General features: G+C 34.5%; 3 protein-coding genes across 10 annotated transcripts; 2 read left to right on the top strand and 1 right to left on the bottom strand.

Moving 5' to 3' along the window:
* Window positions 1–20,517: 20,517 nt before the first annotated feature.
* mre11 (double strand break repair nuclease mre11) lies at window positions 20,518–188,508 on the bottom strand. 2 transcript variants are annotated; one of them, XM_089596247.1, is made up of 12 exons: window positions 188,264–188,508; window positions 187,912–188,080; window positions 168,868–169,004; window positions 168,604–168,794; window positions 167,577–167,784; window positions 167,252–167,509; window positions 167,097–167,178; window positions 87,660–87,804; window positions 87,423–87,586; window positions 87,227–87,353; window positions 67,894–68,160; window positions 20,518–20,679 (listed from the first exon to the last, which is right to left on the bottom strand). In XM_089596247.1, exons 1-12 carry the CDS (start codon window positions 188,439–188,441, stop codon window positions 20,614–20,616), a joined length of 1,992 nt encoding a protein of 663 aa, XP_089452373.1. In that variant the 5' UTR covers window positions 188,442–188,508; the 3' UTR covers window positions 20,518–20,613. The 2 variants fall into 2 exon arrangements, with proteins under 2 accessions (XP_089452373.1, XP_089452374.1); XM_089596248.1 differs by having other exon boundaries at window positions 188,288–188,508.
* A 25,429-nt stretch (window positions 188,509–213,937) lies between these two features.
* Window positions 213,938–516,182, top strand: LOC106638943 (DDB1- and CUL4-associated factor 6). 7 transcript variants are annotated; one of them, XM_014352340.2, is made up of 17 exons: window positions 214,127–214,463; window positions 214,680–214,720; window positions 214,887–215,009; window positions 215,108–215,262; window positions 215,757–215,874; window positions 215,943–216,121; window positions 216,209–216,344; window positions 216,507–216,667; window positions 216,740–216,908; window positions 274,013–274,604; window positions 274,702–274,808; window positions 323,514–323,603; window positions 323,683–323,740; window positions 323,819–323,956; window positions 370,539–370,800; window positions 433,621–433,726; window positions 515,758–516,182. In XM_014352340.2, the coding sequence occupies exons 3-17, from the start codon at window positions 214,919–214,921 to the stop codon at window positions 515,796–515,798; spliced, it is 2,403 nt and encodes an 800-aa protein (XP_014207826.2). In that variant the 5' UTR covers window positions 214,127–214,463; window positions 214,680–214,720; window positions 214,887–214,918; the 3' UTR covers window positions 515,799–516,182. The 7 variants fall into 7 exon arrangements, with proteins under 7 accessions (XP_089452386.1, XP_089452387.1, XP_014207826.2 ...); XM_089596262.1 differs by having other exon boundaries at window positions 214,127–214,570; window positions 370,548–370,800; XM_014352339.2 differs by having other exon boundaries at window positions 214,127–214,570.
* Window positions 516,183–565,531: 49,349 nt separating this feature from the next.
* Window positions 565,532–569,248, top strand: LOC149373576 (uncharacterized). The gene is made up of 8 exons (XM_089596910.1): window positions 565,532–565,742; window positions 566,975–567,256; window positions 567,634–567,750; window positions 567,868–567,963; window positions 568,321–568,422; window positions 568,629–568,819; window positions 568,942–569,087; window positions 569,189–569,248. Exons 1-4 carry the CDS (start codon window positions 565,532–565,534, stop codon window positions 567,939–567,941), a joined length of 684 nt encoding a protein of 227 aa, XP_089453036.1. The 3' UTR covers window positions 567,942–567,963; window positions 568,321–568,422; window positions 568,629–568,819; window positions 568,942–569,087; window positions 569,189–569,248.
* Window positions 569,249–576,716: the final 7,468 nt, after the last annotated feature.

The following is a 576,716-nucleotide window of genomic DNA, read 5'->3' as shown; positions in this document are numbered from 1 at the left end:
TGAAGAAACCTATTATTATACAAAGAATACCCATACGAAGCGAGAGGGAGAAATTTTCCCTCTCTCTACACTTAAAGTTGGGAGGGGACCCAACCATGGTGGGGGCATATCTCCCACCCCGCATGCCTCGTCTTGGCTTATCATGGAAAGCTTCTACGTAGGTGGTGGGGTTTTTTAGTGACGGGCCACAGTGCTGCAACAACTACTCATATTATTATTAAATAGAGTGTCCAGAAAGCGCCCTAAGTCACTGGGTGATCAGCGCTTGTGTTACTAATTAATATTTTATTATTTAATACAGCGGCCAGTAAGCACCCCTGGTTATCAGGTGACAGGCGCTTGTGTTATAGTTTAACACATTATTCTATAGAATGGCCAGTAAGCACTGCGGGTTATCGGTCGATAGGTGCTTGTGTTATTAATTAATATTTTAAGTAGGTAAACAGAGCAGGGACTGGGCTACCTCATCCATACAGGTATTTGGCCACCCTTCCGTACCTGTACTCTTACCTGAGGTGGCCCAGCTCCGAGATAACAGAGCAGGGATTTGGCCACCCCACTCATGCAGGTACAGTGGATGCCGTTTAATTCGTTTAGCGGGAAATTCAAACATTTAATTCCCATTAGTTAATTCGGTCAGATAACCTCTTCCGATAATAGAAGGCTCAGTCAGTGCTCAGAGGCGTAAACAGACACGTCTATGCTCAACACTGTCTATCAATTGACTATGTTCTTCGTCTCCTACTTACTCCTTTTCTCTTTTCTTTCTACTCCTTACTCCCACTATGCTTTGTATAGCCGTATGGATCCGAGGCTAACCCTCCGCCCCCTATCTATTCGGGTACTGGGTTACGTCCCAACTTGCAGGTACGAGGCTACCTAAGTACAGTCACTTCTTATCTGCGGGCACTCATATCATAATCCGAAATATTTGAATGAGAGCGTATGTTTTGAAATGTACTTTTTCTTCAGTTTTAAATGAGCGCGCATTTTAAAATTATTTTTATTCCACTGTAATAAGTATAAGAATAACTTTTTAAATAAAAATATTTTTGCCCTCACTCAAATTTGAACCGCAGTCTCCAGGGTGAAGGTGAGGCACGCTACTGACTGTGCTATCGGAGAGTTGAAAGGTAACTGTACAAATGCAAATACGTTTGGAAGATGGTTTCATAATAGCACATTCGGATGAGCGCACGTTTTGAAATAAATTTTTTCTTTAATTTTAAATGAGCGCACGTTTTAAAAATTTTTTTAGTCCATTGTAATAAATTATAGAATAAAAAAAATGTTTCCCTCACTCAGATTTGAACTCAGTCTCCAGGGTAATAGTCGGGTACGCTACCGGAGAGTTGGAAGGTACCTGTACTAATACAGATATGTTTGGATGTATTATTGACATTGAGTGTTGGTCAAAATGACTTCATGATAACTAAAAGACGTCTTAAAGTTAACTTAAAGACCACTTGAAAATAACAAATGTGACAGTACTACTGTTGTTTGTTAGTTGTTAATAAGGCAGTGGTTGTGGCCCCATCCCCGCCTTCCACCAGTGAAGAACTACCACATAATTTCTTCTCCTTAGACTTTTTTCTTTTAATTTTATTATTAAATTTACAAATCATCATCAAAGTCAAGAGTATCATGATTTATTGTATCCACTGTATCTCTGGAGGTGAGCAGCCAGTCCCTTAGTGCAGTGATATTTTTAGAAGCTCAAACTGGTTTTGCGCATAATTGATGTGCAAAGCATTCTTCATACTTTGTATTGATTTTGCTAATAGCAGGGCATCCTAAATCTTCAGCATTGCAAATGTGACTGAAACATAAAGAGCAATGTCAAGATTGAATTTCATAAATGATGTGTATTATAGTATTTACTGTTTAGATAGTATCTCTTTTAACCAGTTCTTTTTCTCCAACCCCTTAAATTAGATGATGTTGACATTCCTTAAGAAATATTAAATGACAAAAATCACTCTGGAGGAGGATGTGCTCCCCGAATCTCAGGGTATACCATGAAAATTTCTCTTAAGCCAAGTATTGACCATACGTTCCTCATGCAAAAGTTTTGACCACTTACATGGAGCATCAAAATAAAAAACTATTGGTTTAGCATTTTCCTTTAAAGGTAAAATAACTTCTTAAAAGGTAAAAAAAGCTCCTTAGAAATGAAAATGTTAGAGGATCTTCGAAAACCCTAAACATTAACGACGTAGTCCATGATCAAAGAGGTCTGGTCTCATAACTAGCTGGTTGACAACTGAGCTCTCATTTAGCTCTTGCCAGCTTCTTATATTCACTCTCCCCCCACTCCTACCCCACTCTCCACAGCAGTGGTAAGAGAGCTAAGAGACTTAGTGCTTGGAGCCATAGACTGATACGTCTATCTTCAGCAGTATCTAGCAACTGACTGAACTCTTACTCACCCCCTGTCTTTATTATCCCCACTCCTTACCCCCCAATATACATATCTGATTCAGAAGTTGAGCCTAGGCTGCTTATATCACACCCCCACTAACATTTTGACGAATGGGGATGAGTAGTAAGTATAAAAAGTCGGGAGAAAACGCAGAGAGTCTCAGTCTGTACAAAGAGGTCAGTGTTAGGCAGAGCTGTGAGCGCTTTCTAACAGTCACCATTATACTTTGTCATTTTAAGTAGTAAAGTAGGAGTCAGAGCTATAGATAGAGCTACATTTATCCTTTCTGGAGCTCAGTATTGCTCCCACCGCCACTATCTTTTCTCTCATAATATTCCAGTTCATTCGTAGATATCATGAACGTTTAGTACTTTAAGTACACTGCAGATTTGCTGCAAAAAGCCTTGAGGCAGATTTCTGAAGTACACGGTATGACGATCTACGAAGATGATTGGAGTTGACCAATCAAGCGCTTGAAGCGTTGGAAAAATACGTCTTGACATGGCATTATCCAGAGGGAAGATGCAATCCTGCCAACCCATCTAGGCTACTTTGCTCTGTATTCAAGACAAGTTGACCAGTTTACTTCGGAAGATCGGAAGAGAATTTCAGTGGCCCTTCCAAAGCAGCAGTGTAGTGAACAAACTAGTGATAGTGTCAAAAACAGCGCAGATAATCCCAGTGCACCGAATAGTGTAGATAGTCCCAGTGTGCAATGGAAAGATTTACCATCAGCGTTCAAGAATCGTGTAGCTACAGGTGTGATAATCAATCGTGGACGTATAAACATTGCATCCTTCTTGGATAATAAAGAAGTTCTGATTTTGTCGAGAGTTACAAGTGCTCTAGAACAACACAATGATCTAAAAATTAATTTATAAGCTTGCCGCAGAGTACATGGTACAAAAGAATGATGCGAAAGTCATAGATCAGAAGCATTTTAAAACTAAAAATGCTGAATTCTTAAGATCAACATATATGGATAACGATTGGTTTGATTTAAACATGAAGCAACCTTATTTCACCTAATTAAACTTGAATGGAATAGAGTTTCCAGTAGCTTTGAAGCAAGTCAGCAAGTTTGAAAAACAAAATCCTGTCTCTGTAAATGTGTATTTGCTACAAAAATATGGTGACAAGCATACAGTTTCACCCTGTCATATAACATCTATGAAAAAAGACAGTCATGTTAATTTACTTCTCGTTCAATTTTTTTACATTAATGAAAATTAAGAAGAAGAAGAAAATCACAATGTTCCAGAATTGAAAAACCATTATGTGTGGATTAAAAATTTGTCAAGGCTGGTGGTAGATCAGATATCTAAGAGAAAGTGGAAACGCCGAGTTTGTGACGGATGCTTACACTTCTTCTACAGTGAAAATAAGCTTAAGATGCATGAACTTGATTGTGCTAGTGTAAACATGGGCCGGATAAATCTGCCAACTGAAGAAATCAACACTCTCAAGCTTAATAACTTTAATTCCGCTAAAAAAGTTTCTTACGTCACCTATGCAGACTTTGAGTGTTTACTTGAGCCTTTGGAGAATAATGTTTGTGCATTTTGGAAGCATCAAGCCTATAGTATAGGTTATCATGTGAAATGCAGCTTCGATGACAGTCAATTATACTATGCAAGTTATCGAAGACAAGATAATGCCGAAACACCAGCAGAGTGGTTTATTCAAAAGTTGAAGACCATTGGAAGTAAGCTGCAAGAATTATATGAGAATCTAAAACCAATGAACTTGTCTCCAATAGAAGAGAATCATTTCAGACAAGCTAAAGCTGGTCATATTTGTGGTGACTCATTCAAAGAGAATCAAAAGAAAGTGCGAGATCATTGTCATCTGACGGAAAAATTTAGGGGTGCTGCACACGAACGTTGCAACATCAATCATCAGAATTCAAGATTCATTCCAGTAATATTCCATAATCTCACCAGCTTTTACTTATCATTCAAGAGTTGGCCACCAGCGAAGACTTTGAGGGACGCATTAATCTTATAGCTAAGAACAAGGAGAAGTAGATTTCATTTACGAAGCACATAAAAGGCAGTGACATCAATTTCCGATGTATCGATTTGTTTCGATTCATGCCCTCCTCCTTGGAAAAATTGGCATCATACCTGGTTAAATGTGACATCACAAGCAGTGAATTCAACGTATATATAGTCGGGAGCAGACAAAGCTCTTGCTGAGAAAGCGTGTATTTCTTTACGACTATATGAGTACTCTGGAAAAGCTGAGAAAAAAACAGCTGCCAACTAAAACGGAATTTTCACAGCAAGTTAAACGATACTGAAATTTCCGATGCAGACTACACGGAAGGAAAAATCATGAAGCAAACGCATAGCACCAGTGGAAATACCCTCCCCCCCTTTTTTTGAACTTATGCGATTGGCTCATGACGTGTGTGCTTTCAACGCATGTAAACATAAGTGCTAATCACGGAGGAAACGCATGAAGGCACTGGCTTTTTTCGATCGCGTCTATGCGTTTTCGGGAGAGAGGGGATACCGTCTTATAGTCAGCTATACTGCGTAGCAGACTAGAAGTGTATACGTACCTATACTGACTGCTATAGGACGGTATTCCCTCTCTCCTGAATACGCGTAGGCAAGATGGAAAAAAAGCCAGTGCCTTCATGCGTTTGCTTCGTGGTTAGCGCTTATGGTTGTGGGCTATAGCTTACATGCATTGAAAGCACACACGTCATGAGCCAATCGCATAGGTTCAAAAAAGGGGGGGCATTTCCATTGCCGCTATGCGTTTGCTCCGTGATTTTTCCCTCCATGTATAAGCATGTGCAGAATGTTTGAAGAACATTTGAAATTCAAACGCTCGGAGACTAGTATGATCTGTACTTGAAGACCGACGTTTTGCTGTTGGCAGACGTCTTTGAGAACTTTCATTCCACACGCTTGACAGCATACGAGTTAGATCCTGCACATAACTACACCACACCTGGTCTAACATGGAACGCCATGCTAAAGCTTACCCAAGTTGAATTGGATCTGCTTACCGACATATATATGCTATTGTTTGTTGAGAAAGGCATTAGAGGAGGTGTGAGCCAGTGCTGTAACCGTTATGTTAAGGTTAACAATAAGGACATACAGAATTATAATCCTGCAAAAGAAGACAAATATCTCATGTACTTTGATGCAAACAACTTGTATCGATGGACAATAACACAATCATTCTCGAGAGGAGACTTCCACTGGGTTGACACAGCGTCAAACTTCCTTGATATACCAGATAATGGATGTGGCCACATACTGCAAGAAGATCTGGAATATCCAGTTGCTATCGACGATGAACACAATGATTTACCTCTCTGCCCGCAACATATTGCTCTGCCTCGCTCCAAGCAGAAAAAGCTCATGAAGACTTTGTATGATAAAGAGCGATATGTCAGATATCATCAGGCATTGAAGCAGGCTCTCGCACATGGACTAGTGCTCAAGAAAGTTCATAGAGTCTTGCGTTTTAGAGAAAATCCATAGCTCAAACCATATATACGTTGATCTGAACATGGAGAAGAAGAAGCAGAGTAAAAATGAGTTTAAAAAGCTCTTCTTCAAACTTATGATAAACGCTGGAGGATGAGCGAAAGCGAGTAGACGTTAAACTCGTTAATAAGTGGGAAGGACGCTACAGCGCAGAAACACTTAGAGCCCGATCAAACTTCCACAGTCGCTCCATTTTTGCGGAAAATCTTGTGGCTATACAGCTTGCACGTACAGAGATCAGTGTAAGAAAACCAATATACGTTGGTTTGAGTGTATTAGTTATATCAAAGACGCTCATATATGATTTTCATTACTCGTACATGAAGCACCGTTTCGATAAGTGTAAATTGCTGTATACCGACACTGATAGCTTGATATACAAGATTTATGATCAAAATATCTACGAAATCATGAGAAATGATATCGAGAGATTTGATGCATCAGATTATCCATCTAACAATCAGTTTGATCTGCCTCTGATGAATAAGAATGTTGTGGTAACATTATGACGGAACTTATTGGACTACGAAGCAAGATGTATTACATCCGAGTAAAAAACGAGAAGTTAATTAAGAAGGCAAAGGGTGTCACAACGGCTGTTGTGAAGACCAAAATCGGCTTTGATGACTACTGGAACTGCCTTTTCAACAAGTCTACAGTCATATGCGAGCAAAACAATATCCACTCCAGACTACACATTGTCTGTACACAGCAACAGAGAAAAGTAGCTCTCAGACTACAAGATGATATACGTCAGTTACTTCCAAACAGTACATATACACTACCATGGGGCTACATCACTCTCGATGATGACGACCTCCAGCTACTAGATATGCTCGTTTATCTAGATGATAAGGAAGTGGATGGAGAAGTGGTAGGAGAAGAAATGGAGGAGGGAGAAGACCTAAAAACAGAGATGCATCCTCCAGCAGAACTCCTTCTGTCGCTTGACGAGCTAGAGAGCTTACTCTCTCCCTGGGAGTATACACCTCCAAGCAAGAAAGTAAAAATTCTTTGAGGTAAATTACTATTTTTCAGCCTTGTACCGTGTATAATAATTTTTTTTTCTATTTCAATAAAACGGACTTTGCTGCATTGAACCGTATTGCCAACAATAATTACCTCCCCACCATGAGGTTATCGCAGTTAGAAAAGGAGCAAAAATACATGGTGACTAAGCTTAAAAAGGTCTATACCCGATTTGGATGCCGAGCAGTCAACATTATAGATGTTGAATTTCAAGTCTTCATTCCAGATCGTGTTTTAAAAACAATAGAAGCCAATGATGATTTGTACAATGAGTTGAGAGGAAAAGTTCAAAAATATGCTTCATTTATTGTATATCATGGTAATAATAAGTTTGAATTTGTAAATTTGTAAACAAATAAAAGAAAAAGTTTAATGGAGGTAGAAATGCCTGAAAAGCTGTTTATCACAGGACAGGACGCTGGACGCGGCCCCTCCACTTTCTCTTTCTTAAATATCTGACTTGTCAATGCAACTGTTATGTGACTTATCGAATCCCAGCCATTTAACACAAACCATATTACCACATTTTTTTCATAACTTCTTCCACCAGATATATGTCTGGATACTTAGATTTAGAAGCTTTTGTTCGTTAAAGCCACTAGAAACCAGCTGATCCTTCTAATCTTATAAATAATAAGTAACTGGACAAGTTTCTAATACTTCATAAGCTGTGAATATTTCGGTTTACTAGTTTGGCGTGTAGCGCTTTTTCAAAGGCATTTTTAGCTTTACTTACACGCATTTTATAATTAACTTCGAACTTTGCCTTTTTTATCATTTCATTATTAATCGTGAATTTTCGTAAAACTTGAGCTTGATTTTCGGCTCTTACATCGACAGGCTTCATACCAATTGTTCGATGCTTACGAGTGTTGTACGCTGCAATTATACATACACAGCTTCACCCAACTCTTCAATAATCGGTATTATCTCATTGTCATGGCTAGGACTTCCTGCAGATCTTTTTGCTATGAGTAATCGAAAATGATTGACCAGCTCATATGGATCGTTCCAGTGTACATAATCCACTTGCGGCATTGTTTTAGAAATTTTGTAATGAGGTAATAATAATCCTCTCTTTTTGCTTAAAATAAGACCAAACATTGGAGCTATGATTTTATTAAATTTATTGCTTCTATGCGTTCGGACGGGTCTTTCTTATCAAACTCTTTTCGATGCGCACTTGAAGTTTGCAAAAGAATGTAATATTTTTTCATATCATCCTCAGTAATGCGAGTTGTGTCAGGATGTTTCATCACCAATAGATCCATCAATCCAACGCTCATAGGAAGTTTAAACTCGTTCATTCTAATCTCATTATTGTCAAAATATACTGGTAATTTGACAAATTTGTACATTTCACTCTCTTTTCGAAGCCCATACACTAAATCCAATAATTCTTTTTGATTTTGATCAACTATTTGTAGATATGTATTTTTTGAAGGATTCTCATCAGTTTGATTTCGAATGGTAACATTCATTTCATCATCATCACTTTGACTAACAGCAGATTCAAACATTGACTCTTCATCACCGTATTTTTCTTCTTTCATTCGTTTGATTGGTAGTGGTTTAGGCTCATATAGTTTATCGTAATAATTATAAGTTACCAAATAGTTTTTTTGTTTATTTTTCCTCTTTTCAGAAACGATTTCCCGAAGAGGATCAGTAATTGGTTTAAAAGTATCATTAAGTACTTTTTCAACCTTAACTTTTCCAAATTTGAATAATTTATACTTCTTTTTGACGGCTTCTCTGACCATCACCAACTGATGATAAACATCTTTTTCTACTTTATACATGTTGATGCTTCAACATCTCAGAGTAGACTGAATGTAGTATACTATGCGCGCTCTACATTCATAGCAAAATTGTCAAAACCTTGGCGATAGTGACCATCACTGTTTATTTCTTTTATCCTTATCAATGACAACGAAACCATATTTATCATCACTCCAACAGTTTCTGCAGGGATCTTAAAACTGGTTATACGACATGTCAGAGTTCACATGATCATCATAGACATGTTTCAAATTCAGCTTATCTTGACGAAATAGAGCTAAAAGATTCACAAGGTCTTTTGGTACTTGCTCTATTGAAAAAAACCATGTGGAAAACCATATGAGAAAACCATGTAAAATCATCTGGTTTTGTCACTCCGTTTTCATGTGGTTTTTTGTTTAAAAACCATGTGGTTTTTGAAAAACCATGTGGTTTTGCGTTCCAACAACAATTGTTATTAATGTGGATTATTTGTTTAAAAACCACGTGGTTTTTAAAACCATGTGGTTTTTGTAAAATGAGAATTTTTTTAACGGTCATTATTTTAGGGTTTTTGACTGCCATTTTGTAATGGTTTTATAAAAAATAATTAAAAGTTAATGATTTAATATGTCTTTATTTCAGTGTAAAAGTGCAGATACAAATTTTTTGACAATATGCATGCCATTTTGGTTTGCTTAAGATGACTGTTCCTCTTTATCAGAGCTTTGGACGCTGTCACTGTCACAATACTTAGGTTCCTTGATAATTATTTCAACTACCGATATTATGTATACCTATTGCTGCTTAAAGTAGATTTGTTAAATATGTTGTTTATATATTGAAAAAATCTCATTACCTTCTTTGGGATATAAATCAGTACTTCAAATGTGGAGAGGATTGATTTCACTTTCGTTATAACGAGCCGATAGAATTCCGAATGCAAAATGATATCACATTCTAACTATTTTATTTAGAAATTAGAAAGTGACTTAAGTTGTGTACAGTTAGGAAGGTACACAGAACATGGGACAGATACTTAGCTCAGAAAACTTGAGTTGTGATGATTGATTCGTAAATTACAAAGCAAAGCCCGTCAAAATAGATTATCATTGTAGGAAAACTATAGTTTCTTTCAATACCACGTCGTTTATTAAGATCCACATTATTATTTTAACGAAAGACCACATGAATTTTTAAAACCACATAGTTTTTAAGCAAGAAATCATTGTAATTGGAACACAAAACCTCATGGTTTTGAAACAACAAAAAGTTATTGGAACGCAAAACCACATGGTTTTTAAACAAAAAACCACATGGTTTTTTGAGACAAAAAACCACATGAAAACGGAGTGAAAAAACCAGATGATTTTACATGGTTTTCTCATATGGTTTTCCACATGGTTTTCCGACATGATTTTTTTCAATAGAGTGTGCATATGAATGGCATGGATAGAAACAGTCCACATTTGTTTGTCTTCCCATACAGTAGAAAGCTCTTATATTATCCTGCTTTTCACAAGCTATGTCGTCAAAAATCATGATAGAGTTGGGTAGTGCATCATCTGAGATACTACTGCTTCATATATGTTCACTAAATGCAAAGAATTGTATGTCATCCATGGGCTCCAACAGCTCTTTTAAAAACTTGTACTTTGGCTAATTAAGCGACTTTGATAAAAGAGACGTTTTCAAACCTTAGTTCATTGCATGCCCAGGATTGAGTCTACAATTAGAACTAGTAGACTGTTTGTCTTACCACAGTTGGATGGACCACAGAATATGGCTTGAATACTATCTGGGAGTAACTCACCGTGTTGATTCAATTGCTTTTCCTGTTTCATAACAGCGTCTAAGTTTAGAACTTGCCATTTTATAGTTTTCTTTTTGAACTGCATGAGTACAGAAGGACTAGCGACGCACGAAGTAGTGCACAGCGATGTTCTCCAGATATCTGGCTGGCACTGCTCCCTTTTTCCAGCTGGTTGCCTCCGATTGGGGCTCGCAGCCTCTTGAGAGCTACTCAGGGAATCTGGAAATTATCCATCTACGACCAGGCAAGACCCGTCTTAGGTCCAACTGGGAAAAATCCATACGCCCGTTGGTCGTACCGATTGTATCCCCAAAGAGACCCAAAGTTAAATTTTATCAAGTCTCTATGATCGATACAATCGGAGTCCCAGACAGACACTTTCGTTACGGCCATCAGCTGCCTCGACTCTTTATTAGTCGTTCCAGATCTAACCGTCCGCAGACAGCTTCGGCGGTGGCCGCATCCGCGGGGCACCTCAAAGCGGCGTGTCCACCGGCTCCCGCCTGGAACTGCGGAGTAGTTACGAAATGGTTAGGGGCACTGATCCTGACGGCCTTGTAGCCTAGGCCACTCATACCCGGCTTTCGATAGTCGTATTTGCACTATCCTTTCACGGTCCATTTCTTATGTTTTCACTCCCGACATCGGTCCCGACCACTTCAAGGTTTCCAAAGGAAGCTGTTCCTTTCCTTATTTAATTAGTAATTTAGTCAATTTTCAAAAAGCTCAGTAAAAAAATAATAGCTATAACTACACCTATAAATTATAGCTATATTATAGCTCTAATTACCTATAAAATAACTATAAATATAGCTATGAATTATAGTTTTAAGTTTTGCTTAAAATTGGTTTGAAATCGGACTTTTTTAAAGTTAACCAGATAACTTATGCTATGATCCGTATGATAACATGAAAACTAGGGGCCTAAAGCATTTTTGATTAAGTATTTTACGTTTCTCAAAAATTGTTTAAAAATATTTCAGGCCCCCAGTTTCGATGTTATCATACGGATGATAGCATAAGTACTATGATTGACCTTTAAAAATCCAAATGTAAGCCAATTCTTATGTAAATGAATTAGAAAAAAATTTACAGCTATAATTTATAACTATATTTATAGCTGTTTTATGGGTTATTATAGCTATAATGTAGCTATAATTTACAGGTATAATTATAGCTATTAATTTTTGGTTGAGAGAAGTCATAACCGTGAGGTTACATATAAAACCTTCATCATAATGAAGATCGTATAGAGCTATATAAGTAGTTCAACGTGTGCTCCAACAGTCAGTCGACAACGCGTTGACAGTCAAACTGTCAACACGTCAAAGACAACTAACACGTAAAAATGTTCAGTTTCTAAAAAGTTTAGGATTAAATACAAAAGGCCGTGGTGAACATTAACTTATGTATTTTTGTTTCAACACGTAAAACATGGAAAAAATTCTAAGCATTTAATCTCCTGTCAACTGTGATAAGTTCATAGCACACTATGAGATTCATGCTCATCAGCCATACGCACCCGCAACTTACAGTACCAATGATGAAATCCGTATATCCAACCAACATCAGGACCTATGGCTGCTACCATCTCGCAGCTTGTTACACATTTATCGAAATTTAGTTAAGGCAGACGGAAATACAGAAACTACTAATATTGAGCTGGTGAATAACGCCATCTGCCCAAGATTAGTAGAGAGATGGCTGACTGCATTGCTACGGAGTGTGCCCACTTTTTTCCACTGGTTGGAGTGCCCCGTCGTGACCAACTAGGCACATACTCTTTTTTTATTTGAGAAGCATGGTAGGGGTATGTGTCTACTAGGAGAGGAGTGGACTCACGTAGAAATGTCCATATAGGCGCATATTTTGGAGACGTGTGGAAGGGGTGTATCGAATGTGCACCTACGAGGAGAAGAGTGGAAATGTCAGCTATAAAGCTGTATAGCTGAGTGCACAGCCAAAGCAAGTGACGACACGAGTTTTTTTCTTTTGACTCTGCAACCGAGTAAATGCTATATATACTTGTTCTCGCTCTTGCTTCAATGTTATCTATAAATCTTATTTAATTAAATCGTGGAACTAAATGCTTATTATAATTATATGCACAGACTTATGATTACAATACATTATTTTGTAATTTTCCCGTACTTTTAACATTCACTAATCCATTAATGTTTTTGAAAAATATACAGCTTCAACTATTTTTTAAGGTTTTCAATACAGCTTTAACCACTAATTTATTAATTTTACACATCCTAACTGCTGTGAACTATAGGACAAGTTCTGGAGGAAATCTATAAACATATGTAACTTTGAAAAAGGATTCATGTGTCCTTCGGCTGTATGTAGCTGAAATGGATAAGGCTTATGCCGCTTCATGGATCGTATTGCACTTCACGGTTCGAATCCACATCGTGGTAGATTTTTTTTTTTTTTTTTAATTTAATTTATTATTTGATTTTCATGTGTCATCAAAATTTTTTTCGGATACATCAAAATAAATATTGTTACTTTGATACATCTTGTTAGTAAGACCATTCCATAATTTAAAATACTAAAATAACTTTTAAGGATTTAAACAATATTTATGCGTTGTGAAACTCCTAAGAAATCATGAACATCCTATTTACGACGAAAAAAAGCTGGAGGCAGAAGAAAACTCATACTTTTACTACAATTATATCAAATATAATTATTACCAGTAAAGTACAACGTACATCCAATTATACGTGAATATTTTACTACATACATGTATTATTTTTTTTGGCTTATATTTACATTCCTTATAAATACCTTGAGGTTACTACATTGACAAAATTCATACTACATAAATGTACAAACATTAAGTTAGATTCCTTAGTCTTTATAAATAGAGCGTATTTCAGATTAAAGAGTCTTACAGAGACTGAATAAAACTTTTTTGATTTAATACATACTATTTTCAATCACATAGTAACTCAGAGTGTGGATTTAAAAAAAAGTTGTATTATGTATAAACATTTGACCTTTTGACCTACAATAAATTGTTATTGCAATTTTACGGAAATAGTTACCAAAATCTTTAGACAGCCCGTAAATCATGTACAGTTAACAAAAACTTTTTTCCTCTGTTTTGAAATTGGCACTATTTATATTTTTATACATCAATTACTATTAAGAGTATTAAAATTTCGCAATTTAAATTGCACTCTCAATCCTCGCAATCGGATAATTAATTTTACATTTTATGCAACACACAATGATTGGCATAAATTTTCTATTTTCCTTGTCTTTGTACAATTCCCCTACGAATTATACTTAATTTGCAAAATAATTATTTTTATCTGTTAATTAACACCACCAGAATGGCAAATAAATGGATTTTATATATATTGTTGCAGTATAAAATTCTTGATACTTAAGTTTTTAATCATCCCTCGTGTATTATTGCTGCAGTAACCGTCACATTTACTTTAATATTGTATTAATGTCATTATTGCTCCAACTTTGAAATTAAGTTTATGGGGTAGAAAACCTTTCCGAACACTATTTAAAAATTCAATTGCAAATTAATATAAAAATGCTGTCAGATTTATCAACACTTTTGTGAAATACATTATCCATGCAACAGTAAGTTAATATATTTCCGTTCAATTGAAATGATATTGTGTTACTTAGACAATAAGTGTATCCATCATGAAAAGCCAATATGACTTTAATATCCGAACACTTATTGCGCTCATAAAATATTTTTAAAAATATATTGTTAGTATTCCCATGTCTAATAACAATTTTAAACAATCAATATTCATCGAACGAATATTAAAAGTTTATAAAAAGATAGACAAAAATTTCCATAAGTATGTTGATTCAATAGTCTCAACTATTACCATATTTTTATTACTGTATCTTGTAACCGAAAAATTTGATGAAAATCATCTCCTTAATTAATTGATTTGTTTCCAAAATGTGTGTTTGTATTACATAGATTACGCGAAGTCCCGTCTGCTATTTCTAAGGCTTTTTTAGAAATCATTAATGCCTGATCCCAAACTATTTAATCAACTTTCTGGAACTTTTTTGTTTCGGATTTCATCTCTAAAAATAAGCTTCCTATATTGTCTAAGTCTAGCGGTAAACAAAAAACTTTGTGACTGGACATTACTTTTGCAAGCAATATTGGGGCAATGCCAGTCCAAGATATTGATAGAATTTTTTAAATTTAAGAAAAGAAGTAATTCATCAATTTTTTGTACAAAAAAATTTTTCCCGATACTTCAGGACCATCAATAAAAAAAATTCTATTAGTGTGTTCATATATAGTTTTAAGAATATTTTTTGATCATTTTTAACTAAATATACATTGAACTAAACATAATAATAACAACACAATGCAATTTTCTGAGTATTATTATTAAGGTTTAAGATAGTTGTTTTTAGAACTTGTAAATTGAATTATAAGCGTAATTTATCTTTCAATTCAAGAAATTGACTGATCGGTAGAAGAGTTCTGTTTTCTTTATTATCAATAAAATCTTTTATACAGTATATTTTATATTTTAACCATATGGTATCACCTTGAAAGCTTACTTAAACTGTTGTTATTAAATAGAAAGCACAACTCTGCTAGCTTCTTTAAAAATTTCATCAATCTAAGTATCAGATCAATTAAACCTATAACAACTGCAGTACCTTTGAATGTTGTGCATGTATTTAATATTGTTACATGTTTTTAAATACTTTAATGATAATACATCATGCTTTTTATTGAATAATAACTAAAAAAAAATTGTTTATGATCTTTAGGAGATACTGTATTCAGTCTTTTGGTTGCTGTATTTTTTTTACGTTCTTCCTTTCTATCCAAATCTTTCGATTATTGTTAAAAATACAGTTTTCTGGAATGTTAACTTACATGAAAGATTTTGCACAACCGTCGATTTTATTTAACTTAAACCAAGCTGTAAAGGCTGTTTGACACTTTTTCATTGTGTTTTTAATTTTACTTTATTCAAATTTAAAGTTTTTCTTACTTTTAAGATGAATGGGTGGATTCACCTCTTTTTGACTTCTACCACAAATTGGAAACTCTTGCAATTTTAGAGCTGCTTCTATTGGGCTCAAATATTTACCATCACCGTAATTTTTAATTTTGTCTAAGGTTTCAGTGTCATAACTACTTACTCTTTTATTTTTCAGAAACGCTCATTCCTACCTGCATAAATGTTGTCATATATGTATTTAATACTTTGTATTGATGCACAATATTCAACACTTATGCGACACTCGTATTTTATTAATAAAAATTTGTTATATGGTACAACCATTGAGTGATCAACCATAATTTTGTCTTTATTTTAAGTTTTACGACAATTATTTACAGTATTATTTTGTCTCATACACTGTGGGTAACCATTTTTCTTTAACGATGTTACATGAGTGAAAGATGTAGGAAATTCTTTGATTCATTTATTATTACGTTTATTCAAACATGGACTACGTAAGTTATAAGGATCTTGCAATATATGTTTGATAAATTATTTTGCAAGATTTTAATGGTTGGAAGGTATTTTGGCTGATCTCATTTCATCAAAGTATTCAGGGGTAATTGACTTATTGTTTGGATGTAATGTTATTAGATGTGCATGTGGTAGTCCATGCACGTATCTAAGATTCTATAGTATAAATGTAAGCTAATTCTTCACACCAAAACTGTATTTGTGAGTAATATCATCTAAAATAGATTGTAATTTTGTATAAAATTATTTAACAGTTATATTTAAAATATCATTCGGAAAGATTTTTTTTTGGAATTCAGATAATATTAGTTTTAGTTTTTTCCATGTCGAATTGCATTTTACAGTAATAAATAAATCGGGTTTACCACATTTCTTTATTATAGCCACGATGTCTGGATAGCGTTGCTGCATGTGTCTAGGACCTCCAATGTATGTATGGATAGTAAAATATAAAGATTACCAATTTTTTCATTTATTTTCAAAAGTTTTTCAAATATTTCAAGCACTGCTAATAACAGTATCTAATAATAAGCCTTCATTACATTTAATCCTTAACTTTTCTTTAATGGTTCTTATATAATTCAAACGATTATTTTTAATCACAACGTAAGCTTGTATTAAAAATTGTTAAGATAATCCTTTGGCATGTAATAAAGAATTAAAGTTTTGTTCTTTTGGTCGGTATGATATTCTGCATGAGTAACAATGTTAAGGAGTTAATTGTTTGTTGTTATTGTTTAAAGAATTTTAAATACAGTTTGTATCTCATTCCAAGTCTCTGAATAGAAAAAATAATTAAAAAACCATGGGAACAACAAAATGAGATAATTTTTTTACATATATTTGTTCAAGAAAACTTTTCGGGCAGTTTTTTGGGTACACGCAAAAATAAAAATTTTCTGTTTAACCATACTTGAAAACGATAATAGCGCCACACTTTGCTGTTAGTAGTTTATTTTACTTTTGTTTATGTTGATTGTTTTTACGTAAAAAAAATATTTGGTGCAGTAGAAATTTTGTTTTCTATTTAGGAGGGTTGACATGTGGAGCATATATATATATATATATATATATATATATATATATATATATATATATATTGGCTTGTATTCACATTTCTTATAATTTATACCTTGCGGTTACGACCACTTGTAACTTACAGTATGGATTTCTAAAAAATGAGAGTCTTAAGCTCATACATAATTTTCATTAATACATAGTAAGTGAGTGTGTGTTTTTATTTTAGGAAAAGATTAAGCTGTTTCGATCAATAATATTTTCCATTTTACATCACTTTTGTGAGAATCAGAGATTTTTGTACTTGATGAGGGCCGGGACGTTGTCCTTACGTTCAAAACATACTTTCGAGTTGGCTATTAAAATCGTTTAAAATATTTATCAGCATGAAAATATTATAACTGAATATTATAATATTCTCACGTTGATAAGTATTTTAAACGATTTTAATAGATAACTCAAAAGTGTGTTTATAATCTGAAATCTCCAGAGCTATCGGAACTTCGGACGAGTTAGATCTTGAAGTCACTTATGTTCGTTAATAACCTCTAGAGCCTATCCTACAGTTCATGGCAATTATGATAAGGAAAAATATTAAATTAATAGTTTCAGCTGAACTAACGTCTTTGAAAAAAAGGTTGAATATTTTTGCAAAATAATATTGGATTCCGAAATAAGTGTTTACGTACGGACAAAATAAAAAAGAAATGTTTTAAAATCAAAAGTCCATGCATATAATTATGATTATTTAGTTCCACGATTTAGTTAAATAAGATTGATAGATAACATTAAAGCAAGAGCAAGAGCAAGAGTCAGTTGAATATACTTCGTTACACTCAAAAGAGAGAAAAACATTTTCACTCCTCTCCTCGTAGGCGCACATTTGGTATACCCTTTCAAGTGCCTCCAAAATTTGCGCCTATATGCTTATTTCCACGCAAATCCGCTTTTTAAAACGAGTCTCGTACTCTCGAAAAATGTGCACCTGGTTTGACGGCTGGCTGCGGTGGGTCACCCCGATCATTGCTACTAAGTCGTTTTGTGCCGTAGCATTGGTGTTAGCAATCTCTCGAGTCATCTCCGACAGCAAAGCTTCAGGGTTATGTTAGCGTCAAGTATTGAGCCCGCACCAATTCTGTGCTCGGTAAACCTGTAGAAACTCTTCTGGCATAACACTGGCGTCTACTTGTGCAGCAATCTAGTAGTTGTTTATGTGTGTGATAGTATTTAAAAGTGACCGTAGATCAGTTGTGCTCTTACTCGCTCCTCTTCCAGCAATTGAGAGCTACGCAAGAGCTTAGTATGATTATGGTAGAGTTTATCACCATATTAAAAGTTGTGTGTGTGAGAGAGAGAGAGAGAGAGAGAGAGAGAGAGAGAGAAAGTGAGAGAGAAAATACTGTAATTCACGTGGTATGCTCAATTAAGTTGGTGTAAATGTTAAGTTAATATATATTAAAGTAAAAAATTGTGTAAAACTGTTTAAATGTACAATTTAGAACAATTTTTATTACTAAATAACGTTAGATGTCTTGATCAAGAGCGTTGGTTGTAGCGATTTTTCGTTCGTATTCAAGGTTCATGCAGAGTACTGCAGCACAGTATTTTTAATTATTAATACAAAAGAGCTCGCAAGAGTGCATACGTCACTAGGATTTGCTGCAATCAATGTCACTTACGCACCCCTTACGTATGCAATTCTAGATACTCCCTTTTCTTCTCTACTGCTGCCGTAATGCCCAGCAGCAGTGCGATATGTAAAACCTATTGAAATTTATGTGCAAAACAATAAGATGTATAATTTTATCATTTTAAAGTAAGTACACAGCTCTTTGTTTCATTTTCAGTCAATTTGCATTTTTTTCTTAGAAATATTTTAATTTTTTTTTTTGCTTTTTTAATGAATAGATTTCTTTCAGGTATGAAAATTTTAAATTTAAGTGCACATAAATATTTAAAATTATAAATTTTACGTATAAGAATATAGTATACCTTTACACGTACACAATCTTTTAAAAAATCAGGTTATGGGGGTTACATTGTTAATCCTTTGTTTACATATTCATATTGGTATACAAATTACTCACATATTAACCTACGCTATAGTTACTGAAGCACTGTAAGATTAAATAAGTAATAATTAGTTTTAGATGATAAACTGTTCCATATTTTAAATACACCGACAGACTATATACACGTTGAAAGTCTGCTGGATAGAACTACAAGTACTGCCAATCTACACTGGGCGCTCAGGCACACCAAGTGGTATAGGACCACTGATCACTAATCTAGTTGAGAGCTGTTCGATAAATTTGCCTAACGGCTGTACATACAGGACAGCAGACGCTGCAGTTTTCTCTTAGTGCAGAAGCTTGGACGTCACGGTTGTGTTTTTTTGTGCTTTTTTTTTTCATTCGTTTTTTTTACACATTTCATAAACCCAAAAAACAGTGCAGAATATCAACGAAGGAAGTAACCTTTACGAATTTTCTAAGAAAGTTATCCGAAGGAAATTTTTTCCTGAATTTATAAATTACATAATTTACATTAATATACTTTATATTACATACTATATAGTTTCCAGACACTGCAAAGTATTACTTTTAGTACTAAATACTGGAATACAAAAGTTATCTATACTTTGTTATTTAGATATAGTTGGTGTTACTTGAAAATGAAATGCATCATTACGGAGACTCCTTTTTTTTTTTAAGGGTAAACTTCAGTGCTAACACGGATTTCTTAGTTGTTATGAAACAAGGTAACATAAATCTATATTTGAAATTTCTACACAAATAAATACGCAAAATTCTGAGGCATTGCTTACAAAAGTTTGTATTTTTAACATAGGATTTATACAAAATTATAAATCTTTTACAGAAAATAATTAGTTTTCTTCATAAGATGATGAGCCAGGTAGACAAAAGGTATTAAGGTTCATAGTTAGAGCAATAATCCGTACAAACATATCACTATGAGTAAATTTGAACCTAACTCCTTTAAAAATATTGATGTTTAACAGTAGCAACTCTAAATTACAAATTTATTATACGTACATCTGCCATTATTATCTAATAGAGTATACTAAAACAATTTAACAACTATTTAACAAAAGTTGGAAATTGACATAACTGTTAATTTAAACAAAATATAATATTATCCAATTGTCACTGACATGAGAAGGGCAAATAGGAAAGAGTCTTTTTCATTATTTGCAAGTATTTGAGCATAAATAATTAAAGCATAAATTATATTAAAGTAAGTATGTATTATAATACCTCTTTAATTAAAGTATCGTAACTCTAAATTATAAAACTTACTGCAATTTGAACTTATTTTCAATTGTTTGTGGTAACGACAAAAAATAATTTCTATTGTAAATTAAAAAAGGTTGCAATCATTTATTTAGCAGTAACATTCAAGATTTTGGAAAAAATCTCTTTTTATTAAAATCAATCAACACTTTCATGACACATTTTTGTAAGACTTCAATTATACATCGCATATAGAAATACTACTAATAATACTATAAATACTTAACGTAAGAAATTATTTCAATTATTCCGAATCCAAATCAATATCAATTAGCTGCTTGGTTTCCCTTCGGCTGCTGCTTTGGAACGGCTAAAAACACATAATAATTATTACAAACGTTGTAAATTATAGAAATACTCTGTTACACAATATGGAATAAAAATACTGATTCTACTTAAAAAAATTTAAAACTTTAAACTTGGTTGCACTGGCAGTAACAAAGCTTCCTAGTGTTATATGCGGCAAGGCACGCATCTTTGTATATCAGTACTGACAGAACTGAAACTACCAACGATGTATGGAAATAAATGTAAGATACGAGAAAGTAGCATTTATACACACCTAAACGTGACACAACTACCGTAAGAGTCTAAAATGTTGTACATAAATGAAAGCATATATACCTTTAAAAGTCACGTACAATGCCATAACGTGTAAAACAGCAAGCGCGATAAACTTTTTAAATCATTAGACGTTAACAAGACCCTCTCAGTAATCTTGGAACGATTCTTCCCAGATTTGCATACGTATATCATTTTTGCATGCATAATTTTTTTTTTTTTTTATTAATAAGCTTTTTCTGATTTATACAAATCAATATAGCTATTTGCATGCATAAGATGAATACAAAAATATTTATTCGTAATTAAATATCAGGTTATTGGAATACAATTTTTTGAGAAACTTCGGGAGTCTGGAGAAACCTAAATAAAATTTTTTCTCTTAAGTCTTAGACAGTCTTACTGAACTTGAGGTAATGCGACGCCATTGACGTCTATTAGTGCAGCAACCTGCTAGATGTTTAGTGTCTTCACTAAAATTTAAAAGTGGTCGAAAAGCAGTCATACCCTTTCCTACTCTTCTCCCAACAATCGAAAGTCAGGTGAGTGCTTCGTTTAAGTAAAATACACCGCCATATTGGAAGTAGCACCAGAGAAAATACCGTTGCACACATGGTGTGCTCCATTGAGTTGGCCTAAATATCAACGTAATATGCATTAAAGTAAAAGACTTTTAGTATTAAATTTAGAACGATTGTGAATATTTAATAACGTTAGAGAACATGAGCCCATGAGTTGGTTGAAGAGACTTCCCATCTGCATTTAAGGTGTGTGCATGTACTGCAGCACAGTGCTTTTAATATCAAAGAGTGCATATAACATTCGGTCTTGCTACAATCAAAGCTTCTTACACGTCCCTTACGTAAGCAATTACAAATATCAACTTTTCTTCTCTATTGCTTCTGCAATCCCCAGCAACGGTGTGATAAATGGCACTTAATCACGCTCTTTACCTATGTACTAGAACTTAATAAAAACAGCGCGCTAACTTTTAGTCGATATTTTAGTAACCATGTTAACTCTCCACCGTTTCCCTTTTCTCATTAGTGTTAGTACGTAGTTTGTATTTAACACGGATATTAATTACGTATACTTTATTTATAAATATTTTTTTAGTTGGTGGCTAATCACACTCGTTCTACCGATTAACGTGACACCTGACTATTACACCTGAAAATAATGGGTGATGAAAACGCCACAGTTTAAGTAACCTGTATTTTTTCATAAACTAATAGAATATTAGGAAATTCAAAGTGATCAGTGATCCGTTGGGGGCGAAATATAAGAAAATAAATAAATACAAGAAAAGTGTATTTGAATTTTCTGCGTTGATTTATTGATGCGCAACGTTTCGCTGACAATATGCGTCAGCCTCATCAGGCTACAAAATTAAAATTAAAAACACACAATGAGTGATCTGGAAGGCTCAAACACAAAAATACAATAAATTTTTTTTGTAAATTTTTACCGCAGGTACGCGAGAATTCGTAAGTTTGGTTGACTTACTCGTCACCTGTCGTGCTGTTGACTGACAATAAATTACAACCACAAGCCAGCGCTTATATAGGCGGAGCCGCAAAGGTAGACGGTAAAGGGCGATGAACTCGATCGGGACATTTAAACTTTCGTAGTAAAGGAAGGTATGCTCTATTAAAGGAAAGCACATCCTCCTTTCTATTGATGTTGTGTTTGTCGAGTTTTATATAAAGCATTTCGGAAATAATTCTTTTTTTATAATTGGATTCATTGTCAAGGATTTTAAAGTTATCCCAATCGAATTCATGGTCAAAATTGATTTGGTGTGCACAAACAACGGAATCGGAGTTTTTACTTTTCATATGTTCACTGATGCGGACCTCCGCCGCTCGCTTTGTTTCACCCACATATGACGCAGGACAATTTTTACAATAAAACTTATATACTACATTTGTCTGTTTATGTTTGGTCGTTGTATCTTTTCCTAAGCGGACGATATGCTGCAGTTTATTGTTAATAAGAGGGTAAGTGTGAATATTGTAGGGTTTTAACATGGTTGAAATTTTTTCAAAATTATTGTCAATATATGGTATGCCAATTTTGCAGAGAGGGTAGGTGTTTGTAGTGCTTCTGTTATGATTACTATATTTGTGTCTTTTTAATCTGACCTTTATGTTTTTATTAATAAAGTTAAAAGGGTAATTGTTTTTTATCAACAGGTTTTTTACCCTAGCAATATTCACACCGTGAAAACGTGTACTGGCAAGTAAGATCGCCCTATCAACCAAATTAAAAACAATATTTCTCTTATAGCTAACTGGATGACCAGAAAAATAATTTAAGATTCGTCCGGAAGAAGTAGGTTTTTCAAACCAGTCAAAATTAAAATAATTAGAATTTCTTATTATCGTCAAGTCTAAAAAGTTGAGTTTCTTGTCAATCTCCATTTCATATGTAAATTGTAGTTTGGGATGATATGAATTAAAAATATTTAAGATTTGGTCAGTATGGTCAACATTAATAAAAAGTAATACATCATCCACGTAACGAAAATAAAAAGATGGAATAATATTATAGTTATTTTTTAAGATGGAGAGATCTGTTTTGAACAAATTACCTGGTAACATAGTTTGAAATTTTGTGAGATAATTCAGTTAACATTCAAGTGTGATTCCTGCGAGTTTCATTCATATTTGAAGTATTTTCATTTTGTGATAAGCTACCTGAAGTAAATGCATTTTAAATATGTATTTTTGTTTTTTGCCTGTGTAAAATATAAACAAGTGTTCGAGTTTTCGGATCTCTCGGCTCCTAAAAAAAGTGATGTATGTGTATGTATGTATGTGTGTGAGGAAGAATTGAATTGAATTGAATTTTTATTTAAAGAGGCTAAGGACTCAGCGAGACATACTCGAGTTCCTGTATAGCCTAAGCAAAGTACAAAAGGTTACAATGTGATTGTTTATATAAGTAATATTCGGGGCTAAAGCGGTGCCCAAATTATAGTAGCGCATCATATAATAAGGAAAAAAAAAAAGAAAAAAAAAAAAAATTAAAAAAAAAAAATTTTTTTTAAATAAATAAATAACAACAGTGACAATAATAACAATAATAAAATTAACAATTGTAATAATGTAACTAAGGAAAAGTACTGTATTAACTAACACTGGCGTTAACTAAGACTAAGTAACACAAGCGTTTTCTAGACCTTACTCAAATAATGATTATAAAGTGCCTTTTTGAAGCACGGCCGACAATATAATTTTCGCACATTTGCGGGAACATTATTCCAAACGCTCGCACTTCCTACAAAAAATGAGTTGCGTAAATAATCCAGTCTAGCACGTGGAACAATTAGATCGACGTCTGTGGCGGTCTGAGGAAGAGAAAGAGAGGAAGCAGCTTTGGTCACAATGGTGAGAAGTTTGATGCTTATCACAAAATTTTAGTGAGAATCTCAGTAAATATGTATGTGTACATACAAACACACTCATAAATACATTTACTAGTGGGGCTTTTCTCCTTGCGCGCTCTGCACGCCAACCCCTTATTTCATGTACTTATGGTTGAGTAGAAAAGTAAAAAAGTTTCTCTTTCTCTCTCTCTCTCTTTTTTTTTCTTTTCTTTTTTTTACAATCTTTCAAAGAAAAGTAACCTGATCGGAAACTTTACCAAAATAATAAGAGAAATAAACCCATTTACTAAAAACAACAATAACAATATGCAAGTATGTACTAATATTAATTTTATACAAATTTTAAATTGTAAAATATATGTGTCTATCATGTCGCATACTTATATGTATTAAATGAAAAATTTTGTTAACTGATACATAAATAATTAGAACAACAAAAAATGCAGTGTGCCTGTCTATTTTTCTCATGGGCACGCCTCATTACATTATTTTTATAGAGTTCCTCCTACCCCACTTTACTACACCCCTTCACCCCCTTGCTCATGTTTAAAGAGTGCGCTTTAACCCCTTTTAAGTGCGGTAAAATTGTATTGGTTTTTACCTTACTTTTAGTGGGTGAAATTTTTGTTGAGCCCTTCTCCGCCTCGTCCCCCCTCACAATTTTATAACTCAATAACCATATAACGCAATAAGACCTCCTAACAATTTCAACAAACTCTCTTTAGCCATTCTATAACCAATCTCTAAATGGGGTAAAACTACGTAAGTTACTGTATCACTTTTAGTTTCATTAGTTTTTGCACCTCTTCCTCTCAGCTCTCCTTACACTTTTCAAGAAATCCTTACATTTTGTTAACACATCGTCTTAGCAATACTTTAATGTTTGTTCTAGCTTCCTTTAGCCACTTTTCACCACTTCTTTAGTAGTAATTAAGTGGTTAAGTATGTATAAGCACATGACTAAATATTTTCATACTAAAAAAAAAACACAAATTATCTTACAGAATATTCTAATCGTAGACTATCGCTCGTAGCCTTATTTACCACGAAAAGAAAATAATCATATTTTCCTCTTTATCAAAATATGTCACATACTTCAATTTAGTTTACCCTTTAATCTTCAACCAAGATAATGCACAACGTACAACAGAAAAATTTATGTACTATATGAACTTCATATTATTCAAAAACTTGATGTACATATTATTTTAAAAGATATGTCTTTATGCTCTAATTTAATATTTTAATATTACATATATAATTTTACCAAATACATCACAAATTAAAAATTTTTTTTTGCAAAGTTAAGATATTTAATAAAACTAAAAAGTACATGTAAGAATGATATTTACGTATAATAATAAAGTATCATTTTCTTTTTTAATGAGAGTAAACAGAATGAATAATTATCAAAGCTTACCGTGTTTGGTCATGAAACAATGTTTTAATCGTCTTCAAATATTTTATGAGATTAGGAACCAGACAACAAATTGTCCTAAAAATTCATAAAGATGTATTTACTTAATTCACGCTACTACTGTTTGACTCTCAAACTACTTTACAAAGATTTTCTCATTTTTTAAACTTTAGAAGGCAAACTGAACAAATGATGTACTTAACTAATTTTCAAACATTAAGAGGTTGGTGCGCGAATCACGCAAGGGGACGAAGTCAATAATCCATGAGGTTGTGCTATGGCAGGCTGCTTTTTTTATACTCTCATTAAGTTTATTAATTGAATTATTAAATGTATGCAAAAACATGACATGATCTTATTCTACTTCAATAAAAACCAACGAATAATCTTATAGAATATTTAAAACCGTAGACCTTACTCGTAGCCTTATTTACCACGAAGAAATAAGAACTGTTTTTTCTCTTTTATGAAATTTGTGTTTATTTCAATAAAACTTACCCTTTTGTCTTTAACCTAAATAATGCGCAACAAATAATAAAAAAGTTAAGGTGCAATCACAACTAAATATTATTTAAAAACCTTATATACATGTTATTTTAACACGTACGTACTCATGTTTTGATTTTATTTTTTGTATTAGAACTATAATTTTTAAAAGTTGATTAGAAAAAAAAAAAAAAAAATTTCTTTTGAATCTAAGATATTCAATAAAACTAAATAGTATACGAGGACGTTGAGATGATATTTATGTATAACAAAACAGTATAATGTTATTTATTTTAATAAAAGTAAACAGTATAATATAGTCATAAAAAATCTCATTATGTTGTAAAATCATATTTGATTTATTCTTGGACATTTTTTGAGATTGGAAACCAGGTAAAAAATTGAGACGTAAAAAAGTAGGTAATCTGTTGGGGACAGGGTACAAGAAATAATCACACCTGGAGTATTTTTTTTTTTTTTTAATACAGCAACGTTTCATTGACGATTTGTGTCAGCCTCATCAGGCTAGAAAAAAAATTTGTTTTAATTAGATACGCACTACGATATAATGTACGATACACTTTTACAATTACGAACAGGGTTTCCTTCCCAGAATTTATCATTCTAATGCTCTGTCTCTCACTGATACTACTCTAGCTAAGTGTTATGGTCTGCCGAAGATTCAGAAGATCGATGCCCCTTTGCGTCCAATCGTATCTCTGGTCAACAGTCCCATATATTTTCTTGCCAAAGCTATTTATAACGAACTCAAAAATTCAATCAATGTATTTGACCGTTCTGCTTATTGTATCATTTGACCTGTGACAAATGAGTCATAACACTTACGAATTCTCGCGTACTTGAGGTAATTTTGCTCGTAATTGTAAAAGTGTGTTGTACATTATATAGAAGTGCGGATCTAATTAATACAAATATTTCTTGTAGCCTGATGAGGCTGACATTGGTCAGCGAAACCTTGTTGTATTAAAAAAAATATAAAAATACTTCAGGCATGATTATTTCTTGTACCGAGCCCCCAACGGATCACCTATTTTCTCACATTTCAATTTATCGGAGGGCACTGATATTTCTACAAATTTGTAAATCTAATAAAATACCATAATGTACGCGAGTATATTTCTGAATTGTATTTAACACTTTCACGATAAGTGTTTAAACATAAAGTTTTATTGCAAATCTATACAAGTATATTTTAACAAGCAAGTATCATACTTCTGCAAAAAACTGTTAAATTTTGAAATCAGCGACATTAATACACACATTGGATTCCTAAAAGTCTATTACCCAGCTAAAATCCAATATTACCGACTCAGAACTCGACTATCACACTCGCCAAAGCTAAGATAACTTTATTAAAAATAAACAAAACATTGTTTACAAAAGATCAAATTCTACACTTCATTTTAAAAAAAATGATACCCCTCAGAAACACTGAATCGAACAATAACAATGCGATATGCAATCCAACAAGTTCAGTCATCCCTAATGAAGTCGCAAAACTTGTGTCTCTTGGATCGAAATTCAACATACCTTCAAGATTTCATGAACGTCATTTATTATGTGTTTTAAAAAACCTCAAAGTTGGTCTCTCACATCTCGATACCAACGAACGAGAAAAAACAGTAATCCGTGAAAAAGTCTCACAACATCTTCTCGAGATAGTAAAACACAAACCAATAAGTTTTAATAAGAACCGCGAATACACAGACAAAATAAAAATTACATAAAATTTTTTGCGTACAAGTCCAGATATTTTTTTCACTTCTGCTGACAAGGGTAAAATTCACAAGATCGATGCCCCTTTTGCGTCCAATCGTATCTCTGGTCAACAGTCCCACATATTTTCTTGCCAAAACTGTTTATAACAAACTCAAAAATTCAATCAATCTACCAAAATCCCATATTAACAGTAGTTTTAAACTAAAAAATAAAATGAAAAATGTATAACCTCGCTACAATCACGTATTAATTCCCTTAGATATTCATCAGTATTCTTTGAACTTAGTATTAGGGGTCATCGACTGGCGCGCATCAAGTATAGTAAGCAAATGCCGAATCCCCATTGACGATATTCTACAGTGCACCGAATTTTTATTTAATAATACATATTTCATGTTTGACAATAAAGTTTTCCAACAAGTTTTCGGCCCGCCAATGGGATCTCCCTTTTCACCGCTTTTCGCTGATCTTGCAATGGATGACCTGGATTGTCTGTCTAACTTGACCAATAACTACAACATTAACCCAGTTTTTTATTTTCGTAACGTCGACGACATTTTGCTTTTTATTAATAAAGACCATGTTAAACAAGTTGTCAATATTTTTAACTAGCAGCCCCCCGTCTCGGCTTCGCCCGAAACTTACTAAATGGAGCACCGTAAGGTGTTGACATGTAATGTGAAACGTTTTCAGTTAGAAATTTTACATTTATTCCTGACACTTCTCGGAATAAAAATCTTTTTATTAAAAACATATTTGTTCGCAATCCATTACAGTTTATGTGGTCAAATAATGAACTGTAAATATAATAAAAAAATATATAATTATGCTAACAAGTACCGTGCATTCCTTATGCCGTAAAATAATCGTTGGCCATAAGAAGCGGTTGATTTGCAGTTTTTCCCGTATAATTTACGAGAAGGGCTATTTTTTAAAGCTGTTAAGATTTTAAACTCCCAAAAAATATAGTTAAAAAAATTTTTTTTCACTTATTTCACAACTTTATTACCAGAGCAACAAAGTCCTCGAGCTTAATCTCTACATTTTTTATTGCCACAAAAATACAAATACATTTTCTACTTATTTCAAAATCTAAATTTAGATCTTTAAAAATTTAAGAGATTACTGTGAGGGTAAAATGAAAAGCTGATCTCTCACGTAATGGATTCTTTATTTGTCGATTTGGACGCTGCTGTTCCAATCTCGATAAATTTTCTGCGTCAGTTTCTTGACACCTAAAATTGTATTCATTAGATACATTTGAAGTTTTTCTTCCAATTCACCCTCTTGCAACTTTTAGCATGCTTAAAATTTTTATGACCTCTAAAGGCTATTTTCTGTCAACTTTGTTAAGTTCTAATATATTTGTTGGCAAGGTAGTTTGACGTCCGATTACCCTGAAAAAGACCGGTGAGCTTCTTAAGTAAACTCTTTCTTGACTGAAGTTTACGGCAATTGTGATTGCCTGGATACCTCAGGGTGATCTTCTCTGGCCTGCTGTTGAAGACCCAGACTGATCGGGAGAAAAATTACCAAGTCCGAAGCTTTGGGGCTAGTTGTAGTGCTCTTTCCCAACGTCTCCTGGTATAACGGCGAAGATGTCGGTGTCTAAAGCACCTTTTTTTTGCCGACTCAGTTGTTTTGATGATCCAAGGTGGAAAGATTAGTAAAGATTGGTTCGTGATGCTTGCCCGTTAGAGACTCCCGTCGGCTCGAGTTTTTTTTTCCTTCATAGCTGTTAGGTTTGCCCAGCGCAAACCTTGGAGAGGATTGGTGATTCCTGGTTGAATGCTTAGAGTCAAGATGGTAATATAAGGTCGTCGGTCATCGGGATTCACAGCCTTCCGATGAACAACTCTGCTCGTGACATCTACCAGTGAATGACTGACTTGGTTTAATAGTGGCCGGCTTTACGTAGTCTTTTAATCGACGGATAATGTTTCCAGAAATGGTAGTAAAAATGTATTTGTTGGCAAGGTAGTTTAAACTTAGGTGGCCCTTAAAAAAACCGATGAGATTGAAAGTTAAGTAATGAACGTAAATACTTATATTGGCCCTGAAAAAGGCCAGTGGTGAAATTTCTAGTTATTCCTTATTAATATTCTTGATGATGGAGAGCCAGCTGTTGGTAGCTTGACTTCTACCTTCGTCTGTGTACGGAGACCATATATGAGGGAGATACGCCGCTGACCAAATAATATTTCGTCTTCAGGTCGTTCTCCGGATAACCAACCGCTCATTGTTAGTTGGGAAAGTGGGCCTAGAGAATATCTTCTTTGTAGGTATGACGTTGGGAAGACGACCACTGACAAGAAAGCCGTTGTGACTGCCCGTGCTCCTCAGGACTGTCTTCCCTGGCTTTCATTTGCAGTCAAAAATTATCTAATGGCACCAGGCTAGATGGTGTAACAGCCACATAACTCTAAAGTGTTGGAGCAGGTTGTGCTCTGGCTAGACACGTCTCCTGGTATTCCGCCGGAGACATCATCGGTTGGAATAAATTTTTTATTGGTGGCACTCGTCAATCTTGGAGGTTCAGGGTGCAAGTATACCTAGATCACTTGCCTATTAGAGAAGAGCGTCATCGGTAACCGGGATACCCAGCTGCATGACTATTACCTTCATTCTCGATATAGCTCGATGATCTGCCAGAAGACGAGTGTGTAAATTTCCGCGACGCTCCAGCCTATTGTAACCATGCTTATTTAATTCTGTTGCAGGTAGCTTCGATTTTATGTCGACGTCACCTAGCGCATCCTACTGAACTAAAGTGAAAAGCTAGCGTATTCATGCAAAACTTTAAACTTATTTATTGCTATTGTTATACAATTTTTCAAACTAAAAACCATACTAAAACCATCTATGATGTGTCAAATATCGGTATGTAAAATTTCAGCAAAATCGGTTAAGTAGTTTTCGCGGTTAGCGATTACAACGGTTTTAGCGACTTTGCTTTATATATTAGTAATATTCAAATCATTCTTACTTTCAGTTTACATACGAAATCGAGATTGACTATAAACTTAATTTTTTAGATCTCACTGTAATCAGAAATCCAAAATGTTTTACTTTTGACTTGTTCGAAAAACCTACGTCTTCAGGACGTATTTTGAATTATTTTTCAAATTATTTAATCAGTTTTAAAAGAATATTACATTTAACTTGATTGATAGAGAGATTCTACTTGCCAGCAAGAGATATCATAATGTAAATGTTGTTTAAGTGAAAAACCTTTTATCAAATAACAACTATCCCTCATTTTTTATTGGTAAAAATATAAAAGTTAGATTAAAAAGTTAAAAATATAACAGCCATGGTAAAACCACTCTCAATGACAATCCTACGTGTAAAATAGGCATTTCATATACTGGTAGCAATTTTGACAAAATATCTAACACATCGAATTCTCACAACATTCACTCATACCCACTTATACACAATAAGCTCAATAGCGTCATTTATTTAGAAAAAGATAAAACGGACAATCTCGAAGAGACAAACGTTGTATACAAATTCCACTTTAAGAACTGCCCGGTAGCTTATGTTGGTGAGACAAAGCGAACGACTGAAATACGCATAAATGAAAAAGAAAAAATAAAAAACCTGACTCTGTCGTCTATGCAAATCAAGTCAAGTATAACCTTGAGTTCGATTGGAATAATGTAAAAATACTCGATAAAGAAGCCAACTATAACAAGCGAATTATTTCCGAAATGCTCTTCATTAAGTCGGACAACAATAACATCAACAAGAAGGAAGACTTATGACACTTTAATAAATTATACCTTCCATTATTATGAAAGTTCAAAGGTCTCGAGTGGGGTTAATGCCCTCGGACGTCTACCTGTATCACACTAGCTATATGAACGCGGCGAAACTTGACCATTCTGCTTATTGTATTGTTTGACCTGTGACCAATGAGTCGTAACACTCACGAATTCTCGTGTACCTGAGATAGTTTTGCTCGTAAATGTAAAAGTGTATTGTACATTATACAGTGGTGCGTATGTAACTAATACAAATATCCCTTGTAGCCTGATGAGGCTGACACAAATAAAAAGTGAAACGTTGCTGTACTAAAAAAGAAATAAAAATACTCTAGGTGTGATTATTTCTTGTACCTCGTCCACAACGGATTATCTATTTTTTTTCTTTTCAATTTATCGGAGGGCACTGATTTTTCTACACAACTCTTAGGATAAAAAATATTTTTTTAAATTTATAAAAAAGTATTGATTGAATTTACACTACTTTCATTTTGACTCGTAAACTACTTTACAAAGATTTTGGTATTTTGTTAACTTTAGGAGGTAATCTAAATAGATTAAGTATTTAACTGACATTAAAAAATTGGGGAATCAGCACGCAAAGAGCGCAGAAGAAAGCACTCAACTTGAATATAGATTAGTGGAGCTTCGCTCTCTGCGCACTTTGCGCGCTAACCACCATAAACAGATTGTAACTTTGAGTTGAAAACGTATTCAGAAAGTTTCTTTTTTGGTTTTTGGTTATCTTACTTATTATAATTGTATTATTTTTTATTAAAAATTATGATATGATTATTTATAATTATATCATAACTATTTTAAATTGTACAGTAAAAAATTTTGATTAAAACAGTATTTTTTATTAATTTTATTTTCCACCGTTACACATAACTTTATAACGTTATATTCACTTCTTCTAAAAATGTATTTCAATGTTTTCATACTTGTAAATGGTTATTTTAGTATAAAATAAACTACTTGATTGTGTTTTTAAATTGAAACAAATAATAATCACTTTGGAAATATTATTTTATAAAATGGTATTACATAAATCACATAATGATATTTCTTTAATACACTTACTTTGTAGGCAGAACGAATGTATGGGAGTGCCTTTTCACTTTGGTAGAGCAAAGAGGGTAACCATTTTAAATCATTTATTTATTACATGATGGGTTTGGCAGGGTTTAAAGATAGTAGAACATGTTAAAAAAATAATTTATAAAACGTTTCAATATATGGCAACTGCAAAAAGGTTTAATAGATGATAATGAAAAAATACATGACGTTTTTAAAGAAACAATAGATGTTTTGTTTTAATATCAGTTAAGACAATTTTTGCTTGGTTTTAAATTTTATAAGACATTCAAAGTGATGAAATATTAAATAAATTTGAAGAACTTTTTAAAGAGGATTTGCCTGATGCTAAAGATAATTTAGCTCTTTTACATATAAACCAAATTTTATAATAAGAAGATAAATCGTGTAAGTGCTTTAATTTACCTACATCAAGAAAAAAGGAGAAAAAAAATAATCTAGATTGAAAAAATACGTTTCAGTCCACAAATAGTAATAAGTTGGATCAATGTATATAAGTTGGAAGAATGACCAGAAAAAACTATTTAATATTATTTGCAAATGAAAAAGTATTTCGTTTATAAATGGTAAAAAGTGTCAAAAAAATTGTTTATGAAAATGGATAATCTATTTCTTTGTTTCTTAAAATGAAAAAATTTTGTTTACGGCATAGACTGTCATAACATCAATTTCGCTTCCAAAAGGGATGACAAACCATAGAACGTTTTGACTTCATTTGGATCTCAATAATATAGACAATGCTTGTTTAAGAATTTGAGTCAGATAAAAGAAAATTGAGAGAAGTTGATCTCACTTTTTGGGATAAGGATTCAATAATTGCAAAAAAAACATTGGAAATAGTAGACAGAACATTAGGAGATTAATGTTATACTGAAAAATATGTTCAAAATAAGTATACTATTGTAAGAGGTGATTTTTGTCGATTTCTTCCTCTGATAAAAAAAAACTCACAGAAGAATTATAATCAAACAAACTGTTAAATTTTCCTTTTGGTGGAGCTTATTCTAAACTTTAGAATTTGACATCAATATTTATTTTACCCATTAAGAGTTTTCAGAATTATTATTGGAAATTAAAAAGGGTAAATAGAGACATTTAATATTTCTAAAAATTGCATATCAAATAATTTATGTCTTCAAATTTTTTCTGACATCTATAATTGTTAGATAAATAGTGTAGTAATCACATCGCTTAACGAGTACATTTGTTATATAAATGATAGAATTTTTAAAAAATTAACTAGATAAATTAAAATATAGTATAGTATAGATAACGCAAATTATAGAGAAGTTGATACATCAAATGATAATATTTATATAAATTTCCCAGTAGAAATGTTGAATAAAATTCGTGAAAGATTACCACCTTCTAAACTTAACTTACAAATTGGTACAATAGTGATGTTACTTAGAAATTTAAGTACATTCAATGGACTGTGTGCTGTAATTGAAGAAATAATAACTGGGAAAAAAATTGGAAATAAAGACTTCATTCCAAAAATAACTTTAAACACAGAAAAAATTTTAACATTATTGGTTATTTTGTATCGTAAGCAATTTTCCAATCGTTGTAGCATTTGATATAACAATAAATAAATCTCAAGCTGAGTGTCGACAATGTAGGTTTATATTTGAAAAAACCTAAAATTTTTATGGTTAATTACACGTGGCTTTATCAAGATGCAAAAATATAAATAATACATTTATTCGAGTAGAAAGAGAAAAAATACGAAAATAGAAAATATTATTTGGAAATAAAATTTCACACGAGTAGTTGATTTTACTTCATAATTTTTAGAAATGAATCGACAAAGTTTATGGAAATAAATTTAAGGTAATATAGAGTAATAACTTGGTATATGTGTTGTAAAACAATTATTAATGTATTGGTCTTTAAACATTCGACTAATTTTATCATCACTAATATTCCATATTGTAGTTGAAGAACCAAATTTTGATTTATTAATGTATAAAATTAATTTACATTAATACTTATTTTATAACACGTATACGCCGAGAAAACAGATAAGACAGACTGGTTATTTAAATTAGGATAAACAACTCATTAATAAGGATGAGCTTCTCGGTACGTTGCACTTTTTTGTTACTATTATTGTAGAACAATGTAACATTGATTATTTATCACATGGTTTTATATGACACAATATAGTTACATATAGAAATAAAAACGCTACATGAATAATAATAATACCAACGAATTAAAACAATTTTATAATTATTCATTTACGATTTAAAAAATGTTATTTATTTATATTACTACCTAAATAAACATTAATTTGATATTTTATTAATATGTATAAAGTCAATCTACTTGCCTCTTTAGCAGTGTGGAAAAATAGATGAAAAGAATGTTTTTTTTAATTATGTGTAAACTATTATTACTTAGTATGTGGGGGGCCAGAAAATGAATGGCGTTGTGAAGGTGCTGTGGGGGATTTAAGGAAAGTATTAGAAATATAGAATTAACATTGAAACGATCATATTATACATTATTAATAGGGTGCTGTGGAGGGGTTGTGGAGGCTTGTGTGAAATGCCCTACACAAATGACTATATAATAAAGGGATACATATATGGTAACATTAGTTTATGGCTTGATGGTTAGTTGCGCTGAAATCCAACGCTTCACCGGGATACGCACTGAAGTTTGCAACAGACATCAAACTTTTCTCCATAACGTGCAACGCTGTGAGGGAAAGAGAAGGAAAAAGAAAGGGTGCTGGATGATCTAACGAGTGAAAAAGTGTGAGTGTGGATGTATATGTAAGATGGGGCAAGTCATCTAGCTTATTAGTTAGCTTATTACATAGCAGCCATACGGCATACATAACAGAAAATAGAATCATGAAATTTTTACTATTCAAAATTTGCGTTTAAAAATTTACGACTTTTCTAAGAATATGATTTTGAGTACAAAACTAAAGGATATCCTATTCTTTAATTTTGTGAAATTACTTTTTTACGAACTTTTGAGATTTTCAAGATAAAGGTTACAGTTACAATATGCATGAAAAATTTTGTATTTTTTTTTCAATGTAAGAATTTTAAAACACAGTGTCATAATAAGTAATTTTTTATGTGTTTTCACTTGTTGCATGTCCAGTTTTAAAGGTGTTTGCTATATATTTTAAAACTTCATTAAAAAAAAAAAAAAAAAAAAAAAACTACAAGAAATAAACTTTGACGAAAAAATAACAAATTTGTTAACGATCAAAAATTTCTGGCCATAAATGTTTTCTATGTTTACTTGATTTTTCGAATTATTGTGCATAAATATGTTTTCAGAATTTTGACATCTTACTACCAATACGTACAGTTGAAAATAAGAAAACAAAGGTCTTTCGTACTGAAATCCTAATTTATCAAAACTTTGGCTTTCTGATTTATTGATTGTTGTAGAAAAAGATAGAGCTAATGGGAACTATTTTCTGTATATAATAAGCGATAAGGATAAATTATTACAGGTATTTACCGTAATTGTTGATATGAAACTTTTTTTAACCAGACTTTTGAACAGTTACTATTTCTGCTTTTAAATAATATTTAAATAATTTTGTTGTACGTAGTCTAGTGTCATTGCAGAAACCATTGAATATACTCAAGTTTCTTATTAACATTAGAACAGCATCTACTTTTAAATTTAAAACATGTGGCAGTAATACTTTATGTATATTATTTAGAGTTTCTATTGGAAGATTTATGATTACATTTTTATCAGTAAGATTACTACTTTAATATGTTGCATAATCTATGCTGTAATACGTATATTCTGTCCCTTTAATAAAACTCTAAATTTTTTTAATTTAAAATGCATAAAAGTTTGTTATAAATTGTTATTATTACTTTGTTACGTCGGCGCAACGTATTGCTTGAGCCTAAGCTTTCGCTTAATAGCTCGGGATTCAAACTGGGCGCGTAGAGGTGGAACGCGGGGTTAAAAGGGTAATTTAGCTTAAAGACGCGTTACTCAAAAAGGGGTACAATTGCTTTCACGCGACTAAGACTGACTGCTGTGCAATATTCCGATGCACTTGCTCGCGGCTTTCTTTTGTCAAGAGCGGTGTATACCTCGTTCACGATCTAAAAACAGTTAACACCGTCACGAGTAAGGATATCGTGTGTAATTTGACCTTGACACACTAATATCACGGTAGGCATTTGCCTTAACTCGATCGTTCGTTGTTATTCTGATAGTATTATTACCACGGAGGGCAACGGATTGTCCGTGGCTAATTTGCTATTACCGGTGACCGAAGGGTGCCAATACTGTGGCGAGTAATGGCGTTCGCGAAAAACACTTTATACTGGAGATTAATTTGCTATTACCGGTGACCGAAGGGTGCCAATACTGTGGCGAGTAGTGGCGTTCGCGAAAAACACTTTATTCTTCCCGGTGATCCGCGGGTATTAATATGGCATTCGCGCAAACAAACACTTTATACTGGAGATTAATTTGCTATTACCGGTAACCGAAGGGTGCCAATACTGTGGCGGGTAGTGGCGTTCGCGAAAAACACTTTATACTTCCCGGTGATCCGCGGGTATTAATATGGCATTCGCGCAAACAAACACTTTATACTGGAGATTAATTTGCTATTACCGGTAACCGAAGGGTGCCAATACTGTGGCGGGTAGTGGCGTTCGCGAAAAACACTTTATACTTCCCGGTGATCCGCGGGTATTAATATGGCATTCGCGCAAACAAACACTTTATACTGGAGATTAATTTGCTATTACCGGTAACCGAAGGGTGCCAATACTGTGGCGGGTAGTGGTGTTCGCGAAAAACACTTTATACTTCCCGGTGATCCGCGGGTATTAATATGGCGTTCGCGCAAACGAAAACACTTTACACTTCCCGATGATCCACGGGTACCAATACTAGGGCGAGTAATGGTATTCGCGCAAAAGGAAACACTTGGTCAAAAGAAAGAATATGATATGTGGTCGCTTACTTTTATTTAAACGTGAAAGTTGCTATACAGACGTTGAACCAGCGTGGATGTAAGTCGCTCTCAAAGAAGATCAAGTGGCAGTAGAGACGGACTCTGGCAACTAGTTGATCGTTCGAGGGTGGTAGCGAAATTCGACTGTGTCCTCGCTTCACAGAAGACTGGGTTGTAGCAGAGTCGGGCTCTCACTACTCAGTCTACTTCGAAGGGTATCGTCGAATTTCGCGTGCCAAACTGAATTGCTTTACCTCGCTTTGCAGTAGACTGGGTTGTAGCAGAGGCGGACTCTTACTACTTAGTCCACTTTGAAGGGCTATCTTCGAGCCGAGTCGAGTCGAGTCAAACTCTGAACTACGAACTGCAAACTGATTTTCCTCTGGGCCTACGGGCCTTTTTATTGCGAGAAGCGGACCTCGGTCACGCGCTGGCTCAAGAAACGCAGGAAAACTTGCCGGGGGAAAATTTTGAAGAAAAGACAATAGCCGAAAATCTAATTGGCTAGAACTGCTCTAGTTTAGCCACTCAGAAATTGGCACATCCCACATCCAGCTTTTTCTCCTCTGTGCGTCAAGAGAAGGGAAGGTGATTCACTTACTCATGCCCTTCCTTTCTCTTTTACATCAAAAGTTGACATAATTTCAATATATTTTAATCTTAACATTACGACCAGGTATTGTTAATATTTACTAATGCTACACATTGGTTGTTTGTTCAGCTAAGTTTATTGCAAAAAGAGCGGTGAAAATCGCTTAACGATTCGGTTGATGCTAGGGTGAACAAACGATCGGTAAGTTGTTAGTTAATACTACTACTTAAGCGCCAAAACGGTGGCTGCGGCCGTACTAACTTATAATTAGCGGTGGTATTTATAATAATAGTAATAACAACAATAATAATAATAATAATAATAATAATAATCATAATAATGATAATAAGAATAGCAGTTGTAAGAATACTAGTGCTTTGCTTGTTGTGAGTTAACATAATTTGTTTTACCGGTAGTTTGAATGTTTATAATGTTACGAAAATAATGCGAAATTTTGGTATAATTTTGGCAAACATGTTTTTCTGCTGCTAGTAGTTGGAGAGGGAGTCGTCTCGTGGTACCCTGGGGAATCAGGACTATGTTACCCCTATTGAAGGCAGCCATACGGACTCTCTCTCCGAGTCAAGAAAAAGGGAAGGGTTATTTTCCGTTTTTCCTTTACATTCGGAAAAAAGTGTTAGCAATCAACTAGATTACAAATTAGACTATTGCAGTATGTTTATGAAATTATTAATTCGATGAAAAAAATGGTTACTCTGTAAATTATGAGTTTGCTAACTTGAATGGTAAAAATCGGATAGTTCTTTGAAGGTTACTAAAGTTGTGTACCAAATTTGTTATACTTAATATGTAATGAAGTTGTTTGCTAGTGGTGTAGTACGTACTGGTTGTTTGTAATGATTCTGGCTTGTAATAATATTTTCGCTTATTTCTATGCATTAATTCTAAGCCATCCTAATGTTCAACCTTATGTTTATCTAACATTATATCTGCATTTAATATTTCAGTTTAACTGTTCCCAGTTAAACTTTTGTATCTATGGTTGTAGAAAAATATTTTATTTTGCATTTCCGGTAAGCGTGGGCCAGCGTGCATGTAAGTGAGTCATGCATGGTCGTAGTACCTTAGCTACGAGCATTCTTGTAGGTGATTCACCTCTTTGCAGATGCACATTGGCCCCTGCGTTTTGTATTTTAAAATCGGCACGGAAAGATTTGAAGCAAGAGGAAAAAAAAATTAATGTGGATACACCGATGTTACAACTTTGTTTGGACAGCTTTTAAGGACGTTTATCACACAGAGCGTTTTTTGGACCACCTTTCTGAAATTTCAATAGGATGCTCGTAATGATGTGAGAAAGTCACATGTAAAATTTGAGATCGTTTCACAACACCATTTTTTAAATACTGAATGTTAAAACAACTTTAATTTAACACGTAACATTATAGAGGAGTCACATGAAATTGGAATTCATAAGAAAATGGTATGTAGAATATTTCCAATTTTTTTTGCATGACACAATACCATAATACTGGTCATATATTCAATTTTTAGAGAGATCGACAAGTTACTTTTGTAATACAACAAAAAAACAGTGTCAGACGCCTATATATAGGTATACAAATGCATTCAAAACAGTTGTAGGCACTGCCGCAGGCTTGCTCCCTTCTCACTGAACTATCTACATGTCCCCTCTAACTGTGATGAACGTCCTTAATACCATTCCCATAAATTTGGTTACAAACGTTATCCGTCTTCCATCTCTGAGAAATTTCAAAAGACTTTATGGTTTCGTTCAATGTCTTTCAACAATAATAAAAATTGTAAATCTTTCATGGATATATTTTTTTTCGTTTTTAATAAAAATTGAAAAATTAATGATTTATACCAACATGTTTTTCCAGAACATCCTGGACCATCAACAAAATTATAATAAATTTCATAAAAAATAATCTTTTGATCATTGTTTAGTTTCACAAATACATCCTAGAAATTCATTTATAAATCAATGACAGCCTCATTTTCCCGAATACTTTAAGATTTTATTGTTTTATTTGATTATGATAATCTATAATCTTTACATAATTTTTCTTAGAGCTTCAACAGCTTAGTGATTAGCGTCGTACCTTATAGCCGGAGATACTCAACCGGCCGTGGGTTCAAGATCCAAGGGGGACCAGAGGGAGCACCTCAAAATTATGAGGAGGGGACGAGGAGGCAGTTGGATAATAAATTTGATCTCACAACTATGTAATATATAAGAAGAAAAATAAGATTTCTGACATATAATTCATGTAAACAATTAAATTTTAGTGGGTAGCCGGAGGGGAGACCAATGGGAGGCCTGAAAATCCCCTATACAAATAAATACAAATTAAGTTGCACACGAATCCTGACATAAAACAATATTCTCATTAACACCAAACAATGTCCAGCAAGAAAATTCTAACAAATACCAATGGCCGAATAGAGTACATTTAACAGCTTTTACCACGCCACATGAACATTGTCAAATATTAGTAACATCTTATAAAGGACATAATAAACCGTCAATTATTATAACTGGAGCACGTACTGGATTTAATAACTTCACAAAATCTCACAAAAGCTTTTAAATCCATCAGAAAAGAATGAAGGCAAAATCTTACAACTTTTCTGTTACACTAAAATTGATTTTCCGAAACTTCAAGAACATAATGAAATAATCCAAACGCTACAATGCAGCCCTACTGGATGACATAAGGGAACAAAACTTGTTGGAAAATAAGAGAACTGTTTTATTAGCCTGGAATGAGAAATAATGTTCCTAATAACGTTCGAAAATGCAGCAAATGTCAAACAGATAAATTAAAACCAATTTCTCAATAGTATCTTTGTCAAAAGAATATTCCATATGTCTTAAAAAGAAACAGCTAACGGTATTATATTGTCCATCTTAACGATAGTAGATCCTGAAGACCACACAGATTTCAACTATGCTAATCGTGGCAACTGTAGTTTATAATTAATGGAAATGAACTCTAAAATATACTACGAACAAATCAGTATGACAAAAATTAAAAAAGCTAACAGGGAGAGAGTAAAACACCTACTCAAGCATAAAATAAAACCTTTTGACATTGTGTTTTGCAATGAAATCATACTTATTGTACTGATTACATGAAAATATTTTTTTTTAATTTGAAATGAATGTGATTCACACAACTTAAAGCAACAATATTAAACACAATAAATACTCTGAAAATCTATGCAGAACATAACGTTATTTAACCTTTCAGTATAAGAAGGAAAAGATTGACACCATTTGAAACCATCGTAAGTATTGGTAAAAGATTGTTTGATTTGTCACAGAAGACTGTCTCAATGTTATGAGCATTAACGTTGATAACCATTATGCAGATCGAAAAGAATATATCAAATTATATGAAAAAAATAGTCACATTTTTGTAGCTGCATTTAAAGAGCCATATGAGACTACGAAGCACCAAGAAAGTATTTTTAAAAAGTTGCTAATATGATAACTTCAGGACCATATTTGACTGTCAACAAATATTTGATACATTGAACCAATTTACCTTAAAAGAACTGAAACTATCTTACATTACATCATTCGTTTCCATGAGGATCTAATTGACATTTTGCATAATCTATAAAGACGTCCAGCACACATGAAGTTATTTTTTTGATGTGAATAGATTTTATGCAAGGTTTGGACTCTCTGCTTGGGCAGTAAAAATTTTAAAAGCGTGAGACTTTTTTTTGTCACGCCTATACAGCTACACTAATACTGTTCTCTCTCTCTCTCTCTCTCTCTCTCTCTCTCTCTCTCTCTCTCTCTCTATTGAAGAGCGCTAAGTTTAAGCTGCTGCCAGCCAAAATATATAGATATACCAAATAATGTTCGAATACAAGCAGCCAAATATACATGCGCAAGCACACACACACATACTGTGCACGATGCCTATTCGGAGAAAATTATTTTACTATGTCTATCTCATACTTGCTTACGTTTTATACCAGCACCTGTGTTTACCGTTCCGGCTGATGGTGACTGGTGACGCTAGCGCTCATGCTACCAAGGCGAATAGGTACAACCTTTAAATTTATGCACTTGCTTTTTACATTTACTACATAATTAATATTGTGTTGAGCATAGATGTCAACAGTGGTGATAATTCATTGAGTTAAATAACAACTACAGGAGTAATTGCAAATACATCGCAATACAACAGTGAAAGATTATTTTGTCTTGAACATCCAATTATAATTGATATAATTATTAACGATTTATCAAATATCTGTCGTGCTTTGAGCATGTTTTCACATCTTCCGAGAGTCGCCCGCTACACTCCCAACTGGTTTGACTGTTAACAAATATTTGATGCATTTATCAATTTACCTTAGAAGAATTGAAACTACCTTACATTACATCATTCGTTCCTATGAGGATCTAATTGACATTTTGCATAATCTACAAAGACGTCCAGCGCAAATAAAGTTTTTTTTTCAATACATTTAGACCGTGGCCCAGAAAGTGAAGAGCCCCGTAGGAAATCTAGACTTATAGGTGGATTCATAGATCATTAGTCGTTTTATAATTTTTCTTTTCAGGCTTTTTTGATATGTTTTATTCCGACATTGAAATGATAAAAAATATTTATGTTATCGTAGATTCGTAGATCGTCGGTTACATAATGTTATTAAAGAAAAAAAAAAAAACAAAGGAAATATTAAAGATATGCACATATTTCTAGATTCTGTATATTTATAGTTGTACACAATTAATTATAACTCAAGATTTCTTTATTAACATCAAAAAATAGTGAAAATTATGAACCAAATATTGACCCAAAAGGCTTATGAGTCTTTTACCTTGAAATGTAAAAGGAATGGAAAGTAAAAAGAACTCTTTTAAAGATTCCTCTCGATTTGGAACCCTGGAGTTTGTTTTGCCGTTATAGACAAACAACGAATAGTATCTAAAAGGAGCGCGCGGTGGCTCAGTCGGCTGGTCTGTAGAACGGCACGCGGGAGCCTGCGGGTTCGATTACCGGCCAGTACGACTCTCCCGAGCAAATACCTCTGTGAATTTTCACATGTGCTTTTTCACCACGCAATGCTTTTTGTGAAGAGATGGGCGAGCTTCTCCCAGCAAAATAGGCCTATAACTTAGATCCATCGCTCTCTAGGTGATCTATGTAAAATCATTAACGTACCAACGAACTACAACTGTATCCAATAATGTGAAAATGTAACGAATAATGTAACATGTAACCACTAGTTATATGTAACAAATATAATGTAACAATATTCTTAACTATCACAAGGCTATATGTACTTATTTAGAATAAGGCCTAAAAATAAATACACTACATTAGTAGGTATTTGTATACAAAAAAAAAAAAAATCATCCCAAAGATAAATGAAATATATGGATCCTAAAAGTGTTACTGAAGTATTGCAGAACGATGAACCCAAATATCACACGAAATACACCAAACTCATCAAAATGAGCGCAAATAACGCAACGAACACGAATGGATTCATTCTTCTTGTCAACAAAAAGTTAAGTTAAAGACATATCAAAAACATGTTCTTACACACAGAAGACAACGATATCCACATATTTTATAAACAAAGCAATCCTTTCCCAAAATCATTCATTTACGAAAAAAAAATCCATAGTATGAGAAACTGAGCTTAGTAATAGAAGCGTACTATTCAATAATCTATACTCTATGTCAAGAAAATGTATTACTTAGTTCTAAGATTGAAATTTAAAGATGCACGAAAAAATTGAGCGAATTAATATTAAGTACAATTGCTCGTAAATATAGTGAAATACAATCGGCACTACAGATTATACTTTGAAACTAGTGTCACAACAAGTCTGGACTTATTAAATAAATTTACAATAAAACTACAAAAGAATAAAAAAAACGTAACAACCCTAACTATCCGAGAACCCAAAAATCCTAAAATACCCCCTCTTGTGCACAGTGTAAAAAATAACAAAATGCATTAATCCATGACTCATCCTAGTATCATTATTTTTGTTTCGTACAACTTTCAATTAACGTAATAACTTAACATATTATTTAAGTATTTATCTGTAAAATTACTACAGTATTGTTTTTTGCATAATTAATGATACTACACTTTATTATTAATTCTTTATTACTATTATTACTTATACCATCACATTACAATGTATTATCCTCTCGAGATCAATAATCAAATGCAGTATTATAAGTATAAAGATATATTAAAAATTCATTACTTTTTTCTCAATGATAAAATCTTAAGTCTCTTAAAAGAGTCATGTTTACTAAAAGCCGTCCCCTAACGAAGTTGACTGTGTACTTCGTGGCTCCCGGAAATGTCAAGTGATAATCGAAGTAAGCCGTTAAGCCTAAACACATCAAGTCAAAAAGTGCCAGCCTCATAGTACGTGAGACAGAGAAAATGTAACTAAAACTTTGCGTAAGGTTCATTCCTTTGCACAACGATTAACTCAGTAGCTCGCTACCACTCATAGGGCGTAGTCTTAATTTATTCACAATTGTTAAATCTTAAGAGAGTTTTTATAACAGCACTGTAAAACATAACATGACAGTATAAACATAAACAGAGATATTACAAACAACACTATAAAACATTATATAATAGTATACATTAAGAATGTAAGGTTCTGCATTAAGTTAATTCAATCGAAGATATAAAAAAACATAAGTTACAGCATAAAAAATTGTATACAAAAATTTAACTACGAAGTACGTGTTTCATATATGAATTTATTAAAGAGTCAAAATTTTTATAACATTTAAATAGATTTAATATAAAAACTCTGGAGATTAAGTAACAAAAAAATAATATTCTGCATGAAAATTTTATGTAAACTGTATTTGTAGAAATTATAAAGTAAAATCTAGAAAAATTAATCTATTTATTAAGTAAAATCTGTGGAAATGTTCATAAAAATATAATGAAAAAAACATGGTATATAACGTTCTATTGTTTTGCATTTAATATAAAAATTTGATAATTAAAAATATTTATTACAGTATATTAAATTTCACTTGAAAACTCTAAGACAAAGTACGTATTAAATGTATGCATAGGCGAGAATAAGCGTAATGTAAAAACGCGAACATATAATTTATTAACTAATAGTTCACAAAATATCTTCCGATCATTTGTTGTTTTAATTTTAATCACATAAAACGGTAAATGCGTAAATGATAAAAATTATGTGCATGGATGGCAAACGTGTCATTTAAATGATATTCAGATCTTTTCACTATTTGAAAATCAACTTTAAATATCTTGGAATATTTTAGTAAAATACCCACAATATTAAGTGATTCTACGTGATAAATAAATCTAACGCAGAAAATGTTGAGCTTCATTATAGGCAGGTTCAAGTTTTTAAATAGCAGTAGACACAGGTTCCTTTAGCTCAGTGATTACGTCGATGGACTTTTATGTGGTAGGATCAATGTTTAATCCCCGGTAAAGTATTAATTTTTAATTAATTTTCATTCTTCCGTTTCAGCTCAATTACCCTTACAAGTGTCTTTTAATAATTTATAAAAAAATTTATGTAATACGACAATTTATTACTAAGTGTAATATTACAAATTATCCTGATAGTAAATAAATATACTTTATGTAAGCGCGCGGTAGCTCAGTCGGCTAGGTCGTGGATTGGCACGCGGGAGACCGTGGTTCGATTCCCGGCCATAGTGCGACTTTTTCGGGCAAGTATCTCTGTGATTTTTCACATGTGCTTTTTTATCACGCAATGCTCCTCAAGGAGGATTTAGGCGACTTTCTCGCAGCATAATTGCCTAATTTCCTCCTACCCCCCTCCCAATAATGGGAGACCTTCCATCCCTTTCCTTGTCCCTTTCCCAAGTGCTAAGTGCCCATAGTAGTGCCCTTATTAAAGGAGCTGGACGTAGAGCACTATAATATAAAAAAAAAAAATTATGCTTTATATATATTAAAGTTCATTCATGAAATTGGATACACGACTTTAAATCTAAATACAATGACAAATAATGCATTTATATTTTATATTTTACGTATATAAAATTCCAATGTATAATCACTGAATGGATTAAAAATTTAAGGTTTTGACTTGTAAATATGTAGTTGAGTCCATGACCTTTAATTTTAATAGAAGGTAGAGTTAAATAATTAATCATAATTATTTAACAATGGGATTACTGTACGATGAAGAAGTTTCAACCAAACCTCCTTTTAACTTTCTTACCATATGCACCGTTAAAACACTTGCTGAGTAGTACAATAACCCTGTTATAAAAATTAAAAAAAAAAAAAATTTTAAATACATCCTAAGGCGGTGGGTTGTTTAGAAACATTCAACTATGAAACAATTTTTATTATTCAAAGTAGTGAAATCTTAATAGTTAAGTTTTTTTGTCAGTGTGTACATTGTAAGTAAGTTTCAAGTTCAGATATAAGAGTTGAAAGTATTTAAAAAATCATCATGAAAGACAAAAAAGGTTTGCCAAATAAAACACTATGTATTATCCTAAAATATGTTAAATACGTATATTCAGTGAATAGGTAACCGTTGCTGAGGTGAGGTGTCTATCGTTAGATATGGAATATTAATAATAATAAATTCAAGTAAATTGTAGAAGATATGTTTTTAACTATTTATTTTTCCAGGTTCATTTATTTTTAACATGGTAGCAGTTCGTGGTTTAAGTTGCTTGTTTCGTTCTTGTTTTTTTTTTATTTTTCACGGGTCCCTTTGGAAGCACGTGACAATCACTTATAAAAGAAAATGTAAAATTGAAAATGGATAAAAAATATGTGGAGTATTAAAAGATTAGTATAAACGTGCGCAGTGATATGTAACACATGTGTTTTAGTGAAAAATTGATTGATGCAAAAGAATTAAAAAGCTTTATGAAAGAGGAAGTTCCGACCGTGTTTAGTAAAAAGAAGTGAAAAGGCAATGTTTGAGTATAGGTAAATGAAAAATATACAAGGAAAAGAAAGAACTCAACAAATCGACAACGAAAAAATCTTTAAACAGATAAACGGTGCAAATTTTAAGTTAAAAAAGAAAGACAAAGACTACGTGAGAAGGAGTTTTTTGAAAATTTTGAAAATCGTGCTGTGTATATTCAAGTGGTCGAAAGCGAAAAGGAAGAAGACAACATAGCGGACAGTGTTGAATTTATGTAACCAATTTTTGATGGTAGTAATTATAGTTTGTGGAAAAAAAGGATATCAATATATTAAAGGTTGAGAAAATGTGAAGATGTAATTAAACAAGAAACAAGAAATTAAAACGAAACAGAATCATCTTGGAAAGAAAAAGATTTGAAAGCGATAGATTACATATGTAGTGCATTAACTGTAGATCAATTTGAATTAATACATGAGGAAAGAAACACGTATAAGATTAGTAAAAAACAAGATAAGTTATATTTAAGAGAATCAACAGCATTGCAAATATGTGTGAGAAGTAAATTAGATAAAATTTAATTGAGCGACTTTAAAAAATGTTGTAATTTTTAAGTGGATTTGAAAAAAAAAATTGAATTAAAAAATTAGCAACGATTAATAGAAAGAAAAAGGTTTATCATTTACTAAAAACATTACTTCCCGCATTGGAACATATTGGTAGTTTAATAGACGTTTTGGGAGAAGAGGAACAAATAGTTGAATACGTTAAAAACAAAATTAAAATGTACGAGATGAAAGATCAAACATACAAAAATGAATATAATAGTAAAAATTAAAGTGTGTTTGAAGTGGAAAAGAAAACAAAATAGAAACTGTTACAAGTGTGGTAAACCAAGACATTTTAAAAATCAATGTTATAATAAAAATTGTAATTAACGACAAAACACATGGAGCGAATTGTGAACTGGTATTTCAAATGACAACAGAGGAAGAAGTAGTCAACAGCGAGAAGGCGGACGAGGTCAGTTCAGCAACCAACAACAGCGAAACTTTCACAACAATAACAGAGGCCATGGCAAAGCACAGCGTGGTCGTGGTGGATATCACCAGTGGCAGAATCAACATTGGCAACAACAAAATTATCAAGATAACAGTGTTAATTATGATCGAAGCGATAGCGAAAATGAACGTACTAACAAATACTTATTTTGTACAGTTTTCAATAACAATGTAAGTATTAATAAGAATCAAAATCTTGCTGATTGCAAAGCAAATGATTTTAATATGAAATTAAATGGATTTTGGATAGTGATAGTACTGATCATACTAGTAAAAACTTGAATTATTTTTCCAAATTTATAAATCTACAAAAACCAGTCAATGTTAAATAGGCGATGAAAAAATTTTGAAAGCTACGAAAAAAGAAATATAAATCTATTATTCAAATTTAATGATAAAATTAAATAAGTCGATATAAAAAACGTTTACTATGTTGAAAAAAAAAGATAAAAATCGAATCAGTGTTAGTAAAATAAAAAATTATAACGAAATTATTATAGAAAATAATACTACAAACATATTTTATAAAAAGAATTAATTGCTTACAACAGCATATAAAATGAATTATGCATACAAAATTTTCAGCACAGTACATAAGAAACACGCATATGACATAACATGTAATATAAGTTAAAAAAGAACATATTACAGAATGCTAGGCCGTATAATTTTGATTATTTAAATATTTTATGTAAAGAAAAGTTAGTCGAAGGTCTGCCTAATAATGTAGAGGATGATTATTTAAAATGTGGCATTTATATTCAAAATAAAATGCATAATATTGAATTTCATAATGATAGACGTAGAGCAAACGTTATGTTAGAAGTCTTACATGTAAATTTAAATGAGCCTCATAAAGAAGTTGTAATAACAATAAATATTTTTTAATTATTGCTAGCGATTGCAATAAAATTCATAAAACAAACAAAATAAAATTTACGAATAAAACTTATGATTGTTTAGTAGATAATATAAAAAAAAATTAGAAAACTCGACAGAGAAAAAAATAAAAAATTTGATGACTCTAAAGTGTGCTTAGTTGCGTGCAACAAAAATTAATTTTTTTTTTTTTTTTTTTAATAAATTGCTTTAAACGCTTCAACAGGTAATAAAAAAGGCTTCAATTAACTATTAAATAACAAAAATGTACCCTTCACGAGATTTAACAGTGTAAAGATTAATTCGAGCGTATAGGCGTAAAAAATGCGTTTAGGTTCTCAAAACTATCAAAGTAAGATTCATAATAAATCAAGGGAAGTTTCTGTCTACGCAAATAATAATAAAAACCATGAAAAAAAGCTCCTTGCTATGACACTGTCACGACATAGCAACGATCCGTATGACCCAATAACACAACAAAGTTAAAATAGGCTGTATACGTCCTCGTAAACTTAATATCATAAATATTTTTTTGTAAAAATGTCCGTAATTAACCAAAATTCCATGATATTCTAAATAGAAAGGCTGTACGCCACCAAAGATAGCAGGAAAAACAGAATAATAGATGACAACGTACAACAGTTAAAGCACTTTTCGACTTTAAATCTTGTTATTTATTAAGTTTATCATTAAGAAAAGACCAAAAAATACCTACAATTCTGAAAAATCTGATATCACAGGCTGCACGCCACTAAAAATGCGTGAACTTACAGTGATATTATTAGGTACATATAATAGCAATAAGTTTTAACAATTTTTTCTTTCTGACACTATTAATTACAAGTGTTATGTCGCAAAAACGACCGAGAAATATGGAAACTTTAGAAAATTTTATTATCAGAGGCTGCACGCCACTGATAATGTAAGGACATTTATTGATAATCCTTAGTACGTATAACTATCATAAGATCTAATAATTTTTACTTCCCTGAAATATAAGTTTCAAGTGTAATTTCGCAAAAATGACAAATAAATACGGAAAATTAGGGAAAATTTATGATCGCAGGTTGCACGCCACTGATAATGAGTAGTCAATTAATAATATCACTTAGTATATATGAGAGTAATAAGGGCCAATAATTTTCGTTTTCCGCAATTATTGATACCAAGTGTTATGTCGCTAAAACGACCGGAAAATACGAAAATTTAGGAAAATTTATTACCACAGAGTGCACGCCACTAATAATGCATAGACCATTGTTGATGTCACTTAGTACATATAAAAGTAATAAGGTTAAGCAATTTTTGTTTTTCGAAATTGTTAATTTCAAGTATTATATCGCAAAAGTGACTGGAAAATGCAAAAATTAAGCAAAAATTTGTTATCACAGGCTGGACGCCACGGATAATGCATAAAATTTATTGATATTACACAATACAAATAAATGTAATAAGTTTTTACAATTTTTGTCTTCCGGATATTATAATTCTAAGTGTTACATCACGAAAATGACCAAAAAATTCGGAAATTTAGGGAAAATTTCCATCACAGACTGCACGCCACTGATTATGCGTAGACATACATTGATATTGCTAAGTACATATGAGAGTAATAAGTTATAACAATTTTCATCTTCCGAAATTATTAATTTTGAGTGTTGTATCGCAAAAATGACCAAAAGTAAGGAAATTTAGAAATATCTATTATCAAAGGCTGCACGCCACTGATAATGCACAGACGTTCGATGATATCACTTAGTACAGACAAATAGAACAAGTTTGAACATATTTTGTCTGCCAAAGTTATTAATTTTAAATGTTCCATCGCAAAAATGACAAAAAAATATGGAATTTTAAGGAAAATTTATCATCACAGGCTGCACGCTATTCAAAATGCATGGACACTCATTGATGTTACTTAGTACATATTAGAGCAATAAGTTTTAGCAATTTTGGCCACACAAAATTGTTTATTTCAAGTTTTCTGTCGCAAAAATGTCCTAAAAATGCGGAGATTTAGGGAAAATTTATCATTACAGGCTGCACGCCACTGATGATGTATAGGCATTTATCGATATTACTTAGTTCGTATGACAATAATAAGTTCTAACAATTTTCGTCATCCTTTACGTTGTTTACCGACAGTTAGTACAGGTTGATAGTAGCGCCGCCCAAGCACATGGCGTTACCACAACATACGTATCTCAACTGCTGGCAGCATTTGCGGAATATAGCTGAAATGTTTTGTTACTTCTGATATTAAATATTGTTAAGTAGCTCATGTTTCCGTATGTGTGTGTGTGTGTGTGTGTGTGTGTGTGTCTGAAAAGTTTGATAGACACATTACTGAAGCTCGAGTATACAGCCAAGTATAGCCAAGTCCAGCTGCAACTGAGCATACGTACCTACAGGTATTATATAAGGCGTTTGATGCGAAAAGTGCGGGAGAGCTAAATAGCAATGTTTTTACCTCATTTTCTTAACCTTGTTTCTATGCTTAATGAATGTTGCAAATAGCATTTTTGATGTATTCTTCAGTCAGCTTTTCGGTAGTCAGGTTAGTTTTGCTAAATGAAATTTAATTAAGGAATTTAATAAAAAATACCTTTCAGCTTACCACTTCCTTATATATATATATATATATATATATATATATATATATATATATACATATATACAAACACGTATGGTGCACCATTAAAACAAAGCTTAGAACTCTTAACATCCGGCTATAGTTACGATGATCTGTAGAAACGACTGCCGGCTTTCCAGATTGGTCGGTGCGTGCGCATCATAACATAGAGCATCATTTGCAAGTTTGGACTGTTTCGAGGATCTGAAGGATCCAAAGTCATACTGTATCAAAACGGGGACGTTAAAAATATTATATCATTGGAGGATTAAGGTGTATAATAAAGATAATTGGATTTCCGATGGAAAGTGACGTACAGCGATGGCTAATTAGATGGCCTTTGAGCTCTTTCTCATGCGGACTCATAATGTTAATTTAAACACACCTTCACAGTTTTGTATATTTATATATCCATGCGTCTAGACCACTCACCATACTACTAAATTAGAAATTTTTGTGAAAAATTGTGAAGAAACGGCCAATATAAGGAGTAAAAAGTGTCGAGTATGAATATCATGGATATAAAATAAAGCAAAATAGGTCTACACATGTGAATCATGTTTTCGTTTATATTTCTCTCACACTTTCTTTCTCTAGTAGCGAACTTTTTTCTCTTCGAACGACCTATGAAGCGGGTTTCTCATTCTCTAATTCCTCTCTTGAGTTGTTTCTCTCTTTAATGTCCAACAGAAATCAGCCATCATGTTGATATCCTATCTTTCTTGATATCGATTTTCCATTTCACTTATATCTTGATGGAATCTTTCTCCTTGCTCTTCGCTGTAATCTCTAAGGTTTTCTGGGAAATAGTCAAGGTGAGAATATAAAATTTGTAATTTGAGACTCATCAAACAACTCAATTGTTTGAAATTGTCTAACAACTTTTCAACTATATTCTGGTAATTCTTAGAAAGAGACCTATGGTACTTAGAAACTTTAAATTCTGATCACTTAAGGACTCATTGCTTGTACCTGTAACCAGGGCATCTCCACGTGGTGATGGTGAGAAACGGGTTTATGCGGCAGAGTTCCTGGGTTAACGGCGTTTATGCCGTCATGGCAGGCACAAGCAGGGAGTGCTTTACGATGCAGGGATTCGGAAACCCAGTATCGGTGGCTGGACAGGGTGAGAAAGCAATTGTTTGAAATTGTCTAACAACTTTTTAACTATATTCTGGTAATTCTCGCTCTTCTCATTCCCTAAAAAGTTCTGAGATATGGTCTTAAAACTTTGCCATGCTGCTTGTTCTATATTATTCATCTTTGTAATAAAATTGTCATCATGAAACAGAGCACGAATTTGAGGACCATCGAATATACCCTCCTTCAATTTAGCATCACTTATTGCGGAAAACTTCTCACCTAAATATTGAAAGCAATCACCATCTTTGTTCAGAGCTTTGACGAATAGCTTCATGAGACCCAGCTTGATATGAAGAGGTGGTAGCAAAAATTTGGAAGGTTTAATCAATGGTTCACGTACGATGTTCCTCGATCCTGGATGAAATTTAGTTTTCTTTGGCCAGTCTTTTTTAATAAAATGATTTTTTATGTCTCTGCTATCCCATAAACGTAAGAAACAGGGATTTTTTATGAATCCGGATGGTTTATTGACCTAGTATTAGAGTTGAAACTTTGAGATCACCGCAAACTTTTCATTGTTTTTTCACATCATTTTTCACATCGTTTTTCGACTTACAAGAAGAACATATTTCGAAAAGATTTGAAAAAAACTTTTTTTAGTTTGATAACGCTCACAAACGCAATTTCCTTTTGTTTATACAATTTCCTCGGAATTTTGAAAGTTTTGGAGCTAAACGAATTTCTAACCTCAACTCAGTAAAAAATGAAACATAAGAATTGGAAAAAATCTGCATGAAATTTTTTTTTATACTCAGCTGGAGCATAGAAATTCGATTTTTTATGATTTACTGTGATTTCCTGCTACTTTTTGCGCTTTTTCTGCTGTTCTTTGCAAATTTATTAATATTTTGAGGGTGTACGGGTCAAGCGGACGTCGAATTTAGATTCAGCACGTCAAAATATATAAGAATGGACCTTGACACATGTTGACAAAAATGTTGTTTAATGTTTTAAGAGCTAAAAATATGATTTCTTACGATTTTCGGCTATTTTCTGCAGTTTTTTGCGATTTACTTGAAATTTTGAGGGTGTATGGATCAAACGAACCTCGGATTCGGATTCAACGCATCAAAATACATATGAATCAACCTCGTCAGATGTGTAAGAAATTTTTTTTGAATGTTTGAAGAGCTGAAAATGTGATTTTTCACGATTTTCGGCTATTTTTCTCAGTTTTTCTGGTCAAAAGTACAGTCCATTTTTTTTGGTGTGCCGGTATTATTTTTTCCGCAATCACTGTACATAAATATATAAAGTATCAAAAAAGCCACCTTGCACATCAAATTTTTAATTTAGTAGTATGGTGAGTGGTCTAGACGTATGGATATATAAATATACAAGACTGTGAAAGTGTGTTTAAATTAACATTATGAGCCCGCATGAGAAAGAGCTCAAAGGCCATCTAATTAGCCATCGCTGTACGTCACTTTCCATCGGAAGTCGAATTATCTTTATTATACACCTTAATCCTCCAATGATATAACATTTTTAACGTCCCCGTTTTGATACAGTAAGACTTTGGATCCTTCAGATCCTCCAAACAGTATAAACGTGCAAATGATGCTCTATGTTATGATGCGCACGCACCGACCAATCTGGAAAGCCGGCAGTCGTTTCTACAGATCATCGTAACTATAGCCGGCTATTAAGAGTTTTAAGCTTTGTTTTAATGTTGCACCATACCTGTATGTATATATATATATGTATATTTATATATATATAAGGAAGTAGTAAGCCGAAAGGTATTTTTTTTTAAATTCCTTAATTAAATTTCATTTCGCAAAACTAACCTCACTACCGAAAAGCTGACTGAAGAATGCATCAAAAATGCTATTTGCAACATTCATTAAGCACATTCATTTTTCGCAATTTACTCGAAATTTTGAGGGTGTACGGGTCAAACGGATCTTGGATTCGGATTCAGCGCGTCAGTATACATAAAGATAAGTGGGTCTGGTCAAAAGTGCAGTCCATTTTTTTTTGTGTGCCGGTGTAATGAAAACCTCTTTAAATTGGTGGGTCAATGTTAAAATGGTATTTAAAATTTATTGTATTTATATCTTATAAAAGGTAGCAAATAGCAAAAGGAAAAAAAAACCAAGCGTGTAGGGCGGAAAATTTTCTATCAATCAGGTCTTTCACTTACCTTTCAACATGCACAAAACTTGGTAAAAAAAATCAACAAATATTTTTCTAGCATTTACGGTGAGAACAAGTGAAGAGGAGAAAGCAGACACTGCGAGCGGCATGGCTTCGAAGCCAAGCCATACCCCGTCCATGCTCTACCACTGTTTGCCGCGAGCCCTGAGCTTGGATGAGCAGCGATCCAGGCTATAGAGCGCGCTGTCTTCTTTCTCAGTGGCGACCCGCCGTGCCAGTCTTTTTTCCGTGTATATGTAGTGACGCAAGGTAAAAGGCCATAGGAGAGGCAATAGTCAAGCAGGCACTGCTGGATCAGATTTTTGTTTTTTAGTTAACGGGTAGCTCTCCAAATTTTTTCAAAGTCCAAAAAAATCTTTTAAAGAAAAAAAAAGTCTCCAAGCGACAAGAGTTTTTTTCGTTTTGCAGAATTTTCTATTAGGTATGATCTGAAGTATATAATTTTTTTATTTTTTTTTTTTTAATTGTAAAATCAGTCAAATAAAATGGTTTTCCCGCCTAACAGAGAACATAAAAGAATTTTTATGACATAACTAGCAGCCCCCCGTCTCGGCTTCGCCCGAGACTTACTAAATAAAACACCGTAGTGTGTTGACATGTAATGTGAAACATTTTCAGTTAAAAATTTTACACATATTCCTGATACATCTCAGAACAAAAATCTTCTTATTAAAAACATACTTTTTCGGAATCCATATAGTTTATTTAGTTAAATAATGAGGTGTAAAAATTCAAAAAAATTATTATGCTGAAAAGTACCGTGTGTTCTTTATGCCATAAAATAATCGGTGGCCATAAGAAGCCGTTGATTTACAGTTTCTCCCGTTTAATTCACGAAAACGGCTATTTTTTAAAGCTGTTAAGATTTTGAACCCCCAAAAAATTTATATTAAAAAAAAATTTTTTTTTCTCATATCTCACAACTTTATTACCAGAGCAACAAAGTCCTGGACCTTAAACCCTACATTTTTATTGCCACAAAAACACAAATACATTTTCTACTCATTAAAAAATCTGAAGTAGGATCTTTAAAGATTTCAGAGATTGTTGTGAGGGTACAATGAAAAGCTGATCTCTCACGTAATGGACTCTTTAGTTGTCGATTTTGACGCTGCTGTTTCAATCTCGATAAATTTTCTGCGTCAGTTTCTTGACGCCTAAGTAAAGTTGTATTTATTAGATACACTTCAAGTTTTTCTTCCGATTCACCCTCTTGCGACTTTTGGCATGCTTAAAATTTGTGTGACCCCTAAAGTGTGTTTTCTGTCAACTTTGTTAAGTTCTAATATATTTGGTGGCAAGGTAGTTTGACGTCCGATGGCCCTAAAAAAGACCGGTGAGCTTCTTAAGTCAACTCTTTCTTGACTGCAGTTAACAGCAGTTGTGACTGCCTGGATACCTCAGGGTGATCTTCTCTGACTTGCTGTTGAAGACCCAGACTGATTGGGAGAAAAATTACAAAGTCCGAAGCTTTGGGGCTAGTTGTAGTGCTCTTTCCCAACGTCTCCCGGTATAACGTCGAAGACGTTGGTGTCTAAAGCACCTTTTTTAGTTGCAGATTCAGTTGTTTTGGTGATCTTAGATGGGGAGATTGGTTAGTGATACTTGTCCAGTGGAGGCTGTCCCGTTGAATCAAGTTTTTTTTTCCTACATAGCTGTTATAGGTTTGCCCAACACAGACATTGGAGAGGATCAGTGATTCCTGGTTGAATGCTTAGAGTCAAGAGGGTAGTATAGGGTCGTCGGTCACCGGGTTTTCGAGCCTTGCAAAGAACAACTCCGCAGGTGACGTCTGCTAGTGAATGGCTGACTTGGTTTAATAATGCCCGTCTTGAGTTAATATAGTCTTTTAGTTGACGAATCGCTTCCGAAAATGGTAATAAAAATGTATTTGTTGGCAAGGTAGTTTACACTTAAGTGGATCCTAAAAAGAACCGACGAAATTGATGGTTAAGTATAGGGAACGTAAATACTTATAATGGCGTTAAAAAGCGCCAGTGGTGAAACTTCCAGGCTATTCTTATTCCTGATGATGAAGAGCTGGCTACGGTTGCTTGATTCTTACCCTGGGAGTCTCGATGTGCGGAGACTGTGATGGAGGAAGGTACGCTGCTGACCAAAGAATATCTCGTCTCGGGTCGTTTCCCGGATAACCAACCGCTCATCGTTAGACGGGAACATGTGGGTAAGCGCATTGGGGACGCGATGATCAAGAAGGTAGCCGATGTGGCTGCCCATGCCCCACAGAGCTCAGTGCTGTTTTTCCTTGCTTACATTTGTAGCCACAAATTCTCTAACTGCACCAGGTGGGATGGTGGGACTCCCTCACAACTCTGATGAGTTGAACCAGATTGTGCTCTGGCTAGATATGTCTCCTGGTATTGTGGCAGAGATGGCATCGGTTGGAATTAATTTTTTTTTTTTGATCGCACTCGTCGAGTTTCAGGGTAAGTGGACACCTAGGTCCCTTCCCCCTTAGAGAAGAGAGTCTACCGTAACCGGGATACCCAGCTGCAAGAATATCATCAGCATTCGCTATGCAGCTCGTTGAGTTGCCGAAACTCGACTACATCACTACGTAGACGCTCCAGCCTATTATAACCACACTTATTTAATTATGTTGCAGGTAGCTTCGATTTTATGTCGACGCAACCTAGCGGATTTTACTGAACTAAAGAGAAAAGCTGGCAAGTTTTTGCAAAACTTTGAGCTCATTTATTGCTATTGTTATTAAATTTTTGAAGATAAAAACTATGCTTAAACCATCTGGGAAGTATCATGAATCAGTGTGCAAAATTTCAACAAAATCGGTTCAGTAGTTTTCGCGGTTAGCGATTACAACGGTTTTAGCGCTTCTGCTTTATATATTAGTAAGATACTTGAAATTGATAATTTCGGAAGCAGAAAACTGTTAAAACTTATGACTCTCATATGGACTAAGTAATATCAATAAATGTCTATGCATTATAAATGGCGTGCAGCCTGTAATAATAAACTTCCCATAAATTTTCGTACTTTTCAGCCATTTTTGCGATAAAACACTTAAAATCAATAATTCTGGAAGACTAAAATTTCTGGGACTTATTACTCTGAAATAAACTAAGTGACAAAACTAAATGTTCATGCGTTATAAGTGGCATGCAGCCTGTGATTATAAATTTTCTCTGTTTTTCGTATTTTTTGGATATTTTTGCGATATAACACTTGAAATGAATAGTTCCGTGTGACAAAAGTTTTAAAACTTTATATATTTCTACGTACTAAGTAATATTTATAAATGTCTATGCATTATCAATGGCGCGCAGCCCGTAATAATCATTTTTCCCTGAATTTCCGTATTTTTTAGTCATTTTTGCGACAACACATTTAAAATTATTAATTAAAAAACACAAAAATTGTTGGAACTTATTATATTTACACGTACTAAGTAACATAATTAGATAATTATACATTATTAGTGCCATGCAGCCTGTGATGATTAATTTTCCCAAAATTTCCGTATTTTTCGGTTGTTTATGTGATAAAACACTAGAAATTACTATTTCCGAAAGATGAAGATTGTTAAACCTTATTAAATTTATACGTTTTAAGTAATATTAGAAGACGTCTATGCATTATTAGTAGCGTGCAGCCTGTGATAATAACTTTTCCCTAATATTCTGTATTTTTTAGTCATTTTTTCGACATAACACTTGAAATTACAAATGCCGGAAAAAGAAAATTGTTGTTACTTATTACTTCCATACGTACTTAATAATATCACTGTAAGTTTAGGCATTTTTAGTGGCGTGCAGCTTGTGATATCAGATTTTTCAGAATTGTAGGTATTTTTTGGTCTTCTTTTAATGATAAACTTAATAAATAACAAGATTCGGAAGACGAAAAGTGCTTGAACTGTTGTACGTTGTCATCTATTTTTCTATTTTTCCTGCCATCTTCGGTGGCGTACAGTCTTTTTATGTAGAATATCATGAAATTTTTGTTTATTGCCAACATTTTTACAATAAAATATTTAATATATCAAGTTTACGAGGACGGGAAATATAAATTTTCATTTACTTTATTTTACTAGCACTAAGAATATCGTTTCAGTATGGATGATTTTTTATATTTTAAGTCATTTGTACATGGGTATACAGCACATTTTAACTTTGTTGGGTCATTGGGTAATATGGATCATTGCTATATCGCGGCAGTATTTCAGCGAGGAGCTCTTTTTTATGGTGTTTATGAGTTAATGCGTGAACAGAGACTTACCTTGATTTGTATAGACTATATAAATCTTAATTCAATATTTCTCAAGTCCTAAACGCATTTTTTACGCCTATACACTGGAATAAATCTTTAAACTTTTATATTTTGGGAAGGGTACATTTTTATGATCTAAAAATTGACGGGAGCACTCCTTATTACTCGCTGAAGCGTTTGAAGCATCTCAATAATAAAAAAATTTTTTTAAATGATTTTTTCATTTTCGTTGCAAGCAACATTGCAAACTTTAGAGTCATAAAACTTGAGATGTGGTAATGGGAAAGATTTCATAAACAAAAGTTTTTATGAATTTACAATGCGTAAAGGCATTATAATAGATCCATGCCCTCTATATGTGTATGAGTTAAATGGAACTGCAGAAACATTTAATCGATCAGTAATGGAGACAGCAAAGTGTCTGTTATTTGACCCAAAATTAAATATAAAATTTTGGTAAGAAGTAGTAAAAACCGCAGTTTACTTAAAAAACAGAACGTGTAACACTGCTTCTTGACCTGAAATAAAACGAGGCGCCGACGTAGCGCTAGCAAATCTCGATCGCGTTCGTCACCGTTGTCCCTCTCACCTCTTGGATTTCTGCTCCTGAAAAAGGGGGATAGGCGCGGGAGTTCTCCCGTTCTACGGGAAGAACTATTAATTTACACACAACAAATACCTTTCACTGTTTCTTTTATTGAACACTTAACACTAATACACAGTATCTCCTTTCACAATACACGACACGACGCTTCACCTCGTCCTCTGGACGGCGCTTCAGCAACTTTGCCTCGCACCCAGCGAGCCGCGAGCGCTCGTCCACCACGTCCTGCTTGTCCGGGACCAGGAGGGGCTCCTACTCGTCCTCGACCCACACTACTACGCACACACTCACACTCCGTCCCCCAATCTCTCACACTGCTATACACTCTCTCTCTCTACTCTACTCTACTATCTACCCTAATACACGACAACACGCACGAAAATGGCGGCCCTCCCATGCACCTCGCGGTCTCTCGTAAACCTCGTCTCGTCAACCCAAACTCTCTCTCTCTGCCTCACCTCCTGGTCAAAACGTCCGCGAGTCCAACCCGGCGTGATGTCGTCCGGTGTCCTCGAGCGGGTCGTTCATCCTGCGGCTTCACCCTTTCTCTTCTTTCTCTCTCAACTCTTCTCTCTCTGCTTCTTCTCTCAGCGGCCGTAGTCCTCGACCTGGAGACCTCGTCATCCTGGGAGAACACAGCAGCTTCTCGTCTCGCACGTACACTTCTCTCTCTTCTCTCAACACTCAACGCACCTTCTCGAAAACTCTCTCTCTCTCTCTCTCTCTCTCTCTCTCTCTCTCTCTCTCAACTCTCGCCACGAAAACCCGTCAAGTCACCGAAGCTCTCGCTGCTCGCGCTTAAGCGTGCAGTTCGAGGCTCTACTCCCGACTCACTCACGATCTCTTGCTCAAGCAATGGCCGCCGCCACTGCCACCGCCACGCATCTCCTCTCGCAGTCACTCTCATACATAGCAGCTGCTGTGTCTCGGTAGTCGCGTTCGCACCTTCCCTGTCCCTTTCCACTGGCACCGCTGTGTCTCTGCATCTCAGCTGTCCGTCCGTTGGCGTCCTCATCCCCTCCTCTCAGCGTGTATACAGCTCCCGAAAACAAATAGTTCGGAGAAGCATCAAATTAATGCTTCTTGTATACACGTTGCATCAGCGAGAGCATTTTTGATATTGAGGCCATTTTGCCTCGTTACATACGTTATTAAATATATTTGAAAGTAAAACTCCACATAAAATTATGATGGGAGTTAAGCGAAACTTAAATAATATAAAATTGTATGGAAGTCAAATATTTGTAAAAGTGCCGGAGGTCAAACAAAATAATAAATGGGATGAAAATTATCGATTCAAAATGGGTGCATACCAAGAAATCAGACAGTAGATATAAAGCTAGATTAGTAGTAAGAGGTTTTGAACAAAAAGAAAAAATTGGCTTTAATATTTACCTGTAGCAAAAACACAAACCCTTAAAATTTTTTCGGCTTATTGTTTACAAAATAATCTAGTTATTAATCAAATGGATGTGGAATCAGCTTCCTTGAATAGAAATGTAAAATCTGAAGTGTATGTTAAACAGCCGGAAGGTTATAATGATGAAACAGACAGAGTATGCAGGTTCAAAAAAGCAGGTTTACAAAATCATCTAATTATTTATTAATCACATGGATGTGGAAATAGTTTTTTGAATGATTATTGTTTGTATTATATACATGATGAATATGATTCAATGTACGTAATTTTCTTTGTTGATGATTTATTGGTATGTAGTAAAAATCAAAATAAAATTAACAAAACTAAAAAGGTATTAAAAAAATTTAAGATGAAAGACATAGGTGATGTTAATACATATTTTGGTATAAACATTGACTATAATCGTAAAAGTGGTATAATGACATTAGATCAAGAAAGATATATGAAATCTTTAGCAGAAAAGTATGATGTGCAATAAACGCAAAATTATATGAAACTCCAATGGAAAAAAACTTAAAATGTTAACCCGCACAGTCGGCATCTGAATTTAAAAACTTCAGAAATTTGATAGGAGCACTACAATGAATAAGCTCAGGAACAAGACCAGATATCAGCTATAGCGTAAACTATTCAAGTAGATTGCAAAACTGTTCAAATCAAACTCATTACAAATATACGATAAGAATTTTAAAGTATTTGTACGTAACAAGAGACATTAAGTTACCGTATGAAAGAAATTTTAAACTCGATATCTTGACTTATTCTGTTAATGCAGAATGGGCAGATAATGTGGTTGATAGAAAATCAACTACTTGTACTTACGTTGTAAATTTGTTTAATTCTGTAATGCATTGGAAATTTAAGAAACAAGGGAGCGTAACGAAGTCTTTGACAGCAGCTGAGTATCTGGCATTGTCCGAAAGCGTAAGCGAAATATTATAGATAAGAGTATTTAAAAAAATTTCTTAATTATTTTTAATAAACCGATAAATGTTTTTCAAGATAACTCTGGTGCGATTAGTATTGCTAAATTTGGTAATTGTATGAAAAAACTCAAAATATATCAAAACACATTTTCACTTTGTAAACGAGAATCATTCAAATGGTATAATTAATATAGTTAAAATAAACTCAGAAGATAACGACACTTTTACTAAGGCACTAGGGAGAATGAAGTTTGTTAAGTTTAGAAAGGATTTAAGATTGATTTTGAATGAAAACATTATTGATTCGAATTTGTAACATTATGAAATTTCAAATTTAAGAAGGTGAGTTAGAATATAAAAAAATTTGAAATTACGCGCGCGGCGCTGAGATGCTAGGCCATGAGTATGCGTAGGAGCTCTCGGGTCGCGTGATTAATATATGTTTGATGACGATACTTATATTAAGTTAGTGGGTAACCGTTGCTGAGGCAAGGTGTCTTATGTTTGATATGGAATATTAATAATAATGGACTTAAGTTTATTGTACAAGATATATTTTTAACTTTTTTTTTCTAAGCTCACTTATTTTCAACAGTTAAGTAGTAACGTATCAGGAAAATTCTCGTCATTAGGATGCTTTTAAAATTTGTTTTCAGGTAATTCAGTTAACAAAAAAAATTTATTTTTCTAATTTTATTGATAAGAGAATTTTATTATTCAGCAAATATTTTTCAAGTGCAAATGTTGAAAAGGTTAAAATGCTACTACTTAAAAAAAGTTATTCTTTGGATTTCTTCAGGCCTCAGATTACTACCACAGTAAAGTTTTCCTTAGGCGAGTGAGTTTATGTTTCTAGAAACTGTGAAAATAGGCGTATTTTGTTACATTAAGGCTGCACTTGGCGTATTTTTTTTTTTTTTTTCTGTACCTCCTCCTCTTTTTTTTCTCTTTTTAAGTCCGCTTTTTTATATTAACTTAAACACCATACATACATATATGCCAATCACCGGAGCTAGCACATCGTGACGCACGTGTAAGGAGAAACCGAATAAGATAACGACATAAGAACTGGTGTACTTCTCCTTCTTTTCTTATGCGTTAGCAAATTTGTTTATATTGTCTAGTGAAATTCAATAATTATTTTCTATCCTTTCTTTCTCTGCCTTAGTTATTCGTAAAAAGGGTGACATAATTGAATAAATCGACACTCAAGCCAGGATGTTGGCCAACGTTCGCTCAATGAAACTCGACAACAGCATACTGCATCTTTCTCCTTCTTTTTTCTTAGCACTCTTATAATATCAAGAGCGATCAAACCAAAAAATTACGTGAACTGTAATGCGATCTATTTTTGATGAGCGGATGCTAGAACCAGTATCGCTGTCATATGATATTCCTTAACAAATGAGCATTACCCCAAAATCAAAACAATATATGTAAAGGGAGACGGAAAAACATAGAAAATTTTCCCCTCTTCCTACCACGAGATGATGCAGACTAGTTCTTAGAACTTATGTACGTCTCATTGCCTCTAGCCAAGGAGGCAAAATTTTCGGCTCTATAAACCCATGGTTTCCTTCACGAGCCAGTCAATCCAATTTGTGGCCAATCATGGCCAGGGAAGCTTGGGTGTATACCTAAGGCAGTAGCCAGACTAGACACACAAACTAGAGCTCCCGGTCGGTGCATATACGTGACCTAGAGAACCTAGCCAATTCGTTTGGATTTAAATTAAATTCGGCCATCTGGATCTCGTTTCGAAGGTCAATTTTGAACCCTTTTTTTTATACAAAAACAAAAGTAAGTAACATTTACACTTAAAGTAAATTTTTAAGCATGCCCATAATTTTTCGCGTAAGACCCACTACTGCGTGCCATTCAATCCAGATATTGGTGACCTGGCAGGTGGTGAAAGAAAAATTTAACTAAACGAATACTTAAAGTATCACTGCTACGTTGTGTGTTAGTTGGTGTAAGTGCCAACAGCCAGGAATCTAGCTTTTATTTTGAAAAAATCAAGTATTAGCACTACGTTATATACCAGTTGGTGTAAATGCCGAGGGCCGGGCAACTAGCTTTTATTTTGAAAAAATTAAGTCTCAATACTACGCTGTGTGACAGTTGGTGTAAATGCCAACAGCTAGACAGCTAGCTTCTATTTAAAAAATTAATCTCTAACGCTAGATAGTGTGTCACTAGTGACAAATGCTAGTGGCCAAACGACTATCTCAATTTGAAAGGCAAACAACTTGAAAATTCCAAATAAATGGCCGGTTACGAGCCGTTGGTGAAAATGTCGATGGCCGAGTAGCTAGCTAGCCTTCTCTACAATCATCCATTTTGTTGCCACCTCAGTGCTCCGTAGTTAAACATTTCTATCATGTCTCCAGGCTGTTTTGCAAAAGCTTAGACCTAAATATAAAACTAACTGTTACACCATCTTCAACGTAACAATATTTTATGTATTCAATGGCTCCCATAAAATATGTGAGGTAAAAATTAAAGTTTTGTATTATTTTTAGTTATGTGTTTGTACATCAGGAATCCGTAAAAACGTAAAATTAATTTATTTATCTCAAGGGCATTCAGTAAATTAGTAGGAGTTTCTACCTTATCAACAGCTTTACCATAGTATATTTTTATTTATGATTCATCAATGGTATAGCTAACTTGATGCGAACTAATTAGAAGAGATACAAAGCTTATACTTCAAAGAATAATGTAACCCTTAATTCGTCATTATCCATTGACAGTTGAAGCTGAAAAGTTGCATCATGTAGCTGTAAAAGAATACCAAGGTTCTTGTACCGATGTTTTTGTCGTATATTAAGATGCAACTTTAAAAATCACGCGTTACATTTTTTAAGCTTTCATATTTAATAGATTATGAAAACTTTGAACTTATATAATTCTTTTAAGTACCAGATTTGTGCCTCTTGTTATCATTTTGTGTCAAATTAGCAATAAAATTAATAACTAATAAAAATGACTTGAGGTAAACCTGTTAATAAGGTAGAATCTCTCGCTAATTTACTGAAGGCCCTTAATGAGTCTGACAAAAAAAGCCAGCAAAACGTCGCAACAAAAAAATATGCAGAGGAAATACAAATAAATTGGAGTACTTAATTTTTGACTTAGTTTCGAATAAATTGCCGATTCTGTCCTCAATCCAGTAAATAATGTGCATTTCAGTAAATAACGTGTGAATTCTCTTTTGTTTTCTATATTAAAGGTGCTGAAAACCAACAGCACCTTGTTTACTTCTTGATACCAATTTTCTATTAACTAATTTTTATAGAAATCATAAATACAAGATCACTTTCGATTATTCCATTCAAAGTGTTTTTAGTTTTTAATACAAAAAAAACTTATTTATTACACTGAACTTTCTTTTCTTAAATGTTAAAATTCTTTTCCGTTTTTGTAAGACAAATATAAATTATAAATGCTACTTTTTCGTACCTGCCACTTATACGTTAACAACGTTGAACGTTTCGATGAGTTGGAATAGTGCCGACATACAAAATTGCAAGCCACAGATAATGCTAGCAAGCTTCGTTACGGTGAATGCAGTCACATAACAATCATGCATAGATTGGACTTTTTCAGTAGATATTGTTAAGTTTGAAATAGTGTTTCACTGACACTTTTTTAAGAATCCAAGAAGAAAAATTTTACGGGTAGAAAGTCTGTTTTACAACATCAACTTATTTGAATGTTATACGAGGTGTGTTCAAAAAGTAATGAGAATTTTTAAATTTCGCGGGTTTGGAGAGTCCGCCTGTATAAAATTTTTTTTTATTACGTTGGTACACATGCCCCTGAAGTACGATACAATTTTCTGCAATATTTATTGCTTACTTTTTGAGTGACAGCCGCTAGCGTTAGACGTGTTTTTTGAGCTCAGCGATTTACGTTTGTGAAAAAAAATGGATCAAAGAATTTGTATTCATTTTTGCGTAAAAAATAAAATAAAGTGTAGTGAAGTTTGTGAAATGTTAACAAAGGCATACGGTAAGTCTGCTATGAGTAAAGCAAGGATTTACGAGTGGTATAAGCGTTTCTAAGATGGCCGCGAAAACGTTGAAGATGACGAACGACCTGGACGCCCAAGCACATCAACAACCTATGAAAACGTGAAAAAAGTGGCATAGTGCATCATAAATTCTTGCCACAAGGTCAAACAATCAATAAGAAGTACTACCTACGAGTTCAACGCCGTTTGCATGAAGCAATTCGAAAAAAACGTCTGGATTTGTGGCAATCAATTCATGGCTTTTGCACCACGATAATGCACCTGCTCACACTTCATTGCTTATTCGTGAATTTTTGGCCAAAAACAAAACTGTAACGATGCCTCAGCCTCCATATTCGCCAAAAATGGCTCCATTTGACTTTTTTCTATTTCCGAAAATAAAGAGAACATGAAAAGGCCGTCGTTTTCCAAGCATAGATGACATTCAAAGCAAATCGCTGAAAGAGCTAAAAGCTATTACAAAGGTCGAGTTTCAAAAGTATTACGAGGATTGGTAAAAGCGTTGGCACAAGTGTATTATATCCAAGGGGAATTTTTTGAAGGGGACAAAATAGATATTGATGAATAAATAAATTTTTTTTTTCATGAAATGAGAATTATTTTTTGAACACACCTCGTATGTTACATGGATATGATGCACTGGAGGACTTGAGCATTTTTAAACCGGACGACAAACATTTATAAAATTTAGAGATTATGTTGATAAAACATGTCAAATTTATTAGTGATAAGGAAATAACGGGCCAATGATGTATTTCTTTTTAAAATGGCTTTTATAAAACTGTCAATTAAACATGTAACTTTACGCAAATCATCAAGAAACTGACTATACCTTTAAAAGTACGCTATAAATGGAAAACAATTATCTTTTCGTAAAAACCGCTTTTTTAAAGAAATCTACTTTTATTCTTAGAACAAAATATTGGTAACTGAGATTTTACAAAAACTGAAAAAAGAATAAGATTGTCTTCGTATAAACAGATGATAGTAAGAAAGTCGAAAAGTCTTTTCGACGCTATTTTAATACTTTTTTTATAAATTGCAAGACTTACAGTTTAAAATATGACCATGATATGACAATTTTGAAAAAGTAACATTAATTCATTTTTTAAATATTTTAGAGAAGATCCTTGCTTGTTACATTACTAAACGTCGAAGCCCCCTAATGCTTAGTTCGTAAAAGAAAAATGTATCTAATTAAAATATCTTTTTATTATTATATTAGTATTCCAGTATTTTTTTCTTTTTTTTATTAAATCAGTGATCGAGTAAACTCTACAAAACAAAAATACAAAAGCACTAGATTAAGGCTTGAGCTATGATGAGATAAATTTAAAAGTGTGTGTAAGTTTTACAAAATTTTTTTAAATATGAATGATTTAAATACAAAAATGTACTTTACAGATTATGTCAATCACTTTTCAACACGTTCAGCATTTATTCCTCTGCAATAATATATATTTTCTAACTTTTTAAAATATTTACTGACCTTTCTCCACAAACTAATCGACTGTCTATCGTTGTCCTTGTCCATAGTGATATCGAGAGCTGGTATTTTAGCTATTGATCTCTTTCTTGGAGCACGAGTAACAGTTTCAATCTTTGTGCTAGCGCTTCTTCCTCTCCCTCTTACATGACCTCTTCCCCTCGCTGATGGAGGTATGTCGTTAGCTTCGTTGTTATCGTTATCATCTTTGGACGATAAATTTATCATCTGCGGTGTAGTAGCATTTTTGTTTTCTAAGACACTATTATTCTGTAAGTTGTAAAATAAATATAACAGGCATTTCGAAAAAATATCAGTAAAGTTATAGGCTTCATTTAATTCATAATCATTATGCCAGCATGACTCAATATTTATTTATAAGGTGAAAGAAGTACTTGAATACATTCAGCTTTTGAGGCATTAAAAATTTTTAACATAACTCTTATACTTTTAACCGTCGAAAACACGGCTTAATTTTCATATGTTATAAGATTGCTTGCAACACTACCAGTTCTAATATATTTTTATGTTTCAATGTACACAATTGACATTTTACTTTTATGATTACATTTTCTTTGCACAATTATATGCTTAACGTTTTTAATATATACTAACATTGTTTTTAATTAAAATATTAAGAATTTGTACTTGCTTCTCACTACAAGTACTTGATTCTTGTAGTAACACCTCTCGTTCTGAAAACACTTAAGTGGACTTCTAGTGAAAACAATAATTAGAAGCTTGAAGACTGTTTTTTAATTATTGAACAAAGACGTTACATTTTTCAACTTACTAACAATATTCATTCTATCTTTGATATATCTTTCAATAAAATAAGGTAGATAACGTTTTCTATATTATTTCACTTTCGTGTTATAAATATTTTATAATCTCAATTTTAAACTATCAAGATTAAAGTATTAATCAAATATAGAAAACACTATTGTAATTTTTTGTAAAGTTAACTTTTGTTCCAAGAATAAGCTGCATGAAAAAATTTTGGCTATTCAATTTATGTACACTGATGGAAATAAAATCTGCATGTACTGTGAGGATGCAATCATTTACATGTCTTTAATGTAATTCAACCAATTCTATACAAGAGAAAATAATAAAAATTTTAGGGTACTCTAAAACAATCGCTGCAAGTCATGGAGAAAATTAACCTCCAATTAGAGAGCCACATTTTAAACACAATTTTTATCATCAAGGATATTCAACATACACAAGAGTTTCTACTTAATCGACTACTCTACTTTAATAATTTACTATGAATGAAATATTTCATCGATTATATTATGTAAACTGACAAGAACATCTGTCTAGCTGTTACTTTCAGGAATCTAATGAGCCCAAATTATTGTAGTCCATTACGCATTAAGAGAGAAAAATACATCTTGTAATCATGAAAGAGTACTCAGATACTTATAATCTGAAATGTAACGTTTTTTATTAAAGATTAGATTATTCGAAGCACAATTTTTTTTAGAAAAGTTATACTTTATATCGGATGTATCGTAGTACTTTTTTATAAGATATTTTTAGTTTGTTATAGCTATATAAACTCTTATTTTTAAATCAAAACTATTTTTATTATTTCAGTCACAAAATACAAATTAAAAATCTGTACAAAATCAGCAACTTAATTAAAATACACGAATAAAACATAAAAAAGTGTAGAAGTAAATAAAAAAAAATAACTGAATTTACATGTTTATTGATCAATGAATCGGTAGGTACAGAAAAAATGTTGGAATATTTCTTTTTACGCTAAATGTTTGAAAAGTATGGAAAGTAGTTTTATAACAAATAGAGTACTTTTCTTCTATGTCAATCAATTAACCGTCGTTCAATAAATCTTTAAAAACAATTTGTAATCATTCTGGATTTTTTAATCAAGCTTATAAATTATCGTTAAAATACAACAACATTATAAGTTAATTTTTCAAGGTTTATATTTGACAAGAAAAATTTAAGAGAAGTAAAATAACAAATCTTCAACAATACAAGGGGAAGCTTGTTATAAATTGTTAACAAGATGTTATAAGATTCATTTAACAAGTGAAAAAAATTTAGAAATAATTTGATAGTAGAAGGCTAACATTTTCAGTCAATTTCACGAGTAACAAAGAAAATGTAACTAAAAGTACACAAATTTTTTTAACAACTAAATCCTTATTTTTAAATGACATATTAGTATTTAATTTTTTTGAATTTGGTCTACAAGGCTATTTTAAGTTTAAGTTCAGCTTTCCTGACTGAAACACCTATTTTTGCACTTGGGTAAAGAACAGCAAAAAATTCCTGTTTTGATAGGTAATTTTTCCTTTAAAGGAACTAAGGTAATTTCAAGATGAAAAAAAAATCTCAAAACCACTAGATGACCATCTATTTTAAATTTTTAACAAAACAAATTAAATGCAGGTTGTTGTCATGTCTTAAAGAAGTAATGTCTGTATTTACCAATTTTTTTAATGACTTCTTGTGTCATATGCAGTTTCATTGCAGTCGACTCCGCACTTGAAATTTTTTTTCGTGAACTAGATACAAAAATTGTACGAGCGGAGGTTATTCAGGTCAATGGAAAATATGGCTACAGGGATTTGGTAAAAAGCTTTTTGTAAATTAATTATTGAAAAGATGTTACCGTTGCTCTCCTACAAAAGGTCTCCTATGATGGGCAATGAGTACCCATCGGGTATGGTGCAGACTTTCAGTCTACTGTAATCTATTGTGACGCACCAGGAGTTCTCCTTCAGCACCATATGTAATGGGATTGCCTATTAGTTCGAAGACGATCAAATGATACCTTTTTCAAGGAGATTTGCAAAAGATTTTTTAGCAGCTACTAGTGTGTCATCGACCAACCTATAAGGACGCTCGAAGACGCGTGGCCAAGTAGTTACGATAGTGTGCCTGACAGGAAGGCCTGATACCTGGACGGGGCTGAAGTTTGGTCCAAAGATGTCGGCAAACTTCTCGTAAAAGGCTGCGTATCTTGGCATTTGAGCATCTCGAAGTGAAGACGCTGTAGGTTGTATCTGAGAGACAGTGTGCAGGGCAGCATGGGCAAGAATGCCTTTCGATGTCATCTCTTACTTAATAATATTTTAAGAAAATTTTGTGTGTGAGGTGAGAGAAAAAAGTGCTATTTAACTTTAGCTTACAAGACTTTTTAGGTAAACTGATTTAATTAGCTTACGTAAACAGCGCGAAGTTTGTATGCCAAGCTGAGGCGCTACAAATTGTCAGGAATGATACTTGATGTTATCTTCAACTTTTATCAAAAATTATTACAATCACTTCGAAAGATGCTGTAATATCTTTAAAAAAAGTCATTTCCTAAAAATATAAGACATAATCAGCAGTTTAAAATTTGAATTTTCTGACAAAAGTTTTTCAAAAAATTAATAGTTATGATTCATGATAATATCTTAACCTCCATTAAAAAATTATTATGATCGATTGAAAATTTGCTGTTTTTTAGAAAAACTTAAGCGAACATCTTGTAGCCAGTACTGCAGTGCTGGTTATGTCACCAACCAGGAACAGAGCAGCCCTAAGTTTGCTGTGTTCAAGAGATTTATTGGGAGGTGGATCAAGCCAGGATGATTGCTCGCTTCTCTTAGCTACAAAAGATAACAATAACTTATTGATTCAGTATGTTTAACTACATGTGCTAATTAGCACGAGCTATAAGTACAGCCCAGATTGAGTAAGCTTGAGCAACGACTGAGTATGAGCTGAACTGCGTAACAGACCAGCTCGACGAAACCGATACATGAGAGACGCGTAGGAAGAGGGGAATGCTTCTACTTTTGGCCAATTGGATTGAGTTCCCACACATTCCTTAACCTCCAGTAACGCAGTTCTTTGTAAAATTAAAAAACATGTAGTATTATGAAAGTAAAAAGAATTTTAGAATTATATAAAACTCAGTTATATTTCAGCCAAGTCACAACGGTATTGGTAAAAATATACATAAAATTTGTTTACAAAGAAAAGATAAATACTAGGACACAACATTTTAAGCTTAGAATTACTTAAATATGTAATCTTTGATCACAAAAGTTATAATATAAATTTACAGTGATTGTCTCGTTGATAACAAGTTCAGATCAGAATTTTAGTTTGCAATTAGAAAAGAGATATGACAAAATAGTTGCCTTGTCGACAATGGTCTTAGGCCTATGATAGTCAGCAATCACCTGTACTTTGTTTTGGGAAGGTCTAAAATCTTCCTGGTCAATGAGGTTACTAAGGAAGATTATCTCCAATTTAACAAACTTACATTTAGAAATATTAATTTTCAAACCAAAAAATGTGAGGGGCTCAAAAACGATTCTAGATATTTTTGATGTTCATTAGTAGAGGAAAAAACCAGAATATCGTTTAAGTAGACAAAAATGAAATTTAGATCACCCAGAGCCCTATTGACGTAACTTTAAAAATACTGTACGGCGTTTTCGAGACCGAATAGTATAGAGACGTACTCAACCACTCTAAAAGGAGAGGTAATGGCAATTTTTACCACATTAGTAGGAGCTACGGGATTTGACAGTATGCTCTGTAATGATCAAGATCCAGGAATAACTTGTTGCCGAGAAAATTGATCAAGTAATCATGCAAGTAAGGGATAGGAAATTTTTTTGTGTCGTACAGGCGTTGTGGCACCAATAATCGTCACAGATACGCCAAGAGCCATCCTTTTTTCTAATCATGTGAATAGGGCTGGACCAGGGCTCTTGAAGTGTTTGCAAGTGCTCTGGTAGACTAACTTCTCAAATTTTTTCAGTGCTGCCACGTATTTTTCAGAGTCGAGGCGTCTGGTGAGGTCAAAAACTTGTCACCCATTGATGGAATTTAAAAAACACTAGCTGAGATTTTAGACCGTAGAGCAGATATATGAAAGTACATCGATGAAGCAGAATCACTAAAATCAGTACGTGACTTGATAGACGAGACATGAAAATCATCAGGTGGAAGAGATGTGAAAAACGATCAGCAGCCTAGTTCCTCTACTAAGCCACCGTATGTATTAAAAAAGCGATTGTATAATTATTCGTAGAGGGCTGCCAGACCAGGGTCTTATTCACACAAGACAAGAAAATATAAGACGTGTTCTTCTGAGCTGATCTCGAAAGGTTATCAGAATTTTTGGTGGTCTCTAATCTACATTTAAGTTCGGTAATTTTATTATCAATGCTTCCAACTTATCGATTTAGTCTTTAGTCCTTTCCATGTTTACAAAAAAATTAAATAGAATACGCAAGAAAAATAATAAGCTAAAATGAAAGTTAATCTGTAAAAATATGCTAATGATAAAATGCTAAGTGAAACATTGATGGTAAAACACAGTTAAAACACATACAACATTACAAGGTTCACTTACCCTTACAAGATTACAAGATTCACTAACTTAGAATTCAACACCAGTCATCATTTGTAGATAAAATTTGGTTGTTGCGAAGGGTACAGAAACGCAAAAATGCTTCAGATTAAACCATATGTATCCAAGGACGATAACAGTGAAAAATCAAATCTTCATATTATGTCTTTCTATATTATGTAGTAATTTTAAAGGGTTATTCTACACAGACACCCCTCCAACCCCCTTAACCACCTCTCTAAATAAGGTAAAATTCCATCAGTTTTTACGTTATTTTTATGAAGTCAAACTTTATAAAAAAACACATACACACACCTTGAAGTGACGATTACAACAATATTTTTCATAGCCCTACCACCAAAATCTCCTTAGAGCCCCTACAATATTAAAAAAGTTCGCTACAGCCTTCCACGGTTTCCCCACTTGATATTTATTTTAGTCCACTATGCAAACTAGTTTTTACACTATTTTTTATAAGAAGGATTTTAACGTGTTAACATTTAATAAGTTATTACTACTAATATCCATCACTTTTACACTGCCCACGAAATAGATAGATTAACTTTATACATAAATATTTTTTTTCCTACCAAGTTACCGCGACAGCCTACTGGCCTAGTCACCGGGGCCACCCACTCACCGCCTATGTGTGGGGGTGTATTGCCACATCCATTTCCAACCCTTTTTACTGATATCATACCTGAATCCATGGGCACAGTGTGAGTATCTCCGGTGCAACACCTTGCCAGTTAAGCTGACACTCTCTGCACCAATGGTACATCGGGTCCACTCGCCACTGTGTGGCCTGTCCCCGGAGAAGACTCCATATTCCAGAATGTCCACTCCTCGCAGGTTAAGCCAGCGCTCTCTGCCGGAGCATCGGATCCAGGCTAATTAGCATCCCCGAAGAAGCTCCATGTTCCATCAACCTCTCCTCGCCAGTAAGGCCGGCGATCCCTGCCCGACGCCTGGCATCGGATCCGCTAATTCTCACCTATAGTCCTAACACTGTTTCGCATTTACCCAGGCTCGAAAACCTGTGGGGCAAGGAAAAAACCCTAGAATTACTCTGAAGAAAAATTCCACTGAAGAACCCGTCCCGAAATAGCCGGGGTTACATAGCAACTTTTCTCGATGAAAACAGTTGTTAAAAAAATCTGCATTTACCAAGAATCGAACCCACGACCCCTAGAAGCGCGTTGTATCAGTAACAAACACGCTTACCACTGAGCCAACGCCGCTCCTAGATTAACTTTATATATTTAGTTCTTTTGTGCGGGATAGTCACGATTCCCCCCTTCCCATATCCCTTACGCCACCACACTAAAAAAGATTGTTACGAATAGCCCTCCCGCAAAATGAGGTAAAATTCGATTGTTTTTTACGTGATTTCGACATTTAGTTTCACGTCCTCCAAGCCCCCCACATATCTCATGGGTTTTTTCTGGCTCCCTACACTATTTTAACGTACCAAGAATAAGAATACAATGTATGCACCTAACTGTACTAAATGTATTTACTCTGTCCACAGTCTGAACACTTTTAAGCTAATTTCTAAACAACATTCACCAACAACCATTTTCATGTATTGTGAAAACCTTTACGAGTGCTCGATTTTTGCTCTAATCGGTCAGTTCGGTCATTTCTTTCTTAACGTTAAGCTTCTGTAGCCCCACCTTATATGGGGAGTTAACCAGTAAAACGAGCGAGCAAGCGAACACAGCCTTGTATACCTACAACCATACGTTTGATATGCCAATGCAGAGGAAGTCATCATAAAGAAATAGGCCAGCGGTACTAAAGAGAACGATAACGTCGAGTGAACAACAATAACATTGTTCTTCTCTCTTTCTACGGCACTGCCACGAAACGAGTACCATATAATATAGCATATACTTAACGACGTTCATTACAGTTATAGGAAAAATGTAGAGTACAGTGAGGGGAAAGCAAGCATGGGGCAGCGCTGGAAACTGTTTTGCATGCATTTGTATACCTTTATACATATATATATATATATCTCCCTATATTATATAGTTGTATTGACGAAAGTGAGTCTCAGCCCCCCCCCTCTCCCCTTCAGCTCCCCCTCGATATACGTAGTTGTTTGCTTGTTTTAACGTAATTTTTAATCAAATTATATATTTGAGTGAGCTCCCCCTCACTCCCTCTCCACCTCCCCCCAATAAAATACTTATTTATCTAATGTTTTACCATTATAAATGTTAAAAAATATAGGCAATTTAGTACTTAAGTCATACCTAGTTTTTAGGGTTTTTTAAGTCACTAATCATAGGTCTCCCTCTGTCTATTCACTGCCCCTTACTCACTATGTGTCTCTGAAGTACCATTATTAGTTTAATTTAACTTAGTTGAACTTTTACATTTCAAATCTCTTTCTAGTCCATGTCTACTTTACCCAAATATAAAATTCTTAATTACTTGAGGACTTTATTAAGTAAAAGACAGAATTCAAGAGGAGGTATTATTACATAGACAAACACAATGAAGCTTTTAAAACAATAATTCATTCTGTTAGTTTAATGTTGTGACATTTTCTGTGTCATTTTAATCCATCTGTTCTTTTAAAACCCTTTCCACATTTTTCACGTATTTTTTTTCATGGTTTTTATGAATTAACATACGTCTGTTTTAATGTGACGATCTTCAAAGTTACATATTTTTGAATTACTGAAAAATTTCTAGCTAAACAATATTTTCAATTTCTGATTTATTCTCGGATGCAATTTGAATAAAAATTCTTTTTGAATTCTTACAGTTTAATAAAGCAACGTATAATTGTCCGTAAGAGAATAAAGATTTTTTAATATACAATCCTAAAGAATCAAAACTCTGTTTTTCTGATTTTTTAATAAATATAGAACATGCTAATACAAAGGGAAACTGTTTTCTATAGCAGACAAAAGGTAATGATAATAAGGTGCCAGTATTCAATGTTATTCTAGGAATATAAACTTTGCTTTTTTTTCTCCCATAATTATTTCTGCTTCTATATTAAACTTAAATAATTTTGTTATTTTTAATCTTGTGCCTCTACAGAGACCGTCTGATATACTTAAAGTTCTTATTAAGACTACTGTAACATTTATTTTTAATTTTGATTCATGTAATGGAGGAGCCTTTCTAATATTATTTCAAAATACCATTGGAAAATTAATATTTATGTTAATTTAATTATGTTAAGTTAATCATATGTTTTATTTCGTTCAATCATACGTCGTTATTCTGTCTACTCAATCTGTTAGTAGAGGACCGGCGCGCGGAGCGCGCAGGGGGGCGTAAGCCACACTAGTATATATATTAATTACAAAAATAACTTGTCAATTCCTCTGAAAATTGACTTTGATACCAGTATTATGGTATACCATCGTAAAAAAAAATTATACGAATTCTACCAACCATTTTCTTATAAATTCCATTTTTATGTAAATTTTTCTATTAGGTTACGTTTTAAATTAAAGTTTTTTTTAACATTTAAAATCTAAAAAAAGGTGTTGTGAAACGGTCTCAAAATTTACATGTCACTTTTTAACGTCATTATGAATATCCTGTTAAAATTTAAGGAAGATTCTAGCCAAAACGCTATGTGTAACAAACGACTGTAAATGCATGTATGTGTGTGTGTGTGTGTGTGTATACATACGCATGCATTTGTGTATGCTACTTTTGATGCTTGTCCCTCTTTCTTTTGCTCATGCATACAACAGTACGCTACAGCAGATCAAGATTTATACACCTACATACATAGCCTCTCTTTACACTGCTGCTGCGAGGTAAAAATCGTAACATGTAATATATATGTTCGTGAACAATTTTCGTTGACGAAATCAATAAGAATGATGATAAAAATTAAAAAATAAATCATACTAAACTTCAAGGGAAACTCCTCTCTACCCCCTCCCTCTTCTCAGCTCACCCACTGTATTTCAGCTTTTCTTACAGATTTAAGAAAGCCCCTAATTTCAAGCACATAGCACATTTCAACACCGATATTAAGGTAGTGCTATGGTACGCTGATTATTTTTCTTAAGCTTATTAATTACATTAGTAAATATGTATCAGAACATGACATTATACTTTTATACTTAATTAATATTAACGAATTAACTTACACGATATTTAAACCATGGGCAAAGCTCATAGACTTATTTACCACAAAAAGATAGCAATCATATGTATTGAAGTGTTAAATAATGCGCATGGTCATGAAACAATATGAAAATAATAATTTTTTTGATTCAATACATTTATTTGTTATAAAAGTTAACTGTACAAGAATGTAACATACAGTTTTATACCTTTGCTAATGTAAAAAAATTAAATTTTTTTTTATCTACTTTAGATGATTGAACCTCAAAAATTTCTTTCCAAACAACATCTTCTATTTCTTAATTATTATCAAGTTCTATTTAAATATAAATTAAATTTTTATTTTTGCATCTTGATAACGCGACGTATAGTTGACCATGTGAAAACAGTGATCTATTTAAACATAATTCAATATTATTAAAACTTTGACCTTAAGGTTTATTAATATTTATTGAAAACGCTAAGATAAAAGGGAATTGTTTTCTGCATAAAATAAAAGGTAATGCTCATGAATTTCCTGTATTAGGAGTTATTTTTGGTATACAAACTCTCTTTCCAATTTTTTGTCCAGTTATAATTTTTGCTTGAATATTGTATTGAAGTAATTTTGTCATTTGTAATCTTGTACAGTTACATAAGCCATCAACTATACTTAAATTTCGTATCAACATAACTTGCTCCAATTTTAAAATTAAGCTTATGTAGTGGTAAGCCTTAACGAATAATGTTAAGAAATTTAGTTGGAAAATTATTATAAATATCATTATCATATTTACCAACACCCTTGTCAGTAGCATGATCTATGCTGTAATATGTTTTCATTTCTTCTTTTATATAATTTAAAATTTTGTTGTTCAAAAAGTAAGGATATTCGTTATGAGAAGTAAGTATAACGCTATATACTGAAATATTATCTTTACCAAAAATATCGGAACAAATATCAGTTGCTTTTCATTAATTTGGTACTTAAAATAATATACCTTTTTTTCTCTAATATCTCATAATAGTTTTGTAAATGTTTTGTCAATTGACCAAATATTGATAGAAGTTTTAGAATACGAAACAACGACCAAAGATACGATGATTTAATACTTTCTTGTATTATCGTGCGTCTATGACTATTTTTCAAAACCGAAAGAATCTGTCTGAAGTCGCCTCCTAAAACAATTGATTTATGACCGAAATGGATATTTGTATCATATAAATCACGTAATGCTTTTTCTACTATACCTAAGGCTTTTTTGGGATCATAGAAGCCTCGTCCTATATAATTAAATCTACTTCTCTTAAAATTTTTTTTGGATTCAAATTCCAAGAACGAACTTTCTACATGTTTAAATCTAATAGTAAACGAAATATTATATGACTAGTCATTCCTTTTTGAAGTAATATTGATGCTATACCAGTTCATGTCATAGATGAATTTTTTTTACGAGAAATGAGATAATAAATTAACGTTTTGCATAGAAATGTTTTTTTTGAACCACGTGGGCCATCAGAAATAAAGTTTTATCTGTTTGTTCATATATAATTTTAAAAATCGTGATTTACGATCGGAAAAATTTATTACGGCAAGAGAGTATAACCACCATTTTTTTTTCATTACTTGTTTAAATATTTTTACTCAAACTTAATATTAGGCCTTATTAGAATCCCATATTGGAATGGTAAAGTAAAGTAGAAAGAACCTATTAGACGTTTTTCCAGAAACACTCTATAATCAATACGATGATTCAAAATGTTTTCTAAATTTTATCTTCTTGGATATTTTCTGTGATTAGGTAAAAAATTGTCGTATAAATTTATAAATAGCTATTCATTCAATTTATACAAATTTTGTTCTGACTTTTAAACTACTTTACAAAGATTTTTTTATTTTTTTAACTCGAAAAAGTAACTGAAAAAATAAAGTATTTAACTGATTCAAAAATCAGGGGGTTAGCGCAGAGCGTGTTGGGAGAGGAGCCCAACTCATGTATACACACACATGTATAGATGTGTTTATACATATATACATAAGCGTTTTTATAAGGATTTTATATACACAAAGAAAGTTAGTGATGTGGACTTCACGTGCGTCTAGAATATGTATCAATAACACAGTAGAATCATGCGGACGTTCGCATAATTTCATTTTTGTCCTCATGATGGCCCTTACATACTTGTGATTGTCCGCATAAGTACTCTCTGCATAAACACACACACACACACACACACACACACACACACACACACAAAAATCCTCATTATAATATTTATATATACATATATACTAGTGGGGCTTTGCCCTTTGCGCGCTCCACGCGCTAATCTCCTGTTTTTAAATAAGGATGCTTAGACTTTAACAAAAATCCAGGTGTATTCCCATGAAGTTGATTGGTTTAAGTCTGTTATGCTTTATTTTTCCGATTTTTATCATTATTGTAATCGATTGCGTTAATAACAACTATTGATGTATATATGTATATATATATATATATATATATATATATATATATATATATATATATATATATATATATATATATATTGTAAGTTACGATATTCACCACGCACCAGCAGTAAAAAGAGAGGCCGTGTACATAGAAGTATAGAGCTAGAGCTGTTGCAGCGCCCTTTCGTATGCGTCAGCAAAAAAATGCATATAAAGTATTTGAACCAAAAATAGCACTAAACGCAGGAAATATTTCCTCCTTACCATTAAATTTGTACAGAACGCAATTCCCTTTTTGGCATTTACCATGACTACAAATAAATCTCAAGGTCAAAGTTTCTATGATTTTGGTATATACTATAAGAAGCCTTCGTTCTCTCATGGTCAATCACATGTAGCTTTATCAAAATGCAAAAATAAAAATGGCACTTTTAAACAAATATACTGGGACAATGATTCAGAAATGAAAAATGTAATGTAGGATTAAATTTTTTAATTTAAATTATATAACATTTATAAATTGTAACAATTTAAGGAAATTGTTAAGTCCAAACTTCTATAAGTGAAGGGCGGAAATCGTAGATTCGTTCTACAAATAAATAAATTTCATTTTTGTGTGACAAAAACCAGTCATTGGCCCAAAGGCTTTATTTACTTTTACTTGCAGTATACTATTCTTTGAAATTGTTGACTCGGCGTAGCTAAGTTTCATCGAGTGATATGTATGGAGTGGTGTACGCTGAGCTGGCGTTGACTTACTGTTAGAGTTTATGTCTTATGTCATACGGTAGTAGCGTATCTTATTCGTCTGTTTATCTCGCATCCTTATGAAGGTCTTTGTCATACAGTGTCTATTTTATTTTTCCTCGATATTCAATTTATTCATTAACGTAAGAATTATGTGCCAATCAATTAGAATTATTACATCTTGAAATGTTTCATGTTATTGGATAATTGGAATGTTTTTGAATTAGGAATTAAGCTTCGGATTTGCATTTACGATGTTATACAATTTATAGTTTCCTTAACCTTACTTACTTCTATGATCATTGGTTAGCCGCTGCTTGCGTGCACGCAGTCGCAAGATCTTACAAGGTTGACCACAATGATGTTCCTAATCCTACACGAGAGCACTCGTAGCGATGACAGTAATTAGGCTTCTGCTTTTAACGTTGAAAGCCAAGTCGACGGTCCTTTTTTTCTTGTTCCTCCTTGATTCACTTTTTAGGTGAGTTTACAATGGCCTGGTTTACTCGAGCTTTTCTTACACAGCTTAGTCACCGAACTAAGTCTTACATTTACTTGAAATGCACGCTTTTAACATGTAGCTTAATCACCGAACTAAGTCTTACATCCGCTTAAAAGACGCGACAGAACTCACTCTCCAACCTTCATAGTTACTTCGGAGCACTTGATAAAAGAGAAAAGGCCAACACTGTTATGTGCGAGGAGTTTTTGTACTCTTGCGTTTAAGGAGGACGCGTCAAGTTGGGGATCCGAACGACCAATCAGAGTTTAACCTAATTACCCTCGACTGACACAAGCACAGTCGTGCAATAATTTCACAGCAACTGATGGTTAAAACTGCTGATCTCTCGGATTTTACATTAAGTACAAGTTGCTGTCAAAATTGTGTACGATATGTCTTGTGTACATCCGCAGTAAGGAATTTTCAAATTGTTGATTAATCACATTATTTGGTGCTGTTATGCGAATTGATTTTGTAAGATGAGCGTTTTATAAGTATGCTTGAGGTTGCACGTGTAGTTCGCGTTTTGCGACGGTAGCTTGTTTCCAAAGAAGTAAGTTATATGTCACGCGATTGCAGAAGCAGGTATACCACTCAATGGTTCAAGATTGCTGAGCTTTAATTTTTCATAAATTGTAACGAAACTCTGTGGTTAGAAGTAATAAATATTAAGTATATGACATGGGATGTCACACAGCTAATCCCCAACGTTACAACGTGCGTTTTGCCAGCGCATGTATTTTTATAATCGAATAAAACTTTAAGCAGATAATTCTTTTCAACCCTATGCGCTTTTTACCAGCACGTTGATTTTAATGCATAAAAATCTTAAAATGCTAATCCCCAATGACTCAACGCTCTTTTTGCCAGCACGTTGATTTTTTTACTCAAATAAAATCCCTACTAACCTAACGCACGTTTTGCTACCACGTTAAATATATATTAGAATAAATTATTGAGCACCTAATCCTTTATGAACAGACGCACTTACTACCAGTGCATTAATTTTTTCACGCTAATAAAACCTTAAGCAGACAATCCTTTGTCACCCAATGTGCTTACTATCAGCGTGTTTTTTTTTTTCACGGATATAATCCCAAGTAGCTAATCCTCATGAACCCAATGCACTTTCTTCGAGCACGCTGTTTTTTTTATGAAAATAAAATTCCAAGCACCTCATCTTCTGGAACCTGACACGCTTACTACTAGCGCGTTTTTTTTTTTTTTTTTTACTTAAATAAAATCCCAAGCAGATTATCCTTCATAACCAGACACGTTTTCTTTTAGCGCATTAATTTTTTTGCGCTAATAAAACCTTAAGCAACACAATTGCACCACACCACACCACACAACAACATCTCACCATACTCACCATACCACTCATTTTTAATTTTACTTATGTTTTCTTTAAACCAATAAAAAAAAAAAAAAAAGTTTCCAAAGAGATATGAACCCTCGATCACCTGCATACTGACTGAAATCTATACCAACTCTGCTATGGACGTGTCCGATATAAGAAACTCGATTACTTCGTTTTATCGTACAGGTCGTTGCTTATTATTAATGTTAATTTGTATTCACTGTGTATAAATTCGTTTGGTTTTATTATACACAAAATAAATAGATAATTTATTTAATGAAATATATTTTTTAGGTACATTTTTTAAAAATTTCGAAATTAGTATATATTAGCTGAGCAACTTTCATATTATGTAATAATAAACATTAACTTACTTATCGTTAATTTTTTACTTTTAAAATAAATAAATACTTGTTAACACAACTTTTCAAATTTTTTCAAAATTTTTTAAAATTAAAAAAAATTTTTTGTACTGTACAAATACAATAATTAATTTTTATCGTGTTTTATTCTTTTACAATTTTTTCATTCGTAATTAAAGTAGTTTTTTGACTTCAAGATGTTCTTCACATAGTTAATGGGGGAAAAGTGCAGATAAGTGAGAGGAAAGCTAATGTGTGCAGTAAAGCTAGCAATTGTTTTTCTTATGTGAATGTTCTCACATACATGCTTTAACGCGCACTTTATACCGTCTTTCTAAATTTACTTGAAAATCAACTTGCGGGTCTACTTGATAATTCGATAGGTTTATCTAAAAGTAATATTTTGTACCTTAAAAATTGGGAGATTCCTACAAATCATATAAATGTCATATGACGTGATTTTTTCATGAGATTACATGTTAAAAATCAATTTTTTCAAATGTAACATGTATAAAATAATGGCACAGTTCAACATAATGCAATTTTTGTAGGTATTTTTCATGCTATTTCAATAAACATTTGCCTTTTGAATAATGTCTGTCGAAAAACCTGTATGTAATGAACGTCCTGAAGAGACAATTACTGGCATTTAATACTACCTTATTGAAGAAAGCTATACTACATGATGGTTTTTCTTAATTTTCTGTATACAATTATATTTTGGGTATTAAATATGGACGAGGAGTAAGTGTGGGATCGAATGTGATAGATGTGAGCTTAACGTTACAGATGTAATCAGCGTAGGCAGCTGGAAGTTGTTCTGGAATCATTGGAAGATTCGAAAAAAGCGCAGTCTTGTACTGGCCAGCCTATATATTATTTTTATTGTATTATGTCATAACAAATTGTTTATAATCTTTAACTCATTAAATATTAATTAAAATTATAGCCAATTAACGTAGGTATAATCTTTTCCACGATAATTGCACCATCATTGTACAAAATATTGTTTTATAGAAGGTATTTTTATATGCAAAATTATATTGTTCATTATATAATTTTATAGAAGCATAACTTCATACTTGGGTACCCAAGCACCCACTGTCCACTGGTCCCAAGCAGCTGATCTTCATGAACCCAATACATTGTCTGCGAGCACGCTGATTTTTTTATTGAAATAAAATTCCACGCAGCTAATCCTTTGGAACCCGACACAGTCACTACCAGCGCATTGATTTTTTTACTTAAATAAAGTCCCGAGCAGCTTATCCTTCATACTAAGACGCGGTTATTATCAGCATGGTAATTTTTTTACACAAAAACTTTCATGTAGCTAATCCCAAATATGATCTAAGGCGCTTTTTGCCAGCGCGTTTAATTTTTTAATCAAATAAAATCTTGAGCAGCTAATCCCTTATTACTTATCCCACTTTCTACCAGTGCGTTGATTTTTTCACTCAAAAAAATTCCAAGATGCTAATCCTTAATGACCCAACGCACTTTTCGCGTTTTTTGCCAGCGCGTTAATTTTTTCAAAAAAATTGAATATTCAGGAGCTTATCCTTTATAACCAGATGCGCTTACTTCTAGCGCGCTTATTTTTTTACCAAAAATAAATCTTAAGCAGATAATTTTAAATAACTAAGTACGCTTACTACTAGCACGTTTAGTTCTTTAATTGAAGAAAATTCCGAGCAGCTAATTCTCAATAACCCGACGGGCTTACCACCGCCGCAATTGTTTTTCCACTAGAAAAGTTCCGAAGTAGATAATCCTCAACATGACCTAACGCGCTTTCTGCGATAGCGTTGATTTTTTTATAAAATAAAATCCCAAGCAGCTAATTCCCAACAACCCGACACGTAAGTACAACTTATCCTAAAATTAGAATAAAATTTAATCAATGAAAGCATACACAAGTCAAGGCTAAGCTTTCAATATATATATGTATACTATTAACATAAGTATTTTTAATAATAAACGCCAGCAAACATTCGTTTTAAGTGAGTTGTTTTTTTATTTATTTTAGTTTATTTCAATAGGGTCTATGAAACATTGAAAAAATTATTTCTATACTATTTGTATTTCTTTATTTTAATGCTACAAGAGGTGTTCTATGTGCCTACATATATTTTCAACCACCAGAGTAGTTCTACGTGTCAAGTTATTAAGTGCACGTTGAACACGACCTTTTTCTCGTACCTTATCAAAGGCTCTGATAATGCGTTGTTGGCGTCTTCTGCGCCGTTTATTGGTGTTTTGTACACGATCTCTTTGACATTACCCTATAAAAAGTAATGGTGTTATGGGCCAATTTATGGGACCATTCTGTCTAATCCAGGGATCTGGATAAGTTTGGTTTAGGTGTGCTTTGACATTGGCTGAAAAGTGTGGGAATGCACCATCGTGTTGATAAATCATGTTCCTTCGAATCGCTTTAGGAACATCTTCCAGCAACCCAGACAACGTCTCTTGGAGAAACTCCAGATAACCTACTCAATTGAGTCAGGGTAACAGAAAAACTGGGCCGATCAATAAAACGTTTTTTACCAAGTATTTTTTATTCTTATATGATTTGGTACTGTATTTAGAATCTCTATAGGATGCGTCCAAGCCAAGTAGAACACGCGGCGTGCGCAGCATTTTATTCGCATCTAAAGCGTTTTTTTCATCTTGTTTACAACGGATGGTAAATAGTTAGAAAAAAAACGTAAAGACATGAATAGATAGATTTTGACCTGCTTTTTTAGATAGTACAGTCAGTTTATACGTAAAAATTCGATTTTCAACTTTACACTGTTTTCTCTCAGAGAATGTATTCTTTTTTTTAACTTACATTAGTCAAAAGCTTAAGTCTTAAACTAGGGACATGCAAATTTTTACATTGAGAGATGTAAAGCTTAACTAATGACATGTATTTAAAGAAAGTGGGGTGAAGTCTAGCGCTGGCACCGCAGAAAAAAATTTGGTACTCAAACAGCCTAGGTGATCGGACTGCTTGAGTTCAACTACATCTTTAAGGTATAACAGTCCTGAGCTCGACTTTATACCTCAACAGTCCAATCACCTAGGCTGTTCAAGTACCAAATTTTTTTCTGTACATGCGTATCTCGGTGAGTGCAGGGTGAGATACCGTTTCACACCTAGCTCATAGTCCAAGACAAGTAGCTAAAAAAATTAATGAAAATGCCCAAATTGACAGATTTCAATGTTTTCTTATTTATTTCGCAGGGAATTTTCAGTTAAAAAAATTTTTTTTAGACTTATGTTATCACAAGTTCAGAAAGTTTCCTACTTTGAATATTAGGCTATTATTCAATTTCAAAGAATTAAATAGAAAGGGTATTATTTTTTTATATATTTAAAATGTAAGAAAATGTAGTTTAGTACCATTCATTAGAGTAAAAATGAATCATAACAATCCTTCGTATTATATTCAAATAAATTTAAAGCCAAAAAACCATGAAAATTGCAGCGCAGCAAGAGAGCGAGACAAGGTGAGCAAGACCAAATATTATATTAGATGGCACTACTCCATCTGCTTTGTTTACAACCTGTCACGCTATATCTTTTATTTTTACGAAAAAGATGTGTACTCTAAATGATTTGTATAGGGCTCTCTTACTTGACCTGTCTGTAGTAAGTCGGTGATTTTGTTAATATGATTGTCCCTCGTTCACTCTTTTCCACTACATCTAATGTTATATGCTTGCAGCCCTGCACTGTGTGTGCTTCCTGATAGTCGTTTTTAATTTCCGAAAAATGAAGTATTATACGCGTGAAAAAATTTTTTTGATTTTCGCGACAAAAGCCAACCCCACAGCGAGCACTAAACTGTTACTTATATTGGTGAGAAAAGAGTGTATTATCTACCGATTCGTCTCAACTCTTTCGACCGACTCCTTTTAACTCTCTCGACTAACTGCCCTCTCAATTCTCAGCTCCTATCTCTTTATCTTCCCTGCTTTTCTATCCTTTCGAGCCCTAAAGTAGTATGAGAACACGGACGCATAGCTATATGCTATCGTACGTAACAATATAAACCATGACAAAATATTCTACTGAAAAAAGACAATTTTTTTTCTACTGTTTGCAAATGGTCAAATTCAGAAACAATTTTTCAAAACCGTCATAGTTATAAAAAATTATGGTATAAAATTTTTACTCTGGGTTAAGGTAACAAATACGAAGAAATGTACTCAAAACAAGGTACGTAACTTTTCAAATTTGTTTGTAAAAAAAATAGTTTTAATTGTACCTGACCACATTGTACGACTGGCAAGAAGGATGTTTATGTATTGTAGAACAATTTGAATTAGAAACTAAAAAACAAACTAAAAACGAATTATTTTTCCGAGTACAAAACTGAATCTGTTCACACTACATATAATTTACGAAAAATTTATGAGTATTAAAAAAAAAGGTAACTTACAACTTTATTTTTGTCATTTTGTTGTTCTTTTCTTGAATTTTGATGATTTTTTACGGCTTCAAGCATTTCATCAGTATTATTAAAATTTTCTTGCACCAAAAGATCAAGTGTTGTTTGTATTTTATGGCTAAAACATTTTTATATCATTTTATAATGTTGAAACAAAATATCGAATAATCATATTTAAAGCTCTTACTTGACTAATTCCTCAAAAGCTTTACTATCATTTGCATTCACGAATTTTAATAATGCGTCATTGAGACATGGCAGTGACAATACTGTTAGTTTATTTATTTTGTCATCTTGATTAAAATAATCAGTCATTCCACCGATAACTGTACGCTTCCAATCATTTTCACTCTGAAAAATTTTTTTTTTAATTTCCTAATAATATATCAAGCAATGACTACTTAATAAACTGATCAACCATTACATTATCAAACTTAAATATTTCACCAAATTCTTCTAAACCTCCAACTGTAGATTTGATATCCTTTTTTTTCAACTTTGAAGAGCATTTTTTAAACAAAATCATATCATTGGGGTTCGCTACTTCATTGTAATATTTTTGTGATAACCTGTAATTAAGATAAAGTAAATTAGCTTTTGAAGTTAACTCAAAACGTGATTATTTCTTGGGAGCTATACAAATAGAAAACATAATTTTAATTTATTTTAGGAACAGCAACAATCTGCAGTGATAGAAAAAACTTTCCTTGTTGAGTTACAGCATACAATCCAGACGTTTAGAATGAAGGACAACATTGAGAAGCATTTAATTCTGGCCCCACTTCAGAACTTTTTTTATTTACATAAAATTACTTTAACTGGCTAATAGTTAACGGAAACACACATATAAAACTTGTCTACTGCAGAGAAAATTTTTCAGTTACCCATCAAGCCAAAAAACTTTTTTTTCAAAACCATAAGCAGACCAAGAACCAAAGAGGGACTAACAGATCTGACAGCAGTATTCAGCTCATTATTTTGTGGATTCTGGTAAAACAATTTTATATAAATCTTATGAAAAAAGTCAAGATCAGAACCAGTTTCAATTATAAGTTGTGTAGGGTTAAGTATTAAAAATGATACCGCTAAATAACTTTTGAGTTCTTGAACAACCATATACTGCTATGGATGCTCCTACTCTGTAACTGTTACAGATTCCATCACCAAAAAAACAAACATTAGTTTTTACTTGTATTTCCATACATTCTTTTATGGGAAGTCGACCCATATCACCAGAATGTTAGCAGAATAATACACCTGTTTTATGGCTGTTTATTAATCTTCCAAGATTAATTGAATCACTATTTTCCGACATCTTAACCCGAACCCTAGCGAGTCTTTCTTAGTCAACAGGTTGATCAGCCACTCTTGTGCGAAATCGGGCTCTATAACAAAGGCCACACTTGTATTTGATTGACTGATCAAAAACCTAGTGATAGTCTATACTTTTTTTTTTTTTTGTAAGCTTTTGGATCATATTCAACAGATCATGACGTACAAGATTTAGAAACACACGAGTAAGGAATGCTAGTGATAAACATGCGATTACAACTTCGAAAACAAAATTTTTTTAGTTTCAGTTCTCGGAAGTAAGAATTATGGTGAGTTTAAACAAAAGTGATTGGCACGTAGTTGTTTTTCAATAGAATGGGCAGTCAAAATATTTGTTAAAATTTACATGCTGAGCTCCAGGTAGGTCAGAAAATGGATAATTTGATGAATCAGCCAACTTATAGTGTGGAATTTAATTGTTTCAAAAAAAAAAATTGGTGACTTAACTCGCTGTTTCTTCAAAAAGGTGGGTTAGGGTGCTTGTTGTCTGCTAACGGTAGATTTTAGAAGTGTGATGGGTTAAAAGGTAGACAATTTGGTGAGTAAGCACGATTGTAGAGTTTTATTTTCATAGATAATAAGAAATTTAATATATGGTTTCGTGGGAGAGATTTTTATTTATTTATTTATTCATTTATTCAAGAAACCAACAGGCTAATGCCCTTTACGAAGCATAATGTAATGAAAAAAATACAAATATACCAGCACTATAAGAAAATTTTTAGGATGTTAAAAAGTCCAACACTAAAGGCTTAAAGATAAATATTATTTGTTTTCACCAGCTCACTAGGACGTTAATTCAACACCCTTCATAAGCGAAGAATAATGGAGTAATGAGTGTAGTTGCGCGTTGTATACGATTTAAAGATCGGTCTTTGGTTCCTAGCTGAGTCGGATTTCATTTATGGAGCAAATAATGCACAATAACCATTAAATATTTTATGTACGAGACAATGATCATTAAATAAGTGTAGCAGATCGATATCTTCCACCCAAATTTCAATTCTATCTGAGTATAATCATGATCTAACGTAGAGATAGACCTGTCAGACTTAACCACCAAAAATCTTAGAAATATCTGCTGAATCTTATTTAACTCCTAAATAGACTGATGTGTAGAGGGCCACCATACCTGGGATCCATAAAGGAATGCAGGCATAACCAATGATTTGTGCACGTATATAACAGATTACAAATTAGTAAAATCACTGCACCTCCTTTTGAGAAATCCCAGCATGCGATAAGTTTTCAACATCACCCTCTGAATATTCTTGATATACGTAAAAAAAGATTAAAAAATAACACTAAGGACACTAACATCAGTGGCTCCATCAACAATAATATCTCCCATTGCACATAATACGCTGGCAAGACCTCGTAAATGTTATAGTACAACATTTCTGCTTATTACAAGAAAGCTTATTTATCTCACGCTAGTTACAGAACCTGTCTATAACAGCTTGCAAGGCTGCGCAATCATCTTCCTTTGGACTATCCTAATAGTTTTTCAATCATTTGCGAATAACAATAATTTCTATGAAAAATAATCTTTTAAAACATTAATATTAACAAGAAATAGCAGGGGGCCAGGGTAAGAGCCCTGGGGTACCACTGATCCAAGATTAACTAAACGCGGCAAACAATAACCCAGTTTAACAGCCTAAAAACGGTCACTAAGGTAAGAGCGCAGGAAGGTCAACAATGAACCACTCGGACCGACCCGATAAAGCTTCAATATTAAAATACTGTGGTCGATAGAATAAAAAACTTTTGAAATATCGAAGTACACCAAATCAAGCTGGCAATCGATTTATAACGCCTCAAAGATCGAGTTACTATAGATCATTAGGTTTGTAACTGAGGATCTGCCCCGTATAAAACCATGCCGCTCATCAGCTGAGATATCTGCTAAATAAGAACTCAATTTACAGAGGTTCGGAAGTAATAATAAAATGCAGAGATCACACTAATATTGTGTTTTCTTGAAAGTCTAGAATACGTAGAATTAATGTGAATTTTTTCAATACTTGTTATAGGTAATTTTTATAAGAATTGTACAAACGAAAATCATGTGATTAACATAGGCTCTTGTAGAAAGTAACCCCTTTGTCTCGCTTAAATGGACAAAACTTTTTGGAAAATGCAAAGGTGTTAAAAAAAATCTACCTACAAGTAATTAATATTTAATTATTCGGTAGGCTAAATTTCGAGGCATGTTATAGTGCATTTTTAACAATGCAAACGTTAAACGTAAGGAAAATATTGAGTTTGTGGGGTGCAAGAGGGGGTGCGCAGTAAAGGGGACCAAGCTGAGCGGGCAGAGGGGACTCCCCCTTCCTCGCCCCTTTGAATGATACTTCCGAACCTTCTTAAGTGCAACAATACTATCAAACAATTGGGCGACAATCCCCAGAGCAGGAATAGGCCTGCAATTCAGTGCAATAGACTTACTGCCTTTGTTTTTACAAACAAGTATAACAAACGATGATTTCCATTCTGGGCACATGTGACTCTGAGACAGTAATCAAGTAAATAATAGTGACAGTGGTAACGACAATCTTTGCACAATTTTTGCATGAAGATTTCAGTACGACCATCAAAACCTCAGTTAGCTTCCTGTTTTAATCTGCAAATAGCAGTCTCAACACCTGCAATAGTCTCCTCAATGGCATTAAGACGCCCCACAGTGGAATATTATGATTTTTTTTTCAAATTAAAATATCTCGTGAACGCCAATCGATAAAAAAATCCTACCCTCCAAACATTCCTCGAACAAAATATTTTTTCTCTGAAATCTGATATTTTTTAAAATACTTTTTGTGACTCGAAAGTTTATTTCTTATAAATGACTGTAGACCATTTAATTTAGACAAATATATTATTCACTACCAATAAAACACTTGCATTCATAACACATAACCTGTTACCACCCGGGGTATAATTTTATTTATTATTAATTATTAGAATAATTATTATTCTTTAAATTCAATCGTTTTACATAAATTTGATTTTTAAATGTCGCGCGCAGCTCTGATTTCAAAACTTTGAGCTTTATAGTACCACCTACCGCGCGCTAGGTGGTAACTAATAGTTTCTGGCAAACATCGCAAGTAAGAAGGTTGTTTATGTATTTTTATAGTACATAAGAAGGGCTGCGTGACTTCTCGAACTCATCATTCCAGATTACACGATCTTAGCCAAAGCTAGGCTCTCGCTCACTCGACGAGACCTACGCTAAGGCAGTGGCTAGAGCACAAATTAATTTGAATAAAATTCCTATGTTTAATGCCACATTAAACTCGATGTATGAACTCTTACTCTACCCACTCTCACCATCATTATCCACACTACGAGGCACTGTTGTCCAACTACTGGAAGAATCGGACAAACAATCGAGGCTCTTTTGCGCTAGTAATCGCATCTCATGCCAACGGATTCGTCTCAACCACTGTGAGTCACTGCTCAACCATTCACTAGCGACACTAGCTCCAGCAGTGGCATCGAAACCCAGCAGAAGCACTACCTCTCCACGCCTGTGGTCTCCAGCGTTGGATGTTTACTGCTGCTCGATCCTGACTGCCAAACTACCCAACAGCGATACCAACTTCAGCTGTGGTATTGGAATCCAGCAGAAGCACTACCTCACTACGCCTAGAGTCTCCAATCCAGGATTCTCTCCGTGGATTCATCTCTACGGCCCATTCGACTCCCTGGGAGAGGATTCTCGTCCACCCTGACTCCCTTTCGTTGTTCTAAGCCGCCCACCCCAATAGACCGCTTATAACAAATCTTAAGAAGTAGGAAAAGCATAAAAAGAGATAAAATTATATTATTTTCCATTCCAGTAGTGTACCTTTGGTTTCGCGGGTAAGAAAAGTTTGAAATATATGTTTTAGAGGTGAGTGATCTGGTCATCTGGAATTCAAGGTCATATTTTTGAAATTTAAAATTGTGGACCTACTATGGCAGGGAAATCTGGGAAAACACGTTTTAATTTCGTGAGAACTTGTACACCAGGATTCTCGAGGTCACTGATTTTGAATTTAAAGTCAGATTTTTTTAATTCAGAATGGCGTATCCAGTATGGCGGACATGTCTAAAAAACTATTTTTTCAGTGAAAGATTTCAATTTTTTTTTTTTTCAATCAAATACTTAACAAATCTCATTGGAGCATAAAGGTCAATTAATAATCGTTTTTTCACTTGCAAACGATTACTCTTAATTGCATAGCTCTGTAACTATGACTAAGACAATGCGACAATGACAATCACACAAACTTCATTAAGTTATGATATTAATAATAATCGACTACTTACATTTAAATATGAGTATACATTCTGATATAAGACACAAGCATTGAATCCCAACATAATTGAACGCAAACAGGCCACAGACCTGAAAAGTAAAAGCATCAGACTTTGAACTTTTTAAGTTATGAACAAATAGAAAAGTGTATATCTACAATAATAAACCCCAGATAGGCTGAAGGTCTATTATGCTTAGGCCCTAAAACCCGAACACCTAAGCCTCAGACAGATGTTTAGGTACAGACTGGTGTTTAGGTATTCAGGTTTCGTGGGTTAAGCATAACAGGCCTTCGGCCTGTCTGGGGTTTAGTAATATCGAATTACACTTTTTTATTTGGTCCGAGCTTGTTTGGGTTTCTTAGGTTTAGCATAACAGGCCTTCAGCTTCTAAAATCAGGAGTGGTAAAATGAGTTCAAGCTTAAAAGTAATCCAAACGTATTAATAAAAATTCTAGAGTGTTAATGAATTTTGTAATAAAGTAGATGGTTTTTCATAGAAAATGGATACCGGCTAATTTCATTTTTTTTTTTTTTTATTATTTCACGAAAAAGAGTATCTGATGTCTGATCAGCTAAGGTATGCCTATAAAATGTGTTTACTCGATAATTACATTAAAGTAGATGCGTTTCAAAAACATTTAAAATTTTTTTACTATTGCTAAATTAGCAAAAATATTTAAGAAATAACGAATTCATGAAATACAACGTAAAAATTTTTTTAGTGTATCTCTCAAGTGTGCAATATCCAAACCTGGAAATAAAACATGGTGATCTAGTCAAAAATTATTAATTAACATTCAAAGTGCTATAGTATCATCTACATGAAACTTACGAGTAATTATTACAAATTTTTCATGCGTAAGCAGATGATTTAATTTTAGTGGATATACATTTTTTGAAAGATATTTAGATAAATCTTCTGAGTAAATTTTTATCAGATTATAGTTGTAAGTACTTTCATTTCCTGAATACAATTAATTACAGTCAGACTAAAAAACTGCAGAGCTTATTGGAATTAATTTTTCTAAATATTAGTACCACTTCAATTGATATAATTTTTTAAAAAATAGGAAATAATAAATATTTAAAAAAAATATTTTTGTTCTTCGACTTACTTTGGGCAAAAAGATTTTTCATAATTTATGTAGATTTTGCACCAAAATATTAAGTATCAATTTATTAAACACTCAGATTTTTTCTACGATATCTAACTATTTTAAAAAAAGTTGCAAGTGTTACGTAGGATTAAGAAGCTGGTAAGGAGAATATTTTTTTGTGTAAAAGAAATGTAAGAAATCCAAACAAACTTTTTAGTGATCCAAAAATAATTAATAACAATCAAATTGACATTAAATACAGGTTCATTGAGGAAACAAGCTATCGTAATTATTGTGCTAGAAAACTTTTTGTTGTAAGCTACACGTTTTATAGAAATTCGCATTTATAAATGTTAAATTAAGAACCACATTGTTGCTGGAGCAATGAATTACATTCAGTTATCGTATTCGTATTCTTGCTATTAATTGTAAATATTGCTTAAGGTTTGCATGAAGATGAGATATTTTTATTGCTTGAAAAATTTATTTCTTAATGTTGTAAGACAAACAAATATATATAAATAAAATTATAATGACATAAGTCCTTAAAGATAAAATCCCACAGAAACTCCAATAAATAATAAACAAAATGGATTTTACATTTTTTACTTTTGTTTTTAGCTGTATTTTTTAAAAATTAATGAAAAGTAATTGTTATGCAAATGGAAAAATAGTTTTACATGTGTCAAGTAACTTCAACGATGATTTTAATTACTTATTAGATAGTAGTAATTTCAAGCAGTAAGTAAGTTACTATTTTATCTCTTTTGGTTTGTTGCATTTAACACAAGTGTAATACGTGAAACAATAAATTTTCTATAACCTGAGAACTTAGGGTCAACTTGCTTTCATTTTTAATGAACTAAATACATTAAAGCTTGTAAGTGAGGCTATTCCGATACCAGCAAGGTCTAGAGGGACATCTAGAAGGATTCTGTAGTTAAGTGGATGGGACAAAAGCTCTTACTTTAACTAGATTATTCAACTACTTAAGACATAATTGGCTTATGGTAGACTATGAAATTTCATGGATGGAGTCTGCACTACCGTTTAAGGAACCACTTAGAAAACCAGTAAGAAACTGGGATGTGGCTAGCTTTAAAAATAACAGTCTAGGAGGTAGCAGATGTGCAGTCTGATCAACCTAATCTCCTTTTCAAAAAATAATTCTCTCATAGTGGATCGTGAACTAGTAGAGGCAGACTCTGAAATCCCAAATCTACCGTTCTCATTCACTTTTCTGAGGGCCTTCAGAACCTTTTATAATGAGTTGCGAACCTCGGTCACACGCTGGCTCGAAACGACACAGAAAAGTTTGCCGATGAAACTTTTTAGGAAAAAACTACAGCTTGTGATCCAATTTGACGGAGGTGCAGTAGATAAGCCCTCTAAAATTGTCTCTTTACACTTACAGCTATTTTTCTTTCTATGCGTCTGAAGAAAAAAAAAGAGACATTAGTTACACAAGTAATGGTAATAATTAAAAATAATTTAACTTATGTAGTTAACGTGTTAAAGAGTGGAAATTTTGAAGAGAGCTGGTATGTTTTTTTAAAAACAAGAGAAATTAAAAGATCAATACAGGTGTCAACAGATAGAGGAAAAAAAAAATTAAAGAGCATGATCAAAAACAGGCAGTGGAAGTGAAATTGTATGGATTCCAAAAAATTACAAGACAAGATGATATAAAAGTGAAGAAAAGTGAGAGCACATACAGTTTGAAATGATCAAATTTGTGAAAGAAACAAAATCAGTGGTAATTAACTAAGTAGCTCAGAGATAAAGTAGAATCAAAATGAAGTTGTGAGTGCAAAAGTAGTATTAATTACTGAAAAAGTAAGAAATCGTGAGGAATATAGTAAAGAACAGTGAAGTTGGAAGCAAGGAAAAAGGTGATAAAAGAATTAATAAATAGAGAGTCAAGCCAGAAAAGAAGTCTACCAACTTGACAACAGCGAGAAAATTGGTGAAGAGGATATCGGATTTCCCATAAGCATTAAAATCAAGTGGGAAGAAAAATAGCAAACTACAATATATCAAAAGGATCAATAATATTGTTTGCAAATTAAGTTGTTTAGAAAAACCCTAAACTTTTAAAAATTGGAGAAAAACATTTTCATTGTTGGTAAAGAAGATATCTAGTTAACCATTGAAAGGTGAAAAAATTGTTATTTTATCAACAGTAAGTAAAAATTAAAAAGAGGATAACCGTAAAAATAATAGACACAGGAAACATTAATACTAGAATCAACGTAACTAAAGACAACACAAAATCAAGAAATTAAACTACAATCAAATTCACAAAAAAAAGCCATGAAAAATTCAGGAATGCCATGATCTAGAAGAAAGACTAAGCAGGCTAAAAAAAGTGTGCAAAAAAACCACAATAAAATCAGAAAAAGAAAGATAAATGAATCGAAGAGAAAAAGATATGGACAGCAGAGAAGTAACGATGGGCACTAAAAAAAAAGCCCTATAAGACAAAGTTATTATATAGATACGAATGGGCAAGAGGAAAAGACAAAAGAAATAAGAGGCTGTCCATTAGTTAAGTTAACACTTTTGAGAGGGGGTATGTAATTTGTTTACTGTTGATGACACACAAGGGGCAGAGGTGTTCAAACAAGTTCACGTTAAAAAATTCTGACGTAAAACTTAAATTCATCTATCCTACCTTTTATCATTTCTCATAATTTTATCGCTAAATAATACCAATACTTAACAAGTATCGAATCCAACTTATTGATAGAACAGGGTTGCATACGTAGTCATGACAGTCTTTTTTGCTAGTAGCGGGATACAACAGATTTATTAACTCATTCAAACATTTATTACGAAGTCAAAATATCGAGCAAACGAGGTGACCATTATCAAAACTTTTATAAAGCTCTTGTGCAAGTTTATCCTAAGATGCCAAAAGAATAAATTCAAAAAAAGACCTACATATTTATTGTATAAATTAATGCAAAAAAAAATATTAAAAAGAAAAGGAAGATGTAAAATGTAAGGTTTGCAAGGAAAAAGTAGAGAGCCTTACATATGTGTATATATTTATTGTGAGATGTTAATGTAGCATCACTAGTTAATAAATTATCAATATCATTTGAGATTTTTAAGCACAAATTTGTTTTTCATGCACAAGGAATTACAAAAATTTTTATTTTGCCTTCTTTTATTTTAAATTATAAAGAGAATGATTTTTAATTCATCAAACGTACTTTAATTTTTGAACGTCAAGTGTTAAACAAAGGCTAGATATTATAATATTACATAGTTTCTTAGACAACAGTAATTTTATTTTCATTTCTTCGTACTAAAATAATTTGACAAAAGTATCCTACTTAAATCATTATTTATTTACGAAGGATACTTTACTGTAACAAAAATCTTTTACAGTTTCATCCACAATTTCTAATGCTTTTTTGGTATTACAGATGTTTTATTCCAAATAATCACTTCAACTTAAAGTTATACTTGTCTATCCAACTCAAATTGGAAGGATGCACTTTTTATAGTCACTAACTCAAGTCAAAATAAAGTCCACAAATTCTGCGAATAGTTATTTGCACTCCATGTAACACTGCTCAGCGTGCATGGAGCAGATGAAGTGAAACCTGAGAGAAAGCCAATGGTATCGAATCAACGTAGCCTGTAGGTATCTTTAAATACCTAAGTAAATAAGCATTTTATAATAATGTATAAAGCGTAAGACCTGTAATGATTTTAATTATTATTAATTACCTTTTCATTCCTTATAAATCATTTCTAGCGTTCTGTCGTATGACAAATTTAAGCAAAAACTCTTTGTTGCGTCTACTTATCTATATTTATAGCAACAATAAAAGCAAAACACCAAACACACGCATTATTTGAAAAGACTACATAGTGTATATACACCGTACTTTTGCACACTCTTTATACTTTCAACAGAAACTATATGAAAACGCCTTCATTAACATGAAATAAAAAGACAAATACTTACAATTACATTTTACTAATATACAAAGCAACGTCCCAAAAACCATTGTAATCGCTTACCAGGAACTACTCAACCAATTTTACTAAAATTCTGCATACTGATTCAAGACACTTCCTAGATGGTTTTTGTATAGTTCATATCTTCATAAAATTCATAACAATAGCAATAAATGAGCTCAAACTTTTGCAAAAATACGCCAGGTTTTCGCTTAAGTTTAGTAGAATCGATTAGGTGGCATAGAAATAAAATCTAAGCTACCTGCAATGGAAAAAAGTGCGTTTGATTATAATATCCCAAGAAAATTGCCAAATACTATAGCCGTTCACCGACAGTGTTCCACGAATAGAGTTGTGAGTCGTGCAGCTGGGTATCCCGGCTACCGACGACACTCTTCTAGAATAGACAAGCGACTTACGTCGAATTTAATCCTGAACCACCAAGATTAACGAGTGCCACGAATAAAAGGAATTTTTAGCGCTAACGTCTCCCGTGTTACACTAGGAGACATTAAGCCAGAGCACAATCTGCTCTAACAATTTGGGGTTTCGTGACCGTTCTTCAAACCATTATAATGCTACCAAAAAAGATTTTGCTACAACAGCAAGCCAGGAAAAACAACCCTGAAGAGTTTGGGCAGCAACACTGGCTGGAAATTTATTAGCCTCCTCCTAAGTGGTACGTCCCATTGGCATACCTACTGAAGAAGTATCCTTCAGGCCCACTTCCCCAACCAACGGTAAACGGTTGGTTATCCGAGGAACGACCTCAAGACGAGGTATTCTGCGGCCGGCAGCGCATCTCCTTCCAGTACAGTCTCCATATGCAGAGACTCCAAGGGTAGCTAGCCACAGCTGGCTCTCCATTGTCAAGAATAATAATAAGAAATGACTGGAAGTATCATCACGAGCCCTTTCAAGAGCTATCTTAATTATTTACGTTCCCTAATTGACCATCAATCTCAAAGAGTTTTTTCAGGGCCATCTAATCTAAAACTACCTTGCCAACAAACACTTTTTTTATATTCTTCAGAAACTATTCGTTTACTAAAAGACTATATAAAGCGGGCAACTGGCAGACATCACGAGCGGAGTTTTTTACCATGAGGCTGAATATCCTGACTACCAACAACCCAACATTACCCTCTCGACTCTAATCGTTCAACCAGGAATCACCGATCTTCTCGGATCCTCTACGAGGTCTAACAGCGAAGCTACAGAAGTTAATTAAACTCAAGCAAATGGAATAGTCTCCAACAGCCAAGCGTCACGAACCAATTTGCCCAGTTCAGATCATCAAAATGACTGAGCTCTGCACAATATATGTGTTTTAGACACTCACGTCTCCAGAGTAACACAAAGAGACGTTGGGAAAAAGCTCTACTACTAGCTCCAACGCTTCCGACATCGTAATTTTTCTCCTGATCAGTCTCATGCTACAACAGCAGGCCAAAGAAGATTACCCTGAGGTATCCAAGCAGTCATGTTTCCTGGAAACTAAGGTCAAGAAACAGTTTAGCTCACCAGCCCTTTGTGGGGATATCGAACGTCGAACTACTTTACCAAAAATATACATCACAACTCAACAAAGTTGACAAAAAAACAGCCTTTAGGGCTCACAAAAGTTTTAACTGTGCCTATAGTCGCAAGAAGGCGAATTGGAAGAATACTTTAAATGCCTTTAATGTATACAATTTTAGGAGTCAAGAAACTGATGCAGAACATTTATCGAGATTTAAACAGCGCGTCAAAATCGATGAATAAAGAATTTTAAAGTGAAAAATTAGCTTTTCATTATAACTCTAATAGTAATAACCTTAATCTTCTATCTTTTTAGATAGGTAGAATAATATGTATTTGTATACACTGCAGCGCTAAAAATGGCGAGATTAGATTTCAAGACTTTGTTGCACTAGTAACAAGGTTTGAAGATTGAAAAAAAAAGGTTTCCAATTTTTGCCACGAACAGTGGAACCACATGTAGTTACCAGACTTAATATGCACATTAAAAAATAATATTGATTTGATTCATATTTAACTAATTACATAGCAATGTCTGATTCCTTAGAAGTATTGTAGGTGATTTTTGAATAGTTTACGAATCTGTAAAAGATGTTTAATCTGCTACTTTATTTGATATAAAAAAAAAAATTTTTCAACTATTTAAAGAAACCACATTTAATTTACCAATTGAAACATTTTTCCAAAAATGTTTTCGTTTATTTTGTCGTTTTGTTTCGAAATAAAATGTATAATACTGAAAAATGATAACATATTTAATTAACTCTGCACTTTTATCGATTTTAAACCATGCTATTTAAGATGATTTTCAATGTTCAAGAGATTTGTCATACATTGATTGACCTAAAAGATTACAATAAAATTAAACATACAAGATTATAAGTACCTAAAAATGATCAAATCAAATTTTTGTGGACTTAGGGTGCGTAGGAAAAAAATCGTGAACCTTTTACTACTCTTCTGACTAACATGTACTTTTTTAGAAGACGGAAATTTATTTCGTATTTCAAAACACTGACCTACAAGATATTTATGAAAGTCTACGAAGAAGGCGCTAAAAACATTAAATACAATTTAATCATCTTAGAATATTACTAAGGCACCCGTGGGATCTTAAATCAGCGATAGAATGAATAAAATCGAGAAGCTAGGTACAGATATTATCACTACATATACAGTGCATATAGATATACTAGAACATTGTCATTAAAATGAAGTTTTTCTTATTCTAGAAAATCAAGGACTATGTATTCAAGAAAGAATAATTACTGCGCAAATAAAATTTATAAAAAAAACTGATAAGATAAGAAACGAGTTTCTTAAAAAAATAATGGACAAGTCACAAGCAGCACATAATACTACTGTTACTGATACGGATATAGAATTTAAGGTACTTAAAAAGGAAAATACATTGTTAAAACAGTTAAATGAAGAAAGAACGAAGAAAAAGGAAATTTTTAATTATCTCATACATAAATGTAAAGAAAACAAAATATCACTAAAAAACAACTATAAAAGAGTATTGAAAAAAGTGAATAAAAATTCTTGCACAAATGTATAACTCAAACCTGTACTACAAAAACAAAGAATACCTAGAATAACAATGAAAAACAACATTGAAACAGAAAACGGACAAATGGAAAACTAAAAGAACAAGATCAAGCAGATTTCGTCCAAGGCAGAAAATATTTAAACAAAAAACTTTTATTAACAAAACAATAAACTGATCTGTAATTGTATGAGTTTAGAAAGTATTACTGAACCTCATAATCTTTAACACAATCATTACAAGATAACTGTGAAGTTATGACTGATAAATTAAACAACCCTGAAATAAAAGTCACTGAAATAGATAACTCAACTAACATGGATAAAACAAACATTGAGAACAATATTAATTCAAGAAACTTTAGTCATCGAGAAACTAAAGCCTTAGTCGTATACATATATACAACCAGAGATGAGTAGAGAGATAGCTAACGCCAATGCTACGATGCGAGACGGCTTTTTGGCACTGATCGAGGCGACCCGCCACGGCCAGCCATCGAACCAGGCGCAAATTTTTTGAGAGTGCGAGACTCGTATCGAACAGCGTTCGCCTACAAGAAGAGGAGTCAATTCACGAGGAAATGAGCATATAGGCGCACTTTTTGAAGATACATGGAAGGAATATACGAAGAGAGGAGTGGAAATGTCAGCTATAGATATAAAGCTATCCATTAAAATTATTTAAAATAATTATTACCACCTTTTCAAATAGAATTCAAACAATTAAACCAGAATAAAAAAATGCATAAAAAAAATCTGCTGACACTAAGAATCGATCCTAAGATAGCAAAACAGTTCATAACAATTATGATGAGGAAAAATAAAAAATTAGTGGTTTTAGCTAAACTAAAATCCTTGAAAAAAAAAGTTGAATACTTTTGCAAAATAATACTGGATTTCAAAATATAGCATATGCTCAATTGCAGTCAAAAAGGAAGAACTCGTGTCATCGCCTGCTTTAGCTGTGCGCTCAGCTGTATAGCTTTCGTTAACAGATCTACTCCTCTCTTCGTAGGCACACGTTCGGTATACCCCTTCCACGTGTCTCCAAAATGTGCGCCTATATGCTCGTTACTTTATGAATCAACATCTCTTCTCGTGGGCGCACGCTAGAAAACATTTTTAAGTAATGCAATTCCCATCATAAATATTCTGATGTTTTCCAAGTCAAATCCTGGTGAAGTATATATGGATTTTACATGTAATCTTATTACAGTTAAGGAGTATATCGTGTCAATCTTTTGTCAAATAAACAATAACAGCTAGCTATCTAGAAATATCCATACGTTAAATGTACGTTTTCAGACGTGATATTTCCAAAAATAATGCATTATTTTAAGGTGGTTTATCATACTTATACTAGTTATTTGTGTGACATTAGACTGAGGTAAATGTCCCTATTATAACCACAAATTTCATTATACTTGTTTCTTTAATTTTTTTCTTTCAATTGTGAGCTCTAGTAGTAAAAATTTCGGGTATTAGCTGGTGCACTATAAATTGACCATTATTATTCTAATTTTTGGATATGGTTTTTAATTGTTAAATTACTTTGTTTTATAAAAAAATTATAAAACTAAGATGTGCATTATTATAAAATTTTGTACCTATTTTTTCATATTATGTCCTTACTGATAAAACGTTTTTAAAAACGTAAATTTAGTAAACAATTTTAAGACAATTGAAGTTTTTTCACTGACATAACAGTATTGTATTTAACAGAAAAAATTATAACGTTTATTTGTTCACTAAAATTATATAAGTTACTCGTTGAAGTTAGGTACCATAATATGTACAGTTCAAAAGATAAATTATGTCCTTCGTCCCTACTTATGGAACTATCTTAAAAATTGGACATTTGTTGTATGTTGAAAATTTTCTTGTGAATTCATAAAGATACGTTAAATACAAAAGCATCACAATTATTTGGTCAAGTAAGTTGCATAACAAGCACATGCATTTTCATATTCCATGAATAGGGATATACTCCACAAATAGGGGTATTTACCTTATCACACCTGAAAACATTGAATAGCAGGTTCAATATGTAAAACTTTAGATATCAATCCGCTTATTTACACACTAAGGTTAGCCTCCAGTTTCGGATGTTCAAAACGTCATACATTTTTTTTTGCTCGGCAACCTTGGACTTTGGCGATTTTATTAAGAAAAAGATTATTTAAATAACCTGCTTCTAGTTATTGTAGCATGTAGCTCAACTTTTAGCTTAAAAAAGCTAAAACTTTGGTTAAAAAATTAAAATGCCTCTTGAGACCAATGCTAAAATTTCGAATTTAGAATGTACTTTTTTTTATTTTGGTCGGCAACGTGCTCTGAAATTTGAACTTAACATCCGTTGAGTGATACTTTACCATGGATTTTGATTTGAGTGCGATGGCTCGACTTTTAAAAAGGTGATGAGCAACCTTAAAGTATTACACTCCAGTTTCTAATTAAGATATTTTAAAAAACTGAATGGATGGGTCATTTCAAATTTTCATGTTATTTTATTTACTATTTATAATTGTATACTCAGTTATGAAAAAACGGAAAGAAAATTTTTAAAGTTTGTAAGTGCCCATGTGGTATGAATACAAGATTTCGTTTACCTAAAACTGCACAGCTTATTTCTCTAGAATTTAAATACGTTTTCGAAGACATAAAAATGAAGATACAGAATTTTTAAATGAATCTAAAAAAAAATTTTTTTGAAGGGATAACTTCCTTAACATTAAAGAAGCGTTGCATTCGCAACATCGCAACGTTGTTAAGGAAGTTAAATACTAAATATAATTTACATCAAGATTGGGTTAAATTTTTTTTTTACAACGAGTATATATCTTAAAAAAGACTCGTCAAATTTTCAGGGCACAAGGTCGCTGGAAAGGTGAGAAACAAATATTTGTGTGTCAAAATAATTGCACCACATAACTATGTGGGATATCGCGATTTTTCTCCCTTGTATCAGATGTAGTTTATTTATTAACATTATGATTCAAGTAAAAAGTTATCAATGACAAAAAATTTTTTTATAATTCTATTTAATTTTGTACAACGTCTGGAGAGTAGGATGATATTTAAGGGAAAAGAAGTTTACTGCAAATATAAATATATGGCTACGGAGAGCAAATTTATATGTAATAAACACAATTTCTTGTGAAACTACAGTACAGTTTACTGAACATCATAGTAAAAATTACAGCAACGATTCCATGGTCTAAACTTTACCGTTGCTTGTGAGGTTAACATTACAGTATGTTTTTCTATGTGCTCTTACTACAAACAGTTGACGTTAACATATTTCTAAGATGTTTTTCAGGTTACTAAATTTTAAAGTTGCTTTAATAAACTATGTCAGCAATACCTGATGAAACTGTTGTGAATCTGATATAAGTGAGCTTTACAATCTGTCACATATATTATGTCTAAAATAATGAAACATAATTTAATACATAGTTATAGATCCTTGTGTCAAAAATTAGAATTTTTGATACTTCTTTCTCAAAGTCATGCAACCTCCAAACGATCTGGAAATGAGATGCTTAATTAGCACCATTTACAAACGTACGAGTCGTGGAGATTTTTCCTAGCACTTTTCCTAGCGTTAGATAGCACTGATGGTTTTCAAGTTTTTAAATAAATATACAGTATTTGATAAGGCGGAACCAGTGGTGGGTGGATATCTTACCTAAGGTATATGTTACATAGTTTTGGACACGGTCAGAAACTAGTAAGATACCTCATGATGTTCCTGACAATATTTCTGATATTTTTAATTGAAACAATCTTTGCCCAGAAGTCAGGGTATTCTAACCATTTCAGTAACTTGTAGCTCGTAAATCGTACCATCGTCTCGCGATTTGTACCATTCAAAAACACAATTTTAACTTAATTGTAACACAAACTAAAAGTTATAGTTGCAAGTATTTTTCGAGTTGGTAAGTCATAATCAGTCTTTGAATAAATTTTCTGAAACATACCGATTTAACGATGACAAAAGGAATATTATAGCCAGAGAAAAAAATGCCAAAAAACCGATCCAATTCTTCTTGATCAAAACTGTCAGCTGCAAATAATTTTTTTTCATTCTTTTACTATTGAATATTATTTAAAAACATTGTCATTAATGTTATTACCTACAATCTCGTCAATCCATCTTTAAAACAAAAAAAATTAAAGTGATTCCAAGATATTTAATTTAACCAATAAAACTTTTGTGCAAACAAACCCAATTCTTAATAAAAATCTAAAGGAAACAACTAGGTTACGATTTAAATGTGTATTTTAGTTACTGACGTTGCTGACGTTTCTGGCAAAGTTTGGTGATACGTTTTAAACATTTCTACATGTAAGTGTAAGAAACCTCCGAGTCTCGTCAGAAACCCACCACTGTGCAACTGATGTTGCATTTTTTTGAGCGTTTTCTGACCTTGTTTGTTTTCTAAGAATTATTAATAACCCAACAATTGAAACCACACGACCCAAAGCGCTTACTGGCGTTGTTTGTTTGCGACAAACTATTTATGACCTAAAAATTGAAACAACACTACCCAGGGCGCTTATTGGCCTTTTTTATAAATTAGAAAATTGCCATTTATCACTCAAAAACTTTAACTACACGATTTAGAGCGCTTACAGTCCGTTATTCTTAAAAAAAATTATTAAAAATTAAAACAACTCAACTCATAGTGGTCACTAACATTGTTTACTTATCAAAAAATTATTTTTTATAACCTAAATACTTAAACCACACGTGCCAGATTACTTGCCTTGTCGACAACAAAATAATCTTTATGTATTTTTGCATGAAACTGCCAGAGCACTTTATTAATTTCATTGAAAGGGTGTAATAAAAAATCAAGAAAGTCAACCTATTGCAGTGCGCATGAAACTAAACATCAGCTATGGCTGACATTTGAATTTAACTAAGTTGTTGTACGGAACTATACAGATATAAACATAGCATATTGTATTGTATAGATTTGTTATGTAGATTTTTTAAGCAATTCATCCTTGAGTTACGTTTTTTTATCCTTACCAAGTATATCTTCATTGTATTATAGGAACGAAATTAATACACTGAAAATAAATATCTTTATTCTTATAAAATAGTGGGCACTTAAAATTAGAGTTGACATTTTTTTTTTTTTTTTTTCATTTTTTTTCTTCAAAAGCTTTTATTACTATTAAATATAGCACCAAATAGTTTACTTGCACAGAAATCTACAAATGCTGTTCAAGAAAAATTGCTTTAATATCGCTCATGTTAAAGTTACGACTGATGAAGAAGACTGCTTATACGACGATGTACCCGAAATACCTTTAACTCCGAACGAAATACCAGACAAAATGGAAGACGGACTCGATAACAATGAAACACTAAAATTTATGGATAAACGATGAATATTACGAAAGTATATCATTAATAAAAAACTGAATATAATGTTCAAAAAAATTAAAGTTTAATGTACACGAAAATCGGAATAAATATATTTTTTATTACAATCGCTTTTTGATTTAAATTTGTTAATTCAGTATGTTAAATGTATAATACTATGTAATTGCATGATCATGCGCGACAACTTATTTGAATTGAAACGCTAGCCATAGCTTGTGTTTTGCCACATGCGCACTGCAACCGATTGGCCAACTAGTCGCAAGAAAAGGGTACAAATATGGGAGCGCTAAGATGTCGCCGTCTGTTACAATGTGACTTTCTTAATTGTTTTTGATATTACCTTTCAATAAAATTGATTAAGTGCTCTGGCAGTGTAATGCAGAAGTACATGAAGATAAACCACAAATATTTACGCAATAAAAAATGTAATTATCAGTTCGTTGTTTCAAAAAAACGCTGGTATCTTGCGTCTCGAGTTTAGAGTAAGGTATCTTTTTTTTTAATTTTTAGTTTTTTATGACAAATGCAATGACGCTTGTTGGAAAAATAAATATACGAAATTGACTGAGATTTTAAAAATTTCTTGGCAATAGAATTGTTAAAACATTAGAATTCACAAAAGTTAATTTTTGTTTGTATGTTATCATTACTATTAATAAATACAGCGTTTTAACCGAAGCGTAATGTTGATAACAGCCGACCGTGAAGTTAGTAATATTACTTTCATGTTTTACTTTAAAAAATTAATCAACAAAAAAACTCATACTTATTTTGCAATTTTGCAAATAGCTTTTTATTGTATAACTTAATATCTACATTTTCTTATATTTCGACACAAACGTGTTATTGACAATAAATGATGTAATGATTTGTTAGTATATATTAGTGCCCTCTGGTGAATTTCCAATAAATAATGTATTTCCAAAAGTGTTCATTTTATAGGAAATTTGATGGCAAAGAGATTAACAGTTGAAATATTTCTATAAGAGCAACAGAAGCGGAGATATAAGCAAAAAAACTCGATAAAAAATTGGAATTTTTTCATAAATTGTTAAATAAATAAATGTACCTGACTATTGACTTGGAAAAAACTATTTTTTCCGTATTCCTGAGAAAATTCTGTAAGGAAAAGACCAATTATTTTTCTATCGTAGGACATAAGATTGAAAAATCCTTCCAGCTATGGACTTATGTAGGGGCTGTGGAGGGGCTTAAGGGCTCGTATCTTATGAGGCTCTTTTACCGTCAAGCTTGAATCAGATGGCGCCAGGGCACGTCGCGGCTGTCATACTTACACACCGTCAAATTTACAGTTGTGTATTGTGTTCGTGAGCCTATCTGTGTAATGAGCAAAGCAGAAGACATAACCTTTGTAAATGATTGCTGTTGTTTGCAGACAATTTTTGTTTGCATTTACGTTTAAAGATAGTAGGAAAAATGAAGTGCAGTGTAATATCCTGCGATAAAAAAGTGAAATTTAAATTTCCTTCTGATAGTGTGATAAAAAAAAATAAGTGGCTCGAAGCAATTGGGAGACCAACATTTTTGCCGCTCCCAAGTCCTGGCTTACCTGTCCACGAGTTCTGCTTTTCTTTCACTGACTCTTGCTCCTTTCCCTTTTAAAAGCTTTTTCAATTCTGAAACTTTTAAGCTCCCATAATATTCTTTCTTGTCTTCCTTATTCATTTCAAAATTTCAAATATTGCGCTTTACCACTACACTTTAATTTCCTATGTACATACAATACTGAAAAGTAATGTTGTGTGAGTGAGACGGCCATGACAGCCGCGACGTGCCCTGGCGCCATCTGATTCAAGCTTGACGGTAAAAGAGCCTCATATACGTAGTGCATTTATATTTTCTACCAATTCTTGTTCTCTATGGTGGAACTTAATTTACTGTGATAAACGTTAGTTTTTTTACAAAAATTATGTCTACTACAGAATATTTCAAAAGTTCTGTTACATACATCTGCAATAAAAATTTGGTTGCCATTGTAATTAGAATTCACTACAGTTGAAAGCCCAAAAATAAAATTATAGTTGAATTGGTGTTGAGCAATAAGCCCCAGTTTAGATAGCATCGAATTTAGGCTGGGACATTAGCGCGATTTTTTCATTAATGTAAATTGCGTACTGTAAAGACAATGAAATTTTTTCCGTTATTTTTTACTCAGACTTCGTTCAGGCTTACATACTAAAAGAAACTAACATCTCCTCTTTCCAATGAACTAGTTTGCGACTCATGATTTCAATATGAAAATGATGAAAAACCTGAAATATGTATATACATTCTATTCAATGTCATCGAACTCTGATGGCTTAGTGACTTGCGTTCTAGCTGCCTAGTCTGAGAAATTCCAAGGCACATGGATTCAAATTCAGTCAAAAGATATCGTGATTTTTTTCTTGAACTTTGTCGATAGAATACGTATTCAGGGATCCGAAAAACTTATCCAATTACTTAATCGACCAGTGTTTTTTTTCTGACGATGTTGGGACCTTCAGGGGCTTCCTTTTCAAGAAATTTTCCGATCGCACCACCCTGCAAAATAGTATCCAGTAAAATGGATATCTGAATCGTCTAAAGAGAACTTTGCACTAGGGACACACGCAATGGATTCGCACACCAAAAAATTTAAAGCAGAAATAGTGAAATAGTGGAAAAATTACTGGGAGAAACCTCGGAAGAAAGTAATCGCGGGATACAAAACCTATAATTAACTATATTTGATATTATCTATGAAACCACATATGACAAGTAAAAATTATTGTATAAAAGTCGTACCTCATTAACTGACAAATGCTTAAAAGATTGTTTATCTATAATCTGAGCAATAATAAATTTTTTTCACATAAACATTTTTTAGCAAACAGCAGTACTTCCACAGTAGAAATTTTTTTTGTGATTAAGTAACGAATAAAAAATAATAAATAATAACAATATTTTACAAAGTCTTGATTTAAGACTATAATAAAGTTTCATGAGTGTGACTATGAGTTATCATTTTTTTTGTCGTAAATGTCATTATAGAAACATCGAAAAAAGTAGTAACTACTATACTTGACTTTTCGGATCTATCAGAAACGGATAGCTACTAATAATTGTTAATAATAAATCATTTTTATTGTTTTTTATTTTATATTAGGTAGAAAAAAATAATAATCTTTATTAGCACGACTGTAATGTTAGATTTTCTGAACAAAAAATAAAAATAATTAATAAGGATTAAAAAGTTTAAATGCAGACTTTTAACAGATAATTGTGAATAATAAGTCTTATCACTAATCTCAAATTTATACATTAAGAACTGTTATTATTTTTTTTATTTTTACTAATTCAAAAAAATAATTATTACCAATTTATTAGATATAATTATGGGCGATTGGGTTAGAAATCATGGCATGGCATCTGTTAGACAAAAGCCCAACGCTTATCAATGTTCTAGAATGAATTTGACAGTAATTGATATACCCAGCTTATGATCCGTCTGAATTCCACATTATATTTAAAAAAGAGATTTATCGATGACCCTCAGTTCAACGAATTTTTTTTTTTCGTCCAATTGAGATTTGTGCAAGACTTTTTCGTACAATGTTACTGATAGAATTAAAACACACTTGCTACCTATCAGCAGTAAATGAAGTTTGTCTTACTATAGACTATTTGACCTTAATTTTCAGTCATATGACTACTGTCACTTTAATATTATTCAATTTATATCAATAAACTTTTAATATCAACGCTCTGGACGAAGACTATGCCTTGTTGGGCCCTGAATAAAAAGTGTACATTTTTTATGTCCCGGGTGAAGACTAAGGCTTTTTTTTAGTCCGGGCAAAAACTATGCCCTTTTTTGTCCAAGAAAAAGACTAAGCCTTTTTCCATTTTGCGCGGAGACTATGGCCTTTTCTCGGGCCTCAACGAATACTTTACCCTTTCTTCTATTTTGGACAAAAAGTATACCCTTTTTGGGATCCTGGACGAAAACTATGCCCTTTTTTTAACTGAACGAAAACTATTCCCTTTTCTTGAGTCCAAACGAAAACTTTCCCCTTTTCTCGCGTCTGGACAATAACATGGTTTTTCTTAGCTTGGACGAGAACTGTATACTTTTTTTGTATCCCGGTCAAATTTGTTGTGTTCTAAAACGAATACTAGAATATTTTGGGATATTTTACAGTATTAGATGAGCTATTTTCCTAAAAATTAAAATGCATCAATAATATGTTGCTAAATAAGTATGTTAACAGCGTAGAAAAACAATTAGAATTATTTTCTTACAAGCAGAGGCAATACATTTTACAAGCAAATAGTCTTTCACAGATTTTTAGTGCTACTAGGACCTTGACTGGTACCACGCTAATAAAGTTAAACCTCCTATTAAAGCTTTTCATAATCATCTACTTATAAATATTTTTATAAGAATTGCTCTGTAAATCAAAATATGAAAAGACTGTCCCCATTCTATATCCATGAGTTTATTTTGTTTACAATTCAGGTGTGTTCAAATCGCAAATAATACAGAATACAAGAAAAAGAAAATATAAACATAGTTTCAAGCTCAAGAAAAAAGGCATAGTCTTTGTCCGGACTCCAGAAAAGGTCATAGTTTTCATCTGCACTCAAAAAAAGAGCATAGTTTTCGTCCAAACTCAAGAAAAAGGCGTAGTCGTCGTCTGGGATCATGAAATGGCATAGTTTCCATCCAGACGCGGGAAATGGGCATTGTCTTTGTTCGGAATTCCAGAAGGGTATAATTTTTGGCCAGGCTCAGGAAAAGGATACAGTCTTCGTCCAGGATTCGAAACAGGGATTAGTCTTCGTCCAAGACGTCGATAAATGATAACAAAAATTATTTTCCCAAAACCACTATTTAATGACTTTTTTTTTTAGGTAATTGCAAGTCTTCTTTCTTTTACTCATCAACACTGTTTCGTATAAATAATATGTAATTTCGTATAAGAATGAGTGCAGCTTGTGTAATTTTTTATTTTTTACTTTATCCTGGATGTTAGATTTTTCGTCGTTTTTTTTTGTTTTTCTGTTTTTTGAATGCACGAGTCATAAATTCCAAAATATTGCATTACAGTAATTTACATTTGTTACATCTATTTGAATGTTAAAACCGTCAAACATTTGTATATTATATATTTATCATTTTTTGAGTAATCTATCAAATTATCATTTGTATTACGCATCAGTATTATCAGCAGTTACACAGCTTAATATTGTAAAATAATTATTTAATTTTTACTGGACCCTATCAACAACTTAAATACTATCACTGACTAACAGTTACAGTAAATTACTCAAAATACCTCAATTTCAGGACTTGCGAGGAGATGCCGATCAACGTGTTCATTGCACTTTATGCAAAACATCGCTGACGTATCATAAATTAGCTTTAGAGAAGCATGTAAAAACTACATATTATTTAAGAGAATTAGAAAAAAGGTTGCAAGAGATAAATATCAATCATTGTGAGTCAGTGAAAAATCATAGTTCTAACGATCTTACAGCAAACCAATGCGATCAAAATAACATTGATATTTATGGAGTGGTAGAATCTGGATGCGTTCCTGAAGAAGCACCCAAAAATCTTCTCGCTGCTATTATTGCAAATAAATGTTAAACTACTGGTAATGCTCAAAAACAATCTGATACGTGTGACCCTCTTTGTATCAGAACAAATATCTTACAAAATACGAAACAAACTGGCATATCTGCTACAGTCGTTGAAAATGCTGACATGACGGAACTCAATAAAATAAATACAAGTCAAGAAACATGTTGTGAGTAAAATGATCGCAAGTACTTGCAATACTTCGAGTTACTAAGCGAATTTGTAGAATAGGCTGAGTCTTGCGAGGATGATCATAATAAGGCAAGCTGTTCATGTTGTAATGTAAGCATAACTGCAAAAAGAAATGTGTTAACAAAACACCAAAATGTGATTTCTTAATATTAATTATGATGACTAAGGAGCAAGTAGAAAGAAGTACATTGCTATGTATAAAAACACCAAAACAGTATGATTCACATAAACAATTTTAAAAACATTCTTAGGGCTCAACTAAAAATTTCTGCATTTTTTGTTGAACACAACTTGCCTTTTCGTCTACGTAATAATGTTATACCTTTAATAAAACAGATTTTATACGTCATTATCACCATGTACACCTAAAAATCTGAAAATAGCCTCTCTTTCCCCTTCCCTCCGATTTTCAGTAATTATAATAGTACGTTAAAAACACGATTATTTATAAATATTATTAAGCAAATAGATCTAACTTAAAATTGATTATTGGTAACATTTATTTATAATTAGGTTAATAAGTCAGTTACTAGTCAAAAAGAAGTAACAACTAGTATGAATGTAAGAAGAAACATAATCATCATGGTGTTTATTTTTTTTGCTGCAATAATAATTTTTCCAATATTATTGACAAAACCCACGTATTGCTGATGTCACTCTATACATGCTAAGTATACTGAGTATACATACGTTACTGCAACTAATTTTTAAATAAAGTCTGTACCATTATTATCATAAGCACTGCATCAATATTATTATTATTTCTCTCACTATTACTATTACTTGTAAGACTATTATTTTTATTACTATCATTATTTTTGTTATTGTAACTACCACTACTGCTACTACTACAATGATTATTATTATTATTTTTATTATTATTCCTATTGTTATTGTTATTATTATTCGTATTATTATTATTATTCTCATGATCATTACGATTTTTATTATTTTTGTCATTATAACGATCTCTACTGCTACTAATGCAATACTACTATTATTATTATTATTATTATTATTATTATTATTATTATTATTATTATTATTATCATTATTCTTATTATTATTATTATCATTATTATTATTATTATTTTCATCGCTACTGTAATTACTACTGTCGTCATTACTGATAATATCACTACCATTGCTTTTCTTTATTACTAATTAATTGTGCTCGCTCTTTTATTGCTAAATTAGCAATATCTTAGTAATAACGTTCAGTCGTAAGAAATATCAGTTACAAAGAGACACGAGAGGATAAATATTACATTATCTACCCTATCTCTAGTGCCGTGGGCTGGGAACAGGATTTTCTAAAATTTGCAAACTATCACGTGCTTGAACCCAAATTGTAGCCCCAAATTGTACGAGGGCATCGCCTAGAAAATACGCTTACCTATTCGATGATTGCTTTTCTGGGTCGGCACTTATGACCTCTTACCAACACCTCAACTTTGCATGTACTGACCGAATTAACCTGTGCGATCCGTATATAAGACCTGGAGCATCCTATACAAGTCAGTCTCAATCAATCAATCAATCTCAGCATCCTAGACTCTCTTTTGGTCAAAGTCATTTGCTTGACTCGTTTTCGTCAAGTTCCCAAAACTGCTGCACTTAATTGGCGGCTCTTATCCAACACCATCCTTGACCTCCTCAGTCAAGGTCTTCTGACTTTATTCGCCTTCGATATGTCAGTAAACTCCCAATTACACGTCGATTCGGCTTGATATAGCACTCAGTAACGAATAAAAAGTAAGTGAAATCTAAATCAAAATCTTTTTAATTTCCTGCGGCCATAACTATCCTCAGGAGCAGCCTTTCCAAATCACTTGGGCTGCTTGTCTTTGTGTAAAGGAGTAAGCAAGTTGGTTTGACCACGTGAATCAAAAGTCAATATTACTTACTTAGTTTGATTTTGTTAAAATATGAGTACTAAACAGTATTAAAATACGAGTATCATACAAATATATGTTGCACAAATAAAAAAAAAATTTACTGTTTTTATATTGTGATTTCTAAACTTTTCAAGACTAGAGATTTATTAAGAAGAATACTATTAATTGCCAGTGAATTAGGGCTTTACAAATTCCTTACAAAATATTAACTCAACACATCTAACTTACCTAAAATTTTAGTTTTGTGAAAAGCTATTTTCAAGTGGATACCATAACTTTTCAGGAAAATACCACTATTAAATGATTATTTTAAAAAACTTAATAATTAAACATCATATTAGAAAGTACTAGATAGAAAAGAAGACCATTTAACATAGCTACGATGACCTACAATAGTCCCACTAAATTTTTGCTCAAAGTTGCCCATATAAAGATGTTTTGAATATGTATGAAAGTATGCAAAAGTGAATTTGTACAAATAGCTCATGAATTAACCGAACGAAATAACTACTGTTAAAAAATACATTTTAAGAATTTTCGTCTATAATGCTATTTTCTTTTTCTTTCTTTCATTCATTCAACTACTTTTATCATATAATTCTTAGCAATTTTTTCTTTAAGCTAATTATGTAAATTAAATTACTCTTTCCAACAAGATTTTTCGATAAAATACTTAGTAATTATACTCATAAAAAATTCCAAGTGTGGCATTTATTTAACTAGCTTCTATCACTATCTTTTATATGTATTAATATAATTTCAACATTCCAAATAACAGTTATTCATAACTAAGTTAATCTCACAAAAAATAATCGGTTTTCACGAAAATGCGTATGAAAACCGTAAAGGTAACGTACAAGTAACTTATAAAATTGTTTTTATTTAACGATTTTTTATTTCACAACAACTTAAAAAAAAGATTATTAATGTATAATAATAACTATTCTTTATTTCTGAATTAAACAAGGCTGAGGTTTACAGCTTCTTGTTCAGGGTACTACAGGAAACAATTAGAGTTTTTTATCTTATGAATCAAATGATGTAGATACAATTACAGCTGTGTTACACGATTTATTGTAAGTAGCTGTTTTATTAAACGATACGTAAATCAGTTAATTTCTTGATTGCAGCTTTGACTCTCATGACACATGGTAAAAAAAAAAAAAAAAAGGTTGTGTCTTAATCGTCTGTCATTTTATTTTTCTCCTTGAGCTTTATATTATGTAGCCAAATAATTTGGGCTTGATTGATCATGACAAACGATAATGTTAAGAAACAATACTTTTTTTCCAATAAAATAGTTATTTTTTAAAATAAAGTTTGTTAATTAGCTAGATCTAGATACTTCAAAATATCTAACTGTTAAGGTAGAAAATTTTAATTTTCTTTAGATTATCTATTATATATTACTTATAATTTATATTTATCATAAAAATTAAGCTCCTTATACAGTAAATTCGTATACAAAGACCATAAAAACGGTACGAGTAAAAACTTACCACTGTTACTAAAAAATCATACAATTTATAGCTGGTGTTTCATGTTTAAGGCGCACGAAATACGAAATTCAGGGTTACGATAATAGGATATTGATTCACTCGAGATATTCAAACTTTCATCCATATTTAAAATTTGCCGCCAAGTGAGTACTCTACCTTAGTAACATTACGTGTCGTCTGTTTTTATTCAAATGGCTATGGGTACGATTCGCCACACATATTTCATTATTGACATCAATGATTATTGACGAAACGATTTTACTATGAGAGACTTATCCAGCCACGTCTCTATTCTCTGAGGTATCAATAATCTTTACTATTATCTGCAAATCTGCATGCCACGGTAAAAGGCATCATACCAGTTGCTTACTTGTATAAAATCCAAGTGATTAGGCCATATAAAAAATACCACTCAGTTACCTGGGAGCCAGTGACAGAGCGGGGTCTCGAACCCGAGCCCTCCAGGTGAGAAGCTAGCGCTATACCATCTTAGTCATTGAAAGTTCTTAACACTGCGTGCTATCTACTGTAAAATTAGGAAGAACCTGTAGCCATTACCACACTGATGGCATGTCTGCTTTGTTTTAAGAACATGCCTATCCCAATCATACAAAAGAAAAATTTGGCTCACAGCGAACTTATTAATAAGAACATTTTTCGTAAATGCTAAGCCAGGAGAAAGTTAATTTAAGCAATTAAAGTTACACGGCTCTCGTTTCCGATGTTGTAACGACTTTCTGGTCTATATTTGTCAGTAAAGCTGTAAAACAGAAATAAAGTGACTTAATTAAACCTAATTAGATCAGGCATACCAGCAAAAATACAAACGACGTTATAACAACGTTTGTAGATTACTGTACATCTGACTTATGAATTTGTAACGTTAATGATTATTAAGTTGTGTGAGAGCTCAACGAAGTAAGTTTGAGAAAGAAGACGAAACCTCGGTGGCCGCGCTACTCTTTACTTCAGATTTGCATACTCGAATTTTCAAATATCTAAAACTAAGTATTTTTAGTAAGTATAGCGCTAGTTTCTCACCTGGAGGGCTCGAGTTCGAAACCCCGCTCTGTTACTTGCTCCCAGGTAACTAAGTAGTGTTTTTTATACGGCCTTATCACTTGGATTTTATATAAGTAGGCAACTGGTATGATGCCTTTTACCGTGACATGCAGATTTGCAGATAATACCTCAGAGAATAGAGGCGTGACTGGATAAGTTTCTCATAGTAAAATCGTTCCGTAACGAAAGAGAGAGAGAGAGAGAGAGGGAGAGAGTAGTGTGCGGGTTTGGGGATAAAGTGTGCGAGAGACCGTGAGGTGCATGCTTGGGGGTGCCGCCATTATTTGCGCATTTTGTCGTGTGTGAGGTTGGATAGCAGAGTTGGAAGAGAGAGAGAGAGAGAAAGAGAGAAGCATAGTCAAGCAGAGAGAGAAAGAGATGAAGTATAGTAGTGTGAGATTGGGGACGAAGTGTTAGTGTACATAGTAGCGTGGATCTAGGACGAGCAGAAGCCTCTCCTGGTCCAGGATGTGGTGGACGTGCGCTCGTGGCTCGCGTGGTGCGAGACGGAGTCGCTGCAGCGTAGTCCAGGGGATGAGGTGAAGCGTTGTAGTGTAGATAATGGTATAAAGAGATACTGTGTGTTAGTGCTTAGTAATTTGAATAAAAGAATAGTAAAAGGTATTTGTTAATGTGTAAATTAATAGATCTCCCCCTGGAACGGGAGAACTCCCGCGCCAATCCCCCTTTTTCAGGAGAAGAAGCCCAAGAGGTGAGAGGGACACAGGTGACGAACGTGGTCGAGATTTGGCAGCACTGTGTCGACACCTCGTTTTCTTTTCAGGTGAAGAAACAGTGTTACACGTTCCCTACTTAACCATCAATCTCATCGGTTCTTTTAAGGGCCACCTTAGTTCAAACTACCTTGCCAACAAATACATTTTTACTACCATTTCCAGAAACGATTATGTAAACGACTAAAAGACTATGTAAAGCCGGCCACTATTAAACCAAGTCAGTCATTCACTGGCAGACGTCACGAGCGGAGCTGTTTGTCGCAAGGCTGGGAACCCCGGTGACCGACGACCCAATGTTACCCTCTCGACTCTAAGCATTCAACCAGGAATCACCAATCCTCTCCAAGGTCTGCGCTTGGAGAACCGAACAGCTATGAAGGAAAAATAAACTTGAGCCAGAGGAATAGTCTTCAACAGGCAAGCATCACGAACCAATATCTCCACCTTATATTACCACAACAACTGAGTCTGCAAAAAAAGAAAGTGCTTTAAAAACCGACGTCTTCGACGTTATACCAGGAGACGTTGGAAAAGATCTCTACAACTAGCTCCAAAGCTTCAAACGTTGTAGTTTTTCTTCTTATCAGTGTGGTGCTATAATAAGAGGCCAGAGAAGATCATCCTGAGGTATAGAGGCAATCACGTTTGCTGAAAACTTCAGTCAAGAAAGAGTTTACTTAAGAAGCTCACCGGTCCTTTTCGGGGTTATCTGACGTCCAACTACCTTGCCAACAGATATATTACAACCGAATAAAGTTAAAAAAAAATAGCCTTTAGGGCTCACAAAAGTCTTAACTATGCCAAAAGTTTCACGAAGTCGAATTGGAAAAATAACCCCAAATACATCTGATAAATACAATTTTAGGGTCAAGAAAATGATGCTGAATATTTATCGAGATTAAAGCAGCATCAAAATAGATAAATAAAGAATTTATTAAGTGAGAGATAAGCTTTTCACTATAACCCTCATAGTCTCTTAAATATTCTAGATTTTTAAGTAGGTAGAATATGTATTTGTATTTTTTTGGCGATTAAAAAGGTAGAGATTAAGCTCGAGGACTCTGTTGCTGTGGTAATAGGGTTGTGGGATTAGAGAAAAATATTTTTTGTGAGTTTTAAATCTTATCAGCTTTAAAAAATAGCTCTGTTCATAGATTATACGTGAGAAACTGCAAATTAACGGCCTTTTAGGACCAACGATTATTATATGGAATAAGGAACGCACTATAATTTTCAGCATAATTACATTTTTTTCACTTTTTACAGTTTTTCGCTTTACCAAATAAACTGTATGGATTCTGAACAAATTTGTTTTTAATAAGAAGTTTTTTTTTCTGAAAAGCCTTAGAAATAGATGTAAGATTTTAAACTGAAAACATTTCACATTACATGTTATCACACTACGGTGTTTCATTTAGTGAGTCTCGGGCAAAGCCAGAGGGGGGCTACTAGTTTAATATAACTCCAAGTAATAACAACGGTAAGTAATTATAGCTATAACTACAACTATTATTTATAACTACAACTATTGCTATAAATTTTTGACTAAGAAGTAATAAAAATACTTACAATTGTAATATTAACTCAATCAACAAAGAATATGTATGGACAAGATACCTACATAATGTAATTTAACAAATTGGTATTTTAAAAATTTTTTTTACTTCTCAGAAATAAACTGAACTGTTTATACATCATTTCAAACAATCTATGAACCTTCTAACCTTACTAACCTAATGAAAACATAATATTATTCCGGATCCAGGATGGATCCGTGTATGATTTATTTCCAAAGACCTGGTTAACTGGTCCATTACTGATGCGAAACGTTGCACAAAACTGATCCGGACTGGATCCATTTGATGGATCCAGGCTGGATTTGATCACACCGAATGACGGATTTCCTTTTTTTTTTGCATTAAAAAAAAATGCATTTAAAGTAAAATGAATTTTTAATAAATAATCGTAGAGTAAGATCCAAAAGTTTTTAATTATTTTTGACCTTACATAACTTGGTTAAAATAATTTTAAAATTCTAAACATTGAAATTGAAAAATCTCAAATTGGGCAGGAAAGTATCGCAGTTTTTGTGAAATGATCCAATTATATACACGCCACGTATTCTTTTGTGTTTAGTCTTATACAATAGTAATTGGCATACATAAATATTTCTATTTACTATATTTAAAGAAGGTGTGAAAAGTTTTCAGCTTGCGATCAGACATAACACTATGGCTAAGACAAGGGCCTATATGTATGTGAAAGTATTACATATAACTGAAAGTGATAGAGAAAAATCTTAACTAAAAAAATAGTGTACGCGAGCACTGCGGCAGACTTTTAAAACTCACCTGTGTGGTGCAATCGTGCTACTTGATACCCTAAATTGTACATTTTATTAATTAGGATCGGGCCCATAGCACTAGTACCTCTGTCCTAAGTTAAGCTCCATAAAGCAGCTGGTTTTAAATACAGCGAGAGAAGGCTTGTGACTGTCAGCGTCACCAGCTTTTCTATTCTTACACACTGTGGCGTGATTTAAAAGTTTCAAGAGACGGCTCTCAAGGGCCGATCCCAACAATCTTGTAATTAAAGACATTCTTTATTTAACCTGCCTTGTTGCGTAATATGCGATTTTTTTATACCTAGGCTGGAAAAACAAGGTGTGATGAAAAATTATTTTATGAATATGTGAGGAAGTTAAGATGAAAAGTAATACTGATTTGTACATAAAATTTAGCAAAATTTTTATCATAAAAATAAGTGTATATATACCTTCGTTGTATACAAAAATTTCTTATACGTATTATTACAAATAAAATATTTCTATAAATATTACACATAATATTTTGTCGATACAAAAGACTTGCTCTCTTTTGTAAACAGCAAACATGGTTGATTCTATGTATATCTGCAGAGCTGCACAAAAATCTATTATATTTATTAATAGGTATTTTACATGCGTGGTTGTTAGAATTGAAAAATTTTTGCCGATTTTTCACTGATATAACGTTGGTATGTAAATTATGAATATACCATAAAAATTTGTTTATCTTAACCTCTTTTATGTTAGAGAAGTGTTAAACGCTGATTTTGCATCCAATCAAAAACATTATACTGTATGTTTTTTTTTTTTATTAGAGTGCATACACTCTATAAATACTAACCAAAGAGATGACATATATACTCATAGCTTGAGTGTTTACAGCTCGACTATTGTAGCGTATGCGATTGAAAAAGCTTTAGCTCTCAGCCTTCGAAGTTGGGCACTTTTTCGCCCAACGTCAAAGGGTGATGTTTCAATCTTGACACAGCCTGCGCTCGGAGTTCTTTCAAAGTCACATACCTCCAACTTTAGAAAAAAAAGCTTTTATTTTTGAAACAAAGCACCTCGAGCTATTCCGAAATATAGATAATCGAAGATGAGTTTACAGGCATCGAAATTAAGGCTTTATACCTTCAATAAACTCTCGGCAGCCTCCAGTTCATAAGTTTTGACGCATGGGGCTTCGACACTTCTTTCTATTTTGGCATATGTCGCTCTCCTCTTCGTTTTTTTTTCTAATTTACGAATTTACATGAATGTTATCTGAAGCGTTTTTCTCAAGATTTTGCATTCATCGAAATTAAACAAAAGATGAATTCTCATGCAATTTTTTGAGCTTTTTTGATTGGTTCTAGCCGTTTTTTGCAAGGTCCTTTCGTTTTCGGGTTATGAGTAATTTTCGAAAAATTTTGCAAAAAAACATTAGTTTTGCAATGATGTCCTACATTTACAGCTTTTTTACTATTTTTCCCGAGATCAGCGTATTCCATTGCGTATGAAACTCTTAAGTACAGCCAATCATTGTTTAGAGAGACTTTCGACCCTCGTTTATTAGGCTATTACAATGCATATATAAATGGAGGTAGCATTCATAGACAAACTGCGAGAAGTCCGAACAGAAAGGTAGTGTTGTTCGTTATCGTACGTTTTTTCGTACGCACATAAATGCAATGAAAACATCACTTTATTCTTGATCCAGGATGGATCCGTCTATGATCCATTACCCGGAGATCTACTTAACTGGATCCACCACTGATCAGAAATTTTTACAAAACAGATCCGGAGATAGTACATCCGGGCCCGGATCCAGAATGGATCCAACCCTGAGTATCATTTCTGTTCGGGCGGTACTTTTTTTGCAATTGTGAACCCCCAAGTCAAAATTTTCCAACAGAATTTCATTTGCCACATCGGCACCTTAGATCCCTTCGCAAGTTATAGTAATCTAGTCAATAATTTGAAATCCCTCCGAGATTAGGGGCGTTAAGATAAAGACCGCCTAGTTGACCAAAAAAACGCTCTGTATTTGCACCGAAGCTACAAACAGCCACATAAAAAATTGGTTCTGAAAAAAAATTAACAGTGTTCTCGTACACTCTAGAATAAAAAACGACTAATTTCAAAAGTCTTAAAATTAATTACTCGACAAAATTAAATCATTTGTGGCACAAAATTCTAAAGTGTCAAAAGTAGGCTTCACAAAGAAAATGTCCTGTACTAAAAATAAATTTTTTTTTTTCAATTCTTAACTATCAGATAAGGTGCTCAATGCCTCAAACTTTCAAACAGTACATCGTAAACAAATCAAGAAAATCAACGGCTAGGCTCCAAAAGCCGCAAAAAAGAAAATTTTAAATGCTTTGCGCTACAGTAATGAAATTGTGGCCTGTTTTTTAAATCTTACGGCCACGCAAACATTTCTTTCGACTTGATCTCAAAGATGTATTCAGAAAAAATTAATTTAAACCATTAAAAAAAAGTTCCTATTCGAAATAAATTCATCCGTTGTTTTTAAACATACGCTATAGGGAATATCGCAGTTTCCGTGAAATGACCCAACTAAATTATGTGTATATAGATACGTTTATATAAGGCGCTCCTTTTGTGTCAATTATAATCGAGGGAGCATTATATACGTATGGTTCGAGCTTTCAGTGTTTACAGCTTGACTATTGTAGCGCATACATTCGAGAAGGCTTCAGCTTTCAGCCATCGTAGTTAGGTACTTTTTTGCCCAAAGTCGAAGGGTGAGGTTTTAATCTTGATACAGCCGGCGCTTGGAGTTCTTTCAAAATTGCATACCTTTAACTTTGGGAACCGGGGCATTTATATTGTCGAAACAATGCATCACAACTATTCCGAAAAGCTGTATTTCGTTGAAAGAGCGAATACATTTGGCTATGACTTAAGAGTAGAGCCTCGAAGCTCTCGTATACTTTGCTCTCGTAAAAGCTTCGAAATTTCTCTCCGTGTGTAGTCACGGAATTATGGTTCTACCAGAAGTGACAAAAAGTCAATGATAAAAACGTTGGTACATGTATCGTTGAGTAGTGTTTCAAATTTATATGAATAAATTTGCGGTGCGAAACATGAAAAAAATCGAAATTACTCACCAACTCAACAGATACCTACAGGTAGTGTAATACAGATTAACAAATGTACACAAAATATTTTTTTCAGGACAATTTTCAGAACTTTCCGGAAATATATTGGAGAAAACAGCTGTCCATTAATGAAATCAAATGACTTCCTAAAAGAATGAGAAGATAGATGACAACATAAACAAAATCATATTTATTTAGTTAAATTATTTTTATTAGCTAAGGTAAATGTACCAATTGACGGAACATGCCCCAATTCATGAAACATTTAACTATACATGCTATTTTACAACTAATATCACCAAAAAGTTATTTTTAAGCAGAGGCTTGATTATTACATTCCATTCAAAGTAAAATAAGTTTCTCTGTATAATGGTTTCATAATAGGGACATAATCAAACATAACCTAACTTATTTAGTTGTCCGTATTATGAAACGAACTTTAAAAATAAAATTCAATTCCATTACAACTAACTAATGGGCATGAAATACAATTGTATCAAAAGAAAATCGTGTCATTTGAGCAACGTACTCCAAGTAACTTAAAATTAGTACCCACAAATTACTTTATGAAGGAAGTCCCATAATCGGGACATGAAGCATGAAACACTGGGACAAGCCTTTTGATATTTTTTCATAATAGGGACATATCAGATGTTTCAATTTTATTAGAAAAAAGTAGTCTATTTTGCATAAAAATAATATAAAAAAATTACAATTAGTTACTAAAGCTGGAGCAATTTCAGAAAAACCAAAATCATTAGCATTAAATCATGTCTGCTTTTTTTAAGACAATAGATAAAAAAAAATGCGAAAAGTTGTTTCATAATTGGTATTTTTACCTTATACTTCCATTTGTCCCATCTTTTAAATACTGAAAAATAATCCCCAGTACACTCATTCCCGCTTTACTTTTGTACTCATATTCCTCAAATTGTTAATAAGTTTTATGCTTTTAAAGAGCCTCGAAAACATGCACTGCTCCAATTCACTCACTTCTGTAGCTAGATAGCCTAGTTGAAATTTTCGATCGGGTACATGGGCGCATGGCTACATTATAGGCTGAGCAGACGCTTCACTGTACACCTACTTATACATCTGTTATGTGTATTTTTATATCGGTTCTAATCTGTTATTCTTACGTTTTCAGTATTTTTGAGTCTTGTAATTCTCAATAAATAATAATGTGAATTGATAAATACGCACAACTATCCAATGTCTCCTCGTTACTACTAAACGAAAATATTTATTTATACAAAAGTACTACTCAACAAATGATGCGGAGCGCTAGATCTTTAATTATTAATAAATAAAAATGTTTGTCCATAAGCAAGCAACTTTAAATACCATTTTTCTAGTGCGCTCGAGTCTTTTCCTTATTAATAAATAATGCTGATAAAAACGAGCAATTACCAGTACATGATGTGTAATTATGTAAGTACCTGTATTATTGATCCCTGATGTAATATTTTTTTTAACTAGGGGAAAAATTACCGTAGTTTCAGGGTAAAAAGTATAATAAATAAGGATAAATTTTACTGTAAAGAAAATATTACTGTAAAGCTACGGTGAAATTTACAAAAAATTACAGTAAAAATTATGGCTAAAATTTTCAGTCTCAACTTTACCGTTGGTGTTACAGTAAAAATTCCTGTAGCATTTTCTGCGTGTAAGTGAATAATCCAGTGCACTTGAGTCACTTCTTCTTTTAAAAATAATAATTAATAAATACGCGTGATTATCCAATGACCTACTGCGCTTAAGTTTTCTTGTTTAGTATACATTTTAATTTCAATTGGTCAACAAACGACTGTTACTGAATAACCCACAGTGCTCGAGTATTTTCCTTTTTTTAAAAATAATACTGTTGATAAATAAACAGGCGCTTTTGACGAAGTACCTCTGTACGCTGAAGTTTTTAAATTACCAAGAATTAATATTATTATTACGTTTAACACAGTGCAGTGGTTTGTAAAGCTACAATGACTGTACTACAATAGAGTTCATAACCTTTTTTTCACAAATAATTGTATTACATACATCAGAAAACGAATTCATGGAAAAATACTATCTAAGACAAAATTGATGAGATCACAAAAATGAGATCCCTTATTTGTGGACAAAAACTAAAGTATCTGTAGAATTATTTAAATGGTTTTTCGAAACTAGAACAGAACGCTGTATCCTCCAATTTTTTACCTGTGAAAAGTAAAACAAGTTCATCCTAAAGAGTTTGTACTATTAATATCAATGTACATTTGTCGTTGAAATTCGTATTTTATTATGTTCACCTGTGCGGTGATGACACAAAACAGTACTAAGATTTGAGAACTGGAATATGCATCTGATCAGTCTCTTTTACTCCGTTGAAAGGAAAATCATATACTTATAGACGCACATGTATTCGTGTAGTTTTCACTTAAAGTAAAAAAATAAAAGAAATTGTAATAGTTACGAGTAACACTAAAAAAAGTTCTACTGGTTACAAAAAAAAATAGTTATTTGTAAAACATAATCGAGTTGACTGATGAGGTTTGCTACTAAACAGAGTAAATAACACGAAAACCCCACGCAGCTGGGCCCCCTTTACCGCGCACCTCTTCTTGCACTCCACAAACTTGAAACTGTACGACTGTAACTGCTTATATTTTTGAAAAATGCCTGGCAAGGCTTGATTGTTTTGTCGAGCATCTTCTTTTTAAACCAAGGTATCTATGAAAACATTTTTTTTTATTCCAACCAATTTAGAATATACTCCAATTTCAATTAAAAGGTAAACCTTACCTTGCTCTGTCATAAGAAACCATGTTAAACTATCAATACTTCATAGCTTTTTTTTTCGAAAATGTCCCCGGGTGAAAAATCTAAAAAAATTCATGTGCACTCCTAATATGCTCAAATACAACATACATTTTTTGGCACGTTTCTCCATTTTAAATTTTTCTCCCAAACCTCTTTAACGCTACTTCTTACTTTGTTTCTAATTTTTAATGTAAAATATGCAATTATAACAATAGAATATGTAAAATGAACTTTTTCAATTATATTAACGCTACTAATTGTAAAATGATCAGAGTTACAAACAAAACATCACTGAAATTTTTTGTGACGCACCAAATGCAAATAAATCAGTAGATACATTACAATACATGTTTTAGTCGAGTTTTGGCTCCAAAAGTTAAACACCATTGAAGTCTTGGATAAAAATTTTTTGCTTCTCTAAAATGAATGAAAATGTTGCATGCGTTAACTTTGAGATTTCATGTCGTAGAAAAATTAAAAAATCTTTATTTTGCTTTCAGGCGTCACCAAAACTGTGAATGTACGAGACACGATTTCCTGATTCCCTCACGCTAATTTAGCCCTTTTTTTGTATCTTAAGCTACAGTACTGTTTTATGATGCGAATTTTGTTGTACCTTCAACAGGAAGATTCCACTGATTATTTAAAAAAGTTTTCAGATCAATATCTCTTTACACAACCTTGTAATTGATTGGACCGTCTTTTGTAAAATGACCAATATGTATTACGAGACAACACGCACTTTTGAGTTACTTTCTTATTACTTAACACGCTGAACTTTTTGTTTTTTTACGTTAACAATTTTTCAAGTTTTTTTCAGTCAAACATCAACGAAAATTTTATCTACTTACACTGGTTAAGTATTAAGTTTGTAACGATTCAGTTTTAAATGTTTATCGTAAGCGATTAAAATTACCAATTAGAACCAGCGTTTTGAAACACTCAAAGTTTTGAAAATTAAAATTAAATTAGAAATGATTAAAATAATTAAAAAACATTATTCACATAAGTATTAGTTATGTTGCTCCATTTAGCTTTGCAATTTAAGTGTCTGTTGCGTACGGCTAATTTTGTTCATCAACCCATAGAAGAACAGTGTAGGTAATAAAAAACAATTTTATTATAAAAGACACTGGATAGCTACCGGACATTAACTAAGTAATGAAAATTTAATTTAAGATGGACTAATCAACTAATTGTGTTCATACTGGTATGTACGATTATAAATACCAACGTCGTAGGGACATAGCATACAGCAGCACAAATTGCACCTAGTTATCTAGATGCAAGGCTGTATCACCGCTGTAAATGTGATTGTAGCATTCAAGACCACTGCACTGTTAGACGAGTAGATAAAACATAAAATAGAGAATTTTCTGCGACTAGGATATACATTTTTTGAATTGCTTCGTATTCGGATTAGAGTACATGGAAACATAGTTTTTGAGCATAATTGTGTCAGCTTTTTTTGTTATTAAACAAATAGTGAAAATTTACTAAATTTTTTCTTTAAATTTTGCTTATAACTTTTTTTTGGGTAATTCGTTAGGTATTTAATTATCTATCGATTAATGCTGGTTCAATCATCTAAGATCTATTTTTATCTAAAATTTAATTAGCTCCCCTGAACCTCACAGCATGGCTGGATCAAATTTTTAAAATAGATTTTGTTATTGATACCAAAAACTTAAATGTGAAAAAAAGAATTCTTTCATTAGTTTTGACCGCGATTTGTTTGAAAATTCAATTTTGTAACATACACAAATCGATATAACTGGTGTTTTACATTTTACCGTGTGAAACTCATTTTCACTTGATGTAGTCTATTTACATAAAAAAAATTATTGTGATAGGTGTTTTTCTGAAAAAAAATGTTAGTAGCTAAGTGTTTATTACAATTGTTTTAATTTTAACTGTTGTTCCAACTTATAATAATTTTTTACTAATTTTGCATGGTATTTCCTGTTGATTTGGATACGTTCATGATATAGAGGTATTAAAGTCTAAATTTTGAAGAATTTTCATTAAAAAATGAAACAGTTAAGAAAGTTTCAAAATATAGTTTCATTAAAATTGTAAATGGCGATTTTTGCACTTTTTACTATGAATTTGTGAAAAATATGTTTCGAATCATCGAACCAGGATTAATCAACAGATATTTTAATAACGAACAAATTATCTGTTGCTACTTTTGCAATACGATGCCCCCCAAAAAAAATTATAAGCGATATTCAAAGAAAAAATCTGGTCGATTTTCACTATTTGTTTAATAAAAAAAAGCAGGCACCATTATGCTCCTAAACAATTTTCCCATGTACTCTGATAACAATACGAAGCGATTTCAACAATTTTCGTCTTGGTCACAGAAAATTCCTTATTGACCATTTTTTTAAGACTTCATCTACCTGCCTCTGGATTAATGGAAAAACACTGATATAAAAGGTTCACATCAGATGTACGAAGTGACTATTTGACATTTTACACCCCCTTCAAATTTTCATTAAGGCATTTAGCCAACTAAAACTGGCAGAGAATCTTTTGGCACTATCAAAACTTGTGTAATATTAACGATTCAAAAGATACATACCGAAAATGAATGGAAAATTAATTTTTGGTTAGAATAGGTTGCGAGTTCAAATTCTCTAGTGCTATAAACGTGTTAATACACTCTGTAAGGTAAGTCATAAGTATATTCTGTCAAGTGAATAAATATGTCAAATAGTAAATTCTTTGATCAACCAGCTTACATATTCCAATTAGTGACTTGACATTCCATGATCACGTGAGCTAACTTCTGTCAAATTAATGTAATACGATTCATCAACAAACCTTAAAATGTCGTAAAAATTCATACAGGTTAATGTTAGCAAAATGATTACTGAACCAATTGTATAAAATGATTGTCTCCCATGCAAAGATCTTTGATAACGTGTTGCTATATCAGAAGCACAGTAAGATAAATCTAGTTTGTAGAGAATGTAAGCAGGTGTACAACTAATATTAAAAGGTAATCGTTTGATAAACTTAGCTAGAGACCCTGTCAAACGAAATTCCCTGTAGTGCCCAGCTGTTGTTTCTGATAAGCTTGACAAGAGGTCCAAAGCTAGAGTTTCCCGTGTGGTAATCTTTGATAACGTGTTTCTTTGCGGGAAATACACTGAGGCGACTTTACTAGGTGCAAAATTTCTGCGCAGCAGAAGCCGATAATTTTCCAAAACTTGACTCGAGGCTCAACGCCAAAATTCGCAAAAGGGAAATCGTTCGATGAAGTTTTTCTGTGTTTGTAACATTGGAAAATAAGATTCCCAGCAAAGCACTGTCAAGGACTGTGGAGAGCTAGACTCGTGTGTCAAAGTTAAAGTTTCCCGTCTGGGAATCTTCAATAACGTGTTTCTTTGCGAGAAGCACGCTGAGATGACTTTATTTGTCGCTGAATTTTTGATGAGAACAAGCCTATGATTTCTAAATGCTAGTCTCGAGGCTCAACGTCAATGATTGCCAAACGGGAATCGCTCGTTGAATTTTTTTCTGTGCGTACAACACTGGAAAATAAGTTTTATAGCATAGCACTGCCGATATCCCTGGAGAGTTTGATTCGTGGGCCAAAGTCAAATTTTCCCGTCCAGGAATTTTTGATAATGTGTTTTTTTTTCTTTTCATAAGCAGGTATAAATTACATACGTTTACTACCTATGGATCCAGGGTGCTTTTTATACTTGCAAATGTATGTAGAAAGATAGCGTGAATCACCAATTATACAGGGTGCTTTTTACTCGCTAGCAGGTTCACAATATTTGCACTCAGTAATAAATGATTTAGGATGCTTGGTTTTCTGGCAAGTAAGTGTGAAACTACAGCGTCTGGTGCTAAATTATTTGAGACGCTTTGTATACTCACGAGAATCGTATCAAGAGAAGCGCTAACGCCTACTCGACCAGTGACGCTCTTTTTTCTCGAGAGCAGGTATTTATCGATAGTGCTAAATATGAAAGGACAAAAGTAAAATTTTTTTTATCAAATCAGTGAATTACACATTACTAAATGACTCGCGGTGCTCACTGCTTTTGCGAGTAGGTACAAACTGAAAGCACTAACCACCAAGTAACTATTGACACCTTGATTTCTATTCCAGAAGTTTTGTACTAAATTTTCATCTCACAAAATTTTTCGTGCCATCTCTTTATTTGTGAGTAGGTAAAATACAAATAACTGAAATTTTGTACAAAACATATATTTGAGTATGTTCTTATTATCGAAAATACACCAGATTCTTTTCTATAGCAACGAACGGCTGGCTTACAAGTCGATCGCCCAGGTTAAAGGCACTGTAGCGTTATCTTCAATTAGTTTAAAGACTGTCATCACACAGAATTAGTATATAAGTAACCTTAGTCCATTTTTTATCAAACATTGCATTTAATATTTCAGTGTTGCACTATACCTTGTGATGTGGTGAATTGGACATACGTCATAAAGCCCTAGTCACCAACGGTAAATGGTGAGAGTCTCGTAGGTAGCTCTTCCTCCTGCATGCGGCTTGCTGTTAGGTACGAAATCCCGATGTGAGGCCCAGAGGCCACAGCATTAAGAGTAAGCATAGGTCTTGGTCTGACTCTCCTCCCGTACTTTCTACCTGTATCCTGGAGATATGTGTGGGGTTGAGAGCTTGAATCCGTGAACGGCAGCTATCAGTGTGTCAGTGTACCGAGAGAAAGTATAGTAATGATGGTCAATCTATAGTGATGTATTTGCTAATAGTGTGCTAATAGGCTGGCACTGGAGTAGAGCGGCGTGGCATCGGCAGACTCTCGCCTGCTGATATACTGTGAAGGCCGAGACCCCGGTTACACGAACACCAACACGTCCATACACGGCCACCCAAGCTTCCCGGTGCCCTCAACACGGATAGCATCACCGAGAACATCAACAAGCATTTCATCGGAAATATCCCGGTAGGTAAACATATCTAGTGTTGTTACTGTGTGCTGTGTTGTGTAGAAGTAGTCTTCCCTAATTATCCTACTTTAGTGCATTAGAGTCAACCCGAGTTCCCTATCGCGAGTTATCAGGTGAAACACACCAAGTGATAATGAATTACGAGTGTAAGAGCAAGCCATTATGCTGAGATCGTCACCTTCGTGGTGTGCATCTACCCAACTGTAATAGTGGCTGTTATTTATGTAAATACATATTGAGTTGATATTTACATATTATCTTATTATCTCAAGCCGCCTTGGATAGCACGAAATGTGGCTGTAACAGAGTAGTAAATCGGTGCATGTGTTCTAAGTGAGTGCTTCCTAATAAAGTAAAAAGGTTATTTAACTTCAATAGATATACTGTACTACCTGTTGCTGCAATTGGCGCTGCACAAGACCTGTAATAATCTGATATCTTCCCGAACAAAAAAATAAATAAAGTTACAACACACGTTAGTAGCAATTTCCAGCTAACGTGTTACAACCTTTTAGATCGTGCGTGAACCCCAACCAGCATACATCAGCCAAAATTTTTAATATTTTGCATAACGATGGAGAGCACCAGATACCTATTAAATAATTCAAATCATTGAAAAGTATGAGCTCTGCCGGTATGGACAAAATAAAGTATGTAATACGGTTGTTGACATTTGCCAAAAAGGACAAAGAGATTGTTACTCAACACGTCGGAAAATATCATAAGGATGCTTCGGACGCTTGGAAAGACGGTGCAACTTGACGATTAAAAAATATCCTGTAAGTATGCATTTTCTAATAAAAAAATATTCATCATGTTCGTGCGCACACCTTCGTGCACATTTAATTGCATTTTTATATTTTTACTGTCATGATTCAGAGGATATGACGTCAAACAGGGTGAAATCAAAGACATGCTGACTCCACGTAGGATAGAAAGTTCTCAAGAATTTAAACATGATAGTTCATTAACGATATCAAATACTGATGAAAGTTTAGACGCAGAAGCATTTTTTAAAGAAGAGCATCTTGATAAACTTGAAGATATTCCAGAAAAGCGCATTGCACAGTCGCGGTCAAGGTGTGTTAAATGTAAAGCATTATGCCAGTTATACAATTCAAAGCAGTGGAGAAATCACCAATGGCGCACCTTCTGTAGCTCCTCTTTACAAGTACCAATGCCCACCGTTCTGTCTTTCTAACCACGCGTCTCCTCCCGCTCGTCTCGGAGGTCACTAGCTTCTACTAGTCTGTCTCGCCAACCGCGCACCTCCTCTGGCTAGTCTCGGGCGTCATCAGTGTCTGCCAGCCCGTCTCGTTAACTGCAACTCTCCTCCAGCTCATGTCTAGGACGACAAGCCTCTTATGGCTCCCTTCAACGAATGCAAATGTCCAGCATCCCGTCTAGCCAATTGCGAGCTTCCTCCGGCTCTACAAAACGAGCACAAGCACCCGTCGTCGCGTATCCAGGTTCACAAGCCTCCTTTAGCGCTCCTCTACGAGTACAAATATTCACCAGCCCGTCTCGCTGACTGCTACCTTCTTCCAGCTCGTCTCTTATAATTGATCGTCGAGCGTTTCTAATTTCTTGGAGAGTAATTCTCATTCGATTCTCTGCGTCATATCTTCCCTGGTTATGGGGTCCCGATAACACTTCTCTTTGAGCACAGCCCACAACCAATCATCCAGTGGTGTCGGATCCAGTGATTGTGGTGGTCATAACCTGGGTCCTCGGATACCTATGCAACGTTATCCAAATAACTGTTGGAGACATGCAGAAGCGGCAGTGCTGTTGTGAGAAGGAGCACTATCTTGCTGCCACCACATATGATGGAGATGCATTGGTTTATCTCTTAACAGTCGCGGCAGTATTCTTCTCAAAAACACAGCATATGTTACTCTATCAAGGGTCCTCTCAAAAAAGACAAGGCCAACAATCCTGTCATTTACGATTCTGGCCCACATGTAAGCTTCCCATCGTCCTTGGCCCTCAACTTCAAATATTATATAAGGATTTTCTTCTCACTTGAAGCAACTTCTTTTGTTTTGACTGTTGAGTATTCTTTTTTGAGTGAATGTCGACTCGTTGGTAAAACACACTCGACGAGTGAAATTGAAGTCGTTTATGAGCTGCCTTCTTAACTATTTACTGTAGCGCACTCTTCGTGCTGCATCGCCGTCTTGCAGTTTCTGCGCCTTTCGTAATTTGTACGGGTGACACGTCTCCTTGAAAATCTTCCCCACTGTCTCTCGATGACCTTCTGAGAATTAAAAATTTTATTAGTGGCTACGTTCCTGATCGCAAAGAGAGATCTTTTTACTTTCTCTTTTTTTTTAAAAAAAAGGGCCATCTCTAACAGGCCGTTACCTTGGCGCCAGAGGTCTATTAACCACGTCATACTCTTGGGTTGTCTGAATGTATTTGTATAATGGATGACATAAGTTGTCGGTTAGTTAAACAATAAAGAAATATTTTCTTTGCATAAAATTAATTGAAATACGCACAAAATCTAATAAGCTCGAGTTTGCGAGCAGTTCTGCAATTTATCACTCTGACACATACAACATGAAAAATTTTTTTTTCTAATTATTTATGTGAGAGCGCAGCGATAGTTACATTGTAGATTAGCACATAAGAGCCCTCGGCTTCAACCCCCAAGAAGTGCAACTTTTTCGAACAAGTACAGCTGTGAATTTTTCACATGTACTTTTTACCCGCGCAATACTCCTCGTAAAGGGGATGGGCGACTTCTCGCAGTTTAATTGCCTATTAAAACCGTATATTCCTCTCTGCAATTGGCTTCCCATCCTTCTCACCGTCACTCTCCCGAACGCTCGAATCACAGAGTAGTGCCCTTAATAGAAGCCAACGTATAGCAGTGTAATTAAAAAAAAAAAAACTATTATTAATGTATAAGTGTAACTAATTACTTCATAAGCGTTTGAAGAGTCGGGAAATACAAGTTTGGAAATATTTCTCGGTAATCGGGCTATTGCCATAAAATTGTTCACTCCATTTTCTCAGGTCTCAAATATACACTTTAATATTTTATTTTGTCTTCACCCTCGTTCCACTCTCCTGTCGTTGTCTATCGTACCATCAGCGTCTCAGCACAATTTATTTTTGTGAATCGATTGTACTCAAGAAAAAATAGTTCGATGTTTGTGTAATGACATAGACATCGCTAATACTTCATGATTGCCCAATTCAATCCAAACGTCGAGGATTTGGTTTTTACGTTTCAAATAAGTATCCATCTCCCGAATGAATTGAACATTTTTAATTCGTACGCTTAATAGCCAATACGGCTTAAGCAACAAAGTACAGCAGAAGAAACGTTCGTTAATATCATTATATTAAATTTAAAAAAGCCCAAATTATTAAATATTAGGCATTTGGAGCTATTCTCGTTAGATTTTCTACCTTCAAAGAAGTAAAGTGCGCCAGATCATATAGTTTATTAGTGCATTCGACAAATTATTGCTTGAAAGGACCAAAATAGTCTTAGCTTCTCCCATAGTTAGCACGTTTTTTTAACCTGCTCTAGAAAATAGAGAGTACCACAGAACATTTAAACATAAGCACATACACGACAGTGTCTTTGGCCTGAAAGTCAAGCTTGCTAAAGATACGAGTAGAGCTCTTAAAAAGTACATTTGCCAGTATTATCAGACAGAAAAAATCAATCAAACGATTGAGAATTGGCAAACTTTGACGTTCAGCCTCGAATCTAGCATTTAAAAACTGTCAGATTCTGCTCCCCAAAATTTCAGTAATAAATAAAGTCACTTCGGCGTGATTCCCGTGAAGAAACACGTTATCGAAGATTTCCACATAGGAAACTTTAATTTTAGCACACGAGTCTAACTCTCCAGGGTCGTTGGCAGTGCTCTGCTGAAAGTCTTCTTATCCAGTGTTGCACGCACGGGAAAAGTCAATCAAACGATTCCTGTTTCATAAATTATGGCGTTAAGTCTCGAGTCTCGCATTTATCAGAATTTCTGCATGGGAAACTTTGATTTTAGCCTACGAGTCTAGCTCTCCAGGGTCGTCGGTAGTGTTTTGCTAGAAATACTATTCCTCATTGTTGTACGATCAAGAAAAGTCCATCAAATGATTCTCGTTTGGAAATATTTGATGTTGAGCCTTGAGTCTCGCATTTATGAAAGATTCCCCCACAAAACGTTTATTTTGGCCCACTAGTATAACTCTCCACGGTCGACGGCAATGCTCTAATGGAAAACTTATTTATCCGTGTTAAACGCATGAGAAAAGTCACTCGAACGATTTCCGTTAGGCAAATCTTAAAGTCGAGCCTCGAGTCCAGCATTTATCGGTAATTCCTGCACGGAAAACTTTGACTTTGGCCCATGAGTCTCGCTCTCCAGGGTTGTTGGCAGTACTTTGCTGGAAATCCTCTTTTCAAGTATTGTACGCACAGCAGAAGTCTATCGAACGATTTTCTTTTGGCTAATATTGGCGTTGAGCCTTGAGTCTCACATTTATCGACGATTTCCGCACGAATATCTTTGATTTTTGCCTATAAGTCTAGCCCTCCAGGATTGTTGGCAGTGCTTTGATGAAAATACTATTTTCTAGTGTTGTACGCACAGGAAAAATTTATTGAATGATTCCTGTTAGGCAAAACTTTAACGTTGAGCCTCGAGTCCAACGTTAAAAAACTGTTGACTTCTGTTTCCCAAAATCAAAGACAAATATTATGCTCTAAGGTTAAGCGATACGAACTTTCTGGCGATGTAACGTAAGCATGAAAAGGGACCTTAAGAAAGTAAGTGATTCACACGTAACTATACAAACTGTTACACCGTAGGCTGAAAATTTCTCCGCACATGCTGCGAATTTCTCCACACACGCTGCTAGAAGCGTATGTAAAGAAAGCCATGACACATGGCTTGAAATAAAATCCTTGCAGACGTCGTGTCGACAACTTATTTCCTTCCGAATATAATGTATATTTTTGTGCAAGTATTGAGTATGTTGTCAATGTAGTATAACCACTAAGTATAAATTAGGACCCACGGTATTCACCCATCAGGATTTTTAAAGTATAGTTTGGGCTCCTAATCCCTCACTCCCACCATGCGACTACCACTCGACTACCGTTACCTACGAAACTGCTTGAGCACCCTACTTAGGTATTCACACTCTGCGACAACTCGCTCATAACGAACGTGATTGTTTCCTACTGAGGTCAAAGATGCTTGAAGAGATTATTCATGTTGTTTATCTCTGAGTACGAGAAGTTAAGGGCCACGTTAAAACCTCGTTATTAATGGCTAAATTCAAGGTGGCGTCTATTCAAACTGTTTTCGACACGATTTATACATGATACTCACAGCTCGTACTGCGCACTGGTGTGAGTGTGTGTTTACGTCGAGGTCTTTGCAGAGTCATATTAGATGGCTCATAATCTCGTTTCCCGCGGACACTATGTAAAAAAGCTGTATATAACACACTTGCGAGAGGTTATATGACTGACACGCATGCATCAATCGCCTTCCCCGTACACTAGTATTATAACGTACTATAGCATACCTAATTCGGAGCTATGTGCCGCTGCTCTACTCGTTAGCCTACTTAAGCATTTGCGCAAACAGTCAAATTTTGATGATATCAAGGTATTTGCGTAGACTGATAGTCTAATTGTCTTGGACTGGCTAGGTAAGGATCCAAGCCAATGAAAACTTTTGTAGAAAATATAACATCGTTTATTCATGCTGAACTTCCATCCAATGAGTGGCAATACGTTTCCTCTGCAGAGAATCCAGCTGATCTGGATTCTCATGGGTATCAATCTCTTAATCTAATTAATTCACTTCTTTGATGGCATGGTTCATCTTGGCTGATCCAACCTGCCAACTGCTGATCGAAAGGAACTCACAATATAAAGGCACTGCATGCTCAAACCCTTACGAGTGAACCCAACCACTTAACTAAATTTTCTTCTTTGACGAGGTTACAGCGCGTTAGAGCTTACTATTTGTGCAGATTAAAAAGAGTGTGCTCTCTTACAACCAGACTGTCTCTCTTACGATCTTTCCTAACGGCTTCAGAGCTCTATCATGCGAAAATGGTCATCATTCAGATGTCTCAGTCACAATTCTGTAAAGAAGAGTTAAGGTTTTTAGCCTTCGGTCTGTTCTTGACAAAGAGGAATTCACTGAACAAGGTTAGGCCCATCTACGACTCTGAGTTTAACATCCTGCAAGTGGGTGGTCGACTGGAATACTCCCGATTACCGTATGACCGCAAACATCCTTCCACCATCCCTCAAAACTCAATTTTAGGCCCATTATTTGTGAGATACGCACATAAGCTTTGTCTTCATGGGGGGCCGACCCTCACTAACAGTACTGTCTCCCAAGACATATGAGTTGTGGGGAAAAATCAAGTCGCCTGTACAACTTTTCAACGATCTAAACCTAGAATGACTCATCAGTTGATAGAAAAACTACCATCTGATCGAATTACGGAAGCCCACCTGTTAATGAGAACAGTTCTTGATTACGCAGGTCCAGTACAAGTCCGAACCAGTTAAGGTAGAGATATTTGCACTTGTAAGGGTAACATTGTGCTATTCGAAGGCTTACAACTAAAGTTATTCATCTCGAATTAGTCAGCGATCTTACTTCTGCATCTTTTACTCTCGCCTTCCGACGGTCGCAGAGGACCTTTCCGTCACCTGTACAATGATTACGCTACTACTTTTCACGGGGCAGCTACAAAATTCAAGGCAATGTTTAATGATGCCTCTGTTTTTTACAAATCAACGGCTAACGACAGCAAATTCATCATATTCAATACGATTTATTTACGCTAATTACTTGTTTTTGTGATATAAGAGAGTATATTATTGACTATACCTTCCCACAGCACTCTTACTTAATTAAGACATTCAATTCTTGTTAGCTTCAAGAGAGTGAGCAGCAGAACGGTCGCTATTTGCTGCAAAATTTACAAGGCGTATATATCCATACATAAACTTTGCATTAAACAATGAGTGAAATCCTGTGTTATTCTTATGGGTCGTAACAGCTAATCACCTACTGTCTCACGTTTTGTTGCTCATTCCCTTGAATCTCACTATTAAATTCTTGTATACATATATAGCAATATCTTACTAATATATAAAGTAAAGTCACTAAAACTATTGTAATCGCTAACAGCGAAAACTACTGAACCGACTTTGCTGAAATTTTGCATACCGATTCTTGACACTTCCTAGATGGTTTTCGTTAAGTTTTTATCTTAAGACATTCAATAACAAAAGCAATGAATAAGCTTAAAGTTTTGCAAAAATACGCCAGCTTTTCACTTCAGTTCAGTAGGATCCGTTAGGTGGTGTCGACGTAAAATCGAAACTACCTGCAACAGAATTAAATAAGTGTGGTTCAAATAGGCCAGAGCGTCCCGAAATTTTCTGCAGTTGTATCACGGAAGTTCATCGAGCTGCATCGAGAATGTAGACGACAGTCGTACAGCTGGGTATCTTGGTTACCGACAACACTCTTCTCCAATCCACGTTGGCTTTTCAAACTTTGGATCGCTGCACTACTTCAGGCTGCCCACTTTCACGTTATAATCCTAGCAGCGCTGGAATTATTTGATCTGCACCACTTTGCTGGACCACTACTATTCGCCTGCGTCTCATACCGAAATTAGTGAGTGTTTCTCTGAGTGAAAACCAGTGACTGTGCACAAACTTAACTATAATAGTAACCTTGGCCTTAGTTCATATTTTAGTGTAATATTATTTAAGCATTTCATTTACTCATTGTTTTAAATCACTTCACTGTATCCATTTCTCTATATTTATTCTCATTTTATCAATATATCCTCCATTTTTCACTACCTTATCAGTATTTTTCTTAGTATTCTTTCTTAATTCTTGATATACTGATTATCACCTGTCTTTGTTCATTTTCGCTTGGCTCAAAGCCAACGTTTCATATTATGTTTTGTCCCTACCATTTAATTTGTATACACACTCTTTCATAGCTTACTATATGTTGTTTACTTTTACATACGTCTCGACCGTTATATTTTAAGATATTAATAAGTGTTCATAACTTTCATGTACTACTACAAACTTTTCCTAATGTCCAATTTTAAGCGTTGTGTAATATTATGCGTAAATATCCGCGCAAATCGTGTCTAGTCTGTCGTCGCGCTACTTTTACATTTGGGCAAAACGAACGCCTTATTTGTTCTATTTGCTGTAAGCCTTATCATAGAAAGTGTATTGACCCCAGCTGGTTTTCCAATTCTGCATCTAATGTCTTTCACTGCTGCTCTTTAATACCCCTACGTCCCAGTCCTCCCAATTTTATCTCACAACATCATTCACAAAATTGTAATCTAACAATCCACCACACAAATCTTCCTCACAAGAAAAGCTTGAAGCGTTCAATCCCAACCGACATACTTGTCAATAGTTATTCTTTTCCCTCAGCAGCTAAGGCCCCTAGACTTTTTCTCTCTCGTCCGCATTTCGTGTATTTATTGAGCAGTATGAGCGATAACGGTGATCAAGAAAATGATTCGGGCATGATGCTTCTTCGAGGTCTTGTCAAAAATTTCGAAGATTTCCGGAAAGAAAATCATGACGATATGATAAAACTTCGAGATGACATGAAACAATTTCATAATGATATGAGGGAGTTTCGTGATAATATGACAGAATTCCGTCAGTCATTGTTGTTAGTCAATACACGTATCGATAATCATGAAACTACTTTAAACTCACAAGTAGCCAAGATTAATGACGAATTAATTACTGCCAATGCAAAATATAAAACGATCTCTGATGCCTCTTTATACAAGGAAACTGCCGAATTAATTATCACTAACATCCCTTCATCAATCAACCTTAGTAATCAAGATATCATCAAAAACGTTTTTCAAGCAATAGGCTGTCAAGAATTTATCAGTTATGTTACACATACACGCGATTGGGCACCGGAAGTACAATCTAATCAGAGCAATCAAAGACCATTATCTCGCGCCGTTTACGTTCGCATGAACTCACTGGACATTCGAGATCAAATATTAGAAAATTCTAATAAACTTTCAAAATCTAAATCTTCTACTCTCTTCGGCAATGGAGGTGATACAGCGATTTATCTACGACCATTACTCCCTCAGCCTATTTATAATCTATGGCGTAACGCTATTAAGGTTCACAAATCTATTAATTACTATTTTTCTGTAATGAAAAATTTAACGGTTTGTATGCGTAAAACAAAAGATTCAGCATTGATCCCAATTCGATCTGATAATGAATTGAAGGCCCTCGTTAATGGTATGAATAATTCTCAAAATTGACGCCAATTAAATAATAGTATTTCTCATCCAATCCACTCTCCTTCTAAACTCGCTGGGCATTACAGTTTTCGACACAAGGTTAAAAAATAAATTTCAAACATTTCTGTTTAATAAACTGCTTGATTCTGATTCTCAAGATTGGAACCGCGAACAAGGCATTATCTCGTGACTCTAAAAACTTTTAAAATTATTTTTAATAAAAACAAACTTATACAATCTTACAATAGCTACAATAGTGTTAAAATAAGTCCAATCAATAACGTTAAATTTATTTATTGCCAAATTATACGATTATTACTATTACCAATTTTATTAATTATTTTGTCAATTCTAATTATATGTATTCTGCGAACTTTTGTCATCTTCACTGTATTCTTATTCCATTGTTATTCATTATGTTGATAAATTGTTATGTATCTTATTACTCTATTAATTATTTGTAAATTATTTGAGAACCATACGTGGTTATACCACAAGGATTGAATAAAGAATTAATCTAATCTAATCTAATCCAATGGGCAAGTGACCTAGATCTGCTTCCTCTCTGAACCTCCAGGATTGACGAGTGTCACCAATAAAAAATTATTCCAACCGATAACGTCTCCGGCGGAATACCAGGAGACGTATCTAGCCAGAGCACAACCTGCTCCAACACTTTAGAGTTATGTGGCCATTCCAGCATCCCGCCCGGTGCCATCAGAGAACTTTTTACTACAACTATGAGCCAGGGAAGGCAGCCCTGAGGAGCACGAGCAGCCATAACAAATTCTTTCTCAGTAGTCGTTCTAACGGCATACCCACAGAGCAGGTATTCTCTAGGCTCACTTTCCCGACTAACGAAGAGCAATTGGTTATTCGGGAAACGACCCGAAGACGACATATTCTGTGGTCAGCGGCGTACCCCCCTTCATCACGATCTTCGTACACAGAGCCTTCGAGTATAAGAGTCAAGCTACCTGCAGCCAGCTCTTCATCATCAAGAATAATAATAAGGAATACCTGGAAGTTTCACCCTGGCCCTTTTCAGAGCCATAACAAGTATTTACGTTCCTTACTTAACCAACAATCTCATCGGTTCTTTCAAGAGCCACTAAAGTTTAAACTACCTTGCCAATAAATACATTTTTACTACCATTTCTGGCAACAATTCGTCGACTAAAAGACTATGTAAAGCCGGCCACTATTAAACCAAGTCAGTCGGGGGGGCTGCTAGTCATTTATAAAGAGTAGAATAACATTCTAATTTTATTTGATATTTCGGTAATACAAGTAAATTTTCTTAGGCCTCTGGCTTTACATTTTGGTAAATTAGGTATTCGTTTAGTTTCAGGGGGTTTACAACGTATGAATTATATTCGTATCCTTTTTGTATAATAAAATTAGGAAATGGCTTTTCTAACAACGGAAGTATCAACGTAAGTTACTTGATATTATCAGTAGTAAAAATATAGTTATTTTGGTGTTTCCCAAAAAAAAATCTTTAAAACAAACCTTGAGGGTGCTCCCGTACAAAAATCTACGGAATGACATGTCTAAATTGATTTATTGTGATTCACTGAATCCAATGGTATCCTTGTTTATACTTCAAACCTTTTAAAACAGCAAGAAATTTTTACTTAAATGTTTAATTTTTGGCATTGGCTCTTGTAAAATAACATTAAAAAATGAGTTACGCATGTACTTTCTGAAAAAAATTAAAATACCTAGAGCAGACACATTATACAGGTCTTGTAAAAAAATTCTTTTTTTTTTTTAATGCTACTCTGAAAGTGCAGGTAGCGAGGCATTTTCTTAAGATATTAGCAAAGAAAAAAAGTAACAATTTGTTTCGGTCACGAAAAGATAATTTGCACACCTGTGCAGGTGCCATTTTCTTGTAACTGATACGAGCACATTTCAAATAAATAAATAATATCAAGTGGCGCGGTAGCGCCACATGCAAGTTTGAGTAGCAGACGGTGCATGGCTACCGCGACACTATATACGCTCAAATTCGCATTTTGAATTTTCGAAATGGTAAAAAAATTATTTAACATCATCATATATGTAGTAGTGTGATGTTATTCGGATTTTCTGATGCTAAACTATGATTTGAAAAAAAAATCCCGACCAGAAAAGCTTTTTTAATTGTTTTATCATGTATACGTTCTTGAAAAGTGCTGATTTCATTTCGAGAATTTTTACGTTCAAAGCAAAAAGTTCCGACTCTTAAGTTAGCCGCGGAAGAGCTTTAGTAGTATATATCGAGCTAGTGTTCAGTTCGATGTGAAGTTAGTCGCGCTAAGAGTATTTACTTTATTTATTTCATTATATACATATATATATATATATATATATATATATATATATATGGGTGTGTATATTATGATAATAATAAATTCAAGGTACTGAAACAATCAATATATCAGATCTCATCTCATCTCATCTCAGAAAAATATACAATAATTTCAATGATAAGCATCACATCAATAAATTTCCTTGATTCCCTGGTCATTGTTAAACACACACAGTGGCGCTGTAGTACCATTTCTTGATGCCCTAGTCACAGTAGGCTGTGGACGCGCAGTATACTATTTACATCTTCTTTTGATGTTGTCTTGATTTTTAATAAAAGACAAGATTACGTTAATAATTTTTTATGTCTTCTCAAAGTTGTACCTCTCCACCCTTAATATTTTCACGCATATTGATAAATAACCTGACTTTGCAACATAATTTACGTTTTTTTTTAAAAATCATATTAAGGACAAGAGTTTAGTTTACGACAAAGATCAGTATTGTGTACTATCTTGATCTCTAAAATAAAAAAAAAATGATTTTTTGAACGACTTTCAATTTGACTGGCATCAAATGTCTCATTTGCAATGTAAATAAATATTTCTGGAGGTACATTGATACCACTATGATTTTTATCCGCAAAAATGCAAATGAATATTGACTTTTCTTTTTAAAGTTAAATAAACATGAGTTTGTCGAAATTGGAATTTTTTTTATTAAAATTTCAAATCGATAAAGCTATACATATCTTAACGAAGAAAATTGCCTCCATCGAATAATTCGGAGATAAAAATTTTTTCACTCAGAAAATTATCATCAATCATCCGATAAAATTATTGAATATATATTTTGCAGATATTCTTTTTTTTTTCTTTTTTTTTTTAGTTATTTAAATTCTGTGAAATATTAATATCTAGTTCTTTGCTCCACGTACGAATACACACGCACACGGCTCGTCCGTATAGCATGTGACACGTGCAGAGGACATGACTTTACAGATAAGGATCATCTAGTATGATTTTTCTTTTTCCCCCGTTTTTTTCCAATTTCAATAGAAATCCAGTCCATACGCGACAAGTTCATCAAATTTATTTTCCATTTCCCGCTCCCCGCGCCAATACAACCCAATACTTTGTAAGAAAAAAACTTGAAGTAACGTCACAACATTTTGCAAAGTATTCCGGAACTTTAATTGAAAACAAATTTCCCGAAATCATCCGAACGCGACCTGCGCTCGAAACTTGTGAAAAAATGGAACTCCCTCGGCTGCTCCAATGTATTTATTGACCTTTAGCCATCCACCACCAAAGGAGTGGAATAAAAGCGCCAGGTAATTGTTTTTTGTTCGAGTGCCGGCGTCACTACTTTCCGGGAACTAGAAAAACGCGAGCTGACACGTATGGGCACGCGAGAGATTAATATACGTATTTTTTTTTCTTTGATCTTTGGGCTCGATGAGTCGGGTCGTTTGGAACATTTGGGGGATGGTCAAGGCCGAGTCAATGTGGAAAAATTTGGAGTTTACAATATTCTCGGGGTCTCTATTCCGATTGACTCTCTCGTTATGAGTGCTATGTTGAATTTGCTCTTTCAATGATATATGTACAGAAAAAAGAGGTGGATGTAAATTTTCTGCGCTGACGTTTTCTTTTGTAATTAAATGCGGGATTGTAGTAAAAAGTACCGCAAAGAGGAAACGGGTCTCGCGTCAAATTAAATTCCTTCTTTCTGGTATGCATCGACGTGTGTGAGGAAGGTGGTTTCTCTTTTTTTCTTCTCGTGTTGAAATAGGCAGTGTTCCGTGTTGAATATTACCCAGTAAAAGTACTAGTTTTAATTGCAAGCTAAACAAGGTACCATCGCGGAATCGAAAAGCAAATTTATACCGTACATATTTTTTTTTGGTACCGTCTGTAATTACATGAATTTTCACACCACTTTTCCACGTTTCCACACTTAATTGTATCAATAGAACTTTATTTCGAGGCACAGTAAGTAATTTTTTATTAAAAATCGATCCTGATTTTACTTGAAAAAAGAGATGAGGTATTTTTTCCGACAGGTATCGATATATTTGTAGACTGCGTGACCTTATCACGAATAGGTATACATACACATATACAGAAGTGAGGTAAAATTTGAAAATTGATTCTTAAAATATTGATCGTCAGTTATTTAACATTTACAAATGCGTAAATTGAAAACCCAACTTATTTCATGACTGGTAGAAAAAAATTCGGCACGACAGCTACACATTAGATATTTAATCAAAAATTTTTTTCCAGCACATCAATTGAGTATCGATCTAAATTACAAAGTAATGATAATACAAGAGAGATTCCCACACGTTTGCCACATTTTTAATAATCTCTTTCCAGTATTATCCACACGTTAAGTGTACAGTTGTGACAGGTGTACGAGTGCATAGTATGTAGTACCCGAATCCCTCCGTGGGCCAATCTGCTGACAAAATACTTTGCCACCTGCACCTCCTCTCAGGTGCACTCGGAAAAAACTTTACACGTAAGATCAAGACGATGATACAACGTGCTTTTAAGTACTTATTTTGCCAAACAAAAAGTTGAAGAAAAACGCACACTTATGTCACCGTTCTTACGATCTTTGCACCGGCATCCCTCTACTATGCACATGTGTGTGCTATATGCAGATAGGTATCGAGACGCGACGAGTCGATAGCCATCAAGCCATCCACTCTTTTTTTTTTATCACTTGTGTGAAAAAAGTGTGTACAGCATTTTGTACGTCCATATACGTGCACATGTACAGTCGCGTGACAAACTCACGGCCTCCAAACAAGAGAAAAGTCTCGAGAGAGATTTGAGCTTTCGAGGGGCGCCTTCTCTCTTGCCACCCCGAGTGCAAGTGGACAAGAGTAAGAGAGAGAGAATATAAAGAGGGTGACACGTACGCAAGAGAGGTGTACAGTTTTTTGGGAGAGAACCTCAACTTACACATGCCGACGTTTTTATGGTTCATCGTCTGCCTTGGTGACCTTCGACACCGATACTTTTCTTTTCCTACTTTTTTTTTTCTTCCTCCCATAGTGTCCTTCCCCTGCGTAGGTCAGAAGTATATGCTTGACTTACAACTTGTTACGTCGTTCAGAAAAATTACCGTCTCTGTGTACCTGCGTACAGTTTCGTTTGTGTCTCAAGCAATCGCAATTGTATTTGATGGATTATTGATGTTATTGAAATCTATAAAAAAACTACCTTTCAAAAAAAAGTATAAAGTTATGCAAGTTTGAGGTTATTGTCTCTGAAGGTAGTCATATTCAATTATAATAAGTAATTTTTGGGAAAGAAGAATTTTGATCATACAACCAATCCCCTGAGAAATTCTAAGAAATGAATTTTTATCAGAAAAGTTATGAAATCTATAAAAAAAACTACCTTTAAAAAAAAAGTATAAAGTTATGCAAGTTTGAGGTTATTGTCTCTGAAGGTATTTATAATCAATTATAAAAAATTGATTGCAAATATAAAACATAATTAATTATAATATTAATTTTAAAAAATTACAACACCTATAAGGCAAGAACGAATTCTGTTTTTTCAATTTAAATAAAGAAATTTTTAATATCATCTTAGGCATGAGAAAGCAGTAAAATCTAAAATTAATAGACAAATTTGAAGATAAATCAAATTAAAATATTTCAGTATACAACAAAATAACTATCATATAATTAATTTTTTATTAAAAAAACTTTCTTCACGAAAAAAACTAAAAAGATTAAAGACAGCAAAAAAAATTTTTAAGTAAATTGTATTTTTCGTTTTTAAACAAAATGATGAAATGCGAGAAATATTTTCTTTAATATTTCTTCACGAATAACTGAACAGATTAAAGGAAGCAAAACAATTTTTACGTACATTGTATTTCCGTTTTTAAATGAAATGATGAAATGCGAAAAATTTTTTTTGCATATATACGTTCCGTATACTAATAATACAGTTTTTGGTCTTGGGAAGTAATGAAATCAACAAAAAAATTCAAGTTTTTCTTTTGTAACTAGTAGTAATTTAATTGAATATAATCAACCACTGGAGTAACACGGTTATATCTAACATTACTCGTGAAGGATATTATATTGAATAATATAGTACGTATTACATAACTTGCTGGGACTGATTTTCGAGTTCTAGATGTTACATATTAATAGTAATAGATAATTCTTTGTATAACAATTAATCATTGATTAGTTTATTAATTTTATAACGTACCTTTAAGTATGCATTTCGTATAAATTCGTTTATTTATAGTTTTTTTTGCTAAATCATAATAATTTTAAAAGAAATTTTAAATAACATTTCAATGGTGCTTATAAGTCAATCAATGATTCGTAAAATAAATGGACAAAAAAAAAGTCCGTACCCAGGTAGAAATCGACCATTTTTTAAAAATTTATATAATGTTTTTTCCAACCTTTTTCCAGCATTTTACAGCTATTTTGTCAAAATATAAAATTCTGGAAAAAGGTTAGAAAAAACGTTTTATAAATGCTCACAAAATGGTCAATTGTCTACCAGGGTACAAATTGAACTTTTATTTTTCTATTTGTTTTTTTACAAAGAATTTGTTCTTCTGTACATTCAACGAAACGCAGGCTTGAGGAGCAAATTGAAATAACTTGTTATAAGCTTTAAATAAAATATTTTTTTCTTGGTTGGTGATAAACTATTGACTTTATAATCAACCAATTAGAAATATACGAAAACATTGTTTTAAACATTCTGTTATCCGTAAAAACTTGGTATTAATTGTTCATCAAAAAACTCAAAAATCAGTCCCGGCAGGTTATGTAATACGTACTATATTATTCAACATAATATCTTTCACGAGTAATGTTAGATATAACCGTGTTACTCCAGTAGTTGATTATATTCAATTAAATTACTACTAGTTACAAAAGAAAAACTGGAATTTTTTTGTTGATTTCATTACTTCCCAAGACCAAAAACTGTATTATTAGTATACGAAATGTATATATGCAAAAAAAATTTTTCGCATTTCATCATTTCATTTAAAAACGGAAATACAATGTACGTAAAAAATGTTTTGCTTCCTTTAATCTGTTCAGTTATTCGTAAAAAAATTTTTTTTATTAAAAAATAAATTATTTTGTTATATTCTGAAATATTTGAATTTGATTTATCTTCAAATTTGTCTATTAATTTTGGATTTCACTGCTTTCTAATGCCAAAGATGCTATTAAAAATATCTGTATTGCAATTGAAAAAACCGAATTCATTCTCGATTAATGGGATTTATAATTTTTTAAATATATATTATAATCAATTATTTTTTATCTCGGAAATAAGTTTTTTATGATTGTATTATATTCATTTTAATTACTACTAATAACGAAAGAAAAACTTGAATTTTTTTGTTGATTTCATTACTTCCTAAGACCAAAAACCGTATTATTAGTATACAGAATGTATACAAATAATATGGTTTTCGGTCTTAGAAAGTTATAAAATATACGTGCAAAAAATATTTCTCGCATTTCATCATTTTGTTTAAAAACGAAAAATACAATTTACTTAAAAAATTTTTTTTGCTGTCTTTAATCTTTTTAGTTTTTTTCGTGACGAAAGTTTTTTTAATAAAAAATTAATTATATGATAGTTATTTTGTTGTATACTGAAATATTTTAATTTGATTTATCTTCAAATTTGTCTATTAATTTTAGATTTCACTGCTTTCTCATGCCTAAGATGATATTAAAAATTTCTTTATTTAAATTGAAAAAACAGAATTCGTTCTTGCCTTATAGGTGTCATAATTTTTTTTAATTAATATTATAATTAATTATGTTTTATATTTGCAATTAATTTTTTATAATTGATTATAAATACCTTCAGAGACAATAACCTCAAACTTGCATAACTTTATACTTTTTTTTAAAGGTAGTTTTTTTTATAATTGAATATACTATTAAATTAACTCACTGCCGTTTTTGATGCCTCTGAAGGTTGTCAAAAGCGCTGATGTTTTTTTTCTGACAAAATCACAAAGGAATAAGTAGACCGTACGTACACCGAACCAAAAACTACTTTTCTGTTAGATGTATATACATACCTATGGGTATGTGTGCTCTACTGCAGCTAGACTTTGATTGTCTTGGCTACACTCAGCTGTACTCGAGTAACGATAATGTGACTGTCAAACTTTTCATATCTATATGTAAACAAGGGAACTACCCTAAGCGAAAAAAATTAACAAAAATGATTAATTACATTAATATGAAAAATAAAAACTTTTCAAAAATCTACCGATGAGTGGAATTGAACCCAAGATTGCAAAACTATCCGTGAAGTGGCAGAAACCTTATCCATCTTAGCTATCCGAACAATGAAGGGTACCTATATATTTCAAAGTTACATATGTTAATAGATAACTTTTGAAAGCTTGTTATTGGCCTCAAGCGTTATTCCAAAACGGTGCCCTTGTCGAGAAACTTGACAACAATTAGTTTTTAGTAGAAAATGAAAATAATATGTATTATATGTGTGTCTAGTGCTGTTCTTTTTTATTTAAAACTAATCATTCTCAAAATGTCGGTGTTGGGGGCGCTGTTTTGGAATTGTGTTAGAGAGCCAATGGCCGTACTGTCATCCTCAAAAAATAGTTCAAGCTGAACAGGTTTTTCAAATATTAATGCTTTTAAGTTTAATGATTTAATTTTCAGAAAATCATAGGGCAAGCCTGTCTTAAATTTTCGTATGTTCTAACGAATTTGTTAACGAAAGGTATAGAGCCACAAAAAAACTTTGTCCTGAGACTGTGCCTATAAAAATAAATTTTTCTTTCAGGTTCTTGTACATGTAACAAGCGAGCGAGCACATGCAGACGACGTACACGCGTCTCCTCACTAGCATGTAGTTGATGCTGCGTCAGTCTGTATGCAGGCACGTAAGCAAGCGCATGACTCTCTGCATCAGCAACCTCTTCTCATTTTGTACTGTTCACTTAATAAATGGTTCTCTCAATAATTATAAGCGTGACTTGGACTATTGGCCATTCTCCATTCCAACTATATTACATTGGCGACGAGGTAAAAGAGTGAGAGGCAGGTACGTGTGAATGGGGGATGAAGCTGATAAGTATGAGCAATGTGACCTAAATAAAGTTGGGTGCAATGTATGTAGCGAATAAGGCCATATAGCGCATGCGTGTAAACATTCTCGTGATCATGAACAAAGCAATGTTAAATTGAAGACGGTTAACTCGAAAATTAAGGCAAAAATCAGTTTATAGAAGAACAATCAGGGGAGAACGATGTTGACAAAGACGTGGATAATATATTCACCTTTGCGGATAGTAACGTCATAAGATTGACAGTTAACATGTCCATTTGCAATAAAGTAGTAGAATATCAATTAGATACGGGGTCGACAATATCGGCAATATCTGAATTAACGTTCAACAAACTTTTCGTTAACGATTTTAAAGTTGCTCTGATGTCGAGGCGTTTCAATTGTTATACCGGGGCGTCGATGAACCCTATCAAGTATGCAACCGTTTCGGTGCTGTATAAAATAAAAATAAAAAATTAGCCAAATCGCGTTAGAGTGGTATTCTAAAGCGCGGTCCAAATAGATAGTCTTAATAAACAAGATTGACGAACGCGTTTGGAGGAATAAGTTCAGTAGCGTATTCGTAGATACGCTTGGGTTATTTAGCATAAAACAATTTAAAATCGAAATGAAAAATGATGTCAAACCAGTTTTCTGCAAACGAAGAATGGTTTCATACGCGATCAAAGGCAAAGTCGAAAACGAGCTTAACAGGCTAGTGGATGCCGGGATTCTGGTCTCTTTCGAGAGCAGCAAGTAGGCTAACCTAATCGTCACATTATTTAAAAAAAACGATCAAGTACGAATATGTGGGGACTTTAGGGTAACACTAAGCCCTCGGATGAAAATCAGCCGGTACCCTATTCCGCGCATCCAAGACATACTAGCAACACTACAAGGTTACGCGGTACAATATAAGTTGGATTTCACTCAAGTTTACCAGCGAATTGAGTTAGACCTTGCCTCGCAGGAGTTGACTACTTTATTAACGCACAAAGGGCTGCTCAAGTATACACGTGTCCGGTATGGAATTGCATCAGCTCTCAGCTGGTTTCAACGAGAGATGGAAAAGCTCTGGGTGGTATTGAGGGCATCAGTATTTTTTCTCCATGATATACGAGTGGGTGGAAAAAATAAAGCAGAACATGACGACGGATTAAAAGTGGTTTTGTTACATCTCAAAAAAGTGGGCCTCATCCTCAATTTGCTCAAAAGCTGAATTAGCAAAAATAAGATTAAGTTTCTTGGCTATGACGTTGATGCTCAAGGCATTCATGTACTAAATGAAAAAAGCGACACTATTTTAAAAATCCCACGCCCTAAAAATGTTTAACAACTTCAAGCATTTTTTGGCACAGTTAACTATGATGCCAAATTTGTAAAAAATTACGCGATTATAGTCAATCTGCTGTATAGCCTCTTAAAGAAAAATACACCTTGGAAGTGGTCAAGTGATTCTGATACCGCATTTATTGAAGCAAAAAATAGCATGGTGTCTTTGAGTCCTAACGCACTTCAATCCAAAACTGCCTATTAAAGTCACTTGCGATGCCTTTCCATCGTGGATTGGGACAATATTGTCTCACCAAATTCTAGATGGAAGTGAAAAGCCAGTGGCTTTTGCATCACGGACTTTGACCAAGGCAGAGTAAATCTATTCGCAAATAGATCGCGAGGCTTTGGCTATTGTTTTCGCCATACGTAAACTACATGCTTGCGTGTTCGGATTCGAATTCAAACTAGAAACCTACCGCAAGCCACTTATAGACATATTTGGAGAAAAAAGGGCTTGGCCCAGATGTCAATCAGCAGGCTGCAAAGATGGTCAGTTTTTTTGTCCGGCTATAAATTTCAAATAGTCCACATCAAAGGCGAAAACAATGGCCACGCTGACTGTTCATCAGTACTAAGAGAAAGTAGGGAGCGAAAACGACGATTTTACATATTTAAACTACGCGTTTGAAATTTTAGATTTTATATCCAGTAATAACCTGTTTATGATGGTTGTATGAGCTGGATCAAAGTCCGATACTGTATACGGCGTGTAAGTATGTTAGAAACGGTTGGCCATGCGAGGTCAGCAACGAATTGAGAGCGTACCAGCGTAGAGCTACGGAACTGTCATTAGAAAACAACTGTTTACTATGGGGCCACCGACGGGTCATTCCGGAAGCGCTGCGTGAAGTGGCCCTATCTGAGTTACACGGCGGGCACATGGGCATCATTAAAATGAAGGCGCTAGCAAGGTCGTATATATGGTGGCCCATTATGAATGCAGATATTGAGTTAATCACTCAAAAATGCGAATCATGTTTACGTCATGGCAACGACGCGACCCTCAAAAGTCCACCTTACACGTAAAGGATTGGCCAGAGGCTCCAAATATGCGACTTCACGCCGATTTCTTGGGCCCTATCAGAAAAGAGATGTATCTTAAAATTACAGTTGCTCACTCAAAACGGGTAGAAGTGAAAGAAATGCGGGATATTACAGCTAAGTCAACCATAAAAGCCTTTAAGGAGTACATTGCATGCTGAGGGCTGCCTGTCAGAATAGTAACCGATAACGGCCCAGCTTTTGCTTCTCAAAAATTTTGAAAATTTTTACACGCCAACAATGACGGTCACTGCCCGTCACCGGCGCGCCGTACCACCCAGCTAGCAATGGTGCTGCGGAAAACTTCGTTAAGACATTTAAAAGCCAGTTCAAGCTTCTTTTATGTGATGAGTTGATTAAGCCAAAAGCTTTATCTAGGTATTTATTCCACTATATATCAACCCTTCATGTAACTACAGCGATAACATTTGCTGAACTTTAGACAGGAAGGAATTTTTAAACATGATTTGACCTACTTAAATTAGGTACTGCCACTTCAGTAGCGAAAAAACATAAAATACAATGCAAAAAACTTTCACGGCAATCGGAACGTAAAATTTAAAGAGAGCGATGTAGTTATGATCAAAGATTTTAAAAATAATAATTGTGAAAAGGCCAAAATTCTCAAAAGGACAAGATCGACCACGTATCAAGTAAAAGTGAAACCAAAAGCAGCAACCATTTGGTCCTTTTAAAACAGATCATGAGTGATATGAGTGATTGTTTGCTTTAGTTGACTGATGGATCAACTAAAGCAAACAAAGCAGCGTCGTTCCGAGAGACTGTAAAAAACGAGAAAATTTATAACAAGATTGTTAGAGCTCCGCCAGCGTTAGTTGTCAGTTATGTTAACGTATCGCTTAGACGATCCGTTAGAGGTACTAAACCACCGGAAAGATTAAATTTATAGCAATCTTTTTTTTGGGGGGGGGAGGATCGTTGTATAAGTAACAAGCGAGCCAGCATGTGCAAACAACGTCCATGCCTCTCCCTCCTTTCCTTCATACCGAACTCACCCATCGGCCGCACCTCCCCTCCTCGCCACGCCATACAAAGCCAGACGAAGACCGCAACTACATCGGTCCGACATTTCGACCACTCCATTGCCTTGGAGGGTAAACGCACGGCTATAAGTGTTGTAACGACCCGACCGGAAGCCAGAGCATTGAACGAGCAGCAAAGAATGGGATTTGGCTGAAATCGACTCCTGATGCCGATGTTGCCAAGAAGTTAAAAAAAAAAAAAAAAAAAAAAACGTCCATGCCTTTCCTCACTAGCATATAGTCGATGCTGCGTTAATTCGTGCACAAGCAGTTAAAGGAGCAGTTCCCCCAAGCAGCGCTCCTACTTTACCAACCGAGAAGGGGTCTCTTACTTGTTAGGAGATTTAATCTCTCAAGGTAGGGGAGCACAGTACTCCCAAGCTATGGCAACTGGAGTGCCAACTAGTATGGTGATTAGCTAAAAATCATAACGGTGTTCCAAAAATTCTGACTAGCTCCAAAAAAATAGGGGAGTAGTTTCAATATATTATAACAAATTAAAACAGAATTTAACAAGTAGAAATGTCAGCAAAAGCCCCAATGTACAAAAAAATGGCCAAAACATATTTTTGCGTCTAGAAGAAAATCGAAAAATCGTATATGAAGAAGTGTTGCGTAAAAAAGATGTGCCATTTTAAAATGAACAAAATAAGCCGCGTTAGGCTCAGATCGGTTCAGCCGTTTTTTTCAAATTGACAAAAAACGCCATTTTGAGCCATTTTTTTTTAATTCAACAACTTAAATTCTATACAATACTGAGAGCTGAAATTCAATTACAAGACAGATATTATAGCCCTTATCATACACGCGAAATTTCAGCTTAATGGGTTTTAACGCAGCAAAAACAAAAAAAAGGTTCTCTCGAAAAATGCTTATAAAAAAGTTGTTAGCCAACATAGGTACAGTTTTCAAACGTATTTTTAAAAAAATGGCTTTTTGCTCTGTGGTCAGTGGAATCGGCGCGGCGGCTCGACTAGCCACCGCTGCAGGCTTTGCCCACTTTCCGCATGCATGTTTTCCTCAAGTGCGTTCAAAGCGAAATGTGCTTTTTTTGCAATCAATTTTCAAGATACTTTTAATTGCTAAAAATGAATGGCGTTTTAGGTACTTATAGAGTAAATACAGACGAAGCGAAATACATTTGAAAAATGTACCGATGTTGGCTAACAACCTTTTTATGGACATTTTTCGAGAGAACCTTTTTTTGGTTTTTGCTGCGGTTCACAAAAAGTTTTAAACCCATTAAGCTAAAATTTTGTGTGTATGATAAGGGCTATGAGGTATATCTCGTATAAAGATTTCAGCTCTAAATATTGTATAGGATGTGAGTTATTGAGTTTCGAAAAAATGACTCAAAATGGCAGTTCTTTGCGATTTGCAAAAAACTGCTAAACCTTTGTGATCCCAACGCGGCTTTTTGTTCGTCTTAAAATTGCACATCTTCTTTACGTAACACTTTTTCATGTACGATCCTTCGGTTTTCTTCTAGACGCGAAAAACATAGTTTTTCGGGGCTCTTGCTGACATTTCTACTTGTTGAAAAAACATTGAGACTACTACCTTTTTTCCGAGCTATTCTAGGCTCATAAACCAATTCTACCATATTAAACACGCTGAGAGAAGGAGGGGGGGGGTCCAATATATGAGACAGCTGGTCTATCAATTTTAAGAACAGACGATGATTCTCCGATATTCGGTCCCATCGAAATACAAGAAATCAGTAAAGTTTATTACGAACACGTAAAAATACGTGGTTATCTTTACAGCAAAGCAATTTTCATAGTAACCAGCCTTGCAAAAAGCGAAGTTATTTTTTGTAAAGCAATACGCATGTACAAAGAAAATCACGAGACTCATTTAGGAATTATTATTTATACAAAATTATGTTTTAAAAGTCGATTACATGCATATGAAGTTGAAACTACAAATAAAATTGTTGCAGCAAAACAAAGCGAACTGCTCAACATACCACCCGGGTTTGCTACAGTAAAAGATGGAGCACAATATGTCTTATTACAATATAAACTGGGATCAAAAAATCTAAGTAAAGTGGCTAACATTTATGAGACAAAATTAAATAATTTTTTTTTCAGTATCACTTAGCTTAATAATTTTTTTTGGTTAAAACAATAAAACGTATGATTAAAATCAAATTGCACTTCTTCAAAATTCAAGTATCTTTTATAATTATATTACCAAACTATATAGTAATTAATAAGTTGAGTTTCTTACACACTGAAGATAGCTTGGAGCGATTTTAAATGGCTTCATTAAGATTTCTAAAAATCTGGAATTATGTAAATTAAGTATATCGGATTTATTTGCGATAAAAAAATAATAGAGTCAACCATTTAATTTTTATGCAAATTGCTACTGAAATTTACCAATTTAACATACAGTCTTATGGGAATTGTCACTAAAACAGCTAGAACTCTACAAGTACTTGATTAACCTCAAAAATTTAAAATGGTACTTGTGTAATTTTTTACAAAGAATCTATTAATATAGGGTCAACCAATTAAATTCAGAGTAAATCGGAAAAAGAGTAAGATATTCATTTGGCTTCTGACTGCGTATGTCAGTGCGCATGCTCCAAAAGTTTGGCAACAGCGCCTATAGCGCATTCATGCGCGAAATTCAAAGGAGTTGAAAAAAGTAAATAAATAAAAATTCGAGAACTTAAAATAATGATAGTTTTCGGAATATTGATTGTTCTGGCTACGCTTGATAAATTTTTCTTTTTGTTTGTCGCATAAAGATTATACATTTTCACATAACTTTAAAAAAAAACAATTATTCGAGGCGGATGTATTTTGATGTATGAAACGACAACGCGAGCATATATAACTATAGCAGCCACTGAAATATGCGACGTTGACACGCAGAAACGTACCGTCAATATCAAGTGCCTCGGAACATCCCTCGATTTTTACAATTAACATTTCTCGTTACCTCTAAGGCGATTTCTTGATCTTGTGTTTTCGTTTTATCAAAATAAGTATATTTATTACAAAAAATTACCGCCAAAAAGCGTTGATTTGTTACGGGCCCTTATGGCACCCTACTCTAGGTACGGCACCAACCGCCAAAGCAGCCTTAAATATGAGATATTTCTTCCATGTTCTCACTTTCATACGGCTCTTTTTTGGCTCTGATAATAAAAATAAAATAAAATAAAATACAATAAAAAAAAGAAAAAACATGATACTATCAATTTATTCTGACTTCCGCTATATATAAACAATACAATATTGATAATACTTCCACTCATTAATTAGATCAAAAGACAACACTATTCGTTTTAAAAAATGCTTGTAAGTACTTATTGGCCCTCAGATTTGGAGGAGTAACGCTCTCGAGCTCGTATGAGAACTAGTCCATTGCCCGGAGACAAAAAAATACGATTTAATCTTATGTTTTCCAGTAGAGAAAAAATTAGTCATTCCCCTTAAGAATTTTCCCAGGAATACGGGAAAAATAGTTTTGTCCAATTCAATCGTCGGCTTCATTTGTTTATTTAACAATTTATTTAAAAATGCCAATTTTTTATTTACATTTTTGCTTGTATCTCCGCTTTTATTGCTCTTAAAGAAATTTTTTGACTACCACTGTTTTTGTCATCAAATTTTCTATGGAATAGATACTTTTGCAAATGCATTATTAATTGGTAATTACATTTTAAGGTCGAAAAAGTGTGAATAAAATTTTTTATACCGAAAACTTTGGATCGACGTAGGAAAAAAATTATCTTGTCAATTTGAATGTTACCATAAAAAAATATAGATATAAAATTGTACAACAAAAAGCTGTTTGTAAAATTGCAAAATAATTATTAGTTTTTTGGTAATTAATTATCTAAAGTAAGTCTAATTACAAACTTCACTGATGGTTTATCGACATTTTGTTACGGTAAAAACGTTAAATTTGATATAATTAATAATCACAGCAAAAAAAAATTTCAATTTTATCAATTTTGACGTTTTTTCGCGAAAAATTGTATTTTGCAACTTGAGCAATTGCACATATCTCAGTCAAGTTTGCATATTTTTATTTGCAACAAACAGCATTGAATTTATTATAACAAAATAAAAATTTGAAAAAAAAAGGAATGCTCTAGCTTACTCGTATCATCTTCATGTAAGGTAAAGGGCCCATCTATGAGACAATGTCCTATCGTATGAGACACCAACTGATAAAGTTGTTATTTATTAAATATATACTTAATTATAGCTTATCAAATATTGTATGAGTAGTTTAATGCCTCTAATAAATTAGCTGAATTAATTATTTTCATGATTATTGATATTTTGTTTGAAAAAAAAATATATTTTATCGTTGACCTATGATACGATCAATTTGGTCGTGTAATTTATGATGAGACGCTACTTATTCTGATGTTAGTTTTGAGTTCAAATATTAAAACTATTTAGTCATCAAGAGTAAAAACTTTATCTATTGTAAATTTTAGCCTCTAGTTTGTGTTAAACCAACGTTTTTACTAATTATTACAATATTTTGTCAGAAAAGAGGGTGTCTCATCATACGTACACATGTACGATTCATGTCCGTTCTTATGAGACAGTAAACAGCCTGTCTCATGCTCCATGGCCATAGTGTACCTACGTTATGAGACACCTACTTACGTTACATTCGACAGAATTTATTTAGCAATAATTCTTTTTCTAGCATAGGTAAACACTATCCAGGAATAAGCTACAGTTATAAGTTTGACGCATGTTTCTTAGTTGTTAAAAAAAATCAAGTGTAATTGAGTGATCGACAAAAGTATGTAAACTAACCTCAAAAATTTTGGTTTTGACTAATAAAAATTTTCTCTATTATTAATTTACAATTATTCTATGATTTAAGGATTATTAACACTCATCGCGATGAAAGAAGCTAAGCAGAATAAAACAGTTGCTAGTAAAAAAAAGCTAAGTAATAAAAAACAAAGTAAAAAAGTTATTAAAAATGGTACTGCTAAAGTAATTGTTAAAAAAGGTAAGAAGAAACAAAAGAGGAGACTTTACAATGAAAACAATATTAAATATGCAGTAACAGCTGTCTCAGAAGGCATGTCAATAAGAAAAGCTGCTAGAGCATATGGTATACCAGTCTCTACTTTAGGCAGAAAAAAAAATAATCCAACTACAATAAAGCCTGACCTGCCGAATGGAGGTCCAGGTACAGTATTGAATCGTGAAGAGGAGGAAAAAATCGCAAACTGTATTATAGCTAGATCTCGTATAGGGTATCCTATGACTAAGATAGAACTATTGGATTCAGTGCAAAAATATGTCGTTTCAACAAAAATGGAAACTCCTTTTATTAACAGTCGCCCAGGGCGTCATTGGTATGAAGGATTCAGAAAAAGACATCCCAAAATTACCATAAGGACTCCTCAGCAATTAAGCTATACTCGAGCAGCAGTGACTCAAGATGTTTTGAGGGAGTGGTTTACTGAGCAAAAAAGCTATTTAGAGTCAAAAGAACTTTTAAACATATCTGCAGATAGAATCTTCAATTGTGATGAAAGTAGCTTGTGTTTAAGTCCTGATGGAGAAAAGGTGCTGACAGAAAAGGGAAGCCAATCTGTATATACACTATCAGATGCTAGCAAAGAGTGCCTCACTGTTTTGTTTATGTACAGTGCAGCTGGGGTTCGAGCTCCACCGTTATTAATGTTTGCCTACAAGAAAGAGGTACCAGACACTATTGTTAAAAAACTGCCCACTGGCTGGGGTGTTGGTTTGTCTGATAATGGTTGGATGACAGCTGAGTCATTTTTTGAATATATAACAAACGTGTTCTATCCTTGGCTAGTTAAAAATGAAACAAAGTTTCCAGTTGTCATTTATTTGGATAATCATGCTTCTCACATCACTATTCCACTAGTAGCATTTTGCAGGGAAAAACAAATTGAAATAATTGGACTTCCTCCAAACTCTACACACATAACTCAGCCTCTTGATGTTGCTTTTTTTCATCCCTTTAAAATCATGTGGAAAAAAACTCTTCCAAAATGGAAAAGTGAACAACAGGTTCGAAAAATAAAGAAGGAAGACTTTTCAGTAGTATTGCATTTAACTTTAAAATCAATGAAGAACGAGGCTAGCATAATACAAAGTGGATTTCGTAAATGTGGACTTTTCCCATTTAATCCTCAAGAGATAGATTACAATGTTCTTCAAAAAAAAAAGAAAAATAAATGTGAACAGATGGATAAATGTGTTATTCAACATACAGAAGATAATCTTAAGTTTATGAATGATAATGAAAATTCACATTTGAGTACTTTTGAACAAAATTTAAGTCCTGAATTACTCAATGAATTTTACCAAGCTGATCCAAACAATGCATGGAATGGTAGTATTGAACATCAATCACTATTTGATTACTGGCTGAAGATTGGAGGATCAGCAAATGGTAAATATTTATCCCTCTTAAAAATACCCTGAAGTGCACCTTGCTACATGTTATTTTTTAAACTCTAAACTACATTATGTTACAAAAAAAATAATCAAATATTAACTCTTGATTTTTTTACAAATTATTATTTTTTATTAATTCTTGTGTAATTAAAATTAATTTTCAATTTTAATTATATATTTATTTCTTAATTTTTATAGATAAAAATATTAAAACAAAACCTGTTATTATTAGTTCTGAAAAAGTATTAGACTACAATGTTAAAGTGATACCACAAGAACATTCCATTCCACAAAATCCTTCTTATAACCAAAGTACTCCTGTACCTTTTTGTAATGCTGTGGCTGAACCTGAAACCATAGAAAGCTACGAGTTACTACCAGATTTTAATGATAACTGCTTTAAAGAGAAGTCTGAAGATTCCAGCAGCATTGCCTTAGGTCATGTTGTATTAGGTGAAGATTTGATAATTTCAGAAAGTATTTCATTCGAAAGAACATCTCACTCTCCCATTATTTTAGACAACTTCAAGAATACCAGTGCCAATAAAAAAAATAACCCAGGTTTGTATTATAATCTTGTTTTTCTAATATAACAAGTAAACTAATTTATCTTGAATCTTTTAGAAGGAGCCTTGGTCGATCATTGTAAAATTCAAAGTGATACTGAAATAACTTCTATTAATACAGAAACGACTGATAGTAACGACAGTAGTATTAGAACAGCAAAGGACTCAAGCATTTTTCAAAATAACTCAAATACCTCATTTGACACTTCTCCAGTGGCTTCTACCAGCAATCACGATGGCAACAATTGTACTCCAGACAGTGTTTCTCAAGGTTAAAAAATCAAATTTTGTCATTTAAATACATCGATCAAGTTACTGAAATGACTTGAAAATTTATATCTCTATTCACAATTTACAGCATTTTCAAGTTCATTTTTAATGCCAGTACAATATTTGCCAAAAGCGAAGAGAATCAAGCTTGAAAAAACAGGGAAATCGAAACTACCTGCAGCTGGAACCTCTGATGCGTGGTGGTTACAAAAAATGCAAAAGCAAAAAGAATTGGAGGAGAAAGAGAAAAAGCAACAGGAAAATAGGAAACTACGAGAGGAGAAGAAAAAGCTCGCTGAAGAAAAAAAAAAACTGCAAGAAAAAATGAATGCAATTCAAAAACGTATCAAGCAAGAAAAATCATAATTTGTTACAATTATAACAATGTACTTTATGAAATGGTCAAATATCTTTTTTATTCAGTATTTCCAGTCATTTTATGTTATTTTTAACTCTGTGGTTTAGAATTTTCTTTATTAACATCAATTGAAAATGTGAAATAATAAAACAAACACTCATAAAAAAATATTTTCTTACTTTAACCAATAAAATTTCGTACTACAAAGATAAACAATGCTTCCTGTCCTATTTTTTTCTGTGTCTCATAAGGGGGGACATTGCCATGAGACACTACGTACATGCTTAATATATACTGTCTCATAGACCGGACATGCGAATGGGTTAAATTGTTTCACTTAAAAAAAAATCACTTTGCGTATTACTCAATGAAAAAAATAGTATTCAACTAAGAACATATTCAACTATCAAGTACTATTAAATTAATAAATAATTAAGCATACATGTGCAAAAAAAAAATTTACAAAGCGAAAAGTGCCTCTCATACTGTCTCATAGATGGGCCCTTTACCTTACATCTGCATCATAGTGCCAGAGCACTTTATTAATTTCAATGAAGGCAAAGCAAAAAAAAAAATTAAGAATGTCGCATTGTAACAACCGGCGGCAGCTCAGCGCTCCCATCTGTACCCCTCTCTTGCGACTAGGTGACCGACCGGTTGCAGTGCGCATGGAGAAAAACACGGGCTGTGGCTGGCGTTTGAATTTCAATAAGTTGTCGTACATAATCAAACAGTTAAGGTAGGACCTCCGAGTACCGTACTAGTCAAATTACTGCGCGAGTTCAAGTTTGACTTCGGCAACAGTGTCGATAATGCAGACGACGTGTGTACCCGCATCAGTGCGTAAACACGTACGTTTGCTAATGTGACAGAGTAGTTATTTTTTAGTAGTAATTTTACTGTTCGTTATTTTTGTCAGTAAAGTATTTTTGAAATAATGAATGAAAATCAAAAAGATTCTGCAAACAAACTATCCAGGCACTCGTTACGTCAAACTCTCATTGATGCCTACAATAAGGATGTACCGACGGCTCTTACGAAAAACAACGGAACTCGGAAATTCCAATGTTATTTTAAATAAGAAAATCTGAGTTCTGTTGTTTTTCGTAAGAGCCGTCGATACAATGTGGAATCAAAATTTTACTATCAACGAGCATTAATCGTAAAGTACGAGTAACGTCTTCCATTGATGTTGTTAATATTATAAATAATACAATAAAAAATGTAATTCCTAGTTTGTAACATTTACTCATTCATTATAATTTAACAAACATTAATGTGATTGAAAGCTGTGTTCATGAGATTGTACAAAAAAAATTTTATTAAATAAAATTTAATTATAGTATTAAGTCATTACTGATATTCAGTATTTATTATCAATTTTGTACTAATATTCGTTCATATTTATTATTCATTAACCGATATTTTATGTTTAGCGCACAAAAAAACAAACAAAAAATTGACACCACAAGCATTTTCGTTACTACTCGCTTTTGAAAAACCGCGCGCTAACATATATCAATGTGGCGGCGTCCCCAACTTCCTCTCGTAATCACAAAACCAGTGTTTACGTTCGTTTTTGTTAAATATCTCGAGAAATTGGCCGTCAACCCATATTGTGCTCAACACGATCCAAAAGAAGAGGATTTTCTCTACAAGTTCCATATACTCACTTTACTCAGATTTTTGTTTTTTATTCGTAATATGTGATTACGTCACTTTTTTTTCGTTTTTTTGTATGCGCCTGTATAAAACATTCGAACTTTGATCTTTAATATCTTGAGATTTTGTCCGTCATCGGGCATAACTGAAGGTACCATTGGATTCAGCGGGTCTTCATCTACTTAATTACATAAGTCTTGTACCCCAGATTTAGGCGGAGGTCCTTATCCTACCTTAAAAACATAGTATATTGTATTAAACTATTTGATTATGCAGTGTTTAAAGCATCGTATACTTAAAATACATTTTTTTCTTAACAGAGTATACTTACATTAATGACAGAAAAAAAACTGATACACTGAAACTAAAGATTTCGATTATTGTAATGTAATAAACATTTTAAAGAACACTTATTTAATTTTTTTTCATTTATTTTCACGGAAGAAATACCGGACAGAATGGACAAAGAAACTTATTCCGATCCAACGCAAGAGATTGTGGACGATGACGACTGTATTTATGCAATGATAGATGGTGCGACAGATAGTAAGATAGATGATAGTTATTGCGTAAATAAATCATCAAAAAAATTTACATTTTAACGAATCAAAAATATCTGTAATTTAATGTATAAGGGAAGACTGGGTACGGTTGTGCCAAAGGATGGTTGTGACAGTGGTCATATTGCCGAAACTGTAAGAGAGAACCGCCAAATACAAGAGGGCGAAGGAGTTGAGTGCTGGGCCACTTGTGCTTCACAGTGTAGCATCAGCTGTCGTGTGATATCAACGACATCAGAGGCCTACATTACTTTTGGGAAGTGAAATGTAAGTATTTTCATTAAATTTTTTTTCAATTATCGCTGTACATGTACAGATTAAGCAATGGGTATTTTTCCTTGTTGTAAGATACCTACACAGTGCACAAAAAGCAGTGGTTACTTTTCATGTAAGCTATGTTGTGTTTATATGGTAATTTTTTTTCGAATGAGTGCGTTAGGAACGATTGTGACACAAGTAAAATTAGTTTTTTTCCTTTCAGTTGCCTCGTGAACGTACCAGAAGAACGGAAAGAGGTGCGTGTGATGTTGAAAGACATACGATGATACAAAGCAGGGGATTTCTATACGAAAAGCTGCAGACATGCACCAAACAAATCACATGACATTATTGCGATACGTACGTATACGTTATATAGCCAATGCAAACGGCAATGACGAGACAGCGTCAGTATAGGTTACGTAGCTCACAACAAAGTTTTTTTCAAGGAGCAAGAATAACAGTTCTCAAAATACCTACTATACCTTGCGCAGATATATACTTTGGGTATGTAAAATCTATAATAATAAATTATACTGTTTAAAAGTAGATATAAGGCATAAAATGTTCCATGTTTAATGCCTTTAATTAGTAATTAATATTAAATTTTCCAAAAAAAACGTGCGGTTACATTATGTTAAACATAAGATACAATAAAAAGGATTTAAAACAGTTTTCATGAATTTTTTTAACCTGTCACAACCGTACCGAGGCATTGTCAAAACAGCCCCTGGGGTGTGGTCGGTTGTGACATTATTTTTTTTTTTTAACAACTCGTGCGTGTAAACGGCTGTACCTGTAGTCATAATTTTTATACACACATGTAGAGGAGTTTTCAATTTATCATGACCAGCCATTTTCATTCCAATAAGTGTCATACTTTTGAAGTTATGGGCTCTCAAGTACAAATTGGCACAACCGTACCCAGTCTTCCTTACAAAAATTTTAAAAAATCAATTTTTTTACAATCCGTTTTTGTATTAAATTTTTCAATTGAGCATGTTCAATGTATAATACTATGTTTTCAACTGTTCAATTATGTACGACAACTAATTTTAATTCAAACGCCAGCCACAGCCCGTGTTTTCCCTCCATTAGTTAGAGCAATGATGCGTAATTTTTTTTTTAATAATTCCGTGTTTTAAATCAGCCAGTACGTTTCAGCTGGCAAAAATTGTGTGATATACGTTAGGTGTAAGCTTTCTGTTAATCGTAGGTTGGTTTGGTTAACAAGCAAAAAAAAACTTTTTTTTCATCGCCCCATATCTCGGTTCTCGATGAATGGGGAGCATTAGTTTAAAAGGACACAAGGTTGGAAATCGCTTCTGCTGCAATGTTACCAAGTGTCATCCAGTTATTTTGCTGATGCTATAATTACGCATCATTGCTCTAACTACATACGCACTACAACCGGTCGGTCACCTAGTCGCAAGAGAGGGGTACAGATGGGAGCGCTGAGCTGCCGCCGGTTGTTACAATGCGACATTCTTAATTTTTTTTTTTTGCTTTCCTTTCATTGAAATTGATAAAGTGCTCTAGCACTATGATGCAGATGTACATGAAGATAATACGAAAAATTTTTCGCAATAAAAAACTTAGTTGTTAGTCCGTTATTGAAAAAACGTCAATTTCTTATGTCTCAGCTTTAGAGTAAGCTAGAGCATTCCTTTTTTTTTCAAATTTTTATTTTGTTATAATAAATTCAATGCTGTTTGTTGCAAATAAAAATATGCAAACTTGACTGAGATATGTGCAATTGCTCAAGTTGCAAAATACAATTTTTCGCGAAAAAACGTCAAAATTGATAAAATTGAAATTTTTTTTTGCTGTGATTATTAATTATATCAAATATAACGTTTTTACCGTAACAAAATGTCGATAAACCATCAGTGAAGTTTGTAATTAGACTTACTTTAGATAATTAATTACCAAAAAACTAATAATTATTTTGCAATTTTACAAACAGCTTTTTGTTGTACAATTTTATATCTATATTTTTTTATGGTAACATTCAAATTGACAAGATAATTTTTTTCCTACGTCGATCCAAAGTTTTCGGTATAAAAAATTTTATTCACACTTTTTCGACCTTAAAATGTAATTACCAATTAATAATGCATTTGCAAAAGTATCTATTCCATAGAAAATTTGATGACAAAAACAGTGGTAGTCAAAAAATTTCTTTAAGAGCAATAAAAGCGGAGATACAAGCAAAAGTGTAAATAAAAAATTGGCATTTTTAAATAAATTGTTAAATAAACAAATGAAGCCGACGATTGAATTGGACAAAACTATTTTTCCCGTATTCCTGGGAAAATTCTTAAGGGGAATGACTAATTTTTTCTCTACTGGAAAACATGAGATTAAATAATCCTTCGGGCCATGGACTAAACCGCTATTTCATGTTTTGGAAGACCCAGTCTCGCAAAAGTGAAAGAGCGCGAACACCATGTACTTAGTAGAGCCGCTCTATTGTGTTTGGCGCTGCCGGTCTCTCCACTATTTCTCCGTGCATGTATAAGCGAACGCACGAGTCTCTGTATCACTGTATCAGCAACCTCTTCTCATTTTATACTTTTTACCTAATAAATAGTTCTCTTAGTAATTGTAAGCGTGCTTTGGATTATTGACCGTCCTCAATCCTGACTATATTACACAGGTCACTTTAGAGGTGGTTTTTTTTTTGTAAAATTACTTATATATGCAACCGTTTAATCATATGATAGGTGTAGTTGAATAGAATTAGCAATCTAGCATGGTTGATTTTAAAAACTTGCTATTAATGCGGAAGAAAAAGTGGTGGTAGTTATTCAGTTCCTGAACAAATCTTAATTGTTTTAGACTTCAAATTCTGTCAGTGAGTTATAAAATAAAAATAGAAACGGTCCAAAAGAACACTTTTTGGCAAATTGCGAAAAAACGGCTAGGTCAATTTTATTCCACTGGAGCTCATTTTCTTCGTCTTGAAATTGCGCATCTTTTCCAACAGTACAACTTTTTTGTCCAACTCTCCAGTTTTTTTTTTAGACGCAAAAAACCATTTTTGACCACACGTACTATTTTTTTGGGACCGTTAGCTGACATAATTTGAAGTCTTAAACTATTTAGATTTTTTCAGAAACCAAATTACTACCATTATGATTTTTTTCACGCTAATAGCAATTTTTTTTTTTTTTTTCAAAAAGCTAATTCCATCCTACTAGTGGGTGTTGAAGCCAGAAGCACGCAATAATGTACTGTCCATTCACCGCAGCGCTCTACTCAGTCTTCGATAAGGAGATTCCTCATAGTTATGGGGAGCAAAGTTTAGACAGAGGTGAGGGAAACACAAACATGAGATGTAGCAATGCTAGCAAATCTCTAGGTAGCATCTTGTCCTGCTGCCCTCTGGCGGTTGAGCTTGCTCATGATTCTTCCTCATAGGCTGGCAATGCTTTGCTAATATGGATATAACTATCACTATACATGCGCCGTCACGCATACTCGATCCCTACCTAATAGTTTTATTTAAAAACCAACATATGGATATTTAAAAAAATTTAATATATTGTTCATCTAATTGTATTTTATAATAAAAACAAAAAAATTTCTACAGATCATTATCTTATACAAGAAATTCGACGTGTTTTTTCCACATGGTTGCATGTGTAATCAAGATTTTTTTTTTAATTAAATGTATAAAAATGGTTCAAAGTAACGATCTAAAATTTTGAGCGGAAAACTTTTATAGTATTACGAATAAACGTTAAAAGTTTTGACAATATCTATCTGAAAAACCTAGATGTCTGATGAACATATGTGAGAGCTTCATTATCGTTATTTGCTTGTACACTTGCTGGAGGCAGTTCAATTCGTTGAGCGGGAAGTATAAAATTTACTAATGAAGGAGGTTATGTGATGGAATCAGCCAATGGGAATCAAATGTTTGAATTTTCCGCTCAACGAATTAAACTGCCTCTAGGGTACTTATCTGAATAATTAAATGTTTGTTAACATTCAAGAGCTTTTTTTACTCCAATACGCTTCACATTGGTCGCAAATAAACTTCGTAGTTTAATTTACCTGATCGGTGTATGCTTTCATGAATTTTACATACAACAATATTTTTAACTTTGAAAACATTCATCCAAGATCAACACTTAAATACACAAGCACACACACATACATCAAAAGCACCTATGCGAAGATGTTAAGGGTTAAAATGATAAATAATTAATAAAAATAAGTGCCGTACTTCAAGGTGTCAAATACGTCTCTGTCTTCACTGTAAAAAATTCTTAATCTTATTAAAGGCTTGGCAGGTTGTTTCAAATGGCCTGAAATGTTATGTACTCTTAACTTCTAAGCACTTCATTAATTAGAACAAAAATTTCCAAATAAAAATCAAACCTGACTGCTGTTTAGCAGCTTGATCCATAAGAATGTTTTCTATGTAAGTATCCACAAATTCTTCCACAGCTTCAGAACGACACTTGTACTTTGTAATTTCATCACAGTGTTCATTCAAAATCAAATCTTCAAACACAAACACTCTAACAGTTTTGAGTGGTAAGGCTTCCATTTTAAAACTGTTTTTGTATATACTTAAAATTCCAATGTTTTTTGGTTTCGATTCTCCATAAGTTAATGATGTTGCAACAGAACTTCCTGCAATATTAACTATGTTTTAAGCTCACAGTTCGACTCACTTACCAAAAACATAAAAAACTTTTACCTGGCTGGCTGATGAAAATTCCAGAATTTGAATTAGATTCTTTTGGCGCTATAACACATTCATGTTCATGTCCCCACAAAACTAAATTTAAAAACTTGGGTAATCTGTCTTCAGGTACAAATGAATTTTGACCATGCTGCGATCTGTTTTGATGCAAGACTAGAATATTGAAGGGATTTTTAATTTTATTGGATTGCAGCAACTCAAACTGCAAAAAAAAAGTTGTAAAATCGCTTTTTTTACAACTGCGTGTCTAAATGGGAATGAATATGTTGGAATGCTTATGATAATGAATTTATTTTAATGTATGTATAAGTGCTATTAATTTGTTTATACTGGTTGGTCTTATGCATGGATATTATTATCAATATGTGTATTAGTGAGCTTCAAGGGAGTGAGCAGCAGAACGCGGGACAGTATCTGATTGGCTATCACGATCCATAAGATTAACACAGGATTCCACTCATTATTTGTTGCAAAGTATGTATACGTATTTTTTTTATTGTAGTGTAGTCACCTCATAAGAGGTATTTACACTAAAGTGTATATATATATATATATATATATATATATATATATATATACCTTGTAGATTTTGCAACAAACTGCGGCGGTTCTGCTGCTCACTCCCTTGAAGCTTACTAATGTCTATTATATAGTTATGTATATGGCAGATATCGATATATAAGATTAGTTGTAATATAAGGTAGAGCGAGTTTGTATCGTGGTACATACGTCAGTACCCGACGTTATAGTACAACGGTCGTGGTTTGGTTTATAAAAGTCGATAGGGGAACTTGTCTAGGGCAAGGTGTCCGCTGTCAACAAACCTGCCGTATACAGCCTGCTTTGTGCCCGACAACAAGTATTTGCTACAGTATTAAAAAGTGTATATAAATTTTCTTAAATAAAGAGCAAACCCTATGAAAAGAGTTTGTGATGTGTTACAACGTGTATTTTGCTCACTTCTTTCCTCGCCACTGCTTAATAGGACAAATTAATATCAATATTATGACATCAATATTACCTTATCGTTTCTTATCAATCGAGACAACCTTTGGTCATTCATATAACCTAAACCATAAAGCGCCACGGTTGTAATACCTTTTCGAAGGTACAAGGGAGGGATTGAAACATTAGTTACGTCTGTCCATTTTCCAAAGTAATTAATAAGCCCTGTGGCGGAAAGAACATCCATTGATCCAACGGCTCCAAAACCTATAATTTTTCATTTTACTTATTTTTTTTATTTTATCTAATTAGCTAAAAATATTCACTGTATTCAACATACTTGGATCATCATGATTTCCATTGATTGAAAAAATTGGCATACCCACATTTATGTTTGGATCTTCATAATTTACTCTTTGATGAAAGCAATGACCAAAGACAGCTTCTGGGCTGGTCAAAAACTGTATTTTTACAGGCCTCAAAATAAAATAATAATTACTGTTTGTTTATTAAACTTAAGTGTGTTAATATATTTATACGTGTATCGGGAACATGCAAACCCTCCAACCATACTGAAGTTGGTTGAGAGTAGTGCCTCTCGCTGGTTGGTGAGGCGTACGGCGGACTATTTGAAAAAATGAGGCTTGTTCTACAAAAAGCTCTAAGCAGCGCTCCCAAAAGTAACTACCAAAATGGCGGAGAATTAAAATTAGCTACATGGGCGAGGCCGCAAAAACACCACTCCAAACAAAATGTTTTATTCATTAACAAAAGCTATTTTAACCCAAGAAACTTATTACCATTAAACCAATATGTCTGTCTATAAAGTTAACAGAGCTGATAAATAATATAAGCAAACATGAGTAATCCCCAGCAGCTCAATGCAACTCTCATTCAAAAGGCAGTGATTAAAAAATTATTTAAACATAAACAATTAACCCCAACTAACCAAATGCGCCTCTCTTTCAATACTTAGGAATTAGAAAGTTATTAAAACATTAATAAAATATCCCATCTTACCCAATGCACCTCTATTTCGATACTGAATCCCTTATTAAGCGTGCCAACCAGCTAATAACCCATGGCACTTACTTTCCATATTGCTAGATAATTAACAATAGCTCGGACCACAAAACCATACGGGGCACTTACTTTTTACGCTGGAAGCCGATTAACAAAAGCTCCATGCAGCAGAGATTAGAAAAACAGACAGGGTGTATGCGATACATCTTTGCTGCAAAGTTTGGCAAAACAGACAGGTAAGATGGTAATCAATAAAAGCACCAATCATCAAGTAACCTACGGTGCTTACTTTGTACAATTAAGAGAAGCACGGAGTCAATTAAAAAAAGCTCCAAGCATCAGAGTTCGGCAGCACAGTCAGGCCGTATGTGTTCCATATCTGCTACAAAGTTCAGCAGCCCAGTCAGGCCGTACGTAATCCATCTCTGCTGCAGAGATCAGCAAAACAGACAGATTCGACGATAATTAACGAAAATGCTAATTACCAAATAACTTTGGTCGCATACTCAAATGCCTCAGAAATCATAACGAAAAAATTTCAATACCAAGTAAATGAAGACGCTTACTATTTGGTCTCAAAGATAATTAACAAAAGCTTCAAGCAGCAGAGATCGGCAAGACGAATGATCTGTATGCGCTAAATCTTTGCTGCAGAGAAAAGGGAAAGAGAGAGGCCACATATGCTCGATTCCAGCTGCAAAAATCAGCGAAAGAGATGAGCTACGTGCGCCTTACTTAAGCTCAGAGATTGGTAAAAGCGACGGGCTGAATGCACTTGATCTCTGCTGCAGAGTTTGGCGAAAGAGACGGGCTGCGTGCGCTTGAACTTTACCGCAAAGATCAGCGAAAAAAGCGGGCTGTGTGCGCCTTATTTTAGCTGCAGAGATCGGCGAAAGAGACGGGCTGCATGCGCTTGATCTCATCTGCAAAAATAAGCCATAGAGGCGAGCTATGTGCACCTTATTTTAGCTCAGGGTTTGGCAAAAGCGACGCACAGTGCGGCCGAAGGCCGGTTTGTGTGGCCAAAAGTCGAAAAATCAAGTAATTGATTTAAAATTTATCACTTGAGGATGTTTAAGGTCGCTGATTACGAATTTAATATTAAAAATTTGAAGCCACCCCTTTCCTCCCCTATTGACTACCCCCTCGCGTGAAATAACGTATATTATTCAACGTAATCAAGATGCATGTCAATGCATAGATTTTCGTAGTCGCTGATTACAAATTTATATTAAAAACTTGAAAAGACACCCCCTACTTCCCCTATTCACTACCCTCTCGTGTAAAATAGCGTATATTATTCAACATAATCGAGAAGCATGTCAATTCATAGGTTTTTGTAGTCGCTGAATACGAATTTGATGATGATTTATAACTTATAATGATCTGTAAATTGGTATATAGGGGTTTTTAGGGTCGTTTATCATAAATCTGTAATCAGAAATAGTGAATCCCAAATGGCCGACCTTATATATGGCGTCATGTCATATGAAAAAACTTATAGAAATCACAGAACTATGAAAATTGAACAAAAATTTTTTTTTGAGATTTTCATTTAAGTAGCTGAAAATTTATAAAAAATTAACAAATTTAAAATGGTGAAAAGCAATATGGTGATGTTATGTAATGAAAAAACATTTTTTTTCATGTATTAATATATTTTTATTGAAATCAAAGAGTAATTTACAAATTTTTAGTTTAGAAGTGCAGTATTTTATTTGAGTTAATAAAATGTGTTTAATTTTACTAAATATCACATGAAAAAATTTTCATTGCCTATCTCATATGGGTCACAGTCATCTTCATCCATGTCTGTTTCAGAAGCGGAAGAACTGTCATAAGATTGTTCATCTTCTATTCTATTATTTACATTTAGAGATGTTAGCAAATTAATACAATCTTTAGATAGATTTGAGTGGTTTTAAAGGTAATTTTCGGCAACTAGATATTTGTGGATCAGATGCAATCAAAAATCGTTTGAAGACATCCTCTATTGTCTTTTGACGATAATGTTTTCTGGCAAAATTTGTGCGATGGATTTTAAAAAATTTATTGCAGGCTTCCTGCGCATCTTCAGACATTTGACCAATAGGCAACACTGAATATTTTATTATTATTATTATTGGGCCATGAATCAAAAGTTTGTGAACTAATGTGGACATGTAATACGAGGGATATTTTTGTACAATATCTTTTGCTAATTTGACAGCATACTCGCGGAAATTTTCTTCGTGTGTACCATCACTGCAGGCGATAGTTTGCAAAATAATATAAAAACGATGTATGATATTTTGATCAATTCCTGTTATTTTTGCAGATTTTTGATAGTTCTCAAAAACACCTCGAGCCGTATTTCCGTCGTTTAAAGTTCCACTACCGGCTTTTGGTACGTCAACAATTAAGCCTAATTCTTTTTTGAAGGCTGCTTAAATATTACCTTTTTTTTTGATCGTGATTCTTTTTCTTCTTTTGTTCGAACTTGCCATTTTTCGATGTCAAGTTTGTACGATTAATGTAATAAAAACTTAAAGCATCGAATCCAACAATGTAAAGTTGACCGACCAAATTGTAAATGAGCTTCTTCAATTTTCCGTTCTAACATTTTATCTATATCGTTAAATTGACTAGATGTACAATTACATAAATAGCAACGCATCGCGGATGTTGTATCAGTTATTGAATTACAAACTGTAGTATCTATCACCGTCAAGCTCAAATCATATTTAATAGATACTTCTTTCCCAGAGATAGTAGTAGTTAATGGAATCAACTCGTATTTGCCGCTCAACATTATTTATTGTATCTTTTGTTAAATCTACTGATTCTTTAGCACATTTTATTGAAACAGGCCGACAATATCTTGCTGACGATGTTCTTGGATTTTTCCATACAACAGTTATTTCTTTTGCCAAAGTATTAGTGTGAAAAAGTTGTAGTGGAACTACAGATGTAAAAAAATACTCTCATCGCTATTGCTGTTCTCGTCAAGCTTTTGTTTGTACGTAGAGTGTCCTGAACTACCATCGCAGCCCCATTTACAAAATAAAGTTAAATTTTTTAGTTTATCCTCTGATAAAGTTTTTACTACTTTCATTTGAATTGAAAGAATACGATCCAATGTATGATCTAATAGAAGTTGTAATTTTACTTCAGCTTTATCTATAGTAAAAGAGAGTCTCGAAGTTGGGTAGCATTGCAATTTTGACTTTAGTAGCTTTTTGTATGAAGGTATCATGTTGGATTTATTTTTCAAATGAGCGTTACGCAACTGTTGGTATTTACTTTGTGATAACCCAAGTTCAATAAACAGAGATAAAGCTTTGTCACTTGTAAAAGGAATATTTGTATAACCCACGGATTCCAAACTTTTTCTATATTTTTTAGCTTTCGTAGGACTACTTTTTGTAATAGCATCTACTATCATAGCAAAATCTGTTTTATCTTCAGCCCAAAATTTACTTTTTGCAGAATAAAAGTTCTTCTGTCGATACTGTTGCTCATAAATTTTCAGTTTTTCTTCGTTTACTACGATCAGAAGACTGAAAAACTCACTCCTGGAAGACCTGGGGTAAATTGCTTTGTAACAGATTTTTCTTTCTCTGGTTTGTGTAAATCTACTGGTTTTGATAGCCAATCTTGATTTTTCCTTTGTAAATTTTCTTATGTTCGATTACTATCGTTTCACCTCTTTTTCATCTCGGATATCAATTTTGCTACTTTTATTTGCTATACATATATATATATATAAGGGTGTTAAATCTTTCCTCAATAATAACGAACAAATTTGTTTCTCTGTAAATAAAGTTTAGTTTATTACTATTTACAAGGGCTATTTACAATAATTACAAAGTTACCTGTAAATAAAGAAACGACAATTGAAGTTTATTATTATCACTTCTTTAATTCACTCGTTTAACACTCTTAACGAAATCTATCTAATAATTGCTTTTATTATAAATCCTTAGAATTATCTCTCTCCATTACTGTAGTTTTTCCAACGTATTTTTCTGATCTGTTCAGTCTCTCAAAATTTGCTAATCATCCTAGAGTTAGTTGAAGGAGAGTTAATTGAAGGAGACGTGCGTAGTGTATAAAGCGCGGCCGATTCAAATGAAGAAAGCCTACTTTCTTTACATCTCCCCTTCCCACCGTGAAAATTGTGTCAAGAATTTTCATCATCTGTTGTATTTTCTATTGGTACTAATTTTGTTTTATGGAATAATTCTTTTTCTTTATTTTTTTTTCCGGTTTTAATTTTGTATATTGAATCTGATATTTTTTCCATTATTTCGAATGGGCCAATCCTAAGTTCATCTTGTTTTTTTCTGTTTAATTTATTGCCATTTTCCACATATACTAGGTCTCCTATGTTGAACTCGTATTCTTTTCTGTTTTTATCAAAGAGTTTTTTATTGTAATCATGTGATTTTATGGTCCTTTGTACTGCTAGTTCTCTATTTTTCTTCCAATCTTCTGCGTTTTTATTCTCTTTTAATTCTTCGGGTAACAGACTTGTATCTGTACCGTCTAGTAAATATTTTGGTGTAAAACCTGTAACTGAATGTTCTGTTACGTTATATTTGTTTACACACTCTCTTGCTACTGTTGTCCAAGCTTTCTTTTCCTTGGTTTCGTTAATTTTGCATCTTATTTTGTTAACTATCGTTTGGTTAAGTCTTTCATTTAGGCCGTTTGAAAAGGGTGTATTTAAAGCTGTGAATATAAGTTTTACTTTATGTTCTTTTAGAAAATTTTTAATTTCTTTTGAGTTAATGCCTGGATATTGATCTGTAATTATCATATCTATTTTATCCGTTTCTAGTATATTTTGGACCAGTTTTATAAAATCACTTGCAGTTTGTGTTTTGGATGTTAAAATAAATGCATATCTTGTAAAATGATCGACTAATAAATGAAGGTATCTTTTCGTTGATTTTTGACCGCCAAATCCACCAATCGTATCGATTGACATTATTTCAAATGGTCTAGTTGCTGGTCCTAAGTGTGACATCAATCCGTATTTTATTTGGCCTCTCGATTTATTTTTTACGCATATGTTACAATTTTTGCATATTCGTTTTATATTTTCTATTAAATTTTTCGCTGTATAATGCGGGTATATTCTGTTTAATGTTTGTCTAATTCCAATATGGCACCATTCCATGTGCGTTTCTTTTATTAATTTAATGCTTAGTTTCTCTGATAAGATTATTTTATTTTTATTATTTTTTCCTTGTTTGTAAAAAATACCGTCATTATCAACTATTTTTCTTTTTTGTTTTTGTAACATATTGTTTTCTTGTTGATCCTTTTTTATTTCATTTATCTTTATCAAATTTACTATTTTTAGCATATCTTGTGTGTTAACTGATTCTAATATCGGATTTCGACTGAGACAGTCTGCTTCAAGGTTATATTTTCCTGGTAAATACTTTATTTTGAAATCGAATTGTGATAGGTAGTATGTCAACTCACCCAGTTCTGCGTCCGTTCTTACTTTAATATTAAGATTTTCCAAGGGTTTGTGGTCTGAATATACTTCAAAATATCTTCCAATCAGCCAGTGTTCCCAGTAATTTATTGCCTCTTTAATTGCTAGACATTCTAAATATATAGCTTTTTTTCTTTTTTGTGTTTCTTTCAGTTTTTTTGAAAAATAAGCCACTGGTTTTTCTTTTCCATTTTGTTGAACTTGTTTCAATATTGCACCCATGCCTTCTATTGAAGCATCTGTATATATTTTGATCGGCAAATCTTTATCAAATATCTCTAGCACTGGTTGAGAGCATAATAACTTTTTTATCTTTATAAAAGATTTTTCACATTCTTCAGACCAATCAAATTTCACATCTTTTCTTAACAATCTATGTAATGGATCTAATATTATTGAAATTTCTGGTACATATTCATGGTAAAAATTAATTTTTCCTAAGAACTGTCTAATATTTTTTTGAGTTTTAGGGGTGGGGAAATTTTGAATTGAAATCAAGTTATCTTTAATAGGTCTTACTGTGTTATTCTCGATGATGTGTCCAAGGTATTTTACTGACCTCGCTGCAAACGTGCATTTCTTCAATTTCAGTCTAAATCCTTCTTTTATAACCGCGTTTAAAACTTGTTCTATATGTAATATATGGTCTTCAAAAGTTTCTGAAAATATTAATAGGTCATATATATAGTTTTCTGTACAATGTTTGAGATTATGTTTTCGAAGTATACTAGATAGGATTCTCTGAAATATTGCTGGCGCTGTTTTTAGACCAAATGGTAAGCAAGTCCATTGGTAGTGCCCTTCTTGTGTTATGAAGCCGGTTTTATTTCTATCCTCTATCCTTAGTGGAATCGACCAAAATGCAGAATTTATATCTAACGTTGTAAAGTATTTACAGTTTCTGGCTTTTATTATTATATCATCGATAAGTGGGAAAGGTTGCGCCTGTGGTATAATTATCTTGTTAAGATCTCTAAAGTCGATGCATAATCGAGATTTTTTTCCTTCATCTTTTTTAAAAGCCAGAGTCACTGGTGCCGCAAAAGGGCTATAAGACTCTTCGATTAGGTTTTTCTCTAATAATTTTGCTACCTGCTGTTCTATTTCTTTTTTGTCTTCAATCGTACATCTATATGGTCGTTTACAACAATATTTATCCACTGATAGATCTATCCTTGCTTCATAGTCTTTCACTGTTCCTATATCATATTTGTCTTTTGCAAAAATCATTTTGTATTTATCTATTAGACTTTCTATTTTATATTTTTCTTTTTTATGTAAGTGGTCTAATTTCACTTCAAATTCTTTTTCTTGGACATGTTCATTAAAGTTCACTTTAGCTTCTATTGAGCTTTTTTTTTCTATCTCTGTTTTTATTTCGTTCTCTATTAACTTTTGAGAGATTTTTAAGTTCTCGTCTTGAGTTAATCTAAATAGTTTTATCATATCAAGCCCAATTAAGAAATCTTCAAAATCATCATTTTTCACTATAAATACATCTACTTCTTTTTCTATTTCAAATATTCTAATTTTTATTGTTACTAGTCCATTTGTTTGTGTCACACCATTGACTGTTTTTAATGATATTTTATTCATATCTCCTTTATTTTCTTTTATCTTAATAAATTTTGAATTTATAATTGATATCTGTGATCCTGGATCATAAATTCCATCCATATTTAGTCTGTCTTCTAGTAACATTTTTACTCTTATCAATGGTGTGATGATTCGTTTTTTGATTCATTTTGTAAATTTATTTCTAAGACTGCATTATTACCTATTGTCTTTGGTTGTTCTTTAGTTCCATTTGGTTTTGTTTTAAACCAACATTTATCTTCTGGATGGTATCTTGCACCTTTATTTAAGCTTTCACATGTCTTGCATGGTTTTTTTTCTTGTTTAGTTTCTTTTGTTCTAAAATTACTCTTTTTATCTACTCTTCCTTCATGGTTTTTTAATTCATTAAATAAGTCTGTTATATTTTCTAAATTTTCTCTATCTATTTTTTTCCTAATGTTTTCTGGTAGACCAAATCCAATTCTATCTATAACTGTGTCTATGTCCATATCTTTGTTGATTTCTAATAATAACTTTTCTTTTTTTATTGCATAATCTAATAGTGAGCCTTCTTTGTATTTGTAATAGTGAGCATATGCTCTATTATTCCATCCTTTGTTTCCAAAAGTCTTTATGAATTTTTCTTTCCATGTATCCCATTGACTTTCTCTCTCTTTCAGCATCATTGAACTATACCAGTTTTGGCATGTGTCATCCAAAAAAAATCTTAATATTTCAATCTTATGTTCTTCTTCATCTATCTGCAATCTTGTACATTCTTTTTCGTATATAATTATCCATTGATGGGCATTGGATGTTTTACTATTGAATTTTTCTACAATTAACTTATCTGCAATATGTCTTAAATTCTTTTCTTCTCCTTTTTTCTGAGAAGCTTCTACTAATTTTTCTAATATTTTGGTTAAACTTGTATTGTCTATATCACTGGTTTTTTCACAATCTATCTCCTGCAAAATTCTATCTTCAAATTGTAAGTTTCCTGCTTCATCTATATATATTTTTTTAAGATTATCTGTTAATATAAACCATGCACTGATTTTGTCATTTCTTCTCTTCAAATTTGCTTTTATTTTACTATATGTGTTTTCTTTTAGTAACTCTTTATGTGCACTAACATTCATAACATCCTCTGGTAATACATACACTTTCCCATCCTCTGTTTTGATTGATATTATAGCTATCACACTTGATTTAGTATCGGTCGGAGAAACTACGACTTTAAAGTTAAATTGTAGTTTCATGTTTCACCAAAATTGTCGTTTTATAAGGGTGTTAAATCTTTCCTCAATAATAACGAACAAATTTGTTTCTCTGTAAATAAAGTTTAGTTTATTACTATTTACAAGGGCTATTTACAATAATTACAAAGTTACCTGTAAATAAAGAAACGACAATTGAAGTTTATTATTATCACTTCTTTAATTCACTCGTTTAACACTCTTAACGAAATCTATCTAATAATTGCTTTTATTATAAATCCTTAGAATTATCTCTCTCCATTACTGTAGTTTTTCCAACGTATTTTTCTGATCTGTTCAGTCTCTCAAAATTTGCTAATCATCCTAGAGTTAGTTGAAGGAGAGTTAATTGAAGGAGACGTGCGTAGTGTATAAAGCGCGGCCGATTCAAATGAAGAAAGCCTACTTTCTTTACATATATATGTATATATGTATCCTTGATGTCTTTTTTAATTTCTTTATTTATTATATTGAACAGTTTTAATCTTGTCATTTCATCTTCCATTGAAGTACTGGATACTAAAAAAACAAATAAAACTTTTACATTAAATATTCACAATGAATATTTACAGTGGATTCGTTTCAAACATGAGGCACTTCTAATCTTTTATGTTATTGCAACTGTTCATAGGGTGTGTGTGTATGTGTGTAAGTCCCTGGCGTGGCGCGCGCACGAAAAACCAGGAAGTCTTAGACGTACACACGTGCGCACACGCACATCACAGTTGTATTAAGTAGTTCCAAGTGCGTATATGCGCCGTCTCACTAACTCATTCTTGTAAATAAATGTACAAAAAAACTCAACGGGCAGCTACGGGCAGCTAATTTTTTTTTTTTGGCACATAATAATAGTATTAACAACTTTCAATAACATAGAGAGCAGGATCCATCAAGATAAAAAAGTTTTCACTCGACTATGTAGATAACAAAAAAAATAATAATAAGATACAGTCTGGACATATCTCTTTTTAACAATTTACTATTTAGTATTTTATAAGCAGAAATTTTTTTAAGTATTATACTTACCTTCGGATGTAGAATCCATTTTTTTGTTTAAGGTTTACTTGGCAGTAAAAACTTTCACACGTGTTCAATGCAAGCGTTTATTAATCGATTTTCCCTACGCATGGCTACACGTGCCGTAACGGCCACATTCAGACTAAGATTATGGAAGGGATTCAAGGTAAGGGACCTCACTCTGAACATTTTTCGTCTTTTAGGGGACTCCTTTAACTAACTTGATGACAAAAAAACCCTAACTAAAAACTTTGATTTTAAAGTTTTGGTCGAAGAAAGCGCCCTTCGGCCGCACTGTGCGACGGGCTGAATGCACTTGAGCTCTGCTGCAGAGTTTGGCGAAAGAGACGGGCTGCGTGCGGGTGACTTGCTTTAATATCTTTGTGTAATCTATTTTTATAAATTTATTTATTTATAAATTTATCTATTTTTATTATTTTGTAGTGAGCAAGTTTTGGTTTTTATTTGTTTAAAAAATAACATTGGCGAGTAAGCTCTTTCGCTAAGAAAACCAAGTCTCTTTTATACTTTTTTTTGAAAAACTAATGTGATATACTTTTGGCCTTACGATAAATTCGTCAAACTTGAGTCATACAATGCATACGTATACTTTTAGCCAGTATAGTTATATTGGCCCATGATGGTCCTACAAGTGTTTCTGCGATGCTACCGTACTTTTTAAAAATCCAATTCACAGTGTAAATACTTTTTGCATATAAAAGTATATACTATAATATTGTACATAAACAGAGTTATACGAAGTTAGTGTAGTGTGTGTCTCTGTGTGTATATGCGTGCCGGTTTCAGCTCGGCGGCGTGGCGGCACGCGGTCTGTTGGTAGCCGTCGAACGTAAACATTAACTCTGCACTTCTCCATTTATTTACAAGTTTTGACTTGTTTATGCTTAGGTAAGTAGCATTTCATGGTGTTGTGTTTTATTTTCGCCAGTTGTGAGAAGAGTCGCTCTTGAGTGTTGCAGCTCTGCTCGTTTAACATAATTACTGTTTTCTGTTTGTTTCTCGTGCTTTTCTATAAAATGAGTACCAACGGGTATTTTGATGCAGAGAGGGGCTACTGATATCATTTACGAAAAATTTACAAATCTGGATCAAAGACATTTTGTAACTGCTTAAACCAGCGTAGTTCTTTTTTTAAACAATTTTTATTTTGTGGTATGTATTAAAGAGCTCTTTTTTGCTACGAAGCAAAATGGAAAAATGTAGAGGATCGATGCCCTGGGACGGCTTTGCTAAAACCAGACGGAAAATTTTTACCCCTTCTACAACATACGTGCACACCTAATATTCACCAGCAAAACATTAAGACCATGAAGAAGGAAATTAAAGAAGCTGTGCAACGGCCTGGTGGTGATAGTGTGAAGTGAATGTTCGATGCTGTGCGAACTAAGTAAGTTTATTTTTGACACTTATTTTATGCGAAACTCTGAATAATGTGGTATCAAGCTGTTTATTTCCACTATTGTGCATCTTTTTCGAACTCGTCTGGTATGAGTACATTACGTTTACGTAAAAATTTAAGAATATTTGGACGGCTATGGGAAAGTTTGCTCTTATGACGCCTATTATGTAGCACTAAATTTGTAATATTTAATAGATTTGTCTACTCAAATCAAAAAGTTTAAAGATATTGTTATAAAAATAAGAGTTTCTCTGTTAGTCCGAAAAAAATTATTTTATTAAATTTACATTACAAAAATCTTTATTTCTAATTTTTAAGAACTCATAAAAGACCTACAGCTGTTTTTGACTGCTCGTTCAATTTTACTCCTTTTGCGAAGCTTATTGTAGTATTTCATCGTAATAAATTATTCATATAATCTGTTTTAATAAATAAAATGAAATAAATATGAACATTAGAAATCCAGAAGTTGGAAAATATGTTAGTTTTAAACGGATGGAGAGGAGCTTATTTTCATGGAAAAGCGATGTTTCCACGGTGAAACATATTTCTAATGGAACATCTTTGAAATCTCTGCACACGGAATTCGATGACGGCAAAATTTCCTACCAGTATGGCGATTCCGTCTTACAATGGCAATCCATCCTTATTGGAGAAGGAAAATGGCACATCGTGTTTTTTGAACGGAGCTTGGTCGAGGAATTTAATAATCGAGGCTTAATCCTCCGTTATGATGGAACATTCGCTGCTGTTCCTAAACTGCGAGGGGTTACACAGCTATTTACAATGTCAGCTGTATACAATGGACAGGTAGATTTTTTTAGTTTATAATTATGTTTTATTATTACGTGTTATCATTAGTTTCATCGAATTTGTTATCGTTCACGAAGTAGGAGTAGGTGGGTCACTTATCAAGTCTGTCCCTGTTATCGAGCTTTTCAGATGTAATCTCATAACTTATGTACATGACCATTTTTTTTCACATTTCTTTATTCATTGATTTAGCCAACGAGATTTTTCATGCTTAAAAAATTTGACTTTTTTACCATGGGTTATATCAAATAAAAAATGCATTAAGAGCTTTTTTTATTATTTTCTTAACAAAAACTTTAAGAAAATGCGTTTTACTGTGAAGTATAAATTTCACTGAATTAGTTACATGTATACTGCCAATGTTGTAATGATATAAAAACATGAGTTATAATGAAATAGTTATTTTCGGTACGAGAGATAAATTTGCATGCCCAAAATGTTTTCAAAATTTTTTGGTAGACTGTTAAAAATGTCTTACTTTACGCGCTACTATAATATTGAATAAAAAACCTGTAGGCACTACTTTTTCCACACGAAACAGCATAAAAAACAGTTTCTGATTTATAGGTCGAACAGTATATATTTAATTTATTTTCAGTGTTACCCAGTAATCTTTGCTTTCCTCACGTCAAAGACGCAAAAAGCTTACGAGGCCCTGTTCCGAGCGATCCAAAACGAGTTTCCTCATGTGAAACCTGTCAGTGCGATGACGGATTTTGAAGTGGGGATGCAAAATGCGCTACGCATTGTTTTTGGTATTCGAGTGTATGGGTGGTTCTTCCATTTAGGTCAAGTATGTAATAAATTACTGTGTATTATATTATTTACTGCATATAAATAAATATTGAAAGCAAGCCCCACAAGTAACAAAATTAAATGAATGCTGACACCTACTCATTGACCTAGTACATTGATCATACTCTGTAAAGGAAACAGAGTAAGATATATATTACAATAACTTTATCTCACAGGCTCTTTAGAAAAATGCTGGCTCTAAGGTCATAGCCTCGAGGTAAAACAAGAGAGACCATCCAGAAAGACACAAGCTGTTTAAAAAGTTTGTAGCGCTTACGCTTCTACCAGCGGACTTGATAAACGACGATTCCAGCTTCTGTCATTGGAATGCCGGGAAAAGTTTGAAGAAGACTTAAATGAATTCCTCCAATACTTTTTAAGCCAGTGGTTGGAAAGGACAACTCCACAAAATTTCAGCGTGCACGAGCTTGATATGCGTACCAATAACTTCAAAGAAGCATATCACAGGCGTTTATCTGATTTAGTTAGTATCCCTGAAACCATCTCTGAAACATTTCAAGAGTGAGTTTCTTAAAAGTATTTGTATACATCTTGTGCTTAAAAAATTTAATCACTACGTACCTTTAAAGATTGATAGTAACAAGACTTGATTATACACCTTTTTATTCGTTATGAAAATGGTTTATGCAGATCCCGTTATTTGGCCGTTTTTTTTTTTTTTTTTTTTTTTTTTTTTTTTTTTTTTTTTTTTTTTTTTTTTTTTTTTTTTTTTTTTTTTTTTTTTTTTTTTTTTTATCGTTGAAGGTAAAATGTCGCAAAAAAAAACATCGCACACTGTAAATAATATGAAAATAACAAAGAGGAATAGCATTATATTTTAATGTTTTCGATGTATTTGTAAATGAAGGAGACAAAAACCGGGCTCAAGCACAACAATGTAACACTAACAAATTAGTTTTTTTTTAGTCTGTTGCACACAAGTTTTCCATCTTCCTTGTCAGTGCGGATATAGAAACATGTGTTTAAAATAACAAAGCTTGGAATTTCATCTTTTTACATGGGTTGTAATGGGATTCTGCAATATTATCTTGAGAGACATACGTCACAGATGAAACAAATTTTTGGAAAAATACTGTATAATTATTCAGAATTTCTATTTTATAATACAATCATACGCGAAATACGTAAGAAAAGGATATAATCGTTGAATCTTAACATTGATTGTTCGTCAAAACCGCTATTTAACAGCTCAACTCTTGGACTATGTGAAAGCAAAGAAGTTCGATTCACAGTCAGAATTGGAGGTACAGCTTCCACCAGTAAAAAAGAAAAGATGTTTAAGGGAAAATGATGAAAAATACTGGGATGCCTGGAGAAAGTTAAAGTCAAGCGAGTACTCCATTAACGAATTCTTAGATATAATATCCCATTTTGCAGAACAAAATACTGAAGGATCTGGTAAGTAAAATATTCTTCTTTAAAAATTGACTTACTACATTGCACTAATATTGCTTGTTTTATTTAATTATAACGTTTGTGACATGTATTTACAATACGTAGCAACAAATTTTTTTTCAAGTGTGATATTTAAATAAGCCAAATGGCTGTATAACATAAAAACATTTTTCAGAGACTGAAAACATGGTTCATGAGGACATACATGACATCAATCAACTGTGCCCTTCACCACAGCAGGACACCATCACAACCAAATCAAAATTTACTACGGAGGAAATTAATAGTGCTCCAATTGTATGGCTAAGTGAAGCACCAACTATCAGTCAAATTAAGTGTGCTGTTGAGTTTGCCACAAGTCAAATTTCAAAGAAAAAGGCCGTGTATTTTTTTTAAGTAGGGATGCATGTCAAAAAACAATTTGTCACTAATAGTAAAGCAACTATTGGCCAGGTGCAAGTGATGGGAGGGGATAGATGAGTTGACGCCAACGTGCGTAGTGGCGAAAACAGAAAACCTGGGGTACCAAATGACAGTTATTTTTGCTTAATTAAGGAAAGAATAACAGTATTTCGTCAAATTTACAGATGTTATCATCACATATGCATAAATAGTATCAATGTTATGAAATTGCGGTTACACTAATGTAAAAAAATGAACTATGTGGTGCCAAGAACGGTTGTAAAATGTTTGAATGTAACAACATACTTATTAATAAAGCCTCGTTAGTTTTCGATCCAGAGCATACTCTCAGAAGCAGACGGCAAAAAGAGAGATAAATACGCGAAATAAGACATAATAATTGTGATTTCTATTATTTCAACGTTTATGAAATGTGGGTGAAAGAAAGTGCTGTGTCACTCAGTGTAACAGTAGGGAGTAAATAACAATAATTACAAATGGAGTAAAATTACATAAATTTCAATGATTATCCAATTGTAAATAAAAGTAATATTCATGAGCATTGCAACTTAGACAATTTTCAAAATAATCTAAATAAAACGTACATGCAGGTTAACTTTATAGGGAGCTGAAGTTACCGATCGAGTTCTGCCTTATTACGACGGCACTTGTCAAATTGCTAACTTCATCACTATAAAATTCTGTAACATCGCACACATGATTACTTTCAACCAACTGTTTACCTTTTTTTAAGGCTTCAGAGTTAAAACAAATCGAGTGCATGATATTCCTAAAGCCTGTTTTTATGATAACATCCATTATCAGATGAATAAATACACTAATTTTTTGCTAGTTAATTAATTATTACTAAAAGTGTACATCGGTGTATGTTGTTGACGTGTAATGTGGGTGCCCGCGGTTGCATGATTTTGACACCAAGGGTGGCGCTGCATGACATGCACCTGGCCAATATTTTAAAAACAATGTATGTAAATAAGCTCAACAAAACATCTATTATTTCACATAAACAGCAAGTAGCACTTATCGCTTGGTCTCTTACCACACCAAAGCTTGCTCACCAGAAGCGCATTCTTTCAAATAATTTACAAATTATTCGAACGGCTGAACCTCTTACCAATAGAGCTTGAGAGCTAAAGAATGTTATTGTAAAAATAAATTGCAGGAACAGTAAGCGTCCTAAGTATCTTGAAAGTTACAAATCCTGTAAATCATCTACGAGACAGACAATTAAGCGCCCCAGTTTGTTTAGTAATTATCACTTCTGTTTATCATCTACAAGCCTATCTCTTCCACCGATCTATGCAACAAAGATCAAGCGCACACAGCTAAGATAAGGCGCATACTGCCCGTCTTTTTCGCCGATCTCTGCGGCTAAGATCAAGCGCACACATTCCGTTTCGTCACCGATCTCTGCGGCAAAGTTCCAGTGAACGCAGCCCGTCTGGTTCGCCGATCTCTGCAGCTAAAATAAGGTGCATACTGCTCGTCTTTTTTGCTAATCTCTGCGGCAAAGCTCAAGCGCACGCAGCCCGTCTCTTTCACCGATCTCTGCAGCTAAAATAAGGCGCACACAGCCCGCTTTTTTCGCTGATCTTTGAAAGTTTGAAATTTTAGCATTGGTCTTATGGAGCAGTCTGATTTTTTCACCGAAAGTGTTAGATTTCGTAGGCTAAAAGTCGGGCCACAGTCTCCAGAAACTGAGAGCAAGTAGTTTAAATAATCTTTTTTCTAACAAAATCGCGAAAGTCCAAGATTACCGGTAAAAACAAAAAGATATAAAGTCTTGAAAGTTCTAACCGCAGGATAACCTCAATTTTGATTCTTGGCGCTAGCCCGGGAGATTCAAATGTCATATATAAGAATGTGGGCAAAAAAATTGTAAAAATATTGTTTACATCTATAACTGGAATATCATGCTCGGTTTTGAACGCATACTATTGCAAAAACTTTGTGTAAAAATATTAAATAACAATAATTTAAACAAATAGGTTGAATAAAAAATAGTTGAATATAAAACTTTTATATTAATTGTTCATTTGATGACAACATAGCAATAACGCCATAAATAATATAAATTCCAATCAAATAAAATATCCTTTTCTTTTCATTACAAACAAATATTTGGCTTATTTTGTCTAATACTTTTGTGTTAGTAGTCGCCCGTGGCTTTTCTCCAACATTCTCGCTTAGAAAACTCGCTTTTTTCCTCTCGTTTGCCTGATATTGTAATTAGCATTCATTTTTTACAAGCATTAATTTAATATTTACTGATAAAAAAATACACACAAAACAAGTATAAGAAAGTTGACAGGTGCTGGAGCTGAGGCACACGCGCGAGTTCGTCTGCTTGGATAGGGACGTACGCAGCTTTTTCGATACCCTATCAATAGTAACTTTTTTCAATTACGGAATTTTTTCGCATTTTTTTGCTCATAAACCATGAATAAGACATGGCACAAACCACTAACTGTCTTTTTATTGGTTTATATTCAGTAAATTTATAATTTATAGAAAAGCCCCCCCGGTGCCCCTGCTTGATACGGCACCATCGTGATGAGCCACCTTAAGTAAGGCGCACGTAGCTCATCTCTTTCGCTGATTTTTGCAGCTGGAATCGAGCATATGTGGCCTCTCTCTTTCCCTTTTCTCTGCAGCAAAGATTTAGCGCATACAGATCATTCGTCTTGCCGATCTCTGCTGCTTGAAGCTTTTGTTAATTATCTTTGAGACCAAATAGTAAGCGTCTTCATTTACTTGGTATTGAAATTTTTTCGTTATGATTTCTGAGGCATTTGAGTATGCGACCAAAGTTATTTGGTAATTAGCATTTTTGTTAATTATCGTCGAATCTGCCTGTTTTGCTGATCTCTGCAGCAGAGATGGATTACGTACGGCCTGACTGGGCTGCTGAACTTTGTAGCAGATATGGAACACATACGGACTGACTGTGCTGCCGAACTCTGATGCTTGGAGCTTTTTTTAATTGACTCCGAGCTTCTCTTAATTGTACAAAGTAAGCACCGTAGGTTACTTGATGATTGGTGCTTTTATTGATTACCATCTTACCTGTCTGTTTTGCCGAACTTTGCAGCAAAGATGTATCGCATACACCCTGTCTGTTTTTCTAATCTCTGCTGCATGGAGCTTTTGTTAATCGGCTTCCAGCGTAAAAAGTAAGTGCCCCGTATGGTTTTGTGGTCCGAGCTATTGTTAATTATCTAGCAATATGGAAAGTAAGTGCCATGGGTTATTAGCTGGTTGGCACGCTTAATAAGGGATTCAGTATCGAAATAGAGGTGCATTGGGTAAGATGGGATATTTTATTAATGTTTTAATAACTTTCTAATTCCTAAGTATTGAAAGAGAGGCGCATTTGGTTAGTTGGGGTTAATTGTTTATGTTTAAATAATTTTTTAATCACTGCCTTTTGAATGAGAGTCGCATTGAGCTGCTGGGGATTACTCATGTTTGCTTATATTATTTATCAGCTCTGTTAACTTTATAGACAGACATATTGGTTTAATGGTAATTAGTTTCTTGGGTTAAAATAGCTTTTGTTAATGAATAAAACATTTTGTTTGGAGTGGTGTTTTTTGCGGCCTCGCCCATGTAGCTAATTTTAATTCTCCGCCATTTTGGTAGTTACTTTTGGGAGCGCTGCTTAGAGCTTTTTGTAGAACAAGCCGTATTTTTTTAGATAGTCCTCCATACGCCGCACCAACCAGCGAGAGGCACTACTCTCAACTAACTTCAGTATGGTAGGAGGGTTTGGATGTTCTTATGTATCCACCTTGGAGAGCTTAGAGGGCTCTTCAGAGGTATTCGAGCTGTCTCTATACTCTAAGGGTTTAGTTATCACATAACTACTTATTTACAAACACTGAACTTCTATACAAAAATATACCTGTATAGTCTACAAACAGCTCGGAGGCCTTATTTCTACTTCTCTGGATATACCTCATATGTAAAGCTATGATTGATATAATTTCAACTAAGAAGTAATTATTAAAAACATTTATCATAAATATTTGAAAAATTAATGTTATTTTGTGGTTTCTAACATTTTTGTTTTGATAAGGTCAGTACTTTTTAATTCAAACCTTGGGATGACTTTGGTTGAAACCTAAGAAAACAAATTTTTTCAAAAGTTGTTAAAAATATTGAACTTACTTGTCACTTAAGCAGTATTTTCTCAGTAGGTTTATACACCTCATTATAACATTGTGCGGAGGTTTTGCTTCATGGAACAAATCGCCCCCAAGAAGTACCAGATCTACGTCTTGGTCCCTTGCATATTCGAGAATTTCTTCAAATGTTTGGAAGCTATCGTCATCCTGAGCTAAAACAGTAAAAGGCATACTGGGATAAGATATACACGTAAATGATTAACTAAATCGACAAATATGTTATAAGTAGAGTTGAAATTCAAGACACTTAAAAAAAAAAAAAGCGTTAAATGCAAAAAAGTTACACTGCAAATTGAGTCATGATAAGCGTCTACAGGAAATTATGAAACTTTTACCGCCTGCTAAAACAATATAGGCACCTCTTTTAGTAGTTTGCTCATAACCTAAGTGGATGTCAGAGGCAACAAGTATTTTCATTACATCTTCTTCGCTAATATTTTCTTTGTTTCCAATGTTTTCATTGTCACTATTAAAGCTCATCTTCTTTCTCGTATCATCCTCGTCTCCAAACATATTACTTTTCTTACTGTTCAACAATTTTTATAACTCGGTATATTCACCCACAAGTTCGTCATTTAATGCAAGTTTTGAAATTTCAGGCAGCGGCAGAGAATATGGCAGAGAAAATAGAACATAGACATATAAAGAATAGACTGCTCGTTCTTATGTACGACACTAAAGCACAAGTAGAAAAAGACACATTATCGAACGTGTTTATTAGGAACTTTCGGATTTCAGAAGCACTAGACTGTACATCTATCTCTCTCGCAAGAGTCGCAAGTCGCAAGTTGCGAACGGTAGGGTGGTTGCATCTTGCACAGGGATGAGTAAGTATAAAACTCAATGTCTAAAATGTAATTTAATACGTCTATAAAAGTCTGTTTAAAACTCTCGAAAACTTTTGAACTTTCTTACAGTTTATGACATGTATAAAATTGTATCGAGCTCATAACCTTTAAATGTTTAAACTATTTGTTTTTATTTGACTACAGTCTTCAGCACAAACACAAATCTTAAATTTAAAAAATAGTATAGATCAACGTTTGTAAATGGTATATTTCAACCAAAAAAAAAAGTTGCCAATGCTTCATTAATGATTTTTTTCCTACATAAATAAGTTAATTGTAATTATGTTTGTCCCATGAAATTAAAAAAATTTTAACTGCAAACCTTTGAAGGTCCATTTCTATATTCTCCTAAAGTTGTAAGTTAAAAATTAACGTTATTTTTTGTTTTAGAGAAAATTTTTTCAAAACTATCAATGTATGAAGTAAATTACTCAATCAAAATCAAATATCAAAATTATACTAACCTTTTTCCCGTAATTTTGCCGCGTTTTCATGTTATCGACACTTACATCCGTTTTCAACGTTTCATATGATTTCAAACAGTTTAGGACAAATTACGGTATAAATCTAGGAGAATCATACATTTACCCATTCCTGATCTTGCATAAGCTTCAGCTAGCCTTAGTTTACTAACCATAGACATATAAGGAATGTAGACTGCTCGTTTTTGTGTACTGTGCTAAAGTACGAGTAGAAAGAGACACAACATCGAACGCGAAAATCTGTCTCTCCCGCACATTGCCTAAGTTGAGGGTCGGTAAACTGAGGCCAGCTGATGCAACCACACCACTGAGACTCGTGAAGGTGGCACCCGTAAATATTAAATATTAATATTTTGCACCCATTCAAAGCTTGAACGATTCCTCCTTACTTGCGGATTTATCCTTTACTTAAATTTTTGTTTGCGGATCAATAGTTTGCGAGATATTTGCAAAATAAAATGTCAAAAATGGGCGCGGCGCTGAAGTATAAAAAACTTTGTTATAAGTGCTAAAGTGGGTTAAAATCCAATTCTACCTACATGATTCGATTCCTCCTCATTTGCGGATTACGAAGATATATAAATTAATGTAATTAACTGTTACAAAGTTTGTAAATACTGAATTTAATTATTAAGTAAGAGAATCTAGTAACTTTTGTCTAGTGAATTTTGGTCCAGTGCTCCGTTCCTGTTGTTTGGTACATGTCGTTTCATTATTCTATTAATTATTAGTTACAAGTTATTCAGCCTTCGGGTCAATACACACACACACACATATTTTTTGATGACTATGCAATCTAGTGTAAGCCCATTTAATAAACATTTTTTTAAATTAAGTACTTGTCAATGTATCATTAATTGTATTACTGGCGCTTTGTTTGCATAGGGTGTAATCCGCAATCGCCGCCAGCAGTTACATATGTACGACGTGACAACGTTGCGTGATTGGGGGCGCTACTGTCGATTTACTGGTGATGTGATCCGCAATCTCACCAGCAGTAAAGCAGACGACGTCGGTCTACTAGCTCTTTTTCGTGACATTTTCTGATTGTAAACAAAGCAAAGCAGACGACAGAATGTCGGAAAATGTCACGAAAAAGAGCAAGTAGACGGACGTCGTCTGCTTTACTGCTGGTGAGATTGCGGATCACATCACCAGTAAATCGACAGTAGCGCCCCCAACCACGAAACGTTGTCACGTCGTACATATGTAACTGCTGGCGGCGATTGCGGATTACACCCATAGGCTCCGTTTGTAGTCTGTTAAGGTCACGTGATCATTTATGATAAGTGCGAGTGAGACACTGAGATGGTGACATCGTGCTGTCTTCCTCGAACTTATGATAAATGATCACGTGACCTTAACAGACTTAATAACAAATAGAGCCTCAGGTGAACACAGCCTGTGTCACTTTTATCCGTTTCCACTGGTCGGTAACTTGATCTTCAATTCGCCTGATTAATCGTTTACGCGCGAAATTTGAATACTTAAGCTGTTTTCTAAAACTTGTTCAAACAAAATTATTACTTGTGTGCTTAGATGTGTCTTGTAATGATTATAGCTGTACTGCTACTTTTTCGTTGTGTTGTTATTTGTTTCTTAAATAACAACAAATATTAAAATTTCGCGCGTAAAGAATAAATATCAGTCCACAGTGTTTGCAACAATAGATTCAAGATATTAGATTCTTAAGATAAAAAATCGGTACCTATTGACAAATAAATTTTTCCTTGAGTTTTGAGGATGTAATGTATGTATGTGTGTGTGTATTGACCCAAAAGCTGAATAACTTATAACTAATAATTAAGAGATTTATACCTCCTAAAGTTTTCTATTCTAATAAAGATTTTTTAGAACCCGCTGTACGGAGGAAAAAACGTGTACCAAACTATGGAACGGAGCACTGGACCAAAAGTAACTAGACTAACGTTACTAGATTCTCTCACTTAGTAAGTAAATTTATTATTTACAAACCTTGTGACATTTAATTACAGTAATTTATATACCTACGTAATTCGCAAATGAGGAGAAATCGAATCGTACAGGTAGAATTGGATTTTAACCCAATTTAGCACTTACAACAAAGTTTTTTATACTTCAGCGCCGCGCCCATTTTTGACTTTTTATTTTGCTAATATCTCGCAAACTATTGATTCGCAAATAAAAATTCAAGTGTAGAATAAATCCGAAAGTAAGGAGAAATCGTTTAAGCATTAAATGAGTGCAAAATATTAATATTTAATATTTACGGGCGCCAACTTTACAAGTCTACACCACTGACCCCACCGTTGGCAACGTGCGAGAGAAACAGATACACACGTTTAATATTGTGTCTCTTTCTACTTGTGCTTTAGCTTCAGCACTATACATAAGAATTAGAAGTCTATTTTTTGTATGTTAATGGTACTGACCCCCACCTTCAACACTGTGCAAGAGCGACAGATTTTCACGTTCGATGTTGTGCCTCTTTCTACTCGTGCTTTAGCATCGCACATAAAAACGAGCAGTCACGGTGTAAGATAAGACAGGTGTCAGGTGGTCCGAAGTCCGAAGGACCAAGTCTATGCATAGAGATGCCTGTGACTATTGTGTCTTAATATCAGAGATGACCGCTAGATGGATCAGTGTTGAAAAGGCTGTAGCAGACTAGCAGTGGGCAGTGGTTGTAAACCCGCATCTCTCTCTCATTCTCGCATTCTCGCATGCATCAGTATACTGAAATAAAAAAAATAATAATTTAAGTATAATTTTTACAATGGTAAATAAATGTTGTGTAAAAAAGTGTCGCGAGAACAAAAATGACAAATTATCTGTGTTCAAAGTTCCGAAGGATGAAAAGTTGTACAAAAAGTGGATGTGTGCCTCGTCACACGTTAATTTAATTTTGACAAAAAATAGTTACGTTTGCAAAAAACATTTCGATGAACATGATCTCATAAAAGAAAAAATTATCCAGGATGCCAATGGAAAAATAATATTCAAGGTATATTTGTAGTCGAATCCTGAACTTATTTATTATAACCTTAAAAATATTATACAATATGTTGAATTCATATGAAGTTTATAAATTTTTTTTATTTAGAATCCATTGAAAAAATGACATTTGTAAACATTCAAATTCTGTCAAACCAGAAGCTTTACTAGTGAATATACGAAATAGGGGAGGACTTATTCATGCAAATACTCTTTTGTACAACCTGTTTCAAGAAATTGAAAAATATTTTACTGAAGCTACCGACAATGAGCTTGTAGATGTTCATGACTACGTTGTTGAAAATCTTCTAAGAAATTATAAATTTAATTATCCATGTAAGCAACACAAAGAAGATGTAATATCCAAATCAATTTATTATTATATTTATATGAGAATGCGTTAATACGTTAATATACAAAATAGAGATGTTTTGAAGAAAAGTAGAGAAAAAAAAAATTAGCGAAACTTGTTTCAACTTAATTATTGGAGAAAAAAATTTATTACTTCAATGTTACAGCCTCATTTTTTTATTTATTTCAATATTTGTAAATAAAAACAGGTGAGAGTGGATAATTATAAAATAATGTCATATATTTGTGTGCCTTTCTTACTAATGCGCCACCTGGTGGCTGCCCATGGTATCACGACACAATTGCTTCTCGGTTGAGAGCATAGAGATATTATAGATAGAGTAGGCAAGCCACCGATTCTTCTGTAAGTGGCAGCGTTAACACGATAAAAAGAGATGTAACATTGAGCTACCTTTCTATCTCTCTCTGTGCTCGCTGCTGATTGGCTGATGTTTTACGTATATGTGGGCATAGGCAATCAGTAGCGACCACAGAGAGAGATAGAAAGGTAGCTCGATGTTGCATCTCTTTTTAACGTGTCAACGCTTGCACTTCCAGGCTTGCCTACTCTATCTATAATATCTCTATGGTTGAGAGCGACTTCAGACCACCTGTCTTATCTTACACCGTGCGAGCAGTCTACATTTTGCATGTGTCTATAAGACTATAGGCTGCGAAAGTAGCCAACGGAACGTCATTGCGTCAGAAAAAAAAGGTTTGCTCTCTATCTAGATAAAAGCTAAGCCGAGGGCGGACAAAATTCTAATTAGCTGTCACTCGCACTAGAATTAGAGAACGATATGATTCGTGAAGATCCAAAATATTTCGGTCATGTTTCATTCTGGTGAAGAGTTACGTGGTAATCATAGTAGTGCCATATAATTTTTCCTTAACCAGCTGCTACTTATACCAATAGATAAAAAATAAAAAGTTGCCGCTGCAAATGCCATTTAAGGCAAAATTAGAATGCATCTTATACCTCCGAAATATATAGATATTGTACTCTTATCTATAATTTTATTTACAATGCCTTGTCTATTACCTTAAATGAGTATTATTGTATTATATATAAAGTAGTAATGTGACTCTAATGCTTGTTGGTAAATTAGAAATTCATAGATGGCAGCACTTTCAATACAAGCTTTCTCTATATCCTCCATACATACCCGCCTAAAAAAATGTCGGAATTCTATGTAGAATTACTTCTGTAATACTTTCAGTTAAGCCACATGGCATTACGCATGGTTTACCATATGGCATTACATAAAGGGTTTTAGCTTGGTGATGCCATGTAAAATTTCGTATGGAAAAACACATGGAAAACTAATTGGAAAAAGAAAAAATTTTTATCATCTAGAAATAACTGCAAAATACCATAATAAGTTATTTGCAGTTAGCAATCTGTCTCACCATCGGGATGATAACTCCAAAAAGAAGGGGGTTCAGCTGATTTTACTTCTATATAAAAATATTTAATTTTTCAATTTTTTTTTTTTATTCCTGAAATATAACTTGAATCCCCTTGTTTTGGAATTATTATCCTAATGGTAACACTAATTGTTCACAGTGCATGATGCATTGTAGTATTCTGCAGTTATTTCTAGATGACAAAATTTTTTTCCTTTTACCAATTTGTAATTCTATGTATTTTTTCAAATGGAATTACATAAGGCATTACCAAGCTAAAATCCCTTATTTAATGCCATACGTAAAACCATATGTAATGCCACATGGCTTTCCTAAAGGTATTACAAAAATAATCACACATGGAATTCCGTCTTTCTTTTTCAGGTGAGTAACCTTCTTTAAATACCCAAAATACTTAAGACTCATAATACTTAACTACATAGCTTTTTTTTTCAATAAAAGTTTTCTTAAGAAATCAATAAGAATGAGAAAAATATCCTCCCCGGGTGCAAATCGGACACACAACCTCCAGTTTACTGTACAGTTGCTCTACCACTTGAGCTACCGAGGAGCCTGTACATTCATTCGCACCGTAAGTTTAGATAAGTTTTCTCATTCTTAATTTTTAGAGCTGTCTTTCACCTAAGCTCGATAAAGTAGTGATTTGACTCAAATGCTTGTCAGTGTAAATATATATATATACTAGTGGGGCTTCGACCCCCTGCGCGCTCCGCGCGCTAACCTCCTACTGTTCTAAGAGAGCCTGTACATGGGTGTCTGAATGTCTTAAGACTGTAAGCCAAACCTATGGTGGGTGATTCAATTCGAACTGACGTTAACTGAATATTGATATAAATTGTTTTAAACAAGATAATAGGCGTCCTGTTCGTAACAAAACTATGTTACGTGATTGTATTATAATATTGGAAAGATATTTAGCCACCAAGACTAAAAAAAATTTTGCTAACGATGAGTCGTTAAAAAGAGAGGTTATGTTGACAAAATTATTGTATTAACATGAATTGTAGAAATTTTTCATTGGATGCCTCAAAGACGTTCTAACCTTATAATGTCATCACGTTAATTAGTTTTATATATAGAAATTGTTTATTCAGAACTTTTTCTTATTTTCTGTATAGTGACGAAGATTTCCACATGAGAGGTCGTTCTTTAGTAATCAATAATAATGTAAGTAAATGGAAAAATTATTATGAATTTATAGTAGGAAGCGATTATTATCAAAATGTAAAAAGTAGTGATAAATATATGAACATGATGTCAAAAAATAGGACTTATGGTACACGTATTGAAATTAAAAGCTTCTCAGATTTATTACATGTTCACGTTATAGTTAATTTCTCAAACAACAGTATTAAAACGTATATGGAAATTCAAATAGTTATCTTCAACTAAAAATTAATCATAAATAAAAAATATTTCTATAGGTCGATTAAACATTGTATCTCCAAAAGATCATAAAAGATTTTTTTTCAAACTTGTATTAAATAAAGAAACTAGTTCGACATCGTTCAAAGACGTTGGAACATATAAAGGAATAACTTATGAAACTTTTAAGGAAACTGCAACTGCAATGGGTTTAATGGACAATGATGAAAAAACTGATATTTTTAATAAAGCAATTGCTGACATGTTATTTCCATATCAATTAAGACAATTTTTTGCTTGGTTTTTAATTTCAGAAATATTCAGGGTGATAAAATATGGAATAAATACAAAAAATTTTTTACGAAGGGTTTGCCTACTAATAAAGATAATTTACCTCTTTTACATTTTAACCAAATTTTAGAATCAGAAGATAAATCATGTGGATGCTTTAATTTACCTACACCAAAAAAATGGAGAGTAAAAAAGAAGATATAGATGATGGAATACGTTTCAGTAAGGAAATAGTTAACTCGATGTATGAAAGTTTGAATAATGACCAGAAAAATATCTTACTAATATATAAAGCAAAAGCGCTAAAACCGTAGCTACCGCTAACCGCGAAAGCTACTGAACCGATTTTGTTGAAATTTCGCACACTGATTCATGATACTTCCTAGATGGTCTTAGAATAGTTTTTATCTTGAAAAATTTAATAATAATAGCAATAAATGAGCTCAAAGTTTTGCAAAAATACGCCAGCTTTTTACTTTAGTTCAGTAAAATCCGCTAGGTGGCGTCAACATAAAATCGAAGCTACCTGCAACATAATTAAATAAGTGTGGTTATAATAGGATGGAGCGTCTCCATAGTGTTGTAGTCGAGCTTCGGCAGTTCAACGAGCTGTATAGAGAATGCTGATGATAGTCTTGCAGCTGGGTATCCCAGTTACGGACGACACTCTTCTCTAAGTGAGAAGGGACCTAGATAATTATTCACCCTGAATCCTGACGAGTGCAATAAAAAAAAAAAAAATAATAAATTCCAACCGATGCCGTCTCTGATGCCACAATACCAGGATACATATCTAGCCAGAGCACAATCTGTACCAACTCTTCAGAGTTGTGTGGCAATCCCACCATCTCACCTGAAGCAGTTAGAGAATTTGTAGCTACAAATGTAAGCAAGGGAAAACAGCTCTGAGGAGCACGGGCAGCCACAACGGACTACCTTTTTCGTCGTCGCGTCCCCAACGCGCTTACCGCCAGCTCTTCATCATCAGAAATAACAATAAAGAATAGCCTGAAAGTTTCACCACTGGCGCTTTTTAGGGCCATTATAAGTATTTACGTTCCCTATTTAACCATCAATTTCATCGGTTCTTTTTAGGATCCACCTAAGTGTAAACTACCTTGCCAACAAATACATTTTTATTACCATTTCCGGAAGCGATTCGTTGACTAAGAGACTGTATTAACTAAAGACGGGCACTATTAAACCAAGTCAGCCATTCACTGGCAGACGTCACCTGCGGAGTTGTTATTCGCAAGGCTGGAAAACCCGGTGATCAACGACCCTATACTACCCTCTCGACTCTAAGCATTCAACCAGGAATCACTGATCCTCTCCAAGGTCTGCGTTGGGCAAACCTACAACAGCTAAGGTAAAAGCACCAGTACGTGAACACTTCCTAAAATTGCACCAGTAGATTGAACAGCTTGAATAAACTATTTTCAATTTAAGTGGATAAAAAAAAAAAATGTTTCTGATATCCTTTGATCGTTCTTTAGATAAAACAAAATTTATATTTCAGTAAGTCTTTATACTCAACGAGGAAAAAATTATTTATTCGTGCAACTTGTATGAGGTGGCTTGTGAGACTGTTCAGGTACTGGTACCATTATGTTTTACCTATACCCAGTACTCGAACACATAAAAATGATTGAAATCACTGTTAATCAATAATAATAGTAAGTCAAGCCAGTCGTTATAGTTTTCATAATATGTCACCAACGAAATTAGAAAGAAATTTTTCGATTTGGTTATTTGCAATACATAATAAAAATAGAAATCAGTATAAGGCAGCTAACATAACCTCTCTCCCATTTAATTAACATGGGATGTTCAAGTACTCGGTCAAAAATACGTATCGGTACCAATACCTGAACACGCTGTTCATCTACTGGGTCATTGGTAAAAAAACTTTAAAATTAATTTATTAATTGTACACATGACCTAGAAAAACTTTTTTGTTTTTTTTTTAAAGGAAAAAATATAAACTTACTGGCGCAATGACTGTTTTGTTGTTATGCAAATCAGAAATTCAATAAAAATGAGAAAACAAAGACTTTCTGGAAAAAGTGTTCACGTACTGGTGCTTTTACCTTATAAAGGAAAAAAAACTTGAGCCAACGGGACAGCCTCCACTGGACAAGTATCACTAACCAATCTCCCCATCTAAGATCACCAAAACAACTGAATCTGCAAATAAAAAAGGTGCTCTAGACACTAACGTCTTCGACGTTGTACCGGGAGACGTTGGGAAAGAGCACTACAACTAGCCCCAAAGCTTCGGACTTAGTAATTTTTCTCCCAATCAGTCTAGGTCTTCAACAGCAAGCTAGAGAACATCACCCTGAGGTATCCAGGCCAGAGATTAGTAGGGAGATTGCTGACTGCCATGCTACGGAGTGTGCCCACTTTTTTCCAGTGGTTCGAGCGCCCCGCCGCGGCCAAGCGGCCGAACCAGGCGCACATTTTTTTTTTTATTTGAGAAGCACGGTAGGGGTATGAGAAGAGTGGATTCGCGTGGAAATGTCCATATAGGCGCACATTTTGGAGACGCGTGGAAGGGGTATACCGAATGTGCGCCTACGAGGAGAGGAGTGGAAATATCGGCTATATAGCTGTATATATCTGAACGCACAGCCAAAGCAAGCGACGACACGAGTTTTGCTTTTTTGAGAGTCTTTGCGGACTCAGCAACTGAGTACATGCTTTGTATAATATGTATATATTTAAGGTGGTTCTTCACGATGGTGCCGTATCTAAGCGACACGGGACCCTGTGGTTTTCTAATTTTCGATTAGCGTATTATTTGCAACATAAAATATGTTGTACTGGCACTTGACTATAATATCATTGCATTTACATACAAATAAACGTGCTAATAAAGTCAGAGTAAGAGTTATGAAAAAATTTTTTTTTGACGCAAGGTTCTGAAAATGGCATGTACGCTCCTACTCAAGCAGACGTTGCCACCGATTTCTGCATGATCGATAACTGATTACGTTTACGATTAAATATCGTATACTATTTCCCTGATTAGCCCATACTTTTGTTATATTATTACAAAGCTGAAAAGTTCTTCTTTCACTACAAACTTTTTCTATTACGATCTTAAGTCTACTTTACGAGATATTACATGATATTGTAGTATGGAAAAGTAACCTACATTTTGCCTGATAAAGGGACTTGAAATTTTAAGAGAAGATGCCTTATAACTTTAATAACAATCCCTGCAAGTTTCTCTGTAAGTTTAAGTAAATGGGTTAGGTGAAGAACCACCTTAACTGACTTGCTCTCGCTCTGGCTTCAGTGTTATCCATAAATCTTATTTAATTAAATCGTGGAACTAAATGCTCATTAATTATATACACATAATTTTGATTTCAATACATTATGTTTTGACTCTCCCGTACTCTTAAAATTCCCAAATCCATTTATGTTTTCAAAAAATTAACCACTAATTTATTAATTTCACACATCCTAACTTATGTAAACTGTAGGACAAGCTCCGGAGGATATCCATGAACATATGTGACTTCGAAGGAACTACATCCTGTCCTTCGGATAGCTAAGATGGATAAGGCTTATGCCCATACATAGATTGTTTTGCACTTAAGGGTTCAAATCCACTTTATGGTAGATATTTTTTTTTTTTTTTTTTATTCAATGTATCATTTTGTCTTCATTTCTTTTATTTATGTTTCGTTAAAATATATGTATGTAGTCACCATTTTTTTTTCGGATACATCAAAACAAATTAAATTAATAATGATACTTTGATACAAGGCAATTCTATAATTTTATAATACTAAAATAACTTTTAAGGATTTTAATATAATTTGTGTATTTTAAAACTCTACATAGCTCTACACATTAATTATTGATAATCATAGCTGAATTAATTTATCATAAAGGAGTATGCACTTAACTACAATAAACAATAATAGTTTGAATACTTCACGATTTTAAGAATAAAATGGAAAACTAGAATAAATAATTGGTCGATTTTTTCAGTAAACTGCAGATTTTTGAAAGATTTTGCACTACAAACATTTACATATATGTTGATACTATTTTGAGGGGGTTGTCGTGGTACAGTCAATTTAAAAATTGAATTTTCGTGTTAGAAATGTTTTTGTTGTGATTATTCTTAACAAAACAGGTAAATAATTTAAAATTTAGGAACATGGAACAGAAAAATGCCCAGGAAAGTAAACACAAACGTTAAAACAACAAATTAACCTAACTTTCGCCTCGGACTGTACCACTATATAGGTATTCTAGTAACGTTGTAACTGAACTTTAAACTGTTATATTTTAAAAACAGTGAAGCTAGGCTTCCTCAATTTTAGTGTACTTATTTCAACTATAATAAACCCTAACATATTAATTTTTTAAAAGATTCTTAAGAAAATTTCAAAAGTTATGAGTAAAAACGTGCATTTTCCGACAAGTCCATCTAAAAGCATGTGTATGAGTGGCCAACTTCGCGATTTTATTTCTCTAAAACGGTGAAACTAGGCTCTTTGAAATTTTAACATGTTATTTATGATACATAAACATACCTATACAAATTTTTTCAGAAATTTCTTCAAACAATGAAATATCACAACATCCCCGTAACTTAATCGAAGTTTTTGCTAGCAGAAATAGACCCAGACTCAGTTTTTACTAATATAGAAATTCGTAGTTAAAAAATTTTGTTAGTTCTCACAATTCCTGATTCTAAATAATTTATCACGTTAGCATAATAAAGAGTCTTCTCAGAGTAATAGGCGTAAAAGAGCCTTTTCAAACTGAATATAAGAAAGAGCCTTTAATTTTTATTTCTCCGATTTTAAGTTGGTACTACATTTATGTGTGTATGTATATAATTGATCTATAAAAATGTATACATTACTACCTTAAAATAGAAGTAAACAAATTAGTTAAAAAGGCATTGATATCTTTTTGTTAAACTCCTCGTTTTGCTCTCAAGTATAGAATAAATGTGTGGATTCGTACAGGGGTACGAGACCAACCGAGAGCTGGGTGAGGAACAAATAAGAACTCAAAAATGTCTAAGAATAATCTTGAGCGATGATTCGTTGGGCTCAATCATACCAATCGACGCCAACACCTCAGTGCGAGTGTACCTCTGTATAAAAAGGCTTTTTCTTTTAGTTTAAGAGAACTTTATTCTGCCCGAAAATTTAAAAAGGCTCTTTCTTGACTTTTACTCTAAAAAGACTCTTTCTTGCACTCACCCGATTGTATCATTGTTAAAAATATTACGATGCTTTTCCTGCATTCAATATAAATGATTAAAGTTCCTTTATAATCTACAGCCTAAAAATATGTTTATAACAATCATCACCCTTAAAGGTAATTCACTTTTTTTTTTGTTTTTAACAAAATACTGCGGTATTATAAAAAATGTTTAGTCTCAGAATCTTGCCGAATAAATTTCATTACTTATTCATCGAACTGTTTCATTCATTATTCTTCTTCTGGCTGTCTAAAAATAAATAAAAGTAGCACACCTTATTAAAGATTTGCAAACAATTTTAAAATATTTACAAAACTACTTTATATTGTGTTCATCAAAATCATTTACTAATTAAAATTTCAACATTAAGTAAATAGCAGTAAACGGGCGGCTTGTTTTTGTCGCAAATAGGATGTTCACAATTTCTTAGGAGTTTTAAAATACACAAATTATATTGAAATCCTTAAAAGTTATTTTAGTATTATAAAATTATAGAATTGCCTTGTATCAAAGTATCAATATTAATTTAATTTGTTTTGATGTATCCGAAAAAAAATGGTGACTACATACATATATTTTAACGAAACATAAATAAAAGAAATGAAGACAAAATGATACATTGAATAAAAAAAAAAAAAAAAAATATCTACCATAAAGTGGATTTGAACCCTTAAGTGCAAAACAATCTATGTATGGGCATAAGCCTTATCCATCTTAGCTATCCGAAGGACAGGATGTAGATCCTTCGAAGTCACATATGTTCATGGATATCCTCCGGAGCTTGTCCTACAGTTTACAGAAGTTAGGATGTGTGAAATTAATAAATTAGTGGTTAATTTTTTGAAAACATAAATGGATTTGGGAATTTTAAGAGTACGGGAGAGTCAAAACATAATGTATTGAAATCAAAATTATGTGTATATAATTAATGAGCATTTAGTTCCACGATTTAATGAAATAAGATTTATGGATAACACTGAAGCCAGAGCGAGAGCAAGTCAGTTAAATATATACATATTATACATAGCATGTACTCAGTTGCTGAGTCCAAAGACTCTCAAAAAAGCAAAACTCGTGTCGTCGCTTGCTTTGGCTGTGCGTTCAGATATATACAGCTATATAGCCGATATTTCCACTCCTCTCCTCGTAGGCGCACATTCGGTATACCCCTTCCACGCGTCTCCAAAATGTGCGCCTATATGGACATTTCCACGCGAATCCACTCTTCTCATACCCCTACCGTGCTTCTCAAATAAAAAAAAAAATGTGCGCCTGGTTCGGCCGCTTGGCCGCGGCGGGGCGCTCGAACCACTGGAAAAAAGTGGGCACACTCCGTAGCATGGCAGTCAGCAATCTCCCTACTAATCTCTGATCCAGGCACTCACAATTGCTGTTAACTGAAGTCAAGAAAGAGTTTACTTAATAAGCTCACCGGTCTTTTTTAGGGCCATCGGACGTCAAACTACCTTGCTAATAAATATATTAGAACTTAACAAAGTTGACAGAAAACAGCCTTTAGGGGTCACACAAATTTTAAGCATGCCAAAAGTCGCAAGAGGGTGAATTGGAAGAAAAAGTTCAAGTGTTTCTAATAAATACAATTTTACTTAAACGTCAAGAAACTGACGAAGAAAATTTATCGAGATTGAAACAGCAGCGTTAAAATAGACAACTAAAGAATCCATTACGTGAGAGATCAGCTTTTCATTGTACCCTCGCAGTAATCTCTGAAATCTTTAAAGATCCTACTTCAGATTTTTTAATGAGTAGAAAATGTATTTTTGTTTTTGTAGCAATAAAAATGTAGGGTTTGAGGTCCAGAACTTTGTTGCTCTGGTAATAAAGTTGTGAGATATGAGAAAAAAAATTTTTTTTTAATATACATTTTTTTGGGGGTTAAAAATCTTAACAGCTTTAAAAAATAGCTGTTTTCGTGAATTACACGGGAGAAACTGTAAATCAACGGCTTCGTATGGCCACCGATTATTTTATGGCATAAAGAACGCACGGTACTTTTTAGCATAATTATTTTTTTGAATTTTTACACATTATTTGCCCAAATAAACTATATGGATTCCGAAAAAATATGTTCTTAATAAGAAGATTTTTGTTCTGAGTTGTGTCAGGAATATGTGCAAAATTTCTGACTGAAAATGTATCGCATTACATGTCAACACACTACGGTGTTTTATTTAGTAAATCTCGGACAAAGCCGAGACGGGGGGCTGCTAGTATTTTATATTTGTTAAAAGTTGCCGTTGGGGTTGGGCGACTTTGAGTGGGGAAGTACGGTTGGAAGAGATCAGAGTCACTCTTGAGTGACTCGAACCGTCCCTTTAAGTTGAACAACGATGGTGGCACTGCTTCCGATGTTGTTGGCGTTGTGGCTCCGTTTGATTCATTGGAATCCAACTCATCAGTGAGGTGCAGTGATTGGGTGGTAATTCGTAGAGTCCTCGACGAGTTGGTCGCCAGGTTGACTACTGTGTGTCTAGTTTTTTTTTTTCTTGTTTTTTTTTTGTATTTATTTATTTACTACACTATTACAAGACACCATCTCTCCTACCCTCGCCGGGGTCTCTTGGACTCGCCTCGGTGATCTTCTCGATGTCGAGAGGTCTCGGGATCTTGAAGTGGGGGTAATACCTGGACTATACTCTGAATGAGCAGCTTGGGACTCTTGGGAGCCTCCAACACCTCTGGGCTCGTAGCTGGAGAGGGTGTAGTAGGTGGAGGCGGCTGTCAGGGGGCAAAGGTGATTGTTTTAAAGGGGTGGTCCGTACCCCCTGAGTGGGATCACTTCTAGTGGGACCAGTGGAAGGTTGGGTTATACCTTCTAAAAAATCTTCAGGGAATTGGATAGCCACGTCCCGAGTAGCCTTCCTTGGTCCAAATTCTATGGAGGTGACTACCGCGTACCCTTGAGTGATACAGTCATATATCTGTTGGCCTGGGGTCAACTGCCTCGACTCCTGAGTTGAAGAGGGTGAGGTCATAAGCACACAGATCCAAAGATAGGACTAGGGAAGGTTCGAGGGAAAAGAAAATATAAACAAGAGTCTTATATTAGTACAGTGATATTTATTGAATATTTACTTATCTACCACTGCTTTAAGTCAATTAAGTGGCTTAAGAGATATGCATTACACGTATTTGCAAATCTCGGATCGACCCTAATCAGTCGTCACACAGTCCGTCTTATATACTTTACGTCGCTTTCTTACTTGCGATTTTCGCTAAAGACTAGTGGTCGCCACCTGGCGAGCGATAGGTGCTACTATCAAGTACTAAGTTGGAAGTCGGAGCTGCGCGCGAAATTTCAAAATTCAAACTTATGTAGAAACGATCTAATTTAAGGAAAATGATTATTTTAATATACAATAATTAATAAAATAATACCCCGGATGGTAACATATTATTTGCGAAAAAAATTTATTTTTTTTAAAGATGGTCCGGGAGGGTCAGGAAAAACTTCTTTATATAAAACGTTAATTTATTTTTTTATTTCTTAAAATAAAAGAATCATGTCGATGGCGTGGACTGGCATAGTATCAATTTTGCTTCCTAAGGGGATGACCAGTCAAGAACTTTTAGACTTCCCTTAGATCTTAATATTATAGACAGTGCATTTTAAGAATTCGAGTAAGATAAAAAAAATTAAGAGAAGTTAATTTAATTATTAGGGATGAGGCTTTAATGATTCCAAAAAGAGCTTTGGAAACAGTAGAAAGAACGTTTAGAGGTTTATGTAATACTGAAAAATGTTTTGGAAGTTAATTAATTATTATAGAAGGTGATTTTCGTCAGATTCTCCCAGAGATAGACAACGGTAATAGAAAAATTATACTTGATCAAACTATTGACTCTTCATTTTTATGGAACTTGTTACAAATTTTAAGATTAGAAATCGATATTCGATTTAATAATAAAGCATTTTTATAATTATTATTAAAAATTGGGGAAGGGAAAATAACAGCTTTTAACATTCCTAAAAATTGGATCTTAAATGATAAATGTTCTTAAAAATTTTCTAATATCTACGATTGTTCGATGATCAGTGTTATACTTACATCGCATAACGAGAACCTCTTTTATTTAAATAATAAAATTCTTAAGAAATTAACTGGAGGAATTAAAACTTACTGTAGTATAGATAACGCAACTTATAAAGGGGTTGATAAATCAGACGATAATATTTATTTAAATTTTCCGGTGGAAATGTTGAACAATATTTGTGACGGATTACCACCTCATGAACTAAATCTAAAAATTGGTACAATAGTGATGTTACTGAGAAATTTAAGTGAATCAGATGGACTCTGTAATGGAACACGTTTACGGATCACAAAATTTTTACAGTATAATATAAAAGGAGAATTAATAACTGGAGGAAAACTAAGAAATAAAGTCTTCATTCCAAGAATAACTTCAGTCACAAAAAATACCTCAACATTACCTATTATTTTGTATCGTAAACAATTTCCAATCTTTGAGGCGTTTGCTATGACAATAAACAAATCTGAAGGTAAAAGTTTCGATAATGTAGGCTTGTATTTAAGAAAACCCTAATTATCTCATGGTCAATTATATGTGGCTTTATCAAGATGCAAAAACAAAAATATTTAAATTATTCAAGTAGAAAGGCAAAAAAATACAGAAATAGAAAATATTGTTTGAAAAGAGATTTTTACATAATTTATTGACTTTACTTGATGATTTTTATAGATAAACCGGAAATAATTTGGTAATAAATTGAAAGTCGCTTATTAATGTTTCATTATTTAACAAGTATAAGTGACATAATGTATAAAAAATGGTGTGGGAGGCCTGTGAAGGGGCTGTGGGGGATCTGTGGAGGGACAGGCAAAATTGTGATGGGGGGCTGTGCAGGGGATGTGGGGGGTCTAAGGATAAAGTTAGAAAATGTTAAATTAGCGATGAAAGCAGTCGAATTTCAGCTTATTCGTGGGGGGCTGTGGAGGGTCTGTGGGGGGCTGTGGGGGGTAAATGTGGTATGCCCTTCACAAATAACTATATAATATAGGGAGATATATAGGTATATATAAATATATATATCAGTATATGGAATCATATAACTTACTTTATCAAGCTTGGGTGAAAGACAGCTCTAAAAAAATGTAAAATGAGAAACTTATCTAAACTTATGCTGCGAGTGAATGTACAGCTCCTTGGTAGCTCAAGTGGTGGAGCAACTGTCTAGTAAACAGGAGGTTGTGTGTTCGATTTTTACTCGGGAAGGATATTTTTCTCATTCTTATTTATTTCTCAATAAAATTTTCTTGAAAAAAGAAACTATGTGTTTTAGTATTCTGAGTCTTAAGTTTATTGGATATTCAAAAAAGGGCATGTCTGGAGGATATAGAGTATTAAAAGTGCTACTATTTATGCATACGTCCTCTCGATACAATGATTTAGATGTATCAACATTCGCTTATATACTATTGTACGTATGAATTTCTATTTTGGATAAGATCGGGTAATAGGTCTTTTTTTTAAGGTCAATTTACGGGTACAAGATGCATTTGAATCTTGCCGCAAAGGGCACTTTTAGAAGACAACTTTTTATTTTCAATCCATTGGTTTAAGTTGCGACAGGTTCATACTAGTTATGTACGTAACAAGTGCGGAAAAGACGATTTCCCGCACGAGTGGTGATTGACTCACACGAGTGGTCGGAGTTGACGGGAACGAGTACCAGTTGAGCACGCGAGTGCGTAGCGCGAGTGTGATCGCAAGGTACGAGTTACCGTCACCGGCCACGAGTGCGAGTGTATCACACGAGTGCGGGAAATCGTCCCGCACGAGTTGCGTACAAGTATTTTCGCAATGTGTGAGGAAAATAGGTACAAAGTAGGTATGAATTTTGATTTCTAGTGTGTAGCAAAATTTTTCCCAGTGTGTGACAAAACCTTTTCCTCACACCTTTTCCATACACTGTGCGACAAAAACCTTTGCCACACACCTTTTCCGCACCCTGTGCGGAAAAACTTTTGCCGCATACCTTTGTCGCACACTTTGTCGGAAAATCGATTTTCCACACTAATACCAGTGCGTAAAACACCCATTTTCAGCACACTATTGCGAAAAAAAATTAAATGGCACTTCTTAAATACCATTAAAACTCTTCACCAGAATAAAATATGACAAAAATATTCTGGGTCTCTACGAATCATGAGGGTTCTTAATTACAGTTAAAGTGGCGGCTGGTCGAAGTTTTGACCACGCTTCGGCCTCAGCTCTTGGTCTAATCAGTTTAACACGTTACGCTTCCGTTTCCATTGGTTGAATGTTATTCTTGTGCACTGTGCTGTGTAATCCTTGTGTCAATTTGACTGCGTACTGCGTAGGCCTTCATGAGTATTAAGTACCTCGCGAAATTACCCCATTTACCACTGGAGAGCCTAGCGAGGCAGTATTGCATTGGAGTCGTGTGGCCCTCCTGAGGTACCCTCAATAAGAGAAATATCTCTAAGTATACATAACCAAAAAAAGAAACGTTCAAGATAATTGTCAGTACTTAGTGTTTCAGCCCTAGAGCAATATTAAGTGGAAAAAAAATGAAATGAAATCAAAATTTTAAATAATTATTTCATTATAACGTAGTTTTTCTGCTACTAAAAATTCTTGTTTAAGTTCATCTATAATTGTATAAAAATTTTCAGTATTATTTGTGTCACTGTTTGTCAATAAACCTTGTCGTTCGCGTTCAAGTTTATCAACATCTATAACACAATGTAGTAGAGGATAAGCTACCCTAATGTCATCTTGCGTAGAAATATCCATTAAGTCACAGCCATCTGACAGAATCAGACTATTATTATATAGTTGAATACGCTTTGCGTTGCGATATTATTTAGCCGTTTCTTTATTTAACAATAAAAGCTGTTTTATTTTGTTACTCATTTTTAGAAAAAAATTCTTATTTACTACTAATTTATAGAACTAATGGGTGTAATTCGCAATCGCCGCCAGCAGTTACATATGTAAGACGTGACAACGTTGCGTGGTTGGGGGCGCTAATATAGATTTACTGGTGATGTGATCCGCAATCCCGCCAGCGGTAAAGTAGACGACGTCAGTCTACTTGCTCTTTTTCGTGACATTTTCTGATTGTAAACAAAGCATATTGTGCTAGACGTAAGCAAACACGCAGACCAAAAAAAAAAAGTTTTGAGTGCTAAAAAGAAAAATGGAAATAACAGCTTTACTTACTGCTAGCAAGATTGCGTGGGATCACAGCAAAAATGTCACAAAAAAAAGTAAGTAGACCGACGTTGTCTGCTTTACTGCTGGCGGATTGAAGGCGGGATTGCGGATCACATCACCAGTAAATCGACAGTAGCGCCCCCAACCACGCAACGTTGTCACGTCTTACATATGTAACTGCTGGCGGCGATTACGAATTACACCCAATATAGTTGCAATATTCTGAACGCGATCAAAAATTACCGTTCGTCAGTAAATTTCTAACGCAATGTCTTTCTGTTTGACTGCTCCAAAAAAGAAATTTACATGTGATAAAATTAAGTTTATGGGGTGACCTCATGAGGGCCTCCAATGCACCCCGTAATTTGCCTTTTGAGGCATTACTGAGGCAGTCCAACGAGGCCCTTTTGGACTATTGAGGTAGCCCCTCCAGAGTTAGGTTTGGCAGATTTAATATTGGAACTTTTTCTCTAGATTGTATATATAGCTATACGATCTAAGGAGAATGTTCCACTGAGCAGACAGCAGTAAAGAGGCATTGCCGAAGACGGTATCCACAACGCGGGAAAATTAAAAATTGTAATAATAATAACGCACGCGTTTATCATCCGATTACCCGGGGCGCTTACTGCCCGCTCTATTCAAGAATACAATGTTAATTTAATATAAGCAGCACCCTGGGTTATCAGGTGATCGGTGCTTCCATTATTATTTAACTTTTTAATATTTAATAAAGCGGCCAGTAAGCACCCCGGGTCATCGGGTGATGGAGGCACTTGTGCTATTAATTAATAATATATGTCGTTAAAAAAGCGGCCAGTAAATGCCACGGGTCATTGAGTGATAGACACTTATGTTAATAATACTACAATTTTTAATTTTCGCGCGTTGTGGGTACCGTCTTTGGCAATGCCCCTTCACTACTATCTGCTTGGCGGAACATTTTCCCTGGATCGTATAGCTATATATACGATCTAGGAAAAAAGTTCCGAAATTGAATCCGCCTAACCCAACGCTTAGTCCCTCTAGATTTCTGATCGGGCGCCAGTGGTGGGTGAATACAGTTACAGTAAATGTGTATTTATGACATGAAATGTCATAAATGTAATTAGTATAATGATTAGTAATAAATGTAATACATGTAAGAATGCAGAGGACCGATATCGGCGATGTCTGAAATGCATTATTATAAGATGCTCTAATAAGACAATGAAAGAGAAATATTATATGACACAAATAAATACTAAACATATTGAAAAATTAATAACAAAATTACATCAGGCTTTGGACACATACAAAAGCCAAGTTGTTTCAGCACCAAATATAATTTGTTTATATATCCAGATACCAATTTGTCATGTATTTTAATTTTTAAAAAAATAGCTCTGAAAAATAACTACATTAATTACAGGCCGTGTCATAAATACACATCATTCGACGAACATTAATTACCTGTAAGAAATGTATTAGTTTTACGGTGTACGATACATTATAATTCGTAGAGATCCGAAATATTTTAGTCATATTTTAGTCTGGTGAAAAGTTATGTGGTAATTATAGAAGTACCACATGGTCTTGTTTATTAACCAGCTACAAGTTACACCAATCGATAGAAAAAAAAAAGTTATTTCATGACAATGCGATTTGTGGCAAGATAAGAATGCATTTTGTACGTGAAAATCGACCTTCAAAAATATAGATATTGTGCTATTATCTATAATGTTATCTACAGTGTATGATCTATTTTCTTAAATAAGTATTATAGATAAAATCGGGTAGGAGATCGATTTTTTTAGGTCAATTTTCCGGTACAAGGTGCATTTAAATTCTGCCGCAAAGGGCACTACAACTTTTTATTTAATATATCCATTGGTGTAAGCTGCGACTAGTTAATAAAAAAACCATATGGCTTTTCCTAAATACCAACAAAACTCTTCACCAGAATGAGATACAGCATAAATATTTTGGGTCTCTATGAATCATAAGAGTCTTTGAGTCTAGTAAGAGTGGCGGCTGGTTGAAAATTTGACCACTCTTCGGCCTCAGCTCTTGGTCTAAGTAGCAGCTGGTCATAAAAAGTTGCGGCGAAAATAGTTTAATATTGTGTATTTAATAAAAATTATATCATCGTATGACTGTCGTTTTTCGGCATTTACTCCCTATCTCAAGTCATGATGACAATCATGACGTCATTTGTGACATCGCAAATTACGTCATTCACAACGTCATGAATCATGGTGTAAGAAATGCATAAGGTGGGCTCTTCAACCATCGAACTGATTAGCCAATCAGGAGGCTTGGAACTTGGAACTTGAGCCCCTCATTAAGATTTTTTATCGAGTGGCGGCCATAGACATACAAGAAATAGACTGCTCGTTCTCATGTACGGTGCTAAAGCCTTAGTAGAAAGAGACAACATCAAATGTGTATATCTGTCTCTCTTGCACGTTGCCAACGGTGGGAAGGTTGCATCAGCTATTTCAGCTATTCAGTTGGCCTTAGTTTTATTGACCCCCGCCCCCACCGTTGAAAACGTGCGAGAGACATATCCACACGTTGGATGTTGCGTCTCTTTCTACTTGTGTTTCAGCTTCAGCGCCGTCCATAAGAACGAGCAGTTTATTTTTTATATGTCTATGGTGGTAGCTGCTCGAAATTTTTACAACTCGGGGCCTTAGCTCTTGATCTAAAAGTCATCCTGTGACAGTGATGGGATATAGTTCTGGCCAGACTTGGGGATCCACTAGGACCTAACCTCACTGACGTGGAAAATCACTAGATCAAAAAAAAATAGTACCGACCGTGAGGCGCGAAACTCAAATAAGATTTAATAACACAAGCACCTATCACCCAATGACCCGGGGCGCTTACTGGCCAATCTGTTGAATGAATAATTATTAATAACACAAGCGCCTTTCACCCAAAGACCCGGGGCACTTACTGGCTACTATTAAATAATAAATCATCAATCAATTAAAAGAGCGCTAATTAAAAAGATCTTTGTCGTACTAGATAATCAATCATAATTGTGAATTGTTTACATATGTTTACAATCAACTTTTTATTATTTAATAGTGTTGCCAGTAAGCGTCTTGAATCAGCTGATTTTAGAGCAAATTTTTTAGTAGAACTTCAATACTGTAGAAGTGGAGTCGTACTCATATTAGCTGTTTAATAAAACACTACTTTAAAACGAATAATTAAAATGAATACTTTTTGACTGTATCGTCTGTGTCCAAAACTTATTCCAGGATCGGCTGATTAACTAAACGGTGTTAATAATACCGTCCAGGCTTGGACAGACTTGTGAAGTTGGCGCCCGTTAATATTAAATATTAATATTTTGCACTCATTCAGGACTTAAACGATTCCTCCTTATTTGCGGATTTATCCTTCTCTTGAATTTTTATTTGCTGATCAACAGTTTGCGAGATATTTGCAAAATAAAAAGTCAAAAATGGGCGCGGCGCTGAAGTATAAGAAACTTTGTTTTAAGTGCTAAATTGGGTTAAAATCCAATTCTACCTGTACGATTCGATTCCTCCTCATTTGCGGATTACGGAGGTGTATAAATTAATGTAATTAAATGTCACAAAGTTTGTAAATAATGAATTTAATTATTGAGTGAGAGAATCTAGTAACTTTTGTCTAGTGACTTTTGGTCTAGTTCTCCGTTCCTGTTGTTCGGTAGGGTACATGTCGTTTCCTCCGTACAGCGGGTTCTACAAAATATTTATTAGAATAGAAAACTTAAGTAGGTATTAATCTATTAATTATTAGTTATAAGTTATTCAGCTTTTGGGTTAATACACACACACACGTACATTACACACTCCAAACTCAAGGAAAAATTTATTTGTCAATAGGTACAGATTTTCCATCTTAAGAATCTAGTATCTGGAATCTATTGTGGCAAACACTGTGGACTGATATTTATTCATTAAGCGCGAAATTTTAATATTTGTTGTTATTCAAGAAACAAATAAGAACACAACGAAAAAGTAGCAGTACAGCTATAATCATTACAAGACAAGCCACAGCTAAGCACATAAGTAATAATTTTGTTTGGACAAGTTTTAGAAAACGGCTCAAGCATTCAAATTTCGCGCGTAAATGATTAATCAGGCAAATTGAAGATCAAGTTACTGACCAGTGGAAACGGATTAAAGTGACACAGGCTGTGTTCGCCTAAGGCTCTGTTTGTTGTTAAGTATGTTTAGGTAACGTGATCATTTATCATAAGTGCGAGGGAGACAGCATGATGTCACCGTCTAACTCGCACCTATCATAAATAATCACGTGACCTTAACAGACTAAAAACGGAGCCTATGCAAACACAGCCCCAGTAATAAGGTTACAAGTACTTAAAGGAGGCTTGGGCGTTTAATGTCGTATCTATTGAGGGGCCCCTGTGAGATACTTGTCATACAAATGATTCTTTGTAGTTTTTTTTTTATAATCATTTTGATTATACAAATGTGTGAACAAAATAGCAATAATACGCAGAAAAGTCATTGGGAAAATCGATATTAAAAAATTAATTAGTTTCCCCGAGGTACCTTGTGTAAAGATGACGGCCCTGCCACGATAAAGCTGACAACACTGTATTCTCTTGCTCTCATCTGCTATTAAATACCTATACTTGCGTTAGACTTAAATTTTCATGCTTGTGTGTTTATGAATGTAGAGCGCATGCGCACTTACAGTACCTGAACAAAACAATTCTCATGTTTGATGTTTTCTTCGCTATTTTCTCAAAATTTAACGTGTTGATCCTGTTCTTTTTTTTAAATAATAGATTCTCTATACTTTCAAGTACATGTACGAATTTTATGTGTGGGCCCACAGCTTTTTATTGCGGTACAGTAGTCTGTTGAATTTCGGTTTCCGTAAGGTTGCGTGTTAAAATGACGAATTTTCAGAAGCGATTTTCTCGAAAATAAATGTGTTGACCTACCTATTTTGTTTTCCTAAAAAAATCTATTAAACTTTATCTATATAATCTCTGAATTTCAGACCTAGCCAGCATTCAATTCAAAATCGCCCAAGCCTCCTTAATTTTAAAAAATGTTTATTAAATGGGTTTACACTAGATTGCATAGTCATCGAAAAATGTGTGTGTGTGTGTGTGTGTATTGACCCAAAGGCTGAATAACTTATAACTAATAATTAATAGATCAATACCTACTAAAGTTTTCTATTCTGATAAATATTTTGTAGAACCCGGAGCCGTACCATATAACTTTTTTTAGCTTCGCGGGCCTACGTTACATCATAGGCCGATGTACAGAAAAATAGTTATATGGTACGGCTCCCGCTGTACGGAGTCAACGACATGTACCGAACAACAGGAACGGAGCACTGGACCAAAAGTCACTAGACAAAAGTTACTAGATTCTCTCACTCAACAGTTAAATTCATTATTTAAAAACTTTGTGACATTTAATTACATTAATTTATATACCTCCGTAATCCGCAAAAGAGGAGGAATCGAATCGTACAGGTAGAATTGGATTTTAACCCAATTTAGCACTTAAAACAAAGTTTTTTATACTTCAGCGCCACGCCCACTTTCGACTTATTATTTTGCAAATATCTCGCAAACTGTTGATCAGCAAATAAAAATTCAAGAGGAAGATAAATTCGCAAGTAAGCAGGAATCGTTTAAGCCCTGAATGGGTGCAAAATATCAATATTTAATATTTACGGGTGCCAACTTCACAAGTCTGGCTATGTCCCATCCTTAGAGAATATATACAATGTATATATTCTCTAAGGACCCATTCTGCGACTAAGGCCGCGGTCACATGGAGAGCGTAACGCGTACCGCGTAACCATTACGAGAGGTTAGCGTACTTTACCTCTCTCTCACTCTCATGGGCTTAAACGGTTACGCGGTGCTCTAGCCTCTAGGTACATGTGCCCGCGGCTTAAAAGATTATATTGTCACTATGTATTTACGTCGTTTATCCACCACTGGGGTGTGTTCCAGTAACGCTCTCCGACAACTTACTGACAACTTGATTATTTCTTACGATATCTTGCGTCATGTTTAAGTTGTCGGTACGTTGTCGGAGAGCGCAACTGGAACACACGGCTGGTCCGCTGTTTCCCTCCTCAGCGGACGATCTTCTCACAATTTCATATTATTAATTAATTCAATTGTGCGTTACATCTATTTGTACACACGTAAAAGAAATTTACGTTACATAGAAAATTCGTGACATTCATTTCCATGACAAGAAGTTCAAATTTCGTGCACTTGGTGCACAGATCGACAAAAAAAGGGCATAAAGAGAAGCTCTTGGATGATTATTGACGTTGCTGAGTACTTTCAACTGTCAACCCTCTCAAGTCTCCCAGTTGTTACTTGTCGCTATTTTCGTTTTAGTGGTCTAATTATGGTGCTCTCGTCAGCAGAATGACAGTTTTGCGGTTGTCTTTTTTGTTACAAATTTCATAATACGTAGTTTTTTTGTTTTTATTTTTTGTTTTTATGAAACACTTGCTTTTAGTAATTATAGTTATTGTTATTTAATTTCAGCTTTCTGAGCTTTCTCTTCGTGTTGCTGTATAAATAATTCGGTTTGCCAAAATTCTCTTGGTAATACAAAGATATTACTTAGTCCACTATTGACAAATTAGAAGAATTTTTCGTTCAAATGTAGGATTGCTCTTCCGCTGTTCTTTCTGCTGTTTCAGCAGACTACTTATATTTTAATACATAAGTATATATAATTCATTGCTGCAGTATACTTAGGGGGGCCTTGTCTTACTATCACCATGCATCGGAATAAATCCAGTGTTTTCCATGATATACACAACCAGCCCTACAACATGAACACCAGGATTAAGCTACATCACAGCACTAAATGTGAGTCAATTTTCTATCCGTTATTATAAATTACTCTTTCCTTCCCACTTTTAATCAGTTGCACACTTGTTTTTTATAATTTCTACTTCTACTTTTAGCAAGTTTAGAGCTGATTCAGCGTATGGCACCTATGAAAAGATTGGAAGTTCACAAGGGCTGTGTCAACTCTATTTGCTGGAATAACATTGGAGATACGATTTTATCTGGCAGCGATGATCAACATCTAGTTCTTACAAACACTTACAGTTATCAGGTGAATATGTGTTGATGGAAACAAAAGTTACAGTTTTTTTATTTTGGTTAAACATGTTGTACTTATATCTGCCTGAATAAAGTCTCAAAATAAATTTCAATGACTTATGCAAGTAACCTTGCACTTTTTCTGCCCTATGCTGTCCTTGTGCTTAAAGTATAGATATTGCTCAAGACAAAGTTATTTTTATCTTTGTAATATCAAAACGAACTGGCTTGTACATGTAGATTAAGTTCACTAAAATTTTATTTTCAAAATGTATGTTAGCAATTAACAATGAGGGCATTAAGTCAAAATATAAGAAACCTAGAACATATTTATAGTTGAAACTTATTAAAATTGTATAAAGCTGGATTGAAAGTCTTACAAATAAATCCGATTGTTTTTCGTTTTACAATTTCTTAATAATTTTTTCCATAAATTTTATGATTGTTTATGATAAGTACAAAGTTTTCTTTATTATTCATAGAACTAATAATGCAGGTTTTTTGTAGGTTACTTCAGACTACAAAACTAGTCATCGGGCAAATATTTTTAGTGCTAAATTTTTGCCTGACGGTGGAGATCACCGTATTGTTTCCTGCAGTGGTGATGGAACTATTTTATATACTGGTATGACATGAAAAAAAAGGAAATATTTATTAATTTTTAAATGTTACTGATTTGACGACTTTTTCAAGATTTAATGAAGAAGACTGAAACATACCATAGTCAATTTAATTGTCACAGTGGAACAACTTATGAAATTGCTACAGTAGCGTTTGAACCCAACAATTTTTTGAGTTGCGGCGAAGATGGAACTGTCAGATGGTTTGACTTGCGGATCAAAGAAAAGTGTAATGTTCCTAGGTGTAGAGAGGTATTTATGAGTTTTTTTTTCTCTTCTAAGTCTTATTTTTATCATTACTAGTTTATTTATTAACGTTTTTTTTCCTTTATTTGTAAGGATGTATTGATTTCGTTGTCGAAAGCAATAACCGCTGTTTCTGTGAATCCTGTACTATCACATCAAGTCACAATAGGATGTTCCGATAGTATAGTAAGAACATTTGACAGACGAATGCTTGGAACTCAGGCTACAGGTGAACTATTAAAAGAATTTTAAGAACTCGTTGAAACAAAAGTAAAACTTCTTAATATATAATTATCTGAAATTTTGATTTGCTAATTAAATTGTTCAAACATGATACCATTCTTGATTATACTTATGAAAATTGTAATTTTTCTGATTCAATTATACATAGGCTGGACAGATCATGGAACTAGTGCAAAGTCATTATGCAGTTTTACTGTACCAGAATTTGAAGGAAATTCATATAGAATTACATCCTTAAGTTATAGTCCAGATGGGCAAGATGTTCTTGTCAGTTACAGCAGTGAGCAACTTTATCTTTTTGGTACAAAAGTAAGTGAATCAAGTATTTTTTGTCCATATTTGATAATTAAGTTTTGTGTTATGTATAAATGATGATTGCAGGAACGAAGAAGCAATCAATTAACAAAAAAAATTATAACTGAGAACAAAAGGAAGCCCTATCCCATTCGATCTTCGCAACCAGTCCGACGCTTAAGACTAAGAGGCGATTGGTCTGATACAGGACCAGATGCTCGTCCAGAACGGGAAGGTGGCCAAAATAGTCGAACAGGTAAATTAGTTTATTGACTACCATACAATCTTTGATAAACATTATTTGAAAAATAACATTCATCCGCTCTGTTATTTTATTCTTGCCTACAGAGAAGGTCCAAAAAAAGCCTCATTTGATTAAAAATTAATCCTTCCATACTCACATGATCCACATTAAAGATAACTGCATCGAAAACCTTATCTTTTCAATACTTTTGTGAATATATGAAGCTATAAATTAAGTGGCTTATCACCTTTTTAAAAGTCGTGCCATTGCACTCAAAATTAAAATCTATGGTAAAGTGTTACTAAACGGATGTACAGTTCAAATTTTGGGGCCTGTTGCCGATGAAAATTAAAAAAAAATACCTTCAAAATTCGAAATTTTAGCATTGGCTTTAGAGGCATTTTGATTATTTCACCAAAAGTTTTAGCTTTTTTAGGCTAAAAGTCGAGCCACATGTTACAAAAACTAGGAACAGGTTGTTTAAATAATCTTCTTTCTAATAAAATCATGAAAGTCCAAGATTACCGAGCGAAGAAAAAAGAATATGACGTGTTAAAAGTCAGAAACTGGAGGCTAACCTCTGCACGTAAACAAGCGGATTCGTAATTGTAGTTACACATGTTGAGCCTGCAATGTTTTCAGGTATGATAGTCTAATGTCACACAAACGGATAGTACTAAGGTGATGATCGAGCCACCTCCAGTAACAGATTAACTATTGAAAATGTCACCCCGTTAGCGCCCTACAGTCTACAGTTGACATTGTTTATGTTAACTATCATCGGAAATTATAACGTGTAGCATTTAAGGAGGCTCCCTCGTGACAGTTCCCGAACACAGACCAGATGAATTTAATAGTTAAAAATCTACTGAATCCAATGATATATTTATTTATATCGCTTACCCTGTTAAATTTTGAGATATTATTAATTTAATGTAGCGCTTTCTTACACGTATTCTTATGGTGGAGCTGGCACGAGCAAATTCGAGATCTACGACGAGGGTTGGCATTTCTGCACGAGGGAGCCTCCTTAACAGTAAGAATACTGTAGTTGTAAATAAAAGTAATAAAGATATGTTACCCGGAAAGTTAAGTAATAATTGCAAAAACCGAGTTGGCTGTATGTATTTAATGAATAACGTTTTAAAGTTTACGAAAGTAACGATTAAATTATAACCAGGATTTACTTTCGATATCAAATTTGATCGCGATACTGACGAGTTGATGAACGAAAGCTAGTTTTGGTGCATTCCAGATATACTTAATATTATCTACTAAATGTGAACAGGTAGAATAATTTTTTTTAATTTATTTGTTAAGTAAATATAAGCATTGTTAATTGATTAACTTATTACATAATGTGTACAATATAAATGTCAATACTTCTTTCCACAACATACAACACGCTGAATAATACAGTATCTGTATTTAATCAATCATCTGTAAGGACAGTTGTCTAGTTGTCTAGATCCATTGTTGATCAAAGATTTCGGACAAAATTGATTGAGCCTTGATCCTCGATCCATTTAATGAATCCATGCTGAATCCAAAGCTATTGGAAATATACCTGTACCATGTGAAATACCCCCACTGCTGCGGTCCAATAAGAACCAATAAAAAATTTATCGATTTTACCATAGGTTTTTTTTATTGGTTTCTTATTGATATTTGCACCCGTAAATCCGAATAAAATCGGTAATGGTCAAAAACAGATTTTCTATATCGTCTATTGTAACTAGGACGTGATTGAACAAAAATAAATTGACATATCTATGTCGTACCATCCGGATGGCAACACCAGAACGGGGGGATTGAAGTCTTTTACATGTAAATTGAAAAAAAGTTAGTTATAGAGTTTTATTAGAATTTGTAGAAGAAAACTTTAGTCCGCCCGTTTTGAGGTTGTCATCCGGATGGTAGGACATAAATTTGTCAATTTATTTTTGTTTAATCATGTCCTGGTTAAATTCTAAATCCACTTTGAACCATTACAAATTTTATCTGGATTTACGAGGGCAAATACCGATAAAAAACCGAAATAGAAAAGTCCTATTGTAGAATCGATGAATTTTTTATTGGTTTTTATTGGACCGCAGCAGTAGGGATGGCGATATATATATATAGATATAAATATTATAATGCTCTACGTCCGGCTCCTTTTTTAATATGGGAGGCCTCCCATCTCAGGAGGGAGGGTAGGGAGAAATTAGGCAATTTTTGCTGCGAGAAGGTCGCCTGAACCCTCCTCGAGGAGCATTGCGTGGTGAAAAAGCACATGTGAAAAATCACAGAGGTACTTGCCCGAAAAGTCGCACTGGCCGGGAATCGAACCACGGTCTCCCGCGTGCCAGTCCACGACCTAGCGGACTGAGCCACCGCGCGCTCCACGGTATATATATATATATATATATATATATATATATGCTCAAGACGATAGCTAGAAAACGCTATGCTTGTGTAAAAAGAAAGCCATGTCTGAGCCTACGAGCGATGATGAATAATAAAAAAAAGCTTAAATTTTGCTGCAGCATAATTAAATGCTTTTCCAAATTAATGCCGATCCAATAATTTAATGCTTTCCTTTTTCCTTTTTGTTCTAGGTCTTTGAAAATGTTGATCTTGTGAGGTTTTCTTTTTGTGTTTTGTGCCTTGTGTTTTATAAGTGAAAAGGATGTTTGTAATTGAGAGAAAGTTGAGTTATGTGTAAGTTGTGATGTGTCGGTTGAATGTAGAATGTTTTGGGGTATGCAGTGGCTGATTGAGTGCGATGGTAACTGATTGGAATGAAAGTAACTGTTTGGATCAGAATGTTTGGGGTTGGTGTGTGTGTAGTGGCTGGTTGAGTTCAATGGTGACTGGATTGTTTAAATTTGTATGATTAGAATGTTTGGGGTTGGTGTGTACGCAAGGGCTGGGATGTTCTCGTTTAAGAATGTCCGGGGGTTGGTGTATGTGTAGTGGCTGTTTGTAGTGATTTTTTTTCTGCATGAGAGGAGCGAGGTATAAGTATCACTAATATGTATGTTAGTATTCATTACAAATTTATTATATTTATATTTATTTACTTATTTATTTATTTTTTTTTTATAAGGACACGGCGAGGCTCAAACACAGGGAAGTTTCAAACCAGAAGAGGACAAAAGTTATTAATTACATTTTGATGATTCTTTAAATTAAAATTTCCTTGATTCCTCCGCCTCGCCCGATGAGCTGCGACCACTTTTGCCAGCTCTCTCTCTTGTCCCCTTTTATTTACTTATTTGTTGAATAGGGTACAGAGTTACATTAATCAGTCGGTCGGATGTGTGTATGATTTAATTTATCGATGTTTACAACTTTCATCTTTCTTTGTCCTAGGTCTAGTTTTACATTTCTATCTCTTATAATTTTTATAATTTTGTATTGCCCTAGCTGTGTACTGATTATCAAATTTTCTGAGTTAGGGTTCCTTTCATAAGAAAACGTCCCCTAATGGTAAATGTTTTGATTTTTAATTTTGGTCGTAATATTTTTTTTATTTTTTTTTGGCTTCTCATAACTTCTCGTGAGCTGTTCCCTGAATATAGTTTAGTTTATTGAATAATTCAAATAACAAAAAGTGAATTGATGTATTGTATAAAAAATAGGGAAAACTTAAGTCAGGTATCCCATTCACCTTGCTCGGTATACATTTTTAAATATTCAACCGAGGAATGGTGGCTCCTTTCAATTGAGCCCATGGTTTGGGGTCTAAAAGTTGTTGATCTAAATTATTTGATTTTAAAGACTTTGGTAAGTCTTTGCAAAAATTGATTTTGGAAATTTGATCCCTGGTTTGTTTTTATCACCTTGGGACATCCAAACCGGCAAATAAATTCTAATGCGAAATGGGTCGCGACTGTTTTGGTTATAGCGTCGGGTAATGAAAGGGCATCTGAATATTTTGTTAAATTATCTTGAATTGTTGATATATACTGATTCGCTACGGAGGTAATGGGGAGTCTTTCCACTACAGTCATCTTAATTATTTCAACAGCTTCGTCAAGGGTGGAGATTATAATCATGGGTAATGTAGTTTTGACCCCAACTAACTTTTTCCATTGACATTTCCTACATGTTCGTACGTACTCTTAATTAACAAAAATGTTGCAATATTTCGCGATTTGTTCTTTTGATTATCGGGAATCGGTCATGGGCTTGTGAGAACTTTAGGTCGAGTCGAACTAACTATTAACAATATGAAAACCTCGGCACATGTAGTATCAAACGACTTTCCCTTGCCCTTTGATGGTACATTAGGAGTAAGCTTTCTAGAAACACACAGAGCTATACTGTCTTTCTCAGAGAAAAGGGTAATAGTTGGATCACAACCAATACATTTCACTACTCACCATGATTCATTTCAGCTCCCTGCTAGAAGCAAATCTCTATGTAAGGTTCGTGTTTACAATACAACCAAACGGAAGGAATATTGGCCGAGGTTGGAGGCTGGACCTGGTGTGTACGCAGGCGAATGTCTTGCTATGATGTAAATGGATCCGCGAACCTTTTCGTTATAACCACTACTTCTGAGGACATTAACCTGACTATCCCCTGATAACCTTAGAAACATATTATGACACTATTATACCTACCCGTTCCACAAAAAAAATTTTTTAAGGCACAGGCGCAACTTATCTGACAGAACAAAATATCTGTGATAATAAAGATTTTAGATTTGGCCAAGCCTAATGAGGAGGAACGAAATCATGTAATTTAATTAGTAACACTTTTTTCATATTAATTTCATTTAATCGGGGATAAATAAAGTCAAACAAATAAGGTTCAACACCAAATTCATACTTCGGATAACTTAACAATATCGACATCCACCTCATTTACACATTTACACGATGAAATCCAAAAATAGGTACAAATTTTACTGGACAACGACATAATCGAAGAGTCAAACTCCCCCTTTATCCCGCCAGTATGGATAGTTCCCAAGGAAGCTAACTCACATGGAGAGAAACAGTGGAGATTCGTTATCGATTTACACGCTCTAAACGAAAATACAATTGCACCCGCATATCATCTACCTAACATCACCGAAATTTTGGACCAGCTGAGGGGCTGTAAATACTTCACTACCCTGGATCTAGCTTCTGGTTTCCATCAGGTGCCGATAGACCTGAGCGATCCACCGAAAACTGCATTTTCTACCCTTTTCAGCACTTACAGTATAAGCGTATGGCTATGGGCCTTAAAGGGGCACTGGCAACTTTCTAGGCGTTGATGGATAAGATTTCTAGTAGCCTTCAGGGTATCAAATTGTTTGTATATATGAATGATATCGTAATTTATGCAACTTCACTTCAAGAGCAAGACGAAAAGTTAAAGAAATTATTTGGTCGGTTAAGAACAGCAGGTCTTACCTTGCAACCGAATAAGTGTTTGTTTCTCAGGAAATAGATCACCTATTTGGGTAATGGAATTTCAGAGAAGGGAGTCCGGCCAGATCCCAATAAGACTTGTGTAGTAGCCGAGTTTCCAACGCCTCAAAATACAAAAAAAATTAAATAATTCTTTGGATTGGTAGGGTACTACCATCAGTTTATCCCTGATTTTTTAAAAAGAGCCAAACCCTTCAACTCTTTGTTAAAACAAGGTGCCCCCTTCTTATGGTCTCAACCCCCAATCTAAGCTTTCGATGTTTTGAAGAAAGTTCTCTGCACTCAACCTTTGTTACAATATCCTAATTTCACTAAACCTTTTATTGTCACCGCAGATGCTTTCGATTTTGCCTAAGGAGCTATATTAAGCCAAGGTAAGGTTGGAAAAAATTTGACTATGGCCTGTGCCTCATACAGCCTGAATGACGCCGAAACTAAGTGTAAAACTACAGAAAAAGGACTACTTGCTACGAACTTTTCCGTAATGCATTTCAGACCCTATTTATACGGGCGAACCTTAAAAACCAATCGGGATCCCGTTCCAGTCCCTCCCTGTACCAACCTCAACGATACACCCTACAAAACCTAGATTGAGAGGCTGTTTTGGATAGAAATCTCCAAGATATCACCCTCTGATTCCCCAAACAATTTCACTAGACCCAACACCCCCGACTAAACGGAACCAACTACCTTAGAAACGACAACATTCACAGGCCACAAACTTACACGGATAAACAATGGACTGAGATTAAATGACACCCTCTCTTTGGAGCCAAAGATCCTGGGGGGCCTCCTACCTAAGGGCAACTGGCCCAGCGGGACGAGGGAGAAGGCCGGACCACAGGACAAAGAATTAATGAAGAATAGAGTACACCCAAGGGATGTATATTCACTCCCAGCACTTGTCCTAAATGACAACGTTGCATGTTGTCGGTCGATAATGTTGGTAACACGGATAGACACCATCGATAAAATGAAAAATTACATTATTGTTCCTGTAGGTAACCTGCACCGTCCAGGAGAGAAAAACTGTAGTATACATCTTACTTTTTCGTGTTTGTTTACATTCGAAGCTGACCTGGTGGCGGTCAACCGGTCGCGCGACCACTACCAGCCACTGCCAGGAGTCATAAGTTTAAGCTATCATAAGCATTTAGTACAGTTTTTACGGAAGTGAAAAGCTCGGCAACTTTGATCTTGTTTATTTACAAATATCCTGGAGTTAGATTATCGAGTTGTAAAAGGCACTATTCAGCAGTAACGAAAAGGATCAAAGGAAAGGGTTTTTGCATCAAGGTCAAGAGTATTTGAATTGATTCCAAGATCGTTTACTTAGTCATTGCTCACAGTAAATATTGGATCAAGTTTGGAACGGTAACAAAAGCGTGTGATTTCATCTAAATAATCTGGAGGACCTGACTTGTATTTCGCAACAAGGTAATACTTACAGCTTAAAAAATTACATTAACCGACCATTGTGAATTTTGTCCAAGCCTTCGATATATAATTAATCATATCTTTTTCTTTTAGTGTGTTGATAAATACTTGACAAAAAGGTTCAGTAGGACTTTTCAATGCCAATGTATCACATGGATTTTCAATCAAGGCCAAGTCCAACAGAAATTTTCTGTATGAAATTGAGATGTCACAGAAATCGTCGGTATTTCTAAAGTCATACTTTCCACTGAGGTATGTCTAGTCCAAAATTAAAGGAATAAATTAACGTTTCGATAATGTCTCTGTGAAGACATCAGATCTATATGGTAAGATCCTTTGCGTGTAAATTTTATGTCATTGTAACATAAACTATCATGCGTATTTCTTAATTTTGTGGGTGTATAGAGGATAACAGCAATAGTATTGAAAGATTCCAAGATCGTTGACTTAGTCATTGCTCACAGTAAATATTGGATCAATTTTGGAACGGTAACAAAGGCGTGTGATTTTATCTTAATAACCTGGAGGACCTTGGGTCAGCTTACGAGTTTTTTTTTAAAAACATTTTTCCCTCTATTTACAAATCAAAGGGAAACTATTTAATTTTTTTTTTTTTTTTAAGTAGTTTTCTTGCTTAAGCATTCTTGCCGGTAGTGAACGACGTAGATTAAGCTTTTCTTGTTCTGTTCTCTCGTCACCAACTCCATAATCAATGTCATTGTATTTCGCAGATGGCATGATGAATCTTTAAAAAAACAACCGTTTATTTAAGTAACAATATTATTAGTTTACACCAAATAAAAGATAACACAAAACAGATATACATAGATTTTACTACAGATAAATTGCAGAAAGATTTCACTCGTAGTATTTGTTACAACTTTGATAAAAATTATTTTTAAAACTTGGTTTTCTAAGTGCAAAGTAGAAGTAGAGTAGTGAATGCTATCGTTTGCTAAAAAATGGCGTTACTGAAAAACAATAGTGATTATCATGAACTTTACAATGGTCTAATATAGATACTAAAGGCTTCTCTATTTTGTTTTTTAACAGTTGTGAATCGCGCTCTTGTGAGATGGTAGAAGAAGCGGCGGTTTCTATTGGACGATCCACATACTAACAGAGACACAATTCATTTTCATGACACCTGATTTGTAATTGTAAGCTTGAGCTTTGACGAAAAATTTGAATGACTTAACTTAATTTTAAAAATAATTAGTGCAACTACATAATAATACATATACATCGGATAATTAAAAGGATAGCTGAAGAAGATCCAAACTTTGAATGACGAGACCAAAGATTTTGTGAGCAATTGCCACTAAAAAAATTAAAAATTTGAAAATAAGTATCTGATAATTAGTATTATTATGGTATTAATCAACATTCTATAGGGTTAGATAACTTGTAATGAATTCGTCATTTAGATGCTGTAATTTTTAATTTTTTCTTGGCGTTTTTCGAGGAGATATTTATTCAATAACAGTAACTTAAAAATAAGATTAACATTGTAAAAAAAAACATTTTTTAAAATAATTTATAACATTCAGTTGTAAAAATTAATTAAAAACTATGATGTAAGATAAACATACTCTTTCAGAAAAAGAAGGCATTTGTTGATTAGAGTATTACTGAATTCATAGTTATGAAGATTTTACAATTACAGATAATTAATTCGACTAGTTTTCAAATACTTTATTATCAGCAAATGGACGTCTACACAAATTAAGTGATAATGATATTGCTCGCTGTGTTGCTGAAATACGAGGAGACCCATTTCAGCCAGTCTCCAGGTTGCTAAACACTCTTAATTTAGACATCAGTACAAAAAGACTATCCAGTAACATCAAAAAAAGAACAGACCTAAGGTATCATACAGCTGCAGAAAAAGGCGAATTGAATGAGGTGCATCGACAGGCGAGAGTTGCATTCGCAACAGCTAATGTAAATCGGACTTTAGAACAGTGGAGAAATATAGTATTTATGGATGAAAAGACATTTTCCACTGACAAAGATAGTAGGTCATGTGCCTGGGGACCACTTAACACCAGCTATACCGATGAGCATGTGTTGACAACCAGGCATAGTGGAAGGCATACTGCTGCTTATTGGGCGTAGGTCAGTGGACATGGCCCGGGAAAAATTATAGATGTTGGACGTCATTTAAAAGCTGCAACGTATGTTGAGTTATTGGAAATAGTTTTCCTTCCTTCTGTTCAGTAGAATTTTACTAAACAAAAAAATAATCACTGTTGTTAAAGATAACAGTGCAGTGCACACAGCAAGAGTAGTACGGGAATGATATCGTGAGCACCCTCAAATAAGAAGAATGGATTGGCCAGCTAAGTCTCCAGACATGAACGTTATCGAAAACGTATGGTCATCCATGGTCAGTGGGTGGAAACCTTGTCTAGCTCGCAATAGTAATGAGTTGCATGAGCTGGTTATAGAATCATGGAGAAACTTGGTAGGGCGTCCACAATTCTTTAAAACGTTGACGTACTTCATGCCTAGACGACTGCAAAGAGTTATGGATGTAGAAGGTAAATACGTTAATTATTATAAAATAATTTTATCTTACAACATACCTCAAACTTTATCTACATCAGACAATTCTTATGCCGCCGTTCTACGGTAACCCATGCATTTATATAATACACAAGAAATCATTGTTCTTTCGATTAATATACACTCACAAAATTAAGAAATACGCATGATAGTTTATGTTACAATGACATAAAATTTACACGCAAAGGATCTTACCATATAGATCTGATGTCTTCACAGAGACATTATCGAAACGTTAATTTATTCCTTTAATTTTGGACTAGACATACCTCAGTGGAAAGTATGACTTTAGAAATACCGACGATTTCTGTGACATCTCAATTTCATACAGAAAATTTCTGTTGGACTTGGCCTTGATTGAAAATCCATGTGATACATTGGCATTGAAAAGTCCTACTGAACCTTTTTGTCAAGTATTTATCAACACACTAAAAGAAAAAGATATGATTAATTATATATCGAAGGCTTGGACAAAATTCACAATGGTCGGTTAATGTAATTTTTTAAGCTGTAAGTATTACCTTGTTGCGAAATACAAGTCAGGTCCTCCAGATTATTTAGATGAAATCACACGCTTTTGTTACCGTTCCAAACTTGATCCAATATTTACTGTGAGCAATGACTAAGTAAACGATCTTGGAATCAATTCAAATACTCTTGACCTTGATGCAAAAACCCTTTCCTTTGATCCTTTTCGTTACTGCTGAATAGTGCCTTTTACAACTCGATAATCTAACTCCAGGATATTTGTAAATAAACAAGATCAAAGTTGCCGAGCTTTTCACTTCCGTAAAAACTGTACTAAATGCTTATGATAGCTTAAACTTATGACTCCTGGCAGTGGCTGGTAGTGGTCGCGCGACCGGTTGACCGCCACCAGGTCAGCTTCGAATGTAAACAAACACGAAAAAGTAAGATGTATACTACAGTTTTTCTCTCCTGGACGGTGCAGGTTACCTACAGGAACAATAATGTAATTTTTCATTTTATCGATGGTGTCTATCCGTGTTACCAACATTATCGACCGACAACATGCAACGTTGTCATTTAGGACAAGTGCTGGGAGTGAATATACATCCCTTGGGTGTACTCTATTCTTCATTAATTCTTTGTCCTGTGGTCCGGCCTTCTCCCTCGTCCCGCTGGGCCAGTTGCCCTTAGGTAGGAGGCCCCCCAGGATCTTTGGCTCCAAAGAGAGGGTGTCATTTAATCTCAGTCCATTGTTTATCCGTGTAAGTTTGTGGCCTGTGAATGTTGTCGTTTCTAAGGTAGTTGGTTCCGTTTAGTCGGGGGTGTTGGGTCTAGTGAAATTGTTTGGGGAATCAGAGGGTGATATCTTGGAGATTTCTATCCAAAACAGCCTCTCAATCTAGGTTTTGTAGGGTGTATCGTTGAGGTTGGTACAGGGAGGGACTGGAACGGGATCCCGATTGGTTTTTAAGGTTCGCCCGTATAAATAGGGTCTGAAATGCATTACGGAAAAGTTCGTAGCAAGTAGTCCTTTTTCTGTAGTTTTACACTTAGTTTCGGCGTCATTCAGGCTGTATGAGGCACAGGCCATAGTCAAATTTTTTCCAACCTTACCTTGGCTTAATATAGCTCCTTAGGCAAAATCGAAAGCATCTGCGGTGACAATAAAAGGTTTAGTGAAATTAGGATATTGTAACAAAGGTTGAGTGCAGAGAACTTTCTTCAAAACATCGAAAGCTTAGATTGGGGGTTGAGACCATAAGAAGGGGGCACCTTGTTTTAACAAAGAGTTGAAGGGTTTGGCTCTTTTTAAAAAATCAGGGATAAACTGATGGTAGTACCCTACCAATCCAAAGAATTATTTAATTTTTTTTGTATTTTGAGGCGTTGGAAACTCGGCTACTACACAAGTCTTATTGGGATCTGGCCGGACTCCCTTCTCTGAAATTCCATTACCCAAATAGGTGATCTATTTCCTGAGAAACAAACACTTATTCGGTTGCAAGGTAAGACCTGCTGTTCTTAACCGACCAAATAATTTCTTTAACTTTTCGTCTTGCTCTTGAAGTGAAGTTGCATAAATTACGATATCATTCATATATACAAACAATTTGATACCCTGAAGGCTACTAGAAATCTTATCCATCAACGCCTAGAAAGTTGCCAGTGCCCCTTTAAGGCCCATAGCCATACGCTTATACTGTAAGTGCTGAAAAGGGTAGAAAATGCAGTTTTCGGTGGATCGCTCAGGTCTATCGGCACCTGATGGAAACCAGAAGCTAGATCCAGGGTAGTGAAGTATTTACAGCCCCTCAGCTGGTCCAAAATTTCGGTGATGTTAGGTAGATGATATGCGGGTGCAATTGTATTTTCGTTTAGAGCGTGTAAATCGATAACGAATCTCCACTGTTTCTCTCCATGTGAGTTAGCTTCCTTGGGAACTATCCATACTGGCGGGATAAAGGGGGAGTTTGACTCTTCGATTATGTCGTTGTCCAGTAAAATTTGTACCTATTTTTGGATTTCATCGTGTAAATGTGTAAATGAGGTGGATGTCGATATTGTTAAGTTATCCGAAGTATGAATTTGGTGTTGAACCTTATTTGTTTGACTTTATTTATCCCCGATTAAATGAAATTAATATGAAAAAAGTGTTACTAATTAAATTACATGATTTCGTTCCTCCTCATTAGGCTTGGCCAAATCTAAAATCTTTATTATCACAGATATTTTGTTCTGTCAGATAAGTTGCGCCTGTGCCTTAAAAAATTTTTTTTGTGGAACGGGTAGGTATAATAGTGTCATAATATGTTTCTAAGGTTATCAGGGGATAGTCAGGTTAATGTCCTCAGAAGTAGTGGTTATAACGAAAAGGTTCGCGGATCCATTTACATCATAGCAAGACATTCGCCTGCGTACACACCAGGTCCAGCCTCCAACCTCGGCCAATATTCCTTCCGTTTGGTTGTATTGTAAACACGAACCTTACATAGAGATTTGCTTCTAGCAGGGAGCTGAAATGAATCATGGTGAGTAGTGAAATGTATTGGTTGTGATCCAACTATTACCCTTTTCTCTGAGAAAGACAGTATAGCTCTGTGTGTTTCTAGAAAGCTTACTCCTAATGTACCATCAAAGGGCAAGGGAAAGTCGTTTGATACTACATGTGCCGAGGTTTTCATATTGTTAATAGTTAGTTCGACTCGACCTAAAGTTCTCACAAGCCCATGACCGATTCCTGATAATCAAAAGAACAAATCGCGAAATATTGCAACATTTTTGTTAAATATTTTGTGTTTAGTGACATTTAATTCTGAGCCGGTATTGATAAGGAAATGGGATGAATCAGAACTTAGTTTGGGGCTTTTTACGAGTATATCGTGGGAAGTTTTGATCTTTTCGTCTCTTAATAGCGATAATGGCCTGGTTTTGTGCGTGTTTAGTGAGGACGATACTGGATCCGCTGCCACGCTTATTCAGCGGACTGAATTCGAGTTTAAATTTTCGTGAGGAGAATTACTATTTGTTTGGTTACCACGAGGATGATTATTGTGTTTAGTATCAACGGGCAAAGATTGACATCATTCTTTATGATCATCATTCACGTTATAAGTCATTCTGTTGAAAGGTTTATTCCTAGTGTCTGTTGCTCGTTTTCGGTTTTTCCATACTTGGGTTTTCACATGCTCAATTTTTTTTGCAAGGTTGAAAGCGGCTTCTAGATCAAAAATTGCATGACCCGACATTTGGAATCGAATTTTCCGGCACAAACCTAACTCGAATCTTCCCATTAGCGGTGTGAATAGCTACTTGCGTAATGATCTTGACGGCTTCAGGGGGACCATCTTTAACAATACGACTGATATTGGTTTAGAAAATTTTAGTAATTCTTAGTCCATAACTAGATACAGTTTTCGGCATCCCCTCGAACGTACGAGATAATTCTGCCTGTAGCTGGGTTAGACTTATTGGTGGGAAAAAAATCTTCTTAAGCTTGTTGAAAAATTGATCTAGGTTCAAAAAGTTTTCATATATTATTTGATTACGGGCATTTCCAGTCATTTTAGATTTAATAATTTGCCCAACAAGATTTTTTTCTTCGGGTTTAAATACTTTTCGAGGACTCGGCACTTCCTAATAAAGATAGTAATCGAAATTTGCTTATCATTGAACTCCGGAATCAAGTTGATCAATTCATTCAACCTTTGGAAATTTCTTCTGGGTTCAACGATAAAAGGTTTTACTGACGTAGCCTGATCGTTGTTTGTGTTGTTAGCCTTAGGCTCAGAACTGTTAAGCTGTAGCTCTATTGGGTTAATATCTGATGGAATTTCTTTTATTATAGGCTTTAATGTCCATTGCTCTGAGGATGCCATATTTATATTTTAAAATGTACTTAACGAACGCTGAAGATTTATTGAACTTTCGACCACAGAATCGCTCGTACCACAAATTCAAGGTGCGTTGATAAATAGGCTGTCGATGTCCTCGTCTTAGCCGTGATGTCCAGGTAATCCTCATTGAATCTGAAAAACCTAGGTGTCCTCAGCGTCTTCCTAAAGATGCGTTTTTAACATTCTTTGGTTTTATGGTGAACACTAAGTCGGTAGAGTTAAGGTCTTATTTCCCGAGTATGACTTCTGTGTACACCCCGACACTCTTCTTCTTTATCAGGAACAATAACTAGGTTCTATAGAATACTAGTCGATAGGGATAAAGTTCACTTCTTAATGAAAACCTCCAGGTGTACCCTGACACTCTTATTCTTTTTCACGAAAAGTCACTAAGTGCCGTAGAACACTAATCGATAGGGTTAAAGTTCTACATGAATAGTGTGATAGAAATACCACATTTGGACCCCGTTTCAAACAATGAGAAATACTCCACCAACAATAATATCGTCGTATAGGTAAGCGATAGAGTAACAAATATCCGTCTTTCAAAATCAGAAAATTGTTGATAAGATGTTTAAAAAATGTACAAAAGTGATAAATCATTTTTTTTTAGTTACTAAAAAACTTGTGACTGTGTGGAAAAATCTTTCAAATAAAAAAAAGCCTTGTAAGAAAATCTAAAAAATCCCGCAAAAATTTTTAAAATCGGTTTTTAAAAAATTTGTTTATCCGCAAAGTTGGCAAAACTGTTAAAATATGCTTTTTTTCGATTGTTAATAACTAACAATTTCTGAAACTATGAAATTTTAAAATAAGTGCTAATTGAGCGTCTTAACGACGTTAATAAACCTTAAGAATTTTAAATCGATTGGTTAAATAGTAGAGCGCGCGGTGGCTCGGTCGGCTAGGTCGTGGATTGGCACGCAGGAGACCGTGGTTCGATTCCCGGCCAGTGCGACTTTTCGGGAAAATACCTCTGTGATTTTTCACATGTGCTTTTTCACCACGCAATGCTCCTCGAGGAGGGCTTAGGCGACCTTCTCGCAGCAAAAATTGCCTAACTTCCCCCTACCCCCCTCCCAGTAATGAAAGGCCTCCCATCCCTTTCCTTATCCCTTTTCTAAGTGCCCATAGTAGTGCCCTTATCAAAGGAGCCAGACGTAGAGCACTCTAATATATATAAAAAAAAAAAAGAAAAATGGTTCAATAGTTTTTTTTAAAAAGCCATTTATTTATCAAAAAGGTACTCTCGAAAAATGCTGTCATGTTTTTAAAACAACTTTGCAATAATAGTTCCCACCGGACTCTCTTCTTAAGAGCTTGTATGTGTTGAACTTAATCGATTTCATCATTTTTGATTGTTCAAAAATGACTTTGAAAAAATCGTACTTTTTGAACTTATAAACAAAAAAAAGAAAAGTTGCTATAGACAACTAGGTGGCTGATTAAATTTTTTGTTTGATTGGACGTAACTCTTTCAAAAATATTTTTTTTTTTCATTAAAAATTTTGGATGATATGCTTAACCGATTGATCTTCAATGCACAAAATTTCTGACAAAATAAAGTGATCGTTTTTGAGTTAAACCTTTTTCAAGGCAATAGTACTTATGTTTGACAGCACTGATTCACGACCGATGACGTCATCGCTAGTGCTTGGAGGCCCGCACTTATTTGACTCTGGCTGCTTCAAATCGAATCGACTGGGAGAAAAAAGCAGTATCTTTGGTAATATAGGTCGCATAATATAATGGAGGAAGCGAACAAGCCGTGACCGCATACAGATAGTAGACAGAGAAAGAATATTGTGGTGGTCTTGAATCTCTCTCTGCTCTTATCCTGATTGGCTATTTTAAATGCCCTCTTCTGCCTCTAATTCAAATTATATATACCTACTGCTCTACTGTAACTACTGCTATATACACTGTCAAGCAGCAGCCAATCAATGCAGAGAGCAGAGAGAGATGCAAGACCGAAACAATCGTCTTCCTCTGTCTACTGACCGTACGCTTCCACTTACAGAAGAATATACAGTTCGCTTCCTCTATTATATTATCTCTATGTGTACCGCGCACTCGGGACTGTTGAATTAAAAATGGTGGACAAGGTAGTAGTGAGGGTAGGTGTTCAGCTGTTCAGACCATAGAGGTATAAGAATAGAGGGGAAAAGCGCTGTACTAGCCCATTAGCGGCAGCGACAGCATAACTAAGTGTAACGGGGCATCTGTCCTTGTTGCCAAAGCCACGTTATTGGCTACTTCTTCGTCCTGAATCCTACAGTTGATTCAATCTCATGTATGATTCGACCAATAACATAACTGCCAGACAAAGACAGATGCCCCGTTACGTAGCGAATTCTGCTGTCGCATTTCACGCCCCCTTTTCTCCTCTATTCTTATACCTCTATGGTTCAGACACTCCTAGAGCATAGACATATAATGAATAGACCGCTTATCTGAACAGAAATTATTAGTAGGTGATCAGTAGGGCTACTTAAGCTGCCTCTGTGGCCCACTGAGGTCCTACGTTGGCAGCGTCAGGGGGCGTTTGGTAGGCGCTAAGTAGGCTGCCTCCATTGACGTAACATAACCACCTTTCAATCGATAAATATAGATATGTACATATGAGAATACACATTGTATTTAAATTAAACAAAAGTCAAGCTTTATTTTAAACGAATCATATTAAAATTCTTCATGAAAATTTTTCACCACGGCATTGTTGATCACGTGTTTTTGCAAAAATATAATCCTAAGATAAACAAAATTTTTATATAAATAATGATAAAAAAGAAACCTTAAAAATATCACTCATTCACAATTGATGTCAAGTTAACAATATGAACATATGATTCATGATTTAACTCTAAAGAATTATTAAATAAAAACCAAGTAATGAATACAAATTAAGTTCTCACACTGCAGTTTACTTTATTTTCATACAAAAACATACGGACTCAATTGAATGACAGATGAACTTTACAGTGGACATCTAAATGACAGTGTGCAAACTGTTGGATGTGAAAATTTTGTAATCTTAGTACAGTTTTCATATAGTTTTTATTGAAATTTTTTGAAGCATCAACTATTGTTTCTAATTCGATACTTTGAGAAACTTCGTTTGGTTGACAACAAATTTAATGTCGATTGATTTTTTCAGTTTCATATGTGTAAGAATACTCATAAATTATTTAAATAAGACTCAATGGATAACACTTGTAACTTGTGTACCTTTTACGCTACAGTTTACACTTTAACTGTAGCTGATATAACTGTTTATACAACTCGAGAGGTATTATAAAGGTAGGTTATGTAGGCTGCCTAATGAATACCTCACACACGCCCCCTGACGCGCCTACGTGTGCCCTCGGTAGGCTGTTTAAATAGGACCTCACGAACTAGAGAGGCAACCGACTTTCATTTCTGTTCGGGTAATGGCGATAATGAAGAGGTAAGATTTTCAGCTATATAAGCCCTTGGCCTCCTTCGCGAGTAGGTCAGTCAGAAAAAATTCGTTCGATGGTCAGGCCAGCTTAAGTGTATTCCTAGAGCAGTAGCCAGACGATAGATACACGACCTGGAAAATCTAATTGGTAAATTGAATGGTTAGGTCAGTTTGGTAGTATACCTAGAGCAGCAGCCAGACTAGAGCACATGGCCTAGAGAACCCGGTCGGTGCTTATACATGACTTAGAGAATGCGATTCATTCGTTTCAACTCAAATTATATTCGGCCACCCGGATCTTGTCTTGAGAGACTCTTTTGTACCCCCTTTTGAAACAGTAATAAAAGTGAGTAATATTTATATTCAAACCTAATTTTTACGTATCCTCCATAGTTTTTCGCGTAAAATTCACTTTAGCATGCTATTTAATTTGGATATTGGTGGCCAGGCAGGTAGCAAAAGAAAAATGTTAATAAAAAAAAATCAACTTAAATATCAACGCCAAGTTGTGTGCCAGTTGGTGTAAATGCCGACAACCAAGCAACTAGCCTTTATTTAAATCAATCAAGTAACAACGCTACGTTGTGTGACAGCTGGTTTAAATGACGAAGACCAGGCAACTAGTCTTTATTTAACAAATTCAAGCATCAATGCTACGTTGCATGCTGGTTGGTGTTAATAGCCGGGTAACTAGCCTTAAAAAAAGTTCGTGAGAACGTCGAGCATAAATACAGTACTCACGAAGTTCAACCATTGTGAGTACTAAACTAATTTTATTTTATTTTTATTTTTTATTTTTTATTCGTTTTTCAAGTTTTTGTTTTACTGAACTACATGAATGCAGTACTTATTCTTATAGAGCTTTGTTCTTTCTATGGGTCTCGCGACTCCCTTGTTACCTGAGAAATTGCGTTTATTTATACTCATCTTATGTTTAAAGAACTTCGTTCTTACCGTGGGTCCCATGACCCATTTATACCCCCTGGTTTGTTTCTTTTAATTTTTTTTTTTTTTTTAAACGTTCTTTATTTTGTTTCTTTTTTTTCTTTTAAGCAAGCTCCATCACGGAATGTACAAGAACTTTGACTGATATATTATTAAAGTTGAGATCGCGCTGAATCCAATGGTATTTTTATTTTTATCGGTTGGCGATCAAAATCTGGAGGTAATTCAATTTAAAGTTAGCACTTTTCGAGCTCACTTAACACAGTCTCTTATGGCCAAAGGACTAAAGCAAACTTTTGACTATCAATTAAACTACTAAAATGGAATATACAAGCAAAAAAAATATACTTACCGTAACCCTGACATTCTCATCTTTAAGAAACTAGGTGACTTTATAAGCGTTGGCGATGAAAAAATTGATAAAATAGCTAAAATACTATTTTAGTCTACAGTTACATTCGATGAGTGCAGTGACAAACACTGCCGGCCATATTGGTCTATAGAGACTCCGCGAAATAAAAAAAATGTGAATTTGTAAAATAACATGAAAACTTTCATAATGATTTTTCAATTAAATTTATTTGTTGGGTAATAACGCAGTAAATTATGGCAATTATTAGTATTAAATTATTCAACAGCTGATTGTATAAATATATAGTAAACTGTATATAATAGTAGGTGGATTCGGTTGAAAATAAAACAAACTTCATTACCAACATACCACTAGTATAAAAAGAAGCTTGTATCTAGTGACATCGCATCGATCGTTACTGAATTGACTACCGGAGTAGGCAATGGAGCCTCCTGAATCTTAATTTTTTCATTTCATTTTTTTTCATTCTGTTGTATTTTTTCATATCTTTTTTGATTTCATTTCATTTTTTTTTTTTTCATTTTTTATTTGATTACTTTTTTTCTTTAATTTTTTTTTTCCAGTTTATTTTATTTTTTTAAATTTTATTTCTTTCTTTTTATTTATTTATCAATTTTTTTCTTCGTCATGCTAAGTATAAAGTTAACAGTTTTACGACTATCTGTGATAAGCTGTGACTACTTTTTTCGTTTTTCTGTCAAACTAGTTTATATGCAGTAGAAGACTTCTCATACTTTTTTACGAGAATGTGTTGAATAATTAGACAAAAAGTAAGGAAATGATATGTTATAAGCTCCTAATGTTTAGTATGATAGATTACTATTATACAAACCTATAAAATTTTTAAATTGATCCACAAGTTGTTTTTTTAATAAAATAAGAAAGAAAGGGTCAAGTATTCGTAAAAGCGCATATATAGGTATATCCATTTAAAAAAAGTAACTGCTAGCATTGCTACATATTTGCGCTCCTCTTACCTCTCTATATTTTTCCCCGCTAACTGTGATTAACGTTTTTAACACAAAAAAATCACTATAGTCTCGAATACAAAAATTATGAAAGAATAAAACCCAACAAAAATTAATTACTGTATTTATAGAACCTCGTATGAATAAACGATTGATAAAAAAACGATGAAAAAAATGTAAGAGTGTTGGAAAAAGTTGGAAACCTTTTAAAAAAATGGAAAATTGTAAAAATAATTATTTATTGATTTACTTGAAAATTAAAAAATTAATGAAAATTAAATAAATATTAATTAATGTATGGAAAAGCTGCTGCTAAAAAAATTTTGTAATTTAATTTAAATTTGGAAAATAATTATTCAATTAAAAAAAGAATAGTTATTCGAATAAATGATTTCATAACTAACAGAACACTTTACCGAACAAAATCAATTAATAATCAGTAAATAAATATTGAAATTTAAATTTAGTTACGAACCACAGTATAAGGAGAAGAAACTGAAACCGAAATCCTCATGTTGGGAGCGCTCGTAGCAGAGTAGATAAGATACTCGACTCGTATGTATAAGGTCGAGGGTTCAAATCACTTGGAAACTGTTTTTTTTTTTTTTTTGAAGAATTGTAAAAGAAAAAATTTTAAGTTGAATTAAAATTATTCTGGGAAAAAAAATTATGATTGAATGAAACATTAATTGCTTGGTGTGTGTGCTTTGATAGTGTAGTGTGAAGGGAAATAGCGGGGCGAGGCAAAACGGGAAGTGATAAGAGGAGGTGTGCAGGAGACTAGCACGGTTGGAAGAGACAGGGTGAGGGGAAGTGTGTAGGGGGTTGATAGTGAGGGTGACGGGTTAAGGGGGGAAATAAAATAAATTAGGAGGAAGAGACTTCTGGTAAGCGACTTCCGTTTCATGGAAATCTGTCGTTTTGAAAATTCCAGCCCCCCAATCCCGTGACATAAAAAGCTTCGTTTTAAAAAATCTAATCTTTAAAGCTATATGTTTTGTGTCGCTAGTGAGAAACGCTGGTGACCAGATGACTATAGATTCGTTTAAAAGGAACTAAGCTACCATAATTCTGAATAAATGGCCGGTTACGTGCCGTTGATGTAAATGCCGATGCCCAAGAAGCTAGCTAACTTTTCTACAATTATAAACCCTGTTTCCACCTCAGTGCTCAGCATTTAACCCTTCCTATCATATCCCCAGGATATTGAGCGAAAGCTTAGGCCTAATTATAAAAATTACTACTACGCCGTCTTTGACGTTACACTAGCATAAGTTTATTTCGGTTCTTAAGAGGTCATATGGGGAGTTAAAATGTTATTAATAAACAAATTCGTAGAGCAAAATCTTTGAAAAATCCACACAACTTTCTGATACTCAATAGCTGTTGTAAAATAATTTACTGCTATCGCTCTATTTTGAGAAACATAATTAAACTCACTAAATTATTTGGAAAATAACATTTAAAGTTTTAGGCGCAAATTGCACTGTTGTGTTATGGTGAAGAGATAATAATGAAACACACAATGTAAAATGCTAGTGCGACGGAGAGCTGCAGCGAGCATCCACTGGGCGTGGTCTTATTTAGATGCTGGGTCATTCGTGAGTAATGCACGCAGTGACCAACTGCCTGTATGTTGCGTCCGCTGTCTCTTGTTCAAGTCTTTCAGCTTTGTGGATCGGTAGCGTCTAGTGTACATACGCTCCTGGTTACATTTTTTACGGTTTTTCTCAACAGAAACTTGATCGTGCCGTGCGAAGGTTTCCACTTTTTCTGGAAGACAGGGTACACGTGACATAATATTTCTCGAGAACAACAGCTCGGCTGGACTGAATCCGTTTTCTAATGGAGTGGTACAGTAAGCTAAAAACCCAATATTTATATCGTCCCATTTCTTTATTAATTTTTTCGCAATTTTTACAGCGGCTTCGGCCGCGCCGGTGCTCTGGGAGAACTTGGGTGAGCTCTTTATGTTCTGAAAGCTATAATCTTTAGCACATTTTCGAAACCCTGCCGAGAACTGCGTGCCGCAGTTGCTTCGAGTGACATCCGGGATACCGAATCGAGAGAATACACACTGGCACTGTTTGATTATCTCACTCTTTGTCATTGAGCTCAGTAAGAAGATTTCAAATCATCGCGAATGATAGTCTGTCACAATCAAATACCAACGGTTTACAAAGAATAGATCCAGCCCTACCTTTTGCCAAGGATGGTCGGGAAAGCTTCCTTTAACAAAGGGTTCGCGAGGATTTATTATTTCCTGCACGTACATTGGACAGTTTTGAATCATATTTTTCAATTGAGCGCGCATTCCTATCCACTATATTATGCGTCTGGCTCTCTCGACATTTATTAACGCCAAGGTGGCCTTCATGAATGTTTGATAGTATCTCGAGCTGCAATGCGGGAGGTTTAATCAGCTGGGCTTTAAATACCAGCCATTTATTGCAGAAAGAGATACCCTCTTTATGTTCGAAGTATGGTACCATGCTAGTAAGCAAATGGCTCTTTGATGGCCATTTAAATAAACAATATTCTTTTAGTTTTCTATATGTTGGGTCCGCCTCTTACTCGCTCGTGATTCTATCTAACATGATCGATGTGACTGGAAAGCTATTTATAATTAAATTTACGTGTTCGTCCACTTCAGCCGGCAGGTCGACTGCGTCTTTTCCCGCCGAGCGTGAGGAGTTGCAAGATAAACAATCAGCCAGGATTAGTTGTTTCGCTGGCACATATGTTACCTTGTAGTTGTTCCGCATCAGACGTAAGCGTATGCTCTGGAGCCTAGGGGTCAGCTCGTTAAAAGGCGTCGATTGCAAAATCTGAACTAAGGGTTTGTGATCAGTTTCTAATGTTACATCAATACTTACCATGTATTCTTTGAAGCGTTCTGTCGCGAAAGCTAAAGCTAGTGCCTCTTTTTCTTTCTGGCTGTACCTCTGCTCGCATGGGGATAACGTTTTTGATGCGTTTACCACAACTTTCAGATTTCCCTGCGTGTCGACTTGTATTAATGCCGTGCCTAAACCGTAACTCGTCGCGTCTGCTTGGACAATGATGTCTTTTGATAAGTCTTAGTGAGTCAGTGTCGGTGCTTTACTGATGATATTTTTTATTTCCATGAATGCTCTTTCCTGAGCGTTAAGCCACACGAATGCTACGTTGTTTTTTGTCAGCGAGTTAAGAGGCTCAAGAATCGATGATTTATTTGGTATGAGTTTACCGATGTAGTTAATTGTGCCTAAGAATTGTTGTAGCGGGTCTTTGTTGCTTGGCCTGGAAAAACCCTGCGGCAGGATGTTGATACATTTTGATGTGAAACATCTATTGGCGCGATTGGGGGTTCGACCGACGCGATGAAGCGACCGTGCGATGGCACGATCTACGGTTTAACTTAGCTCGGCTCGTCTCTCTGTCTCTTTCTCCCCACGCTTACTGCCGCTTCTCTCGTTTGTAATTTGTACTACCCGTATACATGTATAGCTATATAGAGCAGTGTATGATATTTAGATATTATATATGTATTATACATACAGTGTATGCATACGTACGCACATAAAACATGAATTGTATGTTATATGTGTGAAAAAAAAATTTTCAAATTTTATTGACTCCGAGAATCAAACCCTATCTTTTGGATTGGTAGTCGGGGACCTAATCGATTGTACTATGCAGCAAGGTGCTCCAATCTTTGTTCTAATTATTTATGGATACCAACCGAAAAACTTCTGAATTAAAAATTTGATTTATAATTGGGCATTTTTTATATTATATATAATTGAGCCCGCTAATTTCAAAAGAAATTGTTACCATTATTTTTGAGTGGTCTATTAATGTCAAAATTGTGTGAAATTGTGTTTTAAAGTTCGTTTTGTTTATATCTTTTAACGGTTTGATATATATAAAAAACGAAAATACCAGTTTGTAGGGTGACAAATTTTCTATCAATGAGCACTTTTAATTTTGTTTTAACAAGCGCAAAATAATGAAAAAAAAAAATTAATAGGGTATTTTGTCAGTACCTGTAAAAGTAAGTGAGGTAGAGAGCGCCATTTATCGTTTACTCTCGCGTGCTCTCTCTCTCTCTTTCTCTCTTTCTATTGTACTCATACAGGACTACAGGTAGGCCTTTTTTAATGTTTTTTACAATATTTTGTGCTTGTAGAATATGACTAATAAATATTAGAATTAGTACTTTTTATATCATCATTTTTTAAAAACTTCTTCTGGGTAGACAGGATTATTTTAAAATATCAATATTTGACCATAGTCCAAAATTTTTCCGGGTTCTTCCAATTGTGTTTATTAAAACTCCATCTTAACCCGTCTTTAGTAAAGAGCCAACCCAACGAAATTGGCGCATGTCCGCAACTACGCACAGTAAACATGTATCCAAATCCAAAAAGAGACTGAGAGACAGAGAAAGTAATACACACGAACGTTTGTTAAACTAATGTATGTACCTTTGTGTAGCTAGGTAGTATAGATACTCTTCGCCGTGTATTATTGTTCTTTCTCGTTCTTGCTGTTTATATGTTGATAAACAAAAATAATACAAACATAATTTGCTTTTTCCTAATCTATAATATTCACTGATAAAAATATACATTCATAAATAAGCAGTTTTTTTAATATAAAAATATAAAATAAGGATTATTTAGAGTCAAAAAAATGAATACTTTTTCTACCTCACGCATTTTTGAGAGGCTGGTTTGCGCTTGGTTGAAAAAATAGGATTTGCTACACAAGCCACATTGCTTCGTGGCTGCTTTACGTCCCTCGGGTCCTGTTTCGCAGGTACCTTGGGCCGCAAAATACCCCTTAGACGGGGCGAAATCAGCAATCGACCAGGAAAATTAATTCGCCCGCAATTTTTTTGCACCATCTTCTTAAAAATGTGCTACTGCACAGGGAAGTACAGTTTGCCAGGCGAAAACGAGGTCAGAAATTGTTTAAACTTTTTTAAACAATTTATAAAAATCAACTTTTTCGAGAAAAAAACATTGCTCCTTATTCTTTGACCCATTCCTAACAATAAAACAGTTGGGATACATATACCTAAGCCCCATAGATTTCGAATCAAGAATTCCTTGAGTTTAAAAAAATGCGTTTTTTGTGATATTTGATCACGTGTTACTAAGCTAACCACCTAAGCTATTGGCAGAGATTAGTAGAGAGATTGCTGACTGCAATGCTACGGTGCGAGTTCACTTTTGGCCACTGTTTCGAGCGCCCCGTCGCGGCCAAGCGGTCGAACCAGGCACACATATTTTTTTTTTTATTTGAGAAGCGTGGAGGGGGTATACCGAGTGTGTGCCTACGGATTCGCGTGGAAATAGGCATGTAGGCACATACTTTGGAGACGCGTGGAAGGGGTATACTGAATATGTGCCTACGGAGAGAGGAGTGGTGTGTGGTGCATGGAAATGCCGACTACAGCTATATAACTATATATTTATACCCGCGTAAATCATAGCGAAAGAAAGCGACGAGTCTTTCTCGCTATATACTTACCAACTTCTTAAATAAGGTCTTAGAAATTAAGGGGAAATAGAGAAGAAAAAAAGATTTCACATCTAATATTTGTAAAATAAAAAAACCTGTTTTAATTTACAATTCTCTATAACATATGAAAGTATAAGAGAGGCTAGCCATATTATTTTTCGAAAATTAAATCATACAAATAAATGTTTACGCAATTGGAAGCTCAGACTTTCAAGGCATTTATTTTTTAGTTCTTCTTATATACTTTGGATTTTCGTTTAGTACTGCGTATCAAAGTACGTTGAAAAAATATTTAGCTTGAAATATTTTTTGAGGTTGATAGTATGGCTATAAGCACCTTAAATATAAATTATTATTTTTACTTATCATAATCGCTATGAACTGTAGGCCAAGCTCCGGAGGGTATCAATGAACATATGTGACTTTAGGTTATGTAAGGTCTGAAGCTTGAATAGCTGAGATGGCTAGGGCTTATGCCTTCGACGGTATATTTTGGAGATTTGGGGTTCAATTCTGATTGCCTTGGGATTTTTTTTTTTTTAATATAATTCAGTATTCTATTTAAATTTCTTATTACAACTTTCATTTTAATTTATGAATATTGTCAACACTTTTTTTTCGGACACGTTAAAAAAATTTTATTTTTAATACTGTGTCACGTACATAGAATCCTACGCAACAACTGACTATTAAATAATTTATTACGTTAATAGTTATAGCTGGCAAGGCTAATTCATAATTTTAAAGGTAATAATTTGAATGATAGTTACATTGATAACTAACTAAATACTTGGTAGATTATATAAATCTTTATGTGCGTATTCGTATGCTTGCATGTGTTTGATCTCAGACTTTTTGACCGATGTCAATGATTCAGGACTCAGAAGGATTACTTTTTCATATTGTTACGATGGCTTGGGAAAAACAATCGTCATAGCTTTTTAAGGTTGTCATACCTCTTGACGATTTCTTGATTTTTTTAAGCAGATTGTTGTATTATTCAGGTGAAAAAAATATTCTTATACATATTTTAGTTTTAATAAGGGAAAATTCAAACAATTACATTTTTTTTAATCTCTCCATACGTTATACAGTTTCATTTTGAACAATAAAACAATTTTTTTTCTTTCGATTCATGCATTCAAGATTAGTATTTCAATGAGATTTATAGAACAATTCCCTAATTTGTAATTTTAATTACATTCTTAACAAGATCTTATTTCATACAGTACGAAAAAACCACATTTTCTATTTTCGCACACTCCATAAGAGTTTTTTTTATAGGATAATTTTACTTTAATGTGATAAATATTATGATTTCATTGACAGGTTTTACACATCTGAGCTTGTAATTTATATATGTACATTTTAATACTTACTGTAGCTAAAAAAAATAAATGTAGTTTGGTTTGTTCTTAAATATCTTGTACGATTGTTTCATTACAAAAAACTTTAGATTGCAATAAATGACTAAAACTTTTAATTTGCTACTCAACATAATTTAATATTGTTAAATAAATTTCTACCTGCAGAAAAAATACTGAAACATTTAACGATATCAATAATTTTATGATACCAAACAAATGATTTTTAAGGTTATGAATAAAATTTAAATGGTTTCAAACTTTCCAAAAATTATAAACATCCAGTTTTTAACAGAAAATAGCCAAAGGCCCAAAAAATTTACTTTCGTTTTTATAATTTTCTCAACAATTATTACCAGTAAATTTCTACAATAAAATTTTTTCAATCAAAAAAATGGGTGCTTAATATTTTTATGCTGTGAGCACATAGATATTAAAATTATATCAAATCCTACAATCTAAATTGCACCAGTGGCTTTGATAAATTCATGCAAACTTTACATATTATTAAAATTGATACAACAATTTCCTTGTTTGTAATATCAATTTAATTTTCGAAATAATTTTATTTTATAGAGCTCGAATTGCTTAATTTTTATTTTTTTTTTTTTCCATAAAGTGTTTAGATCTTTTATTTTTTTTTTCATCAAATAATAATTTTATTTTAATAAAATAAATACTATGCTTTCCTCAAAAAATTTAACTAGTCTAACGTTTTATTTATATGTACTTTTAAACGCTTATTTGATTATTTTTTCGATTTTTTTTATTGCTGAGAAAGCAGTAATATGTTTCTCGGTAGCGATTTACAGTGTTAGATAATTGTGTGAATTCTTCCCAAATTTTGCACTGAAAATTTGTTTATTGGTAACATTATACCCTCTAATAAAAGAAATTATGTGAAACAATAAGCTTAGATTTTTTTTTTTTAATATAGAAATTTGTATAAAAAAATTAAAATTTTTGATTAACAAGTCATTAGAAGCTATTGAGAAATACAGAGTAAAAGCGGAGTGCTTTCTGGCATATAATCACATAAATAAAGCAATAATTTGTATTGATATAGTAGATCGTACATACTCCGTATGATGTGGTAATACGCTTTTCTATTATTAATAAATGTTGTATTAATTATTCAACAACGTGGCCAGTAAGTGACCTATGATACATAGAGATTGACCACAGTGTCATTAAGTAATGCTTAATTATTATTTTCATATAAACATACATACTTCTATTGCCAACTTGAAGTTAAAGGAAAAAAAATTTACTTAAAGAAACCCTTTTTTTCCTCTTGATTTAAAAAAGCTCTTTCATGTCTTCTACTCTGAAAAGACTATTTCTTGCGCTGACCCACCGACATTATTCAGCGATTCAGAAAATTGTAAGACTAAAAAAAAAAATTGAACCACATCCTAAATTATGAATAAAAATCGGGCCTTACTTTCAATAAACAAATTTTTAGTGCAAAATCTTCAAAAATCCACTCAGTTTTCTGACACTCTAAAAAGCTATCATTAAATGTTTCAGTATTTTCTCTGCAGGTAGAAATTTATTTAACAATATTAAATTATGTTGAGTAGCAAATTAAAAGTTTTAGTCATTTATTGCAATCTAAAGTTTTTTGTAATGAAACAATCGTACAAGATATTTAAGAACAAACCAAACTACATTTATTTTTTTTAGCTACAGTAAGTATTAAAATGTACATATATAAATTACAAGCTCAGATGTGTAAAACCTGTCAATGAAATCATAATATTTATCACATTAAAGTAAAATTATCCTATAAAAAAAACTCTTATGGAGTGTGCGAAAATAGAAAATGTGGTTTTTTCGTACTGTATGAAATAAGATCTTGTTAAGAATGTAATTAAAATTACAAATTAGGGAATTGTTCTATAAATCTCATTGAAATACTAATCTTGAATGCATGAATCGAAAGAAAAAAAATTGTTTTATTGTTCAAAATGAAACTGTATAACGTATGGAGAGATTAAAAAAAATGTAATTGTTTGAATTTTCCCTTATTAAAACTAAAATATGTATAAGAATATTTTTTTCACCTGAATAATACAACAATCTGCTTAAAAAAATCAAGAAATCGTCAAGAGGTATGACAACCTTAAAAAGCTATGACGATTGTTTTTCCCAAGCCATCGTAACAATATGAAAAAGTAATCCTTCTGAGTCCTGAATCATTGACATCGGTCAAAAAGTCTGAGATCAAACACATGCAAGCATACGAATACGCACATAAAGATTTATATAATCTACCAAGTATTTAGTTAGTTATCAATGTAACTATCATTCAAATTATTACCTTTAAAATTATGAATTAGCCTTGCCAGCTATAACTATTAACGTAATAAATTATTTAATAGTCAGTTGTTGCGTAGGATTCTATGTACGTGACACAGTATTAAAAATAAAATTTTTTTAACGTGTCCGAAAAAAAAGTGTTGACAATATTCATAAATTAAAATGAAAGTTGTAATAAGAAATTTAAATAGAATACTGAATTATATTAAAAAAAAAAAAATCCCAAGGCAATCAGAATTGAACCCCAAATCTCCAAAATATACCGTCGAAGGCATAAGCCCTAGCCATCTCAGCTATTCAAGCTTCAGACCTTACATAACCTAAAGTCACATATGTTCATTGATACCCTCCGGAGCTTGGCCTACAGTTCATAGCGATTATGATAAGTAAAAATAATAATTTATATTTAAGGTGCTTATAGCCATACTATCAACCTCAAAAAATATTTCAAGCTAAATATTTTTTCAACGTACTTTGATACGCAGTACTAAACGAAAATCCAAAGTATATAAGAAGAACTAAAAAATAAATGCCTTGAAAGTCTGAGCTTCCAATTGCGTAAACATTTATTTGTATGATTTAATTTTCGAAAAATAATATGGCTAGCCTCTCTTATACTTTCATATGTTATAGAGAATTGTAAATTAAAACAGGTTTTTTTATTTTACAAATATTAGATGTGAAATCTTTTTTTCTTCTCTATTTCCCCTTAATTTCTAAGACCTTATTTAAGAAGTTGGTAAGTATATAGCGAGAAAGACTCGTCGCTTTCTTTCGCTATGATTTACGCGGGTATAAATATATAGTTATATAGCTGTAGTCGGCATTTCCATGCACCACACACCACTCCTCTCTCCGTAGGCACATATTCAGTATACCCCTTCCACGCGTCTCCAAAGTATGTGCCTACATGCCTATTTCCACGCGAATCCGTAGGCACACACTCGGTATACCCCCTCCACGCTTCTCAAATAAAAAAAAAAATATGTGTGCCTGGTTCGACCGCTTGGCCGCGACGGGGCGCTCGAAACAGTGGCCAAAAGTGAACTCGCGCCGTAGCATTGCAGTCAGCAATCTCTCTACTAATCTCTGCTATTGGTGCATTATTTGTAACTTACCAGGGCTCAAATTTTACCTTGAAGCGTGCACTTTTAGATAAAGAAAGATTGATTAACGTTAGCTGCTTGGCAAGAACGGTATTGTTGATCTAAGCATAGTCGTTTTTGTACCTACCATCCATGAATGCGTATACCTGTAGGAGAGGAAAATCAACACGGAAAATTAATTCGCCTGCAATTTTTTTGCACCATCTTGTTTAAGATGTGCTACTGAATGGGAAAGTACAGTTCGCCAGGTGGAAACGCGGTCAGAAATTGTTTAAACAATTTATTTTCTAACAAATTACAAAAAATCAATAAATTCGCAAGAAAAAATTTTTTTGTACTGCTGTGATCAAAATGAACAAAAAATTTCTTAACTCATTTTTCTCTAAAGTTAATAAATTTTGAGTGAAAACTCTTGAAATTCCAAAAAACACGGATTTCGCTAATTGTAGGTTTCTAAAGCGGTATCATGAAAATGTTTTTTAATGTACAAAAAAATTTATCATAGACAATCAAACACTACTCAGCAATAACATATTCTTTAATATTTCACATTTTTCGTGGGTCCCAAAACCTACTCCTAATTTTTTTCTGAGATTCAGTGACCGAGCTTTTTGACGGACAATACGCATTTCCCCTTGTTCAACGTCACATTTTTTTTTTTTTTTAGGCGTTGGAACACCCTTCGCAAGGTTTCATCATGTTCCTCTTGATTCCAGGCGTGAATCAAGATGTCGTCTTCGTGTACGCTTACGTTTGGCATACCAGCAAACAGCTCGGAAAAAATTTGTTAAAAATAGTCCGATGCACAGTTTATACCGAAAGGTGGACAATTAAAAAGGAAATAACCAGAAGAAGTTATGAAACATGTAAGAAATTCGCTTTCTTGAACGAGCTTTATTTGGTGGTATCCCAAATATGCGTCAAGCTTAGAAAAGAATTTCTTCCCGTTTAACGAAGCCAAGAGGTTATCAATCTTTGGCAAAGTGTGTACCGCTTGCTTAACACTTTTGTTGAAGTTGGTCAAGTCTACACAAAACCTTCTTTTGTCGCTATCCTTTTTTTTTGTACGATCGTGATTGGGCTACACCAATCGGTTGGGTAGTCGACTGGCTCGATTACTCCAAGACTTAGGAGTCTGTCAATTACTTCACGCAGTTTCGTCATTACAGGAGTAGCCACGGATCGAGAGGTCGTTTGAAAAAACTGTTTTGCTCCTTCAAGTAAATAGATTCTTAGTTATTTTTTAAATCTTTCTAAGCCCTTGAATACGGTGTCAAATTCTGTAAACCACGGATTCGTTTTGCTCGTGGGCACCAAAATATTACAAAATTTTTTTAGGATATCCAAATCGTATATTTCTAGCTCACCAAGTAAGTTATTTTTTAAGTTATTTATGATTTAAATCTTTGCCTTGAACTGTTCCTCTCCGCAAAATATTCCTCATTTTACTTACCCTATAGTGTCTAATTTTGACTTATCCGCGCTAAACAAGGCTTTGTCCGACGGCATAACAATATTTTTCGCGCTACTTGGTAAGTTACTTTCCGCGATGCAAGTTACGTCTACACTTTTATCTACGATGAACCTAACTTTTTTTTCCAAACTGCGCGACGTTAAGATTCACGGTAAAGTCTTTATTAACCCGGGACTCATTGTTTACAATACCTATATACAGCGCGTCGATTTCATTGGCATTGTCATTGCCGTCGCTACTGCCGCTATCGTCGCTCTCATCAACTCATTGAACCTTCTTAGAGTGGCAGAATTTCTCCCAATGGCCAATTTTCTTGCAGTTTCTGCACTTGGCGTTAATCGCTGGGAATTTCTTTGGATTCTCGTGGCGCCGAAGCCCGCATCTGCCGCATTTGCTGGAGTTCCTGGAGAACTTGCCTTGTTGCCTTCCCTTGCTGTCTTTGCTTTGTTTAGACAATCGATCTATCTGAGCTTAGTCCTGGCGTACTGTCTCTTGGCATTGGATAATCTTTGCTTCTCTAGCCTGCGCTTCAGCTTATCGTGCGATCGTCGTCGCTATAGTTAGCGTCAGGTCGGATATCAGTTGTAAGCGCTCGGATGTCCTTGAATCGTGTAACCCGATAACTGTACGGTCGCGTATGAGGCCTTCTTTTAAGATACCGTATTCACACGATTCTGCGAAGTGTATAGGGTTGTGATAAATGCGTCTACACTTTCATGGTCGTGCTGCGTGCGAAAGTTAAACTTAAATCTCTCGAATATTAGGTTCTTCTTAGGGTTTAAGTGTGCGTTGAATTTTTCCAAGACCGCAGCGAAGGTTGTGTCTTCTGTTATAGTAGGCAATTCCTGCTTTAAGATCTCTTCCGATTTTTCTCCCATAACGTAACATAACAGATTGATTTTCTCCTTGTTTGTTTTGTTGCTTAAGTTCGCCACAGAGATGTATCTCTCGAGGCACGTTTTCCTTGTTGGCCATGTTGTAACTTCCCGAGTTGCTCTGCGTCTCGTTGGTCATCCTTCCTTTTCTTTCCACTCATCTGGCGTGCCAGCGATGAGTTTTGGAGTTAAAAGGGGACTTCGTTCAGTACTCGGATATTTCTTGGCAAGGTATTTGCCTTTTTTTCACCACTTTATACCGCTGCCACCATGTTGTGTTATGGTGAGGAGAGAATAATGAAACACATAATGTTAAATGCTAGTGCGACAGAGAGCTGCAGCGAGCGCATGCTTGGTGTGGTCTTACTCGGATGCCGGATCATTCGCAAGTGACGCACGCAGCTAATCAGTTAGAACGTCCACCTGTATGTCACGTCTGCCGTGTCTTGTCTGGCGGTGCTACTGCATAAGGGCCTGCTCACCAACATGCACTCTTTTTTATAATCAAACAATCTTTAAAGACTTATAAAAACGAGCTAAACTACATTTACATTTTGTTGTTACAATAATAACATTTCAACGGGAGAATCATATCCTTATATTAGTAAAATCTGTCAATGGAATCCTTATACTGATCTAATAAGAATAAAATTATGTTTAAAAAATGAAAAAAAGCAAGCTCATAAATTAATGAAAGTTATGTATTGAGATTTGGCCTTAAATATTTATTAGACTTAGTTATAAAAAATACCAATAATTTGTGAAACTTACTTTCTTCTGTTTGTATATTACGTATTGTAATTGTATTTTGGTTACCATTTGTGTAAAATTATGGTAGTATTGTATTGTACGTAAGAAGGTTTGTTTATAATACACAAAAAAGTTTTTTTTTTTTTTTCTAATCATACTGTAACTTATAAGTGATTGAAACTACTATATGTCTCATAAAATAAGCATTATTTATTGTGTATAAGAATTTTTAGTTAAAATATACAGTATTCATAAGAACTACAGAAGCTGTGTTGATTTTTGTGTAAGTATGTAGTATGTTATTAATGAAATATCCACAAGGTAAGAATTAGAAATATAAATACAAGATAAAACATAACATGTATGTACGTAGATAATATTCATATACAATTTGATGCATGTTGTCATTTGCTAGTAACAATCGTCTTTATATTATGAGAATAAAAGTAAATTTCTTTGTGTCTTCGGCTGTTTTCTCTCATAAATTAGATGTTCATAGTTTCTTAGAAGTCTTACAACGCATAAGTTGTTGTAACACCTTGTCTGCACCTGGAAAAAAAGAGGTGCCGACGCAGCGTTGACAAATCTCGATCGCGTACACCCAGTTCCTCGTAAACCTTGGGTTTCTTCTCCGAAAAAGGATGATGAGAGCAGGAGTTCTCGCGCTCTATGGGAAGAACTATCAAATTAACAGCAATAAATACCTTTAACTATTTCTCTATTCTATCACTAATACACTAATACACAGTATCTCTTTACACTATACACGACACAACACTTTACGTTGTCCGCTGAACTGCGCTGTAGCGATTTCGCCTCGCACCACGCGAGTCATGAGCTCACGTCTACCAAGTCCTGCTTGTCCTGGACTAGGAAGGTCTTCTGATTGTCCTAGTCCCACGCTAACAAACACATACTTAAACTTCATCCACAATCCCATACACTACTATATTCTACTGATCCTGTCTCTCTCTCTCTCTTTCTTCACTCTTATATCTATTCTTACTCACCCGGTGAACATGCCAATAGTTGTGGCACTTCCATTAGATATCATTTGTTTAGTATTATGAAATAATGGAATAAACTTGCAAACAATAACTATTAATGGAACAAATTATTTAACAGAATCAGTATTCAAAATGTATTTATTTTGACTGGCCTGCAAACAAGTGTTAAAAACATTAATGAATTCAAACAAAAGTTACAATAAGTAATTAAAGAAGAGTAATAAATTGCAAAAATAAAAAATTCTGAAGTCAATCAGAATTAAACCCAAGATTGCAAAACTATTTAATGAGTGGTATAAGTATTAGTCATTTTAGCTGTACAAACTTCTGACATAGTACATTTCATTGTCACTTACGTTTACTGACATCCTTCGGAGCTTGGCTGATAGCTCATAGCGATTATGATGAGTAAATAAAAGCATGTTAAAAATTTAATAAATTGTACTTAAGGTGGTTATGTACTGGCAACCAAATAAAAAAGTTTAAGCTGAATATTTTTGCAACGCACTATCTTTGTTACACCGTGTAAGAATATTACATTGCATTGTTATAGAAAAATTCAAAGTACTGAAAGAATAAAAAATAAATGCCGCTAAATAAAAAATCTCTGCTTAAAATTGTTAGCATTTAGTTGTACGATTTAATTTTTGGAAAATCACACTCTGTTAAACTTTTATATGTTACAGAGAATTTGAAAAAGAAATCATAGGCTTTTTATTTTATAAATATCAGATCTGTTAAGACTTTTTTTATACTGATCTGTAAAATTTTATTAAAATCCAGTGATAAAAACTCGTTGCAGTCGTTGCTTGCTTTTGCTATATCTGCTCACAGCTATACAGGTAGGGTCAACCACCCAATAGATGAACGATTAAGGAAACTTTTGTGTTTGCATTAAAATATCTATAAACTTGTAATATTCAAAATGGAAAGAATTTTTCATTGCAATGTAAGAATATCTTGGAATCATAATCAGTCATAAAAAAAAACAAGTTAAATCAAATGGGCGAGAGTTGATGCTAACTGCAGAGGTTAGGAAATCAGGTGTACTAAAATATTTTTTCTATCGAGTAAAACTGCTTTTTTGTGTACAAAGTATACAGTTGGTTGATGTTAGAAGTACATTCCTTGCAATGGAACGAAAATTTATGTGTTTATGCTTGTAATTTTTTAACAAAAATAAATTTTCCGAAAAAATCGTTCATCTAATAGTAGGCGCTCATCTATTGGTAGGCGTTCATCTATTGGGTAGTTCACCCTATCGTCGATATTTTTACTTCTCTCTTTCGTAGGCGCACATTTGTTATACCCCTTCCACGCGTCATTAAAATAGACGCTTATATGCCCATTTTCACGTGAATCTATAGGCACTCACTTGGCAAATCCTTCTATGTTTCTTAAAAAAAAAATGTGTGGCTGCTTCGGCCCCTTGGTCGTGACAGGCTGCTCAAATCAGTGGCAAAAATCGGATTCACGTCGAAACATTGCAATCAGCAATCTCTGCTATTTTCCGGTTATGATTTCAGTCAGATTTTAGGTTTGCACTTGCCCCCCTACTTTAACGTAACTGAGTTGTTTGCACAGTGTAAATATTGTTCAGCTAATTAGCTGATTATAGCAAGTTTTAGAGCATTTTTTGATGACCAAATGAGCTTCAGTGAAGTTTAATCATAGTTATACTAGTTATAACTTATTCGAGGATATTTACCATGAGTTGACCTCTTCTGACTCTCAGATAACGCCACAGTTGAGAGCTTTACAGCTTATTTTGCTTTTGAAGGCAAGAGGTTTAAAAAATTCATGCAGGATACCTCTCATGCTCTCCCAGCTAAACACTTCTTCATTTATGCGAGTAATCGAATTAATCGACATTTTTCATTTTATTAGAGTTTATCTAGGCAACTAATTTTTCCGCTAAAACTACTTATTTTTAGTAAGATTGTTGTGCAAATAAATTGAAAAAAGCATCACCTCAACCAGGCCTCGAATTTGGACCGCATTTTTGCCGGGAAAGCGCGTTACCAGTTATGCTACCGAGGTCTCGGTGACTCCCTCTTCTTAATTACTACATTTAAATGTCTGGCGCTTTTTCAGTCGTGACTTACTCATACGGTATACGTAATATGATAAAATAAATAAATGTAATCGTTGAGTAAGTATTATGCGGGTGATTGTTTACATCGATATCTTTTATCTAGCACGTGGCACAGTGTGCCCGATTGCCAAAAAGCTGGTCAAAAGTTAAAAATTCAAGTAATTCACTCTAAAATTAAACCATAGAGGTAATTGGGGTTGCTGATTTTAAATTTCATGTAAAATTTGTGGAATTTCACCTCCTTGATCCCTTGTCGACCACCTTCAGGGGTAAAATATCATGTATTATATATCATAAATAAGTTACATATCGTTTTTGTGGTTTTGGGGTCACTGACTACAAATTTTATGTCTAATGTGCAGAATATCACCCCTTTCATCCCCTATCGATCACCCCCAGAGGTAAAATATCATGTATTATATACCATAATTAAGTTACATACCGTTTTTTATGATTTTTGGGTCACTGGTTACAAATTTCGTGTTAAATGTGCAGAATTTCACCTCCTTTAAATGAAAAACGTTCAAGCTGTACTACAAAATTGTATATTAAAATGAAACACAGTAATTGTACAAAATTTTTTTCGTTTGCAAACATTACAAATATTACATCAGAGTCGTAATCATCTACATCTGTACCTGACTCTGAGGCCGAGTTACTTTCAGCGGATTCTTGTTTATCTTCTTCGTGACTATATACAGATGGATGCGATAGTAGGTTAATCGTTTCCTTGGATAACGATTTCAGCAGCTTAACAGGCAACTTTCAGCAACTGGAAAAGTATGGATCCGAAGCAATTATAAATCTTTTAAATACGTCCTCCATTGTTTTTTGACGATAATTTTTTCTGGCATAATGGAAAGGGATATATTCTAAAAGATTTATTGCAAGCCTCCTGAGTATCTTCGGACATGTGACCGATAAGTAATACTGCATGATGTATTATTTGTGGACTATGAATTAAAAGTTTATGTACCAAAGTGGGCATGTAATACCAACTGTAAGTTTTAACGATTTTTCTAGCTAATTTTACGGCATACTTCCGAAAATTATCAACATTAATTTGTGACGTTGCGCTTTCGCGCCCTGAGACACTATAGGGTGTCGCAATCAGAGCGGTCCCGAGACAACGTCCAAAGACACTATCGTCGATCCTTTCGCCAACGTCCGCCGTATCCTGAAACGCGAAAAACAACCCCTGTCCCCACGCCCACGATGTCCGCTGCTTGGCCCAGGAGACTCGTCTCTGAGGAGGTCCTGCCGGCGGTAGTCCGTCGGGATCGGACTACTCTCCCAAGGAGAAACGAGGCGCGACCTGTAAATTATGAAGGAGGGAAAAAACACCCGCACTACAACAAACGAGTTAATGATTCTAAGAACACTTCACTTTATTTTTTTTTGCGAACTTTTACACGGGGGCTTTTAGGCCCAAATCTTGGCGCAATCCGGTGCTATCGCAATAATCCGCGACAATCACGCTTTCCCCGGACTCTCCCGTTCTCGCACTCCACGCTTCCTGGGGGAGTCCCGCACTACTCGGTCCCCCGACACACACGTAAGGACACACGCACGCTCACACACTCTACTTTACCCTTACCTCCGGGTTCACCATGCTCCGGGTCAAATCAGCTCTTGGCCTGTCGATGCCCTGGTCTCGCAGATGACGGCTGGGGGTGGCGATGGTCCTCGTCTCCTCGGTCGTCGGTCGCAAGGTCGCTCCCGGCTGGCTTGGGACACTGATTCTCCGCTCTTCTCCTTCTCTCTCTCGCTCGATTCTCTCTCTCTCGATCTGTGCTACCGGAAACGCGAAAACTCGGAAAGCTCTGTTTCGCTCGAAGGCTACTGCAAGAGTGTCCTTAGGCCCACCAATTAGTGCAGCCTCGCGCATTACCACACTATATCTACATACATACTTCTCATTCTTACCGCCAGGACATTATTCACACGCACTCGAACGCGACGCAATTTACAATACATACTATTATTACAGATACCTAGGTAAGCATACAATCTTCGTCGATAAAGAAGTACTGGATTAGGACAATGGCGCGGTAATTACAAATATTCTATAATACGCAGAACTACACATTCTTGGGCTTTTCTTCGGCGCTATGTCTCCTCTTCTCTCCTTGGCGCTACTCCTTGCATCCGATTACTCTCACGTAGAACATGAAACACACAGACCCGGACCTTTATTAGCTTCTTATAGTGAAAATAGATTCCACCTTGATGACGCGTTTCGGCGCTTAATGCTATAGGTCAGAGAAAAATGACTCCGTCATATTCCCCTCCCCTAGAACGAACATCTCCCTGAGTGTTCGTTCTACTTCGAAAAACGTCCCAAGTAAAAGAAAATCCAAACAAAGTACTTACCCGGGTCTCCTAACCCAGCCGCCTATTGAACTTGGGGTGCTTGGTCTTCCTCCCGGCTGCGTGGCCTTCGATGTTTAGGTGTCTACGGCTTATCCTGGTGAGAGAAAGGGTGGGGATGGGAAGGCGTACGGTTCGGTGGGTCGCGGTGTCCAGGCATACCCCCTCCCCCCCGTTCCTCAAGTAAGGAAATCTTGGCGCTTATCCTTGTCGCAACGCAAATACGATACGGAAACAAAAAAAAAACAAAAACAACCGTGAATTCCGCTAACATTCCCCCCTTTCTAAGTTATACAAACGGACGAAATATACTAGGCGCTACGCTCTCTTTCTACCCTCTTTTTTTTTTTTTTTTTTTTTTTTTTTTTTTTTTTTTTTTTTTTTTTTTTTTTTTTTTTTTTTTTATAACAATAACACTTCCGACTCTCCCCTTTATCGTCGACCACCCTCCCTTTCCGGTTCTTCACATTCCTCGAGCATCCACCGAAGTCCCCTAACGCGAAGGTGGTCTGGGAAAGTTCTCATATCCCCGACAGTGCGCAGGAAATCGCGGCGCTCCAAACGATTTAGTTCTCGGGCCTCCTGCTCTCTCTCCTGTTCGTACGCTCGGAGGTTGGGAGGGCCGACAAACTGATGGCCCGGGTGTGGGCGTCCTTCCTGGAGCGCGGGGTTCACGAGATGATACGCAAACGGGTTTGGGTCAGGTTGGACCTGGAGGTATGGAACATCCCAATGGGGCTCGACTAACGGGGGCCTCGGAGGCCCTGCTGGTCTCCCTGGGAATACGTGCCGTTCATCCCCATACTGGTTAGGGAACGGGTAATCAGGTCGCGGTTGAGGCCATGGCTCTCTCGGGGGGCCTATCGGGGGTCGGTCTACCTCCCCCAATCGCAACCCTCGAGGGTGGTCCCGGCCGAGAGGAGTCTCGGAGTACCGGTTTCGTCCAAGGAGCGACCGAACTCGGAGCGGCTCAGGGGTCTCCTGGTTGACGTGCCGGGTCGCAGGACTGCGATCCCAGGACGCTTCGACCAGTCGTGGCGGGGATCGATATGGTGGGGGTGCTTCCGAAGAAGAAAGCGGGGGGGCACGGTGTTCGATCCTCCCTCTCTGCAAGTATTCGCGGTGGGCATCCGAACAACGGGGACACGAATTCAGATCTGCTTCTCGTCTTCCGCAGTTTCGGCAGAACCTTCGAACTAATGGTTCACGGCAGTCCCCAGAGTTATGTCCTCTTTCCCAACACGCGAAGCATGCCCGCGGGGGAGGATCAACGCGAGGGTCGGTCGGAATCCTCCGCACGTCGGTGAACATTACTCCCCCGGTTTTTACCGGCAGAAAACCGTCTCGCAACGGCCTGTCCCAGGGGAGTCGATCAGAGTTTTCTGCCGCCACGGGGATACGACTCCCCGACGATTCGTCACGGATGGGTTGGGGCGCCATTCGAAGCGAGGAAGATGCCTCGGGGGGGACTACAAGCCCGATCGTCCGAGGCTCTTCCACGTCCCAGTCCATCGGCGTAGCCGAACGCACAGTCGCTGGTACCTGCTCTGGCCATGGGTAGTGAGCCCGAGGGGGAGAGACGGCTGCCGTATTCTCCCGTCGTACCTGTTGTTCAGGCTGACCGGTGGGCGACGGTGGACGGGAGAGCGACCTTCTTACAGGAGGCCCTGCCTCTTCCACCAAAGGATGGTGAGGGGGAGAATGCGGGGACTCGTAGTCATCGAGCTGTAGCTGTCGAGGGCCTCGAGCCTTCCGCTTACCCTGCTCTTCGCCTTTTCTCTTTCTTTCCCGGCCCACACTCGCCTGGATACCTGCCTCGAGTTTGCGCAGGGACCCTGGTTCGTCCGCCAGGTAATCCAAGGACAGCCGCACTAATTCGTCGACCTCCCTTTTCTGGCTTGCGGTTATCTTGACTGCGGGATTGCTGGCCGGGATGCTTGCCAAGGCCCGGGCCCTTAACGCATCTAACGCATCCTCCTCGGGTTCCGGCAAGAAGGGGAGACCCAATGCCCACAACATCCCTGGTCTCATCTCCTGCCCACGCCCGGGGGGTATCGCTCCACTGCTAATAAACCCGTCCAGTTCGCTATCCGCCCAATCAAGGAGATCGTCGATCCGGGGGTGCTCAAGCACGCGTCCTAGGGTTGGGGAGGTCGCGCCTACGGGAAACTCTTCGTCCACCAAACCCTCGATAGCTTTCTGCTCTTCTCTCCCCAATAACTCTATCACTGCTGGTACCCTAACACCCTCGCGGAGGGGCTCCCCTTCCGGGGCGTTCTTGGGGTTTTCCTCCGAGTCACCCAGTGGCTGCTCCACTGGCCCTACGGGGTCCTCGGCCGCGATAACGGGGGCTGGGGCATCTTGGCCTACGGTAAGGGGCAGGTCGACTACTACCGGGGGTGGGGTGGGCTCGCAGTCATCGTCAGGCGCAACATCCGGCGTGGCGTTGGGCGCGGCCTCCATGGGCGCCGAAACTTCTGCTCCATCCGACTCCTCCACTGGTACCTGTCAAGAAACATTACACACTAGTATAAGCGCCTCAGTTAGAATTCACCCTCGGCATGAAAGGAAGTTGAAAGAAGCAAGAGTTTAGGCGCGAAAATCTCGGGGAAACGTTATTAGGTGCTTGATTTTCCTTGCGGGGGCACATATCGCTTGATGTCCGATACGTGTGCAACGCGCTCCTTATTTCCATCGCGAAGGACAAAGACTACCGGTGATTTTACCGCGACGATCTCGTACGGCCCCTCGAACTTGGGCGCTAGTTTTGCTGAGAATTTCCTCGCAGCATCAGATTGATGATGCGTACGCTTCATCACTTGCATACCCACGCTAAAACGTACATCGCGACGTCCTCGATTATAATGCCTCTCTTGTTTTGATCTTGCGTCTTCGATGTGTTTAGCTACTAAGTCTCGCAACGCATCCAGTCGCTTAACCCGATCCCCCCACGCCTCCGGTGAAATCCGCTCGATTTTCTCTATAGGTTCGAGCTCTCGACGCAGACTTTTCACTGGCTTCGGATTTCTGCCATAGTTCAAGAACGCCGGCGAAACTTTCAACGTCGCTTGAGTCGCAGTGTTAACCGCGTGGCGAAACTCATGCACATGTAAGTCCCAGTTGCGATGATCGGTACCTACAAATATTGCTATCATTTGCTTTAAAGTCCGATTAGTCCGCTCCACGGGATCGGCTTGGGCATGGTAGGGAGGTGTGAAAACATGCTGTACCCCGTACTCTTTTAATGTCTCGGCGATCAACTTATTACTAAATTCGCGGCCATTATCCGTCAAAAAGTACTCCGGCGTCTCCCATCGAAATAAAATTAGCTCCTCTAACGCTCGCACTACGCTTTTACCATCGGCTTTACGAAACGGCTTAACTTCGATCCAACGCGTGAATAAGTCCTGGAAAACAATCAAGTACTTATGGCCACTTTTACTCGGCGGAAATTCCATCAGATCGGCGGCCACGACGGCCCACGGTCTCTCCACGATTCGCTTACCCATTAACCCTTGCGGGGCTGTCTGGCACTTTAAACTGCTGACACAATTCGCACGCTTTTACGAACCTCTTGACGTCATAATACATTCCTCGCCAGTAATATTCACGAGCTACGCGATCGTAAGTTTTCTCGATCCCCATGTGTCCGCTCGACGGCGAACAGTGTGCATCGGTCATAACGCGCTCCTTATAGTTTTCCGGCACTACCAATCGCCACGTTTCCTCTCGATGCGTGATCGGATCTAACAGCAAATCTACCCGGTGACGATATAGTCTCCCGTCCTCTACGCGCCAGTCCTTATATTTGATCGGATATTCGGCCACCTCTTTCATCATTTTAACGTACCACTCGTCGCTAATCTCGTCAAACGCAGCTATTTCCTGCTCTTCCCCCGACAATCGAGATAGCGCGTCCGGCACGTGGTTCATGGCGCCCTTACGATGCACGATCTCAAAGTCCCATTGGGACATCTCTAACGCCCACCTCGCTAATCGCCCCGCTGGTTCGCGCAAGTCTTTAATCCACTTCAGGGCGCTGTGATCGGTAATCACAGTGAACCGATACCCCTCCACGTACGGTCGCAGTTTTTTAAGTGCCCAAATTACCGCGAGGCATTCCTTCTCCGTGACGCTGTAATTCTTCTCCGCAGGTGTTAACACACGGCTCACATACACGATGGGGTGCTCGCCATCCTCATGCTCTTGGGATAACACCGCGCCGATCGCATAGTTAATCGCGTCAGTCTGCACGGTAAATGGCTTGGCAAAATCCGGCCGCGCTAATACCGGTGCGTCTGTTAGGGCCCCCTTCAATTTGTCGAACACTTCCTGCTGCTCCGATTCCCACTCCCACATTTGTTTCTTGCGCAACAATTTAACTAACGGAATTTTTATCTCCGAGTCACGTTCAATAAATCGGCTATACCACCCGACCATCCCTAAAAATCGGCGTAATTGCTTAACATCCCTAGGGGCGGGATATTTCAATACCGGCGCAATCTTCTCGGGATCGGGGCGCAACCCATCCTTATCTAATATGAAACCCAGGTAGGTAAGTTGCGACAAGCAGAACTCGCACTTTTCAAATTTGATCTCTAACCCGGCTCCCGTTACCCGACGCATAACTATTTCCAAATAGCGCAAGTGTTCGTCAAAATCGTCCGTCGCTACGATGATATCGTCTAGATACCCGAAAACGTTGGGTTGCAAGTCCGGTCCGAATAAAGCGTCGATGAGCCGCTGAAACGTCATCGGCGCATTAGTCAAGCCGAACGGCATCCGTCGAAAATGCCACAGCCCTGAACCCGGCATCGAAAACGCGGTATACTTCCTACTCGAGGCTTCCATAGGCATCTGAAAGTAGGCCTGTTTCAGATCGATTTTGGATAGATACCGCGCACTTCGGAGTCGGTCCAGAATCGAATCCATACTCGGCAAGGGGTACGCATCGCGAGTCGTCACCTTATTTAAGTCGCGAAAGTCGATGCAAAATCGGTAAGTCCCATCCGGTTTCTTTATCATCACTGGGGTGCTACTATAATCGCTCGACGATTTTTCGATTATCCCTTCGTGGTACATTCGCTCTACTTCCTCGGTTGCTATTTCCTGCATCCGCGGCGACATACGCCTCAACCGATGTCGAATCGGTGTGCGATCGGTCACGCGAATAAAATGCTCGGTTAGTTTAGTTATTCCTGGTGCTTCGGTGGCCGACGATAATACTTGCTCGATCAGTTTATTCACTCGGCCACGCTGATCGTCACCCACTTCCACGATACCGGCGCATTCCGCGTAAATCACTCTCTCAGGTTCTGTTTCGTTTCGAGCCTCTAGGTCGCGATGGACCGTTATCAAGGTCGCGGGGGGGGAAACGTACCCGTTATCGTTGACAAATGCCTGTAGAGAGTAGGGAAAAAATAAAACGCTCAACACGAACTCTTCGATGATAGGAAACAACTTGTATTTTTTCCTTTACAGCAAATATGAAAATGAAGGCGAATCAGGAAAGAAGACCGGAAAAATGACGCTAATAATTAAATAAATTGTAAATATGGACTGTGCTTAGACGACGGAGAGAGAGGAAGGCTATCCTTGACCAGCGTGCGTCGCTTGGTCAGTGCGATAAAGACCAAAAACATGCCGATCGAAGCAGACGAGTACTTAAGTCACGCTCGTTCTAACGCTCTTCGATTGCAACTAACTCGCTCGCGGTTTATCTGGAGAGACTTCGACAACGCGGCGACAATTAAGGTAGGGGGCCCTTTTAGGAGAGACCCCCTCGCGTTGTGGTGCCACGAGGCCTTCGTCTCTCTCTTTCTCGCTCTCAATAAGCGTATACACACATACGTGAACAGGTTCATCGCTCCCCCCGACGAATGAAGCCCATGGTCCTTCACTCGCTCGCCATAGTCGCTTACCGAAGTTAGCCTCGATCTCAAAGTTCTGACAGAAGTCCATCCCCAAAAGAAGGTCCTGATCGATGTTTGGCACTGCTTTCAAATACAAAACGCCTTCGCTCGTTCCGAGGTCTATTTGTGCCTTAAGCACCCCCAACACTCTAGTCACACCCCCATTAACATTACGCATCGCGGAGTTACTTGGCAACAGGCGCTTTTCGAATTTATCGGCCACTTTAGGCCCGATTAGTGAGGAGGTGGCTCCTGGGTCTAATAAGGCCTTGTAGCTCTGACCCCCTAACGACACACAAATATAGTTGCGATTATCATCGCTCACGCCGGCAATTTCTTCGTGGAGCCCCACATGCAACCCACCGGCATACTTCGCACGTTCCTCATCGCTCAGGAGCTTCAAACCGAGGGTCGCCGAGGGGAAAACGTTGTCGAGGGAAAGTCCGAGAGGGCCCTCATTCCGGGGCTTAGCCGCCCTTTTCTCGACACTCTCCTGCAACATCTCGTCCACCGTCTTAAACACTTTCAACGGCTCGCTATTCAACGCGTCCCAGGACACTGGCTTGGGCCATTCAAACAAGCGATCGTCCTCCCGCTCGCTGGCACTCGCTTCCACTTCCTTCTCGCCTCCGAGCGACACCCCCTCCCCTCCACGAGGCCTCAGCCAATTATTTCTTCTAGCCCTATTCCCCTCAGGGACAGGTGTACCCTTAAACTCGCTCAGTACGTCGCCACCCAACATCACACGCATGCTTGGCGCTATCGCTCGATTGACCCCTGCGTCCTCATCATCTCTTTCGAACAATCCGCGAACATCCTGCAGACCCACCTCTTCTGACTCGGAATCAGGGGTCACGCTTATCTCGCTACTCACGATCTGCTCTCTTTTCGACTTTCCGAATAACTTGATACTACCGCTATCATCAACCAGGTCGCTACGCTTCTCGTCACTCGATCGATTTTTCGCTTTCGCTTCGCCTCGCTTCATCGCTTCACACGCTTCTCTCGCTGTCTCCGTCGTCTCACATCCCGCCCTGGGGGGTCCGGGGAGCAAGCTCTTTTTCCTGGCCCCCCAGTTGCCAGTTTTCCAGACTCTCACGAAGTTTCTCGCACACGCTACACGACTTAAAGGTCACACCTCGAAGGCCGCATACTTGGCAATACACATTCCGCGGCATTGTGCCCCCGACCGCGCCCTCGACCCGAGGGGGTCGGTTAGGGCACCCGCGCGACATGTGGCCCTTTTGCTGGCACACATAATATAAGCTCTCGGGGCATTGTGCCGAGCGGTGGCCTACGCCACTACAGGTAAAACAGGCGCCCATGAACGGTCCAAGGCGCTGACGATCGCTAGCTTGATTCTCTCCAAGCATGCGAAACGGGTTGGACTGGGCGGCGGGAGCTGGTGGAGGCGAAATGGTAGGTCGCGGCCCCAAGTTCCCCCCTACAGTGGGTCGGGGTACTGATGGCCATACCCATTGGCCTCCAGTCCACGCCGGCGCTCCGCTGTTCCTCGCGACGTTCGGTTGGGTCACTTGCACGGCGGCTGCATATGACGAATGCGGGCCTGGCTCCCCTATTGCCGGGCTTGGGGACGGGGGGTTGGGCACCGGCCACTGTAGCGCGGGAGACCCGGAAATGACCGGATCCAAATTCCCCGGCGGCTTCCCAGGTCCCCGCTTCTTAGCTCCCTTGTTAGTGCCCGGAGTCTCGACCGCAGCGGCGGCGACCTGCTCGGGGTTCTCGTCGGTGATCCCCGCTACCTTGGCCCTTGACGCGGAGTTAATGAAAGCGGCTCCGGGAACGTGCATCTTCTCCGGCGGTGGGGGTGGCGCGTATTTCCCGTCCAGCTCTCTCTGTCTTTCCCACAAGCGCCCGTACTCTTGGATGTCGTCAAGCGACATTATGAGCTGCCCACTCATCGCCTTACGATACTCCGGGAGTAAGTTCCGGTACACGGTTTCGGTAACCGTCTTCTGGGACGGCGGCCTGACAAAACGCGACACGATATAGCGGATATTAGTCACGTAATCGTTCACCTTCTCCCCTTTCCCCTGAGTCCGGCGCCGCAGATCGTCCAACAAATCCTCACGATCATACTCGCCCACAAATTGTCGCTTAAACGCTCGCTTAAACTGCCGCCAGGTCACTACCTCGCTCCTCATGGCCCTAAACCAACGGCTCGCTCTTTTGAACAAGATTACTGGCACGGCGCGATAAAACTCGCTTTCGCTCGCCCCCACACTGACGCGACAGTCCTCCAAGCGTTCAAGAAAATCCTCTGCATCTTCCCCCTTATCCTCTCCCGAGAAATGCAGTTTCCAGTTCTGGAGAGCCTTCGAGGCCCGGTTTTCGCGTGGTTCAGCCGATCTCTCAGCTCGACCACGTTCCAATGTATTGGCACGTCGTCTATTATGGCCGTTGGCCCGCCGACCAGTGAACTCCGCTTCGCTCTCGCTATCCGAGCTTAACTGGTCGCTCAACGCTCGCTCGCCCGCTAGAGGGTGCCATTCTTCGCTCCAAACGTCCCGCAGCTCCTCCGGTAGGATTGGCCCCCTCTGTTGTCTACGCTGATTTTGTGCACTATTACGCGTGTTCCTCATGCTCGACAGTTGGAAACCTTCCTCTCGTGGTTGGGGGCTCAACGGTCTCCTGCGCGAGTTATCCACAGAGTTTAAGGTGGTCGGGGATGGGCCGGCTTGGCGTACGTCTGGCGGGAATTGTTGGCCCCGAGGGCCTGGGACTCGGGTTCCCGTTGACTCCGCTGGAAACCCTCTCGGCCTCAAACGGCGAGGAGAGACAAGGGTCCAGCCTTCGCTATCTGACGGCGCGGGTCGTCGCGAGTGGTCAGAGAACTCGCCCTCTTCGTACGCGCGCTCCACCTCCTCCTCAACCTTCCTCCCAAGTCCCCTCGGCTGTATCAGAGGCTTCCTTGATGGCAGCGGCTTCCGTGGAAGCCGGAAGGTCTCAGTCTCGCTAACTGATTCTTCACGACGCGGATTAAGTCCCCGAAACTCGGCCGTCGCTTGCGCATACGTTTCATCAAGGCGCTGGTCACTTGGCACATCCTCCTTCATCGCGGCGTCTCCCGGACCCGGGGACTTGTTAACCCATTCGGTCGCGGTTTGATAGAACTGACGACTCTCCTCTCTGGACGCTAGACGCGGCGCACACGTGTCTTGCTTATGGTCGAGCGAAGCATTAAGTTCCGGGGCGCTGGTCCGAGGCAACGGAGGGAACGATAACGCCGGCGCCTTCGAGTTTACTCTACGGAGGGCCCCTACTCCCACGGCCTGCATCTTCCTGATCCTGTCGAACACATCGAAAACTCCTAAATCGATTTTCCCGGTATCCCCGGGAGGCAACGTCCCCACGAAGCGCATATTCGCTTGACCCTGAAGTGCGAAAATCCGTCGCTGAGGCGTGACGGAGGCTGCCATGACCGGGGACGTGTACACCGTCGTGGTTGTCACGGTAGCAGGTACTGTCACGGGGCACATCGGCGGAACGAACTCCGAAGTCTGCGTCGTTGCGACGCGTGTAAAACTCGGGTCCCGGGCGCTAAGAGTTTGCTCGTTACGATCAATCGATGAATCTACTCCCGGGGTTCCCAACCACCGGTGGTCACCTTCTGGTGGGGCGAGATGGCCCAGTTTGCCCCCACTAGTCGCTACGGTTACCTCTGCTCCCCATTGACTAGGGTTTCTCATGGCGCTACTCTCTCGCAACTCCTCGCTCGGCCCCAACACCCGCGGATGATCACTAGCTTCGGCCCCCGCGATTGACTCGTCGCCATCTTCGGATCCGGCTAGCGCGAAATCACATTCATACCGCGGAATGAGCTCGTTTTCCGGTTCGAGCTCGAGCATTCGATGTCGCAACAATCTGTCTCGCAGCACAAACTCGTCCCCCTCTAAACTCAGTCCCCGCTCGTCTAGCTGGGGTAACACCACTTCTAGTGGGAGCGTAAATATTTCCCGCCGAAAAGCTCTCTGCTCGCGGGTGTGTACCACGTCGCGCATAATCTCGGCATGTAACTGCGGTTCCAGCGGCCCCATATCACGCGGACGATTCATCTCCGCAACTTATGACGCGTGAGCTCGACGCTAACTTCGCCCGACTTGTCACTACGCAACAAACAAAACACAAAAAAAAAAAAAAAAAATAATAATTTTCCCCAAACGGTCTATATCTATATTCCTAACTCCCCTACACGCACGACAAAAACGATAAAGATCCGCGCAATTCCCTTCCCTGAATCTAAATCCACACGACACCAGGCACTTGTCCCGAAATATATATCACAGCAACGGCACTACCACAATGCGGCGCGCACTTCTTAACACTCGGACAAAAACACGAAAGACTAGGAAGAAAGGCAACGCTCAGAAAGAAGAGAGGAAAAGAAAATAGACAAAAAATAAAATATTATTTATGTGGTAATATATAAAAAAAAAAAATAAAAATATATATATATGTGTAAGACAAGGCACGTTAGGCCCTGTTCTCCTCCTGTAAACAAATCACGCACGCAAAGAAAACGCAAGCGGTCTCCAAGATGGCCGCTACTAGTACCTGAAAAGCGAAAGTCGCACGCGCAAGAAAAACAAAACGCGCAAGAAGAGCCGCTCACTCGTTCACCTGAAAATTGGCTCTATCGAAAAGCCCGTCCAACTCACGCACACGCTTAATTTCCCCAAGCTTAGCTGCGTCTCTCTCTCTCACTCTTCGACTATACGTCTATTTCCCCTCTCCCCCGACTCACGCTCGTACTCGGCGCTGCCTAACCCAAACACTCCTAAAAACTGGTAAATTTTGGCAGTTTTCAAAAAAAAAAAAATCCGATCAACGTGGCAACGTGGTGTAAACACAGAAAATATCCCCGCATGCACTACGGACGCGACGCCACTTAATATGGAATAAAATACGTGACGACACTAATAACACACGAAAACGACTATCTTACCCACGACACATTCACTCACGGCTCACGGCGATTTTACGGAAATAGAAAAAAAATTACAAACAGAGACACTATTCACGCACTTATACCCTGATTCTCGTTCCCCGGCTAAATGTGCCCCACGTCGAGCGCCACTTTGTGACGTTGCGCTTTCGCGCCCTGAGACACTATAGGGTGTCGCAATCAGGGCGGTCCCGAGACAACGTCCAAAGACACTATCGTCGATCCTTTCGCCAACGTCCGCCGTATCCTGAAACGCGAAAAACAACCCCTGTCCCCACGCCCACGATGTCCGCTGCTTGGCCCAGGAGACTCGTCTCTGAGGAGGTCCTGCCGGCGGTAGTCCGTCGGGATCGGACTACTCTCCCAAGGAGAAACGAGGCGCGACCTGTAAATTATGAAGGAGGGGAAAAACACCCGCACTACAACAAACGAGTTAATGATTCTAAGAACACTTCACTTTATTTTTTTTTGCGAACTTTTACACGGGGGCTTTTAGGCCCGAATCTTGGCGCAATCCGGTGCTATCGCAATAATCCGCGACAATCACGCTTTCCCCGGACTCTCCCGTTCTCGCACTCCACGCTTCCTGGGGGAGTCCCGCACTACTCGGTCCCCCGACACACACGTAAGGACACACGCACGCTCACACACTCTACTTTACCCTTACCTCCGGGTTCACCATGCTCCGGGTCAAATCAGCTCTTGGCCTGTCGATTCCCTGGTCTCGCAGATGACGGCTGGGGGTGGCGATGGTCCTCGTCTCCTCGGTCGTCGGTCGCAAGGTCGCTCCCGGCTGGCTTGGGACACTGATTCTCCGCTCTTCTCCTTCTCTCTCTCGCTCGATTCTCTCTCTCTCGATCTGTGCTACCGGAAACGCGAAAACTCGGAAAGCTCTGTTTCGCTCGAAGGCTACTGCAAGAGTGTCCTTAGGCCCACCAATTAGTGCAGCCTCGCGCATTACCACACTATATCTACATACATACTTCTCATTCTTACCGCCAGGACATTATTCACACGCACTCGAACGCGACGCAATTTACAATACATACTATTATTACAGATACCTAGGTAAGCATACAATCTTCGTCGATAAAGAAGTACTGGATTAGGACAATGGCGCGGTAATTACAAATATTCTATAATACGCAGAACTACACATTCTTGGGCTTTTCTTCGGCGCTATGTCTCCTCTTCTCTCCTTGGCGCTACTCCTTGCATCCGATTACTCTCACGTAGAACATGAAACACACAGACCCGGACCTTTATTAGCTTCTTATAGTGAAAATAGATTCCACCTTGATGACGCGTTTCGGCGCTTAATGCTATAGGTCAGAGAAAAATGACTCCGTCATAAATTTCAGAACCACTCGAAATAGCTTGTAATATGATATAAAACCGATGCATTATATCTTCATCAATGTCGATTATTTTTGCAGATATTACATATTTTTCAAAAAAAAACATCGAGCAGTGTTGCCATCATTCGAAGTTCTCATTCAAACCCAATTTTCTTTTAAAGGTTTCTTGAATATTTTTTCTCTTTTTTCGACTGATTCTCTTTCTTCTTTTGATCGAGCCTGCCATTTTAAGATATCCAGTTTTTAAGACAAACTCAAATGTAAATGTAACAAAAACTCTAAACATTGAATTCAACAGCGCAAAGAGGATTGGCAAAATTTCAAATGATCTACAGAAATTTCCTTCTGTATCGTTGCATCTATGACGTTGAAATCTTTTGATGTACAACCGCATGGATAACAACGCATTGCAGATTTCGTGTGGGTCAATGAATTGCAACGAAATAGTATCAATCGTTGTCAACGTCAAACTATAATAAACACATACTTTTTTAGCGTTAATAGTAGTTGTATATCTACTTAAATTCTGTATCTGTTTATTCACATTATCCGTAGTTATTTTTGTTAAATCTACTGTTTCTTTGGCATATTTAATCTTTATAGGTTGACAAAACCTTGGAGATAATAGTCTTGGATTTTTACAAAGTACAGTAGCTTCCTTTGTGAAACTATTGGCTTCTTTTACATTGGCATATTGAGCCCATAGTTATCGGTATACAAGCCTGTGTTAGCTCCCTCGCTCGTTTCACGAGTTAACTTTCCATGTAAGGTGAGCCTAGAAAAGTTTTACTCAATAAAGGGAATGACTGAACCGACCAATTACAGCAAAAATCGAACGCTTCCGAAGGTTCTTACAATAAATGTAAAAAGTTATAGGGAAATTGACTTTTCTCTCTGATGCTGTGACGTTGCATTTTTTCTGCCTCTTGTAACCGTGGCATTTAATATGGATCCAACAAACAACTACACCTAAGCTGTAAGTGTATATACGTGCCTGTACACTTTTTTTCTTTATAGAGGTGTAGGTGTAATGACCTTGTGATGTGGGTATTGTTATGCGCAAAATCTTAATTATATGATACTGAGGCCGGATCAGGTGACTATTTTTGAGTACGTCAGCCTATGTTATTACATAGGGCCATGAAGCAAAAAAAATTATATAAAACCACCTCTGATAGATTACGTTAGAAAAAATAGGCTTCCACAACAAATGAAAATAGTCATCGGGAAATTAACTTTTCTCTGTGATGCTGTGATATTCTGCTGGCTTTTTTCGGTCCATGTAACCGCGGTCTTTAGTATGGATGTAATAAGTTTGTTTGGGAAGTAGTTTGAATGTAGTAGGCCGGTGGACACAGCAGCTACATTTTCTTATACTATTGATATCTCAGTAGCAGTACATGATGAACTTTACAATTTGAAAAATAAACAGCAAGTCATATTTCATGCACGTTAAGTACATAAAAATTTCATCTCAACATAACAAAAACGTAAAAGTTATGATTCGGTTCTCAGTCAGTAGATTTTAAAAGTACACGAACATTTATAACAACAAAAATATATTGTTATTATTATAAAGTTTTACGTAAGTACAAAGATTCAACATTTCAGATGAGTACATTTATTTATTATAGTATGTTTGAATTATTTAAATATACTTTGTTGTGGTCGTGGTGGCGCAACGGTTGGGTTGCGGTTCCGTCGATCTTCGAGGTAAGCTGCATTCGGCGCTGTTAGTACTTGGATGGGTGACCGTCTAGTAAACATTCAGGTCTCGCCGTTTCGCTTGTGCTCTTGATTCTCGAGGGTCGATTAACTGTTTCTCTTTCGCTTCGACATCGTGATCATAGGTGTGACTATAAGTTGGTCCAGATGTTTGTAAGCGTATAAACATTCGGTCATAACTCAGGTGCACCGATGGCTGAAAAACACTATTCTTGTGTAAAAAAAGCCATATCTAAGCTTACGGGTAATGATGAACAAAAAAAAAAAAAAAAAATATATACTTCGTATTTCGTGCATGTGTATTTATTTGCTACACGTTAAATTACGTTATAAAATAAGGTTATACAACAAACGAAATCTGTCGTAAGATAATCAACTTTTCTCTTTGACGCTGTGACAATCTGCTGGCTTTTTTTTCCATACAACCGTGGCCTTAAGTACGCATTAGGTTTGTATGGAAATTAGCTTAAAGGTGTTTGGACTGTGGACAGAGAAAATATGTTTAATACAATTAGGTGCATACATTTTATTCTTATGCTTGGTAATTTAAAATAGTGTGGGATACAGAAAAAACCTGTGGGGGCTATTGGGCATCGTAGAGGGGTGTGTGGGAGCTAAAAGTAGGGATACCAAATTTTAGCTATGTTAAAATTACGTAAAAAACGATCAAATTTTACTTTATTTTGTGGGAGGGGGGACTATTTGTAACAAACTCTTTCTTGTAGGGGGACATGGGGGGCGTGGGGGGGATAATTGTGACTACTTTACATAAAACAACTATGTATATACTAGTGGGTTTTGCCTCCTGCGTTCGCTGCGTGCCAGCATCCAGTAGACTTTGATTCATTTTGAAAACCACATTAAAATAATTAACATTTACAAACTTTTTTAAAAATATCTATTGATACTTCTGATTACTATTGATAAATAAGTTATTATTATTACCATTATTATTATTATTATTATTATTATTATTATTATTATTATTATGATTGTTGTTGTTTTTGTTGCTGTTGTTGTTATTGTTATTGTTATTGTTGTTGTTGTTGTTGTTATTGTGCTGACAAATTGATAACTTTTTTTATTTTGCAATGGTTTTTCATGAAGTACTTTCGACTTTTAGTGTGTTCGACGACTTGTGTTATCAATGCCATTTTATATATAGGGCACATTTTTTGGTTCCACAAAAAGACTTTTTGGTAATAATCTCCACTGTTGTTATTATTTTACCATATTATAAAATTTGAAAATTACGCGTACGTACATCGTATCGTACACACATTTACATAATAACAACAAAAAAAGATCAAGGCATCTGTCTATTTGCCTCATGAGTGATGTGGTAAATATAGATAAAAAAATTCTGAATTGGATTAATATTGCAAGGAACAATTGACCGAGATTGTATTTAATATATCTCACATAGAAATAAAAAAATGTTATAACTCCTTATAAGAAGAGGCTAAAAAAGGGGGAAAAAAATCGTTAGAAGAGAATGAGGAAGGCAAGTAGGCGTAAAAAAAAATTGAGTGGTGGTGAGAGGGTGGTAAAGGGATTATTGGGTTATTGGGTTATTGAGTGTTGGTGAGAGGGTGATAAGGGGGTTATTAAAAAATGTTATTGAGTTAATTTTTCATTGAAATAAAACAATTTTTTCCTGTTTTAAGGGGTGCGAAGGGGGCCTGAGTAAGGCTAAAAAAGCGTAAAAAGAGAATGAGGAGGGGCAAGCAGATGCAAGATCAAATTAAGGGGTGGAGAGGGTGGCTGACGGGAAGTAGTCAAAAATTTCACCGGGTTAATTAAACATTAGAATAAAAACAATTTCGCCTTGTATGAAGGGGTGGCTTAGGGGCTGCTAAGGGGACTGAGGGAGGTTACATTATAATATGGAGGGGCTATATAAGATTAATTTCTTATTGAAATAAAAAAATTTTTGAATGGGGGGAGGGGTGCAATGTGAGCTAGGGAGGGGGGAGGAGGGCAGGTGTTGACAACCACGCTGAAATCACTATACAATGTAGGAAGCTATATATGTATATAAAGTTGTACGGACAAAAGTGGAAAGACTCAGTGCCCTTTAATTCATACGGTTAATTCCTCGTTTTTACGTGATTTTTAATACAATTATATTTGAGCAAGCTTCTCTCGCTTCCTCTTAGCTCCCTTCATCCTCCCATTGACATCCCCTTTACCTCCCCTCAAGATTTATATACATAACATTTCTATGTGAAAATTTGTATTGATATTATCATCTTATTTATCAACACCTTTATACGTAGCACTGTCCATGCCATAATAAGTTTTTTAAATCTAATTTACTTGAAATCTTATTGTTTGGAAAATTTTTTTTATCATCTGAAGTTAGGATTACGTTTCTAACGAAACAGTTGCTGTAATTGCCAAATATTTCAGTACAGACATCATGTGTTATCCAGGATTTAGAAATTCTAAATAAATCTATTTTTTTTCTCCAATTCTTAACAATAATTTTGAAAATTTGTTCTTGTTTGAACAAATATTATTTTATAATCTGAAAATTTTAAAGTAGTTCAGTAAAAATGATAATTTTATAGTTTCGTCTATTATTACAGTTCTATTACCGTTTCTTACAACAGGAAAAATTGTCAGAAATTTACACCTAATACTACTTATTATTCATCAAAGCAACGTTTTCTATTACACAAGAATCGCCACGTACTATCAATGATTTGTAAATATTTTTTTCATAATTATAAAAGTCTTGTCCCGTATAATTTAATTAACTTCTCTTAATTTGTATTTTTTTTTTTTTTTCTTAGTTTTGACATCTAAAAATGCACTCTCAATATTGTCTAAGTCTAGAGATAAACGGAAAGTTCTATGACTGGTCATACCTTTTGAAAGCAATCCAGATGCAATGCCTGTCGAAGCCATGGACAGAATATTTTTATCTCTAGAAACGTAATAATAAATGAGTGTGTTAAATAAGTAGGTTTTTGTTCATTATAATTTCCCTTTTCCTTCAAATTTTAAGTTTATTATCGACATTGTAACATTCTGGAATGCTGACATATTTTATTGATTTTGCAAAATCATCTTTTTTATTTAATTTAAACCAAGCTGTAAGGGGTGTTTGGAATACGTAGGGGGGCCCACTAGTGTATATATGTACATATTTGTGTGTGTATATATATTATAGCATAAAAGCAGTTCACAGATATAAACTTTGTACAATAGGAGTACAAGTGGTTGTGTTGCTGGAGATCAATACATAACTGAACTCCTACAGTATGAGCAATGCTTGCCTTCTAACCCAAATTTTGTACGTATATACTATAGTGGAGCATTGAATGGTGGAAGTTCGAAGGAGGGGGCTGTCTAAGCCCAGACGTTTGGACTTGGAGAGCCTGAGCTTTAGCTTGCAGTCATAAATTTAAGGTATATATGTGTATATGGTGCATACATCTAATTAATAACCTAAAGTATACATTTTAATTAAATATATGTAATACTTGGAGAGTCCAAACATTTGGGCTCAAACAGCCCCTCCATCAAATTTACGCAGCTTAATGCTGCACAGTACTGTATGTGTATAAACTGTGGAACGAGGTGAGCCTGATTGATTCGTACTATAATAGCGCAGTAGGGTTCTGAACTGTTATGGTAAAAAACTTCTCTTTGTATAGCGTAAGAATAGCTTTAATAAGGAAGTGGTAGAGAAAAAAGCGGGCGTTTTAATAGACTGATATTCGCTCATAATAGTGCTACAACAAATGTCGACACATCCAATGTCGAAGCAAGGCTGCGAGACGACTTTTCTCACGGATAAGAGATTTCAATAAAATAAATTCATTCATAATTCGTGCATTCATTTATTAAATGTCTGAGAAACACATTTATTAACCATAATAACATTAAAATACTCATTCAAAATAATTTGTCGTGAGAAACTGTAATTTGTGTTCTTAGTGCATCAATCGTCATTGGCTGTGGTGAAGATTGAACTACACTTTACACTTAAATTTATATAATTTTTGTATCAGTTACTATAAAAAATTAATCATTCACAAATGCTTTAAATAAAATTATTTCAGTAGACATTACTCTTTAGTAAATTGTGGATACTAATTGACTTTATTAGTACCATAATAGGCTCAGACAAATTTTCAACAAAAATAATTGAACACTAGTTGAATAAATTAACTTTTAGGCAGTAAAAAAATACTATTTAAAATTTTTGTCATAGAAAATTTTTGAAATTAATTATTGCTTTATGTTTTTGGGTCCACCAAGTGTACATCTTATAATTTCCAATGACAAATCATTTGATAAAACTCTTACAACTATATTACAGCGACTTATTATAATAAACTCGATTTACACTTTTTTTGTTTAATAAAGAAAATTTGTTTAGAAAAAATTTTGAAAAATAATTTTAGTGCATGTTTCGAAATTCAAAGTACTTGGTAGCCCAATAAATTTTATAACTTTCTGTTGTATAAGTTAAGTCTTATGTGCTACGTAATGAACTGAAAAGTTTAACTGTTTTAATATAGAAAATTATCCAATAATTCCTTACCAAGACAGGTGTTACAAGCTACCAAAACAGTTGAATCAGTATTCCTATTTACTGAGGTTGTACCTTTTCAAGGCTTTTTTTTGTATGTAATACGTGCGAACTATTCGTGTGATGCGCATACTGTTTTATTCGACTTCTCTACTCAAGTTTTCGTAAATTAGCGCGTAACACATTTTAATTAAAAAAAGTTTTTATATGAGAAATTTTCTTTACAGAAATATCTCAGGCACGACCTGTTTTACATACTTCGTTAATGCAGAGAATGACTGACGTCCTGACCAGAATGTTAAATGATCCAGCAACTCGAGCTGCTTTGAGTGGTGGTGGTGAAGATAGTTTTGAAGGTGTCATGGATTCTCAAGTAGAAAGTATGCAGCAAACCCATGAGAACGTGAACGAAGTAGTTGAAGAAAGAAATAGTAGTGTGAATGAAGAAGAACAACAGTCTGACATTAATAGATCAACAAACAATGTCATTGAAGTAAATACCTCTGCATTGGTATCTACATCCAATCTTGAAATTGGGAATAATGAAGCTGTAGATGGAGAACCCGTGAATCTAACGGCAGTTGCATCAGTTCAGTGTGAATCACAACTTCTTACGAGTATTAATTATAGTCACAAAACGAGGAGTCATAACTCACATGTTTCTAATCAACCTTGCAATGTCAGATACAGTACTCTACAATCTGAGGTCTTTAGCAAATCAAATGCAACCAAAGTAGAACCTTCTACCATTGAAAAAAAAGGCATGATGGAGAATCTTCAAGACAGACTAACCACTATGAGGGATGGTTTCTTGGAAAGGTACACTAAGATTAATTATCTTACGATTTAACGATTAATATTATAAGGATTAGAATACCTTATTCGTTTTTTTTATTTTATTTATTTTTTATTTAAGACATGGTAGTGAACCAACTGTGAAACTTACTTATTCCGATAAAAGTTCAACTAGTGCAACGATTTTGCTCGGGGTTGCAGAAGAAATGAAACGAGATTCTTGTAAAGGTAATTTCATTATTTCAAATAGGTTTACATCCTCTCCAATCCATCGAATTCTTGCGTTTTGAACTTTTTGTAAATGTTATAATCTTGTCAAGCCATACCTCTTTAATAAAACCACATTTCACCTACACTTCACATTAAAATGTTTCTCTTTAAAAATTAAAATTTACTATTGAAAGACTACAGTGTTACGTATGGAAGATATTGGTAAGGAGGTGCGTCGCGAGAATGACCAACACTTGTTATTTTAAAGACCTTTATTCAAGACACCGTAATCATAGGCAATGTAATGCGTGTGTTTCCTTTGAAGGCTCGTTGATCTTTCCTTCTCTTGGCCCTAAGGCCCCTTGTTACGAGATTTAAGGAGATGGAGCGTAGAGTCTCATCTATACTTTCGTACGTTAGACGTCCGAGGCCACAACGTCGTTGCCCTCAACGACGCTGACTTTTTACTTTACTTAGAGTCTGTATACTTGTTTGCAATTTTATGTGTGTGTGTGTAATGTTTTAAGTTCTGTTGTTTATGTTGTTTATATAGTTTAGTATTTCACACTCATTCTTTCATTCAATTGTAGAGAACCACTGTTCTCTTTACATTAATATTTTTGCTCTGCCAATGATTTAGTTACCTTTCATCGTAGTCTGAGTGTATAACAATATTGTTTATGTATGCACTTTGCTTTATATTACAATTATATATGAAATTTCCGCAAAGTGGGCATCTACTTAACACTATTTTACGTTAGGTATTTTTTCACATACGACATATGTATAGGAATTATACGTAACGTTATTTAACATGGACATTTATTTTACAATTTCACATACACTTATTTGTCATTTGTTTATTTATCAAAAAAAAATTTCTATACAAGTTTCTAAGTTTCTTATCATCATTATTTAAGAAAAAAGAAAATTCTTCCTTATCTTCGTCCTACGGACTGCGTCCCCCCCCAGTACAGTCGAGCGACTCCTGCCACTTAAATCTACTTATTTTCTTATTAATTTATTTCATGTGTTGTGATGAACGATAGTACTATTTGTATATAATTAAACTCAACATAACTGTACTATCATTACGTATTTTGAAAAAAAGAAAATTCTTTCTTGTCTTCGTCCTACGGACTGTGCCCATCGACTTCCGACGCTTATTCTTGTCTACTTATTATTGTTATTATTATCCTTATAATTATTATTATTGTTATAGCTACGACTATCAAGAATGTGTTTTTTTTTTTTTTTTTTTTTTTCTTTTTTAAGAGTAAACCTAAACATAACTTTCTTGATATTGAATATTTTGTAAACAAAAAATTCTTTCTTAGTGTCGTACAGACTGCGCTCCCCGATATAGTTGAGCGACTCCTGGCGCTCATACTCATTGTTTCACGAATCTTAATCTTGTGTCACGTCCAACGGCAACTCTATTACTCCTCTAGAGGGTTACAATCGCCTTTCTGCTCCATGTTCTATTGTCGGCGCGGTTTGAACTCCTGCCAATCCTCGTGCTTCTTCTTGAGCTCTTTGTTTTTTTGTGAACATTCCATAAGATATTCGTAGTAGGACCCCCCAGATGGAGAAGGCACTTATACTTAAGAAAGAGAAATCCTGTTCCTCTTTATTCGGTCAGCGTTGAGCTGTGAGTGTGGCTCTCTCCTTACATGTAAAGTATATAATAATTAACGTATCTCTTAATTATTTTGCTTTTCTTTTTGTACAAATAGTATTGCCTATTTATGATTTTTTTTTATGTTAGCACTTTTAATATGTTTCAAAATTTTCTATCGCAAATATTTTTTTTTTTTTTTCTTACGTCATTACTTATTTCACATCAGCTTTACGTGCGTGTATGAGTTGGTTACTGAGTATGTGAATGGTTGGTATTAATATTGTGTGCCCCATCTTGCCTACGGAGTCATATAAAATATTCGAGATAACTGTATAGTCAGATAGTTTGACGATCGGTTATCTTACATTTAACTTGTGTTTTGGTAGAGACGAGCTTGAAGGTATGAGTAAAAAAAGAATCATTTTACGGCAATGCATTCTGCATTTACGTTTAGACCTGTATCGTACATTTTTCTTGTGTTTTTAATCTTTAAATTTTCTGATACTATGTTTTTCTGCTACTTCTCCTCTCTCTTCGCTAACATGGTGAGGTTTAGGATAGGGATTATATGGATCTTTCTTGTTTGCTTTTACTCTCAACGCCGTAGATACATTTGCTTATTTCATTTATTGCCCTTTCGCTGTTATTCCCCTCAACATCAAAACTTTTATTTTTTTTTTTTTGTGTCTGAAGAAAGAGCGCTTTCTAAGATGTTCGCGCCGTTGTCTGAGTTTCCGAAGCTAAGCTTCGACGCTGCTCATGTGACGTCATGATTTCTCGCACCAGGAGAATCTCCGTGTGCTGTCCTCATGGACGCAATTCTGCAATAGCAGCCCGCGTGCACTGTTGCGCAATGTCGTTGTGTAAGTAGTGGCTTATGTGATTACAAGCACCCTTGCCTTTTTCATTTAAGCCTACGGGTTGTTGTAGATCTCTATGCCTTTTTTCCAGTACCGATGCCACTGTTTGAACGGGGGTGGGCTGGTAACGTGGTATTTTTATGCCGGAGGTGTTCCAAGATTTTACGAGGGCTTTCCGGCTGTCCTTCGACGGCGAAGTCCTGAGGAAACACTGCCACACACTGGGTGGGGTTGATTATTCGTCTCGATAGTTCACCGGTAATCCGGGTGCCTTATCATTAATTTTCCTTACATGACAGATTAAGTCTCTGTCCATGTAGTTTTTGCAACATTATGCTTACTTTGAGGTGGACGGTCCGACGGACCATGTCCTGGACATGGCAGTCAGTTCTGTATCCCGTGACGATTATGTGTGTCGTTTCAGGTGTTGTGGTTGTCAGCATATAATGACGGCAAGAGTGGGATTGTTTCTGATGGAGAACGACAGAAGGGAGGGAGTAAAAAAGGTTCAATCTCTTATACTCGATTTAATCTCGTGGGCCTCTTAAAAAATAAACTTATTTTTCCTGCGATTGCTTTATATATTTTTCATCATTTCTCTATGCTCTTCTCTACCTAAGAATAATTGCTAAACTGATTTTTTCTTAAACAATAATGAAGTCAATGGAATACTAAAAAAAAATTGTTATTTGTTCTTACTCTTTTTCGTTTGCTAATTTCACATGAACCTTTCTTTGTGTACTTTTCGCATAAATTTTATTAAATTTACAAGTATATGTTAGCCTATGCGTATACTTTTTTTTATTTGTCTTTACCATCTATAATTTGTACATTTGGGTCTGTGAGTTAATTCTACACCTGTTGAGTACGTCTTCTCACTAGAGAGTGCCACACGCGCCCCTCATTCGCTTAGTTTTTTTTCTTTCACATTGTGTAGATTTTACTATTGATTAATGTTATTAATGCTTTGTTCATGCGTACCTTCCCATTATGATTGTTGTTTTTTTTCTGAGCTTGCGTATCTGAGTCTAATATATGTATATATCTAGTTTGCTGTGCGTCTGGGGACCACGAAAAAAAATTTTATCGTAAACCTAACTGATCCTTTTTTCCTGTTATATTTTCGTGCTACGTCCGGGGGCCGCGAAAATTTTGAGCTAAGTCGAATGTTTAAGGAGGTTTCTTCGTGCCGTTTACCCTGCTGCATTCTCTGGCGGTGCCTTTACCATCCATGCTTTTTTTATTTCATCTACGTGGGATACTATTATTTCGTCGCATGTCTGAAGTTTAACATTTTTATTGATATAATCAATACTTGTTTCTTCATACGGGTCCTCGTATTGTGAATCGTATTTATTTTTCAATGGCTCTTTCAACACATAAATCATGTCTTCCTCCAAGCAATATCTTGAATTCAGTTTGTGGTCGTAGTAATACTTCGATTGATATTTCACCTGAACTTGGTCCATTGCTGCGATGGTCTCAATTCTGTCAGGGTCTCAACCAACTCTTCGAAATATTCTAAGTTTGGCCCTTGGGTGGCAGTTTTATAATGGAAGGTGTTCTGGCTCTTTGTCCGAAATCTAGTTCGTACGGTGTATCCCGTACAGAGTATCCCGTACTCTGATGATCTGTGATGTTATATGAGTGCATGCACATCGGTAGATGTTCGTCCCAGTGATCATTTTTCTCTACGTAGGCTCTGATGTACTCCGTAAGAGTATGGTGTATATACGTTCGATGGTGCTGTTTGTTTGTGAGTGAAATGCTGTACTGCTCATTTTGTCTATTTTAAAGAACCTTGCAATTTTATCCATGCTTTTGTTCATAAAATGAGTGCCTTGGTCCGATAATAAATGTTCCGGTGTCCCGAAGTACGCTATAAATTTATCTGTAATCGTTCTTACTATTTCTTCATCTGTTGCTCTTTTCACAGGTGCAAGGACAATCAATTTCGTTAGCCAGTCTTGCAGAGATAGTCTGTGTGTGTACTGATTTGCTGAGGGTTTACTGATGGGCCCGTAGAAGTCTGTAGACATTTTTATAAACGGTCTCCTTGGTGTGTCGGTGATGAGCATGGCTTTTTTCGGTAGGACGAGTTTTTTCGTTTGTCATGATGTGCATTTCAGAATGACTTGTCTCATATCTGGACGTATGTTCCTCCAGTAGTATCTTCTCGTGATCCTGTTATATGTCTTGTTCATTCCCTCATGTCCACCTATCGCTGCTTCGGATGATTTTAAGTTTTTGATCTGCTGGTGGGATTACCAGAGGGTTCGCGTAGAATACTACTGCTAGTTTAATATCTTTGAATATTCCCTCAAAGGTATCGACAAAATATCTTCACTGGGTAAGATTGAGGATCGATTTCAATCGTTATTTTATGTGCTACTATTACATTTTTAAGGGCCTTCATACATTTTTTAATATTAGATTTAAGCGCCGTTTTTTCAAAATGCTCTTTTACATACATGTGAATGATTTTCACTCTTCTTTCCTCTGTCATTTTAGCTTCTCCTACGGTTCTCTTTGATGTTCATGTGCATTGGGTTTATGTATCCTCTCTCGTGTAGCACCTCTATGACCTCTGTGTTGATTACTGCTTCTATTAATGTCATAAACGCTAGATTGTCTAAGTACTTAAATGGATGGCCCCAGATCTTGTTCAGTTTTTGTAGTAGGGGTAGACCATTTGTTTCTCCTGCTGCTCATGGTGGAATATTGGTTGGTAACCGCGTCCTACATACTCTATACTTTCCTATTGATGGTGGGTGTGAGACCGTCTTATCCCCTAATTTTTCGTTTTCGCTGTACATTTCATGAAGCGCTTTGTTTAAATCATTGGCCTTCTCCTCGTCCTGTACTTCGATGTGGCCAAAGCCATCTTTTTCCTCTGTGGCTGGTTGTATGTTTTTCTCCGTTGATTCTTTAATGTGCTCGTCTGGGCTTGTTTCTTCCTCACTTAGTTCCCGCTCCGCTCCTATTTGCTTCTCGATATTTTTGCCCCGTTTTCCCCGGTCTATCCTTTAACTTTTTTTTCTTCCTTCCTGGTCTTCCTCACTGTTGTTTTGAACATTTTCTACCGGCCCTTTTTCTGGCTCATGATTAGGGTTTACCGTGTGAGGGACTTGTATAAAAGGAGTATAGTGTGCGTTTTCCCGAGGCCCTCTAGATGTAAGTGATAAAATTCACTATCGTCCGTAGCGATGTATTGTGCATAAACATAACTTCCATTAGTTAATGCCAGGTGAACACAAATATTTTCCTTAAATTCTTGGGAAAATAGATGTATGCAATCATCATTACCATATGCTGTTTACGATTCTAATATTTCTGTTGCCTCGTTTGGCTCTCTACATTTTGGTAAAGAATTTAAATTGTGCAGCATTGCTCGCAGCTTGCTGGTCGATAGATTGAGACCAAATAAAAATATAAGGCTGTAGAACAGACAGTTTCCGGGTGGGTTGGATGGTATTTCTGACATATTCACCAGGATATTACCAGGTTGTGCGCATTTACAAGTTTCCCTTCGCGTTTTGTCTCTTAGACATTTCAATTATATATCTGGCAACATGTCGGACTCCGACAACGCGCTCGGTTCATTTCTTGCTCGATTTTCACACTTATCCGACTTGTTTTCTTCGTTTTAACTGTGTATGATGTCATCCATTTCTTTTCTCGTTTGTGGTGTCACATCTTCTACGGGTTTGGTTTCGTTGGGTTCCCATACGTCAATCCTCATTCGTGGCCTGCCTTCTATGTTGCGTCTTTTGATATCGATCATAACTTGTGCCCGAAGTCCATTGGATTTTCCTTCCAATAGATCGTGCATATTCTGTCTTTTTTGCACTCCCACGTCCATTGAAGGGTTGGTATTATGATCTGTGTATCCTTTTCTTTCCCTGTCAATTTTTTGTTTTTCATTAATAATTTCTGAATATGCCCCCTGTGTTTGCCTTTTGTGGTGTGTCGCTATTTGCTATTATTATTTCCTTTAATGGTTCAGTTATTTGTGGTGTGACTGAAAAATATGGTCTTGTTCTGCGTAGGGTATCAAGCTGTCGTTTACGTGCTCTACGTAATTTAACTTGTGTTTCCAGTATTGCAGGAGTACTAGTGGCTTTCATCCCCCTTTTAAATCCTGGCTCTTTTGTCATGTAGCCTAACTTTCTATCTGCTGGCCCTAGTAAAATGGGCCTTTCTCTATTTGTGATGTTTGGTGCCTCTGCGCCGTTCTCGTCTCTTGACGCCTGCCGACCCTATGTATTTTTCCTTTCCTGCATCTCTCATTTCGAATCAGCATCCCACTCCGAGACTACGTGATCATGTTTACTGTCCTGGTTATCTTTTGGTTGTTTTTCTTCTCTTCTCTCGTCGTTGTCAGATGCTTCTGGGCTTGTAAATTTGATTCTCACCTTTTTTTATTTTCCTTGGATTCCTTTCTCTTTTCATTGCTCGAACTTTGAAAACTGTAGCCAGCGGTCCATCGCTGTTACCTTCCCCTGAGTTTTCCTGTTTATCGGCTAGTTCATACAGCTCTTGTCTAGGACTTTCTGGGTTTGTTTTGCGTTATAAGTCACTTATTTTCCTCCTGGTTCTAGAATTCTTTTATCACGTAAATCGTTTTTCTAACAAAAATTTTACTAATCCATTGCGTTTTAAGTTTGTTTTATCACATGATTTATGTATTGCGTTTTGAGAAAAAACACTCTAAAGGGGGGAGCGGATGAAATAATATATGTATACATCTATCAAAAATAAAAAAAAACCAACCATCTTATCTCTACCTGATTAGTGCCTTTCCTGTTTTGCTTTGGAAGTAAGAGATATAATTAATTTTATCAAATATGTACTCACGTTCTAGTCGAAATGCACACCAGTAGGAATAAAATTTCAGGGACCATTACTCTTCAGCGCTCCCCGTTTGTCTGCTTGATACTGTAATGATCTGCAATTGGTACCCTAGTCTTGTTGGCTCCTGGGCTATTATTACCGCTGCTTGTAGACTAAGACCGGTACTGTCGTCTCTGATCAAATCCCCGGCTTCTCGATTTTGAGTCGTCGTATTCTCGTGGCACTGCACTTTGTTTGCTTCTCGGCGGAATTTGGGAACCGAGTAAAATAAAAGAGAAAAAAAATTCCGACTCTTACCGTACCCCACACTTAGCACTAAAACTATTACGTTGGGAAGATATTGGTATGGAGGTACGTCGCGAGAATGACCTACACTTGTTATTTCAAAGACCTTTATTCAAGATACCGTAATCATAGGCAAAGTATCGCGTGTGTTTACTTCAAGGGGTCGTCGTGTACTCCCACAAAAGACTCTTTTCTTGCTTGCTCTTTTCCTCTCTTAGCCCTAGAGGCATTGAAGGAGAGGGAGCGTAGAGTCTCACCTATAGTTTTGTACGTTATAACAGTTAGGGATAAATTAATTTTCTACTTTTAATACTCAATTCTCTTAAAGTCAAATTTTAAAGCAACATTATATCATCAACTTTTATTAATAAACCATATGGTGGATAACGATTTTACTGACTGACTGATGTATATGTGCGTACTGTAGCAAACGTAAGATATCTGATTTTTGAACTAGTTAGTTGAAAATAAAAGTTTGTTTCAGCTTTAATGAAAAAAAAATTTATGTTTGCATCATTAAAATATTTTAACAAAAAATTTGAAGGAAGTGCCGATTAAGAATTTTTTGAATGCAAATAAAATGCGAAACTGAAATGTACGTGTGTTTTATCACTTTTGGTCAATTCTTTGCATCGTTGATAACGTCTCTTCCTGAGCATTACACGTCGATGGTAAGTGCCTCACACACTATACAAGATTAAAATGTAGAAGCATATTATTTTAATCAAATAAGATGTCCCATGACAGTTGGTAAATAATCAAAAACATCGTTCAATGGTGGTACTGTCATATTTTTGCATTTATTAAAAACAAAAATAATTTCCCGGCCCTTATCAGGTACAAAAAGGCTCTGACTCTTGAGAATACACTGTAGTATATAATCATGTCATAAATAATGCAATATAATACCATTAAGATTTTACATCCCTTTTGTAAGTCAGAGCTTTTTGTACCTTATGAGGGCTGGGTCGTCCAAACATCCGAAACGTTTTTTTTGTTTTCAATAAATCATGAATATGACAGTGCCACAGTAAGACGTTATTTTTAATATTATTTTACGTTTTTTATTGATTTAACAGTCTTATCGTATTCAAACAGTATAAAAATTAATTTGTCTTAGTTGAGAACTTGGCGATGAACATGGCGAAATATTGATCAAAAATTTTGTGTAAATTAAATGTACACTAAAGTTTTGCATCAATTCAATATACAATAAAGTGGAAATGAAGTTAAAAAGGGACTTGTTTCTAACTGTACTAAAAATTTTATTGATCTGTCAAAGACGTTGTATGTTTATTATCGTTTTATTTTATACAGAAAATAAGTAACATAATCTTAAAAAGCTTATGCATGAGTTCGTGAAATGCATCAAGTTCATTTATATTTCACCAATGTCTTATAATAACAACGCAGTTCTAGGGGTCGTGGATTCAATTCCCGATGAAAACAGTTTTTGAAAAAAGTTCGAGAAAAGTTCCTATGTAACCCCGGCTGTTTTAGGGTGGGTTTTTCCGTGGAATTTTCCTTCAGAGTAATTCCAGAGTTTTTTCCTTGCCCCACAGGTTTTCGGGCCTGGGTAAATGCAAAACAGTGTTAAGGCTATAGCTAGGGATTAGCGGATCCGATGCCAGGCGTCGGGCAGGGATCGCTGGCCTTACCGGTGAGGAGTGGTTCCTGAATCATGGGGCTTCTCCGGGGATGCTAATTAGCCTGGATCCGATGCTTCGGCAGAAAGCGCCGGCTTAACCGTCAAGGAGTGGACGTCCTGGAGTATAAAGTCCTCTCCCGAGAAAGACTGCACAGTGACGAGTGGACCCGATGCACCAGTAATGCAGAGAGTGTCAGTTTAACTGACAAGGTGTTCCACCGGAGATACTCGCACTGGGCCCATGGATTGAGGTATGAAATCAGTAAAAGGGTTGAAAATGGGTGTGGCAATACACCCCCACGCATAGGTGGTAAGTGAGTGGCCCCGGTGACTAGGCCAATAGGCTGTTGTGGTAACCTGGTAGAAAAAAAAAAAAAAAAAAAAATAAAGACATACTTGTGCTTATCAAAATTTTTAAATAATTTATCTTGTAACATAAAAATGAAATCTAAAAATGTGAATAATCATCGAAGATAAAAAGTGAGTACATACTTTTTTATTATTAAGATACGAAATAATAACAGTTTTTTATCGAAGCGTAATAAAAACTTGTAAATCATATCAATACTAGGACTTTTACCATTAGACAGTGCTTATTTCTAAAAATTTTTTTTTTTTCGGCTTTTACCTTTTAGTTGGCGGCTTTAAAATCTAAATGTAGAATTGTTTTCCTAAATCCAGAAATTTAAGAATCAAGCCAAAACTGAAAATCAAATTTATTTAATTCAAAAACACTTAATAAAATATCATGACACAGTGTCGAATTTAGATTTTTTTCTTGAAAAATAATACATGCATTAATTTCAGGTTATTATCCGATGCTTGATATAATGACTATTTAAAAGTAGCATTTTATCAAAGCCAATTATAATGTCAAGGATTAAATAGAAAAAATTGTAATGGTAGTGAAAATGAATTCAATGCCGTTAGTCGAAGTTACTTTGTGAATCGAAAAAGTATCTAAAGTTGAAAAAGAAGTTGCCAGAAACCTAAGCTAAATTAAGTAAGAAAATGGCCACCAGACGAGTCTTTGGTGGTATCGAGCCATTTGTAGAAAAAAAAAAATTGCTACGATTATTTGAATGAGAATTTGAACTTCATAGGAAAAAACTATAGATATAATATTTATTATTAAAATAAGTGTACTGTATTTAGGCTCGTAAACTTTGTAAGATCGGATACGGAGGAAAAGGGGGAACGAATAAAATAAAAAGAGATGTACTTGCTCAAATGTAAACTTGACTAAAAAGGAAACAGTTCTTATATCTTGATAAAAAGAAATATTAGTGGGATTGTGCTACTAAGTGTAGTAAATAAGCAGAGTAAATGGAGTGGATGGACTCTGCCTGCGGCACTTGTCTTTTTTCTGGCCGATCATAGTAGCACGTCATTGGTTAATACTTACATGTTTGTAAGCTTGCAATTGATTAATTAAGTGTCTAGGCGCGAGTTTTGATAATATATCTAGGAAACATGTATTAGTATTATCTTACAAATAACACATGATCCAATCATTACAGTAAATACTAATTAAATGTTATATATAGTCTTGAGGTTGATATAGTAGAGTTTGTACGTATACACATCAATTATACTCAGTACATATCAATGATAACAAAAGTAAAAATGGTGAATCAATTCATCACGTACAATAACTTTTAAGAAAGTAGAAAAAAAATGAAAGGTTAAGAAAACAAGTAAGAAATCAACTTCTATAATTTGATTCAAGCTTAAAAACGGTTTTTATTAAAATTAGTTTGTTGATTAGTCTGATTAAGTATAAATTACTTGTTCTAACCCTTACAATGCAAACAAAGGATGCGGCATTCTGAAAAACATCTACAATCCTTCGCAAGGGCCAGGTGATGTCCACGAATTCTTTATTTAACTAAGATCACCAAGTAGCATAAAACGATGCGCAAATAACCACTAAGTACGAGATTGCAAGGAGTAACGATACTCAGTAGACCATTTTTTTCAAAACACTTAGACCGATTGAGTTAATACCTTCCTCCTTCGCTAAGGGGGTACATTTTCAGTAAAAATATCAAGTTCTAGTAATAAATAGAAGAAAGTGAAATTTAGTAAGTCAGTTGAGATCAGTATGGTCAGGTCCTCCAGATCATCGGTAAGTGGTCACAAGCGCCAAGAGTTTAAGCATGCCTTAATACTGGGAAGCAAAGTCAAATAATTGACAAAAGTGAGTATCTAAACACAATCATGCATTTCCAGTGGAATTAATTTGACTTGACTGTAACTTCTCATATTTCTAAAGTAAGGAGCACTAAAGAGGGGTGGGGGGAAGTCAAAGTACTAATGAGTACCATAAGAACTAATATAGTTGCGAAATGATACAGAAGTGATAAACATTTAAAAATATTTCCGTAACTTCAGATTAATGCTTACAAAATTCGTTTGTCTGTCTCTATAGAAATCTGTACATTGACTACAGTGGAAGACGAAACGGTGAAACGCAGCTATAAAAATGCTCCGGCAGATAGTCTTCGAACAACTAGTCCACTTCGAAACACTAGTCTTTTTAAAATTCAGTATTGATGTCGAATAAATATGAGAATAAGCTGAGTACTGCCATGTAGTAAAACAAAATAGTAATATTCTACCAAAAACTAAGTTAAAATATCTTTGCCATATACAGTTAGAGAATGTTTAGCGTCGGGATCCAACAAATAATACTCAGCTTACCTCCAACTCCTAATATCTTATTACACATTAAAAAAGCGAGCTTATACAAGCGACTGTATTTAGAAAGAGGTTTGTAGATTTTGACTAAAAGCCCTTGATCTCACTATTATATAAAGCAAAGTCCCAAAAACTGTTGTAATCGCTAACTGCGAAAACTGAATCAACTGAATTTGCTGAAACTTTTCATACTGATTAATGAAAATTTCTAGATAGTTTTTGTATAGTTTTTATTTTAAAAAAATAACTAACATTTGCAAAAAATTAGCTCAAAGTTTTGCAAAAATACGCTAGCTTTTCACTTTAGTTTATTAGGATCCGTATGGTGGCGTGAGAGTAAAATTGAAGCTAACTGCAATAGTTGTAAGTGCGATTGGTTATAATATCCTCAAGCTAATTGCCGAACAATATAGTCATTCCCTGGCAGTGCATTAAGAATAGATTTGCTAGTCGTGCAGCTGGGTATTCTGGCTACTAACGACACTCTCCTTTAATTGACAAGAAACTTATGTCAAATTCTATTCCGAACCACGAAGATTAACGAGTGCCACAAATGAAAGGCGTTTTAAATACCAACATCTCCGGCGTAATACTAGAAGACGTCTCACCAGAGCACAATCTACTCTAACAATATGGGGTTTCTTAACCGTTCTTCTAATTAATCTGGTGCTACCAGAGCAGATTTTGCTACCACAGCAAGCCAAGAAAAACAACCCTGAGGAGCTTAGGCAATTACGGGAGGAAAAGAAGCCCGGTGCACCGTACATATCAGATATTCAGGTAAACTTGGTTTACCTAGTTGGTACTTATCTAACTTTTCAACAAGCATAATTGCAAAATCCTGCTTGACATACAATGCAACTCCATCCCCGCCCATATTGCGATCCTCAAGCAGCAAGCTTTAACTCGGAATGTGCACGATATAATCATTCATATACCCCCCCCCCCAACCACGATTCAGCAACCTCAAAAAGATCGTCAAAGGGGTGCTCATTAAAAAATTGTTTGATGTTCTCAATATGACCCCTTAAGGAATTGACATTATGAAAATAGACCGCCAGTGGCATCTTCCCCTCCGCGAATAACACCGGTACCATCCTTTAGTAAATCTCGACGACAAGTGCTCGATTTTTCGCTAACTACCCAACTTTTCGTTCTGGAATACTACTATTTGTCTTTTTACATTAATCGATTTTGCAATTATGACCATTATTATCTTCTCTATGGTTGTTGTTCATAGTATGAGCGTTGTTGTCAATAATTGTTGACTGGTTTACGGAAAAATTTCCATTATCAAAATTTTTGTTTGTTTCATTTTTATTAATTACTTAAAATTTGTTTTAGTTCTAAAGGTAAATCATTTTGATAAACTTTATGAATGCAATCTACTGTAAATTTTTTTTCTCATCAGCGACCCTAAAAAAATCACACAGTAAGCCTGCACCCCTCTTATTCATACGCTGTGTCTATTTGTACCTTATATCCACGTACACGCATGCGCCTCGCTCGCTCGGAAAAAAAAACTTGTACCCTATGAGTACCGGACAGTTGAGTTGCCCACTGCGCATGCGTATCCACTATAACGTGATTACGTGGATATACGATGCATCGGGGTGCGAATAGATACTACGTTATTCATTTAGTCAGCTCTCATAGACTTGAAAACATTCACGAGATACTCTCAACAGTTTGAGAAGACCACTTGTCACTAAGTTCTTTTACTACATATTTTAGTTTTCTATTCTTGATCACATGTGATTGCGATGCATTTAGAAATCGTAAGAGATGATTTAATGAGCCACTTAAGTGATTACTACTCACATTACTGTTTATTTCTGAAGTGCCAGTGGACTCGCTAGTCGTCTTTGACACGTCGAAAATACTGTGCCGTTGAGTCAGTTGTTAAAAAATAGTCGCAGGCACACTAGTAGAAGGTATTGAAGAGTCCAGAGGCCTCGCTGCGGTCTCACGCGCTGACGTTGGTGAAAATGGAGAAAGACGAGGAGACGAGACAGTTGGACACGATAGCTGTGTTAAATTCAATATCTCTTACTTCATTACCTTACGCTTTGACGTTATCGATGCGCAAGTCAAGCAGGTACAAACAAATACTTTAGGCGTAGGCTCAGCCGACATCCATACATAGCAAGTGCTATTACATAAGACTTTGCATCATGTGCATTTACGCAGCTCCGCACTCTTTCGTTCAACATGCTTGCACTTTTTTCACGACATCGCTATTCTTTGCGTATAGCAAGAAAAAGACGGAACAGTACCTCTAGAATCGATGTATAATAATTCAAAGTGAGCCGCGCTCCACATCAGCCAACTGTGTTGAAGTGTGACCAACCAAACAAAGAAATATGGTGCCTTCTACCACAAAAAACTGCCGAGAAGGTGATTAAAACAGTATGCATGTTAGGTGTAGAGAAACCAAGTTGTTCGAGAAGTGCAATAATTTCCGTGTAAGATAACGTTCATACGGAGAGTTGCAACTAGAGCGCATGCAACAACCTGCAAGTAGAAAAAGCCTGATGGCAAATTATGGCAGAAAGAAACTTTTTATACATATGTACAAGAAATATGTGTTAACAGGTCACTTACTCACTCTTATAAAATGTTGTTGTTAAAAAATATGTATAAATTGATCAAAAAAATTTGATCTTGCAGAAATCAAAGAATTTTCACGAGTCTAGAACTTTTTTTTTTTTTTTTTGAACACAACTTTTATCTAAAAATCGCTTGAGAAATATTTTCCAGAGACAACAGACATCTTAAATACATTAGCATTTTTTAAATTACAAAACCTATAATTTTTACGCAACGTCTACTATATTGGATTCACGATTTTGAATTTTGTTCTCCTTATGTAAGATACGTATCAAACTATTATGATTGATGATAAATGTTATATTTACAGTTTTTTTTTTCATGCTACGGATGAAAGTGAAACGTAAAAGCAGTAACTTTTTATTTTTAGTGCCCTCTACCACCTATATCTTAAGAACTTTCTTAGATCTGTTGAGTTCTCCACTTTGATCCCTGGAAAAAGTCTAAGAAATCGGTATATTCTAGATTTGTAGGCCTGCCAGTGAATAGATGTAATTTAAAAAACTAAAATTATTAATAAGTTGACTAATCACACAAAGAGTATCTTTCACTTTTTTGTATATACTTACCTCTACAACGTAGTTGCAGCAAAAATTTTTCTTTAAAATAGCACTTTGGCTATTGTGCGTCGAGGTGTTGAAACAGACTAAGTTTTATTTCTCAAAGTAACCCATTGTCATAAGAAAGCATGTATTGCCCTGTCAACTGCTGCCAGCTTGCTGATATTTGCCCTGCCCAGAGCCATATGGTAACATATTCCTTAAGGAGCCAATACTTCGTGCGCAAATAGCTACAGTTCAGAAACCAAAAGTGTCCGAGAAAGATGCCCATATATTGGACTGATTGTAGTGATAAATCTTGTTTTCTTTTGGCCTTTGGATGTAAATTCCAGCCCGATATATTCCACTAGTTTTCTCTTATTAAGGCTTGTAGTGGTGAGCCATTAATCTTAAATGTTCTGTTTTCATTTATGAGAGTCTTTTTCAGATGTCTGTCTGCCATTATTGCTATTATGTGGCATTTGCTGGTATTAAGGCGTAAATTGCAGGACTTTAGGTAGGTGGTAGTTGTGTTGACAAAATGTAGAAGCCAAGTGAATGAGTCTACAAGGAGAACCGTATCATTGGCGAAAACCATGGTTCGGATAGTCATCCCAGTGAAGGTGAAGCAGCATTCCTGTAACAGAGACCGTTGTAGATGGTCCTCTACCATGTTAAAGACCACAGATATTCGAAATTATCTTGTTTGACGCCTTTTCTGACTTTTAGTAGCTTTGATGTTTAATTTTTATTTGATAGCATAGTGCTTGCGTTGTTATAGAAGTAAAGAAAATGTTGAATAAATTGTAATGGACATCCTGCAACCATGAGTGCAGCGTCCATTCATAGAAAATGAAAGATATTAATGTAACGGAGATTATAAGGGAGTCGCAGTAAAATTTAGTGGTTTCATTTTTCGGAGAGGATGAAGATGGTCTCTGAGCAGGAAAGATGTCAGTAAATACATGATCTTATCACAGTTTTAAGCTCTACAATCCAGTAATCATAGTCGCTGGAGTTGCCTGAAGTTATCGAGCTGTCAACCCATCCGAACCAAGGATGATCACAAAAGATCGTCGATCCGCCTTAATATCTTTTTGATTGACTGGGGGCATGATGTTTTTTTGTATGATCCACACGGCATGACTTGGTACTAGTTGCTGTCTGTGTTAGGACCATTGTCTAGTATGGCACGATCCTAGCCTGCTCTGGTCGCCGGGCGTCCTCGATGTCTTCTAGGATAGCATTGATGCATCTGCTTTTGTTGGATTTCGAGTGCCTCTATGTTGATGCATAGTCTCACCTTTTCTTCTGCCGGTTGATAAGTGGCCGTGTTGGTGGTGATGGTGAAAAACAATCTCTGTGGTTGAGTTTTGGGTCAGGAGTAATGTTTCTTTAGTACAGACGTAAATCTTTTGCGATGGTTTGGCTGGATGCACCGTGAGAAGTGGAGCAGAAAATTCCCTAAACTCTCTCCGATTGGTAGCCGATTTTAGATAACATCTCTGGAAGAGGGTCCAGAAATACAATCTGATGATGATGAGGTAAAGTAGAACCACCTCTAAAGAGCTATCATAGGTTTTATAACTTATAGCTTGACATCCTGTTTCAATAACTACGTAAGTATAAACAACAGCCGAATAGGTAGCATTAGAGGCATCGTACGCTGCGAATTTTAAGGAACTCGCATTCTAGTGAGTCAAAGTTCCGTCATTAAAGTTCAACAGAGTTTAATAAAGAGATACCACTCAACTATTTGATCAACATACCAGCTGTCGGGCTAAGTAAAAGATCGTTTTACGAGATTTTAAATAGATACAGAGATTCACAGGATCTTAGCTACGAAGATGATGGTAATAAGTCTACTATGAAGCATAACATAAATTTATCAGAGCCAGAATTCCATGTTAGCCCGAGAACTGATACATTGTCAATATATGGTCTGCAAACTTGCCAATAATGGCCAAATTGAAAAGTTTTTTGGATTTAACTTTTTTTAGAGTGTGGGACCTCTTGACACACATTTGTCGAAATAAAACTCTTCTCTGAGTATTTTGACACCATAGGAATGAATACTTGTGTAATTGGTGGTAAGTTGCCTTAAAATTCAAGTTGCCTAGAAGAGTGAATTCATCAGGCTATATATGGTGGCAGTGGTAAGTAGATGAGTCAGTATAAGCCTGATCGCTCATCAGGACTCATTAAAACATCTTTTCGATATCCATCGTGAACGCAAATTTGTAAAAATGTCACTTCAAATTTTCAAAAAGCTTAGAAAGCTTGGGTGTGGAGCTATCCTGCTTAATAATACCATGCTCATGAAATGGCAACGAAGGTCTTGATCTACATGTGTCTGTATTCGCTGCGTGTGTGAGGAGTCAGACAACACATTGGTGTTTTAACCGTATTTACTTCGCTTCTCAATTTCAACTCACTCAAGAGGAAAAAACCACACGTAGCTTTACCAGTGCAATGGCTTAATCTTCTTTTTTGCCCTTCAATTTTTAGGCTTGAAGAACTTGTTTTGGTATTGAAATTTGAGTGGATTGTATTATCTATAGTCGATAGGTTGAGCTGGACAAAGACAAGACAGAGGAGTAATAAAAAAATTTGACACGCAGAAATGAAATGCACAACACTACGCTTTATTTAACAATAAAAATAATACAGTATAATTTACTTACAGAAATTGGTCATCACTGATCGCAGTTAAGAAAACCAATCTGGTAACTCTAAATTGACTTGAACTAAGTCATTCGACTAAGTTATACATACTGCGCCGTGCCATTGTAACAGAGCTTAGGATAAAAATATATAATCTTTTCAGAGCACTGAAACTAGTTGTCACTTTGTCACTACCTGTCTATACGATCGAATTCGGCAGACTTGGCAGCCTAGCCTCGCAACGGGTATATAGCTTGTAGTGAACCCTCATATCAGGAGGCTTATATACATACGCGTGCTCATAAATACACTATGGTAAGTAAGGGAAGGCAGGGCAGTACTGGCTCCCTAAGCTGTCGAAGTTATTGTAATATATCTATTTTGAAATTAGTGATTGAAAAAACATAGTTACGAAGTAAAAAATCTTAAAAATATAATTCTAACCCCCAAAGATGTTTTTGAACCTAAATGTGTACGTAATTAATGAAAATGAGATACTTATAAGAGGAAGGCGTGGGCGTGGACCGCCGTAGTAGGGTATAGCACGTAATGGGATGGGGAATGTCTGGCATTAGGATGATAAGATATTTTTTCACTTATGTAGATAGAAACACACACACCTTTTTTCCTTATTTGTGCAAGTAACAGTTTAATCGTATCTTTAAAGTATTAATACGTTTTTATTCAATAATATTTACTTAATGTGGACGTATGCCTAACTTTTTTATAAAGAACATTTTGGAAATAATCTTTAGTAAAAAAAAATCAATCTTATTACTTATACGATTCATAATAACTTTTTTTAACTTAATCAACATTTACTACTTATAGGATTTTTGACGTTATTTACATGATTTACAGATTTCATAATCATAACTCTTTAACAGATATTGATTCTTATAAATTTTATAAATATTTAAATTGCACGCATTAAAACGGAGCATTCCAAATTAAAGAATTATTTGTACTTAAATTAGAATGCTCATCAACCTATTCATCAGTCTCTTAGAGCCCAGCTCGTGAGCTTTATTTGTTTGTTTTAGCCAGGTAAAAATCTTTATTTAAACGGTATGGATAGTTTTAATTAATGTATTCTTTTTTTTAAATAATTTAAAATAGTTATTCTTTTAAATACAGTTTACTTGGGTCGTTTTAACAAGGTTTGGTATTAATTGTGTTACTGATTGTAAGAGATCGAACCGCGTGAGTACTTTTTTCTTTTAAAAATTGTATTATTACCGATTCTAAGTATATATTTTCATCCTATTGTTTCCTGGATCGTTAACTACCAATTATATATGACTACCCGATCTACTGTAATGTGCTGCGTAAACATAAGTAAGACCGCTGGGGCTAGCTGCCGTTCTATGTAATGGTCATAAACAAGACAGGAAAAAAACTCAACTGTAAAAAGTGCGGTTGACGAGCGGGAGCGTTGGAGCGACCATAAATTGCGTTGGGATACGCTAGTGCGGTACTTGACTGTCGTGATTGAATCCGTCGGGGTGATCAAGGCACGAGAAATCGTGGCCTTCAGGCCAAAAATTGTCATTATGGACCTCGAAGGGCGCAATGTCCCGTTGTTATGAAGATCACACAGCGTGCACAGGTAAAATTACCTGGGGCCGTTCAGGCTTCAATCATCTCGACGGTGTTTTTTTTTAATTCTCCCAGTTTAAGAGATAACTAACTTGCTTGGCAAACCTACGCTCCACTCATCTTTTTGACTATCGAAAGTCGACAGATCGCGAGGCTGCTCGAAGTGCGTTATGTTTGTGCGTGTGTGTGTGCTAGACGGTGAGGGAAGGGGCGCAGAGAGAAGGAGAGAGAGCGAGAGGCGAACTGTGACGGTGGAGAGTGGAGAGTTAGCGGTAGCGAGTTAATTAGCCCAGAGCGTTGAGCGAATAAGGTGTGTATAACCATAATAATTTTTTTTTAATAAACTAATCTAAAATACTATAAATCAACTTTGTCTGGTTTTTGTATGTCTCATGTTATCCCTTTCATACTCCGACGTCTACGAATGATGCTGAAACCCGGGAATTCTTCGGGATAAGTAAGGTGACGCTGAAAGAACAAAACGTGGAAAAGTAAGATGGCATCCAAGCGAAAACTCACAGGTGATGGTGACCAGGGGGACGAGCCTGGGAAGAAGAGGCAGCGTGGTACATCTCCTCTAGACGACACGCAGCAGTCCTTTCATGGTTTCGGCGGCGTGGACGCCAGCACATCAACTCCTCAGAGCACTCGGACGTTGGATTCGTCAGCTTACTTAAGTGTGCTTTTGTCGGGAGTATTTGAGACGACGTTGCGTGCCATGAATACGTCGCAGGGTGAAACGAATTCGCGCTTGTTAACGAGGTTGAAGACCAAGAGAACGTAGCTCGATTGTTTAGTGCGTTGCAGGGCGAAGCGCGTCAGATTGTGAACACCTTGTTAGCCACCGGGTGAGACGTGGAGAGCATCATGATCACTCTTGAGATGCACCATGGCAACAAGCAAATTCTTGCTAAGAAGCTCATGCGCGAAATTTACGACCTGCCATCTTTGAGTGTGGGTCAAGCTACGCTGCCTTACTACGCGTCTAGCCTTAAAAACACGGTCGCGGCGTTGCGTAATCTCAATTTAACCGGATATTTACACAATCCGGATGTATTACAATGAGTCGACAGTAAAACACCAACAGCATTAAAGTACGCTTACAATAAGTACGCTGCCGAGCATGTGAGCGACTGCTCTGAGCTCGATAGACTCTCAGAGTTTTTGTATCGAGAGGCCGAGCTAGCAGTAGTCGGTGGAATATTTGATTTTTCGACCGTTTTACCTGACTACGCTACGAACAACAAGAAAAATCCAAGACAAATGGGCATTGTAAAGCGTGTATTTACCGGGACTGCGACAACCGATGCAAAAAACGATGGAGAAGTGCGAAGTGTGGGCAGGTGCGCAGTGTATTTCCGGGAAAACCACCGAACGGCCGATTGCTGCGCGTTGTCATGAGAATCAGTGCCTCGGCTTAAGAAGAGTCGTTTGTGCTTTGAGTGCCTCAAACCCTGTCATTTACAGCAGAAATACAGGGCACCTAGGTGCGTGCTATGCTCGGGCCTGCACAACACACTTCTGCATAACCCCACGCGCTCGAAGGGACTTAGTAAAGATCCCGCAATATCCGTGTACCCGATTGACGCCCACCCCGCGCAAATAAACACGGTACATAATAATTGACTGTCGGCGTCCCCTCCCCTAATGAAAATCCTATCTATCTATGTAACAGAGCCAAGCGTGGTTATCAAAACCTTTGCGTTGTTGGACGATGGGTCTACCGTAACACTAATTGATGTTGATTTAGCAGGCCAAGTAGGATTTCGGGAACACACGGTTACCGTTAGTCTCAATGGTTTTCGAGCGTCTGATGAAAAGTACGAGGTGTGCACTATATAGTCCAGGTACTATAGATTTTTATGTGGTTTTGGCGTGATGTAACAGATTTTGTTGGTGGAATCGGTGGGGAACGGCACCCTCAACAATATCTAGGGGGTGCGCAAGCATGAAATCAACAGGAAAATTTACGGGAGCTCGGAAACTGCAAAATTCGGTAAAAATGACCTGTTTTTTGCCTTTTCTTGATAAATATCTCCTAATGAGAGCTTCTAGGCGAAAAGTTTGCTGCACATGATTTGTTTGTTATTTAATTTGCTAAAAGATGACACGATTTTAATTTTTTAATTTGCATTTTTGCATTGCAAAATGGCCAAAAACTGCGAAAAAACGTGTAGTCACTTTAATCCTTCGCCAAGATAAGAAAATACCCACATTTTTTATGAAATTCGGGAATTTAGTAGTTTGAGGTATGTATAACTTATATTCAAAACCTCATCACTGTCGGTCAAATAGTTTTTGCATAATGTATTTTGCAATTAAGCGAATTTAAAAAATTAAATTTGTTGCAGCGCCCAAAAAAAAAATCTCATGTTGCTCCTGATTTTTTTACATAGGCTCTGAGACGCACTTTACAATATGTGATCATAAAGTTGTTTGTTTAAAAATTTTTTAAATGGTTTTTAATTTTTTTAAAAAAACGCCTTACATGCAAAATAGCATAACTCCGCGATTTTTCAAAATAAATTTATAAAACTTGGTGAGCTTATAGGAGGCATCTTACTGAACAATTAGAGCTTTGGAAATCTTTGCTAGCTGCATTAGAACTGAAATTATAAACGTTCAAAGTTAATAAACTTTTATCACACATAAGACAATGTTATAGCGGAATAAAAAATTTATTAGTATTTGTTGATACCCACTGTAGCCAAGAACGTTAAGTGTTGCGTTGCATTGTCAGGAAACAGTTTTTTAAAAAATTAAGAACGTACCGAATAATCGTGCGAAATCGGTCGAAAGGTCGGAGTGGGGATGAGAGAACACCGGCGCCAGAAATGCCTCGGCGCGTTTCAAATTCGCTCGAGCCGAAAAAATTGCATTTTCTCAGCTTCTGTTGCACCAATTCAGCTGTTTTTTTTTTTAAGTTGGGGTAGCAAATCGAGAAAAGCTTAACTATCACAGAGAGAAATGTGGTAAAACATTGTTAATAACAATTTTTTAAACAAATTTAAAAAATTACTCATTTTCGTTGGAAAAAAATTTGTATTTTTTTTTTTGGCCTTTTTTATAATACAACTGTCTTCTTTATTGTTACAAAATAAGTTAAAATGGATAGTACATTATTTATTTTAAAAAAATTTAAATTTAAATTTCATCAACACGCCTACGCTTAAGGTTAATCATATTATTAACTTCATTTTCGTTTGTCTCCTCACTTTCTTCTTCCTCCTCCGTATCCTCCTCCTGTTCTATCTCTTCTTCATAATTTTCAATAAAGTTAATATCATCTTGTTCAACCATTATATCTTCATCATCATTATCATCATCATCAATTATTTTTTCTACGACTTCTTCCGTTTCTATTTTTTTATACTCAAAGTTGTTGCAAGTTTGTCCAGCACAATTTGTACAATATTCTGAGCAACGCAAACCGTGTTTGACACAGGTACAAGATTTCAAACAGTTCTTCTGGCATCTGCATTTGATGTCTTTTAATATCTCATTGGGTACAAGAGGTCCATCAACGAATATAGGTAATAATTTACCTTCTTTAATTTCCTAGCCCCAGTCTAGTGGATTAAGTTTATTTCCTAGCCATTCTTGGACTTGATGGTACGTTCGTAGAGCGTGAAGAGCAGTAGCAGATTTTGTCGGTGGTAATGCTTCTAATTTGAATGTACTTTCACGAGAGTTTTTTTTAAACAATAAGTAGCGTAACTCGTTTAAAAAGGTGCTGGATTTTTTGCCATTATATAGAGCATTCATAATTTGTAGCCCAACTTCTTGAATTTTTTCGCGGTCTGCTGATGAACAGTTAAATATAGCAGCGTCTCGTCTCAAATCATCATTGGATGCTAATACCTTTAGTATTTTGCCTTTACCTTGATTGTATATCGCTGATGTCGTGTCACACCCTGTGTATGCGTGCATTATAGATATTAAATGTTTTATGGTCTCGTATGTGAATGACCTGGTACTATACAGTTTTTGTACTGTTTTGTCTTTTGCTGGTTTTAGAAAATATATATTTTCATTGTCTGAAACCAGCTGAGTGAAAATAACCAGTACATCTATATCTTCGGCAACTATGACCACAGGCCGGTTGCAGTTTACGGCATTTTTAGCAGTTTGTACAATCAACGTATCTGCGTCACTCGTAGCTACTTCAGTCCGATAACCAGCGTCCTCTAATTTTGTGCGCAAAAATGTTATGAAACGCATTTTATTTTTCTCATTCGATAAAAAAATTTCTTGCTTTGTTGTAGCTCGCATAGATAATTCAAAAAAGATCTCTTGTGATATTTGTGCGGCATATCTACGCTGGCGCTCAGCAGATTTAGTGCATAACACACTACTATCGTATCCATCGAATACAATTATGCTATCTTTAGAAAAATGTTTATTCAAGTAATTTACATATTTTTGTAAAATATCGTTAAAACATTCTTTTGTATGCCACACAACTTTATGCAACAACATGCCACCGTCAACGATATGAAGAATATTTGTTAAAGTTTTATCTTCCTCTTTAAAAAATGTATACAAAGATGATTTAGTGTTTTTTCTCATGCAAGAATTATCAAATAGAGATAAAGGAAAAGGAGCCAATTCATATGAAAAAAAACTTTTGCCTTCCATTGCTATTGCTATACGTTGGAAAACTAGCATAGGATTAATGGCAACTTTTTGATTTTTGATTTTGACTGTGTTCAGGGCTTCTAGAGGCTTTACTCTGTTTTTTCTTTGAAATTTCACCGTAGCAAAGTCACTTCCTTCTATATTTTGCATGCTTTTAATACCAACATCGTATGCATTGTGACAATTGATTGTTTCGTCACCTTTAACACCAGAACTGATAGAAATCACTGCTTCGGAAGAAATAAATGGCTCATGCTCGGAAAAAAACGATAAAATTTTCTTTAAATCACTAACATCTCTGTTAATTCTGGATGGCCTAGAATCTACGTGTTGCTCCGACGAGGAGACAAAAACATTACAAAAATTATGAATGGCCTCTATTATCTCGATAAGGGCGGGTGTAGATAATACCCACTTCGTTAGTGTGCTATCAGTGATACTTCGTCCTCGAGTAAAGCCTCCTCTAGTCTTTATTAAGCGCATAATAACTTGCTCAATAGTCATATCTGACCAATTACCAGCCCAAAAACGATCAGATCGGCGAATGGTAAAATATCCTTTCGAGCAAAATTTTTCATATTCCGACGGATCCATTATTTTTTCAAACTCATACATATCTTGGAGGTATAAGTGTGCAGACTTGGCATACAGAAAATGACCTGTTGCATGAAAGAATGGTATCATTTGTTGCACACACTGTAAATGTAATTTCCAATTTCCCGACCTCTCAGCTTCTATAAATTGTCGAACAAGTATTACCATTTTGAAGTATTGCAACCATAATTTTGCCGTAGGCCCGCGACATTCAATTTTTTCCACGTGCGCCGAAAATTTTTTTACAATAGCTTGATATTCTTCGTTTTGTATGCGATCGATTGTTTCCTCCCCAATGTCGTTTAACAATTCCTCAAGGAGTGTATTTTGATCATCTGTCAGATCGAAAGAGGTTATTAAAATGTCTCCCAGAGCCAAATGAACCAAAATATGGCCTCGTACAGCCCGTGAATAAGCGTGCCCACTCAAAATTTTTTCGACAGAATTTTCCGCGAAAATTTCACAAAAAACTTCCTTTAAACCGGAACCGGCCATCGTAAAAACGATTGCTCCCAAAAATGACATTAATAGATGAAATCCGCCGAGTCGTACGTGTACCGAAGATAAATCATCTTTGCAGCATTCCAATATCTCTCTTGCCTTTAGATATAGCGGTTGATCAAATGTAACCATACAATCTTTTTGCCCGGTAGCTTTACATCGTCGATCTGCTTCCAATAGAACACTGTAAATTGTACTCCATGCACTCGGAGGACTATTTAGAAATGGTAAAATAATTACTTTACTTTTTGCGAAGGGCTTATGATTTGTTATATCTTGCATGAAACCGTTCCAGCCATCATAATAATTATTTTTGTTCTTCCCAAACAGCCACAGAAAATCGGTAGACGACATAGTTATATCTGATGAAACAGGGCACAAATCATTCAATTTTTTTACAGTTACTTCTCGTAAACCAAGGGACCTCTTTTCAAATTTTTAAAAATTTATCTTTCCAAACTCGCCAATCACATCGGCGTTTGGAAGTTTTTTTAAACGCGGAATACTGTCAGAACCAGATACAGAATTATGTGGGGTAACAACCTCGATGCCGCCCATCGCATGAAAGGTGTCGCGACCGTCTATAGTATTTGTGTTATGATCAGCATTATCAAATATGTATTGCACGTACGAGTTATCATAAGTGATATTTTGAGGGCTCATTAACAGAGATGCTTCAAATAGCAAGGTCTCCTTGTACGATGCACTAAAACCTTATGAATTTATTATTTGTAAGAGTTCTTTCAAACCGTACATCTTATTTAAAGCGGTAGCCAATCCAACTTGAAGCGAAGATAAAAACGATCGTGGACGAGTTATCGAAATAATTGCATGCGCAATACTAATTATTTTTACCTCAAATTTATCGCAGGAGCGTTTATCTTTTGATATGATTTCATCGAGTAATATCTTTAAAGTATCTGGAACGACATCTTTAATACTATTAAGAAAATCGTCTGGAGCAGGATAATAATCTGTGTCATATAATTGTGCCCGAATATCCAACTGGATGATTTTTGCAGCACTGCGAACTATTCGTCTACGCTCCTCTTTCGCATCTGATTTTCGACTTTTATACCAGAGATCCGACAATACTTTTTTTCCAGTACTAAGTAACGAAAGAACAGGTCCATCTCTTGTATTGTGTATTATAATTGCATTGCCAAAAATTTTATTCAACTCGGCTTTTAAATAACGTATATGAGGCACCGCATCACACGGAAATTGGGAAAGAATTGAACTTATTAAAAACTGGCACTCATCTTTGTTGGAGATGACGTACTCGGCAATGAATTTTGCAGCAGAATAACTCAAGCTATCAGACGGTTCAGACATATTTCTAAACTTATTGTACAACAATTTTCGACAATTATCGTGGTACCGTCCTCCGGAACGGACTAAATCCGGAACACTCAGAAGCCTTTGATAAATTACTATGCCAGTTGCTTCACTAGAATTTTGTAATTTTTGTATTAATGTGTATCTAGTATTATCATTTGTTACCAAGCGTATCTCTTTTTTTTTTTTTTTTACTCGCATTCATGCGCAATACCTTCTGCATGGACTCATCTGAGGCTTCTTCTCCGCAGATAAAACATAACGACGCAAAATCAAAATCAAGAACATTACCTTGTGCCCTCGTTGAAACGTCCGTTACAGTAGGTTGTAACTTATTCAACGCGCTTCGAATGTGTGCAGCTGAAGTGTATGATTTCGCGCAGGAAGTATGAATGTTCATGTTCTCATATTTCCTGAATTCCAAGTGTTTATTGTCCTGTCGCTGAATACTAGCCTTTATAAAAGTTTGTATAGCGTCCGAGGTCATCTTTCGAATTTCACCTGTATATAGACTCTTATTACAAATCAAACAGAGCTCCTCTGGATCATCCATTTTTAAGATGCTGAATGTATGTCCCTAGAAAAATTGAATACGATGATCGTTAATATTTTGGTATATTAATAACATTACATTAATATGTTTACGCAAAATTTTTTAGTTCTTTTTTTCAAAACATGTATTGTCATATTAATAGAATAGTTAATAATGTCACTGAAATTATGGTATGGATAAAAATAACTGTTTTATAGTGAAATGGGCCATATACACACGTGTACATTACATACGCACCAAGATAAGATATTTTTGAAGAATCATAATAGTATATTCAGACGTCTATAAATAGATGAGATAGACGAGCGGTCGTAAACACTTATTTTGAAATGTATAAAGCGCGTATATATAATGGAACTTTTAACAGTGCGGCACGGTACATTATCGTTGGTTTGTAATGGAATGGACCATGTATACAGGCACACATATACACGCACCATATAGGTGTACTTCTACAGAATTATAATAAGTATACTCATATTTACAAATAAGATAAACGAGCGATCGTTAATGCTCATTTTAAAACACATAAAGTGCGGATGATAATATAACTTTTTTAATAAAAGTACACGATTAATTGGTAAGAAGTAGAAAAATTACAATAAAATTAGTCGTACCTTGATATTATTTAGAGTTGTAAAATTATATCTCAGCTACAAATACGTTTCAACGGTAGATTCATAAAAACAAAACCATGAAGATGTTTATGGAAATTCTATACGCTCCCACGCGACTCGTAAACCACTGCAAAAATAAATTAAATACGTCTGAGCTTAGTTTATGTCCCCCTTATATTTGCAGACGTATGCAATAATTTAGTACTTACTACAGTGAATTACAAATATTTTTTTTAGATCTAAAGTAAAGACTTTCTTCAAAAACAGTTTATGACTACTGTACGAATACCGCGCTCTAAGCAACTGCTCGTCCTCGACTGGTGTATATCCCGCCAAAAAGTATCCAACGTTCGGTGTAAGAAACGACTGTAAGGATCAAGTTAGGTCACATACATCTGGGCTAGTTTAGCATACAAAACTTGTCCATGTCCAGTTGTTCATGAAAATAAAGCTTTCAAATTTTAAATTGTGGTAAGTTTGGCATAATATATTACACTGTAAATTGAAAGTAAATCTACGTATGCGTAAGATAAAAAAATATATCAATAAAGTATTAGTACATGAAACACCTTCAAAAGCTACGACTATGGATACAAAATATCATTTTATCATTTTATGTATTCTGTAGATAGTGTAAAAATGTAATTGTTTTATAAAACAAAAAAACAAAAAAAATTACAAATTTTTTTCTAACGAAAATGAGTAATTTTTTAAATTTGTTTAAAAAATTGTTATTAACAATGTTTTACCACATTTCTCTCTGTGATAGTTAAGCTTTTCTCGATTTGCTACCCCAACTTAAAAAAAAAAACAGCTGAATTGGTGCAACAGAAGCTGAGAAAATGCAATTTTTTCGGCTCGAGCGAATTTGAAACGCGCCGAGGCATTTCTGGCGCCGGTGTTCTCTCATCCCCACTCCGACCTTTCGACCGATTTCGCACGATTATTCGGTACGTTCTTAATTTTTAAAAAAACTGTTTCCTGACCATGCAACGCAACACTTAACGTTCTTGGCTACAGTGGGTATCAACAAATACTAATAAATTTTTTATTCCGCTATAACATTGTCTTATGTGTGATAAAAGTTTATTAACTTTGAACGTTTATAACTTCAGTTCTAATGCAGCTAGCAAAGATTTCCAAAGCTCTAATTGTTCAGTAAGATGCCTCCTATAAGCTCACCAAGTTTTATAAATTTATTTTGAAAAATCGCGGAGTTATGCTATTTTGCATGTAAGGCGTTTTTTTAAAAAAATTAAAAACCATATAAAAAATTTTTAAACAAACAACTTTATGATCACATATTGTAAAGTGCGTCTCAGAGCTTATGTAAAAAAATCAGGAGCAACATGAGATTTTTTTTTTGGGCGCTGCAACAAATTTAATTTTTTAAATTCGCTTAATTGCAAAATACATTATGCAAAAACTATTTGACCGACAGTGATAAGGTTTTGAATATAAGTTATACATACCTCAAACTACTAAATTCCCGAATTTCATAAAAAATGTGGGTATTTTCTTATCTTGGCGAAGGATTAAAGTGACTACACGTTTTTTCGCAGTTTTTGGCCATTTTGCAATGCAAAAATGCAAATTAAAAAAATTAAAATCGTGTCATCTTTTAGCAAATTAAATAACAAACAAATCATGTGCAGCAAACTTTTCGCCTAGAAGCTCTCATTAGGAGATATTTATCAAGAAAAGGCAAAAAACAGGTCATTTTTACCGAATTTTGCAGTTTCCGAGCTCCCGTAAATTTTCCTGTTGATTTCATGCTTGCGCACCCCCTAGATATTGTTGAGGGTGCCGTTCCCCACTGATTCCACCAACAAATTCCGTTACATAACGCCAAAACCGAAATCTATATGTCTAACTGCTCCAGTAACTGGTCTAATAGTGGATTTTTCTGTGGTGGGAGAGGGTAGCGAAGAGGTCGATAAGATCGAGGGAGCCTTGTCGGCACCTGGTTTGTTCTTCCCGAGTCAGTCGTTTTCCGCGGATTTTGTTAGATGCAAAGCTAGAGAACAGAGTATTTTTATTCAGCCTTACGCTAATATGACCCCCCGTGTGCTGATTGGGCAGGACAACTGGCGAATGTTGGTCAGTTTCGAGGTTAGGCTGATGAAATTTGCCGACATCGCTCTCACATTGACATTTTTAGGCTAGGTAGTGCACGGAGCGCCGAGTAAAGCGAGGCAGGAGGGTACGTATTCACTGCAGGCATATGGTAAAACCTTTGGGATGTGCTTGGGATGCCGGGAGGAAACTGCGACGATGGACGGCATTGTGCGCAAGTATTCTGAAATAGAGAGTCTAGGTGTTCGAGAGACAAATAGACCTAACCCCACTCATAAACGGGCTGTTAGTATTTTGGAAGAAATAAGCCGCTCGTTGGGTACAGTGTAGGAAACCGGGCTCCTGTGAAATAGCTCGAGTTCTCCGTTCGTGGACAGCCGATTAACGGCTTTCAATAGGCTTTGCTCCTTAGAGCGTAAGTTAGACCGGAATTCTGCGTTTGCCGCACTGAACTACCGCGAAATTGACCGATTAATAGCTAGCAGATATGCCGCTCGCATAATGGAGGACGCTCACCAGAAACGCGTTTGGTATCTTCCTCACTTTGGCGTTATGGCCAACCCAACAGTACGACTTGTGTTTGATGCGGCGGCGAAGTCCGAAGAGATAAGCCTAAACGACCAACTCAAGGCGGGACCCAATTTACTGGAATCACTACCCGGAGTTTTGATACGTTTTCGACAATACAGCGTTGCGTGTCAAGCTGACATACGTGATATGTACCTGCGTGTGAAGATGATTTAATAGGATCAGGGTGCGCAAAGGTTTCTCTGGCGTGAAAAAAATCGTACCAGGTTTCCAGAAATGTAAGAAATGAAGTGTCTTGTGTTCGGGGCAAAATCGTCGCCGTGTACAGCACAGTATGTAAAAAACGCCAACGCGAGACTCTTTCAAAAGTCCAAACCAGAGGCCACTGACAGCATCGTACGCAATTCCTACGTCGACGATTACTTGATCTTTCGAGGTGGCATCGAAGAAATGACTTACTTGCTCCGGGATGTGGTTGAAATAAACTCTCACGCGAACTTTGTCATGCACAAGTGGGTGAGCAACGAAGCTTGGGCAATTGCTGGGGTTTCGGAGGAAGGCACTCCCAACGTGAGAGAAAGTCGGAAGGGGCTGTGCGACCAAGCCAATCAGCGCGTATTGGGCCTATATTGGGACACCACATTGGACACGTTAGGAGTTAATTTGGGCTTCAGGTTCATCCCAGGTCATCTGTTCGACGGGCAGCGAAAGCCCACTAAGCGGGAGTACCTCTGCATCATGATAGCAGTGTATGACCCTTTGGGCTTGCTGTGCCCCTTCACTCCCAAGTCGAAACTGATTCTGCAAGATGTCTGGTGCAGCAAGATCGGCTGGGATGAGCCCTAACGGGATGAAGAAGAGCGGATTTGGAAATCGTGGTTGCAGGGCATAAAGAACTTGTCCGATATTCATATACCACGGTGTCTAAGTCCGAAGTACGCGCGGATTAAAAACGTAACCCTTCATGCCTTTGGTGATACGAGCCTCAAAGCTTTCGCGGCCGCTGTATACTTGCGAAGTGAGATGTCTGACGGATCTACTTATGTAGCTCTCGTAATGGCTAAATCGCACGTGGCGCCTGACAAACAGTTATCAATCCCTAGATTGGAGCTGCAGGCAGACTTATCAGCGGCGTAGCGACTTAATACGGTGGTGGGTGAATTGGATATCGATTGCAACGAGTGGTATCTACGGTCAGATTCGTGGACGGTATTGCATAGGATACACAGTGAGCCTCGCATCTGGTACATTTTCGTCGCGCATCGCTTCGGAGAAATAAGTGATTTCACAGGTAAAGCCACGTGGCACGTAGGTTCCATCAAAACTATATCCGGCCGACTGTGCGACGTGGGGAAAATGTGAGGGGGTGGAGGTAGTTCAGTCGACTCAGTGGTTGGAACGCTCTACATTTGTAACACTTGCAGCTAAACACTGGCCTGCGCCTGAGCCACTCTCACCACTTCAGAAACGCGAACTTGACTGCATGGAATTAAGAAAGCGCCAGTACGTTAACACGACCGCCAGGCAGCCCAGGGAATTACCGATAGTTGCGAAGTTACTAGGATGGAACGGGTTACTGATTGCTGCTTGTCGAGTCCGTAAATATGTTCTACGCTGGACAGTGCGCGTGGTACAATCTCGAGATGAAGCCTTGCAGAAATTTCAGTGTTGGGATGGGGAACAGCACTGAACGCTAGAGTCAGGCAGAAAAGTATGTTTATAGAGTGTCCCAGGGGGAAAGTGTTCCGGAGGAGTTGTGAGTGTTGAAAACTCAGAAGCTGATAATGAGGGCCAGTCGCCTGGCTCAAGTCACGCTGGTACGAGAGAGGGACCAAATAATGTAAAAAGAGGGACGAGTCACGAATATACCGAACGCTCAATTTAACTGTTCTCTCATAGTGCTTGACGGAAAAAACCTTGCTGTTCGACTATTGATCGCTAAATATCATCGTCGTTTTTACCACGGGAATTCAGAGACCGTAATAAACGAACTTCGGCAAAATTATTACATACTCGGTTTGCGTGCCGCATTCAAAAGTATAAAAAACGATTGTTTAATTTGTAAACTGAGGTGCAGCCAAAAAACCCGATACTCGCACTGTTACCCAAAAGAAGACTCGCGTATAAACACCGGCCGTTCAGCCATTGCGGGGTGGACTACTTCGGCCCGCTATACGTGAAAGTGAAACGCAGTGGGGAAAAACGCTGGGGGTTGCTCTTCACGTGCTTGATGACTTGAGCTATACGGCTAAAAGTAGCGCACAGTCTAACCGTGAGCGCAGCGATTATGGCTATACAGATATTGTCAGTTCTTCAAGGAACACCAATGATCATGTACAGTGACAATGGTACAAATTTCCGAGGGGCGCGCAGCGAACTACTCGAGGGGTTGGATCAAATTGACAGAAAAAAGATGCACTCATTTGCTTTTCGGAACCGGATGAAATGGGTCTCCAACCCGCCGGACGTGCCGCATAGGGGTGGGATCTACTCTACGCAGTAGCTGCTACGTCGATAGTGATTGCGAGGGGAGATATGTGGCTGCAGCAGTGGCGGCAGCCATTGCCCAAGCAGGACATTGCGAGTCAGTCCTTAGGAGAGTCTCGCGCTGAGCGCCTTGGTGCGAGCAGTGAGAGTTTCGGTGATTGGTGCGGGTTTTCGCAGCGAAAGAAAGGTGTGAAAGTGAGAGATAGTTGAGAGAGTTTTCTGTAAGGTGCGTAGAGTGTAAGGAAAGAAGTCTGTGCGTGAGTCTAGCAGCTGCTGTGTTCTCTCAGAACGATGAGGTCTCCAGGTAGTGAATTACGGAAGCAGCTCAGACCAGAAGAAGAGGTTAAGTGGGACTGAAGTGAAAGATCGAAGCTGTAGGACGGACGACTCGCTCGAGAACCTCGGATGACATCGCATTGGGTTAGACTCGCGGACTTTGACCAGGACGTGAGAATAGAGAGAGAGTGAGTTTTTCAGAAGTAGCGTAGGCAGTAAGAGAAAGAGATAGAGCGAGAGCGTTAGAGGTAGTGCGTCGGTTGACAAGGCGAAGTGTACGAGAGACGAGAGAATACTTCTGGTATATACATATATGTACATGAACAAGTATAATATAATATCGATATGTAGTGAGTAAGATAAAACTGCATGCATCGATCGATTTGCCTTAACTCTTTCAGTAAATAATCAATGTGTATATATGAAGGATGAAACTTTTTTATGTAATTTTTAAGCGCATTAGCTAAAAACGAGTCTTTACTATACTCACAACCATCGTTTTCTGTAGGAGCATCACTTTGTTCTTGGCACTGTTTCTTCGCTTCGTCTTTCACACTTTCAGATTTTGTTAAAGATTCCACTTCATCATAAATAAATCTTTCTAAATTGCAGTTGTCATCGAGGCTTTCATCCACATTAATTTTACTTCGATTTTCCACCCCTCCTACATCAATTTTGTCTTTATTGATATACACAATGGTTTCACCATGCTTTCTTTTTCTTGCAAGTCTAGCATTTAAATTTTTACGGTACAAGTAACCTTTTTTTCTGTCATCTTCCATTTTAATTAAAATAGGTTTAATACAACAATTATAGATAAATGAACACATTCATAACCAAAATAAATCAGTATGTATCTATGTTGATTGCAATACTATAAATATACATGTATGTATCAGAAGTATTCGGGCCGTCTACGGGCAGTCTTCAGCTGTCGAACGGTTGGAGCATTCGAGCCGCCCTAGGGCAGTCTTTGGCAACTGACCCTTCGGATACCGAAGGTGGCCCGAAGGCGTGCCTGTGCTCATGACGTATACGGACCGCTGTCTGCTTACAGCATACGGCCCGTAGGGTACCATTCAGTTAGCCGAAGACTTTTTCTACTCGGGTGTGTGTCCTGGTAGTCACGTTCGTGTTTTCTTGTCCTTTCCCGCTAGCACTGCTGTATCTCTGCAGCTCAGCTGTTTGTTTGTTGCCATCCTCTTCTCCTCCTCTCAGCGTATATACAGCTCCCAAAAAACAAATGAATTCGAAGAAGTTTAAAATTAATGCTCCTTGTGTATATGTTGCATTAGCGAGAGCATTTTGGGACGTGGAGGTCATTTCTGCCTCGTTACAAATTCAAATACCTCCCAGAATGGGTAGATTTTCTGAACCAGTTAGTTGTCATGAAATTGTTATCTTAGACAGAATTTATAATTGGCACAAGGAATAGTTATAATAAGCACACACAATAGTATATCGTCAACATATCGTACATATAAGTAATTTTATTACGTAAATATTTCCAGTTTCTTTCTATGGACTAAAAGTTAACTCTTTACTCGTATTGGTAAACAAACTATCTACATCTAAGCTTATTAAGGTGAAACCAGGTGGTATAATAAACGAATCGATCTTTTCGAAAATCAAACTATTTTTAATAAATGAATTGGTTTTAGAAATTTTGTTAAAAATTTTGATTAATCACATATTGGAGGATTTACAGTGGAAACTATAATGTGCAACGGGTGTCCTTCCTTGTGTATCTTAACCAAGCCATACCATCGTGCTAGGTTCGTTTTGCCCAGGTCCAAATGTTTTAAATTGAATTAATAATCGTCGAAAATTCCTTAATCATGCCAACGCTTTACAAATGTTTTAATACATTAAATTAGTTCTTTCAGCTGATTTTTATTTATTTATATTTAATATTTATCGTTATTTAGTTGTTCTTTATCACTATCAATGTATTATGATTTGTTAATGATGACTGTGGTATTGCCTTTGTCTGCTTTTGTCACTAATAAATTTCTATTTTGTTTGAGAAATTCATTAGTTACTGCGGTCTTGTTTGTCATTTTTAAGTCATTAAATTGTTTGAGATTGTTGAACGATTTTGTGCGAGGGCAAATTTAACCAGATTCAATGGGAACCTCGTAAATAAATTTGCCTACGCAATTTTAATGGGAACACTGAATCTAACGCTCCTTGTCGAACAACAAAGTAAATTCACGCCAGATAATAAAACAACCAAACCAAAAAACAACACGTTAACAGCTGATCTAGCTATACAATAATGTTTATTCTTACAAAAAGAAATATTACAGAATTAGTTAATTTAAATAAATTGTCGCTCTCAAAGATGAGCTGATAGCTTGAGGGGAATGATTTTCAATGGAAAAAAAAGGCACGACTTAGCACGTGAAAAAGGCCTCCGAATTGTCGAGGTATTAACAGCCGAAAATCTACTTACAACTGGTAGATTGGAACAGCTCCAGCGGAGAGCAATCAGTTGGGAACTTTCAAGCGACAATTGAAATTTCAACTGCTCCACGTGGCTTGGCAAAGCAGGACAACTCGCAGGCGCGTCTACAACTCGCTACGGCCGAAACTCAACAGGCCGAGCCGTACGGTGCTCTTTTGTTCTCGAAGAGCCGATACCTATACTATCAATCCGCGAGAACAGAGCGGGGAGCACCCACACACCTCGCCTAGTCGTTAGAACAATTAAGAAATCGCACGGGTGTGAGTGCTCATACTCCTTGACTCCTCTATCTCGAACGAATAATTGGGTTCAGCTTATCAGATGGTAAAAACTTAAACCCAACCGAACAGAGATGTTTGGAATGGCACTGTGTGATCTTATATTATAAGTTTTAATTTTCAAGGTAAGTTATAATATTCTTATTACTTTTACTCAAATGTTAACCGACGCTTACATAGACATAGCATACATGAATGAGTGGCGCCTCTATAAAGACTTGCGAAGTATCAGTGTTATTTTCGCTGCCTTACAATTTTGTGTGCTACACATAGTTGCCTGTGTGACGATTGTAAGTGTTACTTACAGCACAAATTTTAAGTATAATTCTTTGTTTTTAAAGCATTCATTACATTGCAGTTTACGTTTTTTCTTTGTGTTTATAGAAAATTCGTGCCTGATAATGTCCTTTTTATCCTTACAGCTGTACGGGCCGAAATGTTTAAAGTTATTATTTCAATAAATACTTGACAGCATTACCACTCGAGTCATTATTTTTAACATTTATCATCAGCTATTGCTTGAATCTTAAAATAATAAAAATTTGGACGCTGGTTGAAAAAGTTACGTTTGTAGACAGCAACAATACATTTGTTAGTCATTATGCATCGATTGTACAAGTTGAAAAACGTGAGTGAATTGGGATCTATCACGGCTCGCCTGATCCGTACTTTCCAAACAAGGAAAGACACATCGGTCTCCTCGATCTATGCTCAATAGAAAATTTTTCAAAAGGTCATGTTAAAATATTGTTTTTTAAATTTTATACTGTTTATCATGAACTTAAATAAACCAGATCACAGTGTAAGTTCCTCATTAAATGTAGAAACTATGACATATTATCAAAACATATCGAGCACGGATAAAAATTCATAAATAATTTACAATTCAGAAGCAAATCTGCAATAACCAAAAATTTCAAAATCGAGCTCATTACCATAAAAGTCATTCTAAATAATGAAATCGCTTATGCAAACGCCTATTAACGTTATTTAAATAATGCAATGAAGAAAAAAAAAAATATACTTAATGAAACTTATGTTGATAACAACACAATGACTGCTTTTGAAAATTATGTTTTTTTAAATTTACAATAGATTTGACCACTCTTGATCTTAAATTGAATAGAAGATTCAACAATTTACTTAATTACCAATATAATTACAGCGTTGATAACGATAAATCTATCATATACAATAAGGCACTAATTAGTGATCAGCTGACAGGTCAATGCACCCAAAATGTAATATCATCGCCTACTCCCACCGTAGGTAATGACTAAAATACAAAGTGGCTCTATAATCTTACCAGTATAAATATTCTAGATCTAGTCGTCGATATCTTAAAACTAGGCGAACTGTTTAATTTTACAAGTAACATTGACACAAAATCAAAGTTTGAGTTTTCCAAACTACTAATAGCAGAACTTTATTTTTTCGTTTCAATGGTGATAAAATTAGAAGTAGCATATCGAAAAACTTTTAAAAATGTTGAAGTCTACTTGCAAACAAAAATTTGATGACGTAAAAATGACAAACATGATCGCACTAACTAATGAATTCTCAAACAAAATTGAAATTTATTAGTAACAAAAGCAGACAAAGGCAATGCCACAGTCATTATCGACAAATCAGAATACATTATTCGTGTAACACATGGGTATTATCACAATTATTATATTCAAGTTTTTTTGTAGGTCTTCATTGCAGTCTAAACCTTGGCTGCCTTATTAAAGACACTAAAAAATTAGCAAAAAAATGTTTCTTCACGTAACTCGTTGACCTTTGCGTTGGAACACCATGACTTCTGCTGTGTAGTTGTTTGTTACTGGGCATGTGCACGTATATGAGAGTACTTTTTTCATTAAGTACAAAAAGTAGCCTGTTTTTTTAGTTTGTCAAGCGATTTACTTACGCCCCAAAATCTCACAGCGCTTATATTAAATCCATCTACTTCAACATCCATCTATATGGTTGTATTATTAAAAAATTTCAATTCAGTGATTATCAGTATTAATAAAAAAATCTTGATTGAATAGAAAATACGAATGAAGCGGTTGCTCAAATATACGAAACAAGCTATACCGTTGATTGATTGATAATAATATTTTCAGAACACTTCTATCAGATTGAAGAGTATTTTTATAATAAGTAATTTAATAAATTGGCTTGTATCACCGTCCACTTTTATTCATCAATAATAAAACTTTCAGAATACTTTTAAAATGCTTTATTAAAAACCAGTCATAGTATCGCATTCGACCCGAGGAAGGTGTGAAAACATGGATATGGATATGTGCTACTATTTTTTATTGCGTTCTGAAACGTGCAACACGAAAAAATTTAGTTTCTTCAAATTTTGAAAAAAAACGACTTTACAAATAGTAGCTGTGTCTTCAGTAAACAAAAAATGCGAAATTTTAAATCATATTTTTTATTAACAAAAAAATATTTATTAATGTAGAAAATGTACCAAAAAAAATCAAACTAAAAAACACTTACATGATTATTCATTACAAAGTGTGCTGTTCATCGCTCTGTAGAATAGTAACAATTGGTTTGCGGTAGCTACAGTAAGAAATAAATGTTGTGGATGCAATTTGATTTAAAAATCTCGAAAAAATTCCGTCTATAGTCGTACCACCTAGGGTTGTAGATTGACGTCGATTATTATTTATATGTAAATGTAAACAATCATGAAGAAAGTCTATTAAAGGCTGCGAATTTTCATTATTGAAATTAACATTAAAATTGCTAGAAACAATCATAGGCAAAGAATGGTAATTTCCTTGCAATGCGGTAGAACCAATATCTGAATATGGTAGCAAATTAAACCGCAAAAAGCGAATGATTTCATTAATGTTAGTATTTAGTGAAATATAAACAGCAACGTGCTTAAGAAGTAAGGTTGTATTTATACTCGTCAATTGTAACCGACAGACGCAAACTAATATACATGCACGAATGGGCGGCAACTGTCATCTCTTTCAGTCTCTTCCTGTGGCTTATAGACCACTTGCCTCGCCTCTAAATTAGACAGACCAATATTCTTGCAGGTGGCAGCGTAAACACGCAGCACTGGCCACTTATTGGCCAGCAGCCGTGCACAGCATATGTGTGTGTGTGCGCGTGCGCATGCATACTTAACTGCTTGTAGAAGAATATGATATAGTATATCTATATATTTTGGCTGGCAGCAGCGTAAACTCAGCGCTCTTCAGTAGAGAGAGAGAAAGAGAACGGTATTAGCATATCTATATAGGCGGGACAGAAAAAGCGTTACGCTTTGAAAATTTTCACTGCCCAAGCGGAAATCCAAACCTCGTGTAAATTTTTTTCACATCAAAAAAAAATTAAAAAATGCCAACAAATTATTTTGGGAAAAGATCACGTGCTTAGGGGGAAGAGGGTCTAAGCAAAAGCCACGGTTGACCACGTGGGGAAGGGAGGGGTTGAAGAACGTGAGATATGGGACCATGTAGTTTATGGAAAACCTCCTACTTGACGTGTCCCTTTAGTCGCAACAACTTTAGAGCTAGATTTGGGTACAAAAGATATGCTTGTTTCATTTACGTTGTAAATATTTTGTAGCTCGAATTAATATTTCTCCATTATATCCTTCAAAAACAAAAAAAATATCTTTCACTGCCTCTGAATTGAAACCATTAACTCTAGCAGTCGAAGTATGTTCGCTTTTTCGAAGAGATAGTTTATGTTGCTTTATGAAGCTTGTGAGACAATTTTTGCCAGCAAGTCCTAAAATAAATATTTTATACCGTTATTATTATGAACATACATGTACATAATAACTAATTTATAGCTACTTATGCATATTATAAAGAATAGCACACGTAGGTAAAATAATTTTTTGGTAGGTATTACCTGTTTTTTGAATAAAGTTATGTTTAATTTTTAAGTTTTCAGCTAGGTCAAATGATAATCATCTCAAATCCATAGATGTTAGACCCACCATTTTGTTATTTATCTTCCAAATGTACTGACATAAAGCTTCTTCTTGTTCCGGTGGAATAATTTGTTGGAAACATGATTCTTAAGACTACTGAAAAACAACTATATACTTTTACAAATGTATATTAAATACTTTTATTGTTGTTATTTTGAAGCAGTACCTACTCAACTTTTTATTGAGGGTTGTTTTGTTTGCTGCTGTCACCGGAGTGTTGTCCTCGGAATACTAAACTTTTCAGTAGTCTTAGAAGTAAAGCTTTTATAGCCGCGTATTGGAAATCTAGTGGTGACAAAACCGGCTGACGCAGCGCAAAGAGTGTCTATCCAGTTTTTGGTGAGAAGGGGGGGGGAGCTGAGAATCTCTTTAAAGTCTTCAAAAAACACTGTAAAAATCGTTTTCCTTTCCTATGTATCCTTTATATGTATAAATGTACGTAAATAAACGTATATAGAGTATTGAATATGTATGAAATGACAACCTAACCTTTATAAACAACGAACAATTATGTATCTCGAAAGGAAGACAAAATACATTACATTATTAAGGTGTACAAATAGAAAGGTGTGGGACCATACACAAACATAACCTTAGTTTTCTCGTATTCGACTGTATCTTGAGAAGATCAAGTAAAAACAAAGTTTTATGTAGTATGGAATGTTTGGAAAATTAGTACGGGCGTTGGCAAAATTTTCGAAAAATTTTTGTGACAACATTCCCTTTCAAAATTAGATAAACAGTCGTACCTCGAAAGTGAAGCCCGATAGGCCAAAAATAATTCTACATAGTCGTTTTGTGCAGCAATTTGAAAAAACGCTACCTGCAGGGGAAAAGTTGTCAATACTAACTAAAAAGAATACACAGAATCTTACGGACAATGATTTGTTACGACCGTCTATTTTAACAGTAATGTATGTTAAAAAACTTACGTAATTGTTTTTGGGTGTTGAGTATAGTTTGAAATTGAAAAATACCTATTTTATAGTACCTTAATTAAAAAAATTTTTTCTTCTTCTTTTATGGTTGTAATTTGTTAGTAAGCATTGCGATTTTTCTCGAATATCAATGTATTTCGTAAAGTACTGTAAAATCAGCACATTAATAAGTAATATTTATTTCTCTCATTCGTACATTATATCCATTTCGTACTAAAAATTTACTTTTTTTTCATGAAATTGAAAAAAAAGTATTTTTTGCTATAACTATGCTACTTGGGACTGAAAAAAAACTATTTTAGTTAAATATTTATTATTGTTATCTGATGCTACGTATTTTTGTTAGTTAGCATTAACATCTTTTCCCTGCAGGTAGCGTTGTTTCAAATTGCTACACGAAGCGAATGGAAAATAAGTATTGAGGTACAAAAATGTATGTAAGACAAATTTATACAAACAATCGTAATACTTCTAAAAAGAATTAAAATTATATCTCAAAGGGGAAGCTACATCCTACCTATCCTACCTATAAATTGATTTATTTTCTATTCTCTATCATGTGTTACAAAAATAATTGTTAAGTTACTATATTCTTATTATAAATATTCAGATTAGTAGAAACTAGTAAAGCACAGGTAAATTTTAAGATTGAATTATAAAATAATGTAAAATTAAATGAAAAATTACAACTTTATAATGTAAAATAGCTATGTCTATTTTTTTCTTTAATCTCAATCAGATGAAGTGGTTTATTTAACTTTGACGGTAGCCAAAATTTAAAAAAATTTTAATTCTTCTCATACAAAGATTTCAAGAATAGTTGATTGTACATATATATGATGTCATCAAATGTACGAATACTACATCATACACCTACAGAGAGTGAAAATAGACTAAGTCTCAGATCTCACATTTATAGTCGTCCGAGGCGAAGCCAACGGTGATCATTAACATGAGATCTAAGGCTTCTTTACTTCATTCTATAGGGTGGATACGATTTTTTACAAATGCTGCACCGATAAAAGGAATTTTTGTCCTTTTGACGGTACTTTTGAAGGAACAAAAGTACCGTCTTTCAGCGCAGTGTAGTAACAATTTTTGTTTTATTCTACATTCCAGTACTTAAAATGCACGAATCGCTTGTAACATAAGTAGTATATTAAAGTATATATAATCTATACGGGCACGTGCTTGACTGTGTTATAATATTAAGTTACACTATTCAAATATCTGGTTCTTTAAGACCTATTAAAATAAGGCGTACTCTAAATTTTCTTAGTTTCTATTATACCAATTTTAATAACATACGAGTTAGAAGTTGCACTTCTGCAAGGGGTCTTGAGACTCACCCCTGGTTTTTTTTATGGCATCCATTTTTTAAATAGTATTATGCTGCAAGTTTAACTTATTTATTGTACCTTGGTATTTTTTATCAAGACTGATACATCTTAAACATACTAAAAAAAAAGAAATTTTGTTCCATTCTTACACTGAATTTAATAATTCAATACGCGTGCAATATGAAAAAGAAAGAGTCAACTTTATAAAAATTTAAATATTTATATTTTACCGAATTAAGATAGTAATGAGGTTGCAACAACAATTAACTGTCGTTGACAAAAATAATATATTTTAACTGTTATTGATTTCTTTGTTTTCTCATATCCGGTAAATAAAAATGATGAAGTAATTAAAATATGTCTCATGCCTTGTGTTTTGTTCTACCAATTTTCATTAAAATTTGAATAGTAATTCTAATTTATTCAAGAAAAATGCTTGAATCTACATAGGTCTCCGTCTTAAACTCACAACACTAAAAGTGTCCATTAAATTTTTCTGACACGGTTAAGTCTCAAAAAATTGTAACCGTGTTGTTTTTACATCAATATCTATTAAAAATCGAATTTCTTTAAACTCTGAACCATGATTTAGATTTAAGTATTGATAGTACTGCTTTGAAGTATCAAGCTTTCACAATCTGTTGTTTTTGTGTACAGTAACATATAAATACTTGTGAGATATACACATGCCAGCTGATTGTTGCGTAACTATTTATTCAATCTTTTAAGTGTAAATAATGCCGAAATGTACGTTTAATCACCGTAATTACTGAAACAGAAATGAATAAAAGAATATATCATTTCACAAGTCGTCTCATGATAATTTTCTTTATAGTTTTAAAAGCATTTAACGTTCGCAGATAAATATGATAACGCGATAAAAACGTTTCTGATTACTCAATCTAAAGGGGTGCATAACGCCATACCTTGTATTTTTACACCATGCTCCGATTGATAAGAGTTTTAGCACAAAATATCTTCTTCCTAAGTGAGCAGATTGATAAATTTTGAGAATCAGGTCCCAGCCCCACTGCTTGATACTTGAAGTAATTAAAAAAAAATTGTTTAAAAACTTTTGTATTCTAAGGTACCCCCTATAAGCAACCTCTGCATATATTAAAACTGCATTCCAGTTTTTGAGTTCCATGCAAGTGCAGATACACCAAGAGTTGAGGCACGAGGATAATCAAAAATTAACAACAACTTTGACTCTTACAAAAATTAAGGAACCCTATGATTTTTAGAGATCCGAAAGGTTATTGTCATAGTTCTTCTAGTGAAGAGTTTTGTTGGTATTAAAGAATTGCCATGTGAACAATACTATGTACTAGCCTTAACCAAGACCAATGCATAGAAAATGAAAAGTTGTCACAAATACCGCCATTGTGCTAAAAGTGGCAAGATTAGAACGTACATACTGCCCAAAAGTTTACCTCAAAATAATGGACCCCATGATCTTATTGAAAAATACTTATCTAAAATTATATTTAATGAATTTATAAATAAGGAGTGCGTGGAAGTTCAGCCGGCTAGGTTGTGGGTCAGCACGCTGGAGACTGCAATTTTACTCCCGGCCAGTGTGACTTTTTTGAGCAAATACTTCTGTGAATTTTCACATGTGCTTTTTCACGCAATGCAATGCTCCTTGTGAACGGGGCAGGTAATCTTCTTGCAGAAAAATTTTCTATTTTTCCTCTACCCTCTTTCCAGAGATAGGTGGCCTTCCATCTCTCTTCCTTTCCTTCTCCCAAGTGCTCACTGCTCAGATTAGTGCCCTTATTAGGAGCCAAACGTATAAAAATCACTAAAAAAAAAAAAAAACTATTGGGATTCCAAAAGGTCACGTGACTCTCGTGGTATATATAGTCACTTGGGGGAAAAATAACACAGGCCTTGTAGGTGCAATTCTATTTTTATTTCTTTTACACGTTTAACGATTGTAATACGATAAAAGCCTTTCAATAACATATTTTTGAGGCGATGCAAATACCTTAGCTATTTTTTCCCAACTCAATTAGTCTTTTGCAGCTTAAAACTTTCCTTTGAAAGTGCGAAAACGCACATTTAACCTTACCAAAATCCTGCTTGTTTTCCTATATATAGTCGGGATCGGGAGAACTTTGTACAGGTTAAATGTGCGTTTTCGCACTTTCAAAGGAAAGTTTTAAGCTGCAAAAGACTAATTGAGTTGGAAAAAAACAGCTTAAGTATTGTCATCTCCTCAAAAATATGTTATTGAAAGGCTTTTATCGTATTACACTCGTTGAACGTGTAAAAAAAATGAAAATATAATTGTACCTACAAGGCCTGTGTTATTTTTCCCCCAAGTGACTATAGATATCACGAGAGTCACGTGACCTTTTGGAATCCCAATAGATAAGATGAACGTTTGATAAGTAGTGCATTCTTCAAAATTTGGTAAAAGGAAGGTAATGCCCCCCTTTATTAAATCTTAATTTACTACAACCTTGGCTTCTAATGTATATTATTGTGAAAAAACGAATAGCAAAGCTGCTGTAGGCAATCTTCTTATATGGGGAGAGTTTATTTTTTTGGAGGCTGATTTTCAGTTAGAAGATAAATTCTAATCTTGCCACAAATGGCACTTTTTAGACAACATTAAAAACATCTTTTGGTCTAGATTGCGGCTGGAATAGGGTAATGATCTCATAACTCTTATTGAACACCAACAAAACTCTTTACCAAAATAAAATATGATAAAAATATTTTAGATCTCCATGAATCATAACATTTTCCTAATCTCTGTGGAAATTGTGACTGGTATTAACTTTTGACTACCTTTGGGCGTCAGCTTTTGATCTAAGACGATGCAGGGGTCTGATGACTGATCACAACACTTTGATACATCCTGATACTGTTTGATGTATCGCGAAACTCTCACTCTCATTGGTTTGTCTAGTGATCCTCTAGTTTGTTCAAAAGAACCTGACCAACCAAAGAGCTATTTTAAACGGTATTAATCTGTATTCAAGTGTCACCATTAGACCGCTATACAACCATGAATGCATAGAGGCAAGTTGCTTATGAAATAAAAACTTGAAATTTGTATAACTACTGTTAGTGCCAAACATCATTTAAAAAAAAAACTATTATTGCTTCTTCCACTTAAGAAAGAGAAATCACATGATACGTGAAATAAATGTCTCGAGAAACTAAAGGTTATATTTACTTTTAAACTTAGTATACCCTGCCTTCAATGATCAGGTGAGATCTCAGTCAGCTGAGAAATCACCTGATCATTAAAGACAGAGTACATTAACACATTAACCATTGATCTACTGTCAAAAAGCCAAATTAAATTTATGTGGTTAAAATATTGTGAATAATGTTTGATAATAACAGGATATTTTGTCATGAAAAATTGGAAATTGTTGTTCATATTAAAACAGCAAATTTTTTGTCAGATGCTTACATAATATAATCAGTTTTTTCAATTCAACGATAGAGAAAGATTCATATTATGTGTTAAGGTAACCAAGCTGATGTGAAAAAAAAATTAGCATTAGGTATTTTATTTACTCAAACCTTAAATCTTGAAAACGACCTGTATTGATACATTATTCTTCGACTGATGCCAGTACAAGATGACCACATATTTAATTTGATTTGTTAATTTCTCACTTGAGATGGCACCAAATTAATAATTTATTTACTTAGTATTATGTATATTTAAGTTTATTTATCTCTATATGTATTTTCTGATTTTCTTAACAAAGCCGTATTAGTATCAGTTGTTGATGAATTTATTGTCAATGATGAATTATTAGCAATAAATGAACTTTAACAAAAATTTCTTCAAAGATTCTGCGTTGGTATTAAATCATCCTGGAAGGTATACGATTATATTGCGAATATGCCTGTACCGCGTGTCATGGTGATGAATATATGTGACAATGAGAGAAAAAGTAATACAGGCCTTGTGGGAAAAATTAAGTTTTTATTTTTTTTTGTGGTGGAAAAGGTGCTGAACATAAAAAGTTTCCGGAGTACATATTTTTGACATTGTAAAAGTTAGGTTCTTATTTCTTTTATATGATGAAATTGTTTATTAAGGCCGAAAATGTATTTTTTAAAGTACGAAGTGCAGTTTAACTTAAATCAAGCTGCTTGTAAACCTCTGAGCAGGCACAACAGCGACAGCAGCAGCAGAAACAAGTAGCTCAATGTAGGGTTAACTCTACTTCGTACCTTCAAAACGCTGTTTACGGCCTTAAATAACGATTTCTTTGTGTGAAAAAAATAAAACCTAACTCTCATAATGTTAACAATATGTAATCTAAAAAATTTTTGTATTCAACACCTTTTCCACTAAGAAAAAAAATAATAACTTCATTTCTTCCATAAGGCCTGTACTACTTTTCCTCTCATTGTCATACATAAATAGTCATTGTTGGACAATGCTGCAATACTTGGATAAGTTGGAAAGCAGTACTTGGAAAATACTAACTCAAACGATTTTACAGTTGTATAAATCATGATAAGTCGCAAGTACCTATTAAAACTAAAGTATACATTTAGATAAATACCTTATAACGAAAAAAGGTTGACGAAGGTGATGAATAATAACAAATTTATTACTTGAAATTCGTAAATAAAATTTTTTTTTTTCCAAAAATAATTTATTAAATACAAGATGAATCCTTCAGGGTGCATTTTGGTTTTCAACATTTTTAATTGTGTGGAATCACACTTCTTCTTGATTTGAATTTTCTTTTGCAGGTACTGCATCTCTTTAATCGCAAACGAATTATCCAACTCAATTAAGTTCCTATCTTGGTTCTCACTCAGTTTTTTCAATTGTTCTATCAGTGAGATAGTGTAAAACCAATTTTACTGATTTTTTTAGTTTCGTTAGTTGAGATTTATTTTTAATAATATCACAATTTTTCTTACTTCTCTTTTTTGTTTTTGTTGTATGACCTCCACTTTTCTTCTTTTTCATTCTTTTACTGTTTTTTTTAAACATTTTTCCTCTTTTCAGAACCCATACTTCGTTTTCTGTATTTACAGTGAATCGGAGTTTAACTTTTCAAAATGTTGAAAAAATAATTTTCTGAAAGCGGTGCACCCCATAACAACAAACTGATTAGTACAGTGTTTTTTTTTTAGAAAGTACTGCACTTTATATACACTTTTGTTTAAAAAATTCGCGTAAAAGATTAACTACGTTAAAAGGTAAACAATTTTTATTGTATGTCTATGTACTGGCTACGACGTTTTTGTGCCTATGACCTGAAGTTGGACAAGAGCTCCACGTTTGTCCAACTACTGCGAAACCGTGAGGTGTACTTGGACAGCTAATTTTCAATTATAAAAATTTTTTTGTGTCCACGATTACATTAGAAATATTGTTAATTAATGTAAAAGTTGTAAAATAATACCATACAGCATGCATACAAAGGCATTGGACTGATTTCAACGAGCATTACCTATTATCAAAATCATAGAAAACGGAGAAAAATTATCGCACTCTTATGGCGCCTAAGGTGAAAGTTAGAATCGTTCGCTTGTATTAAATTTTTCTAAAATTTATTAAAAATTTAAGTATATCATCAATAATAATCATAGCACTACTAATCTATTACATTTTTTAAAATATCTCTTTTTACTTGCTGCAATGACTGATTTTTCACTGTCTTAGTATCGGTCTGAATTTTAGTTTTGTCCAAGTATTGGGCGTTATACCTCATATGCAAGATTAATTTGAACAAATTTATGAAAATCCTTTACAAATAGTAATAACTGATCATTTCAAAGCTTCTTTTACAGAATTAAAAAATATAAAGGTGGGCAACTTAAAAATTGAGAACAATCTTGAGTGAGCAATTAACAGCTAAATCTTTTGCCAACTTGTACTTTCGTCACGAACAAGAATGTGACCAATACACGTCTTTGCAAAGACTTTAAATTTAAGCGAATAAAATTCGCAATGCCGCATTACTTATTAAAATAAATTTATTTACTTTAGCAATGAATAGAGAACTTTTTTATTTTTGAATTGAACAAAACTGTCCACCACCATGTCAGACTTTGACAAAGAATTTGCTGATTTACGAGTAACAAATAATTTTTCATTACAAAATATTCTGTGAATGTGAAACATTATTAACAATAGTTGTTTGAGCAGCTTAAAGAATACATATTATTTTCATATAACGTACACATAACAGTCTTTATCTTTATTTGATTCTCCTTAGTTATTCACGTATAACAAACGTCAATATATCTGTACGATTATTTAAAAATGTACTTTGTCATGTAAATACAATAATCATCACAGCGACAATAACACTTTTCAAGAAGCGTTGGACTTAGATTTTTCCTCAGACTTATATTTAAAAAATTGTTTTTACTAAAAAAATTATAAATTTCTTGCCTTGCTACTCTTCTTAAAGTTAGTAAATTCAGTATAAATATTTTCTCTAAGTTTTCAGTAAATATTCATTACACTCGAAAAATTGATTTTTTTTTTTTTTGTATCTTCGTAAACGTTAATTTATATATTTATAGACACACAGTTTGTTTTAGTAATGTACGATAAAAATATAATGTACGATAAAAATAAAATTTGTTACTTGCCAACACGGGGTGGTTCCGGTTAGTTATATGTAAGTGTTATTCCTTTTCATTTAACAGTCCAAAAACTCATTTTATGTAAATACTTAGATATTTATTTTATGGAAAACGATAACCCAAATTGAGCCTCTTTAAAAGTATAACTTAATTACAGAAGTACCCAGTATGCACTCCAGTAGCAGTTTGTCCGAACCTGGACCTAGTAGTTCTCACAAACTATCAGTCTATGACACAACTCAAGAAGGTTATGATTATAAATAATACCATAATTATAACAATACGTCACAAGGTGTAAATAATTATAATATTTCTTTTAATTTTAGTTACAAATGAAGATGTTTATAACGACAGTGATGATGAAAACACAATTACAGCTAGACGGTAATGAGAAATTTGATGTATATTTTTCTGTTTTTTCACGTTAAATATTTAGAATAATCACCTTGAATTTTTTAATAGAGGAATCAATGCTATTGAGACAGAAATGGATGAAGCCACGAAAAATGCTTGCTCCATTCAAGTTCCTCAAAGCTTTGAAGATAGTTGCTCATCTGGTTTGACTGTAAAACAAAAATACATGGGCCATCGCAATGCCAGGTGGGATTAATTTTACTATTATTAAAAAAATGTTGGTCAGTGTATTCATAATTTTTAGCCCATTTTTTATTTTTTTAAACTCATTACATTCTAATATTTTGAAACCCAAAAAATCAATAACTTCTATACATTATTCAACTTTTGTGAATAAGTATCTTCAATTAAGAAGCAGCTATTTTAACTCCACTGCCTAGATAATGAGTTGCGTTGTACCTTATCGATAACCATGCAAAACAAATGGTAGATAGCAATCTAGTCAAAATCAGATATGAATCCAAGTTTTTAATTTCCTGACAAAATGGGATGAATTGGGTTATCTGACTTTTCAACCTTCCTCTAAACAACTCTTAGAACACGTTGGAACTGTCGCACCCAAGTTTAAGAGTCTGACTCATTAAATTTCATAAGCAGATGTACTAAACTCCAAAGGTACCAACAACAAAATTTTCTTTTAATTCATCTCTTAATAGTGAAATAGGCATTATCTAAGAGGCCTTTGAGGTTTTTATCATAAAAAACCTTATTTATAAAGAGAATTGATGAAATACTGAATAAGAAATACCTAAATAAAAATATAAGATGGCTTGGGTTGTTGGTGTTAAGTTAAGGGCTGTGAGGGGTCCTTATGAAATAAATGCTTTATGTCCGTTAGTTTTTTTTATAAATATACTTTTTTAGTAAAAACTATGTACAAGATAATTAAATTGCCAGAAGAAGCCTTAAAAATATGTGGGATGGAAGTGGATTTTGCATGTTACTTCTCCCTCGCCCCGCCTCGCTCTGAGAACCCCAAACCAGTCCTCTCCACACTATATCACACCACGCCTCTACAGCACAGCATAGCTCACATTTCAAATTTTATTGGATTTTTTTATTTTTTCTTTAACCAATTTCAAAAAAAACAAGAAAAAAAACGACTTCTTAAGACTTAAACTCGCGATCTCCTGCATACAAGCTGAAGCTCTTTCCTACTGTCCTACAAGCGGTCCCGACATTATAAACTCGACAACTTCTTATTATTTTGCGTATTGTAACTTTTTTTTAGTGTAAATATTCATTCATCGTTTATTAATTTATTTGGTTTGATTTATAAGTAAATTATTCATTTAATAAAATAAATTTTTTAGTTAAATAACTTTTTTACCCTCAAAAATCAGTATACTGTAATACAGCAGTGTAACGTCGGTAAACTAAAATTACCAATAATTTTTTTCTCCGCTCGTTTCTTCGAAATTTTCTATGTCGACTTGAAAGTACTGTCGAACAGGGACCAACGTGTAATTCAAAAGAGATGAATTACCTGCAAATTCTATTCGTAGCTGCAGCACATCGACCAACTATGATTCACGCAAACGCACGTGGGCCTATACTGACCGGAAACGAAAAGCAAATAAGATTATAAAATACTTTTTAATACAGAGAAATAAAATAACTTTAAAAACTAATAGAGGCAAAAAGTGTAACTGGGAACAGCTAAACTGGGGTGCAATACTTAATGCTGGCACAACTTGATGAGATGTTAAAAGTTAGAATAACGTAGAGTTAATGCATATAGACAAATAATAATACATACTACAGTAAACCTAACAGAGCGACATTATTAACTTTTCGATCGTTTTAATACATGAACTACTCTCTTATACCATACAATTTTTTCGCAATAGCCTAATTTTTGTAATTTTGACACATGTTGTTACTCTTAAGAATGTAAAGGAAAGCAGGAAAGTTGAGCCAATAATTGACAATAGCTCCTTCCCCTCTTCCTGACTCAGACATGTCGAGAGAGAGTTTGTAGGGCCGCTCCAATATAAGTAACAGAATTTTCAAATCCCCAGGGTACCACGTTCCAACATCCTCTCCAAAGAATAAGCAAAAGGGAAAATGAGAATTGATCCCACTACTAACATTTCGAAATATATTCGTAGCTAACAATAAATTAAAATGACAGGCAAGCTTAGTTAAGTTAGCAAACAATGGGTCACGACGAACACCTAATTAGTATTTGGACCACAACTACAGCCACTTCAGACATAAAAGGTTGGACCGTTGTTAACAATTACTCTTTCTCGAATATCAACTTGTTTGATTAATGTATTTGGCAACCTTAGCAACTATTATAGTTATAAACGTATAAAAACTACTATCACTGAACCTGTTATTAATATAGGAACAATCAATTTTTGAAAGACAGAACTAGAGCATCTTGACTCGAAGATAACCCTTCAAAGTAGCCTGAGTAGTAAGAGTCCGCCTCTGCTACAACCCAGTCTACTGCGAAGCGAGGCACAGACACAGTTTTAATTTCACCCTCGAAAGGTTGACTAGGTAGCTAAAGTCCGTCTCTGCTATCCGACGGTCCTCCACGAGTGCGGTTTCAAAAGTTTGAACCTCGGACACTTCGGGCCGGCTCTCCGCGTGTTCATTCTAATACTTAAAATAAAAGTAAGTTTTTCCAAAGTATTAAAATAGTTCACTGTGTTTTTTTCTTTTGCCGCGAAGTCTGCATAATTGCCTATTATGGCATCGATAAGTTCTAAAATCGCAAGGAATAAGTAATCGAGTGTTTTTCGTGAATCTAGAGCAATCACATTTACTCCGGATAGTATTGGTGGCTTACAGATCGGTCGCGAACTCAAACTATTTTTCCCCTTGCGTAACCTCTAGGGCGTAACTACCTTTAACCTCTAGATCGCGGACGGGACACTAGTTTGATACCATCGCGTCGGTATTCCTGACGAATCAGAGGCGCGCCGCGAACGAGTGACAACCGCTTCAATTCGATCAGGATAGTCGGGCTTTCCCTTCCCCCCTTTCAGGACGCCCTGTCAAGAGATTTAGCTACCTTTTAGCCCCGTGTCCCACCTACGTGCCCAGTGTGAATCCCGAGTTATTAAGTGCAAGCTTAGACTCGAATAATACGTCGCGCCAATGTCACAGCAGCTTTTTGTGTATTAATAAACTTTATTTGTTTCTGACTAAATTTTTACTTTAACAATAAATAAAGGATCGTGAATACAGTTTTTAAAAATTTTTTTCTCAATATTCAAAAGTTTTTTTGTATAAATACAATATGTTATGTTGCATTTTTCTCCCTGAAATCATGCAAAAACGTCGTATTTTTAGCAAAAGACGAGAAAAAGTCGTATACAGGCCTCAGGAAAAAAGTACGGAATTATTTTCCGGACATTTGCCACCCAGGAGAGAATGTCTTTCTTTCTTTCCTTGGTGCCTAATATACTATTTCTTACATAGATGTACTTGCATTCACGCTTTTACACATACTCCACCCCTTTTTTACTGTGTTATTTATAAAATAATTTTTGGATCTATTTGAAAATTTAATAGGTTTATCTAAACGTAATCTTTGAACGAACAAAAATTAGGAGATTTCTATGCATCATACAAATGCAATCTTTCGTGATTTTTCCATAAGTTGGAATGTTAAATTGCGATTTTTTAAAATAAATATTAAAAAAGGGGTTGTGGAAACTTATAAAAACGATGTGCGATTTTTTCGGGTATTTTTTATGTTATTTCAATATACATTTGAAGTTTTAATAACATCTGGTACGACAGAATAGTTTTTTTTAACCTTTTTAATTTGGGTACTAAATATTGACTAGAAATCAGTGTATAAGCCTGACATTAGAGATTTAATCAGCGTAGGCGGTAGGAAGTAGTTTTGAAATCATCAGAAGATTTAATGGTAGCGCTTATTCTTGTACTGACAAACCTATATATTGCTTATATTGTATTGTGCAATATTACATTGCTTATAATTGTTTATTTATTTATTATTAAAAAATTTATTAAATTCACACCCAATTAATGTAGGTATGCTCATCCCAACTATAATTTTACTACCTTCGTACACAATATGTCATAAGATTATGTGTTAAAATCAAAAGTTTTCAGTGGAAATTTTCTTGAAAACCATTTTCAAAAAATAAAAAAAAATGTATTTACAACCCTTCAGCTAAAATTACATTTTGTAACTTTTCTAAAGGCAGTTATATTTTAAGATTTTAATGTTTTTATGGTTAAACTGTAAATTTAAAATAACTGCCATTGCTTTCTCTAGCCACTGCGATTTATATGTCTCTGACTTTTATTCATTTTGAATCACTTGTTACTTTAATTTGCCATATTAAATGTGTATACTTCGAAGTAAATATGTGAAGGCATTATTGCTTCTTACTATTTAGAGGCTCGGTAGGCATTAATTTTCAAAACCAAGCACCACTTCCCGTACGTTTTCATGGCATGGTAAGCATTACGCCATACTGATGAAAAACTACTCCAATAATATAAACCAATAAAAAGAATTTCAGAATTATCTGAAAAGTGATCAGAGCCAGGATTGGAACTCTGTCCAAGCAGATTTAACATCAAGTGCTCTATCATTTGGGCACTGAAGGCTCGGCCACTATCATTCATCTATTTAGTTTTATAGTTAACTGTATTAAAGTTACGTGTATTTTAGTTTCAAAATTTCTCGTGTAGTCAGTTATTTTGACATTGTGTTCTTATAATTACAACGTTTGAAAAACTTTTTCATTGATATCAACAGTAACAATTATTTTTTCTTATTCATAGAAATCAAATAAAACTAATTAACAAGTAATTTGATCAATTAGAAAAATCTTTGATACTTTGGGGTTAGAATTCCAGTAGACTGCTTATTGGCTTAGCGCTCAGTCCGTGGAGCTAAAGAGAAAAACCATGAGAATAACACATCTAAATTACTTTTATTGTTCTGCATCGATTTAGCAAATACACATTGATATCTTGATTTGCAGCCTGCTTCATATTCAACGTGTCTTGGTCACTTCATGCATGGTTTGACTATTTCGACTTGTCGCTATTTTTAGAATCTTAAAAATTAAATCGTAATGAAACCTACAAAATTTGGAATAAATGAACACCAACACGGCATATTTTGTAATACCATTTTAAAAAGCCAATGACAAATAGTGTTAAGCCATACACTGTCTACTACTCAAACTGACGTGTGCCTCTACTGTAGCATTTAGGATGTTTCAATAAACGTGATTGAAAATATATTTTGAATTAAAAAAATAAACATCGGGGCTACTGCTCAAGCATTTGTACAAATGAAAGCACAACCATAACATTAGTTATTAATACTAAACTTAATTAGACAAATCATATTTTTGTGTCGTTAAGTTATCAAATGATCATTTTTTGTCTCACAGTAATAAACTTCAATCAAAAATTTCTGTCAAATTATTTTGTAAAAAGTAAAATAATCGCAGGGAAAAAGTTAGTACTAAGGTTTTCACTCTGAGAAAAATAATAAATACTGGAAATACTTAATTAGTACCTTACATTTTATATAAAAGAGTATTTGTTCAACTATGAAATTTTTTGCATTTTCAATTCGTTTTTGTATGGATAAATTAAAGAATATACGAGGTGTGTCTTCTGTTTCATAAATTTGATTGATACGTCAAATAGCCTATTCATTTGTGTAATGAACAAAATCTTCTGTCAAAAAATTTTCATAAAACAATTTATATTCGGCTGCGATAGGTAGAGCAGCTCGGATGTAGGTGGTTTGCGAAATGTACTTCTTATATACTCAAGAAGGCGGTTTGCGTCAGCTGCTTTCCTGTTCAAACCAGTTCTATGATTCGAGTTACACGTACCTGTAAAATAGGTCAAATTGGAGTTCAACTAGCCACGGAGGTTGAATTCAATAAAATGTTGATAAGTGAATTTGGTTATTTGAAATAAAAACATGCTAATTTGCGGGGAAAAGACTAAGTTTGCCCAAGCATGGAAAATTTCACAGAGCTGGAGAGAAAGCCTGGGCAAGCTGACACTTTATTTAAGCAAGGAGAGGAAATAATACGTAGACATGAAAGTTCTTCTAAGGAAAGATAAAATTACGGAATAGTGGCTTTAGAGAGAGATAAATAATATTAGTATGTATATATATCGCACATGCAAAGTCGCGAGGATCCTTTTAGTTATCGCTAAAAGAGCTCTCTTACCTTGCATATTATACGTTGTCGGTTCCAAACCAGACATACCACAGGGCAAGTATCAACGTAACCTAACAGTCATTTCCAAATCAGCTCGCCACGCTGTAGAAAACGAGGAAAATTCACACTCGCCCTAATCGCTTCTACATGTCACTGATCATGAAACATGAATGATATAGCTCTAGACTAAGGCCCGATAAAGCAATCACAGGTACCACGGTGAATGACCTACTTAATATACTTATTCCCTTAACTCGTCTAGTCTACCTATGGTGTTTAGATGGTACCTCAGAGTTACATTACAGCTCCTCCTCACTCTACCACGCCCCCAAATTTTTTCATTAGACTTCCACTGCACCCCTACGATCCCTACAAAACAAGGTAAAAATTTACTGCTATTCCTTATAAACAAATTTGACTCCCTACGTACACCCCTCCTAATTTTTAGTCTAAAATATATATGCTTACCTTGCCCCCTAACCCCCCTCGCTCCCAAAATATTACTAGAAAAAAGTAATAATAAAACAGCATAGTTACTAGTGAACCTGTTTATTAGCAACTGTTGCGTAGGATTCTATGGTCTAGGGGTGCGCATGAAGTAAATAGTCGAGGAACTAGTATCAACGTCTTCATTTATGCAAAAACGAGAGTAGAGCGCGTTGCGTGTGTACGACCTTCGTCCTTGCCGGTTCTAGCCATAGAAAGGCTCCCTCCAGCATCCTATCTGCTTAACCCTTTGCTCTCTTCCACTACAATCATCTGTAGTAGGCCCCAAAAAGAGGGGGTGCACGTACGTGTAGCTATGATATAGCACGTGACACGTCCGAGGCCGCGCTGCTATCGTTCTCGATGGCGATTTCCTTTTTAATTTGTATGTTTGTGTTAGAGTAATGTTCGTGTAATGTTGTTTGTGTTGTATGTGAGATTTCTAACATAGGAGTAAAAAGGCGGAGAGAAAAAAAAACCTGTCCTTGTTCCTCCTTTACACAAATTCGCTAAATTATCCTTCTTTGGTGTAAACATTTATTGTTTTTATTCACGCTCCTCTCCCTTTATAATATAGTGCATTATTGTGAAATTCTTATTTGTTAATTATTATTTGACATTAAATACATGGCTGTAATCAATTATTGTTTTTATTCTTTCAAGCTCGTTCACTATATTGTTGATTGTAGCAAAGTCTTCTAAATTTAACAGTTAATGGTTATTACTTAGGCTTAGTGCTCATTGCAACCACTTAATTCTAGTTCAACTTAATGGTATTTCATTTTAGTAAATATGGTATTACAGTATGTTATAATGTTTTGTGCAATATCACTTAATGTCCTACTGTTGGTTTAATTATTATTTCAATGTTTTCATTAGTATTATTGTTACAATTGGCTGCGCTATGAGCCTATTAGATATTTTTACATAATGAATTTTTTTTGGTTGTCAATATGGTAACTAAATTAGAATAAATGAACGTAACCTAGATTTATGTGTGTATATATAATTTAATTAAAATTTTTTTTTTTTTTTTAATTCTCTTATGCGCGAGGACGTTTCATATTGTTAGCTGCCGGAGGTGCACCTCTAACCGCTATGTGTACTTGGTTTTGCGACGCGACTGGTCTTTGTATGGTCTGTAGCATTATTGGTTGGACCGTCACTGCACCCGCTGATGCGCCGTCACTTCCATAACTGCTTCTTCCACTTGTAAGCATTCTGGCCAAATTAAGTATTAAGGAGGCCCCCCATTTTTAAAAATCCAAACTATCCTGCAGCTGCTCCTAATACTTTCACCGCCATCCACGCGTAATCCTTCCAGTCTGACCGCTCTCCCTTTTATTTACACTACCTCGTATTCGTATGCTTGGTGATACACGCCACCGTAATGTTTTTTTGTTTCGTATGTCCTTCTTTATTCCCTCATGTATATTTTTGTTTTTAAAATCTTTCAAGAACCGGAGTAGAGAGAGAGGGAGAGAGAGAGAGAGAGAGAGAGAGAGAAAGAGAGAGAAAGGCGAAAAAAGAGAGCGGTTGGTCGTATGGCAATGCATCGTCTTTGTTAACGTTCTATCTTTGTTTCTATTTTCCTATATCTACGTTCATGCACATATATGTACCTGGAAGGTGGTTTTCTCGAATATGACGTGACCCAATGCATGATGCTATTCAAGAACCGTGTGCTTATTTTCAGTTGCGAGAGTGGCACTCTCTTTACAGACATCTATTTCCTCATACGCTATACAGTATACATACATATATTTCTCGCTATTTTACTGCGACTACGCGTCTTTATTGCCGCATGTTAAATGTTTTCTTACTCTGTCTTTATTGTTTTTAGAAAATTTTTTTTTCTTTTATATTTCTTATTCTTATTGTTCATTTAATAAGTACACTTTATCAACACATTAACCTATTATTATACTCCAACAGAGGTGAGTCCAGAAAGATTATCAATCTTGTGCCAGAGGCTCAATTGGCTTATATTAGTCCGTCCGATTTTCTGTTCGTAAAATTTTCTCGCTCCCTTCCTTCCGTTTTTGTGTGTCATACATGAAAAGGGAATTATGATGGAGCCTTATAGATTTCAATAATCCGACGGTGCTTGTGCCCATTCACTGTAATTATTGTTTTTTACTTTCTTCTCTCCCTTTTCGCTAGCTTGTATTGCGGCTTTTCGTCGATTCGTACACTTCATTTTGCGTGCCGTAGCCACTATTTTTGCCCGGGTGGGTGGCTACTTATTTACCCTTTCCGTCATTTTTTTTTGGTTTTTGCTTGCTTGTTTTTCTTTTTTTTTGCATTATCCAGGTAGTCTGCCGCTACCGTAATATCTCTGGGTCTTTGGTGTGTCCCACGCCCTAAGGTACTGGGCGAGTTTATTTCAGCAGAAATCGTTGGTGTTGTTTTCAGCAACATTGCTAGTTATTTCTCTAACGTCACCCTCGCATCCGAGTAATCCGTTCCGTTGATTTTTTTTGTGAATTTCAATGCATTACTTGTTTGTACTCTCCCGGATACTAGTGTCAGCTAAGGGAGTTCAGTGCGCAGTCCATTGGCCTCCGTCGGTTTACAAGGATTTCTTTCGATTGCTCCTGGTCTGTGCTGGAAGGATCTTTGTGAAACTGCTAAGGGTAGTGGGGTGTTTTAGGTTATCTTGGAGAAAAGAAGGGGTGGTCTCAAACGCCACGAATGTGACTGCTTTAGGGAATTACAGTGTCTAGCAATAACAACAATAAGTTTGCGTTATCTAAATTCTGATCGGTATTCTTTTCGTAGTCCTCCCTGCCTTTCGATTTATTTATTTTTTTTTTGTCTATTTTTCCCTGCATGTTTTATGCTTACAGCCTAATTTTTGTCATGTTTATACGTGTTATATAATTTTAAAAAATTGTAGCGCCTCGCTTTTGTTTTGGTAACGCTACCTGCTTATTATCTTATTGTTATTATTATTATTCATTATTATTATTATTAGTATTATTATTATATAATTCTTATTCTTACTATTATTATTATTATTATTATTATTATTATTATTATATAATTCTTATTCTTACTATTATTATTATTATTATTATTATTATTATTATTATTATTATTATTATTATTATATAACTCTTATTCTTACTATTATTATTATTATTATTATTATTATTATTATTATTATTATTATCATTATTATTCTTATCATAAATTTTTTTGTTACATTTTTCGTTAGAGAATGCCATGCCCGCATCTTATATGCTTTGTATTTCGTTCCCATATCTTCATATGTTATTGTTATAATTCCTCATCTTTACCAATGTGCACATATGTGTTTCACTTTTTTTTTTGGTCCTAACACTATTGTTTATTTACCTGCTTCCGCCAACGCATTTTTTTTCGCGGTGCGTCTGGGGGTCGCGAAAATTTAAGAAAACTGAATTTTGTACCTATTTTATCAATATTCTTTTTTTACAAGGGGGTGGGTTGATTATCAGAATATCTACTGGTTGCGCAGTTATCAGTTACTTTATATCTTCTTTTCGTATAATTTGTTGTTCACTCGCGGCTCGTCTGGGGGCCGCGAATTAACGAAAAATAACGCTTTTTCCTATATATATTTATACACATACGTTTTTGTGTATCCTGTCTTTCTATACAATAAACTATATCGGTATACTAGCTTTATTACTCTTATATGTCTGATCTTCCCTCTAACAAATCGTGTATATCTGGTTCCTTGTCCACCTCTGTTGTTGGATCGAAGTTTGTTTCTGCGCTCACTGAGGGCTTTGCTTACCTCCATTCTTCTTCTTCCGCATTTTGTGCCGTAGTACTATTTGAAGTTTGTGGCGTATCACAATTAGCCATTACTATTTCCTTCGAAGGGCTCATTATTGTCGGCGTAATCGAAGAATTTGGCTTTTGTCTGTTTAATGTATCCAGTTGTCTCTTGCGCAATTTTCGCTTTCTTTCCTCAATTAGTACTGCTGCTGGTGTACTCGTTATTTTTACTCCCCTTCAAAACCCTGGTACTTCATAGTATAACCTTATTTTCTGTCCGTCATTTCTTGGGAAATAGGATCATCCTCTGCCGTAGCGATGGGTCTCGTCATTTTTTTAACTTCATCGTCTGATGTTTCCGAACCTGTGCCTTCTATTTCCATATCGCGCTTATTTTCATTCTATCCCTTACATAATTGTCTTTTTTTTTGGCACCCTTTTATTACATTCATAAGTACCGTCAGTGAGCGGCTCATTCGCTGTATGCTCGTCCTGTGGTGTCTCTCCTTCACTCTCCTCTTCCTTTGACCTTTCTCGTGCTTGATCGGCTCTCTCGTACGCTTCAACACCTCTGCCTTCGAAAACACCTGTCCCAAATGTCTCGATGCTTTCTGCTACCTCGTCTGCTTCCGTTAACTCTCGGGTACCTTTCACTCTCCTCGCCTCTTCGGCCGCCAAGCTTGCTTGTATCAGCTGCCAGCCCCAATCATCGAGTCCCGTACTGTAATTTCCTGATTTGTTATTCATTATTACTGGTGTTCCGCAATTTGCAACAATAATGTCATTTAACGGACTCTTGTTGCGTTCCATAATAAAGAACGGTGCTTGCTCGCGAGTTTTCCGTCCCTTTGGTACGACCTCATTTTTTTCATCGCTAGTGCGCTTGTTGAATTTACTCCATGTTGCATTCGATTCTTCCTTCGTACATAGGCTAATTAATCATTCACCGGCCCCTTTAAAATAATTTCGTCCGTTGCCTCTGTGTCTGTTTCTGTTTTTAAATTGCTAACTATAATATTTTTTCTTGGGTGACCTCTTTTTTTCACTGTTTTCCTTTTTTTTTTTTTTTTTTTTTGCTTAATTTTTCGTTTTTTTCCTACTTTTTCCTTGGATTCCGAATCTCCCTCACCATCAGCTTGACCATCTATTTTCATTTCACATTTATTACCTTTCCGTCCATCAAAATTTTGTTTTTTCTTCTGTACTTTCTTATCTGAATCCTCTGAATCAGAGTAAATAATTTTCCCTTTTTTAGTATATCCCTGAATACGCTGTTTACGGGTCGCTCGTATTTTAAAAATGCGCGCTGGGGGCCCATCGCTATCGGCTAGTCCTTCTTTTTCCTGTTCGTCCACCAGCTGATAAAGTTCTTGGCGTGGACGCTTAGTGTTTATTTCTCCCTCTCCTATTACTAGATTTCGAGAGAGTGCGTCAAGTGCTTTGTTTGAAATGCCTGGCCGATATACTACGTCAAACTCGTAGCCTCGTAGTTCCGCTTTTAGCCTATTAAATCTTATGTGGGGCTTCTTTGACGTATGATAATGTTTTAGTGGCTCATGATCTGTGACCACTGTAAATTTTGCGCCCAAATAAGTACGGCCGAAACTGTTCTTTTGCAAACACTATAGCTAACAGTTCCTTATCATACGTTGGGTAGCATAATTCGCTCCCTCTAAGGCATCGTGAAGCATATTTACATGTTATATCTTTCCCCAATTCGCCTTGGCTTAATATTGCTCCTATTGCGTAGTTCGACGCATCCGTCGTAACTATAAAGGGCTTCTCCAGATTAGGTGCAATGAGTACCGGCTCACTACATAATGCGTCAACTAGTGTTCTGAAAGCTTGCTCCTGCTGCTCTTCCCATTTGAACTCTATTCCTTTTCTCACGAGTTTAGAGAGCGGCTGAGCAATTTTTGCATAATTCTGGATAAATCGTCTATAATATCCGACAAATCCAAGAAATTCTTTGATTTTTTTTCGCATTCATAGGTCTCGGGTATTTCTTCGCTGCTTCGGTTTTTTTTTAGATCTGTTTTATTTGTCCGTTTCTTACTACGTGTCCCAGTACTTTTGCCTTGCATTTCAAAAATTGGCATTTTTTCGGCTCAATTGTTAAGTTTGCTTCCGAAAGCAGCTTTAAAAGTCTAACAAAACGCCCCCGTGCTCTTCGAGGTTCTGAGCAAACACCATGACATCATCCAAATACACTTTACTTCGATTTAATGCCCTTGTAGACCCGCCAACGCGAGTGACATCGCTCTTAAAAATGTATTAGGCAAGTTCGTACACCCCATTGGCACTCTCTTATACTGATAATGACCGTCCGGCCCAGAAAATGCTATTTTGTGTGCGTCGTCCTCATGAATTTCTATTTGGAAAAATCCCTGTTTTAGATCGACTACTGTAATATATCGAGCTGACGCTAAATGCTCGTGTCCATCGCTTTGGAATGGTAAGAAATAGCAACTTCCTACAGTAATTTCGTTGAGCTGCCTAAAATCAGTTACCACGCGCCAACGCTTCTCCCCGTCCGGCCCCACATGCTTGGGTACAATCCACATCTTAGAATCGTACGGCTATTTCGAAGGCTCGACGAATCCTTGCTTGAGCAGTTTCTCTATCTCTTTTTTCATGTGTTTCCTTAGCGCTTGTGGATACCTATAATGTCACGGGCTTGTCCGTCGTAGTTATGATGCGGTGCTTCAATATATGAGTTGCTTTCAGTGGTTCTCCATCCAGGCCAAATACAAATGAATTATTTTCTATGAGTTTCCGGACGTGCGATTTTTCCTTCTTATTGCAACTTGAAACATCAATAAGCTGTAGTATTTTATCGATTCTCGCTATTTTCCCTTTATCCGACAAACTATCTAAATTGTCAGTGTCCTTGAAATCACCATTGTTCCCTTCGCTTGTATGATTATTTGTAACGCTATATTCAACTTTGTTCATTTTTCTTTTTTCTTGGCCATTTGCCTCAAGAAGTCTTATCATTGCCTCATTGATGCCCTGAGCGTCGTCCCCTTTTACGCTAAATGGATCGGCCTCTCGCATCACCTCGCATTCTAATAACTCAATTTCTGGTACAGGTATGCTTATTGTTTCACTTAGTGTGTTTACACACTCAGCATAAACTTTTTCACCATAATTTGTGGCTATAAAATTTCCGAATAAAACTCCTTCTTTTATTCTTTGCAAAGGAACCCACTCTACTTTTATTTTTTTGCTATTTATCCCGACACGGGCATATATAACTTGCCTTGACCTAGCGAAATTTCGAGCATCTCTGGCTCGATTAAATTAATTTTCATTCCTTCTAATTCAAAAATATTTTCTGCCAGGCTTATGCGACCTTGATATAACTTAAAAATGTCCCATCCAATTATCCCTTCCCCTTATATCGGGAAGTCACGTGGGACCACATGCAACCTACACATAAGGCCATTCAGTGGCATTTCAACTACACCTGAAGTGCTACGCTTCTCTCTGCGTGACACCCACAATTCTTATTCGGTTTCTCACGTCAAAGAATGCATTTGGAAGAGTACTGTCTTCCTTTATAATAGAAATTTCAGCTCCTGTGTCCGCGTAAAATTTTGCTTCCCCACCTCTTAATTGAGTGCTTGTCATAAATACCGAAGGGGGTGTCCTACCTGCTAGAAATACCTTTAATTTTGCTTCACGCTGAGGCTCGCTTCCATTATTGTTTCGTCCTTCTTCCATTTGAGAGCTTTTTTGAAAATAATTATCTCTCCTTGTCATCATATCAACTCTCGCACTCACAGCTAAATTTTCCGTGCATGAAATATCTATTCTCGTATTTTTCTCATAATTTTTATAGTTGTTATTACCGGGTGCGTAGTTGTTAAAATTGTTTTCTCGTTCCTGATTATAATTGTTATAGTTGTTATTACCGGGCGCTCAATTATTACAATTATTTTACCGTTGCTGATTGTAATTATCATAATTATTATTCGGCGCGTGATTATTATAATTATTTTCCCGTTGCTGATTATGATAATTATTATTATTATTGGATGCTTAGTTATTTCCCCTATTTCGACCATTGAAATTCCTATTTTCTTCAAATGGCCTACTATTGTTCCTGTTATTATTCGCTGGAGGGCGACTATTGCAGCCATTGAAGTTTCTATTATTATTATTATTATTATTATTACAATTATTATTATCATTATTATTATAATTATTATTATTATTATTATTATTATTATTACTATTATTATTATTATTATTATTATTATTACTATTATTATTATTATTATTATTATTATTATTATTATTATTACTATAACTGTTATAACAAGATGTGTAGCTATTACGTTTATTATGGTTATTTTTAGGATCAGGGTTACTGTATTGCACATTAGGTGCCTGATCATTGTATGCAAGTCTTCCTTCATTTTTGTCCTCCATCTCCGTTAGTCTCTTTGTTTGTTCTGTTTCGGGCCTATTAAGGTCCCGAAACGGCCAGTCAGATGACGGTGCTATCGGTTACCTCTTACCCTTTCATTTATTGGGCCTGTGGGTTCGTAGCTGGGTCCAGCATCATGCATCCGCGTGCCTAAAAAATTTGGGATTTCCGTTTGCTGCCCCCCATAGATCTTACCCGTTCCGACGTCCTTGACGTTAAGCCCCAATTGTTTTTATGGTAAAGTACCAATTCTCTACAAGTTTGTGTTAGTGTTTCCTCCGAAAACTGTGTCGCACATTGCTGTGCTGTTTGCTGCACCGCTTGTTTTTATCCTCGTCTAAACGCATGTTGAAGCGTATCTTGTGTATCCTTACTGTCGAACCTATCTTTCGAGTGCGAGTTTACATTCCTCGAAATTTTGCTTATCCCATTTCCGGCTGTATAATCTGCATTCTGTAAGGTTGACATACTCGCCGCGTGGTTTCTTATGGTGTTTGAATATCCTGCACCCGCCCCCATTATGCATTATGTTTGTGAGACTTTCTCCCTAATTACCCCTGGGTCCTTTTTTTTAAAGAATTTTAACATTAGCATATGCTGTTTCTTGCCCATTTTTTTTTTCCATTCGAGTTTTGGGGCTGTGCTCTAAAAATACGGTCAGTATTTCTGACTCTGACTAGTTTTCTGGATACGAGGGAATTTCGTCCTCCCTAACACTCATTACATCACTTTACGCTTCATTCAAGTTTTCCATCATAGATTCTTTATTATTCTTTTCTTTTTGTTTCATTTATTCAATGTATGTATGAGAGCGCTTAAACACTTATAAGTAAATTTCTGCACGATTCTTTGCGTTCCTATTTCACGATGATAAACCCACTTAACTTTAACATTTATCGTTTGTCCAATTTATTATTTATTTATTTATTATTTTCTCACTTTAAACCTGACCAATTTATTTTTACGATCCGAAATCTTTCTGACACACGACAAATTATCCTAATGATGCATCACCGATACTATAAGAAGGATACCGAACGCAAAACCAATATAGCAAAAAAATAAATTTTTAACGCACTAAAATTTTTAGCAGAACCCCTGAGACAGTTGAATATATTTGTTTATTTATAAATCTCAAGTACTTACTATATGCTCCCGGCTAGAATGATGGCAACCAAGATCTTTATCATCCTTGTTTGCTTGATTTTTATCATAGCCCCGGGTATCCTCTGCCTTGGTTCTTGATTGAAGCTGCTTTTTTCCGTACTTCAGCAACTCCCCGTTCCGCTAATTCCTCTCGTAGCAGTTCCTTGTTCACTTCGAGGCACGACACCATGTGTTTCCCAAAAATCGCGAAAGTCGATACTTTACCGTCAACAAAAACCGAGAAAAAAAAATGATTTTTATTTAATCACAATGACCATCCCAATTCTGATACTAAAACTGTTGCGTACGATTCCATGGTCGTGGGGTGCGCACGAAGTAAATAGTCGAGAAACTAGTATCAACGTCTTTATTTATGCAAAAACGAGAGAAGAGCGCGTTGCGTGTGTACGACCTTCGTTCTTGCCGATTCCATCCAGAGAGAGGCTCTCTTCAGCATCCTATCTGCTTAACCATTTGCTCTCTTCCACTATAATCATCTGTAGTAGGCCTCAAAAAGAGGGGGCGCACGTACGTGTAGCTATGATATCGTACGTGACACAATTCTGTAACATATCAACTTATAAAATATAACAGTTTAAAATTATAAGTTTGAGATAGTATACAATAATTTGGAATAAATGTAGATTTTTTTGTGACTTATAAATATGTATAGTTTATCTAGATTCATATTACAAGCGTACAAATACGTATAATAAGAAGTTTTCTTTTAAGAATATAAAAAGATAATTAAAGTAAATTATTACGTTTAGCTTTATTGGAAATGACCTCTGTAGAAGTATGCTTGTATACCCAGAGGATGTATTTGTGTATTTACTAAAGCATACAAATTTAAAAGTGAGAAAACTGACATAAGTATATTACTTTGATTGTGATGATTGAACTTTTTATAATTTTTTATCATAATTTATAAGAACTTTACTCTGACCAATATTTTGCTTTTTCTTAGAATCATCTGTTTCATTTTAGAATTAATTTTCATTGGGTTTACTATATCTAGATAATACAGCATAAAATTGACCGTGAAACACAATGGTGTACAAACAATTTTATGTACAAACCATAATCATTAAAACTTTGTCCTTGCGATTTATTCATAGTTATTGGAAGAGTTCTCTGAAATAAAAACTACTTTTCTATAAAATAAAAAGCAATGATAAAATAGTAGTAGTTTTAAAATTTATTCTTAGAGTAAATACTTTATGGGAAACCTTTTCGAATAGAACTCATATATTCCATTGAAAAATTAATATTATTATTCATTATCATTAGTTACATTGATACTCTTATTAATTGCATAGTCTACAATATAATAAGTTACAATGTTGCCATTCATTGAACTAGAAATTTTATTATTTATAAGATATGTTAATCCATTCTCTGTTGTTAAAATAAGACTATTTATTTTAATATGTTTTTTAAAATGATTTACTTTATTGAAAATGTTCAAAGAAACATTAATTAACCTCTATTGTCTTGGAATTTCAAAGTAATTTATTCTTTTTTCCTTAATTATAAGCAGTATAGATAAAAATTTTTTATCAATTAATTGCATCATAACGTTCAATTTTTTAATTTTGAAATCTGACCATAAGAAAGAAAATGTTATGCTTTTTTAGCTTTTGTGATTTTATTTACACTTCTTAGTATTGCGAAAGTTCGACAAAAATCTCCATCAGCTGCTATACATTTATTTATTTGATTTTAATTCTAATATAATAGTTTTAAGTACGCTGAACATTATACGTTGTTTAAAAGTTCTATGACTCGCTATTCCATTAGGGAATCAAAAAGTTGCATGATTAGAACTGACAATTCCTTTTAAAATATAATCTTTGATCTTTATTTAATTGAAAAAAAAGTAAGAAAAAAATTCTTATAAAAATTTGCTGCATCTTTATTATGAGAAATTTTTACTCCACTTTTTAGATTGATGTAATCCTAAATCTTTATATGAGAACTCCAAATTTTATTTTCTTCAACGTGTTCTGACATTAAAAATAAAGAAAAAAAAAATTGCAATTAATGTAATAACATCACGGTAAATGCTTTTTAAAAAATTTTTTTCGAATTCATTTTCTAAAGTAGAAACAAAGAAAAAAAGTTGGTGTTATATAATCAAAAGAAAGAAGGCCTATATGTTGAGAAAAATGTAATAATGCTTGATTTATCAATCAAATCTACCTACAAATTCTTATTTGTTTATTCTAATTCATTAAATTTCAGCTGACGGGAGGTTGTGGCGTGGACAGAGAAGCGCAGCACCACTTTTATGTGTATATACATATACATATATATATTTATATTTTATGGAGTTTTTTGGTGGGGTCTTCTATGACCCCCCCCCACCACCTTCTCGTAACGTATGGGAAAATTCTTTTGTTTTCTTTCAAATATGTATAAAATTTAACTGTTTTTTAGTCCTGCCAATCTCCCCTACCGAACCCCCACAACCCCTAAAGATCTCCGCGGTCACCCTATTTGATTTGCTATTGCTCCTTAAACCCTCCCACAGCCCCCGGGATAGCGTCTATTAACGTCTCTCTACCCATAAGTTAATGATATACATTTATAATTACTAACTGTAGAAATTTTTTTTTTTTTTTTAATTTAGAGTTAATTTTGTATCGTTTTGAAAGTATTTTTTTATGCTGCTTACAACTGTAAGATTTTTAATCCGTTGTCTTTTTTTAACTAATACCATTACATAAATGTGTTAAATTTATAAATACATATTTTGTATAACATGTTATAATTACACGTAATGTTTTAGAAGTAGTTACAACTATGGCACTACATGGTATCGTTCGTGGGCAAATGAAGATTTTACAGATATAAATTAACATTCTCAAGACTTTGACCTTGTTATTTATTAATTTTTATATAAAATGCTAAAATTAAAAAGAAAGACCTTTTTTACAGTATACAAGATAAAGATGATGAATTAACTGTATTACAATTATTTTAACGATACCCTTTGCCAAAAGACGATGTTTCTTCGTTAATTTCGGGGAAAAATGTGTTAAATTCCCTCCATATAAAAAACTTGCATTCTCTGCCCACAGATAATTTTCTTACCACAATCTGCAATTTCCCCGCAGAATACGCCACAATACTTCTCTAGTAGGCAGAAAATGCGAGTTTTATCTTGGAGATTATGTTGCACTCTCCACCCTGAAATAGTAGAAAAAACGTCATATTTCGACAGAACAAGGTGAAAATCGTATATACTACACGAGCTGAAAGTTTGGCATTCCCTTATAAATGTGTAATTTCCTCTCAAGCTGAAAGTGCTTTTGACTTGGGAGGTAATTACATACCTGGGAGGGAAAGCCGTACTTTTATCCCTTGTAGCGTATAGTACTATTGTGATATAAAAACGGTATTTCTCAGTTCCTAAACAGTTATTATTTTTATTTTAATAGTATACTGCAGTAATTTTGTGATTCGCAATCGTGTGCCATTGCTTAAAGTGTCACATATACTAATTTTCTAGCTAACATAACTATTGCTCCATCTTTTGAATGAAGTTCATGACGTAGTAGAACTTGACACATACTATTTAAAACTTTAAGACGAAAAATTTATATAAAAATTACTATAAGTAATATAATTAAGTTTGTAAATTGCACGATCTATACAATGTAGTAAATTAATATGTTCCTGTTTGGTAGATTATTATCTTATTATTGAGGAGGTCGGTATGACTTTATTATTGTATAAATATTCTTATAAGTCTTTCAATGTCTAAGAATTAAAAATATTTTTTTTTCTTTTTCCAATTTCAAATAATAGTTTGGTAAAAATTTTTATTTATCGAATAAATATTTATAGTTAGTTTTAAAGTCTAAGAAAATTTACGATTAAAAAGCAATTTTACAATCTCAGCTATTATCATACTTTTATTATTATTTTATGACTGGCAGCATGTAATGAAAATTTTCTCCTTACATAATTAATTTGATTTTAAATGCATATTTGTATAACAATGATCACGCAACAGTCCTGCCTAAAATTTTGAATTTTTTTTTTAGAATTCTGGAGGCCTTATTTTTAGATATTTGATTAACTTCACAAAATCTTTTTTTTTTTTAATTTTATCCCCAAATATACATTTTTTATATTGTTTGAGTCAAAAAGTGAAGGAAAGGGTCTATGATTGATCATTCCATTGGAAAGCAAAATAGGCATAATGCTAGTCCAAGCCATTGACAATTTTTACCTTAAGAAATAAAGTAATAAATGTTTTCTTTATAAAGTAATTGATTAATATCTTCCTGAATTATATAGTTGTTTGTGCAGGGCATTCCACACAACCTTTTACAGACTTTCGACAAAATATTTAAAAAATTAAGTCATTCCTCTGTTACTTCGACTCATGCCATTTTTTGTCCAGACCCCAGCTGCCAATCTCTGACCCTTGACACTTTGCACAGACCTCTCCCACATAATTTTTTCTGCCCCCCCCCCACACACGATTTTAGAACTAAAATGTACATTATTAATGTTTACTACAAGAAATTCTCCATGGTATAATCATGAATTTATTTACATTACTTTTTTTTAAATGTTTTTGTAAGTATGTTGTTTCTGGTGGGCTGAATTTTTTATAATTATATTATTGTTAAACCATAAATAGAATCTTGGTTTTTAAATTTTTATTAATGACATAATAGTAATACATATATGAATTAAATTCATTCTCACTTATATTATGACTAGCGGGCCCCAATCTCGGCTTCTCCCGAGTCTCACTAAATCGAACACCGTAGTATGTTGACAGGTGATGTAAAACGTTATTAGTTAAAAATTTTACATCTATTTCTCTACGTTTTTTTTTGCCACAAAACTACAAATACATATTCTACCTATTTAAAAACTTGAAAGATTCAAGAGATTACTATAAGGGTTATAGTATAAAGCTAATCTCTCTCTTAATAAATTCTTTATTTATCGATTCAGATGCTACTTCAATCTTGATAAATGTTGAGCGTCAGTTTCTTAACGCCTAAAATTGTATTTATTGTATGCATTTTAAGTTTTCTTCTAGTTCAACTTCTTGCGACTTTTGGTATGGTTAAGATTTTTGTGAGCCCCAAAGGCTATCTTTTTAACTTTATGAGGTTGTAATGTGTTTGTTGTCAAGGGAGTTCAACGTCCGATGACCCTGAAAAGGACCGGTGAGCTTCTAAAGTACGCTCTTTCTTGACTGAAGTTTCCAGCAAACGTAATTTCCTCTATACCTCAGGGTGATCTTCTCTGGCCTGTTATTGCAGCACCACACTGATCCGCAGGAAAACTACAACGTTTAAAGCTTTGGAGCTAGTTGTAGAGCTCTTTCCCAACGTCACCTGGTACAATGTCAAAGAGTAGGGATCAAAAATACTTATAATGGCCCTGAAGAAGGTTAGTGGTGTAATTTGCAGTTACTCCTTATTATTATTCTTGATGCTGGAGGGCCAGTTGCGGGTAGCTTGACTCTTATCTTTGGAATCTCCGTGTACGGATATCATACTGGAGGGAGGTATGCTGCTGACCAGAGAATATCTCGTCTTCAGGTCGTTTCCCGGATAACCAACCGCTCATCGTTAGTCGGTAAAGTGAGCCTGGATAATACTTTCTTTATAGGTATGCCGTTGGGACGACCACTAAAAAGGAGGCCGTTGTGGCTGCTTGTACTCTTCAGGGCTGTCTTTCCTGACTTGTATTTGAAGTAGAAAATATCTGACGACACCAGGCAGGATGGTTGAATGGCCACAGAACTCTTAAGTATTGGAGCAGGTTATGTTCTGGTTGGACAAGTCTCCTGGTATTTCTCCGGAGACGTTCACGTTCCAAACGCCTATTTTCCCGTGACACTTGGTTATCTTGGCCATCCAAGGGGTAAAAACCGATTTATTTCGCTTGTCTATGAAAGAAAAGTGTCATCGGTAGCCGGGATGACCAGCTGCACGAGTAACAACTTTGTTCTTGGAGTACTGTCGAAGAATGACAACGATAATCGACAATTTGATGGGGCTTCTTATAACCACTCTTTACTATCTTTGATTGCCGGTGGCTTTAATTTTTCCTTGACGCCACATAGTGGATTCTACTGAACTAAAGCGCAAAGCTAGATTATTTTAGAAAATTTTTGAGCTTCTTTATCTCTATTGTTATTGTCTTTTGTAAGAAAAAGACTATGCGAAAACCATTTTGAAATTATTATGAATTGGTATGAAAAATTTCAGCAAAATCGGTTTAATAGTTTTCGCGGTTAGCGATTACAACGATTTTAGCAGCTTTACTGTATATATTAGTAAGATAGAAACCGTGCAAATATGGCTCCATTGAGGTGGTTCGATTTTATGAGCTTTCTTACAAAGTTCTATTTAACCACGGAGAGACAAAACTTCTTTGTCCCTCCATCAAACTAATGTAGTAATATTATGTTTTTTTAGTGTACCGTTTAAGTACAGTAAGTTCTTCCTATTAAGCCTCAAGGGTTCTTAAATTGTTGACAGAGATTTATGAAAGGGAATATCCTTTAGGTAGTTAAATACTTGAAAATGAGGTAAACGTGGACGATCTTCTATCAGGTCGCAATACTTTAGACTCAACCAAATTTTCTTGCTAATGTTATTTTCTCTTGTGAAAATGGACTTTAAATCGTCCGGATATTTTAGACTCTTTACCTACATCAGTAAAAACACAGTCTATTGTCGATTTTAGAGACAATGAAGAATTTGTTACACTGTTAGGTTTGACGTAGATTCCTTATTTAGATGAGTTCACATTCAAGATTAGTGAGACTTACAGTAGCCCTTTATGGACTCAACATACTGTGCTTTCAAAGGTGGCTAAGTTCTTCGACCCTTTTGGGCTACTATCTTCTGTTTTGATAAAACCAAAAATATATTGACAAGAGCTCTGAATAGTGAAATGTTCTTGGGGCAAACAATTGCCCACTCAAGTAAATAATGAATAGCAAAAATGACTAGATCAAATACACAATTTAAATAAATTCCACGTTGGAATAACTACTTTTCCGAGGTTTATCAGTTTAAGATTCGTGGTTCCACGGACGCTTCAAAGTTCGCTTATGCCGCGGTAATATATGTTAGAGTTAGAAAAGGAGATTAGGCATATGTTTCATTTCAGTTAGCTAAAATGAAGGCCACCCCTATCAAAACTCTGAGTATTTTACGCGTAGAGTTGTGTGCAGCAAATCTATTAGCCAAATTGACTGACCATTATCTGAATTCTACAGTGTTTAAGCAACCAGAACTGCATCTATGGATTGACTCTAAAAATACTCTCTATTCTCTTCAAGCTCTTCTTTCAAGATGGCCTACTTTTGTGGCAAATAGATGTGCTAATATAAAACTTCTAACTCCGTCATCCAAGTGGCTTCGTGTTAAATCTAAGGAGAATTCTGCTGATATAGCTTCGAGACGAGTATTTCCGTCTCAACTTCTGAATCAAAAACTTTTGCTTAAAAGACCACCCTTACTTCATGAAACTTACCCTATTCATCCCAAACTAAAAGTGTTGTTAGATAAGACCTCTCAGTTAGAGAGTAAGATTTTAATGTTCAAGTTTTGGAAAATACGTCGATTAAAGTGTGGAATTTGTACTACAAATATTCAAGCCTCAGCAAGTTAAGTAGAATTACGGCCTATATTTTGAGGTTCACATTTCGTTGCCTAAGTAAATGTTCTCGTATGTTTGAAAAATCGTTTAGTAAATTTGATAATCTAAAAGTAAATACTCAAACTCCTTACACAAGTTTTCGTTAACCTTTTTTAAACCAAAATGAAACATTTAATTACGATTTTATATGGCTTTAGACTTTTAAATTGAATAATGTCAGACTTTTCTGGATACATGAACATCAGTAGTTACATTTCAACTCTGAACTGGCTGTTTTACAAAATAACTTAGAACTTGATTCTGAAAACCAAATTGACTTACAGGGTTCAAGTAGGTTAATCCAGTTAAATCCATTCTTACATTATAGTTTTTTCAAAGTAGGAGGTCAAATGGGTCAGTTTTATAACACATTTGAACAAAAACATCAGTTAATACTCTGTTCCAACGATCACTTTTCTAACTTGCTTATTAATTATTATCACCCTAAATTTCTACTAGCTGGAAATTAATTGGCTTTAAAGGAAATAAGAGAAAATTATTGGTTATTGCGAGGTCGTCAAATGGTTCGTGATCATATCAATACACGTGTCACTTGTAAAAGATATGCTGGAAAGACTCAAACTCAGTATATGAGTGACCTCCCAGAATTTAGATTACAACCAGAAACCCCTTTCTTTAAAACTGGAGTAGATCCAGCGGGTCCCTTTCCTGTTAGACTAGCAAAAACTAGAGGCAGAGGTATTCAAAAGGGGTATGTCGTTATTTTTTTTTTGTATGATTACCAGAGCTGTAAATCTTGAAATCGTTAAGGATTATTCTTCCGAGGCTTTTTTGGCAGCCTTTCATTGTTTTACTGCTTGCCGTGGTCGTTGTGCTAATTGTTTAATGATAGAGGGACAAACATCATTGGAACTGATAAGAAGTTAAAACTCTTGTTGAAGGAATTTCAAATTTTCAGTCAGCTAAATGCTCATTTTCCATCTCAAAAGAGTGGTATGAGAGCAAGTGCTAAAATTTATCGAGTACGTAACTCTACGCCGTATAGAAGCGTGCCTTAACTCCAGACCTTTAGCACCCCAAAGTGATGACTCACATGATCTGGAGCCATTGACCCCTTCTTATTTTTTGATGATGAAGCCAACTTACATTGTACCAAAACCTCATGTACATACTAAAGAATTAACTTTTCTAAAACGTTGAAAACTTGCGTCAAATAGCCTATAGCAATTTTGGAAACGCTGGTCATCTGAATACTTTAACTCCTTACAGTCTAGACAAAATTGATACACTTAACAACGTTCTATTAAAAAAGATGATTTAGTAGTAATCAAAAACGAAAACTTTCCGCCAGGTAAGTGGCCCCTAGGTAGTAGACGTATTTCCAGGGAAAGATTCTTTGGTAAGAGTGGCTCTCGTGCGTACTGCTGTTACGACTTTTGACAGACCTATTTATAAACTTGTTATTTTAATTCTCTCGGAAAATTTATTTTAGTTTCAAAAATTTGTAAAGAGCAGTGGCTCTTTTTTAATAGATATTTGTAAGACAGTGTTAGCTATAACTTTATTGATCAAAATTGATATTAGTATTTGAATGAACAATTTAAACATAGAAACCACTTTTAATCTAAGATTAAATTCTTCTTATATATTTACGTGAAATTATAGTTTAAACAATACAATTTGGTTAAAATATACATTGTAATCTATTATAATTCAACTAATCATAATTGATTGTAAAAAGTTAAAATTCATACAATAAGTGTAAAGTCAAATCACCATGAGTGAAATTCATTTTCTAATAAGAGTTACATTCTTTGTATCAGCTGACTTACGACCAAAACAATTATTTAAAATTTGATGTTTCTCATTTTTTTCGGAACATCAACCTGGGGTATAAGCTTATTTTGTGTTTCAACTAGTTTTTTTTGTATGTGCATAAAGTTTATCACTATTATTTTTTTAATGCTTTCGAGCTCTCGACGCATCGGGTTTGTACACTGTGCATATAGGTTTAATAATAGTTTAGTTTGTGCGAGTGTAGCGGTACTGTTATTGCACTGTGGCTTATCAAGCTAGCATGCGTGCATCGGTGCGTGTCTGATATGTAGAGCAGTCCATACACGTGTATAGATATATCTTTGACGAGCCTTATGCGTGCGTCTGTCTACTTGCGGTCAGTCAGTCTGCTGCGAGCTGTCGTTGAGCATACTACGCGTTCTCTCTCGCGCAAACACCGGACCGTGCCCCACCTCACACAATATGTTGTCTTTCTCGCTTAGTTGCACCTTTACGTGCTCGCTCGCTTTTCAATTAACATAAGCTCGTTGTCTTAAGCACTCGATATCTATGGTGATGTACATTAATACTACTTGTTATTAAATTATCATGTGTTCATTAAAAAGGAAAGTTTTGATTTCGACACCTAATATTGTTATGTAGAAGCTAATTTTTCGAACTTCATCATGTTTTCTCGGCCCCGTCAAGACTCCTACATTGCCACCCTCACGGTCGTAGCCATCCGGCTGCACAACTCATACAGTCCACTCGCGGATTCAACATATGGATATTTAATTCTAAAAGTCAGCCAGCTTCTTATTTGATCCTCTGGTCAATACAAGTAAAGAAACTTGTTAATATTTGTTTGCATTACAAATAAGTACTCATCAAACTTTCATCTTTAGACCATAAATATAATATACATGTCAAAATATTAAAAAGATATTAAAATTATATTCATGCGTTTAAAAAAAACCTAATTTCACATATATAAAACAATCATATAATTTTGATTTAAGTTTTATTTATTTATTCTACAAAACGAATAAAGATTCAAGATGAAGATGAAATTTGATATATCTCCAATTGATTTTTGTATGATATATATTTAAAAAACTGTAGCAAAAAAGTAGTTTTAACTTATAAAAACATGTTTATTTCTTTAGAAGGCTTATTATAAACGTTCCGCCTTAAGCGAAAGTACTATGAAAAATTTTCATGAATTCGAGATGATTTGACGAAATATTGAAAAATAAATACGCAGTTAGTGCTTAATAATGTGTATATTTACCGTGCATAAACAAAACAACTTCTAAGAACTAATTGAAAAAATTTGCTCTCTACCTTTGTACCTTAAATGTAACTACCCTATGGGATGGACTTTCAATTCTTGTATCTTATTTTTTCGCTAAAATACATTTGAACTTCAAGATTTCATTTGAAAGTGAATTGTTCTTATTAAATATCTCTAGTTCTTGTCACATGTGTCCCGAAATCTTTTTAAAAAGCCGCAGCTTTTGGAACAAAAATGAAAATGCTGTGTAAGACCTATGCAAACATTTTAAACTGTAAATGCGTTTTATTTATATTGGTAAGAAACGTGTCTTCATATTTTAACTGTAAACTCATTGAGTTTTATTTCACCATGGATTTCAACCTGAATGCAATGGCTTAGTTTTTCAAATGGTGATAGATCTTCTTAATTAACCAAATAAAGAATACAAAAAATATAGAAAAGTATAATTTTTTAAGTCTATTGAGGTATTTTGTACTTATTCATACTTTTTTTCGAAACTAAATATGATTATTTCGCTGAAAAAATAGTATAACATAGAACAAAATACAAACGCTTACTTTTCATACTAAAATGCTATAAGACTTTTTTGTGTCTGTGCTTGCAGAATGCTTTCTTTTTCTATTTATCCTTTTGTATAAACAATTATTTACTAGAAATTCGGGTGTTACGTTTGGCATTAACAGCTATTGAAATCTGGTTATTTATGTATTCATAATAACTAACTATAAAATCACTGACAAAAATGTTTTCAGCAGCACAATTGTAAAGAATACAAGTCAATAAATAGTGAAAAAGCAAAAAAATATGTATAATGATTCTGAATACATTTTATTTGCATATAATCTAATATGATACTGAGGCTCCGCCCCTCTGTGCGCTTTACGGGCCAATCCTCAGGTACCAATCAGAATGTATGAATATTAGCTTGTTGGCAAAGAAAATTGATTGACATTAAATTTACACTTTTTTTGCTTTGATACTATTCATCTACTTGTCATTTTTTTTCTGTAGGTCCACGTAAAACTTTGAATGAAATTTATATAAAAATGTACTTGAGAAAAATTACGTGAAATGTATAAAAATTTGTTGACATCAATATATTTATAAATAATCATTATGAATATATAAACACTGAGACACTAACAGTTGATAATGCCAAAAGTAGTACCCAAAATTTTAGAAAAAAATAGTTTTCACAAAAGGATATATGAAGAAGGAAAATGTTTTGTATATACAGACAAAAAATAATGGATGTTTGGTACCAAAGTATAAAGTTATACTTCTATGAAATGCTATAGCCGGCAACATAATTATAAATATAAATATTCCTTTTATATAACGATATTGTGTACGAAGGTAGTGCAATTATTGGTGAAGTGAGTGTACCTACGTTAATTAGGTGCGGTTTTTATTATTATTTTAGTATTTAAGGAATTAATAAGTACAAACAATATACTATGGCGCCATAAAATAAAAACAATATGTATTCTGGTCACAAAACTGTGTGCTTGAATCGAATCATCCAATGATTTCGAAAGAACCTCTCACCACCTACGGTTATTACATCTCTGACGCCACGCTCACATCAGTCACATACGCTCCCACTCTCATTATTAGTCCATCTTTAATACCTAAAATATATTTGTATCTAAAAGGATTGGAAAAAATATCCTGTATTACCGCTGTATCTTTAATAGGGTAGTTATTATTACATGCCAGTTAATATCGTTTCAGAACGTTAATCACACATAGGTTTCTTTGACAGATATTACTCAAACATCAAACGTATATTTAAAATAGCATAAAAAATACTCTCAAAAAATCGTAGATCCTTTAAATGTGCCCTTTTCTATATGTTTTTCAAGACGTTTCCTTTTCAAAAATCTCAAGTTTACATGTATCCTTATGAAAGAATCACGTAAAATTTTATTTTTATGATCTGCAGAAGTCTCTCTACTCTTTTGGATGAAAGGTAACTTTTAGACAGACTTATTTAATTTTCTAATAGATTCACAAGTTGTTTGCGTAAAAGCATGTACGTATGTACATTCATATGAGAAAAATAGTTGCCAGCGTTGCTGAATATTTTTGTGCTCCTCTCACCTCTCTGAACTTTTCCTCTGCTAACTATGTGATAAACGTACTTAAGCAAAAAAATTATCTTAAAGACTAATGGAAAACTTGTGAAAGAATAAAATGCAACAATATTTATTAATTATCAATTTAAAAATTTAAAAATCGTATAAACTATGACTCATTTATGGCATAAATTATAAATAAATGATAAAAAAATGAATGTTTATTAATACATAGAAACGCTGCTCTGCTAAAATATACTAATTTCTCAGTTTTAACAAAAATCATTTGTCCAACAAAAATTGATAATTCAATGAATGATTAATTTATTAATGCAAGTCTCAACTACACCCAATTCATTAATAAACAGTAAATAAATGTTTACGTTAAAAGTAAGTTACTAAATATACCGTAAAAAGGAGTTATTGAATTTCCTATATCGAGACCGCTTATTGCACAGTGGGTAAAGGCCTTGGCTAGTGTGCAAGAGATCGTGGGCTCAAATTTTCTGGAAATAGTTTCTTTTTTTTTTTTTTTTTTTAGAATTGGTGCAAAGGGGATCACATGCGAAATCCACTTCCATCCCTCTTTTTCTCAAGATCACTTATCTGAAATCGTTGATTTACTCTCACACATAGGTATCACTCTCACTCATAACGGACCTGTAGAAGTATAACTTAAAAAAGTACTATCGCATACTAATGTAGAAGGTAGGTTTTTATTTGCTTTTATGTTATACTACCTTTTCAGAGTAATAGTCTTGTTCAGATTTAAAAAAATCAATTCAGTTTGCAAAACAAATATAACAATATTACACAACACCGTAAAAGACATACAAATAATACATTTTCATACTTTGTTATTCTTCGATATGTGGTCTGTTAAGAAGTTTCATTACTATTTTGAAGGCTGAACTATTGTATTCAGGTTAAAATCTACGGTAAAAGAAGTCTCAAGAAATCTATAGTTAAAATATCAAAGTATGTAGCTTATCAGAATGAACAAAAACTTACTTACCATTTCAAAATATTACGTAGGTTTTATAAAGGATTTTTAATTTTGTTCTGAATGCTGTTACTTTTTCTGCTAATGTCGGGCCACATGTGACAAGAACTGACGGTATATAATAAAAATAATTTACTTTTTCACGAAATTTAAAGGTCAAATGTAGTTTTGTGAAGAAACAGAATAAAAAACTATTAAAACTGCAAACCGTAGATTAGTCACATTCAACTGAGTCAAAATATTGCAGATAAAAATAATAATTTTCTTCACTTTGTGGGGTGAGGGGTATGAGGGATAGTGTGAAAAGCCCCACACAAATATCTATATAACGTAGGAAGATATATATTTCTATATTGTACGGTTACATTGTGTGGGGAGTCTATTTTTTCTCCACCCCCCCCCACCATGCTCATTCACGTTTCCCCATGCTCCTCTACACTTCTCTATAAATTATTAGCTGCTCCCCCGCATTATAAGGAAAATTTTTATTTTTACGTAATTTGCTGAAAAAAATTTTTCTGGTTATTCCCTACGCTGCCCGATGCTCCTCAAAGCTCCTGCACGTTCACCCTCTTATTTCACACCTAGTTAACGTCACTCCCCTACTGTCTTCTCTATAAACTCCTTCCGGTTTTAGAAAAAAAATTAAAGAATGTAAAAAGCTTCCTACATTATATAGTTGTTTTGTGTTAAATGGTCTGATTTTTTTTCTCATACTCCCCAAGGATACTGCTTACATCTTTAAATGCTCCGCCGCACAACAAGAAGAAGTTCTCTCTTCCCCGCTCCCTCCCTCAAACATTACAAAATTAATTTTGCTTTTCCCCCTCTCCTTTATTCGGTCTTTTTGGAAAAGCCCTGCAAAAATGTGTAGAGTAAAGCTTATATACTTAAGAGTACCACTACGCTACCTCATACTTCCTCACGTGTCTTTAGTTGCTTTTTCGCAAAGAAAAAGTTATTCTTTCTCATACTTCCTCTATTGGTCTCTACGAAATTTGTTTCGCTTACCAACCATCTCCCTTATTTGGTGTTTTCGGAAGAGTTATATTTAAGTTATTGCGAAAAGTCGATTTGCATGCCATCTAAGAAGTACTGCTTCATTGTATTAGATTTGTAAAACTGGCGACACAGGTACGTAAAGTTGTGCAGTTCATGGATTGGTTTAAATAATTGAAAATTATATCTTTGTATTATCTCTAGTCAATACAACTGATTAAAAGATTCACAATAAGTAACCCTGAAACCATCTAAATCAGTGCAAAAATCTTTTAATTTAAGGTTATAAATATTTTTGAGTAGGTATAAAAACAAAATTTTCATAAATTAAATAATAAGACAATTATATTCACTTTTATCTGATCATTTTAACACTTTTTACTTAATCGATTGTGCAATATGTAAAAAGAAACTTATCATAACGTTAATATTTTTCAACCTAATATACTAAATTTTTTTATTGTTTTTATACGGTATTTAAACTGAAAAGTTATTTGAATCCTTACATCGGAATTAACCTACTTTGAATTAAGCCTGAGGGTACACTAATTTTTTAACATGCAAACCAACTTTATCAAGACGTTGTCCGTGTGATTCATTTCTCGTTATTGAAAGTGCGTAAGCAAGAGAAAATTTTTTCTGCATAAACTAAATAGCAAAAATGATCTGCATTTGAAGTTATTTTTGGTATGATAATTTTATTTTTAATTCTTTCCTCAGTTATGACCCGTTCAGAAAAGTTTAAATAAATATTTTAGTCATTTTTATTTACGCCTTTATATGTAGCACTATCGATAAGTTACCAAACGGTCGTTACTTCAGACACGTTATATAACATTTTTTAATATTTAAAATATAAGTGCACCCGTTGTGGAATGTTTAAAATAATGTTTATCATCGAAAAATTTCTTCTATTACCGAAAACAATAAAAAAATCCTGGGTTGTTAGGTACACATATAAATATATACGTTAGGAGGATCACTAGAATGCCCTCTCTCGTGTCGCCTTGCTCTTCCCAAATAACTTTAAGAAACTATTGAACATTTTATTTCTATCGTTATTAACCTGAAAAGTTTTTTAATTTTTTTTTCATTTTATGCACCCCCTCACTGCCCTTACGATTTTGCGTAGACGACAACTTTCGTGCTACTTTCAAATTTTCGTTACAAAGGATTTGTGCAGTTTTTTATAATTTAATGCCCGTATGAATCATGAAACGAGATAATACAATTTTCTCGTGTATAATATTTATTTGCTTATATGTATTTCATATAATGTACACGAAAATTGTATACAATACTAATATTTACGCTTAATTATATGGTTCATTATGTTTTGTTAATTTGTCTCAGTGATTCAGATTTTACATTATTACTACAAATGAATTTGTAGAGTTCTTGGTGATGGATTCTTAAATATCTGTTACATGTGTTCTTCTTTTAATTTTTTTGGAATTGGAAATATGAAAATCTTTTACGTGATATGTTTAGCCACATATCCATTGCAATGCTTTCTCCTTTTAAATGAGTCAATGTAGTCTGACACGTTGGTGAGTGCATCTAAGTTTCGAGCAGATTTGTCTCTGGGCCGTTGATTTCATATTTCTTGAACAAAGTAAGTTAGTTGTAAGATCCTTTATTCTAATTCATTGATGAATGGATCAGAAAAATTTAATTGTATTAAGCTGTTATTAGAGTAAGATAAAAAAAAAAAAAAAAAAAAAAAAAAAAAACAGTAAACTCAAAAGGTAAAATTCCACACTTTGAAAAATAATTTATTGCAGTATCGATTTTTGCAGCTTAATAAAAGGCTTCTCTAAAAATACCACATAAATTTTTTAAGGTTACGCGAGTATCTTGAGGTGAAAGTGTCACAGTTTCTTGCTCAAAATACGTATTCAAGGATCGCATGAAACCAATATCTAATGAATACATACGATGGGTATCACAAAGGGGCAAACACAAAATAACAATGTACTGCCTTAGTCTCATTTATAACAGCTATGTTTTTTATGTATGTTGAGTGACCATCCAACAGAAGAAGAACTTGTTTTTTAGGAGTTGATACAGCAAACTCAATAAAATATTGGAACAACTTGACAAATATATCTGACTGCATGAATGCAAACTTGTCCCTGGTGCTTAATTTATCAAATATTTTTTACTTTTTGGAACTTTAGAAAAAATTAGAAATAGAGAAATATATCTTCCAGCTGCAGATATTCAGAAATCTGCAGTAACTGTCTCACTACGTTCTCCAGGTGACAGACCACCATCTTGTTTGCGTCCTTTTGTTGCTATGACCTTTATAGTTGTTTTTAGTTAAACTGATATGCTAGTTTTATCAACATTGTATATATTTTCTACTTAATATTTGTTACCATAGAATAATGATTTTAATAATTTGAAAAAATCATCTACAACCTGTTGATAAAAACCATAAACCTAGCAGCTAAAGTATGATGTGCTTTGCGGTAGGAGAAAGTATGCCTCTCCAGAAAACCTGCAGGCTTGTCATTGCCAAGATCTGCTGTACAAGTTTTCAAGTCAGTAACGGTATAACGGTGATATTAGTAGATTAAAAATCAATGAATCCAAGAGAACAATAGAAAAAAATTTAGACTAAAAAATACAGTGCTACAATTTTAAAAGTGTATGTTACAAAATGAAAAACCATGAAAAGTCAAAAAAGGCCTAATGTAAATCGGCAGGCACTGTGGTTTACTTATAATTCTTTGATAAATGTAATAAGCAAACTAAACTAGAGAAACATCTCATATGTTTAGATAAATACCACTTTTAATTAAACAGTAATGATACAGAAAAACTTTTTTAATAAAACAAAAAAATTAGGTAAGTTTTATGTGTTGAGTTAATATTTTGTAAAGAATTTCTGAAGCCTTCATACACTGGTAATAAATAGTTTTCTTCCTTATGAATCTGTAGCCTTGAAAAGTTCTGAAATTAAAATATAAAAATGGTACATTTTTTTTTTTTTTTTTTTTTGGTGCAACATAAATTTTGTATGACACTAGTAGTATGATACTGTTGTGAACAAAATCAAACTAAGTAATATTGAATTGGGACTGGTACTTCATGCAAACCTCACAGAAAATACGTTAATACTTGACTATGTTGAAAGTGCATAAAAATGTTAGGGCAAAAGTCAACATTACTTAGTTTAATTTGTTTAATGTACTAGTTTTAAACAGTATTATACTACGAGTGTCATACAAAATTTATGATGTACAAAAAAAAAGAAAACTTTACCATTTTTATACTTTAATTTCAGAACTTTCAAGGTTACATATTCATAAGAAAAAAAATGCACATTACCAGTGTATGAAGGCTTCAGGAATTCCTTACAAAATATCAAATTAACACATCAAACTAACCTTATATTTTTGTTTTATTACAATATATTTTTAAAGCGACATCATAACTTTTCAGGAAAATACCATGTTGTAAATGTTTATTTCAAAAAACTTAAATACTCATACTAGAAAGTACTGGATAGAAACAAAGTCTGTACAACATAAGTACAGTGATCTACACCTGTTTCACTAAATTTCTATTTGAAGTTTCTCATGAAGATGTTTTGAGTAAGATGAATGTGTGCAAAAGTTCATTCGTAGTAATACTTCATAAATTTACCTAACGAAATAAATTTTCCTAAAAAATGCATTTTGAGGATTTTTATCTATACTGCTTTTTTTTTCTTTCTTTTATTTAACTACTTGTACTTACAATAATCAGCAGTTTTTTCTTCAAGCTAATTACATGAATTAAATGACTAAATGACATCCCATGTCATATACTTAATATTTATGACTTCAAAACACAGAGTTTCGTTTTAAATTATAAAAAAAACAAAAGCTCAGAAATCTCGAACCATTGAGCTGTATACCTGCTTCTGCAATCGCATAAAAAATAACTTACTTCTTTTAAAACAAGCTACCGTCGCAAAATTCGAACTACGCGTGCAACCTCAAACAATCTTATAAAATGCTCATCTTACAACATCAATTCGCAGTGGTACATCCAAGAATGTGAGTACTCAATCATTTCAATATTTTTTACTGCTCAGGTCCACAAGAAACATCATACACAATTTCAACAGCAACTTGTACCTAATGTAAACTCCGAGAGATCAGCAGTTTTAACCATTAATTACTGTGAAATTATTGCACCACGACTGTGCTTCTGTCAGTCAAGAGTAATTGGGTTAAGCTCTAATTGGTCGTTTGGATCCCCAACTTGACGCGGCCTCCTTAAACACAAGAGTATAAAAACTCCTTGCACTTAACAATATTCGCCTTTTCTCTTTCATCAAGTGCTCCAAAGTAACTGTAAAGGTTGGAGAGTGAGTTCTGTTGCATCTTTTAAGCGGATGTAAGACTTAGTTTGGTGATTAAGCTACGTGTTAAAAGCGTGCATTTCAAGGAAATGTAAGACTTAGTTCAGTGACTAAGCTGTGTGAGAAAAGCTCAAGCAAACCAGGCCACTGTAAACGCACCTAAAAAGTGAATCAAGGAGGAACAAGAAAGAAAGGACCGTCGACTTGGGTTCCAACGTTAAAAACAGAGCCCAATTATTGTCATCGCCACGAGTGCTCTCGAGTAAGATTAGGAACATCGTTGCGGTCAACCTTGTAAGATCTTGCGACTGCGTGCGCGCAAGCAGCGGTTAACCAACGATCATAGAAGTAAGTTAAGTCAAGAAAACTATAAATTGTATGAGATTGTAAATGCGAATCCGAAATTGTATTATATATACTATTTGTGAAATTGACTATTTCTGGGTTTTCTAAATTTATTAAATCATTAAATAAGACATAACTTAGTTGTTGATTAAATTAATTTTCTTAATTCAATTCTTTCTTTATAAAAGTTCGGACGTAACAACTATTTCCAACAAAGTTTTTAGATAAAATACTTAGTAATTATGCGCATTACAAATTCCAAGTATGGTATTTATTTAACTAGCTTTTACCATTATCTTTTATGTGTATTTATAGAATCTAAACAGTCTAAATTTTAGTTGTCCAATAACTAAGTAATTCTCACAATAAATAATTATTTAATATGTAAATACGTACGAAATTCGTATATGCAATGTACAACTTAAGTAACTTTAAAATTTGTTTTAATTAGATGATTTCTTATTTTACTGCTAGTTGAAAAGCTGATTAATAATGTATGATTATTAACTACCCAAATCGCTGAATTAAATGAGACTTAGGTTTACTCCTTGTTGTTCAGAGCACTCCAGGATACAATTAGAGTTTTCTGTTTTATCGATCAGATTATGTTGATACTATTACAGCTATGTCACACGATTTATTATAAGCAGTTGTTTTATTGAACAATACGTATATCAGTAAATTTCATGATTGCATCTTTGATTTATGGCACACTGTTAAAAAGAATTAAAAATATGGTTATGTTTTAATTATTTGTCATCTCATTTTCCTCCTTGAGCTCCAAATTATGTCACCGAATGGGGGCTTGATTAATTATAAGAAACGGTAAAGTTAATTGGCAATACTTTTTTTTTTAAATAAAATAATTTGTTTAAAAAATTTGGTTACCTAACTAGATAGTTAAAATGATATAATTATGAAAAAAGAAAATTTCAATTTTCTTTGGATTATCCGTTATTTATTACCTATAATTTAAATTTATTGAGCGCGCGGTGGCTCAGTCGGCTAGGTCATGGATTGACACACTGGAGACCGTGGTTCGATTCCTGGCCAGTGCGACTATTTCGGGCAAGTACCTCTGTGATTTTTCACATGTGTTTTTTCACCACGCAATGCTCCTCGAGGAGGGCTTAGGCGACCTCCTCGTAGCAAAATTGCCTAATTCCTCCTTCACCCCTTCTATGATGGGAGGCCTCCCATCCCTTATCCCTTCCTTCTCCCAAGTGCTAAGTGCCCATAGTAGTGCCCTTATTAAAAGGAGCCGAACGTAGAGCACTATAATTTAAAAAAAAAAAATTTATATTTACTGCAAAAATCAAACTCTTTCTGCAGTTAATGCGTGTTAACCAACTACGAAGGTTCGTAGAAATGGTACAAATAATAACTTAATACTGTTACTTAAAAATTGTTTACTTTATAATATAAGACGTTCAATGACAGTTGGTTACTAATTAAAATAACGTCCAATGGCGGTACTGCCAAATTTTGTGTTTATTAAAACAAAACGACGTCTCGGCCGTTTGGACAATGTCCCGGCCCTTATCAGGTACAAAAATCTATGAGTAATAAAAAAATTCTTCACCTTACAAATTTTGATAAATACAATAAACGCAAATTAAGTAAAATGTATAATATACGTCTGACTCTTACGAAGGGCATGTAAAATCGTATTGTAGTCAGAGTTTCAAGTTTCGTTGCTTTTATACCCTGCAAATACACAAATTACATAGTATACGCACATAATACAGTCAAATAAGAATCGCAAGCAGTTCCTTGTGAGACATACGCAAGCAGATCGTACCCTCTTAATACCATAAATGAAATGGACCCTCAAATCATGTACATAAAGTTAGTCATACGGTAATGGTAAGATTAGTTTATACTTATTATTATTTCTATTGCAATTGTCAATTATGTTCACGTTTTTTAAGGTATTTATTCTTAATAATGTCGTTTACCACATACCGTGTGCGAATTGCAACTGCTGTTATGTTGGTCAAACATCGAGAGCTGTAAAATTAAGAATGGCAGAACATAAAAGAGGCACAGAGAAAAAAAGGATACATCAGTACTATCACAACAGAGCATTGAATTTACACACAACTTCAATTTTAATAAAATAAAAATTTTAGACACAGAACAAAATTATAAAAAGTGCCTGTTTTCTGAAATGTCAAATATACGTTATTTCAGTAATAATATTAATGCACATGAAGATACAGAAAAATTAAAAAATTGTTACAAGTCTCTCGTTAAGTCTATTTTGAAAGGAGGCTGAAACTTTGACTACATTACGATTTTACATTCCCTTGCTAAGAGTCAGAGGTATATTATACACTTTACTTAATTTGCGTTTATTGTATTTATCAAAATTTGTATGTTCAAGAATTTGTTTATTACTCATAGATTTTTGTACCTGATGAGGGCCAGGACATTGTCCAAACGGCCGAAACGTCTTTTTGTTTTTTTAAAAATACAAAATATGACAGTACCACCATTGGACGTTATTTTAATTTTTTAATTTATTTCTGATTATTGATTTATTTGTTACGAAATTTTACTTGAGATACTGAAATTAAGGTGTTTAAGTTTTAGGTGCACAAAATTCGAGGTTAGGATTGTTACGTTGGCGCGACGTACTATTTGAGTTTCAGCTTTCGCTTAATAACTCGGGACGCACGCTGGGCACGTAAATGGGACACGGAGCTAAAGGTGTAGTTCTAACTAACGACACGATATTTGCAAAGGGGCTATGACTGTTTCAACACAACTTGAAGCGACTATTATGAAAGGAATATCCCGATGCACTTAACTTGCGCGTGGTGCGCCTAAAGTTAGTCGATTTTATCCGGAGCGGCGTACCGAAGGGTATCTCGTCCGCGATCTAGATGATACCGGCACCGTTACGGTAAAAAGTCTCGTTTCTAGAAGTTAAGTGGGGGTAAACGGTAATTTCACTCGCGATCTGACTCGGATGTGCTAATACGGTCGCGAGTACTGATTTTCGCTTTAATTCTATTAGTTTTTGCTCCGATGGTACCACTACCGTGGCGGGTAGTAGTGTGCACGTAAAACAAGTTAACGATTTTCAAGGAGCCATGGGTACCAATACCGTGGTGGATATTGGTGCGCGCGTAAACAACTTTAATCATTCTCGAGGATCCTCGGGTACCAATACCATGGTGAATATTGGTGCGCTCGTAAACAACTTAGTTATTGACTCGGCCGAAAAAGATTAATAACGGAAAAGATGGAATACTAAAAATTTTGTATTATAACTTTCACACTCACTTTTATTTAAATATAACTGAAGTACAGAGTGAACCAGTACGAGCCGAGGTGAGTAAAGTATTTTTTTTTATTACGTGCACGTGGAGGACTGAGTGATAGTAGAGGCGGATTTTAACTATTCAGTCGACCGTTCGAGGGTGAACAACAAAAATTAACGGGCTTTTCCGGGGCCTCCAGGCCTTTTTATAAGGAGTAGTGGACCTCGGTCACGCGCTGGTTCGTTAACAACGCAGGAGAGCTTGCCAGGAGAAAATCTTGCAAAAGTGATGGTAACCGAAAATCCAATTGGCTAGAACTGCTCTAGTTTAGCCACTCAGAAATTGAGACTTTCCACATCCGGTTCACTCTCCTTTTTGTGCTAAGAAAAGGGAAGGAGATTTACTTGCTCATGACCTTCCTTTCCCTTTTACATACGAAGTTGACAGAATTTTAATATGATTTAACCTTAACATTACGATGGAGTGTTATTAATATTTACTAATGCTAAACACCGGTCGTTTGTTCAACTAAACTCGTTGCAAAAAGAGCGGTGAAAATTGCTTAACAATTCGATTGATGCTGGGGTGAATGAACGATTGGTGATTTATTAATTATTACTACTACTTGAACGCTAAAACGGTGGCTACTGCTGTAATAACTTATACATATAATATTAGTGGTGGTAGTTATAATCATAATAATAATGATAATAGTAATAATAATAGTTATAATATTAATTGTAATACTGATAATAGAATAGCAGTTGTTAGAATAATTATTAGAATAATAGTGCTTTGCCGGTCGAGAGTTAACATAATTTGCTTTACCGGTAGTTTGTATGTTTACCATGTTGCAGAAATAATACGGAATTTTGGTAGAATTTTAGTCAACATTTTTTTCTGTTGCTAGCCGTTGGAGAGGGAGTGTACTAGAATTCAATATAATTCTATCTTCAAGCAAGTAGACTCTAGCATAATACTCCTGGAGCTTCACTTGAAGCTTGCCTTGTACTGTTACGTCGCTCTAAGAGCCGTAGCGATCTGCGTAATAGGCAGTGAGTAATAATTCACCAAGTGCGTGATGTGACCTTTCCAGGAATTCGTTGGACTGCGGGCGAAAGGCTGTAAACTCTACCTTTTAAATTTTGAAGCGTTTGGCGACCATTTGCATCAGATTACTCAGGAAATTCCTCCCCTGATCCGTAAGAATGACCTTAGGTGCTCCAAAAGTGCAGATAAAACGTTTCACAAAGGCATCGGCGATTGTTGCTGAAGTGGCATCTTTTAACGGTACTGCTAGGCAAAACTTTAAAAGTTGGTCTTGCATTGTCAGTATGTATTCGTTTCCGTTCTTGGTTTTAGGTAAAAGGCCAGCAATGTCCAGAGCTACTTTATCAAATACATTACCAGTAGTCGTTGGAGAGGGAGTCGTCTCGTCGTACCCTAGGGAATCAGAAACTCTGTTACCCCTATTGGAGGCAGGCGTACGGACTTTCTCTCCGAGTCAAAGAAAGCTTCCACTTCCGGGTTACTTTCCGTTTTCCTTTCCATTTGGGAAAAAGTGTTAACAATCAACTAGATTACAAATTAGACTATTGCAACTAACGTTTTCGCTTATTTATATGTATTAATTCTCAGCTATCCTAATGTTTAACTTTATGTTAATCTAAAATTATATTTGCATTTAATTTTTCAGTTTAACTATTCCCAGTTAAACTTTTGTATCTGCGATTGTCAAAAATATTTTTTTTTGTACTTCCGGTCAGCATAGACCAGCGTGCATGTACATAAATCATCATTGTACTGCAGGTATCAGTAACTTGCAGGTGATTCATCTCTTTTCAGATGCACGTTGGTCTTTGAACAAGAACCTTTAAAATAACATTCCTAGGGAATGTGCAGGGAAAAAGAATTTGTTTGTAATTTTAGTCTACCGACATTACAGATAATAGGACATTGATGTATTCAAGATATTGAAAGTTTTATGCATCATTTAAAATTTGTTGCTAAGTAAGTATCCTACTCTAACCATGCCACATCTTGTCTGGTAATTACTGGCTGTTTAATGGCTGTGGATACACACACATACGTATACACGACATTGATTTGCCACTTGCATTTCATTATTGGTATTATAGATTATTCATGGGACGATTTTAGATTTTACTATGTAAGAGTCATTTATCCTAATAAGAGTAAATTGAACCGAAATACATAAGGCATACCGGCAAAAATACATATTTAAAAATTCAAGTATGCAAATCTGAAGTAAATAGTAACGTGGTCGACGAGGCATTGTCTGTTTTCTCAGACTTACCTCGTCGCGTTCCCGTGCCACTTGATAAGTCACATGCTGAAGTTGTCCATAAAGAAGGACACGTGATTCTTGAGGCTGGGCGCATTAATGACTTATATTTTCTATAGAATTAAACATGTGTGAAATGCAAAAAAATTACCTTTACGTTTTTGCAATATTCCAAGAGATGATAATAATACTCATTGATAATATGCCTATAGTACAAACACGTATAAATCCTTTTTTCTCTCATTTTTGTACTAAAATACCAATTGTATGTGGTTGGCTCACAGTGCACGCATTTTTATTTATAAGTCTACCTATTGGATGAATGATGACTTTTATAAAAAGATCGAGAACGACCGACTACGAAGACTTGTCCATCCAATCATTGAAGATTCAAAGTTTTTTAAAATGAGGATGATTAAAATAATTTATAGGTTTTGACAATCCCTTATAAAACGCATTTTGCTATCTATTTTTCAACTAATTTAAACAACAATAAACAATATGTAAAAACAATATACATAGTTTTGGATGAAAATTAAAAAAAACCAAACTATCTATTTAATTCTCGATTTGTTTGTTACTTAAAACGTAATCTTAATGTACAAGACTTACGAGGTAGAGAACGAAATGTGCTGGATGGAATCCAGAAGAGCGAAGACGATTGAAATGGTGCTGGCTAAATGAGTATGAACATTAAAAAACTTTAAAAAGGCTAACAGTGCTTAAACGCTCCAAATTTTATTCAACGAGCCAAGAGCGGGTAGCATTGGCTTCTCGAGAGTTTCCTGTTCGATTGGCTGACAAGGGCGAGAGAGAGCCTGGCAGCTCTCACAGTCAACGTTAGACCATCTAAAAACAAAAAGAAATTGAAGTGCAGAGACACTTACACCATTACAATCATATTTTTCGGGCAGCACTACCAATTGTGGCAGGCAAACTTGTGGGAAATTCAAATTAGCTATATGCCGCAAGACGCAAAAATCCATTTAACTTAAAATAATTTCATACATAATGAATTAATAAAAAACCTCAAGGTTTTTAACCCAATAACCCAACGCTATTTGACCTATTAACCCGGGGTGCTAACTGGTCCTTTTATAATTTAATACAGCTTCAAGTGATAAAAAAGTGCCAATCACCAGGCGACCCGAGGCTCTAAAAAATCACTTTATAATCTAATAAAGCCTTGAATAATAACAAAGGTACTAATAACCAGCCAACCCGGGGTGCTAGCTGGTTGCTTAATTTATTAATGAAGCATTGAAAATTAGCACAAGCGCCAATCACCACGTATCCTGGGGCGCTTGTAGGTTGCTTTAATAATTAATAAAAAGCATTAAATAATAACACAAGCGCCAATCACCCGGTATCACAGGGTACTTGCTAGCCTCTTTATAAATCAGTTAAGATCTACGTAACAGCTAAAGCAGATGGCTACGTGGTAAATAGCGTTCGTATGTTCTACTGCTGCTTCATTATTTAATAAAATAGGATGTAAGCGCCCTAGGTTGTCTGATGATTTGCAGTTTTATTATTATTTAATGTTTTTTATTAATCAATGAAGCGATTAGGAAGCGCCCCAAATTATGTAGTGATTGGCGCTTGTGTTATTATTTAATGCGTTATTAATTAATAAAGTGACCAGTAAGCGCCCTGGGTTGCTTCGTGATTGGCGCTTTTGTAATTATTCAAAGCCTTATCAAATTATAAAGTAGATAGTAAGCGCCTTGGGTCACCGGGTGATTGGCGCTTTTGTTATTATTTAAAGCTTGATTAAATAACAAAGTGACTCGTAAGCACCCCGGATTATTTGGTGATTGGTGCTTGTGTTACTCTTAAATGCTTTATTAAATAATAAAGCGACCAATAAGCGCCCTGGGTTATGTGTTGATTTGCGCTTGTATTACTATTTAATGCTTTATTAAATTATAAAGTGACCAGTAAGCGCCCTGGGTCGCCGGGCGATTGGCAGTGTTGTTATTATTTAAAGCTTTATTTAATTATTATGTGGGTGGTAAGCGCCTTGAGTTGCCTGCTGATTAGCGCTTTTGTTATTATCTAAAGCTTCATTTAATTATAAACCGACCAGGAAGTGCCCTATGTTATGGGGCGATTGGTGCTTGTGTTACTATTAAATGCTATTAAATTATAAAGCTACCAGTAAACGCCCCGGGTTGTGTGTTGATTAGCGCGTGTGTTACTATTAAATGCTTCATTAAATTATAAAACGTCCAGTTAGCGCCCTGGATTATCTGGTGATTAACGTTTTTGTTATGATTTAATGCTTATTCAAAGTATAAAGCGATTAGTAAGCGCCCTGGTTTGTCTGGCGATTGGTGCTTTTGTTATTTTTTAATGCTTTACTAAATAAAAAAGCATTTATTAAACGCCCCAAGTTACTGGGTTAAATAGCGTAGGGTTATTAGACTAAATAGCTTGGGGTTTATTTATTAATTTATTATGTATGAAATTCTGTCGAGTTATATGGATTTTTGCGTCTTGCGGCATGTAACCAATTTGAATTTCCCACATGGTTGCCTGCCAGAATTAGCGGCGCTAGTTTTGGGTCAAAATTAAAGGGGTTTTCTTATATTCTATACGACGAAGTGTAAGTGTAAGTGTCTCCATCAAACAATTAGTGCCGCTGTCAATACCCCGCTTTCTGGCGGAGAGCTCACTCCGCTATTGATTAAACACCATCCGTTTACTCTTACAGGTATCTAATGTATGTTAATACTTGATTTATTAAATACTATTTACTTACAAAGCAGGTTTACTACCTTATCCGTATTTTGAATGATGCAAGTCTTAAATACCACAGCTCAGTAAATTGAAGATTTCATCAATACGAAACCGTTTATTTATCTCGATCTGTTTGAAGCTTGCATATAATTTTTTTTTGTGAACATTAATTACTCATACTTGTTATTATTTTTAACATTTATTAATTTATAATTTGTAAAAATAAATATTTTGGATGAGAGACTCTAAAATAAAGCAAAAATATTTCTCACAAAATTTTTTTGCAAAGTATACAGTAAAAATTAACTGATTGCTTTAAGTTATCACGGACGCCATCGATAAGGTCTTCGCAACTCATTTGTGTTAGGTGTATAACTGTAGGTGTAAGATTTTTTAAGGCGTGTTATAATAGGCATCACTATGCTATGAGGATACTTTTTAAGATCAAGTCTTTATGACCCTTTCTTTCTACTAGTACGCTTTATGCAGCGCATCAAATAACTATTGGTATTTAAAATGTTTTAGCGCGTGCGTTAGACATATTAGTCCAGAATTTTTTTTGTTCTCATGTATTTGGAATGAGTTGTAAACTTGCGTTACGCTATCAACCTCAAGTGCTAATGTTGAATTTACAAAATTGGCTGAATCATTCTCATGCCCGTAATTTATCTTAAAATATTTAGATTTATTGTGATATCTTCTTCAAACCACTCGATCCCGCACACTTCTAGCGTATGGTGATTATTACATTTTTTACGTCGTAAAGTAAATCATTGAATGTGCGAAGAGATTTACTTATCCATGTGTCTAATGACATATCCTTGTACGAATACCACTACAACTTCTTTGAGAATAAAATGTCAGAATCGTAAAAATCTTGAATGTGTATCATAGAATCGATGATGGTTAACCATGAAATCTTTATTTCTTCTCTTGCAATTTTTACTTATAGAACAAGGTTTTTTGTTAGTAGAGAACCGTTTTGTTGTAAATTTTTTGAGCCAAGAAAATAAAGATTTGTTCCTCTTCTTCTCGTCCTTCTTATTGAGAAACAGGGTCTTTTATTCTATGCAGTCCTTTTCCTTCTTACTACTTTTCCACATTGTGATATACTAAGCAAAAACTGGAATGTAATATATATATATATATATATATATATATATATATATATATATATATATATATATAGTATTTTAGATTTCACGTATACCCATTTGTCCGGCTTTTGATGGTCCTATACCCCTGAAATTCATCATGCTTGTTCCTTTTTATCTAATTACCTAGTTTGGGAATATAGCGTGTGGGCTCCTTGCAAAGTTTCTACGGAACGACTCGGTCATCCATCCTTCTGCTGGGTACTAGTTATTGAAGCGATCGTCTTAAGGAGGTTTGGGAGAACAGTTCAAAATGTCGAATCATGCCAAAAAAACGTATGCGTTATTTGAGCATATCAGGATTGCACACGAATTTTTTTAGATTTTTTACCAGGGGAAGTTTTTGAGAAAATAATTGTTAAATATTGACAGTTTAACACGGTCTCTTATGAGAGAACAAGGCTAAGTTGCCTTTAAATTAAAAATTAGGGCACATTATAAATATGTTAGGTTAAAAAAACGTTTTTATATATACTTTAGTACAAAAGGAAGATGCTCAACAAAAAAAATCACAATTTGCCAGATATTTAAAAAAAATACAATCAATTACAGTCGTACAGTTTGAAGTTTGTAGAGTGCAAGATGAGGTGCACAGTAAAGGGGCACATCTGCGCGAGCAGGGAGACTCTTCGTTCCTCAATTCTCTAAATGGTACTCCCAAACCTCCTTAAATACACCCCAGCTATTGTCAAATGTAATCAAAGGATCCGTTTTACACTAAATCATTTAACTTGCTGTTCAAATTTTTCTAAAACCCAAAGTGAATTTACTGATGAACTGGCCAAGTGTAGGCTTCTCCCGAAAAAGGACCCGACATGAATAAGTGATTTTTCGGCATTCAAGGTATTTATTTCATCGAATAAGCCCAAGGAAAAGTATTGAAATTTTTTGGTGGGATTCAAACTCTTACTTAAAGGTAGCAACACACTCTTAGTAATTTTAGTCTAGTATCATAGGTACCAAGAATTTATTACATACAACTGTGGGCATGTATACTATAATTTTTTACCTTCTTTCACAAAGTGCAAGTTATTTTTATTGACTTTAAAGTAAAAACAAAAAATGTTTAATTATAAAATATAAAATTTGGATTCATATCAGTTTGACTAGCATGATGCTTTTCTCTACGTTCAATATATGTGCATTAAAATAATGCTGACTATATATCCTGGCTTAAAACTTTTTAAGGCTTTTAATAAATTTTTGTGATACTTATGTCACAGATTACATATTTTAAAGATGGTACAGAACACAGAGTTGTCACAGAGGTGACGTTAAGCTTAATTATTGTCGTAAAAATGTAACTGCGAAGATGATTTAATTAAAGGTATGCAGGTGTAAATAAATTAAATTAAATCCTAAAAATTTTCTAGCCAGGAATCTAATTACAAAGTATCAGTATTACCAAACATCACTGCACTGCATCTTCAGTTTATCCAGGATTATATAGTAATTTATATCGAAGTACTCTATTTTTTAGAAGAAGCCTAAAAATATATCCTCTGTCCACTTCATACGAGAAAGACTCAGTTATTGATTCCTGAAGCTCATCAAGCTTAGCTAGCAGACCTAAGTTTCTTTCCCTTTCCCATTTAATTGTTAACTACTTAATTCTTCTGTCAAATAATAATTATGACAAAGATTATTTTTGTATTTAATGATAGAAAACTATGCAAAAGCCTTTAAGTTTGACATACGGGCTGTAAAGTTTAGCCCCAAAGATTATTCTCATGCACTGGCCTCTGCTTCGTATGTTGACTCTAGTTTCTTTAGGACAATGATCAAAGAGGCGAGTTTTTGGGGCGATGATTTCGTCATGTCAGGCAGCGACTGCGGACATGTATTCGTCTGGGAGCGCAACTCTGCACGGCTGTGTATGTTGCTCGAGGCGGATCAACATGTGGTTAATTGCGTGCAGCCTCATCCATTTCTACCGCTGCTTGCTACCTCGGGTATCGATTACGATGTCAAAATCTGGGCACCTATCAACGAAACTACACACTTTGACGAGACATTTGCAGAAGATGTAAGTTCTTTCTTCCGACTTTAACGTTACATAAACTTATCATTTAATTAATTTCCTTAACTGCGTGTTTATTGTTCTACAACATAGTTTTGATGTAAATACAATAGTTTAGTTGAAAAGAAAAAAGCGTTTTCTAACTTAAAATGATCGTAATTTTATTGAGTAAATAACCAAACTCCAGTAAGTCTTATATCGATGTAAACTGAGTATCTACAAAAAAAAACTTTTTCTGTGTAGAAAAAATCTCTTTAAGTTATATGTCATAATGTAGAAAATACTCACATTAAAAAAAAAAGAACTTTCAAAAAGTTTTTTGTACTGATAAAACTGATGAAAAATTACAATTAACATATTAGCATAAAATGCTTTAATGTTATATAAATGAAAAAAAATGGAAGTTTCTAATGTCTTAATTTTTGCTTTTTCAATGTCTAATAACAATTTAAAAGTATAATAAAGTTTTATAATAATAATAATTTGATGGTCCCCAATGTTACTTTACTTCTATTGTTATTTTTTATGATAGGCAGAGCGATAAAAATAGGACGTATAAAGATAAACAAAAGGTTCTATAACAAGTTATTGATTACATAATAACTGTTACATGATGGTTATTTTTAAGTAATGTATATTATGAAAAAAACTTACTATCACTTGTATGATTTTGACTTGGCTGTTTAAATTTAATGTTAGTTTTATCGATTATACAATTATGATGTTTTTATTGGAATCAGCAGAAACTTACATCTAACTATAAGTAATTATAAAAAAGTTAGTTTTTTTGTATATGAGGCGTTTTACGTCAACTGTCCTAGCGCCACCCGCGAGCAACAAATCGTGCTCTCTTTAACTTGCGATTACGGTATTATGACAACGTTAAAAAAATAAATAAATATACAGAATCAACGTGATTTTTCCTCAGTCTGCTGAAGGTGCAATCAGTTTTTTAAAACTATGATGATATAACATAAAAAAAACACAAAACTTGTTGTATTTGGAAACCCTATTTTTAATACCTTTCTAATCATGGCCAATCAAGAGAAAATTTTGAATGTCGGTGTATTATATTAAACAACAAAGTTGGGCACGATGCCTCGGTGCACAGTGTATCCAGCTCAAAAAAGCTGTCCAAAAATAGAAAAAAAGCGTTTCTAGTAACGGTTTTTTGTTGTTGGGTTGGCTTTAGTATACTTGTAAATGTTATAAAATACTCATAAATTCGTTGATTTATATTTACGTGCTCCACAGTAGTAGTAACAGTTTTACCTTTGTTTGAGCAGTGTTGATAGTGCTACCATGTTACTGAACGACTTGTGTGTTTAAAGTTGTGCATAAATTGTAATTTTAAAATAATTTTAATTGGATGCAACGGAAAAAGTTTGTTAAGGTAAGTCAAATGAGATGAAAAGTGTATTAAATCATATTTTTACAGAGGTGCAGAAAATTAGTGGAATGACAATTATTTTTAGTTTTATTATTTGAAATCGTTCGATTATGCTACATCATTAATGAAAAAAATTTATGGTTCTGCATTTTTCTACCATAAAACTAATTAAGAATTGTCCATTGACGTATTTTAAATGATTTGAAAAAAAAGCAACGCCAACTTGTACTTTTTTTAACCGTAGAAAAAAAAAGTTCTTACTTGATTGCAATAGTTTTTTGACGGTAAAAAATAAAGAACTTTAATTCTGTATTTTACACTAATTTTGTAAAAATCTTACCTTATAATATAAGAAACTAAAAGTGGGATACAAATGAGCTTACAACATTCACACACGTGCGCACACACACACGCACGCACGTACACACACACACGCATATATATATATATATATATATCTATGCTCCCAAGTTCCATTAGGCACAAATATAGTGATAAAACTAAAAAGCTTACAACCCTAAGTAGTCGAAAAACTATGACGTGACAGGTAAATAAGCATGGTGGGGAATTTAAACTTCTTTAATTAAAAACATTGATAAAAAAAATTAAGTGTTAAGATGATATAATATTTATAAAGACTAGTGGATGAATATTTCAGTAACAAAGATAGCTTAGATAATATTTTTATGTGAAATTGACAATAATAAATTCAGTATTAGACAGCTTTAGCGGTATTCTAACTAACAATAATTTTAAAACGATTAGCTTAATAAATAACACAGGACCACAAAAAATTAGTCAGGGTGCTTCTAACGCACCTAGCTCACTCTATGTTTTTCTGGTCGCTAAAACCAAATTCGGTGTCAGAATCACCCCAGCGCATCGAGATTTCATTATATCTAACCTCAAAACCTTAAGAAATCGAATAATGTTAGTTTTTCGACGAAATTCTGTAAATTTATGCAACTTATGGCCCTTCTAACCAAAAATAATAAGCCAAAAAGCCTTAATACACAAGCCAAAAATACAGAAATCGTTTTTGAAACCATCAAAACTCAGACAATCTGACCACAAACCTCCAAAAATCCAGTGACTTAAGTTTTTTTACGAAATATTAGAAACTTTTGCCCTTATTGGTACTATAACCAAGAACCACAAGCACAGTAGCTGTAGAAAAATGCAGAGTAAGCTAAATTTGATAAAAGCACCCTCACTTTTTTGTGATCCTGTGTAATGAATAAAAGAACTCAATTAAAGAACAAATAGTAAAAGAACCAAATTATTAAATAAATGTAAGGATACAAAGTTAAATAATTTATTCTTTTTCGGAGGTAGTATTTTATGAAATGGATTGACCACGTGTCCCACGAAAGTACCGAAAGAAGGGAGATTAAGGATTCATTTAAAGAAAATCTTAATGTCATTGTATTAGGTAGATATTCATAAATTGAGAAATCGATGGAAAGTGTTTGTGATGAGACTTCTGGGAATACTATGTACAAAAAATTCAGTGATAGTAGTGCATTATATGAAAGTATCTTTTAAATTGATTGTTCCATAACAACTTCTATAAGTATATTCTATAGGTATATAAACTACTCAACTGCGAAAAACTGGTTCTCTTTAGTCCATTAATGTTTGGAGTGGTTGAAGTATCTGGCGCGCTTAGAATTGAAGCATGAGTAATGGTTCAAAGGGTCGGGTTGTTTTCTTAATTTTTTAATGTTTATCGTCTTGGTAACATAGAAGCATATATGATTTGTAGGGAGTACGAGATCTTTTCTTAAATGTTTAGTCTTTCTCGTTCGATGTTTTAGGATAGAGTAAACATGGAACCTTTTTTCGAAATTTTACCTTTTCTTGTTTAAACAATGGTGAATTGGGACAAGAAATTTAGAAGAATTAAGATTTTACATCTTTTTGGTGAAACTGAGATTCGTTTCCAGGTCTGTGACGGTCATTTTTAGATCCTTAACTAAGAAAAAATAGCACATATGCTAAGCTGTTTGATAAAGCTTTGAGCATTCGTACAAAACATCCATTCGTAAGTTTGATGTAGAGGATAACTATTTATGATAGCTTCTGCTAGCATTTAGAAAAATAAAAATAAAAAACATGATTGTATGAAACCAGCACTTGCTGTCCTAAAGTTAGTTAATTTATCCCAGGTTCACTTTCTTGCCAAATTGGCTAGCTTCCTGAAAGATTCTACGTTTAATAGTTAAGATATGAAGTTTTTTTGTGACGGCATACTTAGCCATGCATATCGAAACATTGTGCGGTCTCCCTACTTTTCCAGGTCGCTGGCTGCATAAATACCGCTAGTTAGGCCAGTCTGTATATTTCAAGTCTCATGTTGAGTCCCATGATTCCAGATGCACTATTCAAAGACGTGTAAAAAATTAGAACTTTTTTTGTAAAATTCAACACACTAAAATGAAACAACAAATATTGTGGAGGCTGACCGACAATGAAATCCTAAGTTGGCGAAAAACTGTTTTTTTTTTTTTAATAAAAAAAGAAATGGTTTATTCAGAAAAATAAAATACAACAACTTTAGAAATATTGATTACGGATCGATCTAGCCTAGTTCGACTTCAAAATATTGAGATGTTAATTTAAATATTTTAACAAAATTTAGTGAAAGTTTAGTTTTTGCTTAAAAAAAACGTTTTTAAACATTTTAAAAATATTGTAAAGTTTTAGAAGAAACCGATTTTTATAAGAAATGACGATTTTTTTAAATCTAAATTACTCACACACCCTTAGGTCTTTCCAATCTATCTAGGGCTTAAAATTTTGTCAAAACGTTGCTCTAACATTTGTATTGCGCACTTTTTAAATTAACCGGTAATATGCGGAAAATTGGTTCAAAAATCGATTTTTTTTTGTCAATCAAGAACACTCCGGTCAGATTTGAATATATTTAAGTAGAATACTTGTACTTTTTATAAAATAATATATTGCACCTGCATCGCATTAAATAAGTGAAAATAATAATTTTCGATTTTAACCGTATAAAAACTACTTACTATCCTTAAAAGCTCATACCTATATAAATGTACAAAAATGACGTTGCGTAGAGCAGCTATAACGTAGTTGTCAAATGGCTAACGTAAATAAACCTTTTTTTATATAAGTTTTTATATTTTAAGGTAATATTGAAGTCCTTAGGGAGTAAAAAGAATGAAATAGCAGTCAAAGAATACATGGTATGAAACCGTAAGATACACATTTTTTATACTTGAGAAATTATTTATTAGAAATCGATAGGTTTTATGTAAATACAATAAAATGACGCAGGTAAATAATTAGTAAACAATATTCAGTATACAAAAATAAAAAATTTATTTTATAATATCGTTTCATGCATACGTAATGTTTTACAGCTTGTAACAAAAATCATTTAATTCTTATTTTTTTAATAGATCGCTTATCCTATTTTTTACCACCGCTGTAGTTGCTATTTTCAGCGATTGGTAATATGTATGCTACACGGCCGATATTATTATTATTATTATAAACATTATCGAAGGCTGATTCTTCAACATCGGTCTCATTGATAATCACTTTATCAATATCATCAAGAACATTTGTGACAATCGCAATTTATTTCCTATTAGCGCAAATTTCATTATCACATGTGACGTTCACGTTTAAACATTTTGAACTATGCTTTTTGCAGCTTTTCTATAAATATAACGTCCTTTGGGTATCCGTCAAATACAAAAACAGACCTTTGAGCAAAATGATGTAAAGCGTAGTTTATATACAAATTCGTAACTTCTACTGTAGTCTTATTTAATGCTCTCATAATTTTATGAAGGAGAAATCCTCTATTGACAAAATGAAAATAATTTTTACTGTTAATCACCATTTTCATATTTTTTAAGTTCTCGCAAAATACCAATTTCTGAGTTTATCTCATTCTTCGTTCATCAAAGAAGGAGAGAGGTACGGAAGCAAGTTCGTACTTAAAGTACTTTTGCATGTCATTTATGTTTTAACGTTTGAGGAGATTCTTTGAAAACTAATAAGGGTATTTTTGGAACTTTTGTATCACATTCCTTAATGGATGAGTAGTTTTATTCCAAATATGATGGCATCGTAACGGTTTGTTCAATAATTACCTGTTATTTCTGAGTAAATAATTGCAATGTGAGCTGTATTGGATAACGGATCGTAAGTTAAATAAAGTTTATCTTTAAAAAATGAGTTCATAGAACGTACCTTTATCTCATTACTTTAAATACAACATGCAAACATAGAACTAATAGTATATGTTGAATTAATGATTTAAGCATTACAATCTATGTGTATTCCACCGAATACCCATGAGAAAAAAGCAGACGAACAAAGCAGTACAAACTGGAGTTGCCGAAGATTCCATAATTTCTCTCCTTCCCACTATACACTCAGTGCAAACGTTCGAGTGCCGCAGCATTAAACTCAACTTACAGTAGTATTTTAGAATGTTAGTAGTAAAGTAACTGTTAGCAGTATGGGATTAGGCGGGTGACTTGGCGAATAAAACATACTCCAAATATCGAATTGAACTAAAAACGTTTATTTATACTATCTTAAGGTTTGACTATCTTTACACTTTACTATCTTGAGTACAATGGATAAACGAACAGAAAAGGTAGGCTAAAACGTAAAAGAAAAGCGAAGACAGAGAATGCGTGTAAATACAGACTGGCTGACTGCGCGAGAGTGAACAAAAACCGAAGTTACTTGACGCTGAAGTGCAGCGTCACAGCGTCTCGTCTTGCTGTTGCGCATGCGTAATAATTCAGTTACGAGCGCCAACAATACATCTAACACTTCCTCCCGTTCGTATCTGAATTTATTAAAAAATGAAAGAAAAGGATATATTTTAACGTAAACACTAAATATAAATTTGTTTTTGATCAGCCAATGATGCGGAGCACGTGGGCTTCTGGATTACTCATTGTGGTTGATTCCGACGAGCTAAAACATACACAGAAAATACATTAATCAGCATGTCTACCATCATTGTCTATCTATTATTAATTTACTCGTTTTACTATCTTAAATCAAAATTTAATTATCATGCATTTTACGCTAATTAACATTCAAAATTTCTTTCGTTAGTCTTTCATGCAGTTCAAATAGCAGGGGTTTTGTAAAGATATCTGCTAGTTGTTCCTTGGATGGAATCCATTTAACAATTATTTTTCCTCTGGATACACATTCTTTAACGTAGTGAGCCTTTATCTCGGTCATGTGTCTCAGCCTTTTGCCACCATCTATCTTAGCACTTGCTCCGGCAGCTTTGTTGTCACACCATAAATCCGCGGGCAACAAGGTGCGAGACAATATAATACTTATAGAGTGTTCCAATCCAATCAATTCTTGACTTGCGTCGCACATTGCCACATATTCTGCTTCGCAGGTTGAAATAGCAACATAATTCTGCTTTCTTGTTTTTCAAGCAACTGTATCCCCATACAGCCTTAGGAGATGTCCGCCTGTTGTTATTGAGTCTTTACAGTCTGCCAAACTCGCATCTGAATAGGCTTCTAATCCATCTTTACGGCCTCTGTAAGTTAATCCTAGAGTCCTTGTGTGTTTTAAATATCGAAATACTCGTTTGACCATTTTCCAATCATCTTCACTTGGGCTGATTTGATGTCTACTCAGTACATTCACCGAGTATGAAATGTCTGGTCTAATTGTGTTGGCTAAATACAGCAGACTACCGACTGCTTCTCTGTACGGCACATTTACTCTCGTTATCGTTGTGCTTAACTCTCCAGCATCTTCAGAATCTTCTCTATCTTTTCTTTGTCGATTCAAAACTTGATTTGTCACCATTGGTGTTCTTTGGGGTTTTGACTCGTTAAATCCAAATTTCTCTAACATTTTATCTATGTATGGTGTTTGTGTCAGTGAAATTGTGTGGAGTTTTCTATCTCTTTCCACTTTGATGCCTAGAAATGTGCCAACCTCGCCAAGATCTGACATCTCAAACTCAGATTGTAGACCCGTCTTAATTTCATTCATTTTGCCTGCACAATTGCTGGCTATCATTATATCATCCACGTATAGGATTAGGACTAGAAAGTTATCGGCTTCTCTCCATGTGTATAGACAGGGCTCGCTCGTATGTGACCGTAGTCCTAATTTAGATGCAGTCTCGCGAAACCGCTCATTCCATCTTTTTGAGCTGATCTTAAGTCCATAAAGTGCTTTCTCCAATTTACAAACCTAAGCTTTCTTGAGACTATCACCATCAAGCAGGCCTTCAGGAATTTCCATATATATCTCTTCTTTGATAGATCCATTTAAGAAAGCTGTCTTGACATCAAGTTGGCAAGTCTCCAGATTGTATCTATTTATTATTGATATTACTGATCTTACCAGGGCCAAACCAGACACCGGGGCATAAGTTTCTTGCAGATCGTACTTGTTCCTATCTTTGAAACCACGAATCACCAACCTTGCTTTGAACTTCGTGTTTCCATCTTTATCTATCTTTTTCTTCAAGACCCACCTAGAGTCGATGATGTTGGGCTTGCCACCTTCAGCGTTCACGGTTGGTCTTTCTACAAGTTCCCACACTTGGTTTTTCCGCATTGATTCCAGTTCTTCATTAATTGCTCTGAGCCATTTATCGCGATCCAGAGATGCGACAGCTTCTTTGTAGTTTGCGGGATCTTTGTTCAGTCCAGCAATCAGGGCATGTGACATTTCATCTTCGACTTCTGCGATTAAACAGTCAACATTGCCCTTCGATTGGAGCAATTTATTCAACTTGTTTGTGTCGATGGCTCCTGCAAAACTGGTATCATTTATTCTAGCGAGTTGCTTAGGGCTTTCTCGATCAAGATCTTCAACTTTCTTGGGCCGACCGCGCTTTCTCTTGACTATCGGTTCTCCCTCCGTTTCCAATGACTCTTTAGGGCTAGCCTTATCAAACTTAACGAACCATTCATCTTGTTTAATATCTGTCTTGTGGTTTCCCCAGTTTGCTATTTTGTCCTTTCCCCAGATATCTCTGAACACCAGTCTTTCTTGGAATTTTACGTCTCGACTCTCATAAATTTTTCCATCTTCAGGTCTTAAGAAAGAATAGCCAGTGGGAGTATAACCAATCAGCACGACTCGTATCCCTTGTGGACCGAATTTGGTTCCAGTATTCCTTTGTATCTTGATAAAAGCGACGCAGCCAAATCTTCTGATTTGGGTTATGTCTATCTTCAGATTGGGCGCAAACTTTCCTAAAGGGGCTATCATATCGTTAGACCTGTGAGGTGTCCGATTGTAGGCATATACTGCACTACCCAGGGCTAAGTCCCACATGTTCTCCCTGAGCCCGGAGTCGTACATGTAGGCTCGCACCTTGTTTTGCAAGGTACGATTAACTCGTTCCGAAACTCCATTATGCTGAGGAGTGTCTGGACAGGCCAACTGAAGTTCTGCTCCCAACCTCTGGAGAACTTCTACCGTTTGGCCTCCTGTAAACTCCGTGCCTTGATCGGTTCGAAGATAGCATATCTTTGCATCAAAACCTAACCGGTTTCGTGCGCTTGTCACAAAATTGTCCAAACAACGTCCTGCTTCTCATTTTGTCTTCACTGGGTATGCCATAGTCAATCTTGAGTAGTCGTCCGTGTAGACGATTATAAATTTATATCCTTTAGGGTAAGTAGCTGGGCTAATCGGTCCCATTGTATCAGCATGAACTATCTCAAGTGGTTTGGTTGCCCTATCTCTTTTATTACTGAAAGGCAATCTCTTGATTTTAGCGACTTGGCACACCTCGCATGTTGTAATGAAGCTGTCGAAGATGGCCTTACTCAAATCTTTATTGTCCGGATATTTTCTTTGTAGTGCCTTGAGATATTCTGCTGAGGCATGTCCGAATCTTACATGCCAGAGCATGGCTCTGTTATTTCTCTCAAATGTTCTGTACTTTTCTGTAAACGGGCTTTGAGCTTCTGGAATCTCACCAATCACAAGATCATCACAATTGTTGATTTTTCTATCTTTAATTGTTTTCTTAAACTCACTTTGATGAGAGCTGTGTGGACCAGCTCTTCCTGATTCATTACTTGAGATTCCAGGGCAGCTCCTATCATTAGTGCTGACTTGCTGAACCTTCTCAGTCTTTGCTTTCAGGGGATTTTCTACCATTAAGCAGTCTATAATTTCTTTGCACTTCTCATTATTACTTGTGTTCTGGCCATCTTGCAGTAGTTCTACTATCCAGTAAGAGCTCTTGTAGACACCAGAAATTATAGTTTCATTGGAACGCGGATCAAATATATCTAGCTTTGTGTTATCAAGGTATATACTCATGCCCCTTTCAGCAAAACGGCGAAGCGACAGCAAGTTTCCAGCTAGTGCCTTAGCGCATACAACTCTATCTAGGATTATCTTGTTTTGGTTATTTTTACCCGAAACGCACCCTTCTCCCTCCGCTCTCAAGTCCGCGGAGGAATCTTTGTTCGCGCATTTAATCAATTTATTTTTACATCCATTAAAATTTTTGAAATAGAGTTTAGAATTAGCAAAATTTTCTGTGGCGCCTGAATCTGCTACGAACTCAATTTTCTTGCAACCGCTATCTCGTGTTTCCTCCGCGCGCGTAGAGAGCAAAGTTTTGGGGTTAACAACAAACAAACCACTGCATGCATTAGACCTAAGTATTTCTACATTATTATTACCTTCTTCGCCTTGTTTCTTGTTATCGACCTTGGCTTTCTTGTTGTTATGATTTGTGTGCTGTTTTTCATGCTTCCGTTTATTACTATCTTTAAAATTATTCTTATTGTTACCACCACCAGTATTGCGTTTAAAATCCCAATCGTTACTTTTGTTAGTATTACCTCTGCACCTCCCTATGTGCTCTCGTAGGTTCTGTACAAACCGTTGGCAGGTGTAGCACCGCCTAAGGTTCTGCCCTTTTTTCGGGCAGTCCCTTGCGTAGTGCCCGTTGTCGTTGCACTCGTAGCACAGAGTGCTGGTGGTGGCCACGTTAGCAGCAGCTACGGTGGCTGGTCGAGAGCCTGCCCCACCTCGGCTTGGCCCAGCACCGGTCCCGGTCCCACCTCGACTCGGCCCTGCATTCGCCCCACCTCGGCTTGCTCCACTCATTGTTGGTCGTGGAAGTGATGCTTCTGATTCCTGTTTCAGGATATATTGTCTTAAGTACTTAAAGGACAAGCCATCCTCGCTTTCAAACAGCCTGTTAAAATTGGCTATTTTTACATCCGGTACTCCATCGATAATTGCATGATAAAAACTATCTCTTTTCTCATCTTCAGGGAAAATGTTAGTTTTACTAATTAATTCAAAATCTCTTACCAATCCATCAAAAAATTCACAAAATTTAGTAGCACTTTGCTTTTTGGGGTCGAATCTAATGGAATGTATTTTGTTACGTATTTGATATGCGCTCATCTTTATGTCACCCCTTTTTATATCTTTAATTTTTTGTATCATTGTTGATGGATCAGTATTGTGATATACTTTGTTTTGGTAATCTAGGGGCAACCTACCTAGTATTACGTTTAGGGCCTGTTCTTTATCTTCTTCCATTTTTTCTTGAGTAATGTTCATAGTTGCTTCCAGTTTTGAATCAATTGTGTGGAGCAATTTTTTACTTTTGAGTTCTGACTGCAATTGTTTTAAGAATAATTCTAGTTTTGTTGCATTAGTGAGGGAATAATTAAAACACCCTAGGCTATCTTTATTAATGACTTCTATCTTTAGACTATCATTAGGTGCAGCGCGTTGAAACGTCAGCGAATTATCAATGGAGCCGGAGTTTAAATTAATTAATTGTTTACTTAATTTAGGTCCTGGAGTAGATGTAGTAAATTTATTTACCTCTTGTATTCGACTCCTGGCCAGTTCTCGCTCAAGAGCCTCCACCTTTCTTTGTTGAGTGGCTAGACGCTGCTCAAACTCAGCTCGAATTGCCTCTTGAGCCCTCCTATTTTCCTCTCTTTCCTTTTCCAGGGCCTTTTTATGTTGTGAAGCAACAACCTCAAACCTCATCGACATCCAGGAGCTTTGCTGATGCCTCTCTTGTTGTATCAGTTTCCTAATCTCCTCGATGTCTTTCTTTGAGGCTTCTGTAATTTCTTTTCGTGAGTATATAATTTCTTTAGGTTCGATGTTTTGACCTGTTCTTTTCATTAGTTCTTTCTTAAGTTCATAATTTGCATGTGCCATTTCTTTATGTAAGCTGTCTAGCTCTTTCTTTCGGTAATCTTTCCTATGTTGCAGGTCTTTAAATTGGCTATCAATTAAATCTAAATTTTTGCTTTTCAAATCTTTAACCTCGTTAGGAGTTGAATTATCAGTAAAATTTTTCTTTCTATCTCTCAAATCTTTATTCTTATCTTTTGATGAGGTATTACTCGAATTTATTTTTCTATCTTTAGGGCCTTTATTCTTATCTTTAGATGAGGTATCAATCAAATTTATTTTACTATCTTTCAAGTCTTTATTCTTATCTTTAGATGAGGTATCAATCAAATTTATTTTACTATCTTTCAAGTCTTTATTCTTATCTTTAGATGAGGTATCAATCAAATTTATTTTTCTATCTTTAGAACCTTTGCGTTGGATACGCTGTTTGTGGACGAGTCGAATTTGTCCAGCACATTTTTCTATCAAATTAAACAGGTCTAACATATCTTGATTGCGATGTGCATCTCCTCCCATGTATGCAACGGTTTCATTATTTACGGAAAATATAGCCTGGTTGTTTTTACGAGTTACTACCACCTCGTCTAGTTCCCCTAGATCGTCTTCAATTTTTTTATATGCGTCATTTAGCATATTGAGGGCATTTTGACCTAAAATTAACAAGGAATAAATAGGTAAAAGTATTTTATATTTTGTTATCGTGCGCGTTAGGCTATTAGTTTTCTTGTGGAAGTGACACGGAGATCGGGCGTAAGCAAATGCGAAGGAAAATGGCGCTAGCATCATGTGTGACATGCATAGAGAAAGAATTAAAATGGCCGATCAACATCGTTTACTACGACGCGCGCCACCAGCCGTAGCATGAGAGGACGCGCACACTCAGTTCAGCCGAACGCAAGCCATAACCAAGACGCGCATCCCCTCCTCGCCTCGAGGCGTCCCCCTTGGCGGTGACTGGCAGGTTCATCAAGAAACGCGCTTCCTTTGTCACGATGCGGGCCTCTCCCTCACATAAACAAACGCGTGCCGGCTCTCTCGAGTTCTGCGAATCTCCGTCAAAACAAAGGAAAGCCTTCTAATCAAGGGAATCTCAATCTTGCAATTTTAAGTGAGCTGTCTTGCTCCATCTTAAGGCAAGACACCAATTTTTGTCTTTAGAGATTTTAAGCGAACGTGACCCAACGACAACAACACCTCACGCAATTACCGAGTCCTCAAAACAATATCTATTTCTAGTACTTACTACTGCTCACTCTCTTCTTAACTTCCTCCCTTCTTACAGCTCCGCCCGAAACCTCGATAGTAGGAGCGACGTCTGTATCTCGAGGCGATTCGGCCGCTGTGCCTCCATCTCGATCCCGATCCGCTGCCTCCTGGGGCTGTTCTTCTGCCGCTTCGGTGGTAGTCGGGGTGAGAGGACTGCCAAGCTCTTCCATCTCGCAGTGCTCGCTGCCCAACACAGAGCTCCCGGTTGCTTCCGCCATTACGTTTCCCGCGTAATAAACAGGTGAAAAGAAAGCACACAGAGAACGCGCGACAAGCTCAAGCGCGGGGCGGAAAGAAAAAAAATAAAAGAGAAGAAGAACACAAGACGCGATTGAACAGATTTCACACCCACACTACCAATTAGGGCCCATAACCTGTTAGCAGTATGGGATTAGGCGGGTGACTTGGCGAATAAAACACACTTCAAATATCGAATTGAACATAAAAACGTTTATTTATACTATCTTAAGGTTTGACTATCTTTACACTTTACTATCTTGAGTACAATGGATAAACGAACAGAAAAGGTAGGCTAAAACGTAAAAGAAAAGCGAAGACAGAGAATGCGTGTGTGTACAGACTGGCTGACTGCGCGAGAGTGAACAAAAACCGAAGTTACTTGACGCTGAAGTGCAGCGTCACAGCGTCTCGTCTTCTTGCTGTTGCGCATGCGTAATAATTCAGTTACGAGCGCCAACAATACATCTAACAGTAACAATTTATTATATTTTTTTATTAACATAATACTAGTTCTTTTTAAAACTTGCTTCTTTATCATAATTAATATAAAATAAGTTCGACAAGGATACTTGGTAATTGAAGCATTAATGTTATAAAGCATGTGAATAAACAATAATGTTTTTTTTACTCAGTATTCTTGTTGGACTCATTAAATATTAAAAGTACAAGTATTAAAGATGTTTAAATCTAACTTCTATACGACATGTAGTACGTCCTCACGAATTCAAACCAAAAAAAATTATCTTAACCTTAGAACGTCGTACACAAAATTTTTTTTGTCGATCCGTAAAAAAAAAATCAGTTCATCAACTAAGGTAAATTCAGGTGTATCGGGACACTTTTGACGGTGTGAAATTATCATCCTTGGTTTTTCAAAAACTATATTGCAATAGTACGTAAAATCCGATTTTTAACCGTTAGTGCACATTTTTTTCTATCAATTAAAAAAAACATTATTGATTGTTCCTTTATAAGTGTTAAATAGTCAAATTTTTAAACTTATGTCTAATTCAGCTGTAACGGGACATACTTAATTTGTATTAAGGTAATTTGGGACGTCGATTAAGCTTATTCTGGATAAACGCCCGAATTCCAATTCAATTACATGTAATCTAGTCTATATTGCTATTACAGTGATTATTCCTAGATAAATTAACTATTTATAGATGAAACAATAAGAACTAGAGCTTATTTCAGCCTACAAACTGACAAAAGTTGTTTGAAATGGAGAGAGTGTATCCTCACTTACGTTATGTATTGTCACGTTCTGAATCAAAATTTTAGTCATAGGTAGTCGAAAAATGTGAGATTCAATTTTTTCAATAGTTTTTATATTACAAATACTTAATTTTTGTTATTACTAAGTTATAACCCGAATGTTATTGAGCGTCGTTACAAAATTAGTAGTATAGTACTAATTCGTGTTCCATGTTCATTGGTAATACAGATGATGGTAATCTTGCAAGTCTTCCAAGTATAACTTCACACGGCGTATAATTGTGATTCATTTGATTGGGGGTGAAAAGCCGCTGTTTTTATCACTTCAATTTTGAGGCGTTTTGCGACATTCTTCAATTAGTCACTAAAAAAATTTTTTCTTCGATATGTCAAAATAACTTTGGGTGCTCTAAAAATGTAAATATAACGTCGTATGGGATCGTTGGCAATCGTGGAGAACGTTGCGTCCTTCGATGGTACTGCAGTGAAAAATTTCTACAAGTGGTCTTGCATTGTTTAAATCAATTAATTTCTTTTTTTAGTTTGATGTAGGCATCTGACGATATCGAGTGCAACCTTCTCAAATACAATACCAGGTGTATTTGTTAACGCATTCTAGGTATAGCTTAATACATCTTTAAATATTATTCTTTAGTCTTTCTTAATAGTATTCGTGACGTATGTTGTCAAGAGTTTTTCAGACACTACTGTGGGTGATCCACGAAGTTTGTGAAAGTCGTATCTCTATCTTTATGTTCTGCATATTTAAGGAAATTTTTACATACTATTATCTTAATATTAATATATTAAACATACTTTTGAGTGTACTCCTACTTATTTCAATTGCTTAAATCTTACTTCAATCTTGCGCAGTGTTCAGCCACAGTATGTATTGTGCAGATTTAAACTTAGACCTCATAATGGACCTGGTACTCAAAAGGCACCCCATCTTGATCAACTTATCCCATCTACTGCCCTTAAAATTCGGCATGATTCTTTCTTCGTTGGCAGTGCTAATATGCAGAATGGCTTACCAGTTGCTATAAGTGGCTCACACCAGTGTCCCTGTTTTAAAAGAGAACTTTATAAATACTACCAGCTTGCGTTTGCCAATTCGCATTAATTGCTATTTATTTATGTCCACAATTATTGTTGTTATTATTTTTATCTTTTTTTCACTTCACTATTATTATTTGATTTTAATTATGTAATAATTATGTTAGTATTTTTGGGAACTAATATTTAGTAGCCCCTTTAAATGCAAAAATGTATATATGGCTTAGGCCATACAGGACCATTAAGTATGTTTCTGAGTTCTTAATCTGTTAAATGAATCTAAACTTATCTAATCTAATCTTCATAATCTCACTTATGTATGTTTACACTTATTATAGTTAGGTTTCTTTCTGTCGTTAGAAGGCGCAATTTTTAAAAAGAATCTTTTGTCTGTTTCTTTATTATAATTTGCAATACTTGCTTTTTATCTGTAATACAGAGAAGTAATTAGTATTTTTGTTTGTTAATCTCTCAATTTTAATGCTTCCTGTTTTTAATAGTTGGTAAGCTGGTATTTTATTAGCCTTAGTAAATCTCATCAAGCATAATGCCTGTAATGTCAACGATGTATTTTTCACTATCTTATCTATGTTTCAATATATCTTTTGTTTCATTTGTATCCTAAACACTATGTACAGTGTTGCTTACTTTGTCACAAGTGGTAGTAGAATCTTTTCCAGATATTGGGTTATTATTGTCAAAGTTAAGATCTTCAGCTTCTCTTTCTTCATCGATATTATTAGCAGACCATTCAAGGCCTGTGTCATTGTTTAATTTTTTCTTGATCTTCCCTTGCTTTAGCTTTTGTTGATCAGTGATTTCTTCTTCATTTTTGTTACTATTCTTCATTTTCCTTGGTTGGCCTCCTTTTTACTTAATTTTTTAATAAATTTTTTCGTTTAGTGCCATCTGCTAATTCTAGTGCAATTTTAGCCAAGGCTCTTTTAAGGTGATTTTGCTGCTTAGTAGCGTATGATTTTTTAACTGACTTGGGTTCAGCATCTTTAATACCTCCGTTTTCTTTTAAGATTGATTTTTTAAATTTTGTAAGGCTTTTTATCGTCTGGTTAACATATTTACCTGTTTTGTTTCTACTGGATTACGTAATAATGCTTCTGCAGGAAAATTTAATCCACCTGCGCTAGAAATTATTTGTAATTGTATTCGGACAATCAAAATCGCCATTTCTGCACTCGAGCATCCAAGCTTGGATCCTCTGTATACGCGTTGTACGATCCTCTGTGCGCGTTGGGTAAGTCGTTTTTAATTTTTTCTTGCGACAGAATACGAGTTGTAAGAGTGGTGCCGTATAAAATGCTTCCTTTAATTCTTAAAAGGCTCATTACTTATCCTTTATCTGATGAAAATTTTCATCACCCTGGAGTAATTTACTCAAAGATTTAGCCTTTTTTGCAAAGTTTTTAATGGAATATCTCCAACATCCTGCAGGTTTCAGAAATTACCTAACATTTTAAATGTAAACCATCTTTTGCGGTGCTGGGGGGGGGGGGGAATTAAAATCAAGAGGGTCTGGTAAGCATGCTCCTCCTATTGCCACGTAAGAGATGCATCGCCACGCAAGTAGTCGTTGAGATCTCCTGAGGCAGGTAAAACGCATAGTTGGTTTTTTTTTCTCGACATGTAAAACGTCTGTGCTGTTATACGCTTGGAAAGTAAAATAAGTTATTTGCCATTTGCAAAAAAACTACTATACCAATTATATTTCACTACGTCACATTTTTTTTGTTTCTTACTGCACATTTTCTATTCGTTTGTTTTTTCTTTATACAAGGCAAAGTTTTTTCTTAAACCACAAAAAACCGTTTTTGGCACATGTTAAACATTTTTAAACAGGTTTTTCAGATTGACACACGTAACTATTTTAGATATGTTGATCGTGATGATATTATTTTATAATAAAAACATTATTTTTAAACCCACTATCAATCATATTCATTATGGACCATTTTTTGGCTAATTCAAAAATCGGAAGATTATCATCCTATTAAAACTACTTATCTATTCTATGATGATATAATGTTACATCTGAATTTCATAGTAAAAGGTGAAAATCGTAAATTTGGTCTACAAACAAATAGTTTCAATTTTTGTTCGTCAGGAACCAGCCATCGTGATGCTATAGTGGTTCCGCCTTGACTCGTGCACCGCGAACTCGCGTCTTGGGTCCTATAATCAGGAAGGGCCTCGGCCCTGTCGCACGCCTGGCCTCCATTGTTTGCACACACATGTTCTCTTATACCCGCAATTACATTCCTTGCCAACCTAGTCCTATGCTGCTTTGTGCTGTCTCTTTTTATCTATCTAACTCTCGCCTTACGCTTAGCCACATACTTGGTCTCCATTCCGTAGCTTCTCCCTATCCTCCTGATGCCACTCTACCTGGTGTGATCCTCATCTTAGTCCGCTTCTCTACCCTGTTCTCTACACGTCCGGCTTTCAGATACTTTTCTGTACCCTGCCCTACTTGGCACGTTCTTACTGTCCCTCTACTTTTTTCCTCCTACGCAGGATATCGAGGCTAATTTTTTCTCTGCTTTTCTCTCTCTTTTTGTCTATTCTCATCCCTTTATCCTAGCCTACCCACATGCTCTCAACAAAACGTGCGAATACTAGATAATCGGCACTCCCGAGCACGTATCCGCGATCTCTCGCTCACCTCTGCTGTACTCTATCTCAGCACTCACGTGCACCCACTTTTCCTCTGTCCCTATCCTCTACCACTAACCTGTGTCCAGGTGTCCTACTGGTAAGGCCACGCCCAACACAAAAAAATGAAAAAAAAAAAAAAAAAAAAGGAAGAACACGTTACCATGAAAAATATACTTTTTATTAAAAATGTTGTAAATTAGAAATACTTTGATTAAGTTAAAGAAATTTCCTATGAAACAATTATATTAAAATTTTCTCGCATACACTTGACTTATGTATTAACCACTGACGTAAGTGATTTTGCCCCAGCAACAGTTCTACCACAATTAAACGGTGTAACTGACGAAGAAATAATAACTTGTATTAGCAGAACTCTGAAAAATTAAACTCAATAATTGCACTACTGAAAAACAGATGATATTTGTCGTTTATTCTATAGATAGGATATAATTATACTTAAGGTGGTTCCTATGGCTAGAGAGAGAAAAAGTGATTCGTACAAGTGAGACAGAGAACACGCAACGGAAACGTGACAACGTCGCACTTAGCCAGCAAAAGCAATTGCTAGGTTAACCTCTAAGCTGGGTTAGTTAAGTGACGCATGCTCGCTGCTTTTCGGAGTTGAGAAATTGCCACATTTACCAAATGTGAAGACAGAACATAACTTTGTGTTGATCAAAGTTGTTTTACACAAAAACCATTCGGTGAATATTACTTTTTTTTCCTCTGTATTTGTTATAACTTTAGCTACATACGTGCCAAGTCTCGTATAAATGATGAATCACGTTTAAAAGTTATTTAGTGATAAAGATTAAATTTAACGGTATTTACATAAGAGCCTATGTTATCATCTCTAACTTTGAACTATTATAATTACAAAACTGGACAGTCAAAAAATTTGAAAAAACTCAGTCTTATTTGGAGCATTATGAAGAATCTGTCATGTGATTTTCATAGCAATCATGAATCATTTTTTTAACCATAGGAACCACCTTAAGAGGAGCAGTAAACAATTTTTTTTTTTTTCAATACAGATCATCAGGCACTTTCTTTTTCAAAAATATGTAAATTTGAAAGCTCTAGACTATATAGATAAATGATAACATTTCCAGACTACAACTTTTACCCTAGATATATGCCTGGTAATAGAAATACCATGACTGATTACTGAAGTCTTCGTATTAACTCATTTATATAATTTACACTCTTTAGAACATTCTGATAAACTTAGCAAATAATTAATGAGTGATTTTAAGAATCTTAAAAATTACGAGAAGAAATTAAAAAATCACGTAAAATACAAAGCCTTATACACATTGACTCATAATGGTTCGTTATGTAAGATAAACTTTTCAAAAAATCACGTTGATGATTCATGAATACTTGATTATTGCAACTCACTAAATAAATGGACATATAGGACCAAAAAAATTATTAAAATATTTCATGAACATCTCTTGATACCAAAGTTGAAGCTTTATATATCTTAGTAACTGATAAAAATTTTTAAAATTGTCGAAAGACGAACTACATGACAATAAAACTTAAAGAAAAGGCTTAAGCTATTTTTGTAAACAAACCACAAGAAGTATTGATAATTGACTTCTATGTGCTACTATCTTGGTCTATGGAGGAAGGACAATATTTTTTATTGCCTTAAGATGTATTTTTTAAATATGTAGTTATCTATTCAAATAAAATGACAACGACTCATACTGTTATTTATACACTTTTTAACGATTCCATTAAATATGGCACATCACACAAAATTACAATTTATGACGGGAGTTAATTGATGACCAAAAGATTATCAAGTCAACTGAGTAAAAACAATATTACTTAGGTTATCTCATCCATACGTCATTCACAAAACACTCTGTAAAGCGAGTCCATCAAGAATTGAGAAGACTTTTTTTAAATATTTCTATGAAATTATAAACGTAAGAAATGGATATCTTCTTTAAGTACAATACAACATATCGCATTATAAACGAATCTTATGATATAATCATGTACACACTTATGAAATTTAATTTCCAACAAGAAGCCTACTCTAATGTGGAAAAAATACTTGAAAATAATATTTAAACATTTAAAGAAGCTAAAAAAATTATGCTGCCTTTAAAAATACGAAAATTTTTCCCATAGTTTTTCATTTCATACAACATTTAAGGTGATGACTTATGAATAAAATATCAAAGTCATTTTACAAAATATTTTGTTTATAATAGAAAAACGTGCTCTTCAACACATAAATTACATTTTTGAATATGAGGTCAATAATGCTGATAGTTCAACCTAATGTTTTAAAAAAAAATTAATTTTCACAAAAACCGCAACGTTTAAGAAGTTGAAGTACGTAAACACATATAAAGTTTGATGTACCTTTAGTTAAATGATTATCAAAAATATATTTTAAAATGATATGTAAGCAAACACAAAAAGTTGTTTTATTCATTGTTCTAGAGGTTCAAGAAAAATCTTCGTGTAGAAAACATTAATTTATTATCTTATTTCTTTAAATCAAAAAAAAAATATCAAAAGCTTGATCTTTTATCGGATCTGTATTACTTACGATAAAAATGACCAGTCATAAAACCTTTTGTTTACCTTTAGATTTGATTAAATTTGAATACTTTTTCTTAATTGGCATCATAAATAAAATTAAAATAAATGGATTAGAAAGTTTAGGATAAAGCTTATATAATGCTGGATAAGTTTTGGTAGAAATCCATCAATGGCATTTAAAAAGAACAGCAATAGTTATGTTGACGAGGAATTGAGATTTACCTGATGGTTTAAAATTTAAGTATGCGTGATATTATAGGATTAAAGATCAATAAATTGCTTAAGTAAAAAATAGAAAGAAAAATAATTCAGAAAAAAAATTTGGCTGTAAAAATTTGAGTAGAAGTTTCGTGGCTCATCGTGTAGTAAACATATATAGATATACACTTAGATAGAAGCGTGCGCTGAAACGCCCTGAATGTTTATTGCAAAAATTAATCTTGCCACTTAATTTTTTGACATTTTTTTTGGAGATTGTAGAGAAAGGTTGATAGTTTACGTTCGTGTGATATAACATAGGAAAATATGTTCATTTAGCACTTTCGTGGAGCTCTAAAAATCGGGTAAAACTGATTTTGCAAAACTTTGGAAATTTTTTACTAGGAAACTGTGGGGTTTAGGTATATAAATTTCAATTGATTATTTATTTGGGATGGGTCAAAAAATGAGGAGCATTTTTTTGTTTCTCGAAAAAATTAATTTTTGTAATTTGTTTCCAAAAAATTTCTTTAAGCAATTTCTGACCGCATTTTTGCCTGGCAAAATTTACTTCCCCATACACTAGCATATTTTAAAGAAGATGGTGCAAAAAAATTGTGGGTGAATTAATTTTTCTGGTCGACTGCGGATTTCGCCCTGTCTATGGAGAAAGTTCAGCTCTCCCTATCTTTGAAAGTAACGTCTAATGGTAATACTACCATTTTTGTATTTATTTTAAAAACAAAATAACGTTTCTGCCGTTTGGACAACATCCCAGCCCTCGTCAAGTACAAAAATCGTTAAATAATAAAAATTCTTTACAATACAAATTTTAATAAATTACAATGAACGTAAATTGAGTGTATAATATACCTCTGACTCTTATGAAAGGGATGTAAAATCGTAATGTAGTTAGAGTTTCAAGTTTAGCGGCTTTCATACTCAGCACATACACAAATGAGATAATGCACACACGTAACATAATCAAATAAAAATCGCAAGCAGTTTCTTGTGAGAAGCACATAAATAGTACACGTGTTTCTAATACTATAAATGAAAAAGGGACCGCAAATCATATACATCAAGTTAATCCTCTTTTCTAATTGACTTAACGAGAGACTTTTAACAATTTATTGATTTCTCTGTGTCTTGTTGTCTATTAATATTATTACTGTAGTAATGTGTATTTAACATTACGGAAAAAAAGCGTTTTGTGTGATTTTGTTTTATTTCTCAAATTTTTAAGATGTCAACATTGAAATTACGTCTAAATTTAATGCTGTATGGCAATAGTACAGATCTATCCTTTTTTTTTCTCATGTCTCTTTTGTGCTCTGCCTTTATTAATTTTGGAGCTGTCGATGTTTGATCAACATAACAGCAGTTGAAATTTGCACATGGCATGTTATAAGCAACATTTTTTTATTGCGTGGCTCAGTTACATTCTTCCCAAGAGAAGGAATCAAATTCAATTTATTATTAAAATTGCACACAAGACCAATGTAAAGCTTTTTATAATAATATCTAATATAACTGTGCAAATGGGTTTTTATCAGTCCGTAGCACTTAAAGCATCAAATGAAGTCAATAAGTTTGATAAAGGTGTTTATAAAAAAAAGACTTATTACAGTTCTACGGACTGATAAAAATACACAAAAAAGACTTTCCTATCCGTATCATTGTCTCGACATTAAATTATAGTTTTTCTGAATTTCTTTCTGATTTTTTGATCAATAATATTTTGCTGGCAAAGTCACACATAAAAAATAGTAATAAATTAAAAAATAAATTTAAAAACGTTATTGTTTCATCTGGTTACACCCTAATTAGTCTAGATATAGTTAGCTTACTCACTCATACTAATGAAACCTTAATCATAAACGCAGTAAAACATTTTTGGAAAAATTTTAAATCGTAAAATCAATAATTCTTTACTTGAATTTTAAACAGGTGTTTCTTCAATTTCAAGTTCGACTTTTTTCTAGTTTAAGAATAAATATTATAAACAAGTTTTTGGCTCATCGATGGGAAGTCCTTATAGTCCGGTACTGTGAGATCTTGTTATGCGTGTACTTGAAATGTCATGATTAAAGAAGTTATGTTTTGATGTTCCACTGTACGAACGTCATGTGGATGATATCCTTATATGTTGGAGTTTATATGTTCAAGTACAAGTGCATGCACCGAGCTACGTTGACAGGACTTGAATTGTGTTTGGTTGTTATTTTGTTGACTACACTCTGCATTACCAAATTTTTTAGAATTAGAGGAGACAGTGTAAAATTGCCAGAAAACATGTTCAGGGAAAACATTGAGGACGTAAAATCTACTTGTAAGTAACCCTGATTAAATTAAAGATCGTTTGATGCGATAAAGTCTGTTGACGAGGGAAAGGCAGTTGATATCTCTTTAGAAACTGTATTTTTACTACAGGACAGAAATTTTTACGATTTTGGATATACTCTAGTTGAACACGTGAATAAAATGCAAAGTCTACTTACGCAAAAATATGAAAAATTTAAAAGAAATAATGGAGCTATGCTATGGCACGTTAGGTTAGAATGCGCTTTGGTAGAGTGTTTGAGAACTGCTGAAAAAAGTGTCCGAAAATTAAAAGTTTGAAGGAGGCTGTTTTCTAAGGTACAATAAAAATGTGTGACATATGTTTACGGCCAAAGTTTAAAAAACTGCCTCTCTCTTTAATACTCAAACGTGCAACTAGGCCACTTCAAACCATTAATTTTGATATAATAGGAGTTATTAGTCTGCTGTCTTTTCTGAAGAGATACAAATTTACCTTCGTATTTACAAATGATTATGTAAGATTTGCGATAGCTTACCCGGAAAAAATGAAAGCGATACAGGTGAATGATTGATTAATTTTATCAAGTGCTTTGAAACTTTGTTAGGATATAAAATTAAAGTCGTCTATCATAGGCCAGATCAGGACACTGAGTTTACTGAGGGGTCGAGACGCAAGGTGTTGATAATATTGGGACTCCTGGAAAACATGTGCAACTTAGCACTAAACGTAGAAGTTTTTGCTTATAACCGTACCCCACACTAGTCGAATAATATGGAAATTCCCTTAAATAAGCTTACTCCAAACATAAAGGTTGACATAAATCACATGAAAAAATTCGCTTGTATCTCTTACATAAGAGTTCAGAGAAACACTAACACCAAATTTTAAGCTAATGGAAAGCGATCTATCATGGTAGGACATATGCCAACAGGGTACTGTTTGCTCTACCCAGATAAATGAAAGTTTAATAAAAGTTTGGACGTTACATTAAACAAACGTTATGTATACAGATACATGTGTGGTAACAATTTAACGAAAAATTAGGGAAGTGTGACTAAAGATATAAAACTTGACGAATATTTTTTTCATTTTTATGAAAGGAAGAGAGGAGACATCGATATCGGAGGAAGAGCCTCTGGCAGCGTGGAGAAAACGAGGGTGATCGAAAGAATCAATTTTAATGGTAGAAGCAATTTCACGTGCAATAATCCTATAAAAGTCGTTAGTTTCATAGATTTCAAAAAATATTACAGCACATGATATTTCAAACATAACTGTCAAACTATTCTATGCTAAATTCCAATATTTTTTTAACGATGAAATTTAAGAAAAAAAACTTAGTAGTCTTTATATCTTACCACCTGCATACGTACATCGAAAGTCCTAGTACATGCAGCAACACTATCAAGATGCCGTAGCTATGATTAGATAATATTGTAGATCAGATTTATTAATTACTGTCACATGTAATCGTAAATGAAAAGAGTTAAGACTAATACAGTTCAATAACTCATCAGTTTTTAATAAATACTCTAGCAATTATTATTCCAAATGTAACTACAAAGTTATTTTGTACTTAATTACTCACAATTTAAAATGATAAAACTTAGAAACAAATTTTCGGTGAAGTATTAGCTTACGTGTATATCATAGAGTTTTAAGGAACGTGGTCTATTACATGCTTATTTTTTCACAACATTACATCTGAACAATAAAATATTTACCTCTGAACACATTGATATAATAATATCAACTAAAAAAACTTTAAAAATAAACATCTTGCAAAATTACTTTTTAAACATGTCGACGCTCCAGATGAAGACTATACCCTGATTAGTCCTGAACGAAAGCTATGCCCTTTCAACGTCCTGAGCGAAGACTATGCTCTTTTTCTAGTCTGGATGAAAACTATGTTCGTTTATGGTACCAGACGAAGACTGTGCTCTTTTTTTCGAGTCCGGGCGAAGACTATGCCCTTTTCTCAAACCTCGTCAAAAACTATGCTCTTTTTTCTAATCCAGATGAAAACTATGCTTTTTTTCTAGTCCAGGTAAAAAACTGTGCCCTTTTTTGTCCTGGACAAAGACTTTGTCCTTTTTTCATGTCCAGACGAAGACTATGCCCTTTTTTCCAGTGCGGAGGAGAACTATGACTTTTTTCGAGTCTGGGCTAAAAATATGCCCGCGTCCGGATGAAAACTAAGTTAAAAACATCTTAATATTATTTACTAACCCCTCTTGTATTGCACTTCCCCTAAAACAAAACAAAAACCCTCCAGATTTGCTGATTCAAACTTTTGGCGGCCAACAGCCACTAGTACGGTGAAAAAAGCTCACGAATACTGAGGTCTTGACAACGGTTTAACATTTTAAGATCTCGTGATACTTGTGCCCGAGCGTTTGTGTTATAAGTTTTATCTTCACACTGAGATTCACATGCACGTGAATTTACGGACGCCTTCATAAAAAAAGCAACACGTAATCGTTATTCTTAGCAGGTCATACTGTTTTTTATAGAAGTATAACTTCTTACTTAGGTACCCAAGCACCCAGTGATCACTTGTTTTTATTAATGGTCCTAGACTATAAGAAAATTTTTTCCTGCGTCGTTTTCCAGCCAGCGCGTGGTCGAGGTCTACTACTCCTTATAAAAAGACCCAGAGGCCCCGAGAAAAGCACTCGACTCGACTCGACGATAGCCCTTCAAAGTAGACTGAGTAGTGAGAGTCCGCCTCTGCTACAATCCAGTCTACTGCGAAGCGAGGCATAGACACAGTTTTAATTTCACCCTCGAACGGTTGACTAGGTAGCTAGAGTCCGCCTCTGCTATCTCACGGTCCTCAACGAGTGTGGTTTCAAATCTTCGATCTCAAACACCTCGTGCTGGTTCACTCCGCTGTACGTTTGTACCGAAAATAAAAGTAAGTCAAATTTGAATACTAAAGTGACAAGCTCTTTTCTTTTTTTTCTCTCGGTTTCAAACGCGGACGTGTTTTTGTTAGAGTTCAAAATTCGGTATCGGTAAATATCATGTTACGAAATCAAATAGACGAATTACTCCTCACGTAAAGTCTAGGGCAATCACACGAACTCCAGATGGTACTGGTGGATCTAGACTGGTCGCGAACTTAAACCATTTTACCCCCTTGCGTAACCACTGATAACGATCCGACTAAGTTTAAATTTTATCATAACCGTCGACAAGCTGCTTCGACTGTAAGTTAAGTACAAGAATTTCAAAGGCTCTCTTTGAATACTCTAGAGACTAAAGCTCAAAGGATTACCAATTTTATTTCTGGTAAAAGAAATATGTCTATATTATGTTTTAATATTCAAAGTCTGAGGAAACACTTACTTGATTTGAATAATTCAGTCACTAGAAAATGTAATCTTTCAATGTTGACTTAAACATGAATGGACAATAATCAACAAATCGACATACCACAGTTTAACTATATCGTCTTTTTTAAACGTGACAATTCATGGTCAGTGGGAGTTGCAATACATCAGAATATTGATGATAGAGTGAATACAAATATTGTCGTTGGTCCAAATATTGATATGACTGTACGAAATACCCATGATTTAAATGTTCAAACAACTGATACTGGAGACATTTGTTCAGCCATATCTACAATGAAAAATGGCCAAAAAATAGTAATAGTAGCATTATAAATTTCACGTAATCTAAAAATAGAAGATATAGTTGATATAATTCACAGAACACTACTGGAGTATACTGAAGGAGGTGCACAATTGCTTGGCAAAGATTTTGATAAACTTCCTCTAATTTTAGCTAATGATTTTAATATAAACTTTGCTTATAAAAATTCTGTGCCATTAAACAATTTCCTCTTCCAAAAATTAAACCAAACTATGAATAATGATCCTGAAAAACATACAACAAGATATGGGACCACGATAGATGCCGTTTTTCTCGATATCTGAATAAAATACAGTCAGATACATACGTATCTTATTTTAGTTACTATAAACCAATAGTTACTATTGTAGAATGTGATTAACTTTTATATTTAGTTAATTATTTGTAATATCATTATATATACATAAATATATCAACATATGCCCAATTGTTTTATTTTTATAATATGCAATAAAAATATTTTACATTCAATTTCAATGTGTTATTTCTAATTCACTTCCATGAAACTATCTGATGTTTTAAAATAAAACTAAAATTGTAATTATTGGCCATAAAATTGCAAATAAATAAGTAAGAAGAAAAACATTTTTTAATAATATACATACAAAAATTAAATGAAAAAAATTCAAACAAAACGCAATGATAAACAATTAAAAATGAAAATAAAAAAAAAGGTATCAAATCAAAACAAAAAAATTCAATGAAAAAAAAAGAAATAAGCAAATTTAAAATGATAAGAAAAATGAAATAAAAAATAACATAAAAAATAATGAAAAAATGGAATCACAAAGAGTAAATGTAATAAAAAAAAACAATAAAAAAAAATGAAATAAAAAAAATAATGGAAAAGAAAATGAAACAAAAATCAAGAAAAACCATTTTTTATTAAATGAAAAAAAAGAAATGGAATATGAAAAAAAATAATTTACAAAAAATCAAAGAAAAAAAAGTAATGGAATGAAAAACGAAAAAAGTAAAATGAAATATAAAAAAAAAGACATGAAAAAATGAAATGGAATAAAAAAATGAAATGAAAGGAAAAAAAATATTAAATAAAAGAAGGAATAAAGTAAAGGGAGTTAAAAAACAATGAAAAAAATTAAAAGAAACAAACCACGGTGTATAAATGGATCATGGGACTCTCGGTTATTACGAAGTTCTTTAACCATGAAATGAGTGCCGAAGTATAATTAAACATGATATGTGTGTCGAAAAACATCATAAAATAAAGAAACACAATTTCTCAAGTAACAAGGGGATCGCGAGATCCATAGGAAGAATAAAGCTCTATAAAAATAAGTGCTGCATTCATGTAGTTCAGTAAAAAACAAAAAAAAAAAAAATTAAAAAAATTAGTTCAGTACTCACGATGGTTGAAATTCGTGAGTACGTCGTGCATAAATACAGTATTCACAAAGTTTAACCATCGTGAGTACTCAACTAATTTTTTTTTTAATCGTTTTTTAAAGTTTTTGTTTTACTGAACTACATGAATGCACTACTTATTCTCATAGAGCTTCATTATTTCCATGGGTCTTGCGTACATGGAATACTTAACCCTTTCTTTATTGTTTTGTTAAAAAAATTAATTAAAAAAAATCTAAACAAAACGCAATGATAAACAATCGAAAAGAAAAAGAAAAAGGAAGGTACAAAATAAAAATAAAAAAATTAAATTATTGACTTTTAAGTCCACTGCGCGAGGCTCTTAGGATTCGGGAAAAAGCCAGGAAGGATAACAAGAAGGGAAAAGCACTAAACACTTTGTAGAGAAATCAGAATTATTATTATTTAGATTAAACTATCGTTATACCGTCTTTACAAGCTGTTGTTACAAATAAGTCTTTACTGGCTAGAGACTAGCGATCAACTGAACTGGCCTGATGCGCAGCATCGGGGCTTGCGTATGCACAGTACATATATACAAGCAGAGATGGTGCTTTATACAAACTCTTATTCTAACATAAATGAAAGGAAAAAAAAATGAAATAATGAGAAAAATGAAATGGAAAATAATATGGAAAAGCATTCAAAAAAAAAATAAAAAAAAAATAATGAAATTAAAAAGGACATTAAACAATGAAATTAAATGATGAAAAAAAAATCAAAGGAAATGAAATTAAAATAAAGGAAATAAAGTTTTAAACAAAATGAAAAAAATAAATGAAATAAAAAAACGGAAATTAATTTTAAACAAAATTAAAGCAAAAAAATTAATAAAATGAAAAATGGAGAAAAAAATGAAATAAAATCAATAGAAGGCATGAAAAAAACATGAAAAAATACAATGGGATGAAAAAAAATTGAATTAAAAAAGAAGACTAACTTTGTGATTACTGTATTTATGCACCACGAACTCACGAAGTTCAACCATCATAAGTGCTGAACTTTTTTTTTTCATCCGTTTTTCAAGTTTTTGTTTTACTGAATTACATGAATGCAGTACTTATCCTCATAGAGCTTCGTTGTTCCTATGGGTCTTGTTACCCCTTTGTTACCTGAGAAATTGTGTTTCTTTATTTTATGGTGTTTTTCGACATACATCTCATGTTTAATTATTTTTCGGCACTCATCTTATGTTTAAACATCTTCGTTCCAACCGTGAGTCCCATGACCCATTTGTACCCCCTGGTTTGTTTCTTTTAATTTTTTTCATTTTCTTTTAAATTTCCTTTATTTCGTTTCTTTCTTAATTTTTTTATTTAGTCTCCTTATTTTAATTTCTTTTTTTTATTTCATTCTTTTTCTTGTCTTCTTTTTCTTTTTTTTCTTACCAGTTAGCGTTGGATCCCTATAAGTTCTTTGATTTTCCCGTGCCATCAGATATACGCTATTGGATGCTGGTGGAGCCTGCGCTGCCTATCCACCGTTTCGCGAACCGTGGTGGGGTCCGTTCCATCGACGTCCTGGTGGTCAGCTGCTCGCCCGTCACGTGTGCCCTATTTCGTAGTGCGTAAGCGCTGTGCCGTCAGCCGCTGGACTTCTTATGTTCTGTCTGATAAGTGCTGGTGTCATGGTACTATATCGATTTTAGTCATCGAGGTCTCGATCGATCCTCTCATTGACTTTTTGGTAGAATGGCGTCTAATTCTATGGGCAGTTATGTTTTTCTTTTACACTTTACCCTTCTTATTGTTATTTTGTTTTTTTGTTCTAATTATATTTTTCTTTTTCTTTTTTTTTCACCTCAGAGTCTCACCAAGGGCTCTTTGTTGTATCCAAAAGTCTTTGTGTAAGTCTTCTGTCTCACCATTTGCCAATGCCTGCTGATGCGTTATGGGCTGTTACTGTGCCCATATTGGCTTCTCCAGTTGGCTGTGGTCTGGAGTTGACCCTTGTCTTCAGCACTTTTTTTTTTGCACCACTCCCTTTTTTGTTACATTGTCCATATGTTTTCCATACTCTTTTATGTTCGCACATATTGTGGGCTGAAGCAGTGCCACGCTCGATATTTGTATGCATAGTTGGCTCTGTTAATATTAATATGATAAGAAATAGTCAGTTGTTTATCGGTCCCCAATAATTCTTTTTATGGTTAAAGTTATTTTTTGACTTACTGTCCATGCCCTTTTCCCGTGGTGCGTCCGAGGGCTGCGAATAAGAGAAAAGTAGTTTACTTCTGTGTATACGTATATGTACCGTCTACATACTCACATATATGTGTATTTATATCGCTCATTCAGTTACATTTACTTTTTTGTATTGTTATTATATTTTTTTTTTTTTTATTACTATGATTATTATTATTATTATTACTATTTTTTTTTACTGTTCATTTTTTCTCTTTTTTCGACGTGTCTGAAGGCCACGAATTTTTTTTTTCTTTATATGTATATATATATATATATATATATATAGTGATGTGTCGTGCCTTGCTCACCTTACAGTCAGCAGCAAGACACGGCACATATAAAATTATTCTTCATTATGACTTACTATAGGGCTAAGCGGATAGGAGAGATAGCTGGCAATCAGTGTACATACATGGGCGAGGTGAACATTTAAGCATTTATTTGCATTTATTAATAACTCAAAACTTATTAGTATTTCTATACAATGTTTACTCTGCCCGAGTATCCGACTTGGCCTGACTCTATACAGCCTTAGCCCTGCAGGTGCAGGCTCGGCAGTTGCTGCTCGGCACAATGCTTGTCTACGGTAGGGACGGGATAAATAGGAAATAGGCGCCTACCGTTCTTTTGTTACAGCAGTGGTCTCTCTGTAGCACTATCCTCGGGCACCGGGAGGTCCGACGAGCAGGGGTTGGCACTCGAACCCAGCAGTCTTTGACAGCGTGTGTGTGAAGGTCGTAGTGGCAGTCTGGGTAGCCAACAGGTAGCCGTTGTTGTGCGTCTCCGGTGGCCGCTTGGTACAGCACACAGTCGTATCTCGCACACACACCCGTAGAACTATATAACGCTGCGAAGCCCTCTGATTATACGTCCCAGCGGGAAGCAGACAAGACGGAGAGTGCCTTTTTTGTCGCCCTGCTGATTCGTGCTCCCTGATACTGTAGCTACCTGCCTGTGTATGCGTCGGTGCGCACACACACCCGCCGCTGCACACAGTCAAGGGCTGGCAGTGCTGCCCATAGTAGGGATAAGTGAAGGGATAGGTCGGTACAAGGGCCGTGGGTGGGGTATTGTTAGTGTGCATAGTGCCGCCTCTCCTCTTGTCTGCTACTACGACATACCTTCCTACCGTGATGTCGGTTTACCACGTCACAATATATAGATTCGTTATGTAATTTATCACTTTTGTTTTTATAAAAAAAGCGTTTTAATTGCCTGAACGTTCGTATGTTGCGTATATATTTAATTTTAAATTTTCATTACTGCATATACATCTTTATTGTTTACTCGTGACGTGTCCGGGGGCCGCAGAAAATTGGACAAACCTTGATTTACCCTAACATTCTGTCTCGTGTTTCTGCCTATTATTGGACATGCAGTAATACGCTAATTTAAACTGCACTTTTGCCTGTAGGTAACTGCATAAGTATGCATTATATTAGTTCCGTCCTTCAAGCTTTTTTTATCCTTTTTTATCACTTATATCCCGTATCGAGAATATGCCTAGACTTTAGCAGCTGTGTGAGTCACTCTCACTGTCGGATTTGCTCGGTATTTTTTCTTTTCTCTCTCTTCCTCTTGCGCTTTACGAGTATTTCTCTAACTCAAACTTTCTCCCTGCCTCCGTTTTGCACTTTTAAAACTCATGCTTTTTTAATTTTATCTATGTTTACTACTCTTATTTCGTCATTTCTCTGTAACTTAACGTCATGAACATTATAATTTGTACCTGTTATTTCATATGGCCCTTAATATTGACAATCATATGTCCCTTTTGATGGCTTCCAGTACGTAGACCATTTCTGCTTCCATAAGAAATTTGATATTCAGTTTTTTACTGTATTAATATTTTGACTTATACTTACTTTGCACTCGTTTCAATGCTGTTATTGTTCTCATTTGTATTAGAGTGTCGATAATCTGCTCGAAGTATATACTATATGCCTGGTCTGTTTCTATTTATTTGAAGCTTGAGAGAATATGCGCTCTCTGCCCAGAGAATAACTCACAAGGTTTTGTATGCTATACTCTCATGTTTGGACGTAATATATGCCAGCATGTGTAATGGTATTAATTGAGGAGCTGGAAACGAAAAGGGCGCATAAGTTGAGAAACACGTAAAAGTATTGTCCAAGGAGTAAATTTTTCAAACTCACCATATCGATTTTTAAAAAATACTAGCTTGTATAGAATGACAATCCACACCTTTTTTACATTTACAACTTTTTGAATCAAGTCGTACTTTTTGAGATAAGAAATAAAAACCGCATTTCTTGAAAACTCAAATTCAATCACTTTTAAAAACATAAATTGCTGTTTCTCAGTCAATTATGATCGAAATCGTTTGAAATTTAGTACGGGTACGTGGAATGCCTCAGCGCTGGCGATGAATTAATCAGATTTAGTTGAATTTTTTATAATTAATTAATATTTAATTAGAAGTAGGTAGTGCACGGATTACGAAGGTTGTCAACTTCAATGAAATAAATTGTGCGGGAAAGTTTCAGCTTGACAAAACTTTCAGCGACAAAGTTGTTCCTCAATATTCGAAGAAGTTTTCCTAAAAGTTTCAAATCGATTTATCAAAAAACAGCCGAGATAGAGAACTTTTTGTAACAACGTGCACGGATGGTAGGCAATAAGCTGTCACCGGCATGCAGCAGACGGCCTAACCTGATGGTGTTGTTGAGCTGGGCGACCGCCGTGGCTCAGTTATTGTCAGCTGTGCAAGTTCTATTTATACAAAGTTCTCTATCTCGGCTTTTTTTTGATAAATCGATTTGAAACTTTTAGGAAAACTTCTTCGAATATTGAGGAACAACTTTGTCGCTGAAAGTTTTGTCAAGCTGAAACTTTCCCGCACGATTTATTTCATTGAAGTTGACAACCTTCGTAATCCGTGCACTACCTACTTCTAATTAAATAATAATTAATTATAAAAAATTCAACTAAATCTGATTAATTCATCGCCAGCGCTGAGGCATTCTACGTACCCGTACTAAATTTCAAACGATTTCGATCATAATTGACTGAGAAACAGCAATTTATGTTTTTAAAAGTGATTGAATTTGAGTTTTCAAGAAATGCGGGTTTTATTTCTTATCTCAAAAAGTACGACTTGATTCAAAAAGTTGTAAATGTAAAAAAGGAGTGGATTTTTATTCTATACAAGCTAGTATTTTTTAAAAATCGATATGGTGAGTTTGAAAAATTTACTCCTTGGACAATACTTTTACGTGTTTCTCAACTTATGCGCCCTTTTCGTTTCCAGCTCCTCAATTGGTCTCATTTATGATTCTTGTCGACATGCACCTTCAAATATCCATGAAAAATATGAAGCATTCTTTTGATCGCCCATTACTCTGAGTGGAATACTGTACTGCCAATTTCATTGATTTTAAATAATCTTGCCAACTCTTCCATCAATTTATTTATGAAGTGCGTTCCCCTGTTTGACAGTAATTTTTCCAGGGTGCCAAAATAATCAATGAATTTATCCATCAATGCCCTCACCGACTCTTGAGCCGTTGCGCCTTGTACCGGTGCTAATACGATGTATTTCGTCAGCCAGTCTTGGATTAAAAAATATGCATGTTTCCATGATCTGATGGCTTATTTATAGGTCCGTAAAAATCTATAGATATCTATTCAAATAGCCTGCTCGGTGTATTGGTAATAATCATTGCCTGTTTAGTTTTAACTCGTACGAGTTTTATTGTTTAACATGAGTCACATTCGAGAACGAACTATCTGACCTCTGGCCTCATGTTTCTTCAATAAAAATCTTTCGAGATTCTATGATAGATTTCATGATATTCCTTGATAACTTTTAACCGTTGGTGTGCTGGTGGTACAGCTAGCGTATTTGTATACAGCGTACATATAATTATTATATCTTCAAAAATTTCTTGTAATCGTTCAATTAGGTATGTCCATTGATCCATATTTCAAATTGCGAGATCCCTTAGTATTCGTATATTTTTTATCCTGTTACTCGTTGTCAGTCCTCTAAGAGATTTTTAGCAAATTTTAATGTCAGACCTTAGTAAATTATTCTTAAAGTGATTTTTCACATCCATGCGTAAGTATTACTGATACTTTCCTTTTTTTGGAAAGCATAGCATTCCCAACTGCTCTCTCTTCGCTATTCATGACTATTGAGTCAATATAACCTCGTTAGTTAAGTACATTAATTATTTCTGTACCTGGAACGTTTTCTAACACTGTACAGAAGCTAAATTATCCAAATATCTGAAAGGGTCATCTTCGACTTTTTTTACTTTTTGGAACAGAGGAGTATCTGAGCTATCGCTCGAAACCCACGGTGGCTTATCACGTGGTAGTCGGGTCCTGCATACTTTACATTGATCTAGCGTGCTTAAATCTTTAAGATTATTCTCCTCTTTCGAGTCGCTCTCGCTTACTTTTATTAGAGCTCTGTCGAAGCCCCTACTTTCTCCCTCGTTTGCTAACGACGATCCTTACGTGCTACCCAGATCGGATGGTGGTGGGGGATCGGGTGATGGTGTATCCCTATCTTCGTGCATCGTCTCTCTTGATTTATGTTTCTCTTTTTGTGATTTTTACTGTTTGTCTTCTCTTTTCCCTTTTCTAATCCATACTACAATCTTTCTCGTTGCTCACACGTCTTACATCACCATCGCCCGGCTGATCTTTCCCTTCTTTGATTTTTTCCTTTTTAAGTTTTTTATTGCCCTGCTTATTTGTGCTGTTTCTAAAATTATTTATATTTTTCCCCATAGCCGAGCCCTCTTCACTACTCGCTTCGTGATCTGTCTGTAGGTGATTACTGCCGTTGTATTTTAGTAGGGCCTGATAATAATTGTTTTCAACATGAATATGTTTGAATCTTTCCCTTTTTTTCCTATGGATGCTGATAGATCATTTCTCCCGATAGCTGTAAATGGATGCATATGTTTACCTCATATTTTTGAGAAGATACAAAGATGCACTTCCCGTCTTCAAACTTGCGGCACTGTTTTAAAATATTTTTTGTGCCATCTAGGTCTTTGCACTTATTTATCTATGCCAAATTAAGGAGCGTTTTTCTTCATGGCTTCATTCGGCACACTTCATTCCTGATCGTTAAACTTCTGCGTTCTCTATCTTGCTTACCTCGATTTGCAATCTATCTTTCTCAAATATGTTGTTCTCTTTTTCTTCCACCTGCTGGTCGTCAGCTTCGCTATTTTTTTTCATCGTCTCCACTGCTTAAGCTTGCTACCCTATAAAAGTTCACCTACGGGGGCATCAAGTTCCCAAGTATCTATCCTAATACCCTGCTTCTCTTTGAAATATTGGCACTTGACGTCTAATTTTACCCTCACTTAAAAATTGTCTATAGAGCCGTTAAATATTGCCTCGATTTTCTTGTTTATTCTGGCACCTCTTTCGTTGTCCTCTTTGACTTGAATAGATGTCAATGAATCATTTATTTTCTCCCCATCGTGTACTTTCGTACCTATGGGTTTGATCTGTGCTTTTATCTTCGGCGTCGGTCGGCTCGATTTGACCTTACTTGGTACATTGTGCTGCTGCTTATTACTTTTGTGGATTGCATCCTGCACGTGAGCCTCTTGGTCGATCTCCGTCTTATTATTCTCAGGTTTGCTTGATATACCTGTACCCGTATTCATCATTTCTGGAGTATTTATAAGATCGATGATTCTCTCTCTCTTTTTGGCTGCTTTTACTGCTAAGCTTGCCTGTGCTAGTTAGTGTCCCCAGTTCATTTGAATTTATTTTTATTATTTCCTTACTCGTCGTTTCATTTGCTAAGCTTGTTCCGGCTTGTTTGAACCCCCAATGTTTTCCTGGCTCGTATTTCCTTTGCGTTGCCGCCAGTGTATCGCAATGCACAATAATAATTTTGTTTGAGTTAAAATTAGCGTATCGAACTGACGTTTACGGGTTTTGAGTTGTATTTTCTTTACTTTACCCTTGTTAACAAATGGTGTGCTAGTTCTTTTCACCTCTTTTTCCATGTTTTTCTCTTTGCACATGTACGCTAATTTCTCGTCTGCTGATCTTTGTGATATTATATAATCTTCTCCTGCATTTGCGTCTGATTTGGGTATTATCGTCAGGTGCTTATTAATAGTGTTTTTTTGTGGTCAGCCTCTTTTTCTTGTTATAGTTTTCAATTGAGTAGCCTTCTTTCGCGGTATCGAACTTTCTTCAGATTCAGAGTCAGATGCACCGTTGGATTGTCCATCTATACTCTTATTTATTTTTTCTTTCTTAATTTTGTTGCTGCATCGTTTTTTCTTCTGTACTTTATCATCTGAGTTTTCCAAATCTGAGCAATTAATGTTTACTTTCTTTGGCTTACCTGGAATCCTGTGTCTAAGAGTTGCACGCTTTTTAAATAAACAGGCTGGTGGTCCGTTGCTATTGATCAGTCCTTCATTCTCTTGTTTGTCTGCCAACTGATACAGCTCCGGGCGCTGTCGTCCAAAGTTCGTTTCGTCTTCCTTAAATATTGGATTGTGGGAAAGGGCGTCTGGCGTCTTATTAAAAACTCTTGGCCGATATATTATATCAAATTCATAGCCTCGTAGCTCTGCCTTTTACTTGTTGAACCGTATATTGGGCTTTTTCGATGTATAATAATGTTTTAGAGGCTTAAGATCCGTAACTACAGTAAATTTGCATCCAAACAGATATGATCGGAATTGTTCTTTTACAAACACTATCTCCAGTAGCTCTTTATATTATGTAGGATAGCGAATCTCGCTACTTTTTAAGCACCTTAATGCATGTTTGCAAGAACTATCTTTTCCTATGTCTCCTTGGCTACGCATTATTCCGTAATCCGATGCGTTGGTTATTACAATAAAGGGTTTATTTATATCTAGAGCTGTAAGTACTGACTCACTACGTAGAGCATCTTTTAATGTCATGAAGAATTTTTCTTGTGGCTCTTCCCATGTAAATTAAACTGTTTTTCTTGTTAATTTAAAGAGTAGTTGTGCTAATTTTGCGTAATGCTAAATGAAATGTTGATAGTACCCTGCTTATCCAAAGAATTGCTTTAATTTTTTTTGCATTTGTCGGTTCAGGAACATTTCTCACTGCTTCTATTTTTTCTTGATTCGTTTTCATTTGGCCATTGCCTATAATATGTCTAAGCACTTCTGCTTCCTTTCTAAAAAATTGGCATTTTCTCAGTTCTATTTTGAGGTTTGCGTTGGCTAGCCATTTTAAGAACATTTTGAACCTTATCCGGTGTTGCTCCAAATTTTCAGCGAAAACCATGATCTCGTCCATGTATACCCCTATCTCACGTCATTCTAGGCCCGCTAATGCCAGTGTTATCACTTGCACAAATGTGCTTGAAGAGTCATCCCATCAGCATTTGCTTATGATGGTAGTGTTCGTTCGGCCCTGAGAACGCTGTGAGCATCCTCCTCATTAATTTCCACTTGTAAAAAATCCGCTCTTAAAATCTAGCACAGTTTTACATTTTGCAACTGCCAAATTTTCCAAAATTCCATTCTGGAATGGCAACGGACAGCATATAACCGACTGTTATCTTGTTTAATAGCCGAAAGTTTGTTATGACCCTCCAGCATTTTCCTTTGCTTGGTCTAACGTTTTTCGAGACAATGCACATATTTAAATTACATAGGATATCTATTGCTCCCGGTTACTTCTTCTCTGTTTCTGTCTAGCTTTTCTGTAAGTTTGTTGTTATAGGTGTCTTGATCGTGTAAGTGTATATGTATGATTTGTATATTGTTGTACCGCCTGTATAGCTACTTCTCTTATTATATCGTGAAGATTTGTGTTATGTTCGGTTTGCACTTTATTGTTGAGCTGATTAAAGAAGGTGCGATTCCTGCGTATTACTTTCGTGCTCGGTGGGGGTAGTAAATTTTTCAAGTGGAAAAGATCTGTGTGTTTCTGTCTGGGGTGACACATCAGCTTCGTTATCGCTTACATTTTGTCTATGAGATAGCTTCTCGCATTTTATACTTAGCGTTAATTTTCTTAGCATTTTCATCGTAAAAATTTTCTGTTTTTTGTCCTCCTTCTTTCATTCAGCTAACGACTCGGGGTTATGCTCCAGAGTTATTGGTATTACTTTATTCTCTGTTATTTGGTTATTTTGTGTGCTTGCTTCCCAATTTCTGTGGCTTTATCGCTCTTGCAATGTTGCGCTCTGTGCTCTATTTATATCAAATTTTTCCATTAGGTTTTTTTTTTGTTTTCTTTTATTTTTGTTGATTGCGTTTATTATTTAAAGGGTTCTATAAGACTATGCGTTTCTGGTACTTTATTACTATTAGTGATTTATAGAATGTAAAAGATGAAAATTTAATCTGTAAATTTTATATAGTAAAATGGGTCTTTTCTCTGAAATGACTAAGGAAGTGCCTTTTCCTTTAACTTTTCCTGGGGGTTGGTAGGTGAAAATGAAATAGATATTTTATATACTTTAGTTCGTACTTACTGAGTCGTCCCTGCTAAAATATTTAATAAGGCTATGCTGATCTGCATTTCTGGAATCCCTGTCCTTAATATTGAATGTGTTGATAGTCCTTTTTTTCTCGTATTTCTTAGAGTTTAGTGAACAGCTGCTGCCTCTAGCGTCTTGGTATATTGATCCACTGGCTTGTTTTACAATTATTCCTTTGTCTGGTCTGCTTGCAGTGTTAACGTTTATTTTTTTCAGATAATTTTTCCTTTCTTCTAACGCTTCCTCTAGATTCCTTCTATTGTGACGGTTGAGGCACTGGATAAAATACACATTTTTTTTGTTTCGCGAAATAAAGTATTTTTTTTACTTCTCACACGAGACAAAACGTAAAAAGTTTTTCTGGATCCTACTTCTGGCACCAGCTGTTACGTTAGCTTCTCGGTGTTGGAATAAATAAAAGCGTGACTCGTAGTTAACTCATACTCTATTAGCACTATTTGTATTCAAGGGAAGCTGCGCGTGTCTTCCAGTTTCGCAGGCATGGTACTTTTGCTCTTGCGTCTCTAGCTAATCTCCACCAACTCTTCTCTTGCTTCGCTCTTCCTTTCGTATCTCTTTTCTTTCCTATTTTTCTACCTTTTAGGCCCAGTCCAGTGGAGGTGCACGCACACATAGCTAAATGCGATCGTACGTAATATTATTATGAAAAAAATCGTTTATGAAAAATTTTTTATTTCATACTAAATTTAAAAAATGCGCCTATTGTTATTATTTTTGTATGCTATTTGAGTATATGTTGTAACTAATTAATGTTATGAGTAATGTATGTTCTAGCATCGCTTACAGTGGGTATTATGGTTCAATAGATTCATTCGCAATGTATGGGCAAGCCAGCCTTGCCGTCGTTAGGAAAAGAAACATTAGAACTGATTATAAGGTATATTACTTGAGCGAAGTAAATTAAATATTAAATAGTATATTTTGTAAGAGTCTTTACTAAAGTATTAATAAGTACGGGTACACTAGGCCAAGATTCAAAAATAGGTGAAAAATTTCTCTTGTTCCGAAGCAGGTAACAGGAGTGTCCAGAAAATATTTCTAAAGATCTTTTGTCAAAGGATTCTTAGGGATTAACCACAAACCAAAAATTACAAAAATTTAATATTTGTTACGTTGTTACGCAACTATATCGGTAGCTAGTGGAACGCCCTTTCTGGTATAAGGTACATTAAGTGTCAAGTTGGCAATTGGAAAAGTAAGGGAATTCATATAGTTTGCGTGAGTAGACGAACTAAAATACAATGCAATGTAAGGCATTTGTGTTCTTCGCCAATTCTGAATTCATTCTAAATATCAAACCAGCCAATGGAAGGTTCAAATAGGCGAGTGAAAAAGTTTCTACTCAATTCGTCAAGACCATACTTGCTATCTCGCTGTAGCTGCCATTGAGAAACTTAAGGTTTTATCAGAAAATGAGCGGCAGGAATTTAAGTCAATTTTGTCCGCATTGTTTTCTTCCCGTCCAAAAATGTTAGGAGTTACAATTATCGCAAAATATTACATAAACGTTCATAAATAGGAAATAGGAAACAAATAGAGAACTCATTTTTTGTATTGATTATAGAAAGTTGAAAATGATAAAAAAAAAACGCGTACCCCATGTAATTAGTCGATGATATTCTTGATAAACTTCGCTGTTCGAGGTACATCTCAAAAATAGATCCCTCGAAGGCATATCACCAAATTCTAATGGATGAGGATAGAAAGGAGTTCACCACGTTTGCTATTTTTGGAATGGAGTTGTGCCAGTACATCCGTATACCCTATGTGCTCACGAATACTCTGGCTACTTTCCAGGCTCTCATTGATAAACTAATGAACTAGGACTAGGAACCTGACGTGTATTTATTCTTGGAGGACATTGTCAACGAAACGTTACAAGAGCACGCTTGCTAATGGATAGTGTTGAGAACATTGTATATGGCAAATTTGCTTATTCATTGCAAGAAGTCGAAATTTAGCTGCCAGACCTTTACACCAACCCCCAAAAATTTAACCGATCCTAGATTATCCAGCTCCTACTATGTCGAAAAAACTCAAACAGTTTATAGGAATAGTTGGTTAGTATTTACGATTCATCGACAAACTAGCCAAGTTAAAAACCCTCCTGACTAAGCTAACGTCGAAGGATACAAAGTGTAATTGGGGAGAACAACAACACATTGCTTTTGAATAACAAAAAATCACCCTTACCAAAGCTCCAGTCTTGACGTTATCGGATTTCACGAAAACGTTTTATCCCCAAATGGATACCAGTAATTGTGCAGTTGCTGGTGTTTTGACTCAAGAACTCGATAGATAGAAACACCCGATTTATTACGTCAGCTGGGTACTTAGGATACTCGAGCGAAACTACACGGCCACTGAGAAGGAGTGTTTGGCCGACCTATGGTCAGTTGATCGACTAAAAACGTACCTACAAAGGAAATGCTTTACTGTAACAATAGATGATAGTAGTCTGTTATGGCTCAATACTTTGAGGGATCCAGTAGAGTGTTTAGCACACGAACATTACCCTTAGGGTCTACAATATCACCTTTGTAGACCATAAAGGAAAATTGCACCAAGATCCCGATGCATCTCAAGGGCTTACGAAAATCAAGTGGCAACTGTCGGTACCGCTCTAAAACATGTAAAATCATTGGACCCGCTGAAGACTTGAGGCAGTAAGAAAATTTGCTCACAAATTCCCTAACTGAAGAAGAAACCAATAAAAATTTGTGTTTCATTAGGCTATTCATCGTTTAGTTTCATAAAGTCTAGTCATAAAGTTTATTTATTGTTAAGCCTTCTAATGATCTTACGTGATTTATCGTGACAGATGCTTGATTGGCTGCAAATATCTCAGATCTCTGATGTACTACATTACGATCTACTCTAATATCTTGAATTTTGTAAACAATGGAAGCCCAAGACAGTAAAATAGGTAGCATTCTATGTTTGATTGTACCATAGCTTATTTTGGCTGGGAATTATTTTATCATCGCGTCTATTCTACGAATGCCATTTTTTTCAAAGTCTACGTATACTCATGAAATTTGTGCTACGATAAGCTGATCACGAGCAAATAGGGGCCATATGATTTCTATAATGAATTTAATAGTATCATTTACAAGTCCTTTTGATGCATCTATTTTTGATCGCAGCATTATTTCAGCCCCTACAAATATCTCCAACTCTTAAGATATACCTCCAGTTTGATTGACGTCAGTTTATATTACTTAACTGAAATCAAGGTTATCTGCGTTACGTATCACATCTATAAGCTAATTTAGTGCTATTATCTTATACATTGTTATCCCCTTTTATCAAAAATGATTAAGTATGCTTTGGTTGTGTGCAAATACTTCATTATTTGGAAATACAATATGACTCTAAGAGGTATACAAGCAATATTGATACATTTATCGTTGTATCAGTTGGCGCGACACCTGCAACGCCTGTGAGTGCAGATTCTTTTTCAGCTTGCTTAGCATACAGACGATTAATTTGATTTTTAGTATGTTCAGTATAAAAGTCTTTCCAGTTCCACCACTCCCAGTTGTAAAGAGCTTTAGACCATTATTGGTACCACTTGTTTGATCCTGAACACTACGAGTTACTGTAACGTATACTTCACATTGATCTGCATTCGTAGCTCGTTCACTTGCTTGAAATTTCGTATCGTTTATTGGTTGGTTAGGCATACCTTCCTCTTTTTCTACATCCAAAATAGCATACTTTTGTTTAACAATATTAAATTTGTATGCTAGTCTCTTTCTCTATGTAACTCTATATGTGCACTAACTTGTCTTACATGTTCTTCGCGCGTGTCATAAAGGCTTCTCTGACTGTATCATGCTCCCTCATTTATTTTATTTCATCGTGGTATGGCAAATATCATAGGAGTAAGCTGTAGTAAAAAATTTTCGCATTGTTAGCAGAAATGAAGCAAGGGACTCTTATAACAGCTAGTATTTTTCTAATAACCGTTTTGCTATAAGATTAGGTCTTATCCGTTTTCTTCTTCGTCACTACACTTTGTCGTCTAGAAACTGGTCTATGCTTTCTTCAACATCATCGTGCTGCTTAGCAAAGAATGGCTTAAAAAGCATAGCGAATTTGATAAGTTGGTCGCTTCTCATAAAGCTGGAAGATATTTGTACAGTAACCTTCAACTTTGTTTGTTTTATTGAACTAAATGACGCGAAGTATTTGTTCAGTCCTTCTAATATTGATGAATACACATTTTTTTGAACTTTCTCTTATACTAAGATGACATAGTCTAAATATACACTCGCATGCAGAAACTTAACGTTGATTCAAGATTTTCATACTTATTTGAAGAGTTTCCGTTAGATGTTTGTTTTCTCTCGTTGTATTTGCTGAATTACTTTGGCAGTACCTGGATTAACCTTTGTAGGCTCTGATTTTGTATTTTAATTTGTTACTTAGTGGGCAATTGCTTCATTTCATCCATATGTCTGAATGTCCATGTTGGCCTTCTACAATTTTAGTAAAATTTAATTGTAGCTGTTTATCCATATTTCTTTTTTTTCATGTTTTAATAAACCTTATTTTACCACCATTTGAATGAATTCATCAGATAAATATGTAGTAGTGTGTTCTTTCACACTCTTTTCGAGAAAAGCTAAGGCGACATACTGTTGCCGAGCTATTTTTTGTGCATGTAGGTGTATGTCGATGTACCTGATTCCTCTTTACGTATGCTTACATCTCTGAATTCTCTGCTGGCATTTGGCATGAGCACACAAGATCCAAACATTGAATTTCTTCGTCAGTATTAAATGATAGATGGTCTTTAATCCATACAACCATTTGAAGGTGTGGACCTCTACGATTTTGGAAATCGATTCGGCACCAATAATCTTTTACTTGACCTCCGGAAACTGTGTTACTGTTTTTTATAAACTTTATAAGAGTATTAACAAGAATCTTAAAGTGTTGACTAATGATCATAGGATATTATTCAATTGAACGCGGTACTGAAGCGATATCAAGATCATATAGATCTTTATTGGATCTCTCATTAGCTATTAATAAGGCTTTATGCATATCAGGCCAACGTGAATCGTTGCAACTAAACGTATCGAAAGACGTTGTTGGTCTAAAGTATCTTATTCTTGCGATTAATTTAATAGTAGCTATTCGCCAATATGCAGCTGATTCTCTTAAGCTCTTAATATACAGGTCTACATCGTTGATCATTCTTGGCCTTCAATTTTCTTTCTATATGCTGCAATTGTTGTTTTAATTCGGTATTATTCGAACGTAGACAGAGCATACGACAGGTAATTAGTAATTAATAATTAATCATTTCTTTAGAATCTCAAATGATTACCTAGAATACGATATTGAAAATAGTCCAGTGATGTTATCTTTATGGATATGTCTTCCTTCAAACCGTTGATTCTGTATGAAAATAGAAAATTCCATGCAAATTCTTCTGCTTTTAATTCATGATGTTCATTAATAATGTTATCTTTTGTCTTACGTGTAATTTTGTGGACATTTTCAGATACCTTAAGTAGTTCATCAACATCCGGTTGTCTGAAGTCAATAAGGAACATTACCAACATTTGTATTGGAAACGATTTATTGTATGTTAGACTGTGTTTCCGTTGTTCTATAATTTCTTAGCACCATTGCATCTTGTTGCAGCTGTTCAATGATCAACCTTTCATTTTCCATAGTCATATATATGTTTTCAAGCTAGTATTGTGATTCTGTGATCCTGTTGAGTGCTCGCATATTTTTATGAGCTCCTTGATATTATCGCATTCTATGACACATACACTGCCATACAACGCTGCAGGTGCGCCTTTTGGACCACATGAGTGGGAGTCTGTGCAGTAGTACTTACTGTCATAGTACATATCTCCCAACGATTTTCACTCAACCAACAATATACCTGCATGATGATCTTAAAATAGTGCTTGCAATGCATACTGCAACTGCTGAGCACCCGATTAAGGATAATTTGTTAAGTCTTTAAAGCTAACAAAAAGAACTAGAACGTTATTATACTAAAGTTGAAAGGACTTTTTAAATATTCTACAGTCTCCCTTGATAACATTAAAGTTTCGCTCCAATATGTAACCACTTTCATCAATTTGTTCCACAAATTCATTGGTGCTCGTTAAAATCACACACGAAATTTTTTAGGAATCATACCAGGTTCAAGATTATTCTCATATGCCTTTAACGGTGGGACATTTTTGTTAATGGTAACAAATTTTTTACATTGTTGGCAGAAAATAAGCTGTTTCTTATATGTCAATTCAGGGGAAAAATATGAAACTGCCGTTAACATTCCACTTGAAAACTTGACTCGGGTAGCATAACTTTGTACACACGTTGCACATGTTATTATAGAAAGTATTGACGGTTTGTACGAATGTCTCCGAGCTAGATAATAATTGCGCATATTTTAGTATGTTGCGTTCCAATCGCATGTCTCGCTTATCTGATATTTCAATAGCACATGTTTGTGAATGGCGTAGTTTGTCTTTTTCAAATCACCTGCCATGTTTATCTTACGTTTCAACTGCACATGTTTGCTAATTTCATAGTAAGCCTTTTTCCAATCACCTGTCATCATCTGATGTTTTAACAGCATGTGTTTGTAAATAAAGTAGTTAATCCTGTTCCCGTTAAAGTTCACGTTGATCAGGTGTTTCTTTGATTTTATAGCTAGCTTTCTTTTTAAGACTTATACGCTTTGCCTTAAAATCTTAACCCTGTAACTTATCTCAACGTTTTCTTTTTTCTTTTTCCAAACGTCTTTTCCGTTGTGTTACAGTTTCTTTTGTTATTCCTCTACTTTTGTATGTATATCCTCCTATATTATATAGTGAAATGTGTGGGGTATTCCACACAACGCCCCACTGACCCTCCACCGTCTCCTCACAAATTAAAGTGAAATATTGAGTTGACCGCCCACTGCACCCCACCATTCCTCCATGGCCCCCTACTGTCCCTTCACACGATTGTTCTTGCCCCTCACACGATTTTTCTAATGTTGCAATGCATTTCCATTATCGGCGTAGAATGGATAAAAAGGATGGATTATAAACAAGCCTGTACAAAACATATATACGGAAGATAGTTTCAGTAAAAGTACAGGAGTGCTCTCTGTAATAGGAATAATTAGTAAAAGTGTTCTTTCATAATATAAAATATTAAATGAAAAAAATCCGAAATTTCATCTATTTATTTAACAATATCAGGTCAATAAGCTTACTTCAATGTGAATTTTGCCCATATGTTTTTGGAACTACGAAAAAATTTAAAATTCATACAAATGAAATAACAAATTTTTTTAAAGTGGTGTATGCAATATAGTTAAAAAAAACAAACATTACATACGCTGCGTAAGAGAGAAGACGTATGGTAAAATTATACGTTGGCTTATCTGTGACCAAAAATTCAAAAAAAGTGAATTATATACGGCTTCATACACATGTACATGACCCAGAGCACAATGAAATTTGTAAATAGTGCAGAACAAAATTTTTAAGAAACAATGCACTTCAAAGGCAGTACAATAGAGTAAATAAATAAGTAAATAAAGAATTTTGACAGTATGTGAACAATTCTCAACAATTATAGAAATTTTCGTTACATAATTTTTTGACTTTTTTAAAAATACAGCCTTAACTACTATAAAAAAAAGATTAAATTTCAATGTGTACTTATCATTATATTAAGATATTTATGTAAATAAAAAAAATAAAAAATTAACAAAAATAAAACTGATAAATAATAATGTACGTTGAAAAATATTTGAAGTACTATGCTGGATTTTGTTTTTTATTAAGTTGAATGAGTATGTTTCATTTACTTTTAATATGAACCATTCTTTATTGTTTACCACAGGCCTGAACACAGACTGGCTAAAGCTAATTTTTTTATAACAACCATTCGTTACTTATGTTTATTATTTTCATAACTACGTATATAGTTCATGTTTTTCAATTAAAAAAAAAAATTTTTATTTAAGACCTTTCGCCTCCTACTTTAAAGTCCATGTGAAGAATTATAATGCATTCATAGGGGATTTGCGGGCAAAACGTGCAAGGGGGTTGAGCTACACTAGTGTATATATATGTGTGTCATAAACAACTAGTAAGCGAAAAAGTAACAGTGATGATATCAATATATTTAGACGGGGCGAAATCAGCAATCGACTGGGAAAATTAATTCGCCCGCAATTCTTTTGCACCATCTTGTTAAAAATGTGCTACTGCATAGGTAAGTACAGTTTGCCAGGTGGAAACGTTGTCAGAAATTGTTTAAAGAAATTTTTTTGAAACAATTCATATAAATTAATTTTTTCGAGAAAAAAAAATTGCTCCCTATTCTTTGGCCCATTCCTCACAAAAAATTAATTGGGATACATATACCTAAGCCCCATAGATTTCGAGTAAAAAATTCCTCAAGTTGAAAAAAACGCGTTTTTTGCGATATTTGATCACGTGTTACTCAGCTATTGGTGCATTATTTGTAACTTACCAGGGCTCAAATTTCACCTTGAAGCGTGCACTTTGAGATAAAAAAAGTTTTATAAACGTTAGCTGCTTGGCAAGAACGGTATTGTTGATCTAAGCATAGTCGTTTTTGTACCTACCATCCATGAATGCGTATACCTGAAGGAGAGGAAAATCAACACGGAAAATTAATTCGCCTGCAATTTTTTTGCACCATTTTGTTTAAAATGTGCTACTGTATGGGGAAGTACAGTTTGCCAGGTAAAAATGTGGTCAGACATTGTTTAAACAACTTATTTTCTAACAAATTACAAAAAATCAATAAGTTCGTAGGAGAAAAATTTTTTTTTGTACTGCTGTGATCAAAATGAACAAAAAATTTCTTAACTCATTTTTTTTCTTAAGTTAATAAATTTTGAGTGAAAAACTCTTGAAATTCCAAAAAACACGGATTTTGCTATTTGTAGGTTTCTAAAGCGGTATCATGGAAATGTTTTTGAATGTACAAAGTATTTGGTTACACAATTTGGTTACAAGTGTCTGAATAATACACTAGTACCTGTATTTATGACAAGAAATCCTTTGCCAAATGGCTTAACAAAAGCATGTCATAGTAAAAAAAATAACGTTACTTGTATACCTATATGTGGTTGTGATCTCGACTTCTGTAAAAACGTAAAAGTTCATAAAGTAATGGGATTCTATTGTAAAATTTGTTTGACAAATATAATTTTTCCACTTACATTATTGATATGCCTAGTTTTATTTTATTTTATTCTTCGTGTACTTCACCGAATATACGTTATCAATCACATGTTCCATAAAATTATATTCATGAAGATTCAAATAGTTGTGTACGCACTTACACTCATCTTAATAGATCAAAAATTAATTAATTTATTCAACATGCTTATAAATATAAATGTCGCATAAGTAGATACATGAATCTCTTTTGGCTGCCAAGCAACCGCGCGCAAAACATATTTAAAATTGAAAAAAAATTCTTGGGGTAAGTAATGAGAAGTTATATTGATTGTATATTGTATTTTAAGCTTCAAAGAAGACGTTCAAATTTTTTGTACAATAAAAAACATTTCCATGATACCGCTTTAGAAACCTACAAGTAGCAAAATCCGTGTTTTTTGGCATTTCAAGAGTTTTTCACTCGAAACTTATTAACTTTAGAGAAAAATGTGTTACAAAATTTTTTGTTCGTTTTGATCACAGCAGTACAAAAAAAAATTTTTTCTTGTGAATTTATTGATTTTTTGTAATTTGTTAGAAAAAAAATTGTTTAAACAATTTCTGACCGCATTTCCCCTGGCAAACTGTACTTCCCCGTACAGTAGCACATTTTAAACAAGATGATGCAAAAAAATTGTAGGCGAATTATTGTTCCGTGTTGATTTTCCTCTCCTTCAGGTATACGCATTCATGGATGGTAGGTACAAAAACGACTATGCTTAGATCAACAATACCATTTTTGCCAAGCAGCTAACGTTTATACATCTTTCTTTATCTAAAAGTGCACGCTTCAAGGTAAAATTGGAGCGCTGGTAAGTTACAAATAATGCACGAATAGTTGAGTAACACGTGGTCAAATATCGCAAAAAACGCGTTTTTTTAAACTCAAGGAATTTTTTACTCGAAATCTATGGGGCTTAGGTAAATGTATCCTAATTGATTTTTTGTTAGGAATGGACCAAAGAATAAGGAGCAATTTTTTTTTTTCTAGAAAAAATTAATTGATATAAATTGTCTTAAAAAAATTTGTTTAAACAATTTTCTGACCACGTTTTCGCCCGGAAAACTGTACTTTCCCATGAAGTATCACATTTTTAATAAGATGGTGCAAAAAAAATTGCGGGTGAATAAATTTTTCTGATTGATTGCTGATTTCGCCCCGTCTAAGGGAGATTTTGCGGCCCAAGGTCCCTGCGAAACAGGACCCGAGGGACGTAAAGCAGCCACGAAGCAATGTGGCTTGTGTAGCAAATCCTATTTTTATAACCAAGCGCAAACCAGCCTCTCAAAAACGCGTGAGGTAGAAAAACTACCCACTCTTGTGTATCCGAAAGATAAATTTCTTTGGAATGAAAACAATTAGAAAAATTCATTTTTTTTAAGCGCCGAATTACAGAAAAATAAATTCTTAACAAAAACTGCTACAGAAGATGCTGATAGTCTAGTAATAACGACAGCGATAGATTTGCAAAGAAATGACAATGTTGCAAAATTATATGGCGAAAACATAGACTTATTAGTTTTATTAACACAGCTTGCACCAGATAATAATAAGATATACTTATGTAAGCTGGAAAGGGTAAAGAGACGCAAACAGTGTGCAACAGCAGTAACTTAAAATATGCAGTTGCAAACGTGGCTCGAAATTTGCTCGAGCCAGAGCAATGGGGTTGGACTTTTGATGGTACTAACTTATTGCCAAAAAAAGCACGAATCAGCTGATACCTGACGATATTTTAAAAACTGTCACCTGTAGATGCAGAAGCGGGTGTAAGTCAAAGATCTGCAGCTGTAGGAAACACTGTCTGAACTGCTCAAGAATGTGCTTGACGTGCGAACAGGAAAATTGTTCAAATATTGAAATAGTTAAAGTGGTGGCTGATGCTTTTAATGACTTGGGCGAAGAAGTACTCAACGAATCTTGTGCGGTAATAAATGAATCACAAACCGATGTAGATGATAATGATGATGATGATGATGATGATGTAGATCAAATAGAAAGCGAAGTCGACTCTTCCGTACTCGCTTCGCACATCAAAGACCGCACCAGCCTGAGGGGGGGGGTGGGATGCGATTAAAAAACTGCGTATGAATTAAGCACCGTACACTTGTAAATTTACTGACATTCATAAGTAATATGTCAAATAAACATTTATTTTTTATCAAAAAAGCAATGCTTAACATTTATTATCCACGCAACGATTTAATAGTAGTTATTCGATGTAGAGTCGAGAGGGTAATATAGGGTCGTTAGTCACTGGGGTTCCCAGCCTTGCGGTGAACAACTCTGCTCGTGACGTCTGCCAGTGAATGACTGACTTAATTTATTAGTGGCCGGCTTTACGTAGTCTTTTAGTTGACGAATAATGTTTCTGGAACTGGTAGTGAAAGTGTATTTGTTGGCAAGGTAGTTTAAACTTAGGTGGCCCTTAAAAGAACTTAGTTGAATAATTTATTTCTTCAGTTCGCCTTTAAAAAATAGATTGATTCAAAAATCCTCTTCTTTTATGTATGAATGAGACTTGACAAGTAGAAGACAAAATCATGTGAAAATTTTAATTTACCATCACTAACAAAATTTTATATAAAAGTAAACAGCACCATGAAAATTTTTTTTTTTTTTAACGCGTTACCGCGACAGGTTTTAGGCCAAGTCGCCGAGGTCACCCACTCACGACCTTTGTATGGGAGTGCATGTCCGCACCCATTTCTAACCCTTGTTCTGATGTTATACCTAATTTATAGGCACAGTGCAAGTATCTCTGGTAAAACACCGTGCCAGTTAAGCTGGAACTCTCTGTACTAATGTAGCATCGGGTCACTCTCGCCACTGTGTAGCCTTTCCCTGGAGAGAACTCCATATTTCAGGACGTCCACTTCTCACCGGTTAAGACGGTGCTCTCTGCTTAAGCATCGGGTCCAGGCTAATTAGCATCCCCGGAGAAACCTCATGTTTCAGGGGCCACTCCTAGCTGGTAAGGCTGGCAATCCCTGCCCGACGCCTGGCATCGGATCCGCTAATCCCTACCTCTAGTCCTTACACTGTTTCGCATTCACCCAGGCCCGAAGACCGGTGGGGTAAGGTAAAAACCCTGGGTTTACTCTGATGAAAAATTCCATGGTAAAACCCACCCTAAAACAGCCGGGATTATGTAGGAACTTTTTCCGATGAATACAGTTTTTCAAAAAATCTGCATTCACCAGGAATCGAACCCATGATCTCTAGAACAGCATTGTATCTGTAACTAGCATGTTTACCACTGAGCCAACGCCTCTCCTTATTTTTTGTACTTAAATGTTTTATTAAATGTATGATAAGTTATGTGAAGGTCAAATCATGATTTTTTAGATCATATGTAATTAAGAAGATAAAATTCTGTTTTATTTATGTCTTAGAAAATTTAGAAAAAACAATTTCATTCAAAATATTAATTTATTATCTCATTTTTCGTGGAAAAATAATTTTATTTATGGCATGGACTGGCAAAAAATAAATAATACTTTAAAAAATAATGACCAGTCATAGAACATTTTGTTTACTATTAGATTTCAACAACATAGAATGGTTGTGTTTGGAATTTGTATCTGAAAGAAAAAGACGAAGAGAAATAGATTTAATCATATGGAACGAGGCTTTTATGATCCCCAAAAAGCCTTAATAATAGTTAAAAGAATATTACGTGATTTATGTAATATTGATACCGATTTTTGTGATAAATTATTTGTTGCAGAAGGCAATTTTATATAAATTCTTTCAGTAGGAAAAAAAAAAAATAAGTAGTAATAAAAGCATGATTGTACAAAAAAGTTTTAAATTTTTGTATCTTGAAACATTATTTTGTATTCTAAAATGTCATATCAATATTCTTTCAATCGATAGAATATTTTTTTATTTATTTATACAGAAAACAATTTCCTATAGTCCAAGCATTTTTCACGATTATGAAAAATTCTCAAGGTCAAAGCTTTACTAATATTGAATTATATTTGAGGGAAGCACTGTTTTCACATGGTCAATTATACATCACATTATCAAGATGCAAAAATGAAAATGGGATTTACATTTTAACTAGTGCCCCCCCCCCGTTTCGTCTTTGCCCTTTTTTTAGTTCAAAATATCCCATCTACTTTGCGTTCTTAACATCATAATATAATTGTTGGTCCTAAAGGGCTGTTAATTTGCACTTTCTTACGTTATAATTAATGAAAAAGACTATTTGTTAAAACTATATTGATTTACAACTGACAAAAAACATGTAATTAAAAAACTGTTTTTGTAATCTAACAACTTTGTTACAAAAGCAATTCATCGCCACAATAAATACATATACAAATATACGTACAAATACATATTATTCTACCTATTTGTTAATCTGGAAGATTTAAGTGATTAGTGTCAGAGTTGTAATGAAAAGCAATTCTCTCACGTAATGGATTTTACTGCTGTTTCAATCTCGATACATATTGTGCGTCAGTTTCTTGATGTCTACAATTGTATACATTTAAAGCATTTAGAGTTTTGCTTCCAACTTGCCCTCTTATGAATATATTGGAGACTGTCCCGTTTCTTCAAGCTTATATTTCCTTCATAGCTTCACGGATAGGTGCATTCAGCGCAGACCTTGAAGAGGATCGGTGATTTCTGGTTGAATGCTTATAGTCGAGAGGGTAATATAGGGTCGTTGGTCGCTGGAGTTCGCAGCTTTGCGACGAACACCTATGTAGAGAGGGTTTAAAAAAAATAGATAATCCAATATTTTGTATTGTTGACCTTATTTAATTTTTGGCAACGTTATATAGCTTATCACCTTCTACTTGCTGTGTCCATTTATTTGATACCCACATTGATAGGATTGTAATGGAGTTGGTAGTCCCCTTTTATTTAATATTGATGATGAGGGGGTCTTAAAAAAATGTAATCTGATATTTTGTAATTGGCGCCATCTTAGATTTCAAGCAACATGATACCGATTATTGTCTTTGACTCTCCGTGCTTGATCATTCGATACCCATATTCATGGGGTTGTAATAAAAAATGTAATCCACCATTTTGTTGTGGCGATCGTATTGGATTGACTATATTGTGTTGTCTTCAGAACCAAAGGTGTGTGCAAATTTTCAACCCGATTGGATGTCGGGAACTTGTCAAAAATTGGATCATAAGATTTGTTCCAGACGGATAGATAGACGGACAGACGGAAAACCAAGTTAAATAAGAGCTTGTTTCAAAAGTTTAGCGCATCAAAAACTTTATAGTTATGTATAAATCAAAGTGTAAATTAGTTGATAATCTTTCTTCTAAATATATAAATAATTAAATTATAAATTCTTTCTATGTATAAAGTCCATCTTTTTGCATTCTGATTGATGTTGGAAAACATACAAAAATATGTAAAAAAAAATAAAATATTTAAAGATATATAAAGTCGATAAAGGCCGTTAGGATATCTTGGCTACAAAAAATATAAGTCCAAATAAGGAAAGCGACATTTGTATACACTTACAACTTGAATTATATGTATATTACCAGCAAACTATATTCACTAACATTTGTACACGTGTGTGTTAGTTTATTTTTAAACCTTACTTCTCATCGTAGTTGGTTAATAAAATGTGTATGAGTAGGTGTCGGAGTCCCTGAAAGTTAATAGAGTGTCAATAAGATTCCACAAAAATGGTGTTGTGAGATGTTGGGATGGGCAATGAGGGTCAAGTAAAGTCTATCATGGATTGGTGGGGATATCTGGAGAGCACTAAAGAGCTGTAAGGGTTATGAGAGCAGTAGAGAGTCCGAAAAAATCCAGTCTTTCCACTGGAACGGAGCTAGGCATTGTAGCTAAGAAATCTTTTGCCATTTTTGATAATATCGGGAGAAGATGCGCGTTTTCTTTCCACCACTTCAAAATTGACTTATCTACAGGAGCTCGAACTGAATCTTTATAGTTACTTATCTCTTTTTTCCAATCCGTAGTTGCATCTACATCAGCACAATAAACTGATCGAATATCTAAATAATTCTCTTTGGATTTTTCTTTTTGTGGCACAATGTGATCGTTTTTTGTTGAGAATTTATCAAAGTATTCTTCTTTAAAAATTTTTTCAAATTTGTTTGTGGCTTCATTATTCAGATCCTTCCCCCAAACTGTTTCATCAAATCCCTTACATTTGAATCTTGGATCTAAAATCAACGTTACACCATAGATCCAGTTTAATTTACGATAATGCTTCGCAAGTTTATCCAAACCGGCTTGGAAAGCATTCAAAAGTTTCACGTTTATTTTTGGATTCCCTTCATTGTTTTTTACTTCATCCGATTATTTAAAAAGAATTGATTCAACCTTATCCAATAGTAAGTTAAAAATGATCACAGCTGGAGGCATTCAAGGTTCTTTCTCAACAGAAGTAACTAATGTAGCTTGTTTAAAGTATTTTAAGTAAGTAACTAAATCGTTTAATAAATCCCAGTCTGAATCCTTTAGTGCATAAGTACAAAGTTCTTAATCATTCATACAAAGCATATTTAAAGCTTGTTTTAACTTAAGGGCAATTTCAATCATATTGCAAGTGCTGTTCCATCGCGTTTTCACATCAAGGATTGGTTTAACATAATCAATATTCAAAGCAACACGTAAACTTCGTAGCTTACCATCAAGAACCTCAGAGAAACGAATTTTTTTTATTAGTTTACGCAAATTAACAATATTCCCGAACTCATCCATATCAACATTTTCTGCACCATAATCATCATCTTCTTCTAAGCAATTAATTTCACAGTTATTTTCATCAAGTATCATCTTATAATTATCATCCGTTTGTATGTAGATAAGTTTCAGCACATTTTGTGCACCTAAATTTAATATATGCGCGAAACAACGAAAATGCTGATTTTCAGTATCAAAATTAATTCCTAAATCTGAAAATAAAACTTCTAATTCCTTTATAAAAGTTTCATTAGCAGAGGCATTTTTTCTTAAAATTTCTACTTTAGAAAATTTTTTTTCACATGGTATATCAATACCTATTTTATCCTCAGCTTTATTGTTTTCCATACGAAAAACTTTCTCGTACTTCCCTTTGCCACTAATTTTTTGATTACTCTGCTGATTTGTGTAATCTTCTAAATTACTAGTTGGTCTGTTGCTATCTGGATTTTCTGTACTTGCCTCAATTTCTTTTTCTTCATTTATTCGAGATTTTTTGCTTGCACATGGTGGCAAAGTCTCGCTTTTCCTTTTAGGTGGCATCTTGAGAGCACGTGAAATGAATGATTTTGAGTCACTGCATTTGTCTATAACAATCACACTTGCTTTATTTTTTGGCTCCTTGCTTGCATATGAGAAACAACTCGGTAAACAACCCTAACAGAGAAAACGAAACTAGGAGGAAAAAAAATTAACACATGGCGACACAGCTACACTTTTATCTGGAATTACTGTAAAACCTACTTTTTTACAGTTTATCCGTAGCTCTTAAGTCAGAGGAGGTTGAAGCTGTCGAAGATTAAAGACGAGGTTAAACACGAATAGGCATAAAGACGATAGCATGCAGCCTCTCACTGTACTCGCCTACCCGGCCGTCTGGAAGAGAATACATCATATTATACCAAAATTTGCGACTTGAGACAAAGCATGCTCCTCGGACTTTCTCTCTCTATCGTACACACACCTGTATGATTGGTTGATGACGATGATCTCCTATATATATGTGTGTATGTCTATTGTATAGTCTCGTACTAACGTGTAACGTATGAAGCAGCAGGGAAACTCGGTTTGGTATGGAATTGATGTACACACTTACACAATGTAACCGAAGCTGTTTAATTCATTGAACGTGAGATTTTGAATTCTTTCATTATTTTGCAAGATATAACAATCGTAACCCTGAAACAAACTGTTATTACTACGCACATCAATTAATAAAGTTATGGTTAAGATTACTATCAATTAATTTTGTAATTAATTATTAGAATAATTAAAATTAGAGATATGATCATATAAAGTAAATACATAATAGATATATCTCGCAAAGTAACTGAAAAATTCAAATCTCGCGCTCAACGAATAAAACAGCCTGCAGTGTACGTATAGATACATTAAAGACTACCAATCGAAGCATGCCAGAGAGGGAAAGGTGTTCTGCTAACAGTGCTGACTGTAGATTCTGTCTCTTTCATTTCACCTCACGATCTATATAGACAAACAATATTATATGCCGCAAAAACTGAAAACCTTGCTCACGTAACTGCGCATGAGTAACACAAGATCTTGATACTGGTCTTGGTCTTGTTACATTAATCTTGGTCTTGTCTTGAATGTTGTCCGCCACACCTTGTCTCGATCTTGGTCTTGTCTTGTCTTGAAAACCACTCTTAATATATTATTTTTAAGCACTTCACGATGTGGCAAATAACATGAGACAATTTTATGCTTCAACAGTTCTCTTATATGGATTAACCTGAGATATTCTAACTCAAAAGAGAAATATACCTCTTTTGATTGCTCATTTTTCAAAAATTTTTATTCTAAGTGCTGGAACATTGCCAGGGTGGTTTGGTATGATTGCTTAGATAATTCGAAATAAATAGAAAAGTTTAAATTGAAGGGTTGGCCCATAATATATCTGTGCTTTTGATTTCGTGATTGTGAACCGAGAAAAAACTCCTCACAAGCTAATTTATCCTTAGTTAATCTCGGGCACAGCGTCTGCAGTTCTTCAGTGGTCCAAATTTTCTGTACCAATATTGTCTTGTCTTGAAAACCAAGACCAAGATCGAGACTATCTTGAGTCTTGCGGAAGCCCTAGCAAGGAATAGTAGAGGGTGTTGGATAGTTAAAGTGAACCCCCTTCCCCTAACACAATTAATAGAACTCATCTTTTTGCAAATTATCACGCTAAAGTCGCTTTCTAGTAGGTTGGTTAGTAATCAATTTAATGCCCCAAGTTAGGTCAATAAGTCAAGTTTGGCTTTGCATGAAAGCACGACCATTTTTAGTATCTCATGTGATAATTGTAAGCAAGAGCATCAGCTCAATGCCTGTAACTCTTTCGAGTCACAGAGTTGAAAAGTTAAGTGGGACTTTATTTGTTCTCTCTGTGCCCGCGGTTTTGGTGAGCTTCGTCATAAGGAATGTACGTCAAAGGCTTGGTGTCAGCATTGCCATCAAAAACATCACATGGTGATGCACAGTGACTCTCTAAAATCGTCAAAGAATCTCAGACCATCAAGCGCCGTGAATAATGCTATCATACTCGGTAAGGAATGTGATGCATATTCTACCAATATATCAAAATGTTAACATGAATCTGCACTTCTCTGCTTCTACGTTCAAAATACGGTTGAGTTCGATTATTCTTACCAGTGCGAGGGCTTATGTTATTGGTTCCAATGGCGTTCGTTTGTTAGCAAGGGCTCTATTTAATCAATGTTCGCGAAATACTTTGATTACTGAGTCATTGAGTAATTTTCTTGAATGAAACAAAGGAGCGTTAGTGACACTGTCTCGGGAGTTGGTGAGCAAGTTACCTTAAGCTGTAAAAAATCAGTTTGTTTATCCATTCAACCACATTTTGACTCTTCTTTTGAGTGTGTTGTTAATGCTATTGTGGTACCTGGCATTAGTTCTTACTTACTTTGGCTGATTCTGAATTTTATAAAATAGATAAGGTTGATTTGCTAAGCTCCCAACTGCGCCAGAGAGCAACCAGTTGAAATGTAAGACAACAATTAGATTAACTGGAGAGCTCTGTCTCGTCCTCGACTTTATAATGGCTGGATTAACAGTAGCATCGAGCAGCAAATAGCGCCGAAAGATTATTGGTTATGCTTAGTCATAAAGAAAATTGGCTTAATGAATTGATACAGAAAATTTGGACCACTGAAGAACTGCACACGCTGTGCCCGAGATTAACTAAGGATAAATTAGCTTTTGAGGAGTTTTTTCTCGGTTCACAATCACGAAATCAAAAGCACAGATATATTATGCGCCAACCCTTTAATTTAAACTTTTTTATTTATTTCGAATTATCTAAGCAATAATACTAAACCGCCCTGGCAATGTTCCAGCACTTAGAATGAAAATTTTTGAAAAATGAACAATCAAGAGAGGTATATTTCTCTTTTGAGTTAAAATATCTCAGGTTAATCCATGTAAGAGAACTGTTGAAGCATAAAATTGTCTCATGTTATTTGCCACATCGTAAAGTGCTTAAAAATAATAAATTAAGAATAGTTTTCAATGGATCGCCAGTTTATAGTTCACGTATTTCCCTCAACACACTATTACATTCAGGTAAGAATTTGCTATCAAATTTATCTAACACTAAATTCGTTTTCTCAATGGATATCAAAAAGATGTTCAGATATATATTAGTGGCCCTTTAAGATCAGAAATTTCAAGCTATCTTATAGCGTCCCAATAAATCTTCAAATGTTAAAACATATCTGCTAAACACTGTGGCTTATCATTTGAAAAGTTCTCTGTACTTCGTAACTCTTATTTTGCATCAATTAGCTGACGATTATACGAACTCTCATCCTTTAGCTGCTCAAACGATCTGCGAGGACTTTTATGTTGATGATTGTTTGTTGGGAGGTCATTCATTGGAAGAAACAAAGCTAAAATACTTGGTTCTAGAATTTCTAAGACTACGATGTAAGTAGATATACAAACAGTTATTATAAACAAGCCCATATTTTAATATGATCTGTAAACTGCGATAAACACTTGAAATAAAAGATACTTATCCCAACTTGTCCAATTACTTCCTAGATGGATACATAAATCGTATATTTATATAAATAAGAGCGTAGGTATTACGTCCGTTGAATAAAGAGGCACAATGACTAAGTTTTAGAACATAATCATGTAGAAATAGAGGAAAAAATACAAGTATGAAGAAAAATGATAATCATAATGATTGACTATTACAATTCTTTTTACCATGATAACAATGTATAATAACACATAGTTCCAGACTTCAATAGTTAAATAGCAACTGTAAGAAAAATCAGACTTAATAAGAATATTTAAAAAACAGGGAGTTACAGATAAATACAAATAGTAAAGTAGCAGAGTGAGTTGCAAAAAAAAATTCACTAAATCCAAACAAAGTATTATGTAACAAGTAAAAAAAAAAAATGACACAATACCCGAAGAATGCACTCACTAAAAAAAATATTTCAACATTTTTCTTAAGTATTTTTGCCCTTTCATTAGAAGATACAGATAACACAGTTATTTACTTATTTATTTGTTTATAGAATTAACGGATCGTAGGCTTAATTTCGAATTAATCAAAATGTGTTGCTGAGCGCAGCATGTGCAATAATATTTACAAGGGTGTGGACTCAAATAAATTATGGATAAATTAGGATGTAAGATATACGTAAGATAATGGTATATTTCTGATGTTTAATTAACATATTGTGAAACAAGTATATGTGGATAAATTAATAAGAGACAAAATTTAGAAGAGATTCAAAATAAAAAAAAGTTCGCAGGTGCAAAAACTAAATAAAAAAGTAGATGGTAACTATACAATTTTGGATCTCGAAATCGGCAAAATTCGTTACTACAGAGTTACAAAAAAAAAGCTGAATTCGATATTAAGTCATAGATAGAAAACAAGTAGGAACAGAAAGTTAGCCTACTTTATTTATTTCTCAATATCTATTGCAATTAAAAAAAAACTTTACCTCTTGTTTTTTTTTTACTCTAGATTTTTATGATTGTCAAAAAAATTATTGTTATCGGTTAAGAAATCTAAGAGAGTAAGATTTTATACAAGAAATGTCAATGAAATAAAAGTCAACATTATCATATGCTGGCATGTGTGGGTGTATACGTACATTTATATGTAATTCATTACATCTTTAAATTTCCATTTCTTATTTTTGAAAATCTTGGCCTTTTTTTTTTTTTTTTTTCTTTTTTTTTCATCATTATATAAATGCTAAAGACGACTGAAAGAATGTTCATTTTTATTAATGGATTTTTTTATCACTTTGAATTTATTGATTTTGAAAAATAAATTATAAAAAAAATAGATTATTCGTTATTTAGTTGTTAGGATACATTTTATTTTGAAGAATACAGTCAAAAACTGCTGAAAATGTTCTCTGGTAGACATTATATTATAAGGATTCTAATAGTCCTAGACATTTCTTAAGTTGTAGGTATTAGTGATACCGAACTGTGTTAAAAATATGGTAGATTTTTCAATGTACAAAAACGTAAAAAAAAGTGTTTTGTTAAAACAGTGAAAAAATCGCCAAAAAAAGTACAAATTCAATTTTTTTTAATGAGTATGTATTCTTTAGATGGTTGTCTCGGTAAAAAATCTTTTTTAGATCATATAATACTTCGCCCTTGGAGAACGCGTTAAAAACAGAAGCAGTTTAGTGGTTTCAAACACCGAGGCAAGCCAGTGAGGATAAGGGACACATGGCTAAAAGCAGCCTCTATGCTACCTGTAAAATCGTAAATACGTAAAAAAAATGTTGCTATAGTTAGTTTAAACGTTGTGCCACTGACAAATCAAAAAATGTTTCACTTCAAGCTCATCTAAATAACGTGATAAGAAAAAATTTTCTGATGATTGAAAAAACTTTCTTTAATTGAATATGTCATAGAAGTTTTAAGAAAACTGCTATTTAAATGGGTCTACTTGATCATAATTCCAAAATAAATAAAATTTTTGAGGAGGCATGTATCGTCATACTACCATTTCAATTGCAAAAATGTTTTGCATGGTTTCTACCGTCAGAAAACTTCAGAGGAGATATAATATGAAAGAAGCTTAAAAAGTGTTATAATGATTATTTTCCTAAGGATCATAAAAATAATCTTTTTGGATTTGGATTGCAACGAAAAACTGTTTTTTTTTTTTTTTTTTTTCTTACAATTAAATGGAGACGAAAAATTCTTTTCTCAGAAGATTGTGAGATCTAATGAAAAAAATTTTTTATTTGTGGTCCACGAGTACCTGACAAAAATTTTGCATATAACATAGATCTATTATTGCGGTTCACTGGACAAACGAATTTTATCTACTGCATGCACAGTGTTGCCTGATGTTAAAAATTGTTGATTTTTAAGGACTTGTATGATACTAAAATACCATTTGGTAATAAATTAATAATTTTAGAGAGTGTTTTTTGTAAAATTTCTATTGAAAACGATGCAAATAAGAATATATTAATAGAAGGATCTATCGAATTTCCGAGTCTGTGGCAATAAAAAAAAATTTTTTAATTAAAAAATCAGCATACATTCAATTGACATAAAATGTTCTTAATTGCTGGTAAAAATTGGAGAAAGTAAAATTAAGTTGTTTTAAATTCCAAAAAAATGGAAAACCCATGTTGCTCCAAAGTTTTAGTACTATTAATGAATCATTAGTCAAAAACAAAATTTTTGTATCTCCTAATATGTATTCACATTTTTTAAATAACAATATTAAAAACAACTATTGGAGAAAGTACAACTTGTTGTAGCCTACAGCATACAACTCAAAAGGGATTTGACAAAACTGATAATAATATTCATGTACATTTTGCAACTGTATATTTTAATTCGATCCGAAAATTTTTTGTACTTCATAAACGAAAGTTAAAAATAAATACTATTGTAATGTTGATAAGAAATTTATACATGTAAAAAGATTGTGTAATCGAACGAGACTATAAATAACCAAATTACTCAAGTATATCGTTGAGACTAAAATGATTACTGGTAAAAAGATTAAAAACAAAGTCAAAAAATAACTTCAGATATATCATCTTCTTCACTTTCTGTGTTGTACAGTTTTCTTTAGTAACAGCTTTTTATCTGACTATTGATAAGTTGCAGGTTGAAAGTTCTAACAAATCAGGTTTGTACTTAAAGAAACCATTTTTTACGAGGTCAATTATATGGTGCATTATCAAAGCATTAAAATAACATAAAATATTACGAATTTAGATACATATATAATAAATGATTTTTTAGAAATGGACAATATCGCATAGCATACAATTTTGGATTTTACTGAGTAGGCACATAGTAGTTTATGGCCTTCATGAATTTCTCCGAAACAGAATGTGTAACTTTTTTGATTGTTTCTTTGTTTACTTCAGTAGTGTAGTAAACAAATAATTATGTATTTCTTATTTTAATTTTTTCTACATGATGATTCCACCTATATAACTAACAATACTTTACATTCAAAAGCAATAAGGCCATGACATCATGTCCTAACTCTTTTGCCATCAGTAACACTAAAAATATTAGTTGTTAAAAAATATAAGTACTATAGTTGAATTTAAGGTTTCTGTTAAATTAGTTACAACACATAGTTAATTTAAAAATGAACTGTATTATGCATAATCGTATGATAATACATAAATAAATAGAGCTTTGTTAGTTGTTTCTTAACACATTTAAGTGTGTAAAAATATAGGTTTACCATTTGCCATCAGCTCACAATATATCATGAATACTGTATCTTAAGAAAACGGATCAGGTTATTAATGGATTAGGTTACTATTTAAGGCCTTTGTTGAAATGTGTGTAATACAAAATTTAAGGCAGTGTGATCGTAGGATGTTGCAGAGCTGTGGAGACAAGAAGTGGCTTTAGATTTTTGATGTTGTATGTAGTCACTGTGTTAGTATGTCATAGGTTACAAGATTTTAGTAAGAGTTGAATAATATTTACCCTCTCAATTTTGCTTTAAAATTTAATAGTTTTTATGATTAATGTTTTGATTTTATTTTTTAGCTTAAGAAGAGAAATGCCGTTATGCTAGAGGAAACCAAAGATACTATAACTGTTCCAGCTGTTTTCATGATTAGAATGCTAGCATGTTTAAATCAAATAAGACGAGGTAAGATTACATATTTAATAAGTATTCCAAATTATTGGAGCGAAGTGAAGCGTTTTCCTGGGGGCTTGACTTTTTAACAGGTTTGAACAGTTGATACACACAGTAATAGAAAGTATCACTTACAGGTAAAGTTTAAGGTTGTTTTTTTCAAATTAATTTTTTACTGCATTATATAAGGATTCTTTGGGCAAAATAGAAGAACAGGCGAATGAAATAGATGCTTTGACACAATGAAGCTCCATTACTACAGAGTCTTATAATGCAGAGTATACTACAGAGTTGTATAATTACATGTAGCTTCTCCTTTGCTAGATGGCTTTAATATCAATTTCAAGTTGTTTTTAGTAAACAAATTTAGTTATTTCAGATAATATAAAGTAGCGTGGTTAACAAAGTATAGTATAGATATCAGATTTTTAAACTTACTGTAGCTTTATAGCCTATTGCTAATCTATGAGCTTATTTTTCTTTAATTTTTTATTCATTCTTACAGTTGTTAAGATGATCTATGCTTGAATTAGTTTTACATTTGTATGTTCCTCATACAAAATATTCGTCAAATAAACGCTTTGTATTGTCTTCTTGTCTATAGTGTTAATATACTTTCTTCCTTTTTCATTCTTTAGCTAAATGGCTTTACTTTACTCAATCTACTTTAGTTATACTTCGTTGTTTAGGTATGCTACTTTGCTACGTTACCCCTTTATTATTTTAAAGCTCATAGCATATTCCTATTTTTCACTGATATAATGATGCTTTAAACGTGCCAAGCCTTATGAAAAAAAAAAAATAATTCAACACTCGTTTATATTCATGCTCCTATTTTGAAAAAAAGTGACATTTTTTTAAGAAGGTGGACATAATAGTTGTCTGATTACTTTAACTTTAGGGCCACCCTTGTATTCAGGTTTATATTAATGAAAGTTAAAAATATTGTCTTCATCTTCAAACTATATTCTCTACATATTGCAGGTTTTTAACTGAAAAAATTGTTTTATTCAAATATCCGTGGTCTTTCTAACTATAATTTAAAAAAAATTTAAAACAGTGATGAAGAGTTTAAATAAAATTAAGATCAATCGATAACAGAAATAATAATCATTGAAAATGAGAAAAAAAGTATCGGATAAAACTGTAATTTTGATTTTATTTGTCGTGAACATTTTATATTAAGTTAAGTTAAGACAAAAAAAATCGGTTCATGTTGTATCAAAATCTGTTGAAAAATCTTAAGGTTTGATTAATTCTATATATACCTCACACGCACGCACACACCATGTGCATGCACATGTTAGCTCACAGCCAATCACCCTATTTTCTTAGTTTATCTGAAAATGTGACTCTTTGTTGCATTATACAAACCTTTTTATATTTTAATGTAAAATATCTCAAAACAGCAATAAAAGAAGAACGATAAACTAAATTTAAAAAAATAATGATAATACATGTTAGAGATCCAATTTCGTCGAAAGAACTCTTAGATGGAACAGATAACACACATACATTCGCACGAACAGATTGAGAGAGAGACAGAAACGGCGAAAGAGAGAGAAAGATGCGTTTGTCAATGTCCTGTATTTCTATTCGGAAATTCCCTAAAAAATTTATACTATAAAATCTCGATGAATGACTTCTTATTCATTACTAAGCTTCCTTTATATAAAAAATCAAATAGCTGTCAAAGTCTTGATGCAATAACTTCTACGTACGAAAATGGAGAGGAAACCATTAAAATTATTAGTTGGAAACTATCGTTTATTCAATGTAATGTCACTGAAAATCTGCTGCATAATAATTTAAAAAAAGAAAGAAAGAAAAATTACTAAGACTCAGGAGATAGACGTATTTCATAACGTTTTTCTTATAAGTTTGGATATGCATACGTCTAATTATTATTTTTTTTTTCCAGCGAAAGTTACAGAATTCTTTAATTATGTAGCTCTAAATACATTTTACATAATACTTGCAAAATTTTTTAGTATGTAGTACGGGTGGGCACTGTGAGTAAAGTGACATTTATCTGAAGATTTACTATATAGGGGTAAATGACGCAATTATTGTGCAGGTACCAATCACTGCACACTTGTCAGTAATACAAAATGCGAAAAACAGAATGGAAAATTTTTGTGCTCATACATTGTAACACGTTTGGACATTAATAACGATTAATCAAGAATGATACTTTCCGTCATAAAATACAAATTTTTTTGTAGTAATTGGTGCACAGTAATTGAATCTGGACTTCAATATGAAAACCTTATAGATATACCGTCACAGTAAGTGGGGCGTAGTAATAGGTGGTGATTTCATAACCGTGCTCAGTAGTACAAGTAAGTGATATCAACACTCAAACAATCAGTGGTCAGTGGGTGCTCAGGTACCCAAACAAGAAGTTATACTTCTATGAAAAATAATAAATAAAGTGAAGTATCTTCTATGAAATAATATTTTATATAATCTACTGCGATTTATTGAATGAGGTGCAGTTACTGTTTTAACGAATTGATTATTGGGCGTGGTTTCAATACATATTTTAGTATTAAACAAGTAAAAAATTATAAAAAATATGTATCATAGATAATAAAAGTTTAAGTTAAAGCCATGTCACAACCCCCTGCTAGACTAGCAAGCATAAGACTGTGCGCTTTCATTGAATCTTTTGAGGATTCTAAAACAACTTCCTACCACCTACGCTGATTACATCTCTAACTTAACGCTTACATCTGTTACATACGCTCGTACGCTTTTTCGTAGTCACGTTTTTTATACATACAATGTATGTATATATAGAAGGGTAAGAAGAAACATCCTGTAGTACCACTTTATCTTAAATAGTGTCTAGTACATACATAGTTACGTGACAGTGAATATCGCTTCAAGACGTTTATCGCACATAGGTTTTTATGATGGATATTATTAAAACATCTAAGGTCCATTAATTGTAGCTTGAAGAAACCTATAAAAAATTGCAGATAAGTTAACTGTACCGTTTTTCATATGTTTAATTTAAAAAAATCTCAATTTGACAAGTAATTTTACAGAAGAATCACATAAAATTGCATTTATAAGAAAATGATGTGTAGAAATTTCCTAATTTTTTTTATAACAGATGAATATAAGATAAACCTATTCATTTCTTTGATATATCAATAAGTTATTTTTTTAATAAAATTAGAAACAAGAGTTTTAGTATCCATAAAAGCGTATGGATACGTATATCCATATGGGCAAAATAATTGCCAGCGTTGCTGCATATTTGCGCTCCTCTCATCTCTCTGAACTTTCATCCCACTAACTGTGATGAATGTCCTTGAGTCCTAAAACCACCTTAGTCACGAATAAAAAAATTTTGATGTAATAAAACAAAATAACAATCAATTAAGGTATTAAGAGAATCTTGTATGCCATAAATACTTTTTTATTGATTTTAAAATAAACAAATTGATAGAAATTAGATGAATATTTATTAATATACGGTAAAGCAGCCGCTAAAAAATAATTTTTACTGTGGTTTGAAAAAAATTATCTTGTTACATAAAAAACAATTGTTTAATTACATAAATAATTTATTATTTCATATTATGTTTCAAAAATGATTAACATAACAGAAAAAAGGTTTGTCGTTTCAATTACATAAGATGCTGCAGATGAAAATCAAAAGAACCTACTTAATTTTACATCGGAAAACATTGAGAAATAAATAATTTAGCACGTTCAGAAATTTCAGTGGGCAGTAATTAGGTAAAATGCCCTTATAGCGGCAAAACTACTTGCACTAATGAGCACTGAACAGCAACCATACCATTTTTAAAGTGAGTTAAATAACGCTCCATCGTTACGGCATGGTTGCTTCTCTAAGCTGGGACAGTTACGTTACTATTTAGAAGAGTTGAGTTGAAATGGAGGCATTTGATGCATGAGACATCTTATCAATTACTCAAAAACTTGCCTACAACATGAAAGTGCTATTAAGTATAATTTGTGTTACAAGTCCATGGAAACTGTAAATTATCAAATATATACACATAAAGCAACTTATTAGAATAAATGTATTTTACTTCTTTTAAGTGATGACAACAAGTTATCAAGCAATTATTGAAATATCGCATGCATCGAGTGCCACAACTGAACCTCTGCACTTCTAAGTACGAGAGCGCTTCTACATTACGCTATGAGAGGGCCACTATACTTCATTGGATGCAGAAGTGTTACAAAATTCCTCTTAATAAAGTAAACAAAAAAGGTTGTTAACAATAAAATAACCATTTACAAGGCCAATAATTATTAAAATATTATCTTTGACCGGAATCAGTACAGTAATAGCAAATGGTATGTACTGAAAAATAAATTTCGTCTTCCCTAAACTTGGATGGAATTAAAAAATTATTGCTCTGAGATAAAGGAGCTACCGATAGTCTAATTGAAATCAATTGAGTTCAACTAATACGTAACCCCAGATTCTTATTTAGTATCAGACTAAGCAGACGTGTAGACTGGGGATGAACCATTGAGCTTATAAAATTTTTGTACTGATAGGTGTACTATTAAACCAGTGTTGTCAATACTGCTTAGCTAAGTGATTTTAGCTACAAGTAGTTGCAGTGTTCATGGGGCAGCTTCGTAATGAAACGTATTAGAATCAAGTGCTTTCAATATAATTTATGTAAGCTAAATTATAGATTATTTAACAAGACTTTAAATGACACACACATCGTTTCCAGGATTTTTGCAGATTATAAATGAGAGTGCATTATATAAATGAATCAGCTACTTTAAAAAAAAAGGTAACTTGGATATTTAAACTTCATTAATTTAACCGTAAATATTGGCTACTTTTATTAATAAACACCATCCATTGTATAGAAAAAACATATTTTTAACATAGTTTCAAAGCAATAAATTGATAATTCACTGGAAAATCAACTAAGCAATCCAATATTAATCGTAATCCAATGTTATTTATATAAAACAACGTTTTGTATGGTGAACCATTTATGTATAAGTAATTATATAACATGTTTGTTTAAAAACTTAAAGAGTATTTGCATTTAAAACAATTCAATAATTTATAATAAAATTAATTCGATTAGTGACGTAGGAAAATTGGAACTACCTTCAAAATAGATATATTTAAATAGAGCACGCTAGAGGCCAAATCTTGCGATACGTCGATCGAGAGAGATTGTTGCCAGTAAAATCTTCAGGATTATTTAATTTAAGTGGTTTTTCTTTATGAATATTCAAAGTAGCTTATTAGAGTAGAAGACATGAGAACTTACTGGCTGTGTTTTCTCTTGCTCGGTGGATCCTATTGACTTACAGACTACCATACCCCTTGCATACTCTATTTTTATTTCTATATTACCTTTAACTTGATTGTTAAACTTCAGTACACCTTAAGGTCATTAATTTTTTTCCAGCATAACAGAAAGTATGACATAAACTTGAAAAATAGGTGTTTTTTTAATATGTAATCTTTAATTATTGACATTCATTTAAAAAATCTCAGGAAAATAATTAACGACTCTTTGGATGCATAATGGTAAAAGATCATGCATCATAAATTCAATGTGTATTATTTACATGATTTTCAGTTAGCCAAAAAGTTGGTTTTTAGTTGAATATTAAAAAAAAAAAATAGTATCCTTGACATGGTATGCAAAATATATCACATTGTCTTTTAAAAAATCATAAAATACAAGAAAAATAAATAACTATTGCCCTTTAATTTAATTCATGTTTTTTATATTTTCTTTAAGCTTGCACAATAAAAAGTCAAACTTTCTGATGTTAACCATTAAAAATGAACATGTTTAATTTTTAATCTTGACTAGGTAATAATTAAAAATTTGTAAATCAAGAATAATGCCCTATAAAATAAAAAAAATTTTAAATTTTGCAAAAACTATAACCAAATAAGTTTTAAGATCTTTTTTTCGGAACGTATTTATTCAGCGAGATTTTTACAAAGCTCTTCTAAACGTTACGGGTAAGTACAAAAATCATTAATAATAACATGAGATATTTATGCTATAAAAATTTTTTTATTTATTACTAAAAAATCAACTTTTTTATGAACATTCTAAAATTCTAATCACTTTTGGACTTAAACAAAAAAAAAATAATAATCAATTATTTCGTGGCTCCCTTTAACAAAGGAAATACAACATCATCTTTAAGAAAAATCACCGCTAAATTCTTCAGATAAAGGCAATGTGCTAACTCTTGAGTTATTTGGTGGTAGCAGTCCGATCGATTATAGTGCCAAAACTCAAAACAAAAAATTGCACTTCTGACAAAATTTCCAGTGCAATGATTGATTAGAAAAATGGCATGAGAATTTTATAAAACCAGATGATTGGTCTCTAAGACACAAAACTTGCGTGTTACTCGGGGATACGGCGCTTATCTTGATAAAAAAAAAAGGTTGAGCTATGAATGCAAAGTTAATTGGAAAAGTGAAACCATCGCTGTCCATTTTCTAAGTATTTTGTTGCTTCTTAGAAAACTCATATATCTTTAACGTTATCTTTTATTTGTATACCTACTTAAAAACAACCTTTAAATATGTAATAGTCACTGTTAAATATTTCTATAATTTTTGTCAGAAAATATCAGAAAATATTTTTAATACAAAATATTATTTTTATATTCTTGAATTATTGTTTTTAATACTTATGTGAAGTTATCACATAAGTTACAAATTTTGCCACAAATAAAATAAAGAAATAATTTTATTCAAAATAATATTGTAAATTATTATGCAGCACGAAAATTTTAAATCTCATAATTTTAACAAAACCATAAACTTCTTGAAACGTGTATTTTTTTCAATGAATAGTTTGTTAATAAGCGACACTTTTACTTTTGAATTATTTTCACAATCAGTCTACATAAATTTTAATTCTTTCGTTTTGCACTCTGGTAAAGATGTGTTATGTGGGAAAGAGATTAATAAGGAGATGAGTCATACACTGAAAGAAAAGTGGACCACTGTGTGGCTTTGTGCGATCGTATAGAGTGCCAATGTGACGTATAATTAATGGACCATAATAGTGAGCCAGCTAGTGATCCACTGGTGAAAGCTACAGAGTCCATTGTAGTACAGCAGTAGTGCTAGCCATGCAGGACAGTAGCTGAGTTATTACATGGTATGCTAGGTTATCCACTATGGGGCGTAGTACGTATACTCGTCTCTTTCTTTAGTATTTGTTGTATATAATCGAATAAGTAATATTAAAAATATGCATTAGAGTTAATTATACACAGTGTTTCAAGTGACCCTTATTTTAACGGTTGACAGTTTTTTTAACACACACATCGTACTCAAGTACCTTTGAGCAGAGGTATCGTAATAATTTTATTATTAACTATTAATAAACTTTATAGTTTCATGAATTAAAATGTCTATGTACAGTGTACAACTGCCTATAGATGCATTTTCTTGAGTACTGATTTTTCAATATTTAAAGTTGCAATGGTTATTGCAATTGCCAGTGTTAATTATCATATTCTTAAAAGAGCAAGAAGTAGAGATTATGTTCATGTAATGGTTAAGGCTATTTAATCATCTAAAAAATATGTATGCATACACATGTTTATAACATTTAAATAAATTAATGTATAAAGTTGGATTTAAGTCAATGTTGCGAAGGTACAGGAAAAATCTTTATTAAAAACAATATATTCTATATTATATCAAAATAAAATTGATCTAATATGATCGATAATTCTATTTTGAATAATAGTAATAAACTAAGTCTGTTTTGTCAATTTTCACTTTATATCAAATACGAAATTATTTAAAATTACATTTAAAGTAGTTTTATTTTCAATCCATCAAATCTATTATACCATTTGAGTTGACTTGTACCTGCTATAAATAGAGTACATATACATGCGTACGTCAGGATAAGGTTATTAGGTATCGATTGATATGTATATAATACACAAAAAGTTAAACGTGCAAGCAACAGTACGTGTACGTTTAGCGTACCGCTTTGTGGTTCGTTAATAGCTCTAGACTTCTGGCTCAACTCACGAGCCAGAGGAGTAGATCATCTGGCGATCCACTCATATGCGCCTACTGATCCGTTGTTGTGGTAGTTCAGCCGTGCCACTGAAGGGCACCGTGACACAGCATGATACACTTTTTTTTCAGTGTAGGAATATTTAGCGCTCATTACTTTGAAGATTTTTATTCGAGATATCGCTTTCATAAGGCAAGTTGGTGCGTGTGTTTCGTTTTAATGCTCGTTGTGTACTCCTCTGAAGGCCTCTTCCTTTACTCTCTTTCGGCTTCTCCTGGCCCCAAGTCCTCTTGTTACAAGATACAAGGAGAGGGAGCCTAGAGTCTCACCTATATTTATGTACGTTACATATCTGAGGCAGTGATGTCGTCACCCTCGGTGACGCTTAATCCTTGAATTTTTACAGTGTTGAATTTGTAAACTTGTTAGCATGTGTGTGTGTGTGTGTGTGTGTGTGTGCGTGCGTGCGCGCGCGCATGTATGTGTGTATATTGTGTCTGGTGTCTGTCTATGTACAATGCTGTGCTGTATTCTGTTGTCTGTGTTGTTTTTGTAGTTTAGTATTCCACACTCATTTATCCATTTCATTCTAGGGAGCCAATTTTCTCTAGACACTAATATTTTTTCCTTTCTAGTCATTCGGTCTTCTGTCATTGTATGCTCAGTGTGTGTATGTATGTTTATAACAATGTTACATACGTTAATTTGTTCGTTCATCTGAATTTAGAAAATTTTTTTCGATACAAATTTTTTATCAATATACGTTTAAGAGGAAAAAAAATTTTTTTTGTCTTCGTTCTATGGAATTCATTAATTCCCGATGCAGTCAAGCAACTCCTAACGCTCATAGCTATTTATTTTCTTATTGGTTTCGATCAAGTATTCTGATTTACAATACTTCTATTGAATACAATATACTTGTAATTCAATATGGTAAATGTTTATTTATAAATTATTATAAAAGTAATTTTATACAATCTTATCACGATCAATTAAAAAAAAAGTAAATTTTTCTTTAAAAAAATTTTTCTTAAAGTCTCTGTCCTACGGACTGCGCCCCCTAAAACAGTCGAGCGACTTTTGGCTCTCATACCTACTTACTTTCTGATTGATTTAGTTCATGCATTGTAATTAACGATTATTTTGTCCAATATGGCGTATTCGTAGCTAGACATTTGTTAGCTTTTTGTTTATCTATCAGTTATTGTTATAATTATTAAATAAATATTGATGATTTATTAATCTATTTCTTACATATATATTAACTGAACACAACTTTTTCTTCATTACGTATTTTAGAGAACAAAAACTTTTTCCTTATTCTTGTACAATGGACTATGCCCGCTAATATTGTTGATTGACTCCTGGCGCTCGTCCTAGCTTTGTCATAAACTTTAATCATATGTCGTGGCCAATGACAATTCTATCACATGCCTGAAGGGCTGCAGTTACCGCTATGCTTGGGGTTGTATTATTGGCATGGTTAGAACAGCTGCCAATTCTTGCGTTTCTTCTGGACTCTTTTGGTTTCCTGCAAACATTCTGTAACACGTTAATAGTGAGGTCCTTCGACGGAGAAGGCATTTATATTTAAGAAATAGAAGCCCCATTCCTGCAATTATAAACCCCGCCATTAGGTATACAAGCCATTTAAAATTCAAAACTTCTTTTCGTGTTTGTTAAATTTTGGTGAGCCCGCAGGCTTTTTTAATAATCTTCCGTAAGGGTGTTCCATCAGCTAATGGGTTAGTTCTGAAGTATCTTTGCCTATCAATTAGCTTAAATTCCAAGTGTGATAAAGGTATGTTGGCACCGATTGAGATCTCCTTATCTTTGAATGTTCCTTCTAACTCTTTCAAGATCTCAATAATATTTAAATAAGCCATTCCAAAGTAAGTAGTGTTTAGCCTTTCGTCTAAGTTTAACGGAGCTGCTATGCGTACGTTTATATTGTGAGCAGCACAGCCTGTATTAAGCCGTTGAATGCCCGTGTTTTTGTATGAAATTGTTCTATGTTTTGAGATCTGGCACTCTATAAATGGTAGCTCTTTTGTACTGCTGTTAAAGCCCGAAGGTTTGGAGCATGGAATCGGGTCCAGTGTTTCGCACGAATGGTGTTGCCTTATTTTTCTTATTGGTTTCGTACGTTGGCAGATAAATAGCTTGCGCAGTTCCTTACAGCTAAAAACTTCGAGAGCTTTTATAGCCATGTATGTATTAATTTTCTTATTTATGGCCATATATTTATACTCTGGCCATATATAAGCATAAGTATTTAAACTGTTTAAATCTCCCTGCTTTATTAGCAAAGTCAGAATCCTGTATAAATCGGTGTAGTCTTTATCTAGCAGTAGGATGCTTGTATGGTATACTAAGTGATTGTTCTGTTTTAGAATTTTTGATTTCTAATTTTTTATTTTGAACTAATCTTAGATCCTGCATCTGTGAAAATCAGCTCGTGTCTGGATAGTTTTGTTGGTATCTTGGAGATATTCAAAACTGCCGGTAAGATCAGCCTTAGATGTACTAGTTCTATTGCCGCAAAGAGGACTGCATTTGTTATGGAGACACAATCTGCCAGTTACTGCCTCACCCCTCTATTCAGTACTGCAATTGTTAAACCGTCTATTTTTATAGGTCATTTATGTTTTTCACCATACCTATATCCGCTTCAATTTTTCCATCCTATTTTCTACATTACAGACTCTTTTAGACATTATTTCTGTTTATGTATCCAGAAGTTTTGCAAGATTGTGTGTATTATTTTTATTTGAGTTGAGCGTATCTGTTAACGCTTCAAAATCGTCACCGTCTAATGTACCTAACAGAGATCTTAGGATTATCTCCTGGGTTATTATTGTTCTTTTAAGTCAGTTGTTGATTCCCTGTAGCAGGTTTATCAATTACCTGTAGGACTTCCGTTGTTTCATCGTTTATCGTTAGCAGTCTTTACCTCTGAGCCGCTTTAGGCGCTAGTAATTCGCTTTTTCCCACAATTGTCTGCATATTGAACTTAGTTTGGATCCTAGCGAGAGGTGCAACAATAAGTCTATTTTTTGTATAGTTTCCAATTTGTGCTGATTGTAGCCAATATAGAAACTTTTCCCGTGATTAATCCTAAATTATTTTTTATCTGTGATATCGACCACTGTAGCTGGTCTAGTAGTTCCAATTGTGCCATGCAATACATAATACTGTTAGCTATTTGTTGTGGACCCTGGTTCCTATCTACGGGCATACGTTTTAGTCCCGGTGCTGAATATCTGCTCTTACACTATTTATACTCCATTAATAGCTGCTAATTTAAGTGTATTACCGTGTGTACCATACCTTTCATTTTATCTTCCCCCTTTTTTTTAAATCAGCGTTAAGCTGCGAGTGTGGATCTCTCTTAACACAAAAAATTTATAATTATAGTCGTATCTTTTAATTATCTTTCAGCTGGCCGCTTGATAGGGTGAGACCAAATATAACTATAAAGATCCAGAAAAAAAAGTTTCCGGCTGAGTCAGATAGTATTTCTGAAAAGTTGGCCAGAATGCTACCAGGTTGTCCGCATTCACAAGTCTCCTTTCGCATTTTATCTCTTGGACATTCCAACCACCCATCTAGTAGTGTAGTGGTCTCCGATATGACATTAAGCTTATTTTCTTCTTCTTCTTTGTTATCATGTTTATCTGAGTTTTTCTCCTTATTCTAGCTGTGTAAAAAAATATTCGCCTCCCTTTTTATCTTTGATGCCACGCTTTATACAGGTATAGTCTCGTTATGCTTCCATACGCCAATCCTTATAGCTGACCTACCATCTACATCACATCTTTTAATATCGATCTTTACTTTGACTTGAAGGTTATTGAATTTGCTTTCCAATAAATCACGTATATCTAACTCCTTTTGTGCTTCCATGTCCATTGAATTATTTGTGGTGTGCCTGAAAAGTACGGTCTTTGCCTGCGTAACGTATCGAGTTATTATTTGCATGCTTTCTAAAATTTAACTTGACTCTCTAGTATTTCGGATATACTTGTAGGTTTTATCTTCTTTTTATAACCTGACTCTTTTATTAAGTAGCCGAACTTTCCATTTGTTGGCCCTTGTAAAATGGGCTTTTCTTTTCCTATGGTTAGTACCGTTACGGCATTCTCGACTCTTGGCACTTACCAACCCTGTCTAACGTCGTTATGCATGATATCTTAGCTATCTCTTTATCTCTTGGTCCTTTCCCTTTTTCTTCCTCGACGTTATCTGACATTTTTGGGGTTGTACATTCGAATTTTACCTTTACTATTTTTACCTGCATTTTTTTTCTTTGTTGCTCAAACTTTAAAAACTCTAGCCGGGGGTTTATCGTTGCTTCATTCCCCTGTATTTTCCTGTTTGTTGGCTAGTTTATTTAGCTCTTGTCTAAGATGTTCTAAGTTTGTTTTTTCTTTGTGTATTATCAGGTTGCTTGAAATCGCATCAGGTGGTCTGTTTGTTATGCCAAAGTAGTGTATAACTTCAAATTTATAACCTTGAAGTTCTGCTTTAAGTTTATTTAACCGAATGTTTAGTTTCTTTGATGAGTTGAATGGCTCCAGCAACTGCTTGTTATATGTAAGATAACGAAGCTCGCTTTCTTTCAAACATTGTGACGTATATTTTACGGCCTGTCCTTTCCTATTTTACTCTAACCGACGATTGTACCCAGTGCAAGGTCCCATGCATCTGTCGACACGATAATGGATTTTTCCAAGTATGGGATCTTGAGTTCAGGTGCACTACGCAGTATGTCTACAAGGGTTTTGAACATCGGCTTCTCTTGGTTAACTACTGGTCCCCACCCGGTTGTTGTCATGTAGGCTCTGCACTTGGACTTACTGGTATTGTGTGCCGTAAACTAAGGTCGCTTTCGATTTTGAGTGTGTCTATCGTTGCTTCATAGAGGGTATTTGGGTTCAAACTTGTAATTTTGCACTTAAATGTTAGGTGCAGGTTATACGTAAATTATTTGACTGCTTCCGCTTTCACACATTTTCGTAAGAACTTGTTTTTGAATTGGAAATAGGCTTAGATTTGAATTGTGTAGCATCGTCAGCCAATTATACAGTTGTTGCATCCTCCCGCCGTAGTTTTCTGTTGATTCCTAATTTTGTTATTTTATTATCATTCTTTCATCACGTGGGCTTATTGTATCTCAAGAGATAACGCTTCTGGTCCCTTTTATTAGCCTTATCTACTCTAGACGTTATGCCCAGATCTTGATATTTGGTCCCATTTACCTAGCTGCAACAGCATAGAAAGAACAGAAGATAGAAATTTTATCTCTTTTTGGTGCCTGTCCTGCTTTATAATGTTTTTTTTATTAAAACACCGTTTTTTTCTCTCTCAAGTGTCTGAAACTTTCTGTTTCATCCGACTAATTGAATTCTTGCGTTGTAAATAAAGTATATTCCGCTTAGCTTCGGAAGTATTCTATGATATGAGTCATTTCCCCAAAATAAATTTTTCTCAGGATAATGCATATGTAAGCTCATTTTTTTCGTGTAACTTTTGTTTTGGTTTAAAAAAACAAAAACAAAAAAAACCACATAAACAGAAGGAACGGACGAAATAATAAATATATAAAAAAATTTTATCAATCTTACCCTGCTTAATAAGGGCTTCTCCTTCTGCATTACCTGGAGAGTAAGGGGTAAAAATTATTTTATTAAATTAGTAATTAGTACCTCCGTTCTGCCATCTTCTGAGCTATTGTCACCGTTGCTAGTAGAATATGCCCGGTGATGTCATCTTTAATTAGATCCTCAACCTCTCGATTTTGAATTGTTTTATTCTCGTGGCACTACACTATGGATTCTTCTAAGTAAAATTTTATTTTCCTGAAGCTAAAAAAGTTAGAAAAGAAGTTGGAGTCCTACCGTACCCTACACTTAGCACAAAACTGTTACGTGGGAAAGAGATAGGTAAGAAAAATAATGTACACAACTTGGACACACGCATACAACCACCACACCCTTCGAGTGCTTATGTTTGTACTTTGTTCTATCTACCATCTCTAAAGCTTTTTTTAAAGTCATAAAGGCGTCATGTTCTATTATCAAATCAACTTCCCGTGATTTTTTTTCTATGTTTGAACTAAACAAATGCAATTTCGATATTATTTTAATCCAAACTTCAGCGAAACGTTCTACAACTAGTCATTTTTTCTGAGAGTACTGCTGACGTATTGCTAGTCCATGTTATTGACAACTTTTTTTTGTGATAAAAAGTAGTAATGATTGTTTAGTACCACTCCACAAGTAAATTCTATAACTGTTTTTACATATAATTTGGAAAAAAAATTTTTTTTTATTGAATTGGAAATACATCGAACCTAATATATGTTTACAGAATAAGATTTTCTCAGTGTTATCTATGAAAATGAATTATGAGCAAGCTCAACTGCCAGAGTACAGCAGGACAAGATGCTACCTAGAGATATAGATATATTATTTAAACGCGGATTATTGGTTTATCTATCATAGCGTCTCGCCAATACACTTTCATTGTTACTTGTATGTGAGAGAGCGGGAGATTTTTAATTTAAAGGATGAATGAGGAAATTTCCAAAGAGAACTATTATGGTACTTTAAATATAAGTCAATTGAAGAAACTGCTAAGAGCAACAATAAAAATAATTTTCATGAATTTTTAACGAAACAATGTAAATAAACCGTATTCAAACAATATATCTATATATCACTTGCTAGTATCTTGTCCTGCTGCTCTCTGGAGGTTGAGCTTGCTAATGATTTATCCTCATACCTTGTAAGTTAGCTTTTTTTGATGGAGGTACATTGAGAGATTTGAAGGAATTTTGATCCATTTTCAGGTGCAACTGAAGTGGTAAAGAGAGTTGAAGGAAAAAAACTGGGTGGTCAAAAAAATAAAAAAATAAAAAAAGGTGGTTGAGGGAATTTGCTCGTTGAATTCCCCACCACTACCTACCCGTCGCAGTTTTTGGTGCCATCTATAAAGTGCTCAATATTGAGGATATGTACAGCTCGTGCAAGAGGAGGATCACGAACATAATTCATTCTACTTCAAAACTCACGTTGAGGGTGAGACAAAGCAAGCACTTGTTACATCCGAACTTCTATAAGTGAAGGATGGAACTCGTAGATTCGTTCTACAAACAAATAAATTTGATTTTTGTTGGTCAGGAACGCGCTGTTGGCCAAAGACCTTGTTTGCTCTTACTTACCATATACTTTCTTTTATTCAAATAAAACGTCCAATGACAGTTGGTAAATAATTAAAAACAACGTCCAATGGTGGTACTGTCATATTTTTTTATTTTTTTATTTTAAATAAAATAAATACAAGCTTTTATAGCTTCTTCAAGGTTGTTGCACACCTTGGAGATTTATTTACTGTTATATTAATTTAGTTCAACGGCATACATTGCCGATGAGCTTCTTGGAATTGAAACGGCCTTGGCCTTGTTTACTATTATACCGAGATGTGGATTGATACTTATGTGAGTGTGTTGTATAAAAAGAACTTTACATGGATATGTACAAATTTAAATTTGACGTATTTATACTATCTCACTTAAATATGAGATGAAGTACATAAATATCAATTATCTTGGTATCAAACACGGAGCATGACTTATACTACAAATAATTAATGTATATCATAATTTCTATGAAATAATTAAAAAGTGATAAGGAGAGGAGTGAAACGTTCTTAGTATGACAGTACCACCATTGGACGTTGTTTTTAAATACTTTCTTTTAAATCGTTGACTCGGAGTTCTGGTGTTAGGTTTCACCGAATAATATGTGTGCAGTAGTGTTAGTATGTCCTACGCGAGCTGGCATTGACCTACTGTTTAAATTTATATCTTATGTGATGCAATAGTAGCGGATCTTATTCGTCTTCTTATCTTATGTCCTTGTAAAAGTCTTTAGTATAATATAATTTAGTAATTGGAATATTTTTGAATTAAAAAAGTGAATTTAATCAACAACCAAGTTATGTATTATCTAATGATATAATAAATTTAGAAAAGCTGGAAATGGTTGATTTTACAAATAAAATAAATTATAAAGTTTCAGATTTTTATTTACAATGCTCATACAATTTATAGTTTTCTTAGCTTAACTTACTTCTATGACCGTTGGTTAGCCGCTGCTTGCGCGCACGCAGTCACAAGATCTTACAAGGTTGGCTGCAACGATGATCCTAATACTACACGAGAGTCCTCGTGGCGATGACAATAATTAGGCTGCCGCTGTAAACGTCATAACCCAAGTCGACGGTCCTTTCTGTTTTGTTCTTCCGTGATTCACTTTTTAGGTGAACTGGCAGTGGCTTGGTTTGCTCGAGCTCTTACATTTGCTTGAGATGTACACTTCTAACACGTAGCTTAGTCACTGAACTAAGTTATACATCCGCTTAAAAGATGCAACAGAACTCACTCTCCAACTTTTATAGTAACTTTGGAGTACTTGATAAAAGAGAAAAGGCCAATATTGTTATGTGCGAGGAGTTTTTATACTCTTAAATTTAAGAAGGACACGTGAGGTTGGGGATCCAAATGACCAATCAGAGCTTAACCCAATTACTCTCAGTTGACAAGCACAGTCGTGGTGCAATAATTACACAGTAATTGATGGTTAAAACTGCTGATCTCTTGGATTTTATATTAAGTATAAGTTGCTGTCAAAATTGTGTATGATATTTCTTGTGGACATACGCAGTAAAGAATGTTACTATTGTTAATAATTAGCGTAATTTACATTTTGCGACGTTAGCTTGTTTCAAAAGAAGTAAATCATACGTCACGTGATTGCAAAAGTAGGTATACCGCTTGATGTTCGAAAATCGATGAGCTTTTGCTTTTCATAAATAAAAAAATGGAACTGTGTGTCTCGGAGTGATAAATATTAAATATATCATATGCTGCTAACTCAGGATCATATCACTGAATTGCTTCGCCTCTACCCGATCAAGGAAGGGTCGGCTCCACGAGTACAAGAATTTTTAGATGGTCTTGAGTGATATCGCAATTAGCTTGTAATCCTTAAAAGGCCAGTAAGATGACTGGTTAATTACCTTATGATCCAATTGCATGGACTCGATCACTCTTCATGCTTAAGAGGACGGCCTTAGGGAGATAGATGAAGTGAACGCCGGGAGTCTTCATCCAGAAGTCTATGGAGACAATTAAACTGCCAGTATAAATTGGAGGTAGCCGCGATCGTGAGGATAATTGCCTTGACTCGTGATGTGTCGGAGTGTTTGCTACTGACGCTCACGACTCTTCCTGCCCAGCATGCAACCAGTTTACACTACTTTAGTCACTGTGCTGCTTTTACAAATCTTGATTCAACACAGGGTTTCAAGCTAGTCATAGACCAGTCCCTGTTCTTCAATTGTCTAAGAGCAAAACACTCTTTCTAGAACTGGCCATAGTAGTTTAGCTGTATACATTAATTCATGATGGAGCAGGCAAGTTTGGCAAAAATTTCAATACTAGAGAGGACCTTTCAAGAAAGTTACACTTGATGATATTGTGATAAGCCTCATTCCTACAGGCTCAGAAAGTGGGCCTGTCCTTACTATCATCAGTATGACTTACATTACTATTATTTACGACTCTTGTTTGCATCGGTACTAAAGGCTGGAAGCACGTAGTGGTGTGTGCTGTGCTTGACCCTTGCGCAGAGTGCACATTTATAAATCGTAACGATGCATGGTGACTGAAAGTTATCATGCAAACGGCGTACGTCAAAGTTCTAAGTATTTCTAGAGATCGAGTAGACACTGTCCTGTGCCGTGGCCAAGTACAGCTTTAAGGGCCGATGCTTTATTAAATGTTTAGCGTTGAGGCATGTTATTTAAATTTAATAGGAGTTGTCACTCCCTCGCAATCTTTTGTGATCAACTTGTGTCCAGACCTTGACAAGTTAAAGCTTGCTGATTCCTGGTTCAGCTGCTCTCGGGCCGTGCAGTTAATTATTAGAACTCATATCTACTGCCAACTCTTAATTCCGAGAATCGTTCGTACTGAACACCGCAAAACACCATCTATTGCTGGATTCTCATCGGTGGAGATTCTCGGATGCAGATGTGGAGTTTGGGACGCGTTTGCTAGCGGCCACTTTGATGATGTAGACGGTCGATACGTCGTTTCCCTTTTATTGAAAGCTCACAGTCTAGATTTTCTTGGACAAATCCTGCTTCAGGCGTACCGTTAAGGCCCGCTTCACACTCTTGACTATGCAAAGATGGATACAAAAGGATTTAAAGTTCGTAGACGCATTACTGCGAGCGAATACCCACATGCAATATTTTATACCAAGGAATTTAGCAGCGCAGCAGCAATGGCAAAAAGTTTCTTGCCATATTTATCGGTTCAAAGCCCACCTCTTCTGGTTACAATCTCAACGACATTTAGTGTGCTGGACCAAAGCTGTAGGGTGGTCTCGCGGAAGTCGTCGCTCGTTGCAGACTCCATTTAGTAGTTTTCTTTGCTGATATTAAGATGATGTTTCGCCAAATAAAGATTGCTTCTCAACACACTCCAGCGAATCTTATGGAGCTCATCGGCTGCAGAAGAATCACAACACTTCATTCTTCAGACCGTAACGTATGGTAGGCCTGCCCCCCTACTTCGCCCTTAAAACTCTTCAGCAGCTATGCAGGGATGCAGGAGCTAGATTTTTTGGTCATTGGCCACAGACGGTCTAGTAAACGAACAAGGTGTAGTTTGGGACCCAGTCAATGATCATTTCCAAATTAAGATTTTTTCAAGCGTCTTTGTAATCTTACTGATTTAATGTGAGGCTCTCGCTTAGCTTATCAAAATATTCAATCCAGTTAGGTGACTGGTCATATTTGTCGTTCGTGATGAGCTCATGATTCACGATCTCTAGCGTGTTGGGTTTGGATAGGATGAGCCCATCCTGGAGCCATGAGCTCAAGAATGTCAGCATCTTAAGAGGTGTTTAAAAAAGATCCAGAACATCAGCATCCCCTGATGGTTTGGAAGTCTCCCGTCGTCTATAATCTAACTACACGCATTTGGGGATTCTAGCCGTCGCGCTGTGGTGGCTTGCATGTACAGTTAAGTCGTCAACGAGGGAATCAATGTATCCACACGTTTCATGTGGGCCAAAACAAATCTCTCTACCATCAAGAGCCTGGCTTCATTTATAAAACCAACTCCCAAAATAACGATTCCCCGTCTTGAGCTTCACGCGTCTCTTATGGCAGTATGCCTCTTTCACCTTGTCTCTGACATCCTCGAAATACTGCTCAACCACTGCCACGTATGGACGGACTTTCAGGTGATTCTGAACTGGCTGCACTCTACAGATCCAACAAACATAAATTTATTGATAATTACATCTATCGCACACAAGCTTATTCCTGGTGTGTCGTTATGTCACGTCCCTACAGACACGAATTCAGCTGACGTTACTATCCGAAAAAATGAGTACTTAAGCATTGTTGAATCTGAACTCTAGTGGTCGAGCTCATTTTGACTCCAAAAAAATGTCGAGAACTTGCCGGTTTAACTGCTACGTCACGGTTTTACATTCAGCCCTCTAACACAAACTACGACTTGTCTTGTCACAATATCAAAGCAAGAAGGAGGACCATCGTTCAAAACCACCGATCTTATTCGACTGCTTGGGGGCATTGTAAGACTTCAGCGTCTGGTTCTAATGACTTCAGATATAATTCTTTGAGCCCCTATTATAGCTACTGAATATAGAAAAGCATTTATCATATATGCGCGCCTAAGTCAATTAAGAAACTACAAAAATGAGATCCAGTTTTGGAACGAAATGAGCCTATGCACGCCGATAACCGCCTTCGTTTCCTCCAGTCCTTACTAGACGAGGATGATTGCTTGAGAGTGGATGGTCGACTTTGCCACTCGCTGTTGAAAAACGACAAAAGAAACCAATAATTTTTGGTGGACAGCGCCACCTGGCACAGTAAGTCATCTGATGGGCCTGTACAAAGTCCGTATATGGACGTTCTCGGTGGTCAGACGATGTATTATGTGCGCTTGACTCAACGCACGTCCAAGACCTCAGGCTATGGTATCACTAACAATATAGCGAATCACTCTGGACTGACTCTTTAGTATCTGTGGGATAGACTAATCGGGCCCATATGATCTCCTATGCTCGAAAAGACGTGGCCTCATTAACACCAAAGGCTACATTGCCCTATTTGTCTGCTTCCGCACCAAGGCCGTTCATCTTGAGGCCATGAGAGACCTCTTGATAGAGAGTTTTCTTGGGGTGCTCACCCGTTTTCTGGGTGTTAAGAATTTGACTAGAACCATGTTCAGGGTACCCTCGCCGCGGAGGACATAATACGATGCTGCATTCCACTCACTACTCCTTATTTTGGTGGAATCTAGGAAGCTGGAGTCAAGTTGGTAAAAGTTCACCTTCGCAAAATTGTCGGCCCCCTTAAGCTCACCTGCATGGAGTTAAGCACGTTACTCGTAGAAGTTGAGATGACGTTGAATTATCGCCTACTTGTACCCTTGTCCGTTGATCTGGAAAATCTCAAGGCCTTAACACCGGGGCACTTCCTCGTTGACAAATTGCTGAAAGCTATTCTTTCCACCTCCATTTGCACCTCGACCATGCCACTCACTGGAACTACATCTGAGGCTTGCGAGACTATTTCTGGTCACAGTGAAGTCCATAATATATCTACCAGTGCAGCAGTGAGCCAAGTGGACACATACCCAGTCCATCCCCAGAGTCAACAATCTTGTCATAGTGCTCGATCCTTTGCTATTCCGATCTGACGGTTATCTATAGCACGCTCGATATTGAGGACAAAGTGTGTATTAATGGAGAAAAAAAGTCTGGCAAGTGTGTCTTGCTTCTTTCTTTCAGCAAGTTAATACAGTTCTTTTAGTTATTGCATAGCAGAGCTTTGAACTTTGGTTTCGATTGTATTTGAAATTAATGTATCCCAAAAGAAAGAATAAAGTTCAAGTAAGCAGCATCCAACAGGTTTGAGTTTTTTTTATCAAAACAGGGGTAGAGAGGATACTAAAGTAAAATGTAATTGAGCCATTTGACAGCGGAACGAAACGAACTTTGCCTTATTTTAAGGGGGTGAGAGGGCTAGTGAGGGTAGACAGCCTCTCCTAAATAACTATTTAATACAGGAATATATGTATGCATATATGTATGTATGTATGTATGTTCAGTGAAAGTAACTTGTATGCTCGAAACCTTGTCGGTTTGACTAGGCTTCGTAGTTATGTTTTATGGGAAGAGGATGAAGAAAAAAAAAAAACTGCAATTAGGGAAAAAAGCCGGGAGGCATAAAAAACCCAATTTGTTAATGAAATAAAAACAAATACAATCTGGATTAAATGCAACTGAATTAAATTGAATATTACAAACGTTAAATGATACACTGAATAAACTAAGAATAAAAATACAATACAAAGATGTGAGCCGACGTGTGTGTATGTGTGTGTGTGAATGCAACTCCGAGCTGCTCGTTGACGGCGCGTCGCTAACCTGGTGGTCGGCGCCTGGTCGGTCGCGCTGATGCGAGAGCGACAGTGTCGTGGGTGGCTAGGCCACTGATCGCGTGCGGCACGGATCACTTTGGTATGTCCACAAGGACGCTGGTGCGTCGCAGTCGCGAAGACGTGAACATACCGCGGCGTATCGATCAGAAAGAGAGATTGATAAAGAGCACACAAGAAAGCACGGCGTTAGTTAAACGTAATCTACGTGAGCAAAACACGAGGTCACAGAAAAACTATAGGCACGAATGACTACGGTGAATCCCAAGAGAGCTGACGAAAGTATCTCAAGAGAGCCAGACGTAGAGTGACCTCATTAGTTAAAACAAAAGGTTATTAGTTCTGATGCGTCGGCGCTGGTCAAGACTCCCCCCTCCCTCTCTTTACTCAGGCAGGGGGAGACTCGATCCTGTCTCGACTAATTGGTGTGAAAACTGTCTCTTTCTCTTTCTCTCCTCTTTTCTTGCTGTTCATGTACAAGTGTGGATGTGTGTGCACGATTGCATGGAAGCAAAGTCCTTCTTCCTCGAATTATGGACCGACGCGGCTATTATAGAGGTATATTCCATACCGAACCGACGGAACATAACTTATGAAGCCTTCACGTGATTTCAAGATGTATGTTAATAACGTGTTTAAATCATGCAGACGTACACAACATATGTTAGAATTATGCAGACGCACACAACACTTCCAAACTGTCACATAAGTTCTTCACCCCCCCCCCTCAATAAATGTAATTGTCCACATAAGGTCCACGTAGGTCAGATGCAGAACTTACCGACAGTCAGTACAGGTTGACAGTAGTATCGCTAGACCATGCTACGACTTATAGCTTAACTGCTGGTAGCGTTTGTGGAATCCATTAATTTATAATATTACTCTCAGTTACAAAAATAAACTGATTAGTAATTATTAGTATTTATGAAGTCCATCTATTTGCCTCCTGGGCCGTGTGAAAAAATTTATTTAAACAAGTATTATAAAGTAAATATTCAAGTATGTAAATAAGGTTGGTAGAGTACGGTGGGGTTAATGCATAAAATATATTATAAGTAAAAATGAAAGAAACGACGTCAGCATACTTTCACCATATTTATACATATACCCATATAAGTATACGTATAATTTTATTTTAAAATTTATTTAATTAGTAAAGTATGATGAGTGTATGTAGGGGTAGATGTCAGGGTACATGATTGTTAGAATGGTTCAAATTGTATTCCACAAAAGTGGTGTGGGGGTATGGGAGGTCTGTAGAGGTTTTGGGGCTATGGGGAGTTGTGAAGAGGTTTGTGTGAAATGCCCCATACCAACAACTATAAAATGTAGGTAATGACACACACACACACACATACACACACACACAAAGAACAAAACGTGTCAACCGGGCCAAAATTTATCGCTACGTAAAAATTTCACTTTGGGTTTGAATTTTTTGTTGAAGCATAAGCTTTTCGAATTTGAGTGGCAGGAAGTGAAATTCAAAATGGCTGATCCAAGATGTTGAACAAATTTAAAAAAATTAATGGATTCCAATTTAAAAGAATACTACCATATTCTACTCAATATTATCAGAATGAAATGTCTCTTCCTATGTTTTAAATAAAATTGACCTTTTTGAGAAAAAACTCATGAATTTTTTAAATTCTTCTAGCTTGAAACTATCGCATATTTGAGTGTGATAATTACAAAGATAGTTCTATTCAAATTTTTCCTTGGAAGTCTTCTCTCAAAACTTCGGAATCATGCTACAATATGTAAGGATAGAAAAGCTGGTGACGCTGACAGTCACGACCTTCTCTCGCCGTTTTTGATACTCGCCACTTTATGGAGATTAACCTGAGACAGTGGTACAAGTGCTTTGAGGCCTATTCCAATTGAGAAAGTTCGTGAAATACGTAGGTGATCGAGGCTGCTAGTTGTGAATCCAATGTCTTGGGTTAAAAAATTTAAAATTGCGGATCCAAGGTGGTGGCCAAATGATTAAAAAAACAACATATTCTTAATTCAAAAAATATTACCAAATGCTACTCAACATATTGAAAAAGAAATTTTTCCAGCTATTTCTTGAATAATATTTCCGAATTTAAGGAAAAAGTTCATGAATTTTTCAAATTCTTCTAGTTTAATACCATCGCACGCAAAAATAAATCGCCATATTTAGAAAGTTTTTAGAGTATGAAGATATTTAAGATTTCTTTTTTTTTTTTTTAAAGATAAATATCTGAAATATCTAAAAGTAACAAGTTAAAGTAAGACAACTGATATGTTTTGGCTCGAAATTTTCTCAAACTTCATTTTATGGTTGCAAACGTATTGATTCTAAATGTCTTTTGTTTTTTACTACTGCAGCCTTGATTTGTAACGTTTAATATTTTATCATATCTATAAGTATTCTTTTTAAAGTCTCTTGCCCTAATCGAATACACCGTTTTAAATAATAACTACGTAAATTTGAGCTTTTGAGTTCTGTAGCGACCTAACGAGTGTAAATAGGGCACAATCCTCTAACATTACCTTTAATTACGTTTTAACGCTTGAATGTAAACTAGAATGTTACGTTTTGATTTCATTTGTTATACTAGTAGGCATAAAGTCTTACGTTATTATTGAACACAAAAGTTATGGAGAATTATTTAATAAGTTCATCATGGTTGACGAATAACGCATCTGCTTTAGAAATATTTTTTACTGCGTGAGCTAAATAAAATCTCTTTAACAAACATTTTAAATTACTTATCTGATGCTTTTCATCATTAAAAAAAGAGTTTGATGTTCTAAAAAATTTTTCTGTAGCCAAATCATAGTGTTTGGAGTTAAAATCACTTTTGACCAATCTGCTTGAAGACTTGCATGAGTTGCTTCTCTTTTAAAAATAGCACCAATACCATTATATGCACCATTACTGAATACTGTATCATATAAATACCACTCAGCTGTGATATTAAAATCGTTCGTATAATTTATAAGATTTCTTATTTGAAATTTTTTTTTTTTTAATGCTGCTGATCACTGTTGCTTACGTTTATTATCTTGCTAACTTCTGGGGTTAAATTTTTTATTTCTGAAATAATAAACTTTTGCGATTTCAGAATCGTTGATAGTAACAAATATGACATTTTTTTTACCTGGCAAGACTCGACTATGCAAGTCACTATTATACAAGTCTGTAACTGTTTTAATAGTGATGTCTGGCAAGCATTTTTCTGCTTTCATAATAGGACTTGCTAAGATATCCTCTATAATTTGCACAACTATATTGCTTTCTGGACACGTTTTCGAGATGTACCAATCTTTTCAGCGATTTGGCGAGCGTTCCAACAATTTGGAGCCACAGAACGCATAGTTGTACGTAAATGATTATTTTTAGGCAAACTTCAAAACTTTTTTTGTTAGATTGAAGCATATTTTGCTATGCAGTCTCCTTAGACAGACGATCTTTTTTTTTAATAAAGCTTTTGTCATCTAAATAATCTGATATAAAATCAACAGATATGTAAATGAATCAGCTGAAGCGTCTTAGTTTTGAGATTTATTTACCAACTTAATTTTTTTAGAATGTAACAATCGGTAGTCTTTGCAAACTTTAGCCCGTGAATAAATATGAGAAAACTATTCCTGTATATTGTTAGAAGTAGACCTTAACAATATACTGTATGGCCATCTTTTTTATAAGGGTTTTTACATCCATCCTCGTGAACAGTGAGAAAATCGTCAGCTATATTTGTCTAAAGTTTTGTTTACAGTTTGAATGTGAAAAAAAATAACAAAGTTCCCAACATAACTGAAACGTGAGCTGGAATAAAATAATATTGTTTTATATCTTGAGCATATTATTTTATTACGGATAAAATGATTTTTTTCACTATTTACCATTCTTTCGTAAAATTATAATTGGTTGTATTTTTAAGAAGGCTTCAGAGGAACAAATACAGCATATAATTACAAGTCATAAGGTATTTTTTTTTAAATATTCATCAAGGAAGCATTAATTATTCACAAATTTCATGGGAAAAGTTGCTTTGCAATTATACTTTACTTTTTTCTTTTAAATTCTGATTTAATCTGCTTTTTCTTTAATATATTTATTTATTATCCATAGACCGAGGTTGTTAAAAGGCAAGTCTTTACACATGTTTATACACATGATATTTTGGGACTTATAAGGCTTTCACACTTAAAGAATAAAAAAAAAAGATAAAGGGCTCTTTCACAATTACTAGAATTTAATTTAAGAGTAAGTGAACCATGTACACCCGATGCATTTTGAATCTCAAACTCGAATATCGAACAAGTGCTCTCCTATTGAATGGTCTGCTGAGTTAACTTCAATATTTGAGATGTAAAGAGCATCGGTTGTACACTACAATTACTCCCATTATTACAATCGATTATCAACAACGATTGTACAATAAGGAAATCTGACTCACTGAGAAATATAGTTAAGTTCTTTGATGTACGCAATCGAGTTTGAATTCGACATTCATATTATATACTGAAAATTTAATAAATTACGTTTCAGTCACACTTTAAATTTTCTGCATGTAGTATTATGATTATAGTCGAAATTGATCGCGTGTATCAATGCCAGAGTCTGATTCCGATTGCTTGATATTTCCCAAAATCTAGAACTTCTTGCTATCGTTCCTATAAAATTACCAGAAAAGAAAGTTACGCACATGCGTAGCCTATGAATTTACAATAAAAAAATATTCAATGTAGCGAATTATTGAAATATTGGGATTAAACTCCTGTTGGTTGCAGATTATTCGCAGAGCTAAGAAACATATAGAGGTGACGGTGCAAAGTGCTGGTGCTTTACGTTGACATTAAACCTTGTATAGTTCCTTTACAGTACGCATTGTACCTGTGGTGACTAATATCGAACATTTGAATGGTATATTATATGATACGCTGTCAAGCTAGAAGAATTTGAAAACTTTATATATTTTTTTCTCGTAGTTAGTGACCTCAAGAACCAATGTATTATACAAACTTTCTCAACATGGCGATTTCTATCTGTATGTGACCAAATATGCGATGGTATCAAGACATCTAGAGGAACTTCAAATGTTTTTTCTGACTTTAAGTTACCTTACTAAGTATTATTATATTATTAATACATTATTCTTAATTTTTTCATTTCGTTATATAAACTTTTGTCACTAAATGTTCACTTAACTCTTCTAAAAATATTTTTTAATTTTTTTATCATTATTTATGGCTTACCATAAAAGTAACTTATTTTTGATTGTGCTTCGCAATTTAAACAAAAAATAATTTATTTATTAACAAATTTAATAAAAAGGTATTGTTAAAAAATGTTTCAATTATAATAGTTCTTTAATATACTTACTTTTTTATGGACAATAATCCCATGTCTTTTTAATCAACCGTTTCACAAAAATTTGCTTTCCGATTTTGAACATGTTTTATATTTTCTGGATTGTTTATAACTATAGGAAGACGTAAATAAGTTTGTCTCTTAAAGTCTTATGGACACAAATAAAACTTAAATAATTTGTCATTTAAATAATATGTTCTTTCATATGACGCACATGATGTTTCTTTGATTTAATTGCCACACCACATATTTTATACTCAGATAAACTTACATATCACTTACAGATAAACGTAATGATAAATGTATCAAAAAATTTTTTTAAACTTCCATTGATGTAACATCATTAAAGAAAAATGGTAACATATTGTTTATTAGAAAAAATAATCTTGGATGATTATCTTCATAAAACTAAAAATAAAAACAAAATTCTGGTTGACAATTGAATGGTTCTATCATATAACGAATTTTTATTACTGTAATATGAGTGTCACATAAACTTTGAATATCGTGCATCAGTTCAAAGCATTAAAAAACATATATGACTAAACTCATAAAGGTGTTGATTAAGTGTTTGGGATATTTCAAAGAATAAATAATCCTCAAAAAAAATTCCATGTAAAGTAAGAAATAATGTTGATAGTAAAAATTTAAGACCAATGAAAGCAGCATGAAAATTACAAGAGTGTGCAATTCATGATAAAAGTAAAAAAGTGGGAAATTTACCTATACATCTTGAAAATAAGCAAAAATTAATATTCGAAGAAAATAAAACTGAAAACGCAAAAACAATATGGCAAACAGCTTGGTTTTAGTTAAACTAAATTATTGATTTTGCAGTCTCTTAAGTACGTAAAAGTTTTAGCAAACTATATTTTAATAATAATCTCAAGATTGTAGTAAAAAGAAAAATGTAAAAAAAAATACAGCAATTGAATAAAGTATCTCCTAAAGATCAATAACGATTTTTTTTACAGGTTATTATTAAATAAAAAGCATGAAGCATTATCATTAAAAGCCTTAAAAGGACAGAAAAATATTAAATACATAACGCTTAAGCATAGTGTAATTACTATGTGATCGTGATACTAAGATTGATCAAAGATTGAATAAGCTACTACAATTATGCTTTTTTTCAGTTACGACAATTTTTGCGGAGTACTAATTTTTCAAACAAAATCGTTTAAGGTGATTATGTATAAAATACATGTGAAGTATATTTTACACAAGACTTTATTGATATTAAGAAAACAGAGCTTTTCTACACATCAATCCTTAATCCTTGATTTGAAATAAGAATCATACTTATCGTTTAATTTACCAATTCCAAACAAAATCAACTTAAACCCAAATGATAACACCAAAGAAATTGCATTTTGTAAACACATGTTAATTTAATGTACCTTCAGTTCAATTGTAATCAAAAAAATGTTTTTAAAATTCTACTTGAGCAAACTAATAGAATCTTTTTTATTAATGGTCCTGGAGGATGACGAAAACTTGTTTGCACAAAACAACAATTTATTATTTTATTTCTCAAGGTAAAAAAATTTCATTTATGGCTAGGACTGGCATTGCATCGGTATTGCTTCCAAAAGGAATGACCAGTCACAGAACTTTTCGTTCACCTTTGGACTTAGCCAATATAGAGAGTGTTTTTTTGAGATGAAATCCGAAAAAAAGTTACGAGAAGTTGATTGCATTTTTTTGAGATAAGGCTTTTCTGGTTAAAAAGAAAGTCTTTAAAATAATAAACAGGACTTTCCGTGAATTACGTAATACAAACATTCGTTTTGGAAATAAAGTAATTGTTTTAAAAGGAGATTTCCGTGAAATTCTTTCTGTTATAAAAAACAGTAAAAAGAGATGGTAACAGCTGAGAATCATTATTTTTATACTAGTTTTTTAAGATTTTTAAACTAACTATAAATATTTGTTTGATAGAAATAAATTTTTCTAAATTATGATTACGGGTTATTAAAGGAAAAATTAAAAATTAAAAAAACCAGGTGTGGATCTCGGGACCCACAACAGATGTGAATCATTAAAGAATATGTTATTAAACTCGCTAGTATTTGATTGTCTATGATAAAAATAGTAGTTTTCGTGAGATAAGTGACGTTGTTTTCAGGGCTATTTTGTGGCCCGAGGGATCTGTGAAAAAGGGCCTGACGGACGTAAAGCAGCCATAGAGCAATGTTACGTATGTGGTAAATCCTATTTTTTTTACCGAGCGCACACCAGTCTCTCAAAAACGTGCGAGACAGGAAAAGTATTTATTTTTTTGATTCTAAATAATCTTCATTCCATATTTTAATATTATAAAGACAGTTTATTTATAAACATGTATTTTAATCAGTAAAAATTATAGATTAGAAAAAAGCAAATTATGTTTGTATTTTTTTTGTTCATATAAACAACGAGAATAAGAAAGAACAATAATACACGGCAAAAAGTGTATCTATACTATCTACCTACACATAGGTACATACATTAGTTTAACAAACGATCAGGTGTGTTGCTTTCTCTGTCTGTCTTTCTCTTTTTGGATACCTGTTTACTGTGCGTAGTTGCGCACGTGCGCGAATTTCGTTGGCTCTTTATTAAAGATGAATTAAAATGAAGTTTGAATAAACACAATTGGAACACCCCGGGAAAAATTTGGTCAAATATTGATGGTTTGAAACAATCCTGTTCACAGAGAAGATTTTTTTTTCAATGATAAAAAAATAAAACTACGGTAAAGTAGGTAGTACTGGAACACATTCTATAACTAAAGTTGTAAATCCTTTGTTTTTCACGAAATTAACACTTTCATTGATGTATTTTAATTTTTGTAGTAAATTATGTATTTGATGAACTAATTACAAAACAAAAAAAATAGCTAGGAAGCTTTTAAATGATAAATAATTTGATTTTATAAAAAAAACTGTTTTGTTGTAGTACTGAAACTAGTGTTCTCGTATGGCATGAATACTGGAACGATATCGAGAGTAGTAGTGGAACGTTAGTAATGGTATACATTATTACAATTACAATTTTATTTATTTTAAAGTAATGACTTCTAATGGTGACTCACAAAAGTACAAAAATATATTGACTAATAGTTTACCATTGTATAATCATATAATTAAACTTATAGCTTTTCTTGCTTTATTTTTATTATTTTCTAAAATAGATTTACTCTTTAATGACTTTTTAAACTCTTTTATTTGTAAATTATAATCTTTTTAGTCATGCACCAATGTCTTTTTCGTTTCTTGATAAATTTTATTGGCATCTGGTTTTTTTTCTCTTATAGCTTTGGCCTTTTCTTTTTCTTGTATCTTCAGTAAAACTTTTTCTTCTTTTTTTTTTTTTTTCATTTGTCTTCGCTAAAGAACTACTAGCAAATCATTAACTAAGGCTGCTGGTTGAAGTTCTTGTGATAAAGTATTATTTTTTTTTTTTTGTGCTTGAAATACAGGGTAAAAAAATACCAGTTTAAAATTAGGTAAAATTGGTTCTTTTTCGTTATCACCTTACATAAATATTTAATACAAATATATGATAAATAAATAAAAAACTATAAACGGCGTATAGTATACTCACTGGTACTGATTAAAAGATTAACTTTTACATCGCTGTTCTCTTGTTGTGTGGCAATGTCTTACACTTACTTTTGATTTAATCAATTTATTTTTACTCTTTTTGTTTTGTTGAATGACTCCACTTTTCTTAATGTTTTTATTTTCATTCGTTTTTTTTAGTCATTTTTAAACTGTAGTTGATAATTGCTGAAGCACAAGTATGTAAAATCCAATTATTTTTGTAATTAAAAAAAGGATTAAGCACATAATTAATTATTTACTTGTTAAAGTTAATGATAAATAACCCACCGTTACATGTACAGAGTAAATAATTTTGAGGTTAGACTGCGTTATAAGCAAGAGGGTATTATTTTGCCCATTCACATTCGCCCATCCGCACTTATATGAACACTCAATCAAAATACCAAGTAAAAATACCGTTATCACTAATATTATTTTAATCTTGCTTCATAAACACTAACTACGATTAAAGCAATAGTTTAGACAGTTGGTCAATTGTACACTTGTTTACGTTCTGATCCTAGCTGAAAAAAAGAGCAGCAATACTGGAACAAGGTACGCCATTTTGTTCCAGTATTGAATACTCATTTTAAAATTGGCATGCATACTGGAACGAGTGATTTTTAGTTAAAAATTTTTGTTGTTGGTCATTCAATGCCTACTTTCAATTATTATTACCATATAAATGATAATTAACAATTATTTTTGTACTGATCACGGTTTTTCTTATTTTCTATCGCAAAATGCAAAATTAATATTTGGATTCAAAATAAAAAAATAGGTAAATTAACCTGCATCACATAAGGGGTATTGTAAAATTTTTTTTTACTATTCTTATTCACTATTAAGTGTTTTTATTTTAGTGCATTGTTACAGATAGTATTCTAAGGAATGTAAATATATTTTTTCTATCATAATTTACAGTAATATAACGTCTGTAACAACTATTTGTTAGCGTCGTTCCAGTGCTGATGCCACTTTATGTCCTGTTCCAGTACTACCTACTTTACCTTAGTTCTAACATTATATCATCGTTTTCTACATGAGCAAAATATTAAGAAAATCAATGAAAAAGGCTTAGCTGTATTAGTACAATAGAGAGAAAGAGAGAGAGAGAGAGAGAGAAAAAGCAAGCGCGACAGTAGACGATCAATGGCTCTCTCTATCTCACTTACTTTTACAGGTACTGACAAAATGCCTTTTTCATTTTTTTCTCAACATTTTGTGCTAGTCGAAACAAAATTGAAAGTGCTTATGGATAGAAAATATTTCGTCCTACAGGCTGGTATTTTTATTTTTTCTGTATATCCAACCGCTTAAAGATATAATCAAAATGAACGTGAACACACAATTTTACATAATTTCGATATTATTAGACGACTCAAAAATAATCATTACTATTTCTTTTGAAATCGGCAAGCTCAATCATATATAATTTAAAAACGTCTTATTATAGATCAATGTTGTAATTCAGAAGTTTCTCGGTTGGTATCCATAAGTAATAAGAATAGAGATCAGATCGGCATGCTGTGAAGCACAGTCAATAAGATCTCTGACTACCAATCCACGTAATTTGGGTTCGATTCTTGGAGTCTATAAAATTTGAAAATTTTTTTACACATATATAATATTTATTATATATGTGTACGTATGTATTTATATGTACAATACATATATGATATTTACTTATTATATACTCTTCTGTATAGCTACATACACGGGTAGTACACGTTACAAACAAGAAAGGGGTGGCAGTAAACGTGTGGAGAAAGAGATAGAGAGCCGAGCCAAGCCGAGTTCAATCGGAGATCGTGCCATCGCACGGGTCGCTTCATCGTGTCGGTTGAACTCCCAAGCGCGCCAATAGATTTTTCACATAAAAATTTCTTAGATATTGGAGAACTAAGAATATATCTTCAAAAATATTTGATGAGCGTAATGAGCACTCGATTTATAAAGTCATGCTGGGTTTTTAATGAGTATATTTGTTTTCTAAATAACAAAATTTTGAATTAAATTAACGGGAATAAATCAACGTACTATATCATAGATCATACAACTTACAAAGGTGTTCATAAATCTAACAGTAACATTTATATAAATTCTTTAATTGAATTTTTAAATAGTATTCGGGGAGATCTTCCACCCCATAAACTTAATTTAAAAGTTGGAGCAATAGTTATGTAAATAGGAAATGTAAGTATATGCCTTGGTTTTTGCAAAGGTATACGATTAAAAGAAAAATTGGGAAAGAAATTTTTTTACCAAAAATAACTTTAAATACAGATAATTCTTCATCGTAACCTTTTATACTATACAGAAAGCAATTTCTTTTAATTTTAGCACTTGTTATGACAATTGATAAATCGCAAGAACAAAGTTTTGTCAATGTTGATTTCTGTTGAAAAAAAACCTTAATTTGCATGCGAACAATTATATATACTGCTATCTCAATGCAAAAGTTAAAATGGCAAATCAAAATTTTATCAATAACTTTGCTAATTAATAATAATTTAAAATTTTTGCTTTGTTTCACAATTCATTTCTTACTCTAAGTGAGACAGACAGCTTTTTTGGCAGTTACGCTATTGTTGAAGGTTTGACATACAATGAATACATAAACAATATAATCAACAGTGTATGCATACAAAATTGATAAGGCAAATGTTAAAAAATTTTATTTCTAGCGAACAGTTTTATATGTTTACATTGTCGATTATACTCCTTATATATTCAATGTATGTTGAACCTTTGACAAAGGCGTAACGGCCGAAACAGCTGTTGGTCTTACTTAGAGTAAGAAATAAATTGTGAAATAATGCAAAAGTTTTCAATTATTATTAATAAACAAAGTTATTAATAACATTTTTATTCCATATATTTCACTACCGTCCAAGCAAGAACTCAGTTCATCTAACAAAAATAGTAAATTTATACTAATCTAAGGTGATAATAATTATGAAATAGACAACATTGTGTGAAAAGACATTTTTAATTAAAATGTAAATAAAAAAAATTCATTTTCAACTTATATTTAATACACAAGTGGTAAAGCAAACTTATTGGCAAAAAAAAAACAAAAAAAAGTTATGTAAGTATAAAATTTTATTATTTCATAAGACTTCGGATTCAGAAAAGTAGGTACGTCTTCATGATTTGTAGGGCTTTTGGAGATGAACACAATGTTTATCATAAAAGATATGTTTTTAGATACTTATATGTGTAAAGAAATAATATTTCTTAAATTCGAATTTCATTACGTTTCGCGCAGTTGTAGAGTGACTGCCGAATACGTAAAGGGGAGAGTCACTGATAGAAAGAGATGAAGAGATAGATAGATATATAATTAGTGGTCGTGGTGGCGCAACGGTAGAGTTGCAGTTCCGTCGATCTCCGAGGTTAAGCTGCATTCGGCGCGATTAGTACTTGGATGGGTGACCGCTTGGTCACCATTCGAGTCTCGCCGTTTCGCCTGTGCTCTTGATTCTCGAAGGTCGATTAACTGTTTCTCTGACGCTTCGTCTACGTGATCATAGGTGTGACTGAGTTGGTCCAGATGTTTATGTATGTATATGTATATAAACATCTGGTCATAACTCAGGTGCACCAGTGGCTAATTAACACTATGCTTGTGTAAAAAAATGCCATGTCTGAGCCTACGGGCGATGATGAATAAAAAAAAAAAAAAGATATATAGTTACATGAAAAGACACACGTAATTAAAATAAGTTAAATAAAATTTCAAAAAGATCAACTAATAAATAAAGAGTGAAGAAAGTGTAAATAAAGAAGTGATACAGAATAAACTTTAAATGTCGTTTCTTGATTTACAGGTGAGTTTGTACATGATGTAAATAACCGTAATTCTATGAATAGTAAAACCTTTCTTTGTTTACAGAGAAACAATTTGTAGTTTATTTAAAAAAACCCTGAGTAAACAATTATCTTATATATGTAGTAATGATAATAAGAATAATAATAATAGTATTAATAATAATAATAACAAAATCAATGTTATGAAAAACTTATGATTAATAAAAGCGTAGAAGCTTATTTCTTAAACAGTAACCATAAATAATAAACTCTGCATATTTATTAAAAAAAAAGTTTTCAACGTTAAAACTATTTTGAGATAGTTCTGATACCCTTTATGGTAATTTTTTAAATCAAATTATCATTTATAATTTATGTTTACATTAAAAAATATCAAATATCACACAGAAAAATTATCATTTAAGTGATCACTTTATAAACATGATACATTTGTGTAAATTTTACATATTTTTATTGGTGTTCATAATTTTTGTAAATAATGACATATTTTATACGAAAGTAAAATTTATAATTAAATGCCTTGGTTTAAAGAATACTCTTAAAAGAGTAATGTAAAAAAAAAAAAAAAAAAAAAAATGGGACTTTTAATCGTGTGAAGAAAGCAATTTAATTAGTATAAGAGTTGACGGTAATCGCTTAAAAAAAAAAATTTACAATTCTAAGTAGTAAGCAATTTCTTTCCGTACTATATTTTTAATGGTTAATTTATTTTCCTACCTTGGGCTACTTTGAGGGAAGGGTGTGCCTTCGGCGGAAAAATAGGGTTCGCATCTGGTACGCATCCAATCAGGGCAAGCACAAAGAGTCCCTCTGGCCCTGCTTCACAAGTCCCTCGGGCCTGGTGCTTGCCCTGGCAACATGCGCCACCAGGTACGAAAACTACTATTTTGACATCATTTTGTATAAATATATTATAAGGATTCTTACATCTTAAAAGCAATGCATAAAGTTGACCGAAAGAAAATAAGGGTCTTTTATAATAAAATCTTGATTTATCAAATCTTTTGACCAGTGAATTAATAATTGTGATTGGAAAAGCTAAAACCTAACGAAATTATTTTCTGAATTGTATGAACGGTTAAGATGAATCAATGATTACCCTTATTCAGTTTCTTCAGTGTTTATTTTTGCTTCAATATTACATTTAAATCTTTTAATTATGCCAAGTGTAGTTAGATTGCACAAATTATCAAACATACTTATGTTTCTTATTAACATAACAATAGCACTCACTTTCAAATTTTTAACCCATGGTGGTAAGCTTTCATGTACATTATTAAGACTTTTAATTAGAAAAATTAAATGTATATTATTATCGTAGGCATGTGACTCTAATGCTTGTTAGTAAATTAGAATTCAATACGTCCAATAGGTATACAAGTGAACGTCGATACACTTTAATCATTGTATCAATAGGCGCATATGTATAGATGGTGGTACTCTTCATACAAGCACTCTCTATTAACATCCATACATGCTCTTTCTCAATGTATAAGATATAGAAAATACTTGATAATACAAATCCACATAATTTCTTTTTCAAGAAATTTTTCTTTGGAGAAATAATTAAGAACGAGAAAAAATCCTCCCCGGGTGCGGATCGAACACACAACCTCCTGTTTACTAGACAGTTGCTCTACCACTTGAGCTACCGAGGAGCTGTGCATTCACTCGCACCGTAAGTTTAGATAAGTTCTCGTTTTCAATTCTTAAGCTGTCTTTCACCTAAGCTCGATATTGTAGGCATGTGACTCTAATGCTTGTTGGTAAATTAGAATTCAATACGTCCAATAGGTATACAAGCGAACGTCGATACACTTTAATCATTGTATCAATAGGCGCACATGCATAGATGGCGGTACTCTTCATACAAGTACTCTCTATTACCATCCATACATGGGGAGAATCACGTCAACTGTCCCAGCGCCGCGGTGGACGGCCCGCGCGGGCATCAAACACGACGTTTTCAACTCGTCGTTTCGGTGTCAAAACTTTAATAAAAAAATTATCTAAAAACATATTCTTACGTATTTTTTCCTCAGCTTTCCAGTGGTGGCATCAGTTTTTCAAAAATTTGCTCCCATAACCTTGAAAAATGCACTTGTTTGAAAAACACGTTTTATCTCCATGATCTTCAACTTTTGGAATTTTTTTGATAGTCTAGATCGAAAGATGAGACATTTTTACGTAGATATCGACAATAAAAAAAGAGGGGTTTTTCGTTTTTATAACGTATTTAAACGACGAACGAGACGATGCGAGCCGCGACGGAAGGAGAAATTTGTATCATCTAACGATAAGCGAGAGAATCACGTTGCTCACCCTCACCCCGAAATTTTGGAACCGAAGAGAGCTTATGAAAGAATTTGGTTGCCCAGATAGAGAAGCTAGGCAAGCTTTAAATTTAGTTGCAGAATGTGGCATACTCTCATGGCCCGATGAAAAAAAAGGAAAAGTTTTATCTGCTGATGTTGAGGTCTGCGTAAAAAATTTTTACGAGCGTGACAATGTCAGCCACTTGATGCCTGGATTAAAAGATTACGTTTCTATGAAACAGGATAATGGTCAACGTGTTTATGTACAATAACGATTATTACTTGGAAATTTAAACAAACTATTCATTTTATTTAAAGAAGAGCATGAAAATGTCAAAGTGGGTCTCACGAAATGCGTACAGCTCAGACCTCTTCACTGTATCTTAGCCGGAAGTAGTGGCACGCATAACGTTTGCGTATGCGTGCATCACGAAAACGTAAAACTGATGCTAGATGCACTAAATTTAGAAGAATTAACGAAACCACGGCAACACCTCTTAAAAATTCCACGGACTGTTAGAACGCCGTTTGCGACAATCCTTCCGAAAATTGTTTTTTAGGAAAATGTTTAGATTGTCCCAATTTCAGAAAACTTCAAAGATTATTACGAGATTCGCTAGAAGCTGAAGGAATTTTAATATTTAATCAATATTAATCATTATTTATTTCTTTATTATAAAATTGTTGTATATATAAATAAATTTTATCAAAACATTTATTATTTATCCATTGTAAGCCCTGGTTAACTAATTGTTGTTTACATCGCCACTACTACATTATATATTATATAGCCAAACAGACTCACCGTAGCAGACGACACACGGAGGACGCGCTGCTGCCGCGCGTAGCCCGGCGGCCGCGGCTCGCATCGTCTCGTTCGTCGTTTAAATACGTTATAAAAACGAAAAACCCCTCTTTTTGTATTGTCGATATCTACGTAAAAATGTCTCATCTTTCGATCTAGACTATCAAAAAAATTCCAAAAGTCGAAGATCATGGAGAAAAAACGTGTTTTTCAAACAAGTGCATTTTTCGAGGTTATGGGAGCAAATTTTCAAAAAACTGATGCCACCACTAGAAAGCTGAGGAAAAAATACGTAAGAATATGTTTTAAGATAATTTTTTTATCAAAGTTTTGACACCGAAACGACGAGTTGAAAACGTCGTGTTTGACGCCCGCGCGGGCCGTGCACTGCGGCGCTGGGACAGTTGACGTGATTCTCCCCACATGCCCTTTATCAATACATAAGATATAGAAAATACTTGACAATACAAATCCACATAATTTCTTTTTCAAGAAATTTTTCTTTGGAGAAATAATTAAGAACGAGAAAAAATCCTCCCCGGGTGCGGATTGAACACACAACCTCCTGTTTACTAGCCAGTTGCTCTACCACTTGAGCTACCGAGGAGCTGTGCATTCAATTGTATATTATTATCTTTGCGATCGCTACCTTTGTATTTTGCATAATCCATACTGTAATACGTATGTTTGATTTCTGTAATTAAGCTAACATCTTTGTTACTTTAATATGAGATAATTTATTGTAAGCTGTTAAAATTACCTCGTTAAGGTTATCATTTATACCATCTCAATCTTCATAAATTTTTTTTACAAATGTTATCAATTTTCCATTTCTTAGTAATATTAATTTTTTGTTCTATTTCTAATCTTTATCAACAACGAAGCAAATTCATTATTTATGCAACGCATTTTATTTTTAAATTAAAAAATTTTAAAGTTTTTCTATAAGATTATTTTTCTATAAGAGTATTTTATTTTATCATCAATTATCAAAGTTTTGCACCAATGCGTGACCACTGTAAGTATTTGCCTAAAATCACCTCCTAAAATAAATAATTTACTACCAACTGGAAAGTCATGATTACTTAAGTTTTTTAATGTTTTGTCGAAAATTTTCAAAGCTTTTTTAAGGATCATTAAAGCTTTGTCTTGAGTAACTACATCTTCTTCACTTCAGATTCATATTTCTAAGAAAAGTCTTTTTTAATATTAGTCATACCTAATGGTAATCCAAACATTTTATGACTTGTCATTCTTTTAGATAATAAAACCGAAGCTATTCCTGTCCAAGCCATAAAAATAACTTTTTTTTTATTAATTTTTTTTATTAATTTATTAATGAAAAAAAAAAAAAAAAATACTTTGTACGAACATGTTCCTCCAGAATCTCGCAGACCACTAAAAAAAATTTAATTTTGTTGCTTTTTCGATTATTTCATCAAAATTTTGTTTTGATCACTATTGAGCTTAACGAAAAGATCTTTGAAATATATTTCTAAATTTATAGCTGTTACGTTTTTTATTATCTTTAGAAATTATTCATAAACTTGGTTCTGGGAGTCCATGATCTTTGCATGATTTTTCTTCAAATTTCAAAATCGAATTGAGCTGTAATGAAGAACTATTTCTTTAATGTTCTTTAAAAATTTCAATTAAGAATTGTTAAAATTTTAACTATAACTTCTTGCCACAAATATCTTTAGACATTAAGAGCCACGTAAGAAATTTTCTTAATTGTCATGGTAGCACAACGTTACATGTTTCTTTAAAAATATTATGAATTCGGGAGTCATGTTCCACTAAACCCAAAGCAAGAGAAGCATCTTTAAATTTACTATAAAGTATTCTGTCAAATGTTTTTAACATTCGAAAAGATTTTGCTTTATTCATGCTATTTAAAGTAAGTTGTAAAGAAACACTCCGAGTCCTTAAAGGGCTCTATGTTAAGTCAACCTATTGTTAAATTATTTCGAACTCTTCTCCATTTCTCCCAAAGTTTTTGTTACTAAATTAAAACAGTAGCATTCTAGAATATTATTATAGTAAATTTTTCTTGCATACCTACCTTATTTAATTAATTTGAATTCAGCTGTCAATGCTGTCTCTGAGTTTTCTGTAAATTGAACATATTATTGTCGTCGAATACTATTTTTTATTTATTTTAAACACTTACTGGCATGCTGAATACCAAATGATCTCATCTACAAAGAGGGAATTCCTGCAACTGCCATGCTGCTTCCGTAGGACTTAATAACGACCATCTACAAACGCTGATATTTTAAAAAATATTTCTACATCAGTTTCATTATCATTTGTATCTGTTTTTGTTATTTTACATAGTGCTCTATCTCCTTCTTAAGGAATATAATCGAAGATATACTTCATACTTTGAATAGTTGCGCAATGTTTAACATTCATATGACAGTTATATTTGTTCACTTTGGATTACATGTAACAGTAATGAATAAATAAGGTTTTCCGAATTTTCTCATTATTATCATTGCATTTAGGTAATGTTTTTGGCATATATCTTAGACCACCAATGTATGTTTCAGGTAAAATATAAATGTTTCTTACTTTATTACTTTAACATATTTTGAGTTATTTGATGCACTACATGTTGTATGAGTTATTAGACCCTTATAGCTTTCAATCTTCTGTTACGTACGATATGCAGTGCATATCATACTGATTCCTCCTGGTAACAGCGAGGCTACTTTAGCAAGAGTTCATTGACAGTAGGGAAACAAGGTAATATGAGGCGCAGTGAGCCTCAAATCGCGGCAGTTGAGCGTTATCAAGAGGATGAGGTGTTACTTAGGCACTCGACCGTTATGAAATCAAGACACTGGGTGATAATTACGGAAGGACACGATGAGCCTTGGAAAGGAACACAATCGCGACTTTGCCCTATAAATTTGGTATCTTAAATAAGAGTCTTTAAGGTAATAAGTGTTGGTCGTTCTTGCGACACACTTCCTTACCAATTTCTTTCCCACGTAACAGATTTAGTGCTAAGTGTAGGGTACGATAAGAGTCAGACCTTTTGTTTGAGAATTCAGCGCAAAATTGAAAAAACCAAGTGAAAAAAGTACACCAATCTTTTACTGTCTTGCCTCGCCTCCTACTATTTTTTTCGTCCGATTATTATGAAGCTGTGACGTATGTAATTAAACGCAGCCCCGAAACTAGAAGAATACATAAGAGTTATCATAATTAAAAAGGAAGATACGACTCACAACCTATATATATATATATATACACTAGTGAGGCTTTGTCCTCCTGCGTGCACTGTGCGCCAACCCTCCAATTAACAGAATAATAATGTAGTATAAGCAGTAAGTTGCTTACTTAGAGGTGCTTGTGTTGCCACTTATTTATTTAGAGGTTAATCAACCTATTTCAATTTGGTTACATTAAACTAATAAAAGAAGAAAAACTAACTAAGGGTGAGCATAGCAAATTTAAAATCGTAAAACTATACATTTTTCACCCTCCTGCGCGCTTAATGTGCTGACTCTCCATTACTAGACCATAGTTAAGTTCGAAAACATTGTATTTGATGCGCTCACCTTTTATACGCTGAAATTTCAGAGCACTACGCGAATCTTAAAAGCTGCATGTAGTTACTTCTTTATTAAAATAATCACTCGAAATTTCGAATAATTATTCTCTTTAAAAAATTTTTTTTTTTTTTTAAATAAATACCTACTTACGTAGTGATTTATTTTTAGGCTTTATTGTAAACAAGTACATATAGCCTTGATACAGTAAGGCACATTTTACATAATATTTGTTACATATTACAAGTAGTTGTTACATATTACATCATTGGTTACACATTATTATATACACTTTGTAGTTTGTTAGTACGGTGATGATATCACATAGACCACCTCGAGAGCGAAGGATCTATGTGGTAGGCAATTTTTGCTGCGAGAAGGTCACCCAAACCCTTCACGAGGAGCATTGCGTGGTGAAAAAGCATATGTAAAAAATCACAGAGGTACTTGCTCGGGAGCGTCGCACTGGCCAGGAATCGAACCCGCAGTCTCCCGCGTGCCGTCACTGCCGTCCCACAAACCAACCGACCAAGCCACGGCACGCTCCTTTAGGAAAGTAATAACCTATGTTTATACTATAGAATCCAAAAAACTTGGCTCACTACATGGACATCTTCTCGTAACACCACAACCTAACAATAACATAATTTTACCTGAACATATTAATAAAATTACATCAGTTAAAATACTTAAAAATTATAAGAAACTTGCCAAATTGATTATTAAGCACACGCTTTACAAAAGTCCATGTTTAAATACATCTAATAACAAATGTATCAAAAATTTTCGTAAGCCATTTGCTGATACAACATCGTTAAAAAAATGGTTATTTTGAATATATCAGAAAAAATAATATTTTGGATAGTTACGTATAAAAGACTAAAAATAGACATAAAACTACAAATGACAACGGTTGTACCATATCATAAAATTTTTTTCATGTAATGTAGATGCCACATAAACGTTAAATATTGTGCATCCATTCAAAGCACAAAATACATATACGACTACATTTATTAAGGTAGTGATAGAGCTTTTATTGAAATTTTAAATTGAGTTATTGAACTGATGTTAAAATTCTAGATAAAATAAAAAACTATGTTGATGGTAGTCATTTCGGTCCCATAAAAGCAGCATGGAGATTACAAGAATATCCAATTTGTGGTACGAGTCACAAAGTTGTAAATCTTGCTGTGGACCTCGAGAATAAACGAAAATTAATTTTCGAAGAAAATAAAATTAGAAAGGTAATAAAAAAATGGAAAACGCATCTAACAGATTGGTTTGAGTTATATAAAATTGATAATCTTGCAAAATCGTTAAAGTATCTTAATACCCCAGAAAACCATATTTTCTCCCTCTCCTAGCCGAAAGTACGTACCTTCTGATCGCTCTGCTTGGCAAGAAAGAGTCTCTTTTGTTTACAGTTAAGACACGACTTTTTTTGTTTCGAGCCGAGACCAATTAACCTATGTTTAGTGTCGCAACAGTATTTTATAGAGTTGTGTGTTTACGAATTACGAGATAGTTGAGGATATCGTACAGTGACAAAATCAAAAAAAGTAACAAAAACATACAACGGTGATCCTCCGTAATTAATAAATAATTAATCATTATTTATGTTGAATAATGAAAAAATAAAAACTTATTTTTGTAGTTTAAGAAAATTTAGATGATTATATTTTATTTTCTTTGTGATTTTGTGTCTATTCCTATGACTTCATTTTTCATTTTGTTAACTTCTGCATGTGCTTTTTGACGCCTGCCCCCAACCTGCAAGGCAGGGTCGTCGGGCGGGTGTCAACACACACATGCACAGCAGCACAGCAGCAAGCATAATCGAGCAACGAGCTGTCAGCTCGTAAGCTCACACGGGTTGCGCATACATCCTTGATACCTATACATATCAGCGTATGCTGTATGTACAGGTATTATTAATTAAAAACGTACTTTCGGCTCCAGAAGGAAGAAAAGTACTATACGATACTCGGCTGGACAGTTTGAGTCGATGGCATGCGACTGATGACGGCCGAGGCGAAGCCGAGGCTGTAATAATCTTGCAGCCATAAACTCCAACTTTCCGGCCTATTTTTGTAATCTACTATTTCAATAATTAACTACAAATTTGTGTAAAAAGAGAAACGAAAATAAAAAATACTGCAATAGGTAGATTAAATACAGTATTATTAAAACATCATGAACGATTCTTTTTAATTTAATATTGAATAAAAAAATGGAGCAACTTTATTTGAAGATTTGAAAACATATAAAGATATAAAATATAAAATATTTGAAAATGCTACGATTGCCATGGGCTTAATTGAGTATGATTCATAGATTGACAATATTTTCCAAAAAGCTAGTATTTGCATGCTTCTTCATCAATTAAGAAAATTTTTTACAATATGTAAATAGTTTTTAATATCAGAGGATATACAAGGTAATAACATTTATAATAAGCATAAAAACTATTCGTAATAAAGAAATCTATGCTCTTTTGCACATTGACGAAATTTTTGAACATAAAGATAAATCATGTAAATTATTTAATTTACCTGTACCGTTTAACTTTTACTTACCTACAAAATAATGATATCGCAGAGGAAGTTGCAATCTGTAAACATATGTTCGATTCGATGTATGCTTAGTTAAACAATAAAATCGATTTGATGATTTGGTATCAGGCTTCTATGATTCCTAATGAGGCTTAAGAGATAGTATACATAACTTTGCGTAATATATGCAATACACACATACAGTTTGGAAATAAATGAATAATTTTCCGTCAAACACTTCCTGTTATGAAAATGGTTATAGAAGTATGGTTATATCAGAAAGTATTAAGTCATTATTTTTTCTTTTAATATTTTAAAATTAAATACAAGCATTCCTTTAATTTATGAAATTTTTCTAAATTACTTTTAGAAATTAGAAAGGGAAAATTAAAATCTCTGATCATTCCTGAAAAATGGGATATTAATAATCTATGTTTAAATATTTAGTAAAAATAACCAATCTTTATTAAACAGTGTTATTCTGACTTCTCATAATGAATACACTAATCTTTTAACTAAAAAAATTTTTAATCTTATGAAAGGAAATACGACAAATTATTATAACATGGATCATACCACGTACAAGGGTGTCGATAAATCGGATGATAACATTTACATAAATTTCCCTATTGAAATATGAAACAATATTCGTGAAGGTTTGCCACCGCATGAACTAAATTTAAAAGTTAAAGGAATAGTTACGTTTAAAAGAAACTTATGCATAGCAGACAGTTTGTGCAACGGCACACAAACAGAGATTAGGGAATTTTTTAAGAATAATATAAAAGCTGAAACTATCACAGGAGAAAAATTTGGAAATAGGGTATTTATATGGAAAATCACTTTAAATACAGGTCACATTTCGTCGTTACCTTCCATGTTTTACAAAAAGCACTTTCCTTTGGTCTTGGTATTCGCTATGACAATTAACAAATCTCATAGAAAAAGTTTCGATATAGTCGGTATGTACATAAAAAACCTGTATTTTCTCATAGATAAATATACGTATCGTTATCAAGACGCAAAACTAAAGAAGGGATATTCATGCAAATTGAACGTAAAAATAAATCGGAATCAAAAAATGTTGTTTATGAAGAAATTTTTTATTAAGAGGAAGTACACCTTTTTAAAAGAAAAAAAAATTAACGAATTGGAAGTTATCACATAAATTTGAACTACATTATTTAATAGTAGCATATGACATGATATGTTTATATTTTTCTATGTTATAATTTTGTTACAAATCATTAAGCTTAAATTTTGATTCTGGATAACTATTTATAATATTTTCCTACATAAGATTCTTCTTTCAATTTTCCTTAGCAAAATTGGCTCATTTTTGTGATTACTTTGTATACGTATTATTAAAAAACCATAATTTAAAAGAATTAAATTTTAAGATTCTGTACTAAGAATCTTATCTTACGAAAACTAGAATTATGTTTAAAGTAATAACTTTCTCGTTCTATATAGTTATTTTTTTATTCGTGTACATAAAAAGTAGCATGTATGAGGCAGACGGATTTTGAAAGTAAAAAAATTATAAGAGAATGCATAGAAATGTGAATGAACAATTATTTAATTACAATATTAATTAATTGTTTTTTTTCCTTAAATCAAACATAAAGAAGTTTTGTCTCTTTGTGGTTTTATAAGGCTTCTGGTGATGACTACCACAGTTTTTTTTATTTTTTTACTGCTTGAGTTTCTGTAAATATTTGTGATCATATAATGTCATATTGGGCTGATTCTAATACGAATGGGGATAGACTACGGGGTGATATAGCACCTATCGTGGCCGAATATACAGAAAATGCACACGCTACACACCACCACCACTACCTACGCAGACCACAAAGCGTGCAACAAAAAATTCTGCCCACGCTCAGCCATGTGACAGGCAACATCTCTACTTCGAAGGGGACTCTGTCAACCTACCACTGTTTTAGAGAATGGTCATGGCGCAAACGATAGGACCAGAAAACTAATTATTTTTCTGAGGCACTCTCGCGAATAGACTGAAAGGAAAAGCAGTGGAACATTTTTCTCTAAGATTGACGCAGTTTAATATAGTTGAAAAGTTCATTAGAGAGCTTTTAAATAGATACTGCAGCATGAACAACGCAGACTTGCTCATGGAAAAACTAAAAATAATAACACAAGACAGTGAAGCAATAGACGACTACGGTGGATGAGTACAACAACTGTATAGTAGATTAACGATGTTGTACGATTCGAATCCATACTTTCCTCCAATTCAAAAACAGATGCTGAAAGTAAACTTTGAATCCAAGGGGGTAAAACAATTTATATGTAGGGTTACTTTCAGCTTTTAGGTAGAGAATAGCACGCTCTAATCCAAGAATACTAGGGAAAGCAATTATAGAGACACAAAAAATCGAGAGCGACCTTAGTTTACAGCACGAAATACCCGTTAGTGCACTACCCGCATACAATAAGGTGACAACTGAAAGCAGGCTACTAGTAAATCTGGCGAGAAAAGGAGGAAAAACAACAAAAATCACCAGTAGGACACAAAAGAGCAGTAGTAGAAAACGAAAAAGGCTGTATATACTGCGACGACCGAACCAGGCATTCAGTCGTGGGATACTGACAACCACTAGCAGTGATAAAAGACAGGAAGGTTTTAAGATATAGTGGAAGATAACTACAGGGAAATTGCAAATTTTGTCAGAAACCAGGATACTATACGAGGGACTGCCGCTCATGTTAGCAAGACAAGAAAGAAGAGGAGAAACAGCGAAAGGAGGGGCATAATTAACTCAAATAATACTAACACTAACAGAAATGCTTATAACTCTAAGGGTGGAAATGATAATTTTTATAACAATAATTACAATAACTATTACCAGGACTACAAAAATGGCCCAATTGAGCCTAATAACAGGAACAATAATTATAACAACAGAATTAGTTACAACAATGACAGGAATGATAATTACAACGTTAGAAATAATAATAGCAATGACAGGATTAATGATTGCAACTCCAGAGGTAATAATTATTACGGCAACTGTGGCAAGGGTGACTCATACAATAATTACAGCAGGCATACATTTAACCGTTATGGAATCGGCTACAAGAATCGAGATAGCAGGGACTGCTATTACAGGGATTTAGTTAGGAATGGTCTGCAACAGGATATAGGCCCACAGTAGTGAGAAAACAGAATATACGCCCCTGACAGCAGAAGAGACCCATCTGCAGCTTTAAACTGACAAGATGTTCGGCGTGGCCCATAAATGTCGAACTCGAATTAGAGAAAGAGACGGAGAGAAGCTTGTCAAGCGAAGGAGAATGCGCGAAAAAAAGGCCAGAGGGCAGAGCAAGTAATAGTGGAGATGAAAACGTACAACAGCCCGAGTTCTTACGCAGTGCAGGGAGTAGTAGAGCGTAATACAGCAGAGTGCAAAGATACTTCTACACAAAGGGGGGGCAGACCCACAAGGAAAGGCAGAAGGGCCCGCAATAGAGTAATTGGATAAAGACGCCGGACACACTTGTAAAGAATAATGAACCCAAGATTTCAGACTTTGACGAAAAAATAGAGCAGCTTTCCAAAATGAATATAGAATTTGCGAGAACAGGGCATATGCCATCATGGGTCCAGTTACGGGGACCACAGTTAAAGAATGAAAAGGTGACTTTTTATGTGGATACAGGCGCAGAGATTTTAATTATTAAGGAAATATTTTTCAGCACAGACATGCTAATAGACAGTAAGTATCGAGTAGCTATTATCGGTGTGACTCACGGAGCACGCCAAACATTGGGCACAGTACAGGTGCAGTTGCACGGATTGGAGTGCACATTAGACGTTGTCCCCCATGACTTCCTAATTAACGTGGAACCATAGGGTAGGATACTTTTAAGCGATACTGGTGCCACATAAGTGCTGCCGAGAATATGATTAGATTAGATGACATAGAGATACCACTGTTAAATCCGGGGTTTTTTAAAATACCTGCAAAATTGAGACAAACAATTGATGCGTAAACAATAAAAAGCAGAAATGAATCAGAAAATGGCTGGGTGCCCTTCTGAGACAAAGAGGAAGAAATATTCTTCAGAAAATTTATAGCCAGGAATATTAACGAGAAAATAGTGACAGAATTTATTTATATGAGTGATGAGATAAAATACGTGCCTGTTCCAGAAGCAGAGCTGCTAGATTACAAAAAAATTTATCAAAAGCACTCAGAAGACGTTCGAAGGGGACAATGTTACCCACTACCGTTTCGGAGTGATATCTTAGAGATCCTTGCATCAGTACGTCACAACACGGTAGTGGATCTCAAATCAGATTTTTCCAAGTGGAAATACACGAAAACGATGCACATGAAACAGCATTTTCGGGCCCAGACGGGTACTACCAATACAAAAGGATACCAACGGGGTGCAAGAACTGGCCAAATATATTTCTAAGGGCTGTGGCAGTAGCATTTGCAGGGTTACAAGACCATGAAAGAGAAGTGTATCTTGACGACATAATGGTGTTTACCCCTGACTTTGAGGAACATGAAAGACGATTCACGAACCTATTAAAATGGCTGGCTACTGCAAATTTCAGGATTAAACCTAAAGAATATTAATTCTTAAAAAAAAAAGCAAAAGTGCTCTGTCATATTGTAGGAAATGGGCAGATAATGACCAACCCAAAGAAACTGCTTAATGCCGGAGGGTGTATTACTTACTACCAGCGCGTTTATTTATTCAGTTTTATAATATCCTGAGCAGCTTATCCCCAATAATCTGGCGCGCTCACTGCTAGCGCGTTTATATAATAAATCAAATAGAATTATGAGTAGCTTGTTTCCAATGACCTGGAGCACTTACTGCCCGTGGATATATTTATTTCATATCATACGATTTCGAGCAGCCAATTCCCATGGACGTGGCGCGCTTACTGCCAGCACGATTATTTATTTAATACAACAAGATCCCGAGCGGCTAATTCCCAATGATTTAGCGTGCTTACTGGTATCGGATGTATTTTTTTCATTAAATTCAATCCCGAACAGCTAACCCCGAGTAACCTGGCGCGATAACTGGCACTAGGTTTATTTATTCAATAAAATTAAGTCCCGAAAAGCTCATCGCTAATGATCTGGCGCGCTATCTGCTAGCGTGCTAATTTATTTAACAAAATAAGATGTCAAGCAGCTCATTTCTAATGACCTGGCGCTTACTGCCAGTGGGTTTATCTATTTAATAAAATAAAATACTGAGGAGCTTATCACCAATGACTCGGTGCGAACTGCTTCTTTGTTTACTTATTAAATAGAAAATAATTATGAGCAGGTTATCCTCAATGACTCAGCGTGCTTACTGCTAGCGCGTTTGTTTATTAAATAGAATATAATCATGAGCAGCTAGTCCCCAAAGACCCGGCGCACTTACTGCCAGTGGGTGCATTTATTTAATACCATTAAATTCGAGGCAGCTGATCTCCAATGACCTATCGCGCTTACTGCCAGCGCGTTTATTTATTTGATAGAATAAAATATTGTGCAGCTAATCCCCAAGGATTCAACGCGTTTATTGCCAGCGAGTGTATTTATCTATAATTGCTCGATTCACTGTGGGATTGTCACGGCACTCAACAATAATCGGTACTGTTAGTATCGGCGTGTTTTCTTCTCTCACTCGTTTTTACAACGTCGGCCGTGGTTTAAACAAACGTTAAGAAAGTAAAACAGTTTCTAGGATTCGTAGGCTACTACAGGCGATTTGTCAAAAATTATGCACAAATTGCCCAATCTCCATCAAGACTCTCAAAAGCGTACACTGCATTTGAATGGGGCGACCAAGAGGAACAGGGCCTCAAAATCCTCGAGGATATACTGTGCAGTGGACCTGTACACATCGCCCCAGATTAAAAAAACCTTTATCATCACGACAAACACATCTGATTACGCGATTGGAGCGATTCTTAGTCACGGAGGGATCGAAAAAGATCGACCGTGTGAGTACGCGTCTCACTGTCTTAAAGGGAGCAAACTCTGCTACCTGACATGCGACAAGGAATTATAGGTGATTGTATTTGTAAAAGAGCTATTCAGACCATATTTATACAGGCACAAGTTTACGGTGGTCACAGACCACGATCCGCTCAAGCACTTTCATTTACCTAAAAAAGCCAGACATTAGTTTGAACAGACTCAAAGCAGAACTGAGAGGATATGAAATTGGAGTTATATACCGTCTGGGTGTAAACAACAGACCAACCTGACGCATTATCACGAAACGTGATACTACAAAAGAAGAAAAAAAATTTCGAACAGCTACGCCAAGAGCTATATTAGCTACCAGACTAACAAGAGAATGAAGAACTGGCTGATAGCAACGGATTTTTGGCGCGCATATTGAAAATATGGGCAACTCTTAAGAAGAGAATTCAAGGTAATCCGAAGTAAATTAAAATCCATTGTATTGACTCTGAAGACTCAATCGTCATACTATAGAAAAAGAAACGGTATTGCGATTAGAATATCAAAAAAGGTTCAGATATGAGTACAGAAGGTTAGGAAGATGGCGATGCGGACTCTGAATCAGAGAAACCTGACGAAAATAATTTGCCATCAGAGCAAGCACCAAGGGATCAAAACGAGTAAGAAACTCGAGATGTTGTAGAGAAAGGAGGATTTATTTTGCAGACAGAATCACGTTGTCACATTAGCAGTGTCAAAACTCAGCTTTGAGAACTCAGTCAGCTACGCGAATACTTTGAAAAGTACACTTTTGTCAGACATCATACAGTAAAAATAGAAGCTTCGTTCTTGTAAGGGAAAAAGTAGCGAAAAAAAATCAGCAAATACGTCTACGGCGTCAAGAGTGAAAATAAACAAAAAATACCCATATCATTCCTTCCCCAAATCTGACCCTATAATAGAAGAGAAAGGAGTAGGAGGAAAACATAGTATTAGAAAATGTTAGGATTAAAAATGTTTAAAAAATAAACGTTACAGGTCAAACTTAGACGTGGAATACACCGTCTTGGAATGTTTTCTTTTTATCCATACCTCCAAGCTTGTCTTGACTAAAAACACAACTGAAATGTAAGGCAACTGATTGTAAAATTATCTGACTCTACAGTGATGACGAATATGTTATATAACCCCGCAGGCAAGATAGAGTGCACTATATTATAACCGACTATTTGCAACCTCAATTACCGACTTATTTGCGCACGACATGCCGATGCGAAATAAGGGATAACAAAATGAAACATAATAACGATAGAGAATTTTTGAGAAGCAAAAAATACTCACAAGGACAAAAATAGACATGAAAAAGATATGAAAAAATACAATGGAATGAAAAAAAAAAATTAAAAAAAAAAAAGAAAAAAGAAAATTAAATAAAAAAATGAAAAATAAATGAAATAAAGGAAATTTAAAAAAAATTGAAAAAATTAAAAGAAACGAACCAGGGGGTATAAATGGGTCATGGAACCTGCGGTAAGAACGAAGTTCTTCGAACATGAGATAAGTGCTGGAAAATAATTAAACATGAAATTTGTGTCGAATAACATCATAAAATAAAGAAACACAATTTCTCAGGTAACAAGGGGGTCGCGAGACCCATAGAAAGAACAAAGCTCTATGAGAATAAGTACCGCATTCATGTAGTTCAGTAAAACAAAAACTTGAAAAACGAATAAAAAAAAATGAGTTCAGTACTCATGATGGTTGAACTTTGTAAATACTGTATTTATGCACGACGTACTCGAGAAGTTCAACCATCGTGAGAACTGAACTAATTTTTTTTATTCGTTTTTCAAGTTTTTGTTTTACTAAACTACATGAATGTAGTACTTATTCTCATAGAGATTCCTTCTTCCTATGGGTCTCACGATCCCCTTGTTTTCTGATAAATTGTGTTTCTTTATTTTATGATGTTTTTTGACTCTTATTTCATGTTTAATTATTTTTCGGCACTCATCTCATGTTTGAAGAACTTCGTTCCTATCATGGGTCCCATGACCCATTTATACCCCCTGGTTTGTTTCTTTTAATTTTTTCCATTTTTTTTTTAATTTCCTTTATTTAATTTCTTTTTTTATTTGATCTTTTTTTTTTATTTTTCTTTTTACTTAATTTTTTTTTTCATTCCATTGTATTTTTTCATGTCTATTTCATGTCGTTTTTTGAATTAATTTCTTTTTTTTTTTTGTTACTTTATTAATTTTTTTGCTTTAATTTTTTTTAAAATTCATTTCCGTTTTTTTATTTTATTTGTTTTTTTGATTTTTTACAACTTTATTTCCTTTAGTTTTTTAGAATTTCCTCTTATTGTTTTCATCATTTTACTTCATTGTTTAATTTTTTTTTTGATTTTATTCCTTTTTTTTTATTTCATTTTTTTATTAGTTTTTATGTTATTTTCCATTTTATTTTTTTTATTATTTTATATTTTTATTTATTTCTTTTTTTCTTTTGTTTGAGTTTTTTATTTTGATTGCATACCATGCTTTTAATTTTTATTTTCAATTGTCTATCATTGCATTGTGTTCAAACTTTTTTCATTTAATTTTTTTAATAAAATAAGAAATAAAGGGTCAAGTATTCGTAAGAGCGCATATATAGGTACAACCATACCAAAACAAGTAAGAAGATTTACTTCTGTAAAATTATATGGCAGATAATGTTTTTCCAATTATAAATTTACCTTCTATAAAACGATATTGCGTACGAAATCGGTGCAATTATCGTTTGAAAGAGTATACCTACGTTAGTTGGGTGTGGTTTTAATAAATATTTTAATATTTAATGAGCTGTCAATTATAAAAAATATACTACGGCACAACACAATAAAAATGATGTATAGGCTGGCCAGTACAAGACTGTGCACTTTTTTCAAATCTTCCAGTGATTTTAGAACAACTTACTACTGTCTACTCTGATTACATCTGTAAAGTCACGCTCACATCAAGCACATACGATCTAACACTTATTCCTCGTCCATGTTTATTACCCAAAAAATAATTGTCTACAGAAAAGTAAGAAAAACCATTCTGTAGTATAGCTTTCTTAAATGGAGTAGTAATACATGCCAGTGAATGTCCCTACAGGACGTTCATAACATATGAGTTTTTTTGACATATGTTATTCGAACGGCGAACGTGTATTGAAATAGCATAAAAATATCCACGAAAATTGCAGCTCGTTTGACTGTGCTATCATTTTATACGTGTTACATTTAAAAAAGTCAATATTTTATATGTAACCTTGTAAATAAATAACATTAAAAGGCATTTATATAATTCGTAGGAATCTCCCAATTTTTTGGGTATAAAAGATTTCTTTTAGATAAACCTATCGGATTTTGAAATAGACCCACAAGTTGGTTTTCAAATGAATTTAAAAAAGGGTTTTGAGGTGTGCGTAAAAGCAAGTATATATAAGTACATTCACGTGAGAAAAATAATTGCTAGCTTGACTGCACACATCAGTGTACTCTCACTTCTCTGAACTTTTCCCCCGGTAACTATTTGAAGAACGTCTTTAAATCAAACAATCACATTAATCCTGAATGGAAAAATGTAAAAGAATAAAATACAATAAAAATTCATTATTGTATTTGTACAGTAAAAAAAATTTTTTTTTTAGTTTTTAAAAGTTCTGATGAAAAATTGTGTAAAAAATTATTTATTTATTTTAAAAGTAAAAAATTAATGATAAGTAAATAAATGGTTATTATTACTTAATATTAAAGCTGCCCTGCTAGTGTATACTAATTTCGAAATTTTCGAAACGTGTACCTAAAAAATAAGTTTGAGTCAATAAATTATTTATTTATTCAATGTGTAATTAAACCAAACGAGTGAATACACAGTAAATGAAAATTTGCATTAAAAATAAATAACAAGCTGTAGGACAAAATGAAGTAATCGACTTTCTTAAGTCGAGCATGTTCATAGCAGAGTGGGTAAGGGCCATGACCAGCATGCAGAAGGTCGGGGGCTTAAAACTCTTTGGAAACCGTTTTTTTTTTTTTGTTTTTTTTCTTTTTTTTTTTTTTAAAAGAATTGTAGAAGAAAAAAATTTAAAATGAAATAAAAATTACTGTGGGGATACAAAACTTATGATTTAATGAAACATTATTTGCTTGGTGTGTGTGCTTTAATGGTGTAGTGTAAAGGGGAAAGGTGGGGCGAGGCGAAACGGGGAGTGATGAGAGGAGGTGTCCAGGAGACTAGCGCAGCATGATTCGAAGAGACAGGGTGAGAGGAAGTGTGTAGGGGACTTATGGTATGGGTAGCTGGGTAAGGCGCGAAATAAAATAAATTAGGACGAAGAGACTTCTAGTAAGCAACTTTCATTTTATGTAAATCTGTCGTTTTTCAAATTCCAGCCCCCCAAGCACGCTACATAAAGAACTTTGATGTAAAAAACTAAAGTAAACTATAGTAATTACACAAAAAGGGAAAGTAAGAGAATCAAAAACTACGTTCATTATTATATACTTCATATGTAAAAAGAGAGCCACACTCGCAACTCAACGCTGAACTTAAAAGCGGAAAAGATAAAAGAAAGGGTACACACAAATATTCTTTCCCTTTACAAACATGGTGTACGTTCGGCCTTCACTCGCGTGGTGGCGTGACATCACTCGCTTAGCCGAGTAAACTTCAAGCGTTCATCGAAAATTCGGGGGAAGGAACTACGTTCACTGGGATTTTCTAGTGAACGCACTCGTAGAGCTGAGTGAACTTCGAGCGTTCATCTAGAATTAGGAGGAAAGAATTGCGTTCACTAATATTTCCAGTGAACGCACTCGTAGAGCCGAGTGATACCTAATTAGATATTGGTATGTGTGTATTTATATGGGTATATAAGAATGTTGAACTTGCATAGTATAAATAGTTTGAGGTTAACAGCTACTTAATAATATACTAGTCATGAAAAATAGTATCGAGTATGTAATAATGATTACTATCATACAAATGGCGAGTACTTATACAATATTATTGAGTAAAATGAGAATTAATAAAGTAATCATCATACTACATTGCAATAATAAGTAGTTTATTACAGATTGGATTAGTTTGATACAAATACATTAATTATTTCAGAACAATAAGCTCTATTTAATACTACTTATAAATTAACCTAATGTGTAAAAGAAACAGAAGTTAACTAAATATGTCAGAATAAAACAAGTAATATAATAGCTAATTTTTCTTAAATCTTACAACAAGCATTCTCTTAAAATAAAAAATTTGGTCTGTTATAAAAAAAATGATATTTGAAATTATTTTAAATATTAGATATCGTGATTCGTGAGATTGTGGATGGTCCCATAAATTGATGTTGGCAGCTATAAAATTCTATTGTGCACTCTTTTATGCATACCACAAGTTAATGAAGCACTTTAAAACTTTTTGTCCACTTGCCTGCACAAAATTTTAGCCAAACTGGCTGTAGCTGTTGTGATAACTTCCATCGAATACCTGTACTTGGTCACTGTGATATTTTGCAGGACCCTCAGACCAAGGACTTGAAAAAAATTTGAAATAATATGACCTAATTGTTAGACTCAAATTCTCTTTACCTCATCCCAACCATCAAAATAGTAGAACAGTTACTGTTAAAAGAGCATAAAATTTTATTTCATAGCTGCAAATTCTAACCACCTTTGGTTGCTAGCTACACAACATTACAGAGTTAAATACGAAATTGTCACTTTGAATTTTACTCTGATATAAGGTTTCAGGACAATTACTGTGACACTTCATGTGACTTTCACTTACCTACTGAGATCATTTATTTGTTGGTTGCAAATAGATTGTGTATACTAAAAAATTTTATTTTAACCACATGAAGACAGTAAAAAAAGAATTTGAAGACAATGTAAATTTCAATAGATGTTGTGAATGTATGCTCTTAATACAACAGTACTTTTTTTTATAAGTACAATAAAAGCAAAATTTTGTGTTACCTTTGAATGTTGGTACTAAATCCATGAGTCCCCAGTTAGTTAATATTGAGCTGACAAATACCCATTATTCTATTCTTACAGCTAATATCAAGTTTTCATAGCACAACATGGTGGTACCAAAATATAATTTTACGATTCATCGATTGTATAATTGCATATAAAATTAGTTGTATGAAAACATTAACAACGTGATACAGTGAGTGAGCTATAACAATACAAAAATATTAATGATTCCAGTAAAGGTTAGACTGTCACTTGACGACAGAGCGACAGAGACAACTACGAGCAGACGAGAGTGGAGCGCTGGGAGTCGCTCGACTGCATCGAGGGGTGTTGTTCACAGGATGAAGACAAGAAAGAATTTTCTTTTTTTTTTTTCTTTTTTTTTCAAAATACGTGATGACGGCAACATTATGATAGTTTTAATTACATACAAAAAAAGCACTATCGTTGATTACAACACATGAAAAAAATCAGTAAGAAAATAAGTAGGTATGAGTGCGGGGAGTCGCTTAACTGGACAAAGACAATAAAGAATTTTATTTTCTCTTTAATACTGATGATAAGAAATGGGATTTTTTTTTTACTAGTAAATAAGTAATAAATAGGCGTATGTGAAATTATGTAATAAAAACTTCATGTAAAATAACGTTATGTATAATTCCAAATGTATTATTTTGTTGTATGTATAATTCAAAATGTACTATGTACAAATATTGAATTAAAAATTACGTTAAAACTAGAAAATAACTACGTTATTTGTAGGAGCTGTGATGAAGCTGTGAGGGAACATTAGGGGAGTGTGGGACAGATTATGCAATCATGATGATGTTTAGTATCATAGTTGATTTATGCGGACAATTATATGTATGAGGGGTATAATCATGTAGACAAATGAGAAGTTATACGGATGGCTGCATAATTAAACTATTTTACATGCGCACACATATATGTATACTAGTAGAGCTTTGCCCCTTGCATGTTGGCGACAACCCCAATACACTATCATAAAATCAGAGTTGTGTGATTTAATGTAACTACTTTATTTTCAGCCTTAAATTATGAGTCACGTAATTTCTTTCTTAAAACAGTAACGAATATTGCATACAAATATTATCATGAAAAAAAAATTTTAAATCATCAAAATTGTTGACAATAGATTTAGGTATCGTGTGATGAACTTGACCTTGAATTTTCAAATTATAAATAGCTTTTCCTCTTCACTCACGACATTGGCATTAAATGATGCAAAGAAGAATAGATTATTGTAATATTAAATAAAATATCTAAAAGTATAATCGTTAAGCAATATCTGCTTCAATTTATTATCACACAGACATAAAGCAGGTAAAAAAGTTCTTCCTTGTTGACAACAATTAAATTTTTTTTTGCTTTGCCAAAATTTTGGGCTAAGGACTCGAAGCGTTTTTTTTAAACTAGTTTTTAATCACATCACTGGAGCAGAATCTTTTCAAATGTTTGGAAAAGTTGATGAAACACTTTATAGTTCATTTAAAGATTCTGCTATCGCTTTAGGTTTAATGGAGCACAATTCCTTAACTCATAATATTTTTAGAGAAATATGTAACGGTATGCTACAATGTCGATAACGAAAAATTTTAAGTGATTTTTAATATTTAAAGATATTCAAGACAAAACTTTATGGGAAAAATTGAAACAATTTTTTATTCAAGAGTTTGGAAAAGATTTAAAAAAATGCTTTATTACAGTTAAATCTAATTTTTGAATTAAAATAAAGTGCCAAAAAATTATAAGCAATCTTAGGAATAGTTGAAAAAATATTACGTGATTTATGTAATACGAACATCAGTTGTGGTAATAAATTGATTATTTAATTAGGAGATTCTAGGCAGATTCTTCCAGTTTTGAAAAATAGTAAAAGAAGTATAATTATACCAGGAATTATCAATTAATTATATCTTTAGTTACTATTTCATTTTCTAAAACTTAATATTATTATCATTTTAATTGACAAAACAGTTTAAAAATTATTATAAGATATTGGAGAAACAAAAGTTGAATCGTTGCAAACGTTATATAAATAGAAAACAACCAATGTTTGTTGTGATATTTTTAGGAAAGACATAAACTTTTTAATAAATAACGTTGAACTTACTTGTCATAATGAATATTCTGTCTTTTTAAATCATAAAGTTTTAAGTCTTGAAATAGGAAAAATTAAAACACATTACAGCACAGATCTTGCTACCTAATAAAGTATTAATAAATTAGTTATTTTGATATAAATTTTTCAGTTCAATTTTTAAACAATATTTCTGAAGGGTAACCTCTACTTGAGCTCAATTTAAAAATTGGAACAACGGTTATATTGATATGAAATTTTAGTATAGTGGATGGTTAATGTAACAATACAAGACTGTAAATTACAAAATTACTATAATAAGCGAAAATTGTAACTAGAGAAAAATTGGAAAGAGAGTATTTATACCAAAAATAACTCTCACTACAGGAAATTCATGATTATTATGTTTTGCTTTATACGGAAAGTAATTTTCTTTAGCCTTAGTGCCTTCCATGACTAGAAATAAATTTCAGAGTTAATATTTTAATAATATTTAGTTATATTTTGAAAACCACTGTTTTTCTATGGTGAATTATTCATCGCGTTATCAAAATGCAATAATGAAAATAAAATGTATATTCCAATAGAACATGGTTATAATTTTAAAATAGAAAATATTATTTAAAACAAAATTTTTAATCCTAATTAGTCTAAAGTAGATGAAAAAAGTTTCATTTTGATACAATTGCAAAAGTATGAAATCGTACGTAATATTATTTCACAGTTTTTTCGAATAATGAATAAATTTATGAGACTAATAAAATTATTATTTATACATTTATGAAGAATCAAAACAATACTGTATTATAATACGCAAATATTATTTTCACGATTATTGTTTCGATAAATATAATCAATTTTTAAAAAATTGCTTAAATTATTCATTGATTAAAAAAAAAATTATATTTGTAATATTAAAACATTAAATAATAAGATGAATACATATGAATTAAAAGAATGTGCTCATTAAGTTTCTAAACAATATGAAGTTTTTATTGCATATACATTTTTTCTATTGTGAGTTGCGCATTTTCTGAGTTAAGGACATAAGAGTAAACTTTCTTGAAATATTTTACTTATTCCAATTAGCCGGTAGTGGAATCTGCTCGCTGTTTAGAAAAGCGCTAGAAGAGGCCAGAAAAAAAGCTCAAGCAGGACGCAAATAAGGCGGGAAGGCCTTGAGTAAAAAAAAAGTGGGCTAATATGGACCCACGCTGCTCTAAGTACTTGCATCTATCAGCAAGAAAAAGCATCAAGCTTATAGTGGTGCTTGCTAAGCTAGCAGCCTACTATAAAGCGTTAGATAGGGTGCTGGTCCTCCACCATGAGTCTTTTACAGAACTTAAGAGGATTGACACCTCTAGCAAATGGTGGCGAGCTTGCTCGTTAACGCTGTGAGACACGATGGTCTCACTGGTGGCTCCACCCTAAAGTAATACAAACGCGGTTCCGCGGTGAAACTAAAGCCACGCGGTATGGAGGGGGTTTTAGTGGGTATGGGTGGTCTAATAAAAAAAATTAACGGAGTCCCACAGTGCCACCGTCCCTGCAGTAAACCTAAACGCATTTCCTCTCCCTCTACAAAAAAAAAAAAACTACCACTACTACCACTACTACTACTACCACTACTACTACTACCCCGGGTGGGGTTTTCGCTAGTTTCTCCATACCGGGCTCTTCCGCGGGTGGCGGATAGGGGCATCCTCTTAAAATATGAGGTGACGATGGGCAGCTGGGGTGGCTCTCTGTGGTGGTGGTCGGGAGCGTGGATTGAGAGGCGTGTGTGGCGTTGGCGTGTGTATCTGCGGTGATGTGGACGGAGAGCTAGTGCCCCGTGCCTCCATCGGTGTGGATGCATGGGCCGGCTCTGATTGTGCTCCTTGTTCCTCGCTTTTTGCTGCTTCCGTGGGTCACTCTATTGCTTGATGTGGGCCAACAAAAACTAGTAGCCCGTCGTTTATAGAAGTAAGAAGCGGTTAAAACATTCTTTTTAGATACATACGTCACACACTCTTACTAAACAAACACAAGGACACTTACAGATTGTTCTGGGTTGCGTGTGGCGGGTCCTTTTCCGGGCTTGCGTTGGGGGCCCGGCGACGGGTGAAGCCGGATGATGAGGCCCGGGTAAGTCTGGGTAACCACATCTGATATGGCTGTACGCCTCATGAACAGAAAAGACGTGGTGGGCCGACGAATCTAGGCCTACTACCACTGAGGAGGCTATATGGTGGCACCTTAGTGCCTTACGCCAGCCCGTTTTGTTGGGTTGTCTGCGCGGTCTCGGGACTGTACACCTGCCGCTCGTCTCGCTGGGATGACCATTGTGTACCAACAAATACATACATTACACACGAACACCCTTCTCACACTTGCTACTCAACGCCAGGGCAGTCTCCGCGGGTGGGACTGAGGGAGAGTGGCGACTCCCGGCCGGCCCGAGCAAGTAGCGGTCTTCTCTGGTGACAGAGAGGGCTGCTGCCCTGGTTTTAACCCTTTTCAAATACTTATTTCTAGAAAAAAGGGTAGTGCTGGCCTTCGCGGGTCAGTACGACACTAAAAAGATGCTAAAATGAAAAACGTCGATGTAAAACAGGTACCCCAGGCGGTAACCTCTCTGAGGGAATCCGCTGTTAGTTCCGATCCGGTGAAAGCCCGGGTGACTGACGCAGGCCCCAAGGATTCTGGGGGGGGGGGGGCCACAAAGACGTGTCTCATGGCCAACAGGGACTGCTAAATGTTCCATGGCCTTTTCTAACGGACAAAGGACGAAGAGGAAGCCTGTCGAGTATAGGCACTAACGACACCGAGGACAGCAACGTGTCAGTATTCAGCAACCAGACAAGGGAGGAGCTTGCCTCTTTTGAAGAAAATGGTGCTAAGCTTAGAATTAAGCGACAGCAATTGGCTGATAAAGTCCAATCAGCAACGAAAGATATAACAGAGACGCTACAATTAATTAACGATAAGTACGGCAACACAGCGAACGCTGTTAAGAATGGGCTAAAAGCCGCGCTAGAACACCTTCAAGAGGCAGAGGTGCTAAGAAAAGGCTTTCTTTACGAAGAAGAAAGGTACGTAAACGCTTGGAAGTCGTCATTTGAATCCCTGCAGTAGAGGGAACAAAGGCGAGATAATTTTCGACGGCATGTTCAGAAGAAGACCCTGAACACTGCCCTAAAACAAATAGAACGTAGTAAAAGAAACAGGAGCCCATCGGACAGCCCTGAGAAACGCCAGCATATTATGTCTTTAAAGAAAAAGAAAACAGTTAGTGGCAAACAAGAAGAAATTCCCCTGAATGACAAAACAAGCCAGAAGAAAAGTAGACGCCACAACAACAGTAGTAGTGAAGATGGCTGGAGGACAGACCTTTGCAACGATGCTGAAGACGATGAAGGCGAATTTTGACCCCGATAAGACTGACGTGTCAATCCAAAGTGTTGTCACTACAAAAAAAGGAGACATATTTATTAAGGCCAAAGGTGTAGAGAATGCTACTGCATTCTCACAGCAAATTGAAAAGTCGGTAGCCGGACAAGGTACTGTCAAAATAAGCAGCAGAAAAGTGACTTTAGAGGTCCGAGATCTGGATGCCATTGTTGAGGAAGACGAGGTCAAAAAGGCTTTCGCTAGGACTTTTGGACTTAAGAGCCAGGAGCCAGAAGTAACTCTCTTAAAGCCAAATGCCAGAGGACAGAGACTGGCTTTAATCAAGGTGGAAGAAACAACCGCCAGACAAGTAGAAGAGGAAGGCAGGTTACGAGTTGGCTTTGTAAGCTGCCGAATTCGAAGAAGAATCGAAGTAACAAGATGTTTCAAATGCCTGGGATATGGACACGTCTTGGGCAACTGTAAGGAAGAAAACAGATCCAAGCTGTGCTTCCGGTGTGGAAGCACAAACCACCGGAAGAAAGAGTGCCTAGGTCCAGCACGGTGCTTCCTTTGCCCAACAACGGACAACAAGCACGAAGCAGGCAGCGGAAGCTGCCCTCTATTTAGAAGAGCTCTAAAAGAGGCCAGGGATAAGGCCCAAGCAGGATTAAAATAAGGCAGAAAGGCCTTAAGTAGAAAGACAGGCTTATGTGGACCCACGCTGCACTGGGTACTTCTTACCTATCAGCAAGGGGAAGCATTAAGCTTATAGTGGTGCTGGCTTAGTAGGTGGCCTACTATGAAGCGCTAGACAAGGTGCTGGTCCTCAGGGACCCCGAGTCCTTTTTAGGACTCGAGAGCATCAGCACCTGTAGCAAATGGTGGCGAGTTAGCTCGTTAATGCTGTGAGACGCGATGGTCTCCCTGGTGGCTCCACCCTGAAGTAATGCTAACGTGGTTCCGGGGTGGATCAAAAGCCACGCGGCATGGGGAAGGTTTTAGTGGGTATGGGTGGTCTAATAAAAAAAATCCACCGAGTCCCACACTACCGCTGTCCCTGTGGTGTGCCTCAATGCATTTCCCCTCCCTCCACAAAAAAAAAAAAAAAAAAAAAAAAAACTACTACTACTACTACTACTACTACTACTTCTGGAGGATTTTTTCGTTAGTTCCGTCATACCAGGCGCTTTCCAGTCAGTGGATAGGGGCACGCTTTTCATATATGAAGGGCACCGGGAAATTCTAATACACGGGGTGGACCAAAAAAAAGTAGCACCCCGACATGCACAGAAGTAAGCAGTGGTTATAACATTCTTTTTATTCTTTTCAGATACATGCATTGCTCTCTCACTAAACTAACACAGGTATACTCACGAATTGTTTCGGTTTGCGCGTGGCGTGGTCTCTCCCTAGCTGGTGGGGGGGGAGGGGGGCGCTGTTGGCGGGTGAAGCCGGATGATGATTCCTAAGTAAGTCTGGGTGACCACATCTGTCATAGCTGCATGCCTCCTAAACAAAAAAGACGTGATGGGCTGACAAATCTAGGCTTACTACCACTAAGAAGGCTACATGGTTGCTTACTTGGTTACTTTTAGTGCATTGTACACGCCAACTCGTTTTGGGGGGGTTATCTGCTCTGGTCGTGGGATCGTATGCCTGCCGCTCGTCCCGCTAAAACAATTGTAGTGTATCTACTTATACATATTTTACACACAATTAAAACTTTCACACTTCTTACACAACGCCAGGGCAGTCTCCGTGGGTGGGACTAAGGTGAAAAGGTGACTACCGGCCGGCACGAGCAAGTAGCATTTTTCTCTGGAAACAGAGAGGGCTGCTTCCTTGGTTTTAATTCTTTTTAATTCTTTATTATTTAGAAAAAGCCTAGTGCTGGCGTTTGCAGGTCAGTACGTCACAAAAAAAAAAAAAAATATGTCAAAAATGAAAAATGCCGATGTAAAACTTGTACCACAGGCAGTAACTTCGCAGAGGCAATTTGCCGGCAGTTTAGATCCGGTGAAAGCCCGGGTGACTGCCGCAGGTTTCACGGATTCTGAGGGGGGGGGGGGCACAAAGACGCTATTCCTGGCCAGCAGGGACTGTTGGATGTCCCATGACTATTTCTCGAAAAAGTACGAAGGAGGAGTCCTTCTAGTGTCAGCAGCCATGCCACACAGTGTGGACAAAAGCACTTTTTTGTTCAAAAATCTGCCGACACCACAACTTTTGAAGTAATTCTGCCATTTTTTTTTGTAAACTCCTTAAATGTCAAGCGTTAGTGTGTCTCTGCCACTTTTTCTCAAGAGTCCAAACCCTCTCCTCAAAAAATCGAAAAATACAGAAACAACAGATTGAAAAAAGAATTTCTGCGAAAATTAGTTTTAAGAGGTTTTTAAGGTTTGTAATCATGAATTTAATGTTTGTTTATGCAATTTTAAAATAGCGGATACAAAATGGTGGCCAAAAACTAAAAATTCTGATTTACTTTACGTTTTTTCATATAAATTACTACAAACGATTTTTTTTGTCTGTGATTACGAACTTATTTCTTTTATTATGTAACAAGGCTTAATGTGTCACTGCCATTTTTCCTCAAAAGTCAAAACCATAAACTCGAAAAATCGGGAAATACAGAAAAAACTGATTAAAAAAAAAAATTAGTGAATATTAGTTTTCAGGGGTTTTTAAGGTCTCTGATCATAAATTTATCGTTTGTTTATATAATTTTTTAATAGTGGATACAAAATGTAAATTACTACAAACGATCTTTTTCGTCTCTGATTACGAACTTATTTCTTTTAATATGAAATTTAAAAGCGGTCGATACAAAGTGGTGATTGGAATCTAAATTTTTTAATTAATTATCACTTTATGGATAATTTTTACATCAAGTTTTGTAATACAAATTTTGTTGTTTCCTAAAAATTAAAATGTCAGATGCAATACAAAGTCATACATACGTGGATTCCCCTTCGTTTAAATTACAAAGGTATCTTTCGTATTTCAAAATTTAAAATAGCAGATACAAATACTTATACACCTACATGTGTCTATGTATGAATTTTAATATGGGACGTTCTTTGTCGAACGGAACAAAGATCTGTCCAAAATTCTATAGGTCGTATACAATGTTACATGGGCTCAAACTGTAGCTTAGTAAGCTTTCTTTTGCTGTCTGGCTTTTTTCCACAATTCAAAATGATGGACCAATATGGTGGCTAAAGTTAGTCGAAATTTCTCTAAGATAGCAGTTTTACGTCATTTAAAATAGTTTTGGACCTTTAAAAATTGAAATTAAAGCCTATTAATATGTATTTTTTATCGCTGATCACAAATCTATGCTTATTTTTGATCGAGCACATAACTAATCCTTTCTAAACTAAAAAAACTTTTAAAAATGTAGTAAAAAATTTGAAAAATTTATTTTTGCTGACAATTATTAAACAAATTTATTGTCTAATTTTTTTTGAATCGTATTGTTCTTTTTTTTAGCAAAAATAACAGTAAAGCACTAAACTGGTCAATTCCAGAAATGTCTGAAACAGAATTCCTGCGAGGCCAAAAAAATTAAGGACTAACACATGTAAAAAAGAGTAAGATATCATTTTCTTTAATTTCGTAATATTCTTTAAAACAGTGAGGTTCATCATAAAAAGCGCATGAAAAGTATCCACTACAATATGGTATGTTTGGTAAAAAAAATCATGCACAGCAGGACAACCTAGGTCGTTTAAGGTATTTTAAGTCAAGTTAAACACAAAAAAATTATATTACTGTTTACTGTCTTCATAATTAGTTTATATGTAGAACATTTTATTTTTAAAGTGTGAAAACTCAAATCACATTCAGTTTATCTTTAAAATAGATAGGTACAAATAAATTAGATAGGTTCAAACAAAGTGAGTTCTACTATTTTTAAAGAAAAAACAATTTTTTATTTTGAAGAGGAATATTTTCGTCCATTTATTAAGATGTCGTATTTTTTGGATTGAAGAAATTGTGTACTAATTTGTATAGAGCAAAGCAAAATGAAGCAAAATTTTTAACTTTTGGGCCCATGTTGTCCGCACCATTTTCAAAATGAATATACAAACAAATAATTCTTGATCTGAGACCTAAAAAGCCCCTAGACACTCATTTTCGCAGTAACATTTTTTGTTTAATTTGTTTCTTCTGTGTTTCCCGATTTTTCGAGGTTATGGTTTTGACTATTGAGAAAAAATGGCAGTGACACACTAAAGCTTGTTACATAATAAAAAAAATAAGTTCGTTATCAGGGATAAAAAAGATCGTTTGTAGTAATTTATACGAAAAAACGCAAAAAAAATCAGAATTTCTAGTTTTTGCCGCCATTTTGTATCCACCATTTAAAAATTGTATAAACAAGTGAATTTATGATCAGAGACCTTCAAACCCCTGAAAACTAATTTTCCCAGAAATTTTTTTTTTTTAATCTGTTTCTTCTGTAATTCCCGATTTTTTGAGGTTAGGGTTTGGACTCTTGAGAAAAAGTAGCAGTGACACACTGAAGCTTGACATCTAAGAACCTTACAAAAAAAAATAAAATTACGTCGAAAATTGTGGTGTCAGCAGATTTTTTAACAAAAAAAAGCGTTTTTCCCACTGTGCGCCAGCGAGAGTAAGTAATGTGACTGTTTCTAGAAATTAGGTTCAAGAAGAGCTTGCCTTAATGAAAAGTAATGGCGTTGAATAAATGGCCAAACAAAATCAGAAGATTGAGCAAGTCAAATCTGCAGCAAGAGAGATCGAAAACACGCTTGAAGCTATTAACGGAAGGTATTTGAATACGGCAAACATTATTAAAGAAGGGGTTAAAACTGCTGTTTAACACCTGGAAGCATCTGACGTGATAAGAAAAGGCTTACTTTCTGATGAAGAAAGGTTGACAAAAAGTTGGAAGGAGTGCTTCGAATCCCTGAAATACAGGTAATATTGAAGGGAAAATTTTCGACGGCATGTTTAGAAAAGAACCCTGAGTGTTGCTCTCAAAGAAATAGAACGAGCTAAATAAAACAGGAGACAATCAGACAGCCCTGAGTAACGCTAACTAGCTCTGCTCTCTAAGAAAAAGAGAACAGGCAGAGGTCAACAAGAAGAGGTTTTCTCAAGTAACAGTAAAAGCCAAAAAAAGGTAGACGTGAAGACAAAAGTATTAGTAAGGCTGGCCAAAGGGCAGACCTTTGCTAATGTGCTCAAGTCAATAAAAGCGAAATTTAACGTGGACCAGCTAATGTTGCAGTTCAAAGTGTTATCACTACGAAAAAAAGACGTGCTGTTAAAAGCTAAAGGGGTTAAGGATGTGATTGCATTCTTACAGCAAGTTGAAAAGTCGGTAGCTGGACTAGAAACGGTGGCAGTAAACAGTCAAAAGGTGACAGTCCAGGTTCAAGATCTGGATGCTACGGTTGAAGAAAAGGAGGTTGAAAAGGCTTTTCAAAAAACTTCCGAACAACAGAGTACGGATTTTAAAGTGACGCTTCTTAAACCTAATACAAGAGGATATAAAATGGCGCTAATTACAGTAGATGAGCCTACAGCAAGACAAGTGGAAAACTTGGGCAGACTAAAAATCGGCTTGGTAAGCTGCCTAATCCGAATAAGAATCACAGTTACAAAATGATACAAATGTCTGGGATATGGACATATCTCAGCAGAATGCAAAGAAGCAGATAGGTCAAATCTGTGCTTCTAATATAAAACCTGCAACTACCGGAAAAAAGGGTGTCCAGGCCTAGAACGGTGTTTTCTCTGTCCAACAACGGACAACAAGCATAAAGCCGACAGTGAAAGCTGCCTCGTATTCAGAAGAGCGCTAGAAAAGGCCAGAAAAAAGGCCCAACCAGCGAGCATCAAGGACAAGTAAGTATTCAGTAGGTGCATAAGCTTATGCGGACCCATGCTGCTCTAAGTACATGTGCTTATTAGCCAAAGAAAGCATCAAGCGTGCTTGCTAAAATGCAGCCTACGTAGAACAGCTAGACATAGATGCAAGACTTCAGCCAATAAGAAGAAGCAGCGCTATTTTCAAAACCTCAGCTTGATATAAGGAACTAAAAAAAAGATAGTAATTTGTAAATCAAATAAAAAATTTTACTTACCAAGTTTTTTTGGTGCTTATTCGTATGAGGATCGTTGTACAAGTTTTACGAGTTGTTTTATCTCCAACACTACCTTTGCTTGGGAAAACGCAGACTATTAAAGCATTATTGTTTGTTGCGTTCAAATAAAGAGACGGGACAGCATTTATTATTAACCCCACTCTTTCAACAGGTAATCTTAGTTGTAATTTGGTAGATGAACTTTAATGTAGCATACATAAATTGTTTATGAACAGTTTTTTCGAATTACCTGTCGTAGTATTAAACTCTTGGGTATGAAAATCATCGTTTTTGAAATGTTTTTTGCATACGAAAAAGGGACGTTCAACTCAAAAATTAAGCTTTTTTTTATTTAACACCACTACCTATTTGTTTCTAATTACAGAGTCAGTTAGAAATTTGAATCCTTTCTTAGAAGAACATTGAGTCACTGAACAGTTTCGAGGCATTTTTCTGTTTAATGTTGCGCTACTTTAGAAAGGTTATTTTGGCACATAGCAGACAGTGAGCAGTCAGCACGGTCATCAGAAGGTAAATATCATGTATATAGATATACAGAATGTACAATTCATCGTCTTCGATCTTATTGGCTGGAGTCTTCGCTCCCTGGTGCTATCTGAGCCAAGCTTACTAGGTCGCCATCTCCATACACGACGAGGTAGTTTGCCATTAGCTTAAAGCCCCCTCACCCGACCAAGACTGGAAGAAGTACGGTCTTCGTTAAGGTTACGCATACTGTGGAGGGGGAGTAGTAGTAGTGGTTGAAGGAAGTGTTAGTGGTAGTGGTAGTGAAAGTGGTAGTAGTAGTGGTAGTAATAGTAGTCGTTTTGTATGTGGAAAAAGGGGACCTGCATCGACACACACTGCAGGGACTGCAGTAGTGTGGGACTCAGTGAATTTTTTTAATTTTAGCACTGATACTTGCTAGAATCCTTCTTTTTCATGTTGTGTGGCTTTAGTACCACCTTGGATTTGCGTTAACTTTTCTTTATGGTGGAGCCATTAGGGAGATCATTGTATTTTACACCATAAGCGAGCAAACTCACCATCAGTTGCTAGAGGTGCCAATTCTCTCAAGTCCTGAAAAAAACATGATGTCTCTGAGATCTGTCACCTGTGTCAAGCCCTCATTTGAAGGCTGCAAAGTTTGCTAACTCTACTAGTTGCTTAATGCTTTTTCTAGCTAATGAGTCAATGAACTGAGCGCAACGTGGACCCGAATTAGCCTACAATCCTCTCACAAGTTTTACCTTTAAACTTTGGCCTCGTTTGGGCTTTTTTAAACCTTTTCTAACGCTTGTTTAAATATTGGGTAGTTGCCACTGCCAGCTTTCTGTTTCGTGTTTCCTTAGTCCAGAGGATATCGTCAATCTACTGGGAAAAATTATTCGGGTGAAAATTTTTTGCGCCATTTCATAAAAATGTGCTCCTGTATGAGGAAGTACAGTTTGCCAGGTGTCAATGTGGTCAGAAATTGCTTAAACGAATGTTTTTTAAACAAATTCGTCAAAGTTGTTTTTTTGGTATAAAAAAATATTTTCAAATTTTTTGGCACAATTGCAACAAAAAACTAATTGTGATGCATACACCTAAACCCCACAGTTTTCGAGTAAAAATTTCTCAAAGTTTCAAAAAATGCATTTTTTCCGATTTTCAGGGCTCCACAAAAGTGCTAAATAAACATATTTTCGTATGTTACAACACACGATAATAAACTGTAAGCCTTCCTCTACAATCTCTGAAAAAGAAAGTGTCGAAAAATTGAGTGGCGACATTGTTTTTTGCAATAAACATTCAGGGCGCTTCAGAGCTCGCTCACATGTTAGTGTATATCTATGTATGTTTACTACACGCTGACCCACGAAATGTATGTATAGGTATACACTCGCAGCGCAGTGCTTGCTGAAACGCCCTGAATGTTTATTGCAAAAAACAATCTTGCCACTCAACTTTTTGACATTTTCTTTTTTTGAAGATTGTAGAGGAAGGTTTGTAGTTTATTGGGTGTAATCCGCAATCGCCGCCAGCAGTTACATATGTACGACGTGACAACGTTGCGTGGTTGGGGGCGCTACTGTCGATTTACTGGTGATGTGATCCGCAATCTCACCAGCAGTAAAGCAGACGACGTCGGTCTACTAGCTCTTTTTCGTGACATTTTCTGATTGTAAACAAAGCAAAGCAGACGATAGAATGTCGGAAAATGTCACGAAAAAGAGCAAGTAGACCGACGTCGTCTGCTTTACTGCTGGTGAGATTGCGGATCACATCACCAGTAAATCGACAGTAGCGCCCCCAACCACGCAACGTTGTCACGTCGTACAAATGTAACTGCTGGCGGCGATTGCGGATTACACCCATTATCGTGTGTTGTAACATACGAATATATGTTTATTTAGCACTTTCGTGGGGCCCTGAAAATCGGAAAAAATGCATTTTTTGAAACTTTGAGAATTTTTTACTCAAAAACTGTGGAGTTTAGGCATATACATCCTCATTAGTTTTTGGTTAAAAATGTGACAAAAAATATGAAAACATTTTTTTTTACTAAAAAAACAACTTTTACGAATTTGTTAAAAACCATTTGTTTAAACCATTTCTGACCACATTGGCACCTGGGAAACTGTACTTCCTTATACAGGAACATATTTTTTATGAAACGGCGCAAAAAATTTCTATCTAAATAATTTTTTCGGTAGATTGACGATATCCTCTGGACTACCTGTCTTGCAAAGGAAAAACTATGCTTTATGACTGCAATTTTTTTTGTGGTAGTTTTATCATCTGCTTTCAATGCATAGTTTTAATCTAATTTTTTTTTTGCAGTTGTTGGATACATATCCATATCACAGGCCCTGGGATCACCTTGTAACGATGAGCCGTCCTTCGACATGGCAGGAAACGAAATGAACTTTGAACCTGCCTGCGGGTTCTAATAACTTGGCAGCTGTTTCATCTAAAGTTACTAACGCCATTCTCTGTTTTTTCCGTTTGCTTTAAGAGGTTCAACTTTTATGTCATGATTTTGGTTTTCGATGATTTTCTCAAGGGATTCCTTAATTTTTCTTTTTTAATGATACTATTCAGGTCTAAAATCTCGATCATTGTTTTTTGTGCATTAGTTACTACTCTATCGATAGTTATAATATACTATACTAATAGTATACTAATAGTATTAACAGTAGTTGTAGTTGTAAGAGTTGTGCTCGAAATTCCTGCTTCAATTGACTATCTCTTTGTCTTTTAACTACATATTTTGAAATATCGTTTCATGTGTTCTGCACTCAAGCAACTTTTTCTATAATTAAAAAAAAGTTTTTTTAAACAATTTTCTCATGTTCAATTTTCAGATAGTTATAAAATTCACTTTATTTTTGAACCATCGTAAATCAGTATTATTGTCTGTACAAAATAAAAGCCAGTGATGAGGAGTTTTCTGAAATTAGTGTTATTTATGAAATGAAAATTCTATACCTTTCTAATTTGAATAATTTTGTAATTTTAAATTGTGCATCGTTACAAAGTAATTTTGTTACACATGTCTACACTCACACGTATGTATAAATATATATAAATGAAACAAAAGATTTCACTTTTAACCTTCCTCTCTCCAGGAATCAAAGAAACCTTTGAAGTCGTGCAAGGGCTTAAAAATTTTGGTAAAACATTCACCTCAAAGTGCTAAGGGGTAAAAAGTAATTATTTAATATGGTGGTTGTGTATAGCGCCATATTGTTGAAGAAACTTAAAATATTAGATTTTGAAGTAATAATTAATGAATGAACATTTTAACTAAAAATAAGGTACAAACCACACAAAAAAAGAAAAATGCGATTTTTTTTATACCGGGACCGCTTGTTGCAGAGTAGACAAGGTGCTTGACCCGTTTTCAGAACATCAGGGATTTAAATCTTGAGAATTTTTTTAATTTTTTTTTTAAGAGAATCAGTCAAAGAATAAAAAAAAAAAAAAAATTTTAAATATGGGGTTTGGTGTGGTGTGGAGGAGAGGAGAGGAGACTGCTCAGACGACCCTTCGGATACCACGCACTTTCATCGTCCTATTGCCACGGACAAGTGGCCTCTCGCTGACTGCCGAGCTCAGACGACTCTTCGAATACGCACACACTCTCTCGATACAACTCTTTAACAGCGTAGTGCTACAGCTTCCCGTCATTTTGGATGCATCGGCTCGCCCACGATTCGAGCGATCACTCCCGCCAAGCTCTCTTTCCTGACCTGAACGTCTTTCTCTTGGACAACCTGATTCTCGCTCTTATGCACGCGTTTCTCTTGTGTTTCTACTTTACTCTCTCTCTCTTTCTCTCTCTCTCTCTCTCTCTCTATTTCTCTCTCTCTCTCTCTCTCTCTGAAGCGGTGGCTCTCAAACAGATCTTGGCTTATATTGAGTCATCTTCAACATTGTGCCGACAGCAATCTGGTTTTCGCAAAAATCATAGTACTCACACAGCTTTAATAGATATTGTAGATAATTTAAGGATAGGATTAGATTCAGGTTTAGTTATATTGTTGGTTGCTGTTGATTTCAAACGTGCATTTGATGACATCAGTTTCAAAACTTTATTGTCCTCCATGGGCTTCTCTGATTCAGTTTGCCTCTGGATTGAGTCGTTTCTATCTGGTAGATCTGAAGCGGTTAAATTGTCATATGGATCAATGTCAGGTTGGCTTGACTGGGTAGTTGGTGTCCCACAGGGCATTCTCTGTCTCTGTGGATGCATCCTCTTTTCGCTTTTTATAGATGACCTACCCTCGATTTTATAGCATTACCAATGTCATTTATATGCTGACGATTTTGTGCTGATGTATTCTGGTTCTGTATCTGATGTCCCTAAGATTGTTTTGTTAGTCAACTCTGATCTTTGTAACATCTTTGATTAGTCAGGGGATAGTAATTTTGATATTAGTATTCCTAAAATCAAAGTTATTTGTTTATTATATTCATTCATATTGTTAGCGTCAATAGTACAGTTAATTATGCACCCTCTCCTAATGGTTCAATCCCTTGTCTTTTTATATTTTGAATACTGTTCTGGTGTCACCCTTGATCCATCAGGTATTTTGTGCACTAAGTTATCACGTTGTTAAAATTCTGCTCTAAGATTTGTTTCAGGAGTTCAAAAATCAGACCGTATTCCGCCAACTTACATATCTCCATCTATTCTACCTTTTCGAGAGTGTCGCATATACTTAACTTAATGTCTATTAGCTTCGATTTTGAAATACAAAAAATCTTTATACCTTGAAGAGAGATTGCAGTATAAGCCTTTCAATGGTCGTGGTAATCGCTGCTGATCTGAATATGATTTGTCGGTTATTGGTACTCATACGAGTTATTATGATAATGCATTTTATGTCGCCATTCCACGCATATGAAACAATTTACCTACCAACTTGAGATCCATGTCTGGTCGACCTTATTTTAAATTTTATTGTCGTGAATATCTATTTAAATCTGTTTTTAATTTACAATAGTTTTAACTTAACATGCTTACTTTCCCATTTCTTTGATAAACAATTTTAGTTTTTATCGACAGTTCAATGATTATTTTTATTACTATGTTTTACTGGTCATAATTTTTATCGTCATCATAGTTGTTATCATTAATTTTATAGTTTTCATTTTCATTTTTAGTACTACTATTTTTATAATTACTTTTATTATTGTATCCTGCAAAACTTTTTAGGTTGTGGCTTGCACGCAAGACCAACCGTTTTCTTATTTCCATGTATTGACCAAGGTGAAATAAGGCCTGGAGCCTTTTGACTTGTTAATAAATTGAAATTCAAAAAAATTCACTCTCTCATAGCGATCTTAAACCTCTGCTTACACTCATCACTGTTCTCCTCAACAACAAAGAAATTTACTGCATGCCTTAATCATACACGTTCATCCACACGCCCGCTTTTTACTCTTTCCCTCTACACAAAGCCTACACACGATTAATCTCGCTCCGGCGCCACATACGAAGTCCCTCTCCTGCACTTTACTATCAGTCGCTGACCTCACCTCGTACTGTTAATATACCTCAAGGTAAACCATCGCCGGGGTAGATCTTGGCGTATCCCCGTGACGTCAACCACTGTTTTCAAGCTTCTTGTGACTGCACAGGCTCCAGCCAGGCTGCAGATGATGCCACTCGTAGGGTGCAATGAGCTGGTAAATGGATGAAGGTTGGGCAACGTCTCAATGACACACACGCTCTACATCCTTTTCTTTCAAAGACCCGTCAAGGAGTCCTCTCAGTCTCACTGCTCACGGCCTACTGTTCTCGAAATCTCCTCTATCTCTTTATTTCCCCTACTTCTCTCATACAACCTAGCTCGCACATGACCTATCTTTCCCCCAGCTACACATATATACACACACTCCTTATTCCCGGTGAAATATGATTAACAAAAGACACGGTAAGATAAAATTATTAATTCCGATAATCGCTACAAATCGATAACTCATACTTCTATTTTTCTACCGAATCACACTAAAATATACACATATATTGGCGTGCACAATTACAATTTTATCATCACTTTAGGTCCCTTAATACACAATTCTTCTTTTTATTCACGCTTTTCACTCTTGCTCTTTCCTTTGCTCGTCTCACTGGCTGTATTTCTCTGTCTTCTTCTCCATCCCCCTCGCATGAAACATATAAAAAGGCAAACACGCGTACACGGGCATTAAAAATGATCTTCAGGCATTAAAATTTGCATTGTGTCGAGTTTTGGTATTTTTCGGCTCAAAAGAAAAATGTAAGTGGCCAATTTTGTGACCAGATCTCATGCTATTATAAGAAACTAAAATTGAATGTTCAAACTGCGTGAAGTTATGTCAAAAGTCTTAAACTTTCTTGGGAAAATCTTTTAAGTTCATATGTTGACTCCTCAATGAAATTATTAAGAAAATATAGTCAAAATGTCACTTCTGTACCCTGTCTCAATCTCAGTTTTGCACCTTAAAGCTCTTACTAGAAAAAATGAGCTTTTCTACCATGTCTTTGCACATACATTGTCAAGTGCAGGCATCATATATTACACTTATGTCATAATAACATTAATTTTTAATCTATAAACAAGAGTTTTAACTAACTATGAAATTTCTCATGATTTGAACTAAAATATCAATTATAGTGAAAACCACTTCAAAAACCACGCTGTTGTATTTCATAACACCTTTTAATAGTCACTTATCTAGTCTCACATCATAACAAGACAATCGCACTAGCCAAAGTTGTCAATTACTCTAATTTCTTTCATTAACACATATTTTTAATTTCAGTTTTCGTGTGTACAAAAATTTTGGCTACTTCTGTTCCTTAATATATTCGCCACTTTGTTACTCATACAGGTAAGAAAATTTTTTTTCTTGTACTATTTATTGAGGACAGATATTTTATAAGCAGAAAACCGTTTATATTTAGTCCATGAGCCCCAATAGTACTCCAAAGCTCAAAATGTTACTTCTGTACCTGTCATTTCCATAGTCCTCAATGGTAAAAGTGTCTCTGTATCTAGCTTTTATGCATCGGGACTTAACAAAACTTTTTTCCAGTATTTTTGGGATGAAACCTAAGACACGTGTTTTGGTGCTTGGTCTAATTGGCCTTTTTTCGTGAGTTACATCGATGAAAATGGATTCCATTTTCAACTCTAATAGCGAAAGAGTATACTATTTTAGGTGGTCCAAAATAGGCTTAAATTACTGCTAAAAAAAGCTTACATTATTTGTTTTTCACTCTTAAACAATTTTGAAACTTGAAAGTTTGCTTCCTTCTATGTCCATTCATATAAACAAGAATTTTAGTCCGTCAAACGTATAGTAGATTTGAAATACTAAATATAAAATAATAATCAAAGATAAAAATATTTTGTAGTTACTTAAGTGTTACTTTTTGTCTGTTTTTATTACATTTTTGACTTTTCGTAGGTGTACTACATTATGTTTACATGTTTTTATTATATTGTTGAATGTATAACATTAAAGAATGTCAATATGTTTTGTTGATTTTTTACTTTTAGAAATTTTGTTGAGTTCAAGCCTTTGCTGTTCAAGGTTTTTCCCAATTTTAAAGGGACTCTTTAATATAGCTTTCTTACAAAATTGTAATTTGTTTATTTTCTAAATAAACAGGTTTATAAAATACTGGATGACTTCCATCACAAATAGGAAATCCTTGAAGCCTCTATGTAGCTTCTATCGGGCTTAAGGAGGCTGAGGTAATCTAAAACTACCCGCTGAATGTCTTTAAATCTTGAAGATTACGTTTATAAAATATTCCAAATTTATTTGCAATCAAGAAATACTGAAGTCATCGATATCATTTTCGAGAAAATTTTTTGTATCACACACGCACACATTTAAGTATACGCTATATGATATGATATTCGTTTGGTGGCAGTGCAGTTAAAAAGTGAGGGAAAACAACAATGTTATTGTTGTCCACTGGACGTTGTCGTTCTCTCTAGCACCGCCAGCCTATTTGTTTATGATTAGATGGCTTCTTTTGCATTGGCACATTGAGCGCATAGTCATAGATATATAAGCCTGCGTTAGCTTGCTCGCTCGTTTCACGAGTTAACTTCCCATGTAAGGCGTGCCTATACAAGTTTCACTCCAAAAAGGGAATCACTGAACCGCTCGTTTAAAGCAAAAATAGAACGCTCTCAAAGGTTCTCACAATAAATGAAAAAGGTTGTATGTGAATTAACTTTTCTCTCAGATGCTATGACTTTGTGCTGGGTTTTTCTGCTCCATGTAACCGCAGCCTTTAGTATGGATGTAACAAACAACTACACCTAAACTATAAGTGTATATACGTACCTGTACACTTTTTTCTCCGTAGAGATGTAAGTATAATGAACTTGTGATGAGTGTATTGACATGCACAGAATCCTAATTACATGAAATTGGAGCTGTATCGTGTGACTATTTTTTAGTACATCAGCCTATGTCATAAAATAGGGCCACGAAGCGAAAAAAAGTTATATTGTACCACCTCTGATAGATTACGTTAGAAAAATTATGAGTATCCTCAATGATTATATTTTAATAAATTGTCCCATTTTGTTGATCCATTGGTTTGAGACTTAGGATGTAGTACAAAATATACGTAACGTTAATTTAATAGTAAAAGTAATAGTTAACAAATAACTCTTTTACAATAAAATTTATACAGACACACGAACGAAATTTTAAGTCCTATAATATATTGTCGGAAGATTAACTCAACCATTTTTTGTATGTGCTAACTTTGTGACTGAGAGTAATCGTTTCCTTTGAAAATGAGGGAGAATATTTTGTTTTACAATTTTGCTAAATCATTGTCAACAATAAAAAGAGAAAAAATTAAACAATCTTGGTTCATTGTTAGATGTAAAAAACGAGCATCTTAGATGTTACGTAAGAAAGTTTATTGTTCAAATTTTAAATTTCTACACATCAATGATAATTAAGTATAAAATTCATAAAGAAAGTAACAAAAGTTTCATTTAATTTTCATCAAATATTTGAGCAAATACTTGTTAACATTTTTTAATTTAATCCAGTGCATTAGCAGATAATTGTTGTCAGCAAAGGAGGAGTACAAAGGGTGGTAGAAAAGATGTTCGGGCTCCCAAAAATTGGTAAGTGGATTGGCAGGGCTTAAGAACACACAAAATCTAAAGTATGTACAATTTTTGAATGAATATCAGTTAAATACTTTGTTTTTGCAGTTTGCTTTTAAAAAATGAATTAATACTCAAATCGTGCACTTTTACGTATCAATGAAGTTCAACAAACAGAAGACAAATCCACACCAAGAGTGGTGGAAAATGTCATTTTATTTAGAAATGTAGCTGAAGGGTGGCAAAAGAGAATTCTTTAAAATTCTGAGGGAGGCTTGTTGGGTTATCTGATTATAGGGTTATATAACAGCGATGGGGGGGGGGCTTAACATAAATTTCACCTGGTAAAAATTAGCTAAAAACCGATAGAATTAATTTTATTTTATTAAGATGGCTGTTAAGCGGGGTTGAAGGGGGGCTTAACTTATATTTAACCCAATAAAAATAAGGTTAAACCGATAATATTTTGCATTATTAAGAAGGGGGCTAAGGGGGGTTGTGTGGATAGCCCTACAAAATTAATATATAATAAATATGAAGATATATATGTGTGTGTGTGTGTGTGTGTGTGTGTGTGTAAGTAGGGCTACCCTTCTACTTGTTTTTGGTACTGGTCCACTCCAATGTTATTATTTTAATTTTTTTAAATTTTTTTACATTTGAAGTACAAGTTACAAAGTTAGGCTTCAAAAAGCACAAGAAGTTTTTTTTCTCGCAGTGTTTTTTTTCCTCTCTCGGATTTTTTTTCTAAAAGATTTGATAAAAATATTTCAATTTAGATGTATTGATATCGATGCCTTCCCATTACAACTTATTGACATTTATGTAATAATAATCGTAGCAACGAAAAATGGCGATGGGCCTTAGCTCCTTCAATGAAAATTAGGGAAATTTGGTCTGATAAAAATAATTTTCATCACTTGCGAGTATTAAGCCAATTTATTTGCTTCTTGCGTCATGTAGAAGTAAAGAAATCAATTACATCTTTACAAAAACAATGATACTATTTAGTAGGCAAAGAAAAAAATGTGGAGGATTATAGTAGACTCTGATAATTTAGTAGGGGCCTTACGGTGGTGCTGAAGATGTTTGGACGATGGTTCACTAAAATTTTACTGTATTGAAACAATACTATACAGATATTTGACTTATTTTCTTTTATCTTGTGAAAGGCTGTAGAGCGATTGTAGAGGAACTATCGCAGACTTAAGATTTATAAGTCTTCTAGTTAGTCACAAGGTTTAAAGATAGTGAAACGTAAAGTTGTGCAACACATGTGTAAGAATTGATATGACACAAAGTAGGAATACGCTCCTCAAAAAATATAGGAGATTCATTTTTATGTATTGCGATTAACTATTATCTTCTTGCTAAGTTACTCCGTCTAATCTAACACACATCAGATTTTTTCAATCTACATAACTTATAAATAAAAAGTGTCAACTCTCCCCTTCGAATAACACGCAAATTTTATATTTTGCTACTTATGACAAAAAAAACCAGGTGTGGGTCTCGGGACCCCTGGCAGAAATGAAACTTCCAACTTAAATATTATTAAACTAGATATAAGACAATCTGAAAAAATTAGATTACACCAGATTTTAAAAGGTCCTTAAGAATCCAATATTAAAATAGTGAAAATTTCATTATTATTACGTATTCGAGCACACACGTGCATAAAATACATATACTTATGTAACATGTGACTCAAACATTCTAAGTACTTCCAGTTTTGCTATGATATATGTATTAATATATTTACGAATTTATGGTCATGTAATACAGAAAAAAACAAAAATGTTCACCATAGTGCCCCAAAAAAGGTACTTTCGTCCAGTTACGCGGGACAAAAATTACTTTTATATAAAATTCGTGCATTTGATATGACATCATACCATCAATTCTTGTTAGAATTATTATATCTGACAAATAAAAATTTTTTTGATTTTGGCTACCATAAAAGTAAAATAATTCACTATTGAGATTAAGGAAAACAAAAGACATACAGCTATTTTCCATTGTAAAGTTGTATTTTCTCATTCAATTCGTTATCTATGACTATTTACGATTTAATATCAAAATTTACGAGTCCTAACTAATTTCTACTAATCTCCAAATTAATAACAAGAGTACAGGTTTTTGTCAAGTGACAATTATTCTTATAATATATGATAAATAATAGAAAATTAATTAATTCATAACTAGGATATGTAAGATGTAGCTTTGCCTTTGAGATATAGCTTACTATTTTTATAATTTTTAAGATTGTTTGTATAAATCCGTGTAACATATCTTTTTGCACTTTAATAATTATTTTCTATGCGTGAAATTATTTTTGGCCTAGCTGGATTCCTTTTCAAGATGTGACTGTTTTTAGAATTTTTAAAGGTTTATGTTATAACAACAATTTTTCGAAGATTTTGTATATGTCCATATTTATTTTCCAAACACGGCATGGAAAATAAAGTTTATTTTACCCGTTCTTTTCAAAATTCAGTCACAAAAAGAAGTAATTAAGGTTATGCTTTGTGCGTGGTCCAACTCCTCTATATTTGTGCACTTCGACTATGTAGTTTCCCTTTGGGTAACCCGTAAAAATTGTTATTTTTAGTAAATTTTGCTTCCCTGTCAAGATACAGCGTTTTTTTCTTGTTTTCAAAAGTAAGGTTGTCACATAATACATATTTAATACTCGTTTTTTTATATACATGTATACATATGAACATACGTATAATGACTGGAACGTGCAACTCATACATATATAGGACTATCGATCATATATATATACAATATACATTCTTCGCCTCTACAGCTGTTCTTTTTCCCTTCTATTCCCTTTTCTCGATAGCTATATCTCAGCTTGAGCAACGGCGCATCGGCTTAGTGTTGAGGTTGAGTTGTAGCTTAGAAACACTAGAAACATACATACTTACTTACTAACATACCTATAATATATGGGTAATTTTGCCATAACTAGCTCAGATCGACTTGAAAAATAGTTTGAAAAAAAGTTGGTTAAAAAAAATTTTTTTTGAATGGTATGTCTACATGGTAGACAACATTAGTAACAAACGTCTGCAGCGATGCAATTACAAAGTTTGCTGGTCAAAAGTTGAACGAAATTTTATAAAAGTTAGTTTTCATCGATTTTCAAAAAAATTGTATCTCTTTCTAACACGTGTATTTAAGCTCCTTTAACAGTTCGAGTGTCCTTACTGGATACAAATGAAAGCTGGGATCAAGACCTATCGATTGAAAAAAAATTTTTTTCGATTTAGTACCTCCATTCAAATGTTACAGCTATTTTAATTAGAGCGTAAATATATAATGTGATTTTAACCAAAATTCACAATTTTTCATAAAATCACTTCAAATTTCTATTGGGGACATAAAGTTCAAAGATTTTTGTTTTAATCATTAGGACTATGTTTTTGCTTTCATTTGAGCCTAGATCAAACCACCTAATAAAGTTCACCACTTGGCTACCAACGTTTGAAGCCGCACCACCGTTTCTGCATATGTGTAGCGAAAAAAGGCCAATTAGATGAAATCCCGAGACACGTGTTTCGTCTTTTAGACTAACAATGACAAAAAAAAAAGTTTTGCCAAGATTAGTTGCTCTAAAACAAAAAAAAACGTCACTTTGAGGTGAGGTAGGGTCGGAATGGAAAAGTTCAGAATGGAATTTTCAAAGTTTGTAGGGCTCGTACGACTCATAGACGTACTATTACAATGACTTGTCCACCCACACTTTATTTACTAGCCTCAAGTGCAATAAGAAACTGTAGTTTGCGTACCTGTACATGCACACTGAGTGGTTGTTCCATGAGGGGTCGGAACGGAATGAAATGTTTGTACGCTCGAAATACGCAAAAAGAAGAACTTGGCTATTCGAGAGGTAACAACTTCTGGCCCTACTGTCGTAACGATTTGTTTATTTTGGTCCTATACTTTGAAAAGTGACGATTGGTTAGCATTTCCAATCCAAAAAGTTACTCGTTTGAACTGATTTTTATTAAAACTGCGATTATGGGGCAAATATACTGACAAAATGTATGCAGTAAAAACTCACTTGTCTTTGTCGATTTTTAGTGTAACTAAGGTACAAAGCTAATCACCAATAGCTGGAGTATGTAATGCTTACACGCCCAAGTGGCAGATAAGCCTTATTTTTTACCGTTGAAAGCTTTCATGAGTGAAATTTAGTTGCGGACATGAGCTGGTTTGGAAAATTCGACTCTAAATGATCGATTATCTTAATGAAGGGGTCAATATATCGGTATAAGACAATGTATCTCGTAAAGTTGACAATATTTAACGTTTTTAAAGTTTTGGACTTTATTATGGCACGCGAGTATAAGTACTGGACACGATCTGAGCAAGTTACGGCATAATCACCCATACGTATACATATATAGGTATAGTAGCAGCGTAAGGGGAAGGGAGAGCGTGGAGTACATGCGAGAGAAAGAGAGACGGAGCAGTAGACAGTAGTAGAGTGCGCGCGCTGCGAAAGAGAGCAACGGAGCAAGAGGGAGAGAGTGTAAGAGAGAAGATTGAGGAAAAAGTTTGGGCTGCAGGCTGAGTGGCTACGTTTTTTCGTAACGCTTTTTCTCTCACGCGGCTGTTCACGGCCCAACATAATAAGTTTGACTTCAAAAATATCACATCACTTAAGCCTTCATCCCCTCCATCTTTGCATCTTAAATGTAACGCTAAGCTGAACCTCTTTTCTCAAGTAGTGATAAGCCAATTTCGATAACACTTTAACCATATATTCCACAACAATGTTTAATAGACAGCAACATATGAAAGTAGATTTTGAAAAATAATGTTTTCAATTACTTTTTTAGTTATTAAAAAAAAAATTTTGTTTACCCTTACTGTTGTAAGAAATGCTTAATGTTATTAAATGTATTAAGATTGTTCAGAATTTTATATATTGGAAGAAATTTTAAGAATCTTACATTAAATGTAATTAATGCAGCTATACCACCATCTTTATCAAAATGAAGCAATCGTGTTTCATATCAGGTAGCGTGGTCTTTTGCATACAATAAGTTATTTAAAATATGCTCTACTGAAAATGTCCAACGTAATATTATAGTATTTGTATGCATAGGGTTCCGGGCTGTCTGGTATCAATATCTATTATAATTGAAATTTTTTGATAAATGAAGAAAAATGAGAGAAAAAAAAAATAAAAATTTTGATTATAACATTAACTGAGTTTCATAACATTTTTACATTTTCAGGTCGACTTCGTAGCAGAAGAAGAAGTGGAAACGACGAATAAATTTGACAGAAATTCGTAGATCATATCAAATAAATCTGTTGGTTTTATTGCATAAAACTTGTATTACTTTGTTTGGAAAATCCTGAAAAATTGTTAAAAATGTCACTTAAGTTATATGTAAGTATGTGCAATAGGTCATGTGAATATAATTGATTGGAACTCATTTTTTCTCACTAATTGTTAAAAATCAAGAAATACTATGTGACAAACAAATTAATAACTTGCTTTTTTCTTTTTTTTTTTTTTTTGTTGAGAAATAATTAATTTTGTTTTGCTTGTTATTATTTGAAAAAAATCTTAAATACGTAAACCTGTTGATAAAATTTAGGTATGTAGTAGTGATACTCTCATCAGAATAATTTTTTTTGTGCTTACTATTATTATAGAAAATTATGGCAAGGGAGCAAGAAGACAGTAGTTTTATTATCAAAAAAAAAAAAAAAAAAACAATAATAGCCTTGAATATTTTTTATTTAATGAACTTAAGTACAAGATTAAATTGAAAATTAAACTGACGTACTCAACAATAAGATTGAATGGTGATGACTAAATCATTTATGAGACGAGTATTACAAATCCTTTTTAACGATAACAAAAATTTCACACTTCTATTATGTAAGAGATAATTATGTCAGAGGTTCAAAATTTATATAGTGCGCTGTTTACAAGTTGTAAAGTTGACTTGCTCAACATGTTGTAGTTGGTAAATACATGAATACTTGTAATACTGTTTAGATTATCACTTGACACCATTACTGCAACTGTCATAAATGCATACAAATATAAAAAAAGTATCCTTCTTGGGTTGAACATTAATTAAATTAAGAAAATGTAAACAGTTAAAGTCAATAAATAATAAAAAAGTAAGTTTTTTTATATTATAAATATTTAGACACTTTTAATCTTACTATTCGAATCTAAAAATATTTCAACCAAGGATCAGATGAAATGTAATATTTTATTTTTGAAAAATTAATATTATTTATTTATTACCATTACCTGTTTATTTATATTTTTGAACAAACCGTACCTCAAACCAAACAACGTTTTGTTACAAATTCCACATGATACCGATCATATGAAGTGAGCCTACTTTGTTGATAAATGTTTGAACATAAGTTTTTGGATTGACTTACCTATGAATTCAGTTACTTGGTTGTGGGATGATGGATGTAAACTGAATACATAAACATAATGTGTGTGCATACAATCAGAACTGCGAAGTTAAGATCAAGAATAAAAGACCACATTTAATTTCAAGTCTAATCATTAGTACAAAATAATTCTAGTACATAGTGAAACATTATAACTTAATGTAATTATTTACAGTTATAATTTTTCAAGATGATGAAGAACAAATATATTTTTTTTAATTACTATACTGTATCTTCATTTCACAATTGTAAAAAAGATGTGATGTTTAGTCATGAACATCTAAATTAAATATCAAAATGAATTTAATAATAAAATATGCAAACGGATAATATTGCAAAAATCTTGAACGATTTTTTACTTAGTTAAATAAAAATTAAGAAATACATTTATATCTTGGGTAACTTAACGGTGTTCATTGAAAAAAACTTGGAGATCTTTAATTTTTGATACACATAAAATTTCATTTTTTTTAAATTGAAAATATCATATGGTATTTACTTCAAATATTCTCCTTTCAATAAGGTAGTATAAAAGTTCTACACAAAACAAGTTTAGAAACCTACCAATTTTTTTTGTTTGATAGAATACGATAAGAGAAACATTATATTGAATTTTCAAAAAAATCCACGAGTTGGTTTTTTAATGAAATAAGAAAGAGGGAGTCGAGTACGCTTTAATGTACATGTGTATATATATATATATATATATATATATATATATATATATATGATTATGAGTGAAACTATTCCAAGATGAGGAGGTGGAAGGTTGGGTACAGGGCGTGAAATGATAACTCGCCTGTAGGGTTACAAAAGTAGGAACTTTATTCGAGTTTTAATGTACAAGCAGCGTGTACTGCTGACTAGACGCGCGTGTGTCTCGTATGAATGACTGTGTGAGACTGTCAAGTACATGCTAACACTTCACACTTAGGTGGCTGAGAAAACCGTAGTAGTCGGAGTGACCGGTATTGGCAGCACTGCTCGGTGGTGCTGCTGCAAAGACTTGACGTGGGACTAGAAGCTGCTTGTGTGGTTTTTGTTTGTTCCTCAAGTCCTGGGATGGAAGGGCCACATATGTATGTATAGATATACGAGCAAAACAATTACTAGCATATCTAAATGTTTGTGCTCCCTTCATCTGTTTGAACTTTTCCTCCATTAACTGTAATAAACGTCTTTAATTGGACTACAGACTACAAGTGTACGAATGAGTAATTTTCATCCCATTCTGGGTCAAATCAGAAGATCTTTAGCACCACAAGTTAGCTTTTAGTAATACTTATTTTAAATTTAGGACGTTCCATACAGTTAATGAGAGAAAATATTTACAGGGCAAGAGAAAAATAGCGTTGAGTGAAGAATTGATGATGCTACTCAGAATAGTTGGATTTATGTTGAGTATGCAGATATTTATACTGCCACAAACATGCAATGTCATTGCATATGGAGACACATATGTACACAAATGGATGTATGTGCGCACAAAGTAGTTTTCGAGTCCTGACTATCTGTCGATTTATGCCATAAGCACTGGTTACTGTATGATGTTATCGAATAGTTTTTTTAAATCTCCTATAATTTTTTTTCTCGTAGATAGAAACAGTGAAGTGGCTCATTGTAAAATTGCATGTGCACTTAATTGATAACATTTCCTGTGCCATGCAAAAAATTAACGAAATTCATTCAGCCAATTTTGTTTCAACTACATTTTTAACTATTTTTCTGTAAGCGTATGTATTCAAAAGATTACATTTAAAAATTTAGTAATTCGAAAATGAAACAGAGAAACGATTTGAAGTTCGACGCAGTGTGTTATAACTTCAGTATGGACATTTGGTTAATATTTCAAAAAATTTATCGTAGACAACTATCTGTATGAAACATCCTTAATGAACTTTGACCAATTCAAATCTTCAATACTGAATCGATGCTTAATCAGCACTAATTTGAGCGTTATATCCATGTTAATTTTAAATTAATCAGTCCTAAATCAATGCTTAGTTAATGATAAATTAATGCCGAATCAATGTCAATACAGTAAAAGCTGGAGCTCTCAAATTCTGCTTAAATTTCAACAATGATACCGTATTACCTAAGTGTTAATTCTGTATAATATTAAAGTTGATGCTAGCATAGAATCCATGTTGTAGCAACTTCAGCTAATGCTAATCTAATATTGAATCTTGAGCAAAAATAATTGTTAAAATCATTTGTTTTCAGCTACCTTACATACCTTGTGCCTTTTTAAGTCAACAAAACGTTATAATTGCTAATGTATTATTTCCTAAATAGTAATAAAAGTTTATGTGTGTTATTAATCAAAATCACAGATAGTTTCTTACATTTCCGAGTTCAATTTGATTATTGATTATTCTCTGTATTACTTAAGGTTATTTTTTAAGTACAGAGGTATTACTCAACCTTGTAATTAAAGATTATTAAGATTATTTTTTTTTTTCTTTTTATTCTACTATTTCTTTCTCTAAAACTCCTAAATTTGTTGTAAATTTTAAAATGTTGTGTAGCCGATGTATAAGCTATTATAACTATACTAACATGTAGTTCCAGTATTTATTAAATGTTAGAAATTTTATGTGAATTTACCACTGTTATAACAAGAAATTTTTGTTACACATGTATCGTCATATCAATGGGACCATATAGAGGTACTCATCAAAGTACTTTCTGTTCATCTATGCCCCCTTTTTGGTAACGAATAGTTTTTCAAGTTTGCATTAAAAAAAACAAAATCATACGCTTGAAGAAATTTTAAACCATTTTCAAGAATTAAAAAAACTAAGCTATCGCAGGACGCCTGGCAGATGTCAAACATCTAAAAATGTATTATAGGAATAATGTATTATAGGAATAATGACTATAGAAAAGTTTGTTAATTAAATTTGGTTTTTTGTTATTTTTTAACGCAATAATTTTTCCTGGTAATCTGTAGTCTTTGTTACATACGCATAATTAATTTGTTACACATAATAATTTTGTAAGTATGCTGTCATTTTTCCTAAAATTGTGAATCTTACTTTTATGAAGATACATTGGCAACACAAAAATTTAAGGTTACGTTTAAATATCAATCACCACGTGTCAATCTAAGCACCACGACGATTTTTTGCTCTTGAAAGAACCCAAAAAAATAGTTATTTTTGGTCTATCTTGCTCCTTTTTTAACATGAAGCGTATTTTTTAATACTTAGAGGTCATGTGTGCACATGACCGTAGAAAGTTATTATTTTTTTTTTTTATCATTTACTTAACACGATGTACTTTTTTTTTAATTTTCTCCCTTCACTTCAAAAAAATAAATTTAAAAAACATAAAGTTAAGTTTATGTTTGTATACATACTAATAACTATGTATTAGTATGTACGCATCAATGTTCTTCCTCTTTATAAAACCAATATATAGCCTATGTTTAAATATTTTGAGAGTACGCCATATTAACAACCTGTTGAGTAAATATGGGAAAAGTGCAATGTGCATCGATCTGCCGAGCATACAATTTTTTTTGGTAATTCTTATTGTACTAAAACGAAAAACTAACTAGTTTTCTTATGTGTGTATTATGCATCCTTACATACATACGCACGCATACACACATACTGAACAGAAGGTTAAAATACCTTTCGTTTACTAAATATACGTGGTGGAATCTTAATAATCAGTTGATTGACTATAGAAGTATTATAGATAGAGGAAGTGAGATGTATGGTTCCGTGTAAGAGAAAGAGCATAATTTATGTGAGGTCAATTTTTTCTAATTTTGCAATGTTTCTAATACTATCGTATAAAAATTTTTGTGTCAAGTATTGTGTTATTATTGTTTATATTCAGAATTTGATGAGGGCCTTGAGCCTTTGTTCTGTACGGGCTAAAAATTTATTCGAAAAATAAATTTTGACCGTATGATCGTCTTAGTCTATAATTGATTAATTGTTATTGTTATTATTATATCTATTATTAATATCACTATTTTAATCATTATTATAATAATCCTAATAACATTTATTATTGTTATTATTATTATTATTATTATTATTATTATTACTATTATTATCGTTACTGTTATTATTGTTATCAGTACCATTGACAAAATTACCTGAAATACTTAAAGAAGCCCTGTCAATACATCGTGAGTTATTTGGTAAGGAGCAGGAATCCAGTCAGTAAAATCGTATAATTATTACTTTCAATCAAACCATAACATTCAACATCATCGCACTTATTTATTAATAAAAAAATGTTGCATTGGCAATTCTTGTTTTTAAAAAATTTCAAAAGTAGTATTTAAAAATCAATTAGCATTTTTAAGTTAACTTCTATTTACCTGTAAAATAAATTGAAGTTCACGTCCGTGCTTAATAAATAAGTCATGGTTTCATTCATCACAACTGTACCATTTTGTCTGTTGGGTCAGTAAATTCGGCTATTAGGAAATGACCATTATTCAGTTAGCAGTTATTAGTAAAAAAGGGAGGCGAGGAAATAAGAAGAGAGCTACTGCTTATCATCGTAGCGCTGTGTCGATGGCGCGAGAGCCACACAAAGCGACAAAGGCGAAAGTTGCCGGTTACTCACCATCTAAAAGCGAGCACGTGCTCAGTTCAAACTTGAGAAGAACGTTCTTTTCAGTTTAACAGGCCAAGAAGCCTTTAGTACAGCAAGCAGTGCTTGTGAACACTGCTCATGTACACTCTAGGCTCTTAGAAAGCATGGAGTTTTTATATGCTTTAATATTTGATTAAAGGTTCTTGCTTAGCAAATCTTTATCGTTGTTCTTAAGCATTGTGAAGCCTTCTTTTGTTTTTGATAATTAATAAGTTCAAATAAGGCAAGAAAACTTCAGTGAATTGAAATAGAAAAATCTTAGTTATAAAAAAATGTGATTATTACTACAGTGTGAACTAGTGATTAACACTTACTTTCTAGGAAATGGAATTACAGATATTAATTTTCCATGTAAAGACAATAATAAATTTAAATTGAATTTACCACACGGTTGAAATTTGTTCTGGTCCAGTTTATGGTATCTTTTTCCATTATTATTGTTTATAACAACCTCTTTTTTTGTTATTGAAAATACCAAAGCATTTGTTAAAAAAAACCAGTTGGGACTGTCGCGAGTGACTCTCGGAAGATGTTAAGATGTGAAAACATACTCGAAGCACGACAGATATTTTATTAATCGTTAATAATTATATCAATTATAGTTGGATGTTTAAGACAAAATAATCTTTCACTATTGTATTGTGATGTACTTGTAATCGCTGATGTAGCTGTTATTTCACTCGATGACTTATCACCGCTGTTGTCATCTATGCTCAACACAATATTAATTAAATAGCAAATGTAACAAGCAAGTGCACTAATTTAAGGGTTGTACTTATTCGCCTTGGTAGTATCAGCGCCAGCGCCACTATTGGCTGGAAGGGTAAACACTTAAACACTGGTGCCGATATAAAACGTAAACAAGTATGAGGTAGACATAGTAAAATAATTTTCTTTTATTGAATTTAATAGTGTAATAGAATAAATCAGAATTTATCAGAACAAATATACAACCGTTTAAAGAAGGCAACTGTGTGTACAAAGTCAAGCACATACTTATGTGTGGTATCGTAAAGCAGAGTTTAAATACAACTGAATTTTTTGCTCTGTACTTGCACTCCTCAGCCTTAACCATAGTATGCCACATAAAGTGAGAGTAGTGATTGTAAGAAATAAAAAGTCATGTGATATAAAGTGTCACTGCTCTTGCTTTGCTGATACTCTTGAAAAGTGGAAGCGTTAGCTACTTTTTTTAGATATAAATATTTTAATGCAATCAACTTTATCATTGCTGTTATTTGGGTTCGGAATCCCATAAATTTATATTGAAAAAGCATCTTCCACTGATGTCAAACTGCAATAAAGATATAAAAAAAGTACAGTTAATAAAATGTATGATTTTATGCCCATTTCTCAATTTTGTAACCGTCAAAAGAAAGTTAAAGATGTGGAGTACTTAAATCTTAACTAACAACTCGATTTTTTAACTGTATTTAATAATGGTACATGTCTTTCATACAACTATCAAAAAAAAAAAAATAAATAATCAGCCTATAAGTAATCTTTTCAAGCACAAATTCATACATTTTATTAACTGTATTTTTTTATTGTATCTACTGCTGTTTGACATCAGTAAAAGATGTTTCTTTAACATTAATTGATGAGGTTCTCAATCCAAATAGCAGGAATAAGTGAGTTAATATCATTGAAATGTTTATGCCAAAAATACTTTAAAATGTTATATTATTTTAACTCTGTTGTGTACAACTAGCAGCCCCCCGTCTCGGCTTCGCCCGAGACTTACTAAATAAAACACCGTAGTGTGTTGACATGTAATGTAAAACGTTTTCAGTGAGAAATTTTACACATATTCCTGACACATCTTGGAACAAAAATCTTCTTGTAAAAAACATATTTTTTCGGAATCCATATAGTTTATTTGGTCAAATAATAAGGTGTAAAAATTCAAAAAAATAATTATGCTGAAAAGTACCGTGCGTTCTTTATGCCATAAAAAAATCGGTGGCCATAAGAAGCCGTTGATTTACAGTTTCTCCTGTGCAATTCACAAAAAAAGCTATTTTTCAAAGCTGTTGAGATTTTAAACCCCCAAAAAATTTATATTAAAAAAAAATTTTTTTTTCTCATATCTCACAACTTTATAACCAGAGCAACAACGTCCTGGACCTTTAATCCTATATTTTTATTGCCACAAAAATACAAATAAATTTTCTACTTTCTTAAAAATCTGAAGTAGGATCTTTAAAGACTTCAGAGATTGCTGTAAGGGTACAATGAAAAGCTGATCTCTCACGTAATAGATTCTTTATTTGTCGATTTTGACGCTGCTGTTTCAATCTCGATAAATTTTCTGCGTCCGTTTCTTGACGCCTAAGTAAAATTGTATTTATTAGATACATTTAAAGTTTTTCTTTTCTTCCAATTCACCCACTTGCGACTTTTGGCATACTTAAAATTTTTGTGACCCCTGAAAGCTGTTTTCTGTCAACTTTGTTAAGTTCTAATATATTTGTTGGTAAGGTAGTTCGACGTCCGATGGCCCTAAAAAAGACCGGTGAGCTTCTTAAGTAAACTCTTTCTTGACTGCAGTTAACAGCAATCGTGACTGCCTGGATACTTCAGGGTGATTTTCTCTGGCCTGCTGTTAAAAACCCAGACTGATCGGGAGAAAAATTACAAAGTCCGAAGCTTTGGGGCTAGTTGTAGTGCTCTTTCCCAACGTCTTCCGGTATATCGTCGAATACGTTGGTGTGTAAAGCACCTTTTCATTTGCAGATTCAGTAGTTTTGGTGATCTTAGATGGGGAGATTGGTTAGTGATACTTGTCCAGTGGAGGCTGTCCCGTTGGCTAAAGTTTTTTTTTCCTTCATAGCTGTTATAGGTTTGCCCAGCGCAGACCTTGGAGAGGATCAGTGATTCCTGGTTGAATGCTTAGAGTCGAGGGGGTAATATAGGGTCGTCGGTCACCGGGTTTTCCAGCCTTGCGAAGAACAACTCTGCAGGTGACGCTGCTAGTTAATGGCTGACTTGGTTTAATAGTGCCCGTCTTTAGTTAATATAGTCTTTTAGTCGACGAATCGCTTCCAGAAATGGTAGTAAAAATGTATTTGTTGGCAAGGTAGCTTACACTTAGGTGGCCCCTTAAAAGAACCGATGAAGAATTGATGGTTAAGTAGGGAACGTAAATACTTATAATGGCCCTAAAAAGCGCCAGTGGTGAAGCTTCCAGGCTATTCTTTATTATTATTCCTGATGACGAAGAGCTGGCTACGGGTAGCTTGATTCTTACCCTGGGAGTCTCGATTTACGGAGACTGTGATGGAGGGAGGTACGCTGCCGCCGCTGACAAAAGAATATCTCGTCTTCGGGTCGTTCCCCGGATTACCAACCGCTCATCGTTAGACGGGAACTTGTGGGTAAGCGCGTTGGGGACGCGACGACTAAGAAGGTAGCCGTTATGGCTTCCCGGGCCCCTCAGAGCTGTTTTCCCTGGCTTACATTTGTAGCTAAAAATTCTCTAACTGCACCAGGTGGTATAGTGGGACTGCCACACAACTCTGAATTGGTGCAGATTGTGCTCTGGCTAGATATGTCTCCTGGTATTATGCCAGAGACGTCATCGGTTGGAATTAATTTTTTTTTGATCGCAGTTGTTGAGATTCAGGGTGAATGGAAACCTAGGTCCCTTCCCCCTTACAGAATAGTGTCGTCCGTAACTGGGATATTTAGCTGCAAGACTATCATCAGCATTCTCTATGCAGCTCGTTGAACTGCCGAAGCACGACTGCATCACTATCGAGACGCTTTGGCGTATTATAACCACACTTATTTAATTCTGTAACAGGTAGCCTCGATTTTATGTTGACGCCATCTAGCGGATTTTACTGAACTAAAGTGAAAAGCTCGCTTATTTTTGCAAAACTTTAAGCTCATTTATTGCTTTTGTTATTAAATTTTTTAAGATAAAAACTATACTAAAACCATCTAGGAAGTATAATGAATCAGTGTGCAAAATTTCAGCAAAATTGGCTTAGTAGTTTTCGCAGTTAGCGATTACAATGGTTTTAGCGACTTTGCTTTATATATTAGTAAGATAACACTGCAACGCAATACTTGCACTTTCCAAGAGTACCTACAACGAAAGAGCAGCGACATTTAACACAACTTTTTTTTCCTTACAATTACTACTCTCACTTTGTATGGCATATTATGGTTGAGGCTGAGGATTTTAAATACAGAGAAAAAAATTCAGTTTTATTTAAACTCTGCTTCACGATACCACATATAAATAGGTGCTTTACTTTAGACACACACTCACCTTCTTTATACCGTCAGACATTTGTTCCGATTATATGTATTACGTTATTAAATACAATAATAGAATATTATTTTTATATGTCTATCTCATACTTGTTTACGTTTTATACTGGCACCTATGTTTACCCTTCCAGCCGATGGTGGCACCAACACTAATGCTACCAAGGTTAACATGAATTACTATGTACAGTTATATTTGAACCTATATGTCGAGTGTCGGTACTGTCGACTGTCGACTGCTGCACTGCACCACATGCGCGCACGTATACACACATGTACACACACTTTTGCTCGCTCTCTCTCTCTCTCTCTCTCTCTCTCTCTCTCTCTCTCTCAATCATCCTGCAGTCAGCTGCTTCTGCTCTGTGCTGATATGCATATATATGCCGTGCTCCCCACTCTCCATAGTTCCTACTTGGCTGGCAAGCGTCGTGTGTGTGTGTGTGCGTGTGCGTGCACATGTATCTTTAGCTGCTTGTAGGTGAATACAATATAGTATATCTATTTATTTTGGCTGGCAGCAGTGTAAACTCAATGCTTCTCAGTAGAGAGCGAGAGGGAAAATGAAAGAGAGAGAGAAAGAGAAAGCGAGAACGGTATTAGTAAATCTATTTAGTCTATTTAGGCGTGACAGAAAAAGCGTTACGCTTTGAAAATTTTCACTACCTGAGCGGAGAGTCCAAACCTCGTATAAAATGTTTTCACATTAAAAATAAACAACACTTAAACTAAGTGTTGCGTGTGAAAATTTTTACGCCGAACCTTTATTTAAGTCCTTATAATCCAGCTCACAAAATAAAGAGCTCATAGTCCTCTTATGTCAAATAACCATCTATAACACAGGACCACAAAAACAGACGTAGTACTTTTTGTAGACCTAGCCGAATTTGTATTTCTCAGGTCGCTGAAACCGAATCACGTATCAAAACTACTCCAGCATATTGAGGTTTTGTAAAATCTAACCTCAAAATCTCAAAAAAATAGAACAGTGTAAGTTTTTTGACAAAATTCTGTAAATTCATGCAACCTAATGGCCTCTCTCACCAAAAATTTTAAGCAGACTAGCTTTATAAGACAACAACATAGAAATTACTTTCTGAACCATCGAAGCTTGCACAATCTAATCTCAAACCTCAAAAAATCCAGTAACTTAAGCTTTTTCACGCAATTTTGGAAACTTTTGCCCTTATTAGTACTACAACAAAAATCAAAAACAGAGCAGCTTGAACATAAGATAACAATTATAGGATCATTTTCTGATACACCAAAGCAATTACCAACGCAAGTAACATAACCTCAAACTCCCAAAAATGTCGTAACGTAAGGTTTTTGATGAAATTTAGTAAATTTATGCAACCCATGGCCCTTGTAACGAAATATTTTTAGCAGACTAGCCTTAATACAGAGGCCAACAATACACAAATGGCCTTCTAAGCCATGAAAGCTCAAATAACCAACCTAAAACCCCCAAGTATTTCGTAAATTTAGCTTTTTTACGATATTTTATAAACTTATGTACCTATTGATTTTATAACCTAAGATCTTCAACAAAGTAGCGTTTAACATAAACTAACAATCATAGGTTCACCTTCTGATCTACTTAAACTCAAGTAACCTTATCTCAAATCCTTTAAAATCAAATAATATGTTTTTCTATGTAGTTATGTGAAGTTATGTAACCCATGGCAATCATAGCCAAAGTTGTTCAACAGGCTAGCTTTGAAACATAAATTAATTATTTCAGAATTATGTTTTGTACCAGTAAAACCCTTTTGAACTAACTTTTAACCACAAATATTTAATAACGCAAGCTTTTTAACAAAACTTTATAAACTTATGCACTCGATGTAACATATAACCAAAAATTTTGAAGAAAACAGCTCTAAAACCAAAGCCTTCTTTGGCAATATTATCCATCACTTCAACTGAATGCCTGAATTTTCATTCAGTAAAATACCACTGGAGTATTTTGATCATCTTTAGAAAAAGTGTGTAGGTGACAATCAATACGTCAAAGTCAATGTACGTTTTACTGTATACAAATTACGCGATTTCATTTAATTAGTCCTTCAACGATTCGATGCATTTTTTGCAATCTATTGTATAATTATTTTTTTATTATTAAAGAATGCTAAATGAGTATATGTTTTGTGATTATTGTGTAGATTACTAAGTCTCAATGGAAAAGTGACACAAATAATGAAAAAAAGTGAAATATTTTTAGTTATTGATAAAATGCGTATTTAAATAAAGGTTAAACGAATTTAAAAATGTACGTACATAATTTTTATTAATATAATGCTGCTTTGCTGAAATTTTTTTTTGTACGGAGTAACATGTTTTCTTTTTTTTTATTGATCGACGAAGAGATTTTCTTTCATGCGCAGTAGCTGTATCTCTTTTAAGACTGTAATAGTAGTCTGCTAATATGTTCTTATCCCAAACACCTTGGTACCAATTCTCAAAACTTTTAAGATCCTGACGAAATCGTTGTCCCTGTTTTTCGCTTAAATCTCTTAAGCTTTCAATTAAATATTCATGGTAGGAGTCCGAGAAGTAGAGTTTTAAGTTTATGAGGCATCTAAAATGTATCTATGTATCCGGAGTGTCTTTTTTCACCTTGGCGTTATCTGAGCTCAGATCGATGTAAACGGACACAACATCAATATCGACAATTTGTTCATTATGAATCACGATATATATTTTTACATGTACTTACAGTTTTGATGTAAGACCAGCTCTATTCTTCTGTTCTCGATGTACAAACTATAAATATTGTCTGTTTACATAGAACTCTGCTGTAACGCTCTGGTGGGAACAGATAATTTAAGCTCACTATTTTTTCGTGTACAGTAAGAATAGGCCTGCAGTTACTAGATAAATCTTACTATTTATTTAACTATAGATCCATCAGAGTCATTGCTGATTTCTACAGCTTGCTTTTTATACAGCCCTTACAATAATATAAAAGTCCATACTCCACGTGAGATCTAGGTTGATTTTGGGTAAAGTTGTTGGGGGCATGAGTTCATAAAATTTCGTAAAAAGAAGCTCGCAGGTTTGGGTATTTAAGATTTGAGGTCAAGTTATTTAGACTTCAATAGTTCCAACAGCGATCCTTAGATTGTTGGCTGCTGTTTAAAGCTACTTTGTTGAACATCTGGAGTGATAGGACTAATGGAAGCATAAGTTTATGGAATTTCGTAAAAAAGTTTAAGTAACTGGATTTTGGGGAGTTTGAGATTAGTTTGTGCAAGTTTTGGTGATTTAAAAAGCCATTTCTGTGTGATTGACTTGTGTATGAAAGCTAGTTTGCTAAATATCTTTGGTTATAGTTGTCATGGGTTACATAAGCTAACAGAATTACGTAATAAAACTTGCGTTATTTGATTTTAGGGAAGTTTGAGGTCAGATTATTTTTGCTTTGAAGTATCAAAAAGTAATTCCATGATTTTAAGCGTACGTTTAACGCTACTTTGTTAAGGATCTTAAGTTGTAGGACCAATGAGTACATAAGCTTATAGAATTTCGTAAAAAAGCTTAATTTACTGGATATTTGGGGGCGTGAGGATAGTTTGCGCGAGCTTTGGTGGTTTAGAAGGTAACTTATGTGTTATTGGACTCTGTGTTGGACTCCAAGAATAGTCTGCTCAAAATCATTCGTTATAAGCGCCGTTGGTTGCATAAATTTATCGAATTTTCTCGAAAAACTTACGTTATTAAATTTTTGGAGGTTTAAAGTTAGTAACTTGAGCTTTAGTGCATTAGAAAGTGATCCTATAATTGTTACCTTATATTCAAGCTGCTCTGTTTGTGATCTTTGGTTCTTGTACTAATGAGGGCAAAAGTTTCCAAAATTGTGTGAAAAAGCTTAAGTTATTAGATTTTTGGAGGTTTGAGATTAGATTGTGCGAACATCGATGGTTCAGGAAGTAATTTCTGTGTTGTTGTCTTGTAAGGCTAGTCTGCTAAAAATTTTTGGTGAGAGCGGCCATGGATTGCATGAATTTACGGAATTTTGTAAAAAAAACTTACATTACTCTATTTTTTTGAGATTTTGAGGTTATAGACCTTTTTTTGAGATTTTTACAAAATCTTGACTTGCAGGGGTAATTCTAACACTGAATTTGGTTCAACTACCCGAAAAACGTAGAGTAAGCTAGAGTTGTTGAAAGTACCTGGACTTTTTTTTTGCCCTATGTAATTATTTTACTTCAAATGCTATTAAAAGTGCTTCTAGCAGCTTTGAAATTTCTAAGCTCTAAATTTTTGTCGACAGTCTTTCCAGACTAATCTAAATGCTTTAATAATTGTGTTTAATAACCACGCCGGATGTCTGGCTACTGAGAGCCATCTGCCCCTATACACAATTGAAAGCGCTAAGACCTGGGGAATTTGTAACTATAAACAGATTATGAAGTTAATTTTTTTATAGTGCTGGATTGTGCAAGTAACGACTTTGATACATCGTAAAATAAATAGGCATTATTAATAACATTTAAAAAATTCAAAAGTAAACGGTATAAAAATTTATTTTCATTTGGTAAAATTTGAATGTACACAGAAAGGATAACAAATTAGATTTTAATATCACTTAGTTAAGTGGAATTACAAATTTATTATTTTTACCTTGGATTTTCATTTGGCCCTCCATCAAATGAAATTATAACTACTGATTTGTTTTAATCATTTATTTTTTTGATTATATCAAATTTGTTTAGCGTTAACAGAATCTTAAAGCCTGCAGCATGGCTGGCTGAGATGGATTAATCGTGTTTCCCACTTCTTATGTCAGAGTATGGTGGCCCGAATTAACTCGCTGTTTTAGGATTTTGTAGTTCATGAGATTTATTCATTAAAATTCTAACTGATAGTATTAATCCGTATCTTTCCGCAACAATAAAATTATGATCAGGGAGTTTTACTTCATATTCCACGTACATTAGGATATACAACTATTTTTGTACCGCTTTTTTACCTATAATTACCCGTGCCGTAACATTTTGTGAAATATATGCAACTTGTTTAGATCCAAATGCTATGTCAAGTAACTCTAAAGCATGCATCGACGCTGTATAGAACCTATTGTTGAGATGAGCTTTGCAACTGTTATTTTGAGCTCAGCATAATTTTAGAAAAGCAGTTGTTACACGTCTTTTTCTTTTAATAGTATTCAAATTTCTTGGAAGTAGTCCCAAATATATGGCGCTTTTTGAAAAATTAAAATGTTTTTCCAAATGCTTTGAATTTATTTTGTTAAGAACTTAATACGTTTTTATTTTATCTGTGCGATGACGATCATGTGTTGCACCTCCAAAAAAAGAAATTTACGTTATCGTTTGCAAGAAAGCTGGTTGCTCTTCTTCGATACCTGATCTCCCGACATTTTTTTCAAGTTAACAATTAAAGCTGCTGTATATTTAATTTACATATCTATTTAACTTGTTTTTCTGAGCAGCTTTCGTATTTCATTCGTAGTTGCCATTTTTTTTATATATTAAATTCTGTTTGACTGTACCAACTGCACTGTTTTTCTAGTATAATTAAGATAGCGGAAAACTCTCTTAACCATTTGTCTGTCTTCTTTCGTAGGATTATTCTCATGTCTATTTAATACATTTGCTGCAGAAGAAATATCAGATCAAACCATGTTTTCAAGGTGTAGCAGACTTTCAACTATTTCCCAATATGAGAAATTTTCTAGTACATCTATACTTCTGTTTTCTTTGTTCCTAGATTTTTCTCTGTCTGTTCAGCGTAAACTCATAACTCGTTTTGTAACCATACGTGTTTTGCATTGTCATGTATCTTCAAAACTAAATCTTCATAGTATTTCAATCGTGTATTTTTTCTGTGTCAGACGAATAATCTGATTTACTCTATTGCTTTCGATTTGTATTTCCAGGAAGTTTTTCATTTCCCCTAGGTCAGTCATTTCAAATTCGACTTTGAGTTTATCACTCACTTCTATGAGTTTTCTGACATCATTACTTGCCATCAGCATGTCATCTGCATACTGAATAAGAATTAAGAACTTGTCATCGCATCTCTAAGGAAAAAGGCAAGGTTTACTGGGATATTCCAGAAGTCCTATTTTTGTAGCTGTCTCAGAGAACCCTTTGTACCCACGTTTGGAGCGGATTTTCAATCAGCCTCCAAACTTTAGTCTTTCTTAATTCTTAAGCACAAGGAATACCCTCTGGTATTTCCATATACATCTCGTCGTTTAGTGTACCGTTTAGTCTTTGCATTAAGCTGTCGTATTTCTCAATTATATTTGCTTATTACTAACAATAAAACTTGGATTACAGTCAGTCAAGTGATTGGAGCGTAAGTTTCCAACCGATCATATTGATTTATGTCTTTTAATCCACGGATTACTAACCTAGCTTTGTATTTAAACTTTTAAGAGGTATCTTTTTTTTTTCAAAACCCATCGTGAATCAATTAAATCTGGTTTTCTGCCTTTACTATTAGCCATTGGCTTATCTACAATCTTTCAGACACTGTTGGCGTCCATTGATTTCAGTTCTTCTTCTATAGCTTTCTGCCATTCTGTGTTATTTTTACTCTTCAGAGCTTTTTGGTAGGTGGTTGGTTATTGGTTGGCTACTTTATCTAAATTTGTTGTGCAAAGCTAATATGATTGTTTGAATCATGTGACACGGGCAGTTCGGCAAAGCTAATGTCATGTATCAACTTCTGTCGTTATGCTGGTAAAATCTCTTCTGTCTTTCCCGTATTAGGTATTTTTGGCGGTTGTCCTCTCTTTCGTTTATCAGTATCTACCTTTCTTTTGAGCTCCCTTCTATTTCTTTGTAAAACTTTAGGAGCCAGCTGTCGTTATTACTATTTTCTGTGACTAATTCCTAATTCAGTACATCAATTTTCATCTATCTGTCTTTGTACACCAGTCATTCATTGAACCTCATACCTTTGCTTTCATCAAACTTGCCATCTTCGATTTACATCAGGATAAATCCTGTGTCAGTATATCTTACTGGAACAATTCATTGAGCTAACTAACCGAATTTTAGACCAGAATTTTTTACTATTTTAATGTACCCTCAGCATCCAAGTCGTTTTAGCTCCTTGATGTTAAGATTTTTATGCAGTGCAAACTTTACCAATGGAACTTCCATTTCATTAGACTATCAGGTGTTCCGTTGTGGTCCGTTCTCTGAGAGACCAGAATTAAACAAGTAAACTCTTGTTTTCCTTGCAATGGTTAGATTAAGTCGTTCAGCTGTTCTATTATCCGCTGGCATATTCGGTCTAGCCAGCTACAGTTCAGCTTCCAGTCTTTATAACACTTTTCGGATAAAGCCACCAGATCTGTGCCTTGGTTAGACCTAAGGTAGCAAACTCTTTTGTCATAACCTTAGTTGTTTCTGGAGCTTTAAACAAAATTAACTAAGCAAGTTCCTTTGTCCCTTTTAGCTTTTGTTGGATATGCCATGGCCATTCTAAAGTAATAGTCCACAAACACAGCCTGTAGCGTTTGGGATCCGATTTTGAGCTTATTGGACCCATGGTGTCGGAATGAATAATATGAAGAGGAGCAGTAGCTCTCATTTTTACTGTCTTAGTCGGAAGTTTTTTAAATTTTGCCACTAAACATACTTTACAATTAGATACGTTGTCATGAAATATAACTTCCTTTAAATTTTTGTCATTGGAAAATTTCTTCGGAAACACGAACCTGATAATAATTCACGTTTTAACTTATTTCCTGTAATAGAGAGCTGCTGACCTCAAATATGTAGTTATTTAAAGGTAAGAAATCATAAGTGTAATAATGAAGCGACAAATATATAATAAAAAAAAGTTGCAGATTAATTTTGCATTTGAGTAACACATACATTTTTTTGCGTTTTATGGTTATAATTTTCGACCATTGTTTGATACAGTTTAACATTATTCATATCCCTGTTGACCCGAGCAACAATGATGTGCTCCGGCAGAATACAGCAAACGTGACGACCGGCGTAGATTCTGCTTTTGCTCCAATCGAAATGCACCCGAATGCTATGCAGATTGCCGGAAGTTGTTACTTGCAGATACAGGTAAAAAAATCACAACCTCTCTTCGTGGGTATAACTATAAAATTTGCATGAAAATTTTTTCACGTATTTTGTCATACATATGATATTTATTATTAAAACAGCGTTTGTCCATTTGTTTTGTTTTTTTGTTTGAGTTAAAATCATGACAATTTATTATTTTGCGATTCGGACACCAAGGTAAGTTATTATTAAGTAGTTAGTTACAATTTTTCCTATGTATTTATAATGATATAAATTTTTTTATTACATTGCATAATGTAATATTTCATTCATGTGCACGTCTATCTATTTGTAAAAGTGGTATTATTTCCTCTGAAATCAAAGAAAGGATGATTTTGTAGTTTCAATAGGTTCCATTTCTTAACTTAATAAACGACGTTTCTAACTAGAAAAAATGATGTTTGAATGATTCTCTAAAGCACAACCAAGCAAAAGCGAATGTTAGATCGGGCAGATTGTCAGAGTTATATCTCGCATTTTTTAAACTAATAATTGACACGTTTGACGCAAAAAAAAACTAATTACAACTCGTTGAATCCCCGTAGCTGAGCTCAGAAATTTTTAAATGAAGTCACTGGATACAGTGACGATGACATTTTCGAAGAGATAAAAACTAGTATGTGTTCACAATTAACACATGTGAAAAGTATTTTGTAGAGTTCTGTTGACCAAAGAAAAAAAGGCAGAAAATAACATTTTTTCAAAAATAAATTTTTATAATGTTCAATTATTGAGACGATTACGCGTTTAACGGCGTTTTGACATTTTCTCCTTTTTTTTCGTTTTTTCGTCTGATGGGCTTTTTTTTTTTTTTTTAATAACTAATATTTAAAAAATAGGCAAAACTTTTTATAAACGTACAAAGGAAAAAGGCATAGCTGCCGTGTAAGCTGCGTGTTATAGCAGTTACAGCTTGTTCCCGTTAAAAAGATCGCGATCTTGAGGACTTAAGAACAACTTTTCCTATTTTCTTAATTTTATATCAATGTTTTGTAAATTCTTAAAGTTTTTTTATAGTTGGACTCAGACTGTACTTAATAGACTACGCAGTAATTATATAAAATTTAATCAATATAATATAATTAATTCATATAATATATCCTTAATAAAAAGAGATGTATTCATAGATAGCTACAACAATCAAGAAGATTGGGATGATGAAAATGAGGAAGGATCTGAGGGTGATTGCGAGGAAGATGTAGAAATAGAGAAAAATACCGATAAAGATGATGATGAAAAAGACGAGGACGATAGTGATGAGGACGAATTCGAAGGTTTCTCGTTTGATGTGGATGAGAACAAAACGAAATATGACGAATGCGTAAATTTTTAAATGTTTATTAACGTTCGATATTTATCTTCATTTATATATTAATCAAATTTATACTCTAATACTTCACGCTTGTTTTCTCTTCTTCTCCCTCTCTCTGCATGCATTGTAGCATCCAATATTGTTCCTACTCTGTGCACTCTCACGCTATAGCATATACTCTCGTTCGTACTTTTTCAACACGGTCCGTCTTACTTTCTCTCATAGTAAGTAGACTTATAGCAAATATACCACTAAAATTACCGGTAATAATGTAGGAAATCCTGTTACGTAACGCATCAACATAAGCACTTTAATCTCTCATCTTCTTCTTCTCATAAAAAGTTTCACTTCAAAATTTTATCATTGCTAGTTTTAAAGATTCACATTACTTACAAATACTGTTGTCTCATTCTCAAGAAAATACGACTACCACTGCCAATGAAGTAAGGGATTGCGAAGAAAATGAATTCATCGAAAACGTTGACCCACCAACTGATGTCTATTTGGATTCACCGAGCACTTCATCACATGCTGTACCATTAATAGCAACGATAAACTTCGAGGGCACACATCATGACGTCGTAAGATAATATTTTTGTTTTTTCAATTTTAAAATATTTATTTTTATGTCTGCTTGGAAAATACCATAAAATAATTCCTGACTGATAGTGTTGTTAAGCATATTATATATATATTCAACAATAAAAAATAAAGAAAAATTTATTATAAAAAAATCATGAAATTTAACCAGGAGGAAGACAGTGACGATTTGATACCAGAAATACGTACAGACCGCCCAGTTTCAGCTGCTTCCACCTCTAATCCGATCCAGAGTACAGCTGATCAAGACATCGGTCTGACTAGAGTATGTTAATTTAATAAAAAGTACACTAATTTACTGATATTGACAGTATTATTTCACAGAGTCTCTTTAATCTTAATTATTTTCTTAAAATAACAGGCTCCCAGACTGAATTCGTAAAACTATAAAAAAATTTATGTATGAATTTTTTTTCTATTTTATATTATGTTATAGATTAATATTAATTTATTATTATTATGACATTCTTGTGAGTTATCGATTTAAGGAAAAAAGCGGACAGGATGATCCCAAACCAATGAAGCGAATCAGTGCACTGCAAAAAAAAAAAATGTTGCTGTGACGAAGTCAAAGGGAAAAAAAAGACGAAAAGAAAAACTTGAAAAAGAAGCAAAAGCTCTAACAATAAAAAAAATAAGAAAAAAAAATTCATGACGATTACATATAGTTAACTGAAAGGACGTACTAAAAGATTATTTTTTAAGAGGGTATAACATACAAAAAAATTTTGAGCTGGGAGAGCTCATAATTATACACGTTGTGTTAGCATAAACGGTATGAAAGAAGAACCACATGAGCTCGAAACTTGTGAGATTCCTCATCATCCTAAGCAATCATGATCTCATCGCAGCTCGTGCGGTTCTTCTTCCATGTTTCCTGCACCAATACCTATATTGTAGTTCATACTGTTCATGCTGCCACAACGCGTATAATTAAGCTGTCCCAGTTTAAATTTTTTTGTATAGAAAAAGAAATAATAGGAGAAATAAAGTTTGGAATTAAAAAAATCGAAAAGAAAATAAAAAATTGGTAAAAGGCTGTGTATTGTACAAGCATTACAGAGTATTTGTAACATTCTTATTACTGTACATAACAAAATGACGACTTTCCAGCATTCTTTTCAAATCTTGCTTCTTTCTAGGCTAAATTGATACCTCAAAATTTTGCGTTTGATTAAATTACAATATTTACTATGTATTTAAATCTAGTTTCTACAATATGTTAGGTAATTTATGTTTTCTGAAGACATATAGAGCCTTTTACCGATTTTTTATGTTTTTTCGGTTCTGTTGGAAAAAATTCCTAATTTTGTTTTATTTGTCTCTTGAGAGTTGTTTTCCTCCTTATTTAACGCAAATTATACTTTTTAATGTTAGTAATCACACACTGGTTGGAAAATTTTTTTAAACACAATTGTTTCATTTAAGATTGTAAAATGTTGTACATATACCATGTTAATACGATAGTAAACTTGTGAATTCTTTATTGTTATTATTATTATTGTTGTGGTTACTAATTTTACTAAATTATTATAAGTTATTCAACTTATCTCGTAAAAAAAGTATGAATGTATTGTTATCTCATTTCAAAAGATATCTTAAAACAATTTTGTATTTCAGATTATCTATAAAAAAAAAAAAAAAACCAATCGTTTCTAAATTTTTTTTAATTGTTCCCACTAAAAATATTCAAATTTTCTTCAAACCTGTAAGCTCAGTCAAATCTCCCCAATATTTAAATATATACTATAAATAAATGTTCTTTTCTAGCTCATTTTTAGCTCATTAAATACTTATTTGCACAAAAACGTGTGCAGCTCTTATTTCCAGTGGAACAAATGTACCTGTATAAAATTTCAGCACAATAATTGCCATCCTTCGAGAGTTATAACGTCACCACAAAGTGTCACATACATACACACTTATAGATATTCTCTTAAAAACATATTTTTCGTATTTAGGGACTTCGAAAATATTGAGAGAAATAAAAATTAGCTATTTGAACTGTTGACATACTCGCAAGCAATTTAAGCGTTTTCTATATGTTAATATATACATACAGGTTCCCCCTGCGGAACTAAACTATGTAAGAGTGGGGAAACTGTTGACTAAGCGAGGGCGTAACCGTAAGCGCCGATATTGTGAGGTATCAGAGTCGTATCCGCGCTCAAGTGAAGAGCACGCACTTGCGTTCTTTTGTAAATTATAATTCAGGAATAAACATACATTAATAAAGCTCGTGGCACCACAGTTTACTTCCTTCCTCTCAAAAGGTTATGGGCCCAGAAAGCTTGGTGTCTCTACTTTGTTCCACGAGTTTCTTTTTTTCTTTTGTTTTCCTGTGAAGTTACTTTCGTTTTTTTTTTACAAGCCAGAACCTTTGGCTTCGCCTCACTTGAGCATCTTAAAATGGCCGATCCATCAGACTTGAGAAACATTTTGAAGTTCAATGGCCAAAATTTCCAGTTATGGAAGTTTCAGATGAAAACTGTTTTCGTCGCCCAGGGCCTACTGACTATCGTCGAAGGAAAAGAGAGAAGGCCGGCGGATACTGAAACGACGAAACTTGAGGAATGGGAGAAGAGGGACGCGAAAGCCATGTTTGTTTTGTCTTCTTCCATGGATTATAACCAGCTTGAATATCTAATTACGTGCACCACATCTAGCAAAATGTGGCTGAAGCTGTCGAGCATCCATGAGCAAAAAAGTGCCGCAAATAAATTGACTCTCACGACAAAGTTCCACGAACATCGAATGGCACCCAGAGAATCAGCAGTTCAGCACATGGTCAAGATTGAAAACCTCGCCAATCAATTAAAAGATGTCGGCGAGAACGTTTCTGACGTCATGATCATGGCCAAGATTCTGGGCACTCTCCCGCCGAAATTCAACGCCTTCATATCGGCATGGGACAGTGTGGCCGAGGCAAATCAGACGCTGTCCAATCTACGCGAAAGGATCATTCGAGAGGAGAGTCGTCTTTCTAGCGCGGATGCGGTGGCCGCTGCTTTAGCAGCATCGAGTATATCCAACAGTGGTGAACAAGCCCATTCAACAGAAGGTATAGTGAATAAATCGAAGAAAAACATAGTGTAATTTTTGTAAGAAAAGAGGGCATATCGCGAAATTTTGTTTCAAAAAGAAAAATCTAGAAAAGAACGATAGTCCGAATGCCGAAACGCGCGATAATTCATATGTTGCATTGGACAGTGATTCCGCAAATTTTAGTGCTTTTGTCGTGGCGTCTGGAGGTGAACAGTTGTCGGAGGCTAGCTCGAATTCTCTGCTGTTGGATCGCGATGCCGGTTCGTCCCGTGGGGGTTGTGATGAGCAGCTGTGGCTTCTCAATAGCGGTGCTTCGCGCCACTACTCTTGCAGGCGCGACTGGTTTTCGGAGTTCGCTCCCTTAAGGAATGAAAATGTTTACTTGGGGGACAACTCGGTACTGAGGGTTGAAGGAATTGGAAAAATTCCAATCACACGTCTTGTTGATGGAAAATGGCTTAAAGGGGAGATCAACAACGTGTTTTTTGCCCCGGCACTAAAAAGGAATTTGCTCTCAGCCGGGACTTGTAGATCCCTCGGTCAGACGATTGTTTTCACCGGCGATCGGGCCAAAATTTACTCCAAAGATAACGTCCTGATCGCGGAGGGGCCGAAGTTACCGAATAATCTGTCGCGTATGCTCATGAGGTCCGGGTCAAAGCGCGAAGTAAACACCGCATCGACGTCAATACAAACCTGGCACGAGCGCCTCGGTCATATAAACAGGGGCTCTCTTAAGACAGTGGCAGAGAGTTCCGTGGTATCTGGCATTAAATTCAGTGACAAATCCGAGTTCTTTTGTGAAAGCTGTCCGCTTGGTAAACAGTTCAAATTTCCATTTAAGACCGTTGAGAATCGCGCCCACCTCGCTGCTGGGGAGGTCATATTCACAGACTTGTACGGTCCCATGGAGACGCGGTCTATAGGCGGTGCGAGATTTTTTATTCTTTTTAAAGATAAAGCAACTGGTTTTCGCACTCTTTTACCTTATCAAACATAAAAGCGATGTCCCCGAGGTCCTAAAGGCATACATAAATTACGTTCAAAACCACTTTAATCAAGAGATTAAGGTTATACGCTCCGACAACGGAACGGAATATGTAAACCGCGAGGTTTCGGAATTCTTGCGCTCGAGGGGTATAAGACACGAAACCTCAGCACCGTACACCCCCGAACAAAATGGACGAGTGGAGCGTGAAATGCGTACCGTTGTCGAGAGCGCGCGAACAATGCTTTTAGCACATGACTTACCAAAATATCTTTGGGGCGAAGCTGTCAATACTGCCGTATATTTGTTGAATCGATCAATGGGCGCACAGTCTCAAACGGCAACACCTTCCGAATTGTGGACTAATAAGAAGCCCGACGTATCACACGCGCGTGTTTTCGGTTGCGATGCCTACGTGCTTGTTCCCGACGTACATCGCAAAAAATGGGACCCAAAGTCAGAAAAACTGAGTTTCGTGGACTACGCAAATGATTCACAGAACTACAGACTCATCAGCGTTGCCACGGGTCGAATAACGGTGTCGCGAAACGTCCTCTTTAACGAGGATTCTTTTAAAAATGCTAAAAGCGACGGCGTTTGGTTGCCTATTGACAAAGTATCGGAGAAAGCGAATCAACCTCAAATCGTAGAAGGTAATGAAACCGTGTCCGCGTCCGCTGCTGATGAGGATTCTGTAGAATCAGATGATTATCACACTGTACATGGCAATGGCGAAGGGAGTGACAATCGAGGCGGGTATGAGTTGCGATCTCGTGAGAGTTTGCGTGCCCCCAACAGATACGTTTGCGCTGTTGAATGTAGTGGCTTGTATGATGTACCGAAGAATTACCGGGACGCGTTAAGCCGTGACGATTCAATGCTTTGGCAAAAAGCTATAGATGAAGAGTTGAATGCTCATGCAAAGAATAAGTCCTGAGACGTAGTAGAATTGCCCAAGGGGAGAAGCTCTATCGGCTTTAAGTGGGTATTTAAAGTTAAAAATGCGGAATCCGAGGGCAAGTGGCGATATAAAGCATGCCTATGCGCCCAAGGATTCTCCCAACAACCCGATATCGATCATGACGAGATCTTCTCTCCTGTCGTCCGTTATGAATCTATAAGGACCTTGTTATCCGTCGCGGTTCATGAAAGTCTATGTTCGATTCAGTTTGATGTGAGCACCGCGTACTTAAATAGCGAACTCAACGAAAGCATGTGCATGCGAATTCCCGATGGCCTTGGCATACGAGGTGAAAATATTGTATTAAAATTAAAGAAAGCTATTTATGGCCTAAAACAGGCAGGGCGTTGTTGGAACGAGAAATTCGATAATTTCATTAGAAAAATGTGTTTCACGCCGAGTAGCGCAGACAAATGTGTGTACACATCCACGTTCGAAGAAAACAAAGTGTATCTCGCACTCTATGTTGACGACGGTTTGTTGTTGTGTCGCGATCGTAAAGTCTTGACAAAGATAGTCGATACCCTCAAAACAAGTTTTGATGTCACATTCAGTGATTTGAACTTTTTCGTAGGCATGGAGATAACTCATGAGTCAGGCTTTATTTTTGTAAATCAAAAATCGTATATTAGCAGGGTATTGGAGAAATTTGAAATGTTAGACGCGAATCCCGTGAAAACTCCGGCTGATCCACAGTGCAGGTTGAATGCTCCCGCTAAGAGGACCAAGTTACACGTGCCTTATCGTGAACTCGTAGGGTCGCTTTTATACCTCGCCATTATCTCGCGACCTGATATTGCGTACGCTGTGGGTGTGGTAAGTAGGTACCTAGACAACTACGACGAAACGCATTGGCTTGCTGCGAAATGTATTCTTCGATACGTAAAAGGTACGGCAACATTCGGTTTATTGTTCTCAGACAATCGTCATACTGAAAAACTAACAGGGTTTTCAGACGCTGATTACGCGGGAGATCATTTGACTCGTAAGTCGACTACCAGATATGTTTTTACTGTAAATGGAAACTGTGTGGCTTGGTCTTCAAAGCGACAAAGCACCGTGAGTCTCAGTACCACGGAAGCCGAGCTTATAGCTGCGAGTGAAGCGACGAAAGAGGCCCTATGGCTGCGTAAACTGTTGTTAGATATCGGGCATGGATGTGATGGACCGACTTTCTTATATATTGACAATCAAAGTAGCATTAAATTGACAAGAAACCCGGAATTTCATCGCCGGTCCAAACACATCGATGTTCGTTATCACTTCATCTGCGAAAAGGTGCGAGAAGGTGTTATTAACACCATATATGTAAATACGAACAATCAGTGCGCCGACATTTTAACAAAAGCTCTTGTAAATGACAAATTTGAATCCCAACGATCAACATAGTTAAGGGTGTACCGAAAACACTCAAATAGTGGGAGTGTTGACATACTCGCAAGCAATTTAAGCGTTTTCTATATGTTAATATATACATACAGGTTCTCCCTGCGGAACTAAGCTATGTAAGAGTGGGGAAACTGTTGACCAAGCGAGGGCGTCACCGTAAGCGCCGATATTGTGAGGTATCAGAGTCGTATCCGCGCTCAAGTGAAGAGCACGCACTTGCGTTCTTTTGTAAATTATAATTCAAGAATAAACATACATTAATAAAGCTCGTGGCACCACAGTTTACTTCCTTCCTCTCAAAATGAACATTTTCACCGTAACAAAAGTTTCTCTTTGAGTGAGAAAAAAAAATCTCTGACTGTATATCAGAAAATAAATGTTGACCAATTGAATGGAAGTGCCAGTTAACGTCAAATAACAGTATATCACGGCTGCTAATTATTTTCCAGACTGTCACAAGCCGTCATAAACGAACTTACCGTAGAAGATACACATATCGACCTTCTCGGGGCTGTAGGAAAACGAAAGCCGATGCACATAAGTAGTTGACTGCCAGCTGATCGAATAAGAAAAAACATTACTTACCTAAAGAGTTTGAGTGGTCACTTTTTGGTTGATGTACTTAAGAACTACCAGTGATTAAAGGGTGCGTATTTTATATATTTTAATAGACTTGGGGAAAATTATTATAACTTTTTTCTGTTTTTAGGTAAGATAAATAGAACAAACGTTACATAGAGAAGCCTGTCTCGTATCAAACTTACCTAGATTCGTTCATCAAAGTAAATTGAACAATACTTACAAGGCTTAAACCGTATACAAGTATACAGCGAAGAAGGCTTACTTGAAAGTCCGGTAACAATAACGAGAGAAACATATAACATTTATTCAGTTCAAAGAGGCTTGTTATTGTTTGCAGAATATTAGCTTCTTTCATATCCTGGACTTGATTTTGCACAGTTTCGAAGTGTCAACATACTGGTAGTCTAATTTTTCCAGCAAATCAGTCTTTACCTTGCCATCTTTTGCTAGCCGTAATCTGTGGCTCATTTTAACATAGGTGACCAGTATCTGTTATTAGTTAGCTACTCGTATGCCTCTAAGTATAAAATAAATACACGAAAAACAAGTCAAACAAAACATTAAACAGTGAAAACTTATCATGCGTATTTATTGTGGAGTTCCAAAAGATAATTTTTTTTTTTTATTGTTATATGTATTATAATTTATTTGTCAATGATAGTAGGTGTACCAAGTATTGAACAGCTTAACATTTTCATTAGTTCAAAGTTACATGTGTGCCTATGGTTGCAAAATGTGAGCTACCAGTTATGCTTGAGACGACAAAGCTGGATGTCTCAGCTGTCAGACTTGAAAGCTCCAATTTTAGCAATTGTAACAGTTGCAGAGTGAACTAATAGTATTTTTGGGATAAAACTAGTAGTTTGGTGAGAGCAATGGCACTGGACAATGAACGGACTGACAGTTGTTACCAGTAGAGGAAAAATCAATGTATGTTTACTGCAATCTCTTAGTCAATTATGCTTTGACGTCTTTAATACTGTTCTTTAAGCTAACAAGTACTTTATCGATAAGCTGTCCATGTTTTTAATATAAAAATACTTGTCAGATAAATTTTTCTACTTACCCCAGCGGAAATTTGAAAATGTAACAAAATGATAGAAAAAGTGAACATGTGTAATAATATGCCGTAACCCGCAAGATAATGTAAGAAAATGTAAGGAACTGTAATAGTCTCATGGATTTTGGATGTTTCTTACACTTTATTATGTTGTGTTACGGTTTCTTACATTTTCTTACGTTTTAATATGATTTACCACATGCTGTTACACTTATACTTTTTCATAATAGTTACTCAAGTTTTTTTTATTTAAGGCAAATTTTATTTGAAAATGTAAGGAAATGTGTCTAAAAGTTATCAATGATAATAAAATATAAAAAAGTGTAATAAACTGTGAAAAACTGTAAGCTATTATAAAACATTACAGATGATAACACTTCCTTACAGTTCATTAGAGTTTACTACAGTTGCTTTTTTACGAGATTCAAATGTCTTTTTAGAATTATAATAAAATGTAACGAATCATAAGACAATGTGTTGGGTTGTAGTTGACTATAATCAAACGTAAAAAAACGTAACAAACTGTATAACTGTGGTCCGAAATCCAGCCAAACTGTACATAACATCACAGAAAGTTACGGTTTGCTATGTTTTTTCACACTAACTTTTTCCGTTGGGGTATTTATATTATTATTGTTGAAAATTAAAATTACAAAGTGATCCATTTAATTCATTGAGCTTTTCGAGTTGTTTATCTTATTATTGTTGAAAATAAAAATTACAAAGTGATTCAATGAATCGATCGAGTATTGTGAGTAGTTAAATAGGTTAAATAACAATATTTATTAGAAAAAGGCCAAAGGTCAGCTCAAGTACATAATAAATTAACAGTAAAAGGGCAAAAAACAGGAGCTCGAGTTTCAAGTGCGCTGGGACAAAGCATTGCATTTTCATCTTTAGCAATTATCATTAAAAACAGTAGAATACTCTACTATTCTTTTTATTGGTTAATGTAGCATAGGTTTTACACAATTTCTATTTTAAAAATTTTGGTGGTATTTTTTTTCGTTTATTTATTTGTAAAAACAGTTTACTTCGTTGAAGTACATGCATATATAAGACGAACATAAGAAGTATTCTGTTGAGCCCCTTATTACACTAAATAGATGATTTTTTATAATTAATTTAATGTTTGATGCAAATTCTAAACTATGTCGAATGGGTGATGAGTACATTTTTTGGAGTCCAGGAGCACTCCTCCTTCCCCTGCCGTGAAAATAATTAGAATACATTTCTAATAGTGTTTGAAGTACTAAGACCCCTGACTTTTTCTGTAAATTCTAAACATCATTATAGAAAAAAAATGTTACTCTTACCCAACGTACAGTTTTTATGAAAATACTTATGAATAACAGATAATAATGATAAATAATTCAATAATACTAAAAAAAATTACCTTTATTGCCAGAACATAATAAAAAACTGATTTACATAACTTTTTTGATTATCATGTGTATTGATATTTTAGGTTTTCTTGCAACTATTTTAAACAACGGAAGTTTCAAGAAATAATAATATAAAGAGGTTGGAAAATGAAAGTCATTTTTTACAGAAAATTACTTAAATCTTTAAGAATTATGAAAATTTTTTCACTGTCACACATGCGTGCATATCATGTAATAATATTAAATCTAAATATAATGTAATAGTTCACTTGGTAAAAATTTTTTTAGTTTAATTCTATGTACTCAATCACTGTCCTTTTCGTATTTCTTGATACTTCTCTTCTTTCTGCTGACTTACTCTGATTAATATTTTCGTTTTTTATTACTGGTTGAATGTCTATGCAGAGATAAGATTTAGAAGTAGAAACGGGATTTGTAACTGTTTTCTTTTTTTTTAAATAAAAATAATATAGTTAATATTTACAAACAAAATTTCAATTTAACTGAACAATGTTTTCAGACTCACCAATCTTAATTTTTTTAATGTATGGCGTTTGAGCCATTGCAAGTTCTGTTGACTGGCGTTGAGTATGATTTGAAGCTTAATATTTAACCCGCCTATTATTAGGAACTTAAAGAAAAAAAATTAGATTAGTGCCAGATAATTTAATTATTATGGTCAAAAATTTTATCTTGCCTATATCTTATATATTCTTATCCATATCTTATATAATATTGGTTGTAGATTTTTGGCACTATCTACTAAATCTATTTCTTGCCACGGCGTATCTTTGTGCGAATAGTGATGGACCACTTTTAAAAAAGCTGATCGACAGTAGGAGATTCCAGAACTCGGGACTAGTCTGAAATCATAATGACAAAATCTTATGGTATGACTCACTTGCATGGATAACTTATGACTTCTATCATAATTATTACAACATTTTTTTCTCTGTAACTCCTATTTTTCGATATATTTCATGAAAACTTGAAATTATACTGACTTTAGTTCAGTAGCATATCTTATAGATCGTGCACATTTGCCACTATGAGCGCTGACATAGATTCTCTTTTCTCTTTCAACTTCTTGATTTTAAATTTTATTGGGCTGCCCAAGTTAGACGTGTGGCCCAACACAGGCAGCCCAGCTTGGGCACAGGCTGGCTTGTAATGGGGCGCAGATTTGGGCACATGCTTTCCCCCCAGCCTCCACCTGATTTCGTCTGCACAGCTATGTACGATGGTATACATACATGTATGACTTGCACGAACGTTGTGTGTGTGTACGTGTAATTAATTTGGAGGAGAACGCGAAAAGGACAGGCCTTTTAGGCCGACAATGGTAGCGTAAGCAGAGCTATCTATGTAAGAAAATCTGCAGCTAGTACACTAGTACACACTGCATAATGGCATAAAGTGTCATAACAATTGTAATACGATTTTGGGCCATATGATATTAATTCTGATTGATGTGGTTAGCAATTATCCATGTGATATTCATCATATTTGCCGTACTGATATACTTAGATGGGTTGAAGTGAACGATGCCACAAAATTGGAGGATTTAATGTACCAAATCTTTTTATAAAAATTTTTGTAGGGGAAAGTGGCCTAAAGCGGGTACACTCTTGTATGCCGGTGCATAAAACGCAAAAGCCAAGGTGTAGATATGTTGAGGTTACCCGAGTGCTCCTAAGTTTCGCTCAGTCCCAAACAAGCCGTAACACCATGGTATAGCGTAATTACACGTAATTTTTGAAAAATTAATAATTTTATAAAATAAGTTAGAGGTATATGTATTTTGTGGTCAGTCAAAAACAAGTAAACTTATTGTATTGTTAATAATTTTATATGAATTTGAACCCATTGAAGTTGAAATTAAGCTAAAAATGTTAGCGTTTTGTTTTGAACTTTCTGAACTAAGCATTAATGAAATGAAAAATGTGTGCTCAGGCAAAGCAGGTTGCTTAATAGATATCCGATTTGCACTGATATTATTTGTTACTTATTTTTTTATTTTTTTTTTAGATGATGAGTAAATGTAAGTAGCAAACAGAGCAATTTATGTCACAAATGAGATATTTGCTTTAGAAATTTTCAAAATATTGTTTACTTTTTTCAAGTTTTCGAGTTACCGATTCAATAATCATTTAGATCCTTGTATAGCTATATTTTAATCAGCAAGTCGTTTAAGCTGTTGTAAAGTAATTGAATTAGACTAAAATTATCAGTTACATAACCAATTAAAGCTATTTTCCTACATTGTAATGCCTTTTTGCTTTGCCAGAACGGATAACCCGCTTTAGCCCCCCCCCCCCTCCAGGGCAAAGCGGCTTTTTCAAGGATCTCTGCATGTTTAAAAGTAGATCAGACATTAATAGACAATGATCCAATATTGCTTATTTATTTCACAGTTCTATGTAACCTCTGTACAAAAAAAAATAGAATTGATTATTATCTTCATTTAAAAACTAAAGTTTCTGAGCTTTAAACGTTAACTAACCCGCTTAGGCCACCTTCCCATATATATATATTCTCTTGATATTTGTTAAATCTTGTTAGCACATTTTAAATATGTACCAACCTTAAGATCTTATATAAAATGAAATAAAGGATATATACATGGCTCAAGTGTATTTATTTATCAATCTGGAAGTAAAACCTCACTTACTTTTGTACGATAAGATAAAACCCTTCAACAAAATTAGTGTGAAGAACTCTTGGTATCTCGTATTAAAATAAGTCTAATAAAAAGGTAATAACATAATACCTAACAGTTACTGTGAATTTATAATACTGGAAAGAATTCATTTAGTTGCTTTTATTTAAAATTTTTGTTACGTACAACGGGTATGAAAGCTACAATTTGTGAAATAATAACATAACGTAATAAAATTTCAATTGAATGTTAATAAAAGAATTCAGTAGAATTTTCTATCTAAAATTCGTGTAATAAATTCTAGTGGAGTACCTTAGGAATCATGTGGGAAAACCTATAAGATTTTTGTTCACACTTTCCTGCAGGAATCCTTGGCTCAAATATTAGTACTGTTTTAAAAGGTTCAGACGTTTGACACTCATGAATATATCTTCATACCAATTATATAATAACATAACAACTGGCGATTAAAAGTTTTATTGCAATCTCTATAAAAAAACTTAATTCACATTAAAATACTCTCGTTTTTCAGTTTTCATGTTTTTATTATATGGAGTATAATATCTCTACTGAAAATATTTATATAAAATCCTTAATGAATTTCACATTGATTTCATATGACAAATCTGTTTGGGTTCTATAAGAATTTTACATATATAGTCATCTTAAAATTGTTTTCAATTCGTCGCATGGATTCAATATTAATTTTGTATGGAACCTACATGAAATTTAAATGGATTGTAGCTGGATGATTTGTACGGAATATTTTTAATGTTGGAAAAATTTGTTGATAAAGAATTCTAGAGTATTGTGATGTGTCTTAGTGATTATGCCATCCGAATGATACATCAAATAACATACGTAATATTTTAAGATTAAAAAAAAAATAAACAAATAATAATAATAATCATTTAAGAAACTGTGTAAGCTGTCTTTTCCAACATACATGGACCCGCAATACTTCAAACTTTGAAACCCTTGAAAATTTCTTAAAAATTACCTAGAAACAATTAATGTGAACTTTACTGAGATTCTACATGAAATCTGAACTAAAACGGATTTCAGGATAAGTATTAACAAAGAGTCAACGTATATTTTACAAGGATATTTTTATCAGGGGTTACTAATAAGGTGTAGTTGTACAAGTGCCAAATATATCTTTTTACCTTAAGAGACTTACAGTAGTAAGATTTGTACTAAGGATTCCTGCAGAAAAGTATGCTCGAAAATCTCGCTAGATTTTCTGGTGACAGCTTTCCTAAAGGATTTTATACATTAATTTTTATAAAAAAATCTACGCGACTGCAGAATATTTCCATTAAAGATTGTCAACGTCAAGAGACATCTCTCACGATCTTCACGTACTATATTATTGTCTAAGAGTTGTTCATTCTTCAACACTGTAAATAAAGGCACGTTGGACTTGCAAAATTTTAATTTACCAATTCGTACGATAACAAAATTGTAAGAAAATGCAAGGAAATACATTCTTTCTGTTATTTCAAATTTATAATTACTGTTTGAAACAGTGTACATTATTTTACTTTCTTTATTTAGTTTAGTTATTATGAGATGTCAAGTATCTGTTACAGATCATCTTATTGCTTCCTCTTGTTATACAAAGATGAATATTAATTTACTTCTAAAACTAAATTATTTTCTGATTCACTTGATAAATAATTTATGCTACTCTAATTTCTATGAATAACAACATTACAATAAGTGTACGTATTGATTTCTCGTATTTTTTAAAATGGTATGAGAATATCGATTTATTACGATCTCATCAACTTAAAAAATACGACATATACATTGATATGATACATGAGTTTTTGCCACTGTGAAAGCACCTTTTGTTTCGACGATATTGCTAACACCATGTTTAGTGTTGCTTACTTAGTCACCAGTGGTAATAGAGTCCTTTCTAGGTAGTGGCTTATTATTGGCAAGATTAAGATCTTCTGTTTCACTTTCTTTATCGATATTATCGTCAGATGATTTTGGATCTTTGGGATTATTTAATTTTTTCTTGACCTTTCCTTGCTCTGAGCGTTGTTGATCCGTAATTTTTTTTTTTTTTTTTTTTTTTATCACTGTTTTTCGTTTTCCTTGTTCGGCCTAATTTTTTCGTGATTTTTACTTGTGAATTTTTTTGTTTAGTATCATCTGGTAATTCTGGTGTGACCCTAGCCAAGCTCTTTTTGAGGTGATTTTGCTGCTTGATAGCGCGTGTTTTTGCAAGCGCCTTAGAGTCTGCATCTTGGGTACCTTCGCTTTCTTCTAAGGGTTTTTCTTCGAGATTTTGTAAAGCTTTTTATCTTCTTGTTAACACATTTACCTGTTCTGTTACTGTCGGATTACGTGATAATGCGTCTGCAGGCAGATTCAATCTACCTGGGCGGAAAATTATTTCGTAATCGTAATTGGATAATTTGAATCGCCACTTCTGCACTCGTGTACTAGGGTCTGCAGTTTGGAACCGTATCAGTGGTTGGTCATCCGTGACGATGGTAAACCTTCATCAGTATACGTATGGGCGAAAAGTTTGCATAGAGTGTAAAATCGCTAGTGCTTTCATCTCATACGTATCATATCTAAGCTCGGGTCCTCCCAATACGCAAGAAATATACGCGATGGGTAAGTCGTTTTTCGATTTTTCCTCGTGACAGAATATCCCCTATAGCGTAGCCTGAGGCATCTGTTGTTATAATAAACGGCTGACTCATGTCGGGAAATTGTAAGAGCGGTGCTGTATACAATGCTTCCTTTAGCCCCTGGAAGGCCGTTTCTTGATCATTTGTTCAATGAAAATTTTTAGTACCCCGGAGCAATTTGCTTAAGGGCTTAGCCTTTTTAGCGAAATCTTTAATGAAACGCTGGTAATATCCTGCGAATCCTAGAAATTACCTAACATTTTTTATGTTTATAGGACGAGGGTATAACTTTACTGCTTCAATTTTTTCAATCAGGACTTAGCCCTTTTTCGGTTATCATGTGCCCTAAGTAATTTACTTCTCATTGCATCAGTTTGCATTTACTAGGCTCTAGTTTCCAACTTGCCTTTTTCAATCTTTCCATTACAAAATCAAAAAGTCGCTCGTGTTCGTCGAGTGTTTTTGCGTAAATGAGAATTTCCATCAGGAATTCTCTTTGGAACGATCTAAAAAGCTGTGTTGTAGCTGGATCATGATCGTTGTATAATACCATTTTCAAGCAGTTCCTGTACTTGGCGCTCAACTTTATCTTTTAAAGCATGGGGAAGCCAGTATTGCTTAGTTGTTACAGGAAGGTTGTCTGTTGAATTCACGCGAGATGGAATTCGTGTCGTGCATATAGCCTGCATCCATAATCTCTCTTAATTAGCATGCAAGAATATTTCATCAATGTATAAATTAACACATATAAATAATTGAATTAACGTAATTAATGTTACCATAAAAGCTGTTTACTTTCTCAAATATAACCTAACTTTACATTTTGCTTTATTTAGCAACTGCTTTTTACAAACATACTCTTAATTGTGTGATAAGTTACAATGTAAATCACCTAAAAAGTTTTTACCTATGCAAGTATACAAAGTTTTTTGTTATATGACTACTAGCAAATTCCAATACTTTTAATTTCTAGATATTTATGCTACTCTTTAATAGGTATGAAGTTCAAAAATCAAATGGAAAAACTGTAACTCAGAAATACTCAATAACACAATGACCTACTTATGTAGAGATCCAACATATAGTTTCGCATGACTGTTTTTGCCTATTCCAATCCTGTAGAAAATTATCATCATCATTATTTCTGTTAATGTTGTTAAAAATTAATCTTCCTATTTTTTTACTTTTTAAAAAACGTGTTAACATTATGAATAAGAAAAATGTTTGCCTTTCACTAATTTTTTTACATTTTTTCATTTCAATGGGTGCAATTATTTTGAAAGGAAAAGTGCATTTTTGCTTACATGAGAAATGAGATACACCCCTTTAACACTATAAAAACACCGTGTATTTACGCAAATGACTCCATAAAAATCGTACGATTGTCATATTATTATTGTTATAATACTAATTATAATTAATATACAACTCACGAGAGATCATAACCTCTAATAGAGTATCGTGTATATACGAGCTGTGCAAATTTGCATTATTCAGCAAGTAATATGCTTAATTAAGTTAAAAAAAATTTACTTTGTGTGTGCTTGCTTCCTGAGGTCCTATGTTACAAATGGGTACTGATTTGCTGAAAAAATCTTGACTTTTTTAATAATACAAACAATGAAAATCATTGGAGAAAAACTACATGAAGACGACGCCCAACCAGCCCAACAAAAAAAAGGAGGGATTTAAGCATATGCACTGCAATTGCAGTTTTCTATATTTACATATAGAGCCAAATGCATGGCGTGCATCCTAACTGGACTACGGCATACCTGCAACATGCCTGCACAGGCTACTGCACGGCATGCTTTGTTTTTGCTGGTGCATAAGAGAATTCAGTAGATAATCATCTTAAACTTCTACCTAACCAATTTCATTAATTATGGGAAATTATTATAAATAACTAATTACCTAGCTCTATAAACTCAAAGTAACGATAACAGCACCCAAGCTGGTGCTATAAGGAATCAATAAAGTTAAAATTTAATGCAATCCGCTGCAAGCAGAGATGAGTAGAAAGATTGCTAACGCCAATGCTACGGCCTGAGACAACTTTTTTCCACTGATTGGGGCGACCCGCCGCGGCCAGCCGTCGAACCAAGGGGCACATTTTTCGAGAGTGCGAGACTCGTATCGAAGAGCGTGTGCCTACAAGAAGAGAAGTGGATTCGCGTGGAAATGAGTATATAGGCGCACATTTTGGGGACACGCAGAAGAGGTATACCGAATGTGTGCCTATACGAGGAGAGGAGTGGAAATGTTGACTATAGCTATATATCTGAGCGCACAGCCAAAGCAAGCGACAACACGAGTTCTTCTCTTTTGACTGCAACCGAGTATATGCTATATACGATATATTTAACTGACTCTTGCTCTCTCGCTCTTGCTTGAATGTTATCTATCAATCTTACATTCAATTAAATCGTGGAACTAAATGCTCATAATTATATGGACAGAATTTGATATCAAAACTTTTTTTTATTTTTTCCGTACGTTAATACTTCATTTGACATCTCGTATTATTTTGAAAAAGATTCAGCTATTTTTTTAAGGATGGCAGTTCAGCTGTAACCACTGGTTTATTATTTTTCCTCATCGAAATTGTTTTGAACTGTAGGACAAGCCCCGGAGGTTATCGATGAAGATATCCCACATAGCATGGTCCGTTTCCACAACGTTTTAAAAACGTTTCTTTTGAAACCTAGAAACGTTTCTTTATGGGCGTTAAGAACGTTTCAGAAACGTTTCTGAAACCTTGAAATATCCGCGGAGGATCGATCATCTGGAAACGTTTGAGAAACGTTTCTGACACGTTGTGTTTGCCTCCACCGCTACGTGAGCGATCGCAGATTCAACGTATCGGGAACGTGCAAGAAACGTATTAAAAAAGTTTCAGAAATCTTTCGGAAACGTTTCAGGAACGTTTAAGAAATGTTGAATTGGCTACAATTAGTTCAGCAAGAGAAAATTACTCAAGGTTAGTACAACGTATAAATCAGAACCGTATTTTATTGGAACATATAACATTTATTTTTACCAACTCATAAAACATGTGATCATTGTATAATTTATACAAATTTTAATAATAAATGAGTTAGTTATGAATCATGAATTTAAAAAATTATATAAATAAAAGTTATGCCAGAATTTTCATGGATTTTGTAGTAAGACATAAGTTTTAAAAAACAAGTACAAACTCTGAAAGTTGCTATAACTTAATATACTTTACAGACTGCAAAATTAACGTGCAATATTTTCAATCAATCGTATCAAGCAAAATACAATTTGATATCCATTATAAAATATACAGTTTTTTGTTAAACCAGACTAATTATTACTACATACTTAAAATTTTACAGTTACGGAATTTAGTGATAATACTTTGCATCAATGTGCAAATAAAATCTCTGAGTTAGTCCGAATAGATACTATAGATATTAATCTGTATAGTTCTTTTAAATTTCGACACTATAAGAGCATGTACGGCAATTTTAATAATGATTTTTGCCCTTCATCTTAATATTCCTTGTTTGTTAATTATGCAAATAGCTACTACAAAAAGCGTTAAATTTAAAGAAAAATAAAAAAGTAAGTAAATATGAGTAACTTAGATGTTAAAACAAAAACAATAGTTATAGCGGTACAAGTATTGATGAGTAGATGCTGCTGAAATAAGAGAAAGAGAGGAAGAAATAAACGCGTTCAATCTGGTCAACGGATAGGGTAATCTTAATCTTCTTCTGCCGTAGTTCTGCCATCAATATTATCACCTTTCTCTAACATCCTTCGAGTTCTGTAATATAATATACAAACTATGTATAACAAATTTAAAAAAAAAAAAAAAAAAACATTACAAAAGAGTACATTACGAAGATCAAATTCATACCGATTTCTCTTTTTTTTCATCCTTTATTCTTTTTGGTGCTTGCTTCAACCACGATTTTATTGTCTCCTTGACATGATCTTTTGTACTTATAGCCTTACCTAGTACAAAAGAGAGCGCAATACATACCGTATCTCTTTCTCTTTCTAACTGAGAGAGTAGTGGGGAGACTGCGGGAGGAGAAAAACGCCTGCTCCTTGCCCCTCTCCAACCCAACGGGAAGCCCGTGGCGCGGAGAGAGGGCAAGGAGCAGGCGCTCTTCCATGCGGACGAGATCTATAGCACTGCTACGTAACCTGCAACATGCTGAAGCGCGTTAAAGGCGCGTGTGAGCAAGGGTCCAAGTCAAAAATGCAAGCGCTGCGATACTTCATGCAGTTTGTTTTATTACATTAATCTTTTCTGCATCATATTAAAAATTAAAACAACACACACACACGCTCACACACCCTATACACAACACTTTGACACAGCCTTCCACACCATTGAAACTAAAAATTGTCGTTGAAAATTTTTTTTCAGCTTTCACGCCTCAATACTGTTCCGCTCACTTCGCGTATCGCATCGCATGCAGGCATATACATATATATATTTTTTTTTTTTTTTTTATATTATAGTGCTCTACGTCCGGCTCCTTTTTAATAAGGGCACTACTATGGGCACTTAGCACTTGGGAAAGGGACAAGGAAAGGGATGGGAGGCCTCCCATCACTGGGAGGGGGGTAGGGGGAATTAGGCAAATTTGCTGCGAGAAGGTCGCCTAAACCCTCCTCGAGGAGCATTGCGTGGTGAAAAAGCACATGTGAAAGACACAGAGGTACTTTGCCCGTAAAAGTCGCACTGGCCGGGAATTGAACCACGGTCTCCCGTGTGCCAATCCACGACCTAGCCGACCGAGCCACCGCGCGCTCTTCATACATATATATATATAAAGAACTTTAACTCAAAAAAGAAAGAACGACCTACCCTACAACACACTTAATTGAACTGTACGCAATAATAAATCACGATAGTTTCAGTTTCAATGTTAGTATACTTTATTACTTCAACTCACTTGCCGATGAAAAAATCCTGAGAATACGGTACGTTTCCCAGTCATCGCCTGGCTCGAACTCGTTGATTATGGCCCTGCGAAGCTGTTCGCCCTCCCATGATGGCCATTTTACGGTTTCTTTGTCTTTCTGTAGCCACGATGATGGAATTACTTCTGTCGAGGTGTCAATTTCGAATTTAACGATGAAAAAACGAGGCCTGTGACGACTCATGTCTCAGATGCTTTGTCTTCAGAAATTCGGTTACACCGCTTGACATAGAGATGCACACCTTTTTATTTGCAGATACAATCGTTACACCGCAAAGCAACGGGGTCACAACTGATCTGACAGTTCAACTCGCGTGGGCCTACGAAAACCGGTGAGAGAAGTGAGGGAGGGGGAGATCACGTGCTGGTCAAGGCCAGCTTTGCTGCTGCGCCGCTGTCTACTGTACTCAGACTGTATTCCATATATCTCGATTTTAAGTGAAGTTTCGATACAGTAACGTTACATCATACGTGTGTAAGAGCGACAGTGCTATCATGCTGTCTCCCTTGCTCCCGCATAATGTCACACGATTTTACTACAATCAGAGCCATACAGAAATACAGCTTCTTTGAATAGGAAGTCTCAAATTTACGAAATTTTATAGTCTTGAACCTGTGTTGAGAGTGATCTTATACGTTTTCATACCCACATGGTTTTATGACAAGCACGGCAAGTTACAAGTTCAAGATTCTATGTACTCGTAGCTGACTTATCCATAAAGATACGCTGCATTCCTTTTCTTTTTTCTCTTGAGCTAAACCTTTATGAATGTTCTAACTTTTTTATTCTCGAGTTGCTACCGCAAAACGTAAATTTTTTTTCTTTTGTTAAAATATCGATGAAAATTTGTACATTACAAAATTTTGCTAATTAAGAATGTAACAACAAAAATACATTTATCACAATGTAATATTAATGTTTTTTAGTAATAAAAAATTTCTTGTATTTTTATTCATTTATTAAGAAAAAGATCTAGGTTTTTGTAAAAAATTAAACGATTTGAGGAAATATAATATCCATGTTTTTTTAAAAAAAAGAAAAGTAATCGTTGTGTTCAATAATTGAAACTTTTTTTTTCGGTAATCTCTTACGAAATTTCATCAGATAAAATCAACCTTTATACTTCATCTATATTAAGTCATGCGGCAACTTAAAAAAAAAATTTTTTCAAAAGTATAATGTCAGCACTTTATATTAAAAGCTTTCATTTGAAAAAGTACGGAATTGTTCATACACCTTTAACATATCAATATTTATATTTTTTAAATGTTCCTCATATACTTTCAATACTTGAAGTTGTTTGATAAACAATAAAGTAAGTAATGGGCAGTTTTACTCAAAAGTCTCAATATGGATTAAAGTGTGGTTAGGATTTTTTACGGTCTATGATAAAACCGTCACCTAATTGTATAATGTATGCTTTTTAATAATTATTAACTTATGTCTTTATTGATATACTTATGTCATATTCATTTAATTTTACATGACAATCATTTAAATGATTTATCTATTGATTCTATGATTAATTTTAAACTTGTTTTTGTACTTCTAATTTATGAAGATTGTAGTGGGAGAAAAATGAATTTCATTCTACGTATTTATTTTATTTACTACGTTTCTTTGCAGTCTCTTATTCACTTGATAAAGCCACAGTTTTGCAGCGTTTTCTATTTCGTGCACCGTCAGCGATTTATCTATTTCACAAACTGCCTCTGTAATGGAATTATAATTTTATGTTAAACTAATTCAAAATAATGACAGATGAGTGTTGTAAGCCACAACTCAACGTTTTACAAGTTTAGTTGCAGACTATAATACTCTTATATTATCAAGAGATTTATTTAACAACAAAATCTTTTATTATATCAAAAAAAATATTACATACCCGTAATCACTGACCAAATGGGAAATTTACGTAAAGATTTTTTTCCGTTTGCAGCTTTAAACGTTAATGAACTTGCAACCTCATTATTCATAAGCTGTCTTAAAATTTTGTACACTAGGCGATTTCCTTTATTAATACTCTTCCGTTTTATGTGTATCTTCTTTAATAGTAATTTATACTTATCAAATGTTCTTCAAACAAAATCAATTCAACTGTGAAAATTGTTGTAGTAAAATTAAAACCATACCAACTTCCGTCGTAAATCCTCATTCTTGTCAAATTGTATGTAATTAAATCTTTCTAATTCCTAAACACTTGTAAGAGGTAGAATTACACAATATTTGATTACATATCCTTATTTTTATTTTGTACGACTAATACTGTATTGTACTGAAAAAATTATAAAATGTACGTTTTCATCTGCTAATTTTTTTATTTTAATAATTTTATTATTGTGAAAAAAAGACTAAAACAAATTGATTTCCAAACAAACTATCAAGCTAGCAATGGGTGCACCATTGCTTTTACTTTAAGTGCATTTATTTCATTTTACAGGAAAAAATTTTCGTTGGTTTAATATGTAAGCTATTTACAAGGTAACTAACGGTATAAGTCATACAATATTATAATTCTTTCAGTGACTAGGGCTTGGAATAGGGTTAAAAAAATTGAATTGATTTATTCATATTTACTATTTAAATACAAAAACTTCTCATCCTCTGATAGATTACAAAGATTTTTATTTTTTGATTTGCTTCTTTGTTTTGGCTTCAGATCCATTCTGGTTAGAACTGCAAATAATACATTATTATAATAAATTGTTTTGAGTACTTAGAGTATTTTTCTATAAACGAAAAAGCTGAATCTGTATTTAATTGCAATCGTTTGTGAAAAAAATCAAGTTAAATTGGACCGCTAATGTAGGGACTGAAGATAGATTTGGCTGCAATTGCACTGACTTGCTATAAGCTAGTGTGAATGCCAAAGAAAAGCAATAATATAGTTTCTTTCTATCGCACTAATAAGAGCGTTAGTATGGCTGGTTTGGCAAGCTCGATACCTGCTTTGTTATATCAGCACCCTCACGCTACGTCATTTGTGGTATAGTGGGATAGCGTTTATTTACTAGTAGATAGTGGTTACATTTTTCAATGTAAAAATTAAAGTTTTGTTTACATATTACTGATTCATATCGAATGCGGTTACTGTTCTCTCTGTACCTAACTTATTAATTTCGAAAAATTAATATTGATTATGATTTTCGACTAGTATAAACAATTGCACATATCTATTTATTTACTAAAAGTAAGTATAAAACATTGTCACAAAAATCAAAAATTTTATGGTTCAACACAAGTACATACTTCTGAAAGATTTCAAAATATCTTAAAAAAATCGACAATTATCAACCGTTGTTAGATATAGTAGTATTAGAAACGGATAATGATAAATATTCAATTCACAGCTCAATAGAAATAATTATTTTGTATGATTATGATCATTATACATGTGAAACAAACTAATAGGCAAAGAATCTTTTTTCTTTTCTTGTTTACTAATTTTCATTTTGATAGAAATACAACATTTATTAAATAATATAAAAACATTTATTTATAAATAAAATTACATAAGTGATCATTTATAGAGTAGAGATTGTGATAATAAATTTTTTACGTACAACTACAAGAGGCAGTAACACATTATAGTATTAATGATCAAGTGTAAAAAAAGCAAAAATAAATTACACGTTTTATTACTGCACAAAAATAAACCTATTTAATTCAATTAGCCGATGCTCACAGTTATGACATAATTACAAACGAATCATAAGCTTTGACATAATTACTGCCCACAGTATTATAGCTGTTAATTTATAAGATAGACTATGTACTTCATACATTGGTATCATTAGAAGCATTGGAAGCATTAGAAATTTCGAAGTTAATTGTTTAACATTCTAATAGTCTAAACTACAATTTTCTTTTTTCACGGTATGGATACCTAAGGATAATGATGGACAGGGTATTTTATAAATATTACCCGTTTTTTTCAATTTCTTCCCAATAATGTATACTTCATTTCTTAAGCTTACGAAATTTAAAGCCTCAACTATGTGACAATTATTTATACATACAATGTTATCTTTACAATTTTTACAATTAATGTTGAAATTATTGAACCTTAACACTTTGTATTGCGTGGCACTCGTAAATTGACGTAGCATGGGCCCTTCCACATGGGCACCCCACACTTGTATTTTCGTATTATTAATACAATTTTTACTATCATCATTTTGACCATTTATTAGCTCTACCTCAGCACTCCTCCGCATTAGCTGTTGTAAAGGTTGATTTCCCTTACGAATGAACTATTTTATCTTAAAATAGAAAAGACTCAAAGATAAATGCAGAATAATTATCTAAAAGCCCATACTTTCTGGAATCTTGTGTAAGGTGCAGGATATTGTGAATATTATGAGAAACATATCTCCGCCCATATAAACTTTGAAAGTCTTTATTAAACTTTTGAAGCAATTGTTCGGCGTAATCAAGGTGTTCTGTAGATGTACAGAAAATAGGGCGATTCAGAATTGTAATAGCAACATGAAGCGTAAGAAAATTGATGTACACATTTTTATCAACAACATTTAAAAATACTATTACACCTGTATAACACACGATTTGACGAAACTCAACAGCTTTAAAAATTGTAACAAAATTTAAGGCTCTAGGTTTACGAGGGAGGTCATTAGTAATATTATTTCTGAAAAATAATAAATTTTCTGATATTTTATCTGCTTTAGCCTGTGGTAGTCGGTACTTCGTAGGGGACTTAATCCAAATATACAATAATTTCCTCATGCATTCCAGATAAATAAGATGCATGGGATTGATTGGTACGTTTGTAACCAGCCCAAATCGAGGAATGCGGGTTAAGATGGATTCAGTTTTTTGATGGTCATCTGAATACGAAAATACAAAAGTCTTCGCTGGAGCGTCACATATGAGAGCATAAAAATTTATTTGAAACACAGTGTTATTGAATACTACAACATTATTAATAATTGTCACTGCCTCTTCAGTAAATGGTTGTAAAAATTGATTCGAGTACTCGGGCTTTTTTTCGCCACAATAAACTCCTACTATATAAACTGTTTTATCCGTTTTCTCAGAGCAGATTATTGGCCACAAGTTTTTAACAGACCTTTTACCGAGAGGCAAACCGTCAATATTAACTAATAAATTAATAACACTATCAGTTGAATTAACTTTTGAGCGTTTGTCGATCATTTTTTCGATGCACTGACGAAGGCCGAAGTGGCAAACTCACCATTTGTAATTTTAGAAATAGTTGAATTTTTGGGAGCTCTTAATAAAGTGCGTGGATCTACTGAAATGTTGAGAAAAGGAGTATTTTCATGAATCCTGTGTAGCAAATTTGATAAACAGCTGTGACTAACATTGAAATTGACAGCCCAAGGAGCTATGATGGACTCTAAGGAGATGGAAATCGCTTTCATCAAAGTGAGAAGATCATTTTCATCAAAAGGCACACGAGCGTATTTTTCAACGAAAAAACTCAGAGCATGTTTATCTGATGCTGAATTTTGATTTACACAAATAATATCTTCTTCAATGACCTCATCATAGTCAGAGTCGTCATCCTCGCTGTATTGATATTCCATTTCATCATCAGAAACGTTAATGTCAAAATCGTAAAACATATTGCAGGTTATTTCATCACATATTATTTCCAAATCACGTTCGAGTTCTTTATTTGATTTATTTTGGATGGTGTCTTTATTGGAAGTATTTACTACATCATAGGAAGTTTTTGCTGCTGTCAGCTCTTTTGTGTAGCGGTTACAGGACAAACTGTGTAATGGAATCCTATTTTCGTAAATAATTCCAACGGTCGATTCTGGACTTTAAGTAGCCGTTGTATTTCGATAACTTAAAAAAAAACTTAATGGCCCACTTGATACAACGCTATGGAATTCTCTTTCAACAAGACGTCTTACATGTCTTTCACTGTATAAATCACCATGAACTCTTTTGCGATTACTTTGTTTTTTATCATTTTCGTCCATCTAAAATGTAAAATGTAATATTGTTAGGGACCCATTACTATACGATTATTTTCTTTTCCGCCCTCGGGTGGTTTTGGGAGGCTGGTACTTCCTCGGGCGAAAAAGCAGTTTTCCGGAACTCGTTCGAAAAGTCTCCTTTACGAACCTCGTTACGTCTCTCGCCTTTGGCTCGGGCCGCAAACGTCTCGGTTCGCAAACAGAGACTTTTCAAACTCGTAGGAAAACTACCATTTTCATTGTTGATTACTTGTAGATTTTTCTATCATTGATGAAAATAATGTTAAAATATTACTAAGTTACTAAAAAAGGGGAGCGAAGGGTACGTTGAGCAAGGTGGCTAAGTGTGGAACCTCAATAAAATTAATATTCATACATTTTAAAAATAATGTACTTTCCTGCCCTCGGGCCCAAAGTGATCGTCGGGCGCAAAGTGCCACTTTGCGCCCTAGTGGCATAATGTACTATTTTAAATATAGTAGTTTTCCTACGAGTTTGAAAAGTCTTTGTTTGCGAACCGAGAGGCTTGCGGCCCGAGCCGAAGGCGAGGTCCGTAACGAGGTTCGTAAAGGAGACTTTTCGAACGAGTATCGAAAAACTGCTTTTTCCGCCCTCGGGTGGTTTTGGGAGGCTGGTACTTCCTCGGGCGAAAAAGCAGTTTTCCGGAACTCGTTCGAAAAGTCTCCTTTATGAACCTCGTTACGTCCCTCGCCTTGGGCTCGGGCCGCAAACGTCTTGGTTCGCAAACAGAAACTTTTCAAACTCGTAGGAAAACTACTATTTTGCCCAAGGAAGTACCAGCCTCCCAAAACCACCCGAGGGTGGAAAAGTATTTTTCCTACTTCGGGCGTTTTTGAGAGGCTGGTGTGCCCTCAGTAGGAAAAATAGCATTCGCCACTCATGTGCATCCAACCAGGGCAATCCCAACAGTCCCTCGGGCGTTGCTTTGAAAGCGCCCTCGGGCCCAGGGACCACCCTAGAGAGATGCACATTTATGACGAAAACTACTATTTCCTACCTCAGTCGTTTGTGAGGGGCTGATGTGCCCTTGGTAGGAAAAACAGTGTTCGGCGCATAAGTGCCATCCATCCGGGGCAACCTTACAATCCCTTGGGCCTGCTTCGCAGGACCCCGCGGGTGGCAAAATATCCCCGGAGGCGATGGCACTTCTGTAACGAAAACTACTATTAAAGTATTTTTTTTTTTTTATCAAGTATTAGTTAAATAAAAAAAATCTATGATTTTTCTAAATATTCCAGTGACAATACTAAAGCCCCAGCAAGTTTAATGCGTAACAAACAAAGTATTCACTTATTTGATTTCGGAATAATACATGAGTCAGCTGAAGATGCCTCGCATATGATACTTATTTTCTTAGAATGAGATTGAAATTTGTAAAAAAACTATTCGTTTAAATGTGAGGAATCATTGAACTTTTTCAAGTATTTATTATCAAGTAAATTGGTTCACTTAAAAATGTTAATTAAAGAAAAAATTCCAACAAAGATTCTTATTCGGAGCTGTATCATTATGTTTTCATTTGAAAGAAACATTAGATATTATAAGGCCTGTAAGATACCCAGAAATGTTTACGGAATTTCTCATCTCGTCTCGATATATTTGGGTCTTGTCTCGGAAAATTTCAAGTCTCGACTTGTCTTGGTCTCATCTCGAAGTATCAGAAAATCTCAAGACTTTCCAGAGTCTCGGAGATTTCAAGCTTTTTCCAAGACGTACGAGAGGCTCGAAGGTCTCGAGACTGTACAATACTTTGAGACGAGATCGAGAGGAGAAGAGAAATTTCACAGCGTTGTCTCGCTTAGTCTCTTCTCGCTTTTTTTGGATCGAGACCATCTCATCTCGTCTCGAAGCCGGTATCGCACACCCCTAGTACATTTACAGAAGTCCTACAGAGGCAAAAGAAAAAACACAATGCGCATGTTTTTTAATACATTATCACTACGGAAATTAAGAGTATCCAAACATTATGAAAAAATTTGTAACCAAACGTAATATGGTGTTTCCAAAACAAAAAATAGTTAATTCAATTACGTCTGTTAGATAGATAACCTAAAAATATCACGCCGTACGTTTTTTTAGAGCACGCAAACAAAAATTGACGAAAAAACAAGCTTTGAAAGTTTTGCGTGACGTTACATAGGCAGGCCCGGATTAAGGGGGGGAGCTAGGGGGGATATAGCCCCGGGCCCCGCTCCAGAGGGGGGTCTCGTTTTCGAGACGGGGCCCTGAGTTTTTAGGAAAAATGTTTCAAAAAATTTTGCATGAATTTAAAATAATTTTTTCAACATGCGCTGAACAATTTACTATTTTCTATTTGAATTTCGCAGTTTTTCGTCTTTCCTTCGATGTTTTTTCACTGAAATCGTTAGTTGAAATATTTGAACGGTGTATTTTGATGGTCGTGAAATTAGTTTTACTTATTTGTCTTATTTTATTTTTTGGTTACATTGATCAGTTGGCACAAAAATCAGAATTATTAGAAACAATTGATTTTAACGATGTATTACAAGATTTTGTGAAATTAAAGTTAAGGAAAAAACAGTTTTAATAAAATTTACAGTGTCAACTTAGAACTTCCAGTGTTTACTTGATTATTGTTTTGTTTTTTGCGTAATGACACTATTATTTTAGTAATATGCTAAATCACTAATGATGATGACCTTTTTTTTTAGACATATTGCAGTGTTGGGGGCGTGTTAACTCACAATAGCCCCGAGCCTCAAAACTCTTTAATCGGGCCTGCTGACATAGGTAGTAGATTTTATAAGTTTGGTTAAATAATATACCTCCTCCCGACTGTTGATATCCTCTGCCTCATTGCGTTATTTGTTTATGAAAAAAAATCGTGTCTAAAATTTTATATAACCTACTTGGCTTACAAAATATGATTTTTTATAAAAGAACTGAATTTATTGGCATTTCCGAAATGTGTCATCAATAATGATACGTATCGAATCATGAGGCAACATCTATATATCTTCGAAAAATCTGTCTTCAATAGTTTAGAATGTAATAAATTGACACAATCATGCAGCAGAAAAACATAATTGCTAGATTTAATACATTTATCATATCATACGATAACAAAGAAAAACTTACTACGATATGCAGAAGAAATTCAAAATTCATAGATGGTAAACAATCTAATCATACTGCGATCGAAAATCAACTTCTACAAGCAGTGTATATATTTCTTAGGTGTCGATGTACAAATCATGTGAAAACAGAGGCACTGCAATAACAAAACATAACTATTAAACTGTAACCGTACAAGCGTAAGTTGTATAACAAAAGCTAAAATGACAGTTATTGATAGTAATGTAAACGGAAATTATTATCTTACTAACCTGAAATGCTTTGAATAGAATATATCTCCTGAATTAGTAAGTATCCATGGACAGTAAAAGTATCCAGAAAAAACACTTTAGGAAAACTCGATGAATAAGTTCTTTTACAAAATAAAACTATAATATTTCATTCTGTTAGGTAATACACATAATCAACTAGACTATAAAAACAACTTAAAAAATGCTCAGTCTGCTCCCCAAATAAGTCTTACTAAAGATCTGTTAAAAAATAAACTAGGACAAACTAGGACGAGCCGTATTTCATAAACACAAAACGATAAAACATCAGCTGTATTTCTGTATACCTCTGATTGTAGTAAAATCGTGTGACAATATGCGAGAGCAAGGGAGACAGCATGATAGCACTGTCGCTCTTACACACGTATAATGTGACGTTACTGTATCGAAACTTCACTTAAAATCGAGATATATGGAATACAGTCTGAGTACAGTAGACAGCGGCGCAGCAGCAAAGCTGGCCTTGACCAGCACGTGATCTCCCCCTCCCTCACTTCTCTCACCGGTTTTCGTAGGCCCACGCGAGTTGAACTGTCAGATCAGTTGTGACCCCGTTGCTTTGCGGTGTAACGGTTGTATCTGCAAATAAAAAGGTGTGCATCTCTATGTCAAGCGGTGTAACCGAATTTCTGAAGACAAAGCATCTGAGACATGAGTCGTCACAGGCCTCGTTTTTTCATCGTTAAATTCGAAATTGACACCTCGACAGAAGTAATTCCATCATCGTGGCTACAGAAAGACAAAGAAACCGTAAAATGGCCATCATGGGAGGGCGAACAGCTTCGCAGGGCCATAATCAACGAGTTCGAGCCAGGCGATGACTGGGAAACGTACCGTATTCTCAGGATTTTTTCATCGGCAAGTGAGTTGAAGTAATAAAGTATACTAACATTGAAACTGAAACTATCGTGATTTATTATTGCGTACAGTTCAATTAAGTGTGTTGTAGGGTAGGTCGTTCTTTCTTTTTTGAGTTAAAGTTCTTTATATATATATATATATATATATATATATATATATATATATATGCCTGCATGCGATGCGATACGCGAAGTGAGTGAAACAGCATTGAGGCGTGAAAGCTGAAAAAAAATTTTCAACGACAATTTTTAGTTTCAATGGTGTGGAAGGCTGTGTCAAAGTGTTGTGTATAGGGTGTGTGAGCGTGTGTGTGTGTTGTTTTAATTTTTAATATGATGCAGAAAAGATTAATGTAATAAAACAAACTGCATGAAGTATCGCAGCGCTTGCATTTTTGACTTGGACCCTTGCTCACACGCGCCTTTAACGCGCTTCAGCATGTTGCAGGTTACGTAGCAGTGCTATAGATCTCGTCCGCATGGAAGAGCGCCTGCTCCTTGCCCTCTCTCCGCGCCACGGGCTTCCCGTTGGGTTGGAGAGGGGCAAGGAGCAGGCGTTTTTCTCCTCCCGCAGTCTCCCCACTACTCTCTCAGTTAGAAAGAGAAAGAGATACGGTATGTATTGCGCTCTCTTTTGTCTTGACCACAGCTGACTCGTTGGACCGCGCAGTCCATATATATAAGTGTATGGATTCGAAAGTCAACTCATTTAAGAAAATGGCAACACCGCGGACTTAACCAAATTCTAAATCACTTCAGAAAACGCGCGAATTTTGAAAACAACGACAAAAGCACAGTACCATCCCAGTATCAGCTGTCAACTTATAAGTTAACCGAGGAGATTCGAAACTCAATTCAGTCAAGAGAGCGGTGGTGTTGCCGTTGTCTTAACTAAGTATAGACTTTCGGAACGAATCGTCAGCATGTCGCACAGCCGATACAGTCTGATTTTGACCATACAGGCATTTTTTTTTTTTCACGTATCAGCTTTTTGTGATCGTGTATATACATATTTTAAATATATACATACGTACATAAATATATAGGTATACAATAAGTTGTATACAATACACATTTTATACATGTACATATACTTTTGTTAACACTCGCAATTGATGTATCATATTTATTTTAGTAAAAGACCTCAATGAACTTATGAAATTTATAATAAATTTGAAGATCATTGATGCTTTTTTTTAAAAATTGTAGTTTTAAAAAATTGTCTTCTGTAAAGGTACCTACGAGGAAGCCGCTGACAAGGCATCATTAGCTGAGGACACATCGGCAGTCGATGAGCACTATGAAGCTTCCCAAAATAAAAATGAAAGGAAAAACAGGCACCGCAAGGATTTCGACGCATCCCCTCCGCCAGCGAAAAAACTAAAGAGAGTGAGAAGTGTTGGAAAGCTTTGTCCAAGTAATAGGAAAAATGACGAGCAGTCAGATGAAGAAGATGTAGATGAGAGCATCGGTAATGATATGAACTTATCATTTCCACATTTTTCTGATCAATCTAGTAAGTTCACGTTTTGCAATAAGAAATAAAAAATAAAAGGCGAAATACCAAACGACAGTCTTTACTTTTTATAAGCTTTTATTTTACTTTTTTTGTGGCTGTCTGTTTATTATAACAAATAAATTAACACGTGCGTAATATGTAGTTAACTTGAATTATAATTATTAAAATAAAATGAAATGTTTAGTGCTCTGTAAAAATTCAATCTAAAATTTTTGATTGCATATATTATGTATTTTTTAAATTACGTACAGTTCGAACTTCTGTGTTGGTGGATTTGCTTATTATTGTATGATGTATGCATATAGTCAGGCATGCCTTATAATAATTTTTGAACGAGTTTTATCACTTTCAAACATTTTTTTGGTAATCATTAGGAAAAACAGCGTCCAATGATGTGAATGCCAGGATGCAAAATGTGCAACAACCACATAGAGACAGTGATCAAGAAAACCTTGGTGTGAACCCAATTTCAAAATCAAACGACCCAAAAAGTAAGAAGTAACATGATTTACAATTTACATAAATTATGGAAATATTGGTATCATTCAACACGACCATTACAACTGCTTTCTTACAGCCTTTAATACACTATTCGTATATTTTTTCAGCATCAACTGATGGGTATACGAATATTCCAAGAAACTCTCATTCTGTCGCAGAGTCAACAGCAACAATCCAATAGCATCGATCTTTCTCGTTTGTTGGTAAAAAACGTGACAAGAATTGCAACATTTTGTTTTTATATTCAAGCATGATAGCGTGTATGAGTAGTACGTCAACTGGCGTATTTGAGCCACGTAATAGGCTTAGTCATCACAGTAGCTCGTATACTGACAACGCCTACAACATAAGTTACAACTCAGAATCATTAAAAAATTTATTTGGCTATTGTGGTACATATACCAGCTAAAAGTTATTCTCTCAACTTCTGAGTCGTAAGTTGTGTGGTCTATTTCCTAGATAATTGCAAGAAATGTAACTTTTTTTTGTTCAAACAATTTATGTGCTACGGTTAAATTAAATGATTGTTTTCGTTTTTTTTTTTATTTATTATGTTTTAGAAAACCATATGTCTAGCGAGCCCAATCATCCAGATTCGCGTTATATTACAGAACATGATCTACTGAATATGAGCGATTCGAAGAGATTCATATACTTAGTGGGTTCGTATCAACTTTGCTCGATAAAATATTTAATTCAAAAATGAGTATGCTTGTACATAATTATACAATCGTCTCTTGCATAATCATTGTTGAAAAATAAAAAAAAAGAATTTATTTTTCGTTACGTTTGTTACCGTCGAATTATTTATATCAATCAATTATTATTATTATTATTATTATTATTATTTTTTTTTTTTTTCGTGCAGGTGTTCAGCAAAAAGTGTTGGATTCTCAGAAAGAATTGTTGGACCAAGATGTAACTGTATCGTCAAATGGAAAGAGCTCTGAGGAAAGCGTGACAGTAGCTGGGTCAGTTTTTCCCTTTGAAGAATTTGCTCAAATTGATAACTTTAACAATACGATCCTGCTGAACTACAAAATTATGTATCAAAATATTGTAAGTAAAAGAAATAAGCCATTTACCATGTTCTAATATTACAGTATGGATTTTATAAGACTTATGTGCATGATAAATAAAATCTGTTTCCATTAATTTTTACAAAAACTATATCTTAAAAGAATTGGTAGAAAGGACGGTAACGGTTGCGTCAAAAGTATTTTAAGTATTATAATGACTGACGGTTTAGCAGCAAAATATAACTTTAAAGGACGATTCAAGAAACATTCTTTTGAAAAATTGACTAATCTTCTGAAAATTGTAATAGGTAAATAGCAATTTAATTTTGACTAACTTGCCCATGCAATTTAAATTGAAAAGGCTAAAGTATGAAAAAAAATGCAACTTATATACAACTATTCTTTGCAGATGTTACTTGTGAGAAATATGAAGGCTATACAAAAAATCATGTCGAGGAGACAATAAAATCGTGGTTGAAGCAAGCACCAAAAAGAATAAAGGATGAAAAAAAGAGAAATCGGTATGAATTTAATCTTCGTAATGTACTCTTTTGTAATGTTTTTTTTTTTTTTTTTAAATTTGTTATACATAGTTTGTATATTATATTACAGAACTCGAAGGATGTTAGAGAAAGGTGATAATATTGATGGCAGAACTACGGCAGAAGAAGATTAAGATTACCCTATCCGTTGACCAGATTGAACGCGTTTATTTCTTTCTCTCTTTCACTTATTTCAGCAGTATCTACTTATCAATACTTGTACCGCTATAACTATTGTTTTTGTTTTAACATCTAAGTTACTCATATTTACTTACTTTTTTATTTTTCTTTAAATTTAACGCTTTTTATAGTAGCTATTTGCATAATTAACAAACAAGGAATATTAAGATGAAGGGCAAAAATCATTATTAAAATTGCCGTACGTGCTCTTATAGTGTCAGAATTTAAAAGAACTATACAGATTGATATCTATAGTATCCATTCGGACTAACTCAGAGATTTTATTTGCACATTGATGCAAAGTATTATCACTAAATTCCGTAACTGTAAAATTTTAAGTATGTAGTAATAATTAGTCTGGTTTAACAAAAAACTGTATATTTTATAATGGATATCAAATTGTATTTTGCTTGATACGATTGATTGAAAATATTGCACGTTAATTTTGCAGTCTGTAAAGTATATTAAGTTATAGCAACTTTCAGAGTTTCTACTTGTTTTCTAAAACTTATGTCTTACTACATAACCCATGAAAATTCTGGCATAACTTTTATTTGTATAATTTTTTAAATTTATGATTCATAACTAACTCATTTATTATTAAAATTTGTATAAATTATACAATGATCACATATTTTATGAGTTGGTAAAAATAAATGTTATATGTTCCAATAAAATACAGTTCTGATTAATACGTTGTACTTACCTTGAGTAATTTTCTCTTGCTGAACTAATTGTAGCCAATTCAACATTTCTTAAACGTTCCTGAAACGTTTCCGAAAGATTTCTGAAACTTTTTTAATACGTTTCTTGCACGTTCCCGATACGTTGAATCTGCGATCGCTCACGTAGCGGTGGAGGCAAACACAACGTGTCAGAAACGTTTCTCAAACATTTCCAGATGATCGATCCTCCGCGGATATTTCAAGGTTTCAGAAACGTTTCTGAAACGTTCTTAACGCCCATAAAGAAACGTTTCTAGGTTTCAAAAGAAACGTTTCTGAAACGTTGTGGAAACGGACCATGCTATGTGGGATATCTTCATCGATAACCTCCGGGGCTTGTCCTACAGTTCAAAACAATTTCGATGAGGAAAAATAATAAACCAGTGGTTACAGCTGAACTGCCATCCTTAAAAAAATAGCTGAATCTTTTTCAAAATAGTATGAGATGTCAAATGAAGTATTAACGTACGGAAAAAATAAAAAAAAGTTTTGATATCAAATTCTGTGCATATAATTATGAGCATTTAGTTCCACGATTTAATTGAATGTAAGATTGATAGATAACATTCAAGCAAGAGCGAGAGAGCAAGAGTCAGTTAAATATATCGTATATAGCATATACTCGGTTGCAGTCAAAAGAGAAGAACTCGTGTTGTCGCTTGCTTTGGCTGTGCGCTCAGATATATAGCTATAGTCAACATTTCCACTCCTCTTCTCGTATAGGCACACATTCGGTATACCTCTTCTGCGTGTCCCCAAAATGTGTGCCTATATACTCTTTTTCACGCGAATCCACTTCTCTTCTTGTAGGCGCACGCTCTTCGATACGAGTCTTGCACTCTGGAAAAATGTGCGCCTTGGTTCGATGGCTGGCCGCGGCGGGTCGCCCCAATCAGTGGAAAAAAGTTGTCTCAGGCCGTAGCATTGGCGTTAGCAATCTTTCCACTCATCTCTACTGCGGGTCGAGAGAGAAAGGTTACATCTTGTGATTGGAAAAAAGTGTTTTAGTATAGTCATAATTGGAAATGAAGTATTTAAAAAATTGAATTAAAAAAATGTATTTTTTCAACCATTTCCAGCAAAGATTTGTCCACTTACAGACTATATAACGATGCCTTGTACGAAGACCAGCACAGTTCAGATTTATTTACGTGATTTTAAATAGGGAAATCAGATTTATTTACGTGATTTTAAATAGGGAAATCTGAACTGTGCTGGTCTTCGTACAAGGCGTCGATCAGGTTGTTTAATTGGAAATTTTTCTCTAATGGGGCTTCCGTATGCAATCAATGTATTCATTGTTTTATCGATTTATTTCTTTACTATAGCAGAAGAGATTGAATTGTGAGAGGACAATGTAAGTGAATTTATTTGTTTCTTATTTAAGTAACTACTGTCATGATGTTTGGTAGGGGGTGTAGGTGAAGATGGTATTCCTCCAAGAATGCTATTATTAGGTATTTCCTTTTTTTTATCGTAAGTATCCCACAATAGTGAGTTTTGATTTCATTCATCAATAAATCTTTTTCTGTCACAACATTTATTGCTGTAAATGTGAATTCGTGTATTGGGTAACTACTCTTTATTTTTATTCGTACAGTTTACTTGATCTGGTACAGAGTGTCGAAAAGTAGATTGAAATTTTAGTTTTATTGTCGTTTTTATTGTCGTTTCATTTGAAGTTGTTTCATTAGAAAAAGTAAAATCTTCATCTGGTTGAAATATTACAGATTTCTGATTAACGTAATTGTTTCGAGATGTACTGGGTTTGATTGAAATGTTAGTCTGCCTTGGTGAAATTTTTTTATTTTCTCATTATTTATTCGATTCTACTAACTTCCGAATTCTTGTTACTTGAGTTTCTCATTATATTCTATATGGTCTCTTTTGTAGGTGAATTTATTAAACTTGGCATAAATTATCAATTTCTTAATGGTATTGGTGTGTCAGATTTCGGGTCACTAAACTGAGGAGTAACGTGGTGTCGAGTTCAGATGACAATATTTTACTTGATTTCTCCAGATTTTTTTTCTTTGGTCTCGCTTGTCATTCTATTGGATTTCGTAATAAAGCGTCAGCATTAGTCGTATATCCACCAGGTTTGTATTCATATATGTACTTGAACCTCAAAGTCTTGCCCTCCATCTATTGAGCCTATTTATAGGATTTTTGATAAATTTAATCCAAGATAGTGGTTCATGATCTCCGTAAACCGCAAATTTTCTGCCGTATAAGAAATGTTGAAAATATTAGACTGTTATCACTACTGATAAACATTTTGTAACAGTTATAAAATAATACTTTTCTGCTTTATTTAGAGTTTTTGACATATATGTTATTGGGCGTTATTTTGCTGGTTGTCGTTAGCTCAATACGGCCCTATTAGCTATATAGGATTCATCTGTTGTTAACATAAATGGCTTATTTGAGTAAACGCAAGCTAACACAGGTGCTCTGCACAATAATTTCCTGAACTCTTCAAAATTTTTTTGTTGATAATCTGTCCATTAATATTTTTTTTCTTTCCTTAACAAGGACGTTAAAGGCTCTGCGATTTTTGCAAAATTTTTATAAAATGACAGTAATAGTTCGCTTACACTAAAAATAATCTATCATTCGTTGGATTCTTTGGTTCCGAAAGTGTTTCAACAGATTCTAATTTTTTTGAATCTGATTTAACTCCAGAGCTTTCAATTTTATGTCTTACATAAACTACTTCGGGCATTAACAATTAACACTAGTCAAGTTGTAGTTTTAAATTTGATTTTAAAAGTTTTTGAACATACAATTATGTCATTAAGAAATATAAATAACTGAATGTCTTGTAGTCCTGAAAAAACTACGTGCATTAATCACTGAAATGTTGCATGTGCATTGCATAGCCCAAACGGCATTCCTACATATTCGTAACTAGCAGCCCCACCTTTCCAGCTTCGTCCGAGACTCACTAAATTGAACAGAGTAGTGTATTGACACGTAATGTAAAACATTTTCAGTTGAAAATTTTACATCTATTCTTGACACTTTTGAGGACAAAGATCGTCTTATTAAAAATATTTTGTTTGGAATCCATGCAGTTTATTCGCCATTACCATTACTAACTAACAAAGCAACAAAGTCCTGAGAGCTTAACCTAACTCTCTTGCGACTATAGGCATGGTTAAAACTTTTGTGAGCCCTGAAGGCTGTTTTTTATCAACTTTATTAAGTTTTGATAAATTTGTTGGCAAAGTAGTTGAACGTTCGATGACCCCAAAAAGAACTGGTGAGCTAAACTCTCTCTTGGCTAAAGTTTCTAGCAAACGTCACTGCCTGGATACTCCAAGGTAATCTTATCTGGCCTATTGTTGTTGTCCCAAACTGATCAGAAGAAAAACTTTAACGTCTGAAGCATTGGAGCTAGTCGTAGAGCTTTTTGCCAATTTCTCTTGGTGTTACTCCAGAGATGTTGGTGTCTGAAGCACCTTTTATTGCAGAGCTAAGTCATTTTGGTGATTTAAGGTAGAGAGATTAGTTCGTGATGCTTGTCTGCTGGAGACTGTCCCGTTTACTTCAGTTTATTTTTCCTTTATAGCTTCACTGTTAGGTTCGTCTAATGTAGACATCAGAGAGAATTGGTGATTTCGGGTTGGATGCTCAGAGTTGAGAGAGTTATGTAGGGTCATTGGTGGCTGGGGTTCCAAGCCTTGCGATAAAAAACTCTGCTTCTAATACCTGCCAGTGTTGAACTGACGTGATTTAATAGTGGCCGGCTTTATATAGTCCTCTAATCGACAAATCGTTGCTAGAAATAGTAGTAAAAATGGGTTTTTTGGCAAAGTGGTTGAATGTTCGATGGTGCTAAAAAGAACCGATTAGATAGATTGTTAATTAGGGAACGTAAATACTTATAATGGCTCTGAAAAGGGCCAGAGGTAATAATTCTAGTGATACCTTGTTATGGTGATAACTATTGTTATAACTATCATTACTATTATTATTATTACATCACATTATTATTATTATTATTATTATTATTATTATTATTACTATTTTTATGAGTAATGTTATTATTATTATTATTATTTTTACTAATTATTTATTTTTTTCTATATCAAAGCTCGTCCAGAATGCCTTGATGCACGATAGGAGGGGGTACGAACCCCTTCCCTGAATGGGACATGCAGTCAGCCTATAAATGCTTATTTCTTGCAACGCTGTTCTCAGCAATATTGACTAAATACTCACTTAACTAAAAAGATTTACCTCCTGGGACACCAAGCTCGAATCCACTTTCACATTAATACTTTGAGCTGGGGCCACGGAGTGATGACCATTGACGTAACCTTTCATCAGAGTGTCGTAACCGTCGTGATGTTGCCTTTTCTTCATTTTGTTTGGTCGAATGCGGTAAAATCAATTCTCGTTGCTTCCCCTTGCTAATAGTTCGGGTAAATTTAGTGCAGCTTGGGTCTGCAGTGGCTTCTAGCTTCCATCCTTTTAAACTCTATCTGCGTCTAGTAAGCACCTTACTTTTGACCTCTTCTAGTGCCTGTCTAAATGCTGTGCAGCAGCCACTACCCGCTCCGTGTTTGGCACCTTCTGTTCCGCAAGCGAAACATTGGACCTCCTCCTTGCAATCTTTTTTTCGGTGATTGCAGCTGCTACGTCTCATCATTTGGCAGCTTGTGGAGCCTATTAACAACCTCTTCATTTCTTCTTTAGATCTCGCATCAGTTTCTTTAGTATTTATCAAAGCTACCTGCTGCCCTCACTTATTCTTTTCTAGCAGTATCACTGTTCGTGGCGAACAACCAGCGATTCTACTCAATGTACGTTCGACGTCAGCCTTCTCGGTAATTCGATCCAGATCCCAGATTTCGAGCGTTACCTTTTTCTCGTCTGTTTTAACAGATCATAGCCCTTAACGGTCTTAGCTATACTGCTAATCGGAGCCTCTCTGTCCTTTACTCGTTCAACTTTGAGAAGACAGTCTTCTTTTTTAGTTGTAGTGACTCATTTAACTGTGATCTCGCCTTCCAGTTTATAATCAATCCTTATTTTCTTTAGGACGTCGGCAAAGCTCTATCCTTTCGCGATCTTAACGAGAATTTTCTTCTTTTTTTTGATGGCATTATTTCGTTTGCCGCTATCACTGCCATTAATTATTATCTTGAGAATAAGCTCTTGATTTTCCCGAGTCTTTTTTCCTTTTTTAGGAGAGAGGTTAGGAGTTTCCGTTGGAGCTGTCAGGCTCCTGTTTCACTTGCCTGTCAGCACGCTTTTTACGGATCTAGATTAAATAGATCGTGTGATTCTCTTCCTTTTTTCTGATCTGTACATCTTTTGCATCAGATTATCTTTCGTTTGTTCCAGGAGGTTTTCCATTTTCTTTCTAATCTCTTCACGGATATCCTTGAACTCATATAGAATGTTCAACGCAACTGTCATACTTTTTGTTACCGGCATTGTTGTTTTTGTGTACGTCGGTGTTACTACTTCTAGTACTTAGCAGCCTGTATCGTCCATGATTGGGCAGGAATGTAAGGCCCTTCTAAGAGTGTTTTTTATCAGAGGTCCTCTCCTTGCCTTTTTTCTGGACGCCTTTGTAGCCTTACCCAGAATCCACGAGACTAACACCAGTCACCCGGGCTTTCACCATGTCGGAACTGGTGGTGGATTTTCTCGAAGAGGGTACTTATTTGTTTTTCTGTTTTTTAATGAATTTTATAGGGTTAATTTTATCATCTCTGTATAGAAAAGGTGAAGGTTTAACTGGTCTGCTTTTTACCATAATTGCATTTAATCGATTAAATGATGATTTTAGACTCATCACGTGAAGTTCGTAATCTGTATCGATTAAATTTACCGCAACAGGACTTAGAGTGCATGTTTGCTGTAGAACTATTTTCTCTCATTCGATTGTATTAACTTAATTTATTTGCATGCTGTTGATTAATGCTTTATAAATAATTAAATTCACTTCCACGTCTAAATCTAGTATAAACATTTCTGTAAGTTTACGAAATATTCCGCAACGTAACCTCATTGCTGGTGATTTTCCTATTGTTCTTGCTCGAAAGGCTCTGTAGATTTTATTTCCATAATTGATGTCAGACACGTGATCGGATTCAAACTCGTAGTCACGTCCAAACGGCGAGTATTGTTCCCGTTTTTTGGAGAGTTAGGACGAGAGTCTTGGTATCGTACTTGATTATAATTTTGATATTGCTTTTAGTTGTGGTACTGAAAAGGGGCTTGTTAAAGGTAAGGATAGCCTTGAGTGTGAGGATGAGTTTAATACATTTGTGGGTAGGGAGGTGGATAAAGCGGTGGTGGTTGAAAATATGAAAATTCTTGGAAATTTTGAGGTCAGTAATAGTGACTTGGTTAATTACTTTAGGGTGATGATGGTGTACGACTTGTTGGTAGAGTACTTGATCGACGTTGAGGTGCGTAGGTAAGTGTGGGATGTACAATTTTTTAACTATACTCGTCAAATTTTGGTTGA

The sequence above is a fragment of the Copidosoma floridanum genome, unplaced genomic scaffold, assembly GCF_036245765.1.
Source record: "Copidosoma floridanum isolate Cflo_tuat_1 unplaced genomic scaffold, Cflo_Japanese_pri ptg000030l, whole genome shotgun sequence".
NCBI lineage: Eukaryota > Metazoa > Arthropoda > Insecta > Hymenoptera > Encyrtidae > Copidosoma > Copidosoma floridanum.
Note: the sequence above shows the minus strand (reverse complement) of the source record. Positions and strands in the feature narration are given on the sequence as shown.

Excerpts from the sequence above, each read along its gene's own strand:
- mre11 (XM_089596247.1), bottom strand. The coding sequence starts at position 188,441 with ATGTTTGGAGACGAGGATGATACGAGAAAGAAGATGAGCTTTAATAGT. Across the intron at positions 68,161-87,226 it reads AAAATGACAAAAATAAAGTT|AATAATAGTGTCTTAGAAAA; the intron begins GTAAGTTACCTT and ends TACAACTTACAG. Across the intron at positions 20,680-67,893 it reads CGATTAGTTTGTGGAGAAAG|CCGTTCCAAAGCAGCAGCCG; the intron begins GTCAGTAAATAT and ends ATGTGTTTTTAG.
- LOC106638943 (XM_089596260.1), top strand. The coding sequence starts at position 214,919 with ATGCATCGGAATAAATCCAGTGTTTTCCATGATATACACAACCAGCCC. Across the intron at positions 216,122-216,208 it reads ATGTTCCTAGGTGTAGAGAG|GATGTATTGATTTCGTTGTC; the intron begins GTATTTATGAGT and ends TTTATTTGTAAG. Across the intron at positions 323,741-323,818 it reads AACACAATTACAGCTAGACG|AGGAATCAATGCTATTGAGA; the intron begins GTAATGAGAAAT and ends ATTTTTTAATAG.
- LOC149373576 (XM_089596910.1), top strand. The coding sequence starts at position 565,532 with ATGAGTCGTCACAGGCCTCGTTTTTTCATCGTTAAATTCGAAATTGAC. Across the intron at positions 565,743-566,974 it reads CAGGATTTTTTCATCGGCAA|GTACCTACGAGGAAGCCGCT; the intron begins GTGAGTTGAAGT and ends TCTTCTGTAAAG. Across the intron at positions 567,751-567,867 it reads AAAATCAAACGACCCAAAAA|CATCAACTGATGGGTATACG; the intron begins GTAAGAAGTAAC and ends ATATTTTTTCAG.